Source organism: Drosophila arizonae, chromosome 5 (genome assembly GCF_054131065.1).
Source record: "Drosophila arizonae isolate 15081-1271.41 chromosome 5, UAZ_ARI_1.0, whole genome shotgun sequence".
Classification (NCBI taxonomy): domain Eukaryota; kingdom Metazoa; phylum Arthropoda; class Insecta; order Diptera; family Drosophilidae; genus Drosophila; species Drosophila arizonae.
In genome coordinates this window covers 6,746,369-7,227,362 of record NC_142925.1, presented here as the reverse complement: position 1 = coordinate 7,227,362, position 480,994 = coordinate 6,746,369, and the positions used below count along the sequence as shown (strand labels likewise).

Below are 480,994 nucleotides of genomic sequence, written 5' to 3'. Positions count from 1 at the left end.
TGTTTGGCCTCTAAACATTCTAAAGATGGATAGATAGATACTATAATGAGCGTATACAGCGGGAGGGCTGTCAATTCGGATAGATGTATAGATAGAGCTATGAATTGTGAGAGCTGGCGCAATGCGTGCCCTATCACGAATTTTGTATGTATTTATTTATGTAACTATGTATCTAATGTGACTGTATCTGCTTGCTGTTGTTGTTGTTGCTGCTGCTGCTACTGCTGTTATTGGTGTCGCAATCAGTAGCCTCGCTCGTAATGCAATTATCCTAAATGCTCAACCAACTACTCAAAAAGTCATCGTTCAGATTTAACAAGAGCCAAGCAGAGGCTGAAGCAGCGGCTACAGTCGCGGTGGCAGTGGTGGCAGCTGCATCGACACCGGTTTCAGATACAAAAGCCTCGGCCCGAACAAGAGAGTGAGATACGGATACACGGATACACGGATAGACGGCAATGGCAATCGCTCTACCTCTAGCAATATGGTTACATGCTTCTATATGGCTATGGCTATGGCGTCGTCTCAATGGCGAATACATATGTACAGCCAGCTGTGGGCTGGGGGGTTGCGGCGCGAGGCGAGCGGTGGGTGAGTTAGAGGCACGCCTCTGCAACGGGCGTCAATTTGAAAACTCATTTACTTGTGGCATGTAAACAACTAATCTGTTAACACTCTGACAAAGCACAGCAGTGGGTATAGTGGGTACACTGAGTACCCCTAATGCCTACTAGCTCGTTTTCTGTCTCTGTATATGGCACTCTCGCTCTCTCTCTCTCTCTCTCTCTCTTTCTGGCAAAAACCGCGCTGGCAAATATTTCCCTTATTTGACGGCATAATCAAAAGTTTTTCTTTACTTTTTCATTCTACTTTGCGTTTTCTTTTTGTTATTGCTAAAATGAAACCCGAATTTCGAATTCTGCCCGAGCTTAGGGGTTAGCTGGGTTAGATTCGGGTTGGGCACAGGCAGAGCCACACTGTATCAAACATTTTCGTTACACTTCTACAATATGTTGCAGCTACAGTGGGGCGAGAGTTGGCGAAAAAATTGCCAAAAGCTTAGAGTGTTAGGACAAAGTTTTAATAGAGTAATGTGTAGCGAGGGAAATACTAAGAAAAACTGAGCCTGAAATGTTACGAAATTTTTTGCTCAAGGCAACAAATAAAGAGAAGTTGGCCTTAAGCTTGAAATGTTAAGCAAAATTGAGCTTGATAAGGCAAACAAAAGCATAAAGCTTAAAGCTGAAAATATAAAGGATAGTGAACTTAAAGCATAATGAGCTTAAAAAAGTTTGATTAAAGATTGAACCTTTAGCAATTTTGTAATATTTAAATATATATATAAAATAGAATACATAATATGATTATTAAAATGTAATCCTAAAATACTTATTAATAATAAATAATTTCATACACATAGCATAGCTAAAAACTAAACCAAAATAAAAACACATATCAGCTTTAATCTTTAATAGCTTGATTAATTCTTATATCCGCTCCATATCCGCATCCCCTTCATCATATTTATAGCCATATTTATTTATCTTTCACAATTCCCTTGGGCAGCTTATCGCCTAAGCAAATAGTTTTGATGCGCTTATGTAAATATATGCGTTACACTCTCAATAGGCAAACCAATTTTATTAGCAAGTTCGAACCACTGTGCGTACAGCAGTGCTGCTGCTGCCGCTTTATTTGATTTCTTTATCAAAATATCAACGAACTGCTGCCTCTCACTCATCACCAATGCGCCTAGCCCCCGCTCTGTCTCGCTGCCTCTCTCTCTCTCTCACTCTTACATGGCCACGCTCCCTTGCAATTGCAACTGTATGTGTATGTATTTGTTTCTCTCTGCCTGTATGTGTGTGTGTGAGTGTGTGTGTAGTAGGGCTTATATACATATCATTTAAACGCAACCGGGGCTGACTACCACCGCAGCCGCAATGCCGCCGTGCGAGCGAGACGAACAGCTGCAGCTGGCTTGTCTGCTCGTGCCTGAACAGCCTGGCTGGGTGCAAGCGAGACGGCTAGTGTGACAAAGTGCAGGCCACTCAGCGCATAGCGAGTGACGGACGAGCCCCAGGAACGCCTACCCAACAGCCTCTGCCCTGGTATGGTGGTGTTTCAGTATCCGTATCTGTTACTCAAACTGTGTGCGCGTGTGTGTGTGTGTGAGTGTGTGTAGCAACTCGTTTCTGTTGCTGTATGTGTAGCTGTAGCTGTATCTGTAGCTGTATCTGTGGCTGTATCTGTATCTGGCAGCTGGCAGCAGTAGCTGGTAGCTGCTGCTGGCTCTGTTGCTGCCAGAGTATCTGTATCTGTGGCGCGTCATTGTTGTGCGTTGCCGTTGCCATCGTAACCAACGCCGTCGCCACCGTCACCGTCGCCGTCGCCACCGTCGTCGTCATCGTCGTCGTCCATCGCATAGTAGGCAGCTCAGTTACAAGACCATTATTTGACGTATTTTTTGTGCGCTCGGTTGTACGCTCGCTCGCCGCCTGGTTATATCCATAGCACGCCCTCAGCTAGCGCTCAGTGCTCGAACGCAATCCGGATTTGGATCAGCCGCAGTTCGGTCGAGTAGTATCGGTTAATCATTAGCTGCCCGGTTCAAGGATTTTTGATATCAAAACTAACAAAAACAACAACAGAAAAAAAAAAAACAAAAACAAAAACCAAAAAACCAAATCCGTCGCGTTCGTTAATATGAGCAACTAAACAGCCAAACGTGAAGATATACATATATAGAGAATCGATCGAGAGTGACTGTGATCGTTCCCAGAAATCAATAGAAATTAATAAATTAATATATATATAGATATAGATTATAAGAATCTTATATTGTGTGTGTGTTTGTTTCAATTGATACTCGCTGCAAAATTCATTCGTTTTGGTTCAGAATAGTATGCGAATTAGTTCACAGTGGATTCAACGCATAAAATGGCCGTTGGACCGACGGAGGGCAAACAGCCGCCCACAGAGACATTCTCGCCCACACACCATCAGATTATAGCACCCAGTCCGATATTGGCGGTGCCGACGCTCGCCTTCTCCGCGGCCCAAGTGGAGATCGTCTGCAAAACTCTGGAGGATTCCGGCGATATTGAGCGGCTGGCACGTTTCCTATGGAGTCTGCCCGTGGCATTGCCCAACATGCACGAGATACTCAACTGTGAGGCGGTGCTCCGTGCTCGAGCCGTTGTCGCCTATCACGTTGGCAACTTCAGGTAGGCAAATGCACAGCCCAAATAATGAAAAATATATTTTGAGTTGACCCCCATAACAAAAGCTTACGGCTCAAATAACACAGCTCTGATTAACCTCGACTTGGCTGGGAGAGAGCGGACAAGATCGGTAGATCGGGTGAGGTAGCAGGGCAGGCAGGGTCGGGCAGCCACTCCACTCCAAGGGTCGAGTTATTTGATAGTTTTTGCTGTTGTCAGTCGCACAATGATGCGCTCGCTAAATTAATAAACAATGAGCATTAATTTACTAATTAAAGAACTCAACAACAACAGAGCAGATTTTGATTAATAAAACACCGAGCGAACAATAGAGCCAAAGCTTCTGATCTGCCTATAGCGCTCGGGGCTTCCTCTCTACCAAAGATATTCTCAAATTTCATTCAGCCGGAAACAGTTGATTGAGAGCCCAGCTAGCAGTCCGGACGATTAGCTGGAAAGCTTCTCAATCTATGCAAATTAACAAATAAATATAAATATAATGCAATATATATAGATAAATAATACATAGGCATTTATCTATCTGCAATTAACTGCTTTGATTGACAACCGGCTTTAACTAGTCATAGATACGCGAGATCTGGTTATTAGACGAGTGGACAAACATGTCTGCACTCCAGCTCCTACTTCAGCTCCAGCTCCAGCTCCAGCTCCTACTTCAGCTTCAGCTCGCAGCCCCAACTCAACATCTTTTTAAGATATCATTAAACAACAAATAAACGCTTTGCTATTAGTGCCCAGGTTTGATATATTGCTTATGACAGAGACCTGACAAACTGACAAAGTGACAAACTGATTGAGAAACGAGTTGAGTAATTTACTTCAAGCGTTTAACATGCATGTCTAAACTCAAACTTAACTGCAAGCATATGCAAAAAATTACAACAAAATCAAAATTGTGAAATATATGCTAAGTGCTTCGCTTCTTCTTCTTAATGAAGCAAAACGAAAAAAAAAAATTATTTAAAGCTGCACTTCAATTAAATTTAATTTGTCTAAGCTTGGCGCAGAATCATAACATCAAATTAAACATTCTGTCAACATTTTTAGCTGGCAGTTAAAATGCCTAAAACTAGTTTTCAACTGCTTCGAGCTTAGTGAGCTGTTGCTTAAGTTGAGTCGGGCTGTGCTTAAAGCTCAATAGTTGAGCTTAAAGCTGATTTAATTTATAGAGATATCTTAATTGTTTAACAGTCTTAAGATTGTTAAGCTATTATTTTATGAATATAATGACGCATAGCATGTGAAAACTATCCATTTCAAACTCAATTTCCATGTCAGCTTTTCAGTTATATACATATATGACATATAGGAATATTTATACCAATGATTTTTTTTTCTATTTTCATGAAATTTTTCTATTCATATTAAGCTCTATACGAATTAGGTTTCTCAGATAAATCATCAAAATTTTAATTTCTTAAATATTGAACAAAAGAAGCTAGTAATTGAAAACTCATATAATCTTTAACATAGCCCTAAGTTTTTAACATATACATATATAACATATATCACTAAATTGATCCATGCAATACTTTTCGCTGAGTTCCGCTTCCATAGTTAGTTATTCATATCCCATGTGATATATATGCAAAACAGCAATGATTACACATAATGGAAATGATTGAATATAATCTAGTTATTGATTCAATTAATTCAGTAGGTGAACTACTAAATAATTTAAAAAACTTCAGCTGGAATTATCTATAGACTTATTGCCAATCAGCTTAAATTTAAATCATCGCTCCATTACTTTTTATTATCATTTATTTTTACTTAAGTTTAAATACTTATATAATCATGTGAATCATGTCAAGTATAGGAAATATATTTTAGATATTGGGAATACATTTTTTTAATAGGCATCAGAACATATTTATCTTAATTTAAAGTAATATTTATATTTCCCTATTTATTTATATATATAATGAATATCCTTTAAAGCTGAAAAACATTCTTGAAGGCGTTTAAAGTGTAGATTTCGATCTTATAAAGTGATATGATTGTATTGAAAATATATAATACGGAAATATATCGACTTTTATTATGCAAACTTTTTGCCTAAATATGTCTAAATCTATATACACATATATATATATCTATACATACATACTAGAAATCTAACCCCATGCATGTGAAATCAGCTCTCAACTATATCATGTATATAAAATTCCTTTGAAAATTCCCTCTTAAAGGAAGCAATTAGATATATTTATATAAATTAATTAATATTGCTAAAGATGTATACAAATATATATATATATAATAAACTGAAATAAGCTTAACATATAATATATCCATATAGTACGACTTTTCTAGAGTTTATTTTAATCATCCACATTAAATCACATATGTTATATAAATTATACAGATAATCCATTGAACCCTCTGTTATTGCTATTGACTTGATGAATTTATCTATTTAATTTATATGTATTGGTGACGTGCATAATCCATAAAGAGCTTTGAGTGCTTTACATTTATCAATTTACATATATGACTTTGTTATATACTATCTAAAATCCATGGCAATCGTCTGTTATGGCAAGTGATTTGATTGCTTTGAGCTGCATAAATAAATGACATCCAATTAAAACAATTTGTTAAATTTAACTGGCTGTCAACGCCAGAGACAAATCACAGCAACAATTCCCGCAAATATTTCTGAAATTAGAAGCGAAACAGAGAGAAGTTTGGCGAGAAGTAGCGCAGCAGGATATTTGACATACAGGGGGTTGAAGCCACTAAGGGTTGGCAGAGCACTTGATTCGACTGTTGCTATATATACATTATATATACATTGTATATACATTATATACATATATATTATATACTTCTGCTCTACAGGGAACTATATGCAATAATAGAGAATCATAAATTTACTAAAGCCTCCTATGGCAAACTGCAAGCGATGTGGCTGGAGGCGCACTACATTGAGGCGGAGAAGCTGCGAGGACGGTCGCTAGGTAGGTGAACTGAACTACATACATACTATATAGATACTATAGATAACCCATCTATGTATATATCATCGCTCTTACAGGACCCGTGGACAAATATCGCGTACGCAAAAAGTTTCCATTGCCGCCCACCATTTGGGATGGCGAGCAGAAGACGCACTGTTTCAAGGAGCGAACGCGCAGTTTGCTGCGCGAATGGTACCTACAGGATCCCTATCCGAATCCTACGAAGAAACGCGAACTGGCCAAGGCGACGGGCCTCAATCCCACGCAGGTTGGCAATTGGTTTAAGAATCGCAGGCAACGCGATCGTGCCGCTGCGGCCAAGAATCGGTAAGTTCTATCGCATCTTTATAAAAGAAGGGGGCCATTAAGTCAGGGGGGGGGTGAGTGGGGGAAGAGCATGCGACATGGGGCACGTTGCATGTGCCAATAATTTCTAGTGTAATACGAGCTGCTGCTGCTGTTGCTGCTGCGTAAACTGATATCGAGCTGCAGCCAAGTGGAAGTGGCTGCAAGAATATCTCAGATACAGGAGCAACAGCAACAGCAACAGCAGCAGCAGCAGCAACAGCAGCGGGTGTGCGTGTGTGTGTGTGTGTGTAGTGTGTGCCATTTCCATTTCATTGATCCGTGCCGATGTCGATAACGACGACGGCGGCGGCATCCAGCGAAGCGTTCTCAATTTCTGAATCGTTTGTTGCGGTCGCTGCTTTTGGCCACATTAAAATGACCGCCGACAACGCTGACAAACAGCAACAAGACGGCTAAAGCGGCGAGGCAGCAGCAGCATCAACAACAACAGCAGCAGATGATGCTTGACTGCAAGCTGAAACAACAACAACAACAACTATGTGAGCAATAATATTAATAAGAGATAGAGCAACAGCAACTTAACAGGCTGTAATAGCAACAGCAACAACAGCAGCAGCAACTAGGTTAACAGCAATATTAACTATATTAGCATTAACTAGAGAAATGACAAGAGTAATAGCAACAACAACAGCAGCAGCAACAAGTGAAATAGTATGAAGAGCAACAGCAAAACAGCAACAGCAACTGCCACAGCAGCAACAGAAGCAACAACAGCAATAATAGCAACAGAAGCAGCGACAATTTCAAGATGAATGATAGCAACTGCAGTCGACAGAAACAATGGGTTCCCAAAACACCAACAGCAACAGTAACAGCAACAGTAACAGCAACGGCAACAGCAACAGTAACATCAATAGTAACAGCAACACAGCAGTAATATCAGCAACAGCAGCAACATGATAGCAACAATGACAGCAACAGCAATTCCAATCAGCAGCTACAACAGCAATAGCAGTAGCAACACAGCAGCATCAAATACAATCGTAACAGCTACACCCACAACAGCAACAGCAGCATTCATTTCCATCTGCAACGACAGTAAATAGGATCAAAAACCAGCGACAGAAAATTATCCGCTTTAAAGCAACAGCAACATTAACAGCAGCAATAGCAATAGTAGCATCTAACAGTTGGAGCAGCAGCAATACCCATAACGGCAGCAATATCAATATCAACCAGCAACTGCAACAGCAACTAGGATCAACAGTTGGCAATCGATCATGCATTGTTTGAAAGCAGCAACAACAGCATCTTCAGCGGCAACAGCAACTATAATAGCAGCAGGAGCAGCAGCAGCAACAAAAAGAGCAATAACAGCAGCAACAACTACATCAACAGAAACTGCAACAACAAAAGCAACTTGAACAGCAGCAACAACAGCAGCAACAGCAACTATAATAGCAGCAGCAGCAGCGACAACAACAGCAACTACTATAGCAGCAGCAACTACAATAACAACACCAACAGCAGCAACTACAACTACAACAATAAGAGGCACAACAACAACAGCAGCAGCAGCAGGAGTAACATCATCGACAACAGCAACACCAGCAACTTGAACAGCAGCAACAACACTTGCAGCGGCAACAGCAACAGCAACAGCTGTAGAGACTTACGACAATATTGTAAGCGCAGCTCAAGCTTCGACGGAAAGACACTGCATTGAATCGAGGCTTTATATTTATATATATTTATTTATATATGAAGAGAAAGAGAGGGAGGGAGAGAGAGAGAGAGCGAAAAAAAACTCGACCAATTCGCGCGAAGTTGAAATGAAGAAGATGCGCGCTTTGGCATCATCGTCCACGGCCAAGTGAAAGATGGCAAGTTAAGTGGAATGACATGGCACAAAACGTGGCTCAAGTGCGCTGCTCCTGCAGATGCGCAAATATTTCAAGTTGCTTCTACCTGCTGTACAGTGAGCACCCCCTAAGAGCAGCAACCCCTCCTCAGCTCTCTCTCCCACTGTCTCTGTCTCTCTCTTCCTCCCTCTTGGTCCCACATTTTGGCATTCTTTCGAAGCGAGGAAGAGGCAAACGTTGCAGGTTGAAGCCGACGCCGTGTTTATTAAGTTAGGAACTGAATGAATCTGCACAAAGCGCCAAAAGCTGCGGCGGCTACGGCGGCTTCGGCGGCTGCTGGAGCGCCTTTTTGGAACGGGTCATTAGTTAAAATGATGGCGATTATTTCGACTTGTAAAGTGAGCAGCAGCAGCAGCAACAGGAGGAGCTGGAGCAGGAGCAGCAGCAGCGCGCATTACAACTCCATCTGCAAGCTGCGTTCTAGTTGCAGCTCAAGTCTTTTTTTTTTTTTTTTTTTGACAGACAAGAAAGCCAAGCCGCTCAGCTAAAAAAAAAATTAAATAAAAAATAAAAAACAACAAAATATGAAATTAAAAGACGTTCATATGCGAGAGACAGTCAGACGAGTCATTCAGCATCGACAGCGCCGGCAAAAATGATGAGCAGACATTCTAGCCAGAAACAGAGACAGACAGAGGGGCAGAGGAGCTTACACAAAGAGAGAAGGATAGAGAGAGAGAGAGAGGGAGAGAGAGGTAGCGGGTCAGGTCTTAAATAACAGGCGCTGACTTTTCAAGCATCGAGTGCTGAAAAAATTGTTAACATTTTTGCTACTGCACTTGAGCGTTGGCTGCGTTGGCAGTCGACGACGTCGCTGCTCCAATAAGAAAAGGGAAAAAAAAAGAAACAGAAGAGAAATATATATACATATATTGAAGAGGTTATTTCTTAGTTGGTAAATCAATCATGTGAGCCAACTAGACAGACAGTCAGGCAGTCAGGCCGACGCATTAGAAAGGCTCCCGAAATGGCTTTATTAAGATATTAACTAGCAACAAATGGCAACAGAAATACCAACAACAACAACAACAAATTTATTCATGCTCCATGAACTGAGACATTAAAATTGAGCTTCAGCTGACATGAGCATAAGGGGTTTACTTGAATCTTGCCTAGTAATGGATCACATAATGGATATTGCCAGCTCTGTCTACTATTCATTAATTATTAACAAAATATTTATTAAATAAATTGAAAATATAACACAAATTCATAACTATATATTATTAACAATAAAGCATATAAATAACAAATAAACATATAAAATATTAAACATTTTTATAGCAGAAGCTCAATAATATACATATATATGAGTTCACAACAAAAACAAAAGCTAAAATATACATATATAAACAATTAGACACTGCACCACACGCAGCTCTTCGATTGACTCAGCCCAGGTTAGGCACTTGACTGATCAGAGCCGGCAGCTGCATCGAGTTTTATAGCTGACAAAATGTCACTCAAAATTAGAGCAAAGCACTTTAGCTCTTTGGCGCGCACTCAGCAGGTAGAATGAATAATTTGACTATTTGCATTGAGTGTTAAAAATATGGTGCTAGCTCTCAACGCGCACAGGCAAACGAACGAAAATAGCTGTATATGTGCGTATGCATGTATATGTATAAGAGCATGTGTTATTTTTGTTGCTGTATTCCATTTTGCTTTAAGCTGAGCTTTGGCAATGCATTGAGTTATTTTTGGCTTTCTTGAGCAGAGAGCAGTGAGAGTAAGAATCGACTTTCCGTTATTTGTGTATTCTATCTTTACACACCGCTGAACTGCTGCTATGCACTTTTGCACTCACTAAGTAATGAGAGTGAGAGAGGGAGTAAGTAGCTTTTTGAAGTAAAGAGAAGAATTTTTAACACACAGAGAGAGCGTGACAGTCTGTCCGAATGAACTGGCAATAAAAAAATACCTTCTGCTGATTGTTATATGTATTTATTCTAATTGTATAAATTTAATACCGCCAAATCGAGCATACCCTATTTGCGCATATTCAGTGGTAATAATTATTAACGAAAATTAAAAATAATAGCATAATATGTCCCAATGTAACACCATTATTTTTCCTTGTTTGTTATACACACACCACCCTCTTCTTCAACTAATTTCCAATGGGCATAATAAGCTAAGATTTTAATTGAAAATTAATGAACTCATTTTGCAATTCAAAGAAATATCAAAAATAGCAACTGCTCAAAGCGTTGTTGAGTCGTTTGCGTCTTGCAGCTGATTCAATTAGCAAGTCATAGACTTGAGTTCGTTTTCAATTATAAAGCACCACTTGATGGATGAGCTCAAAAGGAGGAGTAGAGCGGAAAGCAGAGAGGAAAGCAGTTAGAGAGTGAGAGACAGGGTGAGGGAGAACGGATGGATGTCTGCGTGTAATTCATAAAAATCCACACACAGAGATTATTTTATTGCGTGAATTACATAAATGAAATGCGAGCCACTAAAAGCGCAGCCCACACACGAACAGAACCCACATACACACTCACACAGAGAGAGTAAGAGAGACAAATTAAGTAGGAGCCACAGTGGGCGGGTGTCAATGAACATAGCATGTAAACTGCGGGCAACAAGACAGAGTGAAAGAGAGAGAGAGAGAGAGGGTGAGAGAGTTGGGGGATACAAAAGCAATTTGTCAAGCGCAATTGAAATGGGAATGAGAGATTTGTGTGTATTATGTGTGTGTGTGTGTGTTTACAGAAGTGTAATAAAAATGAATGGGAATCAACAACAATAACAACAACAAATAAACACGCACAACAAATATGTTGTAAATGTCAATGATCAATCAAAATATGAAATTGAAGGACGCTGAGAACAAACTGAGCTGAACTGAGCCGAGCCTGTGAACTGTTCGCTGGTCAGCCGAAAGCTCAAGTGGCTGCTCATCGATTTACTCCCAGCCAAACACAGCTCGAAATTCTAATGAAGAAAGGCTGCCGATGAGAAGCTACCAAAAAAAAAGAGAGATGAAGAAGAAGAAGATGGGTAGATGGGTAGCTGGAAGCATTGTCAATATCCAAATCCGAGTGCCCACTTGGCTGAGCGTTCGGACAGGCACACTCAAACATCCAATAAGTACCCAGACCCATGCCCGAAAAGCAAAAAAAAAAAAAAAAAAACCTCGGAGCTCATACAGCAAACTCAAGAGCTGGCGATACTCGACTCGTTGTTTGCACAGTGCAACTACCGTTTCGGTGGCTTGTGAGAAAGATACAAACGAGATACAAAAGGGAGGCAGCGAGGAAGCGGCAGCTGCTGAAGCTCGTCCAGGTGAAGCTGTCGCCCACTTCAACAGCGTGTAGAAAGTGTATTAAAGAAATCAATTGATATCAAAAAGAATGAACACAAAGTTTAACAGTCATACCGGATGTGAATGTAAGAGTGTGTGTGTGAGTGTGTGTGTGTGTACTGACAAGTGAAATGTAAATGCTGTGCAAATAGCTCCAACTGCAAACTGAGCAAAAGAGAAATATATCTAGATACATCTATGGCTATACATATACATATACATATACATATACATATACATATACATCTACACATACATATTTAAATTGCACAAATTTAAATCTTGTTTGTCAACAGATCGCAAAGGCAAAAAAAGGGCACAACGACCAAATAAACGTTGATTGCATTTAGAAACCACCCTGATAAAAGGCCTCCTCCCCTGCTCCCCTGCTATACTGCTCTACTGCCTAACCCCCCCCCCCCCCTTCCATCTACCCCTAGCCTTGTTTACTCACTTTCCCAGCGCTTTGACAAAATGTTATTCGGTCCACTTAAGCGCCTGGAACCCCTGGGATTTTACAGACTTCTCCTTGGCTGCTGCGACTGCGACTGCTGTCTAAATATTTACACAATTTATAACTTTCAATTTGAATGACACAATTATCGAAATGCGCTTCGAACTCAATTTGTTTCGCTTCAATTTGCATTGTTTCTATAGAAATTTCAAGAATTTACGAACGATATGATAGCTCTTAAGAAACAAGTTATTTACATTATCAAAATGTAAAGCAGTTAGCTTACTAGTTAAGGGTTTAATTTATTGACATATCGATAATTGTTATCGTTTGATAGAATAAAGATTTTTTGTGAAAATTATTTGATATATGAAATCAACTTTATAATTAATTATAATCACTTTTTATGTACTTAGCTAGATATATTTTGATTATATATACATATGCCCACACACATCCCTAATCGATAATTCGATAACAGCCCATTCTCAATTAGGGCATCAAAATCTGAGTCAAAAAATCAATTTCATACTCAAACGATATTCAATTACATTCACAAACCAAAGCCAGATTTAATTATTAACCAAGAGTTATATACACCTTTGAATTTATCGCAGTTGTTGTTGTTGTTAATTTGGCCTATGTGATCAGATCGTATTACCCGACATTCTTGCAGCTGAATAAGTTTTCACAAATCCAAGTCCCCCCCAAAAAAAAAAAACCCCTCCGTACACGAATCTTCTGACATGAGCCGATTAAAGCATTTCAATGTCTCGAATCCGAGGCTCAAGTTACCAGCTAAAGGCTTAGCTCTAACTCTATCTCGACCTCTGTCTCTCTCTCTCGCTCTCTCTCTCTCTCGCTCTCTCTGTGTGTCTGCCCTCTCCCTCAGTCATTGTGTGGGTAATTACATACGTGTCATTTCGTTCTCGTTTAGGTGCCACAGTATCAGATTCCAAAACGAAAAACCCTTTGTTTTCTGGCTCTCTCGACTGTTTCTGGTCAATTGTTTGGAAAATATATATTAGTATATATGTATGTATATGGATATATATTGATATATGTATATCATATTCATAAGCAGCTCCCAATGAATTCAATGAAGCGTAAACACGGCCTTGGAGCTGCGCCCGTGCCAGAGCTCCTCTTCCTCTTCCTCTTTCTCTTGTCTGTTTTTTGGCGTAGGTTATGGGCGCAGGTAGCATCTGGTTTTTTTGTTTTTTTGTTTTTGTGTTCGATCTCTCAATTTTGACTGCCTACAGCTTCATTGAGGCGTAATCGCTACTGCCAAAAAGCTATAAAATTTCACAGCGACCCACCGCAAACACAATTTACCAAAAAAGTTGTCCATGAAGAGCTAAACATAGACTAGCAGTTACTCTGGATGAGCATAGGATTTTTCAAGAAAACTTATGAAAGATTTGAATTCCCTATTGTTAAGTATCGATAGTCTTCTAATTCATTTTGGCCTACTACAAAGTATCGTGCTTGTTATGATTATTAAGTTTGTTATTATTAAGTTTGGTAGAGCTTAACCATTTTGATGACTAAAATTTCATAGCATTTTAACTTTTTATTGTTAGTTGAGAATAAAACCCTTTAGGTAAAAGTTGGTTTTCACTGCAGATCTTAAAATGTTTCAGCAGCGTATTGCTAACAATACCTATGCATATGTATGTGCGTAAGCAATATGCCTTGTTACCGATTTAAATAAGTTGTTATCGATCGCTATAGTTTTTGTGACGATTCTTTATTTTTAAACTGTTAGCGCTATGATTAAATAACAGGATTAGATAAACATACAATTTGTATGTTTAAGAATAACTTTATATATATTTATATATACATATTATAAGTTCAGCCACGCCCACAAACTGTTGAAAGAGGCGATACGAAGTAGCTAAACTATAATAATTAATATTACATATATTATTAAATCTGAATCAGCATTTAGCTACACTCATATCTACACATACATTTACATACACACACATATATATACATAAAGTTCGTTTGATCTGTGCCATGTAATTCATCAGCGGAATGGGCCGATGTGTCAAGTTGGTAAATGATAATCCATCAAGTTGCCGCATTAGGCAACTAAACGATTCCATTTGCAACAATACAAAAAATCGAGTGGAGAAAAAAAAAACAAAAACAAAACGAACAGGAGGAGGAGAAGGAGGAGGAGGAGGAGGAGAAGAAGGCAAAAGGTAGCCGCAGATACATTTCGCAGCTCCAGCTGAGTTGATGCCGCGGCGCGTTCATTAATCACACACACAGGACTCCATGTGGCACGACTCCAAAGCCGCTGCTGCTGCTGCTGTTGTTGTTGTTGTTGTTGTTGTTGTTGTTGTTGTTGTTGTTGTTGTTGTTGTCCGCAGCGCTGCATTATAAATGCTGATGGTTCAACAAAACGCGGCAAGTTGAGCGAATCCTAACCGATAATTATGACAGGGCAGGGAGTCTGACTGGAGATGGAGCTGTAGCTGGAGCTGGAGATGCTGAAGATGATGTATATGAACACTCTCTGTGATGGCTCTATAAATATGCCGACATGGCTGCCACTGCCACTGCGTGCCACTGCGCGCTGCACGTTTCGCTTCTAATCAAGTCATTTCAGTGTAGTTTTTTGTGGCCTTTTGTTTTGGCCACAGATAATTTGTCTTAAGCATGTGTGAAAGTTGCCACAGATTTATTGTGCGGCTGCCGCCCTGACAAATGAGCCGCCTAATGGGCGTGTCCAGCGACCAGCGACCAGCTGTGCAACACAGTCACTTGCAACACAGTCACTTGCAACACAGCCACTTGCAACACTAATCACTTTTCACACTTTTCACATTTAATAACTGGGAATCGAGAAAATCGAAACTCTCACAAACAATCTCTCGCCTCTCGCCTCTCGCATTGCATTCGCCATGCATCATTAATTGAGCGATCGGAAAGCGATTAAACGCTTTAATGACAAACTACTCAATGGGCGTTCCACAGCACTCGAAGCTTATTCATTAATATTATCTACTTAAAGCTCAAGCTGGAGCAGCTTTTTAGTGGGAAATTTTAGAGAATTTAGAATGGAAAGAGTGAGAAATTTGTGAGAACTTAAAATGGGAATAATATTGAGAAATAATTACAGTCAATAAATACCATATTTTTAATCAATAATGTATAAAATGTTATAGCTAAATTGAAAAAAAAAAAATAATAATAATAATGAAAATAAAAAAAAAAATAAAATAAAATATAATAAATTATATAAATGCACAAATTTATCAATTCTTGAAACATTTAGTTGCAATTTAGAATTATAGATAACTTGTTTAATTAGGAAACATTTTGACAATTTTTAATTTGCTTTCAAAATATATCAAATATATTGTATTTTATATTTCTAAATAAAAAATTTAATAAAAAAAAGTACAACAATAATAAATGCAAAAATATATAAATTCTTTCAAAATTTAGTTTCAGCTTAGAATTATATAGGAACCATTTTGACTATTTTATATTTGTTTTATGTAAAAGCATATAAAAATTCGTTGATAAAAATATTTTTTTTTTATATTAAAAATTTTATTTATAAATTGAAATATTAATGTAAATTTTTATATGATTTGCTTGGTGGTCTATGCAAGCATTCAAATGTCTCTATGCCAAGGTAGCTCTCAAGTTTCATGAATAATTTCATAAAACTGCTATAAGCAAGGCAATATATAGATATATACTTGGGCATAATTATACATTAGCATAGCTTACTAATTATACGGAAGGTATCAAACAAGCTCTGTGCTCTGCTTAAGAAAGTTTTAAGAGTACTAATATTTCTCTTTTATTTTTTATACTTATAAAATTACATTAGAAAATCAAGTAATCAAAAATTTTGAGCTTTCCTCATTTTATTGTAAATATAAAATTAGGTTCGCTGACAAATTTATGAAATATGTTTAATATTTAATCGATTTAACATTAATATTTATTTGTTAATTATTATTATTATTTATTAATATTTATATTAAAATAGATTAATATTCATTCGTTTTATTAAATTAATAAATTAGTTTATAAATATATACACAACAATTATATATTAAACAATTTCCCGCATCTTCTCGTTTCTTTGCAGCATACAGCACAATCAGAACAATTCGGGCATGGGCTGCCGCAGCCGTCGGGCGGATGGTGTTGCGTCGCCGACTCCGTCGGATAGCTCCGATTCGGATATATCGCTGGGCACCCATTCGCCGGTGCCGAGCAGCTTGCAGCTGCAGCACAGTCCCGGCAGCATGTCGAACGGCGCCAATGGCGAGGAGAGCCTCAGCGTGGACGATGATAAGCCACGGGACTTGAGCAGTGCCCTGCCCTCGCCCACACCGCCTCAGCTGCCGTCGGCCTATGGCGCGAGTAGTGGCGGAGGTGGAGGTGGCGGTGCTGGGGCTGGGGGCTTGCCTGCCGGCTGCCTGCCGCCCTTCAAGCTGGATGCGGCGAGCAGCCTGTTCAATGCCGGCTGCTACCTGCAGAGCTTTAGCAACCTGAAGGAGATGTCCCAACAGTTTCCCATACAGCCAATTGTCATCCGGCCGCATCCGCAGCTGCCGCAGCCGCTGGCGCTCAATGGCAATCTGCATCATCCGGCGTACGCGGCTGCGTACAGTGTTGAATGCACTGTTGCCGCACCACCACCGCCACCATCAGCATCGGCGCCAGCACCACCCAAGCTGCGCATCAATTCGCCCGAGAAACTCAACTCGACGGCGGTGGCAGCTGCAGCAGCCGCCGTTGCTGCTGCCCATGAGATGAACAATAGCAGCAGCAACAACAACAACAACAACAGCAACAGCAACAATAATCACAGCAGCACCACCAACAGCAGCAGCACCACCACGGTCTATCATCCCAGCGCACAGCTGCTGCTCCATCGCCCCTTCTCCACATCGCCCGAGCTGAAGCATAGCGCACCAGAGATCACATGATATCAGCGGGTCTAAGGCTGACGTTGCTCCACGCCTTGCTCGAAGGGTTTCCACGATCCACGATCCCAGCTACCAGCTCCCAGCACCACTAAGGCCCAGCTACACGAATTGTTTTCAATTATTCTTTAAGTTTAAGTCAGCAATAATAAAAACGAAATGAAATGAGAAAAATACAAAATTTCTATTCAAGAGCAGCAGCAGAAAAAAATTCATCGCTAGCCCGCACAGATCCTTCAACCTGTTTAACGGGCTGTTTCCTAACATAACATTAAAGAAATCGAAGATATCGAAATATATATACATCTAAATATATATATATTGAACCTCGTCGCACACACTTTTCAAAGATAGTTGTTTAAGATTTACGCATACGACGATGATGAATAAAGAAAATAAAATCAAATTTGGAAAACTAACTGAATTTTCAATCAAATTTGAAAAACACGGAAAATTGCAAAATTTCCAAAACTGTTTTTAATTTCAAATTTGGAATACGATCAAATTGAGTTGAAAATTTTGCAAATCAATAAAGAAGATTTTCATTTCTTCAAATTTGATAAACTGAAACAGATAACTGAAAAATTTCACATAAACAAATTTTTCTAATTCTAATTTTAAAATTCTAATTTCTATGTGTGTGTACGTAATTTGTAAATAGAGTTTAAGTATGCAAATCATAGTGCTTACGTATACATTTAGAATGCAATAAAAACAACAAATAAAAAACAAAAAAAAAAACTAATGAAGCAGTTAAGAATTTAAATCATTACCGAAAACAAAATTGGAATTTTTCTTTAATTAGGGGCTGGCTGGAATTTTATAAATATGAAATGCATTTTTTATTTTTTTACAGAAATATGAAGAAAACGAATTTAGAAATTACATGGATCTGAATTATTAAAATAAATAAGTTTCGTTGCTTCTTAATAAAAATTTATATTAACTAGTTAATGAAAATATTAAATATTTTTTCAAATCCAGTGATTTTTTTTTTTTTTTCATAATATTTTAAACACAAAATGAATTATCGGGGAGATGTAAAATCTACAGAGGAAGAGAGAACAATAGATCAAATAGGGTTTACTTTCAATGGATAATCATTGAAAAAAAAAATAAAATAAAAAACTTAGCTAACATTTATTTATTTTTTATTTTATTTTTATATTTATATATATTTTTTAAGTAATTCCTATACTTACTTATATATAATATCAATAATATTCAATAAATAAATTTAATTATTAATCATTTTGATCAATTTAAAAATAAATTTATAAATCATTTTTGAACAATTTACAAATTTTTCTTTTAATTTAATATTTTGTTTATTTAAGAAAAAAAAAAACAGAATATTTATACATATAGCAATCAGAGATAACAGATCTACCCGCGTGTCATTCATATACCACTCTGCTTCACGGTAAGAGTATCTGCTATTCTAACTATTGACGTTTCCTTTGTGCTTGGCTGTTTTTATTTTGAAATAAAATATCAATTTCTGTGTAAACAAGAGGAACAACAAATGTGGAAATGCAGCTCAGAAGTCATCTGCAACAACAGACCAGGCACAAGGCAAATATAACAACATCAAAAGCGAAAAAATAAGTCTATATATATATATACATATATCTGCAATAACAACAACAACGAGGCGCCTATATACACTAGTGTGTGTGAGTGTGCGTGTGTGGATATGGTAAGAAGTGCCTTTCGTCGTCGGCATTTGGTTGAATGCTGGCGCCAACGATGACATCTCCTACTTGAGTGGTTTACTTAGCTGCCTTATGAAAATATCCGTGTGGTGGGCAAACACAAGAGAGAGAGACGATCGCCCGATCCATAAATGAGTCTACAGACAGCAGGCCAGACCGGGACAGGCCAGACCAGGCAAGGCAAGGCTGGCAGGCCAGGCAGGCCCACCAAAAAGTTGACGCGTCACTGTCACTCACACACAAATGCAACGCATCATCATCATCGTCATTATGAGCTGGAAGAGTGCCCTGGGAAACATATTTGGAGAGAAGACCTGTACACATACACACACTTTTATATTATATTATATATATATAGAATCTATAGCCATATGCATATGCGCGATATAATCTGTGGGCTAGAGATTGTTTTGTTTTTCTTCTTCTTTTTTTTTTTGGTTGTCTGACTAGTTGTATAAGTGCTTCCTTCTTACAACAAATTTTGGGCTCAAATTACAAGGTGAGCGAGCCATGTGGAAGTTGTCAGTCAGTCAGTCAGACAGTCAGCCGGAGCTCGTCCGTCCAGCCATCACTTGAAAGCGCTGCAATTATCAGTAGCTGTTGCTCGTTGTTCGTATTGTGTATACGCCACATTGTCAGTTAATTTGTTTCACTAGAGTTTTAGTTTTCGGCGCCGTCTACCCGTCGCCTTCGTCATCGTCATCATTAAGCATGATGTGACACTTTTGACCTCATTTTCCCCCTCAGCCATAGTTTTTATTTTTTTTTTTTTTTTTTTTTCATTTTATTAATTTTTTGTTGTTGTCTTTTTCTTGTCAGCAAGAACAGCCGTCGATAGGCGATAAATTAAAGAACACTTTTTGTCGTTCATTTTAATTAGCTTTTCGTTCACTTTTACTCAAAATGGCAGCAGTAGCAATTGAAGTGCGTGCAAATTTGAGTCAAGCAGTTCAATTAGTTCAAAATGGCGGCCAGCGCGCGATAGGCGCTAGATCAATGAACTATTTAAGTCGTTCATTTGTGTTCTATCTCTCTCTTTCTCTCTTTCGTACTTACTAGCTTACTCAAAATGGCACCAGTTCGATAGTCCAATAATTGCGTGCAATTTGGAGTCATGCATTTTAATTAGCTCAAAATGGCAGCGATTCGATAGCCGATAGCTGCCAAACATTTGGCATTTTCAACATTTGTCATGCATTTTAATTAGCTTCGCGTTTGCTGCTATTGATGACTTAAAAAGGCATCTGGCGCTGCGTAATTAATTGTACACTCGTTGCATTCCAAGGCTATTCACACACACACACACACACACACACGCACAGACATATATTTATATGAGCAGCAACAGCAGCTAAAAAAACAAACATTCAAGTGTTGCACCGTCTATGGGTTTGCCTTCTGCCACTGTTTTTCTATCAAATTAATGCTCAACACTGTGGTAGATGTCCGCTGTGGCTGTCGCTGTGGCTGTGACAACAGTCCTGCCTTCTTTTTGGATTTACATTTTGACAAGGCGACTCAATTAGTTAAACCACAAAATGCCAAAGCCGACATCGGTCGCGACTCAAGCTTTACATACATATTTAAAATTGAATTGAATTTATGCACCCTCCGCCAGCCATCAAATGTTTTCTCTCAATTTATTTAGCGTACCTTCAACTTTAACATCAATTTGTGGTTAGGCTCTACGACTCCCCCGTTAGATCAGCATGCAGTTGTCATAACAGTGGTATGCCCTGCTATTATCATTGACTAAATATTTTGATAATTTTAATATTATAATCAGCTGTATGAAAAATTGGTGAAATTAGTAGATATTTTGTCAGGAATTTTTGAGAAATATTTTTAATGTTCATATATATTATATATTTTTAATTTAATATATATTTTATTTATATTATTATTATTATTTTTTTTTTTTTAATACATTTGTAAATTTTTATTTATTTATTTTATATATTTGTATTTCTTGAATATTTTTTACTGGTATTTATTTTTAATTTTTTTGTTTTTTAAATATTGAATTTTTAAATACATATGTTTTATTTTATATAATTTTGTGTATTCTTAACAATACATATATAATATTTTTTTTGCCATGAATTCTACAATTTTTAACAAATATTTTTATTTTTATTTTTAGTCATTTTGTAATATTTTGCACCACTGTGCCTGCTTATTGGCTTTCGCGACTAAAAGCAACGCCGACCATATTCGCGTCCATTGCGTTAGAATAACGCTTCCCCATTCCGCGATTCCCCAAACCCCCGCAACTCCGCTGGCTATAGCCTAAACATTTGCCATTTACCACAAATGTACAAAGCATTTTGGATGCTCACATCTTGAAATCTCTTGCTAGACAGGAACGGGTGGGGGGACAGCCAAATGAACCCCATCATTAAGTGCGTAAATGTACTGTAAATAGACAAACGCGTTTTGAATAAATTTTGAACAAAAAGCTCGTAAAGAGTTGCATGCCACGGGGTTGAATGTGGCCACGGTGGTGGAGGGGAGCGCGAGAGGGGAGACTATGTAAATTCCCTGGGCAAACACAGAAAAAAAGGCAGGCAGTCAGACCTACAGACAGATCGACAGTTAGACAGCCTCTGTGGACCGTGGAGCTGGCGGTCAACAGGGCGTAGAATCAATAAGGCAACAAAGGGATAAACGGCATGAAGTGGGCGGGTGAGCTAACGGGTGGCTATATTATTATGATAATTTGGCGTGACAAATTGAAGACGAACTTTTAACATTGTCACAATATTTGCAGCGGCAACAGAGAATGAGGCGAAGGCGGCGGCAGAGGCTGCGGCAAATCCTAAGGCTGCGGCTGAGGCAGAGGCAGCAAATGCGCAAAGCAAACACTTCACACATGTCAGACTAGAAAACCCTTTAGCTCGGCTAACAGAAAACCCAAAGAAAGACAGAGCAAGAGCATCGGGTTGAATGCGGGATTAGACAGTAGTAGTTGGGCTAAAGGGGCGTGGCAAGTGCTCATTAAGAGCGCTAGGCGTTATGGTTACAAATAATTTGACACTTGTGTTAATTGTCATTGAGCAGCGGGCATGCCAGAGAAAGCTGAAATATGAGCTCAATACAGATAGTCCATCTCCCTCACACACGCACTCTCTCCCTCTCGTGCGCTAGCTGTCTGTGTCTGCTGCTTTGTTGCCTGTCTAATGAGATTTGCGCCCAAGGAGTCAGATTCGGGCGAAAAGGTGCAAACAGCCAGCGCAGGGGAGAGCGGAGAGCGGAGGAATAAGCCGAGGTAGGCAAAGCAGGCGTCGATGCGTAATTCATAAAACCATTGAAAAGGCAAAAAATGAAAAAGAAAAGGAAAAGGAAATCGGCCTAGAGCTGACTCTACCTAGAGTTCTCCCTATCTCTCATCTCTTACACTCTCCCTCTCTCTCTCTCGCTGTCTCTCTCGCTCTTTATCTGTCCATCATCAGCGCTGGCTGCCGTCTTTGTTGCGCCTGTCACACACAAAGGCGTTCGAGATTGAGGCGTGGCTGTTGTGGCTGTTATTTTGGCATTGGGCATCCAAGATCCGTGCTAAAGAGCCCCTGGCCCATGGTCTCGCCCATTTGCGGTTGCACACACAATCCCAATCCCAATTCCAATCCCAATCTCAATCCCAATCCTCCTCAGCTCTTCTCTCCATCGAGCGAACAAAAGCACTCAGCAAACTGATTGAAACATTTCCGCTGTTTGTTATTCTTGCCAGCGACTGGATTTACAGATTTTCCAAACGGATTAGGCAGAAGCAAAGCCAGAGAGCGAGAGAGAGAGAGAGGGAGAGAGAAAGCCAAAAAATAAAAATAAAGAAACTGAAATTGTGAAAACAAAAAGAAACGGTATTTCGTATTTGAAATGCGTTTGCCCGTTGATCTTGGCCAGGCGATTAGTGCGGCCAGACAAATTGCAAATTGTTTTATAGTTTATATATGTACGTTTACGGTGTGTGTGTATATACAGGGTATACCCTCTATTCAAATGGGTATTAGCTGTGAGCTTCGGTGTATGTTACAGGCAGAAATGCATTTGATCTGCATGATTTGTCTGTTGATTCTGCTCTTGAGCCGTTTGTCAATCTGTCGCTCAGTGCGGCTCTCATCTAAGTTGAGCTCAATGAGTAGCAGCTAGAAATTTAGGCTTACTTAACTCAGTTAACTCGTCTTAAGATATCTCATTTAGCAAAACAAATATCCATGCTATATGCGGTATTAATCATATTTCGTGCACTCAGTTAAGAGCTGAGAATATAAATATCAAATATTATAAGAAATTTGTGAAAGTGAAATTTCTAAATAAACAAATCAAAATATTTAAGAATTGAAAAATTTATATATTATAGCAGATAAATTAAAATGTTAAATATATGGCAATATATTGATTTTATATATGTATAATTTTGAAGGGGAAATATTTAAGTAAAAAAAATAAAATATTTAAGAATTAAAAAAAATATATAAATACATATATTAACAGAGAAATTAAAATAAGAAATATACTGCAATATTTTTATTTTATATATGTATATTTTAATTTTAAGAAATTTTGAAGATAAAATAAATAAATAAAAATAAAATACTTAAGAATCTAAAAAATATATACATATATACCTATATTAACAGAGAAATTAAAATATGAAATATATTGCAATATTTTTATTTTATATATGTATATTTTAATTTTAATAAATTTTGAAGGTAAAATAAATAAATAAAAATAAAATATTTAAGAATTCAAAAAAAAAAAATATATATAAAAAAAAAAAATATATATATATATATAAAAAAAAATATATATATAAACAGAAAAGTTAGAATACCAATACAATAAATTGATATTTTTATTTTTACATTTGTTTTTTATTTGTAACTAAGGTATATTTATTTATAGTATTTTTAATATAATAATTTTATAAACTTTAATTTCAGTTTTTCTGAAAGAAAGACCAATTAATCTGTCCAATTTCAAAAGAATATACTATATATAATAAATATATATTAATATATATTAATATTAATATTTATTCTATACTCCATTAAAGTTTCCCACACACACACAGCTTCCAGGGTACCATCGAGTCGAGCGCTCTCACTCGCTGCCCATCAGCTTCGATTGTTTATGCAGCTGATGTTGCCCTTAACAAGTTTTTAGTTGTATTTTTTGCCATTTGAAATTTCCTTTTTGTATTCCATCTATTTTGTTGGTTAGTTAAGTGCATCATTTTGTGGGCCAATTTAACTAATTTAACTAAATTGGCTTTGCAATTTACCAATTGCTCGACCCATTTGCTAAACCAAACAACAGAAACAGAGTCAAGACTCAAGTCGAGAGCTGATTCAGCTGCGAAGCTTTCCCAGCCTTTTGTGTTTGTAAAATTGAAAAATCGTATTAAATTACGAGACGAGCTCGAAAGAAAATTGAAGTCAAATCAAAAACCCAGAAAAAAAAGATAGAATATAGAATATATGTATGTATATGGATATATTTATATACATATATAATATTGTCTATGGAGCATGCATTGTGCATGCGCCCGATTCAATTATGAATTAATAAAGATTTTTGGCCCGCAGGCAAGATTTGGGTTACACACACGAGCCAGGGTTGGGGACGAACGGACGGATTGACTGACTGGACGTGAACCATGTAGCCGAGTGTGTACACTGGAGAAAATTTTTTATAAAGGCTAAAGGTGTAATTAATTAAAATATATAATAAGCAGAAAAAATATATAAATTTAAAAAAGATATAGAAATATAATAATTAAAATATGAAACAGAAAATATATAAAATGCTCAATATATTAAAAAAAAATAGATATATAAAAAAATATAAATATAAAATATGTTTCATTCAGATTTGTTTTTTTATTTAATTATTCATTCAGGCTTAATAAAAATTTACATATATTTTCATGTTAAAAATATGTGTTTAAAAACAAAATGAAAATGAATCAAGATTAATTATATACCTATTGTATTTTTTAATTTTAAATTAAAATTATGAATTTTAAAGAAAAATCTATTATTTTTCTTTTATTTAATGTTTATTTATAAAATTTGACGTATTGAATATGAAAATTATAAAATTAAAAAAAAAATCAAAATAAATGTATCAAAATACCAATTTAATATTTAGTTTCCTTCAACATTCAAAAACTTACAACAAATTAATCCACTCTGTATTAGCTCGCATTTTCTCCAAGTGTAGGCAACCCCTCTGTGGTAAGTATGTTGCCGTTTTGGCTTTACGGATTTGCCAAACACAACAACAACAAATCCGTTACAACAACAAGAATAATGGACAAGAACTTTTGGCTTTTGTCTCTAGCTCAGTCTAACTCGCTCTCTCACTCTCTCTCTCTCTTTCTCTTTCTCTGCTTGTAACTTGATGCACATTTGCTGTCCCCTTTTTATTGAAAGATAATTGGGTTCGCATCATCGCTCAGACAGGCATGAAGAACATCCAGCACAGCTCGCAATTCAATTGAGATTCAAATTCACTTAGTTCACAAAACGGGGCACAAAAATAGAGCTCGAACTTATTGTGTTACAGCTGGGAATATTGCACCACCATCGGCAGCAACAGCAGCACCACCGCCACCACTTCCGCCACATTTTCATCACCCGCAACTGCCACGCCCCCCATCAGCAGCATTAACGCTTTGACGTGTAAATGTTATCTCTTTTACAAATTAAGCCTCGCCACGATTTGGCATCGAATTCACTTGAGTTTCAGTTGGTTTTTTTCTATTATGAATACCCCTGCTACTGCCACGCCTCTTTGCCCACAATCATAGCAAAATGTTAAACAATTAAGTGTAATTTGAACCTGCCGAACTGAACTCATCCGCATTGCTAATGTGGCCTCAGCACAAATTGAAGCCAGCTAAAGTTCGTGGCATCAACAAGGTCAACAGCTAACGTGTGTGAGAGAGAGAGAGAGAGGGAGAGATTTATCCACATTTGTATATGCCTAGGGAATTTATGGAGCTCAATTAGGATTCATTAAAAATCTGTTCAAATTCTAGATTTCACTACGGTCAGACCTATTTCATCAGCTTTTAAGTTTATTTAAGTTCATAGCGAGAGCAACATTTTTGTAGCTGGAAATTCTTGGAATATAACATTTAACACTTAACATTATAGCTTTTCAATATACACGATTAATATATACATGCACGAATAATATATATATGCATATATAATGTGTTTACCCTTGGAAAACAAGGGTATTTATATTTTCTTTAATTTTCCTTTTATATTTTTCCTGAATCTATTCATCTAAACTAAAGCTAAATAATTTATTGTATAAAAAAAAAAAAAAAATTGTATATGAAATTAAAGAAAAAATAATATTTACTTCATTTTCATTAAAAAAAAATTTTTTTGTGTACTGCTTTTTATTCGTTTATATATATGTATATAATTTCAGCTTACTTGTCAAATTTAAACAATATTTTTTTTTCAATGCGAAAATTTTAATGAAAATGTTTTTAATAAGACTAAATAAAAGAATTTTAAGTTTATTGTGTATTATTATATTTTTATTATTATCAATAGAAGAATTTCAAGTTTATTGTTCATTATTATATTTTTATTATTATCAATATTTTCATATTTAAAGCAATAAGTCGCAAATTAAAAAAAAAAAACTTAATTAAATATATATATATTTTTTTTAATTTACTTTATTTTTAATTAGTTGAATTTGGCTTTAAATCAAGTTATATATTTTTTTTATGCGTAACGCTTGACTGAATTTGCTAGATCGTCTTACGTAGCGCTGGGCCTGTTGCCAAGTTCTAAGCGGTTTAGCACTGTTACTTAAAGCCCACACACACACACATGCGACAATTATATACATATATATATATATGAATATGAATATGTATATATATAAATCGCTGCACATGCCAAGACCCAAAATATGATCCTAAGCGAACGAATGTTAAAGGCTTATGTCAAGCGCACACTTGGCTGCCGTCATGCGAGGCACCAGATGAGCAAGAGAGAGAGAGAGAGGGTGAGAAGAAGATAACTATATATGTGTATATATATGAATGTGCATCACATTTGTAGCGCGATAGCTGAAGCCAAATCCGCTTAGGGCCAAATAATCGCCGTTTGAAAATAAAAACACGCGCATCAACGACACCAAAGACCAGAGACCAAAGACCAAAGCTGCCAATGATTATAAACCAATAACAACAACAACAACAACAACAATAGCAACAGCAACACACGCTGTGGCCGCCACAGATTTTGAGATCTGTGCGCAACCTTCACGGGGCCTGTCAATGTATTATATTCCAATACCAATTCCAATTCCTATTCCATTCCATTTGCCGCCTCTAATGACATATTTAAAAGGTGTTAATCGTCTCATTGAAAGATTTGTCAGGCAGATTGTTAAAGGCCAGCCAGTCAGCCAGAGACACACACACATACACACATATATATGTGTATATTCATATAGGTATATATATTCCTTTATCTCATCTCATATCTGCTGTAAATATTGATGTTGCTTTTATGCCTATTTTGCCAGCTTAAACAAAGATCTAGCTCAATGCATTATCCTTGGCCGAACTACCCCTGCTGCCGTAGCTACCCTCTATTCTCTCTAACCTACATCCGCCGCCTGCCCATAGCCCGTGTCTCTACGTTTCCCTATTAGTTGCAGCCGCTGCTCAGTCAATCGTATTTTTGGCTTTATGGCGCATTATCCTCGAAATCGCAAACAAAACTGCAAACAAATTTTGCCCATGCACAGGCTATGGCTTAAGCCAAACAGCAACAACAACAACTGCAATTGCAGCAGCAGCAGCAGCAGCAGCAGCAGCAGCAGCAACAACAACAACAACTGCATTAGCAGCTAAAGCCTCTGGCTTTGCCAAATGACCTCAGCTAAAAGGCTAAAACGCAAAGACATTTTCATTCACAGCCGACATTGATATACAGTGGAAACTGCCATGGAACGAACTCACACACATACACAAGGATATACACAGACACAGTCAAAAGAGATTTAGTATAACTATAAAACATTTAATGCATATTGAAAGCAAGCCAAAACTCTTCACATTCTCAGCTTAGCAGTAAGACTAATTTAGCCGATTTACAGGGTATGTAGTTGCAAGAAAAATAAAGCAATTAAAGTAGTGATAGAAAATGATATGGTATTAAGTGTATAACATATTGCCTATTTATTGAACTATTCTTCTGACTATTTGCGTGAAAATATAACCAAAATAAATTGCTTAAATAAATTACAGAGTATTTCTGTCACAAAGCTAACATCTGGAGAGAATTGTTGTTATAATTGCACTAAAAATCAAAGACTACACCTACATATAGGGTATTAAAAGAATAACAGAAACGTACACTCAAATATTCGACTTTAATTATATATGTTACTAATATTCACTTTATTTTAAAAGTTGTTAAGTAAGTGTCGTTAAAGTAAAGATATTTTGAATGCACAATGCTTGTTGCACAATATATTCAGGGTATAAATCACTCCTTAAATCACACTATAGGGTATTATAGGGTATTATTTATGCACTAAGCATCAGCAATTTGCTGCCTCAACTTATGACAGCGCATTATGCATGCACAAATATGCAATAAATTATAGGGTATTTAATAGACAGCAGCTACAACTTAAGGCACAGCACTCAACGTGAACGATGCAGCAACAACTTTCATACATTTTTCATGACAGTTCAAAAGGTTATATTTAGATTTTACGCATTTATGCAATATGTTGATGGATCTCTATGTGTGTGCATGCGTAAGTGCGCACATATAATACACACACATATACATATATACACACACATATAAAATTATTCATATGCTGCACTATTTTTAGCGTCTGCGCAATTGCTTATATACAACAAATTTCGTTGCCAGTTTAACGCGTGCTGCCCCACTGTGCTGCTTGCGACTCTGCCATTGGCGCCGCTAACGTTAGCCAATCAGCATTGAGCAGCTTAAGCTGCTTGCAAGCTGTAAAGCAGTGCGCAGCAAGTAGTTCAGCTGTGAACAGTTCTGAGCTGCTGTGAGCTTGATGGAATTTCCATGAACTAAAAATGTTCTAAAATTTTAAAGTCCTTATGCAGTTTAACATGGCTATCAAGCGTTAACCATACAGCTGTTAGCTATGTTACGCTAACATAAGAAACTTGGCAGAACTGCGGTTAAGTTTTATAAGAATTTACATTTCCTTTTGTCGATGACTTTTTAGTACGTCAACGCAAGCACTTGACTGTAGGGTTAACGTTAACAGCAACAGCACTTTAACATAGTGAAGTAGAACAAATTAACATAACCCACAAGTAACATAATCAAAATATGTATAAGAATCTGCAATCTCAAAACATTACCAATTCCTATACATTTTTAAATGAAAATTTCGACCTGATTTTTCTGTTTTAAACCATTTTTATTTTTAAAAAAATTAACATGCCTTTTATTGTTGTTGTTTGCTTGATTTTGTTTTAACTATTATTATAATTACTAATTAAGTAAATGTTTTGTTACCTTTCTTAACCACTTTAATTGTTTTTTTTTTTCTTATATTTTTTTTTTAATTTATTATAGTATTAATCTATTTAAAAATTCAACACGAAAGTTCAGCTAAAAAAAATTGCTCAATTGTTGCGTTCAACGTTAAACGTTTTTGATTTTTTCCATTTGTTTTTAATTGTTAAAACAATTTATTATTTGATTTGTGTTTTTGTTTTAAACCCAGCCACAATTTAGCATTAAATATTATTAATTAATATTTCGCCTTTTTATAACAATTTGTTCATAATCTAATTAACAAGTTTATGTAAAAGTTTTGTGTCTTTAAAAATAAAAACAAAGCTTAAAATTATGCATAATTAATTAATATTTTCAGAAAAATTTAAATTGAGCATTAAAATTAAGTAAACACAACAGCAAAAAAAAATATTAAATATATATAGATAAAGATATATATATATATATATATATATGTATGTTTATATATAAAAACCATTTACAATATTTGCTACAGGTATGTGTACAAGTATGTGTGTGTGTGTGTGTGTAAAATGCAAGTGCTGCAGGCCCTGCCAAAAACGTTGACTGTGCTATAAACAAAATTAACAACAAATATAACTTTAAAGCTAAATTTATAAGAATTAAAAATAAACCCAAATTTACAATTTTTGTTTCATATAAAAAAGTTTTACATTTAGTAATTATATAACAAATTTAATTAGTTTAAATTAATTATTATTATTTATTTATTTATATATATTTTGCTACTAGATCTCTGAACTCTAGAAATTTTCTTTTTTTTTTTTTTTTTTTTTTTTTTTTTTTTTTTTTTTGCTTTTGTGAACCTCATGGACGGATGTTAAATCTGAAGTGTAAAAAATTGGCGCACAGCAGCTCAGCGAGAGGCTGCATACAACCCCCGAGTGATGTCAAAGAGGGGCGAGAGAGAGGGGGGTGAAGGGAGCTAGGTTAGTAAAAGGGCGGATAGTTAGGGAGGGAAGTTGGAGGTTTTAGTTGATGGATCACCAGCTTCAAAGAGAAACTAAACTGAAGTCGCAAGGGCTAGGGGTTTCCTAGATAAGGGTAGTACGATAGAACGATAGATTGGTATAGCTTTAGGCAAGGCAAGGTTCTAGAAAGCATTGCTAAATTTAATTGAACTCAAACTGCATAGGATAAGATAAGATTTAGGGGTAGCATAGCTGGGGGACTGTTAGCTTTTTAGGCGTAGAGTAGGTAGAAGATCTATATTCAAGATCAAAATGATGAATTTTTGAAACTAAAGTTCAGTTAATTCAGCTAGCAAGTGATGTCAATGAGGGGCGGTGCTGGGGATGGTTTAGCTCAGGGCAGATATTCTCAAGTAGGGGTGTAGGTAGGGGCATCTTTAAGGATCACAATTTTGATTAAAAGACTTACGTTAAGGCAGCCCAATAAGAGGCTGCCTACTATACCCGAGAGATGTTAGCAACGTGAGAGAGGTGAGAGAGGTTGGCTTAGCAAATAGAGGTAGTTAGGAGTAAGGGAAGGAGACGGGACGTAGAGATAGAGAATCTAGTAGGAGTCTGTGGGTAGTGTATAGGAGTAGTGGAAGTATTTAATCCTAATTAGGAATAGAGACAGTTGTTAGGGGTATGGGAGTAGCTACAGGCATACGGTGTGCGGGTGTGTGAGGGAAAGGGCAACATTAAGGATCACAATTTTGATTTTTAAACACTAAAGTTAACTAGATGCTAGTTTACTCTCATTTTGTACAGTGTATACGCAAAACGTGCTTCGTATATCGCATATAGGCATCTAAGGCATAGTTTTTCATTATCATTTTTTTTCTTTTTCATTTTCGATTTTTCTAGTTTAAACAAATTAAAATTTTTCACATTTTTTTCTACATTATCATTTTGTTTTTTTTTTTTACCAATTATTTACAACAATTTCGTATCACATTTGCATTTCGTTACATAAAAATTGCTTGAAATATATATATATATATGTATCATATATATACGTATATGTGTGTGTATACTTTTTTGACACAGTGTCAGTTTGTTGTATGCGCATGCAGTCATCTTTTTGAGCAGCACTGTGCGAAAATTTTTCACGCTGGAAAAAAAGTTGCGAACTTTTGCAAAGCGCAAATTTTTTCTCTCTCGTAGACTTAAGTTTATCTATATAGATATCGAGAGAGATATATAGATAGATCGATCTCTCTCTCTATATATATATATCAATTTTTATAAGTTAGTTTAACTAGTAGCTAAGTAAAAGGTACGAGTATAATAATTCTGTGTGTGTGTGTTTGTATCTGTGTGTGTGTGTGTTGGCTAAAACAGTGAGTTCTGGCTATAACGTACAACTGTGTATATTCAGTATTTGCATATATACTATATACTATATATACTCTATATAAAGATTATATCTGTTAATTAAATTGAATTTATTGTTGTTGTTGTTTTTGTTTTTATTGTTCCTAGATAAACTCTGAAAAACAATAACAAATTGAAAGCCCTTAGTTATGGTCAATATATGTGAAGTATATGGACAAAAGTGTGCACAGACATACTATATAGACTGTATACCAATATATACCTATATATATATATATCTGATCTGTATATATGTATATCTGTTGTCTTGTCTAGCTGCTTGCTTGTATATATCGAAGAAATGCCTAAGTTTTACAAAAGAAGAGCGCCCTCTGGCGTTGGCGGCACGCACTAAAAACATCTGCCAGTTAAACTGGCTGTTCAATTTATTGCCTTCTCTTTTCCTTACTGTTTTTTTTTTTTTTTTTTCTTGTTTTGTTTTTCTTTCTTACACTCGACTATAGACTAAAAAATTTGCTTTAATTAAGACTACATAACAGGATTTACGCATGGGTTTTACAACTTTTTCTAGTTCTTCCTATCAACTCTATTGATAACTCTTTTGAAGAACTCTCAAACTGTAAGTTTGCTCAACTTTTCTTCTCAGCTGCTGCTGCTGCTGCTCTTCTTCTTCTTGTTTTTGTGGGATTAGGTAACTACGTAGCTCTCATTGTTTCTTGTATTTTTTGTTTTTGTTTTTTTTATGTTGTATAAACATTTTTGTTTTTTTGTTTTATTTTTAATAAACTTTAAAACTAGCGTGTAATATTTATTGATTTCTTCACCCTTTGCTGCTTGTTCTTCTTCTTTTGCACTGATGCCGCCTTTATTGAGCTGTTAGATATATCGTTTGTCAGTGGCTGTCAAACTGCAGTGTCAGCTACGCTTCTCTAGAATTTCTTTATGTAGAGCCGGTTAAAATCTGCTTAAAATATGGAAGATTCTGTTGAGTGTCAGCTGTCAGTGAATGTCAAACTGTAGTATATGCCATATTCTTGCCTTGGATATTTTTCTTTGCTTCTGCCTCTACTTAGAAGATGACTGTCAGTGGCTGTTAAACTGTAACATAAGATAAGCGTTTATTCTATTTTGGTTGCATATTCTTTATCAGTGACTGTCAAACTGTTGTTTACTATACGTGTACCTCTGCCCGTATTTGTCTAGATTTACCGTAAGCTGTGAATTGCACTCAAACTGTCAACGTTTGGATATATCTACGTCTTCTGCATCAGTGGCTGTCAAACTTTATATATATATGCAATTCTGTATACATATATGTATGTATGTATGTATATATCTTTCCTTATAACGTCTACTATTCAGCTAATTGGCTGCCAAACTGTGTCAGTGGCTGCCAAACTGTGGCTGCTATTGATGGCTCTTGCTAAGCAGATGCGCATTGAACTCGTACACATTGTTGAGCTGCTCCCCGCAGATGTTGCACTTCCAGGGATTGCTCTCGCAGTGGCAGCCCTTGTGCAGGAAGTAGAGCGTCTCGTCGGGGAACTCGATGCCACAGAAATGGCAGGTGAGAATCAGTTTCCGATTCAGCTGGAGGTCGCTCTCCTGCCCGGACGACGTGATCGTCCCGTTGCAAATGGGCGTGGAGCTCTGGTTGCCGTTGTGTGTGCCGCCCGCTGGCGTTGTGGGCGTGCTGGCCGTGCTGCCACCTACCGAGGCGCCACTCGCACCACCGCCCGCCCCATTTAGCATCGTCTGCTGCAGCTCGTGCTCCAGCGGCGTGGCATTCCGGGTGATGCGATTGTTGGCCTTGGCGCAAATGCGACGCTTCAGATCCTCACGCAGAAGTGACTTCAAGGGCGAAACCTAAGGACGGAGAGAGGTGGAAGAAGAGAGAAGAGAAGAGAAGTGAGAAGTGAGAGATAGAAAGAGTAAATGACAAAGGGAGAAGGAAGAAAATTAGTAACAGAGAGAGAGGCAGAGAGAGAGAGAGAAACAGAGAGAGATAGAGAGAAAGATAGTGTGAAAGAGGAAGAGGAAGTAAATGGGAGTGTAAGAATAAAAAGGAGAGACGAAGAGAGTGAAAAGAATACATAGAGAGAGTGAAAGGGAGCGAGAGATAGTAAACGGGAGAGAGAGTGAAACAGAATAGGAAGAAGAATAAGAAAAGTGAGGTTAGGGAGAACAAAAGAGAATTATGTCAATTAGTTTAGTGGCGCTAACTTAAAGAGTGCATCATTATTATATATATTATCCAATTAGAATCTAATTAGATGTCAATGCGAGTGCTTGCAGTGGGCGTGTCTTGGACATAAGTCCCACTCAAAGTGTTTTCCTCTACAACAAATTAAACGCTCATGCGAGCCAAACATAGAGCCTCTCAAACTGTTGCTTAAAGTGACAGTGATTCTAAAATGTGAATGTGACTGTCGTGAACTGTGACTCGAAATTATCATCAAATTGTGACTATAAACGGAGACTAACGACTGAAGTGAAGCAAACGCCCTTAGCCCACTCCAAGCCAGCAAGTTCACTAATCTAATGCTACAGTTTGAGAGCCCACGAATTGAGTTTCAGCTGTATACTGTTAACAATAGTTTTGTATTTTATTTTCCCCATTTTAGTAGTCACAGTTTACAGGGCGATGCTCAAAGAGACAACAGTTTAGGAGTCACAGCTTAGCCTGTTACAGTTTGAATTGCACTCGCTTGATGGATCTCATTGGCTACACAAATTGGCTTTAGCAGCCAGTGAACTTTACAGTTTTAGAGCTATTGCTTGTTGCTGTCTGTGTACTCTAAGTAACAGATTTGTTTTTCTTATACAATTGCTCTCAAACTATTTCACAAATCCACTTTAAGCACTCATTTGACATCATTTGAATACCCATTATTATAATTATCTAATAGAAGGTAATTCTCTCTCGATTACCCTCCATATTCCCTATATTCATCTACCTTGATCAATGAGGTGACTCTGTTGTTGTTGTTGCTGCTGCAATTGTTGTTGTTGTTGTTGTTGTTATTGCTGCTGTTGTTATTGTTGTTGTTGTTATTGGCAGCACTTTCCGTATCGCTATTGGCATCACCATTCAGCGACTCCTTCTTGTCCGCCGCCGCCTCCTCCAGCGACACCGGCTCCTGCGATTAAGAATTAAAAGAGGAAGTTACAAAATTTAATTGGAATTTTTATCCACTGATATCGTTTGCTCACCTGTTTGATGGGTATTAGACTAATCGAAGGCGTTATGTGATTCTCGTGATGATGGTGATGATGGTGGTGTGGAAGCTGATGATGCAGATGGGCGTGGCTCTTGTTAGAGCCGCTGCTCGATGTGATGGGCGTGGCCTTGCAGTCCATCGGCAGCTCTTGGGGGGCGAGGAGCAGTGAATGTTCCTTTGAATCGGGTTCAGTTGAGCTACTGTTGTTGTTGCTGTTGCTGCAGTTGCTGCTGTGGTTGTTGTTGTTGGTATTTGTGTTGTTATTGTTGTTGTTGTTGTTGCCCTGTTGAAGAAAAGATTCACGCAAAACGCAAATAAGCTAAAAGCCCATGAGCCAAAGATGGATCGCATGTGAATGGCAAACTTGAACTGTAGATGGCGCTTACATTGAACAGCTCCGTATTGCCGCTCTCGCTGAGCGTTGAGATCTCCACGTGGGGCGTCAGAAAGTGCATGGGAGGCGTGGCATTCTCCAACGATCGCATCGATTCACCGCTATCGCTCTGATGGCTGGCCGCCACCTGCGATTGCCCCACCTGGGCCGGCGCCAGCGTCGGCTGACCCACCTGGCCCACCTGGGGCTGTGCATAGCTTGCGGCCGCTGCTGCCGCTGCCGCTGCTGCGGCCGCCGCCGACGCCTGCGATTCGAGGGCCAGCAGCAGCGAGGAGGTGCCACCCGGACCCGGATTGTCCAGGTCGATGCCATGCCGGTTGAAGAAATGTATCCTCAGGGACTTCATGGAGCCGGCGCGATAGCTGCACAACGGACACGTCTTGACCAGATCGTGCTGGCCCACGTGCTCGTTCTGGAAGTGGGCGCGCATCGCGATCTGGCGCTGGAATCCGCGATTGCAGATGGGACAGTGATAGGGCAGCGTTTTCGTGTGCGTCGTAAAGTGCTCGGCCAGGTGATCCTTGCGGAAGAAGCGCTTCTGGCAGACGCGGCACTCGTACGGCTTGACGCCCGTGTGCCGCATCTTGTGGCGGCGCATGTTGGCGCCGTTGGAGAACTTCATGTTGCACACGTCGCACTCGAAGACCTTGCGCGACGACGACGACGAGGAGTTGCCCGCCGGCGAGGAGCTGGCCGAGGAGCTCGAGCCGGCGCCAGTTCCCGATGCTGACGCTGACGCTGACGCCGCTGCCGCTGCCGCAGCCGATGCAGCAGACGCCTCTGTTGTGGCCAGCTCCTGCTTGCAGCTGTCCATGTGACTGACGCTCATGTTCTCCGGCTCGTCACTCTGCTCGCTCTTCAGCCGCACCGCCACCACCTGCCCGGCCAGGCACTGCACCACGTGCAGCAGCAGCGACGCCCGCGAGCTCGTCTCAAAGTTCTCGCAGCGTTCGCAACGGAATGTCATGGGCGGCGAGTGGGGCGCCGTGCTCAGATTTGTTGGCGTCGGCGTCGGTGTCGTGGCCAGTGAGCGCGGCGACTCCTGCAGTTCCGTTTCGGTGGCCGCCTCCTTCAGGCTGCGCAGCGCCAGGGCATTGTGGTGCAGCAGGGCGGCCGTCGTCGGGGTCATGTCCACGATGAGGCCAGCCACATTGTGGTTGGTGTCTTTGAGGGCCAGCTCCATGCCGCTGGCTGCTGTGCTTATCCCTGCTTCGGCCATCTGCAAGAGGCAGTAGAGGGCAGAGATTAGAGGAGTATAGCGAAGGATATCCAGTTGGACAAAGTTTCTATATATAAATTTGTGGCTAAGGGAACGATTCAGTTGCATACAAAATTACAGCTCTTTAGCTCTTGTAGCTGCTGAGCTAGAGCGTCAAACTACTTTGGAACTAGTTCACAAAAGAACCGTTACAAAGTTATATTTTATAGAAAGGGAGGGAACATATTTGTTGCTATTGTTATTGATTTTTTCGTATATACTTAGAGTCAAATAAGAATAAACTAAATATATGAACTAGTTACTAAAATGAACTAGTTCGTAAATTGAACTAGCTCTCAAAATGAACTACTTCTCAACACAAGCGCAAGCAAATGAGAGTGAAACATAAACTGTATAAATTTGAAAATTAACAGGTTACCAAAATGAACTAGTTCTTAAATATATGAAAATGAAGCATGAATGAAAATAAATAAATTTCAAAATGAATTTAAGACCAAAATTAACTACTTCCCAATTTGAACTATGGAAAGCGAAAACCAATGAGAATGAAACACAAAATGTATAAATTCAAATTATGAACTAGTTAAAAAAAATGAACAAGTTATCAACAAGAACTACGAAAAGCGCACAGAAATAAGAATGGAACACAAAATGAATAAATATATACAAGAACCAATTCCCGAAATGAACCAGTTCCACTAGTGAACTAGTTCAAGCAACATACTGAAAACGTTGTGTATTTAAATATTTAGAGATCCCATCTATAGCGTAGACAAGCTAAGCTGTCTAATTCCAAGACCATAGCCATAACGAATGGTATTCATAGGTCTGGGCTATACGCGACTATACTAGAGTATATCAATATATAATATAGAAAGTTTCTCTCTTCCAACTCGAAGTTCAGCAAATGTTTGGCTTCCCACAGTGGAAAACCAGGTGAAGGGCGGCGAACATGCAAAGCCAGTCAACTAATATGCCCGCCTGGCTGCCTATGGGCGGGCATCGAAACAAAAAGCAATCGAATCGGGGTCAGCATCTGGAGAGGTTTTGGCCAATGTTTAGAGCCAATGCAACAAATTGGCCAAGAACAAGCCAAAACATGTAGAGTTATACAGAGATATATGGATATGGGTGTAGATAGATGTGTATAGGTACATGTATGTATATATATGTTGTATATATATCTCTCTATGTACAGTTAAGTTGGGCTGCAAAAAAAAGCCATTTTTGGGCGTTCGCCACGTTGCTTGAAAATACCAAAGTTATTGAGGCCAATTGGCTTGGTCGGGCAGGTGGGCACAGAGACACACACACACACACACAGAAACACAGATAGATACATGTGGTTACTCAGCTACAGTTACATTTACAAGCTACAGATACATTTACTGAGATACAGCTGCATTCTAAGTCTGAGCGCGTCTACAGCTGCGTCTCTTCAATAGGTCAAAGTTGGGATGGATTTTGTATTTTGTATTTTTTTTGTTTTTGTTTTTTTTTTTTGCTCTTGCTTTTGCTTTTGTTTTTGTTTTTGCTTGAAGAGTCAGAAACCAAAACGAATTTTAACATAACAAATTGCGACCTTGAAATGAATGTAGATATATGTATATTGAGATATATAAGTGTATATACATATATACATATATTTATACATATATATATATGTATAAATATACATCTGCATTAGCATTAGCCAGTTCACAAAAGCCAGGGACAATCGAGCAGACAAGACTCCCAAGCAAAGCTAAACATATATGTGCATACACACACACACACACACTCACACACACACACACACATATATAGAGTACATCATCATGCAAATTGGGGGCATTTCAAAAGTTTTAGTTTTTAGGCCTAAATAATCCGAGTGCCAACTTTTATGTAAATCTCTTCACTTTTGCGCCCTCAAAAAAATATATAATAAAAAAAAAAGCCGAAATATGTAAAAAATAATTACAATATAAAAAGGTTTTATTCATTATAACAGGTTTCATTCGGTTTGGTTCATTTGATGCCCTTGCCATTGGACGGGTATTCAAAGTTTTTTAAATACTTTTGTTGCACATTTCACAACTTGAACTTGAAGAGCCCATATTTTAGATGGTATATGCAGATACATATATATGGATATATGTGGATAGATAAATGTATGCATAGACATAGAAATATAAATGCATATAGATGTATCATTAATTATTTATCTGGTTACATATAAAGATATTCAATTCAATGGCAAATATCTCAGTAAATTTAGAGACAACAAAATTGATCTATAAGAAAACTAAATACAAATACGTTGTTTTATCTTTGTATGAAAAATCAAATAAACTTTCTATGAATCTCAACTATCTAGAAATAACGAAATATGCATCAAATCCACATATGCATAAAATCCACATTGAATAAAGCATTCGATTCCCACAACTTATGTTCAGATATCCAAAAATGAACTGCTGTTAAAGCTAGAATTACAAAATCTTCAAAATTTATTTGGATAGCTGGAGCGAGTGCGAGCCAGAGAAACCCCAGAAGCAGAATCTTGCTTATACTAAATAATTATGCAATTAAAATTATTATTAAATAATAATATGTATTAAAATATAATATTTCTCATATACAAATATTTTGCAAAGGCAGAGCATTCAATGGTCATCTTGTTTAAATGTGATTTTTCTTTTTTTTCCACAAACATATTTATTTCAACTTCTATTTTACATTTGCATACTTCATACATATGCCATGTGCAATAAGTGCATTAAGTCTTCGCTTTCGGCTAAATTCAATGAATTTCCAATTTCCAAAATGGTTCCCAATTGCTGCAGATTACAAGATAACAGAATTTCTACTAGAATTCGCAAATAAAGAAATTCCAAATAGAGAATTCGCAAATAAAGCAATTCCAATAAGTCAAACATGGTAAGTCTTATAGGTTTGCACAATCTTATCAGATCGAACAGTTAGAGTGTCTCAGCTTCGCGCAATGGATTTTTCGCCTGCTTCTTCTGCCTCTTCTTTGCTTTAAGTGGAGTCAAAGGGTGCAAATACAAGCACACGCACACATAGGCACACACATACGCACATACGCACACCAATAGTTGTTGCCTTTGCGTATGGTTAATTATGAGTTGCTTAGGTGTTTTTGTTGCTGTTGTTTCTTCTTTATTTTAGTTTTTATTTTTGGCGCTTTGGCATTAAAAATGCGAGAGTATTTATAATAGTTGGCTAGTTAAGCTAGTTAGCTGCCCAATGGAGTCATTGGGTCAAGTTTTTCGAGAGCAACTGGGTCAAACGACAACAGCAGCAGCTGCTGCTGCAGCAGCGACAGCGACAGCGACGTCGACTGCGACGCACGCTTGGGATGTCCCGCATTTTCGTGCGCTGCTCCCAATTGGCAAACTTTAAAATGAAAAGCAAAAACAAATCTCAGCGTAGCTTGCCAAAATGAGAGCGTGCACACACACACACACGCACAAGCAGAGAGTGAGAGAGAGCCATGCATTCACACACATGCACATACAGACGCACGCACTGCCTAAGCAGCGCCGCGACATAATTGGAACAATTTGAGAGCCCTTAATGACGTCGACGTCGACGCTAGCGCTGCCTGTCTTTCGAATTCGAATTCAAATTCAAATTGAATTTTGATAAATCTTTTGTTTAGCTGTTGTTGTTGGTTTAATCATATGCACGCAGCAGTCACTCGCATAACCGATTTGACCTTAACAGCATTCACCTACCGGTTTTCTAGTGGCATCAAGATGAGGTCGTACCTCTTCCCAATACCCCACACCCGCTCGCCTGAGGCCCCCTTCCTCTACGCCCCTTCACTGTGCTTTTGCCCCCATTCATGCTCAAAGAAAATGAGTCAGTCGGTCGAGCTGTGATTTTGTTGTTGCTTTTGTGTTTGCGTTTGGTTTTGTTTTTACTTATGTTTTGCGTCTTCGCTTTGGCATGCCTTGCTTTCATTAGACCGCAAATCAATGAACCATTCCCAAAACGTTCCCCTGTAGGCCCCGTGTCCAATCAGGCACACGTTCTAGTTGGGCTTGCAAATTTGTATGTTGGTTCTAATAAGGCGAAGCTAGCTTTGAATGGATTTCCAGGTTGAATTCATTGAGAGCTGCGAGTTCCGATTGGCGTTTGAATGGGAGTTAATTGGATTTGATTTGTACAAACTGGCAATTGTTACTATATGAATGCATAGCTGCATAACGAATTATTATTTGTTTTTAATTTATTTAATACTTTTATTTAATGTTTATTTTTATTAGCATAGAAGCGGTTCAAATCTAAATATAGCTGCAAAGCAGATGCACATTTTAGCTCTAATTAGACCCTTTGCGTTGCTCATTAAATACAAGTCCAACCAACTAGGTTGGTTTGTGCGTACCCTAAAAACGCTGCGCCCAATAAGTCTAAGCTTGAGTTGGTTTCCGATTGGATCATGTACATACATACATATGTATATGAGCGCGCATTACTGTGTGTGTATGAGTGACATGTGCTTAAAGAACAAGAACAAACAGGCACACGAGACGACAAACAGACGGAACAGTGGGACGGCGGGACAGTGGGACAGCGGGACAGTGGGACAGACGACGTGAAACCACTTTCCACGGTGACACAGTTAAATGCTACGTGCTCTTTTGCTACTTTTGCTGCTGCTGCTGTCGCTGCTTTTATTACAACGAGCGTTGACAGCGAAGTCGGCAGCGACGCCGGCAGCGACGTTACTCCCATAATAGAAAGTGGAACAGGAATTTCCCTCCCAACATCAATGCCAGCAGCAGCAGCAGCAACAACAACTGCCGCAGCGATGATTTCATTTGCTGCAGCAGCAGCAACAGCAGCCGCCGCGCACATTGCGAAACACTTGCCACGGCCAACAAGCAAATGGCAACAGCAACAAAAACAACAGCAACAAACAACTACAACAACAGCCAAGAAAAGCAGGCAAGAAAAAGGCGTAAAAAATAGTTCAATTGTGGGCAGCGTTGCTCAGCTGAGCGCCAAGAGCAAAAGAGAGCGCGTCTAAACAAAAAAGAGAGTAAGAAATGTGTGAGAGAGAGTGGGAGAGGGAGAGAGTGCCAGAGAGAGTAGGCGCGTGAGCGTAATTTAAGTGAGAGCGCGAAATATCCAACTGGGCAGGCGGCATGCAGCATTTTTGTTTACGTATTGTTGTTGTTGTTGCTGCATTTGCTTTTAAATATATAAGCTATGTATTTATATATTTTATATATACAATTACAGTTTAGCTGCTTTCGCAATTACATCAAGCCTAAACTTGTGCATTGACATTTAATGCACACGCAACTTTCTTATTGGTTTCTAATTGCTGCACAAATTGCATTAAAACGGCGTGAATTAGTTTCTAATTATTTATGGCAAATGGTATGTCCCGTGCTGTCCCGTTCCGTCCCGTTTCGTTTCGTTTCGTTCCGCACACCATGCTCGCGCTCTCTTTGGTAAGTGGCACTCAGGCTGGCGTATAAATTTGTTTTCTTCTTTTTTTTTTGTGCTGACCTAATTATACGCTCATTTTGATTCACTTGATTTTCTCTGCTCACACACACACAAACACACACACTCATACGTTTCGTCACTGCGTCGACAAGTGGAGCAGCAGCAGCAGCAGCAGCAACATTTTGCGGTGGCGTCGGCGGCCCATTGGGGCAGGCGGCGACCGCAATTCTTAATTTTTTTTTTTTTTTTTCATTTTTTATTTCTTGTGGTGGTTACTGGGACGTACATTATTGGGCTTCCGAAAGATATGTGTTTGGTACTCACACGCTTTAGACGCCTATTCGCGCACTCTATTTATGTGTTGTATCACTTTTCGTTCTAGTTAGTTGCCAATTGCATTTGTTTATGCGTTTTGTTTCGTTTCTTTTTTGTTGTTGTTGTTATTGTTTATCCTTCTTTTTTTGCGAAACACCTGCGCAATGCCTCCCTCGAAAATTCACTGCGCGCGTATTCTATTCGATCAGTTCGCTCTCTCGTTCGATTTCGATGCCGATTTTCGATGCCGTTTGCCGCTGCCGTTGCCTATTCCGCTTATTGGCGCTGGCGTCGACGACGCGCACGAACGAACTGAAACCCAAGCAAACTGCAATAGCTGGTGGAAGTACAAAATGTGTTTGTGTGTGTGCGAGTGTGTGTGTGTGACAGAGACGCGTCGGACAGACCGACAGACAGAGCGAACGTCTCTTGCTGCTGCTGCTGCCTGTCTGACTGGCAGTCTCAGTTTCTGTTTTGTTTTGGGACGGAAATGCCAGTGGCGTAGTCGCCGCTCCATTTTCGTTTAGATAAAAAGGGGGTTTCAAAAATAAAAAATAATGGTACATATTTGTATATATTTTAATTATATTTATATATTTACTGTTTATGTATAATAGAAAGAATATAATATTTCAATAATTTTATTTTTATATATTTTTATTTATTTATATTTAAATATTAAATTCATATTTGACTGTGCATAATTATTTGCTAATTATGTGACACATATATGCTTCAGGTCACAACCCCTCTAAGAAACGCAGCCTCTGTGCAAAGATTTGCCAATCGTTGGCGCGCTCGAGCTCTCAGTGGCAGCGCAGCAGCAGCAGCACGACCACCATCAACAACAACAACAACAACGGTTGACTGGCGCAAGCAGCAGAATTTGAAATTAGGTCAACAGGTTTAGTTGGTAGTGGGCCTGAAGAGCGCTCGGCGACTGCGGCCTATTCGCACGATAGTAACTAGAGTGTGTTGTTGTTGTTGCTATATCTCGTGCTGTTGATGGTTGTATTTTTTTTTTTTTTTTTTTTTTTTTATTTGCTTGCTTAGCTTACCTATGCGGCGACCTCGGACTGTCGCCACCATCCGGGCATCCAGCTCAACACTCAGCGCATCCAACGCCAACGTTGACGGCGACGTCAACGCCGACGCAATATGCGTTGCGTTTATTGCACCACAGTTGCAGTTGCAGTAGCAGCAACAGCAGCAGTTGCAGTTGCGGGTGTTTGTGTTTGCAGGCACAATTTCGAGCATTTTTGCACACTGACACACACACACACACACGCACATAAAGCACGCTGTCTATGTGTGAATTGGGCACACGGCATGGTTAGAAGAAGGAAGCGGTGTGGGAAGCAGAGGAAGAGAAGGAAGAGATAGAAGAGAAGGCGACGGCGACGGCGACGGCGACGACAGACGTGAGGCTAAGTTGCGCCCGTTTTCATTACATGCGATAGATCTTTTGCAAGCTCTGTGTGCGTGTGTGTGCGTGTGCGTGTGTGCATTTGGGGGAAATTGTGTGCGTCAGTTGGTGCAAAATGTTGTTGGGAATGTGCATATACATATATGCATGTGTGTGTCTGTGTGAATGTTGAGTGCTGAGTGCTGAAATGGAAAACCATATGCAGCCAATAAGAGCAAGCAAGATATATAAGCATACAACTGTGAGTATGTGTGTGTGTGTGTGTGTTTTTGTGTGTTCGCCTGTGGATATGTAAATGTGAATATGCTTTGTCCATGAGACGCGCAGCATGAATTGCCACACACTTCTTAGTTGGTTTCTATGTCACAATCAAACTCACACACACATACACACACATAGACACAGATGCGAAAAGGTATAAGAGACGGACAGAAACGAATAGTCGTAATGAGTGAGCCGTCGCAGCAGCAGCAGCACCTGCAAGCAGCGCAGCAGCAGATAATCCCAGTAGAAATTGAAACTGGCTGCGGCAAGTTTAGAAACTGGTATAGAAATAAACACACATACATACATATACATACAGCATATATAGAGGCAATCGACCTTGTAGGAGTATTTTGTCTTGGAGCGCGCGCACGCCCGTAACTGGGCCAACGCGATTGCACTGAAAATCAGGTGGGCGTGACGTAGGTAAATGTTGGCCAATGCACAGACTGTTAATGTGTCCATGTGTGTGTGTGTGTGTGTGGGAACATTTTGGAAAGCCAGAAGCAGCACCAGGGGCTGTCATATACCCTTGGCTGCCACATAATCCAAAATAAAGAACATACACCCACAGCCGCACAAACACACACACACACATTGAATCAGAATTCCTTTGTAAATAGCCATACATATACTCATCAAATATATAAAGCATCTAAAATAGACACATGGATTTTCATAAGAGCAACTACAACAATAGACAGTAACGGGCCTTGTATTTGTTCTTGTTGCTAAATTTTACCTTCAGCGCAGCTGGAATATTTCGCAACAGTCTCCGAAAGGCGTTTGTATTTGGCAATTTTCGGATTTTGAAATACCACAAGGTGCATTCTAACAAGAAAATACACACGCACACACACACACACATACAGAGACAGCTGCGCGCTCTCAGCGCTCATACACTCACACTCACGTACACATGTACACAGAGTCACTGCAATTCTTGGTTCGTTTCTCAATGGGAAGTTAGTGGTGGGCAGTTTCTTAGGGGGCTGGACTGCGCAAGGTGCAGCAGCAGCACCACCAGCACCAGCAATAACAACAACAATCGAACTAACCTCCACTCTTGGCTGTGCCGAAATCAAAAACGCGGCGACTGCTTTACTCTTGTAGTGTTGTGCAGCTGTTTGTTTTTTGTTTCTGGAGCGAACGCGAAAATCAGAAAAAATTCAACACACTGTTGTTGTTATTCGGAAACGTAACGAAACGAAAGGGCAAGCGCAGCGAGCAAAAAGTTAAGGCTTAAATAATAAACAACAATAATAATAATAAAATAACGGACGCACACGCGTTGCCCACATCTGTATGGGCCAAAAGACGAAACAGCACTGCCGACGCCGCGACGGCCGCTCTATTGTTGAGTCTGCTTCAGCCTCTGCCTCTGCCTCTACTGCTGCTGCTGTTGGTGCTTGCGCCTCTCAGTGTGTTGCAGTTTTCGAGTCAGTCCCGCTTCAACTGCGCGCGCTCAGTAAACAAGTCGAAGCGATTTCGACGTTTCCTCAAGGCCTACAGATTTAGGCCAAAAAAAAAAGAAAAAGAAAACAACAAAATAATAATGTACAACACCAATAGTGGCAGCTTGTTGGTTGGTTATTGCTGTTGTTGTTGGGCCAGATCATAGTGAGCTCAGCTCTCGGTTTGGGTTAGCAACGAGTTTCCATCAGCAATTGGCCGTCTTACACAAAATGCAATCGTTCTAATTGCGCAACTATGCACGGCCAATTGCGATGCAATGATGCATAAATATGAGATTTAAGCTTGCCGCCACAGTACTTATCGGTACACTATTTATCGTTATCGAGTAAAGTAATTTTAACAAGTAATAGCTGCTCTTCGAACATAATTAAAATTTCTTAAACTGAATAGTAAATAGTAACAAATAATGAATATGCATATAACTTTAAATAACAATCTTCTTTATTTTTCTTTACTTAATATTGTTCACGAATCTTCGTTCCCGCTTCTAATCGAGTCGCGTTTGGCTTATTAAACTAGCTTAGAAAATCACAAAAACTATTTCTAATTACTTTATAAAATATAAAATGCAAAAATTAAATTTTTGCAGCATTTATTTCATTCATCTTTCATTACCAAAATGAATTATTTTTTAAATGTTTTCAATACATATTTATAGCAACCGTCTCTTTCAAGACTGTATTCGATATTTACTACCCGTTGCACAGCACTGTTTTAATATAAGTGCGTTCTCGCATTTGCAGGTACTGAGGTTTGCTCTACATTGAAAATTTGTTTACACGTGAAAAAGTCGCGATTAATATACAAAAATAGTGTAAAACTGTAGTTATAGTTTGGTTGCACGTATGTGCTGTGTTTTCCCATTGATAACTGGCTGGATTATGGCATAAAAGTTAAATTGAAAATTTACAATTAGCCCGCTGTCTGGAGCCGCAGTCAATATAATTACACTGCCCATTGGTTTACATAAGAGTGAAAGGGTCAGCTAGTGTATTATTTGCAGAAATGGCGTCGAAGTAGTGCACATGGCCAAGTCGTCGGAGACAATGGCTGGTGTGCAGATGCCAATATTGAACACCTACGCCCCCAATATTAAATCTTCTTCCTGATATTGACAATGTGAATTAATTGTGACTTTTGTGCTGAAGTATTTATAAGAGTGTGTGATCAATGTACTTAAATGTACACCATTTTGTCCGGTTTTCTATTCCGCTTTGTGCACATCATTTGGTTTCAATGCCCTCGCTTCCAGTATTGCAAAATGCCCACGCGTTTTCAGTGTTGTACATGCTGAACAGAATATTACTGCCATTTGTTTATTGATACATTTTTGCTTAAAATGAATAAAAAATTTGTGCGAGTGATATGTGTTAACATAATTTTAACGTATATAAATTGCACGAATAATTTTTAGTACTCGAACTGTTTGCCGCAATACGGCCGTTACAGCTGGCAACACTGTGTTTTGAACTCCAGTGACGGCAGTGCGAACGAGACGCCGCTATTGCGGCTTAACGAAAACCGAACACAAAGCATACCAGGAAAACCGAAGCGAACAGGCCCAAGAGTTTATAAATCAATTTTTTGTGTATGCAAGAGCTGTGCAATTCATACCGCAAATAAGGTATTATTTTTTTCCGCTTAATGCAAGTGCACAATATTATCGAATATAAAATATGTAGAACAGTGTATAAAGTGGATTTAATTTAAACTGTTTGGGCTTGTTTGGTTTGTTGCTTTATATGAACATATTTAAAACTATATATATAAAAAAAAAAAAAAAAAGAAGCGACTTGAGAGCTGTGTTGTCGTCGGCAGAGGCTACGGCAGCGGCAGCGGCGGTAGCTGTTGGCTTGGCAAATCGCGTATGACAAAGCCTTCTGATATGCGCAATGTGACGAAAAATGGTTAATCATGAAGCAAATTTTTTAAACCCCAATATATTAATCATTAATATAACAAAGAGAGAACAAAAAGAGAAAATGTATATTCTATTTTGGTTCGAACTGGAATATATACTTTTATGTGTGATAGCACAACAACCCCTCTTTGCGTCGTCTCCCCTCGTAATGCCTCGTGCCTAAGTTTGTCAGACGTCGATCACGTTGCTCTGCCCGCACCACAACCTTCCCTAAATATATTACCTGTTTTGCGAATACACACGCCCGCCTCGATGGCGTTGCTATTATTGCTTTTGTTCGTTATTGCTTTATCCTTCCGTTCGTTCCGTGCTGTGCATTTCGGTTTTGTTTTTCTGAAATTCTCAACGCTTTAAATGCTGCGTTCCACTTCGTGCGTGCGTGCTCCATCTTTGCGCGTCTGCTTCTAGATGTGTGTGTGTTTGTATGCGTAGGTATGGGTGTGTGTGTGTGTGCGTGTTTGTTCACGTTCTTTCATTATTCCATTCTCTTTGATTAAATGTACATTGAACTCAGCTGGGCTGGCTAGTTAGCTGTTGTTGTTGTTGTTGCTGCTGTTGACCTGATGCTTCTTCGTCTGCTTTGCTTCTTGCCCATCTCTAACTTGGCTCTTAGAAGCGTATGACACTTGTTAGTCACTTTTTTTTTTTTTTTTTTGCTGATGCTGCTTTCTCGCTGTTTGTCAACACTGAAACGTCACGTATTAATATGTAGCGAATTTTTACTTGTTTTACAGTTTGTGTATTTCATTTTATTTATTTTTTATTGTCTCTTGATGACTGCAGCTTTTGTTCACTACAGTGGAATATATTCCAGTTAAATATGTCCTTAAGTAGGCATCGCTTTTGTTAGCAATTCGGCCTAGGCTCTAGTTTCGTTCGAGTTGTCGGCTTTAAGAGAAATCTCGTGTGATATTTATCTAAATCAAAGTCTAATTTTACGATTTCCTGGCATTTTTTTTTGCACTTATTGCAGCTAATTTGTATATACAGTGTACATAGAGATGAGCACACAACAAACTCGTTCAGGGGGCGGCGGCGGCGGCGGCCGCACTCAAAAAAAATCAAATTCCGCTCACATTGGCGGCAGCGGCGGCGGCGGTGGCGGTGGTAACAATGATTTGGGCACCATCACACATGCCGCAACGGTGCACAAGAAAACCGATGCGAACAAGACAGAGAAACCAGAGAAGGCCCAACCGAAGGCCACCACGGAACAGTTGCGCATTGCCCAGATAACTAATAGCACCACAGAGGATCCGCAGATCAATGAAAAGGTCACCCTATTGCTAACAATGACCCAACGTTCCGAGGAGGAAGTCTGCTGCGCCTTGAATGAGTGCGATTACGATATAGAGGCAGCTGCCAATTTCTTGATCGAGATTCTACCACAGGTGTGTGCTGAAATACAAATGACTATTTAAACAAATTAACCTATATATTCAATTTACAGGGCGCCTTTGCCAAGTACGAGAAGAAACGCAAGAATAAGGCTGCAAATGCTGTAGCGGATGGCGCTGGCGGCGATGCCGATTGGGCAGATGGTAACGCAAATGCCGACAGGCGTGAAAAGTCACGCAATCGTAGCGCCAATCGCGGTGGACGCGGCGGCACCGACAGTCGCGGCTGTATGTTATCCTATAATCCTCCTATATCCTAATATATATTTATGTAATATTCTTTGAATAGGGCGCGGCAGAGAGGCCCGTGAGAACGACCGCAATATGCGCGAATCTCGTGGTGGTGATCGCGGTGAAGATCGCGCCAATGACAACTATCGTGGACAGCGCAACGGCGGACGTGGCGGTCCAGGCGGCCCCGGCTCCGGAGGTGGTGGTGGCCGAGATGGTGGTCGTGGCGGCGGTTTTATGTCTCGTCCAGGACGCGGTGGTGGTCGCATGGGTGGCCGCAGTGGTGGCCCGCGCGGTGATCGTGGCTATGGCATACGAAATAATGCCAATAACGAGGATCATCACGAGGTTGAGCTGTGGGATAATACCATAGCCCAGAATGCAGAGAAACAGCAACAGCAGCAAGCGCACGACGATGCCTGGGGTGACTGGAACAATGAGGAGTACGAGGGTTCACTTAAGGACAGCAAAGTCTTTACTACGAGCAATCTCAACACTCAGACAGCGGCCAGTGTGGTTAGCGGTGCGGCGCCAACAGCTGGCACCGATCAGTTATCAGCGCCGCCAGGCCTCGAGCACCATCAGCAACAACAGCTGACGGGGCAAGGATCTCATCTGGGTGCACTGGTTGGCAGCAGTGAGGATAACAACAGCAGCAGTTCAGCGCCGTCGGCGGCAGCTGTGGTGGGCTCATCAGCGACAACGCCGATGATGCAGTATAGTGCGGCGGTTAGTAATCCGCCGCCACAGCTGCAGTCCGTTGGGAGCAGTACGCCTAGCAGCGTAGCTGGCTCCTCGCCGTACGTCAGCAATGCGGCCGCTGCTGCTGTTGATACATTCTCGAGTGCTGCCTCTGCTGCGGCCACACTGGTGCAGCAGGCACAGCAGTTGCAACAGCAACAACAACAACAGCAGCAGCAGACGCCACTGAAGCCATCGGCAACACTCTCAGCGGAACAATCTCAGTATTTCAACTCGCTGACGTCGCAGGGCGCCAGTCCAACAGCCGCGGCAGCCGCAGTTGCTGCTCAGCCTTCAATGGCAGCCGTTTATGGTAGCCAGAGCAATAGTTCAACGGGCCCGTATGCCAACACATATGCAAATGTGTTTGCCTCGGCGCCCGGCTCGAACATTGGCGGCACGCCCAACAGCAACAGCGGTGAGCAGTCGCAGCAGCCGCAAGTGAGGCGAGCGCGCGTTAAGCTTCCGCCCCCATCGAAGATACCAGCGAGCGCAGTGGAAATGCCAGGAGATAATGCGCTCAACAATATTGGCTACTTGGATGTGCAATTTGGTGCAATGGACTTTGGCACGGACGACAGCTTCGATGCGCTGCCCGAGAAGTTCAATGCGGGCGTCAGCATCGATGGGCAGCAGCAGCAGCAGCAGGATGACTACCAGACCAAGTCACAGCAGCAGCAGCAGGCGCTCTCAGCTGGACTACAGAACGCGCAGATTGTGAGTAGAATCGTAAACAAAATTAGAAATTTTACCTCTTTCTGCAATATGATATATGTATGTAAACCTGTACGCTTTCAGTTGCAGGGCGATGCATTAAGTGCGGCTGGCTATGCGACACGTTCGACGGGACAGCAGCAGAGCGGCAATGCTTTGGATCAGTTGACCAAAAACGATCCGTACGGCCAGGCGGGCAGTGGCAACAACAATGGTGCAACATCGTATCAGAATGCGTATCAGAGCAGTGCGGCCAGCAAGGCGAACAGTGCCTATCAGACGTCAGCGGGCGTTGTACAGGGCTATAATAGCTCGAGCTATGCAAATGTTCAGTCGAATAGCTATCAGCCATCGAGCTATGGCAGCTATCAGGCGAATGCAGTCAATTCCTATCAGCAGCAACAACAACAGCAGCAGCAGCAGGCGGCGAGCGGTGCGCAAAATGCGACAGGCAGCAGCGGTGCAGCAGTACAAAACATTCCGATCAGCGGCAGTGGCAACCAAAATAGCTCCAGGTAAAGCCCAAAGCACATTCATTTTAAATTTCTCATTTTGTGTTTAGTACCAAAATTTGTTGTGGTTGCGTTTCTTAAATTTGATCTCTAACTCAAATCAGTCCGTAAAATGCAATTGTCTAATATTTAATTTAATCTCATTTTGTTTTTTTATTGTTCTTGTTATTTTTCGTTCCTTGTTAACCTAATTCTTTTCTTTTAACCTCCACCACTACGCCCGCCTTCAAAAAAATTTCCACAATTCTTAACCCACACGAAACATAATCAAACAATAAAACCAAAAAAAAAATATATAAAATAACAGCGCGAATGCGAGCTCCGCCTATCTTACATCGGGTTATTCGACACCACAAAGTGCTTACCAGTCCAGCCAGAGTGTCTATGGCAATACTGGTCTCTCCAACAGCAGCGGGTATGTATATCTCTAGCAATGGGCTTTAACCAACCAACCAAACATCTCATAACAACCAGTAGAACAATCATAATTCATTTGCCTGAAATTCTATTAGAGAACATCAAATCAACAACATCAAAGCTATCATTGCATGTTTAATTATTTTTGTTAAATTTGTTTGTTGGATATTCGAGAGACTTGTAATGCTTGGAAAACGATTTTAAATAGGTTCATTCAGAAAATTTATTATAAAAGAGGCAACACGAGTTGAGCTAATAGAATATGTAGACTATGTCGATCAGTAAAAAAGAAAATACTCAAAATCTTGCCTATGCTCTAATAAATTTATAACTATGTTTCAGTTTATGTTTAGATATTGGTTATAGAGATTTTCCGCTGAGAGTCTGCTGAATATTAGAGGCATATAAATAAACTATGTTATCTCTAACGTAAAGCACATAACTGTAAAATTTTGATTTAAATCATATTACTTCTATGATCGAATTAAAAGAACGAAAGTAAAGACCTATATGGCTTTATAGCTATAGGATAAGGATGAGAAATCAAATTCGAGTTATAGAACTGAACAGTTATGCTAACATCGATGCTCTAAATTCTTTAAAAATGTTAATTAGAGCACATAGAGAAACTTAACAGTTGGCAGTTAACAGGCATGTTAATATGATGATATTTAAAGCCAAGCATTATAAGGATTAGGAGAGATAGATAATATTTATAAAAGATATCCAACAATTTAACACATTAATGCATACTCAACCCAATAGATATATATATGTATGTATAAATAATATATATTAATTATATTATTTATAAATAGTATATATTCATGTCGATTCCTTTCCGTTTACGTTTTGTTTTGTTCGATTTATCCTTGGTGTGCATTCAAGGTTTGCTGGCAGCGCAAGCAACTCGTCCTCGCAGTATGGTAACTTTAGTACAAGCGCCAAGCTTAAGGATGCCACGGCAGCCGGTGCTGCAGCGCACTACGACAGGTGAGAGAGATAGAGCTGAATGCATGCATAAGCTGAAACTAATCTTTGACTAACTGTAAAGCAGAGAACTTTAACTATGTAGATCATTAACTGTTTGCTTATTCTCTTTACATGATATTCAACCTGGCAGTGTTTCCACGAGCAGCGGCGTAAGCAGCAGCAGTGCCAGCACGGGCAACGGTGCAGCGGGCGTTGGGAGCGGTGCGACAGGTGCTAATCAGACAGTCGTTTCAAATAGTAAGTACACTTGATATAAATGTGAATGTTTTGGCCTTAACTGAAATTCTCCATCTGCCTCTTCTGCTTCTTTTAGCCAACAACAATGTGAGCGGCAGCAGTTCGGCGAGCAGCGTTACGGCTGGCGTTAACAGCAATAGCAGCAATGTGGTAGCAGTTAGCAGCCAGGGCGGCAGCTCGATAGCGGGCGTAAGTGTAAGCGGCGGTGTTAGTGGCGTTAATGCCGGCGGCAGTGCGTCCAGCGTTGGCGTTGGCGTTGGCAACAATGCCGCTTCTGTTCAAGCCCAAGTTGCACAAACAACGGCGGGCACCGCAGCGGCGGTGCTGGCCACGCTGACCAACAAGAACAGCAGCAGCAGTAATAGCAGCGGCGCCGGCGGCAACGGCAGCAGCGGTGTCACCGGCAGCGGCGGCGCCGTCGGCGTCGGTGTTGGCTCATCTGCCGGCAGCACTGTCGGCGCCGGCGGTGTCGGCAGCGGCAGCAGCTCAACTGGTGCTGGTGGTGCTGGTGGTGCTGGTGGTGGTAGTGGTGGTGGCAGCAGCGGCGGCGGCGGTGGCAGCAGCGGCTTGGTGCCCACCAACATCCAAATGGTTAGTCAATATATTCAGACTGGATTGCCATACTATCAGCAACCAGTTTATTCCTACGAGGAATTACAAATGATGCAACAGAGAGTGCCACATGTGGTGAGTTCATGGAGAAAAGCAAAATGCAAAAAAAAAAAAAAAAACCAAAACAAAACAATATACAAATAATTCAAAAACAAAAAGAGAATCAACAACAATTCAATGCAATCAAAAATCAGCTTGTAAATCAAATTTGTATAAAAGAACAAACATTTCGAAATTCCATTTACTCTCATTATTAATACATATGTTGTGTATATATTTATATATAAACTAAATCATATCAGATAAGGCATATATTTCATGCAGAGCTCTTATTACATTTAACAATTTTCCGTGTGTCTGTCTCAAAATATTTGTGAATGTGTGTATGTGTGTGTGTATACATATCCATATATCCAATGCGTGTGTGTTTTGTCTTCCCTCTCTCAATATATATATGTAAATATCTTTTCTTTTTTTTTTTAATATATATTGAAGAGGACTTCTTGCACTTGCACTCTATTGTTAATGTATATCAGGTAGAAAGAGAATAGAAAAAACAAACAAAAAATATTCCAAAAAATTCCGCTTCCAATCCAAATTCCTTGCATAAATAATTTATTTAATGAACAAATTTATTGCAAAGTAAAAAAAAAATCAATGTAAATGATAAATAGAAAAGAAGAAAATAATTGGCATTTAAAATTTCTTACGCTCATTAACATAAAAAGAAATATTTGAATTTCAGGCACGTCCTGAGATTCAACTGTTTCCACCGCATCCTCTCTCTCTCTCTCTCCACTCCACGCTCATTCAACAAATATCATCATTGTTCTCTAACCAAATGCGTTACGTTTTCATTTAAAATATATTGGCACATTTAACGTTTAATGTTCAAATTTAACTTTTAATTTTGTTTATATTCATTCGTTTCCATTTTTTTTTTTTTTCATTTTTTTAATTTATTTATTTATTTTTTGTGCGCAGTTCCGTGTTAGCTGCTTGTGTTTTGACAAACAATTTTTTGTTGTTTTTGCCTTGGCAACGCGCTCTGCCTAAACCATTATCGCAGCTTAACTCACATCATTATTCACATTTGCTGTCCAGTTGGGGACGAAGTGCAGCGCCTTAATACTAATTGTGACTCCTTTTATTCTTATTTCGTTGACTTACAGCAAGGATATTACGATCTGAACTACACGCCCACCAGCCTGGGCGCCGGTCGCGACAATCTCGGCTCTGTGGCCTACTCAACAATGACTGATGGACGCTTCGCTCGCACCGACAATAACTCCAGTCCTGTTAGTAATGTGAGTATGAAAGAGGCAAGTGAAGCAGTGTAAATAATATTTCCATATTTATAATATTTATATAATTCCTATAATTTATGTATTTCCCCCATTGGCCTTGCAGGTGTCTAGCACAATGTCGCAACAAGCTGGCTCCAGTGCGCCAATGCTGAATGTTCCTTATGCTTATTTCTACGGTGGCAATGTAATGCCCGGCGGTTTCCAATACGGCACACCAGCCATCTATCCAGTAAGGCTTTTCATCAAATCAAATATCTATATATGTATAAACTAAAATATATACTATTTAATATTTATATTTATAGCAACAAATACCGGCTGCCAATACAGCATCCGGTGGCCAGTTCCCAAAGCCTTCGTATAGCGCTGGCTACGGCTCGACCAGTTATGATGCCCTGTCGCAGACAACTCAGGATTATAGCAAGGGCGGCTATTCGTCCAGTGTGAATCAGCAGAGCAAAACACAAACGGTTTCCAATCAACCGCAGGCTGGCACAGGCTCCGATCTGACCTCGTCCATGTATGGCAAGGGTCATGTGGCGCTAAACAAGGTCAATGTGCGTATCAATCAATACGAAACAAGATATATCCTTATATATATATTAATATACTTTAATTTCATTGCAGTCGTATGAGAAGCAGAGTTTCCACTCGGGCACACCGCCTCCATTCAACATGGCCAACACACAGACAGCGGGCGGCACTTCAGCTCAGCCTTATGGCATGTATCTGCCGATGCCAGCGGCTGGACATCACAACATGATCCATCCGCCAATCCATCAGGTAGAGTACAGTGCTGAACAGCAGTTTCTTATCAATCAAGACAATCCAAATAATATACAACATGTCGCGTACGAGAATGAGCAAATGTGGCATCAGAATAATGAGCATAATCATAATAATAACAATAATGATGATGATGATGATGATGGTGGTGGTGAACATAATCAACATAATGATCATGAATACATTATATCGGGACACGGTCAGCAAGATAATAACAACTATATACAAGATGATATCAGTGGCATAACGTTCTTTGCCGAATGAAAATACAAGAAACAAAAAGAAATAGCAACATTTTATCAAAATAAAAAATCAGACACACAGAGACACAGATTGATATTGTTTCATAAATATCTATATATGTGTTATATATATATTTCTTGTTAAACAACTACCGCATACATTAAAAAAAGGAAATCATATCATGCATGTCCATTCACACCTAACACTTCCTAACACAACTAATCAAAATTTGCAATAACTTTTACATCATTCAATGTTTCGTTTTAAGTTTTTAATCACACATACATATATATTTAATATGCGTAGAAATTGTTTCATTTTTTGTATTGCTGTTGCTGTTGTCGTTAAAAAAAAAAAAAACATCTTATATTAACAAAACTAACAAAAATATATTTATTAATTGTTTCACTTTTCACATTGTGCACTAATTCTAATTTATTATAGCGTTAATTCCATTTGGTTTCAGTTTCATTTTTATTTATTTAAGCTCTAAAGAAAAGGCTGCAGAATCATTTAACTAACTTTATGGAATCCAGTAGGTGAAATGATTCGAAATACATAAAGCGAACTAGTGGAAAAAAACGGAAAACCTTTTAATGTAGATAGAGCTAATGGTTAGGGCTTCACATGATTCGATCTGCGAATATTATGGAACTTGAATTTGATTCAGTTACTTAACCCTATAAATAATGTTTCAATAATGTTTCAATTCTATATTATGTATATATAAATCATTTGTATATCTAATGGTTATGGTGTCAATTGCTATGCTTTCTGGAGAGCTAAGGTGTGACTCATTTTTCGAATTTTACACAACAGTTTATAGAAGACTGACATGAGTTACTTATCAGTTCTGCGAAGAAGTTTACCGTAATTTAATTGCTATACTGTATTATATATATAGAAAGTATAAATGAGATGATTTGGAAACCATGTAGCAGAATTTTAAATTATATCAAATTTTACAATTTAGTAAGCAGATTTTTAAAAAATAATCTAAATCAGTGTCAATTTCTATTAAGGTAATAAATTTAACGTACTCGCTCAGTTAAAGAACTAGTTCATTTTTTTGTTCAAGTTTTGTTACTAGTGCTTGAACTAGTTCCTACTAGAAAACTTGAAACAAACTTATTCTGCTGCTTTAGCAAATCTTTTTTTTTTTTTAATTGTTATACGGTTATACCAATGAAAATTAATGAGCTAGTGTTTCATAGCCCCTAATCCCGTAAATGTCTAAAAATCTCGTAACCCTAATTGAAAACGTAGCTAACAAAACATACACATTTCATGCATATTTTGTTTCGATCATATCGAGCTCACATTCTCACATTTCTTGCTTTTGGGGAGTATCACACTTATGCCACACACTACCTGAGTTTTCTGAACTTTTTATAACTGGGATAAAAGAATTTCAACTTCAATTTAATTTCAATTCGAAAAAAAATAAAAAATAGAAATAAAATGAAAAATTTGTGAAATGCATGGAAACTGTTCGATTGTTTGACTTTGTTTTTCTTTATAATTTCTTTTGATTTTTTTATGGGACAACATTAGATGGACGGCAGGATTCATAGCTCATCCCGCCGGGTAAGTTTTCCTTTGTTGTTGTATCATGTGAACTAAAACACAAATCTAAAATTTCGTTACTCTCTGTTCTTTTGGTAAATATTCGATTTGTTGCTAAACACAATGTATGTAAATATATATGAAATAAATATAAAAACCACAACTAACATTCATGCACGCACACACACACGCACATAATAACTGTAGTATTAACCATTTGTTTATCTAAAACTAACAACTGTAGCTAAACAACATACAAAAATATTAATTAGTTTGGCTTGCGAATTGATTTTATGACCAATTTGTTGCTGATAAGAGAAAAAGGAAAACAAGGGCTAAACGTATTAATTATTCATGCATATCAAACACACAGCCGAGTCTCATAAAAATGTATACAAACAAACAAACAAACACAACCATACACACACATATATATATTTATATGAATAACTATATATGTACGCGCTCTCTCTATATAATATATATATATATTTATATATATTATGCTGCTAACCCTATTTATCTCTCTCTGTATATATTCACATTTCATTAATATATATATATACTGTTTATGCCTTTTGCAGGACTCGAACAGCGCTGGCCAGCGTCAACAGTCGAGCAGCCAGTCCAAGTCGACCGGCAAACCGAGCTACCCCAATTCATATTGGACCGGGCAGAACTAGCTTACGGAGAAGACGATTTGGCGGCCATTGCAGCTGACGACGCTGCAATCAACAAATGCTTGCGGCCTGCGCACTAATATTATAACAACAACAACAAACACAACAACAACAACCGTAGCAGCAACCAACACAACAACAGCAACAACAACAGCAGCAACAGCGACAACAACAACACCCATTCACATTTATAATAATAATAATAATATCAGTCAAAGAGCGTTGCCTACAACAACGGCAACAAATCAGTTACTAATGCTTGTCAAGGAGAAACAACAACAACAGCAGCATCAAAATGCAACGTTGAGCGAGGAACAACATTCGTCAGATAATGATGTTAAGGATTATCTAGTATATGCAAATGAGAAATCATATTTTACTTAATAAGAAATGTTTTTACTGCTCGCCCACGCCCCGCGCCTTGTGCCCCGTGCCCCGTGCCCCCTCTCCAATTCTCCTGCTCCAATAGAACGTAACGAACAGTGCAAAGACTTATGCAACTTTATAAAGTATACAAAGCCGCACATACCATATAAATACACATACGCCACGCCACACACACATACACACACAAACACACATTCACATACGCGCATACACAACAACCAAATACAAAATACATACATACATACAGCCCCCGCCCACAACATTTACATTTAATAAAAACGAAAACAAAAAACTATACCAAGTACCATTTTTCACATTGCATACAAAAATAATTTACAAAGATAAAAGATAACAATTATTAAATATTAAAGGCGTAAAACGATTTAACAGATTTATAAGCGTAAGATGAAAGAAATACAAAAGCAAACCAACAAACAAACGTCAAAACGTAAAGTGAATGAAAGTAAACAAAAAACACACACACACAACAAACAAACAAAAATTAATTATTGTAATCGGTTTAAACTTATGTGTATTGTATAATTATAACCTTAATATTTAAATTAAATACAAGAAAAGAAGATAAAAATACGATTAAATCCAAACAAATGCAAAAAAAAAAAAAACAAAACGAAACAAAACTAACTATGATTTGTTTTATATCTATTAAATTTCTATTGCAACATTTTTTATATATGAAATGTTAAAGATGTCTGGCGAGTGTAGAAGCTGAAGCTGAATCAACGAAAACAGTTATATGGAGTCAGAGGTCATTCGATTTACTGATAGTAAAAAGAGTCTATGGTCAGCGCAGATTACTAATAGAATACGTGCTCTTAGAGAAATATTATGAGACAAGGATTTATGTGTCAATCAGGGGAGCTAATCTATAATTCTAAGGTATACAAAATTCGATTGCTTTGCAAACATAAACTTAAGAATATTTAAAACTCTAATAGGATTCTATGAGAGATTCAATTAAAGTGTTGGTTAAATTCTTTGCTCTATACTTTTAGTTATGATTTTTAATCAGTGGATTATAATTTTATATATAACTTTTACTTCAAAGGATTTGTTTATTGTTTTTAGTTATAGTATATGATATCAATACATTATAGTTATATTAATCAGATGAATTAGATATGACGCAGCTCTTTATATGACAAGTTATCATTGGGATACAATTTTATTATATCCGCCATATACGAAACTCGTAGTCGTAGATTTTTGCACATTTCATAAATTTTTGTTCTTTATTGCAAGAGTTTCGTACAGACTAATTGAATGTGGATAGATTATAGGGATAAATACAAATGATATATAAGCAATTATTAACAACTACTGGCTGTGGAGCAGCTTATTGAAATCCGCATAGGCCGATTCCAGGTCAAAAAGGAATTGTCGCACCTGAGCCTCGCTCAGCTCGTCGGATGCCTGCATCTCATTCAAGGTGCCCAGCCACTTGTCCACCTTTTGCTTGGCATCGAAATCCTCGGGTATGAGCGACAAGCGATTCATATTGTCATCTAAATCCTTAACATCCGGCTGCAGTGCGTCCATTGTATTGATCTGCAATCGCAGCTTGTCCATTATAGTAATGAAAAGCGAAACAATTTCCGCAATACACTTGGAGGTGTTGCCCTTATCGTCGCGTATCGTAATGGGTCGATCCTCGCGAATGCGCTCCAGTGCAGCGGGACAGTCCAAGCGGAACTTCTTCACGAACGTGTCCACGGTGGGGAACTCTTCGCATTCCACCTGCTTGAACGCAATTTTGTACTGTACGAGGTGCTTGGAGCAAGCGGCTGTGTATTCCTGTGGAGTAATGCAGTCCCGAATGTACGCCTTTTCCAGCTGTTGGATTGTGTTTATAATCGCGTACAAATCGGCCATATTGTCGTACTTCTCACGTTCGCGTGCATTCCGAAAGAGTTTTACCTCCTCGTATAGCTCGGGACTCTGTTCCTGCATTTAATTTGTTTATATACTCTTTTTTTGGTTTTCTTTATTTAATTGCAAAAATAAGACGGAGATGACGAAGAACGATAGCAATTTTATTGTTGCCAGCAGTGATGGTAGCGTGCTATCGAGTAATCTACAATCACTCATCGCAAAGTAAACGAACATCGACAGCGCTAAAACTAATCGCTATTTGAAATGGAAGTACAATTTGACGCTCTATTGCGTCCACCTGCAGTTTAAACTACATTTTGCAAACTAGTGTGTTTCGCCTTTTTATATTACTCACTTGTTTATGCCATAATCAATAACTTTTACTTTTTATCTATATCAGACTATACTCAGATAACGAACGAAGCAAAACAAGGTTTTTTGCTACCAGCAGCGATGAAACTGTGCTATCGATTTATTTACAATAATCGCAACAAGTGAAGGCGCCAAAGTAAAAGAAGTTTAAAATGCCAACTAATTTACATCTAGCAGCTGTCTATGCAGAAATCAATATTCTTGTAAATGACTTGTGTATTGAAGTAGCACTGCAAATAATATATATTGATATGATTATTGACACGCCAATTTTTGGCCAAATACCTATTGAACTCTTATCGGAGCCGCTCTCTTCCGTGAAATGATTTCAATTGGTTGTAAAGATAAACAATCAGATAAGCCCGTTGTTCAATTATTAACTTAAGCAGGGAAATTATTTGAATTAACAATGCACGTTATTTATTATCAGCATATCAGCTCCGCTCTTGTCGATAGAGTGTGCAGTCGTACATTATACAAATCTCTTACATGAATTCTAGTTCGTTTTCAGCCATCAATCGAGAAATACGTGCTTGAATAAATTAGTTTCACATTCCTCAGTGTATTTCATTAATTACAAACAGATGGGCAGCGAAAATAATCAAGAAATTGTAAGTACATACAAAATATGAACGTGTTTTCGCAAAATATTAGTTTTATAATTATATATTTTACATTACATATGCGCTATGCCTATATGTATATATATATATATACTTATTTGTTATATATATATTTGCAAACTAAATCAAGCAACATATTTTGATATTTGACAATTACGTTATATCAAAATATAGCTATATACCTGTATGAAACATGCTTAAATCTCATATGCAAAATGCGCAATATATATAAGTACATACAAATCTCAACTTAATACAAATCAAAATAATTATAATTTAGAAGGGCACTGCTTGCTCGAGCAGCTTATAGCCCTGACCGGTATAACTATAGCTACGTGGCGGATATAATACGAACAGACCCAATTGCAGCAACGATAGCAGACAGCCGAGAAAGTTGGGGATCTGAAAAATAGAAAAATAGAAGCAAAAGGTAGATATTAAAATTGCAATTTAGGCTGGGAGTTGTGGCACCTGTATAAATGAGTCCGATATTAGAATGCCATAGATTAGCCACTGCAGGCTGACGAAGAACGAGGTGGCAATTAGAGGCAAGGGCAAACTTTCCGAGTTCTTCACTCGTATCACATGCACCAGCGACGTCAGCGGTGCAGCAAAAAAGCAAACGGTAACAATGCAACAAACAATGCCTGCAATTCAATTTCAAACGGGATAGTTAATAATGCAAATAATAATAATATACCAACATTCAATATTGTTCAGTATAGTATTCTTTAATTAATTTTATTTTTCATATTTATATATATATTTTTTGCATTTAATGAATTAAATTTTGTTCCATATTTTTATATATTTTTGGTTTTTATTTAAAAAATTTATATAATTTTTAAAATACTTTTATCCAATTTTTGAAAAGAATTTTAAATATATAAATATATATTTGAAAATTAATTAATTGTAAAGAACCATTATTATTGTTTTGCAATCAATTTAATCAATTTTCGTATGCATTTTACGTTATGTATATAATTTTGCACTCACCCGTTAAATGTATCATCTTTTGTGGATCATCCTGTAAACTATTTGTATAGACAATAACGGCAATTAGGATGGCCAAGACAATTCCGAATTGCTTAACGTAGGCGCGTTTGTTGACAGTGAAAACGTAGTAGACGAGTGTGTAGATGAGAAAGAGCGTGGATCCAATCATGTTTACCATAACGATGCTCTGCTCGTTGGTTAGCACGCCGTAGCGCAGCCAAAAACTGCAGCTGTATAAACATGTAAAGTTGAGGGAAAATTGCTGTTCAAAATACCTTTTTATCTATCTACACATATATCTATTTCTTGCCGACGTCGACAATTCGTACTTACGATAAGAAGCCACATATAAATGGTACGCCCGACGATTCGCCCGTGCTCTTCTTTTGTATATATTTGCGGCAAATTACGCTGATAGTACAAAACACCGCAAGCATTAGTATTTACAGATTAATAAACAATTTGCATATATGTATGCATGTATGTATATACATATATTTCAATACTTACGTGCCCGAAAGAAACTGAAAAACAGTGCTAATCACCGCCGTAGTGGCTAATACTGAATCATAGGCCAGCGTCATAGTTACCAATTAATATCTAAGAATATAGCAAGTATTAAGTATTTAATTCTAATTGAAAATAAATATATATTTACTGGCCAACACACGAACACCGCTCAACGTCAACAAAAAAAAAAAACAAAACAGCTGACACATAGAGCTGCCACGCTATCACAAAAAATTCTATTCAAATTGTTATCGATACAATCGAGCTATCGACTAAAATGCGCGCATAATCATTAAAAGCTTCGCATAGCTTTGCCGCCTCAGAAATTGTTGTTGACTGCTGCCAAAAGCTTTTTGTTTAAGCAGCGGCCAGCTGCTACATTCTACCAAAAAGTTTACAACAATGTTAGTTGCAAACAGGTGGCGAACGACGCCGCTTGTTTTTATTTTTGTTTACGTCTGCGTGCTCTTCCAATTTGATGTTCAATAAATTTTGTTAAACAAATTACGCCAGTGTGTGTCGTATATAGACACCATATGTATGTTACCTACGCATTCGATTTTTGGTTATTTGTGTTTGTTGTTATACAACACTAACCTGCAAATGCAGACGCCGGCAGCAAAGAAAGTGGCGCAACACACAAACAATTACCGTTTATTGTTAAAAGGCACACATGTGCGCCGACCGGCGGCCTTGTATACAGTGAAGTTCAATTTTTCAAAAGTTCAAAATAATATATAAAAACAAAATTAAGTGCATCTCCAATATGTCGGCCCATAATAACGTTGAGGCTGAACATTTGAACCCGCCATTTAAGGTTGAAATAACTCCACAGCAAACGGAAATTAATCAGGTGAGCAGCAGTTGTAATAGACGTTGTTGCATTGTTGTGTCTGCTCTGCGCTTTCCTTTCTCAACTTTTGTTTACAAACTGTAAATCGTTGAACTGCACAGCTTATTTTCACTGCACTACTTTAACCTTCTGCAAGCATCTCTCTTTCTCTCTCCTCCACCTACGTTTCTCCTTCTTTCTTTTTTTTTTTTTTTTTTTTTTTTTTTTTTTTGAAATTGATACATCAACAATTTGTTGCGTTGCAACATTTGTTGATGCTTTGTCGGAGAGTCGTCTAATAAGTTACACCAATACGTCCGCTTCAGCAAATGCCGTTTTATATTCTCCCCATAGACTAAATATACATACATACATACATACATGTGCATATTAACAACTGAATGGACTTTCGTATTTACATAAATTACGGATTGCGCATAGCTTTACAGCTGAACCCAGGAACTACGATCGCATGCACTCAACTGCACACAGACACACACACTGACAGAGAGCTGTATATTAGAACTGTAAATATGTATACATAGTGGAGTGCGAAAGTATACGTTCATCTAAAATGAATATTTTCGTGTGATTAAATCATAAATCTCTTTCATAGATGACCAAATTCTAATAACTCATCAGTAATAAACAAAAATAAATTGCTGCTGCTGTAGCTAACATATTATTCATATAACTATGCGTAGCTAATAATTAAAACTAAACCAATTACTTTTTTGCTGTATTGTATTGCGTTTAGCTATTTAGTATTTTGCGCATTTATCTTCTCTCCCAAAAGCCAAATGACAAAGTACACAGACTTATTTAAAGCTCTCGGCGCATATTTATAAATATATACGGGCGTACATATGTATGTGTATGTATCCATATGACAGTTCCTACTAGCTGTGTATATGTACATATTTGTGTGTGTGTGTTTGTTGGTGGCATTGCGTACATATTTACATATAAAGCTCTATATACAAATTTGGGTGCCTTATCAGTTTCCCCCCTCCACAGAAATTAATATTTCGTTCAAGCTCAAAAGAAAAGTTCAGACATTGATCTAATTAAACAGAATTAGAAGTTGATACTGGCGAGAGCTTGCCAAAATAAATCATTTGCCGAATCGGGTCACTAAATTAGTGACTCGAGATGCAAATAAAAATTTCTAATAAAAAATGTAAATAAATCAATGTCGTTTTATGTGAACGCTGATAAGGGGTAATAAAAACTAGCGAATGACGCACAAATACTAGTCCATTATAATTATTATTATTTTTTTTTTTCTATGTAAAAATTTTGTAAAATTTCCTTTATATAAACGTTTTTATTACATTATGAAATATTATTTTATTTATTTTTATTAAAGTAATTTTTTTTTACATGCAAATTTTAATTATTTTTAAATATTATATTATAAATATTGTTTTTTTTTGTACTTTTATCAATTTAATTCATTTGTTTTATTTTTTATTATTATTATTATTTTATTTTATAATGTTTATTATTTATTTTATTTTTTTTTTTTTTATTTATTTTTTTTTTTATACTAAATTAGTTAGTGTTGTATATACATATGTATATAATAAAACTAATTTTTTTATTTTTAAAAAATCCAATAATTTTTAAAATTTTTACTCTGTCCTACCTTTTTGCTTGTCCTTATCTCAAATTTCGAATCTTTATATATGTATTAATATCTCTATCGCTATCTACACCTATAAATATAATGTTATCTATATCTTTACCTATACCTACATATATGTATGTACAATCTATATCTATATTTGATATCTATTGCTATCTTTATTAAAATCCTTATATATGCCTCTATAGAAACAAACATGGAGCAAACTTCTACTTCTGGTGGCCTTTGCGACGACTCTGGGCGCGGCTGTGCCCACGGGCTATTGCATAGGTGTTATCAATGCGCCCGCAACTGTAAGTAACTGTTGTAACTGAAGTTTATCAAATTATAAATGATATTTGACTGATTCGCCCTGATAGCTAATGAAATCGTGGTGCAATGAAACAGTACACGAAAAATATGGCAGCTGGATGAGTCCAGGTGGCCTGGATGTACTCTGGTCTTCCGTTGTTTCCGTCTTCCTGATTGGTGGAGCTATCGGATCTCTGGGTGGTGCTGGCTTGGCTAATAAATTTGGCAGGTTTGTATTGATTTATCAATGTCATTTTTAGTGTTGCTTATCGGCTTCACCTAGACTAGCCTAATTGCCTGGCTTTAACTAATCTAGGAATTTCTTAATCTGCATAGTTGATTAAGTTTTTACTGAAATGAAATTTCTAGCAAAAAGAAGTTAGAACATGCCCTATATAGGAATTTAATCTAATACTTAAACTAATCTCCATTCTCTCTCTCTCTCTCTCTCTCTCTCTCTCTCTTCCTCTCACAGAAAAGCCTGCCTGTTCATTTGTGCCGTTCTCTTTATCATTGGCGCTGTGCTCTTCTTCTTCTGCCGCGCTGCCAAATCGGTCGAGATGCTGCTGCTGGGCCGCTTGATTGTGGGTCTGGCCTCTGGTCTCGTCACAGCCACACAGCCAATGTATCTGGCAGAGCTGGCACCGCCCGCCCAGCGCGGCACCTTGGGCGTCTTTTGTGGCGTTGGCGTCACCGGCGGCGTTGTCGTCGGCCAGGTGTTCAGTTTGGCTGATATTTTTGGTACAGCCGAACGTTGGCACTACGCACTGTCCGCTTACGTATTGCTCATCATTGTGTGTTACCTGCCCTCGTTGCTGTTTCCCGAAAGTCCCAAATTTCTCTACGTGATCAAGAGCAATCGAGAGGCAGCCAAGCGTGAGCTGATGCGCCTGCGTGGCCCAGATGCCATCAAGCTGGTGGACCAGGAGATTGCAATCATGCAAGCGGAGGTCAATGACGACATGCAAAGCAGCAGCTTTGGCGATGTGCTACGCGATAAACGCTTCCTCCTGCCGCTCATCATTGTCTGCTGCTTCCAGGGCGGCCAGCAGCTGTCGGGCATCAATGCAGTAAGTTCGGCTTATGAATCGATTTGGTCTCATTGATTTACTATATCAGTTGCCTTATCTTGCAGATCTTCTACTATTCCGTTTCGATATTCACCAAGGCCGGCTTCTCCGAGCAGAATGCACAGTGGGCAAATCTAGGCGCTGGCTGCTTAAATTTATGCATCTCACTGCTCGGCCCATTGCTGATGGCCACCTGCAAACGTCGCACCTTGATGATGCTCTCCAGCTCCATTTGCTCCATTTTTCTCTTTAGCATTGCATTTGTTTTATACTATATTGTGAGTCTATTTAGATAATTGATTGTTTATAATTAGATTTCATTAACTTTCCTTTGATTTTTATCAGGAATCGGTTAGCTGGTTTGCCTGGGCCTGCATTGTCTGCATTATGGGCTATATATTCTTTTATCAATTTGGCCTCGGACCCATACCCTATTTCATTGGCTCAGGTAAGTATCGTTATGCACATACATATATATTCCATATTGACTAAACAATTGATATATCTTTTAGAACTGTTTGAGGTCGCGCCACGCCCCGTCGCCATGTCCATGGGCAGTCTGGCGTCATGGGCGTGCAATTTCATAATTGGCATGGCCTTTCCCAGCTTGCAAAGTGCTTGGGGCGCCTTTGTTTTCCTGCCGTTCTCGATTACCTGCGTGCTGCTCTGCCTGCTAACGAAATTCTATCTGCCGGAAACGCTGGGACGTGATCCATCGGAGGTGGCGCCGCTGGTCGCCAAAGGTTTTCGATCCAAAATCAAATGAGGCCCAACTAGAGAATAGCTTACTATATAATTCTTAGCTTTAAGTTAAATGTTAGTAAATATATATATATATATATAGGTGGAGACTAAGTGCCTATGCTCGACAATAAGTGTTCGATTTGTTAACACGTACAACTAATTAGTAAGATACCCTGTACAATTGGCATCCATTGTAAGAGGTTCGCTTCTTATCGCTTGCTGCACAAAAAGAAAAAAAAGCAAAAAAGAAAAAGCTAATTGCCTTGAGAAACCGACTGTGTTGCTACCTTTGTTACTTTAGCTAATTGAATTTACTGCTCTCCCATTGAATAGCGGAAAGGTTGACGCGAACAAAGCTTGCCTATCATATAGATACTCTCTGATTAAGACTTTTGTATTTAGATTACTATTGAAATTTATATTAACATAATTGTATGAACACAAATAAAGACCATTCAAGTGCAATGAACACATTTCCCATGCTAAAGGGACACAATCTCAGCCGACATGTCAACTGATAAGAGCATGAACTAAAACTTAAAAGCAAGTTAATAATAACTGGCAGCTTATATTTGAATAGTGAGTCTAATCGTTCAATACATAGCCTGTATAATCAATATATATATATTATTGCAATTGAATGGGTTATGATATTATTTTAACTATTTTTAAAGATGGGTTTAAAATTGATTACGCGATTAAACATTTTTTAAATAAATTATCTAGCTCGTACAATCTATAATAGATATCATATCGATAGGGTATATATAGCTGGTAATGGTAACAAAGAACAAAATTACAAATAAAAATTTAATAATTTGTTCAATATAATTTTAAGTTTATCTAGATCAAAAAGTTTTCATCAGGTGTTATAGTAATGCATTAAAATAAATTTTAAATTTTGTTTTTATTCAATTCAAAAGTTTTCATTTAATTTATTTTAGACATACTTATTACGTATTAATTAATTTGTAATATTAACTTTTAGGAAAAATTATCTTCATTTAAAAAAAAAAAGAAAAATTGCATGTGTGTTTCTACTCATTTTGATAGAAATTATTTTAAATATCTTGAATGAAGTTCTAGACATAAATATAAATGAGTGCAAATATAATACATATTATTTTATGTTTATGATAAAAAAAATTAAAAAAACATTTTTTTGAAATAATTATAAATATTTAAATAGATGTTTATAATAAAAAAAAATTACAAAAAATTTTAAATTTAAATTTAATTAATTAATATTGAATATTGAATTTTTACCATTTGGTTTTTAAATTAAAAATAAACAAACAATCTTAGTAGCGTGTCAATATATTAGATAGCAACGAATATGCCTTATAAGAAAGACGTAAATAAACTTGTTGCCCTATCTATGTATGTCTAAATGGGATGGGGGTACAATCTATGTGTTAGTGAGAAGAGAGACAACGGCGCATTGTCGATTCGACAAGTCGACAAGTGTGTGCCAATTAGAGATTGGGCTTTGAGGTGTGTAGAGTGAGTCAGTTAGTAAGCAGCATCGTTAGATAAAGCAACGCAATATGGTTGTCATAATGGTATTTACAGGGTATATCCATAAAGCCATATATATGTATATATATGTATATGTATATAGAATATAGTCCATTCCGTGCTCAGTTTGTGTCTTAAATCATTTGATTTGCATACATATACATATGTAAATAAATGTGTGTGTGTGTGTGTTTTTTTTTTTTTTTGCAGCACGTGAACGATGCAGGCGAGAGCTGGACCTGGTTGCTCTTCCTCATTTGCCTGACGACCACCTTGGGCAGCACTGTGCCCGTTGGCTACTTCTTTGGTGTGCTCAATGCACCGGCTGAGATCATCCAGAGCTGGTGCGACGAGGTGCTCTCGAACGAATACGATACGAACAGCAGCGAGAGTCAGCTGAATCTGCTGTGGACATCCATTGTATCGATCTATTTGATTGGCGGCATCTGTGGCTCCTGCTTCAGCGCCTGCTGCTGCAATAAATATGGACGGTTTGTTGCACTGATTTCAGTTAAATAAAATACCTAGATAAACCCATACTTACTCAATGTTCTCTGGCAGCAAGGGCACCTTGATCATAAGCAGCGTAATTCTGTTGATTTGCGGCCTGCTCTTCACCTGGTGCCGTGCAGCCAGATCGCTGGAGATGCTGCTGGTTGCCCGTTTCTTCGGCGGCATTGCCTCGGCGCTGATCTTTACGGCGCAGCCCATGTACTTGCTGGAGCTGGCTCCATCTTCGCTGAGCGGCAGCGTTGGCGTCTTCACCTGCATCGGCGTCACGGCTGGCATATTGCTGGCGCAGATTGTCAGCCTGCCGCAGCTGCTGGGCAACGACGACAATTGGCCATATGCCTTGAGCTTCTACGCGCTGCTGGTGCTCCTCTGCTTGCTGCCGCTGATGTGCTATCCGGAGAGTCCACGCTGGCTCTATCTGGTCAAAGGCGACGTGGCGGCCAGTGCGCATGGTTTGCGTCAGCTGCGTGGCAACGAGGTGAATGTGCAGCTGGAGCTCAACGAATTGGAGCAGACATTGTCGAAGAACGACAAGTCCAGCACCATATGCCAAGTGCTGCGCGACAAGGCGCTCCTCCTGCCACTGCTGCTCGTCTGTGCGCTGCAGGCCAGCCAGCAGCTTAGCGGAATCAATGCGGTGAGCAGTGCAGATATCATTTACCGCATCTAATTCAATCAAGCTAAGTCAACTTCGTCTCTTACAGATCTTCTTCTATTCGCTGTTGATTTTGACCAATGCTGGCTTCTCAAGCAGCTCGGCCACCTGGTTAAATCTGGGCATCGGCTGCTTCAATCTGTTCACCTCGCTGCTTGGGCCGTTGCTGTTGTATAAATTCAATCGGCGCCCGCTTCTGATGTGCTCCTGCCTCATCTGCGGCGGCTCGCTGGCTGGCATGTCCTTCTCCCTCTACTATCTGCTCAGCTCGGAGGGCATGGCGCTGCGTTATGTGAGCATCGCATTCATTTTGACATTTATACTGGGCTTCCAACTAGGTCTAGGACCCATTGCCTATTTCATTGGCTCAGGTTGGCGTTCATCGATTTCCACATATCCAGTCAATTAATTGTAGTTGCTTGCAGAGCTACTGGAGGATGCACCGCGTCCTGTGGCCATGTCTTTTGGCAGCCTCTTCTCCTGGCTAGGCAATTTCCTTATTGGGCTGTGCTTCCCCCTGCTGCAGATCGCCTGGAGCTCCTTTGCCTTTATGCCCTGCATGTGCGTTTGCATATTTTGCCTACTGCTGGTCTGGCGCTATCTGCCAGAGACACGCGGCAGGGAGCCCAAAGACGTGAAACCACTGATGAGTCAAGGACTACGTTCCAAAATCAACTAAATAAATATATTACATTTTATGTACAGAAGTATATTCCTTAACCTCCATGTATTTATAACAATAAACAAACGCAAGGCAAATAAAATGATCCACAAATAAACAAACAAACAAAAATAATTATTTAAAAGTATTTCCTCAAAGTCTTTAATGGTCATTAAATATTTACACACACTTCACTTCACCTTACCACACTACACAAGTGACCTCCAACAGGCCTGAGCGACTGAAGAAATAGTGCCACTGCAGCCCTTTATATAGGGCGACTCACACTCAATCATAAAGTCACGCTCAAATGTTGAGTAGAAGTCATTGCAGTCGAGCTTTAAGTGACCAATGGGAATACACAATCTCTCTCTATCTCCCTCTCTCTCTCTCTCACCATACTAAATGAATACTGCTGCGTACATATAGACAACTTAAATGATCCTCTTGTGTTTTTCTTCGTCCCCTGCTTTTTTAGGCAGAGAGACAGAGCGAGAGACGAAGAGATAGAATACATACATTTTTTTTATTTTAGTACTTCTCTTACTACTATCAGCAAGGGAATTTATTCAATGCTCAGTCGATTGTTAATGCAGACATAACGGTAAAGTATACGAATGCGCAGACAAAAACTCAAAAAATGCGCAGAGCTCTTATACGCATATTTCACTTGCGTTCTCTGTCTCCATCTCTCTCTCTCTATGTCTCTCGCTCACTCTTTGCTGAAATGATCAGTGAGCCAATAGCGACGTCACATTTGAAGCGTCAAAATTAGCGTTTGTATTTGTCTTCTAAAAATATATTTCGCCCAGTCAGTCAGTGGCTGGCAGAACGTTGTGGCGAACGTTTCATTTCGTTTGATAGCGGCGTGCGCGGTTGATTTGAATGCTGCAGAGCGGTATTAAATGCGGCAGCGACTGATGAAGTGGAATTAAGTAATGTACGTTTATAAATAAAAATACGGTCTACAGTGCTATAGTGTGCTACAGGTGCCAATAAATAAATAGAGCAGCATGAATATTTTCAGATTGAGTTAATGTTTAAATAACATGTCAGTGTAAATATGTATGCGATTGTACACTTTCCTGCATAAATCTGCGTACACTAAGAAAAAAAAAATGTTTGTGTTCAGCTGTTCCTAACATTTGCTTATGTGAGCGAATTTTATTTTTATTTTTAAAATTATAGTTCATTTAATTATCTACTTATCCATGTTTTTGGTTTCTCAGAATAATTATATTTATATATTTTAATGTTGGAAAACATCGCGGATGTGGAGGCCATATGATTTCGTACAATTTCTTGTTAACGTTTTAAAATAATATAAACTTAGTTATTTTGAATAAACCAAAATATGGATAAATAGTTAATTAAATCAACTATGTTTTAAAAATAAGATTCAGCTAATCTAGAGACAACTTATGCTGGCAAGTGTATGTGAGTTAAAATAGATGTACATGGAAAATCAGCTGCGAAATAAGAATCGAAAACGAAACGAACCCAAACGAAATGAAACGCAACAATGCAATGACGACAACGCGTTAGTGACGTCACGCCCGGCATGTCGTTTATTTGGCATCTGGCAAAGAAATAACATAAAACAGCAATAACAACAGACTCATACACACACACACACACACATAAACATAGCAGGCAGACAACAACAACAATTAGAAGCAATAAACATTTCGCTGCGATCGTTGATAGTTATCGATTATCCATGATGAATAAGTTTGCCAAATGTGTAAATACCAATAAGAAGAATAACTTAAATAAACATGTGTGCGTACATGTGTACGTACACGTGTAGTATGTACGAAATATATGTACATATGTATGTAACTTTCTTCCCCTTTTTTTGCAAAAAGAGTGCCATACGATACGCCGGTCAATGCACGAAAATTAGTTTTTTAATTTTTTTGTGGGTCTTGGCCCCACATCAATGTCTGTCAAACGAGACGGGGAACATTTGGTAGCCAAGTACATATCCAACTGTAATTTATTATTATTCGTGTCATTTGCTTCACATGCAAAAACACACGCACACAGACACATTCGACCATAGGCATTTTACCGCATTATCCATGTCATTTGCTTTGCTCGCTCGCTCACTCACACACACATGCGCACGGCTAAACATGCACAGATTTTACCGCAACTTGCGTTTTATTATTATCCGTGTCATTTGCTTTGCTCGCACACACACAAGCGCAACTTGCGCTTAAGCATTTTTCATTTGCATCCAAACATTTCTTTCGATCTTTTTTGTTCTAGTTGAAACTTTTTGAATATTTTCTCATTTAGCTGTTTGGCACTTAACATTCACTGCCTGTCTATAATATTTTTTTGGTTTTATATTTTTTTTTGACGTGGGCAATTATGTACATTATGGAAAAAATAATTATGCAAGTGCGCTCTTTGAGTCGAGTAACTCAATGTTTGTATTATTAAGCGAGCTGTTCGATTTGTGGGCGCTCAAAAAAAAAAACAAAAAAAAATCCATAAACAATTTCGGCAATTCAGTTTATGAGGCAATTAAGATTTGAAGTATAAATCCAATTGTTTAGACATTTAGTTAAAAGAACCAGCCAAGGGAATTGCATATGTGTGAGACGCATGCATATGTGTGTGTGCGTTTATCCCAGAGGGTTGTGTATGAGTGTGTGTAAGTTCGGAGGTCTTTATATGCATAGATGTACATATGTATATGTGTGATATGTTTAAGCAGCCAATCAGCGTTTCCCCAGGAGTAAATCTACATACATACATACATACACACCCATTTCTATGTATTTACGTACGTATATTAGCATAAAATCTTCGTACGATTTCCTTAAATATTTTTTTTTAGGTTTCTTCTGTCTTTTGATCTTTTGTTCATTTTTTCATATTTTTTCACCGTAATCCATGGAATTCCATAGATTCTTTTAAATTTTGAGGTCAATTAGCATTTTGTTTAGTTGATTTTTCTTTTTGCCTTGGATTTTTAATGCTAAAAAGCATATTGTTATCGTGCTGAAAGCTTTCCAGCTAATAAGAAATTAAATTACTTTCAACTGTGCATAGAATTCTGTAAGTTAATTGCATTTTAATAGGCATATTGTTGAAAGATCTAACAGAACTAAGAGCATTTACATTCCTTATTTTATTCATTTTTATTGTGTTAACACCTGCTTTATTTCATTAAGAATATAAACATAAAGTTGACAGTGTTTGTTTAATGTCTCTATTTTTTTTTTTTTTTTATTTATTATTATTTTTTTTTTTTTTGCATTTGCCCATACACATTTCAATTAATTGTTTAATGCTTTTTTTTGTACCCCGCACTCATTGAAATCAGGGTATAATGGTTTACCTAGAATGTATGTAATAGATGGTAGCAAGCGGAGTAGAATTTATAGATTATGTATTTTTGATGATGATGACGATCTATTAAAAAAAACATAAAAGATGGAAGCTTTAAAATTAATACTGTAGGGATTTCTGTGGGCTGTCTAGTCGTTCATTCCCCATATCTCCTAGTCTCTATTTGGCTCGTAATTTTGATTCTTTTTTTTTTTTTAGCATTAATCTTGCTGTTTTGTTTTGCTTTTGGCGCCAATTTGTTTGGTTTTTAATTAGCCACATATACATGTATATACACATTTATATGTATGTATGTATGTATGCGTGTCTCATTTTTTTTTTTTTTTTTTATGGTTTTCGCTTGTAAATAGTTAGGGAATTGAATTTAATTTACGAACCGCCGCCGCAACTGTAAATACAAAGTACTTATCTATGTTTCTATTTGGTTCTTAACCGCATTTATAATTAAGTACAGACAGATATCTCAGCCAACAAGATTTTCTATAATCTAGCCATGCAAAATGAAATAAATAAATAAATGAGAAGAAAAAAAAAAAATACTGCCCACAAATTAGACAAATGACTGTTGGCTGTTGTAGAAGTTTATAAAAATAAGCTTCAACATATTTCACACTCACTAGAAATTAGAAGGCGCTAAGAAAGAGAGATAAAGTGAGCGAAAGAGAGTGGGTGAGGGTGAGGGCGAGAGCGGTTGATTGACTAAATTATACTCTGTGTTAATAATTACACAGAAATGTGTAGGATAAGGTATGAAGATGGTGTTAAGCCTTTGGTAGTGCTTACCACTATTTACATTCCTGAAAATCGCATAGAAAGGCGATAATTAGTTTGCTAGCCTTAAATATATATTAATAGTAAGATTTCTGCATTAGCTATAGTATTAAAATATAAGATATAATATTATTAGATATATGAATAAAGAAATTGTAAATATTTGAGTTTTTTAAATTTTAGTAATTAAGTATGTACCTATAACATTTTTTATATTTTCTTTATTTTTATTTTATTAATTTTTTTTTTAATGTTTTATACAAAAATTAGTTAGTTGTATGTATTAGTCAGGCCACACTGTACATATAATATTTGTTTAGCTAAAGTCAGTTTCATATTACCCCACTTAAGTAATTCTCAGGGTATTCTAAAAGAAAAAAAAAGCCGGAAAATAAAAGCATTTGGCAACCGCTTTCAATATGATTAGGAAGTCTTCATATTTCGATGCTGTGGGCAGCAGAAAGTAGGCGACAAGTGCCACCATCATTATGATTTTGATGATCATCATCATCATCATCGTCATCGTCATCAGAGCAAGACCGCAATCAAGCAATGCCACCCACAGCATTTGTTACTCAGACACAAGGAAAAAAAAAAAAAAAAAAATAGAAGAGTTTGGCAACTGCTAGAGCAACAAAATGAAATAATTCATATTCATATTCCATATTCTTATTCATATTCATTCTTTTATAAAAACAAGTCAAGTCCATTGATGCGTCTGCTCGCAGACGAATATTTAAATTAATCTGTTCGAAAATATCATTAAACTGTCACTGCGAATGGGGCACTCAAAAGAATTATCACTAGTTAATATGAGTTATGCATAGAGCATTTCGGTTTTGGAATTTTTGGATTATTCAAAAAGAACATAGATCACAAAATATTAGATAAATGAGCTATACAATATACATATGTATATAGTGTGATGAAAAATAAAAAAATTAAATACAATGTAAAATATGTATCATAAAATACTTAAATTGAATTTTAAGTAAATTATTATATCATTTCTGATTATTAAAATTTTTCAAATGTTTTTATTTGTTGTATTTATTATGAATTTTGTATATATATATAAATATTTTAATTACTATAATTCGTAAATTTGTTACTAAAAAAAAATAATAAAAAAAAAAAATAAAAAAATTGAATTATATTGTATAAAACAATATAAACAAAATAATTCTTTAAAATACTTTTTTTTTTTAATTTTTTAAACATAAATACTTAAGAAAAGGCAATAAATTCTCAAATATAATTTAAGCTCTGTTTAATTCAATTTAGGTTACTAATTTATAGACCTAATGCCAAGCATTGGTATAAATAAATAAAATTAAATAAAAGAGAAAATTCGCTTAAGCATTTGTTGCCACAAACATGCATCCATAAATAAAAAGAGAACTACAAATAAAATAATACAAGCGAGTAAATAAGGATTAGCACAAAGATTTAGTGGCAGCTCGAGTAATATATGGGGCGTTTGTCTATATATACAGACGGCCCTCTGTTTATTTCGCTGCTTTGGATAGATGCTGCAGGAAGTCCTTTAGCAAGCATTGATGATATGTTTATGTATATTCGCAGCTTTGTTAAGGAAACACAACCAATTTAGATCGATGGGCAGGCCAAGCATCGAATCGAAGCATGTCCAGACGACAGCCCGAGAGTTGCCAACGAGCCGCTAATCGAGGCAAAGTCCAATTGGATCTCGATTTCGATTTCGATTCGGATACGGCTACGGACTTGGATGTTTTGGTGTGGAGGAGGCCATCATTATGTCGTCGCGGCGCAGCTCCTTTCGCCGCAAGCCCGCAGAGAAGCCGGCATTTGAGCGTTTCAAGGACCATTGCCGTCACTTCACGGCATTTATGTTCAGCAATGTTGGCATCATACTTCTAGTCACGTTTTATACCATTGGCGGCGCCTTCATCTTTCAGACAATCGAAATTTTCGAATACGAAAAACTCAAGACGAAAAACCTAATCAAGCCCAATGCGACGGCTGAGTGCCTCAACAGCATCTGGAAGCTGACGTCTGAGAACATCAGTTTCTACGATCGACAAGCCTACAGAAATAGGTAAACTTAATAATGAATATACATGATATGCTATATTATTTGCTTCCCTCCTCTCCAGTGTCAACGAAGTGCTGCTAAAGTATCAACAAGCTGTGTATAAGAAACAGATCAAGGGCCCCGATGTTGATCACCAGTGGAGCTTCTCGGGCGCATTTCTCTACTCGCTAACTGTCATCACGACCATTGGCTATGGCAACATAACCCCCAGCTCCGATTGGGGCAAGCTGGTGACAATACTCTATGCGATCATCGGCATGCCACTCTTCCTGCTCTATCTCTCTAATATAGGTATGAATATTGCCATAGGCAAACTGTTATGGCTATGTTATAGTTATGTTATGGTCATGTTATGGGTAGGCTAATATGAGTATTGGGTATTTAATTATTATTAATATTACTACAACTATTTCAGGTGATGTGCTGGCCAAATCCTTTAAATGGATCTACTCCAAGGTCTGTCTCTGTCGCATTTGCCCAGGCGTAGCCAAGCGGCGCATAATACGCGAGCGACGCAAACTTCGTCAGCTGGCTCGAGCGGTACGTGGATAGTATATACATATATAGTATATGCTCCCTATATCCCCCCAATTCTATGCCCACTTCAGTTGCAGTTGCACAACATGGAAAGCGCACGTGGCGGCAGCAGCAGCAGCAACAGCTACTCCAGCAACAGCAACAGCAACAGCAGCTCGATTAGCAGCAGCACCAGCAGCAGTGCCTATACCAAGAGCTCCATGCAGACCTCCAGTGTGCTGGATGTGCCGTACTCCGACTCAGATTCAGATATTGAGCGCGAAATACGCGGCAGCACGGATGAAATAACTGTTCCCCTAACTGTCTGTGTCTTTGTTATGGTCAGGTGGGCAACGAAAGCGAAAATTGCGATATTTCGATTGCATTAATGCAGCTATACAATTTACAGCTATATACTATCGGGTGCCATACTCTTTGGGCGCTGGGAGGATTGGAATTATCTGGACGGCAGCTATTTCTGTTTCATCTCATTGAGCAGCATTGGATTCGGTGACTTGGTGCCGGGCGATCGTGTGGTATGCAATGCAAATGAATTGAATAGACAGTTGCTATGGCACAGATATTATGTACTCCTAATCAGTAGCAAGAGCTAAGTTGAAGGAAGCTATTTAGAAAATGCTAGGCATAGTTATAATTTATAGATCGAGATATGAAGTCTGATCAATTTGATTTGATGAGGACAAGATTTTAATCTTTGAAAGGGCGAAGGGCTTATGATAACATATGATGATAAATATAATTCATCAATTCTTAGCAATATATGCAAATAGATAGTTTTGCTGACTGTACCTATATTTAAATCTATATCTTTATATCTGTTCACGCTTTTGTATTCACTATTTTTTAGATAACCGCCGATAAAGACAAAGTCGAGTTGAGCTTCATTTTATGTGCCGTTTATCTGCTGCTGGGAATGGCGCTAATTGCCATGTGTTTCAATTTAATGCAGGTGAGCTCGAATACTCTATACCCTGCATTTTCTCTATTTATGTACATATTGAAAATTTTGTTGTATTTCAGGAACAAGTCATTCATAATATGCGTGCTATAAAGCGTGGTTTCAAGGCCTGCTTCCGTTGCCGCAGCTCGTAGCCAAAGATCAAGATTTGTTGACGTACAAAAATTATTAAACAACAATTACGTTAATTATAGGTTAAAAATTATCTAGTTTCGTAGTTGTACATATATTTATATCTATTAGCAAGAATGTGTTCCTTTTTGTTTATTTATTTATTTCATTTTTTGGTATATCAATTTGTAATTCTATCCTTAAATTTTAGCTTAGTTTACTTTAGTCTCTAGTCCTTAACAATACGAAATTAGAATTCTAAATACTGCTGCCCGTTGGCCATTCCTCGAATTTGACTATGTTTTATATGACTTACACCATTTAAATAGATATGTATAAATAATAAATAATTATGATTTGTAGAATAAACATATATATATATTTGCCCCTTTTATAATCGATGCACATTGTTTTAGATTGTATTGCAGATAATGAACTAAATTCTCTAATTTACAGCAGTCAGGCATGAGCTAAATTATTATTTTTTTCATCAACCGTCTTTGCTCAGACTTTGAAGATTTAAATATTACATAGGCTCTGACTGTATATATAAATTTAGTTCATTTCATTTTTAGATCTTTTAATTTCTTTGGCATCAACTATATTCTTATCCTTTTCACCAACCGCTTTCGACAGTCTTGTAACGAAGTATGTGCTAAAATCTTGCTATATTCAGCAACCTCACTGCATTAACAATATTTCTATTCTTTTCACCAACCGCCTGTGGTTTGTTTCTGACGATTACATACTGCAGGGTGTGCTAAATTGTTTTCCTTTCCAGCAACCACGTGTGACCCGAATTGTGCTATTTTTTTTTTCTCAAATTTATACTGTTTTATAATGATCTAAATTTTTTTTAAAGCAATATAATATAACTGTAGCAGGATCTACATTCGTTTTCTTTTGAGTTGCACTTTCTCTGATTTGGACATTTGCTTATCCAGCCGCTTCGCCTTTGCTATTAACGACCTGACCTGACGATCGTGCTCCAATGGGCGCGTGCCGGATAGCTCCGCGTAGCTGGGCAAAGCTTCCGAGTACTTCTCTACGCAAGCTTCTTTAAATTGCTTGGTCAGCTTGACAGAGACGTGACTGTGGCCCATGGAGGTAAGCATATCGAAGGCGGTGCCCTTCAGTGCGTCGAACTGTTGCCGTGTCTTGCCCGTCACCTGCTTACGGCGTATTTTTGTTGTCGTTATAGGTGTCGCTGTAATCTTCGTATACGTATGCTTGGGCAGAGACTTCTTCTGATCAACAATTAGCTTACGACGACGCAGCTCCAGTTTCATGCTGGGACTCGGCGGCTTTGTCGACGATACCTTTGTCAGTTTCTTCTTTCTCCAGGCAAGCGGAGACTTCGGATGGGTGACGCTGGCGCTGCTGCTGCCACCGCCGCTGCTGTTGTTGCTGTCCGTGGTATTCGGCTTGCGTCGCGAATAGGTGCGCATAGGTGGGGCTTTGTGCATGAAGTTACATTGAGCAAAGTCTGGGCTCTTTGCGGACGAACTCAAACTGGAAGTGGATGGAGGTTCAATAACATTAAACGAATCCTGGGTCACAGTTCTGTTGGTGTAGGACTCCAGCGCCAGATTGGGGACAGTTGATGTGGACGAGGTTTCGAGAGCATCCAGACAAATGGGCGAGGGCGTAGGCAAGGCAGCCATCTGGCCAGTTCCAGCTGGTACTCTGCAGCGCACTTGTTCGGGCGTCATCTGCATCGACAGATTCTCCTTGTCAGCCCTGCTGATCGCTCGCTCCGATGAGCTGCTGGATGAGGGTGTGCTCCTAGCCAATGGCGTCGTCTTGCTGGCAACGTGTGGCTGACAGTTTAATCTCTTGGCCGCGCCAGCTGCAATACCAGCAACGATTTTAACATCGCCCAATTTGGACGCGGGCAGAATCAATTGGCCCGTTTGTACATTGGCAGCCGCAGCATTGCAGCAGCGATGATTCGGTATTATGTTCTGGAATGTTATGCGGCCTTTGATGATTTGTGGCATAAAGAGCTCGCTCTCGAATCCGACACAATCGACCAACACCACATTATTGCCGGAGAGTAGCTTAATTTTGAAATTCAATGCAGTGTTTGGCGCTTGGCTCGGCATAGTTATTGTTGCTGTTTTTCGTATTTGTTGGTGGATGGACTTTGTAAATAACGGCGTGTGGCGAACTTTAAATAAAATTTACGTAATTGTGTAAATATTGAAACAATAATAACACCCCGAAGGAATAATTATAATATAACTACATTTGACAAGTAAAACGTGTTAGATATAATTTCTAGCAGTTTGTTGTTATTTGTCGGCGTCGATAGTAGCGTAGTTCGAAAATAATCGATATGACCAACATCGCATAATAATCGATTATAGATCGTTTAAAACATGAATCAGGGCTGCACAGTCCCCGTATGTTCAATTGGACAGGAAGTTATTTTGCTTTAGTATTCAAAATTTATAAATTTAAGCAGTAAAGATATTTTAAATGAAATTAAGTTGAATTCTAGAGTCACAAAACTTATATTGATTTAATTTAGAATTTATTATATTTTAATTTAAAGTTATCATATTCAACTCATCTTAGATAGAAATCATGAAGCAAAGTTTTTTTTTTTTATTTGCTGCAAAAATTTGTGTTTGGAAGCTGAATCCATAGTTTGGATTTGGTAATATAAACAATGGAAATGTCCCGCGATATTTCTACTAATTGTTGTTGCGTCATTGAAACTCTTGACTGCCATTTGTTCGAAATGCCGGCAAAGAGAGTAGAAAACTAAACCAAAAAAACTGTAATTTTGTGACGCTATCTCCTCTCTCTCTCTCTATTTCGCTCTCTGATGTGCGTACATACATACATACATAGAAATAGCACATTTATGGGCTTGGTTTTGTTATTGTCGGCTATAATGTTATGATTTCAGAATTTCCCAAGTCTTTGACATAAAAGCATATTTTGAACGTTTTCCCTCAATATTTTTGTTTGCCAGCGCAGCCCATCATTTATTGTTGTGGTTCTATATCCATGGAAAATATCGACACCCACTTTTATACATATGTATGTACATACATACATACAAGTGTAAATATATGTAAGTAAATTACATACATATGAATGTACATACATATGTATTTCTAAATTATTTCTATAAAAATTATAATCGTTAAGGTCCCTGATATTTTGGTTTTCTGTGAACGAAACCCGGCATTTATTGTTGTGGTGACACCCACAATTTTATATATATGTATATACATACGTCTGTACGCAATGCATAGTTAAATATGTATATATGTATGTATGTATGTACGTTTAGAAACGAATGGACATGTGATCGCACATTTTCATGTTAATATGAAATACAAGTTACAAATAATACAAATAATATACATATACACATATGAAAGCTGCATTAGTATGTATGTATGTACATGCATTCCTGTGTATAGATGTACATATGTAATATACACATGTACATACATATGTATGTATGTAAGTATAGTTATTAATTGGCTCCTTTTTTGTTGCTAGTGTCGCTTATCTGAATTTTTCATTAACTTAGTGTGTATGCACATACATACATATGTACATATGTACATATGTTCGATGTATCGATCGAAGAGTCTTCCACCAAGTAAAATGACTCACTAAAATATAGTGCTTAGAACTTGCAAGTTGCAACAACAATATCACACACTGCCCTCTTTCCACTACTCTCTCTCTCTCTCTCTCTCATTTGGCTACTTTTTCGAGTACTTTTTCGAAATTCAATTTCATAACGCTCGGGTATAAAAGCTGCCGGCATATTAGAGAGAACTTCAGTCAACTACGACCAGCACAAGGAGCAGCAACATTCGCCGAGACTTATTGGCTTTGTTCGCTGTCGCAATTTGCTTTTTCATCAACAACAACAAGGTGTGTGATAATCGTTAGCAATGGCGACAACTATCCAGATGACCAATGAGCAACTTCACGCGCTCATCGAGGCTGTTCGTTCGTCGGCGGTTAACGCAGCCGGCAATGCCGCTGCTGCTACTAGCGAAGCCTCAAAGACAAAAGGAAGTTTCAGCGCCTGTACGCACAAATTCGGCGGTACTCGCAGCCACGACGAGGTCGAGGAGTTCATCACAAATATTGTCACCTACAAGGAACTGGAGGACATCAGCGATGAGAATGCCTTGAAGGGCATATCCCTGCTTTTCTGTGGCATTGCATCCACCTGGTGGCAGGGCGTACGCAAGGAGGCAAAGTGCTGGAACGATGCCATCAGCCTTATTCGCGAGCACTTTTCGCCCACTAAGCCGGCTTACCAGGTCTACATGGAGTTCTTCGAGAAGAAGCAGCCCGACTCCGTTGCCATCGACACCTTCGTGGTCGAGAAACGTGCGCTGCTCGCCCAACTGCCGGAGGGACGGCACAACGAAGAAACCGAACTGGACTTTCTCTATGGCCTGCTCAACATCAAGTACCGCAAGCACATTCCTCGCCAAAATATCTCAACATTCCGCGATCTGCTCGAGCAGGGCCGCATCATTGAACACAACGACCTGGAGCAGGTTGAGGCGCAACCAAAGGGACCGCTACGCGGCGCTAATCGCGTTGAACGCTGCACCTACTGCAATTTCCGCGGTCACACGTTCGAGGTCTGTCGCAAGCGGCAGACGCGGGATCAGACGAATGCGGCGAACTAAACATCACACACACGCACACGCAATAAACGGGACATGACATCATCGACATCTACAACAACAGCAACATGCGCAGGGCGCATATTTGGATGCCTACGTCAATGTCTCTCTCTCACCAATTCTCTCACATCAAAACTCACTTTGTCAGCTGGCCTCACATGGACACGAGGAGAGTGGAAAATGACAACATCGAAGAACAACAGTTGCGCACTCAGAAAGCTCTAGCAGCTTTTTGCCTATGTCAGTTTCTGACTCTCACTCAGCATCAAGTGGCGTGCCGGCCAGCAAAGCAGAGCTAAAATAACGGCATTTCGATGTCGCATACACTTCACGCCGAAACTTCGGCTCAATTTGGCTGTGAACGCCAGCTTAAATGATTTTTCGTGATTACTAATCACAACTGGAACTCTACTACAAGCGGTGAACTTGTTCACCAACCCTCGAGCGGCAGGAATTGAAGAACAGGTTAGCGCACGCATTTCGCCCCTAGGCTAAGTCGTTGAGCGGCGTGTGGCGCAGCCAAGCAGCGACGCTTGCTCGTGCATTGCTTATCTCTGCAGAGTTCTTCGGAACTGTGCAGTCGATGAGCTTTGTGCGCGGCCAGCGTCGTTGCCTGTGCTACGTTTGCGTCGGCTCAACAACTCGGGCCGTGATGGGTGTTTCGTGTGCTTTGCTTTTCCCCTTTTCTTGTCGCTCAAAACCCGCTGTCTTGACCTAGTGTCTGCGCAACGTAGCTGTGGTGCCGTACGCTGCGTTCAAGCAGAGGGCGTGAAGCTTCGCTGGCTTCGGCCAGTGGATCTATGCGCTGCTCACTTGTCGCTTAGTTCGAAACTACAGCTGCTTTCGCGTCGATCCTTCTTCAATGCAGCAAAAAAAAAAACACGTCCATGGGAAGACAACGCAGTGGCTTTTGTGTGTCGCAAGCTTCGAGGAGCAACTCCACGCCGCTGCTCAGCTCTGGCAGCGCGCTGCGGTTTACTTAGGGTGCGTTGCTGTAGTTCGCTTCGGCGCGCTGCAGCAGCTCGCTTTGGTGAACTGTAGCGCTGCTGCTAACTGGGTTCGGCTTGAAGTTGTGGCCTTTGCTGGTTGCTTCTGCACGACAGCCGCTGCTGAGGCTTGGTCATGGGCAAACTTTCATTTTCTTTTACAGAAAATCGAAAAAAACAACCAAACTTTTTAAACCGACATTTTTAATGTCAAACAATGTATTACATCGCACTACAATGGCTATGCTCTCGCCATTCGTGCGGTTGGCACGCTAAATTATCAGGTACCGGTGGCAGTTCCTTCCTTGGAACTGCACTTCCCTGGTAAGCGTTAGGCACGCCAGCTCTCTCACACACACACTAAACCGGGGCTTCCGATTCGTCGCTCCTTGCCGCTCCAGATTGTGGCGACTGTCGAGGAGCTCCACAATGTTGCAAGTGCAGTCTCTTGTGCAGAATCCATAGGCGCGTAGTGCCATTCCTAACAACGTCTGTGTCTCACACACCATGGTACCCGCTGCTCTGCCGCGTGCGCCATCTTTTTTGGAGCACATTGGCCAGTCATATCGTAGCAGACGCGGCGGTCTGCGTTTCCCGATGAAGTGTGCGCGATGTCCAACTCTTCGGCATTCGCATACTCTTCAAGCTGGGGGCCTATCGACGACCACAAGAGGCTGCAATCAACACAAAATCATCAACATTAACCCAGAAACTGAGATCATCTCAAACAAATACAAAAAAAACCTACTCAAACCAAATTCTCAATGTGTTTTTATATGTGACATTGTGGGCGGGGTGTTTGCATTTCAGTTCTCAATATTTCAGAAATCCGAAATTAGAGAAGATCGCGCCAAGTCGGTTTTCAAATTTACAGCTGAAAAATACAAGGGCTTTTTTTTTAATTTTTATTTTTTTTTAATTGTGTATGCTCTTCTCATTTTTTATTATTATTAAAATATAATTTTTATTTATTTATTTTCTTTATTATTTTTATTATGAGCATTCATATCACAGTTGACTTTCCTTTGCTTCGTACGAAAAAATAGTTCGATTACTGGCCCTGTTTCGCTTTTCTTTTTTATGACAGAAGTGAAAATACCCTGCAGATTAACTAGAATTTACAATATTTTATTTAATAATTGAGTTACATAGATATAATCTATTTCGTGCGTTCTATCATGCGGCCGCGTTCGAGCAGCTCTCTGAACGACTTGATCTCGTGACGTGGTATATGACTTCTGTACTTTTGATGCATCAGGCCATAGATGAAATCCAACTCTGTCTCCTCGTTGTGACGACCCTCCGGCAGCTTGGCCAGCAGCGCACGCTGCTTGCATATGAACTGGTCGATTACTTCGCCGTCTTCCTGCTTCATTTCAAAGATCTCCATGTAGATCTGATAGGAGGGTTTTGTCGGCGAGAAGTGATCGCGAAGCAGTTTCAGTGCGTCTTGCCATGTGTGGGCATCTCGTCGCACACCCTTCCACCACATGACAGCAACGCCATTGAAGAGCAGCGAAATACCCTTCAGTGCGTCTTTGTCACTAATGCCCTCCATCTCCTTGTAGGTTTCTACGGCTGTTATGAACTCATCGACGGCGTCGTGGTCTCGCTGCCCGCTAAACCGCACCGCGCAGTTGCTGAAGCTGCCCTTCGATTGGTGATCATCATCTTTCTGCGGCGCCAGGGATTTGATTGTGTCGATGAGTATGCGAAACTGTTCGTCCGACAGCAGCGTCATTTTCTGTGGTGTTTGGTTATAAATAAATAAACAAAAATCAATTGCTGCTTCTCTGCCGTCAGCGTACCAACTAAATGAAAAAACCACTTGGAGAGCTTTTTGCGTTGTGATATATTTGTGATTCATTTGCTCTCTGAGAGCGGGCCACAAGTTTCGAACTCGAAAATCCGGCAACTGTTGATTTCGTGTGTGAGTAACGTTCTCTTGTAAATATGTTTGCATATAAACATTTAAATATATGGGTATGTGAATATGTCCGTTGTTTTGCAAGGGGACTTTTTTGTTCGTTTATCTTAGTTTAACACGAAAAGATAAAGGCATTCAAGGAAAATTTGAAAGAGACAAATATCGAAATAGCGCAATAATTAAATTAAAATAGATTTGTTACATTTTCTTTTTGTTTCTAGGAAAATATTCTTCTGCTTTTAAAGCGATTCTTCAGCTAACTCTGTAGGACAACATCATCGATGGAAGGAGAAATACATACATACATACACATGCAAAGCAAAAATAACGCAGGATAGTATTATATATTAAGATATGTGTATGTGTACTTGTATAAATAATTGTAGATTTAAATCAGCAAAATCTTCCATTTTGAAAAGAAATAAATTATTCCACCCACCGATCGCTGCAGACATAAAAAAGGCGCGACAGGTACGCAAGTCATACACATACATATGTACACGTGTACATACACTGATAACTCAACTAGAAACAAATTATAGTTCCAGTTAATGACTATAAAAGTCAAGGTGCATGTTTGAACATGTTCAATTCCATAGAATTGATAAGAACTAAATGTATGATTGCCGAAAATGATTAATAACAAATATCTATAAACATACATATAACATTATATATGTACATATGTATGTACATGCATAAACTATTTTTTTTTAAAGCTCTCTCTGAGCGGTTTTGCAGATTATTAAATATATGTATCATTCTACACTACATTTTCTCAGAGAGCGTATTTTTGGGTTTCATAGTTCCATTTCACAATTTTGTGCTACAAAGCCAACTACAAAAGCGAAAGACATGTCAGTCCGTTAGTAATCGTTTGCTGCTGCTGTTGACTAATGTGTCTATAACATGGCTCAAACAATACAAATGACCAATGAGCAGCTGCGGGAGCTCATCGAAACGGTGCGCGCTTCTGCTGTGGCAGCTGCTGGGGTTGCCGCCGAATCTGGTGGAGCTGTCTCCGTGACCAAGTCGAAGGGCAGTTTCAGCGCCTGCACGCACAGGTTTAACGGTGCACGAAACCACGACGACGTCGAGGAGTTTATCACAAATATTGTAACATACAAAGAGCTCGAAGACATCAGCGATGAGAATGCTTTGAAAGGCATTTCGTTGCTCTTTTACGGCATTGCATCTACCTGGTGGCAGGGTGTACGCAAAGAGGCAAAGTGCTGGAACGATGCAATCGACCTCATTCGCGAACACTTTTCACCCACCAAGCCGGCTTATCAAGTCTACATGGAGTTCTTTCAGAATAAACAGGAGAATAGCGTACCCATGGATACCTTCGTTGTCGAGAAACGTGCGCTGCTCGCTCAATTGGAAAATAATCGTCACGACGAAGAGACGGAACTGGATTTCCTGTACGGTCTGTTAAACATTAAGTACCGCAAATACATTCCTCGCCAGAATATTTCAACATTCCGCGATCTGTTGGAACAGGCGCGCATTATCGAGCATAACACTCAGGAGGAATCCGATGGCCAGCCCCCACGGAAGCGTCCTTACTCAGGTATCTGAAATAAAGTATGTTTCTTTCTCTCAATGGGGTCTAATGATCGATTCGTTCTCCATAGAAATTTCGTCAACTGGTTACATCCCTGGTCGAGGTAGAGGTGGAACCCGAGGACATGGCAGAGGCCGAGGCCGAGGCAGAGGTAGAGGTAGAGGCCGGGACTTTGCTGCTCAGCCGAATGGAGAAGAGGACGTGCCAATGGCCACTGAACAGCAAAGCTAAACACATAGCCGAATATTATTTAGTCACACATGCATTGAATCATTCTTCACATTTAAAAAGTAAACAAACTTAAATAAATGAGGTGTGCAGTCGCTACAAACGATATGCTTATATGTATTTCGATTTATTCAACAAGTTAATTTAGCGCCAGAGCGCTGCCATATAATTGATAGAGTTGCCACTAGGTACTCATTCGGCAACCAGGGCAGTGGCGCATTGGTATCGAAAATGGTCTGGGACTGCGCAGTGCGCAGGGTTGCTGTGCAGCTAAAAGTATTGGTATCGGACGGTCGTATTTTTGTTATGCTGTTGTTGTTGTTTAGCAAAAATGGATCAACAACTGCACCGTCTGACGGATCGTCATTACTCGGAAGTGGAGGGCTTGCTACAGGTATACAAACATCATCTAAATATTGTTAGCATGCCAAACTTTAATGTGTCAATTATTACAACGCCCAATTTTTCGCCCGTTTTCTTCGTCTGCTGCTGCCCACTCACGCGAACGCACCCACTCTAAAAACACCAACACATACACACACATAAAAACACATTAACACAAATACACATACACGTACGCATGCAGGCTATGGACATGCCGAGTTCCGACCACGAAGAAATTGACTCGGAATCGTGCCGACTCAGCCGGTATAATGTGGCCAACCTGTATGAGGGACGTCAGCGTTGCTACACAATGCCGCACGTGCCCCCAGCGCCGCCCTCCACACCAACGTTGTTAACGTCCAACGGCAGCAGCGGCGGCAATGTCAATGGGAACGGCACTGGTAACAGTAACGGTAGCGCCAATGGCAGCTCCAGCTCACCCACCGCCAGCCTGGTGGCCGATAATCAATCAATCAATCATTTTATCTATGTTAAAAACGGTAAGAACCTGCGTCGCGAAACCCGTTGCGTTGACTCCGAGCTATCTAAGCTGTTCAACGTGGTGTCCATCACAAATCGGCTAACTGCCGTCAAGAATCGTGCGCACAAACTGCATCAACATCAGCAGCAGCATCTGCCGCTGGCCGACCGTGGTATTTTAAATACATCCCGGACCATATCCAAGCTGCATGGTGCGACGAAAATCTTTAAGATTCATCGCGATCCCAAGGAATTCCTGCGCGAAACGGACGAAGATTCAGTGTCGGCGCCCGAATACGATGAAGAGGAGGAGGACACACGTTTCCGTTTCTTTCGACGGACACGACACTCACGCCGGCATTCGTATACGCGCATGGAGCGTAAATTTGCCCGGTTCGAGCATCACGAGCGCATGGAGACGATCGTTGATAGTTTCGATGCGGCCATGAGTTTTAACGATGCAGATACCTGAGCGGATGCACCAGCTGACGCTACAACCACTAGAACAACAACAACAGAAACACCTTCAACAACAAAAAGAACAGCAACAGCAACAACAACAAGAACAACAGCAAGTGTAGCGACAGCTTCTGCATTCAAGCAACAACAACAACAACAACAACAACACCACAGGCACGAAGGGCAAGTGGTTGGCCGCCAAGTGCAAACCAATGTGATGAATGTGAATTTCAACTAAATTATTTTTATTACTACTATTATATTACTATTATATTACGATTATGATTACCGATTATCGATTACCGAACTGTTCTCTCCATACATTTAGTTCTCTTTATGCGCCAATTGGCCCGTCGCATCAGACACTCTTGTGGCACAATCTGATGGTCTTCAGATCAGGCAGATACCTCAGCAGTTCTCACTCCAGAGAATCGCTGATGCCGCCACAAGTGAATGCGTCGATGAAGCGCAGCAGGTCACAGCATTTAGTTTATAGTTCTTAGTTTTTACGCCTGGGCGGCTCCTCTCATCTGAATATTGCAGTCGACGACGGCAACAACAACAATAATAATAATAATAATAATAATAATATATAAATAATAATATAAAACAGCAACAAAAAATAAGAAAGAAAAGCAAGCAAAATGCACAATTTTTAGTATTTAGTTGTGGCCTGACGAGCGCCGTGTCCATTTGAATGAGGAGCAGCCAAACGAACGATTCCAATAAATGATGCACAAATTAATGTGTTGTATTTGTGAAGATGAAACCGCAATTTGTTCTTTTAATTTAACCACTAGCCAAATGGATCTACTTAAGAAATTGTTTATATATGACATATATTTTAATAACTTTCCCACATTTAATTTGTACAAAAATATAATTTCGAGTCTGTTTTAAAAAAACACTTTAGAATAAAATGCAATTCCATAAAACTGTCATAACTAAACAATTTCCTAAAGTTATCCTCAAACACATAGATTGTTAATAGAAAACCCTCCACAGTTGGATTGAGATGGCGTCTAATCTAACATCCATTATATCTTTTAAATTTTATAACTTAAATTGAGTTAAGGTTAATTTTCAAAATACGGAGAGGTCACAAAGGAGGAGCTACAGACTAAAATACATGTTCCGAGAACCGATTAATATATATATATACCGATTATAGATATATATATGCTTTAGAAGCTAAACAATTTAACAATGTTGTTAAACCCTAATAACAACATAATAATGCTAACAACTAGTTCGAGTAATGTCAATTGAGTGAGGCTTAGTTTAGATGCGCTCCTTGAAGAAGTTGGCCATCAGATTCTCTTCAAGCTGGGCTGGATCTGTCACTGGCATGCGGCAGACACGATCATGGCAAATGTAGACGGTCGTCTTGCCGTTGACCATCTTAAACTTCTGTTGCAATCGCTGATTGCATGCCGCATCCGGATGCAGTGGATCGCAGTGTACGATGATCATGCCCGGCACATAGAATTTTCGCACAATTTCTACAAAGCGCCGCGTATCCTCGGAATCGGGACCCACCACTGCCACCAAATCGAGGCCGTTTTCATGTAACAGCAGCGCCGACAACATCTCGGGCAAGGCATGGCCGAAGGGCGAGACATCGGCAAAGTAATTTAACAACTTCGTAGCACGCTCGAAATATTTCCGATCGTCGTAATAATGCGAAAGCAACGTAAGATTACGAGCAGCCACACTGTTGCCACAGGGCTCGGCGCCGTCGTGATCTGCGTAAAGAAATTGTGATGAGATGTGGAACGAGCCTAGTTAGAGTAAATGAGGCTGTACCTTCTTTAAGTCTAACTATGACATTTGGCGCATTTTGCTGAGAAAAGAAATAGGCGCCCTTATCTTCATCCCAAAAGAGTTTGTCCTGTGTCTCCTGCAGCGTCTTGGACCAATTCAAAGCTTCCATTTCCAAGGAGGCCTTGTAATAGTCTAGCAAGCCTTTGATTAGAAACGCATAATCGTCCAGGAAGCCTTCAATGCGAGTGCTGTAAAATGGATCACATATAGTAGATATATGTGGTTAAACTCTCTCATTCACTTACGCATTCTGCTCAAGCGTATCATCCGCCACGCCCGCTCCGTAGCAGGAGCGCAATAGCAGCTTTTCATCTTCATCGTACAGATGTTTGCGCACAAACTCCATCAGTTGCTTGGCCGTAGCCAAATACGCATCTCGCTTGGCCGTGCCACAATTGGCCAGCTTTGCCAGGCCGGAGAGTACCAAGCCATTCCAGCCACAGATGATCTTCGTGTCCAAATGTGGACGTGGACGCTGATCCCTAATCTTGTGCAATATCTCATTCGCTGTCCGCAGCAGCTGCTGCAGTTTCTCCAGCTCCATGTTGAAGTTCGAGCAAGTGTCCTCCTCTGAGCCACGCACTATCAATATATTCTTGCCAGTCAGATGGCCATGCGGATCACTGGATGGCGAAACATTGCCCGACGGCTTCAGGTCATAATGGAAGCTGTAAATCTCAAAAGCACGTGCTGCACTGATATCCTTAAAGCAAGATTCTTCTTTTTGAAATGCCTGCTTCACTTCATCCCATGTCCAGGCATAGAACGCACCCTCAACCTTGACCGTATCCTCATGGGTAGGTAAGGAATCGGCATCCTCGCCTGCATAGAAGCCACCTGCCGGATGCCGCAAATCCTTGATCAAATACTCATAGATGCGATCTGCATAGCCCAGAAACTCTTTGCTTCGGGTCAACTTGTAGGCATTGGCATACGCAGCCATTAGTTGTCCCTGATCGTACAGCATCTTCTCGAAGTGTACATTGTGCCAATCTCGCGTGGTCGCATAACGCGCAAAGCCGCCGAATATGTGATCATTGATGCCGCCACGTCCAATGTGATCCAGCGTCTGCAGCACCATGTCCAGCACATCCACATCCTTGGTAACCAAATAGGCATGGAACAAGAAATTGAGTCGTGGTACTTCCGGAAACTTGGGCTCTCGGCCAAAGCCTGCATGCTGCTGATCGAATCGCTGCTTATGTACGGCCACCGCCTCCGCCAGCTTAGCATCGCCGCTGCCCCGCTCGAAGGCCATTTCTGCACTAGTTCCAGCACTCTGATTGGTTTGCATGGCCTGCAGTAGAGTGCTGCCCGCTTTTTTGAGGGAATCGCGATCTGCCACCCATTTCTTAGCTATCGACTCCAGCACCATGGTGAACGAGGGCATGCCATAGCTGCGCGCAGCAAAGAGTTTTAGGGGTTTTCAGTCTTGAAAGGAAATGTGTTATGCCTTACCGCGGCTTTGGCGGAAAATACGTCCCAGCTGCCAGTGGCTCCAGATCTGGCGTTAGCCAAACGCTCATTGGCCAGCCCCCACTGCCCTTGGACATGAGGAGGAATTGCATGTAGACCTTGTCTATATCCGGTCTCTCCTCACGATCGACCTTGATGTTTACAAAATGTTTGTTCATCACCTCAGCCGTGGCGGCATCCTCGAACGATTCATGCTCCATGACATGGCACCAATGGCACGTGGAATAGCCTACTGACAAGAAGATCAGCTTGTTCTCGCTGCGCGCACGCTCAAAGGCTTCCTCACACCAGGGATACCTTTCAAGGAGGTTGCCAGAAGGGTTTACTTTTTTATCTCATTTCTTATTAGAAAACATACCAGTCGACGGGATTATGCGCATGCTGCAGCAAATATGGCGACTTCGATGCTGCTAATCTGTTAGTGTGCTTTGGCGTCTCCGCCTTTGTTTCGCCACCCGTTGCCATGCCACGAAACAGGTGCTGATGTTGCTTCTGCTGATGTTGATGCTGCGGATGTGCTGCTGTTGTTGTCGTTCTGCTACGGTTTAGTCATTTATATTAAAATATCGCAAGCAATTGGTATTTTAGAACTTACTCGTCTATTAGCCAACTGCGATGTAATTGTGTTTGAGGCGCTGTAATTGCCAAAGCGCTTCTAATCCAGTTTTGGCAGAGTGTTTTGCCTCTAAACATAGCAATTTAATTGATAATATTTAATCGAAAGGGCATTCCATCAGCTGATTACATGGATTAGCAATATTTGTTATCGATTGCCAATCAATATTATTCAAACATTTACACGAATAACAAAAGCTAATGTATGCCACGTTAACATTTGTTTTGAATTACAAGAAAACACGTTTGGTAACATAAATTATTGCTTTTCTTTGTAAATAAGCAATACCACTGACCAGTGGCAATACTATGTGATGAAATATCAATGATTGCTATCGATATATCACATCTTCGATAGTTGCGTGACGATAGTTAAGAGGCAATAGTTACAATTGGGTTTAAGCCACAGTGGCAACGCTAAAGGTACTGCCAGATCACATCTCAGCGCGGTCAAATTTGAAAACAGAATTCTGTGGCTAAGCTATTTAAATTGTTTTAAAATTTTTATTAATGCATACAGTTTATCTTTGCTTTTGATAATTATGTAAAAAATTGCTTACACATATGCGGTTGATACATAGTTTACCCTACATACTAATTGAAAATCACAAATGAACATAAAATATTTATACATTATAGTGTGTGTTGTGGTTGAATTTTAAGCACATTAAGTTAAGTTAAATACACACAGCCCGACCAGCAGCTGAGGCAATTCTCGCAAACAGCCCTCAACTTAAAGTTGACAGCACGGAAAATTGAATTGAGAGCCCAGCTAGCAATCGCTTTGGACTAGCGCATCGCTTAAGGCGTTCAACTGCTCCTCGCTGCTCTTGATCCTGTCGGAGAGGTCGCGTGCATCGGCAATCAGTTTGGCCTTCATATTAATAAAGTAATCATAATCGGCGCACATGTCAACGTTGAGATGTTTGCCAATCAGTTTGGCAATGCTGCTGCCACGCCTATCGATGTCAGACTTGAGCCGTTGCGCCTCCTCCAGCTGCTCATAGAGACGTTCACGTTTCGCTGCCAGCGTACTCTGTAATAATTAAAAATAAAGAATATTTAGTCTATGTAGAGAGAGAGAGGCAAATCAATCTGTCTTTACCTTCTCCTGCTGGCTGCTAATCGTCTCTAGACTGCTATCAGTTTGCGCCAAACGCTCGGAGAGCGAGAGCAAAAGGCTGGTTATGTGACCCACATCATCGATGTAGGTGCGGAACTTGGAGGCTTCGCTGGGACGCACCTTCTCCGTTAACTTGGCCAGCAAATCGAGGCCCAGTTTGTCATTAATGCTGCACTCATCGCAAATTGTTTGCTGCTCACTTTTGAGCGAGCCAATTTTTTGGTTCAACTGCTTGATCAGCGCATGCTGCAAAGACACAGATATTGTGGGTTAGCATGAGGCTTATAGTAATGATATGGACTACTGGATACTCACCAGCTGCTGCTTGATTAAATTCGTGCTATCCGTGTCACTTGCATCGTCCTCATCCGTCAGCTGCAGCTCCACGCTGACCAGCTGCAGCTCTGTCGTAGCCACTGAGTTGCTGGAGCTGCTGCTGTTGCTGCTGCAGTTGCTCCTGGCGCTGTCGCCCTTCATGCGCATCAGCGTCGAGGTGCCCACATCTCGCTTGGCCGGACGCAGCTGCACATTCGGATTGTACAAATTGTTGACATACTGTGTCGTTGGTTTATATCTTTTTGGTGTTAGGATTTCGATGAGTTTGTCGTTGGGCAACAGCTGCTTGATCAGCTCCAAGGCCGCCTGCTCGTACTCCAGCTCGATGGCCTGCTGCTGACGTGGCTGCAGTGTGGTGCGTGTCTGTTGCTCCTCGCGCGTGGCCACCAGCTCATTGTCCAGCAGATCCTCATCCGTTTGGCAGGCCATGTCCGAGGTGCTGGGCGTGGGATTGACAATCAGCACCAGTTCGCTGCGCTGCATCAGCTGCAGGCTATCCATGGGCGAGGCTTCGGGCGTGGCTGCCGTGGCCGCTTCAACTGCTGGCTCCTCCTCCAATGGAGCAGGGGCTGCTGGGCTGGGCGGCTGCTCAGTGGCTGTGGCGCTGGCTGTGGCTGTGGCTGGCTCTGCAGTGGTGCTCGTGCTCATGCTCGTATTCGTGGTGCTGCTCGGCTTGCCATAGCTGCTCAGCAGACCCGCCGTATCACACAGATGCGCTGACATCAGCTGTGACTGCAGCTGTGTTATCTTCTCAATGTTCTCACGCAACGACTCCTGCCGGCTGACAGGTGGCTTCGGCTGCGTCGCTGTCGTCGTCGTCGTCGTTGTCGGCGTGGTGCTAACTACCTCAGCCCGAAAGATGTGTGCGGCTGCATCGTTATTGACATTCGCATTCCCATTCACTGGACTGCACTCCAGTGAGCTGGTGCTCAGGCTGCAGTCGGAATTGGAGTTGGCCGGCGAGAGGAGCTGCGGCGGTGTCGCTGGCAGCGATGCCTCCTCCAGCGTCGTCTCCAGATTCTGTGCAACCTGCTTCAGATCCACCTGTGACTGGGAGATGAATGTGGTGGCATCGTTTAGGGACTGCAGTTGCTTCACATCGTACGACTGAGATCGCGTAAATTGTGGCGCTGGCGATCGGCTTTTGCTGCTGTAGGCGTGGCCCATCGTGGGCGTCGAGTACCGTTGCTGCTGTTGCTGCGGATGCTGTGGCTGCTGCATCGTCTGGCCATAGATCATGGCATAGGCTGTATTATTGCCGCCAACAGCATTCGTTGCATTCGTGGGCGTGGCATTCGTTGCGAGATTATTATTGGAGCCGTAGCGCATGGCGACAACCACATCGCCCGGCGAACTGGGCGTCATCGGCTTCACCGGCTGCTGCTGCAGCTTCACACCCAGCGGCAAGACATCCGGCAAATTGTTGGGCATTTTCAGCTTGCCCGCAGCAGCGGCTGCCGCCGCAATGCCGTAGCTGGGCTTGCTGTGCGCCACCAGGTCCTCGTTGGAGGTGAGCGTCAGCTTATAGATGCCATGATCCGGATCTGTGTTGTTCAGCTTCTCCAGGCTCTGACGCGGCAGATACGAGGCCTTCGAGTTCGATCTGCAAGTAAATGAAAGAAAGCGAATTAGTAGGGGTCGCTAGAGTTAGCTACAATTATACTTAATATATAGGCGTACAAAATTGATAAAAGTTGTATTTATGTACAGAAAAATATATATTTTTATATTAAACAAAAATATTTAAATCTTCAGAGAAATTGAAAAGATTCGCGATCCCTTACAATAAATAACACATATATTTAAATACTAATTTTTTTTTATTTTTTATTTTTAATATATCTTTTTTTTTAAATATATTACATATCTTTCTTCCAAGGAAATTTTTGATTCTTTTAATCTGAGTATATCGACTTTTGAGCACATGAAAGAACGATTGAGTAGACCAAGACGCCATCAAATTAAATTATATAATAATACTAATCTATGTTTAAAGGCTTTTAAGATCTTATTGAATGTGGATTCTCGACTCTTAAATTTAACAGAAATCGAATAAGGGCTTGCACTAAACTGAGCTGAGTATAATAAATATAAATTTTTATGTTTATTACATAACCATATATATCTGTTTATTTATTGACTTTGAGTTCAGTCCCAACTGCAATAGCAACCGCAAAATCTTGTGAAATTTGCAGCGCGACAAACTTCATCCAGAGTCACGTGTGCGCAGCTAATCAGCATATGAAATTGCCTTTAACAGCCCTACCCAAAATCGTAGGCAAATGTCAATCGATATGTACAATATATACGATATGTACGATATGTATGTGTATGGAGAGGTCATCTGGACGGGGTCATCGCAGTTCACGATTCGCCACAGTAGCCACATTTATTATGCAAATCTGAGGCAACAAGAAACGAGCTGCTAATTGAGTCCTCCATGGGATCAACTGCACAGATCTTAACAGCTCAACAGCTCAACAGCTCATCTTCATCAGCCGCAGCAGCAGCAGCATTTCTCAGCACCCACATGGCGAAAGTGGCTGCTCCACAAAACAAGACAATAATAAAATTAAATCAGAAAGAAAGAAAAAAAAAAACAAAAACAAGGTAAACCGAAAAATTATTCTGTGCACGATGCGCGGCGACAACATTTTTGTTTCGGGTATTAAAAACGAAAGTGAAATGTTTACAGTGCAATTATAAAGAGTTTTATGTTTCAGTTTAGTGTGTGCAAAGGGGGCGTGGCAGGCAGTCAAAAACTTTCAAAAAAAGTGCTAAACTCATTTTCAATTTTAAGCAATTTTTTTCGCAGTTAGGCCACCCACAGAAGTGTATTAAAATGAAGGTGTTGCTCTAACGGTTAACATTTTTGGCCAACAAAATGTGCGTAAAAACTATTTAGATATATATATTATGAGCAATATATATGTATATAAAAGAAAGCCGACATAGAAATGCTTTGCATAAATTAAGCCACATTTTGGCTGCTTACATCACACTCGAATGTATCTGTATCTTTAGCTGTATCTGTATCTATAGCTGTGTATCTGGCTGGCTGTGCATTTGCATAAGCAAGCCTTTTGTCTCGTTCCCAACGGCTCACACTCACACACACACACATACATGCACAGACAGAGCACATTTGTTGATTGTAGCCGACAAAACGCAGCGCAGCTTCTTCACTTTCTTCAGCGCAGGCATCCGTCAGATACATTAGCTGAGCTGTGGATGTATCTACAGCTGCCGCTGCTGTTGATAGCTGTTCACTTGTTGCTTCTCTTAATCACTTCCGTTCGCCTGTTAAGTAATATGTGATGTGTATGTGTGTGTGTGTGTGTGTGTGTCTTTAGCTAATTTTGCCATGTTTATTGTTTTAGTTTTTCGTTTTTCGGCATTTGCATATAAAAGATATCTTTTTTTTTTTTTTTTGCATATTACAGAATGTCTCACAAATTACTTATATATTTATAAGTCTGTGGCTTCCTATTCACTCTCTTGCTTTTTATCTTGTTTTGACACAGGAAAAGTGTTCGTTGATTGATATCCTAAGCTTAGTATTTACCTATGTTTACCTGGCCTTTTGTTTGCACCGCGCTTATCTAACATAAATATTATATTATTATAATCTTCAACTCGGGTTTACACTGGACTCTAAATGTACTTGGCGTCTATGTTTTTGATAACTCGCTGAGTGTGCGTTTGTGTATCTTATTTGTCATCAAAAATACACACACATACACATTAACACTCTGTGGACAAGCCCCCTCTTAGCTTTGATCATATATACATATATATATATTTTTCATAAATTTAATTGGATTTTTGATTGAGCAAATGCGCGCGTATGCTAGCGCTAAAAATAGCAACAAATAATAAAAATAATAATGTTGAAAAAAAAAAGCTATTGTAATGAGAAATTAACAGCCATGAAAATGTAAATAAAATTTGTCATAGTTTTGTTTGACTACAAAAAAAAAAAAAAAAAAAAAAAAAAAAAAAAAAAAAACTGTTTGCTTGACTTAGTCAGGTTAAGTTTTTATAATATTTTTGTATTTTTCTGTTTTTTATTTTTTAATAGAAATTAAAAAAAATATCTAAATATATAATTTGTTAACGGCATTTATTATCATTATTATTACTATTTTGTTTCATATTTTGATGAGTAATTTTAAGCTTTATATATAAATTATTTTTATTCATACAAATTTTTTTTTAAATGTTTCTAACTCATTGTATTTTATATTTATATTTTTTGTGCATATATTTGTTTAAACAAGTTATTTTATATTTATGAAATTTTTAAGTTAGCTAACTCAAGTTTTCTATACTGTTTTTAGAGAAACAAAATGATTTCTTCTGAATAGTAATAACAATAATAATAATAATACTTATACGAATTTAACCTTCTATATTAATAACATTTAGTTATAATTACGAATTGAAAATTCAAGTCATTTTATGAACACTTTGATATCAATAAACACGTATAGCACAAAGCATATTCTTTGTATTGCCCCACTCAATCTATTGATATCACTAGAGCTGTCATAAAATCTATAGACTAGACTTTATTTTGTATTTAAGTTAAATTTACAATGAATTAACTGTGCGGTGGGCTGATAAGCGAAGTAAACAATGGTTTCTAACTGAAAGGCAGGAAAAAAAACAAAAAATAAATTTTATAAAAAAAAAAATTTATAAAAAAAATAAATAAATAAAAATAGAACTCGAAATAATCAGTCTTAAAGCTGATTTGATGGTTACTAATAGATCGATAGATGGTCAATAATCGTAGAACTATTTGTTAAGTAATAAGTCTTTATAGATTTATATTATATGGCATTGCTATAGATATAAAAATAGACGAATTAAATCATCAATTTCATATATGATATCATTTGATTTTAATTTAATTATATAATTATCTTTACATTTATTATTATAAATATATCTTCAACAATTCATAAGCCGCTTGAGTAACGAAGCTGATATAACTCGGCCCTTCTATTTATAATATTATTATAATAAAAAAAAGCTAAAAAAGAAATGAAGAGAAAATTACGCCCGCAATGCTAAGTAGTTGGATGATAATGCCCAGATTTATGCCAAATTATTGTTTTATTTGTTTATTGTTTAGCTTGCTGTTTTTATGTTTTTATTTTTATTTTTTTGCATGCAAAACTTTGCTGTGAATGAGTGCTTAAATGTTGTATAAGACACTGAAAGAAAGGGCTCAAATGAAATGCTTGGCTGGACTGAGAGAGTTGGGGAATTTCAATTCGTATACTCTTAGTATTTAGTCTCACTCTCCCCCCTCTCTCTCTCCCCCTCACTCTCACTCCCCTATCAGTGTTTCTTACTCTTTCTGCCTGGTCAATAACATTTCCATTTCCATACAATTAACGCATATTTTTATGGCCATTTGTGTGTGTGTGTGTGTTTTTGGCCATGTTTGAGGCGCTGGTTATGTGATGCAAATTATGAATAGCAAAAGAGCAGATTTTGATAAATTGGCCTGGCCTTTTGTTTGGCTTTGTTGCATAAGCCAGAGCAGCAGCAGCAGCAGCAGCCGATGGGCTTTAGCTGCTGCGGGGGTTCACTGTACAGGCAATCGACTGAAAATCAAATTGGCAAACGCATCCACAAATTGCCAACTCACTGTCAACTGGCGCCTGTGGCATGCGGCATGCGGCATGCGGCATGCGGCATGTGGCAAGTGTGGCTAGTCTGGGGTGCTTTGGCCTCGCTGCGTGGCATACGCAATGCCTTGCACTATAATTTTTTGTTTTTGCTTTCTGCTTCTTCTTATTGTTCAGTTTTTTGATCAGCAGCAATATAACGAGCCGCCGACTAGTTTTCTTTGATAGTAAAAGTATTTTATTTAAATATGCCGACGCATGGAAATCACGTTTTTAACATCTCGTCTTAACATTGAGCCACAGAAAAAAAAGAAGGCGAACAAATGGTCGCTGTTGCGGTTGTTGTTGTTGTTGTTGTTGCTGCTGCTGTTGCTGTTGTTGAAAACATAAACATCTCACAAGCCGAAGCCGAAAAAAAGCAACTTCAAACCGGATTGAACGCAGTCGCACACATTTTCACTTGCCGCAAAATGACGTCAAGAGTCCAAGACACAGTCAAAACAGATGGCCAATACGCGCAGTTAGCGTCGCAGTCGACGTCGCAGTTGCCACTTTCTTCATGAAATTGCACTGAGGTCAGAGCAAGGGGGTATCAAGAGGTCAGCCTGGCAGCAAGGCACACACTCACACGCACCAGCAGCAGAACAAATTTCAGCAGCAGCAGCAGCAGCAACAACAACACCAACAGCAAGTGGCATGCTCTTCAAATCTCTTGCAACTTCAACTGTCATAAGACTCTGGTATTTAGGCTTTTTATTTTTATACATATACATACATATATATATTTCTTTTTCTTTTTCTGTACATCAATCTATGGCATAAATTTCTCTCGGAAAAATTACTGTAAAATACCAAAAAAAAAAAAAAAAAAAAAACAAGAAAAAGAAGAAGAAGTAGGAAAAGCAAGACTAAAAACCAAAGCTAAGACAACACAAGAAAAGCAAGAAATGAAAAGTTCTCTCTCGCATTGAAAGTGGATGCTGTTGGCTGGCAGCATCTGCCGCTTGAGTAGCCAACGCAAACACTTGAAATATGCTGCACAGTGGTACAAGATCAGATGTAAAGTCAATTTAAAGTTGGCTTCTAGCCCAAAGAACTTTGCTTGATAAAGTAGTTGGGCAGTTAGATATGATAAATATAGTTAGATTTATTAAATTGTTCAATTTATGAGCAATATTAGCATTTCATATAGAGTCAGTTCAATTCCAATAAGAACATGACTTGGGACTATTTTAATTAATTAATTTTGAATGAAAGATATACAAAAAAATTAATAAACTAAACAAATAAACAAATCAAGAAAAAAATATTAATAAAAAATAGTAAAAAAAAAATATAAATAAAATAAATATACAAATAAAATTAAAATAATAATTAAAATAAAAAAATTAATAAATTTGAAAAAATGTATTAAAAATTAAAAAGAAAAAATTAATAAATAAAAATGAGAGTATAAAATTAATAAAATTTTTAATAAAATTATTAAATTAGGAAAGAAGACTTGACAATAATTATTATTGTTTTTATATTACTTTTTATTTATTTTATTATTTATTATTTTCTATTTATTTTCTATTTATTTATTTTATTTAGAAGTTCTTTCAACAGCTTTTACTCTTCAATAAATCTTTGCTTTGTATGTAAGCCTAATCTCTCCCACACTTGCCCCACTGTGCAGCTTCTGTCGAGCCTAACAATTGCCTGGCCAGACGTTTGTCTGTTCGTGGGCTGTTTTCATTTCTAATGCAGTTGTTGTTGCTGCTGCGGCTGTTGCTGTTGCTGTTGCTGCTGTTGCCGTTGCTGTTGCTGGCGTTGTTATCGTTGCTTTGGCTGTCGCTCAGCAATAATTATGATCCATTAATTCTGGCGGGCGGCGCCTTGTGCAATATTTTTAATGTAAAATCGATTTAATGGCGCTTCTCGCTTGAGGGCTCTGCCCAAAATAGAAAAACACAAAAACTTTGTAAATTGTTGCAGCAGCAGCCGCATCTACTATTGAAAGTGTCGAAAGTGGCTGCAGAGCTCCACAGGCTCAGAGCCTCAGAGTTTGAGCGGCAGCTGCAGAGCCGCGTGTAATTAACTTGTGAGCTAAACGGCCAAGTCATAATAATTACATAGACAGGCAACAAGAAGGCAAGCCCCCAGCTGCGGGGCTAACACAGAACAAAAGAGCTCTCGTAAAGATGTTAGAAGTGTTGCACAGCCATTGCCACGCCCTACCCAACCACCGCCCCCTTTCTCTCCCCCCTTTACTGTTACGCCCATAGGCCTACTCAGCAGAGTGAGGAGAGTGAAGTCGACTTGGCTAACTTGGCTTTTGTGCTTTTGATCATGGCTTGTGGCTGTTGGCCGTATCTGCTTGCAAATCTACGCGACACATCTGCCAATGACATTTTCACTTCAAGCAGCAGCAACAACAACAGCAACATTTGGCCTGCGGGCGCATGCGCAACAACACGTTCGACATGGATCACTCGCGATGAACCAGGCTCGCTGCCTGCGTCGCAGTCGCCGTCACAGTCAACTCTTTTAGCCATTTGCGTTTTGGCCATTACACAAAAACAGCCGCTGGCGAATGCCAAAGTGTTGCCGCTCTTTGAATAGGAACTGCCCTGAATACGGATTTCGCATTGTCTTTAGGTTTTTTCTTCGTTTCATTTTAGCTGCTAATTTGTGCGCTTAGTTTTTTTTTTTTTTTTTTTTTTTTTTTTTTTTTTTTTTATTTTTATTTAGGTTTTGCGAAATGCGTCAAGTGCATGTTGAGGTATTCAAGGTGGTTAGCAATGGGGCAGCCAGCAGAGTAGAGTGGAGGGGAGGGGAGTGCGCGGCGAGCGGGCAGTTGAACATGTCACACAACACTTAGATCCGGGCATGTCAAGCCAGCAGAAGAGCAACGCGACTTACATAAAACTTGCAAACGTGGTAGCTGATGGTTAAATATAGAAAAGTTGAAGGTAACGAGGACAGATAGATAGATAGATATATGTACCTCTATATACATGTATATATAGGTAACTATGTATAGTGAGCGAGTCTTTAAAAATCGTGTACTTCTATATTTTTATAGTTTTATATTTCTCTAAATGTTTTTAAGCCAAAGCTAATGAAAAGAAATGTTTACTAATTAAAAGGATTATCTGTCCAAGTATCTCTGAGAGGCCCACACATACTAGCTGCATTGCCTATGCATAGCTCACACTCTCGGCCAACTTGTTAGCCATGTTAATGTAAACTTTTGTTGTTTTTCCAATTTTACAAATTCTAATTTTATGATATGATATTAGTGGCTGCCTAACAGTTATTTATGATAATGCAATGCTGTTATTAAGCTGTCGACAAATTAAATGCCTCATCAGGCTTCATTAGCTCAACGAAATCCCATACATATGATATCATATAATACCGAGTTCTATGACAGAGAACAGAACGGAACGGAATGGAACGGAACGGAACTGCAGCAAATGGAGTGTTAAATGAATGTGGAAAAGGTTCGTGTGACCTCATCAGCGATGGCCACTAAAATAAAAATATAAATAAATACGATATACATATGTATGTATATATACTATATATGTATGTGTGTGCAGATGTATGACTGTACCTTAAGTCAAGCAATCGCAACTACAATAGCATTGAACGTGATAAATATAGATATTTATACTGAAACACGCATGATCGATGTTCTTCATATCAACTGCAGATCCAGATAGATATATGTATATGTATGTAAATAGATGTAGATATATATGCATGCAGTAGATGCAGATAAAGCTACAAATAAAGTAAAGATACAAATGCACACAGATACAGAATCTGTTTACAGATACAGATACAGATACAGATTCAGATATAGAGATACCTAAGCATAGATACAGATACAGATCTATACCTATAGATACATAGATACAGATACGAATTAATATACACAGCTGCATATACACAAATACTCATGCCCCAATGCAATACAGATATACAGATTCACAGCTCCAGATACACGCACAACACACAATGACTCTGCATACGATATATGTCATATACATGGAGTACGAGTCACGCATAAGTAAATTTACGAACTTTACTTTTATATATACATAAATATATTTATTTTTAAAATGAAAGTGAGAGATTGATGGATGGATACATGGATGGAGTGCTGTGCATGTTTATAGATATGTATTTATACGGCTCTGTTAATTGTCGTCGCTGTTTCAGCTTGACCTTCAGCATATTAATGATGTAGAGCAGCAGCAGCAGCAGCAATAAAAACAACAACAATCGCTTGCATTGTTTTTCCTCTTTAGCTGTCATGCAGACGCGCCCAGAACAAAGCGAAACATATATATATGTATATATCTATAACAGACAATAGACTACAATCTTTATGGATAGCTATGTCGATGGCAGCGACTTAAATCAATCAAGGTTAATGCCAACAGTTCAACATAAACAGATCATACTGTACTTTAACTTAATTAATGGCTATTGGCTATTGGCTAGTGGCTATTAGCTATCGACTCGAGTCGAGTCGGATCGTAGGAGAATTTGCATCACTTTGCAATTATCTATGCAAATCAAAGCGTTGAGTGTGAAGCTCAGTGGTTAAGCTTCTTGGGGGAGCGGGACGGGGCGGGGCGTGAGCGTAGACCCTGCCCAGCTGTTTATCTATAGTGGAGTATTGGAGTAGAATTCTCACGCTTCGCACAAGTTCGCAGACCAGGCCAAGTAGCAAGTTTTATTTTTTATAGTTTTGGTTTCAAAGTCGCGACGATCGATAGCAATGCTCGATTAATCGATTTCTGAGCAACAGTCAGGCATTGCTCCCAGTAACTGTTTAAAGTTGTTTACTGTTTTGTTTGTTGTCGTTGCCGTTCGCTGTTGCTGTTGCTCTTGTTGTTGTTGTGTCAACATTGGGTGTAGTTCACTTGGTGACTGGGGCTGCACTCCAGTTGTTTTCTATGTCACGCGCTCCAACAACCCAAAAGAACAACACCAACAAAAACAAACAATAACAATGCGAGTGTTGGCAAAAGCTTCAAGTATGACTCCTCCTCATCTATATATGTATATGTATGTATGTGTATACTGTATATAACTAATCGTATTTACACTCATCATAGCTCTGGACAGCTGACATCAGAAGGCCAGCACTTAAGAACAGAGTTTTGGCTGGCAATAATAAGAGGAATGCCCAAAAGCCAAGAAGGTTATGAAAACACACAGTAAAGTCGAAAGTTAAACCAAGAGATGAGAACAGTAAACATCACATAGTTCACAAATGAAATCCTCTTGAGTAGAACAGTAATCAATAGAGTTTATCACTTTATCAACAGATTTAATATCTGTATAAATAATCTTGTATCTGTAATTATAGTTTATCTATCTTAAACGCAAATCTATCTATCGAGCTCTCTATCTACCAATATACTTATCTCTTAATCATTCATCTGTTTATCGATATTTCTATCCATCTATCCACAGATTTACCTATTCATCTTTCCATCTTCCCATCTATCCATGTAACCATATATTCAATTTTCAGCATATCTATATCATTCTCTATAGATTCGCCCATCTGAGGCTCTATCTATCCTATATATCCATTAATGCATTTCCATCCATTCATTTCGATCTATCCACCTATTCATCCCTCTATCTGTGTACCTATCTATCTATCTATCTATCTATCTACCCTTTCTAAAACAATCTCCGTAGACAAGTTCTACTTCAGCTTCTTAAAAATGAAATTAAGTATGCTTATGAAACATTACTTGATATTATCCATTGTTGAATTGTTCTCGTTGGTTGTTATCCAATTTCCAGTAATCCCATTCTATGCCTACTTTTGCGCGACTCAGGCGCAGCTTAAGTTCTGTAAGTCGATGCAAAAAGCTAATCAAAATGTCAAACTTTGAGCTGTCTATTTTTATTTTTTCAAATTCTAAGCCAACGTCGCAATAATAAGCCAAAGAAAAAGGTTTGTGGAGCGGAACAGATAGTCGAAAAATAGCCACAGCGAAAAAAAAAAAAAAACGATCTTAAAGGAGGCACAGCCCGCACCCACGCCAAAAAAGTTGCTGTTGTTGTTGCTGTTGTTATTGTTGTTGTCATTGTTTACAAAACCTTGGACATGGACGTGTGGCGAACGTTGGCCCCAGCGCTGCGACTGTGGCTGATGATGAGTGCCACTCCTAGCTTTGCGCAGCGAGAAAATAAAGCTGAGAAAACTATATAGTATTTATATATGTATATAAATATATATATAGTGAAAAAGCCAAAATACATCCGCGTATTGTTTGCGCAGGCTGCCAAGCCAAATGCAGCAATTGGGAAAAAAAACGTTAGATAAACAATAACACTGCGCAGCAGAGATTGAAGTCATGTGAGATATGTTTTCAAAAGATACATAAATTTAATATATTTTTAAATATTGAATATATTTTCATATACTTAATTTTGTCTCTTTATATTTCTATTTATATCTTTAACATAAAATTTGTATTTTGTTGTAGAGTGTAATTAATGGTTTCAGTGATAAAAGATATCAGCTGCATTTGGCGGCAACAACTTGATCATGATCATGATGATCATCATGCTGTTCATCTTTGGTACATTTGGTGGGCGTTACTCTATCTGCTGTCTCTTTCAATTGCCATTCTCTCTTCCTCTCTCTCTCCCTCCCTCCCTCTCTCACTCTCTCTCTGTCTCTCTTTCTCTCGCTTTCTGACAGGCAAAAGCGTGAAATTCAGGCGACCCTAAAACGTTGCTGCCGCGTCAAATTTTTATGTGTACAACGAACCCGCAGCATCATAATTTTAATAATATTAATAATAATAATAAAAAATAACAATAATAAAAGGCAATCATAACAACAACAGCGGCAGCAACAAGTTGTTGTTGTTGTTGTTGTTGTTGCAGTTGACAGGAAGCGTCGCTGCTGTTGCAGCCACCAAAAACAGAAAACAACAAAAATTGGTGGCTGGTTGCTCGCGTGCAACAGCAGCAGCAGCAGCAGCAGCAACAGCAGCAACTGTTGAATGCCAAGAGCAATGCAAGCGTCTGGCAAATGTATAAAGTAAACGCAATTAAGTGCTGGCAACAGCAACAGCAACAGCAAACAAACACACAACAAATTAAAAAGAAAGAAAGAAAAAAAAACGAGATCAAGATTTGGCTTTGATTGCATTTTCAAGGTTGTTGTTGTTGTTGCTGCATTGCCCAAATTGGCGCGCTGCAATTAAAATAAAGGCAACATATATGGCATGTTTTTTCTCGCTAAATACACACACATATACACTCACAAGTGTATGTGTGAATGTATGTATGTATGTGTATACATTGGCTAGGAAACATTGCGATTTGCTTGTGCCCCAAATTGCGCCGTATGTTGTTCAAACGATGACGTCACATTATGGCCTAAGGCTATTTAAAGTCGTTTCTTTTTTTTTTGCATAACACACACACATGGTATGTATATATATAGAGTATATATGTTTATATATAGAGCTGGCGTCTAGACATTTGCCAATTCACTGATTACCTAAAGCCCAAGTGTTGGCACCAATGCGACATCTTCACTCAAAGCTGAACAGCTAAATAGATATATATAACAGTTATATATATATTTTTTATATATATACAATTCAAATGAAGATCAATCACTTTTTGAATGAACTGTTTGCAAAACTCAACTAACCGTTGGCTTTCATTGAACGAAACGTACTAAAAGCGCTGACAAAAACTGTATCTCGTGGATACGCGCGAATGTAGCTGAAAGATACAAAACGAAAGCAACAACAACAACAACAACAACTACGTAAAATAAACAATATATTCTGTACGCTCAAACGATCAAATGAAAATGCTGTGAGCATATGACAATCGTATAAAATTTATAAAGCATTCACGGAAAACGAAGCGGGAATGCCCTTAATGAAATATTTTTCACGCATGCTTAGAACACGCTAAGATACAATGTGAGAAAAGTAAAACGTATAAAGAACAATAGCTATAAAGTTATGATAGACATATATATACAGTCTAATGATAAATGGCATCTAGATATATCTTTACATGCTAATCACATTTGTCTGGCTCTAAGGCAATGTCGTGCGAAATGCTTAGCTTAATCAAGCTAATTAAAGTTTATAAAATATTTAAACAATGAACGAATATATATTTAGCATACAGCTGCTAATTTTGTAAAAAAAAAAAAAATCTCATAAATATTTGATATATATATAATATATATGAAATATGGAATATATATAGGAAGTCAATGAAAATTGAGCTTAACTATTTAGAGTTTGCATCTATTCACGCAAATTATTGATGTTAAAGCGAAGACTAAATCGATTTGAGCTCGGATTTGCAATCTATTTTAAAGCTTAAACTTAGCCTTAACCTTAACCTTTAAACCTATCAGCAACATTATTTTGAAAAATAAAATTTTAATGGAAATTTAACTTAAGAATATATATAAGACTTGTTAAAAAGAAAAAAAAAAGAAAAAAAAAAAAACAATAATAACAATAAAATAAAATAACAATATAGATATAATAAAATTATTTTATTAAAAAAAAAAAATAAATAAAATATTAATAATAATAATAATTAAATAAAATAACATTAAAAATATAAAAAATTATATAATGTATTTATTTAATTTATTAATTTTTAAAGAAAAAATTAGATAGGCTATTTATGCTTGACTTGAGTTGTATATCTAATCCAGTAAATTTTATTTAATATTTTTTATATTATATTAAAAAATAAAAGCATCTTTTTTTCTCAGTGTAATGTGTTTTAAGAAGTTGCTGGAACATTCAAATAAAAAACAGCTAAAACGCTTTGCAATTGCATTTGCCCGAATGAATCTATAAATATAAATTTCAGCTCATTCACCATATCAAACAAATTCAAAACAAGTGAATAATAAAAAAAAATAAAAATAAAAAAATCAATGGCCAAGCGATAAGCGTTATCACAATTCAATTATAGAGCAAATGACTCAGAGTGCCAACTGCGCGCTGAGACTGAAACAGATTCGAAAATTCAGCTAAAAATAAATGGCACAATTTCCAGCTGCAGGCGACGTAATGAAAAGCTGCGGGATTTCTTTCGGGAAAAGCGACAGAAAAGCTGATTAGCTAACAAATTTAGACGACTCTCTGACATATTGGGTGCTGCTGCTGCTGTTGTTGTTATTGTTGTTGCTGGTGATTTATGCAGTTCAGGCTGACCCAAAAAAATGTAAATATATAAATTTTGTGCAGAAGTCAAGTCTGAGCAGGAGGAATGCGGCTGCTGCTTTAATTTTTTTCTTCTTTTCTTTATTTTTATTTTATTTATATTTATTTATGGTCAGTCAGCGCTGTGGAATGTATTTTTCTTTCTGCGTCTTCCTCTTCTTCATTTTTGTACTTGCGTACTTGTTGTTTTTGCTCGTTTTGAGCTACACTTTGGCTTAGCTTTGCAAATTGGCATCAGCCAATTGCAAATTGACTTTGTTCGACTGCGCAATTCTGATTGAAAATTTGCTTTTCCCTAAAGAACGTGTTGCAAACAAAAGCGAGAGATGTGGCTGCCTGGCAGGATGCGCTGCATATTTGTGGCTTTTGTGGCATAGAGTCCAATGCTACCCTTTTGTGGCGTGGCTCGGCTCGGCTCGGCTTGGCTTGGCATGGCTCAGAGGCAGAGATAAACACAGGTAAGCACAGGTAAGCCCAGCGCAATTCGTCAGCAGCAAATAAAAAGCAATATTCGCCGCTTAGTTGGCGCTTTTTACTTTGTTGGATTATGCAGTCAGCCAGGCCTGGCCAAAGACTTCGTCCGCCGCCTGCTGTCCCGCCGCTGTTGCATTGACAGCGCGAGCTGCTGGCTCCAGTCTGTCGGCCTTGAGCTGTCGCTGGCCACGTACGAGCCGAGGCACAATGTGCAACGAGAGTCGGACGCGAACTTGGACGCATAATAATGATCTCCAAACTGAGCAACGGCAGCCAGAAAGCCGCTAAAAAGCGAAAATGCAAAAAACAGGCTAAAGCAAATACAGAAATACAGAAATACAAAAGTGCAGCGAGCAGGCAAAGTGTTCACATTGATTGCATTTCATTTGCATTGTGTGAGAATCAATCACGAACAGCCGCAGCCGCAGCAGCAGCAGAAGAAGAAGACAAGAAAAATAAAGAGCTCGCATATAGCAAATTGCAGCTGAGTCGCGACTGGCGACTCCTTTTGGCCAGACAGTTGTCTAGTCAGCCAGCCATTTATTAGTTATTAACGTGGCTAAGTGCATGTGATCATACAACTACTTACAGTGCAATTGCAATTGCAATTGCAATCGCAACAACAACAGCAACAACAACAACAATAATAACAATAATCATGATTGAGCACAAGGCAGACGACGCGACGACTTGTTGACAATCATTTGACGACATTGATGATTCTAGCTGTCAGCTTGAAGCAGCAGCACTAAGTACACTGCGAGAAATGAGCTGAGAACGAAGTTTGACGACTGATTGAAGTGAGTTAATTAACTAAAATATTGCTAGAAATATATAATACTCAGCAGTCAAAGAAAATGTGCATATACACTGAGAGAAAAGTGGAGTACTATATAGTACTCCGCTCTATATAAAAATAATATATCTATAACTGCATTAGCTCAATGACTGCCTACGAGTCCATGGAAGTATACGAAAATCCTAGTGCTGAACAGGAATATGTATATATGCGCTTTGAATACACTTAGAGAAACAAGCTATAGCAAAGTAAGTAAGTACACGCAGAGAAAATACTTATTCTATAGTCAAAAATAGCAGAAAAAATCGTAAAACAACAAACAACATTTTATGCATACACTCAGAGAAAAATTTGGGGCTATACAAGTATTTTTGATTACAATAAAAAAAAAAAATTGATACAACATTCAAATCAGAGGTTCATTATAAAACCTAAAATTATAGCCTAAAATGATATGCTTAATACACATTTTAAGATTTATTTCATACACTAAAAGAAAACTCGAATGCCCAACAGGAATATATGCAAGACATTGGCATAGGATCTAAGCCATAAGAAACTACAATTAGAATTAAATTTTGTATGCAAGCAATTCTCATATTTTATTTCTCATAGTGCATTCATCAACTCAGTCCCACTCACCCACATACACTGTAACAGTTATAGTTAATGTTACGCCAATGCAATCGAATGCAATGCATTGCCCACTGCAGCTGGCTTTGCATTTCAATTGTGCGCGCATTTGGCTTTCGTTTTCATTTGGCGCTTTTCAATACGCGCCGCGTGCTAATCGAATCGCCCAACAAATGCCTCTGATTAGTCAAAAGGGGGCGGGGCAGCGATTGGAGAAGAAACAAAAAATGGGGGGCCTGGCCAGGCCTGACTCGTTACGCGTTGTTTGTTGCGTGTTTGCTTTCTTTTACAGCCCTGGCGAAGGCTTTCACGCCTAATGCGGCAAAGGTGTTGGATACAAAATCGTAGCTGTTAGATACTTTGGCTAGCTGTGGATGCGGATGCAAAGATTGAGTTTGAGAAACAAAGATACACATACAAATACTAATTGCCAGCGAAGACTTTTGAATATGTATCTATAAAGCATTAACTGGGTAAGAATATTTGTATCTGTATCCATAGGATTTAGTGGGGCATATGAGTAGATACTTTTGTATCTGTTATCTGGATAAAATGATCTTTGAGTATGTATCTATAAAGTAAAGCAAAGTTGAGGTAATTGAGTAGCAATATTTGCAACTGTATCTATTGGATTTAGTTGGGCATATGAGTAGATACTTTTGTATCTGTTATCTGGAGAATATTTGCAGGCATATATATCTTTATATATCTCAATTAATTTATGTTTGTATTCTTTTAAATAATGTACAAATTTGTGTCCTATAATCCCGAAGCTGCAATATTTGTATCTTTATCTATATTTGTTGTATCTTCTAAACAGGTTTACTTGTATCTTTATGCCTAGATTTTAATCTGGAACCATATATCTATATCCATATAGTCTGACTTGCTTTTTCTAGACTATCCCATGTGTAAGGATATGTCCTTACTATTTGTATCTCTTGCATATGTATCTCTTGTATCTATATCTACAACTCTAGGCACCCACATGTCCATCTATATCTATCTCTGTCACATCTGCACACTCTACCAGGAAATTTTACATCTATTGTCATAAGCTCCATCTGCATTTGTGCAACTGCAGCCATAAAGCCTTTGGGAACCTTAATTCTCCATTAGCTGCAGCTATTAAAGCGAGCCATCTGCTGCCTGCCTGCCTAGCAGCCCATTGTCTATGCGTTGGGTGGTAAACGGAAGAAAATATAAGAAAAGAAAAAAGCCGAAAGTGAAAGCATTTAATATGCATAATGCACAAGTTTATATTCATTTTATATATATAGTTACTTCTATCTCTTCTGTCTCCAGTCACAACGTCCGACGACTGGCAATGAGCTGGATAGCAAGACGACAGTTTTCAAAGTCAGCTCACATTTATTTTTCATTTCTTTCGGTTGCTTTTTGGTTGACTTTCAAAACACACGACGCGCAATTGTCACACACAACCAAAATCAAAATCAAAATCCAAAATTTGACACTCGACGCGTTTCCCAGGCTCGAAATTGAATCGAAATGGAAGCAATGCGACTGTTTCTGTTTCTCCTGCTGCTCCAGCTTTGGTGTCAATTTGAGTTTCATACTCGTAATAAAATTAAATTGCTTTTTAAGTTTTATGAGAGTGTCACACAGAGCGTGTGCGTGTGTGTGTGTGTGTGTGCTTTGCTTTTGTAATGATCAAATCCATTAAGTGGCGCAGAACTCGCTGGCAAATGCTTCGGACTTTTTTTTTGTTTCGCTGTCAGCCTTTTGCTTGTGGGTGTCACTAATTGAATTTCCACTCAGCCGACAAAAGAAAAAAAAAAAAACCAAAAAAACTTCTGCCTAACGGCACTTTGTTCGATCTGTTCTTGGCCGCACGTAGACAACATAAAATGTTTCATTTTAATATTGAGCAAGTTGCGCAACAATTTGTTTTATTTCATCGTCACACAAAATTTATGCAAAATTCACTTTGGTGCTCAGCTCGTTCTTATTTTTATTTTTTTATTTTTTACATAAGAATAATTGCAGGCACGTAGCGGCAAAAAGAAATGAGCAGCAGCTGCGGAGGAGCAGCTAAATAAATTTCAGTACAAGTTCATTGACTGTGATGGAGCCAAGCCCCATGCGCTTTGGACATGCAAAAATATCGTGACCAAAACAAAGGGCCACAAGCTATAAAAAACAAAAGACAACAGCAACAAACAGCAAATAAACAAATAACGAATACGCAAAGTACATAAAAACAACAAAAACTATTGCATTAATTTGATTTGCGAGCCACAGAAAAACCCCAATGGGCTAACATTAAATAGAAACCAAAGCAACGCATTCAAATTGCAATTTCATCAAATTATCTAAGCCCATCTAAACACGCAAAAAGAAACAGCAAATTTTATATACTTGTGTGTAAGCCAACAAATAAAACTAATAGATATATGTATAAGTATATAGCTAAATAGAAACCCCTTTGATTTATAAAAAAAAAAAAAATACAAAAAAAAAAATATACAATCTTAGTCTATCCCAACTCGTCAGTCAAGCCAAATCTAATTAGTTTCAATCAAATTAGATTAGTTAACTAAAGCTAAAATATTTAAACCCTGTTTAGCTAAGCAAATCCCTAATATTCATACAAAATTAGTTTTATGGTTAGTTAAGATCTAAGACCTACAAAAGTTAAGATAATTTCAAATTATTTAACCACATATCAAACAACTTCAACAAGACAATGAAACTTAACGAAACACAAATCTAATTAGACATATATCTAGTTAGATAACACTGCAAACAATTATTTAAATACACAGTTAAAGACTTTTGACCTTATACACCCAATCTCGTAACACCATGAATACAATGGATATGATTGTAACTTCAGCTGCATAGGATTATAAATATTTAGCTTGAGCAAACATCTGAGAGAGCTGTTAGACTCAGCTTGCTTATCAGATGACCCTAACGCCATGCCAGATTTGGTGTGTACCTAGATAAGAGTTAAGGAATCAAGTATTTGGATGACCCTAAAGCCACATTGGATTTGGCTGATGATGGGGCTGTACTTAGATAAGAGCCGAACCTCCCCAAATAACAATTCCAACTCATTGTATTTCAAGACCTCCATCAGACTGCATCCATCTGTAATCTCAATGTAACTCTATCTCATCATCCATACTCTTAATTAGTTGTATAAACCTTAATCATTGTTTATGTAAACTTCTCCCACGGCAATAGTGCAAAAATTTGCACAATTATTTGGTAAATTATATTAGTTAAAAGTTATTTGAAGATCATAAAAACTTGCTCAATTGAAGTTTTGTTACCTGTTCAGGTGTGGCTGTGAAATATGTTGCGTTAAAAAAACACACAACTAGAGTATATTAAATTTACAAAATATATATACATAATATATATTTATGTACATTACAAAAACGTAAAAAAATGTTAATTACATTAAAAAAAAAAAAAAAAAAACAAGTAAATTAGGCAAACAATTTAAACATGCGCTTTGGCCGGGAAACCCGCTCGTAGTGCGCGTTGCTCTGATTTTAATTTGGGTTTTGTTTCGTTTTTTTGGTTTTTATTTTTTGGGTCGCTTTTTGCGCGTGTTTTGATTTTTATCAGCTGGGTGGGCTGTCTGGCCGCTGGCCAAAAAGGGTTTTCATGCAGCGCGTGACCCACTAAAAGATGTTTTTTTTTTTTCTCAATTTTTTTTTGTGGTATATTTCATTTTAGGTTTTTTTTTTATGTCAAAGCAATTTTCGTGCAGGTTCCAAGGCGATTGCCATCGATGGGCTTTACAGTAGCGGAAGCCCATATATATTTACCTTTCTGACCACTTTTCAGCTCGTAATTATTAATGTATGAGCAAGACACATGCGCAGACATATGGTATGGGCATATATGTATATATATGTAACTTTGTCTGCATCGTCTGCTCGTGCGAGAAATTTTCGTGTTATAAAGTTAATTTGTGAAATTTTGTTGTTGTTTCTGTTGAGTATTTCTTAACGAAGGAAGTTGCGATCCATTGCCAAAGGCAGAGGCAGAGACAGACACATAGATAGAGGTAGAGGCTGAGGTAGGGGCAGTGGTAGAGGCACTGGCAGTAGCAGAGGTTATTGGAGCGTTTAGCTGCGTTTCTTCATTAATTGTGGCCAGCTAATTGAATTATGGCTTAAAGCTGAATACCTGAATAGCTGAATAGCTGAATAGCTCACTGTCTGCTGAATGTCTATTTTCGTACGTAGCCCGCAAAGGGCGCTCATCTATGTTGTTTTGGCTTTGACCTTGTCGCAAGAAGCTGGCCATAAAAACTGAAGAAAACTCCGGGCACAGGTGCAAAAGTTCTTTTGCCCGCACCTGTTGCTCATGTAGCTACTGCTGTTGCTGTTGCTGCTGCTGCTGCTACATTATCATCATCATTATCATCTGTCTTCCTCTGCCAGTTGTATTTCCTCTTCTTTTTTTTTTTGTTGCCACATTTGTTTAACTTTTGCGGTACTTTGTCAGCCCGCTCGACTTGAACTTAAGGCCCGCAACTTTTATTTGTTTGTTTGTTGTCTGTGAAACCGTTGTTGTAATTACAATCTGCTGATTGTGCCATACAGGCATGCTCGTATGCCTAGAAGCACATTAGCTATCAAGTGGGCTATGGCTGAAAGGAGAGAGAGATGTAGATTGGGCGAGGGCGAGGGAGCTATATACGATATCTTAGGCACATATTTCACTAGGCTTTAGTTTAGGTATTTCAAGGGAATCGTCTCAGTATACAAACTTCTCACTCTATATAAGTATATAGATATGTGTGGGTGCTCACATGGGCTGAAACATTTCTATGCTAATTCCGTTTATAGAACTTCATCAATTAGCTGACTATTCACCGATTTTTACAATTTTGCAATTTATTGCTCGGCTCAGACGCTTCTTTATAGGTTCATAAATTAGAAATGAGAAACTTGAAGTGGTGAGAACACAGAAACGTGAACTGTATGCCAAAGCAAATATATATATAAATGTGTTATCGAAATGTGCAATAAATATGTAAATGTAAATTTCGACAGGCGGCATTTAGATTAATGCTTTGTTCTATACAGAGAAATGGTATATATAGGGAAATATATTATCTTAGAGAAACTAAAAAATCGCTATAGTATATGAAAAATAAGCTTCAAAATGTTATCGATAAATATGTAAATTTTGATGCGGTTTTAAGCAACAGATTTTAAATATTTTTAGACCTAATTTATGATTTTAAAGAGTTTATATTATAGTTTTTAAAGCGTAGTTTCTGCTTTCATATGTTATCGATAAATGTGTGATCAATTAGCATATATATTCTTTTTATTTTTACATATACAAAGTAAATAAAAAATAGATATCTGAAGGAAATTCTACGGTAGTGCAGCCTCTTTTGTTGTTTAATATTTTTAAGCAATAAAAAATGATCTGATCACTCAGGGTTCAAATTTCAGACTAATTTATGGATATGACCAAATTATAAACACGTCAAAATACTAAAAAATAGTATTCTATATAGATTTCTAGCTATATGATATACCGAGCTTTCAAGTAAAATGAATAATGAGAAAACTAAATATGGAAATTTTCGGTTAGCGTAAAGGGAAGCTGAGTCTAATATATTTGGTAATATGATAGAGTTGAATATGATATTTAAAAAATTTATGGAATTATTCATTAATTAATACTGGCAAATTCTGAAAGAAGATTCTTTGGAAATGAAAGGAATACAATTTCTTGAGATATTATCTCATAAAAGCTGTCTCAATATTGAACTCATATATCATAAAGAAGCCATTTAAAGCTCTCTTAATTTGTTTGCCAATTGTATATAGTGTATTTATTAGCCTGTCATTGACTGGCAAAAGGTTCTGACAATGCTTTTTGTTCTGTCGCTGCACTCATTTAGCTTCATTTGACTTTTTGCTGTTGTTTTTAGAATATGCATGAATAATGTACGGCGTATTCCCCCGGGCTATTATACAGAGATACTAAATGCGAGAGACTTGATGGTTCGCTGACTGCCCGTCCGATTGTCTCGCTGTCTCTCTGCCTCTCTGCCTCTCTGTCGCTCCCTGGTCTGTGGGCTGAGTAACGAGCGCTGTGCCGTTCACTTTCAGATAAAGTTGGGAAAGTAACTACGTAAACATATATACAATATATGTATATATAGCACAGCAAGCAAATTACAATTGGTATGCAATGATATATAGAGTAGGAACAGAGCAACTGTGCAAAGTCTCGCGGTATGTGGGCTTTTGTTCTACTCGACGAGGCGGCGCTTTGTAGTGAATCGGTTCTGGTTCAGCTTGGCTACACCTGAAGTTCACCTGCATGGAATGGGGAACGCCTCCCTCCACCTTGCACCCCACGCCTCTAGAGCTCTCAAAAAAAAATGTTCGAAGTGACAAAAATAATGTCGAGCTTTGGCTACATTTGCATATCGTGTGCTCTGACTGGGTGCAATGACAGTTATTCCATGGATCCAGCTAGAACCTAACCACGTACCCAAATTGATAATGGGGCAGGAAGAGCTGGAGTGGGGCAGAGGGGTGGGGGTGAGGGTGGAGTGAGGCGGGCCACTCATTAGAGCTACATTTTGAGGCAACACGCTGGCAAGTTTCACGTTTTTTTTTCTTTTTTTTTATGACGTTCTTATCTAATTATCATAAGAACTAGCACAAGCAAGAAAGAAAAAGAAAACATACGCACAAATTGATCGACTGATTGATAGATTGATTCATGGATTGAATCGAGTTTTTGATCGAGCTTCAGAAGCAGTTGAAATGACAACAAAGCTAACTAATTTTAAGGTAGTCTAATGAACTCTGTTAACAAAACTGTTGTAGATAACAGAGTGGGAGATGGCGAGATATGAACAGGGGCAGAGCAAGATAGAGTGAGGCTGATGAGATAGAGAGACATAATCGATCTAATGGACGTTGATAACAGAGTGAGGGATGCACAAGTGCTAAAGGATCCTGAAAACACACACTGAGAGAAAAAGAGTGCGAGAGAAAGCGAATGAGAATAACATATAGTTAGGTAGTCTAATGTTAAGGTTAACAGAGAGTATCATATCAAATAACAGACTGTTAAAGACAACAGCAACAGAGAGGGATTGGTGTTAGATTAACAGATAAATATGTCTTCTATTTAATTCTGTTAGTTAACAGACAATTAACTGTTAAGGAACTTTATATAGAGTATGTAAGAACTCAAATTGTCAGCTCCCGAAATTGATAGCTTAATTAATATACTAAAATAAATTTTTATTTATATCAGATGGTTTCAAAGCTTTCATTAATCTGTTATCAAGCTGAATTTTTAAAATAAATAATTAAAATATATGTATATACGTATATATGAAATACATTCAAGCAAATGCTCTTGAAAACAAAAACAGGAAGCTCATCGAAAATATGCGCATAAAATACAAATAAAACTTGATTTTAATTGCAGTGTAGACATTGCTGTTAATTGTTAACAGTAAATGAATGAGAATATAAATAAATTATATTTGATATTGAAATTGCAGCTTACTTAAGTGTATGCATGTTTCGCACAGTGTAGCTGAGCTGCACTTAGTTTATAAATTAATTTTTGTTTGTGCCTTTTTGACAATTTCCGCATAAAAAATTCCGCTAAATTATTTATGTTAAATTTGATCTTTATATACGCTGGTTTATATGCAATATAAATACATATGTATATAGAATTGTATTCATATATAACGTTTATTAAAATGAAGTGCTTCAATTGTCAATTTGTCAGCGTCGATTAAACAAATGGAATTTGGTTCTTTTTTTTATACATTTTAATTAAGACTGAATTATTGCCGCGTGTCGACAAGATATTAAAACAGACAAATACAGATACATATATATATATATATATATATATATATATATATATGTTGTTTCTGCTTCTGTATAGCAATTGAAATGCATGTTAACATATTTTATTTTTGTATTTGCACAACTGTTGAATGTTTTTGACAAGCCTCGCGAATAACCCAAAAAAAGAAAATAAAACAAAAAAATTATTTAATTAAAAAATGTGAGCGTAAAAAACTCGTTAAAGGAATTTTTCATAATTTTTACCATATCTGTAGATCGATCAATATAAATATATATTTATCAAGCAATTTAATAGAGGCTTTCATTGAACACTCCTGAAATTTTCTCAGTTCTGATCGCGTTTCATCTACTCTGACCCTGAGACATCTTTTCTATTACAAATTTTGATTCACACACATCGCATTCGATTGCCATCGATTTGTGGGAACAATAAATGTTTATTGTTTGATTTGTTTAGTGGCCCCCAACAATAATAACAATAAACATTGAGAGCCCTACGCCAAATGCCGCACAAATCAATTCCAAATAGTTTCCGTTATAGTGCTGCCCCTTTCCCACTCTCTCTCTCTCTCCCTCTCTCTCACCCTCTGTCGAAGGTCATCGCATGCGTTGTTCCAAATACTTTCGTAAGCTCGTAAACCAAAAAAAATTCTAGAGCCACTAAACTGATTTTTTTTCGTTCAGTTTTACATAGCCACAGCAATTTTTGATTGAGGTTTTACTTATTGAAGTGCTCTAGGTTTTTGTTTTTATTGTATTTGCGGCATTTTATGCTCTAAGATTGGGTAGATCTAATATGGTACATGGCGTATTTTGGAAAAAGAAAATTTACTATATTCGGTACGGTAGCCCTTAAAACTCTTAAGATATTTGGAGTATTTCTTTTATTTTTTTAAATGTCCTAATCTCCTAATCTCTTATTTTAAAATATGTAATGTTGCAAGTAAATTTAATTTAAAATCATAGTGTATTCGAAAATCCCATAGGTCAACAAATATTTTGCTCCATTCTTTAATTTTTTGTTCTTTTAGCTATATATTGGTTCGATATATTTTTGTTTATGCTGCGACTGTTGCTTGTGGTTCGTTAACATTTCTCCATGGCTGGCAAATTCTTTAGCTTCGTTTTTTCATTTCATTCCATTTCATTTATGTTGAAATTCGTGCAAAGCTTCAATAAAAGAATAAAAAATGAACAGCAAAATAAAAAGAAAAAAAAAAAAAAAAAAAACAAAGGCATTTTTGTTGTTGTACAGCGACGTTTTTTTTTTGTGTAAACGCAAACAAATTAAAAAAACGCTTTGAAGTCGTTTTTGGCTTTAGGTTCTGTATTTTTTTTTTTTCTTCAGCTTTAACCAAATGTGTTTGAAGAGTGTGAGATGCATTAGTGGACGGAATAATTAAGGTAGGGTATGACTAATTGACTAATTGTGTAGCTGTTTAACAAATTAGCCAAAAATTGTATTAAAGGCAATGGAAGACATTAGAGAAAGCCTACAGAAGGATCGATTTATCATAGCATTTGTTTGCATCCGATTCTTGATTGCTTTCAAATTTGATTAAAGCGATTAAAATTAGTTGCGATTAAGGCTAATTTAATAGCATTTGTCTTAGAGTAGTCATAGCAGCTAGCTTCGGTTGACATTTGCTTTTTGATTTATCTATTATTTTCTTATCGCTAAAGACTGTGGTATATATGAATGTATTTATATGCATATATAATGCCTGGATTTCATCAAGAGTCAGCTGATTGTCGGAATATAATTAGCAATCAGAATTTATATAATATATTTCAGTGAAATTTTGCGTTATTAATGCCCTGGCTTACAGCTAGCTTAGAATGTCACAGCAAGTAGCTTTTGATATGAATACAAACACTTGACGACACTTATAAGTTGACGAAAGGCGCTCTCATTAAAGGATTCAAGTGCTAGACAGAGACAAATACTACATATCAATCAGCTTTTGTCTGACTTTAAACTATATATGACGTCACACACATGTTCCACTTGGCACGAGGGTGCCTTGTCCTCTGACAAGGGTGTGCGGCTGCATGTGTGCGTGGGTGCAGCCTAAGGGTTGTGCATGACGTTACCCTGGGTGACTGACTGCCTGACCCGAAACCGGTTTTAGCCAGTTTATGGCTGCTAAACAAAGGGCAGCCATTGTTCATATGGCGAATTTTGAAAAAATAAAAACAACAAAAATCAATAAGATCTGCACAGCTGATAAAGTGATAGAGAAATTATAGAGAGAGGCAGATATAGTAGAGCAGACTGCACATACATATATACATACATACATATGTATGTATATGTTTGCATTAATGTGAATTTTATTTTGCATTCGTTGTTGGCGCGTGTCACTCACACAAAAATGTGTGTTTTTTTTTCTTTTTCTTTTCGTTTTGCTGGCATTTTGATTGTCAGGCAGGAAACGTAAAGGTTTTCTTTAATTTTGTTTCTTTTTTCGTTTAGTTTTTGCACCTGCCGCCTACAATGGAAATGGTTAATAGGCAGAAGTCAGCAAGTTGCGCTACATAAAACTGCCAAGTGACATGCAACTAGAGCTGCTGCTGCTGCTGCTGCTGCAGAGTCTGTCTCTGCTCGCTGCCTCTGCTCGCTGCCTCTGTCCGCTGCCTCTGTCGCTGCCTCTGCTCGCTGTTAAGTTAAAGATCAGCTCGTAGACAGACGGAGCAACAGCTGTGAACAGTTATTAGCAGCAGCTGTGTGTATGCATGTGTGTGTGTGTGAGTGCCTCTGTGTGTATGTGAGTGTCTTTGCCTGTGTGTGTGTGTGTGTGTGTGTGTGTGTGTGTGTGTGTGTGTGTGTGTGTGTGTGTGTGTGTGCGTGTTAACCGGAGCCAACTGTCGTCATTAGCGAGTCTGAAGCCTGGGCATTGAGCTTGCTAAATATGGCCACACTAAAGTTAGCCGACACACACACACACACATGCACACAGTTGCATACACACATGCACAGTTAAACTAGTGCAATTAGCGCTTACACAGACACGTTTTTTGCTGCCTTTGCGATAATATCTTGAGAAACTGTCGCTTATGCTTATTAGAGACTTTATATATATATATTTATTTTTCAGTTTCACTGCGCCCAGTTTTTTCTTTTCTAATTAATGTATAGCATAGAATTTCCTGGTTAATTAAAACGTATACTAATAATTTATAATTGTTACCTTCTAATACGAAATCTGCCGCCGAAAACCATTTTCAGCTGTGTCACAGTATCCAAAATTGTGAAATCCAATTTGAGCGTCCAACAAAAACGAGGCCCAACAAGCGAAATAACAACAACGAAAACGTGTTGCCTGCCGATACTTGTTGTTGTTGTTGTTGTTATTTGTTGTATTTTTATTTTTATTGTAATTCACTGTCGTTATTTGTGCAAATAAAATGCAATTTTTGTTGGCTTAACATTTGAACCTAACTAAAATCGAACTTCCTCGTTCACTTGGACGACACTTTTTGCCTTTTGGGGGTTTGGCAGCACTTTTCACTTTGTGTGTGTGTGTGTGTTTGTTTCTTTTTGGTGGGGTGGATGGGGCGGGATTTGTTCATTCGTTTAGAGCGCGCGCGACACTTGCAATTGATTTACACGTATGCAAAATAGGCGAAAGTTTAACATTTTTCTTCTTCTTATTATTCACTCTTTGCTTTATGACAAATTTGTTGGCATTGCGTTTCGATCTCTTTTGGGGGTGGTTGAGTGGTATTTATTTGCACACGCGCCGTCGTTTACGTCTTTGTCCGTTGTCTTTGTCTTCGTTGTTTTCGTTATTGCCGTTGCTTTTACATTGGATGTCAACGACACAAAGCTGCGCGTACGTCTGCACGCGTCAGTGGTTTTCACTCGTTTGAAGGTGCGACCAACACTGGCCGAGTGTCAGCAGCGACGCTGTCGGCGCACCGCAATCGATGTGGAGTAGCAGCCGGCAAAACGCAGTCGTGAGCGTAAGCATCCAAAAAGAGAGAGAGAGAGTCGTAGATAGAGCGTCAGTGTGAGAGAGCGCGCGCGCAGTCGTACTAGCTGAGAGAGTGTGCGCGCAAGCGTGACCAGAGCAGAGCTCAGACACCGAGCTGAGCCATCGACAAAAGTGAGAGTGTATGTGTACAGCTCAAGCTGCGCTGCTGCAATTGCTTGGCAATGCTCGGTCTGAGCGCGCTCTCCCACTCTCGCTCTCACTGTTAGGCTCTCAGCGTTGTAATGGCATTAGACGTTCGGCCTTTGGCATGAACTCAGCTGAGCCGAAGCAGTGAGTTACACAAATAAAACAGTGATTGAGTGTATGTGTGTGCTAGTGTGGGTGCGTGAAGTGCACTGCTCGAAACTTAGGTGTTTTATAAGAGACATGTGAGGGAAATTTGATATTAAATAATTTTCAGAGAGTATAAAATGCATACTTAAGTGCTATATATGTAAATAATTTTTAATAACATTTGCAGTTCAATAACTTGTTGCTTTGAATTGTGCCCTTATCATTTCGTAGTCTTTGCTGAGTACGCAACCATAATTCAGGGTTATTGGTCAGCTCTCTCAAATTAAATTTGATAAAAAACAATAAGTATTTGTTTATCGCTTTGGGCGAAAAATTATTGGCCCCTTATCGTCTAGTAAATGACTTTTGAGAGAATTAGTCATTTGACCACATGGAATATTTAACTTTCTCATAAAAGTTAAAAATTTCCTGCATACTTTTAAGCGGCGCGGGTAAATATTGAATGGCGCTTAAAAGTAGGCAGTGCATTTTTTAGCAGACTGTTAAGTTTCATTTTCCGCTTTTACTCTAAGATTTAAGCCGTAATACAATTCTAAAATGCATAATATATTTTTTTAAATGCATAATATTTTATTTTCATTAAAAAACGGCGCAGCGAACATAAAGCAGAGGGCAACGAAAAACAAAATGCGATAAACTTGGCGTTGACCATAAAATGAATGTGCATTAAATGCAATCGCCTTTTGTGTATGTATATATATAGGAGTGTGTGTGCCTGTCTAGTTGTTGCGATTTTTGCGCAATATTCTCTGGCAAAGTTCAATCGATCATTGCTGTCGATATTTAGCTGGCGATAGCGCCAAAATTATGGCAAGCACTTTGTTAAATGTTGCGCACGACGACGACGACGCTGGGATCTCGATTTTATTGTTGTTTCTTTTCTTCTGACTTATTTAGTTTTTTTTTTTTTTTTTTTTTTTTGTCTGTCTGCTAATCATGGCGACTGCATCGCATTGCGACTGTCTCGCAAATTGAATTGTCTTGGAGTTGGCGTAGTTTTGTTTTCCTTTCGGGCAGCGGGGCGCATGAGTGATTTATTTCGCATACGCCGCGTGTGCGCAATCGAGTTGGCAGTTAATTTGAAAATAATACGCTAGCCGTCCGTAGTTATTTAGCTGCACTGTGAATGTGTGCCAGTCAAATTGCCACGGAAAATTAATTCAAATCGTTGGGCCTGGGCAGCAGGCGATAATTAGCGCCTGTCCAGAACACTTGGCAGACCAAAACCGTACGAAAAATAAAGCAAAGCCGAAAAGATATCAAGAAAAGCCATGCCAGAGCCAGGTAAAGCAACAAGAATTGACACACCTTCAAGCAGGCTAACTCCAAGTGGCCGTAGGTGCTATTTTTTTGTTTGTGGCCAATTAATGACTGAAAAAAATACGAGCTGTCAGCCAAATGCACTGATTACTCGATGAGTGTGAGTGCATGCCAGTGTGTGTGTGTGTGTGTGTGAGTGTGGACATGTGTGTGCTTGCGCAGGTCAGTGTTACTTGACGCCTTACGTAAAGAGCTGAAACAGATGACGCCCAAAACAAAAATGATTTAAAGGACTTTACAGCAAATAATTATGCTCCAGTTGGGCATGCACGACGAAGAGATACCTGGATATATTTCTTAGCTAAAGCAGAAAATATTTGCTTATAGAAAACTGCTACAGAGCTTTATTTTAGAATTAAAGAGAGAGAAATGACTAGAACAGCCTCACATAAGTGAAAGATGGCCAATTGCACAGCTCTGACTGCAGGTTGGAATGTTGGCAACAACAAAGTTGCAAGGAAATGCGCCTGCCTGCCTGTCTGCCTGGCTGCCCTTTGCTCCAGTTTCTGCACTCTGAGGCGAAGGCGAACAAAACTTTCAAAATGCAAATGAGGCACGATTGAAACGGCATTTGAACTCCTCGTTTAGCGGGATATAAACAACACGGCAACACACATAAGACAAGCCCAGCTAAATAAAAGACTTGCCACAAATTGTGTCAATATTTGTCTCGTGCTGGATGTGCTGCAACAAATCGTGCCGCAAAGGTCTGCCACGGTGTCAGAGCCACCACACAAAGCAAAAGCAAAACCAAAACCAAAAGCAAAAAAACAAAAACAACAAAAAACACCGAAAACTAAATACATGACAGGCCACCAAAATTATTGAGCTTGCAACAACAACAACAGTAACAACAACAACAACGGCAACAACATCTCGTTGCTGCTCCATTTGGTGGCTGGTTATCTAATGCCCGCACCCAGCCATCTAATACAGTGGGTGCAAAAAATATTATTATACTACGCGCCTCGCTAATGAACCCAAACCCAAATTTGTTCATCTATCAATGTCAAATGCCCGCAACAGAATGGACCTTTTGTGCATATATATCTATGTCTCTATATATTTAGATATTTGTATCTGCCCATAGATTGTATTATAGGAGGGGTAGCCCCTTACCAGATAAATTTCGATATTTCGATTATGTTTGGATTTTTTACGTTTTCAATTCGTTTTGCTTTTACAATCACAAACAGAACAAAGAACTTATTCAACAGGCACACACACACACACACACACATACACAGACACCTACTCTTTGATACCGACACATGCCACAGGAGCTGCAACATAAATTGTTGACACATTTTGTTGCCGCCGCCGCCGCTGCTGTTGTTGTTGCGGCTCAGGTGCGCCCGTTTGACTTTTTCTATATACCCTGTACAGCATGGAATATAGTTGGAGTAGAGTATATTGTTTCTATTTGAATGTATGGCATAGTGGTAGTCACAGAGTCAATATGGAAGGGTTTTATGCTGGATTATTATAGTCTTCTTAAAGCACTATCTTGAAGTTTCCTTTATATGGGAATTAGAAAAAACCTTCTTTAAGAATACATTTGATATGTTCCTAGGCATATGGCTTAATAAGGCCTTCTATGGGATTTATTTAGAATTTAATTGAAATGAATCCTAAGTCATAATGCTCAGAAAATATATATTCAGATCGAATAACCCAGAAACCCAGAAACCCTCTTTTAATGGGTTTACGGAACAAGAAAAATAGCTCAACTCTAAATACATACATAAATATATATTCACATACATTTTATCCTATAAAAAAATAGCCCATTTTTACCCTATCATATATATAATAATATCCTATTTATATATGTATATTTATATACATCTATACATTTGTATTCATATATACATATATAGATATATGTAACTAATATATATATCTCATATTTTGGTTGACAATGTGAGCTGAAGGTATACCCTAGTCAGGCATACCCGCCTAGAGCACTCCTAATTGTGTGTGATTTTTGTAAAACAATTTTTTAACGATTTTTAAGTCTTTTTTTTTTTGGCGTTTTGGTTTTCTGGAATATTGGGTCACCCACAATGGACACTAAAAAGCGAAAGTGAACAGTCGATTGGCTTGATTCGCTTGATTTGCTTGATTTATGCTACACAGTGCAGTCTATATATATGAGTGTGTGTGTGTCTGTGTCTGTGTGTGTTTCATAATCCAATTAGACGCTAGGCACAGGCACAGGCACAGCTCACAGCTGCTCAGTGAACATTAGACGACAGCTGATTGACGGGCCAAAGGAAGCGGCTTATTAGCCAAAAAGTCAATGAAGCTTGTGGCTCAGTGGCTCAGTGGTTGGTGATTCAGTGGCTACTGTGCTACACGCACCGCATTCAAATACCAACAACCACAAAAGTTAATTGGATTCGATAAGGTCAAGAACAATGAGCGAGGCGCGTCATGGTTAAACTGAAAATGCGATTTTCGACTCTAAGTCCACAAATGCCAAATCTGTTTATGCATGTGTATATGTGTATAAGTGTGCGTGCTTTATATAGAGCAAAAACTCAAGGCTGGAATGCGAGCCTAAGCTATTTGCTTATTATTGGATCAGTTGGTAGCAAATGACTTCCAATTCCACGCACAATGAAAACCCAAATTTAATTGAAGCTGAAGCAACAAATTGTTTTCAAATGCCAAATGACATTAGCTGAAATTTTCAAATGCCAAATGACATTAGCTGAAATTAAGCGAGCTGACAAGAGGCGGAAGATTTTGATAAAGCATTCGAATTCTGATGAAGCATTGAAATTAAGTAGAGCTGCTGCATAGCTTTGAGTTACAGTTGTGTAAGTCTGATTAAGAGATTTTGCTATTTGGGATTGCAAAGTTCTTAAATTAATCAGATATAATGATGACTATGATTATGATCTATAAAATTTACTGATTATAGTTTTATTGGTATTTTGCTAACTATGGAACAATAAGGAAGATTTTATAGTGCTGTGATATGAGAAAGCTTTCGAAGATGTTGCAATGATTTACAGTATAAAGCTTCTAAAGCATTTGCATACAGATTTTGTTGATTATAGTTTTTCAAAACAGCCAAGCGAATGCTACAAGGATAAGTCTTCATGTGCTTCTGCAAAGCTTTTCAAAAAAGTTTCCTGATTTTATTTTAAATATTAAGTTTGTGTCACTTCAAGTCTAAATAAGTTTACGTGATTTGCAAATTCAAGTTTGCTGTGCTAAGCTTCCAATTTGCAACGAAATTCACGCAGAAGCTTTAGTTGCTTAATTTCTTGAACACAAACTGAAAGCATTCTGATTTTAGTTTAAGATAAAGTTCAGGCACTGGTTTTAATGAGCTTTCAATGCGCATTAAAGGGGATTAGCTTACAGAGACTTCAAATGGGTTTTGAAGAAGCTTTAACTGAGCTTTAAGCTAACTATATGCTAGATATGTATGGCAAATATACAAGAGCTCATCAAGCATTTGCCAGTAAATTTGCCCGCCCCTCATATGGTTAGCAGTTGAGGTAATCTACCTGCTAAGTGCTTGACCCAACCTTAGCTGGCTGAAACTCATCAAAATACACATTTTCCCGCTAGTTTTTCAAATCGAAAATGCCGCCAACACTTGAGCAGCCCGCAAATTAAATCATAAATAAAATAGTATAATCTAAGGAAGAGGCATAAGCAGGGTGGGTAAACGGGTCGTATGATTGATGCACAGAGCTGTGCTGCACTCACCGCTTGTGCTGATTGCTCTCCAGATTGCTGGCTATCACGCTGTCAGCGGCGTGGCACGGCGTGGGCCGAGCGCGCGGCAGCAGCGGAGGCGGCGCCGGCTGTGCCCCGGCGCTCTCCAGGATGGGCGGCGGATTGTTGTGCGGCCGCTTGCGGCTGTTTGTTGTGGGCAGATTTGTGGGCTTGACGGCGCCATTGGACAGCGACTGCTGTGGCAGCTGTCAAAGAGATAGAGAGAGACAGAGAGAGAGAGAGAGAAGAGTTGAGAGTAGTTAACATATGTGAGATTTACTTTTTTTTTTTTTTTTTGGAGACTCACCTGCCGCAAGCTCGTTGGCTTTTTGGGCACCTGCGGCGGCACCTTCGGCGCCAGCGTGGGCTTCGCTGTGGCTGCGCCCGCAAAGCTGTTGCGACGATTCGGCGATGGCGGCGGCCGCTGCTGCAGCACTTCCGGCGGCGGTGGTGGGGGCAGCGGCTCATCGAACGTATAGCTCGTATCCAGCTCGGCGCCCAGCGGCGGGGGCGGCAGCTCCGGCGAGGGCACACGCAAATGGGGCTGCTTAGGCGGACGTTCGGGCGGCCGCTCATACACATGCTGCACCGGACGATGATGAAGCTGCGGCTGATGTGGATGATGTGAGTGATGTGGCTGATGCGACTGATGCGACTGATGCTGTTGCGGATGCTGTTGCGGATGATGTTGCTGATGGGCCAGCGCCGCTGCCTGCTGCAGCAGCAATTTCTCCCGCATTGGCGCATATTCCGTGGCCGAGGAGGTGCGGCGCGTGGGCATGGCAATGCGAGCGCGCGGCGGTGGCGGCGGCGGCGGCATGCCACAATCATTGAACGACAATTTCTCAGCGCTGCTTATGTTCCGTATGCTCGGCGGCTTCAGCTGCTGCGTCTGCTGCTGCGGCTCACGAAAGTCCGCATAGTCCGAGGCGGAGCTGGAGCGACGCAGCAGATTGGGCAGCAGCGAGCGGGAGCGAGGCGGCGGCGGCGGCGGTGTGGGTGAACTGCAGCCAGAGTTGGAGTTCGAGTTGGAGTTCGAATTGGAGTTGGAGTTCGAATTGGAGTTGGAGTTGGTGCTGGGCAAGCCCACCATCAATGGGCTCAGCTTGTTGGGCAGCGATTTGCGTTCGATCTGCTGCAGCGCCTGATACGAATGCGAGTGCGACTGAGAGCGCAGCAGCTGTTGCTCCTCCTTCTGCTGGCGCTCCACATAGGACTGCACGGCATTCTTCTGCAGCGCCTTGAGCGCGGGATTCGATAGCCGATGGGTTTTGCTTGGCTCCAGGTAGCCAAACTTCGGTGTCTCCAGCATTTGGCTGCGCTCAAAGTCGTTGATGCGCTCAGCCACCGAATGCCAGGCGGGCTGCACAGCCGACCCAGCGGGCGTTATCACAGGGTGTCTGCGGGAGAGAGGAGAGCTGATTAAGTAAGGATTTGGAGAGACTTGCTGCCACACACTCACTTGATGGACTTGTTTAGATTGGCGCTAAACTGCGGCTTCGGATGCTGCACATACTGCGAGCTGTTGCTCTGCAGCGGCTCGGTGTAGGTGCTGACGGGGAACAGGCGATGATTGCTGCGATACGAGTCGTTGGCGGTGCTGGAAAAGGTTGGCGAGTGGCTGCTGCTGCTGTTGCTGCTGCTCGAGATGGCCACATTGGGTGCACTGCAGCTGTGCAGCTCCAGCTTGCTGAGCTGCGGCTTGCTGGGCGGCGGCTGCGGCGCGATTGTGACCACCGCCTCGCTGCTCGATATGGTCACCGAAATGCTTGACTTGTGCAGCTGCAGGTCACCTGTCGACTGGGATTGGCCCAGGTGGGAGCGAGACTCTTGCGCTGCTGCTGCTGCTGCCGCTGCTCCTGCTGTTGTCTCCAGCTCGGGCAAGGAACTTTGTGCGCTCAACTTGTAATTGTTTGGCAAGTGCTGCTGCTGCTGCTGCTGGAAGCGATGCAGCGCGATGGATGTGTGCACCGGCGGATAGCTGGGACTGTGACGATGCTCGATGCGTGGCAGCGGCGGCATCACATCCTCTGAGATCGACTGGCTGGCGGGCAATGCAGCTGCCGTGGAAGCAGGAGCGGCAGCAGGAGCAGCAGCAGGAGTTGCTGTCGCTGTTGCTGCTGCTGCTGCTGCTGCTGTTGGCTCGCTGTTGTCGTGCAGATAGAGCACGCTCTCGCTTTGATGCCGCTTGGGCGTCAGCACCCGGGAGCTGTGCACAATCAGCTGCGAGGAGGAAACTGCAATGGAGAACAGAACAAAGTCTGAATAAAGAGAACAAATTCAATAGCAACATTCGAATGAGCTAAAGGCTCTGTCCCTGTCCCTGTCCCTGTCTCTATCTCTATCTCTGTCTCTGTCGCTGCTTTGCCTAGTAAAAGTGGGTCGTGGGGGCCAAGCCACAATTTGACCCAAGGTCGCAGCTGCCCCCCACTAATGTGAGTGGCCAACAGTCGCCAAAAATACAAAATACAACAAAATGGGCAGCAACTGGTTTCAGCAGACTTCTAAAAGTATTTAACAGCGCTGCTAATCGAAACAATTTAGATAAAGTCACGATCGTGACGTGTGGCGTGTGGCTGATATACAGATTAATAATAGGGGTACTCCAGCAGATAAATAGTGCCGAGTCCGACTTGATTAGCCATTGATATGCATATTTCTATTAGACATATTTCTACATATATAACAGAGCTCAATTTGCATATAAGTATAGACAGTCAAAGTATTAATATTAGGGGTATGCTTGTAGAAAAAGAGGCTTATAGTAAGGAAATAAGTAAAAGTCATATTTACATTAGGAATATTATTATATAGAGCTCAATTAAGCTCTGCTGCAGGAATTGACAAGAAAAATGCTAAGATTAGGGGTATTCCAGCAGATAAAGAATGCCGAATTTGACATGATTAGCAATTGAAATTATTAAGGAAATATTATTGGGAATATTCGCATTTTGAATAGACAGTCAAAATATTACTATTATATCAATGAAGGTCTAGGCATAGAAGGTTCATTTGCAGCACATTGGGGGTATACCAGCATTAATTTAAATTTATTTCAAGCTCTCAATAAAACTGAATGAGTTGCAGAGCATTTACAGTCTATCAATTAGCAGGAATACCCATAATATATACATTTTAAGCTGGCTCAACAACTGTTTATTTGTATTTTAATTGAATTTCACAGCCAATTCATTCAAGATTCCATTTCAATTAAAGCTCATTTCCTTTTTCAATAAAACCTAATTAAAAGTCTTCCGCGATGAAATTAGATTTTTATTGAAAATAGTATTTAAAATATGCTAAGTAAGTTAATTGAAATAGGTTTTTTATGATGGAGGAATGTCACTAATGTAGACGAGAAGAACTATTTATTAATTATTTTGAAGAGCAGAGTTTAGTAAAAATTGCAATATAATTTTAATAATTAAAATTCAAGAAAATATGAGTTCTTAGCTTGGGGCGTTACCTCTTTAACTGAATTCCCACTTTGAGTTATTTCAGTTGGGAGATATTAAGTCCTATTATAGCTCAGCTATGTCCCATATCTCTATAATAGTTGATGCCTAAGAACTAGATTTACGATCTCTCAAATTTTCAACTTGATTCCTAATCCCAAGCTCCCATCTATCCCTATATGATCTCTACTCCCCAGTTCAACTAGTTCTTCTATCTATTGCACTCACCCGATTCGGCAATGGCACTGTAGCCCGTCACATGGCTCGCCTCTGAAATGTCGCTCATTGAGCCAAGCCATTTCAGCGTTTCCGTTGAGGAGGTGCTCTCAGAGCTGTTGTTGTTGTTGTTGTTGTTGCTATTGGGGCTGTGATGCTGGGAGCTGTTGCTACTGCCGTTGCCGTGGCTGTTGCATTGTCGATTGAGCAGCGGAATGGGCGAGGGAGCCACCGAATTGCTGCAAACAGAGCTGAGATCGTTCTCAGACCAATGATGCGACTGGCGCGAGAGCAGTTCGCTCTCCTGACGTAATCTGCAAAAGAGAGAGAAATACATTAAAATAGATACATACATATATGTATATAGAGTCAGAAGGTTTACTACTATATAGCAAATATCGCAAATCATTGCGTGCTGAGGCGTTGACTACATAAAATACAGAAATGAGTGAAATAAAAGTGATCTGGTCTAATATGAATGACTAGAAAATACCCTATACAAAGAGAGAGAGTGGGAGAGAGAGAGAGAGAGATACAGACTGACAGGCAGACAGATCAGAGTTTAAATATAAACTCGACCATATCATATCACAATTAACTATATAAGTATTTACAGCCCATCTCTCCCTGCCACCTCTCACCCCCCATTTCCACAATACCCACTATACTCCACTTGGGCATTTTCTATAACTATAACTAACTGCCGAAAGAAGCAGAAAATTGTGTCTGTCATGTTTTTTGGCGTTTCCTTCTACAATGGCCGGCACATGGAGGCCTCTACATATATAGCTGGGCATGACCGTAATTACTCGAATTTCAGCTTAGCCTTCAAAATCGCATTTCGATGGCGTTAGACAAGTCGAAAAAATAAAATAAAATAATAAGAAATATAATAAAAAAATAGAAAAAAAAAAAACTCTCTTCAAAGCAAGTACAATAGAGCAATACGAGTCTGTCTGCCAAGACCTTGAAAGTTAAGCTAGTTGGGTTTGTGTTGTTTTCTTCTGGTGCTTCTACTGGTCTTTTCATTTTTTTTTTATTTTTATGGCTCATATGCGACGTTTGTTATTTGCTTTACCAAGAATCACATTTAATCACTTTTTTATGTAGATCTAAGTATGTGTGTGTGTGTGTGTGTGTGTGTTGTGTCTGTCTGTCTGGCAAATAGAATTCATAATTGTCGCTTTGAGCGAACATGTTTAGCAATTGCTTGAAGCACTCGACTCACTTGTCTAGGAACGGTGTTGCCGACGTGCTATCGGAGCTGGAGACGTAGCTGTGGTAGCCCTCGGACTGTGCATAGGACGCCTGCTTCTGATGATGGAACGTTGTCTGGTCATAGTAGGACGAGGCACGTATGTTGTATTCCTCCAGGCCGGCTTGCGTGAGGCCGCATTGATCCAAATGCTGCAGCGATTGTTGCTTGTGCTGCTGCAACTGTTGCTGCGTGGGTGGCAGCTGCATTTCATCCTGCAACAAGAGATAGAGAGAGAAGAAGAAAGCAAATTTAGTTAAATGTTGAGCTGAGTTGATTTGAGTTGTTGCTGCGGCTATCTGCTACTCTCTGGGCTGTCTGCTGTCTTCCATTAACTGTAACCAGCAATTGGCTTGCATAACGCTGCGTATACGTAATGCAAAAATAAACACACCAAATTTCACTGCAACTCTCAACAATTTAATCATTAGCTATGTCCACATCGTCGTCAGCGGGTCAAAAGCCGAGCTCAGCTCTAAAAATCAGTTTGCAAAATTCCAACAACAACAACAACAACAAGAAACCGCAGAAAAACAAAAATCGAATATCCAAACATCATTTCAGCCTAATGTCTAAGGTTTTGTTTGTTCATTAGATAATTAAGTGAAAATTATTATTTTGTTGCACAGTGCAGCGATCGCTGGGCTGGATAAGCCCCCAGAAATCCGGCTATTGCCAATGGTAACAAAAATTTGCCAACAACAAAAACAACAACAGCAGCATTTGAAGTGCAGCCAAACGAATTTTGTTTTGCAGATATTATGAAAAGAAAAGAGCGAAAATAAACAACAACAACAACAACAAACTGGAGAAACAGCGAAAAAGCTACAAAAATTACTCGTATATAATCGCAGCGCGAAATAAAACTGGACGCAGGCAGCTCAACAAATCAACAGGCAAACCAAACAGAGCGTCCATAATAAGCCGGATTAAGTAACTCGGCAAAGCACATCCAGGGCTGGACTCTACACTATCTGTGCCTCAGACGAGGGCTGCACTCGGAACTGAAAGTACTCTTTATAGCTGTGATTGGGCTTATATGACTCGCCGATAAGGCCATAAACTATGTTATAAAATGGTTTGTTTATGCTCTGTTTGAACAGCTGAAGTCGAGAGAGGGGAGAGAGACAGAGAGATTGATAATATTGGAGACTGAAAATTATTGTGAATACAGCATTAGATGGCTAGCTGAGATAAGAATTCTGCTGGATATTATTATTGATTATTAAATATTATTTATTTAATTCATTTATTTTTTATTATTTATTATATATTATATTCTTATTTATTATTTTGTACCTTTTAATTTATTACTTATTATTTCTTATTTCTTATTTATTATTTATTACTTATTATTTATTATTTATTATTTATTATTTATTATTTATTATTTATTATTTATTATTTATTATTTATTATTTATTATTTATTATTTATTATTTATTATTTATTATTTATTATTTATTATTTATTGTGTATTATTTATTATTTAATATTTATTATTTCATATTTTTTATTTATTATCTATATTTTAATTTTTATTCATTGTTTATTATACTCTTATCTAATTTATGTTAAATTTATTATTCTTTAATTTTTGTAATGAATAATATTATTAAATATTAATCATTAATCATCAATTATTACTCAAAATTATTGTCTTATTTTTACTATTATTAATTATTTAGCTATGAATCCTTACTCATTATTCATTGCTGTTTGCGTATTATTATTACTTATTTATTTAATATATGTTGTAATTAATTACTTATTTGCGATATTCATTAATCATTGATACACCGTTATAAAAATATTTTTATGAATTATATACCATTTATTATTCACTATTATATGTGTCAATATTTTGTATTTTCTGTTTTATTTTACTTTATATTTTCTTAAAATTTATTTAAATTATTAACAAACGTTTGAAATATCTTTCGGTTCATTTGCATAAGACCTGCCTGGGAATCGAAGCCCCGAAGCTCTATTGCTAATGCAAATGCTGATCGCTGATGATTGGGCTACTGCGACAACTCATCTCATATTTAATTAATGTAATTTATATACAAAATAATGTGACGCCTGCATGAGCAATGTAATACGAGGCGAGTAACTGATGATTATAGTAGTATTATTATTATTACCCAACCATTCATAACTCAAATGGCTCGCATAAAGCTTATTTAATGAATAAGAAATGCATTCCGCAGCAAAACACTCGAACACAAATCTCCGTCTCGCTGCCTTCGCTTGATTGTTATGCTAATAGTATGTACGGCTCTTTGAGTGTTGTCAAATATGCAACAAAAGTGTTAACAATGCCATAAAAAAAATTCAACTTATTTACACTTATCCAAATTATATATCTATGTACATAGAAATGATTTTTGAATAGCCATTGTGGTGTAAACGGGAATATCAGCATATTACGGCAGCCCTGGCGGACAACTAATGCTCAATCAAACACACGCGACGTATACTTAATATTTTCAATGTTTGCATAAACCAAACACTTATGCATATAATGTATAGACTCTATATATATTTATATATAGGCAACATTACGGCCAAGCCTCTGAGCCACTTGACTGACTTTGACGTCTGCGCTGACTGTGTGGTTCAGTGTGTGGTGCGACCGCAATCGCCGCCGCCGCCATCAACGTGGGCAGCTGTTGATTGTCTTTTTGACTTTGGCGCCACAGAATTGTTGCCAAATACACAACAACAACAATGAAACAACAATAATCATAATAATAATATGAAAATGCAGCCGCAGCAGCAACAGCAGCAGCACCTAAAGAGAATCACATTTTGTGGGTCAACTACTTTGGGCTGATCGTAGATCGAAGAGGTTTGCCTGGCGGCGCATCGTTTTGCAGTTGGAGCCAAAGAATTTTAATGGTTTTCAAACGTTCCCAAGACCCAAAACTCACTCGCTCACTCAATCAGTCAAACATTTGCTCATTCAATCATTCCCTCACTTATATATATATATATACGTACTTCGTGCTTGTCAGTTCGTTTTGCTTTATTTCTAACTATTTTTTGGGTTTTTTTTTTTCTTCTTTTTTTTTTTTTTTTTGCCCAATTGCCGTAATTATTTTGTCTCTCTAACACGAATTTAAATCAGCAACTGTCCCACGGGCCATTCGACTGGGGCCCTTTTACTTGATCTACACTATATATGGCCATACGGCTGGCAACTGACAGCACCACCATAATTATTCAGGCACACAGCTGCTCCACAAGCACTGCCAGCGCCGGATGAGCATCAACTTCAACTTTAACTTCAAGATACAGACACACACATAGACATAGATACAGACACAGATACAGCTACAACTACAGCCAGAGCTTCGGCTACATCTGTGCAGCTTAATAAATCAATGGCTGGTGGTGTGGCGCGTATTAAAAGTGGTGCAGTGGGTCAACAGCTGGACGCAGCTGCCAAGCATCGCTGGCCGCTAGCCCCGCTGGCCCCACTTAATACTTCTTAATGGGGCTGCTGCCCATAGTCCACAAGATTTCAAGTCTTTGGCCTAAAGTTTCCATTTCCCTCGACGAAATTGTGCGCGTGTTAAATAAATCACTTGATGGAGTGCTAAGCAGGCGCCCTCAGGCTCTGGGAAAAACTATTGAAAGCTGAAGTTCTGCAGCAGCAACAACAACTACCACAACAACAACAGCAATTTCGCCGACTATTAAGTTCTAATAGGTGTGGCAAACGTTGCGTATGCGCTATAAAAATAGTAAAAAAGTCTTTAAAATTCTTTAACAAATTATCTAATTATCATTCATGTATCTTTGTTAGTCGGTTTTTTTTCCTATTAACTTTTTCCCACGTTTGAATATTAATTGTCTATAGCAGCGCGTAATACGTTGCGTATGCGTAATAAAAATATTTTAAATTCAGCTAAAGCTATTTAAAAATTGTAATTCTCAGCTCTCTCAGCTTCGGCTCAATATTCAATTATTTTTTAGAACAAAGCCAAAGCTTGAGCGTTATTAAAAATTAATAACAATTAACAATTCGCTTGGCTTTCACTATTTGAAAAGCTAGATTAAAAAGAAAATCTAACAAAATTATTATGTGTGTGCATTTCACATTCAACTAAAGCGCATCTGAAGCAAATTGATAATTATGATTACGAAATGTTTGTTTTTGTTTTTTTGTGTTTTTTTTTTTTTTGTAATTAACTAATTGAAGTTAGATTTAATCGAAAAATATATCGTTTCTCTCTGTCTCTATTTCTCGCTCTCTATGGGACTATCTTTCTTTGTGTGTTCCATCTCTTTCTCTCTGTGTGTGTGTGTGTCTCTCTCTCTCTGTTTCTCCCTCTCTATCTCTCTCTGTGTCTCTAGCTCTCTCTCCCTTTGTCTCTCTTCTGAGTCTCTCTATGTCTCTCTATTTTTCGGGTTCTATCTCTTTCTATATCCCTCTCTTTCTCTCCCTCTATCATTCTCTCTCTCTCTCTCTCTCTCTCTCTATGTCCCTCGCCTTTCCCACTCAATGACTTGTACCTGACAGCCAGTGTTGTTAAACGAATTTCTAATACTCTTCAGCTCTTAGTGTTCACTTCAACTTAACTTCATTCTCTCCCTTTCTCCCTCTCTTAACTCTCTCGCACAGTTTGCATTCTAATATCACTTTCCACAGATGTCAGCAAGTGTCAGCTGTCATGTGCTTAATTATGCTCAGCTTCACTTTCAGCTAATGTCATTGAGCATTAATTGCCGCAAGCTTTTACTGCTACCTACTTCCAGTTCCAGTTACTTCAACTTCAACTTCATCTTCCTCTTCTTCTGCTTCATTATGCTAATGTCACTTTCGGTAAGCAACATTTCTAGCTACATCACGCTCTCTCTCTCCCTCTCCCGCGCTCTCTCTCGCTTCAAGCTGACAGCGCCTAGTTACAGCTCGTGTCATTGGGCAATGATGCGACTATAAGTTGACATTCAATAAATGAGCAACAAAAAATGAATAAAAAACGCTAAGAACGTGTTTCATTTCGCTTGTCGAGGTGAAATTTCATTCATAATTCTTAAGCTACCAAAATGTGACAGCTCAAAATTCGCGTTAATCGTAAATGAATACATGAATCGCTCATTGCCAACAGAACAACAACAACAGCAACAACAACGAGAATAATTCAGACTTTTGGTATTTCGAAAAACAAAACCAAAACAAAATATTATACAAGACAATAATTTTTTACTTTTTTTTTTTGCTGATATGCGTCGACGTCAGCGACTGAGTCACCCACACTCAAAAGTCGGCGGGTCAGAAATTCAATTGTCGGCGGCTTATTTGTCGCGCTGTTTGCATTGCTCACAGTCCAATACGACTGATAAGACAGACAGACAGCCGGAGAGAGAGAGAGAGAGAGAGAGAGAGAGAGAGAGAGGTAGGCAGAGAATGGTTGCCTGTTCTTATAGGCAGACAGCAAATAATGCCAACTTGACTTTTGCTTTATTTTGATTGCAGCACACATAAGTTCTGGCTGTCTGTCTGCGTGTGTGTGTGTGTGTGTGTCTATGTAGTCAAGCTGTCACATGATGTGAACAAAAAATATTTGGCGGAATGTGCATTGAGAATGCATGCCAAGATACAAGAAAAAATAAGTTAGAATGCTACAGTTGAGATAGAACAACGCGGTGTTGACTAACTTTATAATCTATGAAATGTTAAATAAATGTTAACTTGTTAACATAGCCATAAATAATAGAAAATCTAAAAATTAATATTATATTAACTATTAATTTTTTAAATTTACATTTTTTATGATTAAAAATAAATTAGGCATTTATTTTAAGATTTAGCTATTTTTTTTTTTTAATTTTAATTTTTAGATAAAAAATTTCTTTTGATGTTGAGCATTGCGATCCTTTGTCTATTACTATATTTATTAACACTTAAAGCTGCTTAGAATTCCCCTTTTAGGGTTTCCATGTCAAGCCCACAACAACTGTTAGAAAATCGCATTGTCGCTGGAATGGAAATCAAATCGAAAAGGCAACACAAATAAAGTAAAATTTCTCCTTTTGAGTTTTCCTGGCGGCTTGGTCATCATCATGCATATATTTTTGGGGTTTTCTTCGTGAGGAAATTTTCATAGCATTTGATTTGCGTTTTCCATTGTCGTTGGAGGTTTTTTTTTTTTTTTTAATGGCCAACACGAATTTGACTCTTTAATGGAGTCAGCGAGAAAACGCGCCTCGGCCAACAGCAGCAGCAGCAGCAGAAGAAGAAGAAAAAGAAATTGCAATCAAAATGCGAGCAAACGTGTCAGCTACAACGTGGCTACAGCTCTTCAGCTATACAACTCTCAGTTCCCCCAGTTTTTTTTTTTTGTTGCTCCCCAGCTAAAGTTGCCCAGCTTTCAGCTTCAGTTTCTTTCAGCTTACAAGTTAGGCGCGATCGTGCCGCGATTTGGATTTAAATTTGGCAAAAGCACGAAACTAAACAACGATCGGTTATTCAGCTATTCAGTCAGTCATTCAGCTACCTAGTCAGTCAGCCAGTCAGGCAGTCAGTCAGAAAGTCAGTCAGTCCTTCGTCAAGTTATGTAGTAAGTCAGTCAGTCATCGGCTAATCAGGTAATCAGCTGCAGTTAGTCATTCAGCGATCATTCAGATATTCTGTCAGTTAGTCAAGCATTCATTCAGCGATCATTCAGCTATTCTGTCAATCAGTCAATTCAGCTATCTATCAATAATTTAACCACTCATTCAGCAGGTCATTTAGCTAGTCAGTCCATCATTTCGCTATTCAGCTCTCCAGTTCTCCCAGTCTGTCAATCATTCAGCTGGTCAATCAATCTTTCAGGTAGTCAATCAGTAATTCAGCTAGTCATTCAGCAGATCATACAGCTAGGCAATCAATCATTCTGGTAGTCAGCCAGTCATTCTCTCATTTAGTAATTTAGTCACTCAGCTCTTCAGTTACTCAATTAGTCCGTCAGTCAGTTAGCTATTCGCTAATTCAGCTATTCAGCTAGTCACTTTGTTTATAGCTTGTCGTTTCGCAAACTCGCTCACTCGCTCACTCGCTCAGTCGCTCGCTCACTTCTTCATTTACTAGTGCTAAAAACTTAAAGCTTGAGTTACCAAGCGAATATAGATCAAATTTGCATTTAAATTAAAGTCTAATTGGAAATTCTTTCCATCGTAGATGAAGATCTCAACTTGCAGTAAAAGAATCTTTTACATTAACAGCATTAGTGCAAAACATTATGTTAAGTGGCTTTCGCTGTTAAGAGAAATGTCTTAATAGAATTACATATGTATGAGAGCCATGAAATTTTATTCGTTTCCCACGGAATACCCATTAATATGAATAAGAACTTTAAGCCTTTTCCATTTTATTTTAGCCATAAAGAATTAGCTAAGAAATTTAATTGCTATTTGTGGAGTATTACATCATACTAACATTATGTTAAGAGTCGCTAAATGCAGACATATCAGCAGCGATAGAAATATGAATGTTAAGTAGCAGCAGGTATGTTAATACAATGTTATGCTAACACAATTTGAGCATTATTTGAGCTAAGATCTCTTCGGTGCTATTATTTTAAGGTTGGAAATATGTTAAGAATCTGTTAAAAAGTAAAAATATTACTGCTTTGTCATCTTAATTTTACATATTCTACTTAACGGGAGGACTTTTGATTTATTTCATAAAAATGCGATTAATTTAGTAAAAATCTTATACATTAACAACGTTTACATTAGCATAACATTATGCTTAAGTATGAAATATTGAATAAAAAACTTTACAACTTTTTATATCCATAAATCGCTTATTTCCGTTGGCTCAACTCTTTGACCTCTTATTTAGATCTCTTCTGACAGGCGACTTAACAGCGCTGTTAAGCGGCTATCAAATTTGTCTGTCGGTATGTGCATTGAGTTTTAATTGGATTTGGAATTGTTGTGAATTTTTGTGTGTGTGGGCTACCGAAATTGCTGTGTAAAAGCCATTTCACTGAAGATGCGCCGATTTCTTTTGATGCCACAAAATATGTGAAGTTGATGCCGCGAGCTTGTGGTAAATTAACAAAAATGGAATGCCGGGAAGTACGAATGGAGGCTTTGCAGCTTCGCACTTTTCCTGTTCGCCTTTCGCCCAGCTGTCAAAACTGAAGACGAAGTCGAAGTTGAGGGCGAAGCTTTTAGTGTCCGTTGGACTTAAATTGAAAGTAAATTGTGTTGACTTGACCTGATTGGTAATCAATTTGGCTTACAGGATGCGTCAGCAAATTAGCGGCCAGGATATATAGCTATACATATATATCTTTATCTGTATCTGTATCTGTGTATATAGCGCACTATATATGCTTGGCAGACAATGCATCCTTGACCCCATTGGCAGCCAAGCGTAGCTGCAGCGCGTCGAGCCACGCAGCTCCGAATGGTCATGGCATGCCAACCAGTTGCAAGTCCCCATCTCTCCCTCTCTCTCTCCCACTCTCCATCTCTTTCACTCCAGCTGTGTGTGCGTGTGTGTGTGTGTGTGTATCCGGCCTGCTCTGTTTGGCTGTCTCTGGTATGCGGGCCAAGATTTATGGCGAGTGATAAGTTTTGAGGCGTGCAAGGCAATAAGAACTCTCTTGGCGAACGGGCCAAGGAGCATGCCAAGAACAAATAAAAAGCCAAGCGCAAAAAACAGCACACACACACACAAACACACACTCACACACACACAACCAACTAAGACTTAAGACAAGCGAAGCCAAGCCAAGTCAAGCCAAGCTAAAATAAAACCAAACCAACTCGTTTATAGCTCCTCTAGATCCCAGCTCCAGCCTCGCTTTGCCATGTCCATGCCTGTTTGTTAGACCTGAAGGTCAGCTAGCCAAGCGCAACTTTAGTTGGATTCTTATGTATATAAATATGTGTGTATATATAGTAAAAATTGTAGCGTCATGTATTAGCCATAATTAGGCAAGCAACTGCAAATAGGCCCTTCATTATGCACGCTTCGGCTGGCAAGAACTTTGCGCCAGCTGCCGTAATTAGAAAGCGCAGATTTTCACTTTTCTTTGGACATGGGGCAGCTGCTGCTGGTTGTTGCTACTGATGTTGCTGCTGCGACTCATCAAGCGATGACAACACACAAAATCAATGGCCCAGCAGCAGCAGCAGCAGCAGCAACAACAACAACAACATTAACTGTCTGGCAGCAGCTGCTGCCTTTAAAATGGCATATCATGTCTTCAGATTCTCCAATGTCTGTCACATGGCATTGCAACTGGATCGAAAGTTTGCATATTTATACCCTATGGCCGAAAAGCAAAAGGATATGATAAGCTTAAGTGCAGGCAGGACTATGAAGAGCTATTCAAAACTATTTATCTAGCACTCTTTGTAGATCATGTAGACAGATCTACAATTAAGCACAATTAATTTATAATTTACATAGAATATAGATCTATTAAAGAAAAATTTTTAAGAAGATATAAATATAATATTAATATAAATTCAATTTTAATGCAATTGCAATGGTTTCTTATACTTATTTTTAATCTTTATCATCTATATCAATTTCATTGATTTAAAATATAAAAAAAAAATATATCAGAAAGTAATAAAAATATAGAAATATATTATAATATAAATTTAATGTTAATGAAATTGCATGTTCTTATTATGTTTTTACATATTCTTTATCTTTATTTTATTTATTTTTATTCTTTATAGCTATCTTCTATATGAATTTCATTAATTGAATCTATAGGCCTATTAATAAAAATTTTCTAAATCTGAAGACTTATGAAAATCAATTTTATAGATGGAATACATCAAGCACGCGAAGCAATATAGACAGAGAGTCAAAGAAAGAGTGAAAGAGAGAGAGAGAGAGAGAGAGTTTGGACCTTCCAGGGTATTCAGCTAGTCATGCACTTGTGAACTGGAGTACTCTTACTTATTTCATGTTTTCGCAAGGGCAGCTGTCCGGGATGTGAGGAATTTTTTTCGTTTTTTTTTTTTTTTTTTTTTTTTTTTGCTTCTTGCGTGTCTCGCAAGACGCAATGCAGCAAGGCTTGAAAAGCTTCTAAGTTGGCATTAAATTACAGACAGAGCCAGAGAGAGGCGCTGGGGGGTGTTGGGGAGAGAGAGGCTGATAAAGGGGCGGGAGGAGCTGAGGGCAGTTAACAACATGCACGCAGTTCATTTGCGGTTGCCAGCAACAGCAGCTCAAGAATTTCAATGGAGTCAACAGCAGCAGCAACTCCAACAACAACAACAGCAACAACCTGAGAGGCAGTTGATTTTATTTTTCTTGGAGCGCCCGGGAACAAGTCTTTTGTGACCTCAAAAGAAACAAAATTTTCGTTGGCTTTGTGTGAAACAAAAGTGAAATTTCCCAGTCGTGTGTGGGGGTAAAGAACTAGCCATAAAACAAAGATAAATAAACTATATATAGTGTATATGTACATGCATATAGAAATCCAATGTAAACGGGCCAAAATGCATTTTCACTTGGCCTGTTAATTAATTAACAAGAAATGCTCAATATGCCAATGGCCAAGACCTGAGACCTGAGAGCAGCGAGCTACGAGCCGTTGGCCTTAAACAATGCAAAAGGTGAAACTCTTGCACCTGTCGCCTGTCAAGCGCAGCTCACCTCGTGGCAATCCCCTATCTCTCTCTACCCCTCTCACTCTGGCAAATTGTGAGCGTTGCAATTATTTGTTATAATTTTCTGTTGAAAAAATGCAAAGTATTGACGTTCAAGCAAACTACAAGCTGAGGGACTAAAGAGCTGGCTGAGCAGGGGGAGCTGGGGAGGTGGGGAGCTGTTTGGAATCTTCAGTCAGTCGGCTCAAGTTCAAAGACAAGCGCAAACAATTTAGCTGGAATCTGGCTAGAATTTAGCGGCATTGTTGCCTGTTCTTGTTGCCTGTTGCTTGTTGGCTGTTTGCTCGCTTGGCATTAATTAATTGCTGAGAAACGAGTTCGACGGCTCCAGAGTTAGAAAAACTAATGAGCGAGCGTCGAGTTGAGTTTTGTTGCTTTCGAGCATTGGAAATGAAAATGAAATAACAGCAGCAACAAACAGCAAACAGCAAACGGCAAACAGCAGAAAGAAAGCAAACAACTCGAAACACAATCAAACAATGCGCACAAAATACCCTAAATGGTAGCTGCATGTAATTTATTTATTAACTAAATATTTCAGCTATTCAGAAATGGTTATAAAAATGTCAAAGCATATTAGTCTCCGAAATGGGGGAATAGTTAGAGCGAATTACGCAAGCTAGGTTTCTTGTGAGAAAGAGATGGGGAATGCGTGTAAGAATTAGAAGAGACACATAGAACTAGGAAGAAAGAAAACCTTTATAAATATCAATTATAAAAACAAATTGTATAAACAAACAGTGGAAAAAATCATGAAAAAACAAAACCATTATACCCTGATTTCCCATTGAAAATGGGTTCAGGGTATAATAAATTAACATGATTAAAAAAAAAAAAAAAAAAAAAAAAGAATTGGAGACAAAAATACAACAAAATAAATAGTAATAAATAAAAAATAATAATAAAAAATAATAATAAAAAATATATTTTAAAAAATAATAATAAAATAATAATAATAAATAAATTTTAAAAATAAAAATATATTGAATAAACAACATATTCACTGAAAATAATATATAAAAATTATATGGAAAATTAAAAATAATATATATACGTAAAAAATCTAAAAATTAAAAAGGTTGTAAGAGATTGTAGAAAAAAATGTTTTGTTGCTTTTTCTTTTGATTTACTATTAATTTTTCTATATTAAGTAAGATAAATGTTAAGAAAAATTAATTTATAATTTAAATTTACATTTATTTAGTATTCTGTAATTTGTGTAACTATTTCAACTATTTCTTTCTCTTTAAAATTTTTCAAAATTTGAAAAAAATGTATAAAAATTAAAAACGTACAAAAAAATTCTGGATTTGGGAACAACATAAAAATCTGAACCATTCACATCCACCAGTTTAATTATGTGCAGGGTATATATGAAAAAAAAGGAGGCGTTAGCTTTAAGCCGCCCTAATTGCGCAACAATGGTGAGCTCTAAGCCAAGCCAAGAGCCCGCTAGGGGGGAGCTCTTGTTTGTGTTGATCTCTCTTGCGCTCAATGTTGTTTGGCAAAATATGCGATCATTTCCGTGGGGCAAAACGAAAGCGAGACAGTTCACGGAAATGAAGCAGCAATTAAGAGGCATATGGACAAGTCTCGGCCCAGACTCGGCCAGCTCTTGGATCTGAGCCACACATAGCAAAAAGTGCGCTTGACCACTTGAACTTTACATCACTGAAGGGCTGAAGGGCCAAAATGGAAAAATACCAAAAATAAAAAAAAATAAAAAAAGAAAGAAAACTCCAAATGCAGCGCGTCAAGTGCTTCGGCTGATTCGACAGAAAAAAAAAGAGATGAAAAAGCGACAGCAGCTCTTACAACGAAAGCCAAAATATTTTGTATTTAATGTATATAAATAGATAAATATGTTTTTTATTTCTGTGGAAATCTGCGCATTCATCTGAAAGCAAACAAAGCATAGAAAAAAAATAAAAAGAGACACAAAAGCCAAGCGACCTTCGTCAAGCGGCCGCGGCGGCTGTTGCATTACAGTTTTTCTCCTCTTTTGTCAGCGCTGCAAGTGGGCGTGGCTGCAATTAATTTGATTGCAGCTATAAATAGCTAAGGCTTGCGCGTCGTCTGCTCGCCACGCCCACTAGCAAAGGCGACGCTTGGAATGCGCCTAATCGATGCAAAAATCACCCCAAAAACTTGTTCTAAGCTTAAGTAAGAAGAGACTGCGAGCGGGAGAGTGAGCGAGAGAGCTATAGAGAGGCAAATGCAGTTGAGTTGAGTGCTAGCCTGCTTTGCCTGCCTGCCCGCCTTCCAGCTTTCTAGCTGGCCTTTCCCGTCTGCTCCTCCTGCTCGCCTTCCAGCTTTCCAGCCTGCCTTGGACCACCATCAATGGCCGCGCTCTGCTCTGCTCTGCGCTGCTCTGCTCTGCTCTGGCAGATGGAGTCATGTCTAATAACTGGAACTAAAGCACACGCCGCAACGGCATGAGGCACGGCCATAGAGCAATTAGCGTTTGCTCACAGAACGCCACAACAACAAAAAGAAGAAGCAGAGGAAAAATGTAACAAATACGCGCGCGGCATATGCATTGTAGGTAAGTAAAAAAAATAAATAAATAAATTGGCCCGCAGCGCTGAGTGGTTCAATAACCTGCCAATGGAACTATCGATAAACATGCCTGCCCCTCTCTCTTTCTCTCTCGGCTCAAGTTCAAAATTCGCAACATGCAAAAAAAAAAAGCAGATGATTAATCAACTCATTCTCTTTACTCCCGCAACTTTCCAGTCAAAAGAGCTAAACAATAAGAAGAGGCTCAATGTGTGTATGTATGTATATGTGTGTGTGCGAGTATTTTTCACTGCATAGTGATAAGGTCGAAGCTGTTCCAATTCACATAGTTCAAGTGCCCTTCGCCCCATCTCCCCTCCCCCTTCCAGCCATAGAAATTCACTTCGTCGCATTTCTTCTGTTTCTTCGATGTGTTTCTATTTTCTTCTGCTATGTTTGTTCTATAACCCATTTACTTTGTCTACTCTCTCGTTCACACACGCTCTGCCTCTGCCTCTCCCTCCCCCTCTCGCTATCTATCTATCTCACTCGCTTTGTGGTTCGTGCAACGCTTGGAGGCAACATTTAATTGATCGGATTCACTTTGATTGATCGGATCGTCGCTGTTGATAATGGTACCGTTAATTTGGTAAATTATTTTGCATTTAGAAGCAAAAGCAATCCATTTTCGAACTGATTATTGGGTTCGTAATGATCATTGGGCATGATGCCACTGCGCGGCCCTGTTCTACAATAAACTCTATAATTCAGTTAAAGGTTAATGGGTGACGGCCATACACACATAGACATGTGTATGTCTGTCCATAAAAGAAACTATAGCAAATGGAACTGAACTGGAATAGAGCTTACAGCTGGTGGCTAGAGCATGTGTGTGCGAGAGAGAACGAGAGCGAAATAGAGATAGTGATAGAGTTAGAATGTGAGCTGTGAGAAGTAGTGATAGGCAACGTCGAAAAGATATTCTATAGAAACTTAAGAATGTGCGTTATAATCGAATTTCTAAAAATAAATATTATTTTAGCCAAAAAAAAAAAAAGGAGAAAAAGTTTTTACAGTTCTTATAGATGATATCATCTGGTAGCAGATGAAAGCAAACTAAATGCGTTAATATTATAATATATGAGCTAAGAATGAATAGGCCAGACAAAATTCTAATTAATTGAGAAATTAATAAAGATATTTTATTTTATTCATATGACATTAAAGCTGTAAAAACATTTATAAACTTCCATACTTTCAATAACTATATTTAAGCCAATTATTAAAATTCCATATTCAGATGTATCCATCAATATTTTCCGATTTGCCGTTTTCTTTCCTTTTCAATTGTAATCTTTCCATCGAATTCCTTTATTTCATACCGATCTGATCCCATACAACACAATCATATCTCAACCCATTATAGCCCTTGTCTCCTATCCCATTGTCATTCTTTCCTCTTCAATTATACATACCATGAAATCTATAAACTCCAATCTATCCTTTGTCATCTCAACCTTATCCACATTCTTCCACCTCAACCAGTTCGCATTTTCATAATGCAGTCCAACTCTTTGATATATATAACTAAAGCCAACCTCAATTAATCGAATACCCATAAATATGTATTCCAATCTGCCAAGAAGCTACTCATCCATTGAGAAGACATGACATGACATGCAAAGACGAAAACAACATTTCTACGGTTTCATTCATTATCTCTCGCTGTCATTTCATAATACCGATCCTTTGCATGAGACATGCGAATAAACCGCAATGCTCCATTCAAAGTCTCCCTCTGTGTGATCCCCCCTCCCCTACCCCTTTCTTCAAAAGTACCGTTTTGTCGCCTGAGTGACACAGTATCGTGATTTCGAAAACGAAAACCGAAAAATCGAAAAATCGAAAATCGAAAATGCGAGCATCGGGTTAAGCAACACGCAAATGGAGGTCAAACTCATAATTCAATTAGGAACCTGCAGCGGTGTCAATGCAGGCCGTGCCATGCCGTGGCGCGCCGTGCCTCAAAAGCGAATTCCGACCCACTGTGCGTGGGCCAAAACAAAAGAGACAAAGAGACAGAGAGAAAGAGAGAGATAAAAAGGAATTATACATATATTTTCCGCTTCCATTTTTTTTTTGTTTTTTAACTTTTTTTGCCGGCCATGTAAATTGACATCGACGACGATCAAAGTTAAATTTCTGTTTGTTTAAGCCTTCACTTTTGCCGTGGCAGCAGACTGAAGAGCGGCGAGCGGAGAGGGAGAGTGGAGAGTGGCGACTGGAGAGCGAAGACCGGAGAACGGAGACTGAAACAGTGGAACTGTGGGCCCGAGCGTGAGTCAGCGACTGAGCGATTGGAATTCTGCGCGCTTTGAGGATTTATTAACAAGAATAATAAAAAAAATACCGAAACAGAAACAGAAACAAATGCAGACAGAGCGAGCACAGCGATGAAGCCAAAGTCGAAGCCGGCAGCGGCAAACCGGTTCGCAAAGTTTTTTCTTAAGTTGTTGGCAATACCCTCTAGCTGTTGGCTGGACGAGAAGTGGTCATAATGAGCACATGAGCACATGTATATAACTTATGTAAAGAGCTCTAGAATCTCTTCTAAATATTTTATATGATTTATTTAATAGTTTTTCGTATAAAAATGTAATATTATAAAACGCCATGAAGCATATTAAAGTCATATCTAGACTGCTATCGACAATTATGCGTAACTGTAAAACTATCGATGGGTTACAGAGGACATGGATTCAAGAGCTTTACAGCTATTTTTATAGAAAAAATCTAAATTATATATACAACAAACAAAGCCAAATCTTAGAAAAAAAAGTATCGATAATCATACAATCGATTACAAGTGTATCGATTATATTTATAATATATGTATAATATATGTAATATATGAAATATATATTCATATATATACAGCTAAGTAGCTTAGGTAAGGGCATGTCGATGTGGCTAACGATAATTGTGCGCTATAAAAACTATCGATTCCTTCAAGCAATTCCTAAAAATAAAATCCTAAATGAAAGCAGAAGGCCAACAACGTATCACTAGCTATCGATATACATATGAAATATCGATAGTCACCCAAGAAATCGATCACTATTTCTCATGGAATTATAAGACTACTCTAAGGCAGTTTAGCCTAATGTATAACTTCAGATATTCCATTCCAGGGTATCATTGGTGTCTGGGCTAGCTAACCTCTATAGACCCCACTTCATTTAAGTACCTTTTTTTTTTGGTATTTTTTATTTCTTTGGTTTAAAGTTTGATTATTGCTTTTTGGGCAACTCTTACCTGTATGGAGCCGGCAACTGATGCGGAACTAAAGCTGGCATTGCTGGCCGCATCCAAAACATTGAGGGGCGTAAATTGCTGTTGCCTACGCTGCGATTGCAATTGCAACTGTGACGGTGACGGTGACTGCGACTGCGACTGTGACTGCGACTGCGACTGTGATTGCAACTGTGATTGTGATTGGGTTAGCGAGGCATCCTTGGAGTTGTTCTTAAGTGCGGGCAGCAACAACTTGGACAGTTTGTCGTTTTGTCCATTGCTGTTGTTGCTGCTGATGTTGTTGTTGTTGATGTTGTTGATGTTGCTGTTGTGATTGTTGTTGTTGTTGTTGTTGTTGTTGGAGTTACTGATGTTGCTGTTGTGATTGCCATTGGCGTTGTCCATTTTGGTGCTATCCAAAGGCATTGTCACAGTTGCTGTCGTAGTTGTTGCTGCTGCTGTCGCTGTTGTTGTTGCTGTTATTGTTGCTGTTGCTGTTGCTACTATTGCTGTCGTCGTGGCTGAGCTCTGCTGATGATTTCCGTTTTCTTGATGATTTCGCATTTTCATTTAGATAATTGCTGCTGCTGGGATTATCTACTGCTGCTGCTTCTACTCCTCCTCCTCCTCCTCTTCGTCGTTTTTCTTTATATTATTAAATCTTTTCTTTTTTTGTAGTTTTCGTTTCGTTTATTACGATGATTATGTTTGAAAATTGTTTTTTAACACCTTGTTGCCAGCATTTTAGGGCGACGCTACAACAACACAAGAAATTATATATAAACAATTGGCACACAAATCAACAAACAAAAATAGTTGTAACAATAATAATAATATATATATATTTTTTTATATATATAAAACATTATGTAAGACACATTTCACTTTTCAATTTTTTTTTTTTTTTTTTTTGTTAAATGATTATTTCTCATTTTTTGGCTGGCGACATATTTTATTGCTGTTGTTGTAGTTGCTGCTGCTGCTGCTGTTGCACTTTTTCTTATCGCTGTCTGTTGCGCATCTTTGGAATGCAGCTTCGTAGAGCCAGCCAGCCAACAAAATTGAATCGATTGCTTTGGCCAAGTTATTTATTGTTGCTGTTGCTGCTGTTGTTGTTGCTATTTGGGTTTTTGTGTAATATGCGCGCGTCTTATTATGTTTGCTTTTGCTGCAGTTTGTGTGAAAAGTGAACCAGGTTTACATAACATTGACCCAAGAGGGCAGCAGCCCAAAAACCTTCTGCTAAGCCAATAAACAAGTTTTCACACACACACACACACACAAAAATATATATATTTCAAATGCGATTTGTTTTTGCCTGGTTTGTGTTGCCCACGCAGCAGCAAAACCTCCTCAACTTGTTCATTTCAGTTTCAGTTTATGTCATCTTGTTTCTATGGTTTCTATATGCAAATTGCAGCGACGCCCAGCTGCAACGTCAAAACTTCAAGTGTTTAATGCATAATTATGAGAGAAATGCCCCTACCCTCCCCACCTTTTGATTCTTTTTTTTTTTTTTTTGCTCGGTCGCCAAAGGAAACGAATAGAAATCCAGTTTCTGTTGCAGTTGACAAAACTCAGTCTCAGCGGCCAGTTAGAAGACAGCCTCGACTGTTTGTCTCTGTTTCCTTCCATCCATTTCTTTTTGTGGGGGCAAAGTACGTGCAGAGTGTGTGTGAGAGAGAGAGAGAGAGGGAGGGAGATAAATCTGCGACATACGATTGCCTGACTGCCAGTTAGCCAGGCTAACAGCGGCGAGTCTAGCTGCCTTCAAGTGCATTGACATTGCCAATGCTGGCGGCAACTGTTGCTGTTGCTGTTGCTGTTGCTGTTGCTGTTGCTCCTGTGCGCTGTGCTCCAATCGCAGTGTGCGTGAAAGCTGCTGCCCAAAAACAGGCAACAGCCTACAGGCAACAGACAGCAACAGCAACAACAGCAACAACAACAACTACAACAGCTAGGTTAATTATGGCCAAAAGCAGCAGCTGAGCTTCTGCCACGCAGCCAAGATTTGGCCTATAACTGATTCGATGTCATGCTACCCTGTAGCCCATTGTGAGAGGGGTATATTGTATTTGTTTGGGAGTTTACGTGATGGATATGGAATAACTGAATTTCATTGCTGAGGTCTTAGTAAATCAAATCTATAATTTTGAATGGATTTATTTCCTGAAAATCTTTGAAATAGAACAAATCTATTAAGAACTATAAATCTCTAAAAATTGAAATCTTTGGAAATTTGAATCAGTCCAAATAAAAATCAGTTCCAAATTTTGAATATCAAATTCTACAAGGCATCCTGCAGCCGTGCATTGCCTGTTAACGCATTTTTGTTATATTTTTCTGGTTGTTTCTTGTCTTTATTTTTAACTTTTTGCTTTTTCTTTAAAAATTTTTTTTTATTGTTTTTTATTGCGCTAAACGCGAAATTAGACACTTTTGACTGGTAAAATGCAAAATGACATTTTTTGTTTGTTTTTTTGTTTTTGTCTTTCTTTTTTTCCGTTTTATTATTTTTTGGTCAATCGTGAAAAATGCGGAAAAACATGGCCAAAACACTGGCGCCAGCGAAATGGGCACAGTTAACAGCTGCAGACAAGCTCTTCGAGCACCCCAGCGCCCCTTTTGCCACGCCCAGGCGAACAAGTTTATGTGTGTGTGTGTTGCGGTTGCTTATTGGTAGATATCAGGTAGTCCAATAAATTCCACAAAACAAGCGAGGTCACAAACAGGCTCTAATCAGATGACGGCGAGTATATTACATAGACAGACAGCTCTCGCTCCAGCTCTCCCTCTCTCTCTTTCTCACTCTCCCCTCTCTCTCACTCGCCAAGTGTGTCTGTAGATCCTAAACAGGAAATTTTTATAATAGATGCGATTTAAATATGCGTTTAGCCATACAGTATTTACTGTGGGAATGAAGAACCAGCCGAGGCGAGTCAGATAGCAATCATATCGCTATTATTCACAATTAAGATTCTCAATCTTGAAGCGGAATATGTAAATAGTTCGATTTAAGCCAATCGCTTTATGGTGTTATGTTTGACGCAAGCATAAATTATTATCTATCTAACAAAAATTGACATTTCGGCATGAATTGGTGATTGATGAGTCGACGAAATCCTAATACAATGTAAGATATGGATATGGATAGATCTTTTGAGAAATATTTAAAATTAGAGGAACCTAAAGAAAATAATTAGAAACCATTTGAGGAACTTCAGAAAGTATAAAAATTCAGTGTATATTATAATACATTTTATTTTTAATTAAAAACAACAAATTAAGGCAGAATACGCAAATTGTTTATAATTGCCATAAAGACAATATTAAATTATTTTTAAGCACTTGCCTCACTACATTTACAAATGTATAATGGGTTAATGTTTTTTGAGCATTAAAATACCGGAAATAAATTGTTTAAAAAATTATAATAATAATTTGCATGTCCACGAAAACAATTTTCTTGCGCTGACTCAAAAATTCTTTTCTCAGCTGTGCAATCGAATAGGTGCTGAAAGAGCGGATCATTTATGTAGTATATAGAACGACTGAGAACTGATGCTATAGATCATTAGACCATAATTTTGTGTGTAAAATATTTTTCTGAGATTTATTAAATCTTTAAAAAATCAAGAGGAAAATTTACCGCAAGTAAACAAGTTTTGAAAATATTTGCGAATTTTCGACAAAGTATTTATAATAAATTTATATCATTTCTGAATAGTTTACAACTAATTAAAGAATTAACTATAAAGAATTTTCTATGGTATGAATTTTCATTGCAAGTCTAATGAAATACTTAAAAGAAAAACTTAGGAGAAAACCAAGCAAAAAAGAATAAAGAAGTAAGAATAACAGTAAAATATTTTTTTTTCTATATTTTCCAAAGCTATCTACTTCATCTATAGATTCCATCTAGCATACCAAGAATTCTCGTTGGCAATTTACTTATTTTCACAGCAGCTCAGCTCGACTGAGTTCAGAGTTGTTGTGTTTTGTTTTTTCTTCTCGTCCGAGTACTTAAAAGTAGTTAATACCCGACTTTATGGCATTAACACCCATGTCATTTCCACAGTCGCTTATCAGTAAACACAATTTTCAGCTATGCCAGGGTTGTCGCCGTTTGCAAAAACTCAAATAAAAGAGTTGTCTGCGAGATTAAGTTGCCTGATAAAGTTGAGAGCGAGCGAGCTCTGCTCTGTAGCTGTGGCTGTGGCTGTCCCTGAACTGTGACTGTCATAAATTCTGTTCAAATGGCCGCAGTCTCCGAGCTGCTACTAACAAGCGTAACAAACTACTTGACAACAACTACAGCAGCACTAGCAACAACAACAACATGAATGAAACTGTTTTACCTGCTCGCTGCTCGCTTATGTTGTGATTAGCTTTTACCTGAACGCTGCGAGCTCTGCCAGCGCTCTGTGTGTTTGCATTTAGCTGCAAGGCTTTGGCCCTCGCAGCTCGCAGCCCGCAGCTCTCGCTGTGCGATTCATTATAATTTTTGTCAATTCTCACAGGTAGCAGCAGCTGACAAAAGGTGGAGCTAGTGAAGATCGCATGGCGCTGTGGCATTCACACAACGGGCCACAGCAACAGCAACAAGATGCATAAATTTACAATTAAATCTCATTCGTTCGCTCGGATTTCCGCAATCATCTACAAAAAAGGGCTTTGCGGAGCAACAATCAGCAATTGTTGCTGCCACCGTTGCTCTTGTGGCAGCAAGTTCAACGTTTGCTTTACTGCTTGCTGCGCTTCACTTGCAGCGGCAGCAGCAGCAACTGCAAGCAAAAAATGCTGTGAATGCGCTTCTTGGTAACTGACAGCAAGCACCCGCAACACACACACACACACACACACTCACTCACACACTCACTCGCACCTACACCTACACCTTGGCATTATTTATGCTACATGCCGCATGCCACATGCCACAGCCTCAGTCCCAGCCACAGCCTTCGCTGCGATCTTTCCAACTACCTAAACACGCTCGTATTTCGCTATCGAAATCTTCCTTTCGGATATACCCTACTATTGTTCCTCTGCTTCTTCTTCTTCAGAAAAATGTTTACTTCCGCCATTTGTGCGCGCACAGGATGTGAAGGTCGTTGGTGGCAAGGTCATTAACGCTTATCAAATTGAGCTCGAGATGAGATGAAATGAAAACGAAGCGAAAAGCAGAACACTCACTAGATGTGTGTGTGTGTGTGTGTGTGCACGTGTGTGTGTGTGTCACAAATATTTGCACAGCACATTCCAAGCACTTTGGCAAAAAGCAAATACAAATTGTAAAACGTCCAACGGGAGCAGAGCAGACAGAGCAAACGAGCGAGCTAGAGAAAGCAGCAGGAGAGAGAGAGAGAGAGAGGTAGAGACTGCACTTGGAAATTCAGCAATAATTGTAATAGAGAAAAACAAACTAGTTAGTAACTACATATGTAGATCTATATAAATATATATATATATCCATGCCTGCCAGATGTGCGACAATAAATTTCCACAATTGTGACTAGAAAACCGTATTAAGATCTTGGGAAAATTTTAAGTGCAGATATGTAAACATACATACATATTAATACACGAATAAATAGCACATAGAACACTTGCCTTTAAGATGGTACATATAGTTTTAATAAATAACTATAAAATCTATAGCAATTGCTATTCACAAAGTAAAACTATGTAAAGCTCATGAAAACAAAATATCTAAAGGAATTTTCTTTGTAGATCCCAAAAACTTTATATATGTATATGTATGTATATTGATTTATATATATTTTTCGCATCTAGCACTTGCTTTATTTTGATCACAATGAAATAATTTGCAGCACTCACTTTATCAGTGCTGCGCATCAAATTAGCCCAAAAACAAAAACAGATTAAATTTAGAAATAACATAAAACTTGGTATCTTATCAAATGCTTAGCCACAACATGTTTTAAAAATTACACTTTTCATATTTAAAGAACAGAAACTACAAGCAATGTGAAAACAATCAGATGTTAATTAAGTGGCACAGAAAATGCAATAAAAAATGCAATATAATAGCCCAAATTTAAATGATTATGAATAATAAAATATATGAATCTATAATACATACAAAAATAAATAAATGGAATTTTAAGGTTTTGATATTTATTCTATTTTTTTGGTTAATTAAAAAAAAAAAAATTTAATTAAATTAAACAAATAATTAGATAAAATACTATGGTTTGGCTTAAATTAAAAGCAAAAAATATAACTATAATAATTCCGACTTTGACATCAATTTAAATACTGTTAAACAAACATTTAAAAATATTAAATTTTTTTAATTCAACAAATAGGATTTTGTTATATTTTTAACCAATTTTATACATATCTTTTTACATATTTATATATTTTCATAAAATACCTAATTTCTATAAAAATCCACAACAAAATTTATTACTTTAAAGAGGGTTGGGAAATGGGGAAATGCTAAAAATTTGCTGCCAACTTGAAAAATTGTAAAATGATACAAAAGATATCCCTGTTAACATTTCCCAGATAGATTTCCTATATGTGTATATACTAACAGCTAACAGCTATAAAAATCCACCCTGTCTAAATGGCAAATTCACAATGATCTTGTTATTTCTGAGGAATTCAGACAACAAATTTTTCATGGGTTCTACGTAAGTGTCTCTGTTTGCTATTTGCTTAACTGTTCCAAAATTTAGGGCGCAATTTGCCAGAAATGCTGAGCTCGCACAAGGCGAACCGAGTTTAAACTCTTCACATAATGAACGATATATAATCGTATTTGTTTGTACTTTTAAGGAAATCATTTTACGTTTTTCGTTTTGTTTTAATATCTGAACAATTTACAATGACAACGCACTCGAGAAATACTTTTGAATTGCTCGTGTTGATGTTCGTTTGTTATTATTATTTTTTTTTTGTTTTCTGTTTCTGCTGTTTGCATTACTTAGTGGCTGACAGATAAGATTAAAATTCGACTTAGCCAGGCTCTTACTTAGACGCTCCCAACGAGATAAGATAAAAGAGAATGCTGCTCCATACGCAGGCAGCACGAAGATGGAGCAAAAAAAAACAACAACAACAACAGAAAAACTGGTTGCCAATGATTGCCTGACATGCAGCTACTCAGATACACAATCCATCAGATACAGATACAGTGGTAACTTGGCAGAGGGAACGTTGAAAATAACAAGAGTTATATATTGCTAAATTATTAGATATGGAAAAAGCTAGATATATCGTATGCATAATCCATATGATACTGATAGAGCTACAGTGTTAACTGGGCAAAGTGAACATTGAGGAACACAATTTATCAAATAGCTAGCTAATCAGATACAGATACTGATACAAATAACCCTACAGATAACTTTGCAGAGCGAGTGTTGAGTATACCAAGCAGTATACATATATTGACAATCTATCAATAATATACAATCCTTCAGATACTAGCACAGATGCAGTACTAACTGAACAGACTAAACATGAATGAGAGTTATATTAACCATATATTGATAATCAAACAAACAGATACACCAAGAACTGTCTAAAGCAAAAATTTTAGATATTGCCCAGGCTGAGGCAATCATGGAATGAATTGACAGATTCATAAAAGAAATTCCAACGAAAAGTCTCTCACTATATTTTATGTCTTACAGTACATAGCTTGTACATAACTATATATTCTATACATATCTTGTAGTATATATTCCACATATCCAGTGCTCACTGTACCGCAAACCCACTTAGCCACAGCTGGCAAGGTCGCTGCATGCTTTTAATTGAAACGAAACTTCGATCGTCTTCGTCTCTTTGGCTCTGCAGCTCAATTCATAATTCAATCAATCTCACATGCACGCATACAAATATTTTTCGGATGACGGGGTGTATTGAACCCAAGAGTGAAACCCCCTTCCCAGACCCCCAGCACGCTACTCAAACACACACACACACACACACACACGTATATATACATGTGTATATTTGTTATTCTTAGGTTGACTATGAGTTCAACTTTTCAATTCCTATTTCCATTTGTCCCATTGCAATTGAATGTTATTTACTTCACTCTCTCTCTCTCTCTCTCTCTCTTTCTCTCTCTCTCTCTCTCTCTCTCTCTGTTTCTCTCACGCTGCCCTCTTTCTCTCCCTCCATATCTCTTAATGCTTGGGAATTATATTTCTGTTGTGCGTTTCTTTTTTTATCAAACCTTATCAGCAGCTGACATCGGCATAATACCTGTTGCCCTATCTTTCACTCTGCCGTTTCGCCCTCTCTTCACCCACGCCCTCTCTCTCTCTCTCGCTCTCCCACTCTTAAGCCACATGTAAATTTTTCCACTCGTTCATCCACAATTAAAATCCGCCGAAAAAAAGACAACAATTATCAAGTTCTGCGCGCTTCAATTGTGTGTTAAGCAAAAGTCTTCCGGGTTTATATAGATCGTTTTTAGGAAGTTTCAACATGGCTTGAGTGAAATGCAAATAAATAGAGCTGTCCAAAGAGCAAGTGCTGCTTAAGTTAATCATACTATTTATTAGATCAACGAAAATAAATTTTAAGAATATGAAACTAAAAATCTTAAACCAAGATATGTATATTCCGTTTGGGAAAGATTTTAGTTGATTAAAAATCATAATGAATTTAGGAGCAACAAATGAATATATTTTTAAGCTATATATCCAAAAATTTGTGGATGTAAATATATACAAATAAATATTAAATTGTTAGAATTGGAGAAGCAAAGTTTTCAAGAAATCCCATTTTAAGTTAAGCCCATAAAAATGATATTTTTCGATATTTTTTTATGTCTCTAAAATGCTTAAATACAATAAATTAACACTTTAGCTTTTTAGGTGCAATCATAAACTAAATATTTGTAACTAATTGCTGTCTATTTAAAGTTTCCATTAACAACTTTTTTAATTGATTATATTTATGGAGACATTCCGAGTCGAATTTTGCTTAATGCTATATACATACATATATTCTTTATAAATTATATGCCACTAGCTGCCTTTAGCTGCTCATAGTTCACTTAACGTTTTAGCTACAGCTAGCACATGTTTGGCTTAAAATTCTATTAACAGTTATTACACACCTGTACCTAAAGTCATTCTGAATCTTAAGTTTTTCACTTCTTTTTTTTTTCCTCTCTCCCTCTCTTATTGTTTTATCAGTTCTACATGTTCTTTTGGTCCATTCAAATGCTAGCAAAAAGCTGAACCCTAAGACATATAATTTTCTTTTTTAGCTATTTTTTTTTTTGCTAATATTTCTTGTTGTACGTCTGTATGTGTGTGAACATGTCACGGCGTCTGGCGCCAATTAAAATAATCCAAAACACGTACTCCGACTGCCTTTGTTATGGCTCTTGGCAAATATGTTTGTATACGCTTTATATGGCTGGAAAGAGTTTTCCCAAGTGCAATTGCCAATGGGGCGGCAGCTGCTGCCGCTGCCCCTCACACTGCGGCAGCTTCTCTACCTGTGCCGTGCTGAAGCGCGGAAAATGGCAAAATGCAGCCGCCAAAAACTGGTCTGGAAAATGTTGGATAAAAAAAAAAGTCAAATAAAAGGCAAAAAGCTTGAGCAAAACTTGTTGGCCTCAAACATGGAGTTGGCTAAGAAGAAGCAGCCGCAGAAGCAGCAGCAGAAGCTTCTCAGCCACCCGCGAGCGAATGAAGCAGCAAAAGTAGAAGAAGTCGAGGTAGTAGAAGAAGAAGAAGCTTCTTTAGCCACCCGCTAGCAAATGAAGCAGCAAAAGTATTGTAGAAGAAACGCTAGCAGCGCGGCAGCTGCGCAGCAGCAGCAACAGTAACAGCAAAAGAAGTTTCGTTGTAAGCGGAAGAAATACGCACGTTGAAGGCTGCGCTTGGCTCTGCTTCTTCTTTTGCTTTTATTATACAATAACAATTATGTTCATATACATATATATTTTCAACTCTTTGTTTTAATGTGTATTTTGTTTATGTTTGCTGAAATTTTGTAACTTCTTGAGGCACATTTTACACGTAAGAAATGCCGTTTCGTGTTGCGGCCTCTGCAGTTGTTGTTGCACTTTTGTTTGCTAGCTAAACGCGTGATGGTCGCTGCTTTACTTTACACCAACACCAATACACGTCTACACAATCTGACACACACACACATGTACATATATATATTTACACTCGCATAAGTGTTGTCATCAATTATATTGAACCGTAAGTAAACAGAGAATCAGAAAATTAATTCATTTCTTGTTTTATATTAATTTCCATTGTATTAATTGCATTGTGTGTACACTAATACACACACATGTATGTATATGCATATACACACCAGCTAGACGACACTCACACTCACACGCACACGTACACGTAAACGCGCGGCCAATGAACGCGGTGCATTTACTTATTCGATTGCTTTGCTAAACTGCACGAGACGAGAGCCAAAAGTGGACTGACTGAATGGCTGGAGACTGAGGCGCGATCAGGCAAAGCTCACGGCGGCAGCAACAGCAACAGCAACATCAGCGGCGAGCCAGAGTCCAACACACCTACACGAGCACACTTAAAGACACGCTCTCGCGGCGGCAGTTGCGAAAATGTTTTTCTTCGGCTACGCAAACCACAGAAAAGAGAGAGGGAGAGAGACAGAGAGACAGAGAGACAGAGAGCCAGAGAGCGCGCACACACAGACGCAAAGCCGCAATCTTAGGTCTGCGCTTACCTGCGCCGCTTGTCGTAGGCAAAGACAAAAAAAACCCCAGTGGAAATTCGGACGCTTCTCTCAATATGTTACATATGAGAGGCAATTCCATACTGCTTGGTAAAAACGTTTGCTAATGGGTGTCAGTCTTATCATAGTGGACGGCGCAGAGAGCAAATGCATGCCGAGCAAATCAATACCAATAGCAACAACAACAACAACAACAACGAGCACGAACAGGTATTTTTTTGTTTTGTTTTTGTAATATTGAAAGTCACTCACTCGATATCTCAGCTGTCAGTGAGCGCGCCTGCAAGTCCGCGTGTCTAAGTGTGCGTGCCTGAGAGCGTGCAAGAGAGCCACTACACACACACGCACACATGCATATGTACATATACAAATGCTCACTCAGTTGCTCGTTCGCTTGCTCGCTCACTCGCTCGCCACTTAATCAGGCAGTGGACAGAACCTGTTGCGCGTGCTATGCGTCCAGTTCTTGCTAAAGAACAACAAGAACAAGCACGTCAACGAGAACCTGTTGCGGCGACTGCGACGCTGGCAGCGAGTCGCGACTGCACTTAGCCAAAAATTCAAGCGGACAAAAGGCAAACAAAGAAAGTAAAGACTAAAAACAAAAAGAAACGCAGCACACAGCACAAGAAGCAGCAGCGCAAAATGAAGGAAACGTTGATAAGCAAGGCCGAGCTGAGGCTGCGACTGAGAGGCTGAGGCTGAGCCTTCGCTGCGTCGCTGCACTTCAAAGTTGATTTATGTGTGGCTGCTGCTGCTGCTGCTGCTTCATCTTCTGCTTCTTATTGTTGCCGTTTGCTATAGCTGTTGTTGTTGGCACTTTTGATTTTCAGCGCAAGTCGCTTCCAATTAAGCAAAGCAAAGTGAGAGAGAGAGGGAGAAAGAGAGAGAGCTGGAGCAGAGGGAGAGCAAAGCCGACCACCAACGTTGCCGTCAATCCAGCTTAAAAATTCGAAATAAATAAATCTAAATTTGGGCCAATATTTGTGCCCGATTATGATTATGGCTGTTAAATGCAAATTTCGCAATGTCAAACAGGTGCTAATGAGCCCATTCTAAGCTAGTTAATTTATGCCTATATATACATATACACACATACATACGTACATACGAATGCTTGCAGCGTATCGCCTAACGGTACAAGCGAAAGGTGGCAACATGCAAATTGCCACAATAAAAGGCGAAAAAGCTGAAGCAGAGAGAAACAATAGCTAAAAATATGCTAAAAGTAAAGAATAAGAAGAATATTCAACGGTTCTCGACTAGTTCTTAACTTTCGTTTGCCATTCGCACAGTTCATTAACCGATTTTAGATGATAAACAGTCAAAAGCTCGTTTAGATTTCATGCAGTCGGGGGCCCCAAGTCGGTGCCCCATGTGCCCCGATCACTTCAGTGTCAGCCCGGGGATGTTTCAGCGGCTAAGCATGCCTCTGCGCGCTTAGATCAGCTTTGCTTCCAGCCAGCTTCCAGCTAGCTTCCAGTCCGGCTTGCGGTCAACTACACGCAGTCTCACGCACGCACACTCACGCACAATCGGTTCGCGCCTGGCAGGCAGGCAGGCAGGCAGAGCTCCTCTGCAATTAATCATCAGCTTTTTTTTTGGCTCTAGTGGGCGCACACACATTTGTTTAGCTTTGTGTGGTTTGCAAAACAAAAACAAGTTTACCGCTGTTCCGGGTGGTGGAGGAGCTGGAGAGGCAGCTTGGAATGTGCCGCGACTATCAATCAGCTATTGTCTATTGTCCCAGTGGCATTACCAAATCTGTAGTGGCGACTCTTACAGCAGACCCAACCGGCTCTCTCGACTTTCCATTGGAAAAGCCCTAGATATGAATGTATGCCTGGCCAAATGATTGCTGAAGGTTACTCGCTGTTGCCATTGGAAGTGGGAGTGGAAGCGGGTGCTGCTATTTAAGCATTCCAGTGCGAAACGCTGACATCAACGAAACACACCCAGTTCCAGTTCGAATCGCTGATATGAAATTAAAATGGTATTTCACGTGGGAAACGGCTAAGGCCAAACAATTACACCCCTTTTACATAAATATAAAATATGTATATATTATGTGTGCATGTATGAACAGCAAAATTGGCAACTGTTGCCTGTTGCATTTCAATTGAGCTCCTCCGATGACGTCATCAGCTGGCACTGTTTCAATGCTCCATATGTTGAAATTTGCATGCAACAGGCAAGCAGAGCGGCCGAGTTATTCAGCTGTCAGCTGCCCTCCCGGCATGCCAAAGGTATTATGACACACACACACACACACGCATACATAAACAATCAAGTGTGTGTGTACGTCTCAGCTTTTAGATAAAGATGCTGCAGTTTGCTTTGATATTTAAAAATGCAACAAAAGCTCGCCCTCCCGCCACGCGTCCACGGGGACAAACGAACGACAAACGATGATGTAAACAGCCAAATAAAACAAAACAAAACAAAACAAAAACACATAAAGTAAAATAAAAAGAGAGAAAAGTAGATACAGCGGGTGACCCGAATCTATTTGAAATATATTTATATGTACGTTTAGCTACAGTGAAATCAGGCTAAGGCGGGCAGCTCTAATGGAAATTCATGCATTAATATGCATTTAACAGCCACAGGGATATTTTATGGCGTTTTCTTATTGGAGCATGGAAGAGAGGGAAATTTTATATTTAAGCCCAGAGTATGGGAAATGTGAATTTCTAATTTAAAAAATTCTTTCAAAGCTAAAAATGTTGGAGGATTAAAACATATACATAAACATGTGTATGTATATCCCTTTCATGTACGTTTAGCTAGACTAAAAACAGTGTATGACAAATATATACCTCTATTAAGGCCGAACTACAGCCACAGAAATTCCTTTACATTCGATTCCTTTTTTAAAAAAGTCCGTTAAAAAAGGAAATCCTTGAGAGTGAACGGAATTTTCATATGCACATAAGAAAACCCAAGGTCTAATGTCAGTTTTAGAAATTTCCCACCATTAGGCAAATGGAAATTCCTTTCAGTAAGAAAAGTAGGGCGAAAGATGGGACTTGGAATGGGCAAGTATTGAAATGGGAAAGTGGGGCAAAAGATTGAATTAGTTGACTAAATGACATTTGGCCTGAGGCAACTGTCCGCTAGCAGAGCATTCACTGTATTTCAAATATATGTATTTATATTTATCTGGCGTTGGTTTATGGCCAGAAGAGGAGCATTTGTGAGACATAAGTTGGGACTGCGACCGTCCTCTGGCCTGGCGGCATTTTGTGACTCTATCTGCCCGCGGGCTACAGTCACTCAGGCAGCCAGTCAGCCAGTCAGTCAGTCAGTCACTCAGTCAGTTCGTCTAATTGGATTTGCGCGCTTGTGCGTAACTATAAATCACACACAGCAGTGAGAAAGAGAGCGAGAGAGACAGAGAGAGAGAGAGAGGGCAACCGGTTTGGATTGCCAAGTCACCCGCCGCTTATAAACAAACTGCAAAGCGCAATATCCCATAAAGCTTTTCGACTATTTGTTAAGTGACCAAAACGGTAACAACAACTACAACAACAACAACAACAGCAACAGCAACAACAATATAAAGAATAATTATGCTGCTGCATAAAACCAAAAGAAGAAGCAGCGGCACCAGCGGCAACAGCAGCAGCGGAAGAAGGGACAAAAGAATATCAGCTTACGCAATTTAGGGTTTAGTGCTGAGCAACGTTTTAATGTTCAAATGCCATGTAAAACATTCGTGTGAAATTTATTAATGGCAGTTGAAGAAGAAAAAAAAAAAAAAAAAAGATGAAGTAAAATAAACGGCATTCACTTGCCGTCTTGTTAGAAAGTGTCTTGTCTTTTTCTCCGTTTTGTATTTAATCTTGTAAAAATGTGACATTCTTGGAAATGTAAGCTGATTTATTTGGAGGCCCACCCAAATGTTGTAAAGCGGATGTTGTAAAGCTAGCAATTGCAAATCTACACACTCACAAATAGAGACACACACCTGCACAGACACATATGTAGAATTGCTGGACACTTGTACAATTTGTTCTAGCGAAAAGTGTGAAAGAGCAAAAGAATATGTAAAAAGCTCCCAAACATGAGCACATTAAGCAAAACGAGGAATTTTGCTGTTACTGCTGCCATGTACATTTTAAGTTTTTTTGTTGGGTTCTTTTTTTTTCTGGTGTGTGGTCTCTCAAGCCCTACGTGTGGGTTAACCTTTGGCTGGCCAACTTGCTTGCGTAGCGGCTGTCGTTTCCTGCAATTTATTAAATTTCATACAAGGCAAGGACGCCCCAATAAGATATTAAATTACCACAAAAAAAAAAAAGCTTGGAAAGTGGATACGCTGGCAAAAGTATTTACGGCAGCCGCCACAATTCAAAAAGTACTCAATAGTCGTAGGGGAGCCGGCAACGCTGCTGAGCCCGCAACTGATTTGAAAACATTGCAAATGACTACTCAAATAAATTTGCATAAATTAACGAAGTATTTCATACTGATAATTAATAATAAATACCACATGTATTTTTCAAGTTAGATGAACATATACCAAAATAATATATTTGCCACATTCAAAAAGTACTCACTTAGCGCGCAAATATTCATTAGCTGTGTGGCAACTCTGCTTGTACAACAGCTGATTTAGAAACCGATAAAAATATCGCTGCACACAAAGAAATTCAAAATATACTCAATTCGCGTATAGTGCAATCAATCAGCTGGCAGCGCTGCTCAGCTCAACAGCTGTTTGTAGATAAACATAACTGTTGCTAGTGGTTGTTGCGCACACAAAGGAAACAAAGATTATTTCTAAGCAGCGCCGTGAAAATGTGAAAATCCACAGCAAGAGAGAAACGCCCACAACAGCTTGCTTATCAAAAACATTCACGATGAACAGCGTTCACGCGCGAATCAAGATATTTAAAAGCTGGTCAGGCATCAGCGAAGTGTCCATCATCAAGGAGGTGGCCACCAAGGGCGAGCACATCGAATTGTGCATAGAATATTGGGCTGCCAAACGAAAGATACCAATACCCGAGTACAGGCATTACTTTCACGATGTCGTGCAGGCCTATGTACAGCGTTTGCTCTCCGAGCGACTCGTCTGCAAGGCGGAGACTGTGCTCCACAATGTGGAGCGGGATGTGAAATGCTTCTTCTATCAGTATGCCTGTGAGTGCGATGATCCGGATCTGAGTGAATTTGTGCTGGACCATCTGCGCGGCCGCGAACCGCAGCTGTACGAGGCGGAGCAACCGATGCTGGACTATTACTGGTCTCTAGTGCAACAGCTGCGCGAGTGCAGCGAGCTGCAGGCCAAGCATCAGGATCTGTTGCCACGTGTTCATATCGAGGCACTGATGAAGCTGCCGGAACAAAAACTGCAGCAGCTACTCGTTGAACTCTACTTTGCCAATGGCAATGAGGCGCTGCTACCGGAGCTCAACAAACAACTCGTCTGGCAGCATCTCGTCGATGCGGGAGAGCAGCGCCAGCTGCGTCGCTGGTGCCAGGCTGTCGCTCAGCAGCTGGAGCAAGACCCTCTGCAGCAGGCCTTTGTCAGGTGGCAAATCGAGGCATCTATGTATGAATACGCCTTGACACATTTGAAGGATCCCTGTGAGCGACTGCGGAATCATTTTGCCCAGGCTGGCTACTTCTTCCCAGACGAATCCTCGGACATGTCCACTCTGCTGCGTCGCCTGTGCACCATGCAGTGCCTGGAGCAACAGCAGCCGCTGCTCAGCCAGCTGCCCCTGGCCAAGCATCTGCTGCAGCGCGGCTATCACTCGCTGCTGCTGCTGCGCTGTGTGCCGATCGCTTCGCTGGAGCAGCAGCTGGTGGGCGAGAACGAGCCGCTGCTCAGTCTGCTCGTTGATCTCAAGACGCACGATCTAACGGAATGGAATGGTTTTGAGCTGGTATGCTAGGGAGTTGCTCTTCCTCTCTCCTTTAGTCACCTCCTACCTTTCTCTCTCCTGCTTACAGATCTCGCAGAGCGTTCAGAGCTATTTGGAGCGCACACACCATGGCGAGGATTCGCTGCAGGAACAGCCCCTCTTGACCTTCTACGACTTCCTCTGTCACGAGCCGAGCGTGCGCGCCCTGGAGGGCTTCCTCTCCTCCAGCAATTTGCGTCGCGTTCCCTATTTGAACTCGTTGATGCAACGCTTCGAGAATCATGGCTCAAATGGCTGCACCGCTGTGCCCACTGCCCAGGAGCTCTTCCACAAGTTCAAGCATGTGAATCTCGCTGCTGGCCATGGCGAGCTGGTCAGCTTCTCCAACATCCGGCTGAGCCAGCGCTATGCGAGAAAGGCTCAGCTGAATTACACCCATTACCTTAAGCAGCAGCGGAGCGCGTATGCCGTCTACTACCTGATCCTGGAGCAGCTGCAACTGTATGGCCAGATCACGCGCACTCAGCTCTTCCATGCGTGCGAGACGGCCACGCAGCTGGCGCTGCAGCATGCCGGCGACGAGGAGCTGGTGACCCACTGCGTCGCCTGCTGTGAGATGTTGGACTTTGATACGCAATCGTTGCGCAGCTATTTGCACCTGCAGCGGCAGCTGCCGTCGACAGCGACATGTGACAGCTATACGCAGCAGCTGGAGCAATGGGATGAGGCGTTGGTGGGACAGCTGGTCAAGCAACCGGAGCAGTTTCCTCTGGAATCCTATCAAGCTCTGATGCGCTTGGCGGCCCGCAATGTCCACGGCAAATGGCCGACGGCGCTGTTGCAACATTTTGCGGCCCACAACGATTGGTGGCAGCTGCTCCTGCTGTTCCAGTACTTTGAGCTGCCCCTCACCGAGCTGAAGCAACTCCTGCCGCACTTCAAGTGCCAGTCCCTGGGCATTCATATGCTGCGCGCGCTCAGCCATGACTGCAGCCACGAGCGGCAGCACAAGCGCGCGGTCAATCGACGCAGTGATGGAGCCGCCCATTCCTCACAAGAAACCATGACCAACTCCTCGCACAGCTCCGGCCTGGATGGCAATCTGCAGCAGCTCCAGCAGCTCAATGGCCAATCTCTGTGCAATCTGCTCACGCACAATGCGCAGCCGGATCTGTTTGCCCTGGTGCTGTGCAGCAGCAACAGTCTGCCGGACGAGTCCATTGGCAGTTTGGCGCGCCTCGTGGAGCTGATGCAGAGCAGCGCCAATCATTGCAGCAGCCTCAATCTGCTCAAGCATTGTGTGCGCCAGCAAATGCCCGTGCTGGCCGTCCTGGCGGCGACGCTGAGCGCACAGAATCGCGACTGGTGCTGGCTACTGTGGCTGGTCGTGGCCAGCGGACAGTGGCCGCAGCTGCTCCAGCAGTGCAGCAAAGCCAAGGAGCCGCTGCAGCAGACGGAGCTCATCTGGTTTGTCATCAGTGGCGCCGTCAAGGCGGGCCAGCTCAATGCGCTGCTGCACAGCTTCTGCATATTTCAGCCAGTAAGTAGTAATCCAGTAGGGGTAATCCTTGAGCTTCGTCCTTTGCCAAGTGTCCTCCTTCATATGCATATACTCTATCCCTTTGCAGCACTGCGCCTTCGTTCATCTCTGTCGCTTTCTGCAACTAACCGCACAACGCCAGGACTTTAGTGATTCAACAATTTTGGAGCTGCGTCAATTCTTCTGCAATTGGAGCCAGGATGCAGTGCAGCTGCCGCTCTGCGAGCCGATGCCACGCAAACAGCTGATGCAGCGCTGCATTGGGCTGCTGCTGCTGCAGCTGCAGACGAACTTCGACTGCGTTCTGCAGCAGCAGAAGTTTCTGGAGTGCATCTGCCGCTCGGATGTGGGCGACATTTGCGATCTGCTGGACTTTTGTCTGCTGCATCGCATCTTTGGCGTGGCGGCGCCCTGGCTGGGCCAGCTGGGCATTGACTACGAGCAGATGGTGCGGCGCGACAGCCTGGAGTATAAGCGTCTGGTGGATGCGCTGACCGAGGCGAAGGCCTATGAGCAGGCGCTGCAGCTGGCGACGCTGTTGCAGCTGCCGCTGGCGGACATCGTCTATGCCAAGTGGCTGGCCGAGCTGGAGGCGGGTGAGCTGCGCCAGCACGAGCAATATGAGCAGGAGATCGAGCAGCATGCTCTGCCGCCAGCAATCCTGGTGAACTTCCTGCTGCAGGCCGCTGCTGCCCAGCAGCCGGAGACGCAGCTGCGACGTCGCTACGAGCTGTTGCAGAGCTCGCTGGGAGTAATCAAGCAGCATCATTTGTTCCCCAACGAATCCTTCGACAGGGACCAGATAGAGTACGACATGGTAGTCTGCTATCTGCAGCTGGAGGCGGAGCAGCTAGAAACTGTGGAGATCTATCATTCCGAGTACTTTGAGCAGATAATGCGACAGGAGCGTTGCGTGCTCTACAAATCCTTCTCGGAGCTCAAGGAGCTGGCTGGCATCGATGACCTGAGCATAGCCAACAAAACCCATCTGACCGCCGAGATGGAGCAGCGTTTGATTGATCTACTGAATCTACTCTTGGATGAAGGAGACATTGTGGAGGCACTGCGTCTGCAGGAGCTGTTTGAGTTTCGCCCAAATGATTTGCGCTTCATCGTCTTTGCCATGGCTCTGGCCGAGGGCATGACGAGCATCGCGAATCTGTCCAACAAGGAGCGCCAGCTGCTGAGCGACATCGAGAAGAGCGCCTTTCCCAAGTTCAATCGTCTGACGCTCAATCAGAGTCCCATGAATCGCTGCAGCAGCGATCTCTCGGACAGCTATTCCACGCTCGAGTTCGAGGAGATTCCCTCGAAGGAGAAACAACAGACTCTGGAAACGCTGCTGGGCATTGGCTCCAAGCTGAAGCACGGCGTCGAGCTGGGGCGACGCATTGTGCTGGCCTATCGCACGGCCATGTACCTGGACAAGGAGTATCTGGATGTGCTGCGCACCAAAGATGTCAGTGTGCTGCTCAAGAGCGCCGCCGAGGAGGAGTGTCTGCAGCGATTGCTAGTGGTCAGCGATATACACATATCCACAAGGCTGACACCGCAAGAGGTAGAGTCTTATACAATACTTATATTTATTGCGAAGTCTAAGTCATCTCTGGACTCAAAGACCTTATACTTATTGAATATCCCATTCAATTGTTAATCCTTCAATCCTTAATCTTCAATCTCATATTGAGTCTTATACAACTCTTATATTTAATAACCCATTTCTAATCTTATTTTCTCATATACAACTCTTACATTCAATTGCTAATCCTTCTTCGATTCCTTTCAGATCGCTGAATCCCTTGCGCTGGAGCTAACCACCTGCATTCTGCGTCCACGTTTCTACATCTTCCATGCCAGTCAGCAGCCACGCAATGCTCCGCGCAACGCCGACCTCTGGGGTCATAATATCGATCGGGATTTCCATCTGTTTCTGGAGTTGACTCCGAACACTACGCTGCTGGGCAATTGCCTGCTGGAGTATTGTGATGCACTGAAGGCCTATAGGCGCTATCAGGACAACAAGCCTTATGTGCAGAGCAAGGCCTTCGAGCTGCTCTCGGGGATCATAACACTCTACGGACTGCCGCACACTCATAATGCGGTCAGCTCCACGGGCATTCCGCAGGTTCTCTCGAGCAAGAAACATAATCAAATCTATGTGGAGCTCCTGATCAAGGCGCATTTGTGCTTTGTGCACGAGTGCTCCATGGAGGGCATTGCCAATGTGCTGGAGCGAGCCAAACAGCTGAATGGCCAGCTAACCAAGGCCAAGTCGTGGTCCCTAATCGTTCGCCTGCTCATTGGCATTGCACGGTACCGAGAGATGTTCTACTGCTTCGATGCGTTGATTGAGAACGAGCAATTCGAGTCGCTGCTGGGCCAATTCGACGAGGATCAGAAGAGTGGACTGAGACAGGCGATACTCTGCTATCTGCGAGAGTACAATCCCAAGAATAGTAAGGAGCTGCTGCGTCTCGCTGCACATCATTTTCTCATGTACAAGGAGCTGGCGGAAATGTGGTCGAATGAGGCGCAGCTGATCTTGGAGCGAGTGCGCAGCACCGCGAGCGCTGGCCCAACTGAGCTCAAGTGCAGCCACGAGCTGCAACAGCAGCTGCAGCAGGCACTGGAGAACTATACGCACGCCACCGAGAACTATTTGCTGGACAACAAACTGATATTGGCACAGCAGAGCGTGGCACGCGCCGAGCTGATGGCCATGCAACTGGATCTGTGTAACAAGGCGATGGAGCGAAAGGGAGGAGGAGGCGGCGGAGCAGCAGGAGGAGCTAATAGCAGCAGCAGCAGCAGCTCTTCCATGCCACTCTGCATCAGTGTCATTGGCGTGCAGACACGCGATCAATTCCGTGAGCTGGTCAATCAGCAACTGAGGTGCGTTCCAATTGGTTAAACCAATCAGATTATTGACAGCACTGCATATCTAATTAGACATATATAATATGAATCTTTGAACTTATCCATCAATTTATATAACAATCTATTTGTCTCTAAATTTATCTACGTATCTCTCTCAGCGTACCTCAAACCCTCATATTGAGTCGCGCCTACGGCTACGATATTAACTGGAGTGAAGCATTGTTATCGCAATTTGTGCTACTGCAAAGGGCCAATTATCTGCAGCAATATCTCAGTCATCAGCGCATCAGCGACAGTGTTATTGAGCAGGTGGTCAAAGGGTAACTAAAATATAAGCAAAACTCACCTTAGCGACTCTCCTCTAACAGTCTCTTCCATTTCAGCTACATATTGCACACACAAAACAATCCAACCAGTGCCAAATATGATGTATCACTAACTCATTTGGTGGAGCTCATTCGATCCGTTACATTGAAATATAAATTGGCCTCCATTTTGGGTTTGAAAGCGATTGTTATGGCGCTTATAAATGATTCCACGGTGCACTATTTGCGCGATACGAACTTCGGCCGCAATGAGCTGCACAACGTAACGAATATGTGACACAGTTTATGTGATTTTAACACTTTATTATATATGAATGAACTGATTGTACATTATATTATATTAAATAAACAAAAAGTAAAAAATCACTTGGCGCGAAAAACACAGAGTTGTCACTGTCCTAAATATTCGATATATATATTAAGTAACAACGTTCGATAGCTATCGATAAGTGCTGTTCATGAAAACGATACCAATTACACACTGACACAAGTAAATAGCGTGCGGTAAGGTTTGCTCACACATCTGATTTGTAAGGAGAAACTCATATTATTTCATTTTTTCAACAAAGTGTGTCTGCTTTAAATTATTTAGCAATTGTGTAACAAAACGTTTTACTTTCTACAAATAGCACACACACAATGGCACAGAGCAAACTCAACGATTTAGCGGGCAAGCTGGGCAAAGGTGGCCCACCTGGTCTGGGCATTGGACTGAAGCTGTTGGCGGCTGTTGGCGCTGCTGCCTATGGTGTTAGTCAATCCCTGTATACCGGTAAGTACGCGAAACACCTACAATCCGCCTAAAATATTACACAAACAAGAAAAACAAGACATTTGTAGCGGCATGTGAACATAACCTCAAACTGTCTCTTGTATGCTTTGTCTATGCGGGCATATGTATGTGTGTATGTGATAGTGGTGTAATTTCGTAACTAATTTCAAGGCTTGCACAATGCATTTCAAGTAACACCTGAATTAAGTCCAGTTAGCAATTGGAAGTATGATCCAATTGGAACTGCAGTTTCATTGATAACACTTCAAGCGAATGTCTGTAGCACACTCGGTTTCTGTTGCATAACAACTCTAAATGTTTTTTATCTCTTTGCAGTGGAGGGCGGTCATCGCGCGATCATCTTCAGCCGCCTGGGTGGCATCCAGAATGACATTTACTCTGAGGGTCTGCATGTGCGCATTCCATGGATCCAGTATCCAATTATTTATGACATCCGCTCGCGTCCCCGTAAAATTTCATCGCCCACCGGCTCGAAAGATTTGCAAATGATCAATATTTCGCTGCGTGTGTTGTCGCGTCCCGATTCATTGAACTTACCGTTCCTGCACAAACAACTGGGTGTCGACTACGATGAGAAGGTGTTGCCTTCCATTTGCAATGAGGTGCTCAAGAGTGTTATTGCCAAGTTCAATGCCTCCCAGCTGATTACACAACGTCAACAGGTATGTAAAGAGTAAAACACATGGAGATGGGCTGTAGAGCGTAAATACAAATTATCTGCACCCACCCCTTATAATGCGCGCAGAGGAAGCGAGAAAGAGAGGGAATGTTTAATGAAGCCTCGCAAATGTAAATACTAAGATGCACATTCGTTAGGCTTCCTTATTCACTCGCTCTGCTAGAGCGCAACCGATGTTGAGTAATTGCCAGTCGTTCTTATTCACTCGCTCTCTCAAAGCGTATGGCTCTCAAACCGATCGAAAGAGAAAATTACTTACACTCTTTAACTATTCTGCTCATTCCTAATTGCGCAGTTTTTTTTCGATTTAACTTTATTGAATTCCGTTTTATAGGTCTCGCTGCTGATACGCAAGGAGCTGGTGGAGCGCGCGCGTGACTTTAATATTATTTTGGATGATGTTTCGCTGACTGAACTGAGCTTTGGCAAGGAATATACGGCAGCTATTGAGGCCAAACAGGTGGCACAGCAAGAGGCGCAGCGCGCTGTCTTCTTCGTAGAGCGCGCCAAGCAGGAGAAACAACAGAAAATTGTCCAAGCTGAGGGAGAAGCTGAGGCAGCTAAAATGATATCCTTTTTACAAAACAAACCATTTAGCTAGGCGTTTTATATATGTCTAGCACTACTTATATTATTATTATTATTATTATTTTATATATATATTTCTTGCACTTGGTTTGCACCTTAACTGTTATGTTTACTTAGGTCTGGCTGTTAAGCAGAATCCGGCTTATCTCAAGTTGCGAAAACTGCGTGCCGCCCAGAGCATTGCTCGCACGGTAAGTACACTCTTTAGAAAAGGAAAACAAGGAATTTATGATTGCCTTTTTTCCTCCACAGATTGCCAGCTCACAGAACAAGGTTTATTTGTCCGCTGATAGCTTGATGTTGAACATTCAGGACTCTGGTTTCGATGATATGACTGAGAAGGTTTACAAAAGTAAATAACTCGTTTCGTCATTGAGTTAACACATTTAAGTTACAAACAAACACATGGAAAAAACTAAAAAAAATTTGATTGGTTTTTGGTTTCGAGCATTGGCCAAAAACAATTTTAGACCTTTATCTACATATATATAGAGCGTGTATAACTCATTTCTTAAATCGTTTCACCTTATATCTCTCTATATATTTCTCTTTTTTCTCTTTGCCAAATTCGTTTCTATTTTTCTTTCCACTTTTTAAAATGCGAAAACGCGCAAACGCAGTTCCACATCTGGATTAAGTAAGCGGGCTATATATAATACCATAAGATAATTGTTCAAATCAAATTTCATTGCGATTGTTTAAAATTGTTTCATTACGCGAATTGCATACATATATAAGCCTAGTGCCTAAGTTCCGTTTAGTTATATACATATATAATCTTCTATTTTCTTCGGTTGCCCGCCTTCGGCTTACCTTTGCTTCACGTAATTTTTCATCACATTTGCATTCAGCTTGCAATGCGTCAACAACTTCATTTCATATCGTTGCCGCATTGCTGAACTGAGACGAAGCAAGGTACGCACAGGTGTGTGGCAAGCGGCTTTATTGCTGCAGCATTTAGCGTTTTGTCCCATTCAAGAGTTCATCATGAAAAAAGAAAGAAACTGTTAATAAATGCGCATTGAGAAAAACCATGTCGAAAAACCTCTAAGCAACAAATTGATGTTTAAAATGAAACAACATAACTTGTTTTTCCAAAATACCTTAAACCCTTACACCTTTCACAGTTGGCACCGGCTTGCCCAAGAATTGGCTAGACGCACGCAAAATAGGAACCGCCGTCGACTCGAATGCGAATGTGGGCGATGTGGCACGCAGCACCGCCGACCGCATACTCTGAATGATCGCCCGATGAGGAAACCAACCAGAAGCAGACGAGCAATAACTCAAAGCCCCAGTACAAAGCAAGAACCTACACAGACCAAATATATATATAATATATATATATATATACAAATGACTATAAAAATCTTCAATTCGTGGAGCCCTTGGAAAAATTATCTATGAAATTTTCAATTTCATCAAATACGAAACATTTACTTATATGTTATAATAATTGCATGTATAAAATACATAATAGTACATAAGAGAGTGGTGTGGTGTATATATATATAATCGTATGTATATATATATAGTATAATTTATAATATGTATGTATAGATAGATTCAATGTAAATTGTAGGCAGATTAGGTTCCTTCCTTGTATCGCTATTACATATGGGAGTGTTTTTAAGTTCGTGCGAGATCTTGACTAGAAATATGTGTGTGTATATTTATATATATATGTCTATATATATATATCTATTGTTATGCTTATGCTGTAAAGTAAAATTTCAAATTGTGGTTCAGTGTTCAATGAATCAATGGACATATACAAGTTATATAGCTTGTTTATAAAGTAAATTCCATGCAGTACAGCTTCCAAATTCTAGTGATAATGAAGACACTAGAATTATCAAAGAATGCTGGAAAATTAGAATAGGGAATATTCTACTACACTATATAAACTCTATATCAAATCCTTTGCATAAGCCTAACAATAGAACTTGATGTATTTAAAGTGTATTCGATTTCGAATTCGAAGTCGAATTGTGGAACAAACACTTTAAATACAAATTGATTAATTTTTGGTGTTGTTTTGTTGATCTACTACTTGAGCAATAAAAAGGTGGCCTGATTTCTCAGTTAAGACGCCATTAGCTATTCCCATAGCAATGCTCATATATATATCTACTATATCATATCATATCATATCTATTTGTAATAACGAACTCGAACAATCAATCAATCATAATTCCTGCCATAGGCGCGTTGGGGTTAGCTTTGTATATATGTTAGTTTAGTGTGATTTTGCTTAGGGATGTCGCCAGCTCGACATCGACCAGGATCAGGCGGTCGCCGGTGTTTTCCCACCAGTGCCAACGGTGCTGCTCTCGCTGTTGTTGCCGCTGCTGCTGCCGTTGCTGCTACTGCTGCTGCTCGCATTGCTATTGGCACGCCGACTCTCTGCCAGCGCTGGCGTCTCACGTCGATGGCGACGCAATGTGGAGCTAGCCGAGGGCGCCGATGAGCTTAAAGCAATGTTGGCCGTAAAGGCAGCGGCCTCAGCCCGGCTGGGCACATTCAGAGTTCCACTGGTGCCGCTGCTGCTGCTAGCGCCGTTCGCTGTGGCAGCGGCGAAGGATTCGCTGATGCTGCTCAGCGGCGGAGGGGGTCATAAGTTCGTCGTCTGCACCAGTCCGCGCTCCAAATGGAAGCACTCCAGCACCGCCGCGCCCACAGAGCTGCGACGCGCCACCATCGCATTCACCACGCTCCACTTGTTCAGCCGTGGATCGTAGCGTTCCACAGAGTTCAGCGAGGAGCTGCCATCGTTGCCACCCAATGCAAACAGTACGCCCTCCACCTCCACCACCTCATGCGTGGATCTGCAAATGGAAGGGATGACAATAGAGGTTCAGGTAAAGTCTAAGCTCTCTTAGTTCAGCTCACCTGCGCGAATGCATCGCTGCTATGGGCTCCCAGCAGTTGCGCCGCAAATTGAATCGTTCGCCGCTGGACATGCACATGGTGCCATCGTTGCCGCCAATGCAGTAGAGATGGCCATCGGTGGAGGCGACGCCACAGCTGCTGCGCCGAGCCGTCATGCTGGGCACGGGCTGCCAGCGACCCACGCGTGGATCGAAGCGCTCCACGCTCGACTGATAGTTGGTGGAGTCGAAGCCGCCCAGGCTATAGATTTGATTCTCCAGCACGGCCAGGCGACAGTAGCGACGTCGCGTGCTCATGGCCGGGCAGGAGCTCCAGATGCCCGTCAGTGGATCGTATCGTTCCATGCTGCTCAAGCAGGAGGCGCCATCGTAGCCGCCGCAGACAAAGATCAGGCCATCGTAGGCACAGATGCCCAGGCAGCTGCGCTTGGTGCCCATCGGTGTGATGTTGCTCCACTTGTTGGTCAGCGGATTGTACGACTCGGCCGTGGCCAGATCACTTACTCCATCATAGCCGCCCACCACATAGAGCTGCTTGTGCAGCGAAGTAACACCGGAGCGGGAGCGACGCCAGAGCATCGGCGCCACGGGCGACCAGCTGTTGCAGCGCGGATTATAGACCTCGCACTCGTTGTGTATGGCAAAGAGACTGCCACCGCCCACGGCAAAGATGTAGGGTCTCATGCCCTCGGGCCGTCGCTCCTGGGTGCGCTGGCTGCCCATCAGGCTGCGCTGCTCCGGCAGTAGATGGTATTTCATGGCCTCCAGCAGCAGCTCCTTGCACTCGGAGTCGTCGCGCATCAGTGTCTCCGTCTCGACGCAGCTCATCAGGAAGTCGCGGCTGACCAGAGGCAAGCGAACATGTGACATGAGCTCGGCAATGTGCAGTCGACGGTTGGCCAGATCGTGTTTCACCCAGCTCAGCACGCCCATAAACACCTTCTCCTCGGAGCTAATGTTCAGCTGGCTGTTCGATATCAATTCCTTGACCTCCTCGAAGGGCAGCAGCAGAAACTCCTCCGTTCCCACCACCTGCTGGAAGTTCTGCAGCGCATATTTGTGGGAGCGTGTGTGGAGCTCCTTGCAGGAGTGGGCATCAGCGAAGCTACGTATGCCCAGGCAGTTGGATGGATGCAGCTGGCGCAGCAGAAACTTGCAGCAAGCATCTCGCACTGAGTGCATCTGCAGCAGACCCGATGCCGGCAGCAGCACCTGGACATTCTGCTCCGTTATGGTTATCTCACCTGTGTAGGTGTAGTCGATCAGCTGACGCAGCGCCGAGCTGTCCACATCATGCAGACGCACCAGGCCCTGTGTACGCTCGAGCATATCATCTGTCAAAGGAAAATAGAAGCACTCAAGGTCCGGTCTCCCACTCTTGCAGCTCTTAACTGCTTCACTTACCATTGAACATGGCATAGAAGTAAGGCGAGACGGAAGCCAACACCACGCGATGCGCATTGATGGTCTCGCCGCCCACCTCGAGGCGCACATCGCAGAGCTGCAAGCAGAAGAAGCAAAAGGCAACAAATATCATTGACACATGAAGCACAGGGCGTGAAATCGACGAGGAGCAAGGCTCAAGGCGCATGCAGAGACTCGTCTTACACAAATCCGATTAACAAAGTCCTGCACAGAGATGCGTGCTCAATTTCACAGTCTAAGCAACAGCATATGCGAAGGGAGCGCACAGTGGGTTGGAATGGCAGGAAAATGGTAGCAATTGAAGATGGGAAAAGGGAATGGAAATGATTGGAATAATAAATACAGTCACCGACTAAAATATACCTTAGGCCCCCATTCTACTCGCTTTATATGAATTTAATTTTTATCATAAATTGAAAATATAGCAATTAAAAATATAGATCTGCGCAGAACTCGAGGTATCTAATAGTCAGTTACTCCCTACTAGATCTCTGCGCAAAGCTCAGGGTATTTATTAGGCAGTTACTCTCCATTACAATACTGTTAAATATTTAACTAAAATGTATTGTCAAAATGTAATTGCCAAAGTCAATTAAAGAGTTTTTTAGAATGGAAATAAAAATTTTTAAAAATGCTTGTAGTAAGGTAAAATATATAATTCTATATTATATGTAAATATAAACGTTTTTTTTTTTTTATGTGAGCAATATAGTCTAATATAAGCCTAGCATTGATATGAAATATTTTAAAAATAAATTCCTATTAGGCATATGCTTAAAATTCTATTTAATTTTAAGAGATTTTCTACAATTTCCATCAATCAATACCTTCTCAAGGCTTTACATCCAATTTTCATCAACTACCACACCACTGTGCGTTATCCCTATTGAAGCCTTACAAGTGAAACGCTTCCACTTTTAGTGCCAGACACTCGATGCGTCTTGTCATAAATAACTTTGATGAAGCAGCGCGCTCGCTCCCCACTTGACGAGTCACTGCACTCGATTAATATCTATTTTTAATGGCTCTGCAATAATTTGTAACAATCTCTTATATTGCTTATATCGTATATATACATATATGTATATATATATGTATTTGTTTTATTTAAATTTGTGTCGCACACGTCATGCGGCTGAGGGCGAAGTCACTTTTGCTTTGCATATCGCTTTAAGGCCAAACACCCGCTGAGTAAATAAATGTTGTTGTTGTTGTTGTTGCTTTTTATACTTTTATCAGTAAACGGCAATTTACTCTATTAGCTCACCCAGCTGCTGCCCTCTGGGCGGCACGACACGTCTGTCACACTGTCATTTAGGCAATTAATTTCTGCCCCAACAAAAGCAAAAATATAGAAATTATGTATACGCCCTGTGCGGCAAGCTGTTTGAGAGTGTATCGAGGCGAACTTGGCTCACTTGGCTCACTTGGCAGCACGCAAATAGTAAATTCTTGAATCTTAATTATGCTAAATAGTAATTTCATTAATTGTGCGCATCGAAAGAGGTCTGCTATCGCAGATGCCCTCTGTCAACTGGTTAAAAGTTTCAATTTCAAGGCTGAATTGATTTAATTCTAGAATTAGTAAGAAAGATTTTTTCATAACTAAATTTGTTTAATTTATACTGAAGTGATTAATTTAAAAGAGGACTAATAGAAAGGGAAGTCATAAATTTATAAAAACTTAAATATATGTTTTTGATGAAATATTAAAATATTATTTATATGAAACTTCTGCTGCTGTGGCAGAATTTTAATTTATTATAGAAATTTTTATATCAGTCAAAATTTATAGAAAAATAGGAAAAACAATAAATATTAACTACACATAAATAATTTAAAATTAAATTATATAAAAATTGATATATATTAAATTGTAAAAAATTAAATTATTAAATTAAATTCATATTAATTTTTGGTATTTTGAATATTTCAACCCGAATGCAGATGAAATTCTAAGCGAAAAACAATCGCTGCAATTCAAACAAAATATGAAACGAAAAATTCCGTTGCATACCCAACAGGCGCAACCCTTAGCGGGTTTTGCCTTTGAATTAACAGCTAAAATAGCTTTATTGATTTAGACATTCAAAACATGACATACAGAAATTCCTTGAATGACAACCTATACTGTTTCATTTGGGGAGCTGAAAACATGTGTCATTGCTAAATCCTTTGGAATATTAAACGGGTCATGGCTACTAGAAAAAAGGCCTTTTAACAGAAAAATTACTCTTGACTCTACTAAATGCCAAGACAGGAAGGAATTTGGTGCGTTGGGTTCATTGACATCAAAGCAATCAATTGTCCACAAAAATCATTGTGCATATCCAGGACTTGTCCCATTTCAGCCTTAGCTACAGCTGCCAAGCAAATGACCCAAAAAGCACACACAAAATGCCAAAATATCTCGGAAGTCAAACTATTTTCATGTACTTTTGGCCAGTTCACAGTCCCGATGACCTCAATTGGTTTGACACACAATTTGTTTGACAGCAAATGCAGAGGATACGACTGATATAAAAGGCTTTCGCTCTGTACGTAAATGTGCTGAGAGAAGAACTTTCTTTCTTTTTTTATTGCTAATTCTTTATCAGAAAGTTTGACCTGTTTTGTGGCTTAAGGGATGTGTCATTATCCCAGTAAAAGGTGGAGCTAATGTGGATTAATTACTTTTTTTTTTATTGCTATTTTTCGAGCAAAAGTGGTTGCAAAAGTTAGAGTAGAAATGTTTGATGGAGTATTGAAAATCCTTGAATGGCAAGTTGAAGCCTTGAAACTTTGATAAGAGATGGGGTAAATTCTTTAGTTGCAGTACAGGATGTCCTAACAAAATTGGTATATATATGTGTGTATATATATACATATATTTCCATATATTCAAATCTATTCAAGGGTCTTTAATGCTTTGGGATCATAAGGATCAACGATATATGAAGCAACAGTATCTCAACATCTAAAAGGATGAGGAAGGAAGAATGGAAGAAAATAAGTATGGAAAAAGCTCTATATAAACCCCTTATATATTTATATTATACCCGTAACAAATTCTCTACATTCACTTAAGAGCATTACGAATCTTATTCTATTGCTCCGTATATAAGCCTCAAAGAAAATTACTCAAGTCTCTATCTCTATTTCTCTGCTCACCTGTGCATTATTTCTCATCTGATTGATGGCAGCAAAGGAGGCGATGCAGTGTCCCGGATTTTGATGGTGCGCCTGTGGCAGCACCTCCTCATTGGGACCCGGTGGGCTCAGATCGCTGGGCGTCTGTGTGGAATTGTTGCTGGTGGTGGTGACATCCTCATTGTTGCCACTCGAGTCGGCGGTGCTGCAAGCGAGCGAGATAACAAAACATGAATCAAATTAAGGTCTTTAAATCAAATTTCACATATATGTACATATGTATAAAATCTGAAATTAACTAGATAAATGATGATGATGATGTTGACGTTTGATGTGGCGACAAAATGACGCCAGACGGCAGTTGATGACTGGGGCTGGCTTGGGGGTTGTTTAATGCAAACAGACTCCCCAAAACATGCTCAATGTTTTCGGGGGTTGCTCACAGCTCCAAAGGAGAAACATATTATGTATGTATGTATGTATGTATGTAATTATATAGTTTACTTACTGATTCGATTTGACAGGCAGAAACATTGCGTTGCGGTTTGTTCTTCTAAGCTACTAAAACATATTCGGAATGAGTTTTAAAGGCTTTGGTCCTTGAATGTGTTCCGTGTGGGTCTCGCTTAACCCACCAGAAGATGTCAGTCTTTAAGTTTGGCAGTTCCGGTATTTCTAGCAGCTGCAAATGAAGTGAAGAAATAGTAGACAAAAAATCAATAGGTTGTAATTGTTTAGCACCCTCCCCGAGAGTCAGCGGAAGCCAGAGAATATTTAGGTCACACGCAGCAAGGAGCGTCGCATGGATATGAGATCATAGCTAGCCCGAGTTGAGTTTTTTTTTTTTTTTTTTTTTTCGTAAAATAAAAGCATCAAAAGCGAACTCAGTTAAGTAGGTTAAGTGCCGTCAAAACCAGCTCAGTTTGCCCACTTCTCAGGCGGGTAGAGCGGGGTCTTTAGCTATTGTTCTCGGCCATTGTTAAGAGCTGCGCCCTGACGTATTTACGATTTGGGCTGAACTCGCTTTGATGTAGTTGCTTCCTCTCGACTTTAACTGCTGCTGCCGCTGCTGCAGCAAATGTCCTGCCACATGCAATTTGTGCATTTGTGCCACGAGGCCAGCCAGCCAGCCAGCCAGGCGCGTTAATGTGGTCAGCGGTTCAGTTTGTTTCCTTTCATTGTGACTCATTAGCGCATATCCCGCACTCCATGCCAAGGTTGAGCTGGCCTAAACAAGAGGGAGGGAGCTTTGAGCGAGTACCAGTTGTTGCATGCAAGCGCCAAACAAAACGTATTCATACTAAAAGTAATCAAATAAAGTGTGTCTACTACAGGCAGTTGAAAGTGACTGACTAGCAAATACCCTAAGCTGCTGCTGTTGCGCGAAACGGGCTAGAAAATTGCTTAAAATGGTTTGTAAATAAAACTTAATCGAGTAGGAAATACTTGGACAAAATTATAAGGTAGCTGCCTGACTAGCAGATACCCTAAGAAATCTGATTTCTTGTATACAATCTTACACTAAGGAATTTGATTTCTTGTATACAATCTTACACTGAAATTGAATGCAAATGAATAATAAAACAAATGTGAGTATTCCAGTCAGAAAAGCTTGACTAGCAGATACCCTATCGTCTTTATATTCTGGCATACTTTATTACTTTATATATATAATAATATATATATTCATTTTCAATATACATAGTATAATATATGCCGTAAATTATATTATGTATATACTTTTAAAGCACATATATGTATATATACGTTATTACTAAAGCTACCTCAAACCTTTTTTTATACCTCTACACTTAAAAAAAAAAAATATAAAATAAATAAATATAAATAAAAACCTTTTCATGAGGGCAGAGCATAAAAAGGTCTTCAATTTTCAATCCATCAACTTGTACATACTTGACATATATAAGATATGTACATAAGATCCGACAGTGAATGCATGAAGCTGTAGCTTCTCCTGTTAGACTAGGACTTCAGGTTATAACAAGATTTATTCAAATGTGTAGGTGTATCTTGAGAGCAGCTCTATATAATATCTGCCTTATCTATTACCCACATTTCCGCTATATATTATATAGAGTTCAGCTTTCAGGCATCCTCAGCCTATATTTACTCAATTTTATGCTTTGGCTTTTGTTTTCCTTTTTGTCTTTTCTGCTATCTCTCGTTCCCTTGATAACTGTTTACATTCCGGTTGGCCATGCAAAATAAACAAACAAATACAAAGCGAAATGCAATTCGACAGATTGTGCAAATAAACGAAAGAGCAATGCTCATTATTATTTTATTATTATTGTTGTTGTTGTTATATTTGTGCACGTACTCATATTAAGCATACGCCCGCGATTCCCCTGCCCCTCCCTCAACCGGCCAGCCGCTGTTAAGCCGGCAAATAACACGCTTCGAAAGTTCTGGGGTCAACAAAACGTGGCCAGACATCAGCCGCGGCGGCATGTGTGAAATTAACGTCACGAAGAAATTAAACATGGCAATCAAAAATCAAAAAAATAAAAATTAAAAAAAATAAATAAATAAAATATCCAACAATAATCGAAAAACTAAAAATTTCACTTTAGCAACAACAAATTAACGACAATTTAGTTTGCGATGCGTGGCCCAGCCGAAATGACATGCTTGAGGGCGCATTCGTGTTGCGAGGGCAATGAACGTTTATGCCCACAATGTGGACCCTAAACAAAAATAAGAAGAAGAAGCCCCATTAGGTGCTTATTACTGCCCGCAGAGAAACACCTACTCACACACACAGACACACACACACACTCACTCATGCAATTTGCAACTGTTGCAAAACGGACTTGACACAGAAGCAGCCGTGGGATTGCCACAGTTACCAATTCGCATGCAATTCTTCTTCATTTTCGACTAAACGAGGGTCAGTTAACCCCACCCTAAGAGAAAAATCTCAGCTGCGTGCCGTACGTGGCGTATGAGCAATGTGCGTGTAATTAAAAACTCTCAGCCAGGGTCAGAGCGCGGCCTGGGTCGCGTTTACCGTTACGCGTTTTGCGGCTCAGCTCAGTGACAGTTGCTAAAAACTAACAAAACTAACAGTTCTCCATGTGGTTACTGCACACACCAAGAGTACACTGTGCGAAAACAGGGGAGGGTGAGAATTTATTGTATATTTACCTTTCACTCAAGAGAAAAAAAGCAAAAATAAATAAATAGTATTTTTGTATGCAATAAAATTATACACTGAGAGAAGAAAGCAAAACTGTTTTCTGTTTTCTATATAGAAAATTTAATTATATTATATAAGTGATTATATTTAGATTATTTATATAACAATAAAATATTATTATAATAGGAAAAAAAATTGAAATACAAAATCAGACATACAAAGACAAACAAAATATATATGTTACATATAAAGCAACACATATCATGCACTGACAAAAAAGAGTATCAACAAAAGCTGCATAACAAATTAGTAATACAAATAGAAAGCACGTTAAATTCTCTAGATTATAATATATATATATAACATATACGTAGCTTTATGACCCATATACTTTAAACACACATAACCCTGAACAAAAAATAAATAAAATGAAATATAAACACTTGTGTTTATTAGGGCACATTATAATAAAACAAACAGCTTGTGTATATATTTTAATGCTTACTAAACTTTGTAATTAAAAATTAATATTTTGTTAATGAGCTTTTAACTTTTGCCCAAGCGCTTTCTCTCAGTGCAGCACACGCTCAGTGCGTTTAATTAACTTGAAATTGTGTTGTCTTCATATGACAACAAATGCTTTAATGAGGGCGACGCTTGAAATTTATGCATAAACATGCAAAATACGAGTGCGAGAGCAACAGGAAGTGGGCAGAGCTGGAAATGCAGGTGGTTTGCATATATAATATATGTATATGTGTGCGTACTCTATATAAATAGCCCTACCCAAATGACCAGCTCAATAACTCTGGCTACAGATGCTCAAACAACTTCCGTTGGCAACCGAAAAAAGTGCTAAAAATATTTTAGGCAATAAAAATAAAACAAAAAATCTGGAAAATTATGGAAATATTTAGCACAACGTCGACGGAATACCTTAAAAAAAAAGAGCTAAAAAAAATTGGAGCTTAAAAAAATTATTTCTAAATTAAAAAAAAAATGTACTAGTAAAAGTAGAATAAAAAATAAACAAAAAAAATAAAATAGTTTATGATAAAATAAGTTGAGTACAATTTATTAATAATAATAATAATCCACAATAATTAAGCCACATATGTACCTAAAAAACGGGGTATACCATAATAAATATCTACATTAATTAAGATATGTTTAAAAACCAATTAAGTTGATTATACAAGAAATTAATTTTGAAGCATCAGTGCCTATGATAGCCATAATTATGTGACCTGGCACTGAGATCCAATGAAATATGAACATAGAAACACTCTAAAAAATATAAACAAAGCAATCAAATGAGCATTGAAAAATTAATAAAGTATAGACAGATCTGCTGATATTGATCAGGAATATGCTTATGATTTGAAATGACATAAAGAGTAACATAAATATATTTATGTATATATGCAGAGCTCTGTCGCTATGCTTATATACATGTTTGGCACAAATTTCGTATACTCTCTAAATGGTTATAAAAATAACAAACAAAATATCACTTCAGCAGAAGTTTAGCTGCGCAGTGTGTGTGTGTGTGAGGTGTGTGTGAAATTCAAATTAACTGCCAAATGAGCCAGAAACGAATGGGCCACACGTTCAGCCGGCAAAGTCGTTAACAAAAAGTCAACTGTTGGGTCTCCCTATAGAAGAAGCAAACGCACAACAACAGCAACAAAACCATTCAGAAAAAAAACTTTTTCTAGCGTCTGGCGACAGAAAATTGTGCAAACATTGAACCGGTTGTAGTTGTTTATATACATATACAGCATATATTCATATAAATATATAAATATATATATATATTTATATATCGGAATAAATATTAGTTTGTATATTTCGCTTTGGGCCACATTTCGCATTTGTTTATGCTCCACGTGACGCTGGGCCATAAAGCGAAACAATTGCAGCACAGCTAAAAAGTTGATTCTTGCACGCTTCATTGATGATTAATCGCAGCTCGATGCGGCTATGCAATTGGCCAAGAAGCCAACAAAACAACTCAGCAGCAAGGTCAACTAGTTTTTGCTTAATTCCATTCATTATTTATTCTCTATGCAATTTGCCTTGAGCGGAAATAGCCCTCCGACTCAGCTTCAATTACGGCTAAGATCAATGAATAAGACGGCAAAGCATTTTGTATGAGCAAACGTTCTAAGGAAAAGATCTATTACTCTAGAGATGCCAGATGAGCTGTACCTAAGCTATACAAATGGTAACAAATTAAATTTTAATAGCAGCTCATTTTGTCATCGTTTACTTAATATTCTATTCCAGCTACATAAATGCGAATTAAATGGTAAAAATTATAGCTTTATTAGAGGTAATTTATACCAGTTAAGCGCACAGTTAGACAGATGCTTGAGAAGCTCTAAATAGGTTAATTGCTAAGGAGATTATATATTTTATATAAGTTAAATCATTATAGTTAAAATGATTAAATGAATGAATAAGATCTCTAAGTGCAGTATTTAACTCCAAATTTTTTTTAATCATTAAACTATAATTAATATATATAATTATTAGTATTCATTTATATTTTTATTTAACTAATTTTCAATAAATAATTTTGTCTAAATATATGAAATTTTTAAATAATTTTTGGTAGCTTGTAAGGCATAATAAAAATTCAGAAAAAAAATCCACATTTAGAAAAAGTGAACTTTCCCACCTTAATTTATTTACAATTTATTCATGCACAACAAAATTTCGAGCAACTGTTGAAGTATGATTTCTTTTCGCCACTTGACAACCCAAAACCTCATTTCGTTTACCTGACTCTGCGCTTTTTTTAGCTTCCTAACACGATTGTTTAGCACATTCTTTATTGAACCGCTTGGCGGGCTCTTGAAGCGCCCCCAAACACGCGCTCAAGTGCCAATGCGTGCTAGGCAGAATGGAAATACTCGAAGCAGCTCCAAATATGGGGAAATGTGGTTGTAGGTGTCTCCGCACAAACCAGTGCGACAGCTAAACAACCAGGTAGACAACCCACAGGTAAATCTAACGCGCGTTACGTATACGCAACGTGCGCCGCAATTAATGGAACTTCTGTAACTGCTGCGACCTCCATTTCGGCTGGCAATGGTCAATAAGACCGTTCGGAGCAGAGAGTAGAACAATTCCCATTCCATTCACCCCGGCAACGAAAGTGAGTGAGACTGGGTCGCAAATATTGACTACTGCTGCTGCTGCTGTTATCGCGGCTCGCAATATGCCGGCTTTTTTCATTATACATCTATCTACTATATATACATTCATATATATATATTGGTAGGGGGTCGTCAACCTGCGGCCAACAGCGCGGGAAAATTGTGAAAAACAGCCGTTTTCTGTTTTTGTTGCGTCTGCGCATGGCTGCTCTCCCTCACTCTCTTTCACTTCAACTCTGCTATCTCCTTTTTGGTCAGTGCAGCGGCATGTGCCGTTATTCATCAACTCCACCCTCAACACCCAAAAAATTTTCACAGTCTAACTTACTGCCGCACCTTGTTTTTGTGTTTATTTGGATTTAAAATTTATGAATTTTGCATTCTATAACGGCACTTGAATTGTCTTTTTTTATTTATTTTTTAGCTTTTCTTCAAATTTTAGTCTTGATCCTTTTTGATACCACGTTCACACACACCGTAAATTTATAACAGTTATTTAGCCAATTATTTGTGTTGCTTCCAGCATCGCGTGAACAAAATTAAGGCTTGAGAACTCTGCGCGGATTACAACTGAACGGCACCAAAGCTCAGACGCGACTGAGCGCAACATTTATGCAGAGAAGCCAGAGACAACGACGTCGACAGCGGCAGCGTAACTCATCGAGAGCGCAAGTGAGCCAGAGGCGTAGAGCGAAGCATGGCAGGCAATGGCTAAGCGAGCATCATTAAATATATAATTATGCTATTACTCCACTCTTATGCTAACAATTACATAGATTACTACAGGACGATGAGTCATTATTTGAATTGACATATTAAATTAAGGATTCAGGACAAAGCACCTGGACTAATGTCGCCGTTGAAAAAACATGTCCTTGCATTTGTGTTTAATAATCTGATTTATAAAAATAAAATACAAGTTCTTATTATATACTTTGAAAACTATACATTTCTCTTTGATACAAAATAAAGAAAAGGCCGCTTAGGCATTTAAAAATAACAAACAATGCTAACAGCGCTGCTTTGCTGTTATACTCAAAATGGTAATGTTACACTGAGACTAAAACAAGCTTGGAATTCTTGCTGTTCTATTGGGTAAAGCTTTTAAAGCTTTGACAAACAGGGTGCTTGTTTTCGTGAGAAGTGCACGGTTTACAGGCGGTTCTTTTAAATTTTACTGGAATTTCTGTTTTGAAATACGATGTAATTTATTTTTTTTATTTATTGAAATAAGAGGTACTCCAGTAACCTGTTTATGAGCTTATTGTCTAACTATTCTGCTCATTTGGGCGCGCTAACTAACTTGTGTACAAAAAAAATAAACAAAATAATAAAAAAAAAAATTTAAGCAAATAAGGATAATTGTTACCTATATAAACAACCCCATTTGAATATTAAATAAACCAAAAATATCTTCCTATATATATGTTTGTAAAAGGTCATTATTACTGACAATTGTCTTATACACAGTCTAAATTACTACAGCTTTCCATATTTCCAGCCAACATTTATAGTATTTTTCAATAAATAAAAACAAGTATATATTGGCCTACTCATTAGTTAAAACAATATACAAAATGTAATTATGGCATAATTGTAACACAATAACGTAGACGCCAACTGCCTCTGCTAAAAGGTTATGCAAATGCCATTGCATAGTGAATGCAAAAAAGTGTTGCATGCTTTTAGGTACTTGCAAAAATTATTTAATTATTCATGGGAAAATTCAATTAAAATTGAAAAACGTCAAGCACAACGCTGTGACAATGTTTTACAAAAAAGCAAATGAGTTCAAAGTAGACAAATTAGCAAAAGTGTTTGAAACTTTTAAATGGCTTGCTGCAAAAGTTTGAGCTGCTGCTGCTGCTGCTGCTGCAAGAGCTGTTGCTGCAGTTGTTGCTGTTGCTGTAGCTGTTGCTAATGTTGCTGCATTTACTGACCATTAGCTCGCCGACCGCGTCACAAAGAACCAAACCACAAATCTAATTAGGTTGTAAAGTAAATGCAGCAGGAGTAGCAGGAGCAGCAACAAGCATCAAGGTCTAGATGGAAGCTGGACTCAAAGCAACTGAACAAAAGGTAGAAAAACCACTAGCCACTGACACAATTATGCAAATCCTAAACAATTTTTTCAATTCAGTTTGTTTTTTTTTTATTCGCAAAGCAGTATGAATCCTTTGACGTCAGGCTAACGGTCAGGACCGGTCGCGCCGCCAGGGGCAACACAGTGTGTAGAAAATCTGAATAGCTGAATATCACATTGCGCAATAGGGTATGATAATTGCACTTGTATACCTTTTGGCACACCTGAGCCTTATTGCCGCTTAAAGCCGAAGTGCTGCTCAACGGGTAAATGGCCACACACAGATGTCGGCCATGCCACCCACCGGCGGATTGGCCAATTGCTCCATTGCCATGCATATTAGACAATATCTAAAGCGAGGCGAGTTAAGTCGAGGCGAGTCGAGTTGCGTTTCAAATAAGCAGCTAATGCGATAGTTTTTGCGCATGCCCCAAAACCGTTGAAGTTGCTTGCCTGCCCTCTGTCGCCTGCCTCCCCCTCTCTCCTCCTGCCACCTGGCCAGCCGAGGCAGCAGGGACAACAGGTGCTCGTCGCCTGTCGGCTATAAAAACCCTTTAAGCATCCGACTCTGCCATCAGTCGACCGTTGTCAATTGCCTCGTTTTGTGGAATCCGATCTTGTGCTCTGCTGCTCCTGCTCCTGCTTCGGCTCCGGCTCCGGCTCCGTCTCCTTGAAACTCAACGCCACTATTTGCTAACTAATAAATAATGTGCTCAACAAGTCTTTAGCCGAGGCAAAAGCTAAAGTCATCCTAGACAAAATGTCTAAACTCTAATTATAGAGTTCCTTCTCAATTCACTAAAAATAAATTTATAAATTATGTTGCTTCAATGTTTCAATCAAAGGCAATGCATATCGCTGTTCCTGCTGCTGATGACGGGTAAGACAGCCACGAAATTTTATAAATAATAATTATTATTTAATCTATTTAATTTTGTTTTCTTAATCAAAAATAATGTTCCTCAAATTACATTTTTTTGATTTGTTGCACGCATAAGATAATCTAAGCATATATTTATTTATTTATTTATTTTTATTTTTTTTTCATTTTTATTTATAATGTTTCGAATTTTAATTTTATTATATATTTTTATTTTTTTATTTTATTTATTTATTTATTTATTTTTATTTTTTTTTTTAGACCTTTACTAATAATTTTTTAAGATCCAAAAGTTAATATTCATGTTAATAAAACGCGTGTGAACGATGTTATAAAAACGTGAGTGTTTACTGGTGCGAGCTTGATAAGAGAGTGAATACGAAACAAGACTATGAAGTGTGAACTGTGAACTTATTAATAAATTATTTAAAAAAACTAATTTTCTAACTTATCAAGTTTTTACCATACAATCAAAAGAACAGTGAATCCTTTAAGCACAATGTAAATTGATGCCGATCATTAATAGACCCACAAATAGATTAAATAATGTTTATTTATAAATGAAATAATATAACAAAAAAAAAAAAAAAAAAGCACAGAGTGTTCAATCGAAACTAGGTAATTCCCATGTTAATTGAGAATATTTCTTATGAATCACCAGTGGGAAATACTTTCAATTTCTGTATGAGACTTTAGTCAAATATTGTAGAAATTTAGAATGAGAATGAAAGTTTCACTAATACTTTTAATTGAGGAAAGAAACTCAACACCCAGACAGCTGTTCGAAACATTTTCTCTAAAACCGTATAAAACTCATTTGCTTTGCTGCATATAAAACAGATTTTAAGCCGAATCCGTTTTAACGCAGAACTAACTCGACAATCATTGCGTTTTAACTAAAACTTAAAATGAGGCACGCGTATTAATGAAATATATATATTATTTCTATAACCCAAGTTCAAACTAAGTTGATAAAGCATAGTGAAACCGCACTCATTCGTAGCTGACCTCAGTTTTTTCTTAGAATTGGATTGACAATGCATATGACGTATGTATGTATGTTTGTATAACAGGCTATAATAGTACATATAATTATATTTATAATCAGTATATGAACATATATATGTATATGTATATAGGTATGCATAAATATGTATGGGCAGCATTTTAACAATTTGGTTAGAATTAGAATTATTTTAAAAGGCGGCTTTGTTATACGCTTGTATAACAGTCGACTCCATATAACAATTTTGCAAGCTTCCCTTATGCAAATCAAAGTCTATTAACCCCGCATTCTTAACATTTTCCATTGTTTTTTTCTTTCTTTTAGATTAAGAGTTATATACATACATATTTTTAAACCGAATGATTACTTGTTTTGAATGAAAATAATCGTCATACGTATGTATGTATTTATTTAAAGGGTTTTACCCCACTTTTAATTCGAAATCTAAGTTGATTAAGAATAACCAGAAAATGTATTTATTACACAAGCAAAAGATAACCACATTCCAAATAGTCATCTCTGAATATGAATCTTTTGGTATGTGTTTGCCTGTTTATATACATACACATTTTTGCATATATAGTATAAACATCAATAATTGTCTGCGAAATATGAAAATATTTGTATATTTGTTTATATGTAGTATAAACTCTACAGATAACCAGAAATTAGCCCTATTTGCTTGCGAGCAGAGGGAAACCCCACATTGATAATTGTTTAGCTTAAATTAATAACATGAGACGTGCAAATAATGAGAAATTATAATATAAAATAGCATCCATGAAACAAAACAAAAAACTAAGCTAAAAACAAGTTATATCTGATTGAATTTCATACAGAGTTGGAGTTGTTCAGTTAGACTATATATGTACATATGTATATGACAATCTATCAATGAATTACACAATAATATGAAATTTATATATAGAAATTATCGGAATTTTTTATTTACTTTTGTTAATATTTTTTCATTTGTATATTTTACTTTTATTCAGCATGGTTGTGAAATGAGCTCACTATAGGCGACTGATAAAGAACTGAACTTGTAAGCATGCATTCGTACAAAACAGTCACACACTAATATTGGGTATATAATTATTATATAGTATATATAATATAAATAATACTAGAAGCGTGACTTGGACTAGCTTTATCTTTTACAGTTTTTAAACTAGAAGCAAAGTTTAAGATTTAGGGTTTAGCTGGAAATACTAAAATGGTTGTCTATACTATATGGAGTCTAACTGGCATATATTAAGCATTCTTTTGAAATATATATACTTGATATAGCTTTTTCTTGTAATATATCAAAAATACATTTTATTGAATATTTAAATTCTGATTTATCTGATGCCTTCTTCAGCTCTTATCCCAAGTAAAAAAAGTCTATAAAAATATGAGAACAATTAATTTACTCAAGCATTATCAGGCCTAATAACCATACATATACACATTATATTGCAATCAGGCACAATTCAATCAATCTAACTCTGATCCGTACATTATCAGGCCGCATGAATATTTAAGTCAACAAGAGCAATTCCACAATTTGATGAAATCGAAACAGAAATTTAAAAGCGTTCAACCTTAACTCTGATTCAACTGGTGTATCTCTGGTGGCATATGACATGGATACATATGTATGTCTGTCTATCTGTCAGCTTAGCGATTGACCCTCAATTAATTTTATTGTTTTCCTTTTTTGTTCTGTGCATATCAGCAATTAAAATCTGCAGGAGCCCAAACGGAAATTGAACATCCGTTTCAGGCACCAGAAAATATGAATCCCCGTGGATACGAATATACATATATACAACATATATATAGTAAATGAATGCTACTTGTTCCACAGCATCGCCCATGCAAATGATGGCCATCGATGGCAGCTCAAAGGAAGCGTTGGCGTCGTCCTGGAGCAGCAGCAGCATCAGCGGCGGGGACGACAGCGACGACAGCAACTGGCCAGCGAGCAACTTTTATGGCAACGGAAATCTGTTGCCAAATATTGAGGCCAGGGAAATGGTGCCCAAATTTGTTGACATGGCTTTCAATTTCCCGCCGTATCCGCTGAACAAGAACAGACATTGGCGCTCCGATAAACACTTGAAGGAGCTGGCCCAGGTGCATCGGACATGGCTGCAATCTCCGGCAGAACGATCTAGAACAAAACTGAAACGTGGCCTCCAACCGTATAGGCCGACAATGAGTCTGAACGATTACGTGCTGCAGCCGGATGTGGCCAACTACTACTATAAACGTAAACGCGAGCCAAGTTCACGCTTTAAGCCCTCCATCAGTGCTGGTGATTAGCTGCCTGTTTAGTAGCCCGTCCAACCTGTTGCTAAGTGAAGTATCTCTCTTTCTCTCCCACCAAACCCGCTCTCTCTTACTTCCAGGAGTAATGACAAATCTGGGTGATTTCTTTAAGCAGCTGAAGGCGAACGTTCACTATGCCGAGCAGTCGCAACATCAGCTCGGCGAGGAGGAATCTCAATTGCTCGAGGGCGTGCATCCGCATCAGCAAATGATAATCGACGACAATGATGATGATAACGATGCGGGTGCTTTAGATGGCGCCGACTATGATTCCGGGCAGCCGTCCGATCGCAAGGGCTCCAAGCTGCGCAGCTATCGACCATCGCAGAAGATACGCTCGCTGGTGTCGCGTAATCCCAATGGATATCGAGGTTCGCAGTTTATTGATCCCAGCTACATGTGGTTGGGTCTGGGTAAATGACCATAAGCTGCTCCATCAACAGGTTGCAACGATTCGAGAGATCCTCTTCTTTCCGCCGCGCCCCGCCCCTAAAACTTTTCAATCTTTCATCTGTGTGTGTACATATATATATAAATATATATATATATATTATTATTATTAATATATTATATTATAGCAAGCATTAAAAAATGCGCCAAAAAATATTTCATTCAATTTACAACAAATTCTGAGCAACATATGGCTCTGCATATATTCAAGTAAGTTTTTATATATATATATAGATGGGGGACTTTTTTTTTCTCTGTTATAACAGTTGATAAAGTAAGGAAGTGGTTATGTATCTGTGTTCGAATGTGTGTATTAAGTGTCGTAGTGCAGAACCAAATTGATCGCTTTTGCTCTGATGCTTCGCTTTCAAATTTTGGTATAGCTGGGATAGGTATTACCCTGATTTGGTACAGCCATGCCCTGTGTAGCAGTTATCAATGGACGCTGCTGCTCGCGTGTTTGCTGAATTTGCTTGAACAGCGAGTAGATTCCCATATAAATGTAGATTTGCAAAGCTAAAACAGAAATGAGAAACCAAGGCGCAATTAGCAATGTATACGAAATTCCAAGAATTCAAGTATTCAAGTATATGTATATGTATAAAAATAAAAATATATAAAGGGTGTTTCCTCGGTATGTGCATGTGTATGTGTGAGTAAGATAAGAAGACTACCAAAGCCTTGTAATCAGAATTGCAATGTTCGTATGTTTGAATGTATGCTATATTTACATCAATATGCCCAACATGTGTGACTCACCTAGTATAAGAGCAGTGGGTATCAAAGCAGGTAGAACGTGTCCGAAATCGGCGCCAGAGGAGAACGCGGCGACAAATAGAGCCAAATGATAAACAATGCTAAAGACAAGTCCAACGGCAGAATTAATCAGCCATGGCAGAAGCATCAGATGACGTTCCTGTGCATAAGAGTAAAAGAGATGAGCATACGATGATTGCAGACAAAGCAAATAAATAGAGTAACATTATAACAGAACGCATGACGTTTGCAGTTTACTCTACGATCCCCTCCCACCGTCATTCTCACTCTTACAATCTTTCTCACTCATTTACCTTCATGGTGCCAAGTACTAGCAGGGCCGATGACAATAAGTTCAGCAGAATGATCCCCAAGTAAACGCTGCATCCGATGACAATAGCTGCAAAGATAAGATATGAGCATTTTAACGCACTTGTTTGATTTCCCTAAAACATTTTCGCTCTCTCTATCTCTCTCGCTCTCCTGCTTTTGCTTACCTGAATGTACTTCATCATAGGTCGCTTCTTCAGGTTGCATCTTATCGACAATTCCCTTAGCAATAACATCAGCATATCCCAAAATGGTGGATAACAGAATTACACCCAATAAGGAGCCAACAATACCCAACCAGCCGAGCACCACGCCGGCGGTATTGAGACGCATGCAGCATAATCTTGTCAACATTTTTCACTCGTTGTTTACACTAGATTTAAACGAAATTTCTATGGATATTGCAATTGCAAAAGCACAAATATTTATATATGCACAAATACTATATATACATATATATAACCACACGAACCTGAAACTAGAGCTGAGTAATCGCTTCGTCTACGTCGCAATTGAGAATGATTTCACACTGACAATGCGTTTGCAAGTTAACTGTTGTTTTGCGGAATCGTGCAGGGATGACAGCTTCAAATCTATTAACAGAACATTGATGCTGCGTATTTGACGTTAGCGACCAACGCAACGTACTTAAATGTTAAGTCGCGTGTGTATTTTGATTAAAATAATTTAACAAATTAGTTTAGTAAATAATATTTAAACAATTATACAATACACCTATGTATTTTCATGAGAGAAATTTTAATGTTTTCATATTATTCACTTATAATTATAGACTATTAACAGTGCTGTTAGACGACTCACTAGGTAATGTTAGATCTGCAGTAATCGTTGCATTTACTAACAGCGCACAGCATTGCCAGACTGTTTTAAAAGCTTTTGTGTAGTTGCAGCGAAATTTTAAAATGTGTAATAACTGTTGTGTGTTATACGTGCTCTCACACGTGAACGCGCCACTCGTCAGACAAGTAGAATGTTATTCTTAAATGGCACTCTCTCATCTTTCTCCCTCTGTCCCTCTTGTTAATTAATTCTCTTAGGAGCAATAAAGACGTTAAAGAGGCGTATTCAGTTGTTTTCAGCCTGTTGCGCGCGTCGGTATTGCATTTAAGTCGAGAATTACTATCAGTTGCGCTACGAATTTGGCTGAAGCTCAAATAGCCATAAAGTCAAACATTTTAAAATGAAAATCGAGCTAACCGTCGATCGTGGACCATGCGACACAGAGCTGCGCAGCTGGTGTTTGAGCATTGTTATTTACTGAGCCGCTTTGTCACTTGATTCGTCCAAAATCATAATAAACTTAACGCTTCCAATCCTATTTCTAGAATCCTCACGAAAATGAGTGATTTGTTCTGTGGTTTTTGTTGGAGTTTACCCTAAATTAATTTTTTCTTTCTATGCAAATCCACTTCATGCAGATTTGTGTTTTTTTGTAGACAAATACGAGTTACTCAAACCACGAAATGATTTCAAAAGATTGTATGATACAAAATCGTGTATCGATACTTGTATTCATGATTTTTAGTTTTCAGTCAAAACTTTTAACAAAGATAAAAACAAAATAAATCGTAAGTGATAATTAAATAAAGCTAAAATAAAGCTAAATTAATGTTTTTTTAATGCCAGAATTCCCGCAGCCCGCCGCTTTCGAATTTTTTCCGCATAAGGACTTCAAATAAAGCCTGATCTGACGTGAAAAAAGCTAAAATGTCAGCTCTGGTAATTATGTATCTGTATTTAAATGTATGTGTTAAGTGTCCCAGTGCAGAACGAAGTTGTTCACATTTGCTCTGATGCTTCGCTTTCAATTTTTGGTACAGCTGGGATACGTATTGCCCTGATTTGGTACAGCCATGCCCGGTGTAGCAGTTGTCAGTGGACGCGGCTGCGCGCCTGTTTGCTGAATTTGCTTAAACAGCGAGTAGATTGCCATATAAATGTAGATTTGCAAAGCTAAAACAGAAATGAGAATTCATATATATATATATATATATATACATAAAAAAAAGTACATGTGTATGTGTGCGTAAGATAAAAAAACTACGAAAGTCTGGTAAACAGAATTACAATGTTTTAATGCTTGCAGGTGCGCAAATAATTGACTTCTGTATTTACATCAACATCCCCAAGTGTGACTCACCTAGTATTAGAGCAATTTGTATCAGAGCAGCTACAAGGGTCTTGATATTGTTGCCAGCGTAGATCATGAAGTTTACTACAAACAGGTGATAAACAATGCTAAAGGCAAGTCCGACGGCAGAATTAATCAGCCATGGCAGAAGCATCAGATGACGTTCCTGTGCATTAGAGTAAAAGAGATGAGCAGGCGATGATTGCAGACAAAGCAAATATGTAAATAGAGTAAAATTATAACAGAATGCACTCTCACACTCTTTCTCCCTCATTTACCTTCTTGGTGCCAAGTACTAGCAGGGCCGATGACGGTAAGTTCAGCAGAATGAACCCCATGAAAACGCTGCATCCGATGACAATTGCTGCAAAGCAAAGATATATTGTTTGATTTCCGTTAAACATTTTTGCTCGCTCTCTCGCACTTCTGCTTTTGCTTACCCAAATGCATTTGATCATCCCCAGAAGACGTCTTTAAATCAAGAGCCTTAACAATATCATCGTCAAATTTCAAAATTATGCTTAGCAGAATTATACCCAATAAGGAGCCAACAATACCCAACCAGCCGATCACCACGCCGGCGGTATTGAGACTCATGCAGAAGAATCTTTTCAACATTTTTCACTCTTTGTTGTTTACACCAAATTAAAACGAAATTTCTATGGATAATGAAATGCAAAAGTCAAATATTTACATATACGATATGCAAAATGTATGTATGTACATATCAATGATGTCAACTTTGTTTTGGAAAAAAAAAATTTTAATTATACAATATTTGCAGATTATGCAGAACGCCTTATCGTTGCGTCTTCATTTCGGGCTATCCATGACTTGAAATCTGGCTGTTGTAGTCAGAAATCTCGAACTTTTTTTTTGGCATTTAATCACTCTATTCGCATTGAACACAATTATAAACGATATCGATGATACATACAAAGCACATACACAATTCAATTTTTTCTTAACCAAATACCGGTACAACACAACAACTGGAAAAATAACCAACCAACTGGAAAAATATGAACACGATTCGCATTCACGAAAAAAGGACAGATTTCCGGATAGAGATTGTTTGATATTTTTTCCGAACAAAGCCACATAGCCAACAGGACAGATCTGTCCGAAAAAGGACAAATTGGAATCCCTGGCACATATACGTAATTACACGAACCTGAAATTAGAACTGAGTACTCGCTTCGTCTACGTCGAAATTGAGAATGATTTCACGCTTGCAAGTTGCAATGCGGTTTTAAGTTAACTGTTGCTTTGCGGAATTGTGAACTTCACGGAATTGTGAAGGGATGACAGCTTCCACTGTTAAAAGACAGAGTAGGTTGCGCAAAGAGCAGTCCCGTCACTTTTAATGCTAACTAACTCTTGTAACGTCATATTTCCAGATTGTGCTCTGTTATCCTAGCTGAAGCTTGGTAGGCACTTCAGTAGAAATCGGCTAAGTGGTCGAAAATAACAAAAATTAAGTATATATAAGGAAATTTCAATAGTAAATATCTTTAAAATGGTCAATCCCTAATTTATAATAATAATTTATTTCCATACAATAAAGAAATTAAGTATATGATGGAATGAACTGGGAGGCCTCTCGAAAGCAACCAAGGCCAAAACGGCCAAAATATCAGCAGGAATGGTTGGTTGGTTAACTAGATTTTCGCCATCAGTATTGTTTATTCATGTCAATTTACGTACGCGAAAACTTAGCATGATTATGAGTATTGAAACCTAAGGAAACATATAATCAGCCTGAATCAGCTCTAAAAACCTAGGCAGAGGCTAACAATGCTGCGTATCATCTATGGCCATCGGATTTGTAATATAAATAATGAAATTCGTAAATATAATGATGCGGATTGATGGGAAATGCATAATACTTAGTAGTAACTCTTTAGTTTTACAAATTCAAGCCTTAGATAGTAAGGTTAAATCCATTACATGCAAAAGTAAAAGTGGTCAAGGGATTACATGATCAATAACTGCTTAGAAAACGGCTTAGAGTATAAAAATTAGCAAAACCCTTTATATTTTCCGATTCGTGAATCTATATAGAACATGTGATTAGCCGTCGAACTCGTTTTATTTAGTGTACTAGTTTTAAGACAAATAACAGTGTCAAAGTTGCTTGATTTTCATACAAATTTAAACGCGCGCGCCACCATTTTCTCATAAAATGACGTCGTGCTGTTCGCTTTGCATAACCTCATCACTCAATCGTGAGTAAGTGTTGCATTTACTAAGAGCGCACAGCGTTGCCAGACTGTTCCAAAAGCTTTTGTGTAGTTGCAGTGAAATTTTAAAATTTGTACTAACTGTTCTAGTCTGTGTTATACGTGTGAGATGTGAAGCCGCCACTCGTCAGACATGTAGTAGATATGTATATTTTTAAATGTCACTCTCTCATCTCTCTCCCTCTGCCCATCTTGCTAATGAATTCTCTGTGGAGCAGTAAACAACGCTCACTGGGGAGATGAAAGTGTATGTGTGTGCTAGCGCGTGTGTGTGTGTGGTGAGGCGTAGCAGAATTTAAAGACGCTTATTCAGTTGTTTTCAGCCTGTTGCGTACGTCGGTTGTGCATTTAAGTCGAGAATTACGATCAGTTGCGGTACGAATTTGGCTGAAGCTCAAATAACAATAAAGTCAAACATTTTAAAATGAAAATCGAGCTAACCGTCGATCGTGGACCATGCGACACAGAGCTGCGCAGCTGGTGTTTGGGCATAGCCATCTATACGCTAGTTTCCATAGCATTAAATACGCTATTCGCGCCCAGTGGTAAGTGAAATTCTTATTGGAAATGCTTTTCGAGTTCATTTTTATAAGTGTGTGAGAGTGAGTTAGAATGTGTTTGTCTGTTTTGGTTTTTGTTATGTTTAGCCGTTCCCACATTTTTGAAATGTATGCATGTATACGTACGTATAAAGATACATATAATTATTTATACATGTATGCATGTATATATGTAGATATACGTAAATATAAAGAATGAGCTAATACTTCTCTATACAAGGCTTTTCGAAACGTGTTCTCAACGACGAGGGCGAGCGTTGATTTTTGTATTTTTTCATTCAGTTTATGTTTTGTTGTTTTTGGTTTTTTGTTTTTGAATTACATAGATAGTTTGGAATTTTTGTGCAAGTCTGTCGCCAAGTTTTAAATACAATGATGATCACACAGAGAGAGATTAATTCTTATTATTTTCAGCTCTGACTTTTATTGGATTCGCAATTGCGGTCATTGCAAATGTTTGCCTGCTCATTGGCTGTCTGCGGGTAAGTCTATACACTGCATACATATACAGTGTATGTATATATATATATATATATATATATATATATATATGTGTATGTGTGTGTATGTTTATATTTGTATTTTTCTTTAGAGTGTACATTTGTAAGAGCAATCTTGACATTAAGATATACGCTTATCAACAAAATAGTGGGACCGGAACCATGCCCAAGAAAAAAAAAAATATATATATATATACACACACATACACTTATGCTCTAAACGGGCAACAAGTGTTATATTTAAGAAAACAAAAATTCTAAATATAAAACTGTGCTCAATAGGGTAGCGGGGCATATGCACACAGTAGATACCAACTGTTCTCAAGAAAAACATGATTCATTGCTAAATGAGATTAAACATTTGCTGTCTACCCTTTCGAGTCTCCGACTGCATTAACCTAATCTGCATACATACATACATATAATTATATTACTTTTGTATGTACGTAGCCATTATTTGATACCTTGACTTGGATGAGATCAGAATGAAAATTGTGATGTAATCACTTACCAAATAAAAATCCAACTTTGAGTTGCTTCAGTTGCAATTGAAGTTTTCGCAGTGATGAATCAGCTTGCATGGAGTAGAGCCTATTAGATCATGTGCATTCCAATAAGAAACGTGCATGCAATTGGCGTATACGATATGAGAAAGCTGTTGCTAGTGAGCTCAACGATTGGACTGTACGATAACCAAGTCAATATTCCAATAGGATTTGTGAATACCGTATTCCAATATTCCAGTATTTTGGCAGTTGGCAACATGAATGAAATTTTAAGTAATAAAACTAGATTTTGCAATTGTTGTAAACGATACTTCAATGCCTTGACAGTCGCTTTTAAAATTGTAACTATATTTGCGATTATTCGTATACGATAATTCACTGAATAATCTATAAATTTTAACAGTCAATACGGTATTCAGTCAATACGGTATTAGATTAATACAGCTGTTACTGATTTTTGTTTTAAGTATTATTCTGATGGCTTTTAATTACTCAAAAACAGGGCATCTAATAGTCGCGCTTAGAATGTTTAGCCATCTAGAATTCTTTTAATTAGCTAATGATAATTAACTTTCTACGTTTAACAGTCAAGGCTTTGCCATGCATATTTATATGCGAGGGCAGCCTAAAAAGTTTGTTTTCTAATAAAATATTCAATATCTTGAACATATTAAACAATTTGTTTTGTTATTGTTTCTCCTTGTAGTATAACCATATCTTGGTTGGCATTTGGCTCATCTATGCCCTGCTGATTGCCATCAATTTTCCGTTTGCCATCTTTGGCACCATTTTCCACTTTGGTGGCTATCGCGAGGCGTCCGGCTTCAACAATGTCATCCTCGCGCTGCTCTTCTACATTGTGATGATGCGTAAGTGAACATGAACATAAAATCATATACAATATTTGATATTCATATATCCTTTGCTATTCCTTTCAGTTATTTGTCTGTTCTGCGCCCGCATCGTCTACTCGTATCATCTGCAGCTGAAGAACCGTCAGGGCAATCCGCAGCATACGGTCGTCGTTTGAATCTCTCTTAACTCATTGCATTTCGCGTTAAATCTCTAATCGCTTTTCATTTATTTTTTCTATTCTAATACTTTCTCGAATTGCATTAGCTAGCAGATTCGTTGTAATTTAAGAGTTTACCGAGTGCCTTCATTTTATACAAGAAAAACAAAACGTATTTATAAATAAACAAATGAATATTGAACACATTTGTTTTGATATGGAATTCAAGAGAATTGTCGGCGTGGAATTGCAATTTGTCGTTTACTTCGGCTATCAGCTATCAACAGTTGAAATATACACATACATATACATATACAGGGTGTGTGTGTGTGTGTGTGCCACTACTCTAAAAGCTAAACATTTCACATAGGACTTACTCAACAAGCTATAAACATATAATATTCAATACATTAATACATTGTATAATATATATACTAGGCTGCATCTATCTAACTAGCTATTCGTAACGTTACGTGACTTTCGCCGTTCTCCTCCCTCTCCCTCTCTCTCTCTCTTAATCTTTCTCGTTAAACATAAAATGGAAAGTTGGTCTTGTTGTTTGATTTCTGCATGAAGCTCGTCTCTGCATTCTGGCTGCTCAGCTTCGCTTGCACAGCCGCAAAGATGCGCGCCGCTTGACCATTAATTGTGGGCGTTGCTCCGCTTAGATTAAGCTCCAGCTCGAACTTGGTTAGGCTTGTCGTTTGGATGTTCGCCTGTGTCGTCTGTCTGTTGCTTGCGGCACCCACACCTCCGCCTCCGCCGCCGCCAGCCACCAGTTTTCATCTGGGCGTCGTAATACTCGGCAATTTCTCCAGAAAATCTTGCGCCAACAAATCCTCAATCTCCTGCAAGCAGTTAGCCACGTTCTGTTCCGTATCCGAATAGTTGCACGTATTCGTGCAGCTTACGCCCAGCGTGCAGAAGAAAGGATAGAGCTCCAGCAGCGACTGCAACTGCTGGAAATTCAGCATCAGATGCCGATTGCGTGGACGTTGCAACAACTGCAAACCAGAATTAGTTACTTAATAGTCGATATTCGTAATCTACAAATCTGCTCCTACTCACCGGCGAGTGACTCGTATACTTCATGTCCATCAGCCGTGCCACACGTCGCACATGCGGCACATACAGCGCGTTCGGCAAGGCAGCCAAGTTCTCAATGCTTCCATTGGGCACGGGCAGGGAGACGACCTCCTCGTGCACATCGAACTCGGTGCCCACAAAGGCCCAGCGATACATCTGGAAATGCGGCAACTTTGTCGCCGGCAACACGCAGCCCAGCTCGAGCAGCTTGCATGCCTCCAGCTGCACCGCGCGCCACTGCTGCATCGGCGTCTGTGCGTTGATGCCATTTGGTGCACTCGAATTGGAGGATGACCAGGAGACATCAATGCCAGGCAGCAGGCGTGCTTGTTGACTGCAATGGGAAGGAGTTAATCGATATGAATTTATATTCCACGTATGAGTTATAAATTTTCCACATACCCGCGCTCGTCGCTCTCCGCCTTGAGTTCCTGTTCCATTTGCAGAAACACCTGCACCATTTCGGCAATGATGATGGGCCACAGCGAGGTCACATGGTCGGCGGACATGCGCAACAGCAGGACACGGAAACAGAGAAACACGGCTGCCTGCACCGACGGGCCAAGGGGCACCAAACGCAAATTGTTGGCCAATTGCTCTGAGAGATGGGATAAAGAGAAACATAAGAAAGCGGAACTTTATGGAAGATTGGCATCATTGGCCTACCCTGAATATCCGGCATGTACTTATTATGCTGATCGTATTCACTGCAGTAGATGACGAAGGCGAGTCGCTTGAGCAGCATCGCACGCAGCTCGTACTCCTGCTCCCTGGGCGCAAAGATGCTCAGGCCGCCCGCCTGCGAGAGGCTGACCCGTGTCATTAGCTCCCGGAATGTGATATTGTCGTAGGTCATCAGGCTGTCCATGATCTGGCGCCAGAAGGGCAGGCATGAGATGTGCATTTGAAAGAACGCCGGATCGAGCAGCAGATCCAGCATATCCTTGCGCCAAGCCTTGCGCGTATACTGATAGCCACTGAGGCTGGCCAACAGGGCGGAGCAGGCATAGAAGAAGGGCACATTGCGTGCCGTATGATTCTTCAGATACGGCGTTATATTATACAACAGCGTCGTCACAATTGTCACCACCTTGTCCTTCTCCTGCGAGCCATAGGCGACATCCAGCAGGTTCGACAGGATGCTGGCCAGCACGCTCTGTGCCTGCAGCGAATACTGCTGAATGCCACCGCCCAGACTGTTATCCTTGGCCAGGCCATCGGTGTCCTCCTTGACGGCCAGATTGCGCCGCAGCCAGGTGGTCTGCTCCAGGCAGGCGCCCGCCACACTAGACAGCGATTCCACGAGCCGGGCTGTCACGTCGTGCAGCTCGCGCACCTCCTTCTTATCGGGGAACGGCATCTGGGGACAGCGCTGCACAAACTCATTGAGCAGCATCAGCAGCGCGAATTGCGCCGGTGGCGTGAGATTCAAACCATCCCGGATGAGCACCAGCAACGAGGCCCAAGCATCGGCCAGCTGTGGCGCTGGCGCTGATCTCATATAGAAATAGAACAACTCCAACGCGCTGACCTCAATGCTCAGCTGGGCGGGCGGGCGGTGTATGGGCGGCGGTGACTTCACCACCTGATGCAGGGTTTGCACGAACGAGTCCATGGGCATCACCCGTATGCTGGAGACCAGCGAGACCAGGCTCAACTGTGCCGGGCAAGCCTGCAGCGTGGAGTTGCGCTGGAACTGTTCGGCAATGTCGGAGGAGCTGCTGGCGCTGGCGCTGGCGCTGGTGCTGCCACGTTGCTGCCAGGTGACGGCGATGGCCGTTAGGAAATTGCAGCCATGATGCAGTGAGACGGGCGAGAGGAACTCCAACAGCTGCTGCCGCACCGGACGCAGCTGACCCAGTTCGCTGTCCCAAATGGCCGCCACGCTGGTCATGATGCGCGGCAGGTGCGAGAGCACAGCATTGCGTGCGGCCTGCAGCTGAGGATTACGTGGAGCCGTTGCTGTCGATGTGGACTCACTGGCCGAGAGAAACGAATGCACAATGCTGTTGAGCAGCTGCCCGGTGCTGGAGGATTGGGCGGCCACGCTCGTCTGCGGATAGGCCTGGTTGAATAGATGCGACAGCGCCGTCTGCTGCGTATTGTCCAGCAGGCAATAGTGACAGAGGATGGTGAGTGCCTCCAGCTGGGAGAGCACATAGTCCGGCGGAAAGTGGCGCTGCTGGGGCAGCGTCAGCTTGGCCAGGCGATCCAGATTATTGCACAATTGATGCACCACACTGATGACAATGTTCGTCAGCGAACCGAAGCTGAAGCAGTTCAGCGAACTGGTCACCAGATCCGTCCAGTTGCGATGCAAGTGCCGCAGACGCTCCTGCTGCAGTGCACCCAGCACGGCGGCCAGAAACATCGGCTGCTGGCTGATCAGGCAGTTGGGCAAGTACTTGACATTGGCAGCGGCGCCCTCGGCCAGCCGTGTGGGCGAGGCATTGCCTGAGGCATTTGTATCCTCAGCAGCGCCAGCGCTGGGCGTATCCTGGCGCAGCTGATGCACCTCATGCTCCAGCCGTATGACAGATAGAAGCAAACGCAACAGCTGCAGCTGGAAGCAATCCGCGTGCAGATGATCGTCCTGCGGATCATTGAAGCTGAGCACCTGATCCGCATAGCTGCTGCCCGCGCGCCTAGCGTAGCTGCAGACCGAGCTATTGAGGCAGTGCAGCATCACCTTCTGCAGCTTGGCGCGCACCAGCAGATCCGCAATGTAGCAGGCCAGGCCACGGCCCATGCCCTTGACAATGTCGATGAGCTCGGTGCAGATCAGGGCCAGCAGCTCGATGCTCTCCAGCTGGATGCGACGATTATTCACCACATCCTGTAGCGTGGGCGGCTGCCGTTGCGGATCCAAGGACTCGCGCTGAAAATATCCACGTGCATAGAAGAGCAGCAATGTGACCAACAGCTCCAGCTGCATGCAGCCCCGATAGCCCTGGGCATATTCCGAGTTGCTAACGCTGCCGGCGAATCCCTTGCCCGAGATGCTCTTCCGATGCCGAATGAGCAGCTGCTTCAGGCTGCCGCTGCTGAACGACGTCGTTATTGAGAGGCACAGGAAGGTGCGCTTGTCGCAGCAAATGATGTTCCGCAACGTCTGCAGCGCGTAGAGCGTCTGACGCGTATCATAGATGGCCAGGTAGAGCAGCAAATGATTGTGATAGAGCTGCGCTGCATCCGTCTGCCTGGACGTGCCAATGCCCAGGGAGCTGCTGCTCTTGGTCGATGAGCGTATGCTCAGCTGCTCCTCTGCCGCAGCTGCTGCTGCTGCCGCTGCCGCTGCATTCTGTCGCAAGATTTCCACATTCTGCTTGCTCTTCTCCAGCGTCTTCTGCCAATCCGGCTGCAGTTTGCTCGTCTCCAGGGACAGGTTGCGTCGCTTATCCTCCACATTGATGGTGCTCTGGTTGCTCGACGGCTCATTGGCCAGCTCTGTCTCCTCATCGCTGTGCGTGGCGCCGGCGCCGGCAGCTGCTGTTGTTGCTGTTGTTGTTGCTTCTGTTTCTAGGGACTCTGCCAGATTGCTGTGGTTGCTGTCCGTCGACGTTTTGGAGATGCAGCTCAGCCGCTTCTTCTCGCTGCTGGTCAGGAGCTTCTTACGCTTGCGCAGCTCATTGGCCAACTTCTTGCCCACGGCTGCCTCGCTGAAGTATTCATCCGCTGGCAGCGCATGCTCATTGTCCACTGGCGCCGGCTCCTCTGGCTCATTCAGGCTCGACTCGCCTGGCGTCTTCTCTCGCGTCACTCGATACGCTTTGCGACTCTTGATCCTCTCGTGCTGCGTCAGCGCCTCAGTCACACGCTCGCAGTCTCCCACAAAGCGCTTGACGTCGTCGCCCCCACCGCCGGCTCCACTCGAGCTGATGGTTAAGCTGTCCTCCTTCTCCATGCTGGTCTCGCGCAGCTCGGAGTCCGACTCGAAATCGCTGCTCTCCGAATTGTCGGTGATGTCCTGTTCGAAGTGCAACGACGGCTCCTGCTCGACTGCCGCAACGGGTGCCAGCAGCTGCGTCGTGTCGCTCTCGTCCATGGCGCTCGCCAGCTTCTGTTCCAGCGGCGTTTGTGGCGCATCTTTGCCCGCTGTGTGCACCAGCTCAATGCGTGGCTCCTCCAGATCCGTTTCGTCATCGAAATCGTGCGCATTCTCCAAGGGATTTATGATCAGGCCAATGGTGTTGATGTCCTGCAAAGCTTCGCTAGCCAATGGCGTTTTATCACTCACAAAATTTGAAGTTTTGTTCGTTTTGCCACTCAGTGTCACGCCGAAGATCTTCTTGGGCAGATGCCTGATGGGACTCTTTTTCTTGCCGCCTCCGTTAACAGCGCTGCCACTACTGCTGGCCGCCTCCATGTGATGATACTTGACATTGCCCTGCTCGGAGCTAATGGCATAGACATCGCGCTCAAACGCTGGCGCCTGTTGATCCTCATCCCCGGCCTGTTCGACGTCCGCCGACTCGCGATACAATTGCTGCATGTGGACAATGCCCACACGCCTCGAGTTCGCCGAGAGCAAGATCTTGTAGAGCGGCTTGGTGAGGCGCGCCAAATCGCCACGAAGCAGCGACGCCTGCAACCAGTTGGTCACGAACGTTCGCTCGGACATGTAGTGCGGCAGGGCGAGCGTGTCGAGCACCTTGAGCAGGGTCTTCTCAAATCCACGCGACATCTGCTTATCCCGGCCCAGATGCCAGAGCAGCTCGAATTTCTTGTAGCTGCGCGCCTGACTCTCGCGCAGACGATCCAGGCAGGCCGTGGGGCACAGCAGCTGGGCGTCTGTCACTCGCTCCAATTGGAAGTTACGCAGGGCGCTGCCCGTGCCGAGTCCCACCTGAGCCGGGCTCTGCAGCAGATGCTGTGCATGCATGCGATTGCCAATTACAGTCTCAACCAAACCCGATTCCAGGCAGCTGTGCAGCTGATACAGCAGCGCTGCAATCTGAGCAGGATCGATGCCTGGTGTGCCCAAGTAGTCCCACAATATGGAGGTGACCAGCTGAAAGACGCGCGTGCGCTGCTCCATATGGCTAACGTGTCCAAATTTCAGCAGCGGCAACATGACAACAAATGTCACACCTGGACTCGTCGTATGCTCGATCTGAGAGCGCAGGAGACTGCGAATTGGAGATGTGTTAATGGAGGCGCTGTCACTTATGATTCAAGCTCCAATACTTACCTAATCAAATCGAAGAGCGTCGTTATGGCAGCCACCTGCAGCTCCTTGTCATTCTGCGCAAAGCAGGCCACCAGGCAGAGCACCTTCAGCCAATTGGGCAGCTCTGGTTCTGCAAGGATAAGGCCATAGATTAATCAGAGTTTCATATAATACTATCTCTACTCTACTCTACCATTCTTGTCCAGCACAATGTGCTTATTGCAATTGGGAAACGTGGACATCTCCACGAGCAGCGTGGATGCCAATTTGACGGCATTGCGCAATGCAGCGGGCAACTGCAGCTCGGCCAGCTGCTGCACGTTGCGTTGGGTCTGTGCATCAATTGGGAGCTTCTGTTGTGGCTCCTCGGCTGCATCGCTGTCGCTGCTCAGCTCACTGGCCGTCGTTGTGGGCAGCGAAAGATTCAGCAAACGTTGCAGCTGCTTCGCCCGCGGCATCAAATCCACGCGCAGCAGTCCAAAGAGTCGCTCGATTTGTGACTCACGCGCCGGGCAGTGATACTCGAGCACCTGTTCGACCATAAACAGGGTCGAACTGTGACTGGAGCTGTGACTAGAGCTGCGCTGCAGCTGCACCTTGATGGCGCATTTGTTGCTACCATCGTTGAGCTCCGAGCTGCCGGAGCTCGTCTCGATCTGCAGCAACTGACGCGCCAAATAGACCTCGAAGAAGATCTCATATTGTCGTATGCACTTTTCCAGTATGGAAAAGCCGCGCTGTTGCGTAGCCTTCGACTGTTCATCGTCCAGCTGAAACTCCGGACAATTCTGGGGTGGCGCACTCTTGGGTGGCTCCACGCCAGCCTCGTCTGTGGCATCAGCTGGCGCCGCAGTGCTGGGCGCAATGACAATGTTGCTGGGTCGCGTTTTCTTCGGGCTGCTGCGTATGAAGGGCACCTTGGCCTTGGCCTTGACCTTGATCTTCTTAATGCTGCGCGGTGTATCCAGATCCGAGGAGGACTGCTGTCCCGTGTCCGAGTTGCTGATCTGCAATTGGGAATCGAATATTAAATTGCTGCAGTTTATATGTAGGAAGCCCCTGGGCAGACTTACATCCTTATCTAGTTCGGAGAGTCGTGAGAAGGATTTCGCTTTCTTTTTGGGACTGTGTCGCACGACGCTCTGATTGGATGCTGAGCGCCTGATGAGCTCCTCGTCGTTGGGCTCAGCGTTTTGTGAATGCTCGCCAAATTGATTTAAACGTGAATCGGATTTACTCTTCTCCAATGCATTCGCTTGCATTGTAGATTCCAGAGCATTGTTGCTGCTGCTATTCGCATTCACAATCTTCTCCTCCGACTCTGAGTTGCTGTTCTGCTCCATAAGCTTGTTCAGCTTTATGGGGCTACTGCAAGAGCAAGGGCAAGGGCAAGGATAATTAGATATATATTGATGCAGAGAGTGTCCTCAGTTACTCACGTTATCATTGGCTGCACACGTGAGACAATCTTCATGCATAGCTTCAGTGAGGCGGTGACCTCGTCACTGCTCAGGCGATCCATGTGCAGGGAGAGCAGCTGGATGATCGATAGAAATACTTTGGGCAGATAGACGCGTGTGGTTTCCGTATACATCTCCAGTGAGATGGTCTCCAGCAGGAATTCAGTTAATGTACATGTTTCGAGCACACACGGATCGCCGGAGCCAACGATGCTGGCGAATTTGCCATCGCTGTTGGACTGGGCAGAGCTGGGCGCCTGTTGGCAGGCGCGCTCAAACATGTTGGTCATATAGCTCCATATATAGGCCGGATCGAATGTAGCAAAGAGCAGATTGGCCGACTTGAGCGCGTCCACATTGCTGCTAGAAATGTACATCGCTCGTATTATATCGTGCAGCACAAAGTCCAGCACGGCGCTGCCGATCTCCGCCTTGTCCAACAGCGAGAGCATAATGCGATACGGCTTCAGATCCATCGGCTGGCACTCCAGGCTCAGCCGCAGCGTATTCACCAACGCACTAATGAGTATATGCCGTGAGTGTGTAATAAAATATGGTTCCTCCTTCTGGCCATCGGCCGGCGCCGCCGAGTCCAGCGACAGTGTATCATATGTGGGTGAGTTTTTGGTTATCTCGCTGGCCAGCAGCCATGAGAAGAGACGCCTGTTTAGTGACATATCACGCCGTAGTATTGTATTCAAGCCATTTGTGACCAGCAGCACCAACTGTTCCTCATCCAGCAGCTTGGTGTGCATCGGGAAGCCCAGCAGCAGGAACTCGAGCGTATTACGCTGCACCAATATCAGCGAATCATTGAGGCAGGCGCACAGCGCCGACATCATAATCTCTCGATTGTGACCCATTATATACGTCTGCTTCTCCATATCTAGCCGCTTGTTAAAGTGCTCCAGTAGAAACGTAATGGCTGGCAATCGAATTGACGCATTATTGGCCACCGACTCCCACAGCACAGTATAAAAATGCATTGGATTGACGGCAATGCAGACATTTTTGAGCAGCGCACTAATGCGCTCAAAGTGATCCAAGCCACAGTCGTAGCCGGGCAGCACGCCACTCAGAAATCCACTCAACGCCGGACGCAACTTATCGCCCAGCGGCACAAAATATGTCTCGTAGATGGTCAGCAGAGCCGGCCGCACATTCATGGCCGCATAGCCCAGCAGTGGAAAGAGTCCAGCACTGTGGAAGGGTCGAAGATAACAGATGTGAGCACAAAGAGAAGTTATTTGAGTGAGACCCAACTTACCCATATATAAACTCTGTGGCCAGACGTTCGGGTCCCGTCTTGCTGAAGATCACGGAGTATGTTTCCAGGGCCTTCAAGTGCACCCCGGAGGGCAGAGCGGGATGCATGCATTGTGCCAGTCGCTTGGCTATCTTCAAGCGTCGCGGTATGATCTGGTACTGCGCATTACTTGATATGGCCTATCGTCGGGTAACGAAAAACAAGTTTCAAAATAATTATAATAAATACATTGAATGTAATTAAATAAATTGCATTAATATGCGAGTATATCAGGCGAAATGCAGTTCATTCAGGTTGGGGTTAATATATATCTAAAGAATAAAATAATTTTCGAATTTGTAAACTATATAAAATATGTAGGTGCAGAACTTTTTCAATGTATATTTAAATTTATAATATAATGTTCAGATATATAAATAATGTTTAGCTAATAGTTTTGCAATTATTATATTATACAAATATGTATATATATATTTGATTCTCTAACTAAAGCAAGCATTTTCCATTTCTAGTTTCATTGATTCTATTGATTCTTGATTTAAAAGAAATCTAAATAAATAATAAACATTTTTTCCGAGGAAATGAAGGTTTTAATAATTGAACAAAACTATAGTTTTAATTATCATTAAAAAGTTTGCTCAATAAAATAAAAGATATTCCTTGAACTACATGAAATACTCTTTTGCTGAAGTATGAAAAAGCCCTGAATTATAATGGCATGAGAAACACAACTGCGATAAGAGCGGCGAGTGGCTCGAGCAGTCGACGACGATGATTTCAAGCAAAAAATAAACGCATGAATCAGAGTTATGAACAAAAAGGTTGTTCTACAAATATATACATATGTAAATAATGGTATATATAGATATTCTTTTATAACAATGACAGCTATGAACAAATAGTAACGAGGCGCGTGGCTCGAGTAGTGAATCTACAATTTAATAATAATATGGGTCAGCGTACCTTGCTTAGTTTGCCCAGTGCCGCAATTAGATCCGCCCACTCACTGGAATATTCAAAATTGCGCAGCGCTTTATCAATGTTGCTCATATATTGGCGATATTTCGCCTCGGCCATGAGCTTCTGCTCCTCCAAGAGCGTGTCCGCCGACTCCATGGCGATGTTTTCAACTGAATCGATAGCTTCACCAAGCAAAAGCCAGACAAGAAAGAAAAAGTGAAAGAGAGAGAGAGGGAGAGAGAGTGCGAGAAACACTCCAATTGAAAACAACAATAAGAAAACCAACAAAAATCAATAACAATTAACAAACACTTGTTGCCGCTACGTCCTTGAGTCTTTTTGGTAGACGCTGGCCGTTTGTTTAAACGGTAAATGCATATACACACACACGCACCCAACACACACACACATATATATTTAATGAGTGTGGCATCCAGCGCACTCGCGTCTACAAAAATCTGCGTCAGCTGCAGCTGCTGCCAACACAATGGACAAAAATGTTGAAATCACTAGCGAAAAAATTACGTTTGTATTCGTGCATGTGTGTGTATATGGATTCTTTGTTCGCACATCTGTATTTGGCAGCAAATTGAATTTGTTATTGCTCTACGCTTTGTATACATAAATTAGCACAAATGTATTTGTTTCACATTTCACCTTATTAACCCCCCTTCTGCTGCTGGTGGGGCAGAGCACAGTTTATTATTTTTTTTTCGTTTTGCCTTATTTCTTTTGCTGCTGCTGCTTCTGCCGCGGTCGTTGTTGTGCGCTCTCGCGCACGTCAAACAATTAACTACGAATGCAATTACTGTGACGACGACTCGAGACTTGCGACCAGCTGATGACGAATTTTTTTGCTGACAGACAACGACGACGGCGACGGCGACGCACGTTTGTAACTTTTGTTTATATCCTATTAGTTAAGTTGTATAATGCTCGCACAGCGACATTTTGCGTCGCTCTTTGTTATTTGCATATATTCATTTGAGTTATTTATTGATTTACATTGCAAAAAAGTTCATCTCAAAATCACAATAACTAGCTGACTGCGCTGGTCGTGGTCTTACATTTTCTAATACATTGTTGCAAATATCGATGTATCGATATTTGTATCAAAAATGCTATATTGTGCTGGCATGACACTTACGAATTTCTCTCTTCCGATATTTGATTGTTGCGAATATATGCCAGAAAAAGGATTTGGTTGCTTTCATCATAATTTTTCCTTTTTGTTGGTTGAGCCAATTTTTCAAACTGAAAATGCCTTTTGAAATATAACTTGTTTTTTTTTTGTGACTAACTGTGCTTGGTATGACCTCCAAGCTAATTTGTTTTCAAAGTCTGTTTTTGACTAATTTTGTTTTAATTAAATTTTGTTTAATTCTAAACATCTGTGTGTGGTTTAACTACATATGCTATTAAATGGAAGCACAAATGAATTTAAGGCCAATCATATACATTTTGATGACTGTTATAAATTGATTTGTTTCGATTAATCCAAAAATTGTTAATATTTTCAAATTTCAAGACTTTTTTGATCGTTCCAAAGTCATTATATATTTTTAGTTTCACAAACTGAATAAATTACTATAAGAAACATTTTTGGAAATACTTTCAAAAAATAATAATTTGGTTTTGAAATGCAAGTATTAACTCGAAATAATTTTTTATGATTAGATTAATCCATGAGTTGTTTACATTTGTAGCAGTTTTACTTCTTCTTCTTGTTCTTAGTTTGAGGCGCAGCTGCAGCTGAACCATCAAGCGCCGCCAGTTCCTTCTTCAGATTTAACAGTATTTCCACTTCGGGTTTCCAAACGGAGGCATCTCCAGTGGCCTTCAGATTGCGCACCTTTTCGCCCTGTTGCGCGATTTTCTCTTGCAACGCTTTAACTGCGGCTGCATCGATGCCTTTTGGTGCCGGTGAGACAGATGCTGATGTTGCTCCTGAAGCTGCTTTGGCTTCCTCAAGTTGTTTCTTAAGGTCTAGCAGCTTGTTGACTTCGGGCTGCCAAACGGCCTTGTCCTTGGTTGTTGACTTGAGCTGGCGCACCTTGTCGCCCTGGGCCTGCACGGCCTGCTCCAGGGATTGTACAGATTGAGCAGATGGAGATGCAGACGGGACTGGAGCTGCTGCTGCTGCTGCTGCTGCTGCTGCTACTGCTCCTGTTGATACTGGAGCTGCCTTCTGTGCCGCCTCCAATTGTTTCTTTAGCTCCAGCAACTTGTTCACCTCCGGCTGCCACACAGCTTTGTCTTTTGTGCTCGCCTTCAGCTGGCGCACCTTATCGCCCTGAGCCTGCACTGCTTGCTCCAGTGCTTGTACAGATTGCCCACCTGGAGCTGGCGATTCTCCTGCAGCTGCTGTTAATCCTGCTCCCGCCTTCTGTGCCGCCTCCAATTGCTTCTTTAGCTCCAGCAACTTATTGACCTCCGGCTGCCACACAGCTTTGTCTTTTGTGCTCGCCTTCAGCTGGCGCACCTTTTCGCCCTGCGCCTTAACAGCTGCCTCCAGCTCCACTGTGCTTGACTGTGGCTGAGCTGCTGCTGCTCCTGCTGCGGCTACTGCCTCCTTGTCGGCCTGCGAGCCTCCAAATTTCGCCTTGAGACTCTCGATGAAGGCGTGGTCCAATTTGTCAAAGAGCGGCGAAGGCGTGCCTATCTTATGGCCAGGTCGCAAGAGCTGCGTAGCGAAAGGTTTGCTGAAAATCGGAATTACAATGTTAGTCTATATCAGCATTTAGTAACTGCTACTTACTTAGCATCTAGTGGCGTTTGCTTGGTGTTCAGCTGGGCGAACATGGCGCGCGCTGTCGTTGGCATAAAGGGGAACAGCAAGTTGGCCAGCAGACAGACTATATTTATGCTCAACCCAATGATAGTTCCGGCACGCGACTTCTGATCATCGCTGCCCTTGAGCAACGCCCACGGCTGCTGGTACTGTATGTAGCCGTTGCCATGACGGGAAATGGACAGCAGATGGCGAATGCCATCGCGCATCTTGGCCTTCTCCAGCGAGTTGATGTAGCCGCGCAGCTCCCGATTGATCAGAGCCAACAACAAGAAATCATTGTGATTCAGATCCATCTGTGGCAATTTGCTGTCGAAGTTGCGTTCGCAGAAGGACAAAGCGCGATTCACAAAGTTGCCCAAGTTGTTGAGCAGCTCGGAATTGTTGCGTGCGGCCAAATCAGTCCAGCTGAAGCTAGAGTCCTGGCCCTCAGGACGGGCGGAGGCCAGATAGAAACGCCAGACGTCGGCGGGTATGCCCGTCTCCTGGGCATCATTGCCAAAGACGCCAATGCCGCGACTCTTGCTGAATTTGCCATCCTCGTAGTTCAAATATTCCGTGGCCATGATGTGGCTAACCAAGGTGTTGCCCTTGTTGATGGCCAGCAGCACAGAGGGCCACACCACCGAATGGAACGGAACATTATCCTTGGCCATGAACTGGAAGAGCTCGACATCGGTGCCCGGTGCCGGTTGCCACCATTGCAGATAGTCCTTGGTGTAGCGCTTGGTGATCGAAACATAACCAAATGGCGCATCGAACCACACATAGAAGACCTTCTGCTCGAAGTTCTTGTGCGGCACGGGTATGCCCCATTTGAGATCGCGCGTGATGCAGCGCGGCTTCAGACCCTCGCGCAGCCAGGCGCGCGTGATGACGCGTGCATTGTGTGTCCAGCCCTGTTCAGCACGATCCACCCATTCACGTAGCTTTGGCTCGGCTTTCGGCAAATCCAGGAACAGCTGATCGGAGGAACGCAGCACGGGCGCAGTGTTGCACACCTTGCAACGTGGACGCACCAGCTCGGTGGCATTGACTAGCTTGCCGCACTTGTCGCACTGATCGCCGCGTGCGTCCTCATAGCCGCAGCCCGGATGTGGACAGGTACCTTCCACGAAACTAAAAGAAGATTAGAGTAGATTATGTAAGAGATTTTAAATATCTATATATATGGGTGCTATCTACCGATCCGCTAGAAAACGATCGCATTTCTGGCACAGCAGCTGCTCCACGCTCTCTGTGAGTATGTAGCCCGCTTCGTAGACATCCTTGAAAGCCTCTTGGACAATTCTGAAAGCAAATGTGGGAAGCATGAATACAGGATTCTTAAGTTGATTAAATAAATTGCAGCTAACTCAGTTTGCTCCGGTGTCGTGGTGCGTCCAAAGTAATCGAAGCCAATGCCGAACCAGCGGTATATGGAGTTGTGCAGCTCGAAGTACTTGTCGCATATCTCGCGCGGAGTCATATTCTCGGCCAGCGCCTTGTTCTCCGTTGCCGTGCCATACTCATCCGTGCCGCAGATGAGCAGCGTATTGTAGCCAGCGGCACGCGAGTAACGGGCAAATATATCAGCCGAGAGCACACAGCCAATTATGTTGCCCAGATGGGGCACATTGTTGACATAGGGCAGAGCTGAGGTGATGAGCACATTGCGTTCGCCTGGCTTGGGCAGCACAGTGCGTGGCTCAGTTAGTTCCTTGGGTTCGGTGTATATGAAGGCTTCGCGTGCTGTATTGATTTCCTCCTCGGAAACGGTGTCGGCCACAGTGGGTCCAGAATCAGCCAGAACTTTGTCAGCATCCTGAGAGATGCCACGCCGCAGCTGGACATGCGCAAGGCCACCATAACGATTCCCCTGCTGCAGCGCATTGAAGCTTAGGGTGTTGATGGGCAGCTCCTTTAACGCCTCCTGCACCTCGGGCAGAGCTTTGATTTTGTTATACCAGCTGTGCAAATGCTCTACATTCTGGGCACCTTTCAGTGTGCCGTCCGGGGCAAGCAGAGACCAAATGAATAGATCCGCAGAGGTTAGCTTGTCTCCGGCAATAAACGGAGAAACACTGAGGGTATCGTCCAGCTTCTTCACTAAAGCATTGAGCACGGGCCCAGCTCTCGAATCGGCGCGATGGCCCGTAGCCATGTAGTGCTCCAGAGCTGGCGTCAGCAGCGTTGCGCCCCACTCCAGCCACTAAATAAATATACATATATAACTCAATTAAATCTTCAATCCAATTAACCTTGTAGCCTCACCTCGTTCCTTGGATAACCCTCATGCATAAGCAAATATTTATATATGGCTGCGGTGGAGAATAAACGCAACCCGTTGTCCAGCTCCACCGTGGGCAGTAGTATCAAATCCTTGTATTTAGCATCTGTAAGTAGCAGACAGCATTGCATCAGTTAAGCGTCATTCGAACGTTGCACGTTGCCGGCAAGCAGATTTTTTTTATTTTTTTTTCTCACCAGTTATGGTAATCTGCTGCAGAAACATCGGCCTCTTGAGATATTTGGCGAGTACCAACAGCTGCAGGCCAATCGGATTGCCTTCGTTTGTGAAGAGTATCATTTTGCAGCGTTCGACAGTTATTTTCAATAAATTCACGTGGCAAAAACGGGTTAAAAAGCCTCAAGAGCACCACGCGTATTGCTAATTCTATATAAATATATAAATATATATGTATGTGTATTAGGTATGAGTAGCGAGCGATAACTATCGTTTGTCGACATAAACTGAAATAAAGTTATCCCAGATCAGCTGGGCTCGACAGGTGGCGCTAGTGTGCTGAGACGCATGTAAACAATTTGTGTTTTGCTTCTCTAGAGTTTTTTAGTTTCAAGTCAAAATGGGTGAACGCAAAGGACAAAATAAATATTATCCGCCTGACTATGATCCAAAAAAGGGCGGACTCAATAAATTTCGCGGCACACATGCGCTGCGGGAGCGTGCACGCAAAATCCACCTGGGCATCATCATCATCCGCTTTGAGATGCCCTACAATATCTGGTGCGATGGCTGTAAGAATCACATTGGCATGGGCGTGCGCTACAATGCAGAGAAGACGAAGGTGGGCATGTACTACACAACGCCCATCTACAAATTTCGCATGAAATGCCATTTGTGCGACAATCACTTCGAGATCCAAACGGATCCTGGAAATCTGGATTATGTGATACTATCGGGCGCACGACGGCAAGAAAATCGCTGGGATCCGTTGCAGAACGAACAGGTGGTGCCCGAAACCAAAGAGGTGCAGAAGCGGCTCTTCGATGATGCCATGTACAAGCTGGAGCATCAGGCCAAGGATGTCCAGGCGGCTGTGAATGCAAAGCCAATGCTCCAGAAGATCGTTGAACGCAACCAAAGCGTCTGGGATGACAACTATGTGGCCAACTACAAGTTGCGTGCCACATTTCGGGAGCAAAAGAAGGAGCTGAAAGGACAGCAGGAAATCGATCGACAGCTTCTGGCGAAGAGCAGCCTGGACATAGCTTTGCTGCCAGAGACCCAACAAGATCGTGATATGGCCGCTCTGATGAAGTTGCAGACGCGCAGCGCTTTAGAGCGTGAGTCGGAGCAGCGTCTGGATTTGCTGATGAGACCAGCGTTGCCAGGTGCGACGAGCACAACCTTTGGTGGCTTGAAGCGGCAAAAAGCGCTGAGCACACAACTGCAACTACAGGATTTGGGCATCAAGCGGAAGGAAAAGTCGAAGTTGACGGGGACAACAGGTGGAGAAGTAGAATCAAATAGAAAAGCAGGATTTAAAGAAGCAACTGATGCAAAGGCAGCAAGAGAGCCAACGACTGCAACAATGGAAACGAAAGAGGCGACAGAAGCAGAAACTGGAACGAATGAAACGATTGGAATGCGGACTACTTCAGCAAATGGGAGAGCCAGCTCAGAAGCAGGTACAGCCAGTTTACCAACTGGAGCAGGCGACAAAGGAGAAACGGCAGCAATTGCAAATGAATGTGGCACATCCACTCAACCCCTAGAAGTAGCACCTAGCGCACTCAGCCTGGTCTGCGGTTATGCCAGTTCCAATGGCAACAGTTCAGTTCAACAGATTCAAATGATTAACAAAAAGCTGCATTAAGCCGCACACAAGAAATTGAATTGTTTTAATCCGAAAAATTATATAACATTTGATTGCCTAAATAATAGTTGTTTAATACATTCCCTCGTTCAGATCATCAATGGCACTGTCCATGCTCTCCTCGCCAGCGGGAGTGCCCACATTATCATTCTGATCGGTCTTGTAGAGCACCTCGCAAACCCGATTGCAAAATTCTACATGCTCGTTCTTATTGATCATGTCGGTTAGTAGAATCTCCACCTTGTGAAGCTTCTCGTATACCTCATCACGTGCCTTCATTGTGGTGGCAATCTTCGAATTCAACTCTGAGATGGTGGCAAGGAAATCCTCCGATGCCTGCTGCTGTTGTTCTTGTTGCTGCTGCTGCTCCTGCTGCTGCTGCTGCTGTTGTTGCTCCTGGTTTTCTTTGATGAAGCCGCGTGGTTTGATGGGCTTTGGCTGGACAGCATTGGCTGCCGATTTAATATTCTCTAGGCCAGGAGCTTGGGAGTCGAAGAACTTCTTGAACCATTGCAAGAATTCGAAATTGTCTTGGAAACGTCCCTTGATCAAGCGATCCAACGGCACGGTCTTGTCAAGCTTGAGGCGTGTAAGGGCGCCCTGGAATAGCTTCATATTGTGAAAGAACTCGTGCTCCAGCTTTGCGGACATTTTGACGCGCTTCAAGTTGATGCAATTGGGAAAGATCATGTCCATCATTTGACAATAAGCGACACCTGTAATGAAATTTGAAATTAGCTGTTATATATCTCAGACTCTAATTCCTTACCTGATGCCATCTCTTCGATCTTCTTAAAGTGTCCATTCACCATGGTGTTCACCCAGTCGAGCATCTGGTGGCGCGACATATTTTCAGCGTTTGAACTGGTTAGGCATACGGTTTGCTTTAAATCGCTCATCCTTCGATCTGATGTAATTTTATATTTATCTTTATATATAATCAATGTGTATGTGGGTCTGGTTTTCTGTGTGGTTAAACTATATAAGCTGTAATACTCCTGCAGCTGTGATTTCTTATGTGACTTTCTGGAATTAATAATTAAATGTGCGTGCGTCTCTCTCCTAGGAAGAACTTCGTATAAAAATATTTATGCCTATGATTATTTATGTATTTTTGTGTTTTAACTGTGCCTACTGTGAGATTATCGCCTACCTATTCAATTCTGATTTTAAAAAAATATATAAATATCTAGTTTGTAATGTTAAAAAATGTATCACAATGAATTCTTCTATGCTTGCTTTGTTACTGCTCCCTCCTTTTCGTTTTGATTTAAGCTTTGAACGGAGTGGCAACGCTGGCTTAAGCGGCAGGATTAAATATCAGTTGGTCAGGCTAAGATATCGATTAAGCGTATCGCTTAGCATCGATATATTATTTAATTGGCGAATTGGTGTAATTTAAATTTACGTGATCAAGGTTAATTACGTTTATTTATCACTATATCTGGTTCTATATTTCTTAAAATTGTAAGAAATAAATGTTTAAAGCATTACTTGAACCAGCAGCCACGATATAGGATAGAGTTTGTGAGGTATTTTTCTATTCAAACTTTATTAATAACTTACAATGACTTTATTTTAAATTTGCTTTCAACTTTCTTAACAAAGTCAATGAAATCCTTGTAGAGCACTTTGGGCAGCTCCAGTGCCGCAAAGTGTCCGCCTCGCCTATAGTACGTGCTGTGTATTAAATTCTTATACTTGTCCTTCAATTGCAGATCCAGGAATTGCATTATATCACCCTTGAAACGCGCACATCCCGTGGGCACAAGCGTTGGCACGCGGTCCAGCTTCAGCGCTTGCTGCTCCTTAGTGTACGCCTCTGCATAGAGACGCTGTGACGTCGTAATGGAATTGGTCAGATAGTAGATCATCACATTATCGAACAGGGCGTCCAGTGTGTAGCGCTTCGTAAGACCGCCGTCGGGCAGGGAGCGATAGCTGGCGTTTGTCCAGGTGGAGAACTTTTCGAGAATGTAGGCAGCCAGGCCAACGGGATTGTCCGTCAGCGCAGCACCCACCGTATCCGGCTTTGTGGCCTGCAAATGGAAATAGCCGCTTTCCTCTAATAAATAACCGAATTCCTTGGACTTGGGAAAGAAGAAATCCGTAAAGGCGCTCGGCACAAACAAGCTCGGCCAGATGCTGGCCAGCAGACCCTTCACTTGCGATCTGGGCGACAGATTGTTGCACATATTCGAATGATAGCCCAGCACATTTTGTGGATAGAGCGTGGCTATGTGAGAGCCCAAAACGGAGCCCCAATCGCCGCCTTGTATAAAGAATTTGTCGTAGCCCAAGCGCAACATTAAATTGCGCAGCATCACAGCCATCTGGGCGGGACCCAAGCCTGGACGTGAGGTGCCCTGAATAGTGGAATATAGATAGGTGAGAATCCAAGAGCAAAGCCTGTAGCCATATAGCCTTACCTGGGACCAAGCGTAGCCCGGCAAACTGGGCACAATTACATTGAATATATATTTGTTATTCGGATCCAAATGGGTCTGATGGAGCATGTGTATCAGGTCATAGAACTCGCGCACCGATCCCGGCCAGCCGTGCAGCAGCAGCACCGGATAATGATGTTTGCCCACCTTGTTCTCGTCGTAGACCATCAGGTGGAGAAAATGCATGCGTAGACTAAACGAGGCGCTTATCAATGGACAGACACTGGCTGATAAGCGCGTTATCATACAAACCCTTGGATTTCGGTGGTGAAGTGATTGAATTGCCACAGGAAGACTTCACGCGCGCGCCAACGCGGCAAATAATCGTCACGCCAATAGGCGATCAATTCCTTCAAATAGTCGCTATTGAAGCCATACTCAAAGGCCACGCCCTCGAGCGGAGGCGTGAGACGTAGCGTGCGATTCAATTGCTTAATCAAATCTTGAATAGTCTACAGGAGAGAGAGAGAGAGACAGAGAGAGAGAGAGCGCAACATATTGCTTAGCCACTCTATATATGTATGTATGTAATGTATTTGCCCTCACTGATTCTGGATACACTAGACGATTGCCTATCACTTCGGATGAGTTGGTCAAATAGGCTGCGTAATCTTTCGGCTGCTCCTCATCGCCCCACCATTGCTCTGGGTCGAGCGTGGGCGGTGGCAAATCGCCCCACAATTGATTCAAACGCTTGTAGAGCATGCCGCCGCCAATGGCCAACAGAAGCACCAATAAACGTGTTATGGGCGACATATTTACTGTCCAGTTCTACCTCTCGTCTCGAAGGTTTCCGTCACACTAATCTAATAGAACTTTAGTTGAGATTGCACTTCTACGTGTGTGTTTCTTTTATTTTCATTTCTCATTTTCGTTTTTGTTGTGATCGTTTTACTTCGCGCACACACACGATGACAAGCCAAATCGTTTGCTTACGTTACGCTACCTTCGGCAGATCGTATGAGTTTTCTGTGAGCTTTTGATGAGCCAGCGCCGGAGAGTAGCGTCTCCGCTGTGTCGCATAGGCCGCTCGCATCTAGCCGGTTTGGGAGCTGTTTGACGAAGCATGCTTTGCATGTTAGATAATCTGTTATTTAGTGTGGGTTATTGGCAACACAGCTGTGCGCTGGTCAAGGCGTAAAGGGCATTTAAAATTGGTTGAAACAGGTGCTTAAACTAATGATTTAGTATAACTCAAAGGGGGGTGAAAAGAAATGCATAATTATTAAATGAGAACAGCTTCAATTAAATTAATTGGCACTAATGTCTATAATTATAAGGTTAATGTATATGTTAATGCTAAAGTTATAAATTATAAAGAAATCCTATATATTTAAATAAAATTTAAATAAACGTAAACTTAACCATTTTAGTTAAACTTTGTTCACAAATTTCGAAATTTCCCTTTTATGCCAATTTTTAAATCGATATCGCCCTTATGAATTACATAACTGTGAGCTTTCTGCCTGCCTGCCCTCAATCCGGTATACGTATAAGTGTATAAGAATACGTAACTTACACACTATAATAGTATAAGCTGCGTGCTAAAAATAACTGCTCAAACTCAACTGATATGCATATGCACATGTGTATGTATGTCTTTGCCCTTCTTCAGTCCTTTATAGCTATGAGCTTTGCCCTTGTGTCACATAGCTATGAGCTTTTTGTCTGACCATAACCATATATAAGAGTACTTATACTGTATGCAAAAAAACCTCTTTTACTCCAGCTCTTCATCCATATATAAACAATATTATTACAGCGCATACATATGTCGCATATGCCCGGCCTTTATGTCATACGAAACTGTGTTTAAGTATTGGAAACAAATATATGTGTTTGCTTACATGTATGTGTGTGCGTGTGAGCTTATTGAGAACTTATTGTTATGCTGTAGACAATTGTGTGTATTTATATGGTTTTCAACTATCCCATTTGAGACCTCTTTAGCATTGATAAATAAATAATCCATAGTCTTTTTTATACAAAATATAAACAACAAATAGTTTTATTCATTCCCTGTGCCGCATTTTAAAAGTACAACATTAATCAATATAATCAATTAGATTTCAGAGCTTTTTGAACAAAGGACACAAAGTCTGCGTAGAGTTGCTCGGGCACCTGGAATGCCGGGAAGTGTCCACCGTCCGGATAATGGGTGCTCTGTATCAGATTCGGGAACTTATTGGCCAGCACCGAGTCGGGCACATGGAAGATTTCATGAGCAAATCGTGCACAGGCAACGGGCGCCTTGACGGGCACACTTTCCACATTCAGGTCTTGTTGGGCCTTGCCCATCGACTCGGAATACAAACGCACGGATGTGGTTATCGAGTTGGTCACATAGTAGATCATTATATTATCCAGCAGCTGATCGTACGTGAAGTGCTTGGTTAGACCGCCGTCCTTCAAGTTCTTATACGCCGGATTGGTCCACGTGGAGAATTTCTCCAGGATATAGGCAGCCAGGCCAACGGGATTATGCGTCAATGCGGCGCCAATGGTATCCGGCTTGGTGGCCTGTATATGCGCATAGCCAAATTCCTCCAAAAGCGTTATGAAGATCTTGCCAATGCCCCCATAGTATTGCGCATATTGGCTGTCAATGTAAAACGATGGTATGATGGAGGAAAGCAGCATACGTAGATGGCCCATGGGACTATTGTTGTTGCACATATTGGAGTGGAAGCCGAGCGTGTTCTCTGGGAATAGGGTAGCCAGATTGCTACCAATTGTGCTGCCCCAGTCGCCGCCCTGAATGAGGAACTTATCAAAACCCAGACGCAGCATCAGATTACGCATGATCACGGCCACCTGGGCGACGCCCATGCCAGGTCGAGAAGCTCCCTGCAATTATAGATAAAAGCGAGCTCAGCTAAGCTTAAATTTAAGATAGTATTTATCCTGCTGTTTACCTGCGACCAGCCATAGCCCGGCAAACTGGGCGCTATCACCTCGAACACGTATTCACTCTTATCGCTACCCTTGGTCAGCAATGGAATGAAATCATAGAATTCACGCACTGTTCCCGGCCAGCCGTGCATCAGGAGCAAGGGCACCACCTTTTTGGCCTTCGCATTAGTTGGTTTCGCATGTATAAAATGAATCTTTAAACTATAAATATACAAATTAACATAATCCAAAATGGCATACAAAATTATATATAAATATGTATGAATGCATACGTTTGTGTGTGTGTGTGTGTGTGTATGTGTTTGTGCATGTGTGTTTTCATGCAACTTACCCTTGAATTTCGGTCTGGAAATGCTGGAATTTCTTAAGGAACTCCTCACGTTTGTTCCAGTTGGGCAAATAGTCGTCACGCCAATATTTCACCACCTTTTTCAACTCATTGGAATTGAAACCGTATTCAAAGCCAATGCCTTCTAGCGGGTCATGAACTTTGAGCGGGCGTTCCAGCTGCGTCTTCAAATCGGCAATAAGCTGTAAAGATGCAGAAAAGAAGGAAAATTTGAATAAACGACGAATATTAGTGACAAGACAAATTAAGTATTATTATATAAGCATATAATTATGTATATAATATATATGTATGTATATATTAAATGTGACTTCTGACCCACCTCAGGGGCCACACTTATGTCGTACGGCTTAATGGCTTTATTCTCCTGATATGCGCCCTTGAGTTGGGGTCCCCAATACTCATTATTATCCAAATTGGGAAGCTTGCCGGGCGCACCTAAATCGCGGTAATTCTTGTAGCCTACAGCAACTAGAAGCGTTAGGCCACCGATCAGTATGCGCACTGTGGTCGACGCTGCAGATGGCATTTTAATTATTCTTTTTTCTAATACTGAGACTACCCGATCCCAATAGCTAAACACAACCGTCCGCTTTCGCTTCGCAAAAGAAACTGGCGAAGCGCTGAGAAACACACAAGCGGAGACCGGTCTGCTTGCAGCTGCAAAAAATGTGTAGTAGAGGAAACCACAAACAAATATCACGATTGAGAGACGAAAAAGAATGAGCAAAAATTTGCCATTTAATGGTTTTACAGCGCTGCACGATAATAAAGAACACCAAAGCTGTATGTGACTCAAAATATTGCAAGCAAGGTAAAATAATTTTTTTTAATAAGAAAACACAAAATATAAATATTTTTATAAATATTCAATCGTATATATCAATACGTATATTCAATTTAAATTTAGAAGCTTTCACATGGATTACTGCACTGAGCAATTATAAGTGTTCTATTGCTATTGCAAGCAACGTAGTTGCTCTCTTGATCGGCGTTTCTCTTTGTCACATACTTACACACACATGGTATACAAACACAAAGATCGGAAAGCAAATCCAGCTGGTGACAGTCGTGCTTATCGTGAACCGAAGCTGACACGAAAAACACATGTACATACGTGTATATTATGCATAATTAACTAAGACACAAATTTATACAGTTACGAGCTCCCTTAAAGTTTTGCTTTATTTTGTAACAGTCGATACTTTCTCCAGGGGAATCCCTTTTGATTTACATGCATTTTATTTTTCGATTAGCGTCTATATAAATTCATTCTCTCCTCCCTAGGGCGACAACAGTTATGCATTGCGAGCATGACAAAGTAGCCCGACAATTGGTAATCTTAAACTTGAGCAAAGAGAATAAGCAAAACAAAATAACGATAACGAGAGTTAAAAGTACAATATGCTATGAGTAAGTAGCTAGAGCAACAAAATCACATTGCAAAGAGCAGTATAAGTGTTGGAAAGTAGCAAATGATGAACTTGTACAAAACCCGCGCAATTTGAAAAGAAAAAGACGATCACTTATGATATTTATTAGAGCTAAATTTTGTTTTTATTGATTTTAAAAGTCAGCTGTAGTTTATAAATTTTTTGGCAATTTTAGTCGGTATGTAGTCCAATTTTTTTAACAAATTCATTAAAATCATTAAATAACATGGATGGCATTTCCATGGCCGCAAAATGACTGCCATGCTGGAAATACATGTTATGCTTTATGTTGGTGAACTTATCCTTCAGCTGCCACTCGGATGCAGAGGGCAAATCGAATCTGAAGCGACAACAACCCATGGGAACATCCGTTTGCACACGATCCAGCTGAAGATCGCGATACGTCTTCGATGTATTCTCTGCATAGAAACGTGCGGCAGTTGTGGCCGCATTATTCAGATAATAGATCATCAGATTATCGAGCACAGCCTCTAGGCCAAAGATCGTGACTATGGCACCAAAGTCCTGCTTTAAGCTCGGACTCGTGCAGGTCTGGAACTTTTCGAGTATGTAGGCGGCCAGTGCCACGGGACTGGAGTCGAGCGCCGCTCCAATTGTATCCGGTTTGGTGGCCTGTATATGGAAATATCCACTTTCAACCAACAGATCCTGATACTTCTCCCAAATGCCCACATGATGATCGTAGAACATGCGTGACCGAAGCACCTTCTCGGGATAGTAATGGGTGTAGATGCCCTTCAGAATGGATAGTGGAGTGTTCAACACACACATATTGGAATGATAGCCGAGCACATTTTCCGGATAGAGTGTGGCCAGATTGCTGCCGATAATGCTGCCCCAATCGCCGCCCTGAACAAAGAACTTCTTGTGACCTAATCTCAGCATCAGATTGCGCATCACTGTGGCCATTTCAGCGGCATTGAAGCCCACACGGGTGGCGGCCTAGATGGGATAAGAGATATATAGTAATGCATATGTATGTATATATTGAAAGTATACATTTCTCTTATACTTACATCCGACCAGCCGTAGCCAACAAGTGAAGGCGCTACCACATCAAAGGCATAATCACTTATATTTTGATCCTTGACCAGCATGGGTATAAAATCATAGAATTCCCGCACCGATCCCGGCCAGCCATGGAGCAACAGCAGCGGATAGACATGCTTCTTCTCAGCCACCTCCTCGGACACGCGTTCGTGAATGAAGTGAATATTTAAGCTGTGCAGATAAGAGAAAAGTATGAGTGAGTGTCACACACTTAATGAAGGGAAATTCTCTCTTTAATATATAAACAAACACATGTTACAAATACATCAATAGTCTAAGTTGAGCTTGACCATGCACACATGAATATAAATGCAGAGAGACACTCACAAAATTCCACCCCACTTCAAATTTGATTTCCTATTGCTCTCTCGTGTAGTCAACAGCTTTTAAAAGCCCGAAGAATTAATGCGATTGGGAAGGCCTCTCTTCCAATATAACACTCATTTGTTAACGCTCACAGCTCTCTTTCTCGAAGTGAATGCAATGTATTTGTACATAATTTTTTTATTTTCGTTGCTTTTTACATCCTTCTGAGAGCGAAGTACTGTAACCAACTTTAATGTTTGCTACGCTTACATATATAAAAATCATATTTTGAGCTTGAGTGTTTTATGGAGAGAGTAATTTATGGTTGCGGAAAGAAAATAAATGTAGATTTCTATGAACGCACACACATTTACTCTTAAGATCGTATAATATACATGTATTGGAGCAACTTTTTCCGCTTTCTTTAAGTTGTGTTGATTTATTTGCTCTACATATGCGATGTTGTTATAAATTACATATATATTATTATATAGATGTATGTATATATACATATATTGATTATCACTTTCTAAATTAGAGCTACATGCTTACCCCTGTATCTCAGTTTTGTACTGCTTCAGTGAGTTGAGATAGTCTTGTCTCTGATTCCATTTGGTTAGATATTTGTCTCGCCAATATTCGACAAACTGAGCCAAAGCATTTGTATTAAATCCATACTCAAATGCAATGCCTTCGAGTGGTTCGGCTAGTCTCAAGGTGCGATTAAGTTGCTGTCTCAAATCCTGAATTTCCGCTTTCGGCACATCCACAACAAAGTCATAGATCTTCGTATCCGGCTTATAGTTCTTGCCATCTCCAGGTCCCCAATACGTGTCGTCTTTAAACGCTGGCCGGGGTAGTGGACGTGTCAGGTCTGTGAATACTAGATAACCATAGCCCGCAATGCTAGCAAAAATGGCCACAATCAGTCCAAATATAACTAAGCACTTCATAATTTTCAATATTCTTTTTTATTTTTTATCTGCTAATGACGAAAATCTTAATGAGATAGGCGTCGGTCTCATCGAGTATGCACGACTGCTCTCACGGCCCGACGTAAACCAACTGACGATTGGACCCATGCTATGGCAACGTAGCCAGTGCTAAGCTATACTATATATACGCACCTACGAAATTTATTGATATACGAGAAGTAAGTATTATACATATATAAATAAATGATATGATAGTGGGCCTCGGCGTACAATGGGGCGCACTGAGAATTTCAATTGAGCGATGAGAATCGACAAATATGTTCTCTATGGGTATACGAGGTAGAACGACATTATAGAATATATTTGCAGCTAGCGTATAGATGCAATATTACGTCATTTTATCGATTGTATTTTAAACTTATCATCATGTCATCATATCATATCATGACGATATAATTTATAAAAAATATATTAATATTAAATATAAAATTTTCAATATGAAAAAAAAAACTTTTTCATTTATTATATCAGATATACATATACATACATATATATTTATACAATCTGAATGAAATATTAATTACTTTCTTATTAAAAAAAAAAAATTATATTATTATATATGCAATATAAATATATATTTTTAGTAAAATAAATACCAAAACATTTTATTATTTTGACGAATAGCGAATCTTCTAGCACTTGATTAGCTCTATAATTGGTGCTAAATATAATTTTAAGTAAGTGTTCGTTTTCAAGTTAATTACAAAAACCTAAGATTTTACCTTAAGTGACAATTTATACAAATGATTTAAAATTATTTGCAATTGGCACATCTTAATAATGATTTTAATTTGATTCAAGAATATTGAGTAGTTTATTATTTTTTTTATTTTATTTATTTTTTCAGTTTTAATAAAAAAAGCAATTTTGCACTTGTTATAATATATATATATATATATATATATATATATATATATATATATATATATATATATATATATATATATATATAATTATGTAATTTTAATATTATATTCAAAATATATTAATAAAAAACTAAAAACTAACTAAAAATAGTAAAATATCTATGAATATAAAAAATATATTATAAACTCGAAAGCTTGGCCATATATGTATATGTATGCTCAAAAATATTTTATGAAGCCTTTTGAGATAAATGAATAATTAACAGTCGTTAATTCTACTCCGAATTTCCTGAAATGTATCCACTGTAGCTTACATTTTACAATGTCATTGGCTCTAGGAACTTTGAAGAGATATGTCGTCCACAGCTAGTTGGAGAGTACCTGCTTATCGCTATCTTATCATCATTGAACATATTCAAACGTATTTATTACCTAGTTTCCGCTTCTCTCTGTTGCTGATGTGGCCTCAAACACTGGCAAACATTGTTAGAGTAGGCCACGTGTTGAGGATTTTCGGATAACCAAATTTCTGTCAAACTCTGAGTATACGATAGCGAAGCAAACAAATTTTAAGAAAATTTCTACATACGACTCTATGACGATGGGCGATGATGCTGAGCTGCATAGCCGTTGTCCGCATATAACGCTGAAGATGCAATCGGCTGATCGCGGCGTTGTCCTCTTTCGCATTCGCCGTCTGATGCCGCTGGGCAAGCTGAAGGATGCGTATTGCTCGCAAATGGGCCTGGCCAAGGATATGGCCATGCTATCCTTCGACGGCGAGCAAATCAGTGACAGCGAGACGGCCAATTCGTTGGAACTGGAGGATGAAGATGTTATGGATGTGCAGATGAAGCGCCCATCCGAAGCGGGCGATGCTCCGGTGCGCGCATTGGATCTATCGATTTGATAGCAAATATGTTTATAAACAAACGGCAGCAGCAGCAATAGCAACAAATTGATAAAAAGTCTTTTGCACTGCGATAATGTCAATGAACTCTGGCCGGGCGAAGCCTTCCCATGGAGTTAGGGTATGCTAGGGTCAGGGTATTCCAGGCGCCGTCTTGGCATATAATTTTCCCTATATTGGGCCAACAATTATGTCGTCGACATGCACTGGCGTTGCCCAGGAGTGCCAACGTCACAGAAGTGCTCACAAACATGCAAGGCACTCCCACCGCCCACCTTCAATCGAGGGGCGTGGCAGCCACATGCACAAACAATGCAACATTTCGAGTAAAATTAACGCAATTAGGCCGATGCATTGCAGCAAAGACTTTTCCTGATTCATTTCTTTTGGGAGGGGCCACGCCCACTTTGCGTGTCGAACGCCCAAATCGAAGTGGGGCGCTTGGCACTTGGCAGCGTGTCAAATGAGTTGCGCAGATATTCTCGTTGATGATATTTACATGCGCCCAATCTCGAGTCGAACCTCGAGAAATCATTTAATTGCCGCATTGAATGGGGCCGCACGGCTGGCTGAGTCCTGGCTTAGTCTTGGCTGAGGCCTGGCGATGGCCTCTTGGGGTTAAGTAATTTGTTTGCAGCGTTTTATAGAGTGCTACCCAGAGCTTTTTTTTTTCTGTTTTCTGCTTTTGTTTTTGGTTTTTAAATACCCTGCACAAAGTGGTGCTAAAACAGTTAAATGATTCGAAGTGTAACAATTTTTATCATTGCAGTTAGAGTTTAAATAATAATATTTTAGTAAGTCTTCCTCCCTGAGATATTTGTTCTACAACAAAAATATAGAGCTGGAACTAAAACTGGAACTGTTCCAAAGGTTTTCCCACTGAGCCCTTCATATTCATATTCATATTCATATACACATTCATATTCATATTCATATTCATATTCATATTCATATTCATATTCATATTCATATTCAAATTCATATTCATATTCATATTCATATTCATATTCATATTCATATTCATATTCATATTCATATTCATATTCATATTCATATTCATATTCATATTCATATTCATATTCATATTCATATTCATATTCATATTCATATTCATATTCATATCATATTCATATTCATATTCATATCATATCATATTCATATTCATATTCATATTCATATTCATATTCATATTCATATTCATATTCATATCATATTCATATTCATATTCATATTCATATTCATATTCATATTCATATTCATATTCATATTCATATTCATATTCATATTCATATTCATATTCATATTCATATTCATATTCATATTCATATTCATATTCATATTCATATTCATATTCATATTCATATTCATATTTCTCATCATTTACAGCGCATCTGCCTAGTCGTGTATATCCTACCAGCAGCCCTTTTGTTGATTTGTGATTTCTTTTTTCCTGTGCACGTTTTGTATCTAGGACTATATAAAAGTTAGGTACTTTGAGTACACATAGTTTCCGGAACCGCCTCGTGTAATGGCCGCAATTATCATGAGCTTGGCACGCACCACCACCACGACGACGACGACGACGACGTCGACGATGGTGACGAGCAATCGTGGTGCATTGAACCGCTGGCAATTGATTTTTGACATGACAATTTCTTTTATAGGGTGTAAAGTTGAAATAGAGGCGACTAACTTTATGTATAAATCGATTAGAGTGAATGAGTAGGGCAGTTAGAGTCCGCGAACCGTCGGTATATATATATGTATATAAAGGGTAATATAAACTTAGTTTATAGCTAAATAAATCATAGTTTTTACACTTTCTGTTGCCTAACTTTAGGCTTTATTGAATTTATCCCAAAACTAGGGAACTTATGTTAGGGAAAGCTATAGAGATCTGTGAGCTTCGTATATAAAATGCATATTAGGTTTGTTAAATTTTAAGAATTTGGAGAATATATAAAAATAAGTTTAGATTATCAACAGGAAAGCTAAGTTTATTCGGATTTTTATGATTCACTTCATGAACTTCTCTTCCCAGGGCTTAAGCAGAATTCGACTTGCTTGTAAATGTTTCTAGAATTCGGTTAAAAATATAAAAAAAAAAAAAAATAAACTCCACTAGATATCTATATACTCTCTGTGTTCTATAGACTCCACCACATCTATATATCCTGTATATATATATTCTGTATAATCTATATATTTTTTATATTTATATTCTATAGATTACATTTTATATATATATACATATATGTAATATATATACTCCATATGCTCTCTAGACTTTCTATATGCTGTATATACTCTATATACTCTATATTTATATACTCTTTATACTCTATATATTCTGCATACTCCATATACTTTTTTTTTCTATCAACTTTTCACAACCTTAGTGAAAAAGTTTTGAGTTCCTTGCCAATTGAATAAAATAGTTAAATTTATCTACTTTCACGCTAAAATAGCTTTACGCATTTGACATATATTAAATATTATTTATCTAATTAATATTCAATTATCTCGATCAATCCATTCGCTATTCGCATCATTCCACACAGGAAACTCTTGTTTTTCAGGTCGTTTTGTGCCATCAGCGCCCACATCGTCATCATCAACCTGGCCGATGCTCAGGTGCTGCAGGTGAAAACAATAAACACAGCTATAGATACAGTAAAGCCTCGTTTCATGCACACACACTCACCCCGCACAGCAGAGCCAATAGTATGACAATAATATGAATGTAAATGAATTGCAGGCGCATTTTATTTATGTTTCTTTTGTGCTCAGTTGATTCGCTCGCTTTTTCGACTGAATCAATTTTTGTTATTTGCAAAAACATTTAAATTGAGAGAAAAAAACTGCACAATATTTATTCAATATTTTATTCATGCTGTTTGCCATTATCAGCTGCGGCTGCTGTTGTTGATAAGGCCAAACGCAAGTTATGAAAAAAACAGGTGAAATACTGCCCGACTAGCAAATACCCGGAATACTGTAAAAGAATGGTAGTCCAATCATGCTATGCTCCCTTTAAGACTTCAATCTAAGTTGGGTTTGCTTTTAACCAGAAACTTTTCAAACCTCTTAAAGAATATTCGGGAGATGGACTCAGTTATAAGAAGCAGAACAGTTTGATATTGGACAGATGACAGAATGAAAGATCTGACGGATAGTCATATAGATATACAGATGGACGACCGACTGACGGAAGATTCGATGGTCAACCGGAAAAAATTATATAGACTCAGTTTAGTCAGTCCGTTCAAGGTATATATTCCTATAAAGATATATAATATATGTATATATAATACGTCTGCCACGCCTCCTTCCAACTGTCACATACATTTTCATAAAACCACTTTACCCTGAGCTCCCATTTTCAATGGGTATGAAAATGTTTTTTATTCATAATCTCATAAATCAATGTGTGCTTAATAAAACAGGGGAACTTAAGGGACTTCCTAATGCCTGTTCGTTAAGCCAAAATCGATAGATATAAACATATATACATATACATTTATTTATATAGTACATATGCATGTATATGTGTATGGATAGAAACCACTGGAAGCCATTGTCATTGACTATAAAGTCTATAACATCATATATCTAGTCTTGCTGTTTCCATGAAAAACATACATATTCATAAATCTTTGCAATGTATGTATATAAAGTGTTATCTAGGATAACTTGTAGTCGTTCATATACCACGCTATGATTCTATAACGAGGCTATATAATAATATATAATATAATAATATAATATATGTATAAAAATAATATATATATGATAATAATATATATATGTATGATAATAACTGTCATTCCTAAAACTAAGAAGGTATATCGTATATAATAATTCCAGCTCTTCAACTTCACTTTGCCACAAACTAATATACTCTCTTTATATTGTAAGAGCATGCATCAAAATCGAACAATAAATATATCGAACGAAATAAACTGTCATAATTTAAAGCCAATTATTAAAGACAAATGTTATTTGCAGTTTTTGAGGCTGCATAAAATGCGAATAAAATGTTTCAATAAATTTGAAGAGCAAAAAAATTGTCATATATAATACACACAGACAAAAATATTCGTCATATATATAATATGAAATACAAATAAAAAACTGAATGTAAGAAAAATAAAATTTAATGGAAGGCAAACAAAAGCCAAGCCAAGCCAAGCGAAGTCAAGTGAAGCCAGAAAGAGGAATTACCCGAAGGGGAAGCACTCGATTGATAAGAGCTTTGAGCTCTGAGCGGCTGCAATTGATAGCTTCTTGGCTGAGCTATATAAGCGCGGCGCTAGCTCTCAGTGTTTTATCAATCGATAAAGCGAGTTACCGAAGCCACATATACAACATGCAGCTAACACTTATTGCTCTGCTCTGCTGTCTGCTTGGCGCCGCCTGGGCCATGCCTCAGCCGGAACGCCAGAAGGAGCCGGCGAACCCCGGGGCAGATGTCTGGAACGAGAGGAAACAGTTTAATCCGCCCAATGAGCAGCGATTCCTGCTAGATGGCATCTACAACAAGGATAACAGCGGCAAGGATGTGGCGGCCCGGGTTCAGGTGCCCGTCTGGACCAGCGACAACAAACGCCACGAATTCGATGCCGTCGGCCAATATGGCCAACATCTGGGCGGACCCTATGGCGATAGTCCACCATCATATGGCATTGGAGGAAATTATAGATTCCGATTTTAATGAAATGCCATTTTTTTTTTCATTTTGTAAATACAAATATGTTAATAAAAGTCTTTCGGCAAATGTAAATTTAATATAAAACAAGTAAGAAAGCTCGACTACGAAATCCTCTGAACCCTATAATGAACAGATATGTATAACCATAATTCTTCGCGTCTTTCTGCTCACATAAGAAACACACACACTGAGACATACAAGCAAGCACGCATAAACACGCATGGGTTGCAGTGTCTGTTTACTTCGGGAATTTAATACGTTAATAACTTTTTTTGTTGATGGACTAACTTCGTGAAAATTTCAGATCGTATTTATAACATTGAATTGCATGCATCTGCCAAAGCACAAGAGTCTAGTATTCAAAAGACGCCTTTTACAAATTTAAACTTAGCTAAGGCAGCTGCATGACAAAAGCTGAATGCTACGAGACTCGATAAAGGGTGCATTAATAAAACTTTTGGAAATATTGATCATAATTTGCTCGTTCAGCAAAAGCATAGCCCCATGTATGCATCTGGAACTGTGGACCACTCTTCTAATGAATGTGACAAAAACAAAACTTGAAACTTGAGTTTGGGCAGCTGCATGACAAAAGCTGAATGCTACAAGACTCGATGTATGGTACATCAATGCCAAGGACTGAATTATTATTCAGTTCATGAAATAGAAAACAGGTTCATGATTCACAGAAATACATATAAGTCCTCTTAGTTTAGATCTTCTAGAGAATTTATGGCAGAAGCTAAATGCGATGAGACTGCATGACAGAAGCAGAGTGCTACGAGACGCGATGGAAAGTACATGAACTATTATTTATCGATTTCGATAGTTATTTATCGATTTCGATAACTATTTATCGATTTCGATTGCTATTTACCGACATCTAAGAAAATTTGATTGAAACTTGAGTTAAGACAGCTGCATGACAAAAGCTGAATGCTACGAAACGTGCTGGAGGTACATCAACTATTATTTATCGATTTCGATAAATGTTATCGATTTCGATAACTATTTATCGATTTAGATAACTATTTATTGATTTCGATAACTATTTACCGACATCTAAGAAAATTTGATTGAAACTTGAGTTAAGACAGCTGCATGACAAAAGCTGAATGCTACGAAACGTGCTGGAAGGCACATCAACTATTATTTATCGGTTTCGATAAATATAATCGATTTCGATAACTATTTATCGATTTCGATAGCTTTTATCGACATCTAGGAACATTTGATTGAAACTTCAGTTAAACAGCTGCATGACAAAAGCTGAATGCTATGAGACGCGATGAAAGTACATCAGGTACATCAGGTACTATTTATCGATTTCGATAATTATTTGTCAATTTCGATAATTATTTGTCAATTTCGATAACAACTTATCGATTTCGATAACTATTGACCGACATCTGTGAAACATGTGGAAATATTTATCATATTTGCATTTGGTTGAAACTTGAGTTAAGGCAGCTGCATGACAAAAGCTGAATGCTACGAGACGCGATGGAAGGTACATCAACTATTATTTATCGATTTCGATAACTGTTATCGATTTCGATAACTATACATCTAAGAAAATTTGATTTCGATAACTATTTACCGACATATAAGAAAATTTGCTTAAAACTTGAGTTAAGACAGCTGCATGACAAAAGCTAAATGCTATGAGACGCGATGAAAAGTACATCAACTATTATTTATCGATTTCGATAACTGTTATCGATTTCGATAACTATACATCTAAGAAAATTTGATTTCGATAACTATTTACCGACATATAAGAAAATTTGCTTAAAACTTGAGTTAAGACAGCTGCATGACAAAAGCTAAATGCTATGAGACGCGATGAAAGGTACATCACCTACTATTTATCGATTTCGATAATTATTTGTCAAATTCGATAACAACTTATCGATTTCGCTAACTATTGACCGACATCTATGAAACATGTGGAAATATTTATCATATTTGCATTTGATTGAAACTTGAGTTAAGGCAGCTGCATGACAAAAGCTGAATGCTACGAGACTCCATGTCAGAAGCCTACAAATATAATCAATACTTAATATTAAAGTATATAAATACATAAATTTGAAAATAATATAAATCGATAAATGTTAAGGTTTAAGCTGAGTATAAAAAGCGAAATTAAGGCAGTTTAATTTCAAGGTAAATCGAAAAATCACCTTTTCCATAACAATACAAAAATTCTCTATATCAATTTGCACATAAAAATACAGTAGCTCAAGAAAAAAAAATGTTTTCGAATAAAAAAAAAGAAAAATTCACATAAAACATAAATAAATATTGCTACGCTTTCAATTAACAACGAGAAAGATCCCCCGGGCACATATAGAAAAGGAATCACCTGGGGGAAGTACTAAATACTGATAGCTTATCTCTATGAACAGCAGCAGCAGCCGCTGCCTATAAAAGCGCAGCTCGAGCTTAGTTCGATTATCAGTTAAGACACGTACAGCCTCCCAGATACACAAGATGCAAGTTGCACTCATCGCTCTGCTCTGCTGCCTGCTCGGCTCAGCCCTGGCCATGCCTCAGCCCGAGAAGTTGGACGTGAGCAAGGCGTCGGCATGGACCGAGCGTCCGCCTTCGGGTCCGCCACCAGAGCAGCGATTCCTGCTGGATGGTGGCTACAACAAGGATAAGAACGGCCGGGATGTCTGGGCCATGGCTCAGGTGCCCGTCTACACCAGCGACAACAAACGCCACGAATTCGATGCCGTCGGCAAATATGGCCAACATCTGGGCGGGCCCTACGGCAACAGCCCGCCCTCCTATGGCTTCGGTGGCAACTACAGATTCCGATTCTAGATTGGGAAGATCTATACAATTTGTAAATATTTGTGTAAACTGTAAAACCATTCAGTCTTATCAAAACAAGTAAGAAAGCTCTAGTCGAGACTGCTCGACTACGAGATCCCCTGAACCCTTGGAGCAATAGATATTTCAATAATTTTTCGCGTCTTTCAGCTTACACAAGAAACACGCACACACACACAGGCATACATATACACACACGCATACAGACACACATACACACACACACACACGCATACAGACACACATACACACACACACACACGCATACATACACACACACATACACAAACACATACACACACACATACACAAACACATACACACACAAGCACCCACGCATAAACACGCATGGGCTGCAGTGTGCGCTTACTATGAGAACTTAATTGTTTAATAACTTTTTTTATGGACGTACGATCTTCATGAAACTTTCAGATTATGATTATAACATGGATATGCATGTAATTGCCAAAGCACAAGTCTCTAGTATTTGAAATACGCTTTTTACAAAAGTGAGGGTGAGGGGGTGAATTTAAGGGTGGGGGGTAAATTTTAACAAAAACCGAAACTGTATAAATTGCATATAAGCATACATTAAAAATTTGGAGACTCTAGCAATAAAGGTGTAGAAGATATAATTTTATAACTGGTTTTCGATAAGGTTTTTTATCGATAAAAAAAGATCGGGATGAGTTATCGAATTTTAATGATAAACTTGATATGCGCGCTGTAATTACGGACATTTTAAAAAAAATTTGAAGTCTCTAGCTCTTATATCTTCTGAAATCGACGCGTTCATACATACGGACAGACGGACAGACGGACAGACGGACAGACGGACAGACAGACGGACAGGGCCAAATCAACTCAGCTCGTCACCCTGATCAAGAATATATATACTTTGTGGGGTCTGCCACGCCTCCTTCTCCCTGTTACATACATTTCAACAAAACCATTATACCCTGATTTCCCATTGAAAATGGGTTCAGGGTATAATTATGTTATGCTATATATATATATATATATTTATTCAAATAAAAATTAGATACAAAAATAACTAAAAAAATTGTTTTCATTTATTACATTTAGTAGAGAAATCTTTAAAAATATTTAAGTTGAAGAGGTCTTGACTAGCCTTCATCCCAATCTGTTGCTTGCCACGCCCACCTGTTGCCTCTTACACACATTACGCTAAAATTTTAATAAACACAATTGAAATAAAATATGGATTTTATGAGCGATTCATCTTTAGGAATTCTTTTAGATCTCTGCTTAGGGTTATCCTTGAGCATGAAGACGTTCAACTACCCCGGAACATGTCGCTAAGAATCCAACAAGATTTACGACTGACAGTCGCAACGAGATGAGCATGCAGTTTAGCTAATTGAACGTGTCTTCATATCATGAAATCTACAATTTGTATTCGCTTTTTGTTAATAACAAATTAAGCGCGACGACTGTTTGCCTAATGAAACCTGCCGAAAAAATCATTGGTGTGTGTTTTTTCTTCTCTCTCTTTGCCTAATTGGATTTATTGCGTTAACTGTCAAAAGAGGCTGCAATGAAAATTCATCATGTCAGACTCAGCCCAAAAATAAAGTCTATGAATAAATGTTTTTGTTTTTCGTATATTTTTTAGCTAATTAAGAAGTTTGTGAATGAAAGCGAAAAGAACAAAATGAATCACTTTTCAGCTCTAGGATTCGCAATGAGACATTAAGAAATACTTCAATCTCATTACGAAATTTGCATAAATTATATAATAATAATGACGGCCTTGGCGAGTCTTAAAAATTATTGCTTATAGCTCTTTGGAATCTGTCTTGGCTGGGCTCGGCTTGCACGTGCCGTGGCATCACTTAAACCATGTCTATAATATTTTTATTGGCCGGTTAACTGGTAAGATGTTTGCAAAGTATCTATCTACAATATATGTATATCATTCATATATGTATATGTGGTCTGTTCCAAAAGTAGCACACATTTTTTGTCTTATTTACAAAAATATTTGCTATACAACGAAATTCCCCTCACAGATAACCTGATAACCTATGTATATATAGACAATATATTGGGACATCTGCCTTAGCTAGTAAATTCATTGAAGTCCCAAGAGAAAAGCGAAATTCAGATGAAGTTGGAATTAGTAGTTAAGTGTACGTATATTATTTCTTCTTATATAATATATATAGATTTTTAGAGATTTATGTAACTAATTTTTTTTATATATGAAAAGGGAATTTTTGGATGTAAGAGTTTTAATTTAATTGAATTTTAAATAAATATAATTATAGTTTAACATAATTTTGATCAGCCTGAATTGTTTTATAGTTTACACAAATATTTACAAATTGCTGATATATTCCCATTCTAGAACCGGAATCTGTAGTTGCCACCGAAGCCATAGGAGGGCGGGCTGTTGCCGTAGGGTCCGCCCAGATGTTGGCCATATTTGCCGACGGCATCGAATTCGTGGCGTTTGTTGTCGCTGGTGTAGACGGGCACCTGAGCCATGGCCCAGACATCCCGGCCGTTCTTATCCTTGTTGTAGCCACCATCCAGCAGGAATCGCTGCTCTGGTGGCGGACCCGAAGGCGGACGCTCGGTCCATGCCGACGCCTTGCTCACGTCCAACTTCTCGGGCTGAGGCATGGCCAGGGCTGAGCCGAGCAGGCAGCAGAGCAGAGCGATGAGTGCAACTTGCATCTTGTGTATCTGGTAGGCTGTACGTGTCTTAACTGATAATCTAACAAAGTTGGAGCTGCTCTTTTATAGGTGTAGAACGAACTGCAGCTGTATCTTATCAGTTTGATTCATGCCTATGTCTACTTTTTCAGTTTCAGCGCCAAGTCTCAGCTAGGGGACTTACACGCGGCACTTTATCAATGCCAAATGTTTTTTCTGTCTCTCCATAGATCTCGTTGCTTATCAGCGGTGCTTCACGCGTGTGAAGCCCAAATGTGGTCATCCACCAAGGGAATCCCTGCAACGGGGACTCTTTCACTCGGATGGGGGACTCTTTCAGTCTATAAAAGTCAACAGCAGCATGGCTCAATTCATCATTTTACAGTCAAAGCTTCAAGATGAAACAAAATCTCAGTTTGCTGCTGCTGCTTGGCTTCTTTGCCTGTGCCTGGGCATATCCCAATCCGGATTCACTTTCACTTGCCGCAGTCGATCAGCTGGACTTGAATGAGCTAGAGAACTCATTCGTTAAATCACAGATGGAATGGCAGCCCAATGAGCAGGATCTGCTGCTGCTGGAGGAGCAGGAGGAGGCGGAGCCGGAGCAACTGGTGCGCTTGCGCCGCCAGCTGAATGTCCAGGGCGGCGGCAGTCCACGTCAAGGCTTCGACTTGAGCATCAATGGACGTGCCCCGGTTTGGCAGAGTCCCAATGGACGCCATTCGCTGGATGCCACGGGTCAGTACTCACAGCATCTGGGCGGACCCTATGGCAATAGCAGACCCAACTGGGGCGCCGGTGCGATGTACACTTTCCGCTTCTAAATGGGCATCTTCAATGAGATTTTTAATTTAATTTATTAAGTAATCATAAAAATTATATTTTACAACTGAATTTATTTTCGTTTCTTTAATCAAAAATAGCAGTATATAAAATATATAATATATAAATATTTTTTATTAGTTTTTTGGTATACATATATGTATATATCTATATATAGACTCCTAGGATTTAACATCATCTGAAAATGATTTCCAAATACTTTTAAAACTCGACGGTTTAGACTAAGAGTTGAAGTAAGTTCTTCATAAATGCAAGATCTTGACTTTAAAGAGAATAAAAAAAAAAATTAAATCACAAATTATTTTAGCTGGAAAGGTTTTCGAAAAATAGATCTACAATAAATCCGTAAAAGATCTTTAATAATAATTTATAATAGAGTTTAATCATATATCCAGTAAATATTTTTTATGATTTAATAAATTCTACAACTTTGATTCATTTAGTATGTGGATTTATAAATAAATTCTGAAATTCTATATTATAAAGATTGATTCAGCAATTTTTATTTAACATGGGCGTGTATTATGTACCTGATGATCTCTATATACAAATGGAAACAAATAGGTGTTCGACATGTCTTTAAAGGTCCCTGACTGTCGACTACAGACCTTATATGAATTTTGTTTAATATTTTATATAAAATTTAATATATTAATCAAAGTTTGCTCTATGGTTTTACATATAGTCGATGTCATTCATATGGATTTCGTTCTCAAGCAAAGATTTATTCTCAAACATGGTTGGATCCGGTGTGGGTCGCTGTAAGGAATAAGAATTAAATTAATTTTTATAGATATACACATATATCACGTGCTCACCTCCTGCCAGTCCCTAGCAGCTATGGAGCGTCCTTGGCTTAAACCAATTAGCCAAAGCGTTAGTAACAGGAATTTCAATAAGCCAAACATTTTTGAAATGAATTTCGCGTTGAAATGTTTCGCATTCGATTTTACAAACAGAACTGAATGAAAAGCTAACGTTCTCCCTGACTCTGTGTGCGTGTGTGTGTGTGTTAAAAACATGCTCTCACACAGACAGGCAGTCAGTGCCGGCAGCTATCAGCTGTAACCCCACCTACCTACCGCCTCTTATCACCTTGCTGATAAGCCAGCTCCCACAGATGAGCCGCATCTCTGTGTACGGCTCGTCCCGCCGCCCGCTGTGCTCTTCTGTGCGCCGCTCTCTTCGCTTCTCAGCGCGCGGCACGTTGAACTCTTTTAAATTTGTTAAACGTGCCCAGAGTTGCAAATAAAGATTGTGTACAGAAAAAGAACTTGGCACGTTTTGTGTTGAAATCGAATAAGAATGAGAAAAATGAATAGTTAAATAGAACTAGACAAAGGTTGTTAGACTCGCAGATACCCTGTAAATATTGCTGGAGTGGTTTGAAATTTAATGTGACGGTGCTATTTATTATGTTTGCACATATACAAGCTTGAAGCCCATATTAAATATTATATATATGAAGCATACCTGACTAATAAATACCCTGTATATGGATACAAAAGTCTATAGTCTGCCTAATCGATACGTGGCGAAATATTCTCTTGTCTTTTTAATATATATTTCTATATATAATACTATATACTATATAATAATAAAGTATTTAGGCTCGACTAAAATATATCCTGTAAAAATGTAACAGTTTGACTAAGTGATAATTTTAAGCAGTTTTGAAATCTTGAAATATTGTAAGCATATGGATTAAGCTATTTTTGTACATCAGCTGGATGTAGACTAAAAATACCCTGTAAACTGGCCTACATGGTGTGCGAAATACTGACCAATGAGCATATATATGCCAATGGACGGCCCATGCGTTATTTATAGATGCCTAAGAAGTGTTTTTGTGAAGTTACTCAACTAACAGATACCCTGTAATGATTTAGAGCAACGAACTAGATAAAGCCATGCATTTTGCATTACTCAAATAATATATATTTAACATATATATAAAGCAAAATAAAGCTATCCAATAGTGCTAGCCTAATAGATACCCTGCAAGCCTTGTAGATACCCTGTAGCCTGTCTAATAGATATCCTGTAGCCAACATTATTCTTTACCCAAGCTCAAGTTTTCCATAATGTAAAAACCAAACAACCCGCTCTACACTACACACATAATTATAGGGTATTCTGCCCCCCTCAAAAAAAGAAAGAACTTTGACTGCACAAACAAATTTAAATGTTAGTAGCAAACACCGAACGAAGGTCAGTCCATAGGGTAACAATACTCTATTTCTAACCAATTTGTTTTTTGTTTCCAAGTTTTCTGGGTTCGCTCTGTTTGCTGCTGCAGTTCAGTTGAGCTGAGCTGCGCTGCGCTGCGCTGCGCTGAGCTGAGCTGAGTTCGAGTTTGGTGTTCTGCAAGTTGCTTTTGTTGATAGCGCCAATTTTCTGGCCAATTTTCCTTTGTATGTGTGTGTGTATGTGAGTGTGCGCGAGCAAACAAACAAATTTTCTCTTTTTGTTGTTTTGAAGAGTTCGACAACGACGGCAGAGTTTTCTATGTCATTTTCATAGATATGCATGTGCGCTCCATTTCTTGGCCATTTGTTAGGGCCATTTTCCAAATCAATGCACAAATTGTCAAGGCAGACAGGGAGTCTATTGTTTTTTTTTCTTTGGCGAAAATTGGCAACACACAAATTGTTGTTGTCGTGGTTGTTGTTGTTGTTGCAGTTGCTCTTGTTGCCTCGCGTAGTCGTCTCCTAAATTGCACATGTGGCAGTCAGCTCATTTGTCAAGTGGCAAATCACTTTAAAGGCCAGACGAATGGCAAATGCAGCACAAACAACAAACGAACAACAAACGAACAACGGACGAACAACCAACAAACAATGATAAAAATCAACTTTGCATTTTGCATGTATTTTCAGCTGGTTTGTGTCTTCGCTTTGATCGCTCAGCGCTGATTGCTGATTGCCGATCGTGACCGATCGACGGCATTTCCCACGCAGTTGCTAGAAAAGAAAACTTTTGCCAGCAACAACAACAGCAACAACAACAACAAGCTGAGCAGATGCCGCTTGTACACGTAATTTTAGCAGTCAGCTCCACAAAATTTCTTGTACTCGAGTTTGTTAGAAGTTCTCTAATGGGTTCGAGTTGGAGTTGGAGCTGGAGCTGAAGCTGGAGCTCCTCCTCCTCCTCCGGCTCCCCCTCCTCCTGCACCTCTTCCTCGTCATCATCGTCGTCGTCGCTTCGCTCTAATGGCTTTTTAATGAACGCCCGACAACAGGGCGGAGAAATTTGTCAGCGCAACGTGCAAATTGAAACTAAGTAAGCTAACTTAAGCGTATTAATTATGAGTGTCGCAGCCTAGACTAGGGCAGGTAATCAAGAAGCTAAACTATAAAGCAAGCATCGCACCTTGCACACCCTGTGGCAGCAGTGATAGGGCAGATCTTATGGGTGATCCAATGTGATTATGTGCATATATTGGGTGAGAGTAGCAAAGTTATATGGTGTTATAGGTATTCAAGAGTTTAACAAATTTTTTATATAGCAATTAATTTTACAACTGATCGTTAAAAAGTTTTCTATATTCGTTATAGGGTATCCAATTTAAAAATAAGTTTTTCCTATAATTTTTTACATATATTGAAATATTGCTTACATATCTTAAATAATTAAAAATACAGTCGATCCTCAATAATTTGTACCCACTAAATCAGAAATCGTGATAAATCGAAAAAATTTCTATCCCCTTGATAAAAGTATTGTCTCTATAATAAAAAAACTGAAACCTAAAACCTACTATACGAGGTATTAAAGTCATTTTATAAATATTTATTACTTATATAATTGTATAATATAAATATTCGAACGAATATATAATATAAGTATTCGTACAAAATTTAAAAAAAAAAATTAATTTTAAGATAGTAAATATGATTTGTAAATTGGTAAAAATATAATACATAAAATTCAAAAAAAAAAAAAAAAAAAAAAAAAAAAAAAAAATAAAAAAAAAATAAAAAAAAATAAATAAATAAAAAAAAAGAAATTGTTTTATCCTAAAGATAAAATTCGATATACAGAATAAATATGAGATAGGAATCAGGTTTATATGTATATATAATTTATGACTAAAAGAAAAAAAATGTACATAATATACATATGTATATAATATATACGTTATATGCCCCAATCATCATACCCCACTTTGGCAGACCCATTTTTCTAGGCGCACTGCGTTGTATAAAAAGTCAACTTGGAAAACACCTGAAAGTTGAGCAGGTGGCAGCTTCTTTGTTGTTGTTGTTGCTGGGCAGCCCGCGTGGCTTTTTGCATTTGCAGTTGACATTTAGTGCGACGCTTGCAAGATGCGCCAACAGCAACAACAGCAACAACAACAACAGCAGCAACAATGTGGCAAGACATGAAAGCAGCTCTGGTAGCTCCCCGCTTCGGCTATTTCTCCCCGAAAAAAAAAAAAAGAAAAAGAGCGCGGCATTTGCGGCCGTTTGCTGGATTTGGCCAAAATGTCTATAGTTCAATTGCTGATATTTGACTGTGGCACACGAAAAAACCGAAAACACAAAACACGTGACCTATGCGAAGCAACCGCAAAGCGGCTCAGCCGACTGCATGCAATAGAAATGGACGCGTGACACGCAACACGATGTGCATAGGACTTAATAATAAAACTAATAATAACAGTAGAAGTAATAATAATAATAATAATAATAATAGTAATAATAATAGCAATAACAATCATATCGAGTTTGTGGTACAAATTGTTGCTTAATTCGATTTGCACTCGAGTGTGCAGTTTTCGAGCTAGAGATGGTTGCGTGACACGCGATAGTTCGTGAGAAATGCATATATATATACCATATATACCATATGCTCTATATATGTAAAGGAAGTGGGCATGTCAACATAAATACTGCTAGAGATTTGCAATTTGTATCTCATATAGGACTATAGGGGGCGTGGCAGAGTGCAAAAGATATACTCTAAAGCTGGATGCTGACATATTCGATTCGGAACTTAATACAATTCGCTGCGCTGCTCTATGGATGATCTGAAAAGATATATGACGATTCTTTTGGGGCGTAGCATATCGAAAATTCTCTTTATTTCTATTATTTTATCTTTATTTTATCTTTATTTGACCTTGCCTATTGGGGGCTATAGTTTAACAGTTGGAAAATGAAAATGAGAAAATAGAATATAAATTAAATAAAGCGAAAATAACTAAATCTTGCCATGTTTTTAGAGCTAGAGCTCTTAAATGTGACATTTAAGTTATTATGAAATACTTTCAATGTGTTTTTACAAAAAAAAAAAAAAAAATATATATATATCAATTATAATAAGAGAGCCACAAATATACCCAAATATAAATTATAAAAAAAAAATAAAAATTACAATGAAAATCTAATATAAATTTATAAAATTATATTTTAACAATTTTATTTAACTACTTTATCTTGTTGATATCCTAGATCCTTCATTAGCCCATATCACGCGCTCATCTCTAGCTATTAGCCAACTCAAATGCTGATGCGCTACACACCGGCAATGCTTAAATGGCTAATGAATTGTGCGCGCTTTGCCAGCAATATAAATCTTAGAGAGAGACTCGGACTCGGACTGTGAAAAAAAGTGTGTGAAATGCATTCAGAATTGGATTGGACATAAATGAAGGTTGACTTTATTGCTGCAGCAGCAGTAATTGTTGCAAGTTGTTGTTGTTGTTGTCGCCATGCAAATTGGGCTCACGTTTTGCGCATTAAGCTGCCGCAGCAGCAGCGGCAATTGCAGCAAATGATTGAGTTCTCCGCACCTGGTGGCAATTGCCAGCATATCTCTAATATTGGTCAAATAAAGGTGGGGTGCGGCTGGTTGGGGCGGGGGGTGCCACTTTTTGCTAATTGGCTCGACCCGAACGCAGCTCAATTAGCCAAATAATGGACAAACATGAATAGCTTAGCCGGCTGATGGAACAGCTTTTGATCTTAACAGCAAAAATATTTACCGTAACGCACAGATTAAAAGGCAAGTTGCAGTTGCAGTTGTTGTTGTTGTTGTTGCTGCTGTTGTTGCTGCTGTTGCTGCTGCAGTTGCAGTTGCAGTTGCAATTGCATTTTGCTATCAGTATCAATAGTAATTTCAAGTTTCACTCGCCACAAAACTTGACAGGCGGCCCAGCTTTGGGGGCATGGCCAACCAACTGGGACTCTCTGCTGCACATGCCAGTGTCGTAGGTCAGGCCAGGCAGGCAAGCCAAGCCAATGCAAGTCAAGCAGACAGAGGCAGTCAAACAGCAGCAGCAGCAGCAGGCAGCAGCAGCAGCAGTCCACAAAATGTGTCTGCGATTGCGGCTGTTTTTCAACTGCAATTTGTGGCCCAGGATTTGGCATGTCGATGCAGTTGCAACGGCAACAACAACAACAACAACAACAACAACGATGACGATTTGTAGCCAATTATTTCAAATATTGTATTGAAATTGTATGGCAGAGTGTGTGGCTATCTCTAGCCAAGCATCTTGTGTACAAGGCGCACGTAGTTCGCTTCGAGTGTGTCAAAGTGGCCACTCGAAGTCAACGGCGACGGCGACGGCGACTGAGGCTGTGACTGCGGCTGCTGCTGCTGCTGCTGGCCCATGGTCAGCATTTGACATTGCAGAGGTTAGAATCATAGACACTTCCCATGCCTGATGCGCAATTCTCATATTTATATATATATACATATAAATATGTACATATATACGCTATGATTAATCATCAGCCAATCATAGTTCTTGTTGTTGTTCGGTCACGTCAACTTTCGACTTCATCAAGCAGAATGGAGACGCACGCGCCCGTTGACCTTTGCCGGCAGCAGGTGCAACAGTATATTTATATTTAGCAGCGCTTGCATCACAACTGGGATTTGTCATTACCCAGAAGAACAAAAGAAAATGTAGAAATATAAATGAAATAAAGAAAAACGTGATAAAGTCAATTTATGGCTTAAGCGTTGCTCAAGCATAAACAAAGCTATAAATTTAATAATTAAATTATATATATTTAGTGAGAAATTAGCTTATATTTACATTTTATTATGCACACACTTATCTAAGATTATGCATTTATTAAACAACAACATCATGGCCGAAAATTATTCAGCCATTTTGAAATACACACAAGTAACTCAAATTAACTTACTCTTTTTTCACTCATCATACACGAGAATGCGTTATTCCACTCAAAGGATTCCGTTATAAGCTCAAACAGTAGGCAGGCATTAAATGCAACAGAGCGAGCGTAAGAGTGAATTTGACGGCAGGGAGAGACAACTCATGCATACATTCGCTGCAGCTTTTGATCCCGTTACAGTTTTAATTGTTCTGCGCTCAGCGTATGCGCGAGAGCATTTAGTCTGTGCGCGTCTGTCCTTTTAATCGCTTGTGTGGGTGCGCGTGTGTGCATAGTCAGTGAATTTCTCTTTTACTTTTTTAAAACAGATAGATGGAAAGTGCTTCAAATGTGTTAAACACATTTAGTTCGTGCTGTTTTTGTTTATTAAGTACTTAAAGATAACTAGCACACAGTAACCTGGCTGCATTGGTTACTCGTGAAAAAATCACATTCACACGCACAATACAGAGCTAGTCTTATATATGTAGGTGTGAGTGCATGTGGGTGCATGGCGAACAATTAAAAAGAAGAGAATAGTGTTTAGCAAAACATTTAAAAACGAGAGAGATTTTGAATTACAGTGGAGTAGAATTCAAGTTTGAGTTTGCCGAAAATGTGATTAAAATTATTCTTTGGCTAATCAGATGTAAATTAAACCAGCACTATAATAATTAATTGCATTTGCTAAACATATAATGAAGTATTTTGCCATAAACCGCAAAGCGCTGTAAATGCGACCAAGAAAAAATGATATTTTTCCACTGTTGGGACATTTTTTGCGAATAAGAGCAGCAGAGAGAGTAACAGAGTAAGAGGTAATTTTTATGCCCACAATGCTTGTCTTTGAACGAAATGCCTTTGATCCCATTTGACGTGTGCATGGCGTGGGCACAAAAAGAGTTTTAATAGCTGTGTGCTTTGTCGGCTTAGCGTAGGCGCGAGGGAAATTTAGTTTGTGCACTTCGGTCCTCTTAATCGCTGGTAGATTAACGCGTGTGTTAAAGTTATTTTTGTGATTAATTAAAACTTCCCAAAGTGTGCTAAAATTGTGTGTGTTTATAAAGTACTAAATAGTTCAGAATGCAGGTCAGTATTACATTAATTTACTTACCAGTAGTATTACATTAATTTACTTATGTATATTTAAATATGTATTTACGTAAAACTGCACACACACATTTAATTCCCCTATTAGTGCGAGTACGTGCTAGCTAGTTTTACGTACATGCAAGCCAATCTATGTATATATGCATGTATGCTTATTGCGTAAAGTAAATTGAGTGCTAGAAAAAGGCCAGGAGGACGAAAGTAGAATGAGAGGCAAAATAAGCGAATGCACAGGAGCATGAACACTGGCAATGCAGTGACCTTCGTAGATAATTGTATTTATTTTCGCTTTTCATGACGTTACGGCAGCGCTTAGAGGGACGATGTGTTGAGCGAAAGAGAAAGAGAGAGGCGGACAGAAAGGGAGGTTGGTTAATGTGTCCGCTGCGATTTCCTTCCGTTCGAATTGAAGATGGCGGATGGATTGCAAGCAGACAGAGATAGAGAGAGACAGAGAAAGCTAGAGAATGAATTAGCGTGTACACAGGTATTTAATATATTAATTGCCGAAGACAGACAAAGAGTGAAAGAGAGATTATTATTATAATTAACAGAAAGTTCTTATTTGTATCGAAAAGATGATAAACGCAGGTTGAGGTAATATTAGTCAATCAAAGTCAATCTATCAGCATGTATATAATATAATAAAATATGATGTAATACAATAAAGAAATATGTCTCCGAAAGTATTTTATCTTCATCGTGCCACAGCTGTTCTCTATCTATTACTTCTTGGCTGGTTCCAATCAGCGAATAATTCTTAAAAGTCCTGAGAATTTAAAGTACTTAAACTGTTAGCTAACCACAATTCCAGGTAACGTCTTACACATGCTTTTCCTATGTTTAAATCTATTCAAAATGCAAAGGCACGACTGTCAGCAACAACAACAGCAACAATGACAACGACAACAATAGCGACAACTGTGAGCAATAACCGGGCAAGAATGTGGCGTTAAATGTGTTTGGTAATATTTATATTAATACCTTATTAGAAGAGTCGTCAATGTGGTCGATGACAGCGCCAAAGCCCAACCCAAAGCAAAAACCAAAGAACGTCCAAGTCACAATCGAGTGTGGAGAATATCAATGAGTAGAAGCTTTGCCCAAGTGCCACTCAGTTGGTGTTTTGTGGCTAAGACGACACAGACGACAATTGCATTTCCGCCTAATTGTTGGCCCATGGCGACAATGTAACAATGCAGCAAGAGGCTTTTGGCCCACGACTTGAGTGGAGCTGCAGGAAATGCAATCATAAATCGCGCCGTTGGTAATTTGCCATATCTATATAGACAGTAAAGACGACAGACAGAGAGAGAGAGAGAGAGAGAGAGAGAGAGAGAGAGTCAGATAGAGTAGAGTGAGTGCTATGTACAGCAATTTTAATGCTGCGGCAATTAGCCTGGTCAGTGGCCAATACGGCATTCGGACAGGGCTTAAACCAGGAAATGTTTTGGCCAAAACACTTGTCAGATTGCATGTTCAATTCTAATAATATAATTTTTGTATACACTAGCAAAGGTTATACTACTTTTGTAATGAAATAGGTAACGCTTGACGAATTGAACAATAAATAAAATGCAAGTTATTTAAATTTATACATATATGAAATAAATAAAATAAATTTAATACAAAATAAACAAATGAATAAAGAAATAAAATAAATAATAAATACCTACACATTTAAACTAGTTTAATTATTTATAATTATAATTTTTGTGCGGAAAGGGCATTTAATATTCTTATATATAATTTAGTTTTTCTTTATTTTTATAGCACTTAACTGCAGCTCTGGCGATCTGCATGCCAATGTGCAGCATATTGTGTCCCAAGCTATCGACATTGATGCTTCTTCTTCCTTTCTCTCTCTATTTCCCTCGTTTTCTCTCTCTCTCTCTCTCTCTCTCTCTCTCTCTCTCTCTTTGTTACTTTCTGGACCTGGTGTCTGTATTACAACATCATTAGAATTTGATTTGCATTTCCTTGGATGCCGTAGCTCTAACATGGCATTAAAGCCCATTTAGCTGTCGTGTGGCAATTATTGATCAACAAGGTGCCACAATCGCTCAGCACGGTCAGTTGCGTTGCAGTTGCAGCGGTTGCTGTTGTTGTTGTTGTTGTTGCCATTCCTGCTGGTGGTCAAGAGCGACAGCAAAGATTTACATAAAGAAAAGAAGTTGGGAATAAGTAAGAGTGTTGGTGATGGTGTGTGTTAGACTAAAGGAATACCCTGAAAATACCCAAGCATAGATTTTTAACAGATATTGAAGATGGCTTGCAATCGATTATCGAATATAAATTCTTTGAACAGAAAACTTGATTAGACGAGATCGACAAGAATATGGAATAGGGAATGAAAAAGGAATAGCGAATGAATGGAGAAATGGAGGGAAAGACAAACGAATAGACAGATCATAAGCTTTATATAAATAGATCTGATAAAATTAAATACTTAATAGAAAAGTAAAAAATAAAAGTAATATAATAATAATAACAATAAACCAATATACCCTCATTAACCATTATCAATAGTGCACAGGGTATAAAAAGTAAAAATAAAACGTTGCCCAGCATGAAATGCCTTTGGATTGTTTTTCTTTGTAGCCTTTTCCTTTTTCGTTTTTTTTTGTTTTTTTGTTTTTTGTTTGAGCCGTCGTTGAATGTTACCTTGCAACAGGCTGTGGCAAGTTAGTTGGCCATTAGCACGGCACAACAGATATTGTCGTCTATTCGTTTGTTGACTGACGTTTAGCTGCCACTGCCACTGCCACTGTGCAGAAATGCCGTTACGCGCAGCCCTTGTTGCAACAACAGCTGCCACACAGCTGTACCTCACTCGAGCTGCGTTTAAATATTTATGTCTCGTTCACTTAAGTTAATCACAGCCAAATGTTAAGCCTGGCTGGATGGCTGGATGGCTGCCTGGCTGCCCGACTGGACAGCTAAACTGGTCAACAGTTTAAATCATTTTCCCCCTCTTTTATTTATTTATGTGGCCAAAGTGTCATTGTGGCATTTGCCTGGCTGTTGAGTTGTTGAAACTTTCATTGTTCGCTGGTCAAAAATATTTTAATTATTTAATGTTGATTGTATTTACGGCGAGAGAGAAGAGCCTATAAATATTATGCCATTGTCAATAAAATATTATAGAAGGAAAATTGTAAATATATATATGTATATAGTTGTATAGAGCATGCGAACTATGTTCGAGAAGCTGATTTAATGGCACTTGTCGTAGCTTGTTTTCGACTTGTATTTATTGGGTAAATAGGAATAAAGCTGATGGATAAAATTGCAAAAAAAGAATCATTAAAAACTGGAAAATTGAATATAGACTTATCTGAGATACGTATATGACATAAATATAATATAAAATATTAAAAAAATAAATAAATAAAATAAAAAAACAATTAAAATAAGAAAGTATAAAAATAAAAAAAAATTAAAAATAGAATAAAATTAAAAAAAGGAAAAGAAACTAAAATAATATATATATATATAAAAAAAAATAAAAAAATAAAAAAATAAATTAATAAAATTCATATATTATATTAAAAAATATTATAAAAAAATTAAATATAACATAATCTAATAAAAAGTAACAACAACAAATAAAAGAATATAAAATGTATAAACTGTATAAAATATTAACTAATAATAAAAACTCAATTTCCACTAAAATTTAGCTCATTTTACAACATGAGGAGACCTTAGACATTCGATTACGTTGTTTTTTTTTTTTTTTTTTTTTTTTTTTTTTTAAAGATAAAGCTGATGCAAATAGTGCAAATTTAGCAAACCACAAAAAAAAAAAAAAAAATTTACAGCCAAAAATATATATAGAGTGCAGCACCAAACATGTACAACAGACACTTGCGACAAAGAACAAATGGAACAACAACAATAATAACAACGGTGAGAATAACAACAAACAACAACGGCGACAACAGAGCAACAACAAAGCAGCGATAATAATAACAATGCCAATGCTAAGGACCCATAAATATGGCTTTAACATAGCATGTTGCGGCTGCCCATTGTTGTTGTTGTTACTGAAGTTGTTCTAATACACTAACTAAACGGGAGTTTGTGTTTACTCTATACATTTTGTAGCATTTCATTTATGCTTGAAAAGCCTCGTCTTATTTGCTTTGAGTAGATACTACTATTTTCATGAATTTACTACTATTTGCAGTACACCTTACTCTTTTCATAAAAACACTGCCATTTTTATGAGGACATACAATATTCATGAACAGACTACTTTCATCTTCAATTACAATACTACTATTTTCATAAGCATTCATACTACTATTTCTATTTTCACGAATTTACTACTATTGGCATGATCACTTTACTGTTTTTATAAACATACGATTTCAATAAATATACTACTATTTTCATGAAGCTACTACTATTTTTTTGACCTCACTATTATGCTACTACTACTACATATTTGCAATTTTTTGAATTCCTGGGGAGCTTTTTCAGCATAGCTTTTACTGTTGATGATGATTAGCTTTGCCCATCGCTCTAAGTAAGTGTATTTGTTCTGCGGCTTGTCAACAATTATTGCCAGCAGCAATTGCAGCTGTTGCGCTGTTATTGTCGTAGTTGTTGTTGTTGCTGTTATTGCTGCTGTTGTCGTCGGCATTTGTTTGTTTAGCTTGGCGTGTGGCATCGTTGTTGCATTTCATTAATTTACGATTATTGACAAAAATATACACACATACACACACACAAATATATGAAAAGAAGGAAAAAATTGTTAAAGCCAGCTGGCCGGCATTTGCCTTTAGCATTGGCTTTGACCATTTTTGGGATAAAAAACGTTTGCAGATTAGAAGCCAATTTGGTGTGAAGTCTTGGGCTAACGGCAGCTGGCAGTGCATCAATCAATGCAGTCAGCCCAGGAAGTTGAGGCCAAAGACGGGGAGGACAAAGCTGACCTTGCAATAAGGAAGCGGCATTCGTCAATGTCCCAAGCAGCAGCAGCAGCAGCAACTGAAGCAGCAGAAGAAGCAGCAGCAGCAGCAGCAGCAGCACCAAAAGTTGAGCTAAAGAAAATTTTCGTGTGAATTCTGCTTATTTATGTGTGCAATTAGTTTTGTGTGGCGCAGCGGGCTGCAGGAGCTGCAACTAATGAGCTTACTTTTATACTCGTTCACGAGGGGCTTAAAGCGAGCATATTGGCTTTGTGAAATATTCGACTGTCCTTATGAAGTGCAGACTACTTCCTGGATATTGAAGCTAGAAATTGTATATGCTCGTGTTAACAAGACGAGCAGCTAGAATAGCTGCTCCAGACGACTAGAAGTCTATTTCCATTAGATCGTGGAAATTTGGCTAAAAATGTATTACTTTAGCTTTCGAAGTAGAAATTCCTATATATTCCAGCGTTAGTAACTTCAAATTGTCAAATCATCCGTTAAATTATGACAAGCTCGGAAATATTCATCCATTAATATTTTCAACACTTTGGATTTTGGATCTTGAACCTTGGACGAGTATTAGGCAGTCGTCCACACTCAGCTGCAAAGTTCTTACTTGTTTTTCCACGTGTTTCTTCTTAATTTATTTATTTTTAATATAGTTTGCCGCATTGTGTGTGTGTGCCACGCCCCCATTGCCCATCAATGCTGGCCACTTGTAATTTTACAACTCAATAAATTGGCTGAGTTTCTATCAGCGCGCAATAATCAAGCCCTGCGCGTAGAACTGTGTGAATGTGTAGTGGTATGTGTGTGCCAGATGTGTGTGTGTGTGTGTGTGTCTGGTGTGTGCGCAATTATAGTTCTAACGGCATTCAGGCAATTTAGTGCCGCCTTTTTGGGTGGGCAGTGCGATGACCGCAGACGCTGCCGCTGCTGCCGCTACTCCTGCTGCTGCTGCTGCAACTTGTGGCCGGCATTGTCTGGAGCCAAACTACAATTTGACTGTGTCTGCGTGCGCTCGCGGGCTCCAGCCTGATGTTGGCCACGATTTTGGCTTTGGCGACGATGGCGATGGCCACACAAAAAAAAAAAAAAAAAAATCATCAACATAAATTTTGCTTTTAGTGCGTCGATGCCAAGGCAACAGAGTGAGAGAGAAAGAGAGAGAGGGGAGAGTGAGGAGTTAGACAGGCATTGAGTATACGAGTTAGCCGCGTTGTTTTTGGGTGTTGAAACTCATAAAGCCAAGCGCCGTTTTTGGCTATAAAATTGACAGCTTATGGCCGATGGAAATTGAAAAACGGCTGTGTGTTTTCTATGTGCATAGATGCTCGTTTATCGATAAACTAGAAATGGTTATGATCGATAAAAATCAATCGATTGGCTAATGAGTCCAACTAAAAAGAATGCTAGCCAGCCTGACTAGCTTGACTGAATGGCGGCTCATATAAAAGATCTAAGCATTAAAGTTATTAAAGTTATGTTTTTAGAGAGGCAATCAAAAATTATTTATAAAATCAATTTGGAGCTATTAATTGAAAACTTTTTATGTGATAGTTGAGAGATTAAAGTGTCGTAGTTTGGCCTATAAGAATAGCTATTTATGGTTGAATTTAGCGAAGACGAAGAAAATAAATAATATAATTAATAATAATTATTTATCAAACAATAACTAATATTTGTTGTTTCAAATGTAAATTTTCAATTCGAAATTTGTTAGTAATATTTTATTTTACCAAAATTTTTTAATTAATTTTTAATGAATAGCATATCAAATATATCTAAACTTTTTTTAAATTTCAATTTCGTTAGCATTTTCATAGTCATTTGCTTTCTATCTCTCAAAAATATATACATGTATACAGAGTCAAAGAAATGTTCTTTAAATAGATATGTGAATGCCCCCCAAAAAGCTGTGAACGTAATCTTTTTTAATTGAAAAATTATGCAGTTTTTTTGTTCTTGTTGTTGTTGTTTTTGTTTTGTGCCCATTTTCCAAAAGCCGCAGAAAACAAAGCCACAAAAATTGTGTGTTGTAGATTAGGCTTATGCATATATGTAAATGTGCATATGTATGTGTGTATATATTTGTTTGTTTTGCTCGCTTCTTTTACACTAATACCCTGCTGCATATTGAAAATGGGTGAGTGGGGTATAATGTTTGATATATTAATGTATGATGTAAATAATATGTTGGATAAGGCGCAGTGGAAGTATTCAATGTAGTTATGTATATGTTACTCTGATTTTCCCTGTTCGATTTTTAGATATAGATACAATAAGCAAAAAATTTTATAATTGTTGCTATGTTAAATTAAAAAAAAAAAAAGTTTTTTTTTTCTATCTATATAAAATAGTTTTGCATTCCATTTGAGGTAACTTATCGTCGATCAGCTTCGACTAGGGAGAGAGAGAGAGAGAGCTCTTTCTCTGTGACTTGCTTATGCATAGCTTTTTGGTTAATTTGTTGAGCTCTCAACAATTAAAAAAAAATTCACTAAATATATTAATATGCAAACGGCAGCCGCAACAACAACAACAAAAACTACAACAACAATTTTGCTGACAGTCAAACGCCGCGTTAAATGTTCTGCAGTTCTTGAAAGTACCGTTGCTCTCTGGTGCGTTATGGTTTGTTGACTGCCGGCGACAACTTCCGACGCACCACCACCAGCAACAACAACAGCAATAACAACCACAGCCATAAAAAGGCCAACAACCACTTGAAACAACTGGACAGCGCGTTGCGGGTGGCTTGGGCCGTTGCGTTGCCCCACCGTGGTGCAAAAGGCGTGCAAAGTGGTGCTGACTGTTGATGAGTAGGCGGCTCAAAGGGGGTGTGGCTGATTTGTAAATTGGTTCTAACTGATTCTCTTTGGCATTGCTGGTGCTGTAGCTGTTGTTTTAGCCACGTTGCTTGCGGTGGCTTTAGCCACACAAATTGTATTTCATTTAGCTGTTAATTAAATTTTCCACACTTTGGCCAACTATTTTTTTTTTTCTTTTTCGACTAACGCCAGCGGGATGCGGCACAGTGGGCAATGGGAATTGGTGGTTGGCTGGCAGGTGGGCGGTTGCCATAATAAAAGCCAATAACAATGGTGTATGACAAAACACTTGCTAATGACCCAAATTGGTTGACTGCAGTGAAAAGTCAGCATGGCCATCAGCCAAATGAGGTAATTATCAAAATGGAATGCTGAGGTTGAAAAAGCCGAAGATGCTAACACACTTTCACATACATGGAGATAAATAAACTAGAAGTTGGCTTGAATGGGCTTCTAAATAAAAATTTAAATGTAAAGTATTTCTTTGATATTCTAAAAATATAAATATATATAAATATATAATATATAGCTTACATAATAATCGTTTATGAATATTATAGAGCATTAAGATCCTTTCAATGATAGTTTTATAATTGATGACGGTCCTCTTCTATGCTTTGGATATTTCTATGCCCAACTTGACCCTTGTAGAAATCAATTTTTTCTACAGAACTCGTTTAGATTAATAGTTGAGCTTGGCAGATAAGCTAGACGAATGTATTCAGTTATTAAGTTTGAAGAGCAAAAATTCATATAGCTATTGATCGTATCTATGCGAGTTAGAGATCTCCTTCTGTGCTTCTTGCTATACTAGTGTTGAAAAATTAATTATACAATTTAGATTAACATTTAGTTGGGGAGATTAGCTTTGAAATTACCGACCATTTGTTCCCTTTATTATTAAGATCAAAGAAATCTCTTCCATGGATTGTTTCCTGCGAATTCTCTTTATTGCGTAAAATTCTAGTCTTAAACAGCTTAACTGGGAATTTTGACCTACTTTCAGTATTTTAGGAAAGATATTTTAGTAGTTAAAAGGTATTTATTCTATAGCTATAAGTTATAAGAAAGTTCTTTTTAAACTATCTCGAGTATTTCTGGTAAGAATAATATAATATAATTGTCCTAATCAGATTTTTATTCTGGTTTAATTGTGTATAATTTATAAATTTTTTCCATTATTTTATTCAAATGTTTTATCTTGATGCTATCACAGAAACTGGACTTTTTCTTACTAATTTATAATAAATATTAAATATACCATAGTAGGGCATATAACCTGGTAGCTATAAAAAAAGTTTTCTTATTTTTATTCACAATTGCAGAACCTTTATAAAGGGTATATCTCAACAGATTTCAAGTTAAATAAAGCACGTGCCGTTTTTTTGGGCAAGTGCAAACAATAAAAAATAATAATAAAAATCTCACCTGAACTTCTACCCTAAACCAATTTACACGCCCTTCTTTTGTTTTGCTGTTTTGTTATTGTATTTTCATTAATTGGAATTTCTTTAGTTTTGACTGTTGTTGCATGGAGGGGTCAACAACAGCAACAACAGCAATAGCAGCAACCGCAAGTTGACTGAACACCGGTAGCCCCAGACCTTCGCACCTCTCCCCACTTTTGGGATTTTATGGGTTGGGCTGGGTATTTTTGGTTTTTGTGTCTTTTGTCGCGCCTGAATGCGACTCGATAAAGCAGACAATGGACAAATGTATTAATAAAGTTATGAAATTCACAATTGTAAGCCAAGCACAGCGTGCGGCCGACGGAGGGAGGAGGGGAGGGGAGCTGAAATGGGGAATAGAGTAGCATAACAATTATGTAATAAAATAAATGTGCTAATCCGTATTTAGTGCAAAGAATTGGTGCAAATAATATGAGAGAGGGAGCGAGATAGCGAATCGATATCAAATCAGATCTAGAGCGAGAGCTAGAGCGATAAAGCTAGATCGAGAGCGAGAGCGAGAGCGAGATCGAGAGCGAGAGCGAGAGCGAGAGCGAGACGAGAGCGAGAGACGATAGCGAAGCGAGAGCGAGAGCGAGAGCAGAGCGAGAGCGAGAGCGAGAGCGAAGCGAGAGCAGAGCGAAAGAGCGAGAGCGATAGCGAGAGCGAGAGACGAGAGCGAGAGCGAGAGCAGAGCGAAGCGAGAGCGAGACTATATCTATATCTATATCTATATATCTATATCTATATCTATATCTATATCTATATCTAGAATCTATATCTATATCTATATCTATATCTATATCTATATCTATATCTATATCTATATCTATATCTATATCTATATCTATATCTATATCATATCTATATCTATATCTATATCTATATCTATATCTAATATCTATATCTATATCTATATCTATATCTATATCTATATCGATATATAGAGATATCTATATCTATATCTATATCTATATCTATATCTATATCTATATCTATATCTATATCTATATCTATATCTATATAGATATCTATATCTAATCTATATCTATATCTATATCTATATCTAGATCTATATCTATATCTATATCTATATCTATACTATATCTATATCTATATCTATATCTATATCTAATCTATATCTATATCTATATCTATATCGAATAGATATAGATATCTAATCTATATCTATATCTATATCTATATTATATCTATATCTATATCTATATCTATATCTATATCTATATCTATATCTATATCTATATCTATATCTATATCTATATCTATATCTATATATATATCATTTTAAATATTTTTTATTAATATTTTATTTGGACATAAACATAAACAAAATGCAAACAATTTTAATTTAACATTGACATATTGACAGAGAAATACCCTGAACTCACGTTTTTCGGATTTGAACTCTGAACTTTATGAAATGTATGCCAAGCGATATCTATTGCACTATAAAGCTGAGTCAGCTTAACAGTAAACTAACCTTCAAATCAAATACAAAAATTATAAATTAAGTAAATAAATAAATTTTACTTTATTATTTACAAGAATGATATTATATATCAAAACTATTGATATAACACAATAAAAAAATAAAAAAAAAACTTTAAATACCCATTTAACTATTTATCACATTTCATATATAATCCCACAATCAAACGTTATTGTATAAATAGCTAATTGCTGAGCTTTCAGTACAATTGTGTTATAACAGTTTTACGAAATTTCTTGTTGCGTTAAGTGTTATAATTAACGGTTACATTGAATGAAAAATTATCTCATTGCGGTCGATTGCATTGCAATTCATTTGCTTTTCTTATTTTTCGTTGAAGTAAAAGTAAAAATTTGAGTCAATTTGCGGCGAACACTTGAAGCTGTTTATTTATATTTGTTTGCTTATTTATCACAATAATACGCCATGGCAACCACCCACAAAACGAGCCCAATTCAACCCAGTCACCCAGAGCCAACCCCAAAGTACAACTCAATTTGCTTGAAGCGTACGGCCAAGCGTCCAGCGAGCGGCAGCAAACAGCTGTTTTTCTTTGCCGTATAACAGTTGTATAACAGTGAGAGCGTGGGAGAGCCACAAATAGTAAACAACAAACACAAACCGGCTGTTGTTGTTGTTGCTGCTGCTGCTGTTGCACTCTGTTTTACTTCCGTTAAAGAGAGCGCGCGAGCATGAGAGCGTGTGAGAGTGTGGGAGCGCATACGAATGCAAAGAGAGCGCGTATGGGCTAATTACTGTTGCTTTGCTGCAGTTTCTGCTACCTTTTTGTGTGAGGCGCACATCTACTACTATTTTGAACAGCTGCTGCTGCTGCTGCTCTTTCTGTTAAGTACAAATATTTTTTGGCAAACGGAAGCAAACAGAAAGAGAGAGAGAGAAGGAGAGAGAGAGAGTGCTGGAACGAGAGAGAGACAGATGAGACGAGTTAAAAAACCGACTCGGTCGACTTTGGCTTCGGGCCGACAACAACGCGAATAGCAGAACAAGAAAAAACAAACCAGTTAACTGCTTTGGCTTTTGCGTTGGCGTTGGCAGCGACAGCGGCATTGGCAGCAGCGGCATCGGCTCGAACTCTTTTGGCCAGCTTGGTTTCAGTTGAGCTTTGCCAGCCAAAACGACAACAACGAACACGACGCTGCGTTTGGGTGCAACACGAGTTGAGCTCTGAGACTCCCGATTTTTTGACGAGTCTACGCGTCGCGTACAACTGAACAACAGCTAAATAAACAAACAAGAAATACAACCAAATTGCTAAAAAAGAGATAACAAGAAAATATTAACAAAATAAAAGAAAAGAAATTCAAAATAAAAGTAAAAACAAATCGAAGACAAATATAAACATTAATAGCAAAACGGTAAATTTTGTTGCAAAAAACAACAACAACAACAGAAAAACTTGCTAATTAAGCAGCAAAAGCGCAGCGCCCAAACCCCCCCAACAAACACAGCAGAAACCAGTTTTTAGCAATTAAAATGAAAAAATATAAGAATATATAAATATATATATTAAAGCAGCCTATATATGTATATATACCTATATGTGTATACATATATATGTCTACATATGCGTGTATATATATTTGTATATTGCATTAAACTTAAACAAAAGGGCAGCTCGTGCTTGACAAAAACAAAACTGCAAGTGTATAAGTACTTGAGTGTGTGCATGTGTGTGTGTGAGTATGTGTGCGGTGCTGTGCTGCCTTCTAAACAGCCTTGAAAGCTGCCTCGCATCAGCCTTTGCTGCACTGTCAACCGAGTAGCAGCAGCAGCAGCGGCAGCCAACAACAAAGCGTTCCACAAGTCACAACAAAAGCAACAGAGGCAACAGCAGCAACAGCAACAGCAACAGCAGCGGCAGTGGCAAGAGCCCAAGCAACTAAAGAGATGTTGCTAGGAAGAAGACGAAGCGCAGCTGACTTTATGACGTCGCCAGCTTGGCGTGTTAACCTGGCCAAGAGGCAGAGGCAACAAAGCTAGCAGCAACAGCAAACAGCAACAGCTACCTGGCTAGACATGAAACCTGGTGTTGTGTCTATCTGTTGCTGGCTGCTTGCAACTGCAACACATACACACACACACACGCACACATACACACTAAAAAGGGCAGCGAAAAAAAAATAAAATGCGAAATTCGCTTTTGTTTTTTTTTTTAGTTTTTTATGAGTTTTTCATAAATTCTGCAACAGTTGAAAAAAAAAGTAAAACAAATAAAAGCAAAAGAAAATAGCTAAAAGGCGCGCAAAATTTCTACAGACACATGTATGGGTGCGAGTGTGTGTGTATGTGTATGCGTGTGCTTGTGTGTGTGTGGAAAAACCGGTTGCACTTGAGCTTTTTTTTATTTGATTTTTTAGCGCTTGGCTGTGGCGAAAATAAATAAAAGCGATTAACTTGAGACAGTTTTAGTGGCCAGACCCCCAAATGCAGCCGCTGGCCGGCAGCTCTTTTATGGCTAGTTTTTTTTCTCGGTTTCGGCTAGCTTTTTGCATATTTGCATCATAAATCTGTAGTGCATAAAGTCCCTAGCTATATAGATTGCATATATATATTTATATATATATAGAGTTATTCCAACAATCGTGTTGGCATCTCTTTTGTTTGGCTGTTTTTATGCATTTAGCTTCTTTTATTTGTTTTGGGCATTTCCCTTTTGTTTTTGTTTGAATAAGGAATTTCATAATTTCATTTGTTTGTTTTTGTTGTGAACCGTTTGAACTGTGCTTAAAAAATTTATATGAAAAAAATTATATGAAAATTAAATAAAAACTGCAAGTTTTGCAGTAAAAATGTATAAAAATTTTCATTTACAATTCGTTACTTTGTGTCATTTGATTTGTGGAACTTTTTTGCATTATTAATTGTTATTTATGACAGCCGCTGAGGGCACAGCCGCTAAAGGCACGAAAAAAAGCAGAGCCAGAAAAACAAAATACAACAAAATATAATAAATTAATAAGAGAAAAAAAAAGCGTAAAACAGATAAACACAATCAAAATCGAAATCAAAATCAAAATAAAAAAATTCAACAAAATTCCAACAAGACATTGGACAGGTGTCAGCCAGAGCAAAAGCGGATTTTCATTAATCAAAAGGTGAGCAACAACATTTGATTTAGTCGTGCTGGGTGGAACGCTCGAACAGCTCGATCTAGTTTAACATAATGCAGGGAGTGAGGAGGCTTTGGGGCAGTTTGTCTTGGGTCAGCAAAGAAGGGCGTCTGACTCGGGCGAATAGTAAAAAAAAAAAAAATGCAATTTGCAATGTTTGTGCTCGATCTAATTGCATTTCGTAGTGAATCATTAATTGAAAGCTTTGCAGTCTATGAAATTTATTTGAATTGTCAAAGTGCGAACAAGTGCAAAAATTTAGGGAATTTCTGAGAGTTTTTATATTGACTGAAAAAGTAACTGAAATGAAATAAAAGTATAGTTAATTCCTTATAAGTATATATGAATATATAAAAATAAATTAAATAAATATATATAATATAAAATATTTATATTTATTATTTTATTTTATATAAATCAAAGTAATTTCTATTTGACTGTAATAGTTTAGTACACAGATAATTTATAAATATCTAAAAAAAAATAATAATAATAAAAAAAAAAAAAAAAAATAAATAAATAAATAATAATAAATAAAAAAAAAATAAAATAAATAAAAAAATAAGAAATTTTCAGAGATTTCGTAAAAATATTAACATTAAAGAGATTACATAAAAATTTTAAGAAAATTTATAGAATTTATTTATTATACAATAGAATTTATATCAGTAATTAACATATATGACTAAAAATTTTATTAATATTAAGAATATTAGCAATGCGATAAGCAAATCATTTTCCTCCACCCATTTCATACTCAACCTTTAATTCCGATTACACTTGGCATTACAATGCCTTAATTGAATTATCCCTTAACAAAAGCCTTCTACATTTAGGCTATTTTGTAATAAGTACATTAATTACTCAAATGCCAACATTTTTGGCCAATTACGTCAATTGTTTCTGGGCCTCTGGGACTGACTAATGTGAAGCAATGGCAAAGGCACAAGAGCCAAACTAATTAAATTAAATTGTTAAGCAGCTGAGGCTGAATTTGCAACTGAGGCTTGAATGCGTCAAATTCAAAAACTTTCAATTAAATCAAAAGCATTTGAATTATACAAAATGCTAAATGCGCATACGCCGCGTGTGCCCAGCGGCACACATAGATAGATAGCCAATTGCTGCCAATGATTCGCACACATTAACGTGCTACATAGCACTGGCTAAATAGTGCTAAACTAACGGTACGTGCTGTGAATTATTAAAACAAATCAATTAAAACAGAGAGAGGGGAAAAAGCAAAACAAAACAAAACAAAACAAAATATTTGAGTTTTGCGCTCGACGCGAGCCATTCAACGATTCAACGAAATCAAAATTTTATCTGCATATCAGTAGTTATTGTTTATGTTTATATTTATGACCACGCCTCAGCCCGCTGCTGGCCCCCTTTTTGGTGAATCTGCATAACAATAGCCGCCCCCCTAAAGCTGCTTAAATGCTGCCATTTCGTAGTCAACAACATTTTAATTAAAAATCTTTTGCTAGGCTGCGTTTCTGGGTTTTGGGGGCTGTGTGTGTGTGGAGGGTTTTCAGATTTTCGGTTTTCTGGTTTATGAATATTTGCACGTGTGTGTGTGCCAAGACCCGCGCCATGCATTTGCTCTACCACGCCCACACGCCCACACGCCCACCAAACAGCCGGCGGGCAATAAATGTTAACAAGCATTCAAAAAATTTGCATAAAATGTGCGCGTCTCGTTTTCATACCGGTTCATGAAGTTGTAAAGGGAGTGTATTAGCTTTTGGTAGGGCATATGCTGGTGGGGAATGCGAATGGGAATGTGTGCATTGCGGTGCATCTTTGTGTCTGTTGGTTTCGCTGCCTGTCCGCTTGACTGTGGCTTCTACTTCTATGTGCATGAACACCGAGTATTTCAACTGCTATTGCGGTTACTCTTTGAGATATTTCAACGACGCGTCGTTACCCCTATCATGCCAACTGCCTTTCAAATGTCCAGTTAAATTTGGCATGTTGTATCATTTGGTATTAAATCATATTTGTCCCTTGAAGAAAAGAGAAGCACTTAAAACATGAATAGTATTATAGTTGGGATCATTAATTCTTGGGAGTTGCTTCTCAGCAGAACTGCTTTACAGGTGGATTTTTCAGTTAATTACAATCCATTCAAGGAAAATCTGAAAAATATAGAATTTATTGAAAATGGAACTTTGATGTTTAATTGTTTTATTATTTAGTAGGCAGAAGTTGGCTTGGAAGACTCCCTAAAAAGTATGCATTCTATATCATAGTCAACAGCGAAGTCGTTCTAGCAATGTTCCAGTGTCCTTCTATATTAACACGTAGATCTCAGTACCTATAGGTGTTTTAGAGTCCAATTTTGTTATATAGGACCTGTGAATAGCTAGAGTTTGTTTTGAATAATCGATAACTCATATCGCTTCAATATAGTTGCTTAAAATGTTTATCGTCCTTAGATATGAATCGTATATCGCATGTCTTTAGAGCTTGACTCTTAAGATTTGCTATAAATTTTCATATATATTTTATTCCATACTGATTTTTATTTAGGATAATTTGATCAATTTTCTTAAGCTGAATTTCAAACTATCCCGATTTATAGATTTCTCCCTTGAACGAGTATTACGCAGTCTTGTTTACAACGTTGTCATATGCTAGATTATTGAGGTTTTGAAATTCAAAACATAAAACGACTCAATTTTTGCATTTCTAATTTTTTGAATTTATTTTTGCTACGCAATGAAAATGTTGTGTATACATATATAGGCGTATGTGTGTGTGTGTGTGGCAATTAAATGGACAGCGAATTAATCACAAAATGTTCATAATAATTTTATGCAAAAATTTCGTTGGACCAAAGCTGTTGCTAGTAAATGCGTGCGAAAATATTTTCGTAAAATTATGCAAATTTATTTCTAATTTATGTTAATTGAAAAACTTGACAAAAATAACATTTTGATTTGCCAGAAATGATAATGAAGATATATATGTATCTATATATAATACTATGTGTTTTTATTGATAGTTGCATTGTTGTCTAGCAAAGCGTTTAAATATTTTTTTCTCTTTTATTTTATTTTTTATTTTTTGTATATAATTTATTGCAGAGAGGTTTGGCAAATTAAGCATATTTTATTGTATTTACATGGGAAATTACCAGGAGCTAGTATAAATAATAATACATGTTAGTTTAACCAGATTCAGTACAGTTAATTAAGTTGTACAGATTGTAATTCTATTTAAATTGATTGTCAATTAAATATATGCTGAGGTTGCTAAATAGAGATAGCTGTCATGGGTGTTAGAAGTGCTGAAATAGGTGCTCTAATAGTGTGGACAAGTACAATAAAATAATGATAATTGATAATGATAATAATGATATGCTGCTTCGACAAATGGCGCTCTAACCGAGGACTTCAACTTCATTTTCCATTTTCTGTTTTTCTGACTGAAGAACATCATCTTTTCTGTTGGACTGTATTTCACCCTTCAACTGGACTTCAGCCCGCATCAGACTTCAAGCTGGACTCTTGTTATGTTCTCTATCTTCTATAGTCCTTTGTCTTTGCTCTTTTGTGCAGCTGCCACTTGTTCCGCCGCAATGCCTTTTCGACAAAGTCACAGACCCTTTGCCAAACTTCTTTATCTTTTCACATTTGCTCTACTACATATAACTCTAGAGTTCTCTGTTTTTAGCATGTCAATAGATGAAAGTGTGCGTTGTAAATTGCATTTTAGTAGTATGTATATGCAACCATACTCAATGTAGCCATAATCAATGATAATGTTAATAATAATGACATTAATCAGTGAATTGATAATAATAATATTAAGAGTTCTAGCATTAAATGAAGCTAATTTAAAAATTTTACGCATAATTTGTATCTAAATTGTTGAATCTCTCTAATGTCTCTTTATTTGCGACTCTCAGTGTCAGCCTCTCCGGTTCTTCGTACCTCTAATATACACTGTTTTAGCTCGTTCTGCCTTTCTTATTGGAAGAACTGTCTCTAAGACTTCACTCATTGTGCAGCTGCCTCTCTTATTATTATTTTGACTTATTCGCGCCTCTCTATGCGCTTCACAAACACTCAGCGAAAGCTTACCTTAATGAAAAGAGCTCCAACCTAAATTCTACCTTAAAAGCAGTTGCCTCGCATTTTATTTTTTCCGCTTATTCGCGCCTCTCTATGCGCTTCACAAAGACTCAACGAAAGCCCAACTTCACTTTTCTCTTTGTCTTTGTCCATAAGACACTGAGCAGTCATTTATGTAGTTAGCTGTAGCCTTGTTGCTCTTGCCTTTTCCCAATTCATATTCAAATGCTTGCCAGCTGCCCAGCACGCGGTCCGGCTGGGCAGCCACAGTTATTTGCGTTTAATTGAACGAAAAAAGCTTATTTAACAATTGGGCGTCATGCGGTGAATTTTCCAATTGACTGACGTTCAATTGAATTGTGTGTGGGCGTGGCATTTACATTGAATTATGGCATCAATTGGAGTATCTTTCAATTTTGCTCTTTATTTTCAATCTCACATCTCTTTTTTTATTTTCCTGTCTGTTAATTAATTCTGCATTAATTTGAATGCAATTAAAACGAATATAAATCAACAAGCAGATTTGCATTCAATTTTTGTTACATGCCATTGGATTCCATTTACTTTTCCAATTGCAAAACTCTCCAAAATGGTCATAAATCATTTGAGTTATTGTTGGGTTAATTAAAATGAAACAGTGAAAAAAAAATACCATATGAAATTAAAACTTTGTTGCTGGAAAATTGCGTAAATTACAAATTGAAGTTTCATGTGTGTGTGTGAGTGTGTGTTGTGAGTGTTAAATTGAAGTTAATTTTTAATTATGGCCACAGAACGCGCACGTTAAATTGCCTTTTAAAATTCAATTTACATTTGGGTTTCGCTCTTGCCGCACAGGTTCATCATTAATTTATGAGCCGAGAGGTGCCATGGAAGAGTTGCGTGAAGAATTCAACTAGAAGTGGGATTAGTAAAAGGAATACGACTATAACTTGATGCATAATGAAATGGTTTAAGTAAAAGTAGAGAGCTTTCTGTTAGCTTAGATTCACCTAAATTGTAATTGAAATGTAATAAAAGTGAGAATTCTTAAGTTTTATTTTATTTGTATACTTTACAATACAGCCTTAATCGTCAAACAGCCTTAAAAGCACTTTAAAGCTGTTTAATGAGCTTTTAACTTTAATGATGATTATAAAAAAGCTGGAAATTGCATTACCTATTTTCTTTTTTGCTTTGATGCATTGGAGAGTTTATTTATCTTTGATTTAGTCGCACTTAAATGCTATGTAAAGTCTGTGAGTAGTATTTAATTAAAGGCTTTAAAAGGCATTTATATTTGATGCAGAGCCCCCCCCCCTTTTTTTTTTTGAAAAAAAAAAAAATATTTTTATTTATACAGCTTTTATGTTATTTATAATTAATAATGAATTTATGAAGGGAAAATTTTCTAACTGAAATAAAAAAGATAATTTATTAGTAATTTTAGTATACAAATATATTTCTCTATAAATATTTTTGTTTATGATCAAAGGTCTTCAATATTCTCCAACTGAAGTAAAAAAGAGCTTATAATAAAAATTTCATTAAACAAAATATATTTGTATATAAATAAATATATTAACAATTAAAGCTCATTTTGATCTATACTTAATTTAATCAAGGAGTACAAAATGAGTTTTGATTGTATATTTATTAAATTTATTTATTTATATAAAAATTTCTCTTTTTGCTAATTTTCATTTTTTTAAAGTAAAACAAATGTTCAATTAATCTGCTCAAAATTTAAATTATATTTTTTTATTGATTGAGGCTCACTTAATCTATTTGCTATGAATATATATCAGCTTTTAAATGAAATCCTGATTATAAATTTATGTGAAATTGCTGTGGCAGCCCTCGTTAATATTATTCTTGTGCGGCTTTGATTGGCACAGCCAAAAAAAAAAAAAAAAAAGAATGAAAAAACATGGTTTATCGTTTCGTAGCAGATTTTTTTTTATTTTGGTCCGGCCTTAACAATTACGCGCATGTGCGTAAGACTCTGTTAACTTGGGCACTTGGCTCTTAGGGGCTTGGAGCTTGTTGCTTGTGGCTTGGAGCTGGGTCGCTCAACAGGAAGCTGCGTCGCTTGGCATTTAAAAACGTATTAATTTTGACGCGCCAGTTTTTATTTCTGTTGTTGCTTTTTTGGTGCGTTGTTTTGGGCTGATGATGGTATCTGTGGCTGGCGCGGAGTTACAGAGTGCTCGAGAGTGATATAAACGCGAATAAGTTACGTCAATTTTGGTGTTTGGGATACATGTGTTGGCTTGAGGTCTACAACCTTGATGGTTAGGGCCGGCATCAAGTGGCTGAGCTGCTTTGCTTTTTGCGTTTGCTTTTTGCTTTGATTATTGCCATTAATTAAAGCGATTTCAGATGACAAATGATGTGAAAAGAAGTTCGAGCTTGTGCACTAAACCTCAAGCAAGAGATGTGTGTAAATATTAGCATAAATATTACATAAGCCACAACAATGCTAATGAGTAATGAGAGAGGGAGAGAGAGTGGTAGGCCGAGTGAGAGTGTGAGGGGGTTTGTCGCTGATATGACAAGCAGCCGGCGGGGCCAATGAAGCCAATGACCCAAACGCAACTGTTAAAATAAACGAGCAATTATTAATGCGAACTCAACTCGAGCGCACGTCTTTGTTAGCCTGGCTAAGTAAGTGTATGTGTGTGTGTGTGTGTGTATTAGTGTGTGTTTATATATGTATGTTGTCTGACTTATAAAACATTTCATTACACGATACAATTGAGTGAACGCCTTGAACTTCCGCTTAAAGAAGTTCAAGCAGACAAACACAGACAGAGAGAGAGAGAGAGAGAGAGGGAGGGAGAGAGGGAGATGGTGGAGAGAGGGTGATGTGGCAAGAGGGGGAGAGACTAAGGCAGAGCCAAGTAGAATGACAGTCAAGAAACGAAGACGAAGTCATTTTTGTGCTGAGTTGTGGCAGAGAGTGTGCCTGTGTGTGTGTGTGAGTGTGTGTGTGTATATAGTTGAAGGCATGTTTCACACTTCAGAGCCTATCGGCGGCCGCAAAAATGAAAAAAAAAAGCCAAACAAATTGTAAAGTCATAGCCAAGTCAAGACGTAGCCGCAGCCAACACCAACAGCAACAACAACAACAACACCAACACCAACACCAACACCAACAGCAACACCAACAACTTCAAGTCCAAGACCAAAGTCTTTGCTGGCCTGCTGCTAAAGTTAAACTTAAGCAGTACAAAAAGGCTTTTAATTTTAATTTGCATATGGCAGAACGAGCGCTTGAGCAGGCGCTGCAGCAACAGCAACAACAACAACCAGTGCAACAACAACAAGAACTGCAACTGCAGCAAACACCCTTACAGCTACAGATACAAAAGTATTAAGTAAGTATCTGCTAGATACATGCAGCGCACAGCAAGTACTTAGAGCGCTGCGCAGCGCTGCGCTGGGCCCTTGCAATTTCAAGTGCCAACTTGTGGAAAAATAGCAACAGGGCAGGCAGTAAAGCAGCAACAACAGCAACAGCAGCAACAACAACAATGTTGGGCTTGCCCATGGCCCATGGCCTGGCAAAAATGCAAGTTAAATTTAATTTATTTCTGCTGCGATTGCTGCGCTTGTCTACCAATGGCTATGCATATGCCTGTGTGTGTGTGAAAAATGGTTAAAGGAGTTGGCCAAGTCCAAGTCCAAGTCCAAGTCTCACTCTCTTCTTAAGTGGGGTTCAACTCTAATGACCGCGTGTGAAAATGAAAATGGAAATGCCACAAAGTCGTCGGCGTCGTCGTCGTCTGCGGCGTTGGCGGCGTTGGCGTTAGCGTTGCGCTCTGCTGAGCGCAACTTGGACTCCACCATATACAACATACAACATTCAAGTCAAGCTGCAGACACGACTTCTGGCCATGGCTTAAGGCGGGACGGAGGGCGCAACGCACTTGCAGCTTTTGGGGGGCGCATGCAACATGTGAACTTGTGAAAAATCGAAATTCCAATTCGAGCGTCTGAGAACACGCTGAGAGCTCCCATCCGAATGCCTGGCAATGATTTACGCTTAAATAACATGTCTTTGTTGCCGACGACGACGACGTCGAGTCTCATCATATTTGCCTGACCTCATGTTAATGAATATTTATACAAGTATTTTGCTACATATTCCCGACATTGGAAAATTGCTAAAATACAAAATACAAAATACTAGAAAAAAAGCCAAATCACGAATTCAGGTCAGCATAGAACTCGTTGGCAACTTCTGTACAAATTATATTCAATTATGGCTGGCTGCTTTATCAAGATTTCAGCAGCAGCAGCGGCAGCAGCAGCTCAATTACCGAGCCAAGTCAAAGTAAAGCCCAGTCTTCGGGTGTGGGGCTGAGGCATTTGTATTCTAACATAGATAGATCAACAGACATCATTTTCATAATTACATAATCATATCGATATATAGGAAGAGACAAAGGCAACAACAAATGAGAAATTGATGACAAAAAGCATGAAAAGAAAATGGAAAGAAGGAAAGACAAACGCAAATAATGCTAAAAGAGACATTCGTATGCTCTTTTTAATACAGAAATGCGAATGGCTATATAAATGAAGTAAACAAAATATAAAATTCATAATTATGTAAATCTTCTGCTAATTAACTCGAAGAGTTTCTCATTGAAAATTGAAGAGCTGTAGATGACAATTGATAAGTATTTACCTATTTAGACAGATAAATATGGGGTTTTTTTTATGGTATTCAGAGCGACAAGATTTTAGGTTTAAAATAAATAAAAAGAAATAGGGAGATAGGGGAACAGGCAGAGAGAGAAAGAGAGAGAGAGAGAGAGAGGGAGGGCGAGCCAGGAAGGGAGAGAGATACGTGATTACTTAGATATTTATTGAGAGAGAAAATGGAGATCTAGATAGGAGTAAATATTTAGTGTGTGAAAGAGAGAGAGAGAGAGTGAGAGAGAGATAGATAGATAGGGAGAGATAGATAGGCGGAAAAAAAGTGCTAGATAGAGAGCGAGATAAATAGAGAGAGAGAGAGAGAGAGAGAGAGCGAGATAGAGAGAGAGAGAGAGAAGTAAATACAGATAAATTCGCGATCTAATAAATAATAATTAACTATAATAATAACTAATAATAATCATATTCAAAATGATATTTAAATTAATTTAATAAAAATATATTTAAAATGTAATATAAAATCATAAATTATTTTTACAATTTTTACTTTGCGCTAAGCTTCAGCAAACAATCCACAATACACTCTATAAGCCTTTTACAAAAAAAATTACCGCTGCACGTTTTTGTTTAGGTAAACTAAAATCATACGCAAATAAAAATTGTCTTTGAGTCGTTTAGCCTTTTGTTATGATTTGATGTTTGCTGCAAATACAGCAAATGCAACAATTTTACATAATTTTTACAGCAGCTCTGCCTAGGCGGAAAGCCTTTTGCAACAGTATTCGAAATGAAATCCAAATAAAATAAAATGATGAGAAAAATACAAAAAAAAAAAAGGAAAAACAACTCAATTTAATTTCTTAAGCCATTGCAATGGCAGAAAAATAGAGAAAAACATTTGCAAACGGCAGCAGAAAGGAGAAAAATCTATTGAAATTATTTCATAATATTTGCAATTTGTTGAAAACGTGGCCCGGAAAAGGCAGCAAATGGGGAAAATTGCATTTTCTTGCTATGCAAATATTATAATTGCTTAAAGGCTTTTTTGCCATTCGGTTTTCATTTGTTTTGTTTGTGGTTGTTATTGTTGTTGTTTCTGTTGTTGTTGCTGCTGTTGTTTGAGCTCTTTGGCTGTTGCTCTTTGCCATTGTTTTATTTAGCTGCTCATCGCAATTTGATTGCTTGTTCGTTCACACCCACACGGCGTATGCGCAATTTTCGGCAGAGTAAGAAAAAACCATTTGCACATTTTATTTACACTGTCCAACAAGTTACAGAGCAATGAAAAAAAAAAATGGTGGAATGTGGCATGGTCAAGCGACTCTGCCCACGTTAAAAGATAACATATTCTGGCCATACGAACAGCGAGCAGAGAACTTTTGCACAAGAACTGTCTGGCCAGCATTTCGCGCTCAACCTGCTCTGAAAATGCATTACAAAAACTAAAGTAAATAATTTAATTAGCTGCTGGCGCTGCAGCCAGAAACGGTTTAACTCATATGAACTTTAATGCTCTCGCGGGCTAACTAGAATTTATCATTGAGTTTGATCAGATTGCCTCTAGCTTGAACTGGAAATGGAATATTGATAGTGTTCTTGGGGATGTTAGTAATGAGTATTTATATTAGATAAATATATGATATGGCATTTCATATGAAGCACTTATATATTATATATATATTAAATGCCGTAGTTAATTCTGCTTAAGCTAAAAATAAAAACATAAAAATTGTTCAAATTCATGCCTTAAAACTGAAAGTCTATAAAAAAATTAAGAAGCGTATCCAAATCATAGCATTATCACCAATAATTTGGTTGTTTTTTTTTATAAACTAACTTAGATAAACTTATAAAGTATTTATCAGCATGTTATCTAGCATTTAGATTTTCAGGATTGTTGATGAGCTATTTAAATACCAGTAAACCGGAATGTCCAGCATGTGTAATACAAAAGGGCTATTCTGTTTTTATTTTATTATTATTATTATTTTTTTTGCTTTGAATAATCTAATTCTAAATCTTGTTTTTGGTGATTAAATTAAGCCAACAGACCGGAATTTTAAATTAATTTGTTTACTATTGCTAAGCAAAAGGAATATAAAAATAACTAAACACTGACGTACCAAAAGGGCCTAAGCAGTTGCTCTATGTTCTATACCTCACAAACGTAGCTATATCATATATCATATCTATGCTTATAGTCTATCAGACATATATAATAAATATACAAATATAATAAAAATAATATAATATTAATAGAATAACAATATAAATATTAAATACATATTATTATTATTACAATAATAATATAATAAATATATAAATTTTAAATACAAATTATTTAAAAATCATAATTAGCTTATAGCTTCAGTATAATAAATTTAAAAATATACTAGATCATCATATCTATGTTAATCTTCTATCAGATTTATATAAATATAAAAATATACTAATAATAATATTATAATATAATAATTATATAAATATTGCATGCAAGTTATTTAAATATCATAATCAAATTGAAGCTCATTTCTTATGCGTACTGTCCTTCTTTATTCTGTTCCTTCAGCTGCCATATTATCTATCATATATCATTTTGAAAGTGTATTTTAGCTTCGGTTTGCTGTTTCATATTTCCTGGGTTTGATTATGCTTTTTGCTGGCCCCGGTTTGATCTTTTTTTTTCATTTATTTTTATTTTTATTTATTTATGTGTTACACACCGGACACAGACTGCAATTTGGGCCACGCGCCTACAGCAGCAGCAATGCACACACACACAGACACATGCAGAGGGTGTGTGGGGCTGTTGGAGCTGTGCAGATATGGTGTGAAAAATGGGCAATTGGATTGGCGAATTCGTTGAAAGTGACAAAAATACCTTGATACACAATTGTGACAGGTAAATTCTTTGCAGCGGTTACGAAATAGATGCCAGCCCACAAAGCCAATAGATAGACACACGGACAGACAGATAGACAGACAGTAAGGCTTGATAGACAGTCAGATAGACTGTAAGAGAGCTGCAGACATATTGAGCTCAAAATTTTTGGCACATGCCAAAAGGCAACCGCAGCGGAAAAATGCTCGCAAAAATCGAGCGCAGCCAAATGGCAAATGATTTGTCAGCAATTGTTGATGGGGTGCAAATGGCAAAATGCAGTTGCCATCAAGAGGACTGCGGCATGTGTATGTGTATGTGCGAGTGTGTCGAGGTATGCGTGTGTGTATCTGTGTGTGTACTGGCAGGTATTTGAAGGCAATTGCAGTTCAGATCATGGTTTGCATATCGATTTGCGCTTGCATTGTTGAGCAGCCAGTCAACACCTTAGCTCAAAGAGAGAGAGAGTGAGAGAGAGAAGGACGAGGGAGGGTGCGAGAGAGAGAGCGAGAGACAGCTAGAGAATGTGCGGTTTGTGTATGTCAAATGCCATAAGTTAAGCTAATCGAGGTGCATGATTGAAATGCTGCCTAATGACAGATTGTCTATGCGGAATGATGTATCGAACAGCTGTTGTTGTTGTTGTTGCTGTTGTGGTTGTTGTTGTTATTTAAGGTTAAAGCAGGTCAGCTAACTGGTTATATAACGAGATAAATATATTTTTGCTACTAGCCAATGGCAGCTGGTATTTAAAAAGCTTTAGCCACTCCATAATCTATATTTAGCTGCTAGCTATTTCACTTTCTTATTTATTGCAAGTGAAGCTCTCATTGTAAGTCAAATGCATTGAAGCAGAAAACTTTTGCTGGAATATTAATTGGATATTTCTTTGTCCAACTGCTTTTTCTTAGACTAAAATGCAATAACTTGAAGACTTTTTCCATTGTAATCTCTTTTATTAATGTCTCCTTTGGGTAATATAAATGACTTTGGCTTTTAGAATAGCTTGTAAGTTATTTATCAAAATTCAAATAAATCTTAAATCTAATAATATATTTTTTTTTTTTAATATTTTTATTTTTATTTTTTTTTGTTTTTTTTTATCTCCATTGTGAATGAGCATTCATGGTTAAATGGATTCTCTAGGCATGATTTAAATTTGGCATAGGGCAAAGTAGCTATGAAATATGTATCTACGAGGTGTGCTCGATAAGTATTGTGAATATTACATTTATTTCTTAGATATTAGTTTTTCAATTTGTCAGAATATTGGTAAATATTAACATATTTACAGCTTAAGAAATATTCAAACGAAAATTCGAGATTTTTCAAGTAAAGTAGTGCTTAGCTTAAAAGTTAAAGTTTGAATAATATTTGTGGCTTAGTTCAAAGAGTTAATTTTATTTGAGATATAGGCAGAGAGTTGCTCGGCTGTAGCTCCAGTTCCACTTCCTATAGAGTTATAGCTCGCCTATATAATTATTACAAAACTTTATCACGCTGAAGCGCCGCAGCTCTCGCCTCAAGTTAAGCCCTTTGCCTTTCTCCAATCTCTCTCCATCTTTCTTTTACTGCAGCTTAAGTCGCCACACACACACGCACTGATTTACTGTATGGCGATATGAAATGGCGCTCTTATATATTGTAGATTTAATTGATTTTGGTTGCGCGTCTGATTGAATTGGACTTAAAGGCGACAGACGACGCCAGCTGGCAGCCAGTTAAATGATGTGGGATTGACTACATCTATCACTCTCCCACTCTCTCTTTCACTCTCGCCATCTGTAACTGTACAACTTATCTAACATTGTCGTCAGATCGTGATTGTTGAACAAATGACATTTGACATGTTATGCGGATTTTTTATTGGGTTTTTTTTCTCCTTTGCCTAATTGTATAATAGAAAATTGTGTTGCTGCTGCTGCTGGGGCTGCTGCTGCACCTAATTCGCTGCGGAGCTTTTGGGCTTTGCCATATGTGCGCACAGCTGGAAAACTTTGCTTATCATAAATTTTGTGCTGCTGCCTGGGCAATTGTTTAATTGTTTGCTGGCTGCATTTTAAAAGCATTTTAATGCCTGCTTACAAAGTCTAAAGAGAGTATATTGGCTTTTAAGGCACTCTGGGCAAAGCTTAGTGGCAAAGGGGGCACAAATTGATCAAATATGATAGATATATATGTTAGTTGGTTGATTTGCTCCTAAACTATTCAACTGTTCTGCCGCCTCTGCCCAAAAACAAAGCTCATCAAACTTTGCTTTATAAATCGTTCAACAACAACAAAACCTTTTTAATTTTCAACAGAATTTTCTATTTTTTCTGCACTTGAGCGCGTATTCTGCAGTCTGTTATGCTCCACTGCGTCGTTCTTGTGTGTTTTTTCTTCTGTTTGTATGGCTGATAATCGGTTTAAAAGTGACTCAACTTTTGGCTGCACTCGCATTGTTGTCGCTGCTGCTGCTGTGGCAAAAAACCCAAAAAAAAAAAAAAAAATTATTGTCAATTATTTGCCGCATAAGTCGAATTAAATTTTAACTGTTTGTTGTTTGTTGAGTTTTAATTGTGCAATTGTCTCACTTTAGCATAGTTTTATATTTATATATACATAATTTGTTTTATTTTATTTTTTAGTTTTCATTTTGTGTTGGCCCGAAGTTCAAGTTGGCTTATGCAAGCGCTCTCGCTCGACACTTGAAGAGCGACCTTAGCTGGGCATTCGCAATTGCCATGATTTTGTGGGCCAACCTATGACATCTGACTAGACAAAAGATTGCTGTTGTTGTTATCGATTTGCCATTATGTATTTATGATAGACAATTGCGGAGCTGAGCTGAGCGGGAGTGGGAGAAGTGGCCAGGGGGTAGAGCGGCACAGTCAGTCATAGGCCGCAGGCAAGCGTCTGATGTCAGTCGTCAGTCAGCGATCGTGATCGATGCCGCTCCAAACTTCAAGCATATTGTTTCAGCTCTCTAGATAAATATATATATATATATATTGTTTTTGTTCGATTCGGCTGCTTCTTGGAATGCGATCACGTCTTGGCTTTAGCTTTGGCTTTGCCTTTGCCTTTATGGCCGTCGGCTAGAAATTGGCCGCAACTGATTTGCACAACTGTCAACGAATGCAGCTGCAGATTGTTTTACGATATACAAAAGCAACAGCAACAATAACCAGAAAAAAAAAATGTCGTGGCCCTTTTTTGCAGCGGTCAATTGATTTGCCTGGCAGTGCTTGGTCGTGGTCGTGCCCAGTTTTTGCTTGTTGTTGTTGTTGTTGTTCTTTCAAAAGGCTCGTCAGCAGCTCCTCAAGCAAAATTTTTGATTAAATTGTATGGGTAGGTGGGTGGCTGCCAAAAGAAACCTTTTCGGCCAGCCTCGGCCCACCCCCCGGTGTCTGCTCTCGTCCATCTCATTTCCTGTAGCAGAAAAAGTCATTAACATTTCGCCAGCTGTTTTCTATTTAGTAGTTGAAAAGTTTTAATTTAATTACATACTCACGTGGACGTGTGCGTTTGTGTGTGTGTGTGTAGCAAGACTTTGGTTTTGCTACGCTTCGACACGGCTTCAAGTTTCTTAGCTGCTTTTCAGGATTGTTTTTTAATTGAATTGCCAATGTGCCGTGCCATTTTGTAAGTCGAAAATCCAATCTTCAAGCTTCGAGCGTTAAAACCCCTTTAAGCAAAATGACGTCTAAACTTTACATATACGTAGAGAGGGAAAGGGGAGCAGCGAACAGGCAGAGACCAAAACTTCTACATGGCAAACTGGCCGCAGTCCAAATGAAGATAAACACACATGAATGAGGCTATATCTGTATCTCCCCCCCGCCCCTCTCTCTCTCTCTCTCTATCCCTGTCTGTTTGAGCTGACAGCCATAAGGCGGACTGCAGCAGCGTGGAGCTTGGATCAAAGTTCTCACAAAACTTGGCTAACCGCCATAGCAGCAGGCTGCTGCCACCATACACGGCGTATGCGCAATTCACGAAATAAATGTCAACTGTGTTAGATGATGCCGCCCGAACGCCTCTCCCCCGTCCCTCTCTCTTGTATTGAAGGCGTGGCCAGTCAGACCCGCATTTAATAAAAATGAATTAAATTAAAATACGCAACTGCTGACAAAATGTCAAGTGTAGCAATAAAAGCGTAAGAGCTGACAAAAAGGGACGAGCAGCAAGCGAATAGAGTGAGGCATGTGCTCCAGCGCGGGGTAGGGCGGTTGTCGGGCGGGAGGGGGCATGTGGCAGAGCCAACGTTTGCTGAACTAAAGCCGGCAAGCGTTCTTAATGAATTACATAAAATGCGGGACGGGTCAAGCGACGGTTTGGGCTCTGCGGCTGTGGCTGTGGCTGTGGGCCTCGTTATGCTACTCTGTTCTCGGTTCTCGCTTCTTGATTCTCGCTTCTCTGTTCTCGCTTCTCGGTTCTTGATTCTGGCTCTTTGGCTTTCCGACAACAGCGAAAAAAAAGCAAAGAAATTTTGCAAAATTAATTTAACAAATTTTTAATTGCTCATGTCGTTTGCGTGTCCGATCAACGTGTCTGCCTCGAGCTGCACTGAGCGAAAAACTGTGCGCCGAGAAGCTTGAAGTGTATGAAAAGATGCTCAGGATTTATCATAACGAATTGTTCAAAATGTTTTATATATTTTTCTAGCATTATAATCTATATAAATATTACTTTTTTAGGTGCGTATTTATTGTAAATTTTATTTATTTTTTATTGCAAAAAAAGTTTAATTAATTTAGCCTTTTTACCAACTTTTTATTATCAGCTACAGCACGTGTTAAACATTTTTTATAGCTCAAAGCAATTTGAAGAATTTTTAAAATATTAATATTATATTATTTTATGTATCTATTAATACCAATTTTTTCTCTGCAATTTTATATTATATATTTTATATTATTTTATATATATTTATTTATATTTTTTTCTCAGAGCTTATATTTTATATAATATTATAATGTATATCTATTTCTTATCAGTGTTTTTTTTTTTTATTTTCTTGTTATTTATTTATTCTTAAAAATTTAGGCTAATCTTTTTTATTCGTCCTGCTGTCATAGCTTTCTTAATTTTTATTTTCAATAAATTTTTGGAATTTTTTATCTAGAGCTGGAATTGTTAAAAATTATCTCTCAGCCTTTTCCAGTCCTTTCTTCTCTGCATTCATTTTGTGCATATCTACAAATATATAATTCTTCTTTATACGTTTTCTATATGCTTTAAGTCTCACATCATTTTCGCACAGTGTATATTGACTATAGCCACCTGCCTTTGGGCCTGCCGACTGTTTGCGTTTGCCTGCCTTTACTTGTATATATTTGTGTGTGTGTGTGTGCGTGTGTGTGTGTTTTTTCGCGTGTCTTCATCAGCAGCTGCGCTTTTGCGAGTCGGCACGCCGTGCCGCGGTTGGCCACAAAACAAGTTGAAGTTTAAGGTCATGAGTGTGTGCTCACACACACACACACAGATACACACACATACACACACACGCACACGCACAGTCAGGCAACTGTCAACATTAAATATGTATGCGGCAACATTTTTATGGCGCCTCAAGTTCAAGTGCAAGCTGTTAATGGCAGCGCTCTACTGGAAATATGTTTGAGCAGGGGAGTTTGGGTTTTTGCTAGAAAAACAAAGCTGAAATTGTAGAAGAAGAAGCAGCAGCAGCGCAGCAGCAGCAGCAGCTGTACGAAAAACCTGCAGCAGCTGTCCATTTTTGCTAGCTGCCAAATCAGCTTAGGCTACCTTCAACCTCTCTCAGAGTCTTTCACTAACTGGCAACAGCTGCCTGAAAAATTTTGTACTTTGCTGACAGCGCACACATTGGCCCCAAAAAGGATTTTTTCCTTTTTTTTTTTCATCTGCTTACCTTTAGACCCACGTGTCGTATGTGTAATGTGTGTTCAATTGAACGGACAGGCAAAGGGTTACCAAATTGCTCAGCAATCGTGTGTGTGTGTGTGTGTGTGTGTGTGTGTGTGTGTGCCTAAGTATGTGAACGCAGGAGCTAGACGAACTATGTAGCACAGTGTCAGTTGCTTAGACAGTGTTGAAGCTTGGAGTTGGCAGCATTTTGCGTGTCACGAACAGCTGAAGGACCTGGACAAGAAATGGAATTTGTATTTGTACTAAGCTGAAAACGATGAGAGCAGCTGAAGAGGGGGAGGAGTGGGAATTTACATAGCTGAACTCTGCGTGAGTAGGGCGACACGAAACAAAGCAACGCAACGATGGAATATGATAAAATACGCACTAACATGATTAAGCTTGAAAAAAGCATAATAAATTATGATTCAAGCGAGTTCCAGTATGAGTTGAACTAATACGATAAATCATTTTAGTCGACATCAGCACGACCAATCACGATTATACACGAGCTCAGCACGACAAAGCACGACAAAGCACGACTTAGAAAGAGAAGAGAAGCCAGAGAGGATGACTCTATACGACTAGAACACAAGATATAACTCACGAGTATCACTCAACAGTAAAAAACACGAGCAATGCACGACTAAGCACGGCATAATACGACTTAACAAGAGAGAGAGAAAGAGAGAGATAGAGACTTAGAGAAATTAGATAACTGCACAGCATTAAGGCATGAGACTCAATAGGAAATAAGACCTAGCAGAGCGAACAGAAGAGAGTACATCATCTATCTTATCAATCACTCAATCATTTAGTCCCGATCAATCACAGCGCAACACGACTGTTGCATAACTAAGCACAATAGGAACTTTATTGTATCTAAAGCAATGTAAATATAATTTAAAATGCAAGCAATTGCTTGAGCACGCCTCGCAGCATAGTTCTGACTGACATGTAAGTTTTAATAAAAAATTTATTGATTCAGCTTGGGCACTTGGCATGCCAGGTATGCTGTAAGTATATATTATTTTACCTTTCTCTTTCCCTTCTGCTGGGCAATAAGCAGACCCTAATAAAATAGTCGCTCACTAATGAAATTTTGTTTGTTCAAAGCGCAGTCATGCTAAGCTTTGTTTGTAGTCTGTGTGCAGGAATACTCTTTTATGAGATCAAAGGAGTATATAGGCTTTACAAGTCTATAATCTACGGAATTTCTAAATGAGAGAGACACTTACATCACTTTATATATAACATGTCTCTTTCAGGCTTTCCATAGATATGATATATAGACTATTCTTGCTCTCTGAGTGCCTGTACTCCTTCTCTATAGTTTATTGTATTAATCTAGACTAAAGAGTATGTTTATTGTATCTCCCTTGCCAAGTTGTATAACTGACCAAGATTAATATGTAATATTATAAGCGCATCTTAGGGTCGTGTCAATTGGTATAAAAATAACCCCAATTCTTAGACCTAAGATCGTCAAATGAAAAACTTGCATTCACATTTAATCAAATTTCTTCACTTTTCATCATGCAGTAAATGGTATAAAAAAACCCAAATTTTTAGCTCTTATATCTAAATTGATCTTATAGTAAGCTCTGCGAATAAAAAGCTCTACTAAAATAAATTCTATTCACATTCAATTCTTCCCTTTTGAGCGAGTATCATGCAGTCGCTTTCAATAGTTTTGCCTCGCATTTTAGTGGCATCTCCCCAGCGACTTAATTTGCAAATATTTTGCCACGACTCAAATGCAGCTAAAGTTGAAATCAACTCGACTATGTATATATAAATACTGTTGTTTTTTTTTTTCATTGCTGTTTATTCTGTTGGCAAACAAATTGCATTCGTCATTTGTCAGCTCTACATTGTTTGTCAAAGCGCTCCCCAGGGGCAGGTTGCTGTTGGGTTTTCATAATTTGCCCAGGCAGACGCAGTGCTGGAGCAGCTAAACCTAGCTAACTAGCTACTCTAGCTCTAGCTAACCAGCTACTCGTCTATCAGGCCGGATAGTCAACCAGTTGGCCAGGCAGGCAGCGCTCGGTTGCTCTCACATTTGCAATTTGTGTGTGGCTGGCTCAATGCAGGAAGTTGGCAATCGACAAATGATGCTCATGATGATACGAGGATGAGGATGTTGATGTGGATGTGGATGTGGATGTGGATGCAGCAGCACTAGCTCAACTCAGCTCAGTTGAGAAATGCAATTAATTACTTATGTAGATGGCTACCAGTTTTGCAGATCCTGTGCTCCACTCCGCTCATAATCAGTTCAGTTAATGTGCCCAGCTCGAGCCAATCAGGCAATGCTGGCTAAAAACAAATTAAAAGCCAAATGCAATTTTCTAGCTGCTATCTCAATATAACTCTATAAATGCATTTGCATTTGTGCTCATTGTGGCTATGGCAAATGCAAATGCAGTTCGTGTTTTTTTTTTTTTTTTTTTTTTTTTTTTTTTTTTTTTTTTTTTTTTTTTTTTTTTTTTTTTTTTTTTTTTTTTTTTTTTTTTTTTTTTTTTTTTTTTTTTTTTTTTTTTTTTTGTTGGGCTGAGGTAGGAAAAAATGCTTTATGCACCGTCAGTCATGTCGTCACTTTGACCGGTGTGTCGGACTGCATAACTGCTTACCGACTAAAAAATCCTCCTCTTCTGGGGCTCAAATCCACCTTGGAACCAGGAGATATCCCGCATTAACCTTCAAGGTGGAACCCCATTGTGTGCTCTAAATGAGCGTTGCCCTCTGTGTGCCTGCGTCCAGGTCATACTTCTTCCGCCGCAGAACCTTTTCGGCGAAGTCATAGACTTTTTTCCAAGCGTCTATGCTGCTGCACATTTGCTGTACTAACGTCTCTACTTTGACTTCACCTACTGTATCTGCCAGGTCGATTCTTTCTTCCGACCATCTTTTGCAATTGAAGAAGGTGTGTTCTGCATCGTCCATTGCATTTTCGCAGTAAATGCAGCTGGATTCGGCAGTTTTCCCCATTTTATTTAGGTACTTTCGAAAGTATCCATGTCCGGAGAGTAGTTGTGTCAAATAGAAAGACGTTTCACCGTGCTTTCTATTTATCCACTGCTCCAGATCGGGGATTATTTTAGCGGTCCATCTTCCATACCTTTCGCATGACCATCTCGCCTTCCACGAGACTATGGTTTGCTGTCGTATGCTCTTTGCCGCATGTTCTGAGTATTCTCCTCTTTGCCGAAGATTCCATATTTTTTTGCGCTCTTGGGCAAGCAAGTCAACCGGTATGACTGCTGCTATCACAGTCACGGCCGCCCCGGAGACTGTGCGGTACGCCGATGTTATCCTTAAGGCTGCTCTTCGTTGCACAGCTAGCATCGGTTTTCGCCTTACATTCGCCTCTAAGGTATCCGCCCATACTTCACTGCCATATAGCAGTATTGCATTTGTCGCTTCCATGAGGAGTCTCCGTTTTCCTGCCGTCGGGCCGTCAACGTTTGCCATCAGTCTACTCAGAGACCCCGTTGCTGTCGCTGTTTTCCGCGTGGCATACTTCAGCTGTTCCCAGAAGGTAAGTTTACTGTCCAGCCTAACGCCTAGATAGTTCACTGTCCTCTGCGTCCTTATCAGGTTTCCGCTTACTCGCATCTCTATTTCGGTTGGGATCTGCTTCCCCGTGAACAGAAGTAACTCTGTTTTATGGGTGGCAAGCTCCAATCCTCGAGAGCTGAGCCATGTCTGTGTGCGGATCATGACTTGGGTAAGTCTCTTTTGGGCCTCTATGGTGTTTCTGGCAGTAATGACGGCTGCGATATCATCGGCATAACCAATAAGGAAGGTGTCTTCAGGCATTTCCAGTCTTAGGATGTCGTCGTAGCTGATATTCCACAGGTCTGGTCCCAGGATTGACCCCTGTGCAGCTCCTCCAGTTACTCTGTATCGTTTTGTTCCAGTTTGCGTGGAGTACAGGAGTATTCGATCCTGCAAATAGCTCCTGATCATATTCATGAGGTACTCCGGTATCTGGAAGCGGTGTTCCAAGGAAGTAAGCATATCAGTCCACCTTACACTATTAAAGGCGTTTTTAACGTCCAGCGTTGCTAACAGAACAACTGGGCGCGAGTATGCATTTCCTCTTTGCGTAGCTCTGGCTGCCTGAACCACTTCATCGATAGCTCCCATTGTGGATTTTCCAGCTCTGAACCCATGTTGCCTAGGGCTAAGTCCTCCAGCAGCCTCTACTGCTGCGAGTAGTCTAGGTCTTATGAGCTTTTCTAAAAGCTTCCCAGCTGTGTTTAACATACACAATGGGCGATAAGCCGAGGGTGTATTGGGATCGCCTTTGCCTTTGCTAATGAGCACCAGTCTTTGTTCTTTCCACGCTTCTGGGAATATCCTTTCTTTTAGACATGCGTTATACATCCTAAGTAGAAAAGTGGGACGTCCTGATGCTATCACCTTCAGTATTTCTGCCGGTATATTATCTGGTCCCGGCGCTTTCTTGTTCTTCAGGGAGAGAGCTGCAATGTTGAGTTCTTCCTCGGTGAAATCTGGGACTAAACCATCGAGCTCTACGGGTGCTCGCTCATGCGCCTCGTGGATGTGTGCTGGAAATAGTGTTTCCACTATGTGATCCATCGTGTCATCATCCACGTTTGGCACTGCTCCGTAGTTTCTCAGCTTTTTCATGACTATCTTGTAGCCAAGTCCCCAAGGGTCTTTATTTATATCTTTGCAGAGCTCTTTCCACTTGTCATGCTTACTGCGTGTGATAGCAATCGACAGTTCTTTTCTCGCAATCTTGGCTGCTAACGCTTCCGTCGTGAAATTTCCAGAGCGTCGTGCCCTTGTTAGCCTTCTTCTACATTGTATGCATACTTTCCTTTTTTCTGCAATATCGTGGTTCCACCAGTACGCCTGTCGTCTACCTCCGTGTTTGCTGTGCGTTTTTGGCATCGATACGTTACACGCTCTTTCCATAGCGGTTAGGCTTCTTTCGACCACTTGCTTCGACGTCAATGTGCCGTCGAACTGTCGTTCTCGCCTATCTAATTCAGCTAGTAGTTTGCCTGTATCCACCTTACTTATGTCCCATCTATGAGAAGTCTTTCTTGAGTATGATGGGTGGTTTTGCTGACTGGTATTTTGGAAGTCATATGATATATACTCGTGATCACTTCCCGTGAAGTCATCGAGTATCTTCCAGTCCTTTATCCGATCTACGATGTGTTCGGATCCAAAGGTTACGTCAGGTATTGTGCCTTCACATCCCGGCCTATGGAAGGTAGGTCTGCTTCCTCGGTTTGCTACCACTAACCCGGACCTAGCGGCCATATCCATAATTTTTCGTCCTCTAGAGTTAGTAGACGACATTCCCCAGTCCACTGCTCGTGCATTCAGATCGCCTGCCACAATGAAGGGCTGCCGTCGATCCACGAGGAGATCCTCGATTGCATCGAGTTTATTCTGGAAGGTGCTTATGTCATCGCTAGGGGTTAGGTAGCAACTGACTACTGCGACTTCTCTGAAGCGTGCGTAGACGTAGCAGTTTCCCATCTTGCTTTCTAGTGGCTGTTGTCCACTACTACTGGGGATCCATATGGCCGCAGTCTTGGTGTCGTCCTCTAACCAAACTCCGTTCTCTTTTCGCTTATATTGCTCACTGATGATCACTACATCTATAGCATGTTCTGCTACTATCTGTGTCAAAAGTGCATCTGCCGTTTTGCTCCGGTGTAGATTACCTTGGAGAATTTTCAACATTTTGCTGTAGTTTGTCGTGTGCTTGGGCATTTCTGCGATCCCGGCATGTGATCGACAGAAGTACGCCCCGCATCCGTGCAAATGCAGCATTTTGGTGGTTTTTTGCAGTCTTTCATCTTGTGACCTGATTCACCACATCTAATGCAGATGCCACCACCACTTCTGTCCGGTCCTGTGCAGTTGGTCTGCAGATGGCCGACCCCGAAGCATCTGTAGCATCTGCGGATGGGTTGACACATCCTGGGCCTAGCCCTGACAAAACCAATTTTAATGTCTGAGCTCAGCAACGTCTCCGCTAATTGGCTTTCTAAAGTTACAAAGGCCCTTACTTGCTCTCGACTGTTTGGGGCAGTGACTTTTATGCGCAAGTCCACTGATGAATTATCAAGGACTTGTCGCACTGCCTCAGCCACCTCAGACTCTACAGTTAGTGAGTCTAGATCTCGGATCTCCACTGTCGCTGTAGGCTTTAACTCGGCTACCGTGGCTGTTTTTTTAACGGTAGCCTTTAGTTTTTCAACTAGTTCTGGATGTAACTTTTCCCCTCTGCTCAGTTCTACAAGGAGTGCCCCGGATCGGGTTTTCCTTATGCCTCTCACGTTTGCCTTTTCGTCCTGTTGGATTGTGCTGCGTATGTTTCGTAAAACATCTACGTAGCTTTGTCCACTTTCAGGTTTTATGAGGACTGCTTCTGAACGGGGAGGTTTCTTCTTCTCTTTTTTTGCTGGTTGTTTTACTACTTTCGGCTTTTCTGCGGGTGCCGAAGTAGTCTTTTCCGCTCTTTGTTTCAAAGTCCCTTTTCTGGTGACTTTTTGCCACAAGTTCTGTTGTCCCTTGCAAAGTTTTTTGCCGGACTCAGACTCTAGGGGGCTAGGGGCTTGTCTCTTTTGAATGGTAGGTGTTTCCACCGTTTCCAAGATCCGTGCCTCTGCTGCTGGCTCTAATTGCTTCTGCTTAGTTGCTTCAGCTTCCAGTTTCTTCCAGGAGTTCCTACAGTGTCCTAGGATATCGAGTAGTTCGTCTAGGTCGGATACCCCGCTTTTAACATCCAGACTGATGTTTTTTTGTTTAGCGACAGCGGTCTTTATGCGCCGCAGCGCCTGGCGACATTTTAGAATGGCATCCTCTTCCTCGGCCCGGAGTTTCAACATGTACTCATGCCTTGGAGAGATTACCGCCTCTGCAACAGTGTTTGGGACACCTACTTCAGCGGCAGCGGTTTTTGGAGTTTCCTCCACACTTCTTGGCGCCTGCGCTACAGGGCTCCTTTGCATTTTTGAGCTTTTGCCAAAGCCCAGCCGTGGGTCCGTGAAACGGGCCTCGCTCTCTTCCAGTGGTGTTCCACTGATTGTTTTTTTGGTTGTTGGGGTCTTTCTAAATTCCATTTTAAGGGGTCCCGACTCCAAGCCGCTATCTTAGATCGGGTGTACAGTTACTCAAACAATCCTCATGGTTATCTGTGCATAGCAGGGAGGCCATGCGAGGGTTGACTTTGGTCCTTATGGGAGCCAATGTTCAGAGCCAGGATCTTGCACAAATTAAGGATATATATCAACTTAAACCTGTACCACCAATGAAGAATCAGTTGGTGACGATCTTCGAACGTACTTGGAGGCCTGCCAGGGTTTTAACGGGACGGAGGCAGCTGCAGCATTGACCTAGGAGCCATTTCCGCAGGATGTCACTCCTGCTTACTGAGGTCCTAGAATGCGACAGCTGTCAGCCCAGGGGCAAACATTTCAGAAATCGTGTATTTTTCGAAGTCAGGGGTCGGTCAAAGATTTCACTTTAGTAAGTTCTATCTTTCTATTTCTTCTAAAGTCGCTGCACACATTAGTTCACGATTGGTCGGCTGCCCAATCGCTATCCAGTGGGGCCGATCGTGGAGGCTGTGTGTCAACTTGAATTACCAGTGACAAGGATTGCTATTGAAAGTCTCTAGACGAGCAACGTAGCGTTGCCTTGTTTTCGTAACCCCATCCCCAGTTCGTGTTGATGATGATGATGATGATGATGATAATGATGATGATGAGTTTGTGAGCCAAACAGCAATAAAAATATTCCAGCGACATTTATGCGTAAAAAAAAGAAAAAAGAAAAACTCGCATGAGAACCAAAACTGCAAAACTACAAAACTGAATTAAGTGAGTGTAGCCGCAGGCATGAAGAGGAGGCGTGGGGCGTGGTCTATGCTACACACACACACACACACACTATGACATCCGTTGTGGCACTAAGCGCAGCTTCCGCAGGCGACAACGCAGGATGCCAGTCAGCCAAAAGCCGCGCAGCTGTTGCACAGGTAGCCCTGGGTATGGGAATGGGTATGGGAATGGCAATGGGATTGGGATTAGGGTATGACTCGCGGGTTGTTGGAATTGGCACGGGGCATGGGCATGGGCATGCGCATGGGCAGGGGCATGGCAATGGGACAATGGCAACGGAAATGTTTAAATGCCGCCGCCGATGACGACGACGACGTGGACGCTGATGTGAGTTAGCGTCCTTTGCCTGACTGCAGCACTTCACCTACTAACGATTCGATTCATTGATCGTTGATTGAATTTCGAATCATTAGAGTTTTAGTTGATTCCCTTTATTTTTTGCAGGCCTGTTGGGGTTTTGTTTTTGCAGGCCTGGGTCTGTATCTGGATCTGTGTCTGTGTCTGTGGGTTAGGCGGGCCAACAACAACAATGTTTGTCGCTTTAGCAGGGAATAGACATGTTGCCATGTTTGTTTAGTGTGCAAACGCTGTTGGGCAGCTACTACTTAGCTGCAGCTGCCTCTGTATGTGTGTGTGTGTGTGGATGTGTGCATAAGTGACTTGCGACATAAAGTGCTTTTATTGATGCTCATTTGGTATGGCAATTTGTAGCGTTTGTGACATTTATGCGTTGCCAATTTCCAAATGGCATTATGCAATTTGTTGGGATCAAAAGGAGGGAGCTTGGAGGAGCTGTCATCTTTAACATATGCCGATCTTTGATTAGAAGATGGTAGAACAACTTTTGCTTAATTGGAATTGAATAAGTTGTGCATCAAGAACGTGAAAGGGAAAGAGGAAGAGAGAGAGAGAGAGAGAGACAGGGAGTGAGTTGCATTTGGCGTGGGGTAAATGACAGCTGAAGCCTTAGTAGCTGTGCGATGTACCCAAGCAATGAAGTCTTAAAAATGTTACTCGAGCTGGGGATTAGACGGATAGAGCTAGGGGAACAAGGTGCAAGCACTATAAATAGCACAAGCTTAAGGCATGCAGCAGTCGCTGATGAACTGAGCTAAGATTGAAGATGTATATCTACATATATATCTAACTAGATATATAAATAGATGCTAAAGAGTACTTCAGTGAATTTTAAATGGCTTAGCTATAAAAGCTTTATCAGCACTCAATTAAAGCGTGCGCCATATAAAAGTGGAGCGTGCTTTGAGCCTGAATTGAATTAAATTGCATTTAAACCAATTAACATACTTAAGGCTTGCAGCGCCAATTGATAAACAGAGGCTTGAGAAGACAACAAAATCGAGAGTTGTAACTGAATTGTGCGTGGGCTATGTTGCAAATTAAATGTGCTTGCAGCTGCTTTCAAATAGTGTTGCAAAATACACGAAAAAAAATACATTGAGATATTGGCCTGTAAGCTGCTAGTTGTTAGCTTATATTGATTTGGCACTGATTAAATATAAGCTTGTTGCCTTAATCTAGTTAACAAGTTAACAATCTAGTTAACAAGTTTTAATGGGGCATAATAAGGGGTCTAGTGTTAGAGAATAGTATAGTAAAAATACCATTAAATTTGCAAATTATTATTATTATTATTATTATTAATATTTATAAACGCAAATAAATGCTATGATTTAATTATATAGTGTTATTAATTGTTTTTATAACTTAATTAATTTTTTTTTGCGAATTTTTCAACACTGAGTTAAAATACTTCATAAGTCTGAAAGCATAACTTACATAAAATTAATACAGCCGCTATTTAGGGGAACTTTTTGTTGATTAAGTGTGTTGAAAAGGAACTTATTTCTTCATGACTTTTACCAGTATTGTGAAATCTGTATTACAAAAGCCGCTACAATTTATAAATATAACTTCCTACTTCAAGCGATTTTTAATGCACTTAAAATTGAAATCACTTTGAGCTGCTACTATAAATAAACTCATACAGTGTTGTATGACTGTAAAAAGCTGTAACAAAACATTCTTTTTAACTGCCCAAAACCATTTATATTACTTATTTCAGCATCAGCATTCAGTTAAGTCTATATAAGTAACTTTTTGTTTTCCATATTGGCAGAATTTTCAGGCTTTTTGTGCTGCAAACAGATGTTTTGTGCAGGCTTTTTAGTATGCCATAAAAAATGCGTCATATAACTGTAAAAACTGGCATTTAAAGAGCTATCGTTTTGCATACGCATGTATCATAATTGAATTAAATCGATTTAAGTAGCTGCCACAGCTCCCAACTCCCAGCTCCCAGCTCTTGTCGTCGCACAGTACTCAAAATATTTGCATATATCTTAATAAAATCACACCGAAATTTGCATACCAAATCGCGATTCAGTTCAATTTTCAACACTTGCCGCGACCTACCGCAACACTGAAATGAAATCAACACAAAAAAAATAAAAAACAACAGCACACGATATTTATATATATTGAAAATTTATAGAGATATATATAAAAGATAAATGTAAACAATTGAGAGTGCTCTAGATGAGTGTGACTGACTGCAAAATGCCCTGTAGGAAGAGCGAAGGAAAAAAGTATTTCAATCTGGAAACTTGAGCTGCTCGTGCTTTAGGCAAGCTTACCTCAAGTGACAGATATATAGATGATAGTTAGAAAGTAGAGTTCGTATATCAGGAGAAACGAAGAGACAAATGTAGAGGCAGACTTGGAGCTAGAGGGCTGAAGAGAGAGCTAAATGAGCTATAAGTCGCCTCAACCGATTTGATGCTCTCATCAATAAAAACTATATATAATTACATCTTCAGCCACGCCTCCCATACACATTTTAGCAACACCAATATGCCCCACCTCTTACACTTTCCAGGGTATATACAAAATAAAAACTGCAGGCCAAACGCCACATGCTTAAAATATTTGATTTTTTAAAAAATGACGCCAAACATGTTTGTTCTGCATATATCGAGTCTCTCTGTCGGTGTGTGTGTGTGTGTGTGAATATGTATAATTCGTTTCGTTGATAATGTTTCGCTCTATCTATAAAACTCCAGCAATATAATGCACACAACAAAATCAAATCAAATAACTCGACGAATATGTGCCGGAAACCCGTTTTTTGGGCTGTTGGGCAATATAACGCGGCTCGAAACGGCTTGCGGTCTCAATCTCTGCTCGCAAAGAAACACCCAAAAAAAAAAAAAAAAAAAAAACCTAAGCTTTAACGGTTGCAGTTCAGATTCATTAATTTATCACTCTTGGGTAATTTTTATATATTTTGTGTTAGCAATTAAGTGTGAAACACCAATTTTTTCCCCTCGTCTTGGCTTAAATTACTTGTTACAATTTGATTTTTTTTTTTGGTGGGTAGTAGGCAAACGGCCTTGTTAATAGTGCAACAATAATACAATTATGATTGAGACTAACAATAAGGTACAACGCTCAAAATTGCTCGGAGTGGCAAGTTATTTAAGAAATTGCTCCTGTTAAGCAAGCTGAAAGACAAATATTTATTGTATTACATTTTGTTTGTGTTCGATGTGGGTAGATCGAAAGGCGTTTACGGAAATATCCCAAGTGTAGTAGCTGCTGGAATAAGTTAAGCTTTGTAGAGGCTGTGATTGGAGTATTGCATAATATAGAGAGAGTACAGAAGTGATTAGAGCATATCGAGTTTTCAGTACAAATGGTACATAAAGTGCACAGGAATCGTTAAATAATATAAGAAGTAACAATTGCGATTAAAAGAAGCAACAAAATATAAATAAAGTAAAGAAACTATTGAACATTAGAAAAAGCAGAAAATGTAGAAATTTTTGAGACTAGAGAAGTGAAAACTAAGTTATTTTGCCCTCTCTCTCTCTCTTATAGTCTGTCTCTCTCTAACTATATATCTATAGCTCTCTCTTTCGCTTTATTCTTTTTATCTCTCTCCAATTTCTTCTTTAAATACTATCTTTATCTTTTGGTGAACATATATTATTGACTTACTTTCACAGCTGTTAAATAAATTTCGTTTATTATTTTTTCGAGCACGCCTGAAAAAAATTCAAATATAGTTTAAATAAGGAGATAATCGAAATAAAAGAAAATCAAATGCCAAACTCAATCGACTTAGTAGCTTAAGGACTTTGAACTGTTTAGCATATGTGAGCTGCTCGGTTGTTTTTGGCGCTTCTTCTTTATGCAAATTCCAGCGAATGTGTTAAATAAATGATTTTGCCTGTTGGCATTTGTTGTTGTTGCTGGCAAAGTTTTTGCTCTAACTTCACTTAAATTGCTTGCATATTTGATGCAGTCGGTGGCACGCCCCCTCCGCAATAGATTTGTGCATTGATTTAATATGCACATATACACACACACACACATACACAGAGACACACACAGTCGTAAATCGCATTCACACAAAAAAGTTTTTTGTGTTTTTTTTCGGCGCTTTTAATGTTTGTTTCAGTTTCAATCTTGGAATTTCTTTTTACGTTTTTACTTGGTGTTTTTTTCAAATATATTTTAGAGCATTACGTGCGCGCCCATGGGGCTAAGTGGGGGCGTGCGGGGCGTGTGAGCTGAGTGTGTTTGCTTGGCAGTTTGTTTTTGCCACGCCAACAAATCAACACCCCGCCCTGCTCCTGTCTGGTCTGTCTCGCTGTGTGAGTTTGTTTGTTTGTTTGTCTGTTGCTGTTTTAATATGCGTTTAGCGTTTTATCGTTGCATTCAACATGCCAATGCGCGCATCTAAGCCCCCAACACACACACACACGCCTCGACGATCAACATAGAGCTTTAAATTTTATGGCGCAAACTTTTGTGGTTTTTTCCTGTTGTTGTTGTTGTTGCTGCTCGTTGGTTCGTTCAGTCTTGTTGTTTGGCTGCATTTGTCACTTGATTTTTTTTTTTTGTGCTATTCATTTCTTTAGCTGCGTTTTTGGTATTTTGTTGCAGCATGTGGCATGTGGCATGTGGCATGTGCAGTTATATTGCCACGTCCAATTGTCCAGTGTTTCACAGTTGTTTCGATGCTCGTTTCGGCCCCCGCATTTGAATATTTGTGCAACGTGTTTGCAGCGCTGTTTGCACAGCTTTAACGGCCTCTATATGCCTCACTCTCTGTCTCTCTCTCTCTCTCTCTCTCTCTGTCTCTGTATCTGTCTCTTCCTCTCACTCTCTCTTTGTGTGTATGGTTGCATCTGTTTCCAATTTTAGCTGTTTGCTTTAGCTAACACTTACACACGCACACACAAACGAACACACATGCAAACACTCTGCAAAAATATTCATTTGACCAGCCAAATCGTTTTTGTCCAGCTAAATTACAAAAATGCAAAAATTTCATATATTTACTCGTTTTATTTATATATGTATGTACAGAATAAGCTTTTATTTTTTTGTATAAAGAGTGTATTAGTTTTTGTGTGGCTATGGACTGTGTGTCTATGTGGGTTTATATAGAGGTAGAATTAGAGGTAGAGGTAGAGGTAGAGGTAGAGGTAGAGGTAGAGGTAGAGGTAGAGGTAGAGGTAGAGGTAGAGGTAGAGGTAGAGGTAGAGGTAGAGGTAGAGGTAGAGGTAGAGGTAGAGCTAGAGCTAGAGGTAAGGCTAGAGATAAGGTAAGGTAGAGATAAAGCTATATATAGAGGAAGAGCTAGAGCTAGAGTTAGAGCTACAACTAGAGGTAGAGGCAGATCTAGAGCTGGAGCTAGAACTAGAGCTAAAGCTATAGCTAAATTTAGAGGTAGAGCTAGGGCTATATATAGAGCTAGAACTAGTGCTAGAGCTAGAGGTAAAGCTAAGTTTTGGGTAAAGGTAAAGCTACAATAATTCAAATATATGTATTTCTCAAAGACTCTTCAACAGATTCATTATTTTTGGAAGTTCTTACACAAACTAAAATCTCATAAGTTCTCATTAAAGTTCTCTTTAAATATATATTCAAAAATTGGTTGTTTTGAAACGAACCTTAGCGGCAAAGCAGCACAACAAAGCTTTGCTCTCCACAAGTTCTGGGGCAGGATTAGCTCAGTTGACTCACACTAGACATTTACTTTACTTCTATCGTTGAGCCAGACTAATCACAATAAAATGTCGATTTAGTATAAATTTCAATTCTCTTCTTTAGACCCGAACGAGTATTAAGCAGCCTGTGCGTGCACAGCTCTGACTAGTTTTCTATTATTATTAAAAATCTATATGCAATCTCTATTCTTTTTTTTTTTGCTCCTGGCACTGGCGACACTTAAACAGCGCAATTTATTGGCCATATTTATAATAAAACATGCAGTTCACAGCCCACAGTGCGGCGTGGCGGGCAGCCAAAGTCGTTTGACTCACTGGCTGCAGCAAGTGGCAAGTGGCAAGTGGCAACTGTTTGCTGCTGCCCGAAGTCACCTCCCCCCCCCCCTCTCTCTCTCTTTCTCTCTGCAGTCCCACTGCTACCTCTATAACCACAAGTTTGCTTTTCTTGATCGTCGTGCTAAAAATAGCTTTTCCGCACGCCTCAGTGTGTTAAAAATAACATCATATTTTTCATAGCTGCCGCTGTTGGTGTTGCCGCCGCCGTTGCTGCTGCAAATTGAAGAAATATGTTGCAAAGCGCTTAAGAGAGTGAGAAAATGGCGCCCAAGCCAGCTGGCGCAAACCTAAAAGCAAAGCAAAGGGTGTGCAGTAAAAGAAAGACAGGGAGAGAGAGGCAGAGAGTCAGAGTGGAGCTGAAATAGTTAATAAAATGCCTTAGCGAAACATAACACTAAATTTTTGCCAGTCGCTTTCGGGCTTGAGCTGCCTGCTGCAATCAAAGTCAGCGGCGGCAAATGTACCTGTTAGCATGCCAAATACACTGCGAGAAAAAATACACACGCACACACACACACACGTACACAGAAATATATTCTGTCTCGCCGTGCTGCACCTGCTGAGGCAGCTGGCGGATTAGAGCGGCAGGCTGAGAGGTGAGAGAGAGAGAGAGAGAGAGAGAGAGAGAGAGAGGAGAGCTTAAATTCACTCCTGTCGCAGCTCGCTTAATGCCTGCGTGTCATGAATGGCAGCGCCGCGTTTCCACTTTAGGGCCAAGCTCACACACACATACACTCATATAGAGAGACATCACTTGGCTTTTTTGTTGCCTGATAAAATTATGACATATGAAACTTTGGCAAGAGACGCAAGAGGCAAGAGGCAAGTGGCAAGTGGCAAGAGGCAAGAGGCAAGCGGCAGCAAAAGCAGCTCACTCGAGCTGGCATGCAAAGTATTTATACCTCATGGCCTTTATGCATGTGTGTGTGTATGGTGTTGTTGTTGTTGTTGTTGCTGCTGGCATTTTCGTTCTGGCCATAAACATGCACACAGAACATGGTGACGTAGCTGATAAAAGGCGACTCGTCTCAAATTTATTGGACTGAATGTTGCAAGCACTTTTCGTGCTAGGCGCGAGCACTTGATTAAAACTATATCTATGTGTGAATGGCGTAGTACATGAATAGAAGCACACACACACCTGCACACACACACTCAAACACCCATGTGTATCTGCTTGTTAGCAACCTTCGGGGCGGCACGTGGCCGGAGGCGTTATTGGGGCCCAGCCGTGGGCGTGGCGTGTACTAAATTTTGTCTATTTGCGACAGCTGTGTGAGGGTCATTAGGCGATATTACGCATACGCAGCGTTTGCCGCGAGCTGTAGCCAAACGTTAGTTAGTTCGGATAGACAAGCAGATGGATGCGATAGGAGTGTATAGGTAGCTGAGATACTTGCACTTTAGTCCTTGGGGTGGCTTTTGCATTGACATATTTATACACACACCCACACTCACCCACTCACACACACACACTCACCCACTCACACACTCACTCATACGCACACTCACCTGCAAATTGAAGTCTCCATGGCATTTCGCCATTTGCAATTTTAATTAAAATGAAATTAAGTTGCGGTTCTCGTTTTGCGGTTGCATTTTCGCTTTAAATGCAATGTCTGCACAGTTCATAGATATATAAATATATATATATATATGTGTGTATGTTTTTATATATATTTTAATAAGCCAACCCTGCAGCATATGGCTAAAGGTGATGCGTAGACCTGGGGGCAAGCGCAATACCAACAGCTGCTCAAAAGCCAGCGGCAGCTCAAAGGGAAATTCATAATTGAAGAAATTGTGTGTGTGTGTGCGTTTTTTTTTATGATCATATATATTTAATTGCATTTTTGTCAAAATAAGAGAAAGAGAAAAAGAGAATGAAATTAGCTGGCTGGAGAAAAAGTATTGGAAAGAAATTTAATATAAATTAATATAAAAGGTTTTTTAGGAGAATAGATAAGAGAATCCACTAAATTTACAGCCCACAACTCCCGCAAAATTAATAAAAATAATAGTATACCTTTCTAGAAAATTCACATCATCTTAAATCTTCAAACTTTGCCTCACTAAAATAAAATATATAAAGCACAAATTTCTGCAAATTCAAAGCTCAACTCCATAGCTAATAAAAAGTCCCAACTCGTCCAACCAAATACTAAATTTCAATGCATTTTTTATGCAGTTGAAATAAAGTTGCACGGAGTCAAATTTACAATTGGACTTATCTTAACAGCGAAACCAAGCAGCGGATTTAGCTACTCAACTATTGAAACAGTCTGAATTGCCAGCCAATGCTCAGCTGATCAGCCTAGCATAAGCTGAGCATTTCTTTCTTCTTATATACATATTTCTGCCCTGATGTAGGTGGTGAAAAAGTTTTAATACGCTCAGCAGCAGCTTACAAGTATATTCAATTTGAAATAAATGCAGCAAAAATGGCTGCGAAAAAAAAAATATATATTGTAAATACAGCAACAGCGCCCGAGTCCTGAGTCCAAGCGAAGCCAATTCGGGCAAACACTTTGGTGCAGCGCGCTGCCGCCTGGCCGTGAGCGCAGCCAAGCGGCAACAGCAAAAAAATGCAAGTAAGGGTGCGCAAGTAGGGGAGTCCATGACTGGGAGATACTCTGGGTGAGAGTTCATAATACTGGGAGGCAGGCTGGTCGATATGCTGAGTGGGAGATAGGAATATCCTGACTGGAGTATATCCTCACTAGGAAATACTTTTACCAGGCGATAAGCTGTCATGGAGGTATACTTATTATAAGATATTCTGACTAAGCAGCACCCTGACTAGGAGGTAAGAACATTCCGACTAGAAGATGATCTGACTAGTAGATCTTATTAGGAATTATCTAGGCTAGGAGGTACATATCTGAAAGAGACTCTCACCAGGAGATATTATTCCTGACTAGGAAATACCCTAACTAGATTGTACGAATATTCTGGCTAGAAGATACTCTGACGAGTAGATCTCATTTGAAATAATTATCCAGGCTAGGAGATACTCTGATAAAGAAATACCCTCACCAGGAGATGCTCCTGGCTAGGAGATACAAATATTCTGACTAGAAGATACCGTGACTAAAAGATCTTCTTATTTAAAACTATCTTGACTTAGAAGTACTCCGACTAAGAGTCATCCTCAGTACCAAATACCAACTGGATGATATTCTGACTGGAAGGCAACCTAACTACGAAATACCCTAACAAAGAAATCTAGACTGGAGTAGAAAATATTCGGACTAAAACATTTATGGCTTCCGAAATATCCTTAACTTAAGCTATAAATCAAATTTGGATTCCTTTTATTAACTTTGATTTTTAAGTCAGATTTATCGAAGTAATAAACATCACTCCGATCAGCTATATATTCAACTCAAGAGACTCTGTCCCCGACCTTCATCGCTGCCTCCCTTACATTCTTAACCCTAAAAGTCATCTCCTCCATCTACCCATGCTCATTATATAAAAGGGTATCCGAAAAACAAAACAAGTATAAGTTGTTTCATAGCTGCTTCTGGCATCAGTTTTTTTTTTCTTTTTTGTTGAAATTGAGCTCATTTTTTTGCAGCATGGCCCAAAGCAAAGTGCGGCTTGGCTGCAGCGACCAGGGCTACAAATTTTGGCTTTGAAAAAAGTTTCTTTTGGTGCATTAGTGTGCGCGTGTGTAGCGCTCCTGGTTTTTCGGTTACTGTAACGCTGACTCCACTGGCCAACTTATAAATGCAAAAAAAGAAGGCAGGCATATATACATACATACATACATAGTTATGCCAGGCTAAGAACCAAACTGCCATAAGGATAAGGATGAGCATGGCAACTTTTGAGCGCACTTTTGATAAACAAAGCCAAATTGTAATTTGCTGCTGCTGCAACAGTGAACAGATATATATACAGTAAATATATACATAAATATCTATATATCTTTTGAAGCATTCAATGCCCTGAGGCGCGGCAAAGGCAAACAAAATTTATTGCAACGCCGCGACGTTTTTGTAATTAAATGTTTTGGCCAGTTCTGTTTGGGTCGTTGGTTGCTTATTATTCAACACTTGATAGCCACGTAGTCGCCCCTAATGCAACAAGCAAATGCGCAGCAAGCCGCATCAATTTCAGCCCAGGCTATTGGCCTTGCTAAATTCGCAGTTTGGTGGCATGCTGCAGGGGCGTGGCAGTTGTTTGTTGCAAAAAAATAAAGGAAAACGAAAAAAGCAAAGTTCTTTTGAATTGCTCACATAATTTATTTGTTTTTTGTTTCATTCTTTGTCTTGTTCTTTTTCTTATGAATCGTTTTGAGCAGCATGCAAATTAAATTCGACTTTGAATTGTTTACATACAAAAAATGTTTGAGATTTTGGCGAATTGCTAAATTGTGTTGTATAAATTTTGGAATTTATCTGCGAGTTTTTTTTTGTTTTTAATTCTTTTTCTGCTTTTCATCTTCGTTTTAAAGGCCGCTAATTTGGTTTAATTATAGCAAATTTGAATGTCATAGACGGCTGGAATTTGTGTGCCTCTCGTGCCTCTGTATAAATCAAAATTCGAGCTCGTGATGTCATATTTGTGAGGTAATAATGCTTCATGGCTGCTGCCCTTGGCAGAGGCAGCGACGCCTGCCAGAATTTTCGGTTATAAGACTTTTGCGAAAACTCTCAAAGCAAGCGAAAAAGAAGATCAGATATATATTTTGTGGTTGATTTTTGTGTTGATCATTGTGAGTGCAAGACGAGTTTTCTTTGTAAGAATTGGGTATATTAGTTGTGAGTATTTGCTTATTAATACTATTAAATTAAAATTTTATAATTTTGTATGTGTATATTTTTTAACAAAATTAATTGAATATTTTAAAATATATTTTTAATTATATATTATATTATTGATATGTTTTTGTATGTATATAGTTATTCAATATTTATATTATTTTTTATATTTTTTTAATATTATTATTTTATATATTATATTTTGAAATATATTTATTTAATATTTTTTAAAATTTTACCTTATATATTTTTTTTTAGTAAATTGTAAATGAATTACTTATGTAATGTAGATGTAGAATTAATTTTCATGTGCATTACTTATGCATATAGAGATAAATTAAATAAAGATGTCTTATGTATAGAATATAATAATATAATAAATATAGATAATATTCTGTTTAAAGAATACAATAATAATTTTTTATAAATACTAGTATCTTAAGCATTCTACTTAATCTAATTTATATTATTTTAACGAGACCATATAATTTCCTATAATATATAATAAAATTCATAGTTTCTAATCTTATTCCATTAATATTATATAGCAGTCTGCTATACCCTTTTATGCATTGCGTATTCATTAGAGTATTTACTCGTCTCAGACATTCACCATCTACTATTTAGCATCTTACGAAGCATAAGCTTCTTCCCATATGATCTCTGTATTTCAATGATAGTTCTCTAGTTTTATGCATCTACTAATCTGCCATAACTAGCATGCATTAAACGCTTTAATAAAATTTGTAGTCTTTCACTTAACCGAAGTTTCTGCGAGCCAGCCCCTTTATAGACTTTCATCTCAGCAGCTTTTATGTGGCACTCAGTTGCGTCATTTATAGTTTTCGCTTATGACTTAATTACTTTTGATATTGGTGAAAACATTTATTGGTTTCATTTGTCTAGGTTCTAAGCCGCGCACAACTGGCACTGGCGGCTGTTACACATCTATGGCAATTACTTTATTTGGCTTCAGGTGCGCATAATGGGCAGGAAAGCATTTGCGCAAAACATTTGCAATATGCACATTAAATAATTGTCGTATAAAAGTTTTTTGGGCGTGCGAATCGTAAATATTTTATGAGCAAATCCAAAGGCCCAAGCACACGCACACATGGCCAAGCATATTATGAACAAGGCTGCAAAGATACACAAAAACAAAGATACAATGATACAGTAGATACGTAGCTACGTAGATACATAGATATCTATATACAACTCCATGCAATATGGCAACAATGAGCTGACAGAGTTTATGAGTTTCCGACTTTTATTCATGCATTCGACATCATTTACACACATTGGCATTGTATTTGCATTTGTGTGGAAAATTTTCGAAAAACATTCGCCACAAAATTGAGCAGCTGTTGCTGTTGCTGTTGCTGTTGCTGCTGTTACTGCTGCAATTGTATTCAAATATTAGACATGAATTATCATTGAAATTGTGGGCAAAAAAGTTTTCGCTTTCCGCAAACTTTTGTTGGCCCCCTAGCGTCTTGCTTATGCCCACAAGCCAAGCCCTCAACCAAATGTAATGCAGCTACGGCCTTGTTACTAATAACCTCAATTCCAAGTATGCTCACACACATACACACACACATATATATGCAGTTACATGCGCTGCACGTGTAGATTTTGGCTTCTCAGTTTAGAAAACAATATGACTGTAGCTCTCACAGCGACTGTGACATGGCCACCCTTCGATAAGCACACGAGTTTGTTAGAGTAGTGGACTAGAAGACACCATGACTAACCGATGTTTTGAGTGGGAGATATTTTATATACCATATTTCGATAAATCAGTAAAATTGAGAAAGAGATTGACTTATGGGAAGATCTGTGGCTAGGAGATCTTTTCATAGAATATAATCTAAGTACATGTTGCTCTGACTAAAAGATATTCTGGCTAGAAGATATCAGGATTAGGTGATGTATTGCATGGGAGTTACCTCAGAAACTAGGAAACCTATTAAGTAAGAAATAAGTTCTTGAGGAGATCTTTGGCTATCAGATCTGCTGAGTAGGATATATCTCTTGAGTAAGAGAGATGCCAGCTAAAATATACCCTAACTAAAAGTTTATCTTAGTGAAAAATTCATAGAGTAGGATATATTTTGAATAAGAGTTCCGCTTGATAGGAAGTGGATGGATAAATAAACTGCTGATAGACTTGAACTACGGATTCTCCTGACTGGAAAATACTTTTACTAGGGTCTGACAAATAGGCGTATCTATCCCTAAGTAAGAGATACCCCAACATGGATTTGTTTTAGGTAACAGAAAGACCATCGGTTAGAAAATCTGCTCTTAAGGATATTATGTCTAAGAAGTCCCCAAAGTAAGAGATAAACCGACTAGAAAATATCCGACCTTGAAAATCGTCAGCTGAAGGTCAGACAGATTAGACGACCATAGACTCTTCTTAGTTATGGCTGCTGATCCAGAACATATCAACTTTCTGGCCTCTCCCACGCCATTCCTGCCCTTTCACCCACTCCAATGCCAAGCAGGGTATTCGTAAAGGTTTGCCTACGGCAAGCGAAGTTTGAGCTTGATTAATTTTGGCACAGCGCGCTGCAGCGCTTCCAATTAGGGCAGCCAACATTTGAGTTGGGCAAAGGTAAAATATGATTCTCTAACGATGCCTGACAACAGCTGTCCCCTGCAGTTATTTGATAAGCTTACGGAGGCCCTGAACTGTTTGAGAATTACAAATTTAAAAACAAAAAAATAGAATTTAGCCTGAGTTGATTGTATTTTTATAGCAATTTTATGTCTCGTCTACAGCAGAATTTTATGCAATTCACACATTTTTTATTGCAGTCTATTGTTTCTTTTGTTGTTGTTGTTGCTTGACTGTTTTTCCGCTGCTGTCAGAGGTTTTTCTCTGGGGAAAACGGAAAACAAACTTAATCGATTCGCATAAAAATATAACTTTTTCAATATAAATAGCTTGTTTTCATGTTCAACACTTCAAAGACGCTGAGACGAGCAGTAGCTTCCCCTCGTCATATCAATGTCAAAGTTTTGCCCAGCCTCAGCAGCGAGTAGAGAGAGAGAGAGAGAGAGTGAGAAATGAGGAGACTTGTGCTCATATTTCGCCAGCCGTTAGTCAGTTTTCGCTTTTCTTTGCCTTTTTAATGACTTTTCACTTTTCACTGGCATGTTCTCAGATTCAGATTCAGATTCAGTTGCATGAACAGCTACAGAGAGTGGGAGAGAGAGAGAGTGGGAGAGGGAGTGAGAGTGAGGGGGAGTTTGGTTAGTTTGTTAGAAAAGCAGCAGGTGGAAGCATTATGACAACGAGACCCTCATCAAGCAAAAGTGAGTGTGAAATGCGATTGCTGCCGTTGCTGTTGCTCTTGCTGCTGCTGTTGCTGCTGTTGACTGGGCTTGATAATTAGAGTACAAATTTGTTGCGTTGGCGTCGCTTCACTGCCGGCGAAAGTAACACAAACAAGACATGGCCCAAAACCAGCTGCCAGCTGGCCAATAGCGACTATGCGTGCGCGTCCTCTAACTGTAACAGATAAATGCAAATTTATGGCCGCAGCATACAGAACAAATTGCCAACAATTTAGCTACGTATACCGTTAAGCAGGCAGCACACAACAACAACAACAACAACAACAGCAACTGCAACTGCAAAGTAAATTTAATTAAAAAGAAAGAAAAAAGCATTCATTAGGCTGCAGTCAGGTGAGAGGGTGCAACAGCTGTGCGCATTTCCTGTACATTTTCGTCGCCATCTAAAACCATCAATCTAACTATCTAGCCGAGCATCTATGTGTGTGTGTGTGTGTGTGTGTGTGTGTGTCTGTCTATCAGTTACAAATTGCATCATAGAATTTATTGCTTCCTGCTTTACGCGAACGCAAAATGATGCCAAAAAGCCAACCAGCTAGCCAGAGCCAACGAGGACAAACAATATGATGCTGGCCAAAGAGACCTGAGATCGTTTGCTGAGAGTTGGCAATTATGCCATTTGACATAATTCATAACTGCAACAGCTTTGCCACTGACCAACAACAGACCAGTTGCAACGCGGATGCAGCAACAACAGCAGCAGCAGCAGTGGCAGCAGCAGCATCCAAGCTCCAGTTGCATCTGGATGTGCAATCACTTGGCCAATTGCCCGTTTGCCTTTTGTGTGTTGTTATCATAAATTTATGCGCTCGTTTCATAAACGACAACAACGAAAGTTGTTTGATGTTGTTGTTGTTGCTGCTGCTACTGCTGCTGCTGATGATGAGCCCAATACACAACTGGGTATATTGTTGCAGTTGCAGCAGCTATTCTGACTCTGCTCTTGACTGACCAGTTTCAGTCGTTGCATTTCTTCGCTTAACCCCGCCTCGCTGCTATAGCTGCACTCCTGGGAATCAGGTTAACTTTTGTGTGCAGCGCGCACCGCGCTCTGCGGCGCTCGCAAAAGTTTTTAATAAATTGACAAAAGTTTGTCATATGCATTGTTTGCCACAAAATTGCGCACAAGTGGCCCGTTCTCAATCTCTTCGAATCTCGCCGCAGCTCTATGTATATCTGCGGCAGCTAACAGTGTTCCATTTACCGCTATTGCTCGACTCTATATGTAAGTGGGCGGGCCAATAGGGCGGCTCGAGTGCCATGACATGACTTTGCTCCGACTTGGTGGCTTCATTTGTTGCCCTGTTGTTGCCAGACGGCAGTCGGCAATGTCGTCGTTTTGATGAACTTTTGCCATTGCTGAAATAATATGCATTTCATTTTTATGATTGAAAATCTTTTTTAATACACTGCAGGCGGCAGTGACGGTAGGGTGTGAGCGTATCCGTGTGGCATGTTGAAATTGGAAAGTGCTTGGGGTAGGGGGAGAAGGTTGATTCCTCACAGATTTATTAAATTGCTTACTCCATTAGATAGTAGGTCAAAGTGGAACTGAAAATGTATTATATTATTTTATTTTTGTAGAGATTTCGTATAAGGCTTTAGCTGCATACATGTACTTTATATATATAAAAATTCGATGATCTATATGTATTTTTCATTATTATTATCTAGTTTCTATTTTATTACATTTGCAGAACATGTAGAGTATGTAAGCAAATACTTAATTAATTAAACTAGAAAACAAATAAATAATAACTATGACTTCTTGTTAGTTTATGCCAGTTGATTATCTAGAATGCTCTAATAGAGTGTGCTATAATCTATTCAAAAACTGATAATAAATTATACGATAACTTTATCTCTTTATATTCTGTTTTTCCACTACTGTCAGAGGTTTTTCTCTGGGGAAAACATATTGCGAACTGTTCTAACTTTGAGGGTAGCTAGTCATATAGGCTTGAATTTATCAAAAACTAATGCTGGAAATTATTATACAATTTTATAAATTGTATACATTATATAAAGTATAAATAATATATTTTATTATGATTATAAATTAAAAAATATATATATATTATTAAATTAAATTAGTATAGAACATTATGAATATTACATATATTATCATATAGTCTTTACTAATTCTATATTAAATATTTTTTATAGTTTTTAAGTCGTAGTGTATTCAGAGAGTCGTATATGCCCGAGGTTGCAAACTTTTCATGCAACAGCACAAAGTAAAGGGATAAAAACACTTGATGAGTGTTTGCCAAAGACTTTGACTTGATACGCTCACTCTTCCTTTCTCTCTCATAAATCTCTCCTTCTCGCTCTATTACCAACTACCACAATATTATGTCTGCTGAATTTAATTAGAACTACTTCAGCATTTATTTGATTTGTTTTTGTGTTTGTTTTTATCCTACGGTTTTTGAGCAGCTTTTCGCTTTTGACTGTCAGCTGTAGTAGTTGTTGTTGTTGCTGTTTTTATGGATGCAAATGCAGGTGGCAGCAACAGCAGCAGCAACTGGCAGCAGCAGCAGCAACTCAGCTGGCAGCACGCTGTGCTCAGGTAATTACCTGTGTATTTAAACTTTTCATATTTTTGCTGGTACAAAAGCATTTTCGATGCCTTTGAAAGTTAACAACATGCAACAGTTGTTGTTGCTGTTGCTGTTGTTGTTGTTGTTGTTGTTGTTGTTGTTGTTGCTGTGTTCTAGTTGTTGTTAGTAAATTTACATGCATTTCTCATAGGTTTTTTAGGTTTATATACGTAGATTTATGCTACTCATGCCACTTGCCGCATGCCACATGCCACATGCTGCATGCTGCATGCTCAGTTCCAGTTGCCGTTTGCTGCTGTTGTTGCTGCTGTTGTTGTTTTATATTTCATTTTACTTTCAACTGCAACACAAAAAGTGGCACATGTCGGCTGCACAGTTTGTAATCAAATGTAATGCAACACACACACACACACACACACACACACACACGAACTCATAGAGAATTTATGAAAAAAATGAGAAAATGAGCAAACACTAGCTGCAGTCGCAGCTACTTCGTGTGGCATATATGAATAGCCCTGCTTAATGGCAAGTAAAAGTATCAGATACCAAAATTTATTTCACCTGCCTTGCCGTGCCTTTGCTTTGCACCGCCCTGCGCCACCTTGCCCCACCCTGCCCCACCTTGCCTTGTCGGGCCTCTGTCTCTGTCAGTTTCACTTGGAAAAGCAGACAACAAGAATTTTCACTTTTCTTCTTAACAAGTTGTTGGCGTTGTTTAGCCCTTGGCAGACAACGCTGCAATGTTGCATGCCACATGCAAAAAAGCAACAGCAACAACAGCAGCTGATTATTATTTGCCATTATTGTTATTGTCAATAATTTCAACTTGATTTGCCTTGATTGGCAGACACTTGAAAGTGCCAAGGGAGAATCAGGATTCACAAGCAGAAGCAATTTATTGTAACAATTGAGTGTATCATCGAGTGTCTGTCTATATACATATGTATGTATGTATATGTGTGTGTGTGTGTATGTGTGTGTTTGCCAAGGCTTGTTGTGCATGCACAAAATTTTCGGCTTGCTTTTTATCAAACAATAGTTCAAGGTTGCATGTAAATAATGTCATTAGTTTGATATTTTACTGGCGGAGCAGCAGTAGCAGCAGCGGCTGGGGGGAAAACTTTATTTAATTTATTCTCAAGTGCATTGAAGTTCTACACAAAGGAATTTGAGCATGGAATTTAAATAACAAAAGCAAACTAAAGCAATAAACTGTATTGAAATGCAACAAGAATTTAGCTGCAGTTTACATAGAATGCAGCTGGAAAAGGTAAAGTTGAGGAGGGGAATAAAACAGAAAGATGAGCTAGAATTTAGCTTGAATGGAGTTTAAAGAAAAAGCTAGAATTGAAGATGTATTATAAGTACAATTTATAGGAATGTGAGTGTAAGAATATAACTAAAATGTAACTGGAATATAAAGTAAAAATTACCTTGAATATATGTAGATAATATAGATAGAATATAACATATATATAGTGTATAAACGGATTTGAAATAAAACTACAATAGAGTTCAAATAAGCCTTGCTATATAAAAGGAGAAATGTGAAATGACTGGAAGAATACAATATGGCAAATATAGCTAGAATATTTATCAAATATAGCTAAAATATAACAACAATTTTATAGAAAGCCAAAGCCGTGTAAGGTGGTTTCCCTCTTCCAATGAGTTAAGTCTTTATCAAATTCCTTTTAAATAAATGATGCAACTAAAATATAGCTAGAATATGGCTAAAATAAATATAGAATACAATCTCAGCTAGAACTTGGCTTGAAGCCTTAAGCTATAGCTTTTATTTCTATCAATGCATCAATAATCAAATGCACTTCTTAATTGGAAATTTAAATGCGATTGTTTTTTTAATTACATCTTGAATATATCATCTTATTCCATTTATATTCAATTTATTATAAGCCAGAGAGAAACTTGGAGACAAAGTTTGGTTGAATCTTAAGTAGCTGTTAAAATTCCATTAAACTGAAATCTAATTAAAGTTTTTGTAATGTAATTTAATAGCTCAAGATATTTGACAAATTAATGAGCTAATTTAGATTTTGGGGAACTAACTCTCTCCATTATTAAATGTAATGCTAAATAATTGCAAACTTTCATTCGATGAGTTCATATGTTATTCAACTGTGAGACGTTGCTCATAATTTGGTTGCCAATTGCATTTCCTGTTCTGCTGCCCAAGTCCTAAGCAAGTTGATAAAAACAACATTTGAGCACGTGGCCATTGTTCATGGGGCTATTAAAAACTAAATGAAATTTTCATGCATGGCCACAAAACTAATTACAAACTGAAGTGTCAAGCAATTGAGGCAGAGTTTTGTAGTTGTTATAGTTGTAGCTGAAGTTGTTGTTGTAGTTGTTGTTGTTGTTGTAGTAGTAGTTGTAGCTGAAGTTGAAATGGAAGTGTTTGCCGGCCAAGAGGCCAGCCAAAAAGTTGACTGCAGCAAAAGCCCACACACATAGCCACACACACACACACATACACATGGCACTTATACGTAACTTGTAAGTGCCCCAGACGGAATAAAAAATGTGGCCTACCCCGAAAAAATGAAATAAAAAAATATATATATAGTATGTTGGAAGTGTTGGACTAGGAAATACCCGTATAGAGGTTGAACTTTAAAAGAGTTGTATATGAAAGTAAGGAACTCTATATACTTATAAAGAATAAATATTAATCGATTAATTTATTATCGATTGCAAGCGGGCAAACACTCGAAGGAAGCTTTCTATGATCTACGAGCAAGAATGTATATTGTATATATAATATATATTTTAAATATAGTATAAATTAAGTATGCTATAAAACAAGAATATATATTGTATATATAATATATATTTTAAATAAAGTATAAATTATGCACATATATTTCAGACGAAGAAATACATGGAAAAATATTTCAAAATATGTTGCTATAGATCGATAGATAAGAAGATGTATCTAGATACAGGTAGAGAGGCACAGAACAGACAAAGAAAGAAAGAGAGAGAGATAGAGATGTAAATAGATAAAAGACAAACAGACAGACAGATAGAGAGGCAAATAGACAGAGGGAGTGAGACATACAGAAGGAGTCATATATTGACAGTCAGAAGGGCAGACAATCAGAAAGAGGGTGACAGGAGGAGAGAGAGGAAGATTGTGAGGAAAGAGGATAGACAGAAACAGAATAAAATAAAAATATAGAGAGACCTAGACAACGATATGTAGGTTTGTCATAGACAATCAGTTCTAAATCTCTTGTCTGTAGTTAATCTTAGACATTAATTATATCAAATTTTATTACTAGCTGTTACATACTCCTTGAACGAAATCAATATACCCCGCTTACTCACACATATGCAGTACGCTGCAGGGCATACAAAAAGGCCCAACGAACGAAACTAACGAAAGAAGTTTTTTCTTTTCTTTATATTTGTTTATTTCTTTGCTTTTTTTTTTTTTTGTGAAAAATGGCTGCAACATAAAAATTGACCTCAGCGACAAAGGCGGCGACTCGGTTGCTGTTAGATGTTCGTTTTATTTTTTATTTTTTTATGCTTAGCCGAAATAGTTGGAGACAGCCAGGCGCACAAACTAGAGACGACAAACACATTCACACACACACACACACAGCCACGCACACACACACACACTGAAAAGTGGAGCAGCAATTGCAGAGTGGCTGCATTGCAAACTTGGACTCGCACCACTTGGACAACGGAATTGAAATCGGCTGGGCAACTACTGCGAGAGCGCGTGTCTATGTTGTGTGTCTCTGTGTCTATGGCGGGGCAGACAAATTACAGTAGCCAGATTTCTCGTCTTTCCGATGTTGTTTTGCATTTTGCTAAAAAGTTAAAGCCATGCCACGCCTCCCCCGTGGCCCATGCCGGCCCGGCTGGCTGCCTACCTCATGTTTTTTGCCTCATGCTGCTGCTGCTACACGCGCTGAACGTGTTTTTTGTGTTGCTGCTGCTGTTGTTGTTGCTGCTGCTGCTGTTGTGTTTTTTATGCCTCGCATGTTGTTTTGTATTTGCTGTTTGTTTTTTTTTTTTTTTTGCTTATCTGCTGCTGTGGCTGCTCTTCTACTGCTTTTTCAAATGCTCTAAAGAATGTGGTTTACTTTTTGGATGAGTTAACAAGCGATTCGTAGTACGTGTTGCTGCTGTTGCTGTTGCTGTTGTTGTTGCTGCAGTTGCTTGTACATACATGATTTTGAGTCTAATTTGAGCGTTTGCCAGCAGCACAGATTTGTCATAGAAAGTGTGTGTGTGTGCGTGCGTGTATGTTTGGGAGTGCTCGAAATAGCTCATAGATCAGCTTCGAGTGATAGTTTAAGTCAACAACTGACGTGACAAATTGTGCATAATTTTAAAGCCTAAGAATGCAAATATATATGTATATATATATATGCATATATCAAATCAATTTTAAGTGCTTCTTTTATGTTTTGTTTTAGCACAAATTACTAATAAATTCCGTTTATATTTTTTGTGCCATTTTAGCCACCAGCTGAGCAGAAGTCAAGCTTTGCAAATTTTACGGGTAAGCTGGAAATTATTTACCTATGCTTGAATAGCTATTTAAATACATATATATTATATATATATGAGCATGAGCTGGGCGTCTGCTGCAAATAGTTTAACTGCTGTTGGCTCTGGCCATAAATCAGCTCTGCTGGCAGTTTGTCATTTCGGTATGCAGCTAGAGAATCTTTTAACTGTGCAATGAATGTGTGCACAACAAACAAAAAACGAAAAACAGAAGCTGTGCCATAAATAAGCGAACTGCAAGTTGAGCTGAGGCTACATTCAGCTTTTATGAAGTCTAACTGAGTCGAGCTATTGTTGCATTTTTCTAATGGTGCTTAATTTTGACTAGAGATCAAATTTAAGCTATATAGTGGAATAGAAATAGTTCCATTCATATTTATCAGAATATTTAAAATAGCAATGGGTCTATTCATATTAGAAATAGATTTATTTATATTTAAATGGATCTATTCATATTTATTGGAAATGGAAATAGATCCATTTATATTTATTATATTAAATTTATATTCATATTTACCAGAAATTTAAATAGGAAATAGGTCTATCAGAGTATTTCAAATCAAAATGGGTCTATTCATATTTATCAGAAATAGGTCTATTTATATTTTTCATATTATATTTATATTAATATTTATCAGAAATAGAAATAGGAAATACGTTTATCAGAATATTTAAAATTTAATTGATCAGAAATTGAATTAGAAATACGTTTATCAGAATTTTTCAAATAGAGATGCATCTATTCATATATATCATAATGTTTAAAATAAATGTAGAACTTTATACATTTATATTTTCTTTTTCCAATTTCAATTTATTTTTCATTTTGCAAAATTTTTCCCTTGGAAGTTTTACTTACGTATATGACGGGTTTTTAAGTAGAAGGCATAAAAACTGATTTTCTGTTTCTTACAACTAAACTTAACTTTATATAAACATAAATTTTAGACCTATCGGTAAATATGGCAGCCCTGAGTTTCGTCACAAGCTTTAAGGCAGCTAATATAAATTCTTAGCCAAATCAATAAACATGTTTTGTAAGCTCTTGTCAGTTTGCTTTCTTAGAGGGATTACCAAGTCTTTCAGAAGCATAAAAATAGAACTAACAGCAGATTTCATAGCTTTTATTGTTAAGCTTAGCAGTCCTAAAGCTTCAATTGATTGAAGCAATAATAGACTCTCATTGAAAATGGCAATGCAGTTAATATAATGCCATTGTGAAAATGTATGTAACAGGCAGGGCAAACAATTTAAAGTATATATATATAATATTATTGTTGAACAAAAGTATAAACTGAACTCATCTAGAATGTTGGTCTGTACGTCTCCGCTCTTTCAGGTTGTTTCTTGTATAACTTTGCAGCTATGAAGCATAGATTGACTTAAGCTATTTTATACAGTTTACTGACTAAACATGGGAATGTAGAGTAAATATTATAGTATAATACATTAGAGAGACAGAGGTATATTTTCATCTATCTCTAATCGATTTTACCTTACTTTCTCTTACCTTTTTCATAGCCTTGACTTAATCAATAATAAACTTATATTAATTAAAACTCGAATCAACAAATTTATAGAAGCATAAGCTAACGTGCTTAATTTGCTGTAATTAGTCTAGGCTATTGTAGCCCTCGGAAAATATATTTACAGAAAATTATGAAATTAACATGCATTATATGATACAAGCAAATATGTTAATTTTCTTTAGATACACCATGGCAAACATTTATAGAAAATTGATTGAAGTTAGCATTCCAGTGAAATTGTAGCAATTGCAATTATTTGCCCTTTATGTTAAACTCATTTGTGTGCACTTGACATTACATATACATATATGTACGTGGATATGTATGTGTGTCTGTATCTTAAGACTTACTTGTTTACTTATTCATATTTCAGCGCCAGAAATTCTATATCTCCAAGCAGCTGTAAATTGCCAAGCACACACACACACACACCCATGAACATATTTCAATTCCCAAATATAAACATGGCTATAATATAGAACTTCCGCATTTATAGTGGAGACACACAAGCTGCTTGGCTTCATGTGCCAGTTCACAATAGATTTATGCCGCTGGTTATTGTGACTTGCAGTTGACATAGAGCTATGTATAACCACTGATATATGTACATATATGCATAAACATGTGTGTGTGTGTGTGTGTGTGTGTTTGCTGTACTACATCTAAAGTACAGCACTTAGTTGTGCAGACCGCAATTTTGGTCACATCTGCAATTTGCTGTCAGCTACGATGTATAGCTATGACTAAAAATATATGTAGATAGATAGATAGAAATATACGAGTGTCTGCATAAGTGCCACAAAATTTCGCTTGAGCCTGTGCCAAATGTGTCAATTCATTGGCAAGCAGCAGCCAAAGCCAAAGCCAGAGCCAAGTGCTAACGCCTTAGCTTAATGGTGGCAGCTCTGCATGTGTGTGTGTGTGTGTGTGTGTGTGTGGTTGTCACATGTGTTAATGAGGCCTAGTTGTGTGATCATAAGCAGTTTATAAAATATGAATGTAAATGCGCTCACTTTTCTTTAATGGCTTTCTTTAATAAGTATTTTTTTTTTCTCATTTTGAGTTAGTCATAAACGAGCGGCCTATTGAAATTGCGGCCTAAACTCTATAGTTTTGCTGCGTAGTGTCTTCTAGCTCTTCCTGCTTGATGACGCACTTTAATTTCGGTTTTATATTTCCTCTGTTTCGGGGCGTGTCCTCATTTGCCGCTGACATTTGTCGCACGACGGGCTGTTCGGGCCATGGCCCACGCGCCTTAAATTTATTACCAACTGCTGCTGCTGCTGCTGCCGCTAAGCGATTCGCTGATGTTGATGCTGATGCTGATGTTGGCTTATTTATGGTGCTGCTGCGTGGGCGGCTGCGGATTCGTTGAATGTTTCTACCAACAACAGTTTTATCTTTCTTTTTAATTTTTTTCCTTTTCACATTTTATTTTTTTGTTTTTTTGTTTTTTTTTTTTTTTTTGGTTTTTTTCCCGGCAGCAAACGGTTGCAAATTGCGCTGTCTGCGGCGACATTTCACTCTAATGCTGTAAAGTGAAATTAGTTGCCTTCATAATTATTTATGTAGCTCTTTTTTCTTGACGTTATACTCGTTCGGGCTGTGATGCAGAGAGCGGGTATATTGGCTCATGAAGAATGTGGGAGATGGCTGTTTGACTGTTGATTGAGACATGTTGTTGATTAAGACATGAAAACTTGGGCTTAGTTAAATGATATGATTTTTATATTAAGCATTCAGAAATTTACTAATAAAAATATTAATAAAAATAATTATAATAATATATATATATTATATAAAACATAATAATCACTTAATAAATTTTTAGGATTTATAATAAAGCGTTTTTACTAAAAGCACTCAGATATGAACATATATAAAAAAAAAAAAACAAAAAAAACAAAAAAAAAAAAAAAAATAATTAATATTTAACAAAGTATTATATCCATAAAACATATTATATATGAAATTTCTGGACCAAATGTTAAAGCTCAAAATATATCGCTAGGTTAATTGCTTGTTCTATGTATTATAAGAATGAATATTGAAAAATTAATATTTATAAATAGATTAATTATTATATACAAATTTATCAAATTTACAAATATTCATTCTCTTAATTTATTAATATATCAATATAGTAATATATTAATCTATCAACCGTCTATTCGGTTTGTTAGTTTGATAGTGTGATAGTTACAAAAATATAATTATTGCTAAATTGATATATAGATTGAATTTGTTAAGTAACTATAATTAGGCTCTCTAAAATGCTAAAATATATTTAGTTACATATTTCTAGACAGCAAACGAGCATTACTCAGTCGCATACGCCCGCCGCCTCCTCCCACTTCATCTAATTTAATTCAGCTTTTTAGCTAATTTCTCAAGTAGCGCCAATAAATTCTGGCAGCAGTTTTGCTTTGTGGCGTGTTACGGTAGCATTTGACACCAATTGTTGGTGTTGTTGTTGTTGTTGGTGCTGTAATTGCACGCTATTGTTACTGCTGCTGCTGCTGCTGCTGCTTTTGCTGCTGCTGTGGCACGTCATTCAAATGGCAGACAGCCAACGAACTTCGTGTTCAAGTGTTTGGCTGTGAAGTTTAAGTTTTTTTTAGCACTTGAGCTGCATTTCGTTAGGCTGTCAGGCGAAGGTCAAAATGCTGCCGTTTATTGTTGCTGCTGCTGTTGCTGTTACTATTGTTGTTGTTGTTGTTGTTGCAATCGTTGTCCATCCACCTGCGCTGCAGTTTGTCAAGTGCCTGAATCAGTTCACCCCCCACACACACACTCGCTCACACTCACTCAAATTAATTGTGGCAAATTATGAATAGCTGACTGAAAGCGCTTCAATTGACCGGGTCTAGAAGCACAACAACAACAACAACAACAATTGCTGCCCACTTGGCTGGTCAATGCCGTCGTTTGTTGCTTTTGTTTGTCTATTGCCTTTTTTTAGTGTTTTACTGAGGTTTTTTGGTTTTTTTGGTTTTCTGTTTTGTGTTTTTGGCTCTGCCCGCAGTTAAAACAAAGCTAACGGTACACATTTGTATTTCGTATTTGCTTTTGCGCTGTGGTTTTTAACGAGATTTCGTGATGTTTTGATTCCAACAGGCAACTGGAGCGAGCGCACACACAGGTAAGCAAATACACACACGCGGGCAGCACTTGTAAGCAGAGCAATGATGCTATGGAGATATATGTAGTTTCGAATAGATGTAGGTATGTTTATAGATGAATAGCTAAATATGCATAGATATAAGTAGATAATGTACACAGATGTAGGCATGGCAAAAGATATGTCAATGTAGATATAGATATAGATATAGATATAGATATAGATATAGATATAGATATAGATATAGATATAGATATAGATATAGATATAGATATAGATATAGATATAGATATAGATATAGATATAGATATAGATATAGATATAGATATAGATATAGATATAGATATAGATATAGATATAGATATAGATATAGATATAGATATAGATATAGATATAGATATATATATATAGATATAGATATAGATATAGATATAGATATAGATAGAGATACAGATACAGATACAGATACAGATACAGATACAGATACAGATACAGATACAGATATACCTACATTATTACTACATTATTACTACAGTTAGCAACTGGTTTCTGAGCCTTACTTCACTTATTTAACTTGTAATTCGTTCGCTTTATCTGCAATTCAACATAAAATTTCATGGCTAACGCACTTTGTATGCCTCCACACGCCGATTGAATGCAGATTTAAGTTAAATATTGCCAAAATAAATTGTAAATCGCGCAACTGAAAACTGAAAATATACAACGCGTCTCAGTCGATGTCTTCATCATCGTCATCATCATCACAGCTGTTGTTGTTGCTGTCATCCTGCTCAGCGTCTTTGCGTCTTTGCGCGCGCCCTCATTATAAAGCACAAATCATGCATTGCGTTTACTTAACGGTGCTCGGGCAAACCGAAAAGTAAATAAAGCTGACAAATTTATTGTCGCCGACGACATAAATCGGTATCGCAGCTGACCCACAATTTGCGGCTGCCAAGTTTTCAAAATGTGTCAGCGTCAAGCAAATTTGCCAAAAATCGTGCTGTAATTGACATATATATACATATCGACATTCGTTCGCATTTTACAGTTTGTTATTCATATATACACACACACATACGCACGCTTACATATGTGTATGTGTGTGTCTGGTGTCGTTCGCATTCTCATTATGCATGCGCTGGCAAAACAAAAGACTGAAGTAACGAACTTGCCGCCAAACGAAATTCATGTGAAATTAAAATGAATACCGCACATAATTTAGATTAATGTTTGATTTATTTATATATCCGAAATATTTTGTATTCAATGATTGATTTTTAACAATATGAATTGAGCATTTGTATTATAATTTTTTTTTTTTTTTTTTTTTGTGTCTTTTGTGTTCATGATAATTACATGTGAATCATGCTGCATTTATTTAGAGCAAACTCTTTTGCTTGAAAACATATTCAATACGGTTCATTCATAAAAATATAATATTATTATATAATTTATATTTGATAATTTAATATTTCATAATTTTATTTATTTTATTTTAATACATTTCATTTATTTTAATAAATGTTTAAATAGTAATATTATCAATTGCAGAATTCCTAAAGATGTTTTTTTTTATGTGCTTTCGCTTCAATTCTAATTTCTTAGAAATCTGTAAAGATTATCTTCTGACATATTTTGGGCTATTGGAAATCTTAGCCGAAACTATATATCATATATATACAAATATATACTCAAATTAATTTCTTTTAATATTTTTTCCTCATGAATCACTGTGCCTCTAGCTTCTTGCTTATCTAGATAAACATAAACATTTTATATTAGGTTAAAGTTACATAAATCCTAATGCCTATAGATTGTACCTGTTCTATTTATCCAACAGCCGTCTCTATCACCAAAAACAAAAACAAAAAAGCGTTTGATCCGACTGCATTAATCTTCGGTCCAGCCTTAACTAGATTACCTTTAATTGATAAGCTTATGGAATGTTAATGTGCTGCTAAGTGTGCTCATTTATTTGAAGCTAAATCTACGCTCGTTTTATTTCTTTCACTTGATTTATTTTTGCAGATATTCCCAGTTCATTTGTTTAGTTTTTTCTTCGTTTTTTCTTAATTTGCATCCATCAAATAGGTTTTTGGGGCATTTCTCTTTTGTATGCTAACTTTATATTTATATATGGGAATTGGTTTCTTATTTAATTCTGGCTGCCCTGTCTGCTAATAAGCTGCTAAATGCTTGAAAACAAAATTTCACTTTTCGGGTTGTGGCTAAGTCTGTCGCTCCCACTGCTCCTAAAAAACAAAACGCGAACCGGTTAAATTGCCAAAAAAAAAAAAAAAAAAAAAAAAAAAAAACAAAAAAAAACAAAACAAATTCCGACATAGTTAAAATTAATTTTGGTTTTTCTGCTGCTGCTGCTGTTTTTTTTTTCGCAATTTTAATTAAAGCATTTTGTAGACAGTGAAAGTCGTCAGCCACCCAAAAATTCTCAGCGCTTTTGGACTCATGAATTGCGGCCAATTCTTGGCATCCGTTGCGTTAAGAATCTGCTAAGTGCAAAGCGGCGTGAGGCTGTTAAATTTAATTAACATTAGCTAACAAAAGGCCGAGCAAATACCAGCAACAGCAATAAGAGCTACAACAACAACAACAGCAACAATGCACAATTTGTGGCAATTTCTTTGGCAGTCGTCTCAGTCTCGAAGAAAAAAGCACAAACTGTGTGGCAAGTTAATTAATTTGGTTAATAATGCGTTGTTTACAGTTATGCCTGTTTGTTATTGTTGTTGTTCCGGTGTTCATTTGTTTTTATTATATTTTATTTTCGTTGCTGTTGTTGTTGATGTTTCCATCAGGTAGTCGTTGCTCTCGCACACTTGACTGGGCCATTTGAATGAGAGGCAGCTAACAGAAAAAAGTTTTTGCCTTTTTGAAGTGAGGTAAGCACTTGAGTGTGCCTGGGGCAGCTCTATAGACAGAGAGAGAGTGAGAGAGAGGGAGGTAGAGGGGGGCAAGAGATAGATAGCGTGGCAGACCACGTAGCTGAAATGTCCTTCTGCTGTGGCAGAAATTCTTTAGCGTGCATTGACATTGAGGCATTGAAGCTTTTTCGAGTGGCTATGCCTGAGTTGAATTTAACACCTTCCCGGCATGTAAAGCCCAAAAGCAGACCAGACCAGACAATAGCAAGGCAAACAGAGAGACAAAAAAACAAAAAGAGCCTGGCAACAATGACAACAGCAACATAGAAGCTGCACCAGTAGCAACAGTCGTCGCTCAGCGCCCTTTAAGGCTTTGATGACCCAGCGCGGAACGTGACGTGATGTATGTGTGTGTGTGCGTGTGTGTGGAAGCTAGCAAACAGCAATGCGACATTTTTAGTTTGAAATTGATTTTCCCCATGCGACTGACAATGTTGCCAACTATAACAGAGCAGAGCAACAAGAGGAACAACTGCAGCAGCAGCAGCAGCAGCAGCAGCAGCAGCAACAGCAACAACAACAATAGCAACAACGACGTTGACCTTGCTTTTGCTGCATGGCTTGCACACCCGAGGGACTTGGCAATTGCTGGCCATAAATGCGCTAAGCAGCTGCCCATTGTGGACGCACACACACACACAAACACACGCATACACGCACACACATGCACCGAAATGGTCATGAAGCGTTGCGCATTAGAACACAACTTACCAAATATAAACAAAAGACTTAGGCAACGAACTTCTGCGTACTGCTAAACAAAAACAAAAAATGAGAGAGAGGGAGAGAGGGAGAGAGAAAAAAGCTAAACAATGGCGCGTGCTATGTCTAAAAAAGCCAAAGCCAAAGCCAAAAGCCTGTTTGGCCACAGCCATTGCGTAGCTGGAAACCTGCTCTGATCATGAAAATGCATTTCAGCTCAAGCTTCAGCTTCAGCTCTGCCTCTGCCGCTGCCGCTGCCTCCGCCGCTGCCTCTCCTCTTTTCGCTCTACTCTCTTAACGCTCCGTTGTTTGTTGTGTCTTTTGTTTAGCGTTGATCTAATAGGTTCATGTGCTTGGCTAACGAAAGTTATTTATGCATGCAACAAGTCTACTTAGGCCTGCATGCGTCATCGGTTGCTGTTCATAATTTATGCCAAAGACTTGCAACAACAATAGTGTTGTTGTTGTTTTCTTTTTTGGCGTGGGTGTTAATGGCGGCTGCAGCGCAAACAGAGCGGCAACAGCAACAGCAACAACAACAACAACAGCAGCAGTCACGCCAGCAAATACTCAGCTGTGGCGTATAGAGTATAGGAAAACAAGCTGAACAACTACGACAAGAACAGCAGCAGCAGCAGCAGCAGCAGCAGCAGCCACATTAACAACAACAACAGCAACAACAACAACTGCTGCTGCTGGCTGCTTGAAAAGGGTCGACGACTTTTGCGCCCGCATTGGCACCCAGCAACGTGCAATGTGCAACGTGCAACGTGCTACATGCTACATGCAGCTGGCAATGGCCGCTGTGCTGTTGCGAGTGGCATAAACCAAATAAATGAAAATTGTTTAAAGTTTACTTTGGTTTATGGCCTTAGCCATTGCTAACTCTCTGCCTGGCTGGGCTGCCCGCCTGGCTGCCAATGCTAATTGCATTGGAATGTCCACAAATGCAAAGAGATGCTGGTCATTTGCGTGGGCTGAAACGGCAGCAGCTGTTGCTAGTTGCTGCTGCCGCTGTTAGTTACTGCTGCTGGTTGCTGTTAATTATGAGCATTTGCCAGGAGTATCAGGCAGTGCTAAAAATCTAGTACTATTTTTAGCCATAGTCTTGACGGCCTTTAATTGAGTTTCTTTTGGACCAGCAATTGGCAAAGGATTTGGCAAATAAATAACAGAGCTAGATATTAACAATAGCTTGATGCGGAATTACTTATATTTGTTCGGTTTACTTATATATATTTTGACAAGGTTTTAGTAATAAGAATACAATAATGTATAAATTTAAAATTAAATTTTATATTTTATTTTTTATATTTTATATTTTATTTTTATATTTCATATTTCATATTTTATAATTTTTATTTTATATTTTATATTTCATATTTTATAATATTTATTTTATATTTTACGTTTTATATATTATATTTTATATTTTATATTTCATATTTTATATTTTATTATTGAATTATTATTAATCATTATTTAAATAATATTATTTATTATTATTATAAATACCACAAATACTCGAAGCATTCATTGATCAATTTAAATAATTTAAAAAAAAAAAAAAAAATACACCCATACAAAAACATATCTGTTACACATAAATTTCCACTAAAAACTTCATCTAACTCCGTATAGTGGAGGGTGGAAAGTAGAAGGTGTGAAATGGTTCACCGGCACCATTGAAAAACTTTGATTGAAACTCCACCCAATGCAAGCGCAAAGTATGCAAAAATGCTGAGAGACCCTCCATCATGACCAAGATTGCAACAGTTAATATGCTCCAAATGAAGAAGGCTGCAGTTAGTATGGGAACGCCAGCATAGATGGGTAGCTTATTCTTCAGGCCCTTCTCGAGCACCATATTCCAAAGGACATCGGACAATTGACAGTGCGCCAGGGACAAGGCCCACAAGCGCAAATACGAGGCCGTATGCGAAACAGAGCCCAGAACACTCTCAATCGTATGGATGCCCGAGTGTATCCAAATTTCGGACATATCGAACTCAAGGGCATCGTCGAGCGTATTTAGCTTTGGCACTGAACGACGATCGGACTCTTCGAAGTCGATGGTGTAGCGCAATGAGGAGCGCATTTCCTTGATGGTATTCCTACTGCTGCGATGCAGCTCTTCCGTATCTTGGCTCTTCCTGCGATGCTTCATCAACTGTCTCTGGCGACAGGTCAAATAGATCGGCTTGCCGGCCAATAGCACCGGCACCATCGCGAAGGCTACAAAAACGAGAGCATATTCCAATATGCGTTCATTTACAAACATGCCCTGGAGGCAGGTCTTCACCTCCAGCTCAGTGCTCTTCATCAGCATCATGTCGATGAAGGTGATCAGCACAGATGGGGCACACGCTGAATTGTATGGGGGCTGCTTCAAGCCCCCATACATTAGCCACTTGAAGAAGATGAGAAAGACCAGGTAACAGAACAAACAGATCATAAAGATGAAGAGTGGAATGACGACTAGAAATAGATCAGCCTTGCGATTCAAATGGATACAATTGACCGCCGACAATGTGAGGCCGAACATCATTTGCGAAACGCCCAATATGATGGCCAGCTTCATTTTGAGTGAATTGAATGTTGTGATGGCATCCTCGCCACTAATTTTCCAGATCGGATCGACGCCAATGGGATAGGGATCGCCTGTATAGAATTTGGGATCATTGCTATCCAATGTCAACTGTGAGGTCAGGCCCAGTACAGTTGTCTCATTGTATACACAGCTCCAGCTGGAGCCAAAGAGGTTCAAGGGCTTTGACATGATATCGTTGTAGATGAAGCCAATGTATATGGAGAATATGCCCATTAATAAAATGATATAGCGTCCGCCATATAAGATATTCCTAATCTCATTCTCGCTAACTGTCGTCCGATTCACTTGCTCGATGCGTTTCTCCTCAAAGATCATGAGGCAGGCAAACAACGTCAACAGAATGCCATGGCCCATGTCACCGAACATGATCGCGAATAGAAATGGAAACGTTATAATCGTATAGGGAGCCGGATTCAACTCTCTATAGTCGGCAATGCCATACGCATCGATCAGATTCTGAAAGCCCTGCGTAAACTTATTCAGCTGAAAATATGTGGGCGGCATATGGCGCAGTGGGCGTGAACGTTTGATCAGCAGTGGCGCCGTGTACTTTTCTTCGTCGCCCGTCGCATGGATGCCGTTGTTAAGGACCCGCCGCACATCGTCGATTAACATTTTGGGCGTAAAGCATTCGACTTGCAGATGTTTTTTATTCTCCAGTGAGCCGATCGGATGCAGACGATTTAGTAGATCATAAACTCGCAGGCTTTTGCGCAAGTTAATGCGCATTATATACAGATCGTTGGCAATGATCGTTAGCAAACGTTTGTGGGCTTTGCGCGTCTCGCCCAGCACCAGCTCCAGGTCGTTAATATCCTTGGCCAATTGTTCGATCATAAGCATTCGCTGGGTTGGGCTCTCCGGACACTCAAAGATCACCACATGAAATGCCTGACAGATTTTCAGTAATTTATGCCGAAACGCAGCCGCTGTCGTCATCAGGAGCACCACATATTTGGGCGGCATTTCTCTCTCCTGGCCCGTCGAGCTCGTGCTCGTCGTTGGCGACTCCGTGTGCCGGACGAGCACATTGCGTCCATAGAAACGATAGATGAGCAGCTCAAAGGCTCGAAACTTTTCGACATGAATGCTGCCCAGAATATAATTCAATTGCGAGCTATGCCCTTCGCCCTCCGACTGATCCCTTAGCAGATGAATGATTGAGCTCTCCGTGTAGACCAGCTCGGCTTTACTGTTCCGTTTTACCTCCAGGAATTCATTGGCATTGCTCAGCGCAAAACTTTTCTCAATCATATAGTTGTAACGCCTCTCGAGCGTTGTCACATGCTCGATCACCGATGTCGCCTCCTCGTACACACGGCGCAGCTTTCGATCGTATTGCAATATATTGGATTCACGTGGTCGATGCTTTGTATCCACGTCCGCATAATATACCTCCTTGATATCCGCATGCTTCAGCTGGGCCTCCAGATAGTCGACAATGCGCAACAGATCGCTGCACAGCACCACGCCCTTCGTATACAGGCCGTTCAAGATGTGATCCTCATCGAAGACATTATTGAACTGCATGCCGCCATAGTGTCCCAGCTCCATTAGGCAATCGAAGGCATTCTCCACGTGCAGCAGCAGCATGCACAGGTCCATCTCCTCGCTGCAAAAGAAGCCCATGCTGAACGAAGAGTGTTGGATGGAAAAATTTCACATATATGTATATATATTTATATATATTGTATAAACATGTATTGAGGTTTTTGTATTTGTTTTTTTTTTTTTTTTTTGTGTAACTGACCTAGGCCAAGCCAGGCTAGGCCTGCTAATTGATATGTTAGCCAAACTAGTTGTTGCTGTTGTTGTTGCTGTTGCTGTTAGTTGTCTTGGCATGTTTGCTGTGGCTGCACTTAATACGAGTAGCTAACTCAAGTCCGAAACAAAAACAACGGCCTGTGCATAAGATTAACTGCGATAATTTAACGTTTTACATGCTGCACTCTGCCTCTGTCTATGCCTCTCTGTCTCTACCCTCCTCCGTCTGCCATCTCGTTGCTCGTTACAGTCACAGTTGCAGTTACGCCCACATTGCAACGCAACACTGAGCAACAACAGTCTGCAATCGCTTTGTTCCCTCGCTGGGAAACTTTGAGTTGAACTTTTCACTGTATTTGCTTGGCGAATTGCGTTCAAGCATACATATATGAATGTACATACATACATATACATATATATAAAGTCATGTACGGGAATAGCTATTTCAAATCAATTGATTAGAATTTATAATTCTTGACTGGAATTTGCATATGTGTGTATAGAAAATGGAGAGAAATTTTCTTGAATTGTTTGTAAGCTCTGCAAATATTGAATATGAATATTTTATAACTAATGTATGTATAAGTTTCTCCTCTTCGTGCTGTACATCTCTGTCTGACCCTCTCTCTAAATCATTGCTATAGCAGAATGATAGAAATACAGAGATTTAGTGTGAGAAAGAATGGGAAACTAGCGTAAGGCTAATATCCCCCTATACTTTTCTCATTCTCTCTTATTTAACTGCCGCTGAATATATGTTTATATATTTTTCTCTATCAATCTTAGCTTTAACTGGCTCTCTGTCTCTCACACACACATTCTTTCTCTCTCCCTGTCTCTTAACTCTCTATCTCTCTTCTTCTTTACCCATGACTGTCACTTTGTTTCTCCTTTTTTCTCTCTCTCTCTCACACTCTCTCGCGCTCTCCTTATTTATCTCTCTTTCTCGCCTATTATTGCATAGCTTCTCTATCTCCCTCTTCTTCTTTACCCTTCTCTGTTACTTTATCTCTCATTTGCTATTTCACACTCTCTCCATTTCCGCCCATTTCATGTTCTCTATCTTAAGACTCTTCTCTTTAAGTACATTACTCTCCTTTTGATAAATAACTCCCTTCCATGTGATTTTCAAGAGCTTTACAAGGCTGCTTCATATCCTCCTGCATCATCTCATCGTCTCTCTCTCTCTCTAGATTCTTCCCTTCTCCATAGAGTAATTGTCAATTTGCTCGCCTGCTGCCTGCCTTCACTCCTTTGCCCTTTCGTAGGGATTGAATTAAGTCTTATAATAAATGCTAATTAGTCGAGGGTATCGCTTAGTTCAGCTCTATATCATTCTAATTTGCATTTAATTAAGCTGCTGCATTTGCTTTGCTTGCAGCTGGCAGTGTGGCGTATGCTTAAGCTGCTTATATAACACACCAAGTGGCAGCAGCAATTCTTGTTGTTGTTGTTGTCATTGTTGTTGTTGCTGTTGCTGTTGATTTTAGGTGCTATTTTCTCATCACATGCCACAAAAATAGATGCAGCTACATTTTCCCAGACAAATCGAAGTTAAAGCGTTTTAGACAAATCGTTTTGTAATTTTGAGACGATGTTGTTGTTGTTGCCTTTGTTGTTCCCATTGTTGTTGTTGATTTGGTGCCAAAAGCGTTTTACTCATTAGCTGCTGCTAAAAGGAAAATGGCCCAAAAGTTTAGTACTTTGTTGAAAATTGTTGTTTGCTACGGCTGCTAACAGCGAACGCTGCTTGGACCCATAAATTGTTAGTTAGCAACAACAACAACAACAATGGCAACAACAACAACATCGATGGCCACAATCAGCCCAATGGCAACAATGGCCGAATCGGCTACAAACAATGAAAGTAAAAGTGCCAAAGCTCGCTGCACTTGATAATTTCTTGGGCAAAGCTTGTTGGCGATCTCTAAATTTGTTGCTGTTGTTGTTGTATCACAAGTCATTTAGCTGGACACTGGCTTTAACAATAAAGTCGTTGTTGCTTGCGTTCGATTTCATTAGCTTTTATTGCAGCACTTTTGTTGTTGTTGTTGCCAAAGAAATTAAGTCACCAAATTGAAAGTTAAAGGAAAGCAAAAGTGGGCGAATGTTTTCACTTTTTTGGGGCCAACATTTAGCAAATTGCATTGAAATCATTAAATGAAGTGCGCCGCAGAAATGAATAAAAGAAACTAACAGAACTGCAGCAGCAAAAGGCGTGCGGCTAAAGCGAGACAGAGTTTGGCTGAGAATCTCTGAAATTAAAAGAAAAAACAGGCTTGAAAAATGTTGACCTTAATAATTATTTTAAGATTATTATATATAAAAAAAAAAACATGTCTTAAATATTGTTAAATTTCAAGTGTTTTCATAAACTAATTTCGTATTTTTTCTCCCTCTCTCTCTCTCTCTCTCTCTGTCTTTGCAGTGTGATGTGATTGAAGTTCAATAGCCAAACAAGCAGACGTCAAGCATAAGGTAAGCCGCAATCGATTTTGGCATTAAATAGCAATTAAGTGTACGCCCACAACAACAACAACAACAACAATAACTATAGAAAGAGTAACAACAATGGCTATAAACGCAACTCACTTTTCGTCCAAGGCAGGAGAAAGTGCACTTAGATTGAAACATATAATTTGCCAAAAGGCAAATGTAGAACCCAAAATTAACGCCTAAACAGCAACGGCCCATGCCTTCATGATGGCAATCAAGTTCACTTTAATTACAATATATATACACGTACATATACACGTATATATAGGCTATCTGAATAGGGTCAAGTTGTGTGTAGCACGCGAAGCAGAACCCGTGAAAAATTTTTCGTGTGGGCGTGCGCCGCTTCTCTAGAAACGAGAAGCGAAACGCCAAAGCGAAAGTTTGAAAGTGACAACAGAAAATAGCTAAAGAAAACTGAAAAGTTGTGAGTGTGTGCGTGGGTGGGTGCGAGGGTGGTCTAAAGCAAATTGATAATATATCTAAAAAATATTAATAGTATATAAAATTAGTATTATTAAAGCAATTCGATTAGCCTTTTGTAGCTGACAGTTAGCTTATTACAAGCAGCAGTAGGCGTGGTCTTATCTATAAGCTCTATATATATTCTATATATGCGCGATTAAGAAGTGTGCCTAAGTCGTTCCAGTCTTGTTCATCTCTTTTGAGATTGGCACAAATTTAAGATCTAGCTGCTTCTATAGCTCTCAAGCTGTAAGTTCTGATAACTCTATCAAATACTTTTGATTCAAATCGATTAAAGTTAATTTATTCTGATTTTGTATACTCAAAGAGCTCCCAAAATATTTTGTAAACTGAAACTAAACAAGTTTGTTTCGATATATTTATCGATCACTTTATCGCCTTGAAATCAATTAAAGTCGATTAAATTACAGTAAAAATTTCTTTTAAGATTTAGATGTATTCCCTATGGTCAAGAGATATGGTTTATAAATCTTTAAATATAGATCATTCCTATCTAGTATATCTCTCTTATCCCTTTCGTCTTCAACATCACAAAAGCTCACTCCAATTTTATTTGCAGCGCACTTAAAACTCACAAATATATCAAACAACCCTCGTAGTTCTAATTATCTATATATGCACACACAAATTGTGGCACTTATTGAGCGTGTGCTTTAATTAAAGTGTGTAAATAGCTATGTATATAACAAACATCAGCCTATATATGCTTTCAACACATGATTCACACACACACATGCACACACCGCATACATCTAACACATAGCTCTAAGCACTTAAGAACTAACTGTGCGTTCACGACTGGCATTGAAATGGACACCTTTAGCTCTTGTTGTTGTTCTTACTGTTGTTGTTGTTGTTGTAATTTCTGTGCTGGCTGCAGCCAAAGCAAGTTCGTTGCTTAAGTCATTCGTTTTGCATGCCGCTGACTGACTGCGACCTTATCAAGCCTCTGACTGTGACGAGCTGCTGCTGCTATAGCTGCTGCTGCTAGTTGTGGTTGTCGTTGCTGTTGTTGTTGTTTTTGCTATGCGTGGACGTCTAGCCCGAGTTGGCCTGGTCTTGGCCCGCTGTGGCTGTGGCCCGTTATGCGTCTCGAGCTTTAGAGCGCTGGCAGGCGCTTCATTAAAATGTCTAGCTGGGCCAAATGGTTTTTGAAATTGAAACGTCTATGTTGCGACTTGTTGCGTCTGAGCAAATGCATCTTCGTCTGCAACAGCCGCAGCAACAGCAACAGCAACAGCAATGGCCACGTCTACTACGTCTACGTCGTCGTCATCATCAGCAGCAGCGGCGGCAGCAGGCGGCAGCAGCGCAGTTGCCTCACAGCCGCTTATCTTCTAGTCTGAACGCATCATGCGCGCACTTGGCTCTGGGCTATGCCAAGGCCTGGCCATGGCTGTGGTCGCGTCGCTGTCTGTGGTGGCTCAGCCAGTTGCTGTGGCTCTGCTGCTGCTGCCGGCACCACCAGCGCACAATTTTCAATTTGCCAATTGTAGCAGTAAAGTTTATAGCTGTATTTTTAGTTGTTGTTGTAGTTGTTGTTGTTTTCTTTTTTTTTTGTGGTGCTTCTCTCCCCACCACTGCGCTGGTTTACCGTTAGCTTTTGGTTGTGCATGTGATTGGCCTTAGGTGTTGCTGCCAACTACTTGGGCCATTTACCTCAGCATCTGTCTGTATGTGTGTGTGCGTGTGTGTGTGTGTTGCGTGTGTGTGGGTTGGTCTTACTAATTTGCGACAATTGGTCAGACCATTAGCCAAACTGACTGACTGACAGACTGACTGCCTGACTGCCCACTTATGTGTGGGCGTGTCTATTGCATTTCCATTGGCCATGCAGCTATAATTTATAAAGGAATTCTAGCATGAAATTTTGATTTAATAAACGTCGCAACGCAAAAATAAAAATTATTAAACAATAATGATAGGTGAGGGGAGAAGAAGAGACAAGGGGGAGAGACGAATTTATGCTGAGTTGACAATTCATTCAACGAGCCATTAAGCAAATTATAGGAAATGCTTAGCAAATATTTATGGCTAAACATTACTAAAGTATTTGTTCTCTTAATGAGCAGCTGATTAATTATATTAATTATAGAAACAATTTAGCTGCAATTAATATTGCACTTATCTACGCTTTGTTTCACATGTTGGGGCAATTTATTTTTGCAATCAGTTAAAAATTTTTTGTAATTGTTGTTGTTGTGTATTTAAATGCCAAATTTGTTTTTTGATACTAATTAGAAGTCATGTAGCATAACTCGTCTCAATTGGACAGGTGAACATCAGTTTGTGAGCAGGAAGCAAATGAGATTTGCAAATCTGAAAGCAGATAAATTTTCAACAAAGTCAGGCGATGTTTCAAGCTGAAAACAGCTACAAGAATCTGATTTTTTGCGTACTTTTAAGCAGCTATAAAATATATCAAATGTTTCAACAAATTGTTAAATGTGAGAGAATGTCGAGTTAAGTAAGAAAGAAAGAAGCCCTTTTCAACAAATTTACGTCTTTTGCTTCGCCCACACAAGTCTCATCTCTATCCATCTCTGTGTGTTACTTACCATAGCTTAAGGCTTTCATTTTTCCATAGCTGCTAGCTGAACGCCCACAAATAATGATTTTTGAGGAAAGATTTTTAAAATATTATTTAAGGTCAAGTGTAATAGTTGCAAAAGCCGTAAACTAATCTGAAAAGTATTTAAAGCTGTTGCAAATTATCTCCAATGAAAATGTCAAATTTTTGATATAGTCTTAGAATTAAAAGAGTTTATACAAATAAATATTCGAAATTAAAATCTGAAATAACGAATAAAAAAATTCGTGCTAGCAAAAATCTTATATAAATCTCATATTTTATAAAAAAAATAAAAAAAAAATTTTTAATAAAATAATAAAAATGTTTTATTTTATATAGAAAAATGAAAATGTTTTGGTTATAAAAAAATAAAAAAGTGGTCTTTTTTATTAAAAAAAATTAAAGGTTTTTTTTATAAAAAAAAAGAATAATAATATTAATAAAAATGTTTTTTTTTTTTTAATATATATATATATACATATATATTTTTTGTTTGCTTTATCTATTTATATTAAAAATAGTTATATTTTATATATTTATATTTGATATATTTTATCGGTCAATCGCTATAGGGTTTAATATAATACCTGTATTCAATAAGTATTCAATAAGCCATCAAACATCTGCCCAAGCGTTCGCAGGCAGAGCGACATTTCCGCTCTTACAGCTTAAAATTCAAACAATATTCAAGTGCTGCTCTCATTACTTACGACCACATAGCATTCAGGCTGATTTAAGCGGTATGCAGTGCATGGCGCATACCCCAATTAATAATGCTCATATTTTTGACAATCCAGCGACAGCTGCAGAGCGCTTCTAATAAATGATAATTGCATTTTGCGTAACTGCGGCATTTGTGGTTATTGGACACAGCTGGCTGTAATATGAAACAAATCACACACACACACACACACATATATATATACATGTATGTGATTATATATGTATTTTTAGTTGAGTGATCAATTCATTAAACACACGCTGTTTTCCATGATTCTTGCAAATTTGCAACAAAATACATATTTTGAGCAAACATGACCCAATTTTGTTGTTGTTGTTATTGTTGCTGATACATGTGCAACAGAATACACTAAAGCAGCAGGGCGCCCGGCGCGAGTATGCGGCACGAGTTCAAAGTGAAATTCATAATGAAACGCAAAGCCCTCGAACTGGACTCAATCGACTTGAAATTCACATGGCCGCAATTTGTTGCCAGTGTGTGTGAGTGTGCGTGTATGTGTGTGTTGTGTTTCAGAACCTAATCAACACATCATCAATAACAGTGGGAAATCATTTGTTCTAATGTGTGCAAGAGTGTGAGTGTGTGTGTGTGTGTGTGTGAATCTTTCTCTATGTTCTGCCCGTCTGATTTGTGCTTCGCTGGAGTTGCGCCTGTGCCGTGTGGGAGATTAATCATACGGTGCCATAGGCTGAAGCGTGAAATGCAAACAAACAAATGGACAGGCAAACGGACAACAGATAGACAGACAGGCAGACGGACAGCTAGACAGAAAGACAGTTATACGTTGATTATATATACAGGCAAATCGCGTTGAAAACTTAATGAAAGCCAGCGAATTTCTGTGGCTTTTCATTTGGTTTTGGGTTTTTTTCTTTTACTTTTTTTTTTTTTTGCGCGGGTCAGTGCACCGCCCACCTTTTGCCTAACCGCCCACTATGTCAGCGCCTCGGCAATTTGATTGCCACCGTGTGTGGGCGATCCGCCCAGCCTGACTGACTGGCAATTGATGCTCGCAATTATCTAAAAGCTGCACAAACAATGCGCAAATTAAATGCAATAAACCAAATTGAAGGCAAAAAAAAAAAAAAAATCAGCCAACCAACAGCCAGGCAGAGCCAGCGGCTTTTGGGGGCGGTCGCAGTCGAGTGCAATGTAAATATTTTATGCTACAATTTGCGCGTTGATTTGTTGCATATTACAAATACTATAGATATATTTATATATATATATGTGTATATATATAGAGCAGAGCAGAGGTGGAGAAATAAAGCAGGTAAACCGCAGCGCCCGCTGGCTACGTGGGCTGTGGTGCAATTAGCTGGTGGTTTGCTCATATTTTGCGGCCAAGCTGGTTGGCCTGGCCAACTGTCCAACTGTCCAACTGGCCAACTGGCGGGTGGTTCGTTTAAAGCAAAAGCCGACATGGCGCTCCCGTAATTTGCTCATAAATGCGCTAATATACAGCAAACGAGTGTGCTTTAAAGCCCCGCGAGTGCAAATGTGTGTGATTGTGTGTTTGTGTGTGTGTTGGCAGCTAGCCAAATGCCAAATGAGCCGAGTGGCTGCCGTTGAACCGTAACACGCGCCACACTTAAAGCATTTGCGGGTGCGCCCGACTACATTATCTATAGATCTGCCATATCTATTGCCATGCTCCACAGTTTATGCTCCACCAGAGCCAACCTTAACCCCGGCACAGTTCTAGCTGCTGCTGGTCTTAAATTTCATTATTGAGTTTACATTATGTTAATTCAGTTTATTTCGGCTAAAGCGTAAAGCATGTTGTATAATGAGCTGCTGTTTGAGTTGCAGAGGAAATCGCTGTGATAGAGGGTATGATCGTTTAATCAGGCAATTTGTACGGCCTTAATGAATTTGAAACAAAATTAAATTTGATGGGGATGCCATGTATATACGTATAGATGTAGATAAAGATCTTGATAAATAAACAAAAAATAATTATAGATATTCGAATTGCTAATTGCTCCGCTTAAAGCGTCCGTGCGGTTATAGCGGCGAAATTTCTGGTTTCTAGATGAACTTACATGAGCTAACTCATATGCTTATACTCAAGGGACCGTCGTTATAGCAGGACTCTATCATATATCCATATACATACATATATATAGAGAGAGATATGAGCAGATATTCATATATATACTATCTATTGATATACATATATAGAGAATATAAACTATTGAAATTGTGATGAATATTTTGCAATATATAATGAATAATCGAATTCTTTTATATGTGTTATATTAAATATATATTATATATATTAATTTAGTAACTATGTATAGCATATGGATTATAATTTACATTTTTGCCTTACAAATTTTTTACTCTAAACATTTTTTTCTTCAGACTTAAACTACATCAAAGTTTTAATTTACATAAATAATTTTTAATCTATATAAACAAAAATATTTTTTATATATTTTATATTGTTTTCTTAATTTAAAACAAAAGTAAATATTAGACCTATTATTATTGTTATTATTTTTTTAAATACGTAATACGTAGACCTATAAAAGCAAAAGATATTTTCTTATATATTTCTCATTTTTTTTCTTAAGCTAATATTATTAATTTAATTTTTGTTTTTTCTTCTTTCATATCTCTTGTTTTTTGTATCTATACTCCTGGCACTTATTACCAAATTGTTTTTAATATTAATTGATTTTTTCTTCTTTTTTTTTTTGTGGTTTCATCTCGCATCTCGTCTTTCTGCTTGCATCATCGTTTTTTATATATCCAATGAGAGTTAAATTTGTATATAAATTTTTTGATTATGTAATCTCAGCTTAAGCACTTTGACGAGAATTATGCAACAATATTCTTAAAATAATTCTTGCAAGCTGTTTTTGTTTTTTTCGCAACTTTTCTTGAAATTCTTTAACATTTTTTGTTTTACTGTATTTTAATGTACATCATAATGAGCATTTGCAGTTTTTGGTTTGAGTGAAGAGCATTAACGAAAAAAAAAGAAGCTGATGAATACAAAAATGTTGTAAGCGACCTTCTCGCAGCTAATAGAATTCATTTGGCTTGTCATTGTTATTCTTGTTGTTGTTGTTGTATAAATTCATGCATCTTATATGTGCGCTCATTGCCTCAATTAATGCGACATTGAGCGCAATTTGTCAGTTGTCATTAATCTTCTTTGCAATTTGTGATTTGGCCAAACGACGCGCCTTGTTTTGGGCTCTTGGCTTTTCACAACTAATTTTAGGCCAACTGAAATTTGACAGTTGTAGCTGAAGTGGTAACTGATGCTAAGTTAGTTGCGTTTTTTTCGGCATTCTTGATTGCTGCAGGAAATCGCAAGTCGTTGCCAGCAGCAAAACAAATTTATCACACACACACACACACACACAACAACAACAACAGTAACAACAACAATAAAAGGGCCACTTCACGCTTGACAAAAGACTTTTTGGCTAATAGACTAGGGCTATGTGGCTATGACGCACTATGCCCAGGCTCTGTGGCAGAGCCTGCGGCGCAGTTTTGTAGTTTCAGCATTTGCCTTGGCCACAGCGTGGGCTGATGATGCTGATGATGATGCTGCTGATGATGATGATGATGATGCTGCAGTTCATGGCTTGGGCCTGCAGGGCAAGGCCTGCCCTGGCCCACATGCACGCTGTCGTTGGAGCTGCCTCGGCTGCGGCTTTGTTATCAATTCAAGTGGAACGTATTACGTGCATTAGTATCCTTTTGCTAGAGCTTGAGCTGCCTTTTGTGAGCAGCTGCTCTGCTGGTGTGTGCCTTGCGCCTGTATTGCGTATTTATTTCACTGTGTCAAGTTCTTTTGTGTCGCCTTGCAAGATTTATGACACTTTTGCTTAAGCCAAAAAGCGAAAAGCAAAAGCTTTTAAACGTGCTGCGTTCGCTTCGTTCACTCATGCAAAATCAATGGGGCGATGCTTATCGAGATTTTTGTTGCCTGCTCGATGGCTGGCAGCTTGTCATAATTTTGTGTGTGAAGAGCGCTTGGCTTAATTTTCACAGCGCGAGTGAAAGATTTTGAGCTACCCACAGCCGCACAGAGATTGAGATAAGTTGTGTAGCTGATGCTGCCGCTGCTGCTGCTGCTGCTGCTGTTGCTGCTGCTGTTGTTTTGTGGCTAACTTGATTTATGCTTGACACGCTTATTGAAAAGCCATAAATATATAAAAACGAAGAAGAAGAAGAGGAAGCGGGAAATCAGCAACTGCAGCTAGGGCATACGCTTTGAATGGGGTCATCAGCTGATAGCATTTGATTTATATGAACAGCATTTGACACTAAAAATAAGAAGGAGGAGGAATTCTGTTATCTGTTCGCGCACAACGTGTCGTATGAGCGACATTAGCGTAAGCGGCCAAGGCTGGAACTAGCTAACAAGCTGCTTTTGGCCAAAAATAAACAGTTAGCCTTTTGCATACACGCTGATAAGACGACTTCAACAACAATAAGCCACAATGACAGCAGCAGCAGCAGCAGCAGCAGTAGCAGTCACAGCAGCAGCAACCACAGCCAGCAGGAGTAGCAGCAGCAGCAGTTAGACTCCGGCAACCTGTCTCAGTTGTAGTCCGCATGTGGCACCCACCCCTGCCCATACTTAAATATATATATATTTTTTTTGCAGAGATGCCACTGCGACTCGTGTCCGTTTCGCGTTGCATATACTTAACAGTAAAATAAATATTTTACTATAAATCATGCATTAGAGTCGGCAGCGGGCTGAGCTCCAGCTAGCTGGCTGGCTGGCTGTCTGGTTGGCTGGCTGGCTTGGCTTGGCTTGGCTGGCTGCCTTGTTACCTGTCACATGCTGCCAGCCACATCAGCAACGTTGACAAGGTGGCGGTGCTGCTGGTGGTGGTGCTAGTGGTGGTGGCTGTGACTGCTGCAACAGGGGCTCACGACTTTTGCCAACGCTCGGAAGTAACACACATTTAGCGCTCGAGTAGCCAAAAAAAAAAAAAATGAATATATACATATATATATCTTCGCTAAAGAGCAGCCAGTTAGACAGGCAGTCAGACAGTCAGACTGCTCAAAGCGAGATAAAGAGCAGCAGCAGCAGCATTAGACAGGGGAAGCGGGCAGAGCTTAGACAGACAACCAACTAAGCCAGGCGACTAGGCAGGATTTTCATAGCGAACATGCTGCGGCATGAGCTGCTGTCAGTGTTGACAAATTGGCTTGGGAAAAGGGTTTGATTAATTAGCTGAAATTTAATAATTAAAGGTATGTATGATCTATACGATAAAATATTGAAATATTGTTATCATATACTTCTTAAATGGTAGTTAAAGTATGTAAATTTATTTCAAGAAATATTAATAAATATTTATATAACAAAAATTAAGTAATGATAAATAGTAATTAATTAATTAATAATAAATAAATTATTTGAACCTTTATAAATATTTATTTAAAATTATAAAAATATAAAATGTCTTTAAAATAAAATATGCAATAAATAAAATCTGTGATAATTTATAGTAATCGCAATTAAATAATAATCTCGCATTGCCATACTCAAAGCTCTTCAATTCAACAATGGAAATATTTATAATAATTCATATAATATATTTTTAAATTTATATAAATTATTAATTATAAAATTTTCTAAAAATAGCTAAAGACCATATAAACTATATGCCCTGCCCTGTACAACTTGTCTGCCTATTAAAAATTCCCTTGAAAATTTACCACCAGTAATACAGCAAAGCCTAGCCATTAAATAGCCAACTGGCTCAGCGCTCTGGCCAAACCGAATTTTTTGTTATCGCTCTGAAGCGACATTTTGCAAAGCTGCATATGCAATGTTTTATACAAAAAATTGCAAAGGATATATGTAGGTATATATATATATAGAAATATATATGTATATGTATATTTGATGTATCATTTCATTTATTTCTGCGCTGTAATGCAAAAGACATCGAAACAAATAGCAAAAAAATAGCAAGCATTGGCAGCATTATTGCGTATACGACAAGTATGTGAGTGAGCGTGCCAGTGTGTGTGCGTGTGTGTGTGTGCAGTGGTGTGTGCTACAACGGCTTTTCCCAAAAGGCATAGCCAAAGGCAACAGCTAGCAGCGACGCATGCGCAAATGCGCCAATGGTCAAGGCAGCCACAGTTGCAGCACCTAGTGAACAAGTCAGCTGCCTGCACTCCCCCTCCCACCCGCGCCCTCTCACTCACTCACTCACTCACTAAGCCATGTCTCCATCTTCGTCTCGGCCTCGTAATCGATGAGCTGCTGCACATTTGGTCAATAAACGCATTTCTGTCATTTTTTTTCGCAGCGCAAAATTTATGGCGCGACTTTGGCTCCAGCTTTGACTAGGCTCCAACTCGGACTGGGGTTGTGGCTATGGCTATGGCTATAGCCTATAGCTAGCTGTGGCTTTGCCAAATGCCATTTTCATTTGACTTTGACATTAATTTGTGACCGCACTTTGCCTTTAACCAGGAAGTTGTCTGGCATAGCGCAAATATTTATACATTAGCATGATTTAGAGAGCATTGCACTCGCATTCGCACTTACAAAGCAGTTGAAGAAGAAGATGCAAATATATATATATAGGTTGGCTATGCCTATGCCTACAGCTGAGATTGCAGCTCTTTTTGGCTTTTTTTTTTGGGCCCATTGTCAACGTTTGTGGCTAACAAGCTGTTTGCCCATTGCGATTTATGCGTGCACAAAAATGATGAGAACTAGCTGCAGCTATGATCAAGGTAATAGAAAGAGATAGACTGAGAGATAGAGAGAGAGCGAGATGGAGATAGTTGCAATTGCAGTTGCATAGAGTGCAGTCCTCTTGGCGCATTGTCATCATTATTTGTGACATTGGCAGTTGGGTTATTTATGGGTCTTTGGGTGAGACAACGGCGTTTTTGTGACAAACCGCTTTACCGGTAAATCGGTAAATCACAAAAATCTGACTGCGACTGCAGCCACAGCCACAGCCACAGCAGCAGGAGCAGCAGCAACGGGCCAGCTAACAAGTGCCTGGTACCCCCCAGCAGAAAAAAAGCAACAACAAAAAAACTGCCTTTTGTGGCTGCTGCTGCTGCTGCTGCGCTGAGTGCAACGAGGCAGAGTTTATTAAATTTATGCAAATTTTATTTATAAACGACAGCAGCAGGCTGAAAGGCAATGCTGCTTGATGATATGCCCCACAGCAGCAGCAGGAGAAGCCTCGCCCTGTCCCAACTGTCGCTGCAGTTCATCCAGCAGCATATATCGTATCTATACACATACATATACACATATATATATATATACGTATATGCCCAAATCCTATGCCGCTCGGGGCCCCCGGCTCGGCCTGGCCTGCTCATGTGTGCAATTCACAATTTTTGCCTGGCATAAATTTTGCCAGTGATTTAGTTTGAGAGCTGATTGGTTTTTGCAGACATCGGATCGCATCGCATCCACGTTTGAGGCCCCTGACACATGAGGCGCGGGCGTTGCTCGATTGGCATGTCTTTATTATAAGCCTCTCTCGCAGCATTTACAATGCCTTGATTTATATGCTAAAAAAAAACAGCCGTTGGCAAACTTGTCACTCGTCTCAGACAGACACACACACACACGCACTCATACACACTCACACACACATATTTAAATGGCTTTTCTTCGTTCGAGTCAAACAAAAAATCGTTTTTGACAGGCAACATAAAGCCAACTTCAAATTTGACCCACATACAGTTGATCGTATTTTTGTCATTAATCAATTTAAACTAATTCTTAGCCCCAATTTAGGCCTGGCTAAAAAGCATGGCTAGCACAAAAATAAAAAATAGAAAAAAATTAGCAACAAATATGCATTTTTAATTAACAGCCGCAAGGCAGAGGCCAAATCCAAGCGGAAACATAAAGTATGAAAATTTTAATTGTAAACTGGGTCGCACAGCTCCAACCAGAGCTAATTTCATATCTATACGAGCACATATCTGTTTAGGCAGTGCGTGGCCAAAGATATTCATTAAAAATACATAACTACAACAGCGCCTGGCCCCATTTGTTGGGGTAAACAAAATACAGAAAAAGGGCGCGAGATTAAAAAATAACAAGCTTTAAAATGCGCATAATAAACACAAATTGAAAATACAAAACAATAAAAGATAAATCAATTGCAAGGCTTGGCCGTAGACAGCAGAGCGCCATCTATGGCTCGATTTACTTCCAATTTGACTAATGCTTTCATGGTGAATGAAACCAATTGACTTTAGACAATTTGAAATGCATATTTATGGCAATTATGTAGGCAATTTAATGCATATATTTCACATATTAAATTCGTTATTGAAAGAATTAAATAATTAAAACTCATTATTATTTTAAATAATTATTAAATTGATATTTTTTATTATCATTTGAAATAAAATGTAATAAACCAATGATACAAATTAATGTGTTAAATTTTTAAATTTATTTAAATTATTATGGTAATAAATTAATGTATATTAATAATTAACATTAATAGTGAAATAATTCTAATTATTATTAAAATAGGTAAATTTTTTTGATTATTAAATGGAGAAAATATTATTAAAATAAGTAATATAGTTAATAAATATTGAAACTATTTAACAAAGACAATACGTAAAATGAAATTTAAATAATAAAAAATAAATGTTAAAATAAATCCCCTTAAAGTGACCAAGGTCACGTCCGAAATGAGACTGATCAGTTCTGCTGCATGCCCTCCTTTTATAGCTAGAAGAAAGTCAGTCGAACGAGAGTAGACGATCAGGAGTCGCTCTATGAGTTAGTTCTCATACTCGTTTAGGCATATGAGAAGAGTAGATCTGTGTCTGTATGAGTAAATAGAAATGATTTATAAGCGTAAAAAGTGGGAGATATTGGTAAGAAGACTCTGTTTAATTAATATTTATATTTTATAATTTATTTACATATCTATGTATATGCATACATATTCACATCGACTGCTTATGGATTTATTAACATTTACTCAGTGCAAATCCAGAAATAAGAAATTACAAAAACTGAATGATTCCTCTATTTCTCTTGCAATTCCCTCCCGCCCAGCCCTCTCTCTCTCTCACACAGTCTTCCTCTTCTTTCGCCCACTTCAACTGGGAATATCCATCAATTTGTTTGCATACACATTTGTTTTTTTGTTCTCTCTTCCACTCAATTGTCGATTTCTTAAAGATATTTTGATTGCTAGAAGTAGCTCGCCTCAGCCTCTAGCCACTTGAAAACTCTTTGAACTATCAAAACATTTATTTCTCGTCTAGAATTTTATGTGCACACTTCAATTGGCTGGAAAGTGAACGCCAACGTGAGTACTTGAAGAGGTGGGCCAGTGGCTGGGGAGCAGGTGGGCCAGGTGGGCAGGGACGGGAGGGCCATTGCGAGCATATTTGGCAATTATATTTGGCCATGTGACAGTTGGCTGTCAATAATTTGACACTTTCACTGCGCCACAAACACACACACACACACACACATGGACAGCTATTGATGGACAGTAGTTATTGCTATATATGCATACTATATACTATATATATGTGTATAAATCAGTTATGGCATTCCTCTCGTATATATGAATATGCCCTCAAGAGTTAATGACCTTTGTGTGTGCTGCCACGCCTTTGTTGTTGAGCTGTGCACGCCCACCTCCACGCGCTCGCTTTGCCAATTTAACACCTTTCTATTCTGCGTCGAACTGAGCGGCCTTTTACCAAGCGCAAAACATAGCGTTTCCTTTTAGTTAAGTAAATACCCTGGAAATTATCGAAAGTGGATATGATATTGGATTTTATTGGAATGTGTGCAAGAGCGAGATGGAGATGGTGCATAGATTCAATAGGCTTTTATATATAGACCATTATATAGCATATATAATATAGATTTGTGTGAATATCAGATAAAGAGAGGGAGAGGGAGAGATAGAGAGGAAGCATACATTCTATAGCATTCTTTATGTATGTAAGGCACAGATGCAAGTGCAGACTAGATTATAATGACTTATACATACCTTATATATGTATGTGAGAGATATATTCATCTCTCCTCAACTTATACATACCTTATAAATGTAAGAAAGAGATGAAGCATAGGAGCATTGATTATATAGGCTTATACATACCTTATATATGTAAGAGAGGGAGAGAGAGATGATGGTTCAAACTAGATTCTAGAGTCTTATACATACCTAATATATCAATATAAGTCTTTTATTGTATCAAGAATCGAGTCTCTCTAGGTCTAGGCAACTCCCTGTCTGAAGAGTTATCTTAGTCCCTCTCCATAAGTTTCTCTATTTATTATAAATATGATCTTGTCTAGGGCATCACCTCGCCAGTCACTCCCCATTCCATAACTCTTAGCTGTGTTTTTCTCCGTTACAATTCAATTGTTACAAATTAACTGGCCGCACTAATGTTTCACGCTTGCTTAGCCGCCACAGCTCGCCAAGCTGCCCAGAGCTGGCTCGATATTGATGCTTGACTCTGCTTGGACTTGGATTTGATTTTGGTTTTGGTATCGGCAAACGGCAACGCGACGCAGCCACAAAAACCGCTGACACAGTGCCCTTTGCCATCGACATGGGCATCCGACATCGGCATCGACATCGGCATCGCCGCCCTCACACTCTCTGCTGGCTCTCGAATGGGAGTCTACTACTCTACTCATTTACATCCGCATTGTTTTGGCATCTCATCCATGAAATTTATAGCTGCTGCGGACCGAGTGAAAGGTGCGCTGACTGCGCGACTCAATGACCATCTGACAGTCTGACTGTCTGTCTGGCTCTGACTCTCAGACTCTCTGACTGACTTGTTATTGCCCGTTTTGCAATTTATGTTTTTATTTAGTCGTACATGTGCCAAAATGTTTGTTCTCCCACGCTGCTAATTAATATACAAATTACGTAGCCTAATCAGCCATGCCACAGTCGTTTTCGCTGTGGCATGCAAATATATGCGGCAATTGGCCCAAAAAAAAAAAAAAAAAAGAAGGCAGAAACAATGCAAAGAACAATGCCACACCCTATCGACAAAGTTCTCTCGATATAGATATATATTTGCCTTTGGCTGGGGATGTCTATTTGATTAATGTGCCGCGACAGCCAAGGACAAGGCATGGCAGGATTTTTTTTTTTTTTTTTTTTTTTTTTTTTTTTTGACTCTGGCTTAGTCACCTGGCTACATTGTTGCATTTGGGCTTTCAGATATAAATTCAAATTGTGTCAATTACATTGCGGCGGCTGCTTATCGACGACAACCACTGACAAACTGCCCGGCAATCGCAGTCGGAGCTGGAGTTGGAGTTGTTGCAATTGCACTTGGAGCTGTTTGGCCTGACAAACCTGCAGCAACAGCAACAACAAAAACACCAGCAACATTTGGTTTCCATTTCGACTCGGGCATAGCCTGACATGTCTCTGCCAGCTTGAAGTTGTCGTCGTGTCAGTAGGGGGAAATAGTAGTACATACTACATAGATTTCCAGTTTCATTTTGCGGTTTCCTTCTTTTGTTTTTGTTTTCTTTATTTCGTATGTTTTATTATTTTTATTTCATTTTATCTTCGGTCTGCGCTTAGCTCACGTGTAGAGCGAGAGTTGTTTTGGCCACTTTGGAAATTATTCATATCTGGAAATTTATGCGGCGTTAAGAGATATTTATTTACTTTTTTATAATTATTTGAATGAATGCATATGCCGAGATGAGCAAAAGAGAAATTGTTAAATATTTTCATACATTTTTTATAATTCAGCTGGATTAAAAATAGATTTGTAAGTGAATGAGCTTTAAGAGAAAATAGATGCAGATTTTCTGATTGGATTTCAATATTTAAGTTGCAGTTGGTTTGATTTATGCCAGAGTTCCCATTGCTTCAAATTAGTTAAGATAATAATGCAATTAAATTTTCGTTTTATTTATTCATATAAATAATATATATGCCATATTTAATGTTAAATATATTTTAATTTTGAGTTATATTTATTTCTGTTAAATAATATGAATTACAACTTTTTTGTACAAATCTATTATACGAAAAATTAATAGAAATATTTTCTGTTTTTTAATTTTAATTTTTATTTATATATATTCCAAATTCTAAGAATTTTTATAATCATCTTACTGTTTAAAGAAATTATAGACACCGATCCAATAAATTAATTTATTAAAAAACAAAAAAATAAAATATTAAAAAATATATTAAAACTTAATATATATAATATATTTATTAAGTTTCATATTACAATTTTTTTTATTATTAAATATTTTGTATTATTTTTTTATTATTAAATAATTATAAAAACTAAATATTTTTATTTTAAATTTTAGTTTTATAATATAAAAATAATTAATATTACAAATAATTATATTGATTATAATATTCGTACGTTACACAAGTCTTATATGTATGTATATTACATATATAAATTCCTCAGTTTTTTAAGCATTCCCATAATTTAAAACAAGACTCTCATAACTTCACTGCTCTTCTCATATTGCTCGAACAGCCCTCGCTGAGAGTGTGCACTACACATGTATAAGAAACATTTAATTTATGAACGCAGGTTTTTCATTTTAATGCCAGGCATTAGAGCTGCCCTGCGGCTCCGCAGCGATCTGTTCTAATTGGTTTATAGATTTGTCTGACTCGATTTCTGCGCGTTGCGTTTGGTTTTGGGTTTGGATTGGCGCTGCGCCGCGCTGCTCTGCTCTGTGCTCGATTGCCAATTGCTTTATTAATGGCCATTTGGCTGTGGCCTGGGCCAGACACCAGGCGAGGTCTCGGCCTGGGTTAATGTCATCCGTGGCCAGCGGGCATACATGTTGTTGTTGTTGGATAAGTAAAAGTTATATGGCCAAAGTATGTCACGGAAATGGCTTAGTTAAAATGCGTGCGGCTATAAAGGGTGGGAATGGGCGAGGGGCCAGGGCGGTGGTGTGACAGCTGAATAGTTGAATATATATATATGTGTATGTATGTATATGTATATATGTATGTGTATACATGCTGCATTAATAAACAGCAAAATAGAAATCGAAACGAACTGCTGAGCCAGCGAAGCGAAGGAGGAGGCCCTGCAGCATCTTAGCCGCACATGGGCATTGCCAAGACAAGCAACAGCAACAGCAACAGCAACAGCTAAAGCAACAACACAAGTCAAGGCACATCCTTTAATGGCAGTCCGTGTTCGTTCTGTTCATTCTGTCTGTCGCTGGCAGGTCCGCCCGCCTGTCGCGCCTACTGCGTCAGTCAGTCAGCCAAGCGAGGCCAACAGCAACAGCAACAGCAACAGTTGCTGCTGCTATTGCTGTTGCTGTTGCCCACTTGAACATGTAGTGCAGTCATCGTCGCGCATTTTAAAAGCCTCGCAACTAAATGCAACTCTCAACACGGCAACTTGGCAAGGACCGAGAAGTGAGCACTGCCTAGACAGGCCGCAAGACACGACAGCAACAACGGCAACAACTGCAACAGACGCATCGTCAAACATATAGGCTATGTGCTATAACTCATTAATATTAAATGCTGCTGCCAAGACAAGCCCCTTAGTCTGAAACACACACACACGCACACACACGCACCGTTGTTGTCTCGCTGTGGCTGGAACTAAAAATTTATGCGCATTTTGTTTCAATTTCATACACACGTGACTTGTAAATTATCCATTGATGTGGCAAACGCGTTCCGATGCGAAGGAGGCGCGGCTGGGCTGCTATGGGTTGCGGGGGGCGTGGCCAGGAGCATTGGCGACAGGATGAGCAGCAGCAGCAGCAGCAGGACTGCCAGTCTCTGTTGAGACGTGAGCTGCAAACGATTTCTTTTAAAATGATAATTGCAAAAGGCGACAAAAAATAAACAACAAAAACTGTCTATAAATATATACAGACAATACATATATGTATGTGTGTGAGTGTGTGTGTGTGCATATAAATGAACGACTGGCAGACACGCCCACGCGCACACAGATTGCGCCGCAAATACACAGAGTCACTCAGAGCTAGAGCGAGAGAGAGTGGGAGAGAGAGAGAGACACATGCGAGGCATGCAAATCTCTGCTGCAAGCCGCAAACACAAAAAGTAATCAATTTTCTTGTGGCGTGTTACAAAATGAAGCAAAAAATAAATAAATAAATAAAAAATAAACAAAGCAAAAATTATGCCAGCAGCCGAAAGCAAAAGTTAAGCGAGAACTGTGACAACAACTGTTGTTGCCCCGAAAAAAAAGTGAAAATTATGGCACGTTTCTGGTGTTGTTGTTGTTGTTGTTGTGGCGGCGGCGGCGGCGACGATTGCTGTTGCTGCTGCTGCTGCTGCGACGAAGTTTCAGTTATAAAGCCATAAATACGCATATTAGCCTCATTTTAAACGTGGCTCGAGGCATGCATATATGGGTATATGCTATGGGAGATAGTCTGAAATGTAAACGAAAAGTGTGTACATATAGAAATATGTATATGTGTAAGTGTATATAGCTGGGGTCTTATATATACTTGGGTACGTTTGTTTCAAGGGTTCCCCTATCCCTATATAAGGAGAATAGTCTAAACTACTCAAAAAGTTGATAAATCGATGGAGAATTTTTTATTTGAAATATAATATTATTATTATATTTCATATAAAAAATAAATATTAATAATTAATATAATTCTTAGAGTGCTCTGAAACATCTAGACTTCTCAAATGGGCTGAACATATATAATTAAAATTTTTTGACTATTTTAGAGCATAGAACATAGCTTGAGGCAGAATTTAAGCAGTGTTTTAGCTTAAGGCAGAAATATAAAATTATTTATTAGCTTACAAATATTTTTTTAAAGTTTTTTTTATTAAAGTAGTTAATTAAAAATTCTAAACTTTTTTTTTAATTTATAGCATCAATTTGAAAAGAAATATATATTTATTCACTAAGCTGAAGCTCTAATTTTTCCTTCATAATTTATTTAATTGCATTTAGAAAATATATTTGTTTATTTTCTTTCTCCTCTTTCTCTTCATTCAATTAATTAGGATGGTATTGCCAATAATTTACTAATAAATACCTCCCGAAATAAATTGATTGCAATATCTGATAGACTTAAGCCAAGATTTCAATTAAATTTGTTTTTATTTATTTATTTTTTTTTTTAGCAGTTCAAAAATTTCTCTACAAGAAAAATAAATTCAAAATGCAATAACGAATTTCAATCAAAATAATTCAATTGAGCTTGAGCCAAGCTGAGCTGAAAATGTCTCAAGCTGGGCAAAAGGCGCGTGAGACAACAAATTGGAATTTTAAAGTCATCGCAAAGGAATCTGTGAGTCTGTTAGCCTTCACATATGAACGAAAATGAGAATTAAGATTACACATTTCATAAGAAAACACAATCTTCCAGCCGCAATCAGCTGGTCAACTTTTGGGTTAACCCTCGTCTTGGCCCTCTCTCGCTGTGTGTGTTCTGCGCTGTCGAGATTTGGTTGGTTCTCATGGCGTAATTAAGCATAATTACACATGTCAACAGCAAGCAGAGCTGATGTGGGGCAAACGGAAGACGGGAAAACTGAAAATGGAAACTGAAAAGTTAGAAAACTAAAGGTTGTAGCTGATGTTTCCCAAATGTTGTAGACGCAGTCGCAGTTGGTTTATTTTGACAGATTTCACTCAGTACTCGCTCTGCATGTGTGCGTGCGTGTGTGTGTGTGTGTGTGTGTATGGCATATGCAGGAAATGTTAAATCTGAACAATAACAACGCATGGCTCATTTCCATTGTCGTCTACACGACTTGCCTCGACTCGCAACGCATTGAGACTTGTTGCTGGATTTCCTTTGGGTAATTATTTGCATGCAACTTGTGCGTCTTCTGCTGCCACTCAACTTTGTGGTCAGACCCGGACCCAGGCCCTGCCCTGCCCTGGTCAAAGCTCGAAATTAACCCAAGTGGCATGTTGAAGATACAAATAAAACAGCAGAGCAACACGTTAATAATGTAACAGCAAATAATAATAATGAAAAATATATATATGAGAGATGTTGAGGATTATGATTAATGCTGAATATGAAATACTCTTGCTTGGAATATTGTAGAAATGGGATGTGCGATATGTGTGATATATAATGATGTGAAATGATATATGATATGTTTAAGCATTTCTATTTTTATTTAATCACAAATTAACTTAAAGTTAGGCACTGGCTATTGAGGAAGAGATTAACTGAGGCTAGGTAATTGATTTTGTTTAACTAACACTCTAAGAAGTTAGACAATCTTTATAGACCATCAAGCTGCTGCCTCTCTATACCTAATATATATCATGATGAGCTAGCTAGTATGCATATATTTATATAGAATATACAGACTTTTCAAGATTAAGTCTCTACGCCTAACACATATCATAATGATCTCAACATATCTCTGGAGAGTTTCCAGATATACTGATGAGTATACATATCAAGATTATATAGCACTTACACAGGCGCTTCAAGCCTTTATCCTGCCTTGGCTAACTTAGCTCAGGATTAACTTAAAATACCAGAATTTTTAAGATCAGCATTAACTAAACATACCAGACTTTCTAGGATCAAGATCAACTTAAAATACCAGATTTCTTAGTATATATTTTTGAATTCAATACCTAAAGGTTTATCGAAGTACATACTCCATTCCATTTCTCAATTGCAACTATATCACCTATACATACTCTAACTCTCTCATGCGCTACAAACCCCATCACAGACGCACAATACCCGCTCGCAGAGTAATGAATGCCTCAACTTGTCTGCTGGTTAGCCCCATCGTATTTCAGTTCTCATCTGCTCGTCTGTCCGGCTCTGCGTTGGCTTTTGCGTCTGCGGTTGATTTTTATGGTTTCATTAGTACTCCACATGCGCATGGTACATGCTACACGCTGGAGTAGATGTGCGGAGATGCTTCGTCTCGACTAACTGGTAGATGGTCTCAAAGATGCTACCAGAGACCGTCCAGTAGGCATTCGTTAAGTTGCGCATGCGTAGTGTTCAAAGTTGTTGTTGTTACTATCGTCGTCGTCGTTGTTGTTGTCGTTGTTGTTGTTGTTGTTGTTGGTGGTGGTGGCCAAGTTTTGTTGTCGAACTCGATGGCTGGCCTGAGAAAATTCTACTGACCCACAGAACTTTAACTTTTTGAGTGGCATTGTTCAATTTTACAACAGACAACAACAACAACGAATGGTTAGAAATTTCACAAGCCTGTTGGCTATTTTCCTGCAGCAACAGCAACAACAATGCGGCTGCCTTATATATTTGTTGTTGCTGTGGTTAAACTAAAGTCTTAGGCATTTGACTCTTAACCATTTATTGATGCCACAGCGAAATTCTGCCGACGCTGCTGCTGCCCCTGCTACAACTGCTGCCCCTGCTGCTGCTGCTGCTTATGTTAAAACCGCAAAGCCAATAGCCAACACCAATGTTGTGCTTATGTTTCATGCACTTGTCAACTGCTGTGAACGAGCCACATTATTAATATTACCCAACACTGGCCAACAAAGCAACAAATATTGTTCATGGCTGGCTTAAAGCTGTTTCTCTCTCTCTCTCTCTCTCTCTGTGTGTGTGTGTGCAACATATGCATAGGTGTGTGGTGTTGGCAATAAGAAATTGCGGAAATCGCCAATCGAAATGGAAAACATTTTCATTATTTGCTGCCGCTTTTGGCCATAAACAAGCCGGCTGCCCAGGTGTGTGTGTGTGTGCGTGTGCGTGTCACAAATTTATGACTGCCAACATAAATTTGTTAGCCACAGAAAACATATTTTGCCTGCGAGTGAGCCGAAAAATTGTCAACTGAGGCCATCTACTATGGCAAAGAGAATTTTTTTTTTTAACTTTCCGATTATTATTTTCATATGATCAGTGACAGTGGATATATAGGGTATAATGACGGCAGGGGCAGAGACATCTGTTAGTAAAATATAAAGTAAAGTAATAAAAAGTAAAACTAATTTGTTTTAGAGCACTATATCTAGATATCTGTGGGTCTATCTGGAAAATTATTAAAACCAGAGATTCGACATTTTGAATCATATTTCTATGTGCCATGAAAAGGAGATTGGTAACAGTATTATGCAGTCTTGATATCGATAAATATCGATAGTTACTGATAGTTTCTTAAGCCGAAATTTTTACTTGGAGAGTAAATGCTCTTAAGGTATATATATACATATAACATCTATGAATTATGTATTTAAATAAAACATAGTGCTGACTTTTTTAAATGTAGAACAGCTATATTTTCAATCTATATTTATATATAGCTGTCCTACATTTTAAAGCAAATTATAGATGTTATTTTGTAGTCTTACAGAGCTACAAATAGATTTGTGTCTAAGTAAACAAAATCAGAATTGCTCAAATCACCATCCCAACTCAAGTTACAGCATATCTGCTAGTTCAGCATACCCGCCTAGAGCACTCATATTTATTTCTTGCTATTATTTTTGCATGCCATCTGACATTGCCATTGATTTATCTCAATTCGCCACACTGCCGTCAAGTGCTATAAACAAGAAATTTGTAATTAAACGCGCCGCAGCAGCAACAACAGCACCAATAACAACAACAACAACAACAACAACTTGCTGATTTGGCTAATAATTTTTGGCAGTCACATAAATTGGCCGCCTGTTTGCGTTTTCGCCTTCCGTCTGGACTTCAATTTCAGTTTCCGCCTCTGATTGCATGTTGAGCGTCTGGTTTCTAAGACACTTGGCTAGGATGCACCAACAGAGCTGATGATGATATAATGTTTGGTCAGCTTACGCTTGCAGCATGTTGCACGCTCTCTTTGGCGGAGGCGGGTGCAAGTGATGCCACATGCGGCGCGCAATGCTTTCGCCCACCCGCTGGCTGGGCAATTAGTTAGTTAGAGCCAAGTGCCAGGACATAAGTCCTTTGAAATTTATGTTCTGCGCAATGCTCAGATCCCTGATTCAAATGTGCCAAAAAGCAAAAAAAAAAACAAAAAGGTGTGTCAATTGCTCTTGTTGTTGTTGGCTTGCGACGGCGCACCCCGTGATTTATGTAATGCATGCGAATTTTCATTGCTGTGTGTGTGTGAGTGTATGTGCAGGGTAGTCAACGGCCGCAGCCATAAATATGTCAATATAAATAGTCAGCCAAACAACTGCAGCAGCGGGAGCGGGAGCAGCAGCAACAAGCGAAACATTTCAATAAAAATCAAAATCAAAATCAATAGCAAAAGTTGGCCAAAAATATATTGGAGCTGCTGGATGTAGAGACTAAATGAATACCCTGTAGTATAGAGTAGTATGCATGAAATGGGAAATTTGAGTAGTTTAGGCAAGAATAGATAATGGAATTCGAGCAAATATAAAATGAACTCAAAGGAGATAATAGACCAAAAAGATATAAAATGAAACATCGTAAGGCTAGAAGTTAGTTACTCCTAAAATATGTATCAAAAGAGGATAAATTGCATAGAGTAAGCAAGATTACAGTAAGCGCTCTCAATATGTATTATATAAATTGGAATATAAGAAGATAAACCTAATAGAGTATATAACCTTTAACAGATCATATATAGTCCAGGTTGTCTACATATTAATAGAGTCTATCTGATCTCAGCTATGAAGTTCAACAACAAGCATGCTCTTAAGGAGTGCTCCATATACAATGTAATTAAGTAGTTCTCAATTCCTATCTGTAGAAGAAGAGAAGAATACAGTATGTAGCTCGTATATATGATATACATAATACTCTTAATCTCTCTTTCTACTTCTCTGCGGCTCTCTATCTTCATACAAATATATAAAATATATCTTAGCAATTTTGAATACCTTACCTGTATAGCTATATTCTTGTTCTCTTTCGTAGTAGCTCCCTATCCATTATGTACTCCTTCCCTCTCTCTTCTGTTCACGCTCACGCTCTCCCTCTCTCTCACTCGCCCGCTCTTCCGTCTGCATTCCCTCTCACTTTCTATCTTTCCTACTTTTATATCTCTTCTCAATTCATATACATGAAAGTCTGCAGCTCTCTCTATCTTCCACTGTTTGCCTCTATGCCCATCTCTCTCTCGCTGTGTCACTCCCTCTATCACCATACAAATCCTATTAACATCTCTCCTGCTGCACTCAGCTCTAAACACTTAAATGACTGAACTAAAATGCCCGCCAAATACGTGCACGTTACCTAATCACTCCTTAGTTTTATATACCCCGTTAAGCATTTGCGGATATGTGTGTCTATGTGCATGTGTAAAACGCCGGACGCTATCAACTTTAATGCGCCTTTGTTTCGGGTCGACGACAATGTTTGTTTTTACTGTTTTTGTTTTTGTTGCTTTTGGCAGGGCTGGGGTGCAATTTGGGGAGGGCATAGCGGGGCTGCGGGGTTAGCCATTGTCAATAGCCTACAAATTGGCGCAGCGCATGGCGGCAATACATTTTTGAGTGGCTCCAATCGTATTTTTGTAGCCACACGGGTTGAGTAATCGACAACGGCCAGCTATCCAACAATTCAGCGTCATATCGCACCGAGCTCCATTGCCATCGAGTGTGCCCAGGTGTGCAGAGCTGACGCAGCAGCAGCAGTGGCAGCCACTGCGACACAATATGTTGGTCATATGCAGCAGCAGCGGCAGCGGCAGGAACAAGACCCCATTCTGTGGCATGACACCGTTGAAGGTGGCCCACTAGCCAAATACTGGCTGGCGCCCTTATAACTGGGCCCATGCCAGCAGCCGTGCAGCCGTGCAGCCAGCAGCCGTGCATGACTCAGGTTCAAGTTGGCGGCATGACTTTCAGACCGCTGACACACAAAATACACATAAACACACACACAGACACACACACACACACATATACACATATATATCTATATATGTATATGTATATCTCTACATATAAAATCAAATGGCAGGCGTTTATTAAAATTCGAGTAATACGAGCGAAAAACGTCGACTGCGATTCGGAGTCTCTGTGGCAGTTTTATTAAAAATGCAACAGCTATGCTGCCGCATAGGGAGCGAGGGCTGCAGCAGAACAGAATAAGTAAGTGGGGGGACTGGAGAGTGGCAGAGGTGGCTAGAGATTTGCCCAGATTTCAGGCACGACAAAAGGGTTGCATAAACAATTGCTTAAAGTGCACACACACACTCACTCACATACAGGGAATTGGAGCTTAAATGTGAACTTTGAACTTTGGGATGTTCTATAAGTAGAAAATAAAAACTGTTGTAATATGTGTACATACAGACATATGCATTTATATGTACATACATATATTGAGAAAAGTATAAAAATAAAGCTTAGAAGATCTTTGAACTCTTTACATTGGTAAATGTCATGAAAAATGTAAATATTGAATAAATAATGCTCAATTAAAATTTACGTAAGTATTTTATTTATAAAAAAATATATAAATATATATATATATATTATATTTTTTTGTAAATAATTTATCATGTTGTTTATGATTTACCTTTTATGTAAAAAATTATTTTTTCTTTATTTTTGTAACTTAATTCAAGATTAAAAAAAAAAATGTTTTATGTAAGCAAAAATTACTCTTCAATAGTTTTTTGTTTTATTTTATTTTTTTATTTTTATTTTTTATTTTTTCTTATCTTTATTTAAGATTTATTTCTGTTTATTTATTGCTAAAGACTTTAATTTACGTTTTTTTATATTTAATTTAATTATTTATTTTTTCCTTACTATATTCAAGTTTTTTATATTTGTTTATTTATTACTAACATGTTAGTAACATGTTAGTGTTACTAACCCCTGAATAAAGTTTAAAAACATGCACATTTTTTTTTGAAGCCAGACTTAAAGATAAATTCATAAAAAAAAAAAAAAAAAGTAGAACAGCATGAAAAATTTTTTTTTTTTTTTTTTTATTTAATAAATATAATTACAGTAAAGTTGTTATTTATAAAATTACCCTTGGGTTTTCTCTTTGCTATGTGACATTACATGTCTTAGATGCGTACCGCTTGCCATTACAACAGTTAGCCAAGCATATTCTGGCCAATTACGTTTTCCTACTGACCTACATATTTTATTAATTTGGCTAATGTGGAAAAAGTACCTCAGAAAAAAGCCCAAAAACAAAATAAAACACCTAATAGCAAATGTGTACGAAAATTGCCTAACCCCATGAAGGTAATGGGTGGAGATGGGGTAGAGGTAGGGGTAGGGGTAGGGTATGTACGGTAGGGCAGTGGTTAGGGGAGTTGAAGTAACCTACATGGCCAGCTAACTTGAATGAGTGTCAAAGCTATTTTGCGCTAATTGCCTTTTACGATTATTTTCACATTTGGACGGGCGACGACGATGACGACGACAGTTCGAGCCCCCAGAGCCTGAGTTGAGGTTTTTGTTGTTGCTGCTGCTGTTGTAGTTGTTGTTGTTGTTGTAGCTGACTTCAAGTGCTGCCGCACACTTACGCGCACGCATGACTACACACAGGCGACAGCAGCAGCAGCGGCAGCAGTAAGAGGCGTCGGCTATGGTCCTCAGCGTCATCTAAGGCATCTCTGCGGTGCTGTAGCTGAATCTCTGGAGCATGCACGAGTGCGCCACATTACACAGAGCAAGCATATAGAGAGAGGGAGACAGAGAGAGAGAAAGAGAGTGAGATAGTACTTAACTCTGGGTGTCTTTGTGTGCTTTACTGTGTGTGTGTGTGTGAGTGTGTGTAGCACCGCAGACACTGCAGTCGTGGCACGCAACATATTCGCTTATTAAATTGAATTAAATTTTTCGTACGTTTTATTTTGCGGCACTTTTCGTGCGAGGTATGCGATGTGAGGCCGCTGTGGGTTAATGTCACAACAACAGCAGCAGCACCACTGACACCACCACCACCACAATCGACACAGCTGAGAAAAACTGTGCTGCTACATACATAAATACATACATACATAGATAGGGGGCCAAAGCAACAAGCAACAAGCAACAGCAGCAGGCGAATGCCATTGCGCTTAACTTTTGTTATTATGGTCAATTATGGCTAACGGCAACAGCTCGTCGAATTGTTCGACCCGCCACGCCTCCGCGCCCCGTTGGTATGCGACAATGGTAAATATGAAATTGATGATGCTTTGTAGTTGTGGATGGGCGTGAGAGGGGGCGTGGTCGAATACTCAACTAAACTGACCCAGTTAGAGAGGCAAGCATTCAGTTAAGACCAATTGACACGTGCATTTCATTTAAGCTCTATCAAATTGCTTGTTGCTGCGCAAATACCTACACACATACCTCCACACACATACACACAGCCGTGCTTCGCCTATAATTAACAATTTTCAATAATTGCGCAATGACCTTGCCTGAAGAGCCGGAAAGAAAAGCCCATAGTTGGGGCCGTTAATTGTCTTTTAAGCAGCTACAAATCGGTGAAACTATGAGAACTATGCAAAGGCGTTAATCGAGAGAGAAACATGGAACAAAGAATGTAGCTGACGGAATACGAAATACACTTGGCCAGAGATAATCAAAAAAGCGAAGTGGAAGTAGAAGGTTTTGAGAAAAAATCGATAGGGCTAGCAGATATAGGAAACATAGAGTATAACTAGCAGGAAAAGGAAATTTTCAAATCTGTCGGCTGATGAAGAAATGCTCTTGGATTTAGAGAGTAGGTAGTATATGTAAATGTATATAACCCATTCTGTCTAAACATCTTGAAAAGAAAATTACGATTTGTATGCATGCTATGTACAAAATAGTTTATAAACATTCTCGTCCTAGAATCTTATAATATTCTATAATTAATTTTTATATATTATTATAAATATTATACACTCTAGACTACTTCATAGAGTATTCAAAACATATCAACAGTAAACTTATTTCCTTCAAAGACATAAAAGCCTTAAAAGCCACAGTCAATCAGATAATCTATAATAATAATTGATTATTTAATGTAGTAAAACAAACTTAATAGGCGAGTCACAATGCCAAGGTCTGCAAGGGTATACAAATATAATTTAAAAATTTACTATTAACTATTTGCGTTTCGTACAACAGTTAATCATGCAGGCAGAGCTTAACTATATACAGATATACGCATATAAATACATATACATATATATAAAGGAACATCTGTAGTTATATGGCTTGACTAGCTCATCCGATGATTGGCGCATGGCTATAAATAAACGCGCTCATTCTAAGCTTAGATTAATGTATGTTTGTGCGCCTACGAAACAAACAAAATAAACAAGAGGAGGTAAAGAAGTTCAGAGTGGAGTGAGGGGCGTGAGGGCAGGGCAGGGGCTGTAGCGAAAACATGTTTAAGAGCGCTTGTAGATGGCAGGTTTTAAATGCTGAACATAGATTGAAGATAGAATGCGAAGATTGCCAAGATCGTTGAGTACTTCCAGGCAGCAGACAATTATCTAATCGAGCACTTGGCACTTAATTACCAGACACACTCATCTAACATATTGTTGTTGTTGTTGCTGTTGTTGGTTATGTTGTTGTAACTATTACAGAACTGGCGCTATATAATTTTCAAATAGACATTAAAACAAACTCCCAAACAAGCTAGAGTTTCTAGTTTTTGTATAGCTATAATTGCATAAAGGTTTTGTAAGTAATGCTCTAAGTACACTATAAAAAGGCGACTGGTCAATGCCAATGCCAAGGCAAGGTCAATGAGGTCATCAATGCTTTATAGTAGACTCATCGGTCGCTAAAGACTTTATCTAACTACATAATTCACACTAATAGACGCTGCAATAATGTAAATAATAATGTATTCACAGCGAATAAGTGTGATTTAGTTGGGTCTGCTGGATTGCAAGATACCCAGTAAAACAGATAGATATTGAAAGAAAAATATTTATAAATGACAACATAGGGTTTACTAGAAGATTCCTATCAAATATAAATTCACTAGCTCTTAAAGTTCTCGAGATTTCAACATTCAAAAGTATGAATAGACAAGAAAACAGATTAACAAACAAATATATATAAATATACTAACCGAATCAATGCTTTATACAAAGCATAAAAATAATATACCCAATCATAGGATACAAGGTATATACAAATAATGTCTTTATAGCAACAGAAAGCAAATCAGATAAAAATTGTAGCCAACGCATTCCATTTGCCGAGACAGCTATACAATTGGACATCTGTGGGCAAAATCAGTTAAGAGTCTTTGTCAATGCAATTGGTATTTCGGGGCGTGGCAGTCGATACAACAAATGCAATGAAGATTGAGTGGCCCATCAAAGTATTTAGGGTATGGCATAATTGATTATGCCTAGGTGTCGCAATTAGCTCGCCAGGCAGAGACAAAAGAAAAGTCTATTGGAAAGTTGTTTGGCTACAGGAAATATGCTCACAATGCAAATGACACACATTCAACATTCAACATTCGAATCATTCAAATTGAGTGTGTAATGAATGCGTTTCTAATTGAATGCCACAAATCACGATATATTTGATCATTTTGAATGCATTCCGTTTTCTGTCTTGGCGCAGCTGCAATATAAATTACGATTTAATTGAAACGTGACTGCCAAACAATTTCAATAAAATTAACAGAGTAAAACAATCAACATGCAAATTGATCAATAAAACCAAAGCTACTACAAGAGCCGGCTGTGCCTGCGACACTGTCTCATTAAATATTCATTCAGAATCTGTTGGCATCATAATTCTTAGATGAAATGCTCATCACATATTTAGTAGCTGCATCAAAAATAACAGAGTAAACAGACAACAAAACCTAGCCTGAGTTCAAGGTTGGCCAACAATTTAACAATAAACAAACAAACGAACAACAAAAGCGTAGCGTTGTTTACACAAACGTCTTGCTTAATTTATATTTTAATTATCAATATAAAACAGGCACAACAAAAGGTGCTAAAACTCAGTGAAGAAGCAGCCAAACATAAGTGATGGGAAAAAGTTAAGAAAGTTGTAGTGAAGTCCAAATACTCTAAATGGTATCATAGCAAAACATTTAGGCAGGATATATTCCAGTTGAAATTGTCAGCAAAGTGAACTAGGGCGGTAACCAAATAAAATTGGCAATGAACGTATGGCACTCTCATCATGCTCTACTTGAATATTATCTAAAATATTATATTTATTTAAAAAAAATATATATATATATTTATATATATATATATATATATATATATATATATATATATATATATATATATATATATATATATATATATATATATATATATATTTTATTCTCTTCAAAGTAATCCCCATCAGCTTTTAGACGCCGTGTTATTATCATTATATTTTTATGTTTTTATCTAAGACTTCTCGAAGCCCTTTCTGAAAATCGTTTAATGTGAATATATCTTCAGCTCCTCTTTTGCTGTAATATTCATATCCATTCAAAATATAAAAAATTAAATACATGGAGTGTCGATAACTTGTATCCAGTTAAATACAAAATCCCGATTAATCGAAAAAAAATCGGTCCCGTTGAAAAAAAAAATCTCGATAATACTCAATAATTTTAATTTCTGTATAAAATGAATAATAAACTGACCCTTTTGCCATTTCGAATTATCGGGACTCGACTACACATCAAATTAAATTAAACGGTTAATATTCTCGCATTTTTTTGCTAAATCTTATATGATTTGATAACCAAATATAGCTAAAACAATTATTAGCGAATTATATAGCTATGCCTACCAAGACTTCAGCTACCTTATATATTAAAAGAATATCTAGTTGTGTATTAAAAGAATATCTCTGTGTTACAAGCTACCTGCCGAAAGGTATATGCCCAGCTATTCAATGACCTATATAAAACGCCCCCGATTATAAACAGCTCGCCAAATCATATAAGCCCATTCATTCATTGTCTTATTCAGCATTTTATTAATATGCGATTTTCTTTTTGTTGCTGAAGAGTTTGGCAACACGTCGCATGCGCAATTTGGCAATTCGCAATTTGCCATTTGACTTTGACTTATGAGCCGATTACAAATTACGATTGTGAATAAGAAAAAAAGAAACAGACAAAGACGTCTGTGCCTTGATGGCCAAGTGCATGTTAACTGCAAATTTGCCACACTTAATTAGCCAGAAATGTGACATGAAATGCAATTTAAATCAAATCAACTGAAGCAACTGTAGCAACTGAACAACTGACTGAGTGATTGACTGACTGACTGACTGAAGTTGAACAAGAGCAGAGCCTAGCCTAGCCAGGCCTGTTGTTCTTGATGGCCGGCCATTGCATATGGTGTTCTCTCTAGTTCATGTTTGTGCATTTGAAATTAATTTATGCAAACATTCGTATGCTACATGACTCGAGACACATGAGTGGAGCTGCCGCTGTTGTTGCTGCTGCTGCTGCTGCTACTCCTGCTACGGCGGCTGCTGCTGCATCAAAAAGTCGAACTCTGCGGCGCATACATAAATAAATTAAAATTGCTAATGGCTGGCAGTGGGTCTTTTTGGCTTTAAGAGCTGCACGCCCATAATTAAAAGCAACAACAGCTACAAAAACAGCAACAACAAAATACAAAATTGCAAAAAATAAAGTAAAGCATGACCAGGTTGAAGATCGCTCAGTGCTGTCTCTGCCAAGTTCTTGGCATAAATCAATCAATTTATTTACTACAGCGCGAGATGACGACTCGCATCTGGCAACGTGCAACGTGCAGCAGTTGGTCGTGCATTGAACTGCGGCTGGGCCAAATGCAGCTAGTTTTAGAAATATATAGATATATAATAAATATATAGATATATAATAGAAAAATAAAGACATTAGCATAAGTTTGGTTTGCCTTAAATATGAAAATAATTATAGTTTTGTAGCTTTGCCAAAATAATTTCACGCCAAGAATTCTGGGTAATTTGATTTTGAAGCCAAGAAATTTGGCAGAGAATGGAGCAGGGACAGAATTAGTTGTGGAAGTAGGAAGGAGGTAGGGAAGAGGAGAAGGCAGTGGAAGAAGGGCTAGTGACAGAGGCTAGGGAGACAATAAAGGCATGGAAGAGGAAGAAGAGGCATGGGTGGTGGGGAGGTGGGTCAGAGGGATAGGTTGAGGGTGGAGTAGGTAGATAGACACAGAAGGAAGTCAAATGTATAGACGAGGGCTCAGGCGATATAAACAGAGCCAGGGGTGAGGACAGAGCGGAGTCAGGGACTGAGACAGATGCGGGGAGAGACGAATGGACAGAAACAGAAGCTGAGACATGAACAAAGACATTGGTGGAAACAAAAGTATAGGCTGAAGATGAGGGAGGAATTTATACAAGGACAGATGGAAGCAAAGGGGCAGAGAAAGAGGCAAAGAAGGTGTCTGAAGCAGGGTTAGGGGGAAATGCACAGACAAAGGTCAGACATAGGCTTGACTTAAGAAAGGAGTAGAAATAGGAGCAGAGACAGAGGCAGAAGCTGAGGCTGCAGTAGAGGTAGAGGTAGAGGCAGAGGCAGAAGCAGGACTTAGGGTAGAGTCAGACGTAGAGGTAGAGAGAGGAACAGAAATAGGAATAGGGATAAGAGCAGGATCTCTGCCAGAGGAACGAAACAGAAACTGAAACAGAGAGAGGGACATGGGTAGAGTCAGAGATAGAGGGTTGGGGACCAATAGCGACACGTGCAAATGCAGGGGCAGAGACGACGACCCACTCGGGGGCAGGGAAAGAGTCTGAGAAACGGGCAGTGTGGCTGTGGCAGGCGTGGCAAGGCCTTGCATGCAAATAAAGCCCCATAGATAGCTGTTCTTTTTGTATAGTTTTTTCTGCCTCATTTTATTTTTTTTTGGGCGCAGCCGCAATTGGAGCTGCAATTGAGCTGCTGACCATATAATTAACACTTGGCAGCTGCCAGCCAAACAGGCCATTAAGCGTTTTCATTTTGGGCTTGTGGCGGCCTTCTGCTTGGTTTCAGTTAACAAAAAAAAGTTAAAACGTTGCCCCATCATCATCATTACGATCATCATCATCACCATTATCATTATTATTATTGGTAGCAGCAACAGCAGCTACACCAATAATTTAAGCTGTCATAATGAAGCCATCAGCAATGTGTTTAAAGAAAATGGCAAAAAAAAAATTAAATTAAAGAATTACAAGAACAAACAACAAATGCTTTCTCCTAATACCCTGTAATTGAGTGAGCATAATATGATGAGTTAAGCATAGACACAAGAGGTGCGAGAGAGATAGCGAAATTCGAACAAATATTGGATCAAAATCTTAAATGGAATTTGTGCAACTTCTTTGCCTACATTTTCGCTATATTTCTGCTTCTTTTGTGTAGCCCATCTAGGGTATTGATTAGCTCATATATTTAGCTGCTGTCAGTGCCCGATGAAAGCCTTTCATCACAACATATTGCTGGCGCCGCAACAACAATTGTTGCAGCTGCAGCGGCTGCAGTTCGCTCTCATGCAGCAGCCTTAAAGTATTTAAGGCTTAATCGATGGCGCTTTATTGCCACGCCCCCTGCCTCTGCCACCGCTCGCCTTAGCACAATTCTCGCATTGCCTTCTAACCTGCAATGCAATTTTTTTTCTTTTTCTTTATATATATAGAGTTTTTTACTTTTTTTACACTTCAGGCCCCGGCTACGCTTCGTTTGTGTCGACAGCAGCTTTTCATTAGACAATTTCCCCCCGCAGGGGCCGAGTGGCCGGGAGGGAGGGAAGCGCAAAGCATTTGCACTTTGTTGCACAGCAGCAGGGCAAGGGTGCGAGGTGCAGGAGGTGAAGCGGGCATGGATGTGGCATGCAGGGCAAGCGAGCAGATTTTCATTATGTCGAGTCGAGTCGAGTCGACACTAACAACAACTTTTACTTGTGTGTGGTACATTGTTAGCTTAATTGTTGTTGTTCTTGTTGCTGTTGTTGCTGTTAGAATGTGCGCGTTATTGAGTTACGTGCTTGGCGGCACAATAACAACAACAGCGGCAACAGCAACAGCAGCAACAACAGCAGCAGCAACAAGCAATTGCAACTCGGCACGTTTGCGTTATTTAACTGTCAGCAACATCAGCAACATCAGCAACAACTGCAACAACAACAACAGCTGCAATTTAGCCTCAGCCTAGGCGCTAATTGACAGTGAAAATGTCGCGCACTTAACATTTGTCTTCATCATTGGCCCAAAAGCTGCTCCTGCTGCTGCTGTTGCTGCTGCTGCTGCTACTGCGATTGCTGCAATTGCAGCTGGTAAATGTCTAACGCAAAGCGGAAATCAAAGCGAAGCATTAAATCCAGCCCACTTGCATATGATAGATCAGATGGATCAAATCACGGCTGGGCACGGCTCAAGCTGACGCGCTTATCAATGCCAGCTAATCACAAATGCAATTCAGGCGCTCGACTGACGCCTACGCAAAGCTCTTAGCCGGGTGCAAGAAAGGGCGCGTGGTGGGAGCAGGAGAGGAAGCTGCGCCGGGCATCAATAGCTGCCGCACACGGCCCACGCGCGTTTAACAAGCGCAAAATCAGGCACAGCCCATATATATATATTTACGTATATATACACACGCTATACATATTAAGTACCTCAAATACCCTAACGGGATATTCAATAAAATAGGGAGGCTAGGGGGAAGTTGAAGTCCATATATTTTTCACCTCTAAAGTTTATATGAATATACATAGGAATTCATATTCAAGTAATATTTTTATAGATATGGTAGTGTTTGGGAAATATTCTTTTTTTTTTTTTTTTTTTTTTGTTTAGCATGTAGTTTTAATTTTTTATTTACATATATATATATATATATGTTTTTTTTTTTTTAATTATTTTTTATTGATTTTTTATTTTACAAAAAAAATATTTTATTAGCATTTTAAAATGAAGATAAAAGTTATGACTTGATTTTTAAATAAAAAAATATTTTTGTTTATCATATAAAATAATTTTAATAATGAAAAATAGTTTTTCTTTAATTCTATTTGAATTCTAATTAAATAATTATTTCTTATTTTTTTTCAATACATTATATTATCTTTAGTATTATCATAATTAATTAGATTACAGCCTAATAACATCATTTATTTAATTATATATAAAATATTATCTTCTATCTAACTGAATTCATTCTAAATTCTTAATTATATGAAATAATTATCATAATTCATTATAATTCACTAATTATTCTCTCCTCTATTTATCTCTTACCATAAGCTCTCAGATAGCTGCTTATATATTCCAGCTTTTCCTCATAAATCACACGAGAAAGTGCCATATTTTATCAAATTAATTTTCTATAAAGTATTTAATATTCGTTCAACCTCTAACGTTGTCGTTTTTTGTTGCATTGTTGGTTTATCGCAGTTTTTCATTATGTTGAGTAAGCGAAACAAATGAAAGTTTTTTTTTTATTTTTTTCTGCTCAACTAGCGCTGTGTGTGTGTGCGAGAGTGTGTATATGTGCATGTGTGTATGCGTTGCCTCTCATTAAGTGGAAGTGCATTCACGATGCTGTGAACGATGCTGATGATAGCTTGATGGCTTGATGCCTGATGCCGATGGCTTTTGACGACATCAAGATAATTGCTTCCCGGGTTTTTTCAAGCATAATATTTCTCTTGCGCGTGGGCAACAACTACGCCCACTTTTCCGCGAGAGTACCGAATTTAAAGAGAAATTATTAATTATAGCGCTGCAATTTGTTCAAGCAATTGCTGTGTCAGTGTGTGTGTGCAAATGAGTGTAAGTGTGTGTGTCTGTGTGTGCAATTCAAAATCGAAACTTTTCTATGGCTTGGCAAGGTCGTTGCCAGCTGCTGCCTTTGTGCCTTTAATAAGAGACTTTAAAGAGTTTACAATAATACACGAGTCTCAAGCACTGCTCAAGGCTGGCCTGGCCCAGCCCCGACCTCAGCTACGGTTCACTATGCAAATTGCTCGAGCTCGAGCAATAAATGCGATCGAGATGTAGCTGTATGTATTTAATAATACTTTGAAAACGAAAACAGACAACTGAAGAGGGGGCGCCCACGCGCAATTATCAAGCGGCTTTTGTTGACTATGGGTTGACAACTTCTTTAATCAAAAGCGATTTCAAACAAAAAACCACACACACACACACTCATACACAACGACAACAAGACAAGAAAACGGGCGTGGCAGCAGCCCGAGTTCTCTGCCACGTTTCAATTGTTGTTGCTTGCCATTGCTGTGGCTCATTACAAATTTGACACTTTGGCTGACAGCGTTTGATTTCTGGCCGTTTTCAGCGGCGTAAATCTTTATGCTTATGTCATTTAACTTAATGGCAACAAGTCAACCAACAAACGGCCGGAGTCAAGCTACCCAAAAGACATAATCGTTTGTTTGGGACCAGACTTAAAGGCCCAAGCAACAGCAACAGCAGCAGCAGCAATCGACAACAGCAACAGCAACTAGTGACAGCTGTTGATAGTTTATTGAACATTTTTGGCTAGCCAAAAAGCACATGAGCTGGTAATAAGCTGCAAAAGAGTTAACTCTCTGCATGTGTGTGTGTGTGTGTGTGTGTGTGTGTGTGTGTGTGTGTGTGTGTGTGTGTGCTGGGTCTGCGGGTCTTAGTCATGGTCTTAATTATGTTTTAGAACCTGCACTTAAAGCTATGAGCTAGATGAGTTATTATACCCTTGAACTTATGGCTTGAAAAGGGTATGTAAATGGCCAAAGCAGGCATAAAACATATATAATTTATGAGATGCTGGAGAAGAGGCAAAAGAAGAAAGAGTGTGATAGAGAGGATACCTGGTGAACGATCAAAGAGAGAGAGAGAGAGAGAGAGAGAAAAAAGGAGAGCGTGACAGATAGAGAGGATGCCAAGTGCTTAAACACTTAACTAATCAAGTACAGTTAGAGAGGGAAAAAAAAGACAGGTAGTGAAAGGTTAAGAGAATGCCAAAAGGTTTATACAAGAATCTATCAAAAAAGTTCTATGATTAAATTTCCATTATTACGAATTTAATGAATATATCTAGTCCTATAACTTTATTCAATTTATATCCCAAATATTTAAATGACCTAATCTATGCTCACCTGGTGGCATCATAAAGGTCCCAGCCAAGGCAAAAGCAAGCATATTTACGGCATCTTTCAGTCGTTCAGTACCCTCAAAATTACTCTCGGCTGTACAATCAGTCCTTGATAGGCAAACATTATATAAAACACACCCAAGTCGCTTGCTTGGTTTAGGCCAGCTTTATTACCAACTTAGTTTCATTATTAGCTGCCAACAGCCTTGTCTGGCTCTGTGTGTCTGTATTATTTTATTTCTTTCTGCTGTTGTTTTCTTAGCCGCTTTGTCGCCTGCCTTTTGGCCAATTTTTGTATTTTGACAAAACTGCCTAAGCGTGACTGGGGCTGGAGCTGGGGGAGGGGGGGCGTTGCTGTGGCTGTGGCAGACGTGTTGACGCAGGGCAATTGTTTGCAATTGGTATCAAAAAGCGTGTGAATATAACTTAACTTGGCTACAAATTAAGCCTTTTTGGCTTTTGCTGTTTTGCTCTGTTGGCACAACCGTCCGGTTTTTCTTTTTGGCCATTATTGACAGCGATTTGCGTTGATTTCAGTTCAGTTTGCATTTTTTTTTATCCATTTTTGCTTCGTTTAGTTGTTTTTGTCGACCATGAATCTGTTGGGCCGCAAATGTTGCTCTTGAGTTCAATAAGCTTTTGTGTTTGGCTAATTTGATGCCAGCCAGACAGCTGTGTTACTCTTGGCCAAGACGCAACCGGCGCAAACTTCTTTAATTAAATTTTCAATTTAATACACTTGACGACAGCATTAAGCGGCCCATCGACGGGAGAGGTAGGGTGGAGGGGGAGGGGTGCGTATGTTTCTGCAGCAGGCGCCAAGTTTTCATTAAGCCGCCGGCAAGCTGATGCGACCAATGTCTAGGCCTTCTTCAAGATGTCCGGGCCAAGTCCATTTTCATATAAATTAAATGCCACAAAACTTGTTTTACTTACCATTTCATATTCTGTGTGTGTGTGTTGTTTTTTTATTTTATATATATATTTTTTTTTTGTTGCTTGTTGATTGGAAAATTGCAAATTTATAATTGATATGCGCCACCTGTCGGCTGTCGTTGACACTAACTTGAGTAGACAGACATTGATTTGATTGAGTTTCTTCCAAGAATATCCCTGAATATTTTTATAAATAGAATCTATATATAAAGCAGAAGTAAATGGGTTAAACTAGTAGATACCCTATATGTAGCTTTAATTTAAATATATAAAAACATACATATAACTAGCTGCATTATTTGGCTAGTCGATACCCTGTATGGAACGTAAGGAAAGGCCTTAATATATTATTGACTTGTAGTTACCCTCTGACTTGTAGATACCCTTTAATGTTTGGGATTAATAACTACAAATCGGATGAGAACCGGAATTGTAGATACCCTGTAGAGTATTGAAAATCTTTAAGATATATAAATTGCTCGACTGCAACATACTCTATATAATGTACTTAGAAAGTATAGTTGTAGAACGCTCAAAAGCTCGAACTACGATTAAAACCCATAACAATTAAGTTTTCTATATGACACAGATAAAGGTTGAAGTTCTGAACATGAATCAGTACTTAAATCATTAATTTTAAGTAAACCCCCAAACAAATTTTATGATATATTGCAACATCCCTATCTTCATCTCGCTTGGCTATCTATGCTAAATTCTTAAACTTTATTAGTTTTGTGTCTAGTCTAGAAACCTCATTCATATCACACTTGCCCAGTGGGCAACGGACATGACTATGGCCCAGTTGGCTGGCCATGTTTGCCTATGCCTTTTAATTGGCCCAAAAAAAAAAAAAAAAAAAAAAAACAAGTTGTCCAATTCTCACTTAATAACAAGTAAGAACGTTGCAGTCGGGCGTTACCGACTGCGGAATACTCATTCACATCCCATCAACAATTTAGTAGTTAAGTTTCGTTCTAATACTGTAGAATATACAGGTTATTCCGATTTGCCACGCCCCAACTGGGCGTAGACACCTCATTTTTGGTCAGTTTTTAGAAAGAGATAACGTTACCCTAACTGCAAAGTTTGAATGCTTACCCTAAAAAAATGTGAAAATTACAGGGTATTTTTCGATATGCCACGCCCCTAAAGAGGCGTAAAAATTATTTTTGGGGAATCGATAGAGGAGGCTACCAGTAACTCAACTATCCAAATTTGAAGCTTCTAGCTATTTTACTTTAGGAGATATAAACTTTTGCGGTTTGCCACGCCCCCTGTGGGCGGACATATATCCGACAAAACTTTTTGGTCTTGGGTGATCAGTCCGAGTATATATACAAAATTTGAGGTCTCTGCCATCAATAGTGTCCAAAATATAGGAGAATTTAAAAAATCACTATATCTTCAGGTCCGATTTGCCACGCCCCCAACGGGCGTAGACTTATAATTTATCTTCAGACTTTATAGAATCATACCATTAGCTGACGTGCAAAATTTCAGCATTCTAGGTTTATAACTTTAGGAGATACAGTTTTATCCGATTTGCCACGCCCCCAATGGGCGTAGATATATCCGCCATAGCTCGTGATCTTGGGTGGTCAACGCGGACCTACATACCAAGTTTCAGCTTTCTAGCTCTTCAACAAACATGATTTCTGGTATATCGGAAAATGCATTTTCCGATTTGCCACGCCCCTAGTGGGCGGATCGGGAAAATTTTAACACTTTATAAATCGGAGATATACACGAGTATGTGTTCCAAATTTCAAGTCTCTAGCTTCAATAGCGCCGAAATAGATTGCGTTCATACGGACAGACGGACAGACGGACAGACGGACGGACGGACAGACGGACAGACGGACAGACGGACGGACAGCAAGACGGACATTGCACAAAACCAATATACTGATTCACTTTCGTGAATGAGTATAAAAACATTAAAACCCCGAGAGAGAAAAAACAGCATAAGAGATTATGATTATTATTAATATAATTGTTTTAAATTTAATGTTTTTTCTTTTTTTTTTTGCCTTTTTTATTGCTTACGCAAATTGCACGTAAGTGTGTGGCCTAAACTTTTATCTAAAAATTTCCATCTGTTTTTTTCGTTATCTTTTACAGGTAAGAGCAAGCGAGCGACCTCATAAAAACCCGAAAAAAAAAACTAGAATTACGGCACGTGAGTAAAAGCTACGAATGGACCGCACTTACTGCCAGTTGTAACACTTAAGCTGATCTATGTGTGTGCGTGTGTGTGTGAGTATGTAATGTGTGATTGCGTGCGTATGTGTGCGTTGTGTGTAATGTCTGCTCAGATATATCTGCTCAGAGTATTCACTTTCTCTGCTTTAATTGCGGCCAATTTTATTTTGATGCGTGCGCATTTAAATGCATTTAAAAAGCGACAACAACAACAACAACAGCAATAGCCTCTGTCAACTTCTGGCTTGGCAAAAAAAAAAAAAAACCAAATGAAGAATAAAATCAACTTTAGCGCGACTCACGTACAAAAATGATTTTGTAAAGAAAACTTGCGTAGCAGAACGAGCCCAGGCAGCAGGAGTCGCGGCTGAGAGGAAGAACAGGAGGAGGAGTTGAAGTCGCACTCTGAAGTCGTTGTCGGCGGCGTGACTGGGCCTGTGGCTGTGGCTGGGGCTGGGGCAGAACATTTAAGCAGCTTAACCCATTTCCGTGGCACATTATCATCATCATTTGATATGTCTGCAAAGCTGTTGCTGTTGTCGTTCAACTGTTGCAGTGTTTTTTTTTTTTGTTATTTTCTCTCTCTTTTTTATAATTCGTCTCTCTCCCTCTCACTCTCGGTCTCTCTCTTTTTTAATTTCTTTCAATTACGCCGCACTTGTCACAGTGGTCTGAAGCTGAAGCTGTTGTTACCTCCCTGTGAAATTCCCTCATTAATGCTGCATGCATAAATACGACCGGCTTTAATGAGTATTAAGGCTTCTCTGTATATCTGTGTGTGTGTGTGTGGGCAGCTGAGCTGCTGCGAACATAAAAGCCACTCATTAAACGATTTTAAAGGCGACACTGATTGAGTATCTCTCACTCTAACTCTGCCTCTCTCACTCACTCTACCTCGCCAGCTCTGTCTCGCACTTAATTAGAATCAGTTTCGCCAAAAGCTCTCTACTCCAATTGCATAACACAATATAGAGCTTGCAGCAGTAGCAGCAGTAGCGGCAGCAGCACCGGCTGCTTGCAACATCATTATTAACAAAGCGAAAGTTGAGAAAAGAAATGTTTGCCGCGCGTCGCATGGCATGGCATGGTCGGTCGGTCTATGACCGCATCATGGTGCAAGGAAAGTTGTGTGCCTTTCTAAAACTCAGCTATGTAGAATAGAGGACAATCGGCAATAGGCAATCGGCAATCGGCAATCGGCAGTCGGCAATCGACAAACGGCCCATGGTTACAGCATGCAACAGCAGTGCGGCAGGTTGCAGCAGCTTGCAGCAATTGCTGTTTGCTGTTGTTGTTCAATTGTTGATGCGCCAGCAACATGGCAGCCCAACACAAAACCAATTTAGCCAGCCCAAAAACAGGCAAAACTCATTGCAGCGGCGCTGAGTGCATCTGCTGAGTGCAACGTCTAACAAAATGCTGGCCGTAAAAACAAATGAAGCCAAAACCGAATGGCAGGCGAGCATAGCTAATGCAACATTGCCTAATGCCATTGACTAAGCTTAGCTTGACCAGGCGCACTTTCAGTTTTCAAATGGACAACAGCAACAACAACAACAGCAATTGTAACAGCAGAAGCGGCAGCGGCTACAGATAACAAGAAAATTGGCAACAGTTGAGCCAAACCGAAACCCAAATGCCCTTGAGCTCGTTCGCTTTTATCCTTTTACTGAAAACAAAAGCAAATTCTGCTGTTGTTCATGCTGAAGGCCTTCAATTAGATTTGACTATATAAAGACTTTATAACAAGGCTGTGACTAATAGTTAAATGAGTTGCAATTGAAGAGAAGATATATGTATACATGTATATATATGCATATCTAACAGTTAGCATACATATAATAAACAATTTTTGGTTGAGGTTTTTAGGTTGAAATCTAGATTGAAATATTGATGTTTGAATTTTGCAAGGTCCACTGCAAGCAAGAAATATATCAAGCTAAGAAACTATGAAGAAAATATATGTAAATAAAATATATATAAAATATATGTACATATATAAATAAAATAAAGATTAAAATCTGTAAAGCTTTTACTGCCGCATTTCGATTGAGATTTAGAAACATTTACTTTTACAATATAGAAACATATAGTAATTAATAATACAAAATTTATCTTGCAATAAATTAACTACATATATGAAACTATGCCTTAGGGATATACGAATATACTATGAATATGTGAATATATAAAAGCTATTCCATTTCTGTAAATTACATATATTAGATTTATAATGTTTTCCGTTTTTCTGGTATTATTATAGCTTGGATAAAATATAAAAAACTAATAGAAAATTCATATACTTGCATAAAATATATGAAACTCGTCTACATAAATCATACAATACAAAAATGTAAAAAATGCCAAATTATAAAAAAGTCCAACAAATGCCAAAAACTCTTAAAAAGAATTAAAAACACTTTCCCAAAATTTTAAAGACCATAAAAACAAACTTAAATGAATATTATCTTTGCAAAAAGAAAGAAAAAGTAAAAGTTTGCATATCTCATAACCAATATGTCGTTTTCATCAATTCACTTTTAACCCTCCAGAAACTCACGCGAAATTCAGTAAAGAGCCTATAACTATAAGTTTCTCTGGTTACAAACAATTGAAGCTAACCGAGCTGCCCTTTGGGCTGGGTTAGTGTATGGCTAAAGGTTCAGCGCGGTTCGTTTTTATGGCAAAGTCAAATAGGAAAACAAAATAGAAGTTAATCTAATAACAAAGATTGAGCGCAATAATTTTAGCGATTGGCAGCGCAGATTTACCATGACCAAGCGGCAGGAGAAGGAGCAGGGGGAGTAGCAGGGGAGGAGGAGAAGCTGCCATAGAGGCAGAGGCAGTCAGCCGGCAGCAAAAGTAAAAACAGCATCAAGTAAAAGGGAGCGTCGTCTCGACACGGATACCAAAACCATGGTCCACACTCCATGGCTGGCATAGTCGAGCAGCAGCAGCAGCAGCAGCAGCAGCAGCAGGAGGAGGGGCAGAGGGGCGTTAGAGATGAAGGCAGACTGAAGCTGGAGAGCGTGGCCAAAGGCTCGTTAGCGTTTTGGCCCAGCAAGTGCAGCAGCTGCTGCTGCCAAATGGGAGCTGCACTTGTTTTGTTGTGTCTGCACAGTGTAGTGTCTGTCTGTGTGTGTGTGTGTGTGTGTGTAGATAGCGTATCTAATGGTTACATTTTAGTGCATACAAACGTATCTAATCTCTTAAACGTTTTATTAAATTACGCCAGACGTAGCACAAGAGAGGGGAAGAGCAGGCTGAAGGCGGTGCAGGCAGCGTCAGGCCAATCGAATTTGTTGCATCATTGTTTTTGGCCCAAATGGCCATTGCCTTATTTGTGTGCTTGGCTAGAAGCCATGACCTTGCCGAGCTGTGGGGCTTCAAGGTAAAATTTATGAGATTTTACTCTCTCTCTCGCTGTCGCTCTCGCTCCCACTCTCCCTCTCTCTCCCACTATTAATATCCTGGCGTTAATTCTAGCAATTTGGTTTGGCATGCGTTTAACTAAACACTTTAACAGTAAATGCTGGCAGCAACAGCTGCTACAACAACAACAACAATAGCAGACAACAAACAAACATTGCGACAAGTTAAACAAGTTGACAGCCAGACAAACAAAACAATATGCAAAGAACGAAAGTTTTGCTAGATAAACAAAAGAGGCTGCTGGCTGGCAGGGCTGGCAGTCAGGTAAAATGCCAGCGAAAATGTGGGCATGGCCCTATGCACAAAACTAAACACAAAACACCAAAAATTGTTGACAATAGAACAAAAGACACTCAACAATGACAACAGCAACAAAAAGCTATAGCAGCAGCAGCAGCAGCAGCAGAAGCAGCAGCAGCGAGAGCAGCAGAGGCTGCAGGGCAACATGCAAAAGCTGCTCTTAAGTTTTATGAAAGCAGCGGCAGAAGACGCAGCAGCAGCAGCAACATAAACAGCAGCAGCAGCAACAGAGGAGGCAGCAGCAACATAAACAGCAGCAAGAGCAATAGCATGAATATAGCAGCAGCAGCAGCAGCAGCAGCAACAGCAACAGAAGCAGCAATAACAACAGCAGCAACAGCACTAGCAGCAGCAGCATCAACAATACCACCAACAACAACAGCAACAACCACAACAGCAGCAGCAGCAACTGCATCATCATCAACAACTATGCAAAGTCCTAGAAACGAAATTGAAATCGAAATCGAAATCAAGGCATGCATATGGATATAGTTGGTCTGAATCAGAATTGAAAACAGCAACTGAAATCAAGAGCAAACAGTTGAGAGGCAGTCGCAGCAGCAGCAGCAGCAGCAACAACAACAGCAGCAGCAGCAACAGCAACAGCAGCTGCATAAGCAAATGAAGCCGCACATGAACACGACATTGCCACGGCCAGCGAGCTGCATGCAAATGAGGTCCAGCCCCTCGCTAGGCTGGACACACAAAAGCGCAAAAAAAGAGAAGCGAACGGTGGGCGTTTGAGGATTATTATTGCAGCCGCCGTTGCTGAAATGAGCACAAAAACTAGCACCGCAGGGCAGCTAAGCTCGAGTGTGTGTATGTGTGAGTGTGTGTGTGTAAAGCTCGCAATAATTGCTGCTTTTTTTTTTTTAGCTATTTTTTTGCTCGTGTTAAATGGCAACAGGAGCAGCAGCAGCAACAGTGGTGGGAGCAGCAGAACAATTGAAGTCAAGCCTGCATGCAATTTTTTTCAGCTCTTGCAGGCGAAATGCAACTTCATGTTTCCTCATCGTCGTCGTCGTCGTTGTTGGCTGGCTGCTCCTTGATTTGTTTGCTTAGGGCTCTCTGACTGAAGCAACAACAACAGCAACAACAGCAACGGCAACAACAACTGCAGCAAGTCTCAGTTACAGTTTGCTGTTCTCAGTGTCTGCGGCTCAGCGAATGGGGCTGCCCTTTTTAGCCTGCAGCATGAATTTATTTGTTTTGAAATTGTAACTGCAGCAAGTCAGCCGCATCCGCAGCAGCAGCAGCAGCGGCAACCTGAGAATCATCATCAGTGAAGTTGCAGTTGCCTTTTCAGTTATTGTGCCTTGTGCTGATTGTGCGGTTTCGATAAGTTCAATGCAACTGCAACAACAACCGCAGCAGCAGAAGCAGAAGCAGCAGCAGCAGCGACAGCAGCAACAGTAGCAATAAGCCCACATGCATCACGTGGCCAACATGGCAATGGCAAGTGATAAATTAGCGCAAGCCAAAAGACACTGAATAACTGCAAAAAAAAAAAGCCCAAATGTCAGCCGAAAAAACGAAAAAAAAATATATAAAAAATCAAAAAATAAGGAAAGCACATTTTCACTTTATGCGGCAGTCAGCAGCAGGCACATGATTAAAAAGTTCAGATAAAGGATGAGTCAGGCAAGGCTTATGCCATCGGCATATACCCTATGAAAAATTCACACACTTATCGCTGATTACATAAAATGCGAAATGTGAATGTGTGGCGCAAATTTAACTTCAGTTGAATATTAAAGAGCAGCAAATGGAAACTAAAGAGTTGGATTTATATGCAGTATTCCATATATGAAATGGCTAGGTATTGTTTTGTTTTTTTTTTTTTTTTTTTCAGGAGTCTTAATGTAGTTTGTGCCAATTTATTAATTTAGAAGAAATATTCAAATATAAAATTAATAAAAACTGAATATAAAATAAATATTTAAATATTAAAAATTATAAAAACAAATAAAAAAATTAAAAAAATAAATAAATAAAAATTAAAAAAAATAAAAACAAATAAAAAAAATATAAGCAAATAAAAAAAATAAATTAAAATAAAAAAAATATTCAAATCAGTTCAAGTGTGCTTAAAATTTGATATTTTCATATTTGAACCTAAAAAAATTATTTAATATTTTTAATATTGAATACAGCTAAACTAACGATTAAATAACAAATCACATAAAATTCAACTAACGCCAATAATTTATTAATATATTTTCTTCATCAATCAAGTTCTTAATGGGTTGATCGTAGAGTAAGAACTCTGCTCAAATTTACGCTGCTCATTTCAAATTTAATCTTTACCAGTCCCAGTTCAACTCAGAAGTTAAATAAAATTCCTAATAACTCAACTCATCCTGTTCCCATTTTGTTAGCTAAGCTTTATCAATTCCAGCTCTGTGCAATAGCCAAATAGAAATCTAGCTTTATTCAAGCTAAATTTCAGCAAATAAAGAGTAAAAGCATATTGAAGCTGAGACTATTTGTAATACGCTTTCCTGGCTCCATATTAAATCCTTAGCTAAGCCTTTGATACTCTTTCAAGCCGAAATTGAGGCTGGCCAATAGCCAGCTGGAAATCGATGTACTATGTGGCGAGCAGTTGGAAGTCCATGGCAATTTTCTCTCCATATTTCTGGCTGCTGCGAACGTGCCGCGTGCAGCGGGTGGTGCAGCAGGCAGGAAGGTGGTTTGCGGCTGTTGCTGTTGCAGTTGCTGGTGTTGGTGTTGATGTCGTTACAATGGATGGCAGGAGGCAGGAGGTGGGAGACTAGAAACTGTATTGGGGATGCTCTGGCAAACAATGAGAATGAGAACGAGAACGAGAACGAGAATGGGATTGAGAATGAGAATGATGGCGCGCATCTCAGTGCATACGCTGCAAAGATTAGTGCAGCGCTGAGCGTGCTGTGCATCTAAGAGTTGTTGCAACTGTAGCAAACTTTTACTTATTGTCCGCGCAGTTGTTTATTTCAATTTTTTGTTATTTTTTGTTTTTTTTCGGCTCGCCAATGCTTTTGCTTTTGGGTTAGGGTCTCCCGACTGATACTGCTGCTGCTGTTGTTGTTGTTGTTGTTGTCGTTTTGGCTGTTTGCATTTAATGCGCCCAGGAACAGGGACGTGTTCTGCCGCGAATTCGTGAAACGTGATGCTGCAAAAGTCGTTCGCTTTTTACGTTTCGCTCTGCGCTCGGTTGGCTGTTTGTTCGTTCGTTTGTTGGCTTGGATTCTCCTCGATTTCGACTGCCCTTGCATATTGTTTTATAGGATGCGGATGCTGCCATAGTCAGTGCCATTGCCAGTGCCAAAGCCATGGCCAATGCCAGTGGCAACTGACTTTGACTTTGCTCGCAATTTGAATGGCTCTGCTTTGGCTCTGGCTCTGGCTTTGGCTTTGGCTTTGGCTTGGGCTCTGGCGAATCGAAAGAGCTGTCCTTGTTATGGGAGCATGGCATTGTTAGCTGGAGCGACGACAGCCGCTGGTACCTATTAAGGGTACATGAGAACTTTCCACCGTAAAGGGCAAATGCGCGCTATGAAAATGAAAGCCAAATTGGCAAACGGAAAGTTCCAAAATGAAAAATGTTTGCGTTTTCGTGTCCTAATTGGTGTGGCTAACGTTTGTCGCGCCAACTACGACCAAATCAACAAATATAATATCGAAGAACTCGATGATGATGATGATGGTGATGATAATGATGATTATAATGTTGATGATAATGTTGATGATGAGGAAGAAGAACATTATAAATAATGGCACCTGGAGCGCCAACATGACAGCTAGAAAAACGATTTGAGAAACTTAGAACTTTCCATAGAAGTTGGGAACTACCCAAGATTGGAGGCCATTGACTGTTTGACTCTTTGACTGTTTGACTGAGTGAGTGATTGAGTGAGTGACTGTTTGATTGATTGATTGACTGACGCGCGCGCACTCGCGCTCGCGCTTTTGAGCTGTTAACAATCTCATTGTGGCCACGTACAAGTTGGCAATGTAATTAATTGCTTTCCAACCTGTGCGCTTGGAAAGTGTCCAAATCGCAATGAGCCAACAGCAGCAGCACAAAAAGAAGAAGAAGCAGAAGCAGCTGAGGTAGCAGCGGCAGCAACGCCCGAAGAACCCGCACACACAAATACTAAAGTGGGTCAAAGTGGTTAAAGACACTGGCCAAAAGGCAAAGAATGCGAATGTTGCAACTTGAGGCGACTTCAAAATTCATTCAAAATGATATGAAAATTACGAGGGCTGCACTAACAGTTGGCAACACCCGCTGCGCCACAAATTGCACTCAAGTTCAGTGAACCGCGTGAAAACTACGAAAACGTAACTAATTTTCGTTGAGTGTGTATGAGTCAAGCCTAAAACATCAATCAAAGCCAAATTAAGCGTAAAATGCTGTGCAGGAAACAAAGCGTCAAAGTCAAGACACACAAAAAAAAAAAAAAAAAAAAATAAAGCACAAAGCACAACAAGAGACACACACACACACACACACACACACACGCACACACGCACACAAAGAGACAGCGACGAGTGCAGTGCAAAAGGTTAGGCCCGCACCAGGAAAGCAAAGCCCGCATATACTATAAATACACACGCACACACACACACACACACTGCCTGCACTGCCTCCATAACCATGGCCAAGACAATCAATCAAAGCGCTTTCCAAAGAAAGGCAACAAAAAGACCAAAAACAAGAAGACAGCAGCTACAACAACAACAACAACAACAACAAAAAGTGCAAGCCGGCCTCAGCTAATTTTAAAAGTCAGCCCCTACTGCAGTCGCAGCTCCAATTGCAGCTCATTTGCATACAGCGCTGAGTTATGGATGAGCTGTTGGTGTGGGCAGCAGCCAAGAATTGGCACACGCACAAAGAGGCTGCCAGAGATGTCCGTGTGTGTGTGTGTGAGTGTGTGCGTGTGTGTTTTATGCAAATCTTTAAGCCGACAAACAGTTTCCTGATAAATGCACATACATATATATATACATACATATATATTTATATAGTATATGTGCAGCTGGCAAACCGTTATATGCGCGATTTCCACAAATTTGATAAAGCAAAGCCGGCGGCTGAAACAAAAGACTTAGGCAACAAACTTGCGTGTGATAAGACTTGAAAGTATATTAAACTAAAATGATGCAACAGAAAATAAAGAGACTAAGGAACGAAGAAGATGAATGAAGAAGCAAAGGTAGATCGTAAAGTTGATGATTTATATGGTAACCTAATGGAACGAAATTAGAAAATGAAGATGAACTATATACATATATGAATTATGTATATACATATATGAATGAGAGTACAACTTCTCATAATATGTATATATAGAAAAACATACATAAAACATAATATTGCATTTAAATACTTATAAATTCGTCAAATCGGATTTTTATGGGGAATACCTTTTCAGATGATACTTAATATGAAAATAAGAAAAGCATTTGTTATGCATAAACTAAAAAGTAGAAGAAGAAGATAATCAATGTCAAAATGGAATCAAATTGACAAATGAAGCCAAAAAAGAGAAGAGTTTGAATGAAAGTTAGGATGAATGACCGATATGAGTACATATAATCCATATGAATATATGAATACATATATTAATATATACATGCATACGATATAAAATGATATATGTACATATATAGATATTTATATGTTAAATATTATACGAGTCGAATGTGATGAATGAATGAATTAGATAGAAGCATAAGGTTGACTGAAAGCTTGAATGAAATATTCATCAAAGCGCCGCTGTATAAATAGAAGAACTGTATACTATAAAGATATCCTATATACAGATATAAAAACATATATGATAACCAGCATACCCTGTAAAAAAAAAGGTTCAGTATAGGTTCCTGATATATGTAGAATTCGAATTGTAGCTAGAAATGAAATAACTAGTCCAGACACAATTGACACAGATCCAGACTTATAGAATACAAATATATAGCTAGCTCTATAGATATGTATATGATATGTATATGTATATACAACCATGATATATACAATAATATAATAATATTTTCATGATATGTGCAATACGAATTTCTATCAAAAATTAACTGTATACAGAAACCTATGGACATAAGACTATACCAAAGCAATGCATACCCTATAACTGTACACCCTATAGAACTTTAAGCTTAACTTATTAACTCTTAAGCTCACACACACACACATACGCACACTTGACGTTTATTTGATGTGCTTTTGTCTACTTGGCTTTGGCCGTGTCTGTTTTGCCGGCATCAAGTCAAAAGGCGAACGCGTCGCCGTCATAAACCTTTCGATAGGCGGCGCTGCTTTGGCTACGCCTTGACCGCGCATCGACCCAAACTTGCGCTTGGTTTGTTCTTTTTCAATTTAATATATGTTCTTTCTCTCTCCTGCTGCTTGTTCTTCTTCTTATATTTTATTATTAAGCGTTACGTGCGCAGCATTTGAAAGGCAAACGCAGGTTGCATTTCCCTGCGCTGCATTTGTTGCTGTGCATTTTTAATTTGTTGTATGTTTGATTGCGCGTTGCGCGACGCCGAGAGAAATTAAAAAACAATATTTAATCAGCGCACATAATCTGCATTTTAAAATTGAGTTTCCACTCAGAGCGCGGACTGCGGGCGCTTTTGGGTGTTGACCATTTAACGCGTCGAGCAGGCAGCTGCCCCGCCGAGCCCGCCTGAAAGCCCTGTGAAAAGAATTTGTTAGATTTTAATCGCTGAGCTGCGTTTTCGCTCGAATAAAAAATAATAAAAATAAAACTGAAAAAAAAGGTTCAGTTTGGCTTGGCTTGGCTTGGCTTGACTTGGGTTGAGTTGGCGCAAAGCCATAAAAATCAAATCAGCGGATCGGACGATGACGACGTCGTCGACGACTTCCTTGAAATCAAAGTCAACTTCGGCTCAACGTTTGATTCATTTGGTAGACTTGGCTTTATATGCTTCATATCTTTTTTTGACCGCAAGAACCTTGCTCTGGTTGGGGCTGGGGCGGGCGGGTGCCAGGGTAGCTGCACTGGGCTAGAGGGTTTTGCGCTTGTTAATCCTTTGACGTGACGTCTGTTCATAATTTGCGCTCATATTTCATCAGCTATGCATGCGGCTGTGTAGTCCAGAACTTTGGCCTTGCGGCAATTTTGAAAGGTTCTCTGATTGAATATTCTAAAGTAAGTTTGTCGTAAATCATTGGCCCAGACAGCTGTGGCCCCAGCCCCAGCTCTCGACTTCGAGCTGTTCTCCAAAACAAAACAAAACCCTTTTCACACACACACACATATATAAATATTAATGCGAGTGCACATGATAATATGCATATGCTGAACGCAACTATTACATCAGTTAAATGCCTTTCATCGGCTCTTTGTCATACGAAATGGCAAAAGCCAACAACAACAACAGCAACAAAAAGTCGCACAGTCAATGATGCCGTTTCGTTCGTTCAGTCAACCCAAAAAAAAAATTACAAACAAGAGCTCACATTCTAAATGCCAATCGTTGGCTATAAATAAAAGAGTCAAAGAGCTCAGAGCTCGGAGCTTGCTTTTAATTTTAATGAACCATAAAAATTCACACGCACAATGATGATGATGGGCAGCAACAAAATAGTATTACGATACCAAGACTCAGTTGACACAGAGTCAAAAAAAAAAAATGGAAATGAAAATGTTAATGAAATCCAAAGAGACGCTAACAAAACAAATCAACAGCTAGAGCTGGGGTATGGGAGTCTCTCTGGGAGTTTGTTCGTTTTTCTCAGCAAACAAATCCCGAAGAACCAGAAGAAGAAGCTGAACAAACCAAAAGAGACTCAAAATTCGAAAGAAAACTATTAAACAACTGTCCGAGTCTTATCGCAGAGAATCGCTCGTACAGCGTTTGCTTAGAAATTAGAGACGAAAACACAAACTTTTTGTTTCTCTCCCAGTGTGCGTGTGTGTGTGTGCGTGTGTGTGAAGAAAGGCCTTACCTAGAGACCGGTTTAACAGCGCGCTGTTAACTCACTGTTAAAATGTACGCTAGCTGCGACGTCGACAGCGACTGCGACTGCGACGCCGACTGCATTGTTCTGGGCACTCAACTCAACCGACAGCTCTCAGAACCGTAGCTCGCATTTCATTAGCTCCACAGCCAGCGACCGGTTCATAACACAATCAGCAGTCCGCGCCGTCGTCGTCGTTGTTGTCGTTGTCGTAGTTGTCGCTGAGAACTGTGCGCGTGCGCGTTTGCGTTTACGTTTACGTTTTAGTTTACGTTTACGTCTACGGCCCACGCGAGACACTCGGCAAAGTAGCTGATGCGGTAAACAGTCGTCACTCGATATACGCAACAAAAACAGAATATACTACTACTAGATACAGTGTACATAATCAATGTGAGAAGAGATTTACAGCATTTGGTGGATGCTGAGTTTCGTTATGCAAATCAAATGCGTGAAAGTAAACAAATTCTTTGTGTACCAAATTTGGTTAGTTTTGTGAAATTCGCCAGTTAAAGAAAAGAAATTTATTTGCCATTACGTGTTGTATTATGAAATGCGCGTAAAAGTCGCGTAATCAACAACAACAACAACAACAACAGCAACAGCAACGAGAGCTGTAAAACAAGGCAAATAGAAAACAAAAATTCAAGTCAAGAAATTGCCGCCAATGAGTAATGAAAGTACCTCTCTTTCACGCACTCTACATCTATGTGTTATATGTGTGTGTGCGTGTGCGTGCGTGTTAATTGATTGGCAAAAGGTGTAAATCTTTATGGTACATATTTAACGGCATTTCTTTCAATATATAATATATACATACCTATATACATTTTGTGGAGCAGAGCGAGTGATTGTCCGCATTGGAGGTGAGCAATAATAGCAATAAATATGTAAATCTCTGAAATAAAAATATAAATCCAAAAAAATATTTGATATCATTTAAAAGTAATTAGCGTCATGCTCTAGAAATTGGGTTAAATGTGAAAATTATTATTCTGTCTGCGATTATGTGTGAGTCTGCGCATGTGTGTTTGTGTGAGTGTGTGAAGCTGGTGTGAAATTTGTTCACATTAAATGTCAAGAATAAATTTTGAATATCAATTCTTTAAAAAAAAAAAAAAGCTTGTGAAATAGACAAAAACAAAGAGTTCAAAATATAATAGCGAATAATTATTAGTTAAATAAATTATTAATTAGCAATATAGATTTTAATTATAAATAAACAGTATTAAAAAACTATTAGGTAAATATAAAAACCCCACATAAAACTAAATGAATATTTATTAAATCAAAATAATAATTATAGATTTGTCTTGCATTATCTGCAAACTAATCAAATATTGATGAATAATTAATATTAATGAGTAAAGTAATAAGAAGCTAAATTTAGTTCAAATGAGTCAACTCAAATGAAAAAACTCAAAATTTAAATATATAAATAGGTTCGAGACAACGAAAATTCTGTTTAATTTGGTTTTGAAATTCATATGAATAATTTAAAAACCAAATAAAATTAATTTAACAGAGTTTTCATATGACGCAATAAATAAATAGAATATATTTAAATAAATAAACTAAAATTGATATTCTTGGAAAAAATAAATATAAATAAATAAATAATAACAATGTAAATATTAAAAAACTAATAATAGATAAAAAGAAGAAATCTAAGAAATATTTAAATTATAAAATGATATAATAAATAATAAATGAATAAATAAATAATAAATAAATAAAAAAAAAATAATTTTAATATATTAAAAAAAAAATTATAATAAAATAAAATAAATAATAAATAAAAAAAATAAAAAAATAATAATAATAAAAGTTTTAAGCTTTTGTTTTATTACCAAATGTTTTATAATATTTAATTAATATAACAAAAATAAAAATAAAGACAATAAAGATAACACAAACTTTTTTTTAACAACAATTATGTTGTTAAATGTCTTTACCAAATATCTTTTCAAATACGTTTTATTTATTATATTTGAAACAATGCGTGATCCATTTAAATAGCATTCTATTTGAATATTGCCATTTAAGTTGGCTAGAAAATTGGAAGCGGTAAATATTGAGAAAGCTCTCCAAATTCTCCCAACTAATTGATAATTGTATGCAAATTTAAGTCGGTTTCTGCTCTATGGATATTTATTATCCAGAACTATCTGCTCTCTTTATGGATAGCATTCAACCGTTTGAGTTGGCCAAACATTAGGCATTCACTCAACTTGAAAGTTGCTTTTTGTTATTGCCACCTTAAAGAGTTCTAAACACTCTTTTTTTTTTTTTTTTTTTTTTTTTTTTTTTTTTTTTGATGCGGCCTTTCACTGCTGACAATCCATTAGACAACAACAATTTGTTTAGCCCGTTCATTATCAGCTCGATTATATGCCCATTGCTGCCCACACTCTGATAGCCGGGGCAGGGACAGCCTTTGGGGCTGGGGAGGCGGCTGCAGCTGAGACTGAGGCAGTGCGAGTTAATGGTCTGTCGTAGAGCTGACACCAACGCACACTTCTCATCTTGGGCTGCCCCTCCTGCAGCAAGCAACACTCTCGAATTGAATGGTATTGGGACTTTCGTGTTTTGTTTTATTGACAACAAAGACATGCAGCGTCTAGATGAAAATTTCACTTACAAAAGGCGGGCGCAACATTTTCTTATTGTATTTTCATTTTTCTGGGTCACAAGCAAAGCAACAAAAGCCCATCCTCGGCATTGCCAAGCCCAGCCACAGCCCCAAACAGCCAGCCTTAGCACGGCCCAGCCCCTTTTTTCTCTCTCTCTCTCTATTTGTCTCTAAGCTCGCAGCATTTGTTTATAAATGGCAACAAAGTTGCCCAAAAAAGGGATTTCCCTTTTACACACACACACACATACACTCACATAAACACCTCACATAGCCATCACAAATGAAAAACTTTCGTTTCGTCTGTAAACAGAACTCTTACGGTTACCTAGTGTCATAGCCAAGGTAGAACTGTGGGCATAAATTAAACTTTTTTTTTTTTTTTTTGGGTCTGACACAATGCTCAATGAACCCAATATAGAACTTCGACAAACGGTTCTTTTACTATATTCTTCTATATGTGTGTGCTACTGTTTAAGAGAGTTCTGTGTGCCACCAAATGCGGCAGCCGTCAATTGTTGCTGCATTTCGTTTTCGATTTCCTGTGCTGTTCTTGGTAGGCGACCGCTATGCCCTACCCAAATCCAAATCCTACAACTCTATCTCTCTCTCTCTCTCTCACTCTCTCACTCTGTCTGCCTGTGTGCAGCGCATGATTAATATAGAATCCGAAATGTGTGTGTTTTCCAACTCGGACCGTTTGGTTGATTAGTAAGCACGTCAACATTTCAATAAAAAACACAAATCATTGGCGCGGGCAAGCTCATCAACGTCAGAGCAACAACAACTATGACTACTACAACAGCAACAGCAACAACAACAACAACAACAACATTATTATTATTGCCCCTTTTTTTTCTGCTGTTCTGCGGCTTTGCATTTTAATTGCTTTTGATTTGCTGCTGCCCCCGCCATATTTATGAATCGGAATTGAAAATTTTCGAATTGGGCGCGCTCCGACTGTTAAATTTAGCATATGAATAAAGCAACAACAACAACAACAACAATAACAATGACGACAACAATAGCAATAACATCAATAACAAAATACGTTACATTCTGCCTATACATATGGAGCACGTATCTATATATGTATATGTAGCTATATACACATATATTATCCATATATACCTTATGGATATGTCGCATCATCTATCTATTGACACAGTCGACACTCACAATATAACTTTACGACACGGTCAACCGTCAAGGGCCGCGAGCCCTTGAAACTGCTTTTGTCCGGCTGAGTTTTTATATGATGTTACGGTATTTGATATCATTTCATTTTACCTAAGATTTTTTTTTTTCGAGAAAAATACAATCGAAGAAAAAAAAACAGTTTTGATACAGTTTTCGTGGAAAAGATAAATTGATGCGCAAAGAAAGAAAAAGGTATATAAGTAGCTTTGTCAAATGTCTCTAAAGTAGTTTTAAGGCCTATAAATTTTAGGGACTTTCAGAAGTTTTTGGATTTTATAACAGAGATTTTATGGGCGGTTCTAGAAACATATTGAAAGTCTTCATTAACTAAACTTCATTTTAGCTGTGCTGTCTTTATATCACACTTGTTTATATTAGCTCTAGAACTGTATTCTAGATTGAATATAGATTATAGCTGATTTGCCATAAGCTATATGATATCAGAGCAACTTGACACTTCCTGCAGGTTAAGCTTTATCTGCTTCTTATGAACTGTGTTGATATGGAGATGAAGTATTTAGCTACAATACTATTTTACGTATATATAATGGCTAGAAGATCTATATACGATGAGAGTAGAGATATATAGAGTGGCGTAATATTTAAACATGAACATGAGGGGAAATCATGAATATAAGAATGCTGATATAGATTCCTATATAGATAGATTTATATAGATATTAATAAATATAAATATCCATCTATATTATCTTTTATTGGATGCAAGGTTATGTTAGATACCTATCTATCCTACTTGAATATATATAGAAATACACATAAAGATATATTAATATTTGATATCATTCTACATTTTCTTCTATATATCTATTGATTATTCACATATACGTATACATACACATTACATAGACTTATAAAAATAGCTATAAATATTGATTCGTAATTAGTAATTGCTATACGCCCTGAGTCATGTAATGACATATATTAAATATGAATGTATAATATATATATATGTCAGCTTTCTGTTATCTACACCCTCGTTACTGCAGCTCGCTTGCCCTGCCCTTACCTTAATAACTTACAGTAAAGACCCACCTAAATATACTCCACCTCACGTATTCCGCCTACTCATTACTCAACGCAGACCTCAAACAGGGGGAACTGCCTGCACTCGACTCAGCCTATCATAAATGACAGCTACTTTTGGCTTCAGTGCAATAACCTTGCGGCTTACACAGCTACCCCCAAAGAGTCCGCCCAAAAAAGAGCGAAAAAAATATGAAACGAATCCCAACTGCGCCTTTTCTCACACCCAATAGAAGGAATGAAAAAAATAAAGGGACAACTTGACAAATGAAAGCAAAAACCAACTGTCCAGCGATATAAAAAGCTGAAAACGAGTCCAGAATGGGCAGCGCGTTAATTTTTCATGGTAGACAAGAGAAAAAGCATATTATTTCATTATTTACATCGTGGCGACTAAACAAACGAGCGGCAGCAAGTGGAAAGCGGCGAGTGGCAAGTGGTGAGTGGGCTAGAGGCTAGAGGCAAGTCCGCGACTAGGCCCAACGATGTTGTCCGTCATTAGTCACACCAAGGGTTAGAGATATGCCCAGTGCCAATGCTAGGGCGAGTGCAAACCACAAGAGATCCGCGTGCAAAAGCGGATAAAAAGTAATCAAAAGCGCTAAGAACGACATAATCAGGTAAGCGAGAGCTCGAGGACTCGATGCAGCTGAAGATGCAAGTTAAAGCCAAAGCCAAAGCCAAAGCAGTTCGCAGTTGCCGTTGACAAAACGGATATGAAACGAAATGCAGGAATAGCATAGAGCAGTTTATACTATATACATGCATGCATGCATACATATATACTCTACATATACAGATATACATGGATATTGTTCGCTAGCTGCGCAGTCAGCGTCGACGTGAAGCGTTGCTGGGCGTTGAAGCGGCAATAGCGCGAGATTTCTTAGACGCATATAAGCAGCTTGCTGCAATTTTTTAAGCCGCAGCTTAAAACTGGTGACAACAACAGCAACAACAAATGCAGCAACTGCAACAACAACAACAACTACAACAACTCTGCTCTGCTCTGTTCTGCCTTTGACTGCAGCGCGCAGTCGACTCGAGTTGGATTTTGTAAAACTCTTTAGTGTGATTAATGTGCTCAGACACACACACACACACACAAACATACTATGCAAACATTCACACACACATGTTTGCTTCCTTTTATGAGCTACGCCTGTTCTGACCTGCGACCGGGACGTGCTCCTTACACTTTTCCTTTTCTGTTTTTTTTTCTCTCTTCTCTTTTCTTTTCTACCTTCTTGCAGCGCGTCGGTTTGCCTTTTGTTAGCAAAACAAAAGCCACCCACATGCATCCACACCTATGTACACACATATATGCGCAGATTTTGTTTGCTAGCACACTAGCACACCAGCACACACACACACACCAGCACACACACATGTTTTCATAGACTGTCACGTAATCCTTTTGAACGCTGCTTTTATCGCGCTTTATACACTTTCCATGCAACTCGGGAGGGAAACTTGTTCATTAGGCAACGCCAAACTTCATATGCAGCAAGTGAGTTAATGTTCTCCAGTTAGAATTTTGAGCTCTAAAGTGGGTTTAATACAACTGACAGAGCTTATTTATTGGGGCACTAGAAGTTGGGAAATATGTATGTGATGGGGAAATTTTAGACTGTTTAGGTTGAAGGTGCGAGAGTTGTTGGCATAGCTAATATTGTCTTGAATATATAGAATCATGATATATTTAATATAGGAAGAGCTCTGGTCTATTTAAATTATGAAGACAGCTTGCTTTGCATTGTTCAAACTAGAAAGCCAGCAAAGCAATTGACAATTATGACTAAGCTCTGGCTGCTTCATGAGCTCATGGAAATGATTAGCTAGAATGGAAGTATAGAAATATATTAAAATGGGTTTTTTTTAATGAAATAATAAAAAAAAAATAGAAACGTAGGTTAAGCTGGAATTTTTATTTAGTTTGTATATGTAAAACAGATGAATAGAAATTTTATATAAAACAAAATCAAACTGGAATTTCCTATATTTTGAGAAGTGATTGAATTTGAAGAAAATAAAATAAAAACTTTTCTTTGATAGGACGAAAGTAAAGTAAATATTAATAAGAATTCTCTGCATAAAAAAAAATTAAATGAATAAAATTAAAATAAAAATTATCTGGCATTTTTTGACAAGTAATATTTGGACGTACCATAATTTTGGAATTAAATATCAACCATTTTTTATGGCATTTTCTGACAAATTTGCAATTTTAAATAAAAAAAAAAGTTCAAATTAAAATTCTCTGTAAAATTTAATTCAATTTGAATAAAATTAAAAAATTAAATGAAAATGCGCTCTGTCTAAGTTTAAAAAGAGTTTGAACCAACTTAAAATTATAGCTCTATTCATGTTCCCAGCATGCCCAACTCAGCTACATTTAAGAGCATTTAGCATTCGTATGCTCGCAGCACCCCAAAATCCTTGCTTCTTTAAGTTTTTTTCTGTTGCTTTCCGTTTCGTTTTTGCTGTGTACCTGTTGTGTTGTTGTTGTTGTTGTAAGCTCTGTATCTCATTATGCGTCAGGCTTCTTCCACTAGTCGTTGTTGTTGTTGTTGTTCTTGTCTGCGTCTTAGGTTACATATTTCATATTTCATAGTCAGAAAACCGCATGGAAGGGCGCAAGGCGCAATGCGCAAGCAGAGCGGAGAGCGGAGAGTGGCGAGCAGGACTGCCCCTGTTGTCACTTTCAACCCATCTGCGCACTCCAATTGGGAACTGGCTGCAGCGTTTGTTCAAGTGTTTTGCTTGCGGCTTTTGTTTTGCCCTACGGCCAGGAAACAGTCGCAGCACAGCAACAGCAACAACAACAAACAGCAACAGGCAGGCGGTCTGAAGTGGTAGGACTCTACGCCAGCATAGCTCAACGTCATCGTCGTCAAAGGCAACAAACTTGGGGGCCAGCTGCAGAGACTGAGAGTGCGACAGCGACTGCTTGCAAAAGGATTTCATGTTTATTGCAAGTTGTATTTTTCCTTTTGCATGCCTGCTTATTAAAAACAACAACAGCAACAAAAAAAAAAAAAAACTTTAAAATAACTTTTTGTGTGGCTTCTTCGTAAATGCAACGTGTCAGTCGCAAGTTAAATGAGTTTCTCTTCGCTTTTTTTTTTTTTTTGCCTCTGTTGCTTCACAGGAAGTTGTTAAGTGTTGCCCTGGCAGAGGCCGAGGCAGAGCCAGAGACAGCGGCGCATCTGTCTTGGTTGCCCTGAGCCTAAGTCTCTGTGCCAGTTACTTGGCACAGCCTGCACACAATGCTGTGCAGGGGCGCCACTAAATTAATTAAGCCATTCTCAATGAAATCGACTAAAATGCGAGGCGCAACTGAAACTGTGTCATGCCATGCACCAGCACCAGCAACAGCAACGGCAGCAGACTGAAAAATACTGGAAAAAAAAAGATCAGCAAACAGGCGACTTAAACTCCAGACACGTACGCGCCAGGAAACCGAGTCGACTCGAGTCGAGTCGCGTCGCGTCAGTTGGCCAATCCTCAGCACAAACAAACCCTGTTTGAGGCTGTGGCATCAATTTTTGTCCAGTAGCCAGTAGAAAATGTCACGTTTCTTTAGCCACATAAGTTACAGCGAGAGAGAGAAAAAAAAAAACCGTGAGAATTGCGGCTGTTAAGTTTTTCCTGCAAAAACTAAAAAAAAAAAAAAAAAAATTGGTACTTTCCATGGTGGAAATTAATTGCTGGCCGTGTTATCGTCGTCGTCTAAGACACAGTCGAGCAAATTAATTGGAAAGCAGTGCAAAACACACAAACCAAAATACCCAAAAAAAAAAAAAAAATTAAATAAGATATCCAGAAGTAAACTCACAGCCAACAAAAAAATTGAGTCTACAAAATGAGCTACTCTATTAAACTACTCGCAAAAGCTTTTCCAACACTGTCCAATCAATAAAAAAAAAAAAAAGCAAAAAAGAAAACTGGTTAAAATTAATGTAAAAAGTAAAGTTGAAGAAAATGAGCTGAGAACGTAGCAATCACCATTTTCTGCGAGTTTTACAACACTGGAAAGTAGGGGTCAAATTCTAAGAATAGTATTGAGATTATGTTCCTTTTCAACACTGGCACTCCTACTATATAGGACAACTGGTCAAACTGGTCAGATTCTGTTAGTTATTTTAACTATAACTAACTAATAAATAGATACATAATATATGCACAAATTTTCATAGAGCCTTTTCCAACATTGGAACATAAATTTCGAAAATTCAATTACAGCTTGCTTTTATGTACAGCACGAAATGTTTTATAACTTTCAGTTAATGCACTTTATGTTGCTATTGTTGCTGTTGTTGTTGTTGTATTTTACTGTTGTTGTTTCTAGGGAAAATTGCATTTTCAGCTCTTGGCTCGTAAAATTGTTTATGATCCGCGTTTTCCAGCAGCCATTACATAAACTTAAGTCCGGTCAGTCCCTAGAAGTTCGGTCTATGGAAATGCAAGTCCAGCGTATGTCTTAGCACGCCCACATTGACGCCTATCTCAGTTTCTCTCTCTCTCTCTCTCTCTCTCTCTCTCTCTCTCTCTCTCTCTGCGTTTTCTTACTTCTAATTGCCAACTAATTTAGTAAACGTTTTTGGCCAAACACAGCGCTAAGAACTGAACTGCACAGTTCAATGGCAACGTATGCAGCGTGCAGCGTTGCCATCGTCGCATTTATGTGGGCTCATAAATATGCAAATATCCTTTAAGTACTTTTAATGTCTGGTCATTTGTTGGCCAGGCTTACGACGATTCCTACAACAGCGTCTGCCAGCTGCCAACTCCCTCTACCTAATGGCCTTAATGGCACGCGGGGCATTGTCGCCAGCGTCTTGGGGCATATTTACTTGCATCTCCTGGCTGCCTATGCAGCCACAAATGCAATTTCTATTCAGCTTTATAGGCACATAAATAACACCTTTACTCTGAGTCTGTATCTGTGGGGCTTTGTGAGTGTATATGTGGATTGTGCGAAAACTTGACGGATTTTCGGTATATTCCACGAGGGAAGTCTTAAAAGTAATACTAAATTTTAAAAATTCTCCATCCTCGCATATGGATAAGAACTCGGTTAATAACAAATGAAAAAAAAAAAAGAAAAAAAGATAATAATAATAAATAAATAAATAAATATATAAAATAAAATGATTATAAAAAAAAACTGAAAATGTTTTAAGAATACTAAAAATGATTTTAAAATACTAAAAATGATTTAAAAATACTAAAAAATTATTTTAAAAACTGTTCAAAAATCTGAAAAAAATTATGATCTTACCTATAACGTAACCCGTGTAGAAAATTGTGCCAAGCTAAAAAAAAAACATAAATATAAATATATATTAATTAGCAAATTAGAAAGACAGAATAGAGATAAGCAAAAGTAAATATCTGCCTCGCACACATATACAACTATTCAGCCAACCCTCGCAAATAGTTGTGCGCTCTAGCATAAGCTAACTCCAAGACCAACTCCAGTCGTCTTCAATATTTATGAACTTTATGCAGCAAACTCCTCAAACTACTCTCGCTCATAACTTAACTATCTAGGCATATGACACTCTAGTATATGTAGTAACTCACGCAGCTTTAAGTATTTGCTCGACCCTAGGCCATGCCTTGATTAGGGCTAGCCATAAATATGCTCGTAAAAATAATAATAAAACCCTTTTCACTAATTAAAACACAACAAACTTGCAGGACTTGCCAAGAGGAGGAACACTCAGAGCCACAGCAGCGGCAGCAGCAGCACTAGAAGAAGAAGACAGGACGCCAAGACCCAAGTTGAATTCGCACACTGTGGCCAGAACGACGAGGAGCAGCAAACCGAATGCAGTATCTCAACTACGCTCTGCAAACATCCACGCGACTGCTGACCAGCCACAGCCACAGCCAGAGTCAAAGTCAAAGTCAGAAACAGTTTGAGACGAAACTCAATCAGAATCAGCAGCAGCAGCAGCAGCAGCAGCAGCAGCAGGAGCAGCAGAAGCAGAAGCAGCAGCAGAAGCAGCAGCATCATCAGAATCAGCATCAACGTCAGCGACAACGTCAAATAGCAGCAATTGAGGCAGCAGCAGCCGCAGCCACGCCCATTGAAGAGCAAATAGCAAACGCCTGCTGCAGTCGTGGAGCCCAATTGCTGCGGCTGCGTCAACAGGAATTACTAAAGCGACGCGCGCTCGAATTGGAGGATCAGTTGAACGGGAACATTGATAGCTGGGAGAGCGACGCCAATAGCAGCGAGGAGGCCGAAGAGGGAGCGGTGGGTGGACATCAGTCAGAGCAAACAGAGCAGCAGCAGGAGCAGCAGCAGAAGCAACCAGAGCAACTGAAGCAGCAGCAGCAGCAACAACAGCGGCAGCAGCTCGAGCCGCAGCCGGAACGTGAGCCGCAGCCAGTCCAATGAAATTTACTCTCATTTAATGTTCAATTGGCGCGCAGCAAGCTGCTCTCATTCTTTAATCGCGACATGGCCGCCACCGATGGCCAAATCATATTGGCGGCATCCCGTTTCGGTGATGCCACGCCCGTTTATTTGCGCGACTTTTCCAAACAGCCGCTGCCGGCGGTGGCCAAAATACTTAAGGGGCAGCACCAGGCGCTGGGCGTGCCCACCCTTTCGGCGCCCTCGTTGCAGAGCACCGCGCTATTCTTGAGCGCCGGCAAGAAATATCAGATACTGGCGCAGCCCATCAAGATCAAAGAGGGACGCAAGCCCACCAATGTGGGCGCTAAGGTGCTCATACCGGAGACCTATAACGGCTACTTCGAGCTGCTTAGCGAGGATGGCCGTTCGACGCGCTGCATCGACTCGGTGCTGGAGCTGGCGCGACGACGCAACGCTCGGGTCCTGGTGCGTGAGACGTTCCGTTGCCAGCAATTGAATCGCACCATTCACGCCGGCGAACTGCTGACCACCATGAACGACAACGGTAAATTTCTGCAGTGCCGCAACATCAAGGACGAGATCATCAATCTGCCACTCGATACCAAAGCCAAGTTCTCGCCGATAGCGCGCGAGGACAGCATCAGCGGTGTGCATACGGTCAAGAATCTGTTGCTCAAGCGTATGCCAGTGATTGTCAGGTGAGTTGGCCAAGGATGTGGATAAAGCTATATACATACATATATAGAATACTCCTTAAATTTGTGATAGAAGAGCATATTAGATTTTATAACCACAGCTGGTAAATGGAATTATGGAAACGGACTGAAAATGTATAATTCAAATGTATAATTTAAAGCAATCTCAGAAGAGTTTAACGATTTTTAAACTATCTCAAATTATGCTCAAAGAGTATATTGGTTTTCGTTCAATGACCACAGTCGGGCTATCCAATCGTCTGTCTGCATTTCTATATATAGCCTTCTCTTTAGCCTTCTTTCTCTGTAGCCTTCTTCGATACTCATTCAGCTTGCCAAGAGAGGAGTATATTGGCTTCTATTCCTTCGACCTCAGTCAATGCTGTCCATTCGTCCTTCCGTCTATATTTCTGTGATTATATATGACTTATTGAACCTAGATACTTGAGATTTAGAATGATGGTTTCTCTTCAATACTCGTTGACATTTTTGAAAGGGAGTATATTAAATATTGCCAGCTGAACATACACTTTTAAGTATCCCAAGACTTTTTCTTATGCGTCTATAAGAAGGATAGACTTTCCTATTAGGTATATAAAGCTCAAATATATATTGAAAAATAAAAAGAATATTATATACATAAACCTCTAGACCACCGTCCCAGAAATATATCAAATATCTCAAGAAATATATCATATATCTACAAGTATGATATACCATCCTACCAGAGTCGAGGGAAATCGTAAGACTACAAGATCTTCCATAGGAACTCCAGCTAGGAACTCGTATAAAGCAGTCGCTAATGCTCGACTGCAGCGCCTTTACCTCTTCAAGCCACTCCTCTAAAATTCTCTACTCTCTCTTCTCTCTCCAATTCAATCTCTCGGCAGACTCGTTCACGGCAGCGCGCCAAAGGGTCTGAAGCAGCCGTTTGTGCCGGAGCTGCGTCTGCTGGGCTGCGTGGAGATCGATCGGATCTTTGCGCTGCCCCTGCAAAAGGATACGGATTTGGTGCCGGTGCCGTTGAATGCGAAGATCAAGCTGCAGCGTGCCAAGAACATGGAGCAGCTGGAGCACTTCATTGAGTATACGCGCTTTCTGGACAAGGCGCAACGTTTGCTGGCCGATGCGCGCGATCGTCTGCAAGTTGTTGATCTCAAGCTGAGCGAGAAGGAGAAGAAGGACTCCAAGTTCAGCAGCCGCAATGGCAGCGGCAATCGGCTGCCCATTGTTATGCTGCCATCGGCCGCTGGCCTGGCCAGCGGCTGGATGGAGAGCGGCTATGTGTTGCGTAAGAGCGCCAGCTGTGATTCGTGGTCCAAGCAGCATCAGCTGCAGCATCAACAGCAGCAGCAGCAGCAACAGCAGGCGCTCAATAGCAACGACATTGCCGAGGAGTACAACGAGATTGATCACATCTATGATTATGTGCGTGGCCTGACACCGCTCTCGAAGGGTTTGGCACGATTCGAACCGATTTGCGAATCGCCTACGCTCAAATCGCATCATACGGACAGCAGTGGCAATGGCAACTATTGCAGCCTGATACGCGCACCGATTGCTGCAACAGCAGCAGCACCTCCAGCACAGCAGCAGCAGCAGCAGTCGAACAGCAACAACAACAACAACTACAGCAGTCTGGAGTCGAATAAGCACAGCAGCAGCAATGGCGGCAACACACATCATCATCAATATGCAACACAACAGCAGCAGCATCAGCAGCAGCAACAGCAACAGCAGCATTTGCTGGTCAATCACTATCATCATAGCCATAGGCAGGAGGATATTAAGCCCGTGCCGCCGCCCATCGAGACGATTCCGGGCAAGAAGCCAGCCGAGAAGCGACAGCGTCCCACACTACCAAAGCTTTACATCAAGAATGCGAATGCGCATAGCGCCGGCAGCAGCAGCAATGGCAACTCCACTGGCGGCACCAGTCACAGTCACAGCCATAGTCACAGTCACAGTCACAGTCACAGTCAGCAACATTTGCCGCCAACGCCCAATAACAACAGTAACAACAACATCAACAACAACAACAACAACAATACAGCTGCCATTGTGGCTGCTGCAGCGATCAATGCACATCATGCTCACTCGCATGGGCATCCACACACACACACGCACGCACACCCCCATCCACTGCCACATCCACACCCACACCACGGCAAGGTGCTGACGCCCAACAATCATTTGCCTGTTAAGGAATCGCTGGAGCCGCAGTCGCCGCTGTTTCATATCAGGTAAGTGAGAAATAGGGAGAGAAAGGGGAGGATATATATAATTAGATCTTGTTAGCAGTTTGCGCAAGAGATTTTTAGAAATTCTGAAATACCCATTAATTATGATTAACTGACAGTAAAAAACCTAAGAAGGGCTTAGCTTACTTCTAGAAATTCCCGATGATGGCATTACAGGGTATATTTTTTGTATGTAACGAACAGTCAAGAACATAAAAAACATATATATTCTTGAAGATCTAATTGGACATTGTTAGGTTATTTAAAAAAAAAAAAAATACAGTAACAATATATTAAAAAAAAAAAGTTAAAATAAAAAAATATCTTATTAGATCTTGTTGAGCAAATTTTTAAAATTGCATTAGTGGGTTAATGTAAAAAAAAAAAAAAAAAAAAAAAAAAAAAACGTGAAGATCTTAAAAAATAAATAAACAGACAAAATAAAATAAAAATTAAAAATAATATAAACAGACCGAATAAAATAAAGTAAAATCAATATAAACAGACAACATAAAATAATAAATAAAAAATAACAAAATTAAAAAATAAATAATTAAAAACAAATATAAATAAAAATAAATAAATATACAAATCAATTGAGATCCCCATTGCAGTTTATATTATTATAGGGTATATTAATATAGCAACAACAAACGTAAATGTCCTAACATCACACTCCCATTTCCCCTCTATTTTCGGGTCCACCCAGATACAAGAGCCTGAGCAGCCTGCAGTTGACGCCCGATAGCAATACAGCGGCCATGACGCCGCCGATCTCAGCCAAGGCAGCGGCAGGAGGAACAGTTGACGCCTGCTCACAGACGCCGCCCGATGTGGTGCTCAAGTGCAGCAGCATACTGAATACCCATGGCTACCTACACAGTCACAGTCAGAGTCACAGTCACAGTCACAGCCGCAGCTCGAGCAGCAACAATCATCATAATCCGCGCGAGGGCACACTCGACTCATCGCGCAGCGGGGGACGAACGTCGGGCGATTCACAGAAGCAGCTGCCGGAGAAGAAGACGCGACGCTTGTCACGGCCGCGCAGCCTCTCCAATTTGGTGTGGGATCTGCGGCCGAGCAAGGAGAAGTCCAAGAAGAAGCTCTATGTGCATCATTTCGATCAGCGTCAACAGGCGACGCTCTATCTATAGGAAGTTATGATGAGGGAGAAGCAAACTGAAGTAAAGTGAAGTGAAGTGAAGTTGGAAGAAGATTCGTTGCCAAATCGTTTCGCTGCCATCAACGACAAACCCACAGACAACAAACAACAACAACAACAAAACAAACAACAACAAGCAACATTTAGAGCGCTGTGTGTGTTCCCGCAGGTGAGCAAGCCTCTAGTCGCTAGCGGGTTTTGGGTGGGAGGGGAGGCGTGGCAATGCAAATCGTGCCGGCCCTCTGATTGTTTTGCTTATTAAATTCGTGCAGTTTAAAAACTTAAACTAATTTCCGCTCGCTCCTTGCTATATCTCTCTCTCTCTTTCTCTCTTGCAGCTTTCACCTAGATTGTTTTCAATTTTTTGTTTAGAGCTTGCAGCAGCAATTTTTAATTAATATTGAATTGTGCCTTTCCCTGCGCCCAGAACTATGCTTTAAACAACAACAAAGACAACCAAATTCCATTCAAATATTTTTCAAGAATATTTTGCCTGGATGCACGAACGACAACTGAGAGCGAGACAGAGAGAGAGAGAGAGAGAGCGAGAGAGTGGGAGAGCGAGAGAGATGAGAGCGAGCGGAAATTACTAAAGCAGTTGAACCAAACAACAATATAATCACATGAAGCGCTAACACACACCTACACACACACACACTACACCTACACACACACACACACATCAAGTCTATAAAATTGTGATTTTAATTTTATGTTTAATTTAATATTATGCGACACATTTAGTTAATATTTTTTAAACGATGCGGCGATGAGCGATGGAAAAACAAAAAAACAAAACGAAGCAAAATAATAAAAATCATAAAAAATATACTAAAAAATAATAATATAAATATATATAAACAAAAGCCATTTATCAATTTGCTGTCGCTTTTAGTTTCGAGTCCAAATGGCAAAAAAATACAAAATTAATTCAAAGAGAGTTAGCTGGAGAAAGAAAAAGATAGAGCAAGAGAGGGAGATAGAGCGAAAAGCAGCAATATCAAAATACACACAAACACACACACACATTTATAAACAAAGACACACACACACATAAGTATATTATATAGTTAAGCAATATATATATATAAATAAATATCGCGTACATTATTTAACTAGATGAAGTTATGCAACAACAGCAGCAGCTGGAACAAGCAACAAGATTTATGCAATTTTCAAATCGTTAAACAATGAATTTAATTAATTTCTCCTCATAATTGTTTACAATTAATGCAATTTAATTACAGTTACAATTATAATTACAATTAAACTATAATCTTGTTAGTCTCTCTTTTCTTTTAGTTGGAGCTCAAGAGATAGAGACAGAGAGAGCGATGGGGGGAGAGAGAGGGAGAACCATCACTCTCTCCATCTCTTTTGCTTGCATTGTCTTAGTCGTTTAGCGTGTACATTTTTTTAGTTATTACAAATGATATCGCTTATACAACTAGCATATTATGTGAGCATATAGAGTATACTATATTATACTATAAATACAAACTACATTCTATTTGTGTCTAATAAATGTCTCAGAAATATATATATATATATAAATATGTATATCAATTGTATATGCAAAAGCAACGTGTTATTCATTTGGGCGGTGTGTGGGCGTCGGGTAGCGTTGCGTCGCGTCGCAGCGAACGAAAGCAATTGAGTCGTTTATAGAAACGGGAATAGTTTCGATTGCAGGTGCAACAGGTAATTAAGCTGCTTTTACAAAACTGGCTCGAGCCATAAATGGAACAAACAATGGAAAGTGCGCAGTATTCATTGATTCAGGTAATTGTATTAAAATGCTGTTTTTTATATATGTATATATTTATTTAGAATTTTTTTTGGTATAATGTTGAGGCAAATAATACTCTTCTCAAATATAAAATTGTATATTAGTTAACACAAACTTTAAATTATAAAACTCTCAATTATTAATGAAAAAATCGTTGAAGAAATCGTTGATTTTAGAAGGCCATCATTTTTTATTAACAATCGATGCTATGTTATTCGTCTGGAACTAAAGGATCCTGAATTCTTAGACGACCTCGTAGGCTTTAAAAGGGGATAAATTATTTGGCTGTCAAAATGCAAGAGCATCAAGATATTGTTCCTGCGCAAAAATATGGCTAAAATAGAAGTACGCGTATGCATCTTATGCCCAAAGCAAAGTTTGCCTGCAATATTTCTCCTTTTGGGTATGCAACGAAATTTTTGCAGCAAGTTTGAATGGTATTTTTCCGAAATATTGTAAAATTTGATGGCTCTTAAGGTCAGCTCTGACGGGTAAGCAACAAAATTGTTTCTTAGATTTTTGGATACTGTCAGGACTATCCTGTTTGCCTGATATTTTAGCTTATATTTGGAGTAAAAAGTCAATTTTCCCTTTATGTGTTTTGCTTAATAAATATTAACAAATGTTTTTACGAATATACAAAATATACATATTAATAAAGTTTTCCTAAAAATACAGAAAGACAACTGTTTTTTTAATTTATTAATTTTATGTTGCAGCCTGATGTCTAAGAGTCTACGAATACAGGTGGGTAGATGCTTCGCCTGATTTCCCAAGCGCTGTATGTAGTGGCAAATATAGAAACGTTGTTAGTGTGATATGATCTAACTTAATAATTATCCAAGTTTCAATATACCCCCTGACTTGCTTATATCCTCAATATATGCATATTGGCAACGCATTAAAGTATCATTTATAGCCTAAGCTCTTTTATAGACCTCATACGTGACCCGCTCCTTATAAATCAACATTGCTACACAGTGAGGTTCAACAAAACACAATAACAACACGAGCAATTCAGTTAAATACACACAGCACACAATACTTAACTGGCTTTAGCCAAAACGGGATCATGCGCCAGGTGAAAACTGCGCAATTGCCAGCGTTTGCTTTTGCCTAAGCGTTTGTTTTCGCTTTTGTTTTTTTCTCTCCTCGCTTCTTTCAGCAAACGCACCAAGCGCAAAAAAAAAAAAAACAATTTGAATAGAGCAACACTTAATAATTTATGGATACACGCCAAATGCTTCCTGCTAAGCGTCGAGCGAGACAATGAGGCGAAACACACCTGCCAAAGCATCAACACCTGGCCAAAAACATGAATTGCGCCCATTTGGGCAAAGAATTAAATACCAATTGCATTACACACACAAACACACACACACACATAGCAACAACTATATTGGAGCATATGCGGAACAGACTGAGAGAGTAGAAAGAAAAAATGTTTATAGATAGTTAGAGGAGGCTCAATTGCGTTAATGTTCGTAATTAGTTGGCAATATCGAAAGATTTAATTTGCCCGCACAACAGCTACAACAACACCAAAAACGTAGCCAAGCCGATCAAGTTTGTTGCCTAAGTCTTTTGTTATTGCAGCGATTGAAGCAAATTGTGCTATGCAAATAGTTGAGAGCGGGAGAGAAAGAGATAGAGAGAGAGAGAGAGAGAAACGTATCTCGCCAGCTTGAGCTGGCGGCAACGAATTGAATAACATGAAAAATGCGCTTACATTGCGATATCATCACGTTTATGACGCTGGCGCAATTAATCAGCCGACATGCAAGCGCTAAAAGGCAGAGCTCCAAACTGCAAACTCCCAACTCCAAGTCAGAATTGGAGTTGCAAGTTGCAAGTTGGAAGTCGCAGATACTGCAGCAAACGCACAGCTGGCTCTGGTCTTGCCTGCCTTCTGCTGCGACTAAGAACGAACCATAAACGTTTCTCTGCTCATCAAATGTGCAATTTATAACATTTTCCAAGGCGGCTGCCGGGACGACCAAAGCTCCAGCTTCAGACGCCTACGCAAAAGAACTAGAATCAACAACAACAAAAGGAAATGTTCGACTAGATGATACTTTGCAAATAGTTTGCACTAAAATTTGTTTAAATATAGGCTTAAACGAAAACTAGGATATAAACCAGGATTACGACTCCTTCCTCAGTTAATAAATATAAATAAATAAAATAAATACTTTAATTGAGCTTAGCTCCGTTTGGGCAGTTGCAAAATGAAGACCCCAAGCTAGTGTTCTAAAAAAGGATTCTGCGCCAAATAAATAAATGAAAATATTGTAAAAATATAAAAGTAAATAAATGAATAAAAAACGATATACAAATTAAACAAAAAAATCAAAATTAAAAAAATATAAATAATTAGAAAAATTAAAAATTTTAATAAAAAATTTTAATTAAGAAAATTTCAAAAATAAAAATAAAATTCAATTTAAAATAATAATATAAAAAATAATAATAATAAAACAAAAATTAATAATAAATAAAACTAAAATATTTAGAAATTAACAAAGATCACATAAGCCATTTCCAATGATACCACAACAAATTCTATATTCATATTTAATTAAAAATATATATTTAATATACAATTCGGCTTTCATCTGACACCCCGAAGATGCAAGCCTGTCTCAATAAGGCTGACTCGATGATTCCCGTCAATATCATACAACATGCTCTAACTTCTACTGCATCAGCTGCACATGCCATACATCATTATACCCCATTTTCTGTAATCATATTGATTTGCCCAGCTTACAGGGTATAACGAATATATATTCTCAGATCTCAGGCGCAAAGCTCTCGTTCTCTGGCTGCATGTTGCCTGGCCATTTGCTACAGTTATGGCACACAGGAAGACACTGAAACGTACTGGCTCGTCGAACAGCTGCCACGGCACACAGGCGAGAGAGCGAGAGAGGGAGAGCCTCGATCCATCCGCCATCCGCCTTGGCATTGCCTTGGCTGTGGCTCATGTGCCGGCGATTTGTATCGCCGTCTGTTTAAACTGTGTAAATCGCCCTAAACTACGCATCAGTTTCGGTTTCAATCTTAAAAACCCGCTTTGCTTTGCTTTGCAGCCAAACAGCATCAGCATCTCTTGTCTCTACCGTAAGACCGTTGCCTGTTGCTTCAATATGTTTATTTAAACGCTGCTGTTGCTGAGCGTTGAGGAAGTGCTTTTATTTGCCACGGCTAGCAACTTGATCGCGATATATTCACGCGATATGCGATGTAGCGGTAACAAATTGGCCCAGCCATTGGCTTCCTATCAGCTCTCCCTCTCTCACTATTCGCTGTGTAAATCCTGGCCCAGTTCTAAGTCGCTTCCGCGTCACCTGAGCACAATTAAAAGTGCGCACAGTTCAATTACCCACAGCCCACAGACTGAGACAACTGAGTCAACTTCCCCCTATTGAACGTTGGCCCAGGCGGAGAGTCTAGCTCTTCAGCTCTGATCTGGCTCTTCTTTGTCTACACACAGACAGTCATAGTCAAAGTCAAAGTCAGAGTCACAGTCAGCGTCGGAGAGTTGTGCAATTACGCGGGTCGTCGACATTTGTTGGCTGTTTGTTATTGTTATTGTTATTGTTGCCTGTGTTTGCCAATTGCGCAACTGTTGCTAGTTCCAACTGCCTCGATAATCATTCAAATTTACAAGAAAACAATCAAAAACAAATTCCTAGAACACAAATCGACGAAACTCATTTCATTTCAATTAAAATTGCACGCCGATGGTGAGCAGAGGATCGCAGTGCTTAGCGAGTGATTATAGCAGGGCGACGATTGTATACTCTATAAGGTAGTCAAGATGTGAGAAATGAGAATCGCATAGAACAGGGAGCAAGCGATGTAAAATAGAAACTGTGTGAAGTTTGTATGCTCTACAGGAAAATCTAGCCTATGATCTAGCTAACTATGTATATTTATGAGAATTGCATAGAGAGGCGAAAAAACAGTTTAGCTTAAATTGGAGAGTGAAGATCTGGATTTCAGGAATTATTAGTCAGATAAAAGTCAAATAGCAATGCCAGCACTTGAGCTTCTCTGAGAATCGCATAGAAAGGTGCCCCCTATGTATACCCTAACGGACAAGAAATTCACATGCACTGCTTCAATTTATATGAGAATTAAATAAGAAGCCAATCAACTCTTGAGCAAACAAAGTTTCTCTACTCCTACAATGAATCACGTCAAGTTCTATGCACAGAGACAGAAACAGAAACTGAAGCAGACCCTTGCATACTCTATAGGGTTCCCTACGCATGCGCCGATTGTCATTAGCAACTGATTTCTTAGCTTTGGCATCAAACTCTATAGGAAACTCTCAGCGTTCAGCAGTCGCTTGGCTCAGCTAGCGAGCGGGCGAGCGGGCGAGCGGGCGAACGGGTGGGCGGGTGATCGCAGGGGGCGTGGAGGGAGCTGCTTGTAAGCCAAGAAAAATGGCAAAAAGAAAAACAAATTTAAATAAGACAAACGTCAACCAATTACCGTCAATCGCATTTTTCCGCAAACGTCGACGCGACGCGACGCGACGCGAGGACGGACGGACGACGCGTCGTTGCTCAAGCAACCTTTTTGCCCAGCACAATTGGCAACTGCGGCGAGTGCATGAAGATGCGATTTCAGTTGCTGCAACTGTGGCACGACCGACAGCAGAGGGGGCACGCGGCATGCGCGGGCGGGCATTGGGCGCGCATGTGCAGTTACGACTGCGTCACACGCGGCGGGTTCAACAAACTGTGCGGCGGCATTTGAATAAGTTTAAGTTGCAGTTGTTGTTGTTGTTGTTGTTGTTGTTGCTGCTGCTGCTGCTGCTGCTGCTGCTGGAAATCAAATCAAATCCAAATCAAACAAAACAAACTGCTAGCAAAAGCGACACAGCAAAGAGCAGCAGAGTTGCAACAACAACAACAACAACGCAGCTACAAGGCATCGAACAAATTTCCATGCTGCTGTGAAATTCCGCGTTGCAAAGTCGACGACGACGGCGACGACGACGAACCAAGTTGTTAGTTGTTGCTATTGCTGTTTGTTGCCAAGGCTTGTTCTATGCCTTTTTATACTTGTTTAAAGAATTGTACAATGTGAGTATATAGGTTTTGTGTTATGTTAGGCCTAGCTGTGCTTCGGCATGTTTGCATAAGTTTCTTGTATTACCCTGTGATTCAAGCAACTTTCGTATGCGTGTAGATCAAACGAAAATAGAAATAGTAGTAGAATTCATTAAAATGGTATTAGTAGCATACAAAAGAGAAGTCTACTAGTAGTAGTAGAGCTAGTATCATTCAAGAATTAGAAATAGTTGCATTCAAGTAGCAGTAGGTCCAACAATAATGAAAATCGTAGCATAATTCATGAAAATAGTAGTAGTAGCATACATGAAAATAGTCTAAAATAGTCTAAAACGCAGAAATAGTAGCGTCCTGGAAATTAGTAGTAAAAGTATTGATGAAAATAGTAGTACATGAAAATAGTCTACTGCTAGTAGCATTCAAAACATAGAAGTAGTAGCATCTTTGAAAATAGTAGTAGAAGCATTTATTTAAAATGTAGTAGTAGTAGTAGTAGCAGTAGTAGTAGTAGTAGTATGCATGAAAATAGTAGCAGTAGAACTTTTTGTAAATAGTATTAGTAGTAACATCATGAAAATAATAGTACCAGCATTCATAAAAAAATAGTAGTAGCAAAATAAATTGAAATAGTAGCATGCATGAAAATAGTAGTAGTAGCATTCATGTAAATCGTAATAGTAGCAACATCATGAAAATAGTAGTGCATTCATAAAAAAATAGTAGTAGCAAAATAAATTGAAATAGTAGCATCCATGAAAATAGTAGTGGTATTATTCACAAAAAGAGTAGTAGCAGCATTCATGAGAACTGCAGCATATTCTACTCCTATTTTGATGAACTCTGCTTCATAGTATATTTAAATAGGTGCAATGTGCAAATATTTATATTCTCAGTATTATTATTCTTAATTACAACCGGTCAAGTTGATTGCCATTGATTTATCTTATAAGCACTCTCCTAGAGGCGTGGCATATTAGCTATAAACTATAAATCCCATAGAGCTGAGATCATCAAGTTGCAATTGGCTTAGGGTAGACCTCTAGGGCTCCTTATAGCCGGGTAACTTGGGAAAGCTCAACTTTAGCATAGATTCGAGGTTTTCTAATTCGTGAACGTGCATTAAGCAGTCGCTTATGCCCCACTGCATTATTCTTACTAGCTTTTTTTTTTTTTTGGCTCTGCGCGCAATTATCCGTCGCGTATTTGCTTTGGCTTTGACTTTGGCATTCTGCCATCGATGTACATGTCGAATGTGCTTGTGTGTGTGTTGTTGTTGTTGTTGTTGCATTTGTTGTTGTTGCTGGCAACCTTTCTTCCACTTCCACTTAAATTGCCCATGACGAGCTGCGCACACTGACAGCTGTGTGGCAGCAGTTGAGCAAATGTCTAGCTGACAGTGCGCCCAACTCTATATACAGATTCAGTTCAGTCAGCAGCAGCAGCAACAACAACAGCAGGCAATAGGCAATAGACAGTGTATCCATCATCAGCATGCGATTCTCATGCGAAAAGGTCAACAGCAACGAGTTGCAAAGTTAGAATTTCAATCATTGACTTTGGCCAAAGTGAAATGCGCCGATGATTCGCCAGCAGTTGCAGCCAGCTGCAACAGTTGCTGCTGCTGCTGCTGTTGCTGCTACTGCTGCTGCTGCTTCTGTGCGTCGTCGGCAACATTGTCGCTGCGCGTTGGCCACTTTGTTCTGGAGCGATATCTAGCAGCTAAAAATTGCTGTTAGGCAACAGATCACGTTCGCCGCATGCATACAAAACAGCAGTTGCAGTTGCAATCGTTGCTGGCTGCTGTTGTTGTTGCTGTTGCTGCTGCTGCTGCTGCTGCTACGGCTGCTGCTGCAATTGGCTTGGCCATTTTCAACGCCAGTTGATTTTTCATTCGATCCATTTGAAATTGTTTGATGCCTGTTTGATATGGCCATAAGATAGATGCCAGCTCGTTACGACTCTGGCCAAGAAGTACTTCAATCATATTCAACAACCAGCGACACATCCATGGGCCCTGACAATGACTGCGATTTGGGACGCTGACAATGGCCATTAAAGATCGATGGCTATTCGAGGAGGCAAAGGCTTTATTATGCTTTTTATTCTGCCTCTTCTTCTTCTTCTCCTACTTCTACTTCTACTTCTGCTGCTGCTGCTGCTGCTGCTCTGTATATAATCTCATTTCAGGCTTTGCTTAATTGTTAACTTAGTTCAGCCCCATGGCTAAATGGGAACCGTAAATGCCTTGACTGCAGCTCACATTTCTTCAGCTCTGCTTAAAGGGCATAGCTATAGTCTCCACTTGCTAGCCATAAAAGTGGAAACCAAGGCATAAATAAAGTGCGGCAAGAAAATCACTAAAGCAATGGGTATAATAAAACAAAGTGGAAATGGTAGGTGATATGATGAATCATATATAGATATGTGAGACTATATTCAAGATATAAGATATAGAGTATTGAGGCAGTAAGAAAATATGTGAAGCACTTTCTATCACGCTTATTCGCATTAATCCTTTACATCTTATATCTCGAGCATATATCTTAATTATCCTTTTTTAATCAATCCATCAGGCTCTTTTATTCTATCTTGAGGTCCCCCTTGAAGTTCTTTGTCAGTCTCTAGGTCTGAGCCGCTAAATTCTCTCTCAGTCTCCAGCTCTTTCATTATCCTCTCTTTCCATGATTCTATTTTCTCTTTCACACTTATTTCTCCTTCTGTATTTCTATCTTCCTGTTCTGTTTTCTTCTTCTTCTTCTTCTCTATCTTTCCTTTGTTTGTACTCTTTCATTCTCTATTTCGTTTCCTCTCTTACACTTCCTTTATCAATTAAACACTCGCCCTCTTGAACTTTCGTTAACTTCTCTCCCTTTCTATGCGATTCTCACATTCATTAGAGACTGTGGAAAATATGAAAATATCGAATCTATATAAACTTAAACTTACTTATACATATACACAGGATGTTTCCTAGTCACTTTGCTTTTATTTTATATCCACCTCTTCACATTAAGTAAATCCCATTTACAGGGCATCTCCTGATCGATCACACATTGCACCATTGAGTGAGCCGGTACTCAATTGTTAATTAACAATGCTGTTTGCATTGGCAATAGCCTTGCCAATTATCGATGCAGGACATGCTCATTACAATAATACCAGTTATTCCATAATTAAACCTTCGGCTGCAGCAAGCATAAGTGCAGGGAAATATGATATGCAGTTGCAGTGCCTTAATGGATTTCTCGCTTTAAAAAACGGCGAGCAGCATGAATCAGCGTTTTATTATTATATATACACACATATGTATATATATTTATGTTTATGGAGTGTTTCTTCGAATGATTTAACTGTTGAAAATTCATTTGGTGCATGTGCAAAATGAGTTAAAAGCAGCTGCGCTGACGTCGACGTCGACGGCGACGACAACTGCAGGGCAGTGCGCATAAAATCAATAGCCCAGCACAAACACAAACAAACACGCACACACACACACACACACACACATGCACTTGGCGTGTTGCACTGTCAACAGTCAAGTGGCAGTGCATTAAAATTGTAAACTTGAACAACAAACAAAAGCCACAAACAGAGGCTCGCACGCCTCGCTGCTCGGGCCAGACGGTCCTGAGCCCAGGGTTCGATGCGTTTGGTTTTGGCTGGCTCTGCTCGATTGGCCAGCATATTGCCGCTGGCAAAGTTGTGGGCGACAGCGGGGGGAAGGAGATGCAACGACAACAACAACAAGAACGACAACAACAACGACGATGTTGCCAATTGTGCACATTGGTCGCCTGGTATCCGGCTTATAAGCTGCCAATTTCAAATTGTGCGTCACGTACACGCATAATGGTCAAAAGTAATGAAAACATATGAACAGACACGCAGCACAGAGACGAGAGAGAGAGAGAGGGAAAGGGAGAGGGAGAGAGAGAGAAGCAGGAGGCGGCTGATCGGTGTGGCCCTGCACGCAGCACTTGGGGGCAAGCCTTGCACATTTCCAGTAGGCAGCCCAGGCAATGCGATTGCAAATGCACAAAATAATAATTTGCAATACGCGCAGTTCAATTACAGCAACAACAACAGCAACAGCAACAACTGCAATTGCAACTCCTTGGGAATTCAACTTGCTGATACTTGCGTATCATTTGGCCATGTTGGCTCATTTATTTTACAGTCGCTGCAGTCATATAATTGATATGCTCTAAGTAATTGGCGCTGACCACGCGAGCAACATCTATGATGCTGCTGCTGCTCCTACTGTTGCTGCTGCTGCTCCTGCTGCTGCTGTTGCTGTTGCTGCTGCAAGTGAGAGATCAAGTAAATGATTTGAATATCAAGCGATCGATCGATTATATGTCGGACATGCTGGCGACACACAGGACCACCTCGCTGCCTCTACCTGCCAGACATACATCTCGCGCCTAATTGCATAGCCAACAGCAACAGCAACAGCAGCAACAGCAGCAGGAGGAGTGGCAGCAGGAGCGGCAGCAGCAGCAGGAGCAACTATAATGCATTGTTGCTAAATTTTGTTTATAAATCAAAAGGCTTAACGCTTGGCAACTTGTTATTGCTGTTGTTGTTGTTGTTGTTGCTGCTGCTGCTGTCGCCAGCATGTTGCTAGCTGTTGCTGCTGCTGCTGTTGCCATTACTCTAGTTGATGTTGGCGCTACGCTGAAAGCTTTACGTTTGATGTCGCCACATTTTGTGCAGTTTGTTGTTGTCCTTGTTGTTGCTGCTGCAAAGCTGCCATTTATAGGCAATTAGGCTTTGATTTTAGTTGCTGTTTGAATGGTTGCTGCTGTCGCTGTTGCTGCTGCTGCTGGCGCTGTCCTGCGAACGCCATTAATGCAGTGTGTAACAAATCATGGCTGCAATTAGTGCGTGTTTATGACTGCCTGCCAGCAGCCGGCCATGTATAGAGCGAGCGGACCCAAAGAGCGCTCAAACAGGCGCCCTGTCATGCCAAATAGCTGGCACTATTTCAGCGCTCAATATTTTTGTACTTTTAGCTGTCGGTTAGGCATCAATAATTTTTTATTTTTGTAATTTGCATGCAAGCATCGAGCCACAATGGCCACTGATGATAGCAACTAGGAGACGAGCGTGAGCCGTGTCCCAGCATCCTGACCCATCCCAGCCCAGTGTCCAGTGGCGTCAATAATGGCCTGTCTTTTGCCTCCACTCTCATGGCCATAAACGCCCGCCGGCTCTATATTGTTAGCCGCAGCGCAGTCGATAGTTGTTTTTACAGCCGCTGCCGCCGTCGCTGCTGCTGCTGCTGCTGCACTAATTGCACTATCCATGCACAACATACATACAAACACACAGACACGCATCTATAGATATGTATATGTACATCCTTAATGACATAGATCATGCTAATATAATTATATGGCAGCCGGTACAACAAAAGCTGCTCTCATATCATATCATCAAATGTAAAAGAGAACAAATAATCTATGCCGGCATTATGGAATTATAGAATTATGCAATCGAGCAAGCAGATGAAAGACGATAGATGAAAGAGATGAGAGACTTGCAAGAGCGCTTTCAACTAAACTATAGAGTTTACTTACCGGCTTCGTCTTCTTCTTCTTCTTCTTCATTCGTTTTAATTTGCATGCCCTCTTCTGAATGTAGGTCATTAAATGGTCGTAAGAGTCGTCAGATGAAACGCTTGACGCAGACGCAGTCATCGGTGCCTTACAAAGCGTTCACGATTTTGCCATTTTCCCAGCATCAATTGGCCCGAAACTCTGCAGCAGCAGACGAGAGACCAAAAAATAAAAAAAGTTACAAAAAAAAAAAATTAACTTTAAATAATTTCTATATTAAACGAGCATGAGAACAACTTGCACATTTTTGACAGCAATTTTCTGGCCAACATCGCCCCAAAGCAACAAAAATAGCATAAAAAGCAACCAAAACAAAACCCCAAATCGTTGATAAGCAATGTAGTTGAAAGAATATCAGCAGTGATATATCAACTGTCTAAGGACTGGACATAAAAAAAATACCAGACTGAACAAATTGTGCCTCGAATGTCGAAGACTAAATACCCTAACCAGCATTGCATGTAAAGTTATGAATGCATATATATTTATTTTTATTAATTTAAATTTTAAGTTAATAATTTTGTATAATATTTACACTTTGTATTTTTAGTATATAATTGAAAAAAAAAATAAAAAAATAAAAAATCTATAAACAACAAAGTAATTTTTAAGAGTATTTAAGTATTTACTTTTGGTTTATAAATTATTTTAATATTATTACTTATTTTCTGTCTTCATTTATTAAATATTTAAAAATAATTGTATTTATTTATCATTTTTAAATAAATTAAATAAATATTTTCAAATTTCCGTCTATATAAATTTGAGAGCTTAGTAATACACGGTATAAACTCTAAAGCATTCGAAAATCTCATTCCCACCGTTACACACTTTGCAGTTAATCTAATATGCTCACCGCTAGGGCAGAAATATTGAAAAAAATCGAAAACAAAGGAGCAAAAGAAAAAGAGAGAAAAAAAAAACAACTCAAATCGTTGAGTGCTTTGCTGCTGACGCTTCAACGCTGCAAGCGGCGAAAAGAAATGCAATTTTCGGGCAAAAAGGCAAACGGCGAATGAGTGGAATACATGGCGAAAGCAGAATGTGCAAAATGATATTCGTCTAGGAGGATGATGACGCCGCCGATGCTGCTGATGTCGACCGAAGACTGCGACGTCGGCGTCGGCGTCAACGCTGCTAAAAATTGTAAAAATGTAAAATGGTAAATGGCGATGCGACCGTCGCGCTGCTTAAAATTCCAAAGCAAATTGCGGGCAACAACGCCAGCAAATGTTGTTTGTTGCCTATTTGTGGTTGTTGTTGCTGTTGTTGCCGGCAACAACATTCAGCAACATCACAAACATCAATTGACCCTTTGGTGCTTTAGGATCAAGCGTAATAATCGCTAGCATAAAAACGCTTTGCACTCTTGCGCCCAGAACGGAATGAAACAGAAGAGAACTGAACAGAACATTGGCCCATGCAAGGGACCCTAACCTGAGCTCTGCACATTGCCTGTAACTGAGAGTCAAGCGCTGAGATTGCACCCATGGCACACATGTGGCTCTGTCTCTGTCTCTGGCTCTGGCTCTGGCTCTGACTCTGACTAGCCAAATGGCCAATGGCAATGGCAGCGAATGAAGATGAATCGCCAAAGTCTCAACGCGTTTAATAAAACATTAATTTAGGCATATATCTTATATACATACATACATATGCATGCATATACATACATACATATGGAAATTTCAATCGGGCCTCCAGCGTTGCTTCTTGCTGACAAGAATATGCACACATACAAACATAAGCATGCACACACGCACATTCATTCGTGTAAAGCCTAGAAATTCTAACAGAATGACAGAGCATGCAGCTCCTAATTCTAGTCACTTAATTGCTGCGAGCCATGTATTGAGTAATTGATTTTTAAATAATTAATTAACTATAATTCCACCTTTATTTATATGAAATATATTATCAAATATTCATTTCATATAATATTGAAACTAAGGCAAAACACAGACTCAAAGCAAGTTGCATTTACGCAAATAAATCTGAAGTGATAATAACATTATAATTGAGTATTTTCTTTGAGTTCGTACCTGCTTCAATTTACACTCAATACATGTTGTTACAGTGTCTTTTGAGTTTTAGTAGAGTACATTAGTTTGTCACTTTTTGTGTGCAGCGAAGCTGTTCACTAAACACACTCATGTAAAGGTATGTACATACACATACATTATACGCATAAGTATGTATGTATGTATGTATGTACATACGCATTTGTGTGTCTGTGTTTTCTCTTGAGCCCTTCCTTTTCAATTTTTTCACTCAATTAATATAACACTTACAAATGTTGGCATAGTATTGGTGTCGGTATTTTAGCTTCTGAGTTGTTCCTCTCAAGCGTATATATATGTGTGTATGTATAACAGTTTCTTCCCTTTTAGCTCTTCCAACGCGAAATTCAGCCAATTTGAGTATAAATGAGCATATGTACATACATACATACATATGTATGTATAAATGTATGTGGATATATATTTATGTATATAAATTAAAACCATTCTTTTCTTTTTTTTTTTATTTATTAAGAACAATGACTTTCTTCAATTATTGAGATTAAAGCACTACACATATATTTTTTTTTTTTCAAATTTCACTGTGTCATTAATTTATAACCACATTGATCGCATTCTTTAATATTATTTAATTGAATCATTTTAAATGTATAAAGCAACAATTTAAGATGCACAAAAGGTAATTGATCCAACATTAAACTCAAAAAAAAAAAAAAATAATAATAATAATAATAATAACACGCGCACGCATCGATTCAATAATGGCAACTAAATTTACGCAGTTGCGTTTTCTCTTGTTGTACTTGATTTCATATTCTATTTGTTTCCTTTGCTCAAAGTACAGTTTGTTTTTTGCGCACTTACACTTCTTTTTTGGGCACTCTTTCGTTGTCTCGGAATTCAATTAATAACAGTGCTGCATAATCGACTATCGTTTCAGCTACAGAAAATTTGCAGCTAATTATGTCGCATTGGATTAACTGATTAAAAGTAATTATATTTATTGACGTGTCTAATAGAAATAAATTTTTACCTTATCGTTAAATTTACGCATTAAATTTAACAGAGTCAAATTCAATAGCTCTAAAACGATACTTGCACCAATATGCCCAGTGCGACTGCAAGTAGTGCATCGATATGGCATTTTGAGTGCTTCACATATTGCAGACAGATTTTTTTTTGCTGTTTCTTTTAAGATTTTTATTTTTATTTTTTGTTTTTGTGTAACACCCGCCTAAGGGTCAAATTTTGCACGCTGTCATGTGTGTGTGACCGTGATCCATGCAGCGGGCCAGTCCCAGACTGGCGGAACGAGTGCAACACGAACTATTTTAATGGACTTGGCATGGCACAGCCGTGGCCATGTGAGAAGAAGAAGAAGACATCTGTGGCTGTGCCACCAGACTATTCCATCTCCAATCATCTATCAGTGTGTGTATGTGTATGTGTGTGAGTGTGAGTGTGCACACGCCCGTTAATCAGCTTTGCTTGGAGGCCTTTCATCAAAGCGCAGGCGGCACCCACAACAGCAACAGCAGCAACAACAACAACAGCAACACAAAAACGAAACAGAACTGAAAAGAGATTAAGCATACGACGTGTTGTGCAGTTAACCGAACTCCTAGCAACAACTACAACAACAACAACAACAACCAAATGGTCAACTAACGGTTTGGCATGCGTTGTTGACGCTGGGACTGCTGCAAAGGCTTTTTTCACTCTGAGATTTCGACTGCGACCTGGCGGCAATTGTAATTTATGATTCGAAGCGCACGGCGTTCAAATGATCTATTGGCGCGCCGTCATTCGCCCCATTCAAGTGATTTTCTTAAGAGGCGGCTCGTTGCAGTCTTCATCATACGCTGGGCACTTGTTGCAGCGGCATTTATATATGTACATATATACATACATATATAACATAACAGTTAAAATGAATTATTACAGCGCATACGACCGCCCGACCCAACTTCAACTGTTATCAAAGTGTTATACTAGATGTGGTCAACTTGATGAATGGCTTGAATGAAGTCTATATGAGACTGGGTAGACCGCACGACTGTTATACTAGATGTTGGCAGTTGAATGATGAATGGATTACATTCAAGTGTTATAAAAGTCTTAAGCTGGATAGTAGAGATGGATAATGAATAGATTAACTCTATACATGGGCCACCTGCCCTCAAGGACCTTCAACTGTGAATGCTATGAATACAACAAGAGGATGCGTCGACTGCCCACACAAGACTGTTATAAAAGTGATATACTAGATATACAACGGAATGTTATAAACTAATTCAATCAAAAGGAGGCTGAGTAAATTGCCGTCTCGATAGGCCTGGACTGTTATAAAAGTGTTATACCAGCTGTAAGCAACCGAAAATTTCAACAGCTGTTATACTTATAATTGATATAATATACTTTGTCAATGGACTATTACTGAATGAATCGTATCAATAACAAAATGGGTGCGTATTTTTATCATTGGTAAACTTTATTCTTTACATTTACATACAATTGTTTAAAATTATGTTGTCCAATGCGACATGGATTCCACTTGAGAGTAAAAGGTAAACAATGTGCGAGCAGGCGAATTCCTAAATATTGAAATCAGTTTAGGGAATAATCGCCAATCGATATGTCGCACACACAGTTCAATACCTTTCAAGCATTACAAATACAAATTAGTATATATATATATATTTATATATATGTGTGTGTGTAGTGTTGTGTGTAATTGAAACTGTGTATTATAGAAAATGATTTGCATTAATATATGAACTACGTAAATTTTAAACTATAAAAAACTGGCTACTTTTAGGGGGTTACGATAGCCACAAGTGCTCAATTGTTGTTGTTTTTGTTGTTGTTGTTGGTTTGTTTTGTTTGCTGTTTGTTGTCTGCAGCTCACGTAAAATGTACAAATTCGAACTGACAGCGCAAATATGTGTTTTGTGTCTGTGTCTGTGTTTGTGTTCGTGTTTGTCAATAAAAACTAGAACTATTTCTTCTTCGTCTCCATCGTTCGCTCATGGTGCTGCCGCTGTTTATGCTGTTGCTCCCGTTGCTTCTGCTGCTGCTGCTGCTTCTGTTGTTGCTGTTGTTGGTGCTGCTGCTGATGTTGTTGCTGTTGTGTGCGGCTCACGCTGCTGCTGGTGCTGCTGCTGATGCTTTGCGCTTGTGCCTTGGGCAATGACTATAATGGCGGCGGCTCATAGTGAAAGCCCGGATTATTGAATTTAAAGCGCGCGATCTCAAACTGCAGCGTCTCATAGTTGATGTCAGCCAGGCGTTTCAATTGATGCGCTATCTCCTGCGCATCCAGCCCACTCAATGCGGCTCCCAATGTGGTGGCCTGGCCATCGTGATGCATCTTTGTGTTGTGCAGGGTCGGCAACGAGGCGCCCGTCTGGATGGTTGTATAAGAGCGCGGCGCATTCTTAACTGCAAGCGAAAGATAACAACGAAAGTGTTATACAATTACAGCTCCGTTAACTGGTTAACTGTTCAGCACTCACCTTCGTAGATCACCTGATCTCGTCGTAATCGCTTTACGGGCAATTCACCGTTAATTAGCTTGGTGGTGCTGCTGCTGGCCGAGTGTATGTTGGGCGTGCACACAAACTTGACGGGATCAGCGGTTGGCTCCGCATGATCCTGATCCTCTTCCACATACGTGGAGTTGTCCACGACTATGGTGCGATAGCCACCGCCGCTTGTATTCACGGCCGTCGTGCCGCCCACAGTGGGCCCGTCGATGCCGCCGCCCGGCTCGTGCATGTTCTCATCGGTGAGATCCTCCTGATCGACATGCTCCTCCACCATTTCATCCTCATCCTCGTCATTGATGGCCTCTTCGACGGCCGCTTGCAGTTCCTTTTGGAACGAGGCCGATGTGCGTTGTCCCAGATCCTCTATATCATCCTCCTGATCATCTTTCTCCGATTTCAAATTCATCAACGTTTCCCCCGATCCGGGCACCTTACCAAACAGATTTAGAGCACGCGTCTCTAGCGATGACATCGATATATCCTTCTCGCTGGACATCAGGCTGCGTCTGTACTTGCATCGCGTCGTGTTCTTCCAGTCGTTTAGGCGCTGCAATCAACAAATATTTGCGCGTCATTCATTTGCCGCCAATAATCGCTTTGCCTACCTCCCTCACCCCACCCGTTGCTCTTTACAACATAACGGGAGACCCACACAGACCTAAGCGCGCGCACACACGTACACACACACACACACACACATGCACATACTCCCACTGAGACACAAACAGACACACTCACACGCAGCGAGTTATAAAGGGCGAAAACTCACCTTGCGCCATTCTTCGGCTGTTAGTGTCGGTCCCGATCCGCATTTGTTGAGCCTGTCGGAGAGCTCTTTCCATTTTCTCGTCAAATAATTTAGATCATAATCGCGCGGCACGCGTCCGCTGGCAAAAATTGGGTCGCTCTCCATGAGCTCGATATACATTTGATATTGCTCCGAAGAGGTTCGTTTTTTGCGCCTGTCCATTTTGCGAACCTGCGAATTGCACGATTTGCCAATAAAAATAGGTTTTTCCTCCGGGAAATACACTGCGAACACGAAAAATTAAAATCGACGCCACCAAATGCAAACAATTTTTACGCGTTATGCGTTTTTTAGTGCATTTCGTAAAGCGGTGAACAATGCTGCTCTATGCAGACTATCGATAAGCATTGTGGTAAACGCGCAATGTTGCTTTTGCTGAGCGCAATACGCTGTTCACAATGGATGCAAAACATATTGTGAATATGTAATATTTTTAAGTATTTTGAATAAATGAGTTCTATTTAAATTTCTAAATAGGTGATTTTTTTTCCCATGAAATGAAATGTGCACTGCAAAAAGCAGTATATGCTTGTATTGAAATTATGCTATCGTATGTTATCGATAGTGCATAGTGCTGCCCAGCGGCATAATAGTGCTACCAATAAACATACGGGAACTATAAAGTGAATACAGCAAATAATTTTCTGTCAACTTCAATCGTCAAAAACTTGAAAGAATCGTGAAATAGAAGAATCTAGCAAATTGTAAATTACAACGGGTAAAAGTGGCAAACGAACGCACTACATCAGTTTTAGATAAAAACGCGAGTTTATATCGCAAAAACCATGCAAAATAAGACGCATGTTAAGATTTTGGTCACTCCAATGCGAACAAAACCAGATGATAACTAAACGAGTGAGCAGACCGAGTGTAAATGTGAGTGCTAGTGCGAGTAAGACAGAACGAGTCGAGTAGAGATATCAAAAGAAGGAAAAAAAAATTCAGATTAAAACCCGAAGAAAAGTCTCGCTAATTCATTACGAATTTAGGAGAATTCGTAAATCTATACATATATATAAATCTATATTTACTATATATAAAATACTCAGTCCATGGCCGATTCACTGCTAATTGAGGAGCCTCATCCCTATATCGAGGATGTGGCTGCCTCTGTTATTGTCGAGCCCACAGCTGTAGGAGGAGGTGGTGGCCCCGGCACTTTGCCTGCTGCTGCAATGCAATTCGCAGATCTCACAGAGAGCGGCAGCGAAAGCGGCGACGATGTGAGCAGCGGTCCACATTTGCAGCCGTCGTCCCAGCAGCAGCAGCAGCAGCAACAACAAACACAACAACAACAACAGCTGCAGCAACAACAGCTGGAGCATGGCTCATCCGGACGCTCGTCACCGCCACCAAATTGTGCCATTTGCTTGTCCCGCTGCAGGCGCAAATGCTTCACCGACTCCTGCATGCATCAGTTCTGCTTCAAGTGTCTGTGCGAGTGGAGCAAGGTGAGTCATACGAGTCTTTCAATTCAACAAAAATCTAACCACCATTTCATCACAACACCCAGATCAAGGCTGAGTGCCCGCTCTGCAAGCAGCCCTTCAAGACCATCATCCACAACGTCCGCACCTTGGACGACTACGATCGCTATCCGGTGCAGTCCAACACGCCGGAGCATTCATCTGTCAGCTTTCACATTGTCAACATTAGACGACAGCGCTATCTGAACCAAGGTGTGCTGACCAATGACATCGATGCCGGTGCCACAGACGATTCACTGGACGGCCTCCTTCCACATCCCACTCGCATGCAGGGGCCCTTCAATCGCTTCGAGCCGTATCGCACAGAGTTGCTGAATTTCTATCGTCATGATCAGGATGCGGGCGGTTCGGGCTCACTAAGTCAGCTGTGGCGTCGCTATGTCTACGACAGGAAGCTCTACGCGTTGCCTGTGTGCGACAGTCTAACGGGACAGTTTCGTGAGTGGAGCGCACGCTTCTACAGGTGAGCATTGGAATAACCATAATCATATATATACACACATATATATATGTAATCCTTTCTCTTTCCTCTTTCTGCCCCTGCAGAGACAACCCCGCACAGATGCATCGCCTGATGCCCTGGATCAATCGGGATATTGTCTGCCTGTTGCGCAACTTGCCGCAGAATGTGAGCGAAGTGATGCAGCTGATGCACGACATCCTGCCCATGATCAATATACCGACCCGCACATTCCGTCGCCGCCTGACACCCTACCTGGGCGAACGCACCAATCACTTCATCCACGAGCTGTTCAATTTCGCACGCTCGCCCTACGACATGGTTGGCTATGATCGGGTGGTGCAATACTCGGCACGTGTGGCCGAGGAAGTGGAGGTGGATCTGCTCGACTTGGTGTCCGGCAATAACGAAGGCAGCGCAGCAACGGCCACTGAGGGCAACGGCGGTGGCGTCGGCGTCGGCGGCGGCGGGGATGGCGCTGTCAATGCTAGCGCTGAAGCTGTCAGCGAGTGGAGCCGCCTGCCACGCCCCTCGACTAGCGTTATCGTGACCAATCCCAGTGCAACACATTCCTTTAGCGTAACCATGGCCACCGATGGCAGCGAGCTGCCAGGGATTTCGATACGTCGCACCACCACCTCCAATGTGGGCTCCCAGACGGTGGCCATCAATCTGAGCATGCGCCGGCCGGCCAACGAGATCATCGAGATCGGCGATGATGGCGATGCGGAGGCCAATGCCGAGGTGGCCGCCATCAATGATGGCACCGGGCAGACGGGACGACGCCAGGCGGGCGCCAGTCTGCCCATCAGTGCGCACATCGAGCTGCAGAGCAGCGACTGCAGCAACAGCAGCGACGATGATGAATGCGTCTTTGTGCTGGAGCGCAAGCCGCCGCATTTGCGCACACCTGAGCTGGTTAGCCTGGACTCCAACAGTGATTCGGACGTGGTCTTTGTGGATGAGCAGAGGCCACAGACTTCGTCCTCGTCGCCTGCCAAGGCAACAGATGCTGCAGCTGGTGCGCGTGAGGCCGCCAATGCGGAGGCATCAATTGATGACAGCGTGCCCAGTGAGCTGTTCATGGGTCCCTCGACCAGCACGGGCGTCTGCTCCAACTCGCACAGCCGCTGGATGGTGGTGCGTCGCAAGGATCTGTTGCAGCGCAACGGCTTGCCCAAACGCCATGCGACACGTTCGCAGCATCGCCACAGCCAAGTGGCAGCAGCTGCCGGCGGTTTCAGCAGCAGCAGCAGCAGCGGCAGCAGCGGCGCCAACTGGATCAACAGCAGCAGCAGCAGCAGCAGCGAGGACAGCAGCGATGAGTCCAATGTGAAGTTGAGGAAGAGGCGACCAGCGCGCAAGACTAAAACGCGCAAGCGTGTGGCCCGCACCAACAGCAGCAACAAATTCAAGAACAAACGGCGACGCAAGCAGCAGCAGCAGCAGCCGGTGGAGGATGATGATGAGGATGCGGATGAGCCGCCACGATTGCGCATGCCAAGCAGGAGCAAGAGCAAGAGCAACGACAGGAACGACAACAACAACAGCAGCAGCAGCGGAGACGAAAGCAGCGATGCAGCAGGTAAATGGGAGAGAAATCAAGAGAAATTCAAATAAAATCAATAACTTAATCAAATCTCATCTCGCAGGTAACAAAGCAAAGAGGAAGCGCAACAATGTGAGCAGCAGCAGCAACGATGAGAGCAACAGCAGCGATGATGACAGCTCGGACAATCTAAAGCTGAGCACACTCAGAGAGCACATTAAAATAGAGCTCAAGCCGCACAAGAATGAGCTGAAAGCCGAGCAGCCAGAAGAGCCAGAAGCAGAGGCAGGGGCAGAGGAGGCAGTGGAGCAGCAGCAGAACCACCACACAGCAGAGCCACTGCTGAATATAAAGAGCAGCATGCGTAAACGACGTCGCAGCTGCAACAGCAACAGCAGCCAGCTGAGTAATCTGTCCAGTCACAGCAACAGCCAGAGCGTGAATAGCAGCACCTTGGCCAGTCAGTGCAATACCATGTCCAGCTGCTCGCCCCTCAGTCTCTCACTTACCAACAATTCGGACGGGAATGCGCCGAGTCGCATGGCCATGCATTACCATAGCGCCACGTTGATTGGGCTGCCGGATGGCAGTGCGGACAGGGCGGACAGCGAGCAATCGGAGGCTACGGTAAGCTATTTGCACACCAGCACCAGCACCAGCAGCAGGCGTCAGCGGACTGTGGATGAGGAGGCGCAATTGGGCATTTATTCGGATGGCAGCAATGATGATTTTATCATTGATGTGGTGAGGGAGGCGGAGAGCAGCTTGCTGAATGAATCTGTTGAGGGAGAGCCGGAAGTGCAGCAGCAGCAGCAACAGCAGCAGCAACGGGAACAGCAAGCAGAGGCAGTTGAGCAACCAAGTGTTGCTTATGAGGAAGAGGATCACGGTGAAGACGAAGAGGAGGAGGAAGAGGACGATGACGACGAAGATGATGAGGATGAGCCTGAGCATGACCAGGAGCAGGACGATGATGCGACCGATGATGCTGAAGATGCCGAAGACTCTCCGGCACCCGACACCGAGGCCAGCGACTCGGAACTGGATGCAACGGATGCCTACTAAGACGCCTTGCCGCTTGCTAAAGCACGAACTGTGGTTTTTTTTTTAACAAGTTTTCTTTTTTAAACACTTTTATTTTTTTTTAAATTGAAATAGTTGTTCTTAACAACGCCTGTGTGACGTTCTCTTTTAAGAATCCCAATTTAAACTTGTTGACTATACCTAAAAAGAAGCAGACGAAGATGATGAAGAGAATGACTCCCGATTTATACATATATTTAGAGATTAATGTTAAACGCAGGACGAGAAAACTTTTGTAGTCTTGAGGCCGTTAATTAAGCTTAAGCTTGAGTTTTTAAGTTGTACATACACATACATATATACCTAGCTATACATACACATGTTCATTGTATTATATAAATGCATTGCTCCCATTAACCCACCCGAAAACATACACACCCATACACACACCCATACACACATCCCCTACACCCACCTCCAACACAGCTGATCGCCTCTGTTAAACCCGTACACTCCCATGAATTAATTTGTAAATGTTTGTACTTAGATAAGTCAGACGTAATTATACAAATACACATACATACATACATATGCATGTATGATCATACATATATATAAATAATCGATTTAAGCCTAGTTTTTATGTACGCTATAATCAGTGTAGCAAACTAAGCAAATGTTTCAACAAAACGCAAACGAAATCCATTATGCATATGCCAAATGCTGAGCATATCCAAAGTTTTTAAATTAATTAATCATTTTTTTTTACAATGTTGAAACATAGTTCTTCAGTAAATGCAATAATTGTATAAATTAATATATATACAGTCTTTATATACATCTGTATATATAAAGCATGGCAATAGTCTGTATTGATTTCTCAGCCGAGTTGCATATTTATTAATGATATATTATACATATATATTGACCTATTTATACATATATATGTATTTGATATATCATAAATTATTAATTATGAATTTTATTTTGTGTATAAACTGTGCACGTAGTTAATAAAACAAAACAAAAAAATATTAAACTATTGTGAATCCACTCTGATTCCTAAACACATATAAAAAAAAAAAATGTTTTGTTACTGTCAGCAAATTCTAGAATCAATATACAATATTATCTTTACCTTTAGCTTTATCTATATCAGGATCAATTGATATAAGATTATATGATTCAGAGCTATAAACAAATTGAGAATTGTTTTGTAAAATTTTGAGCAAAGGGTTAACTTTTGTTAGTTGTACGATTTTGGCCATATATTCCGTCAGTATATATTATTATATTATATATAAAAGTTATTTATTATATATATTTAATATGTATATATAAGATCATTGATTATATATATTTAATAATTATATATAACGATTATTTATTATATATATTTAATACTATATATATGTAAGCTACAAGAAAAGGTTTTATAGAATGTTTATACATATTTCATCTATACACTAAGAGTATATATAGGCAATAGTGTCTGTCTGTTTATCAGCTTCTCTTTTGAGCTACCTGAAGTTAAGTTCCTTAAATTTGGAATAGGTATAGGTATAGTTCAGGTTATATAAATTGGACATACATATGGTAGGGACTGTAAATATTAATGATGTATGAAAAACTTCGTCTGCATTTAGAAGTAACATAAGAAAAAGAGATCATCTCTACTTTATATAAATTGAATCTTAACAATATTGGTCCGCGATATCATATAGCTCCAATAAGAAGTATTAGGGAACCTTTTTTGAATTGTTGGTTTAATGAATTTCTGCGTATAAGAACGAAATTCTATAAATGTCGGCCTATTCTATTTTACGTTATTTATATAGAATATATATCTATTTATATATATCTCTTTCTAATCTTTCTGGATTATGGCTGATCAGCTTTTAGATGAAAGCTCGTCAAAGTCCAACTTCTCAAAAGGTTTCCAAGCTTCGGAGTCCTGATTCAACCTAATTTGGCGACAATTTCCATTCCTACTCAAGACTTGAGCTGATATTTCTCTAGAAAAGCGCGAGAGAGAGAGATTTTTAGACTGCAGTCTGTTCCATTCATAATTTTCATATTTATATATCGATTACTATCGTTATCGATATGAATTTGTGCACCGGCCTTAAGAATTGTGGCAGCCCAAATTTTCCCAGGCAGCAGGCTCGTGACATCTCTCCCAAAAACTTGGATTTGAACGGTTCAATAAGAAAGCTTTACGAAATTTGGTAAGCCCTATATATATATATGTATATAGAAAGATACTTAGCTTGATCAAATAGATGTACGTATATATAACATAAATAAGAAATTTAATAAGTAACACAGCCCAGGCAATTCTCTCTCTCTCACACACACACACAAAAACATAAACAAGTGTTTATGGCGGTGAAACGAAGTGGAATTGAAACATGAGAAACTTGGGCTTTGCTTAGACTGTCAGTCGTTTGTTTTGATATATTTTGCTGTGGCAATTTTCGTTTGATTTTTCGATTCTTTTTTTTGTTTGTGGTATTCTACAGAGGGAATCCTACAATATCTAAGGCAACTGATCGAAACTACATATATCTGAAATGGGTTCGCGCTATATGGTCTACTGGCGCGTCTACGTCTATGCGAACAACTTGTATTCGCTGCCAGAGGACGAGTCGCGCAGCTACCGCGAATGCACGCCATTGGTGTACAGGTAAAGTGGCATCTATATAGATATAGATCGAGTTATGTATATGTATTCCCTTTGCAGGCGCAATTCGGATGAGGTGCATCGTCTGCTTTGCTTTGCCAATCGTGAGTTGTCCGTGCTGCTGTGCAACGCGCAGGCGGAGCTGTTGACCGTCTTCGATGTGCTGCAGGAGCTGCTGCTCGAGGTGAACATGAGGAGTCTGGAGTTCAACATGTCGCTGTCCTACTTTCTGGGATCGAAGACCAGCCACTTTGTGCACGAGCTCATCAACTTTGCTCGCTCGCCCTACGACGATATGATTAGCTACGAGTGCAATGTGAGCTATATGGAGAGGCCCATCGAAATTGCTAAGCAGGTGGCGGACGGTATGGTGGAGGGGGAGGCGGAGGGTGATGAGGAAACGCAGCAGCAGAAGCAGCCGCCGGAGCAGCAGCCGGTGAAGCAGCAGCCGCCGCCGCAGCCGCCGTTGAGCACTACGAAACTCATGCGTAACTTCGTGGAGTTCTCCAAGTGTGTGGATGAGGATGAGTGTGTCGGCTTCTCGGCTGAGCTGGAGGCAGAGGATGAGGTGCCCGATGAGATCGAAGATCTGCTCGATATGAGTGATACGAATACGGAGTCACCATTAGTGATAGAGCTACATCGCCTGCTCGCCGAGCACAATGCGACAGGCGTACTGCGCTCCCGTCAGAGGGCCGGCCAAGCGAGCAGTGACCAGGTGCAGAGTTCGGACAACACTGCAGCGGCAGGAGCAGCATCGAACGGACTTGCAGCAGCAGCTGGAGGCGGTGCAGCGGCTACAGGCACAACTGGCGGCGTCTTCGACATGAATACCAATACCGTTATTAACATGAATTCGAACTCGAACTCCAACTCGATTTCTAGCACTAACAACAACAGCAACAGCAATGGCGCTGCTCCTGCTGCTGCTACTGCTGCTCCTGCTCCTGCTGCTCCTGCAGCTGCTGGCACATCGTCCAACCTGTTGAGCAATGATCTAGGCCTCGAGGTGGCCATCGAGCGCAGTATGCTGGATCCCGATATCTTTATGCCGCGGCGTGGCCAGCCCCTGTTGCCCACTGCGGGCTACCCACGCAACTTGGCTCGCCCAACGGACCCCAACAGCGGTGCAGCGGCCATGGCAGCAGCAGCGGCCAGCATGCCTCGTCTGTCGAGCAGCTTGCGTGCGGCGCTCCGCTCGCGGTCCCGTGGCTCCAGCGTGACGCCCAAGCGACGACGCACCACGAATCGCGATGTCGACCATTGAGACTAATAACTGAATTCGAGAGACCAATCACACACACACACACACGCACACGCACACACAAATACACTCTGTCATGGCCTTTGGCGGCACGTGTCGCATTATGCACATCTATAATAAATAAATAAAAGAAGAGCTTAACGCATTTAATATTGCATAAAACAGAATGAACTTTTTTTTCTTTCTTTCTTGTTGCTTTTCTGGAGTTAAAGCAATTGGCAAATCGGGGTATATTGGTTTAGAGAACATGTATGTAACGGGCAGAAGGAGGCATGGCATGGCTTTATGTATATACATATATGTATATGTATGTGAGGGATGAGGCTGGCCAGCTGAGTGGATGTAGCTATGTCCGTGAATATCTATCCGCCTGTATGTCTGTCCTTCCGTCGTTTTGTTCTCTCGTATGAACACATCGATCATGTAAGCCAAAAGAGCTGGATTAGAAATCTGTTCTTTGCGAGCTTTTTATATTTTCAACAATTTCGTTAAGTTAGACTTAAAATTACAAGTGATCGATTTTTATCGATAACAGCTTATAGTTATCTAGTTGTCGATCAGAATCGATTATTTTACTTATTATTAGAGCTAGAGCTTTCAGATTTACTGAGCAGAGCCATGTGCTGAGTACAAATAATACCAACCAACCAATAGATACCAACTCTATTTCAAGTTTCAAGTTTCAAGTTTAAATATTTCTATAAAATTGTTATAGCCAAAAAATTCCATCAGAAAAGTTAATTTAGAAAGCTAGAAAACAGCAATTTCCCTCTAGGCTTCAGCCCTTCCCTTGCCCTTGCCCCAGCGCAGTCGCTGCGTCAGCTGCGCAGTTAGCAGAGCCCGTGTGGATGCATGTGCATATGTTCTTTATTATATGTATGGTCAAAGGAGATGCCTCTAATGATGAGAATATTGGCTCTATCGCATTACTCAGGGTATCTTGTAGTCTGGCAATTTCGATTCGAGGATTTTTACTTTATTTTTAAAAGGTTTTTAGCATCAAATATTGATAAGCGTTAACGGTTAAAAGGATAACTGAAAAAGGGATCGCTCATCAATAAGGACATGCCATCGACGCAAATTGCGTGCCAAAATATGCCTTTGACGCATATTTTCGCTTCTTTTGTCTTAGCACACACACACACACGAAAAAGGTAGGGTCTGTCACGGTGCGCCTCCTTTGGGTGCCGCGGCGCATGAAAAATTGAATTACACGCACTTTTGCGCATAAAACGAGAGGCGAACGCAACAAAATGTCGACTAAAAAATTGCGACCGCTTTGCTTTTTAGAGTAATGGGAGAGAGTGAGAGAGAGAGAGAGAGAGAGAGTGAAGATGAGAGAGTGTGGGGGGTCGTCCTCTTGTGGTAGCAAATTTATGGCCAGCAAATCGAGTTAAGCTTTTGTTGTTGTTGTTCTTGCAAAAAAGGGATAATTTAATTGTGAATGGGCAACAGCTGAATGTAATTCAATGCATATTTGATTTTATGATTTAACAGGTGTGCACAAAAGGTAGTAATGCATGCGATGGGAACAACGCGGCTAAGAAATATTTAGAGAGGCTAAGACAATGTTGGCTAGAGCTCTGAGTCTGAAAAAGTTCAAAGAAGAGAGAGAGAGGGAGAGAGAGAGAGAGAGAGGAAGGCGAATGCCTTAGGTGCTTAAATATAAAATATAATCTATTTTCTGTTTTTCACAAATTTTTCTAGCTCTTTACGAATCTTAAGCTGCCGAGTGCCATTCTCATTTTATCGATATATAATCGAAGAGCTTAGATCTTAAATTTTTACTTAAAATAACAGTTTTTAAAAACATTAAATATTTCTGATACTTTCTAACTATTATGTTTCCTTAATTTCATATATAAAGCCGAAAGGCCATTCTGTTGGAAAACCTCTGCTGTTTTTTTTTTATTTCCTGGACCGCCTTGCACTCATTTGGACTGCCCCATACATCCTTTGATTAAATAGTTTAGACGTGTTAATTAATATGATATGAAGTCTATTTCACCTAATTTTGCCTATTAGTACATCTAGCTTAACTAAGAAAGCCATATATATATATTTTCATGTCTGCCAGTCTTTGCTTTTCTTTAATGATCCAATGGATATACCCATATCATTCACATTTGCAACACTAAAGAAGTGATACGTCTATTTCCCTGCTCCCCCTCTCTTGGCCTTTCATGTAGCTTATCTAAAATCCAAAACTTGACTGTGGCATAAATGTCATTAGGGGTATGCCTGCATTTGATGCTTGGCTTTGCTTGGTCTGGCTTGGCTTGGCTTGGCAAACTAATTTGCGTAATGTTGACGCAAAAAATAAAAACTTTCTATTTGAGTTGCCGACTCGCCCAGTTGTCCAATTGACGGACACGCCCACAGCACACCCAGCGAGGAAACTTCGCTGGCCAAGAAAGAGATGCGTAACGCTTACAAAAACTTTTGCAAAAATACCCTGGAAAATGGATGCAACTTGAGTGAGCGAGTTAGCAGAAGAACAGTTGAAGTTTGATCTGTAAAATAATTCATAAATTAAATATAATATATAATGTTTATATTAAGAAGCCTGAATTTCAAATAAATGCCAAAAATCTCCATCTTATTCCAGGGTATATTTAATGTCCACACTCAAAGAGCTTCAACTTTTCTCCTTCTTGTTACTTAGCAAACTTTTTGCGTTGCATTTGCCGCTTGCAGCTGCACGCATAATGGGGGCGTGTGCTGGCGCATGGGCGTGGCAGGATGCTTATTGGTTTGGCGATTTGATTGCAAAAGTCAGAAAAAAGTTTCGCAGCCCAGATTTAAGCGTCAAGTTTGAGTTGCAAATTGCGCAGGGCAAGACGGTTAGGATTTATATCTATATATATGTATGTATATCTATTTCAGTGTCAGATATTACGCATACGCACCGTTACACTTGCTGGCGAACGCATAAATCAAGCGCGGCGCGAACTAAATGGCGCAAATCAGCGCCGCTTTATGGAAGTTCTATGAAAATGAGGCACTAGGCAGTTGATACATATATAATATACATACATACATATACATACATATACATATACATATGTATGTGTGGGAGAAACTATATCTAAGCAGCAGCGGACAGCAGGCAGCAGTAGACATCATTATGCAGCTATAGCTTGGAGCGGCTGGATGGGGGCATGGGCGTGGCAGAGAGTTATGGCGCATAAATGTTTAATGCTGGCAACATTTTTGCAGCTTATCTTCAATTCAGCGCGAGCAGAAGGAAAAATGTAACAAATATAAAATTAAAATAATTGCCACATTTGCCGCAGCGGGCAATTAATCAAGAGCCGCAATGATATGTGACACAATTATGTAGCATACACACATAAGTGCGTGAGTGTGTGTGTGCGATGTGGGCGTGGCGTGGTGTAACCACACTCTGTTAGCCGTTTAACACTAATGAAGGCTGTTGGTGGTTGCCTTTAGCAACGTTGCCGCTGCCTGATTTGATTTATGCCCCAGCATTTTTCCACCTGAAATCAAGTTCGCTTTGCTTCGTATACCCAGTGATGAATGGCTTACAAGGGGCATGCAGAGCTTATATAAGTGGGGTGGGCTTTTCGATAATGTACATCATCTATATGACTCAATATGTCTAGGCATTTCGTCAGTTACTATTGCTCAATGCGAATACTTCTATCGATCTGTCTGCTTCTCCTTTCGTCTATATGAATGCTTCCATCTCGAGAACCTTTATGTAATGTATATAAACATATAGAATACAGTAGAATCCTGTTATAACGACATAATAAGGACCATCGCTATACCCGGAAGGCGCTATAACCGTATAGGGGTTATCTGGGGACCAGACTTTTCGTCGCTATAACCGTACAGACGCTATTAGCGGAGTCGCTATAACCGGATTCTACTGTATATACTATATAATTTATTTATAATTTTATAATTTATCTATAATTTTATAATTTTTTTTATAATTTTATAAATACAGTCGAGTCTCGATAATTCGTACTCCGCTAAATAGAAAATCGCTATAAATCGAAAAAAAAAAAATTCTATCCGCTTGCGAGAAATTCGTTCTCAATAATTCTGGATTATATGAATTTTTGTGTAAATCGCAAATAAAGTGATCTCTTTGCCTTTTCAAATTATCGGAATTCTACTGTATTTAAAAATGCCAAATATCAATAGCTTGACCTACGTTTTGGCCATAGCTCGAACTCTATTATAGCTGGCGTTACCAAATTCGTTATGTAAGTTTAATTATAGAGTACAGAAATAAAAAAAAATATTTTCTTTTTTGGTTAGGCATTTAGATCATTGAATCTCAAAGAATATTATGCTGCATCATTAAAAATGTGGTATATAAGCTTTCTTCAAGAATATGTTCATAAAAATATATATATATATTTTTTTTTTTTTCGAAAAGTCTGCCCATTACTCTAATTTGCTATCATAGCAAATGAGTGTATGAATACTTTCGCTGGACACTGTAACAGAATTTTAGAATATATACAGTCTTTAGAACAGTTCAATCATGCTTCTTTTAAAATTGAAAATATTATTTTATAGATATTTAAAAAAGAAATTAGAGTAAAGTCAAATTCTCGTTAGAAAGAAGCAGAGCAACTCAAGCATTGGATCTCTACATGTCTACATATCTATATTTATATATGGAGATTACCTAGCCCATCGTCACTCCGTTTAGGGTATCTGCTAGACATTCATTCCCTACTCGAAGCACGCTTCTTGGCGCTGTCGCTTCTCTAGTTTTTTCCTGCGTGTGCAGTCGATATCCTGCTGTGTCCTGGCTGCTTAGATTTCCGTTTGCGACACTTGCGGCCTGCAGTTGCCATTTGCCAACTGTAAAGCTGCCACAGACTGTGGCACGTATTCGTACTTGGTTTCCATTACATTTCAACGGAAGCCGGATGTTGAAATTGTTGAGCTGTTGCTGCAGCACTTGAAGCGCAGCTCTCTCCCCTTCCTCTCTCCCTTTCTCTCTTTCTGTCCCGCTCTATCCCTTTCGCCAAGGTAAGCTGCTTAGGGCAGCGCCTGGCAACTGGCAAAGGAAATTGCCTTGGATACGCCGCAGCAGATACACAGCTCGAAACCCAATCGCGGCATCCTTTAAATGCTCAATCAAAACTTAACTGAGGCAGCAGCAGCAGCAGCAGCACCAATGACTCAATTTACGCACTGGCACGCCCCCCCCCTCTCGCCACCGGCTAGGAAAACTTTCGAAATGCCAAATGTTAGAGAATATCTTTTTTTTAGCTGAATTCGCAAAAGTATTTGCCAGGGTCATAAAAATGCGTATGCAATCCGTTCGCCAGCTGCAAGCAGTAAGGACAACGCCAGCATTCAGCACTTAAAAAGTTGCGGTCCTTACCAAGTGCCAAGTGAAATGATGTTGTACCACAGGACGCGGAAGGAACTGAGAGTGAGTGAGAGAGAAAGAGCGAGGGAGGAGGCTAAGCCGGTCAATCTTCGTGTTCAATGTTATCGCAAATCGAATTTGACAAGCAAGCACCATGAAGATGAGGAAGATGAGGCAGAAGCAGAAGAAGAGGAAGACCAAGCAGCAGCAGCAACAGAAGCTTTAGCAAATAAATAAAAACTTGAGCTCTGCGAAAATTTATTGAGCTGCGCCGCAAACACGCGCCATATCACAGTGAAAAAGGTGAAAACGTTGAATGCCAAAAACATTCCATTCAATTTAACTGTCATCCCAGCATTTGAACTAACATTAAAAACAACAAAATCTGAAATCAAATTATATATTATTTTTATTACCAGAAATTTATATATTTTAAATTGGATATTAAACTTTGACTTAAGTGCTCAAACAATTTCAATTAAATCTTTTTCAATTTCGTTTTATGGCTCTGATGATTTATGACGTCGTTCAAGTAGTTTTTCAAAGTTTATTCACAGAGCTGAACAGGTTTTGTATTCAGACTCCACTTTTTTATGTTCTGTGGAAATTTTGATAAATTCAGTTTTTGTATTTTAAATTTTTCCGTTATTTTTCAGATCATGTAATGCTAGGAAAACTATTTTTTTTCTAAAGGACTGCGGAATCTCAATATAGTCTTCTCTTATCTCTCTGTCTTTATCTATATCTCTCTGCCTGTCTGTCTGTCTGTCTCTGTCTCTGTCTGTGTCTCTCTCTCCCTGTCTCTTCTTCTCTTTTTCTAATCTTTCCTCTTTCTGTTATCTCTCTGTAGGCCCCTTTATCGTCATTCTTTCTCTCTAAATAGTCAATTTTCTCTCCGTTTATCTCTTTTGCTCTCCTTCCCTCTCCTTCGGCATTTATTTTTCTTTCATTCTGTCTGTCCCCCCTTCCCCCTCTTTCTCACACCCTTGCCCTCATCTTCTCACTGCAATTATGAAAATTACAAATAACTGTAAGGGAGATATAAATATCCTATAATTATTTTTACATTTCTATTTTCTTTTGAAGTCTTCTATATTTCGAAATTAATATCACTTCATTAACAGCATCAATTACTTTATAACTCTGATAACGCCAAAAATAATTGTGGAATTGGAACTTTCGTCAAGTGATGAATAATCTTTCGCCTTTGCAAATCGACGTGAATAATATGTATAATGAAAAATAGATTTTAATAAATTGGATTTGCGCGAATGAAATTGAAATCTTATTCATTATATTGAACTGTCATTAAAATTTGAAATTCAATCACAAACTGTGTAAGCCAAGCATATTCAAAATCAATTTCCATTCGAGCTCACAGCTCCATGGTCGTAACCCCTAGCATTCACTGCCCCACGCTCCTGCTCCCCTGATTTCCCCTTCCACTACCCACGCTTTTCCTTTCACTTTTAGCTGATTTGCGCTGCCGGCAGCAGCGACTTTTCATGGCATTATGAATGTGTGCGTCATAAATCTACACATGGAAATTTTCTGCTTCTCCATCACTTTTTTTCGGGCTTACTGTTCAAAATCATGCCACATATTTATTATCAGTAGGCGTCGCCGTCGTCGTCGTCGCCATCGTCAGCGTCATCGTCGTCAGGCGCCAGCAACAATGTCACAAGCTGCAGGACGCTTATCGGCAGGGTCATCATCATCAACAAATGGTGGAGTGAGAGGGGGTGTCTAGGAGTGGGAGGAGCCATGAGCAGGAGTTGCAACAGTGAAGGTGGGTAAGCAAAGCATAAGCTCCATGGTGCGCATAAGAAGGAATGTGTGACGAGAGAGTAGGGATGAGGGAGAGATCTATGGCAGCAGGGATGGCAAGAGAAACGAAAACAGGTAAAGCAATAGAAAACGCTAGCAGGTAAAGGTAAAATAGTAGCGCAAGCTAAAGGAACTTTAGCAGAGGCTAAAGCAACAGCATTAGCAAGAGGGAAGTGCAGTGCAGCTCAAGCAGCAGCAGCAGCTGGTGTTGGAGTAACAACAAAAGAGTAAGCTCAAGAAATCCAAAGTAAGACTTAAGCATAGTTAGACGAGTTAGAATGGACGACAGTATTAACATGAGTATAAAAACATGGGTGGGCGAAGACTTAGGAGTAGCTGGAGACCGCTGAATTTTAGGGAGAGCCGAAACAGCAGTTAGAATAACTTTAAGAAAAGCTGAAATAACAGCAGCAGCAGGAGCAGCAGCAGCAGCAGGAGCAGGAGCAGGAGCAGCAGTAGCAGCAGGAGCAGGAGCAGCAGTAGCAAAAGCAGCAGCATCAGCAGTAGCAGCAGGAGCAGCAGCAGCAGCAGCAGGAGCAGGAGCAGCAGCAGCAGCAGCAGGAGCAGTAGGAGCAGAGGTTGCTGCTGAGTAGGGAGTAGAAACAGCAGGAGTTGCTGGACTGGTCGGCTGGACTCCTGCTGGAGGAGAAGGAGGAAGCAACAGCAGCAACTAAAATCATGAGCAGAAATTAAAATAAAGGGGGAACAAAAGGGGGAAACAGAAAGCAGCATTAGCTAGAGCAGGAGTAGTTGGGTAGAGAGTAGGGAGTAGAAGCAGAAGCAGGTACAAGACTAGAAGTTGGAGATGCAGCATCAGCCAGATCAGGAACAAATACTAAAAGAGTATCAGCAAGAGAAGAAGAAACAACAATAATACACAGAGCTAAGCACACTATTTTAAGTAGGAGTACTCGAAGAGGAAGAAGCAACAACCGAAGATGATGCCTAATTCAAAATTAGCAAGAAAATATTGCTAGGCTTAATAACCAGAAGGTACTACAAAAACTTGATCTGCAGCAGGAATAAGAGATAAAAAGATAAAGCCTGAGCAACAGCGTGAAAAAAGTTGGATTAGGAAATTAAATAGGATATGGAACTGGAGAGGAATTAGAGGAGAGGGAACTGGAGCTGTGGTATAAGAGGGTTAAAGCTAGCGGAAAACCGAATTAGAATATGGAAGGAGTGGGAGCTTCAGCTGGAATGGAACGACAGCAGCGAGAGTAGCAGCATGAGAGAAAGTGGGAGCTGAGGAGTGAGTCGCTATATATGGGTACAGAAGCCGATAGAAAAGCTGAGGCTGGAATGATGGCAGAAACAAAAGAAGAGAGAGAGACACAAGCTTGATGTGGAGAAGCAAGAAGATCTATGTCACGGAATGAAAAGGAGAAACGAGATGAGAAGCCAGAGGTACAGCAACAGCAGAGAGAAGACTGGAATAGCTGAAGCAAAAATTCTAGAACTCTTCTTTTGGAAGATCCAAGTAAACTAATGGGAGAGCATATTGAAGAGGCAGTAAGATAAAAAGATAAACAGGAGCAGTAGATGAGAAACTTACAGAAGTGTAAAGAAGTCTAGAGGCAGCAGGAGAAGTGGGCAGCAGACTAGCGCTAGCAGGAGCTGCAGACGAGTAATGATAAGCACCTGGAAAGCTATCAGGAGTGCTGTCGGGAACAGAAGCTGTAAGGGAGCATAGGTGAAAGCATTGACAACAAGCGCTGCAGCATACAGCAGCAGCTGAATGAGCAGAAGCAAAAGATCACATCAGAGCAGCTGCGGCTGACATGAGAGTGAAAGCCGATGCAGGTGCAAAAGTAAGCGAAGGAAATTAAAGTCGACGGAAGAGGCCAAAGAAAGAGAAAGAGGAAGTAAAAGTCGCTGCAGGAATGCAGCAGCAGCAGCAGCAGCAACAGACGCTGGTTGCTGCCTCATTTGATGTGCTGCCGCAGACACATGTAACGCAGCTGTCGCTGCCTCACGCTGGCATTTTATGGCTTTTGCCTTCAGTAAAGATGAACTTTTTGTGGCAACAAAGTTTTCATGCTGTGCGTGAGAGTGCGTGTGTATGTCTCTCTCTCTCTCTCTCCCTCTTCCTCTCTTTCTCTCTCTGTGTGTCACTTGGGGGCGACAAAAATTTGGTAATTTGTGCCTGAAGGTTAAATGTTAATGTCCACCATTACAGCACATTTGACGGCCGAACGAACGGGTTATGGAACAGGTGCCACAGTGCGTATGCGCAATATTGAAGTGGGGCTACGCTATGGGCTGGCGCCTGCCGCTGTGCGTTGCTAATTTGCTTGTCGGTGCAGCCCTCCCCAAAGGCGTAACCGCAATATTTTGTAGTTTGCTTAGGCGGAATAAACACAAAAGTTGCTCATAATTTAAAGAAGCGGCAGCCACTGTTGACAGACGCTCGGTGAAAATGTCCTTGCCTGGAGCTGTGGCCACAAATGAAATGCCGCAAAGGCAAACATACACACACACACACACACATACACACTTTGGGCCATATTTACGCATGTTGTGTTCGGCCATTAAACGCAAAAAGGCGGCTACTTGGCCAATGGGTTTTTCTTCTTAATGGCAACTGCAAATGCTGCTAATGTTAATTTAAGAAAATACATACACATATATACTAGCGTGCGTGTGTGTGCGTCTTGCGGCTGGCAGCATTTGTGCAATATTATTTGAAACGTCTAACGTATCTTTTTAGTGTCTTGCGGCTGCAGCCAATTAATTGCTTGAGCTGCTCAACTAATTAAAGCAATATACGCTCAAAAATAGTTGGCCAGATCCCGGGCCAGGATGAGTTAACTCATGCAGCCTGAGGCCTGACAAAGTAATCAATTATGCCAGACAGCAGTTGCCATCATCTTTAGCTTGCCACATTCGCCATTTTGTGCTTTACACTAATTGATGCTGCGTGAGTTAAACAAATGCGCAGACAGTTTGTTTCGCTTGCACATATATAGTTGATATGTATGTATGTATGGCCTAAGATAAATCAAGAAAATTCTTAAATCTTCAAATGCCTCTTCACTTCAAGATGTCTTCCCTCTCACTCACACATTCACTTGTATGCAACTTCAAAGCTGAGTTGTGCAGGACAGTTAATTATAGATTGCATACATATGCATAATTTATGTCTTCTTTACACTAATTCTTAGAGCTAACCCTGGAGACTACCTGTCTCGCTCGCACACATATCTCTAACTAACATACATGTGTTTGGCTTGCCCAGCTACCTAGATCTCGATTGCCTTTTGCCTTAATCCTTACCTCGTGCCTGCTTTAGCATGCATGAGTATGGTATGCTTGTCTCGCTCACACTTATACAACCGCTAAGCTACGTCTGTTCTCATCATTATGCATGCATAAAATGAAGTTTGATCGCTCGTGCGAGTGAAATAGAATTACTGTAGACAAATGCCTCTGCCCTTTAACACATGCAGCAAAGGCACACGTACACACATATATATGTGCGTATACACATACTAGTGCCATATAATGACTGTAAACATCTTCGCTGTAAAACGTGCTTATTAATAGACCCATAAGTGCATTTAGTTAAGAATATTCAGCTTGATCTTGAGCAGGATGAGCAGACACGCTTCTCGTGTCGCCTGTGACGTGACAAAGCAATCAATTATGGCAGTCAAGGAGCAGAGGTCCCTAAAAAACGTTGCCAACATCATGGTGCGCTCGCCTATTGAGCAGCTCCAAAAACAACAACAACGACAACAACAACAACAAGCACAATTAATTATGAACCAAGCGAAGGCTTTGTAAATGGCTGCTGTGTGCTTGTTTGTATTTGTGTTTGCGTCTGTGTTTGCCCAGGACAGCAGCAGAAGCAGCAGCGGCGCCCACCCGACAGCGGCGTCCTCTTGTTGCTCCGACTCGGGCTTTGGTGCCTGGCTAAGCCGACGCCTTGAGCGTAGACGACAGCATATGCTTATGCATGCCTAATTACGACAAATCCTTGCCTCCAGACCGAGGCGCCACAGACCAGCAGCAGCGCGAGAACAAGCACGCGCAAATGAAGCCAAAACACACTCAGGCACACACACACACACACACACACACAGAGACGCTTTCATAATTATGGGCGTATTTAGAGAAATTGGTTATTATGTGCCTAACGCCATTTGTCTGACAGAAATAGTTTGTATTTGTGAGAGACTTAGCCAGAGTTAAGCGCGAGGGCAGGTTTATTAATATTATATGCTTGTCAAAATATAATTAGGCCTTACAAAAATATTACAAATTATACAAAACATCATAATATACTAATTAATTTCTATTCTGCTACTATTTGAGACGGCTTATAAAAAATTATTATTTATTTAATAAAATTAAAAAATAATATGTTTAATATTTACTTTTATTTCTATTGATTATGGAGAAAAATACCCATTATATAAATAATTTTTAAATATGTACACTAAACTTTCTAAGCAGCCCTCGCTGCTCGTCGAAATGCTTGAAATTGTTTGCTAATTCATTATTATTGGCAATCGAGTCTAACGGTTAAGTATGCTATTGTCCCTACAAAAGCGCTGCAGTAATTAGCCAAACTTGCTATCTCTATATGTGTGTGTGTGTGAGTTTGCACCGTTAGATGGCCATTAATAATGCCTGCTTGTGGCGCTCATTATGCCGTCCGCGTCTGCCAATTGGCCATCCATCAATTGTAATTAATCATGCTACCAAAAGCTCCCCAAACGAATCCACTCCAAATATGCAACAAATTGATGCCCCGCAATTAGCCGCAACTATAAAAATACCAGACCAGCAAACAAATCAATGTGAGAAAAAATCGCACATGTTGTGCTAAAGCACTCCAAAAGGAAAAGCAACAAAGCAAAGCAGCCAATGCGAGTGCTCTAAAAGTGCGCATTTAAATGCCCGCGAGGGAAAGAGGCAGCTACACCGAGAGGGAGGTCGTCGCCTGACCTAGACCATGAAGACAGAGAGTGAGAGAGAGAGGGAGAGAGCGAGTGAAGCGGACATCATTTGCGACGCGTTGACATCTTGTTGATGAGTACAAAAAGTCAGCAATGCTGTCATAAATTGCAGATGCAACAAAAATAAAAATAAACACAAAAGGAAATCAACACAAAAACAACAACAACAACTGGAAGCGCACTGCACTTGCGGCTTTTGTGTGTTTCACTAGCGGAAAAATCACAACATAAATTCATCAACACGGATTGACAATAGCCTGTCAGCTGGCCACACGCAATTGTCGAGAGAGAGATCGCGTGAGAGAAAGGGGGAGAGGGAGATGGAGAGGGCAGCGCTGCTGGTAGCGTTAAACAAAAGACAAGCAGTCTAATAGAAACGCAAATGAAGTCCAACCGCACAGAGGCCATTGCCACACACATGTATGTAAACAGTGTGTGAGAGGGAAGAGAGTATGATATACGCACACACACGCACTCACACTCGAGTGTTATTGGCATTGCTTGCTCCGCTTTACACTTGCATGGCTGAAGGAGAAGGCGAATGGTGTTTGCACTGAAGGTTGAGCACTTGAGTGTACCTCCGTAAGAGTACTTTCACATACATATAAAGCTACTTAACAGCATCTAAATTAATAAAATGCCATCATATAAATATACTTATACAAATGCACCTAGAGAAATATGCCTACAAAAGAGTTGTTATACAAATATACATATACAAATTCAACTATTGAAAGGTACCTTGATAAATGCGGCTAGACAAATGAATCTACTAACTTAGTAGTACTAGGGGTCTATATATGATCTTAAACATATATGATCTTACGTAGAGAAATATACCTACAAAAGGTTTCTTATATAAATATACGTATACAAATTTACCTATTGAAATGTATTTTTATCAATGCACCTAGACAAATGAATCTACTATCTTAGTAGTACTAAGGGTCTATATATGAGAATATATGTGCATATGATTTTATACAAAATTAGCTATACAAATGTCTATGTCTTTAATACTAATACAAATTTATCAATTCAAATGTATTTATGCGAACGATTTTATATAAATAAACCCATCAAATTTACTTATAGATTTTATATAAATAAACCCATCAAATTTATCTATAGAATTGTCATCATTATATAAATATACTCATAAAAACAAACAGCGTAAACAAATGCATATACAAACACATATGCCCTTATTCCAAGTGCGCTTCTTCTTCAATTTCTCTTTCACTCCACTTCTGTTTATTTGCCTTGCTGCACATATTCAAGGTTAGCATTGCCCGGCTCTTGCTCAACGCTCTCGCCTTCTGCTATTGCTTTTGTACTCCGATTCGTGGAAGATGAGCTTGACGAGTGCGTAATTGGCTGTCTCGCTCCTACACATAAACAAACGCGAATTGACATTTCCGTTAGTTTGCAGGCAAGCCAGCAAGAGGGAGTCAGTCTTGATCGTGTGACAGCGTGAAGAAGAAGTGATTCAAGAAAATTGTTATGCTACTGTAAACATATTTATTAATAACTGATAACTGTAAAGCTGTGCAGTGCTAAAATCGCATTGAGTGCATCGTTTAATGGACTTGTAAGTGCATTTACTAACGGCTGATTGCACTTGGGTGCTCATGTGCCTCAGCGAGTAGAACATGCGCTAAACTAATCAACTCGATTCTCGATTGCAAATTATTACAGGGTATTTGAGTTCCCATTAGCCAACTTTCTTTCACGTATGCCGCAGGCAGGAAAAGTAACGGAATTTTTCATTTTGCGCTCAGACAATTCCGTTAATTTGTGCTTGTTTAAACTTGTCGATGCGGCCATATTAATAAATATAGCCATGCCCATTTATAAATATACAAGAATAAGAAGAAGATCAAGACAAATGATTCATGATTCAATTTTTGGCCAAAATGCGTGGGCGTCTGGAAATGGTAGAAGTGGCCGAAAGGCAACTGCGAAATAAGTAGTGATAAAAAAGAAATGCGGTGGGGGAGGGGTGAGAGGAAAATATGATAATAATTATGGCAGTCATTGCCAAATAGGCAACAATTAAGCGAGCTGATATTCGCCTTGGCTGGCGACAATGAAAATAATGTCCATTGTAAAGAGATTATATTGAGAATTCCACAGAGCGGTTCAACGAGCAAGCGGGCAAAAGATATGGTGGCTGTTGTTGCCGTTGTGTGTGTGTGTAAGTATGTGAAAGTGGACGAGAAACGAAATTCTTTCTATTCAGTTGTTGTTCTTGTTCGACGCGAAGCCGTTGTAAATTATTGTGTAGGGTATATTGGTTCATTTGAGAGTTGAAAGGAAAGACTGTGTCTCACTCTCGATCTCTCGCATTCTTTCTCTCTCTCTTACTCTCTCTACATCTCTCTGTTTCCACCCCTTTATTTATTTCTGTCTCGCTCCATATTGTATTCTCCCGTTTTATCCTTTTCGCTCTCTCTCTGTCTATCGCCCTATCTCCCTCTCCCTCTTTCTCTCTTTCTTTCTTTCCGTATATGTAGCAGATATTATGAGTTTTACTATGCAGCCACCTAAAGCTGCTAAGCTAGATTTCAATTATAGATATCGATATCCAACTTAATCTCTAAATACCTTTTTGCCTATCAATACCTTCAGTTTATTCGCTACTGTTTGTGCATATATGTTTGTGTATTTGTTTATGTAAATGTGTGTCTATTCACTTAACTGTTTATATTTCAGTCTGTCTGCTCATCGATATATCTGTCTATATAGACAGATAGAGTTATATTTGTCTATCGCATATATGTATGTATATAGAAAGGGAGACTTCTATACATATATTTGTCTTTTTTCACCAATTTGTATACACCTGTCTGTCTGTTTGCTTATCTATATGTCTGTCTATATGGACAGAGAGGTATAGATAGATAGAAAGATTCCTGTCTGTCGATCTTTTTCTGTCTCTGTCTGTTTGTCCGCCTATATATATATATATACATATACATATGTCTGTCTGTCAAACTGTCTCATTATTTTGCAGTCTGCTCATCTCTCTATTATTGCAATTCTCAAAACTATACAGAAGAAGAGGTGCAAATCAATCTTTTTTTTTAAGTCTTCGATAACTTGGCTGCAAAAGCGATTAATATCGATATAGTTGTTATATATTTCTAAGTGCATTCCGTAAGTTTTATGTTATAGATAAATAATGAGAGTGTAATGTACTAAACAGCCCTCACACAAATAGACAGTCTCATATTTTTCTGTTTTAACGGTTAATAATACGTTAATAAGAAAAGGAAAAGGTAAATTTAAATTCTTTGCAATTTTCTCGTTCTCGCTCATCACTAAAACGTGCACTGATTAGGTCTTCAAGGGGTATCTCTTGATCATGCACTTCCCACCCTATAACGCTTTCTATTTCATGTCGTTGTTGTTGTCGTTGTTGTACGTTATTTTTATAAAACTCACCTCAGAACGGCTGATCATCAAAGATGTTGCCGCTGCCAGTCGAGAGGCCCCCCAAAAAAAATTCATTTTCATTTGCAACACGCTCGCGAGTGGACGTGTCGCAGTGCCCAATAGATATTCGCTATATAGCACACATATACTATACCCTATATATATAGATAAAGATATATATATATATGTATATATAGTTTATAGTGTTATCTTGCAGCTGCCCGTGCAGCTTGAAGTGCGTGCAACAGGACGTGCTTGTCTCGTGAGTGCGTGCGTGCGTGTGTGCGAATCGAATTCGAAATCGACAGGCGAAAAGCGAATCAAAGCTTAACTAGAGCTCAAAGTGCCGATAGCTGAAGTACGAGACGTGCCACCAAAGGCATGCGTATAGGTGTGCGAAAGTTTAACAAATTTCAATTAGTCAATTGCAGTGTGGCCCACAAGTGAGTGTAAAAAGCTGTAAAATGCTGCGTTGATTATGTAAAATAAATATATGCAAAATATATATATGTATATATGTATATGTATATATGTACATGTGTATACATATTGAATATAAGGCTGCTCACAAATGTCACCTGGTAGCTACACCTTGCTTTGCCGCCCACCACGCAGACAGAGAGAGAGAGAGAGGGAGAGAGAAAGACGGAGAGAGAAAGAGAGAGAGAGAGCGACAGCAACCTCGCACAAGCTGTCAAAATTATTGAAAATTTTTTAAACAATTTTTGTTATTGTTGTATGAGAACATAAACATTTTTGCTATAATTGAATTTATATATACTAAAAAAATTTTTCTGTATATATGTATATGTGTATATCATATATTTTTTTATTTTTAATTTGAGTTGATCTTTAGTTAGATTGCTCATACGCCGCGTTTGCCGCAATTTTATTTTTAGTTTTTATTCAATCAGCGACATTTTTACTCAATTTTTCGAAAGCTTTTTTGTTTTTATTTTTATTTTCATTTATTTTTTTTTTGTTTGCCTTGCGCTGTGCGCTTTTTGGGCTCGTTTTTTTTTTTTTTGTTGTTTAATTTTCTTTGTCTGTATTTGCTTTTGGCTATTCCCTTTGTTTTCGCTTCACACCTGAATTGTTTACACTTCATTTCGATTGCTGTTGTTGTTGTTACTGTTGCCTTTTTGTTCATTGTTTTGAATGAGCGAAATTAAAGCAAATTTAAATGCCAATCGATTCGGTAGCATGAAAAGCACTTTTTACCCCAGTCCACTTAATTCACATCCGCCCGAAAGTATGCAACAGTTTCTCTTACACGCACACACCCACAAACTCGCACACACATACGCATTTATCGAAGCTTCGTCGTCTACACGGCGTATGCGTATTGAGTTTTCTCTTCTGTGAAGTTCAAGGCCGAATTTTAATTAGTAAATCGAATGGGCAACGACGTGCAATTGCAATGGGATATCAATTGAGATATCTCAGCTAATTGCTGTACTTCTTAATTAAATAACTTCGAGTTTCGAGTACGGCTTTGCATTCCACAACAAATTCGAACTTTGCAGTTGCACTTTCTTGGAAATTATGCTAAATATGTTTGATCTGCTTCGTTTATGTTAATTATGATTTAGAGTTAGGCTATTAAGTATTTAGTAGCGGCCCTTGAGTGGTTATAAATTTTAATTAATGACTTAAGTGTTAGCTTATGAAATGACTACATGGATTTGTAAATAGCATAGATAGAGTTGTTCCTTGAGTGGTCTTTTGGTATTTTTTGGGGTTTACAAACATTTTTCCGTTGATTTTTTATTTATTTTGCTTTCTATATAGATAAGCTAGCTAAGTATTTGATTTTTAATATTATTATTTTTATATATTTATTATTTGTTTTTTTTTTTTTTTAAGAATTCAGCTTAGGCATATTTATTATTAATAACAATTTTTACTTATTTATTTATTTTTTTTTTTTTTTTTTTTTTTTTTTTTTTTTTTTAAGAATTTAGCTTAGGCATATTTAATTTATTAATAACAATAATTGTAATTTATTTATTTTTTGTCATTTTTTTAAGGATTCAGCTTAGGCATATTTAATTTATTAATAATAATAATTGTTATTTATTTATTTTTTGTAATTTTTGTTATGTTTTAAGAACTCAGCTTAGACATAATCAATTTATTATTAATAATAATTTTTTTTTTTTTATATTTCATTCTTATTTTTTTTTTTTAAGATTATTGACTTTGCTTATTTTATAAGAAATCGACATTGATATATTTAAAAAAAATGTTTATATATTATAAATAACACGTTTGAGCCCCTCTTACATCATTTACAGCCCAAGCTCATATCTGAAAATCGCAATAAGAAATCCTTTATGCTGTTTTTCGCACTCAACTTCGATAATATCTTGAGTTCAAGTGGAAGTTTATGCATTTCAATTAAAAAGAAAGCCGTATATCCAGGTGGCTGCCTGCGAGCGTTGCATTTATTAAGAAACAATGCTTGCAGGATATTAAAATGTTGCATGCAACAACGTGAGAGGGAAACACGACAACAAGGCAACATGAATATTGGCAATGCACGTTAATTAAGCCTGACATTGTATGTGAGTATGTGTGTGTGTGTGTTTGTTGCTGCGTGTGTGCGTGTGTGTGTGAATCAAAATACGTAAATACGCATATCGCTTATCACGAGGCATGCAGCATGTGGCGCCGAAATGCCAGCAGCAACGTTAATATGCAAGTGCAACTGCCAAGGGCAGCGAAGTTTCGCTGCGGTTCTTTTGTGCCAATGCAATTAAATGCCAACTGCAGCCCATAACGATAATGAGCAGGTAAACAACAATGCAGCTGCCCCATATTGTGTTTCATGTGGCATCATGAATTGTAATATTCAATGCGAATTGTAGCTGCTATCATTTGATGTGGCATTTGTGGGCGATGCGGGGTGCGGTGGCAGCAGCCTTGTCTCATTGCCAGCATGCGTAACTAGTTGATTGGCAGCCAAAACTCAAGTGATTAATCATGCAATTTGGCATGCAGCCGTGAATCCCATACTTATCTCTCACTCACTCAATCATTCACTTACGCTCTCTCTCTCTCTCTCACTCTCTATCTCTCACTTACTGTCTCTCTGTCCATCTGCCTCTTTGCAGCCATCACAGTTAACAGCAACGCAACAGGGCCCCCCAAGGGGCGCCTCGGATACCCAAACAGGAAGAGGAAGGAAGACAAAGCGTAACGAAAGCAAAAACACAAAAGTAGCTGTAAGTACATGAATATACCGTAAAAAGCTTTAAATTACATTTGAAAGTAACTGAAAAATACATTTGTCGTGTGCAAAAGTCCCTGGAATGTACGATAGTAGAAAATTACTTAAAGCCGCTTTTCATGGAATTCGCAGTGAGAAATGATAAAGAAATTACTGGAATTTCAAGTTTTAGCACATTAGTCTTCAATCAGTCATAGTGCGTAAGCAGCTCAGGTGTATTTATATAAAGCTAAAGATAGAAATTTTCAGCTGAAAAAGTCAATTTAATATAAATTTGTGTCAAGTCGATTTCCAATTATATTACAAACTGTCTTCTTGTCTCACTTAAAGCTGGATTTCTTTGATATATTTAAAGGAATTTTTCTCTCTTATAAAGTCATCATCAATCAGTTGGTCAATCATTCCATCCATTCAGTCTGTCCATTTCAATTGGTCAAGCAAGTGTAGTAAAATTTGTATATCGTATAGCTTATTAGAGTATTTGACATCAATTAAATCACTATAAAAGCGAAAATAGTTTGCACATTTATTTAATATAAACAAGAAATGAAAGCTTTTAAGGATTTCTTCTCTTTTAGTGAAACTTGAACAATTTGTTTGTTTGCATTAAATGAAAGCTTGTTTTCAGTTTTCTTGCAAGTTTTCTTTGCCTTAGCAAAGTGTGAAAAGTTTTTCGCTTTCTGTTTAGTTGGGCAAACGTTCTCGCTTTCACACATACTCTACTGCAGTCTGTGAAGTTGCAGCCTCTGTCTGGCTGTTATTTATAGCTCGAGTATTTGCACTTCTATTCTGAGGCGTCTGCACTCCGTTGTAGTTAAAAAAATTCTGGGCAAAACGCATTAACTATTTTTAGCGCCTGTCGCCGTTCCAAGGGAATACGACCTTGAGCTCTTGCTGTGCCCGCTCAGCGCTCAGAGCTCTTCCATTTTGGGCTCACTCTGCTCCAACCTCTTCGTGCCTTTGTTCGTCTCACGCTGACTTGTGCCACATGGCAGCTAATGGACCCCTTTGTTTGTTTGTCTTCATAAATAAAGTCAATTTTATTCTTTTTCGGCGAAAATTTTGTTGCGAAAATTTGTGCAGCGTCATTGCGCGCTAACGGAAAGACAGCTGCAAAAGCGAAATTATGGCTAAAGTATCTATAAGTTGCAACAAACTAGGGCGTCATTTACAAAAAACCCAATGTGCGTTCCAGTTTCTGTTCAATGGAGTGTATTTTTAGGTTTATAGTGAGGCACCAGAAAAATAAGTGCCTACAGATAGAGATTCATCTATAATTACAGATTTAATTAGACAGGGAGATACTAATACATCTAGATAGAGAGATACAGATACAGATACAGATACAGATACAGATACAGATACAGATACAGATACAGATACAGATACAGATACAGATACAGATACAGATACAGATACAGATACAGATACAGATACAGATACAGATACAGATACAGATACAGATACAGATACAGATACAGATACAGATACAGATACAGATACAGATACAGATACAGATACAGATACAGATACAGATACAGATACAGATATAGATAGATACAGATACAGATACAGATACAGATACAGATACAGATACAGATACAGATACAGATACAGATACAGATACAGATACAGATACAGATACAGATACAGATACAGATACAGATACAGATACAGATACAGATACAGATACAGATACAGATACAGATACAGATACAGATACAGATACAGATACAGATACAGATACAGTACAGATACAGATACAGATACAGATACAGATACAGATACAGATACAGATACAGATACAGATACAGATACAGATACAGATACAGATACAGATACAGATACAGATACAGATACAGATACAGATACAGATACAGATACAGATACAGATACAGATACAGATACAGATACAGATACAGATACAGATACAGATACAGATACAGATACAGATACAGATACAGATACAGATACAGATACAGATACAGATACAGATACAGATACAGATACAGATACAGATACAGATACAGATACAGATACAGATACAGATACAGATACAGATACAGATACAGATACAGATACAGATACAGATACAGATACAGATACAGATACAGATACAGATACAGATACAGATACAGATACAGATACAGATACAGATACAGATACAGATACAGATACAGATACAGATACAGTACAGATACAGATACAGATACAGATACAGATACAGATACAGATACAGATACAGATACAGATACAGATACAGATACAGATACAGATACAGATACAGATACAGATACAGATACAGATACAGATACAGATACAGATACAGATACAGATACAGATACATATATAGATACAGATACATATACATATATATCTATGGCTGTATCTACAGCTACATATGGAACTACAACTATACATACAGATACATTTACATACACATTTAGATACACAAATGCAGATACTTAAGATGCTAACGGAAAATGCCGGCAGCTTTATAAATAGTTCGTCATTTAATGACGTCAACGGATGCTCAGGGAGAATTGCGATCTTTCTCTCTCTGTCTCCCGCTCTCTCTCTGCGTATGAGCGTGTGCGTGCGTATCTATGTGTGCGTGTGTATCTGTGTGAGTGTTGGGCAAATTACATTATTGCTGTGGGCAACAATTAGCCGCGCTTTCTTTTGTGGCCGCACATCAAAACAAAACAATGTGAAAACTTCAATTCGATTCACACACGTGCAGCACACACGAAATGTAACTCATTAATGAGCTGCTGTGCATAGCCAGCGATATAATGCATAGATACAAGAGATTTACACACACACAGACACACACACACACTCAGTGATACGCTCACACACACATGTGCGAGTCGTTGCCAAGAATATCTTTTTGCGTTCGTATTTCGATCGCACGTTTGTTTATTTGTATTTCGGACGTCGTTGCGCTCTATATGCATATATATAGCTACACACGCACACACACGCACACATACACACACACATTTTGTATATATTTAAAATATTATACACTGCTCTTGTTTTTCCTCATATTATTTTTTCGCTTTTCTGCCTTTGGGCTTCATGTGCTTGGCAATTTTCAATTTTCACTTGGCTTCAGTCGGTTCTTACATTTCCAATCGAATTCTACGAGGCGCGTTGCAAAAACAAAAACTCGCAGCGCATTTATTTTTATAATTTACATATCTTAAAGTATATAACAATATAACAAAAATTATTAAAAAAATTTAAATTTTGTTTGATACAAAAATAAATATATAAAAAAAAAAAATCATTTAAAATTTAATGTGAGCGAGAAAAGTTAACAAAGTGAAACATCTTTGGCCGAAGAAAAATATTTGAAATATTCGAAATAAATTATAAATAGTTGAAGATATACCGTTACGTTTTGAAAAGTTCATAAATCTAGTTTTGAGTTTTGAAGCCAATTGCATTTTATGATTGCCCCTGAGTGTTGCTTTGACACAGCAGCAGCAACAGCAGCAACAGCGGCGGCAACTGCAAGAGCAGCAACAGCAGCAGAAACATTTTACATCGTCTATTGGTGAGTTTATTTTTGCTGTGATACTCGCTCTTGGGGTTGTGGGTGTATTAGGTTTTATGAAAGGAACTTACATAAATTCGTGTAGGTACGACTTCGACTACTAGCAGAAGGTTATTAGATTATATACTAAAGTCTTATCATTTTGCAGTCATGTCTGTTTGACTTTATTGGACTATTCAAATTATTTATGGCTACGCCTACTGACTAACAAGAAAAGAAACAACTATACAGTCTAAAAACTAGATATAGACCTTGGAGCATGTACATCTGTATTCATAACTGACGCATATAGAGGATATGATATAAGTATGTGTATATATGTATATACCATGTCATATACATCGAATATTGATCACGTCTATATGATAAGTACAGCTATGACAAATGTAGTCGATATATAGGCATAGGATATATATTGATGCCTATAGGATATATACGTATATACATACTTATAGGTATTATTTTTCCCATAAGCACTTAGTATAGATACAGCTATATATGTATATAATAAATATACTATATTTATGCCTCTTTCAATGATATATCTATTATTGTTATCTTTTGTACAATCTAGAGCTCATGTTGTACTATAACCGAGTACTGTGTACTGAGTACTCTAAGCACTGCTCACACTTAACCTACGAAAAGTCATATCTATAAACCTACCACAAATTGTTTAATTGAGCATTGATTTTGAGCGCGCATTGGGCAGTCACTTATACCCGACCAAATGCATACTCTGTTTCTTTTTTAGCGGTTTCGTGGCTGCGGTTTAGCATTTCGCTGGCCCTGCCAAATGTTTGACCCAAATATTTCGCTGCAATTCCGTTCAGTTTTCTGTGTTTTTTTTTTCTTTGTATTTTGTTTTTACTTTTGTTTGTTGCCTTTGTTGTTGTTTGTTACTTTTCTGACAGGCAATCGCTTTAGAGATCTATCAAACTAGCCGTCGATTTTTGTCACTTGCGACAGCTGGCGAAAAGTTTTGACCCATTTTCAGAAATTTCGCCAAAAAATTGATGAATGGCCCAAAATTGGAAACGCACTGAAGTTGATTGCGGCTGCAGCCAAAACTGGCAAACATCCAGGGTCAAATAGATGTAGTATAGGCAAGCATACATGTATATGTATGCATACATATATAGTTTATATAGTTGCAAGTCTTTGAACCCATTTGCAATGAACTGCAAATTTACGCATTTCCGTTTCCTTTAGCCATGCAAAAACCGACAGACGTTTGTCACATAATTGGCTAAATTTAATTGCCAAGGCTAATACGTTCTCTACAGCTCGCTAGTACATGTACATATATACACATACATATATATATATATATATATATATATATATGGTATATTTGTGTGTCTTTGTAGAAAAACAAAACATTGAACAACTGTCCCCATCAATCTTGGCGCATAAACAAAAAGTTGCGCTAAAGTTTTGCCCGACAAAATGAATAATAAATATTATTATTCAGGATCAGGAAATTATAGTGTGTGAATGAATACTAATAAATCCATAGATTATTAATTATTTTATTCAATAAATTAATTATTCAAGTCCAGCGGAAGTCTCTAAAAAAGTTCTCTCTCTGTGTGTGGAAATAATTTGGTGTTCGACGCCTTTCCAGCTGTTGGCTGCCATTAATTATAGTTTTTTGTACATTTTATATTTATGTGGCTGATAATTTCGAAATGTGAAAGCCATAAAAAATAGAATTTCCAAGTGCATATAGTATATCTATTATACATTTTTAAATATTGTATGCAATATATACTGGGGTTAAGTCCATTGAGGCTACTCTGTCTTTTTTTTATTCTCAGTAGCCAGCTTATATGCTTATGTATGTATATAAGAACTGTGTGAATTGACCTATTGAAGCATTCAGCTGCATTATTAGACACAGAATTAATGAATTTTTTGTATTGTATTTTCAATATTGATTTGCTATTACTTGAGATCTTCTTTTTTTTATAAACATAAAGCTTATTAGGAACGAATCTATTTATCATATTCCAAGAAAGCCGGAGAGCTTAACATAAAAAAAAAAAAATCTGATATACATATATGTATATTGAAGCATATAAAGTTGAATTGAAAGGGGAATACATATATAATATCTGAATATATGTATATAGTCAATTGAGTCCTATTTACTCTCTAAATAACATCTCTTAGAATGATAAATAAAAAAAATTTTTTGTATATATTTATTATAAAAATAAATAAAAATAAAAAAAAAAATAAATAAAAAAAAAATAAAAAAAATAAAAAATAAATAAATAAAATAAATAAATAAATAAAAATAAAATATTATATTTTACCTATAAATATATATTTATATTTTGTTTAAATATTAAGTTTAGGTAAAATTAGTTTTTTAACAACTTTTTCAAGATATTATTGATAATAATATAAATAAGGATCGACTTGAACGAGAATCTTAATGGAGAAATTATAAATATAATGTTTATATTTATTTATATTTAAATGTAATTTTAACAAATTGACTCAACATAGCTTCTATAAGCATACATAAGCCCAGTTATAGCGATAACTCCACATTTAGAGTTTTCGCCTTTAAGTTCAACGCAATTGCAAAGCAATAAAAAAAGCAATTTCGCTGCGATTTGCAGCATATGTGTTGTTGTTTTTAATGTATTTATTTATGTAATTGTTAAATTCAAGCACTGTCCATTGCACATGCTCCTAAATAACTTAAGTGCCAGGCTGTACGTCTGGCCCCTCTCTCTCTCTATCCCACTCCCCCTTTGACGCTTTTGAATGGCCATTCAAATTGTGCATTGAATGTGCATTGAAGTGCCAGCGCCACCCCAGTGGCCCGCCCTCTTTTCAAAAGTCTCCAGCTCTTCAGCAAACATTCAAAATTTCAACTAGCACAGCGTGTGTGTGTTTGTGTGCGTGTGGGCGTGGCATTGGCTATGGTTTTTAAGGCAGCTTCTATTATGCGAGTGCATGAGTTCCATTTTAATCCTTTTTGGTGCCCAGATTCACAGATTGCAATTGCGAAATTAGTGAGAGCGAGTGAGGGAGAGGGAGACACACATATATGTGCCACGCCCGTTGGTCCTCCTCTTGGTTTATAGTACGCACAATTTGAGCGGGCGACAAAATTTCTATTCAATTTGATTTTAAGCGCATTTTCCACTTAATTGCACGCTATTCGCATGCGAATTTCTTCTTCTTCTCTGCATATATATATATATTTTTTTGGCTCCTGATGGTCTGGGCGTGCTGCAATACAATGTGAACTTTTGGCCGCAATTTAAGCAACGCTTTAAATATATTTAATTGGCAACAGGCGGCACGACAATTTTGTGGTGCACCTCGACGTGTTTATTTATTGTTGGGCAGGAAGTGTGCAGCCGTTTGCAACAGGGGTGGGAGGGGGCGTGGCCGGTGGCCGTTGGCCGTTGGTCGGGTGCAATGTGCACCGTGTGCTGACGTGGCGTATACGCAATATGCCTGACGAGGGCGCAAAAATTGCATTTCATATGCACTTGCATATACGTATGCATGTGTGTGTATGTATGTGTGTATATGTGTGACTCTCTATAGCACACACATCACATTGAGAAATATTTTCGTGTGTGTATGTGTGTGCTTCATGGGAAAATCTATGTCATTTTTATTATTAAAAGCTGCGCATTTGCCGCTTATTTTCGGCCAGGAAAATAAGAAAATTTCTGTGAACGTTCACAGCGAACGCGAAGGCAACTGGCTCGAAATTACTTTGCCAAAAACCTACGCGAGTTGGCTTTTTCGCGTGAATTGCGGAAATTTGCGGAACAGCGCAAAATTTAATGCCAATGCGGAATTCGCCCCAATATTCGTCTTATCATTGTGATTATGATGATGCCATTACTTTTACAGTTTGCATTTGATATGCATTTTTATGCACAAAGTTGGCTCCAATGATAGAAACTTTGATGATAGAAAGTAATTGTATGAGTCATAATAATGGCAATGCTTATACGAAATTACAATGAATTTTTGAAAATAGCTAAGATAAAGAATATTAATTATTTATTTCAATTTTATTAGTGCTGCAATTCCTTATGTATTATTTGTATTTGAATTAAATAAATTAATAAAAAAATGGTTACTGTTATTGTGATAGTAATTAAGCTAATGCTAATGAAAAGAATTCAATGAATTATTAAAATTTTAGTATTGTGGTAATCATATTGCTAATGCTAATAAAAACTATATTATTGAATGAAATTTTATATTACTAATGAAAATTATAACGAGCTAATTATATTAAAAAAATAAAAATAAAATAAAATAAAATTACTAAAAAAATCAATAAACAAATACCAATTATTATATTAATTATATTTATAAGTAAATAAAAAAAAAATAAGCCACTGGAAAAAAATGTTACAAAAAAGTAAATAAACAAATATATAGGAAGCCAACACTAATTATAATTTAATGATAATATTTACTTTAGTAAAAACTGTAATAATAATTTAATTACAATTTAATTGATTCAGTTGAATTGCATATTGCATTTCGTTTCACTATTAACGCTTGACTCAGCTTTCATTGACACTTTGACTAGCTGAAATTCAGCTCCGATGCCTCTCAGATGTGATATTAATTTCAATGTTTCATTTCAATTGCAATTGCCAATATTTGTGGTCAATTGCGATTGCGTGCATTAATTGACATCCGAAGCCACATCAAAATGGCAATCGGAGCGCACTGCAGAGGCAAACGCTCAACTGCTCTCGTAATTAGACTAAGTTATTGCCAATTAAGAGACCCTATATATTTCCATATATACATACATTGGTACAACGTAGGCCGTTTCTATTTACATTAACTTGGCTCAGTTTTATTTGCCGTATTGAGTTCTTTTAAATAAACCGCTTTTAATGAAGCCAGCCATAAGCAGATTTGTGGCTTAGAATATTTGCCAAGGACAAATGAAGACGAAGGGGGGGGGGGAGGGGGGCGATGCGCGGCCAGCGTTCGATGGGCGGAGGGTGTAGCCCAACTGAAGCAGGCCCCCGATTTACGACAATGGCTCAGAAATGGTCAATTTACGGTGATGCCTGTTCTTCTTCTTTTTTATATGTTTTGTTTCGCTTTGTTTTTGTGCTCGTTCGCTAGGTGTTTGGGTAAAGTATATTGGCTTTTGTGTGGGATTGTCGACTTCTAGGGGATTGAAATTTTAGTATAGCTGTATATTAGATTGTCTGCTAAGAGTGAATAGTTAGAAATAGAGTTTCATTGCATGGTTTGATTTATTTACATACATCTATACATCTATAGATAATACCAAATCAAAACTGAGAATAGGAGCAGCTTTTCCTTGTTCTTTTCTTATATATTTTCTTAGCATCTAAATATGAGGGTAGTAGAAATATTAAATAATATAAACATAGAAGTATATACAAATAAATATATATATATATATAAATATATATATTTTAAATAAACATAAATAAATTTTAGTCTAATTAACAAAATTAGCGTAACCATATTATTGTATCAAAAAGACTAATAATCTTGTCTACAAATCAATTAAAAATATTTAAAAATTGGAAAAGGTCCATAATTCATTTAGCATAAAAATTCAATTCACTTAATCTACTGGAAGCGCGTATTGGCTAGTCAGTAAAGCCCAATTGCCACACTTGATGGCATTCCGTTGTTTTGTGCTTATTCAAAAGTGAGGGCTCGTAATGTCGCAATCCGATTTGGGGGCCATCTTATGATGAGCTTAGCGGCAAGGCGGCGCACGCGAATTTATAATGATATGAATATCAAATTGACAGGACTTTGTCTCTAATCAAATCAAGACTAATGATGTCTGATTGCATTCACTCACACTCTCATTTTCTTTATATCTCTCGGTCTCTTTCTCTCACACACTATATTTCTCTCTCCCTCTCTCTTGCAGTGAACCATGGAGCAATTCGAACAGTTGTTGACGTGCTGCGTGTGTTTGGACAGGTATCGCATACCAAAGCTTTTGCCATGCCAGCACTCCTTTTGCATGGAGCCCTGCATGGAGGGTTTGGTGGACTATGTGAGACGCCAGGTAAGAATATTTGTTACATTAACTCTGTATGTATGTGCAAGCGTATAAACACACACACACACACACACACACACACATATCAGAATCACACGCACAAAAGTCCATAAATCATAATCACAGTCGAATGCATAAGCCATGTGTACACATGGGTGTGTACGTGTGTGCATGTGTGTGTATGTGTGTGTGCGTGTGTGTGTATGTTCATGTGTGAGGCAATTTTGTTAAATGCGGCGAATTCGTTGAGCGCTCTACGTCACATGCCAAAAGCTGCTTAATAAATCGTACGGCAAAAGCCCCCAAAAAATCGCAATGGGGCAAATGAAAACAACATTTTCGTTGTCCAAAGCCAAAAAAAAAAGTGAAAAAAAACACAGACTTCACATTGTGGAAATGAGTTGAGTTTTCTTTTTGTTTTTCTTTCAACGTAATTTCAGTTTTTGTTGCTTGTGGCGCATTTGCGTAGATTTGCTTTGCGTTGGCTGCTGAAAAATTATAAAATTTACATATAAAGCAGCCATACTTATCTATATATATACATATAGATATATATGCATATTTATGTATATGTATGCATGTATATGCATATAATGAATATGTGTCTACTGCGCTACTTATAGACGCCTACTGTATGTGTAAGTGTGTTAGTGTGCGCGCGTATTTATAAATTTATTTTGGCTTTACGCCAGCGCCACGCAAATAATTGCTAAGCATGTCCATTGTATGGGATACACTGCTGGGCAAAAGCCTCGACAAACAACTAAACAAATAACTGTCATGTCTATAGCACAGCCAGGCCCTATAGATTTGCCAGCACTGTAGGGCTGGGCGAAAATAAGAAAAACATAGACAGAGACGAAGGTGACACACGCTCAAGATGCCTGCACTGTCAACATTTCATCAGATGTGTGGGTTTTTAAAGCGTGTTACAAAATTTAAATATGTGTGTTAAAATATTCATACATTTTTATTCATATATTAAAATACATGCCTAATTTTACAAGTACTCTTTCATAATAAGCTAAGGCAATGTGAATGTTGCTCTGTCTCGTTCACACACATTTGTGTCTCTAGTAACATAAATACATAATTACACTGAGTCAAGGCCAGTTGCTAAGCAGCTCCCGTTTTCTAAATTCGCTGCGCTCTTGCAATTCCTTACTTGAATTCTCTCAAGACGCTCTATCTCCCTCTCACGCATGCATTTACATTTAGTTACAGGCGAACACAGCTCCCATTTTGCGAATTTGCGCTCATTTTTTCTGATTAGCTTAACAGCTACGATGATTATTCTTTTACACGCGTGTGTGAATGCATGTACATATTTACTCCTTTCCTTGTATTGAGGAAGAGTATTGCATGTGTATATACTCAGTCACGGCGAATGCAGTTTATGCTCACTGCTCTCTTCCAATTCTTCTTTACTTGAGCTCCGCGAATGTAGTTTTATCTCTCTTACACCTACGCATGTAATAGGCAAACTGCTCAAATGGAGTCACTCAAGCCTAGAGCTGTTCCTCTCACGCATACAAACATAATAACAAAGCCGTGTGCAAGAGAGAGTCAGTGTAGATCGAGCGTAAGCATGTAACAGACGTGCTTAAATGTACCCTATGCGTGTATTAGTAGCAGTATGTGTATGTGCAAGTTCATATTGTACTGTGTATAGCACGCCTAACTATATTGTTGAGCTGTTGAGGTGTAAAATGCGTATTCACTGCATCGTTTGATGAACCTGTAATTGCATTTACTTACGTCTGATTGCACTGATTGCAGGTCAAATGCCCCGAATGCCGTGCCGAACATCGTATACCCTACAATGGCGTCCAAGCCTTTCCCACGAATGTTACGCTGCAGCGTTTTCTGGAGCTGCATATCGAAATCACCGGCGAATTGCCAGATCCCACCTCAGGTAAGTAATCCACTGTCTCCCACCCCATTGCTCTCCCGCAGCGTAAAGCACAGCATTTCATTGGAATTTTACGAGCTATTTCGCAGCAGGGCATACAGCAAAAGGGCGCGAACAAAGCATAAAGCATATAGCATAAAGCACCGAGCATAAAGCGTAAAGCGTATCCCTGACGTCTGTCTGGCTTCACTTTTTGGTCCGTTTGTCCGTCTATCGCAAATTAAAATTTTTGTGCATTGGAAAATGAAAAATTGCAATTTGCAATTTGCCATTTAAAATTGTTTACGCTGCGTTGCTTTTTATGCCCAAAGGCAACAAGCAACAATTTTGAGCTAAAATATTGCAAAACTATTTCTGTGTAATATTTGCTGTTTTCATAAAAGCACTTTGTGAAAGTAATTTCTTTTTCTATTTATTTTAATTAATCTATAACATTTTATTTACCCTTTTTGCTTTTGTGGGCTTTGATAATTTGTTAATAAATTCTGCTTTCTCTCTAACTTTAATTAAATTCCTAAAATATCACAAAAACAAACAGCATAAAAAAGTGTGTGACGAATATAAAGCAAATGCCACGGCCATAATATTTGGTTTCCAATTAAAAATCAAGCGCTTTGTGTATTTTACAAATCAGTCCACGCCCCTTTCAGTCCGCCCTCCACAACCACTCGTCGAATACCTCGCTCGCAATTAAAACTAAGCAAAAGCAAATTGATTTTGGTTCATTTTTTGTGTGTGTTTGAAATTTTTATTGAGTGAGGGTATTGCTGTGAGGGTATACTTAATTTGTTATGTGGTTTGGAAATATACCTAATATATAATATATAGCGATATATCGATATATCTAATATATATAAAATATATATTATTATCAGAATTGATTTTCTATATCTATAAAATTAAGATCAGATAAAGATAAATCATTTTCAGGCTGTCATGGACTGATATAGACATATAAAATATAAATTTTTATCTATCTAAATTATGGACCAAACCTATCTTTCATATTGAAATATCTTAACTAGTCACAATACAAAGTTTAGATCTATCAGTCTTATATATATTAAATAATTTTCTTCTTAAATTTTGCTACTTGTTAGAGTATTTAATCTTCGACATTTTGGTATATTTCGAGAATACTTTCTTGTTTTAAATCATTTGCATTGTGGCCATATTGCTGGATCAGGTTGGTAGCCATGACTATGCAAATAACTTGAAACTTGATAGTCGGCGACAAATTGCAAAGGACAAACAGAAGCGACACAGAATCGACAGAGCGACAGAGCGACAAAGCGACAAACCGGCAATTCTCATCAGCAAAATGCAAATAAGTGTTGAAAGAAAGTGCCTTTGACTATTATGAATGCCACGAATGGAATGAGTGTTATGTATGAGTACTATAAGTACTACATACACATACACATACATATATGTATATGTAGTTGAAAAGTATTCACAGAGCTGCAATCAGTGGCAGGTAGTTAATAAGCAGACAAAGCTTTGAGTATTTGACTCTCTTTACATTTTTTTTTATATTTTACATTATTTTTGACAATTGCTATGCAAATGTGTGCCTGTGCGTGTGTGTGTGCGTGTGTGTGGAAAGAAAAGTTGCTCCTTGAGCTGATTTTTGGGCAAATCCTTTCAAGCCGCGCTGTTATGGATAACTGAATGCGATGATACAAGGACTCGCAATCGCATGTAGTATTTGCAAATTCACTTTTCCATATGATTACACAAGAAAATACAGCCAACTATTGGCGCAGAGCAAGCAAAGCGAGCTTTTTCACAGTGTGTGTGTGTGTGTGTGTGTGTGCTTGTGTACTTGGTGAGCTTATTGTCATGGCAAGAGGAGTGAGCACAGCCTTAACTATTGGTAGCCGAGGCAAGTTCATCAGGCAATGCCAATGCCAATGGTTATGCCAGCGATTTGGGCCAGAGCCGGGGCCAGTAGTGGAGCCAAGGTGGGGGCAGCAGCCGGGGCAGCTTTGCCAACAATTGATGCAGAAAAGTTTGCATAGCTCGCCTGTGAATGTGAATGTGACTGTGACTGCGGCTGCGATTTGCTATGCTGTGACTGAGACACTGTGAAATGTTTGCATTGTTGAGGGCGAGAGAAAGAGAAAGAGAGAGGGACAAAAGGAGAAGTATATGTGGGAAGAAGGGTGTGCTCCAGTGGGAGACTATTCGAGGTTCATGTCGTTGGGGCCCGACAGCTCGTTATTTGCATTATGCATATATATGTATGCATAGCCAAGACATCGGCATGCGCTGGCAGGATATGCCTTGGCAAACGGACGCATAAACATCTCGGAAGAGCCGGCAGTTGTTGTTGTCGGCGCTGCGTTTAGATTCAGTTGATTTCTAGCGTTTTGGCGACACTCTTGAAATCGCATTAGTGCCCAGCTATGTCCTCCCTCATTGACTCTCTCACTGAACAGCAGCACTGAATCGCAGTCAAGATACACGAGAAATAGAGAAAAAAAGAAAATGAAATGGAAAATAGAAAAAAACCGTTGCCTTGTTGCCAACTGTCATTGGTGTAAATTGATGGGTTGGCGGCCTGGCTACAGCAACTGCAATGGCAACAGTTACTGCTGCTGCTACTCCTGCTGCTGCTGCTGCTGCTGCAACTCCTGCTACTGCTGCTGCAACTCCTGCTGCCAGTGCAGTAACTTAGCATTTAGCGACAAGTCGAAATATTTTGGCTGCACAACAAGCAGCAACAAGGCTAAACAAGTTGATAAAAGGAATGCGATGCGATCGAAAACAAGTGGAATTTCAATTGCTAAGCATTGGCGAATGATTGCGCCGACAGCAGCTGAAACGTTCTGGAATTGGCATTTGATAAGCAGCATTGCATTTGGTTAAATTGCATTCGAAATGAAACGTTTTGCACTGGAAATATGATTGTGTGCGAAATCAAATTACTTTGAAGTGTGTTTCTGAAACGATTTGGCATTGAGGTCTGGCTGTACAGTTTTCTAGATTATTCTTTCTTATTGTTTCACAATAATCTCAACTGAAACTAGTAAGCCTCTTCAGCAGCTGTGTCATTCCAACTATTCCAATTTACTTTTAGTGATATATTATAGATTTCGCAGAACTAGGTTTTAATTCCCTTATTTCTTCATATATGCTTGAACTGACTTATGATAGTTGTCGTGGGAGTAGCAGATAGATCATATTTATATCTATGATTTCATTTTTGTTTTGCTCTTTTAATTCGTTTATGGAGACATACTTTCTATGTTTCATTTCCTCTGTTCCTACCCAAGCAGGTTCTACTTATTACGAGGTACAACTCTATGACCTATGGTAGATAAATGTTAAGGTACTGCCCTACGTGTTATCCCCGTTTCCTTTCATTTTCAAATGAATTGAAAATGATGAGATAATAATAATGAAACAGAACAGAAACAGAAACAGGCCTTACAATTTATATACTAGATCGTATAGAGAATCATATAAAATAATAAGCAAATGTTCCACTTCCATTGCATACATACTTAAGAGCATCCTTAGATACCATGAAACGCTTTGCTGCCACCTCAATCAATGCTCAGCATTTATATATATTCCATTTCCATTATTTCATTGCAGGTCAAATCATGGAGCGCTGCGGCGTTTGCTCCGAGAAAGCATATCTCTCCCACTGTGCGCACTGCGAGAAAAAGATCTGCGAGGACTGCAAGAGCGCACACATGGACATACTGCGACGTGAGATAACCCGCTTCAATTCACAGGTGAGCCAAACCTAATCTAGACCCGAAATCAACCACAAACTAATTCCGCACTCTTCATAGATTCGTCGCAGTTTGCATCGATTGCAGGATTCGCTGTCGATAATCGAGAAGAACACGGCGAGTCTGCAGACGAATGCGATTGGTGTGACGGAGGAGATCGACGAGATCTACAGGCGCATTACGAAGGCCATAAAGGACAGAACCGACGGGCTGAAAGGCGAAATCGATCGCTATTTGGCCGTGGAGCTGCGCAATCTGACCACACTCAAGGAGAACCTGGACCTGGAGATCACGAACATCACCAGCAACTGCGACATTGTGGACAAGTACATGAACGAGACGGTCGAGTGGGACGACTGTGAGCTAATGGACACCAAGGAGATCTTTCTGAAGACCGTCGAATTTTTGCGTCACTTTGAGTACGAGAACAACGATTACAGCCGGCGGGTGCGCTTCATTGTCTCCATCGATCCGAATCAGTTGGTCATGAATTTGGCCACCTTTGGGGATCTGAACATTGCGCCCCACTCGACGCCCAGCGGCTCGGTGAGCAGCTCCCATCTGGCGCCGCCCAGTGCCCTGCAGCCCGGACTGATGCGCTCGAAGAGCGATCATCGTTTGGCCACACAGTTCCGACAGCAGGAGGAGCGCGGCGGCTACAACGATGAGCCCGTGCTCGGGGGCCGCAAGTTTGGCGAGCGGCCTCAGCGCAGCGCCAACAACAACGATCGTTATGGCGAGAACCGTTATGGACGCTCCGAGTACGACTATGAGAACGACTATGAGAACGAGCCGGCGGGACGTGGAGCGAAGTCTTCACGTTTCCGTTCGCGTTTCGTGCGCTCGCACCAAAACGACGACTCGGACAGCGAGCAGCAGCAGCAGCAGCGCCAGCAGGAGATTGAGAAGCGCAAGGATCGCGTGCTGGACAGCGAGGATGTGTCGCGTGGCCAGCTGAGTGGCATAATACGGCTCAGCGATTGCTCGCGCGTGGTGCAGCGCCTGGCGGAGATTGGCAAGGAGAAGAAGGAGAAGAAATCGGATGTAGCAGCGCATGCAGCTCAAGCGTGCGTTCAGGCAGCCATCCAGGCGCAGAAGGCCGCCATGCAGCGACAGCAGCAAAAGAATCAACAATCGGCAGCAGCAGCAGCAGCCGATGAGGATGAGCTGGCGCGTCAGAAGCGCAAGAGTGCGGCGGGCAGCTCGACGGCCGGGGAAACGAGCGGCGAGCAGCGACCCAATACGGAGCGTGTGACGGCGTTGAAGCGAGGCGGCCTTGGCGGCAGCGAGGAGAGCGACAGCAGCAGCAGCAATCAGGCAGCGACAGCAGCAGCGGCAGCGGCGGCATCTCCAGTGCGTACAGCAACGGCGACAGCGCGAGCCGAGGTAAGTGTGAATGAGACAAATGAAGAAGATGAGGAAGCAGATGAGGAAGAAGAAGAAGAAGAAGCAGAAGAGGAAGCCAGTGACAGCAGTGACAGCAGCGAAGCTGAGACAGAGACCGAAAGTGAGAGTGAGAGTGAGACAGAGCAGCAGCAGCAGCAGCAGCAGCAGCAGCAGCAGCAGCAGCAGCAGGCAGAACAACACCAGCTGCAGCTGCCAGAGCAGGTGGATAATGCGACCAGCTCTGAGTATGAAGAGGTGACAGTCAGTGAGAGTGAGGAGAGCGACGAGGAGCAGCAGGGGCAGCCAGAGCAGAGCATGCCAGTGATAAATATTGTGCCGCCCGAGAATGAGCTGATGGAGAAGGCGTCAGAGAATGAATGCAATATGGATGTCATAAGCGATAGGCATATAGAGCAGGAGATTGAGGAGAAGCAGGAGGAGGAAGATGGCGATGGCGAGGAAGTGAAAGTGGAAGTAGCAGAGGAGGAAGAGGAAGAGATTACAGATGATGAGGAGGAGGAGGAGGAGGAAGACGAAGAAAATGAGATTGAGGCAGAGGTGAAGGCAGAGCCGATTGCAGAAGCAGCTGCTGCTGAGCAGGAAGATGACGATGAAGAGGAGTATGTGGAGGAGGAGGAGGAGGAATATGAGTCATATGAAACAGAAGAGGATCAAACGGAAGATTAACAAGAGAGAGAGAGAGAGAGATAGCTAGAGATGGCTTGTAGGGAAGAAGAAGAAAAAGCTACAATAGATGAGAAAGAGGCATTGATGTAGAAAAAGCAGAAGAAGAGAAAGCTTCTATAGATGAAGATGAAGAAGAATATGTACCTTCTATAAAAGAAGAAAACGAAGAAGAAGAAGAAAAGAAGAAGCTTCTACGGAAGATGAAGACGAAGAAGAGGTAGCTTCTATAAAAGAAGTACAAGAGGTAGCTTCTATAGAAGATGAAGATGAAGAATAAGAAGGGGCGGCTTCTATAGAAGTTGAAGAGGTAGCTTCTATAAGAGAAGAACAAGAGGTAGCTTAGAAGATAAAGAAGAAGAAGACGCAGCCTCTATAGAAATGCAGCAAGTAGATATTGCTGATGAAAGTATGAAGACGACGAGGAGAAAGCAAGACGAAAGAGGGTCCAAAGCAGAGACCGCAGCAGAAGCTTCCGCTGCTACTAAGCTCGTATGAGAAGGGGCAATATAAAATAGATGACAATCTAGCGGAACGCTAAAGAGAAATCGAAATAAAAGACACAGAAGCTGATAAAGTGTACATCAATCAGACAGGAAAGAGAAACCAAAGCAAAGGCAAAGCCAAAGCTATACAAAAGTGGAACCTAATCTTGAAGATAATTAAGATGAGGAAAGTGAAATAGATGAGAATAAAGTGAACATCTACAGAGGACGATTGTGAAGAGGAGGGAATGCAAAGCCGAAAGCAAATGCACAACATGATATGCTCATTATCAGCTTCAATCTCATTAAAGAGTTTAAGCAGTAAGCGCGTAAAACGGATTCACCTAAATAAGCGGATAAAATAAGCTCTCTCTCTCTCGCTCTCTCATTACTCGTCTCACTTTGTCAGCTGCACTTTGTGTTGCTATATAATTAAAATAATTCAAATCGGGTTATCTGCACAGTATTCAATATTTAATATATATTTATTTATATTACGTATACGTCATGTTTTGTCAAATGTTTGTTTGTCCAAAAAGAAAAAAAGATAAAAACTCTTCTTTATTTGTGTTCAGTGTTCACACTTTCCTACGCTCCGTAAGTCTGTTAAATATAAAAAAAAACCCTAAATAAAAAAATGAAAAGCAAAAATCGAAAAACAAAAACAAAAAATATATATATTTTACTTACTGTTAACCGTTAACTATTTACCTGTTACCTGTTTACCTTTTCGACCTTTTGACCATTTCGTTATTTTACTGATGAACGCTAACCAAATGCCAAATACGATTTGTTTTTGTTTTTTGTGTGTTTTTTTCATTTTTTTTACCCTTTTTCTATGTGTCTTAAGCTAAGTTTCATTTACTTACTTTGATTTCATTTCACATTGCTGTCTTGTGGAGCGCCTTTCATTCGTTTTCATTTTGTTCTTGTTGTTATTAATGCTGTTTTGGGTCCAAACCTTTTCCAACAATCAACGCCTAATCGACTAATGTAAGCTAAAAATCAGAAAAAGAAAGAGAACAAAAAGAAATCTATATAAAAACGAAAAGACAGAGGTCAGGCTGAAGTCTAAATGCTCTTGTAGGGTCAGGGAGCTTTGGTATGTGGTATGCAAATTTTATTTGAGTAGAGTATAGCTCAACTTGCCATGCAGAAATTCCATTTTTATTTGAGTTGAATGTAGCTAAATTTGCAACAAATTTAATTCAATTTGTTCTTTGAATGAATGAATTTCCTGAAATCGACAAATGCAGCAGATACAGACTGAATGAATTGCTATTCTAAAGAATTTTTCATCGGAAAAGTGCAACTATTTTTATGAGCACAGCTGTATGTGTAACAGCAGAGATATGAATTGATTTATAAATTTTTCAAAAATAATAAAATAACTGAAATGTTAAAAATTGTTGTATCTTATTTTATATATGTAGATACTAGAATGCAGCTGCATCAATTAGAGCTTCTACCATGCATTTAAAGTCATAATACCCTTCCCCTACAAGCGTATAGACTAAGCCTCTGACTAAAAATAAATAATTGTGATACGAAAAAGATTTAAAAAAAAAAAACATTAAATAAATATTTTGTAGAGTTTCGACCCAAAAAGCAGGGACATCAGAAATTATGAATTGTACAAAAAACAAAACAAAATTGAGTTCACAGTAATTTAGCATCTATTACCTTATCGTTTAATGCTTAGTTAGAGACTGCAAGCAAAAGAGTTACGAATAAAAAATAAAACACAAATTTTTATGTGTTTAAAAAGAAAATCGAAACAAAACTCTCGAGTAATTTCTGTTACTTTTTATTGTTGTATATGCATCTACTCTGGCTCTCGCTCTATATCTCTCTCTCTCTTTCTCTTTCTCCCTCTCTCTCTCTTTTCGCTATTTCTCAAGTGGACAAACGATGTGGTAGTGATGTTAATTTGCTTAAACCTAACTAAATATATCTGTGCACTTTTGGCTGGCAACAAAAATTGCTAAAAAAAAAATAAATAAAAAATAAACCTGAGCAGAGAAAAACCGCCAAAACCGCCAAAAAGCATACAAATGTCATTTTTACCCGCTATCCATTTTTTATTTCATTTGGATTTTGATTTATTTTCTAAATTTTCTTTCCTTTTTTTTTTTGGTTTTCATTGTCACAAATTTCTGATGTCCGTTGTAAATATATCTATACATATATATCTCCTGTGCGCGTATGTGTGTGTGTGTGCCACCTTTATATCTATTTTGTTAGCCTTCCTGTGCCAGGCATTGCTGCGCGTGGCATCGCTTTCAATGGTAGCATTTCAATCATGTCTGTCAGCCGTTGCTGCTTCCGTCAGTTTAACAACGTATTCATTTACCGTTACACACACATGTATTTGTATGTGTGTGTGCGACATATGCGCGGCTGCATATTTGTCTTGTTTTGTTAACAAGCATTTTTTGACAGAAAAAGTTGGAGGAAAAAAGAAAGAGAGGCGGCTTCATGCACTTGCGGAAATAACCTTGAGAATAGAGAGAGAAAAATTTACAAAAAATACATGGATAAATTAAAAAAAAAAAAAACAATTTAAATTTACCTAAAATTTTGATTTTTTTTAAATATTAAAAAAAGGTTTGCAAAAAAAAAAAATTTATTTACTAAGAGGCTAAAGAATTTATAAATTCAAAGTAGTAAATTAAAGCATTTATTTTTTTTGAGTTTAAAAAATTTTTTCTTTATTTTTTTTTTATATATTTTTTATTTCATTTTTTTTTTTTGTATTTTTTGATATTTTATTAAAAGATCTCTAAATTCAAATTAATGATTATTAAAAAGTTGCATACTTAAAGGACTTAATTTACCTTTTTTTTTTAACTTTGATATGTTTTTTAATTTTATGAAAAATTGTCTTATTAGACGAATTTAGACAAATTAGACAATTTTACAAAATCTCTGATGAATATAGAAAATATTTAAAAAAATAATTCCAAGTTCACCTAATGGTTCTCATTTCTATTTTAACAACTTGCAAGCGCTCCTCTTTTTCTTAATTGCCTGCAACTATCCAAGCTACCCTCGCACTCTCAAAAATGCGCTCTGTCTTTGACGTTTGCCAGCCCACTTCGCCCCTGCCCCACCTCCTGCCAGGCGCCCACATCGTTGTCACTTGTATATTGTCCATACGCCATCCATATGCATATTCGATATCTTTCTTTCTCTACTTGCATTTCGTTTCGCTTGCAATCCGAAAAAAAAAAATGAAAACAACAAACAACTAACAGGCTGACAGCGCCACAGACTCTGATGCAACTCCTACTCCTACCCAACAGTCCAAACCGGCCGTGTCCGCCCAGGTGGCAGCTGTCAAGAAGACACAACGTTCGGGCAGCAGCGATAGCAGCGCCTCAACCGAAAGCTCTGCCAGCTCAGCAACAGCAGCAGCCGCCGCAGCAGCAGCAACAACAACAAGCAGCAGCGCTCAGCCGGCCAAGGCGGCCAGCTCGTCGCGCTACTCGAGCGCACGTGAGGCTACGGTGCCAGCGACGCCGGAGAAGAAACCCTTCGTGAGCCGCTTCCTGCCGCAGCACAGTACGCCGAGCACCACCAACGGCTCAGCGGATAAGAAGAAGGCTGAGTCGGATTCGAGCAGCGAGGAGGAGACCAGCTCAGAGTCCGAATCCGAGTCAGAAGTGGAGCCGAAGCCGAAGACAAGCGCCGCGGCCAGCAGCAGCAGCAGCGCAGCAACCAAATCGACGCCCAGCAGCGCAGCCAGCTCGACGACAGCAGCGGGCAGCAGCAGCGGCGGCAGCAGCTCGTATAGGGATCGGCTGGAGGCGAGACGCGCCTCCCGTGACGATACGAACGCGACGACGGCGCGCAGCAGCTATGCCACGCCCAACTCGAGCAGCAGCGGCTATGGCAGCGGCAGCTCGCCCCGCACCCGCCCAGTGCCGGCGGCTCATCATCTGACGGAGAGCGATGATCGTTATGGCAGCGGCAGCGGCAGCAGCAGGTATTTCCATCCGAATTTCCAAGCTATCTATATACACATACATACATATATGTAGAACAACTAAATATCTAACCTATATACTCGACATAGACTTAACTGTAATTTTTTCTGGTTTTATTTCTAAACTTTTGCATGGCTCACGTTAAGTTCGCAATTAATTTCTGACTTTTGGCTATTGATTTTTGGCTTATAAATTATTCAAATACAATTCACACAAACCCACGTACACACACACATATTGATTGATATACATGCATATATGTATACACGCACACCCATACTCTAACACATAATGAATAATGAATAATGATACTCGTGCATGATAAATATAAATTAACTGTCGGCTGCTTTTTATACAAAGCGACTTTAATGTGGGGAATTATAGGCACTATATAATATATATATTAAAATTATATATATATGTACATATATTTGATTAACCTTTAGCATAATTGTGTGTGTGTGTGTTGAATGCGGCTCAAAGTATTTGAATTGGGGAGTTATAAGCAGAACGATATAGAGGACAATAGCAAGGTGAAAATGAGAAAGGTTTTTAAGAATTTATATATAGCTTATTTTATCATAAAATATAAGTGTAGCTGTTAGGAATTGGACGTTACGTGGCTCAGCAATCAATTTATCTCTGGTTCATCAATCACTTGCTCTCCACAGATGACAGATCAGAGATTGAACGAATTATTAATGTTATTTAGCCAGTTGTTCAAATAGTCATTAAGCCAGTCAATCAATCAGTCAGCAAGCTATTGAGTTAGTTAATCAATCAACTGTTTGTCTGTCTGTCTGTCAGTTACCTAATCCATCAATCAGACAATAATATTAACCTGTGTCAGTCAGTAAGTCAATCAGCCCGTGGGCTAATCAGTCAGTGTCAATCAGTGTGTCAGTCAGTTTGTCAATTATTTCATGAAGCAATCAGTCAGCTAGGAGTTCAATCAGGCACTATAGTCAAATTAGTCTACCTATTAGTTGGTCAGTTTTTAGTCAATCAATCAGCCAGTCGTCAATCAGTAGTCTAGATAAATAAGTATAAGAGCTATATATCAATTAGTCTATCAGTCAATTAGTTTATTTAAAGTATTTATTGAATATCAGTCAATCAGCCAATCAGTCAATCAGCAACTCAGTCAATCAATATATTGTCAATTAGTTAATTTGGGCATAGAAAATAAACAGCACGCTTTCAATCAATCACTTAATGTGTATGTAAGTCAGTTGTCAATCAGTTAGTCAATCAGTTGATCTGGATATATTACGTAACCACTATGACTTCACAACCAATCAGTCAATCAATAAGTTAATCAATCATTCAGTCAATCAATTAGTCATCAGTATATTCGTGATTAATAAAATAATTAGCTAATCAAGTAGTCAGTTATTAAAACATATACATAGATGACTTAACGAATAATCAATCAATCAGTCAATCAATGAGTCATTAGTCTATTAGTAATTAGTAAAAGGGTAAGCGAGTCAAGCAGCCAATCATTAAAACATATACTTAGATATATAATAGGTATTCTGTCAATCAATTAAAACTTGATTAGCTATAGAGACAGTTTTTTATATATTTTCTGTTCAAGGGCATTTGTTATTCGGCTAATTAAAATAATATAATCCCAGCTATCGAAAATTTCAATTTCAATCATTTTTGGTTTTACTTTATTTCTGTTGATTCCGTTGCATTAATCATATTATAGCTTATTTATAATTATAAAGTGCGTGAGATTAATTTACAATTTTAATTTGCTGAACAGACACACACAAACACACACGCACACACACACACGTATACACACGTGCACGCAGCTATACAGAAATGGCAAAACAATTGAGCTTAAATTGAAATTAATTGATTCCATGATTCATGCAAATCGAGACGAGTTCGCTAATACAAAATGAATTTGTTATTGATTGTTTTGTTGTTGTGTGTGGCTCGAATTGTTGGTGTTTTGGTTGCTTTTGAATTTGTATTTGTATTTGTATTTGTTTATGTGATGTGATCTCTCTCTGCTGCAGCTTTGTACAACTGTGCGACATTGGCATTAGCATCGCATTGGCCATTTTATTGCTCATACGCCTCGTGTGGCGTTTACTAGTCAAGCTCTTAACCTTTGCAGCAGCAGCCAGCCAGCTCTAGGTAAAAATAAAAAATAAAAAAAAGCGTAGCACTCACTTACTCCTATTCCCCACCTCTCCCCAGCCTCACGCTCTCTCTCTCTCTCTCTCTCTCTCTCTCTCTTTGTCTTTATATGCATCTCACTCTATGTATTTGTATCTTGTTGTTCTCTATGTTCGTCTTTGCAGCGCACTGCCCTTTAGCATACCGTACATAAGTAGGCCCCACAGGGCTCTGTACCGAAAGCGATTTGCGGATGTTAAGCGTGACACTAAATAATTGAATAACAGACAGTTATAGCTGTAACTGATTAGCTATCTATCTATCTATAGATAGTTAGATATATACGTATTTTGCATATATACTACCTCCATCCCGTTCCCTTCCCTGAAATGTGCCTCACAATCAAATTAAATGTGTGCAACTGCATTGAAATGTTTTATTTATTCTTCTTTTAGGCATTTCATTTAATTTGTTTCATCGAAAGCGTTTTTCAGTTAAACTCATTGCAGTCGGGCATAGCCAACTGCATGATGCGCGTTCATGGTACAAAAATAGTTGAAATTTTTCTTTTTTTCTATCATAAATCAGGAGCGCATCTAATTAAACTAACTGAAACTTTACTTTTTATTGCCATTTAGTCTTTTGTTTTCCCTTCCCACATTGCTTATAATATTCTTTATTCAGTTATTCAGTTTCTTCATCTCCAGCAAAACCAATATACCCTCTTTAATCTCACTCAGCAGAGTATGCACTGCCCACAGACAAATTTGCACACAAGTTGGCTTCTTGCTTAGTTTCTAATTTTTTGCTTTCGTCTTTGTCCCTTTCATCCGATGTCAAACAAAGAAAGGTCGTAATAGCCTCACAGGCTTAAGAGCTTAACCCTAGCTGCTTTGTTTTCTCTGGTGACACGAGAAAACTGAAGTTTTCAGAAGCAAATTAGCTTTATATTTTGTATGAAATATTTTAAAATTTGAAGAAATTTTAAATTTAAAATTTATTTATATTGGTTAGCTTTTTTTTCATAAATAATAATTGAGGAAAGGGAGCAAATTAATTACTTAAACTTTAGGCAAAATTTTAGTTTGTAAAGGTGTACTAAAATTATAGTTGTACAAAAAGAATCGTTAATTTTTTGTTTTTGTTACAAATATTAAATGTTAAAAAAATGTTAAGTATTTTTTTTAGAATCTATAACATTTTTTTTATATTTTTCTTTATTTGTTAACAAAAAATGTTTATTTTTTTTTTCCTTTTCTAAGCTAAAATCTAATCGTTAATTTTTAGTTTTTTGTTACATATATTAAACGTTTAAAAAATGTATAGAATTTTTGTTTAGAAGAATAGAAAAAATGCTATATTCATTTAAATTATTTTTTTGTTAAGTAAAAAAAATTCAATTTTTTTTTTCTTTTTTGATCTGTTTAATTTTTAAACAGTTTAATATATAAATATATATTATAATTAGGCTAGTTAACTTAGTTGAGTTGCTTAAAGTAGAAATACAGGAATCTAAAAAACATATGTCAAAATTATTTCTATCAAAATGTATATGTATATATAGTTATAGTTCAGTTAGGTTTTTCTGCACACTTTTCAAAACAAATTTCATTAAAAACTTGGCTGCTGGGACTCAAACTCATTTGACATATTTGAAAAATTGAAAAAATGTTATAAATCGATGTCAGCTAGCGATTGGGGAAAAGCTGTCCACAGCAATCAGATATGTTATATATATGCCACAAAATATTATCGAAATGTCAGAGAGGTTGCGTTTGAGTGTGTGTGTGCCTGTGTGTGTGTGTGTGTGTGTGTGTGTGTTTGTAGTGTCAGATTCTAGTTCTAGAGCTGACATCAAGGGGTTAAGTAGGGACAGTAGGGCAATAAATAGAGCTTGAATCTAAGTTGAGGCAGTTGGAGCCACTCAGTGGCTGCTCAAAAGCAGCTTCAATTCAATTCGCAGCACTTTACAATGACCTTTCACACACACACACACACACACACGCGCAGAGAGCGAAAAGGGTTCAAATGCCGTTGAGTTGTTGTCATTGTGTGCGTCTGTCTCTTTCTCTCTATGTGCTCGTTCCTTAATTTATTTTATTGACAATCATATTGAATATTGAGTTCTTTTTGGGGGCTAGCAGACGCACAGCTTGCGTAATGTAATTAAAACTTGTGGCACAGCAAGTGGAGTATTAATTGCAGTTTTTTATGGTAGCTGCAGGTTATCGAGAGAGGTATTCAGAGAGTATATTAGCTTTAACATGAGGTGAGGCTGAGCTACTTTGACTTAATTGGAGCTTGCAAATTTATATAGTATATTATTTATATATCATATAAATCCAACTATGCCCCATGTTTATTCAGATACGAAGTATTATGCTAAAGTATTAGTTGGTCCGAAGAGTGACGATTTTATTTAAAGCTTCAGGCTCTCAATTTCTTTAGATATTCGTTACATATCTATATCAATGTCTTATATGAGCCGCTGATTTAGAGACGGACAACTCTCAGCTCTCTTATTAGGAGGGGTATGTCATTATCATAATCACTATTTAGCTGCGTCATAGATATCTTTTTATAGTTAATACACGCCATCAAATTAGGGCGTGGCAATTTAATAATTACCACAGAGCTCCTTTACATCCATCTTATATGCGAACCGTCCACTGCTCTTTAGCTATGTCTCTCTATCTGGCATATGTTCTGCCCATTTGGGGCGTGGCAGGTCCATTCACCATAGTTGCTTTAAAGATATCTAACTTTGCCCATTTGGGGCGTGGCAAGTCCATATTCACCATAGAGTTGCTTTATAGATATCTATCTTTTACCTATAGATATCTCTCTAGTATATATCCCGCCTATCCTTTATAGAAAACGACTCACTATTCATCCATCTATACATGCCGCCAATATGGGGCGTGGCAAGTCAAGAATCATCATAGAGGTCCAATATAGTTAGGTATTCATATCTTATACGATATTCAATAGTTGAGCCACTCTTGAGCTCCTCTATATACATATGTATGTTATCCAACTAATTTACATCTAATATATATATTCCCGTAATATATATTCCCCCAATATATATTCCGCCCCTTAGAGTTTACATTACAGCTTACAGATCTCTAGTAGGAACCGCCCATTCTGGCGTGGCAAGTCAACAAGTTCTTGCAATTGATGCACAATTGAACGACTCTACATATATCCATATATCTATCTAATATATTCCGCCCATTTGAGTTTCTGTAACATGAACGAGCATTAGGCAGTCGTTAGCGGCTGCTTCAATTTGTCTGTGTGTGTGTGAGTGTGTGTGTGTACACGCGACAATTGTTTAAATATTGAATAAAACATCGCATTCATTTTTGCTATCAAATGAATAAAAAAAGATTTTTATACTCGATATATATGTATATATATTTTTATGGCAACAATCAATGCTTGTTTTTCTTTTGGCTGTTCTTTTTTTCCATGGCAATTAATGTACAGTTGGACAACATGCCGCACATGATGTGTTGCATGCGCTGGCATTCATTTCATTGTTTGACTATGTGTGCCATATATGTATGTATGTGTGTATGTATGTATGTATGTTTATGTATATTCCATGTAATCGATGTGGCGTACTAACAAAATAAAAAAAATATTGCCTACATTTGTGCGTCATATGGAAATGTAAAGAGTGAGAGAGGGAGAGAGAGAGCAAGAGGAGAAGAGGTTGAGTTGAGAGAGTGAGAGAGATATAGATAGAGAGAGAAATAGACGGCTGATAGAGAGAGAGTGAGGGAGAGAGAGAGAGAGACATAGAGAGAGAAAGAGAGAGAGAGAAAGAGAGAGAGAGAGAGAGAGAGAGAGAGAGAAAGACTGCTGCTGCTTAAGCTCCTGCCCATGGCCTTAATACTCATTTAACCGTATTTAATGAGCTTTTTGTATTTACTTTCAGTATTTACATTATTTTTGTTGGTATTTAAATACCGAGTATTATATTTTCTGTGTGTGCTTTGTTGTTGCTTTCCATGTAGCCGTTGGCCTTTGTAGTAGTTGCTGTTTAATTAATGTTGCTTATTTTTGTATACTCTTAATGCTTTGTATACCCTGTAAATGTGACCTGTATGTGAGCATAGTGTACTTATGCATTGTAAAATACCCTCTAAATTTGTGTTGCTCTGTGTCTAAACTTTTGCGCTAATGTAAAATGTAAAACGTGAAATTTAATTAGAAACTTTTTTCGGTTGAGCGCACATAATTTTTGTTGCTTGTTTTTTTTGTGTATTTTAATTGAATTTGGTTGCCTAATAAACGAGCTAGAGAGCGGGAGAGAGAGGATGCGAGAGGAAGGGGAGGGCGGAAGAGCGAGGCGTAAGCTCGTTACACACAGATTTAAGCTAGTTAAAAGTTAGTTCTCGCTAGGCGCTTCCAAAGTTTGTTTTTACCGCCAGGTGCGAGGCACACAGACACACACACACACACACAGAGACAGCACACATACACATACACAAACTTCAACTTCTACAAAAGCAACAACAACCAAACACAATTTTAAAGTGTTAAATATCGCATAAAAAAAATACCAAAAAAAAAAAACCAACATTTTTCTAGCTACACAAGCCGCTTCCTAAACAAAAGCAAGAGCAGCGCAATTGTCGCACAGCCGTCGCTATCGACGCCGAACGCCTCCTTCGACGATGATGGCAACGGCACGGGCACCGGCACCGGCACTGGCGACGATTCCGACAGCCGCTACGGCACCGGCCGCTCACGTTATCTGGCCATGAAGGAGCGACGCAATCGCTTGGCGCGCAGTCGCTCCTCGCATCAGTTTGGCAACGAGGACGATGATCTGGATGAGCCCGTATCGCCGACGACAGTGTCGCCATCTGCTTACCTGGCCTCAAGGTGCGCAAGTCTAAACAAATACCAGAACAAATATCAGAAAAATACCAAAAAAATACAAAAAAATACCAAAAAAGAAGTGTATGACAATTCAATTCGAAACTCCGTTGTATATAGGACGCTGGCGTTTGTACATATGGCATATATTTTATAGATCTATATATACTCTATGTTCTATATATACTCTATATAAATCTGTTATGGACGTTTCTATGGGCGCTTTCAATGTGCGTGTGCTGTACCACTTCCCGTCCCTTTTCGCTAAAAACCAAAAAACACAAAATATTTGAATTTCAAATTTTTGTTTTATTCATTATTTTTTTATTATTTTATTTTGATTTTAATTATTTTTTTATGAGTTTCTCTGCGTGCTGGACCCACGTTTCTTTACCACGTTTTGTTCTCGTTTATGTTTTGCACTCTACACACACACACACACACACACCCACGCCTACATATACACACACCAGCACACACTAATTCCAGTTTCTTTTATGTACATTTATTATTTCAATTTTTTATTTGAATTATTACAAAATTTTTTAAACCTCCCCAACAAAAAAAAAAAAAAAGTTTTTTTTCTGCGCGTTCAAATTAACCGAAATTAACAGGATTTTTAAAGCCATTTTGTATAGTTGTTTCTTTTTCACTGTCTTTTCCTTAGATGCAGTTGCGCCCACTCTGTACAAATCTCATGCATTCATCATGCATACATCATGTATTCGTCAGGCATTCGTCATGCATTTTCATCATGCATTCGTTGTGCATTTTTCCATTTCCATTTCAGTTTTCGTTGCGTCGTCGCAGTCATTAAATGTGAAAAAAATCTAGTTCAGCTCAGCTCATACATTCATTTGAACCAGTTCATAATTTCAGTGATCAACATTTAAACAAGCGAGGGCTGCTCACTGAGTTGTGCAGGCGTTTTCATTTAATCTGTTGGAAGTTTGCTTACAGTTTGATAATCACTGCGTAATCACCGACGTAAACAGTTTAAGATTCAGTTTACGGTTTGTAATATACTGACTCTTTAGCTCTTTTTAAGGCAAAATACAGTTTGAGAGCTATTTTGCTATTCTCTTGTTTGACGATCAGAGAATCAGTTAATCCACTACAATTTTCCCACGTGAAGCTTTTTGCTTCATACTAAACAACCGTTTACAGTTTGATTCCATTGGCGTTCAAACTGCGCTTTAGCATTTATTGTAGCTCTCTGCAAACAGTTCTAGAGTCATTACGGTGTGCTCAATGACTCATCAACTGTTTAACTAAGCAAGGCCTTGACAAGTAGATTCCAGTTTCAGTCAAACTGTTCTCACAGGATTGACAGCAAGTAGTTGTCTTCAAAATAGCCCCATAGTTGTCGCCAAACTGTATTAGGATACAGTGATACTGTAAAGATCGCAAAGATCTTCTGCAAACAGTTTGACAGTCCTTTCAACTGTTCTAACATGTTGTTAGTCAGCTCACAGTTTGACCAACACTGCATTCAGTAGTGGCTGAACTCGAGGCATACTTTCAAACAGTTTGACAGTCAATATCCGAGCTCCAGTCGAGTCGAAGACTTAGGGCTCTTCAAATATTTGCTGGACTAACAGTTTGGCAGTCAACTTTTAGCAATGACTCTGCAACTGTAGGTCAAGGCTTAGGCAATCTTTGACAATTGATTCACAGTTCGCATTTAACTGTACCCAATGACTCCTAAACTGTCATGCCTAAGCTTAAATTCAGTTTCACAGTGACTGTAAAACTGCGTGCCTCTCTCAATTACTCCCAAACTGTCGGCAATGCCTCTCCAACAGCCTCATCGCACAACTCAACGTTCAGCGCTTGCGCGTATCTTCCAATCTGAATGCTAATCCATTCTCAAATGTTTTACAGATACAGCGGCTATGGCAGCAGCGATCTATCACGCAGTCGCTCCTCGCATGCGCTGAAGTCTCGCGACAATTCGCCCATCACGGATCGCAGTGCGGGCTCGTCGCGCAGTGCGCTGGGCAGCTCGACGGACAACAAGGACGGGGAGGCGCTCAGCTCGTGGGCGCGTTATCTGAAGAACAAGTATGGCAGTAAGAGCGCCAAGGATGCGCCCAGCAGCAGCAGCGGCAGCAGTGTGCGCGATAGCCACGCCTCCGGCTCGACGGCGGCCAGCCGAAGCACGGCCAGCGATGTGTCCAGGCGGCTGAGCCTCGGCCTGCCGTTGCGTCAGGCCAATGAGCTGGCCTCGTCCGACGATGACGGGTCAAAAAACGGGCTAGGCTCCCCTACGTCCCCTACGGTAGCAGCAGCAGCAGCCGGTATAACCGGAGTGGCAGGTACTATCCCTAAACAGGTATACCTGCGCAAGCGCCAGCAGCTGTTCCAGTTGGGGGGCCGGGGGAGCGAGCCCGGATCCTTTACGTGGCCGCGCGGCCTAGCCGTCGGCCCCGACAATAGCATTGTCGTCGCCGATTCGAGCAATCATCGTGTTCAGGTCTTCGACTCGAATGGCATCTTCGTCAAGGAGTTTGGCGAATATGGCAACGGCGAGGGTGAATTCGATTGTCTAGCGGGCGTGGCAGTCAATCGCATCGGCCAGTACATCATTGCCGATAGGTGAGTAGATCCAAAACTTTTAAACACCAAAAATTTGTTGTGCATCACTTAAGAAGTCTCTGAGATCTTTGAGTCGGTCTTTAAATCAAAATGAGTGGATAGTGAAAAGCAGGTCTCAAGCTAAACTGAACTAATTGTTACACATTTACATAAGGTAGTTATCAATTTCTCTCCTCGAGTTTTCTTTTATGACTTTATAAAACTCTTTGAGTTTTCTTCTATAAACTCTATAGAGCTCTGAGTTTTTCAATTAGGTCTTCAAATATTGCCTTAAGGAAATAAATGAATCCTCGATCGTTACTAACTAGTGATTCATCCCAAAAGCGAGCACTAAGATTTATTGATTTTTCTTCCAAGTATTCCATGGAGCTCTTTAGCTTTTTTTTATAGAGCCCCCTCTTCAGCTCTTCAGATAATTTCTGTTTCTCTTCAAGTATTGCTTTAAGAGTATTTTTGTGTAAGTCTCAAAAATTGCTCAACCATAAATCAAATTCTGTTGCAAGTAAGGTCATGGTATCCATGTCCTTAGCTTATCTCTTAGGTTTCTTAAGTCCCTTATTCAGTTTCTCTAAAATGTTTCTATTTTTTTATGCTCTTTAAGTCTAATTGAAATCTCTCTTTCCTCAATCCTCCCATTCTCCATGCCTATTCCAATACCAGTTATTGCTATAACTTCTTCTTCTATATTTTATGCTCTTTAAGTCTAATTGAAATTTCTCATTCCCATTCCTCATTCCTATACCCCATTGCCTATTTTTGCTTTAACTGCATTGAAAAGTTGCGTAGGACAAAAGAGAATGGAAAAACTTCTTTCCCATATGTCAGATCATTCGCATGCCAAAAATTTCAGTTGGACAGCTCTGCTGGTCAGTTGAGCTGCTTGAGTTGGCTCAGCTTTTTGGCTTCGCCCAGCTCCATCGACTCTTCGCTGCATTTTAATTAAGTCGAAACAATAGTCCATGATTAATTCTTGGGCTTAGCTTTATGCTGGAGCCGTGTAATTGGCACAGCTAAGCGCATAATAGCCGCGTTAATGAGAAACATGTGCGGACGACTCAGCCCTGCGCTCCTCCGCACCGCCACCGCTCGGTTTAAGCCGTATGTAACCAAACGCCCTCTCGTTTTTTTCTCTCCCTCTCCCTCTCCCCCTCTGCTCTCGCCCACTCTCTGTTAGTATTTACACATGTGCATATGCCCAATCTTTGGCTGCGTGTAGGGCCTGTCATTCATTGTCTGACGAGAAATCTCGTTAAGCGCCCGGGGTCGGACGGATGGTCGGATGGTCGGATGCTTGGTCGTTCGGTTGTTCGGTCGAGCCTCATTGTCTGTCTCAACTTTGATTTTGCACGTTAAGCGGCTTAGTTGTAAGCCCAATGCCCAGGGCTAAAATGCGTCACACGATGCCAGCGACCACGCCCACTGGCCTCAAGTTACGGCACACGGTAATGAGTTCTCAACGCCCCATTTTGTAATTAATGACAGTCCGAAGCGCGTTTCACAATTTGATGGCAGAGTGACTGCAAATGGCAGAGCTCTGCAAAATGGCCAATGCTTTTACATTTTTTTGCTTGCTCAAAGGAAGAGAGAGAAAAAGAGAGAGAGATAGAGAGAGAGAGAGAGAGAGAGAGAGAGAGAGAGAGAGCTAGTTTGGCTCTTGGTCTATAGATTTAATGTCTGTTTAACTGTTATAAATTTAATCTCAGTTGAGCTGAATAAAAAATGAAATAAAATTTAATCAAACAGAATCTACAACAAAACATCAAACTAAATATTAGTTAAATAAAACACATTCTTAAAATAAAAAATTCAATAAAAATTTGCCAAACAATAAATAAAAGGTGGTGAAAATTGAAACTAAAAAGAAGAAAATATTAAAAGACAGAAAATAAATAAAAATATTTATATAATTCAAATTAAATTAAATTAAATTACATTATAAAATTATAAAATATACAAAAAAATTTAGATAAAAACAAATAACAAAAGAGTTATATTAAAAAAAAAAAAAAAAAACAAAATAAATAAAAAAAAAAAATAAATAAATACATATATGAATAAAAACAAATAAATGTAAAACAAATTTATTAAATAAACATAATCTATACGTAAACAAAAATAATAAAATTAAATAGGCATAATAAATATATGTGCATATTTAAACAAAGATAATTTCTTAAAAAAAAAAATTATATATGTATATATTTAAATAAAATGAATTTAAAAAATATTTTACAAAACAAATTTAGTTAAATAAAAAAAGATTATACAAAATATAAATTAAATAAATGTAAAAAAAAATTTAAAATTATATATATTTTTTTTCAGAAGCCCATAATAATAAATTACATTTTTATTTAAGGGAATCAAATTCCATTTAAAATAATTATATATTTAGCAATACAGCTTTAATTTTAAATTACATATATTTGATGCACTAAATATATTTGTACTTCATTTCAATTTGATTTGTATATTGATTTAACATGAATTTGCGTTCACCTTTGTTTACCACGTTGCAGATACAATCATCGCATTCAGGTGCTCGATCCGCAAGGCCGTTTCCTGCGCGCCTTCGGTTCGCAGGGCATCGCAGATGGCAAATTCAATTATCCTTGGGGCGTTACAACCGATGCACTCGGCTTCATTTACGTATGCGATAAGGAGAACCACAGAGTGCAGGTGAGATGCTGCATGGTGTTTATCAACATGGGTGGGAGAGGGAGTGCGAGTGCGAGTGCGAGTGGCAGTGGGAGAGGCAACGGGGGCGAGGCAGCAGGAAACGGCAGCTCAAAGTCTTGCCCAATTTGTCACACTTGAGAAGGCTGCCAGCCGGATGCTGAGACTGCAGCTGCCTACGCCCATAGCCACGCCCACTCAATTTTCATGCGCTTAACGCAGCCAGAGCGCGCTGCCTGCCTCACTCTCCCTCTGTTCCTCTCTCTCTCTCTCTCCCAATGTCTCTGTTTCTCTTTACATTTGTTTTATTAAAAAAAAAAACAACTATATCGTGGTTCAGGTTTTCCAATCCGATGGTTCCTTCGTTGGTAAATTCGGTTCCTGTGGCCGTGGCGAGGGCCAGCTTGAGCATCCGCATTATATAGCCGTATCGAATACGAATCGTGTTATTGTTTCCGATTCGAATAACCACAGAATTCAGGTAAGCTGACCGAACGGAATTTAATTGGAATCTGTAACAGCTGTTACCTGTCTACCTCCCTCCCTCTCTCTCTCTCTCCCCCTCTCCATCTCTCTCTCACCCGTAGATATTCGATGTTAATGGCAAAGTGCTGTCCACTGTGGGCGGCGAGGGCTCCGATGATGGACAATTTAAATTTCCACGGTGCGTATACTTAATATATTATATATCTCTATACAAAAAAATTAATTACTGTTTTTTTATAGCGGCGTGGCTGTGGATGATCAGGGCTATATCTTTGTGGCCGATTCGGGCAATAATCGCATACAGATCTTCAATCCGGATGGCAGCTTCCTGAAGACCTTCGGCTCCTGGGGCTCCGGCGACTCGGAGTTCAAAGGGCTCGAGGGCGTGGCCATTATGTCGAATGGCAATATTTTGGTATGCGATCGCGAGAATCATCGTGTTCAGGTCTTCTGAGCCACGACCTAGCCCAACAACAACAATTTATTATTTCAATTTAAATTTTATTTTGCAAAAAAAAAAAAAATCAAAATTTATAACAATTGACAAAATTGAGTTCACTTTTCTAGTCCTAGAAAAGAACAACTACAAAATTTGAGAAAAAAAAATCGAAAACTTGTTAGAAAAATCAGCTAAATATATATCGACTTAATATATATATATATCTATATATATTTATATGTATTGCTTAATAAATTATAATAAAAAATAAAAAAAAACCAAAGCGAAAACTCGTCAGAGTTGGAGTGAAAAAAAAAAAAAAAACACATTCTTTCGCCCAATCTTTACGAACCCAAGCATCAATTGCTGGCGGAAACTCTGGGCCATAATTCTCTTGGCCCTAATTGAGATTTATCTGAAATTACACTCGTTGCGAGGCTGCGTGCGAGGCACTTTATTAAATTAAGATCTTCTTCGGGTTTGCTGCAAAATGAAAGTTTTCCCGTTTTTTACATAAACTATATGGTTTACTGTGTGAGTGTGTGTGAGTGGTAGAGTGTTGTGTGCGTGAGCATCACAAGAAGCACTGAGCGCACAGCTGCAGATTTATGTGTACTCGCATAAATTTGTTTGCCAGCAAATGTTGCGCATACGCCATGTAGCTCAGCTACAAGCCAACTGTTTATCTATATACAAAAAAAAAAAAAAGGAAATAAATGTGCTTATATATACTATATAAGAACATATATATATATATATATATATATATATATATATATATATATATAATAATACGAACTAGCGCTACACTAACTGTGCAGGAAATGCAGCTCTTGGTAGGTAATTTATTTTTATTACATTTTTTTATTTTTTATTTTTTTATTTTTTCATTTTTAATGATATATATTATATATTATATTTTTATTTAGAATCAACAGCTATTTTTATGGGCTTTTATTATAGACACAACATATTGTTTGCTATTAAAATATACTAAAAATCAGGGTATAATAAATTTTAATTTCAATGAATATTTTATAATTTACTTGCGTTAGAAGTTGAAAATAAAAAAAAAAAATAAAAAAAAATAAAAAAATTACGAATATTAATATTAGACAGTATATATATTTTTAACGATTTTTTTTTGTAATTTTTTTAAATAATTTTTTTATAATTAAAAAATTTTTTTTTTTTTTAAATAAATTGCTCGCCAGAAAACCTAAGCCAAGCATTTGTTTTTACTTGTAGCCCTAAAGTCACTAACTAAAAACACATTTATAGTACTTGAATATTTAAAATAAAATATACATTAAAGTATATTCAAAAAAGTATTTTTTGCTTTTTAAATTAATGTTAACATTCTTCAGACGCTTCTCAGCTGATACTTCCAAGTTTCCAGTTTTCCAGCTAAAATACTCTTACTTTTTGCGTAGCACAAAAATTACAGCTTTTTGTGAATTGACACCAATACACTTACACGAACACAGAAACATGCACATTCACACACACACACACACACACTCAGTCATTCTCACTCTCGCATACAAAGCACGCAAAATGTTGCGAATTCAAGTGAGTTTTATGTGATTAAAATGCATGTGTTGTGTGAGTGTTAGTGTGTGTGTGAGAGCGCTAGTGTGTGTGAGATAGTGTGTGTGAGATAGTGTGTGTGAGAGCAAGTGATATGTTAAGTGTAGAGTGCGGAATTTGCCGTAGAGCTTTATGGCTTACCGTTGCCTCTCACAAATCGTCTCCTGCTCCTGCTGCTCCTGCTCCTCCTGCTCCACATTGAGAGCTGATTACATAATAAAATTCGTTGATTTGCAGTTGTCGCAATTAACCTTTGATTGGTGCAAGCCAACAAATTACAGGACAGCCAACTGACACGCCTACAGCTACCGCCACCTCCTCCTCCTTCTGCTCCTGCTCCCAGTGCATTCCCACCATCTAATTGAATCAAAATGCGAACATTTCACCATGTCACGCAGTAAATACGCCTTTCAATTAGCACAGCGAGCCGAGGCCTCCATATGTGGTTGCCACAATGTATTCATCCGTACGAAACTTGCCACATTATGTGGCAACTGGCAAAAACGAAGAAAAACCGTAGATAATTTGTTAAAGTGCCTGGCTTATTCTATTTTGTTTTTTGTTTTTGGTTGTTTTCTTTTTTATGGCTGGCGCATATGAGCCCAGGTGGGCGTGGCAACAGCCACAAGTTGCGCCCAGCCGCATAAATTACAGCTGCTCTGAATGTGTGGGTGTGTGTGTGGCACGATTCGATTTTTTTATGGCTTGTAATTTTTATTTGCATGTATCACGTGCCACGTCGCCAAATTTCATTTAAATTAACTACTGCCAATGGGCGGCAGGGGCGTGGCGCGCTCTCATTTAATTGGAACACGTTCCGGAACAACAACAACAATAACAGTTTGCTTGTTTTATGAACACCTTCCCCAACTCTGGTAGATGACGCGCCGTCAAATTGCAATGTGCTAAAAAATTATTCACAAAAAAAAAAAAAATAAATAAATAAATAAAAAAATTCTTTCTGCACTTAAATGTATGCTGCAAAAAAAGAAACTTAAAAGCACAGTGGAAGAAGAAGGCGAACTGGAATAGCAAGGCACTTAGCAGTGAAAGGAGGGGAAAGGATCGCTGTATAAGCGGGCGAAGAGCGAGTGTTGAAGGCAATGCTGAGTAATGGAAGGAAGGGGTAAGGAAGAAATTATCGCTTTGTACGGGAGAAGGCATTGCTGAGTTGTGGAAGGAACGGACAAGGAGGGGAAATGTAAAGCAATGCTGAGTAGTGGAAAGAAGAGGCGAAGCGCTGACAATCCATGCAATGGAACAGAGAGGAGAGTCAATAACGACGCTGTGGCGAGAGCCGTTGCTGCTGAGCAGGGAGAGCAGCTTGTGCGGACTGTGCCGCTATCTAAACACTGGAATGTTTAATCTTTTTACAGCCGCCGTAACTTTTTGATTTTCATCGCTTGCGGCATTTCGATTTTCATTTGTTTGCACAAAACGCTTTGCACTTGCAGCCCACAAAGGTCGCACACACTCACACACACACAAATAGAGAGAGAAACAGCAATTCACTTGGCCTTGCTTGTTTGCTTTTGCAATAAACGCACGAAATCAATCCATGCCACAACTGAGTGGCATGCCCCCAAAAACACTGGCCATCGCCAGAGCCCTGCTCCACCTCCACATCCACCGCGAAACCCCCCTTTCCACTTCCACTTCCACTTCCACTTCCACTTCCACTTCCCTTCAGCTAGTGCAATTTTGATGTGCGTTCGATTTTTGTGCGCTTGCTTTTGAGCGTTTTATGAGCTGGTAAAAGTTTATGTTGCATGCCCCCAGCCAGCCAGCGAGCCAGCTGCTGTTGCCACAAACTGAATTTCCCAAGCGCGTTTTTAAAGCGAATTTGTGCGAGTGCAAATAAATAAATTGAAAACGTAAAATCTAAAAAAAATAACATAAAACGAGAGCAGTTCCAGCTAAAACAGCTCAGAGCTTTTGTTAACTGTTAATTTTCAGTTTTTCTCATTTTTGAAATCTTGTCTCACTTGCACTCATACTTAAGTCTAGTTGTCCTACATACATAAAAATGTATATAATTACGAATTGCCTATATTCTTCAACTTCTGTTTGATTTCAATTCTCTTCATATGAGTGGAATATTGTCCATCTCGCTTACTCATATACTGTAGTGAGCAGTATCCAAAAGTACCAATTCGCTGCGTTCTTCTACTCCACCTTTGAATCTAAATCCTTACTCTAAGCAGAGTGAGAAACTGAGAGTGCGTTAGCTACAATTTCGCTCTGCTCTTCATCACTCCTTCTTTGCCTCTCAAATCTTACAAGAAGTGTAAGAGCAGTGCAAGCAGCATTTCGTATCCCACTCACACATACTAAGTGCCTTAGTATTGAGTCGCGTATCTTCCAGACGGCAAACATACATATGCAACGCGGACGCAGCCGAAGACTGCAGTTGCGATCGGGCGTTAGAATGAAGAAGACGTGCGTGATATTCTTTTTGCATAAGTCAAAGTTGAATTCAATTAAAAATTGATATTAATTGCAGTGTTTGTTTGGCTTATAAAGTTTTTTTTTTTTTTCTTTTTTTTTGTAAACGTGTCCCATAAATAGTGCTTAAAGTAAATTTGTGAATATGTATATAAAAAATTCATGTGTATGTAAATGTTTTACATAAAGTGTATCTAAATTTTTTTTTAATGTGACGTGCCTAAAGTGAAAAGTTTCTATTTGATTTCTTCGTTTTGCTATTTGCTCGACTAAAAATTTCAAATATTTGGAATCTGCCTAAAAGGCGACATAACGGTGAGTAGCATAATAAGTGAAGAGCAAGAAAATTAGCTAAATACTTTTGTTCGCACGCCGTCTCCGTCTCAGTCTCCGTCTCTCTCACTCGTTCGCAGGCAACTGTTGCGCTGCTTTTACTTTTGGTTTCGTTTTCGTCTCGCGTTTTAATTCCTCTAAGCGTTTCGACGCAGCTGCTTTGCCTTCCAGTCTGAACCCTTTTCGCTTATTACTTTCGGCGGCCAGTTTGAAATGTGTTTTTTTTTCCTTCATTTTTCTTTAGTGTGTTTTTTTTCTTCTGCATTTCCATTCGCTGCACAATAAAATTATGCCCAACCCAATTGTTGGCCATACTCAGAAGCAACAGCTGGCCACCTTTTTGAATCTCCCCCGTTTTTTATTATTATTATTTTTTTTTTTTGCCTGGCATTTAAGTGTAAAAAATGCTTAATGCCTTTGACAGCCGCACACTCCAAATAAACAAGCCTGGGTCAGCAGCCCACCTACACACACATGCACACCCACACGCACGTATATATAGACTCCCTCTGCGAGCGGCAGCTGTGAGAGAAAAGGTAAAGCCACTCAGTTTCAATCAAAAATTACGCGCCAGCGCAAAAAGGAAAAGTCAATTTCGAGCCGATCAAAATGGCCTGGATTTTTGTTCCACTCTGTTACTCTATCGAATCGAAGTCTGAACAAATCCCGAGTAAATATGCAACATTATAGTTATTTGTTAAAAATAAACTGCTATATATATTTGCGCAGAGGTGTAGATATTCGAATAGAGTTTGCTTATTTTCTTCAATTCCTTTTGCACTCGCATAATAAGTAACAGTAGTATGCATATATATACACAGATATACTCACAAATTCATTCCATTCTCCTACTCCACTTTTACGCTACTCTACTCACACACCAAGATTTGAGCATTGCGAACGCTGTTTGTCTCACTCGCACCTATACAAACGTCTAGCCACATCGTTTTGCTTTGCACGCGTCTCCTTTGCTCTGCACGAATATATGTATATGTAAATATGTATCTAAATCGAATGCAGCTGCAGATCGAGAGCTCCAGAGATTTCTCTTTGTCTGTACGTATGTTTGTTTGTATGTATTCATATTTAAATGCATAGAAACATAAGTATATTTAGGGTTTGGCATAACTTGCAAAAACTCATCTATTTTTAGCCGCCCACAAAGTGAAAAATTGTTTATTAGTCGAATTGCTTTTTGTGTCTGGCCGCCTGTGCCTGCTTTACCGTTATTTCTCATTGCTTGGCATGGAAGCAAGCAATGAGCTCTAGCAAAGATAAATGAATTAGTAGAATTGATGGCTGAAAATAAATTAAACTGTTGTTGCACTCGCTGTTAAGCTGCAGCAGAGTATTTAGCAGTCGGTTGCGCTCCACTTATTTATCTTACTTATTTTCTCTTACTATTTTTGTTTTTTTATTTTTTTGTTTTCTTTTTGATTCTTGTGCTATTTTCTATTATTGTTGCCGCTGCTTCGCTCAGTCAGTTAGTTAGAATGTTGGAATGCGACCTAATACTCGAATGCCGATTGGGAGTGAGCGTATAAGTGTGTGTGTGTGTGTGTGAGAAAATGCCCAGTCACACAAGTGTAGGCAGTCTTAACCTTTTGTGTGTGCTTGCATGTATGAGCTGGACTGTGTGGTGTGTGTGTGTGTTTGTGTGGCCATCTCTCTAGAGTTTTATTCGGTGTGCGTTTCCGTTCTGTTGCGCCTTGCTGGGCGCTCGACCGGTGCACTTGGCGGTACGTTTAATACCACTTGAGTGACTTTTTATGGTCAGACATATGTGAGGGTGTGCGGATGTGTGGGAGTGTGTGTATATGTGTGTATGTTGTTGTTGTTGCTCCTGTGTTTTTTTTTTTTTTTTTTTTTTTTGTGTTCATTTAGACTTAGCCTTGCCATTTGTCTGCTGTTTTGCTTTTGTTGTTGTTTTAGTTTCAGTTCTTTTTTTTTTTTTTTTTTTCAACGTGCCTGACATTTTTATACATGCAGACTGCGCAACAAAAACAACAAGAACAACAAAGAAAAATGTTTTTCAGTTTTATTATTTCCATTTGCCAGCTTTTGTTTTCATTGCTGGCAGCAGTCATGAAAACATTTGCGACAGCATCTGCATGCATTTAAATAAATATTTTAATAAATAAAATGGTCAGCTCAAGTCGTGGCCGCAGCTGTGCCATTTGTGCCGGCTATCCTTTAGAGGATGGGTAGGGTGGGTTAACAGTCCAACCAGCTGACTGACTGACATTCTGAATGACCTTTTCAATGGCAACGAGTGCAATCTGAAGCACTCTTTGGCCATAGAGACGACAAACACATGCAACTTGATATTTGGCATCACTTGTGACTGCATTTGAATTTTAAGCTGATTCGCTGTGAGAGGGTCGTCAAAATGCACGTTGTCTGCTCTTGATTTTCGCCAAAAACTTGGATTCAAAGCCAAATCTCGAACAGCTGACACAACAGGCAACAATTCACTAGTTCTATCTCTCTCCCTCACTCTCCCTCTCTCTCTCTCTCATCCTCACTCTTCTGTTTGCTCTATAAACAATCAAAGTAACAAGTAGCACAAAACGTGTTGCAAGTTAGGAAGAGAAAATTCTTACCTTAAAAGTAAGTCAATGGGAAACCCTGTGTAAATACGAATGCAATAGATAAAAAGTCCAAAGTTAACTGCACTATATACATACATATCTATCGATCTATATATGTGTGTAGGTCTGTGTGTTTGTTTAAGAGTGCATTCCAGCCACGTAACTGAATGCTAAATTCAGGAATCGGGCCCTGTCGAGAGGCTGGCTGGCGAGTGGGCGGGCCCATTGTGAAGTTGCTTTTAGTTTGCGTAAATCAAAGAGAAGAGAAAATTAAACTTCTAACTAAAAGCTGCTTACAGTTTCGAGCATTAAATGGATTTTGACATATTGTTTGTACGAGTGTGCACTTATCGAACTAGCGATGTGCCAGCCAGTGCTACGTGATCGAACGTTCACGTGTTGCCGTGCCAAAGCAGTTGATTTATGCTGTAAGCGATAATTGGGTTGAATTGCTGGAGGGGGTTTTGTTTTAATTGGGAAGTTCGTAGAAT

At 39.1% G+C, this 480,994-nt stretch overlaps 39 protein-coding genes, 6 long non-coding RNA genes and 1 pseudogene across 92 annotated transcripts; 23 read left to right on the top strand and 23 right to left on the bottom strand.

The window, feature by feature from the left end:
- The first annotated feature begins 2,269 nt into the window (after positions 1-2,269).
- On the top strand, positions 2,270-17,612 carry Optix (optix). Its single transcript, XM_018012463.2, has 4 exons — positions 2,270-3,227; positions 6,090-6,208; positions 6,286-6,535; positions 16,324-17,612. The coding sequence occupies exons 1-4, from the start codon at positions 2,941-2,943 to the stop codon at positions 17,168-17,170; spliced, it is 1,503 nt and encodes a 500-aa protein (XP_017867952.1). The 5' UTR covers positions 2,270-2,940; the 3' UTR covers positions 17,171-17,612.
- Positions 17,613-30,218: 12,606 nt separating this feature from the next.
- Positions 30,219-45,454, bottom strand: LOC108615307 (uncharacterized). 5 transcript variants are annotated; one of them, XM_089471922.1, is made up of 6 exons: positions 45,117-45,454; positions 43,427-43,976; positions 35,361-36,587; positions 34,967-35,257; positions 34,711-34,893; positions 30,219-33,619 (listed from the first exon to the last, which is right to left on the bottom strand). In XM_089471922.1, the coding sequence occupies exons 3-6, from the start codon at positions 36,585-36,587 to the stop codon at positions 33,161-33,163; spliced, it is 2,160 nt and encodes a 719-aa protein (XP_089328048.1). In that variant the 5' UTR covers positions 43,427-43,976; positions 45,117-45,454; the 3' UTR covers positions 30,219-33,160. The 5 variants fall into 5 exon arrangements, with proteins under 5 accessions (XP_089328048.1, XP_089328044.1, XP_089328045.1 ...); XM_089471918.1 differs by lacking the exon at positions 43,427-43,976 and adding an exon at positions 42,378-42,680 and having other exon boundaries at positions 45,117-45,453; XM_089471919.1 differs by lacking the exon at positions 43,427-43,976 and having other exon boundaries at positions 45,117-45,453.
- Positions 45,455-46,122: 668 nt separating this feature from the next.
- Positions 46,123-60,286, top strand: lig (ubiquitin-associated protein-like lingerer). 9 transcript variants are annotated; one of them, XM_089471917.1, is made up of 15 exons: positions 46,124-46,277; positions 48,429-48,846; positions 48,906-49,080; positions 49,142-50,541; positions 50,623-51,053; positions 51,358-51,465; positions 52,356-52,460; positions 52,591-52,697; positions 52,774-52,886; positions 54,482-54,631; positions 54,720-54,845; positions 54,922-55,173; positions 55,244-55,399; positions 57,200-57,232; positions 57,796-60,286. In XM_089471917.1, exons 2-15 carry the CDS (start codon positions 48,457-48,459, stop codon positions 57,892-57,894), a joined length of 3,645 nt encoding a protein of 1,214 aa, XP_089328043.1. In that variant the 5' UTR covers positions 46,124-46,277; positions 48,429-48,456; the 3' UTR covers positions 57,895-60,286. The 9 variants fall into 9 exon arrangements, with proteins under 9 accessions (XP_089328040.1, XP_089328043.1, XP_089328039.1 ...); XM_089471913.1 differs by having other exon boundaries at positions 52,774-53,288; XM_089471910.1 differs by having other exon boundaries at positions 52,774-53,384; positions 54,482-54,616.
- Positions 59,499-60,249, bottom strand: Vps28 (vacuolar protein sorting 28). The gene has a single exon (XM_018009734.2). It carries the CDS (start codon positions 60,247-60,249, stop codon positions 59,617-59,619), a length of 633 nt encoding a protein of 210 aa, XP_017865223.1. The 3' UTR covers positions 59,499-59,616.
- Positions 60,287-61,018: 732 nt separating the features above from the next.
- Positions 61,019-70,710, top strand: sut2 (sugar transporter 2). Of its 3 annotated transcripts, none has more exons than XM_018009723.2 (5): positions 61,019-61,154; positions 68,989-69,269; positions 69,340-69,928; positions 69,996-70,317; positions 70,372-70,710. In XM_018009723.2, the coding sequence occupies exons 1-5, from the start codon at positions 61,128-61,130 to the stop codon at positions 70,623-70,625; spliced, it is 1,473 nt and encodes a 490-aa protein (XP_017865212.1). In that variant the 5' UTR covers positions 61,019-61,127; the 3' UTR covers positions 70,626-70,710. The 3 variants fall into 3 exon arrangements, with proteins under 3 accessions (XP_017865212.1, XP_017865213.1, XP_089328050.1); XM_018009724.2 differs by lacking the exon at positions 61,019-61,154 and adding an exon at positions 68,743-68,822; XM_089471924.1 differs by lacking the exon at positions 61,019-61,154 and having other exon boundaries at positions 68,944-69,269.
- sut1 (sugar transporter 1) lies at positions 61,113-68,175 on the top strand. 2 transcript variants are annotated; one of them, XM_089471923.1, is made up of 7 exons: positions 61,113-61,154; positions 65,344-65,448; positions 65,515-65,675; positions 65,922-66,516; positions 66,582-66,794; positions 66,862-66,964; positions 67,029-68,175. In XM_089471923.1, exons 1-7 carry the CDS (start codon positions 61,128-61,130, stop codon positions 67,280-67,282), a joined length of 1,458 nt encoding a protein of 485 aa, XP_089328049.1. In that variant the 5' UTR covers positions 61,113-61,127; the 3' UTR covers positions 67,283-68,175. The 2 variants fall into 2 exon arrangements, with proteins under 2 accessions (XP_089328049.1, XP_017865211.1); XM_018009722.2 differs by lacking the exon at positions 61,113-61,154 and adding an exon at positions 63,080-63,528.
- On the bottom strand, positions 61,181-62,950 carry slv (sugar transporter SWEET1). Its single transcript, XM_018009730.2, has 6 exons — positions 62,824-62,950; positions 62,676-62,765; positions 62,499-62,576; positions 62,166-62,395; positions 61,638-61,813; positions 61,181-61,568 (listed from the first exon to the last, which is right to left on the bottom strand). Exons 2-6 carry the CDS (start codon positions 62,747-62,749, stop codon positions 61,443-61,445), a joined length of 684 nt encoding a protein of 227 aa, XP_017865219.1. The 5' UTR covers positions 62,750-62,765; positions 62,824-62,950; the 3' UTR covers positions 61,181-61,442.
- Positions 66,197-70,869, bottom strand: LOC149268426 (uncharacterized). Of its 2 annotated transcripts, none has more exons than XR_016270617.1 (3): positions 70,813-70,869; positions 69,323-70,621; positions 66,197-69,251 (listed from the first exon to the last, which is right to left on the bottom strand). It is a non-coding gene; the product is annotated as an uncharacterized LOC149268426 (long non-coding RNA). The 2 variants fall into 2 exon arrangements; XR_016270618.1 differs by having other exon boundaries at positions 69,323-70,667; positions 70,813-70,840.
- A 553-nt stretch (positions 70,870-71,422) lies between these two features.
- sand (potassium two pore domain channel sandman) lies at positions 71,423-78,825 on the top strand. Of its 2 annotated transcripts, XM_089471925.1 has the most exons (9): positions 71,439-71,547; positions 72,005-73,404; positions 76,329-76,821; positions 76,880-77,109; positions 77,234-77,358; positions 77,427-77,680; positions 77,744-77,870; positions 78,203-78,304; positions 78,376-78,825. In XM_089471925.1, the coding sequence occupies exons 3-9, from the start codon at positions 76,520-76,522 to the stop codon at positions 78,445-78,447; spliced, it is 1,212 nt and encodes a 403-aa protein (XP_089328051.1). In that variant the 5' UTR covers positions 71,439-71,547; positions 72,005-73,404; positions 76,329-76,519; the 3' UTR covers positions 78,448-78,825. The 2 variants fall into 2 exon arrangements, with proteins under 2 accessions (XP_017865215.1, XP_089328051.1); XM_018009726.2 differs by lacking the exon at positions 72,005-73,404 and having other exon boundaries at positions 71,423-71,547.
- Positions 78,781-80,752, bottom strand: uno (univalents only). Its single transcript, XM_018009725.2, has one exon. The coding sequence runs from the start codon at positions 80,527-80,529 to the stop codon at positions 79,312-79,314; it is 1,218 nt and encodes a 405-aa protein (XP_017865214.1). The 5' UTR covers positions 80,530-80,752; the 3' UTR covers positions 78,781-79,311.
- A 583-nt stretch (positions 80,753-81,335) lies between these two features.
- LOC108615312 (activity-regulated cytoskeleton associated protein 1-like) lies at positions 81,336-87,937 on the top strand. Its single transcript, XM_018009727.2, has 3 exons — positions 81,336-81,509; positions 86,238-87,589; positions 87,654-87,937. Exons 2-3 carry the CDS (start codon positions 86,926-86,928, stop codon positions 87,812-87,814), a joined length of 825 nt encoding a protein of 274 aa, XP_017865216.1. The 5' UTR covers positions 81,336-81,509; positions 86,238-86,925; the 3' UTR covers positions 87,815-87,937.
- On the top strand, positions 82,220-84,847 carry LOC108615315 (activity-regulated cytoskeleton associated protein 1-like). The gene has a single exon (XM_018009729.2). It carries the CDS (start codon positions 82,351-82,353, stop codon positions 83,104-83,106), a length of 756 nt encoding a protein of 251 aa, XP_017865218.1. The 5' UTR covers positions 82,220-82,350; the 3' UTR covers positions 83,107-84,847.
- On the bottom strand, positions 83,349-86,243 carry Arc2 (Activity-regulated cytoskeleton associated protein 2). The gene has a single exon (XM_089471929.1). It carries the CDS (start codon positions 86,050-86,052, stop codon positions 85,249-85,251), a length of 804 nt encoding a protein of 267 aa, XP_089328055.1. The 5' UTR covers positions 86,053-86,243; the 3' UTR covers positions 83,349-85,248.
- Positions 87,938-87,960: 23 nt separating the features above from the next.
- On the top strand, positions 87,961-89,909 carry LOC108615313 (uncharacterized). The gene is made up of 2 exons (XM_018009728.2): positions 87,961-88,205; positions 88,398-89,909. Exons 1-2 carry the CDS (start codon positions 88,143-88,145, stop codon positions 89,145-89,147), a joined length of 813 nt encoding a protein of 270 aa, XP_017865217.1. The 5' UTR covers positions 87,961-88,142; the 3' UTR covers positions 89,148-89,909.
- On the bottom strand, positions 89,359-93,346 carry LOC108615306 (uncharacterized protein B0495.5). Of its 2 annotated transcripts, none has more exons than XM_018009715.2 (6): positions 93,030-93,346; positions 92,793-92,972; positions 92,417-92,731; positions 91,204-92,355; positions 90,941-91,146; positions 89,359-90,879 (listed from the first exon to the last, which is right to left on the bottom strand). In XM_018009715.2, the coding sequence occupies exons 1-6, from the start codon at positions 93,125-93,127 to the stop codon at positions 90,416-90,418; spliced, it is 2,415 nt and encodes an 804-aa protein (XP_017865204.1). In that variant the 5' UTR covers positions 93,128-93,346; the 3' UTR covers positions 89,359-90,415. The 2 variants fall into 2 exon arrangements, with proteins under 2 accessions (XP_017865204.1, XP_017865205.1); XM_018009716.2 differs by having other exon boundaries at positions 92,793-92,969.
- Positions 93,347-93,533: 187 nt separating this feature from the next.
- Shrm (shroom) lies at positions 93,534-171,375 on the bottom strand. Of its 9 annotated transcripts, none has more exons than XM_089471904.1 (10): positions 171,235-171,375; positions 149,895-150,628; positions 133,410-133,651; positions 132,194-132,495; positions 129,973-130,747; positions 128,818-129,910; positions 128,502-128,716; positions 94,488-96,111; positions 94,155-94,418; positions 93,534-94,085 (listed from the first exon to the last, which is right to left on the bottom strand). In XM_089471904.1, the coding sequence occupies exons 2-10, from the start codon at positions 150,441-150,443 to the stop codon at positions 93,822-93,824; spliced, it is 5,328 nt and encodes a 1,775-aa protein (XP_089328030.1). In that variant the 5' UTR covers positions 150,444-150,628; positions 171,235-171,375; the 3' UTR covers positions 93,534-93,821. The 9 variants fall into 9 exon arrangements, with proteins under 9 accessions (XP_089328030.1, XP_089328029.1, XP_089328028.1 ...); XM_089471903.1 differs by lacking the exon at positions 171,235-171,375 and adding an exon at positions 160,272-160,426; XM_089471902.1 differs by lacking the exon at positions 171,235-171,375 and adding an exon at positions 160,224-160,374.
- LOC108615286 (uncharacterized) lies at positions 165,261-171,577 on the top strand. Its single transcript, XM_018009680.2, has 6 exons — positions 165,261-166,492; positions 166,560-168,011; positions 168,100-169,569; positions 169,798-170,903; positions 171,047-171,208; positions 171,272-171,577. The coding sequence occupies exons 1-6, from the start codon at positions 165,461-165,463 to the stop codon at positions 171,489-171,491; spliced, it is 5,442 nt and encodes a 1,813-aa protein (XP_017865169.2). The 5' UTR covers positions 165,261-165,460; the 3' UTR covers positions 171,492-171,577.
- Positions 171,578-171,590: 13 nt separating this feature from the next.
- On the top strand, positions 171,591-174,765 carry Phb2 (prohibitin 2). Of its 4 annotated transcripts, none has more exons than XM_089471926.1 (7): positions 171,591-171,718; positions 171,844-171,986; positions 172,323-172,669; positions 173,021-173,254; positions 173,388-173,465; positions 173,527-173,626; positions 174,402-174,765. In XM_089471926.1, the coding sequence occupies exons 2-7, from the start codon at positions 171,854-171,856 to the stop codon at positions 174,512-174,514; spliced, it is 1,005 nt and encodes a 334-aa protein (XP_089328052.1). In that variant the 5' UTR covers positions 171,591-171,718; positions 171,844-171,853; the 3' UTR covers positions 174,515-174,765. The 4 variants fall into 4 exon arrangements, with proteins under 4 accessions (XP_089328052.1, XP_089328054.1, XP_017865179.1 ...); XM_018009690.2 differs by having other exon boundaries at positions 171,665-171,744; XM_089471927.1 differs by lacking the exon at positions 171,591-171,718 and adding an exon at positions 171,762-171,784.
- LOC108615288 (kelch-like protein 17) lies at positions 173,818-188,054 on the bottom strand. The gene is made up of 6 exons (XM_018009684.2): positions 187,380-188,054; positions 181,228-181,401; positions 180,741-180,924; positions 177,570-177,666; positions 176,167-177,499; positions 173,818-176,102 (listed from the first exon to the last, which is right to left on the bottom strand). Exons 2-6 carry the CDS (start codon positions 181,251-181,253, stop codon positions 175,889-175,891), a joined length of 1,854 nt encoding a protein of 617 aa, XP_017865173.1. The 5' UTR covers positions 181,254-181,401; positions 187,380-188,054; the 3' UTR covers positions 173,818-175,888.
- Positions 179,607-180,898, top strand: LOC149268425 (uncharacterized). The gene is made up of 2 exons (XR_016270619.1): positions 179,607-180,428; positions 180,486-180,898. It is a non-coding gene; the product is annotated as an uncharacterized LOC149268425 (long non-coding RNA).
- A 1,625-nt stretch (positions 188,055-189,679) lies between the features above and the next one.
- Positions 189,680-197,676, top strand: LOC108615295 (uncharacterized). 5 transcript variants are annotated; one of them, XR_016270615.1, is made up of 4 exons: positions 189,683-190,006; positions 192,865-193,314; positions 193,409-196,901; positions 196,972-197,676. XR_016270615.1 is itself a non-coding variant. In XM_018009692.2 (3 exons), the coding sequence occupies exons 1-3, from the start codon at positions 189,946-189,948 to the stop codon at positions 193,747-193,749; spliced, it is 849 nt and encodes a 282-aa protein (XP_017865181.2). In that variant the 5' UTR covers positions 189,680-189,945; the 3' UTR covers positions 193,750-197,676. The 5 variants fall into 5 exon arrangements, 2 of the variants coding, with proteins under 2 accessions (XP_017865181.2, XP_017865180.2); XR_016270614.1 differs by having other exon boundaries at positions 193,409-196,907; XR_016270616.1 differs by having other exon boundaries at positions 193,409-196,911.
- LOC108615297 (uncharacterized) lies at positions 193,945-195,218 on the bottom strand. The gene is made up of 4 exons (XM_018009696.2): positions 195,032-195,218; positions 194,849-194,934; positions 194,538-194,694; positions 193,945-194,294 (listed from the first exon to the last, which is right to left on the bottom strand). Exons 1-4 carry the CDS (start codon positions 195,216-195,218, stop codon positions 194,146-194,148), a joined length of 579 nt encoding a protein of 192 aa, XP_017865185.1. The 3' UTR covers positions 193,945-194,145.
- Positions 196,350-197,634, bottom strand: LOC108615298 (uncharacterized). Its single transcript, XM_018009697.2, has 4 exons — positions 197,457-197,634; positions 197,295-197,380; positions 197,026-197,182; positions 196,350-196,838 (listed from the first exon to the last, which is right to left on the bottom strand). The coding sequence occupies exons 1-4, from the start codon at positions 197,632-197,634 to the stop codon at positions 196,690-196,692; spliced, it is 570 nt and encodes a 189-aa protein (XP_017865186.1). The 3' UTR covers positions 196,350-196,689.
- A 1,676-nt stretch (positions 197,677-199,352) lies between the features above and the next one.
- LOC108615300 (uncharacterized) lies at positions 199,353-202,039 on the top strand. The gene is made up of 4 exons (XM_018009698.2): positions 199,353-199,804; positions 200,234-200,301; positions 201,532-201,694; positions 201,764-202,039. The coding sequence occupies exons 1-4, from the start codon at positions 199,684-199,686 to the stop codon at positions 201,853-201,855; spliced, it is 444 nt and encodes a 147-aa protein (XP_017865187.1). The 5' UTR covers positions 199,353-199,683; the 3' UTR covers positions 201,856-202,039.
- A 40-nt stretch (positions 202,040-202,079) lies between these two features.
- Positions 202,080-213,048, bottom strand: LOC108615285 (protein DOP1 homolog). Its single transcript, XM_018009679.2, has 11 exons — positions 212,928-213,048; positions 211,784-211,962; positions 210,821-210,999; positions 209,533-210,753; positions 209,167-209,461; positions 208,287-209,100; positions 208,115-208,223; positions 203,590-208,052; positions 203,326-203,521; positions 202,906-203,257; positions 202,080-202,841 (listed from the first exon to the last, which is right to left on the bottom strand). Exons 1-11 carry the CDS (start codon positions 212,995-212,997, stop codon positions 202,620-202,622), a joined length of 8,100 nt encoding a protein of 2,699 aa, XP_017865168.2. The 5' UTR covers positions 212,998-213,048; the 3' UTR covers positions 202,080-202,619.
- A 77-nt stretch (positions 213,049-213,125) lies between these two features.
- MetRS (methionyl-tRNA synthetase 1) lies at positions 213,126-217,281 on the bottom strand. Its single transcript, XM_018009681.2, has 6 exons — positions 217,038-217,281; positions 216,825-216,946; positions 215,927-216,762; positions 215,757-215,861; positions 214,539-215,690; positions 213,126-214,482 (listed from the first exon to the last, which is right to left on the bottom strand). The coding sequence occupies exons 1-6, from the start codon at positions 217,138-217,140 to the stop codon at positions 213,492-213,494; spliced, it is 3,309 nt and encodes a 1,102-aa protein (XP_017865170.1). The 5' UTR covers positions 217,141-217,281; the 3' UTR covers positions 213,126-213,491.
- A 28-nt stretch (positions 217,282-217,309) lies between these two features.
- On the top strand, positions 217,310-218,736 carry LOC108615293 (coiled-coil domain-containing protein 130 homolog). The gene has a single exon (XM_018009688.2). The coding sequence runs from the start codon at positions 217,418-217,420 to the stop codon at positions 218,669-218,671; it is 1,254 nt and encodes a 417-aa protein (XP_017865177.1). The 5' UTR covers positions 217,310-217,417; the 3' UTR covers positions 218,672-218,736.
- On the bottom strand, positions 218,668-219,574 carry LOC108615296 (microtubule-associated protein RP/EB family member 1). The gene is made up of 2 exons (XM_018009694.2): positions 219,441-219,574; positions 218,668-219,387 (listed from the first exon to the last, which is right to left on the bottom strand). The coding sequence occupies exons 1-2, from the start codon at positions 219,568-219,570 to the stop codon at positions 218,744-218,746; spliced, it is 774 nt and encodes a 257-aa protein (XP_017865183.1). The 5' UTR covers positions 219,571-219,574; the 3' UTR covers positions 218,668-218,743.
- Positions 219,575-220,204: 630 nt separating this feature from the next.
- On the bottom strand, positions 220,205-221,968 carry Jheh1 (Juvenile hormone epoxide hydrolase 1). The gene is made up of 4 exons (XM_018009685.2): positions 221,665-221,968; positions 221,371-221,570; positions 221,101-221,311; positions 220,205-221,037 (listed from the first exon to the last, which is right to left on the bottom strand). Exons 1-4 carry the CDS (start codon positions 221,872-221,874, stop codon positions 220,234-220,236), a joined length of 1,425 nt encoding a protein of 474 aa, XP_017865174.1. The 5' UTR covers positions 221,875-221,968; the 3' UTR covers positions 220,205-220,233.
- Positions 221,969-223,088: 1,120 nt separating this feature from the next.
- On the bottom strand, positions 223,089-225,303 carry Jheh2 (Juvenile hormone epoxide hydrolase 2). Its single transcript, XM_018009687.2, has 4 exons — positions 224,703-225,303; positions 224,363-224,562; positions 224,034-224,232; positions 223,089-223,965 (listed from the first exon to the last, which is right to left on the bottom strand). Exons 1-4 carry the CDS (start codon positions 224,907-224,909, stop codon positions 223,177-223,179), a joined length of 1,395 nt encoding a protein of 464 aa, XP_017865176.1. The 5' UTR covers positions 224,910-225,303; the 3' UTR covers positions 223,089-223,176.
- A 657-nt stretch (positions 225,304-225,960) lies between these two features.
- Jheh3 (Juvenile hormone epoxide hydrolase 3) lies at positions 225,961-228,269 on the bottom strand. The gene is made up of 3 exons (XM_018009686.2): positions 227,743-228,269; positions 226,851-227,055; positions 225,961-226,776 (listed from the first exon to the last, which is right to left on the bottom strand). The coding sequence occupies exons 1-3, from the start codon at positions 228,141-228,143 to the stop codon at positions 225,985-225,987; spliced, it is 1,398 nt and encodes a 465-aa protein (XP_017865175.1). The 5' UTR covers positions 228,144-228,269; the 3' UTR covers positions 225,961-225,984.
- A 1,241-nt stretch (positions 228,270-229,510) lies between these two features.
- LOC108615302 (small ubiquitin-related modifier 2-A) lies at positions 229,511-230,022 on the top strand. The gene has a single exon (XM_018009700.2). It carries the CDS (start codon positions 229,647-229,649, stop codon positions 229,959-229,961), a length of 315 nt encoding a protein of 104 aa, XP_017865189.1. The 5' UTR covers positions 229,511-229,646; the 3' UTR covers positions 229,962-230,022.
- A 2,382-nt stretch (positions 230,023-232,404) lies between these two features.
- On the bottom strand, positions 232,405-232,953 carry LOC149268424 (uncharacterized). Its single transcript, XR_016270326.1, has 2 exons — positions 232,666-232,953; positions 232,405-232,598 (listed from the first exon to the last, which is right to left on the bottom strand). It is a non-coding gene; the product is annotated as an uncharacterized LOC149268424 (long non-coding RNA).
- Positions 232,954-234,275: 1,322 nt separating this feature from the next.
- LOC108615301 (diptericin A pseudogene) lies at positions 234,276-234,767 on the top strand (annotated as a pseudogene).
- A 2,192-nt stretch (positions 234,768-236,959) lies between these two features.
- Positions 236,960-237,627, top strand: LOC149268423 (diptericin A-like). Its single transcript, XM_089470185.1, has one exon. The coding sequence runs from the start codon at positions 237,169-237,171 to the stop codon at positions 237,502-237,504; it is 336 nt and encodes a 111-aa protein (XP_089326311.1). The 5' UTR covers positions 236,960-237,168; the 3' UTR covers positions 237,505-237,627.
- A 2,026-nt stretch (positions 237,628-239,653) lies between these two features.
- Positions 239,654-240,276, bottom strand: LOC108617561 (diptericin A-like). Its single transcript, XM_018013380.2, has one exon. The coding sequence runs from the start codon at positions 240,214-240,216 to the stop codon at positions 239,881-239,883; it is 336 nt and encodes a 111-aa protein (XP_017868869.1). The 5' UTR covers positions 240,217-240,276; the 3' UTR covers positions 239,654-239,880.
- A 274-nt stretch (positions 240,277-240,550) lies between these two features.
- LOC108617560 (uncharacterized) lies at positions 240,551-241,147 on the top strand. The gene has a single exon (XM_018013379.2). The coding sequence runs from the start codon at positions 240,594-240,596 to the stop codon at positions 241,017-241,019; it is 426 nt and encodes a 141-aa protein (XP_017868868.1). The 5' UTR covers positions 240,551-240,593; the 3' UTR covers positions 241,020-241,147.
- A 362-nt stretch (positions 241,148-241,509) lies between these two features.
- Positions 241,510-242,017, bottom strand: LOC149268422 (uncharacterized). The gene is made up of 2 exons (XR_016270293.1): positions 241,857-242,017; positions 241,510-241,797 (listed from the first exon to the last, which is right to left on the bottom strand). It is a non-coding gene; the product is annotated as an uncharacterized LOC149268422 (long non-coding RNA).
- A 6,433-nt stretch (positions 242,018-248,450) lies between these two features.
- On the top strand, positions 248,451-393,111 carry sano (CABIT domain-containing protein serrano). 7 transcript variants are annotated; one of them, XR_016270454.1, is made up of 8 exons: positions 261,043-261,374; positions 262,897-263,114; positions 310,091-310,130; positions 325,239-325,288; positions 387,526-388,911; positions 389,799-391,151; positions 391,858-392,482; positions 392,652-393,111. XR_016270454.1 is itself a non-coding variant. In XM_089471067.1 (7 exons), the coding sequence occupies exons 5-7, from the start codon at positions 388,295-388,297 to the stop codon at positions 392,303-392,305; spliced, it is 2,418 nt and encodes an 805-aa protein (XP_089327193.1). In that variant the 5' UTR covers positions 261,039-261,330; positions 262,897-263,114; positions 310,091-310,130; positions 325,239-325,288; positions 387,526-388,294; the 3' UTR covers positions 392,306-393,111. The 7 variants fall into 7 exon arrangements, 6 of the variants coding, with proteins under 6 accessions (XP_089327196.1, XP_089327193.1, XP_089327195.1 ...); XM_089471067.1 differs by having other exon boundaries at positions 261,039-261,330; positions 391,858-393,111; XM_089471065.1 differs by having other exon boundaries at positions 391,858-393,111.
- Positions 319,914-322,836, bottom strand: Vha100-3 (Vacuolar H[+] ATPase 100kD subunit 3). The gene has a single exon (XM_018012559.2). The coding sequence runs from the start codon at positions 322,673-322,675 to the stop codon at positions 320,063-320,065; it is 2,613 nt and encodes an 870-aa protein (XP_017868048.1). The 5' UTR covers positions 322,676-322,836; the 3' UTR covers positions 319,914-320,062.
- On the bottom strand, positions 350,663-404,801 carry LOC149268421 (uncharacterized). The gene is made up of 4 exons (XR_016270257.1): positions 404,772-404,801; positions 387,104-387,137; positions 377,764-377,841; positions 350,663-351,648 (listed from the first exon to the last, which is right to left on the bottom strand). It is a non-coding gene; the product is annotated as an uncharacterized LOC149268421 (long non-coding RNA).
- A 4,500-nt stretch (positions 404,802-409,301) lies between these two features.
- Positions 409,302-411,527, bottom strand: LOC108616976 (uncharacterized). The gene is made up of 3 exons (XM_018012563.2): positions 411,149-411,527; positions 410,347-410,926; positions 409,302-410,272 (listed from the first exon to the last, which is right to left on the bottom strand). Exons 1-3 carry the CDS (start codon positions 411,347-411,349, stop codon positions 410,025-410,027), a joined length of 1,029 nt encoding a protein of 342 aa, XP_017868052.1. The 5' UTR covers positions 411,350-411,527; the 3' UTR covers positions 409,302-410,024.
- A 190-nt stretch (positions 411,528-411,717) lies between these two features.
- Topors (Topoisomerase I-interacting protein) lies at positions 411,718-416,615 on the top strand. 2 transcript variants are annotated; one of them, XM_018012555.2, is made up of 5 exons: positions 411,718-412,063; positions 412,237-412,638; positions 412,701-413,137; positions 413,221-414,719; positions 414,787-416,615. In XM_018012555.2, exons 1-5 carry the CDS (start codon positions 411,989-411,991, stop codon positions 415,746-415,748), a joined length of 3,375 nt encoding a protein of 1,124 aa, XP_017868044.1. In that variant the 5' UTR covers positions 411,718-411,988; the 3' UTR covers positions 415,749-416,615. The 2 variants fall into 2 exon arrangements, with proteins under 2 accessions (XP_017868044.1, XP_017868047.1); XM_018012558.2 differs by having other exon boundaries at positions 411,728-412,638; positions 414,787-416,613.
- A 523-nt stretch (positions 416,616-417,138) lies between these two features.
- Positions 417,139-419,820, top strand: LOC108614871 (uncharacterized). 2 transcript variants are annotated; one of them, XM_089471071.1, is made up of 3 exons: positions 417,139-417,934; positions 418,229-418,392; positions 418,450-419,820. In XM_089471071.1, the coding sequence occupies exons 2-3, from the start codon at positions 418,280-418,282 to the stop codon at positions 419,654-419,656; spliced, it is 1,320 nt and encodes a 439-aa protein (XP_089327197.1). In that variant the 5' UTR covers positions 417,139-417,934; positions 418,229-418,279; the 3' UTR covers positions 419,657-419,820. The 2 variants fall into 2 exon arrangements, with proteins under 2 accessions (XP_089327197.1, XP_089327198.1); XM_089471072.1 differs by lacking the exon at positions 417,139-417,934 and adding an exon at positions 417,965-418,144.
- Positions 419,821-433,378: 13,558 nt separating this feature from the next.
- On the top strand, positions 433,379-473,635 carry tn (tripartite motif containing protein thin). Of its 7 annotated transcripts, none has more exons than XM_089471542.1 (13): positions 433,379-433,400; positions 438,364-438,474; positions 447,977-448,117; positions 449,891-450,026; positions 453,627-453,769; positions 453,830-455,155; positions 459,582-460,312; positions 467,055-467,351; positions 469,230-469,943; positions 472,463-472,622; positions 472,960-473,100; positions 473,207-473,283; positions 473,346-473,635. In XM_089471542.1, the coding sequence occupies exons 3-13, from the start codon at positions 447,983-447,985 to the stop codon at positions 473,557-473,559; spliced, it is 4,074 nt and encodes a 1,357-aa protein (XP_089327668.1). In that variant the 5' UTR covers positions 433,379-433,400; positions 438,364-438,474; positions 447,977-447,982; the 3' UTR covers positions 473,560-473,635. The 7 variants fall into 7 exon arrangements, with proteins under 7 accessions (XP_089327668.1, XP_017867205.2, XP_017867204.2 ...); XM_018011716.2 differs by lacking the exon at positions 433,379-433,400 and adding an exon at positions 435,312-435,690 and having other exon boundaries at positions 453,830-455,122; positions 459,630-460,312; XM_018011715.2 differs by lacking the exon at positions 433,379-433,400 and adding an exon at positions 435,312-435,690 and having other exon boundaries at positions 459,630-460,312.
- On the top strand, positions 460,319-462,878 carry LOC149268420 (uncharacterized). The gene is made up of 2 exons (XR_016270561.1): positions 460,319-462,470; positions 462,638-462,878. It is a non-coding gene; the product is annotated as an uncharacterized LOC149268420 (long non-coding RNA).
- Positions 473,636-480,994: the final 7,359 nt, after the last annotated feature.

Coding starts and splice junctions, on each gene's coding strand:
- sut2 (XM_089471924.1), top strand. CDS start 68,953: ATGTGTGTGTGTGTGTGTTTTTTTTTTTTTTTGCAGCACGTGAACGAT. Junction 69,270..69,339: donor TGCTGCAATAAATATGGACG/GTTTGTTGCACT, acceptor GTTCTCTGGCAG/CAAGGGCACCTTGATCATAA. Junction 70,318..70,371: donor TGCCTATTTCATTGGCTCAG/GTTGGCGTTCAT, acceptor AGTTGCTTGCAG/AGCTACTGGAGGATGCACCG.
- slv (XM_018009730.2), bottom strand. CDS start 62,749: ATGACGCTGGCCTATGATTCAGTATTAGCCACTACGGCGGTGATTAGC. Junction 62,577..62,675: donor TTTCAGTTTCTTTCGGGCAC/GTAAGTATTGAA, acceptor TTGTACTATCAG/CGTAATTTGCCGCAAATATA. Junction 61,569..61,637: donor TATCGGACTCATTTATACAG/GTGCCACAACTC, acceptor TCTATTTTTCAG/ATCCCCAACTTTCTCGGCTG.
- LOC108615286 (XM_018009680.2), top strand. CDS start 165,461: ATGAACAGCGTTCACGCGCGAATCAAGATATTTAAAAGCTGGTCAGGC. Junction 166,493..166,559: donor AATGGAATGGTTTTGAGCTG/GTATGCTAGGGA, acceptor TCCTGCTTACAG/ATCTCGCAGAGCGTTCAGAG. Junction 168,012..168,099: donor GCTTCTGCATATTTCAGCCA/GTAAGTAGTAAT, acceptor ATCCCTTTGCAG/CACTGCGCCTTCGTTCATCT.
- LOC108616976 (XM_018012563.2), bottom strand. CDS start 411,349: ATGGACAGGCGCAAAAAACGAACCTCTTCGGAGCAATATCAAATGTAT. Junction 410,927..411,148: donor CAGCCGAAGAATGGCGCAAG/GTGAGTTTTCGC, acceptor TGTTGATTGCAG/CGCCTAAACGACTGGAAGAA. Junction 410,273..410,346: donor AGATCAGGTGATCTACGAAG/GTGAGTGCTGAA, acceptor TTTCGCTTGCAG/TTAAGAATGCGCCGCGCTCT.
- LOC149268423 (XM_089470185.1), top strand. CDS start 237,169: ATGCAAGTTGCACTCATCGCTCTGCTCTGCTGCCTGCTCGGCTCAGCC.
- Arc2 (XM_089471929.1), bottom strand. CDS start 86,052: ATGCAAACATATTTACAAGAGAACGTTACTCACACACGAAATCAACAG.
- LOC108615295 (XM_018009691.2), top strand. CDS start 189,946: ATGTTGCTTCAATGTTTCAATCAAAGGCAATGCATATCGCTGTTCCTG. Junction 190,007..192,864: donor GTTCCTGCTGCTGATGACGG/GTAAGACAGCCA, acceptor CTTGTTCCACAG/CATCGCCCATGCAAATGATG. Junction 193,315..193,408: donor TAAGCCCTCCATCAGTGCTG/GTGATTAGCTGC, acceptor TCTTACTTCCAG/GAGTAATGACAAATCTGGGT.
- LOC108615300 (XM_018009698.2), top strand. CDS start 199,684: ATGAAAATCGAGCTAACCGTCGATCGTGGACCATGCGACACAGAGCTG. Junction 199,805..200,233: donor TACGCTATTCGCGCCCAGTG/GTAAGTGAAATT, acceptor TATTATTTTCAG/CTCTGACTTTTATTGGATTC. Junction 201,695..201,763: donor CTTCTACATTGTGATGATGC/GTAAGTGAACAT, acceptor TATTCCTTTCAG/TTATTTGTCTGTTCTGCGCC.
- Jheh2 (XM_018009687.2), bottom strand. CDS start 224,909: ATGCCATCTGCAGCGTCGACCACAGTGCGCATACTGATCGGTGGCCTA. Junction 224,563..224,702: donor ACATAAGTGTGGCCCCTGAG/GTGGGTCAGAAG, acceptor GCATCTTTACAG/CTTATTGCCGATTTGAAGAC. Junction 223,966..224,033: donor CGGGCTATGGCTGGTCGCAG/GTAAACAGCAGG, acceptor CTATAATTGCAG/GGAGCTTCTCGACCTGGCAT.
- LOC108615298 (XM_018009697.2), bottom strand. CDS start 197,634: ATGTTGAAAAGATTCTTCTGCATGAGTCTCAATACCGCCGGCGTGGTG. Junction 197,381..197,456: donor GGATGATCAAATGCATTTGG/GTAAGCAAAAGC, acceptor TTTGCTTTGCAG/CAATTGTCATCGGATGCAGC. Junction 197,183..197,294: donor TAGTACTTGGCACCAAGAAG/GTAAATGAGGGA, acceptor TCTAATGCACAG/GAACGTCATCTGATGCTTCT.
- LOC108614871 (XM_089471071.1), top strand. CDS start 418,280: ATGGGTTCGCGCTATATGGTCTACTGGCGCGTCTACGTCTATGCGAAC. Junction 418,393..418,449: donor TGCACGCCATTGGTGTACAG/GTAAAGTGGCAT, acceptor TTCCCTTTGCAG/GCGCAATTCGGATGAGGTGC.
- Vha100-3 (XM_018012559.2), bottom strand. CDS start 322,675: ATGGGCTTCTTTTGCAGCGAGGAGATGGACCTGTGCATGCTGCTGCTG.
- LOC108615312 (XM_018009727.2), top strand. CDS start 86,926: ATGGCTCAAACAATACAAATGACCAATGAGCAGCTGCGGGAGCTCATC. Junction 87,590..87,653: donor ACGGAAGCGTCCTTACTCAG/GTATCTGAAATA, acceptor CGTTCTCCATAG/AAATTTCGTCAACTGGTTAC.
- LOC108615285 (XM_018009679.2), bottom strand. CDS start 212,997: ATGATGAAAGCAACCAAATCCTTTTTCTGGCATATATTCGCAACAATC. Junction 208,053..208,114: donor ACGCTCTTCGATTTGATTAG/GTAAGTATTGGA, acceptor TCCAATTCGCAG/TCTCCTGCGCTCTCAGATCG. Junction 202,842..202,905: donor AGTATACGAGTCACTCGCCG/GTGAGTAGGAGC, acceptor TCTGGTTTGCAG/TTGTTGCAACGTCCACGCAA.
- Optix (XM_018012463.2), top strand. CDS start 2,941: ATGGCCGTTGGACCGACGGAGGGCAAACAGCCGCCCACAGAGACATTC. Junction 6,209..6,285: donor GCTGCGAGGACGGTCGCTAG/GTAGGTGAACTG, acceptor TCGCTCTTACAG/GACCCGTGGACAAATATCGC. Junction 6,536..16,323: donor GCCGCTGCGGCCAAGAATCG/GTAAGTTCTATC, acceptor GTTTCTTTGCAG/CATACAGCACAATCAGAACA.
- Topors (XM_018012555.2), top strand. CDS start 411,989: ATGTTAAGATTTTGGTCACTCCAATGCGAACAAAACCAGATGATAACT. Junction 412,639..412,700: donor GTCTGTGCGAGTGGAGCAAG/GTGAGTCATACG, acceptor CACAACACCCAG/ATCAAGGCTGAGTGCCCGCT. Junction 414,720..414,786: donor CGAAAGCAGCGATGCAGCAG/GTAAATGGGAGA, acceptor CTCATCTCGCAG/GTAACAAAGCAAAGAGGAAG.
- LOC108615288 (XM_018009684.2), bottom strand. CDS start 181,253: ATGTTTCTGCCTGTCAAATCGAATCA. Junction 180,925..181,227: donor CTGCCTGTCAAATCGAATCA/GTAAGTAAACTA, acceptor GCTCGCTTGCAG/CACCGCCGACTCGAGTGGCA. Junction 176,103..176,166: donor GCAGCGATGCATTCGCGCAG/GTGAGCTGAACT, acceptor TTCCATTTGCAG/ATCCACGCATGAGGTGGTGG.
- LOC108615307 (XM_089471922.1), bottom strand. CDS start 36,587: ATGGCCGAAGCAGGGATAAGCACAGCAGCCAGCGGCATGGAGCTGGCC. Junction 35,258..35,360: donor GCAATACGGAGCTGTTCAAT/GTAAGCGCCATC, acceptor TTTCTTCAACAG/GGCAACAACAACAACAACAA. Junction 33,620..34,710: donor GAGTCACCTCATTGATCAAG/GTAGATGAATAT, acceptor CTCCGTCCTTAG/GTTTCGCCCTTGAAGTCACT.
- LOC108615302 (XM_018009700.2), top strand. CDS start 229,647: ATGACGATGGGCGATGATGCTGAGCTGCATAGCCGTTGTCCGCATATA.
- LOC108617560 (XM_018013379.2), top strand. CDS start 240,594: ATGAAACAAAATCTCAGTTTGCTGCTGCTGCTTGGCTTCTTTGCCTGT.
- LOC108615296 (XM_018009694.2), bottom strand. CDS start 219,570: ATGAGCGATTTAAAGCAAACCGTATGCCTAACCAGTTCAAACGCTGAA. Junction 219,388..219,440: donor GATCGAAGAGATGGCATCAG/GTAAGGAATTAG, acceptor ATTTCATTACAG/GTGTCGCTTATTGTCAAATG.
- tn (XM_089471545.1), top strand. CDS start 447,983: ATGGAGCAATTCGAACAGTTGTTGACGTGCTGCGTGTGTTTGGACAGG. Junction 467,352..469,229: donor TCTGCTTACCTGGCCTCAAG/GTGCGCAAGTCT, acceptor AATGTTTTACAG/ATACAGCGGCTATGGCAGCA. Junction 472,623..472,959: donor AGGAGAACCACAGAGTGCAG/GTGAGATGCTGC, acceptor ATCGTGGTTCAG/GTTTTCCAATCCGATGGTTC.
- MetRS (XM_018009681.2), bottom strand. CDS start 217,140: ATGATACTCTTCACAAACGAAGGCAATCCGATTGGCCTGCAGCTGTTG. Junction 216,763..216,824: donor AGGGTTATCCAAGGAACGAG/GTGAGGCTACAA, acceptor ATATTTATTTAG/TGGCTGGAGTGGGGCGCAAC. Junction 215,691..215,756: donor GATCGTTTTCTAGCGGATCG/GTAGATAGCACC, acceptor ATCTTCTTTTAG/TTTCGTGGAAGGTACCTGTC.
- Vps28 (XM_018009734.2), bottom strand. CDS start 60,249: ATGCAGGAACAGAGTCCCGAGCTATACGAGGAGGTAAAACTCTTTCGG.
- LOC108615313 (XM_018009728.2), top strand. CDS start 88,143: ATGGATCAACAACTGCACCGTCTGACGGATCGTCATTACTCGGAAGTG. Junction 88,206..88,397: donor AAGTGGAGGGCTTGCTACAG/GTATACAAACAT, acceptor GTACGCATGCAG/GCTATGGACATGCCGAGTTC.
- Jheh3 (XM_018009686.2), bottom strand. CDS start 228,143: ATGAAGTGCTTAGTTATATTTGGACTGATTGTGGCCATTTTTGCTAGC. Junction 227,056..227,742: donor TACAAAACTGAGATACAGGG/GTAAGCATGTAG, acceptor TTATCTGCACAG/CTTAAATATTCACTTCATTC. Junction 226,777..226,850: donor TTGGCTACGGCTGGTCGGAT/GTAAGTATAAGA, acceptor TATCCCATCTAG/GCCGCCACCCGTGTGGGCTT.
- uno (XM_018009725.2), bottom strand. CDS start 80,529: ATGCCGAGCCAAGCGCCAAACACTGCATTGAATTTCAAAATTAAGCTA.
- LOC108615293 (XM_018009688.2), top strand. CDS start 217,418: ATGGGTGAACGCAAAGGACAAAATAAATATTATCCGCCTGACTATGAT.
- Jheh1 (XM_018009685.2), bottom strand. CDS start 221,874: ATGTCGCCCATAACACGTTTATTGGTGCTTCTGTTGGCCATTGGCGGC. Junction 221,571..221,664: donor GTCTAGTGTATCCAGAATCA/GTGAGGGCAAAT, acceptor TCTCTCCTGTAG/ACTATTCAAGATTTGATTAA. Junction 221,038..221,100: donor CGGGCTACGCTTGGTCCCAG/GTAAGGCTATAT, acceptor TCCACTATTCAG/GGCACCTCACGTCCAGGCTT.
- sand (XM_018009726.2), top strand. CDS start 76,520: ATGTCGTCGCGGCGCAGCTCCTTTCGCCGCAAGCCCGCAGAGAAGCCG. Junction 77,681..77,743: donor TGTGTCTTTGTTATGGTCAG/GTGGGCAACGAA, acceptor TACAATTTACAG/CTATATACTATCGGGTGCCA. Junction 77,871..78,202: donor TGGTGCCGGGCGATCGTGTG/GTATGCAATGCA, acceptor ACTATTTTTTAG/ATAACCGCCGATAAAGACAA.
- LOC108615306 (XM_018009715.2), bottom strand. CDS start 93,127: ATGTTTAGAGGCAAAACACTCTGCCAAAACTGGATTAGAAGCGCTTTG. Junction 92,973..93,029: donor CGCAGTTGGCTAATAGACGA/GTAAGTTCTAAA, acceptor ACTAAACCGTAG/CAGAACGACAACAACAGCAG. Junction 92,356..92,416: donor TATTTTCCGCCAAAGCCGCG/GTAAGGCATAAC, acceptor TGCTGCGCGCAG/CTATGGCATGCCCTCGTTCA.
- LOC108617561 (XM_018013380.2), bottom strand. CDS start 240,216: ATGCAAGTTGCACTCATCGCTCTGCTCTGCTGCCTGCTCGGCTCAGCC.
- sano (XM_089471070.1), top strand. CDS start 388,295: ATGGCCGCCACCGATGGCCAAATCATATTGGCGGCATCCCGTTTCGGT. Junction 388,912..389,798: donor CGTATGCCAGTGATTGTCAG/GTGAGTTGGCCA, acceptor ATCTCTCGGCAG/ACTCGTTCACGGCAGCGCGC. Junction 391,152..391,857: donor TCGCCGCTGTTTCATATCAG/GTAAGTGAGAAA, acceptor GGGTCCACCCAG/ATACAAGAGCCTGAGCAGCC.
- Phb2 (XM_089471926.1), top strand. CDS start 171,854: ATGGCACAGAGCAAACTCAACGATTTAGCGGGCAAGCTGGGCAAAGGT. Junction 173,255..173,387: donor AAGCTGAGGCAGCTAAAATG/ATATCCTTTTTA, acceptor TGTTATGTTTAC/TTAGGTCTGGCTGTTAAGCA. Junction 173,466..173,526: donor CCCAGAGCATTGCTCGCACG/GTAAGTACACTC, acceptor TTTCCTCCACAG/ATTGCCAGCTCACAGAACAA.
- Shrm (XM_089471904.1), bottom strand. CDS start 150,443: ATGAAAATGCGAAATCATCAAGAAAACGGAAATCATCAGCAGAGCTCA. Junction 128,717..128,817: donor AGCCAACGAGCTTGCGGCAG/GTGAGTCTCCAA, acceptor TCTCTTTGACAG/CTGCCACAGCAGTCGCTGTC. Junction 96,112..128,501: donor GAGAGCAATCAGCACAAGCG/GTGAGTGCAGCA, acceptor ATTTACTTGCAG/ATCGAACTCGAAGGCCTCGT.
- LOC108615315 (XM_018009729.2), top strand. CDS start 82,351: ATGGCGACAACTATCCAGATGACCAATGAGCAACTTCACGCGCTCATC.
- sut1 (XM_018009722.2), top strand. CDS start 63,442: ATGTCGGCCCATAATAACGTTGAGGCTGAACATTTGAACCCGCCATTT. Junction 63,529..65,343: donor AGCAAACGGAAATTAATCAG/GTGAGCAGCAGT, acceptor ATGCCTCTATAG/AAACAAACATGGAGCAAACT. Junction 66,517..66,581: donor AGCTGTCGGGCATCAATGCA/GTAAGTTCGGCT, acceptor CTTATCTTGCAG/ATCTTCTACTATTCCGTTTC.
- LOC108615297 (XM_018009696.2), bottom strand. CDS start 195,218: ATGTTGACAAGATTATGCTGCATGCGTCTCAATACCGCCGGCGTGGTG. Junction 194,935..195,031: donor CTATGATGAAGTACATTCAG/GTAAGCAAAAGC, acceptor TTATCTTTGCAG/CTATTGTCATCGGATGCAGC. Junction 194,295..194,537: donor ACCCACTGCTCTTATACTAG/GTGAGTCACACA, acceptor TTTCTGTTTTAG/CTTTGCAAATCTACATTTAT.
- lig (XM_018009704.2), top strand. CDS start 48,457: ATGAGCACACAACAAACTCGTTCAGGGGGCGGCGGCGGCGGCGGCCGC. Junction 52,698..52,773: donor TCAGACAGTCGTTTCAAATA/GTAAGTACACTT, acceptor TGCTTCTTTTAG/CCAACAACAATGTGAGCGGC. Junction 54,846..54,921: donor GCACACCAGCCATCTATCCA/GTAAGGCTTTTC, acceptor TTATATTTATAG/CAACAAATACCGGCTGCCAA.